Source organism: Anser brachyrhynchus (assembly GCF_964034855.1).
Source record: "Anser brachyrhynchus genome assembly, chromosome: 17".
Lineage (NCBI taxonomy): Eukaryota > Metazoa > Chordata > Aves > Anseriformes > Anatidae > Anser > Anser brachyrhynchus.
Window position 1 is genome coordinate 11092658 of NC_137710.1, and position 552586 is coordinate 11645243.

The window sequence follows — 552586 nt, forward strand, 5'->3', positions numbered from 1 at the left end:
AAATGTACAGCATTCCAACTCAACACCATTGTATTTTAAAGAATTAAGTGAAATATGAGGTGAAACTACTAATCCTTTGTTCCTTCCAGCTCTTTTTGCCTCCTTATGGTTTTAACAGTTTGAGCCCTAACTTTCTAAGAGAATGGCAAACTCAAGACCAAAACAACAACAAAGGTTTGCCCTATTCTATAATTATATTTAAGGAACAGGGTCTTTGCTTTTGCAAATAGACATAAAAAGTCCATGTGCGTTTATAAAAGTCATGAAAGAGGCTATCCCTGCATGCCTATGGTATGTGTGCAACCCACAGAGAAAATAAAGAGGTTTGCCTTTCTACACAGGAAAGAAAGGGCAACTTCCCAAAATAAACACAACTCCTCCCACAGCCTTCAGGCAAACACCTGTGGAGAGAGAGGTCTTTCACAGTATCTGTGTGCCAATGGTTTTATCTGCTTTCAGGTCAGCTAAGGAAGTAAAATCCGGAGGTGAGAGCTCTGCATTTTAAATGTCTGTGAATCCTGCGCTTTTATGAGGAAACACTAGTAGCTCTGCTGAAAGGTTTGGTCTTTGCTCCCATGTTGAATTACAAAGACAGCTTGGAAGTGAGTCCTAAAACCCTAGGAAGATAAGAAAATCTCTCTCTATGTATGTATTTTTTTCTCCAATGTGTACAAGCTAATAATCTCATTGACTTTATGTTGGCATGGGATATGGGAGTTACTTGCTTATAATGAGTGTTTTTGCTTTTTAGAGGTGGTGCACTTTCCAAAGAAACTGGAAGTCTTGCATATTTAAGTGCAACTCTATAACCTCATTCTTTCCACAGTGGAAGCTAACTCTTTAACAATATTCCATGATTACTGAAGTTTAAGCAGCATTGTTTTGGGCTATCACTTCTGTTTGCTTGTGAAATCAGTTCCCATGGTGAGTAAAGGATTGGTAGAAGGACACTTAAATAGTTCTGTCTAATTCACTGGAAGTTTAATTGTCTGTTACCCAAACAGAAATCTTTATTCCCTCTGATTCAAATCTCCAAATATATCGGTGCTGCCTTTTTCATGCATCTCATCTGTAGATTTACATCAGCATTTTCTAAGTAAGGATGTTGGTTTAGCTGACTACTTAGCTTTGCTAGTTACTGCTGTGCACCACACTGAATGAAGAAATGGGAAAGCTACAAAGATACTTCTATACCTAAAACAAAACAAAACAAAAAAAAACACAAAACACATTCTCATATTTTTCTTCTTGCATTAATATTTATTTGGCTCTTCATCTAAGTCAGCACTGTACACATAGACAACTTGGAAACATCTTAGACCTTCTATGCATATCCCTCTTCATGATTCCTTACCCTTGAATACCATTTGATAAGGTATATATTACATATTTGAAGCTTTCAAAGCACTTTGCAGACATGTAATCCTTTCTCCCTTCTGTGATTTAACTAGTATTAATATGACAAACTGAGGCAGAAGCTTGCCTAAGGTCAAACAACAAATCAGTAGAAGAAATTAGAGCAAGGCCCTTTTTCTTCGCTCATAAACCTATGTGTTCTCTGATTCCCTTCCTCCACCCTTAAACATACATGTTCTGTTTTTTGTCAACAGCAACCTGTGTTTGTACAGGGAAAAAAAAAAATAGTGCAAATGGAGCCGGAAACCTCTTCAGCTCTACTTTATTCCTAGCAGTTTTGCTACAGTTTTATGGTATCTTGCTAGGACGCACACCCACTGGAAAGCAGGTAAAAACAGCATCTGTGATCTATATGCTGATTTCAGAATGCTCCAGAAAGGGGAAAGAGTTACGGGCCGTGATCCAATCTGAGTCCTTTACAACAGTTGCAATGGACCACTGTGAACACAGATGTCTGTGGGCAGTTGGGCCTGTCAAAACCACTCAGGGAACTGTGGTAAGGCAGTATGTAGTTTGTTACAAAATGGACAAAGGGGTGTTGCTGCTAGAGAGAACTCGGTGTGTGAAATTTCCGAAGTCAGGGATTGCTGAGAGTATTTAGTGCTAATCTCAGTGCTAGGAAAGTGTAGCTGCACTGCTTCTCCCCCAGTAAACAATAGGACCCAGATTGCCCTCCTGAGGCCCCTGTCCTTTTATTACAGCCCACACAGAAAGCTCATCTGAGAAGGCACTTTGAGTAAGTAGAGCAAACTCTGAACCAGTCTGAACCAGTTCAAATATCACATATGGTTGTTTTGCTTCTGCAGACTTCCTTGTTAGTCCTTGGAGGCTGTGGCTGGCATTTACTTAGCAATAGCTCATGCTGTCAAATTGAAGGGGGAGGGGAAGCCTCTCCTTGAACATGTCAGCAGGGGGATGCAACAGTGCAATCAGATATTTCTCTCTATCGCTCCACACTGACTCCTTTGTAGTGACTGTCTCTGTCTTGAGTCGTAGTTATACTTAGCTCACAATTTCATAGATTCAACATCTGATCTGCTTGTTCCAACCCTGATGTTTTTCTTCTATGCAGATTATTTCTAGGGTAGGAATAAAACGTGTTTATTTCTGACTCCTACATCATTGCTTATGGAAGGCTTTTCACAATTGAGAACCACAGTTGTTATGATCCAGACAGAGGCAACAAAGGAGTAAAACCCCTTTTGTTGGAGTTGTAAGTACTTAATAGTGTTTGGTAGCATTTGATACTTAGTGTTTCAAGCTTTAAACACAAATTGCTTAAATACTCTGTTCATGATGGATGAGGCCTCAGTTTACTATCTTTGGCATCACAGTTTATGAAGTAAGCAGAAAAATTGGAGAAATGGTAAACCAGAATGAAGAGAGCTTTCGAAAAACTAGTTTTGAGGGAAACATTTGAAGAATTACTTTGATTTGCCTATAAAGAAATGAGAAGTGATAGGAACATGGTCAGTTTTCTCCATATCAAGCAATCCATGTTAATTTGTCTAGGAAAGAATACTTAGATTATGAAGGTGATTTTGCTTACTCCCCCCAGTATCTTTTTTAGTAAGATTAAGTAATAAAGCATGTTAGTTCTTTCAGTAGGAAATTAGATGAACTTTTGGCTGGGAAGATCTGAACGTACTTGGCTGTGGCCAGAGAAAAAGGGTGGGTTTGATGACTTCTTGTAGAGTCCTTCCAGAACTGTATATTTTTAGTTGCCTCCCTTTGTGTAACGTGCTTTGCTACATGTTAGCTCCCTTGTAGTTTTCTTCTTAAAGAAAGTTCTCTACACACATTGAATTTGTCTACAGGTAGAGAAAAAGAAAAAAAAAAAAAGCCCAACCGAGAGGCAGGAGAGAGAAAGCAGACATTTTCATTCTGGAACTTGCATAAGGTGAACAGCAGAAAGGTACCAGCTCACAGCTGAAACTGGTTCACACTGAGCTTAGGGAGGATGCTTAACCTTCCTCATTTCTAAAGATGGCTTATGTATTCTGTGAAGTGTTTGTCAGTGTGTGTATGCGTTTTGGTGCACGTTTGTGTATGTACATACTGACTTTTACATTTAAACTATGTGAGGGTATAGTTATAGGGCTATTTGCTTAGTTAAAGTTTGGGTAGTTCCTTTAAAATCAAGTCCTAGGAAGTAATGTCAGGTTTAATCTCTGAAGAGCATAGCAAGAAGAGCAAAGCCATGCCCAAAGAGCAGAAAGAACAATCGACTCTGCCCTTGACAGCTGCTACTGGCAGCCTATTAAACTTAACTCCATGAAACTGCCAGGCATAAATCATCCCTCATCCTGGGGAAAGCTAGTGATGAAAGAAAAAATGATGCTTAGAAGTCAGTTGTGGAAAAGACTTTGATCTTTACCGTTAATATGATGGTTTTTGCATTTCTCCCAGATTCCCCATTGTCCTTCTATGGACTAAAAGCTCAAATTGTTTGCTGGAACTTGGCTGCATGTAATGAGAAGTACAAATTTATCTTGTTACATAATAGGAGAGAGAACTGAGGAAGGTCTGAGAACTGGGAAGGTTTGAGGTTTGTTTCCACAGAGATTACTGCCTGGCCTGCAGTTCTTGGGTCAGGATGTACAGGGAGAGATGCCTTCTGTGCAAGATGGCATGGAAGCTTTAGTCTCATGAAATGAGCTAAAAGAAATTAATTGTACAGGTTGGCAGCCCTCTGCAAACTGTTTTGGACAGACTGTGCCTCTGGATGCATGTGTGGCCCTGCAGTTTCTGGCCGAATGGATTTTGTCCCATAAAATCTCTTATGAATAGCTATTACAAACAGAAGGTCTGATTCAGTAGCCCTTAGTCAAAAATCTCTCTTCAGTTAACATTGCCTTCACGGAGGGTAAGCGGAGAGCATAATGAATGCAGTAACTGAGTGTCTGTGCACACAATGAGCATAACGACATAAAGCAGACATTTTAGCTGGTGATGTCGGTCAGTACTGACACACAGGATTTTTCCAACCTAGCAAGTCTGGCTGGAGTTTTTTGTTTTAATTTTTAATTTGATGTTATTAAACTAAGCTTAATGTAGTGTTAAATTGTATTGTTAAAGCGTGAATCACACGCAAGTGCTAAGGTTACAGTTTCACGTTCAGTGGTAATGCAGCTTAATTGACCTGTTTCTGTCATTCCCCCTCTGTCATGCTGGTACATCTGCTTTTTGGCGGTTGCATTGTGGACTGGATCCACCAGGCAATCTGTCTGTACAGGGTTAAAGCGTGTGCGACCTGGTAAGAAAAGGGTGAGAGCTGGGTTGGATCAGTTCTTTGAGCCTGCTTGTCACACCTGTAGCAGCCTGACAGAGAGCACTGCCAGGATGGAAACATCTGGGAGCGGAGGGAAGGACTGCTGCTCCGGCCAGCACTGCCCTGCAAAGTGATTCATCAAACACTGAGTACAACACGCAGCTTCCTGTCATAGAAATACTTTCTGTGCGTTCAATAGTTTCCATGGGATTTCAAAGCACCTTAAAAGAAGGGAACTTCCATATCCTTTTCAGAGGAGGAAGGTTTGATTACCCCGTATTTAACAGAAAGGAAGGGAAAGAGCAAAGAAGTGAAGCAGGCAGACTGACCAAGGTTGGAAGGAACGCTGTGGGAAAGCCAGAAATAGCACCTTGTGCTGCAGGCCTGGGCCTTGGCTGCAGCCCCATCAGTTGGCCCAGGCCATCCGTGTGAGCTCTGTCGCGCAGGTCTGAGGATTCAGCTGCTTGTTTTTCACTTTGTCAGACAGAAACCTTGCTGGTGACTCCATGTGCTTTTGTACGCTCGCTGGCATCGCAGTATCTGAATACCTCTGCCTGTTTGGAAAATGGGTACTTATTGTAACTCCTTTTAAATGTCTGCAGAAAGGCATTAACATGTGGCTGGATGCCTGCACTATAATTAACGTAAAGCATTTGGGGGCTGTTTACCTTGTTTTTCTGTAAGCAGGCAGCTCTCTGAGCACGTGGAGTCAACGAACAGCAATAGGTGAGCGTGTGCTCCCCATGCACCCGACTGGAGAACCAGGCGAACCCGACCGGAGAGTCGGGAGGAGAACGTACTCCTCGGTGCTCCTTCTCCAGGGGCAATGGCTATTTTACTCCCCGAGGCCAAGCTCGGGTCCTGCTGCGGCTCTCCCCATGCAGCCCCAGCCCTTCTCACGGCTGCGGGGCTCGGGGGCCGTTTCCCCGCGGTCCCGGAGCTCTGCGGACGGGGCTGTCCGGGTGCCCGGCTCCCGGCCCGTCCCTTGGCGGCCTCCCCTTCCCCTCCGGGGGCTGCCCACCGGGGCTGGGAGCCGGCAGCCGCCCGGTGGCGGCAGCGTTAGGACCCGGCGGCGGCTGCGAGGCGGGAGGGGAGAAGGGAAGAGGAGGGGGGGGGGAGCGGAGCCCGGCGGTTGTTTACCGGGGAGGGGAGAGCCGGGGCAGGTCTCGCCGAGCACAGCCGGGGCTGCTCCTCGCTCTCCGCGCCGAGGATGCTGCGCGGGGCCCCGCGGCTCGGCGCGGTGCTGCTGGGCTCGCTGCTGCTGGCCTCCGCCCGGGGAGCAGAGGGTGAGCGGAGGCTTTGTTGGAGGCTGGGGGGGGGTGAAGGCCGGCCCCGGGGGGATTTAGGGGACGAGGGGGGCAGCGAGGGCTGCCCGGCTCTCCCCGCATGCCCGGCCTGCTCTCCCCGCAGAGTGCCTCCGCGGCGACGGCGCGTCCTACCGCGGGAGCCGGAGCGTGGCCTCCGGAGGAGCCCCGTGCCTCAACTGGGGGCTGGCGGTGCGGAGCGGGCCCGGCGCCGAGCTCCCGGCAGGTGGGTGCGAGGGATCTGTTGTTTTTTGTTTTTTTTTTTTTTTTTTTTGGGGGGGGGGTTGGGGGTGGGGATCGGGCCGCCGAGGTCCCCGTGCTGACGGCCCCGTGCCTCCCGCAGCCGCCGAGGATCACAACAGCTGCAGAAACCCCGACGGTGCCGCCGCGCCCTGGTGCTACGTCCGAGGTGCCGATGGGGTCCCCGAGAGGAGACCGTGCGACATCGCCCCGTGCCCAGGTAGGAGCGCCTTCCCCGCCCCCCCCCCCTTCCCCTCTTTGCTGCCCTCCCCTGGGCTTTGTTTTTCCCATCCCACCGCTGGGGTTGGGTTTTGTCATCAGGGTGGGGTCCCCCCTGCACACAGACAGCCCCAGCTCCGCCAGCCTCCACGGCTCTTCTCCGGGAACCCAGTGTACCCGGGGCTCCCCTCCGGCCCTTGTCTGCACATCTGCCTCCCAGCTGCACCTTGCTCCACCCCTAGAGCTTTTGTGTTGGCACCAGAAAAAGCCTGTGCAAAGCCTTGCCCCCCCACACCCATTTTGCTAGTCGCTATAGGGCTGTTGGGTCATGTTGCAAAAGGCTGAGGTCTGGACATCTAGGAACTACAGAGAAGTGGGTAGAACATTACCGTGGGGCATGTTACAGCTGTCTAAACAAGTATGCAGCTGCTAAATGAGTGCCAGGGTGAGTCTGGGCATAGGTAGGGGGAATAGAACTTGGTAAAACAAGTTAAAAAAAAAAAAAAACAGAAAACCCCAAGCATTAGATTCATCTTGGATGGTCAGACATGTCAGGGTGTGAAATAACCTGCTGAGAGAAGAACTGTAGTTGAGAGCCTGCTTCAGGGAGAGAAGATATTTTTATTGACTGAGGCCAAAGTAGCCACTTGTTTTTTGAACTGTTTATCTCTGAGAGCCCCTCGAGATTTACACGCTTCACTGTCCCTCGGGATCGCTAGCCTTGCATGTAAACAGTTTTCCCCCACACGTACTTCATCCACTTTTCTTCACTGTGCTTGTCTTTTGCCTGCTTTTCCCTAAAGATAAAGCAAAACAAATGTTCTACTGCCAAGATCTTTACTCAAAACAGCCCTGCAGCTTTGGGATCTGGGGAGTTAACTGACCTTTCAGCCAATACATGATTTGCATGTTTAATGGTTTGGCTGTTTTTATGTCTCAGAGTGGGTACCTTTTTATTGTAGTCATGTCCTGCAGTTTGCCTTAGTTCAGCTTCTCTGGCTGACTTTAAGTACAATAACTGTGCAGTGCAGGGGACCCTGATTTCTAACTCCCCTTCTGTACTTCCATTTCACATTCCACTGAGGACTCAAAATGGCTGCAGATAGAAAATCCACATGGAGTTATTGCCAGCTGTGGGGTGAGATCCAAGGGCCTACTGAGAGATGGAGGGAGTTTTCAGGTGTGGATGCATACCGTGCATGGTATTTCCAAAAAGCATTATTATTATTTTTGTTTGTTTGTTTAGGACAAGTAGTAGATGTTTACATTCCACTGCCATAGCTTTTACTGTTCTGCAGCTTCCATTTTAGCTGTGGCATGAAAGAAGATGTCTTGAAGACATCCATCTTTATGCACCTTTCTTTGGTCTCTGGCTGAGGAAGGACTTGCTGTACTTAGGCCAGTCAGTGACTGTGCTGCCTGAAGTGTTGCTCTGACTTAGCCTGTCTCTAATGCTAAAGGAGTTTGCTATACGGCTTCAAAGAGGGGCTGCATAAGAATGTCCCCAGGTTGTTCTTCCACCAGCTGGAGTCTCTGTCCATCAAACCTTTCTGTGTCAGAAAGATGGAGGCAGAAGAAAGATAAAGACTCCTGGGAGATTTGGGATGGAGATCCTCATCATCTTGTTCATGTCTGTTCAGCATGATTGAAGCTGCAGCCTGTATATCGATCTACAGACTAAATGAAGTCATTGTGCATCCCCTGTACTCATGCCCTGAACCTGGGTTTCATTCTGCTGTCTGACTTCTGTCTTGTCTGTGGTGGTGCCTTACACTCCTAGCTAAATAGATTCATGTCAGAGGAAAGCAGGGGGAGGAGTACATTTCTCTTGGTAGGATTTCTGGCAACTACTTAAGAGGGAAGAAGTGTTTGTCAGTCTACTTCGAAGGCAGTCCGGTGATAGCAGTCTAGATCTGTCCCACTCACAAGGTACATGTTATGCTGAAGTACTCATCAATGCTCATTATTTTGTATGTTTCTCTTTCTTGCCAACAGATGCTACTGTTACCACAGTCCCAGTCCCTACAGCAGAAGTTAATATTTCTCAGGAGGTCAACCAGGTGTTTGAACCAGCTGATACCTTGCCCTCCCGGAGCGAGGCAGCCGCTGTGCAGCCAGTCATTGGGATAAGTCAGAGAGTGCAGATGAACTCCAGAGAAAAGAAGGACTTAGGGACACTAGGTACAAACACTGGATTGTGTGCTGGATCCATTCCTGTAATTCTGGCAGGATGGACTTTTTTCAAGGCTCTGAAAGCAACGCTGTAACTGGATCTAATGCCTCCAATTTTGCCTCTTTCTTTTCTCTCCGCAGGGTATGTGCTGGGGCTGATCATGATGGTGATAATCATTGCCATTGGAGCTGGCATTGTCCTGGGATATATCTATAAGAGGTCAGTGGCTACTCCCCTTTGTTCAAAAACTGGTTGCATGAAGCAACCTATATAGATAGATAAGGAAAGTCTGAGCATCTGCAGACCCAACCAGATCCTAGTGAAAAGACAGCTAGGATGCTGTCTTTTCATACAAGAGTTTCTCTTGTCACAAGAACTATTTAAAAATTGTTTTGTTTTTGTTTTGTTTTTGGGGCTTGTGTGTGCAGGCATGTGTGTGTGCTTTGATGTGGCTTTCTCAGGTGCTCCCAGGGGAGCTGACTTTCAGGTAAGAGCTGGAGAGAGCAGATTCCAGGTGTCCTCACAGGAAATTTCTTTTGTGGTCAGAATAAGAAGCCATCCTTTTAGCAGGCCACCTGTTCCCCTGCTTTTTCTAGTGTAGGTATCTTTAGAAAAAAAAAAATTGGCAAATTCTTTGCGTACTTGCATTGTATTCTATGAAGCTGCATATCAAGTAGCGCTCGTTTTGAACAAGTTCCTTTTACCAAAGCTCCTGTCTGCTTTAAGGTCAGTTTTGATTCACGTGTAAGTTATGACTTGTTCAGCCACTTCAGTGTGTTGGAAAGAAACCTTTCTGTAGCTCAGCAGTGTTTGAGCATCAGAAGGGTTTGTGGTAACAGCAAGCAGCTTAGTTATTTGTAAGGCATAGGGCAGGATTAACAAATACCAGTGAATATGGTTCGCAGCAAGTGAAGGCCCGGGCTGTCTCCTCTGGAAGGGTTTGTTCTGTAGTTTGGCTGTTTGACAGCAGTCTGACACAACCAAGCAGAAGGAGCCCTCTCCCAGGCTGGGACACGTCCTTATGTAAGTGTTTATAATAAACGCCGGCAGAAAAAAAAAAAAACAGAGGGAGGAGTGTTACATAAGGGGCAAAACACAGAGCGCTGTTTGTCGAAGAATCTGATTTGAGGTGTCACTTCAGAGAATGCTGTTTCATGTGCTGGCAGGAACAGCAGCCACTGCTACACGCTTGTAGGCAGCTTTGAAAAGCTGCCAAAATGCTTATGTGCTGACTGGAAGCCCTCAGCAGCTCTGCCTGTTTGGGATCACCAGCCCCAGGAGGCGCTGAGTGGTGCCTGTCGCACCTCACTCCTGGCTTCGGCGGGAAGGAGCCAAAGACAGAGGCCGAGCTTTTTCCAAATGTAGCTTTGCTTCTTCAAACCCATAGAGCCCACTGCAGGGTTGCAGTGCAGGATGTTTCCTCTCTTCCCTGGTGTCTTGCTCTCCAAACTGCATGTGCAAGCTGGCAGGTTTGGGTGGGTGTGGTGAGAAACCTCTAATGTGTTTAGCAGCTTTTGGTATACACGGTTTTTCTGGAGACAACGTGCTATTAATGCCATCCATTTTTAAAGCGAGGCAGTTCTTCCTTGGCACAAATTACAGAGGTGTCATCTCCTTTAGCTACAGGCTGTAAAGTGAAGTCAGCTTGAGAAGCCACTTGTGGTACTAAGCTGTTAGCTGCAGCAGAGCCAGCGCTAAAGTAGACTTTAATACTTTCAGTAACGGTATAATTTACTACACAGGTTTGTTTGCTGCAACAAAAGGCAGATTCTGTCACCACCTCTTATGGTTGTTTCTGTTGGATGAAGCAGGCTACAGAAGCTCTTCTGCACAGCAGTGGGCTCTGCGCTGTCTCACTGCTTCCCTGGGCCTGCACCAGGCAGTACTGTGGGACTGCAAGGTATTAAGTAACATGTCAGCTCCGTGGCTTGAAGGAGAAATTTGGCTTTACAGTCATCATTTAGTTGAAGCACTGTCAGTGAACAAGCCAGTTAGAGAGAGGGACACTTTACTTGGCTGCTTTTTTTGTAAAGGTTCTCACACAGGGGCCTCTATTTACAATAGGGAATGTTTCAGGGACCACTATATGTAGCTGGAACATCTTTTTGTTAAAGAAAGAGCTAAATCTTCCTTTCTAGTATATTGCCTTCACTGGAACTCTGCCTCTAGGCAGTGGCACTCACCCCATACACATACCTATGTGTTTCTTTTTTTTTTCTTATCTAGGGGAAAAGACCTGAAGGAAAAGCACGAGCAGAAAGTCTATGAGCGTGAAATGCAGCGCATCACACTGCCACTCTCAGCGTTCACCAATCCTGCCTGTGAGCTTGTAGATGAGAACACAATTGTGGTGCACACTAACCAGACACCTGTGGAGGAAACACACGATGGTAGTGGCCCACTCATGGGGCAGGCAGGTACCCCCGGTGCCTGAGCAGCCGGGGCGGGAGAGGTGCAGGCTGAGCGAAGCTTCCAGCTTCCCACTGTGAGTGTGGGGGGTGCGTGTGTTCATTTCTATTTTGTTTTATTTTTGATGAAAGCCAGATGAAGGTGATGCAGAGGGACAGAGCAATGGGCTATTCATCACAATCTGTTTGAGGGGCACCATTCAGTGCATGACCAGCTGGGGACTGGTGGGGTGGACCCTGCTGCTTCCTCCCACCTCTCTCCACAGAGTGCCAAGGAGCTGGAGGGGATGATGGGCCAGGCTCGCACCTAGCCACAGATCCCATAGCCCAGAGTGTGGTCTTGGCTTCCTTTTTCTGTTCCTTTCCTATTTAACGGTGTGCACTGTTACTTACGTTTCAGCCTGGAAGCCCAGGAGGGAGCAGTACTGCAGGGACTGAGGGGAGCTTCATGTCAGACTTAGCTAGATAATTACACTCTGATTATAGTTCCTGCCTTTTTGCTTTAGTGGCTGAGAGCTGGAGCCACTATCCAGAATCCTGCTACTAGAACAGGGATTGTTTTTTTTCTTTGTTTTCCCCAAATAAGTTTATTTGAGGGGTGGCTCTGACCAGGAACAGTATGTTTAGCCCTAGTGTCAAATTTGGAAAAGCTCTTCTCAAGCTCTCAACAAATCCAGGTCTTCCAGGGCTGAGGCCACTTCTCCATTTTCCTGCGGTGCTACACGCACAGCCACACTTGTAGGTGTCCAAGTGGTCTGCTTCCTTCTCACTTACACAGACCAGGAGACCAAAAGGCCAGCAGCAGACAGTTCTGGAGTAAAGAGAAAAAAACCTGCACCCTTCTGTTACCTACAGCAGGTTGAGCACTGAGGATAGACATCTAAGTTCCCTTGACTTTCTGCAGGGCTAGCTCTGGACAGAGTGGCCAAGCCAGCTGTAGAGGTCACGCTGAGCACAAGGCAGCAGCTCCTGCTCTTCTGGCTGTAAGGGCAGCTGCTCTTGCAAGATCCTGAAGTTACAGCATGGCTTCTGGCCCAGCCCTCTTCACACACAGCTTGTGCAGCAAGCCTGCTTGCTTACAGAGCCTGGCCTTCCTTATAAGAGAGGTTTTGTAACAACTTTTATCAGCATTCCAGGGACTTTGGAAAGGATGGCTGCTGCAGCATCTCCCCGATGGCACCGAGGCAAGGCCAGTTCAGGGAAACATCTATCCCCACCTCAGGGGAATCAAGCCATTCAAGTAAGTTTTCTAGCCATCTGCTTTACAGCTGAGGGCCTAACAGGGAATAGCACTTGGCAGCAGGGGTTTTAGTGTTAATGTTTGATTCAGGAAAGGGAAACATTTTATTTTTAAATGCCTTTGAATACCATTTCTTTGTAAATGTTTTAAATACCTCAGTATGAGAAGGTGCAGATTGTGCTACCTTGTATTAAAGCTTAAAAGAAAAACGCTCTGTAGACACGTGTGGACTGTGGCTCAATCTCTACATTCCTGCCTGCCAGAGCAGCCTCCTTTTGCTTATTGCAGACTTCAAACTGAGAAGGGAAGATGCTACTTCAGTTTGCCAAGCCCAAAGGTAAATCCCTACAAGCAGTACCTCCACTCACCAGCACTGAAGAGGGGTACAGAACTTACCTCCTTGCTGCCAGCAGTTAGCCTATTACTGGGACTGTTCCTGAAAAGCAGCCGGGGGCATGCGAGCTGTGCTGACTAGGCAGGCTGGCCCGTGGGAAGACTGCTCTCAGTTACAGCCCCTTCCTGCAGTGACGCAGGTCAGTTGTGCTTTGGTGCCACTCAGCAGCAGCTCCATCCCTTGGGGCCTTGCACTGGAAAGTATGATGGAGACAGATCACAGCAGGTTATAGGAGTCACTGACGTAGCTAGCATTTTCCTTCTGTTCTGGCATCAACAGCTGCCTCTTGAACTACATATTTCAGACTGTGATGTTTCCAAGAATGGGCTGTGTTTTTATCCCTGATTCAGAAAAGGAAAATAGGGAGAGGCTCCATGTTCTGCTGCCCTGTGTCAACTCTTGAACAACAACAACAACAAAAAGTCACCGTCTTCCCTTTCCATCTAGTACTATATGACTAGTACTACAGAACACTTATGCTGTATCTCAGTTGTCCTGTGTGTGGTAGAGCCCTCTGGCTCAATAAAGGGAGTTCTTAGATTTCGTGACAAAAAAACAGAAACAAGTTATAGCTTGCTATTTTATGCACCACACAGACGACACAATCCTGTTTCCACAGCATACGTTTACTGTTTTTTAATTTAGTTAGATCATGGAGCTGTGCAAATCACAGTTCATAAACCTCACCCACACATGACCCAGGACCCCCCCCTTCGGGGGGTCCCCTCACAAACCAGCCTAAGGGGGGAGGTGGGGAATCCTATTAACAATCCTGAATCCACTGGACCCAGTTTAGAGAGGCTCCTTCGCTGACTCACAGCACAAGCCGTTCCCAGTGTTTCTAAAACACCACTACACAGACTAACCCCCCCCCCCCCCCCCGCACATTTTGTCAGGTGATGACTGGTCCCATGTCATTTTACACGACACTTTTAACTCATGGGTAAATGGTGGAAATCAAAGTAACTGAACACCCATTTCCCACCATTCAGCACTGAGAGGGATGGGGGGACACAAGGAGAAAGCACACTAAAAATCCAGTTAAACCAAGAGGTTCGTAGAACTTAAGAGCAGGACTTGAGCCAGCTTTTTGTTCGGTTCTGACAACCACATGAGCTACTGAGACAGTAGCTTGCTTCCTTCTCCTTCAGCTGAAGAAGTGCTGGAAGAAAACAACCCCCACCCCCCTCCCAGTGACTCCAAGCCCTTTTTTCTCCCCCAAAGCAGGGAATGACCTTGAAGAAAGTTTCTGCTTGGACAGTCAGCTCAGGGGCTACAGCAGCAGCTGCAAGAAGACCTTCAAAGGGAGCAACTTGCACAGCCTGCAGGGAAAGATGAGGTAATGGCAACTGAATTATTAGTTCTCCAGCTGCCACTCCTGACTGGATGGGACAGTCTCCATCACTTTTCTGTTTACCAGTAAGTCCATCCTTGAAGTAGCCTTGGGCATGTCTCATGCACAAAGTCTGAGCCACTTCAGACCTTCAGCTTCTTGAAGAGCACCTTCTGCCACCCTTTCTGTGACCTCATGTCCACAGGCTGAGCACTCCAGCAGCTTCATCTCTCCATGGATGACCTCAGCCAGTGCCTAGTGCAGTTCTACACATTCAGGTTCAAATAATCTCACATAGGTTAAGGTCCTTGGGCAGGCAAGACTTGCTGTGCCGGCTCAGGGTCTGAAGATGTTCAAGTGGCTCATCTGCTGCCTGCCTGGGTCAATATCAGGAGGGGCAAGCAGAACTCAGTCTTAGTGTTTCAGGCGTTTGGAGGTATTCAGAGAGAGAGGAAGAAAAAACCCACAAAAACAAAACAAAACCAAAACAAAAATGCATACATGTTTCCCCATGAGAGTTGCCCAGTTCCTAGGCTTTTTCACTCCCTGGACACTGGAGGCCAAAATTTCAACAGGCTGTTGTGGAAAACACATGCACAAATATACACACACACACACACACACACACACACACAGTCCTGGTGGGGCCTTTTGCCAGATGTCCAATTTCCCCAACTTTCTGAGCAGGGTAGTCAGTGGAAGGAGTTCCAGAAGTTCCAGAAGTGCTGGTCCTCATCCAGGAGAGTTTCCTATAGCAATTCCCTCCCTGGCAGACAGGCCGGGGTGGCTTCACAGCTTGCAGCCAAGTTCTAAGGCACCACAGTAAAGAAGCCTGAAAAGGCCAGAGAAACATTTCTCAAGCCAGAAAAATAGTGTTGAGCAGCTTTCATAGGTGCAGTTGGCAGGAAACAGTCCTTTTTGCTTCTGAAACATGCCAGAAATCCACAATGAATCAGGGTGTCCAAGAGGAGGAGGATTGGGTGGGGAGAGAGAGGCAATGCAGCAAATGCACAGCACGGTGCCCCATTAATGCCCTGGAAGTGGCTGAAGTGCATCTCCCTCCCCGTCACTCGACTCCAACAGAAGTGGTGCAGGCAGCAGGACAAGCTGACTAGGTTGTGTTTTCAGGGAGCTTGTCACGGTTCAGTCCATACTGCACACTCACGTTGTGGTCCAGCTCTTCCAGCTCAGACGGGAGGGGGATGGCAAGTTCTCCCAGGTAGAGAGAGAGAGCTTCGAAAGAATCTTCCAGCTTGGAAAAAGGGGGCCTAGAAGCAGCAGTGAGGAAATGTGAGTGGGGAAGATGAAGCAGAACAGCATGTGGAATAGCTGGGCCAGTTGCCCAAATATGATTCCCCCCTCCTCTGCTGTGCAGAGCAATCCTTCCACCAAGGGTGGAACACATCCTCCAGGCTTACTAAGAGGGGTGCTTCCAACACCAAACCTACCTGCTCTCTGGTTCCAGTCTGCAGCAAATGGCAGCCAGAGGGAAAAAGGCTGGAGGACAGTCAGCAGGAACAAACTTTTCCCAGAACAGCTTAACATTAAGGCCAAAATCCAGTGTGCGTGGGAGACAGTCCGGGTCAGCATAAACCTGGCCTATGATCTAGGGAGAAATGAGAGGTATGCTTAAGAACAGTAACAGTCCCAGAGCGTTAACAAGCAGGGAACTCCAACATTAGGCAGGGGCTTCTTCAAAGTTTTAGGTTGGAAGAGAAAGAGCAGAAATGCTGTTCCTCCTCTCGCACATGGTCACTGTTGTAGAGGAAGGCCCAGACACCTCTTGTTTCTCCCCAGGATTTTTCTGCTGGATAGGACAACGTGCACCTCCCAAAGAGCTCAGTGTTTCACTCTGATGTATGGTGCTGGGGGATGATGCAGCCCCTCCTGGTCACAGGTAACAAATACAACCCGCATCCCCATCCCATCTCTCCTCTCCCACACAATCTTATATCACCACCAGCAAAGCTCCTTTGTCATATGGAACTTGATCTAGGAAGTGCTGTAAATGCAACAGCACAACAGATTCTGAGCTGCTCAGTTACTGGCAAGTTCAACCCACCCACACCCAGAGGGTAGGGAGTAGAAAGAACAACCGTAACCAATGCCTAGGAGGTTGCAGACAAGTGCCAGTAGAGGAAAGGGATGGGTGGAACAAAGAGAAGCCCTGCCCCAGCACTCAAAGTCCCAGTTCTTGCCACATACCCCACTGAGGTACACTCACCACCTCCAGTGCTAGGGGACTCAAAGTACACTAAGAGGGAACATAGCCATTGCAGAGAGCTGTAGGGTGATCTGGGTCCAAAGGAGGCCAATGTCAATACAAACTCTCATATGGGAAGAGTATTAGGTATAAAGCCTCATCAGGTATCACAGAAAGGGTGTTATTTGTAACTACTTAGCTTTTCTCTGCCAATAAACTCAGCAGTACAACCACATCCTGTAACTAGTTAGTGGACGCCCATTATGTATTTTGGCAGGGTTACTTCCTTATCTTTTTTTTTTTTTTAAAGCATTTTAGCATCTTCATTTTGGTAACAAGTGAAATGTTCGTATGCTACCACCCCCCTTGTCTTTTCTTTTTTTTCTCTAGATAAAACAATTGTTTTAGTTCCACAAACAGATTTTTCACGTTCCTAAAACTATCGGTCATAACCACAACATTCTCCAAAATGAGGGCCCAGTACAGACAGAGCTCCAGATGAGGCCACAAAGATTTATGCAGTTATCTTCTGTCCCCTTCATCCAAACACTGAAGATGAAACTGTGCTGGTCTTTCCTGGTGTTCCTGTAAGTGCTGTGTTCCCAGTACACATAACACCTCAGCTTTCATCTGTACTTCCACTGTCTTTTAAAACTGAAAATACCTTGCAGCTTAAGTGGTGCTCTCTGCTCTGCAGACAGAAAAGCCCAATATAATAGTAAGAACGTGCACTGACTTGAGATATGCTAAGCCAGCAGACTTCAGGGTGCATGCTTCATTAATCCACCTGCAAAGAAGTTTCAGTTTCCTCTTCTTTGAAAACATATGCCATCCACAGTGGAGGCCCTGAATTTACTGAGATTATACAGCTGACTGTTCTTTTATTGAGGCAATATGAATAAATAAATCACAGTTTTGGGGAACATCTCTTCCAGCAAAATGGATACCAGGGCTCAATCAGAATCTGACAGAGAATGGATGCAGGGTAAGCTTTGTACCCCCTGCCTAATTCACTGCGCTGTCAGAGGCTGCATACTCAGCCGCAGGGAACTGTCTGATACAACGTGTGGAAGGAGATAGCAATGGAAAAGTCCACTGAAGATGCCACGTAATGCCCTGGACTTACCTCACAAAGAACAATCCCAAATGAAAAGATGTCCACTGTCTCATCATAGCTCTGTCCTGCAGGAAACATAAGGCATTCAGCATTGTGACAGACAATTCCCCACCCATCTATTCCAGGAGCTGCCAGCATCTGTCTTGGGCTTGGCCTCCAAAGCTTAACTAAGCCTATTCCCTGGAGGGTCCTACAAACAGGATACAAAGCAAGGTTTAAATCTGAGCAGGGTCAGTTGCCCCAAGACATGTATAGAAGATGCAGCTGGTATACATCACCTCCACTTATTTTAAACTCTGCTTCTTTCTTCTGCTGGAGAAGAAAAGGACAACGCAGGGAAGCCTCACATATCAGAGGTCAAAGCAAATGCTAAGGATGACTATAGAAAGGCCATTTCCATTGACTGCTGTTTCAGTGCCTCTCTACACAGCAGTAAGTCAGTGTTCAGCTTCCCCAGCAGTGAGTCCCTGCTGCAGTGACTGCAGAGGTAATAAATTACGTACCAGCAGTGCTTAGAATCTGGGAACACAGACTGGCTCCAGCATGCCATTCTGTGAGTACAGACACACCCCTCCCAAGCCAATATCCGGTAAACAACCTTTTTTGTAGAGGTGATGTCAGACTGCATTCTTGCTATTCTCCTGACAAATGCCAGGTCTGAGACAGCCTCTGAGAAGCAGCCTCAGACTCAGAAGGGCCTGTAGGCCTTGAGAGGAGGAAAACAGGAGAGTACCCAAGAAGGTAACGTGAAGAACTGTTGAATATTGGGGAGAAGAGCCAAGTCCTCCCTTCTCCAATGGACTACGTCAGGCAATACTGATCACGTAGGCAGCCCAACTGCTCAGCCTGGCCAGACAGACCTGCTCATTGGGAGGACATGGTATCCATTGTATTTCACCTTTACCTCAACTCCTGCAGGGACACTTTTTTCCCCTAAGGGACATAGTTCATCCTTAATGCAACTGTGGGCTATATGCCAAAAAACAAACAAACACGGTTCCCTGCACTTGGGCAACCCCCACCCTCACCTCAATCCCAAGATTTCAGCAAAGCTGGCAGCAGATGGCTTTTCCCTGGATCTACGCAACCACACACATAAGCCTCATCGTGGAGTTTAATGACTCCCAGTTCAAGGGGCAGCTACAAAGCAAGTGGCTCTAACAGAACTTATTCTCGGGTTCAGATTTGTTTCAGGCCTCTTCTATCCTGATACTGGACTGTAGCAAGTTTAGGTCTGCTGCCCTTCTGAAGAATCCTGCTATCTGCCAGAAACGTTACCTCTGATGGTACAAGGGCTTATCAGGGCAGGTACTGCAAAAGAAGTGCAGCTAGGGTACCTGTGTGTATAAATAAGCTTGTGTCTTATTAAGCAGGTCTAAAACCATAGGCTCTAATAGGTTTGATTGTTACTAGGGGCTGGGAGCTTTCAGTAATCCTATCACCCCTATACCTTGACACAGGCTGGCTCCTTGCCTGTACCTTGCTATCAGTATCTTACCATTTAGCATTTCTGGGGCCATCCAGTATGGGTTGCCAACCACTGTGTAGCGCTTCTTCCTGTCACTCTTCCGCAGGGTTCGTTTCTTGGCAGATGGTTTCTCCAGAGTGGGCTTTTTTCTTTCCTCCACAATTAGCCGAGACAGACCAAAGTCAGCCACCACCACCGTCTTATCCTACACAAGGGATTTAGATTAAGCCACTGATTCTCCTCAACTTCTTTCAGGAGCAAGCAGGCTGCAATTCCTGTTCACTGTCAACTACACTGCAAGGGCTACTAGCAAGGTTTCCTGCATCCTGATGAGTGTAGCAAGCTGTCTAGACAGGTGTATGACACCAAATTCACAATTCCAACCTATCGTTTCCTCTCATTACTTTTTCCTTGTGTGGTCACTAGCATGAATCCCATTAACTTTGCTACACTTGCTGGGGCAAACTTGGACCTTTCCTTTCAGACCGTCCTATTCTACCTGGCCAGAAATTAACTGAGCCTTTCATCCTGGATCACTTGAAGCCTAGATACTCATCTCATATTCCAGTCAAGTGAACAAGGGCTTGAGCAAATGAAGACACAAAAAAATCTTGTGACCTAAAAGCAGTTCAAAAGAGAGTGCACACATGTGCACACACCTGCACACTTGTCTGAGTCCTGAGCGGTAATAAAACAGTCAGCAAGAGCTTCAAGGCTACAAGAACAGAAGCAGCTGTAGAGCTGTACATTTCATAGTTCAGATGTACTAACTCTTATAATGCAACTGTTAATAGATGCTACCACAGGAAAGGGGGGGAAGAGAACAGAATGAAGAAATGGTAAAAGCAAGATCAATCTGGGAAATCCCATGTGAAGACGAAGTTCCCTTGTTTAGGGCACTAAAGCCTCTCTGAAATCAGTCCCAACCTGACGAGACGGGGCTCTGAACTCAACATCATGTGAAGAAAACCAGAGTAGAAAGATGACAAGGAAGGGAACAGCACGCTGTGGAGAACGGAGGTATAGCTCACCAACTTAATTAGGCAATTGTGTGAATTCAGATCTCTGTGAATAATGCACATGGAGTGCAAGTAAGCCTGGAATAGAGAGAGAGAAGTCATTGTTAGGGATTTCCAAGCAAGTATGTCCCTTTACATTTACAGGCCTCAACAACTATTTGATAGTAGTCACGCAGGATCCACAACCCTTCATACACCACACTGCTGAAGCTGCTAACCCTCACCCTGGAGGTTTGCTCAGTAATGAAGGAACTATCTGACTCACCATTCCAGAAGCAATTCCTTTGGCAAAGCTGACCTTCTGCTGCCAGGGAAACGGGTCCTGAAAGACAAGTCCTCAGTCAGGGTCTACCTTACCAGCCAGCTGGTGACAGCAATTCCTCAACAGGGACCCTTACAGCAGTCAGAGAAAGATGATATAGCCCCAGGAAGAAGGCACTTCCTGCTCCAAGCCACCCACAGCTAAGAAAAAGCTTTTCCACACAGCTCCAAAGCAAAAGACTACCAACAAACATTGTAAGGTTGGCACAACCACAGCACACTGTCAACCTTGTTCCACAATGAAGGTCTACTAGGCTTCTCCTCAGCACATACTCACCGCATTGCGGAGGAAGTCCTTCAGGGTGCCACCCTCGATGTACTCAGTGAGGAGATTTAGCTTCTTGTCCTTGTACAGTACACCGATGAACTTCAGCACGTTGGGGTGATCCAAGCTGCGCATCACTTTCACCTGGGAAGCACACATCCCACCCCAAAGTGCAGAATGGAACAAGTCCTGGCAAATTCTGTCTGCAGTGATATTTGTACTGCTCCTGCCCCAGCAGAGGACAGCACTTCCATCCTGGAAGTCACCTCCAGGCCCCACAGAGTACACTCAAACCCTAATCTTAAAGCAGTCAATTACGTGTTGCCTCTTCATTTCCACACTGTGTGATTAATCTGATCTTAGTCTTTAAGGAGAGCATCCTTGGGTTTGGTTAACTTTTAAGAGAGATGGGAGTTCTCCAGGGCAGCTATCTGTTCCATATGGTGCATGCCAGGATCAGAATAGCAGTGTCAGCTGTTCAGGGAGCTGCCTGCTTTTAAGCTAAATCAGACTTTGAAAAACATGGTAGGCAGCCACCAAGAAAAAAGTTTAGTTTAAATACAGGAGGAGTCTTAAACGTCTTATGGATATTGGCCCTCATCACTTGTATTTGTGCACAAGGCTCAAGGGATAAATCCTTTATGTATTTGCACAGCTCTATTTGCTTCAGACTCAGACCACTTTTTATCATTGAAAAATTAATGAACTGGGAGCTGAAGTCATGCCTACTGCTCAGTTTAAGCAAGTCACACTTCACTGCAGCAAATGTTCAGCTGGTGTCAGGCTTTCCCCAGTGTAACGTCTCCCTCCTTAGCACCTCAATTCCTGCCAGTCTGCTGGCATGATCGCTTTCTCACTGGGGGAGATGGAAGACAGTGCTGCCATACTACTGGCTTGGTAATTTTTGGAAATCTTGCTCCTACCTCTGTCAAAAAAGTCTTCTGTGTTTCCTCATCACAGCGAATCAGCTCCTTCATCACCATCACTTTTCCCGTTGCTTTGTGAGTCACCTGGTGGAAACAGACACCACAACTACAGGCAAGGTTCAAGAATACATAGCTCCAAAGCTCTTGCAACTCTTCTGAAAGAGAGGGTACTATTCCCCTTCTATCTGGAGAAGGATATACAGAGGAGAAAACTCAAGAGCCCAGGGATCTGCAGAAAACAGCATAAAATTTCTCCTTTCAGAATTCAGCAGAGATTCTGTAAGAGAAACAGAAATCTCCTAAAGCTGACAGAGGGTCATACCAAGAGACCAGCAGCATCCCAAGAACCAGAGCTGAAGTCTCCACTTTAGGCAGCATAAGGTTGAGCTGTCAAAACCTCTGAAGGAATCAGTTCCATACTTGTGTCTCAAGTTCCTTTAGGGAAAGCACTTGCCCAGCATGATGCTCACACTTTGTACACAGGCCCTAACAGCTACATTTGTATCAGAAAGGAACCAATGTTCATTTGCATCAGAAATGAAACCCAGCAATGCAAAACTACATTACCACATGCTTTGGTGTTAATGGTGACTCTGAAGCTCCCTCGTTTCTAATGAGCTTATCAAATTTAGTCGTGCAAGAACTAGGATGCACAGCGTATTCAGTTAAGGTGGGAAGCAGTTGTTTCACCATGCTTCTTGGGAACAGTGTATTGCTACCTGCAAGGAACATCCCAATATGGTGGCAAACCCAGAAATCCATACAATAAATATTCGGCAACACATTTCCTGGCTCTTGACACTGAAAGCATTTCAAATACCTCAAGAATTGCCTGTATTCAACTAGTTTCTAACATTTTGCTGTGTTCTAGAGGTTTCTTTTAATCAGCTCTGCCTTATGTGCATGAGGTGCAGGAATAAATAGAAAGGGGCCAAATTCTGATGAGCAGGTTTTACTGGAAATCCTCTGCCCCTTCAGTTGCTTTGCTTGGACAGCTCAGTCTCCCTAAGATCTCCAGGTAACTAAACAACCGCCTTTCCTCTAGGAACAGAAGGAGACTGTTCTGACCGGATACAGTACTTGTTACACCAAAAACATTTCATCTGAAACTCAAGGAAGTTATCACGTTTTTTTTGCAATCATACCTTTTAAATAAAAAGCTTTTCAGAAAACCTCCAGAACTGTAACCCAGAACACAAGACCAGTTACAGGACTTAGAAAGCTTGTGAGCTCTTGCAAACTCTGTGGCACAAGAGTTGCTTGGAACCATTGGACATAGCAAGGCTGATACAAGTAGAATACAATTTTATGGAATAACAATAACACAACAGAAGCAGGAGTACAATATTCTTCTGCTCCCATCTAAAATCAAGCATCCATATGTAAGTAGCGAGCCAGGGAACACTACACATTTCAGCCAGGGACATGAAAGCCAGGAATATCTAATACCCAAAGATAAAGGGAAGTGAAAAGACAAAGACAAGACAAGGCTAAGTGGAATTCTTAAGCTGACATACCAGCAGAACTGAAACAAGTGTCATCATGAAACTCTAAGAGGGCAATTTTAATTTCCAGAGCATGCACCAGGATGGCTATCAGGTAATTTGAGCAGAAAAGAAATGCCTTTGTGCCATTAACTGTGGGGACGCAGATGACAAAAGCATGCGACAGAGGAAGGGTTCTGCTTACCTGGACCTGTTATTTGTCTATGAGCAGAGGAGAAGAGAAATATGCTCATTAGTATAGATCAAAAGCATTGGGTTTGTAGTACTGGCTCACCACCATCCGTGGAAGCATGAGATGAACAAAGTATAAGGAGAAAAGTCCCATAACATGGTGAATAGCAATCTGAGTACTGAGGAGCTCACAGCACCTTTGGTAATGCAGAGACAGCTGCCTCCTGATGCTTTCAGGGACGCTAGGAGAAGAGCTCCTGAGCACCCCTAATCAAGATCAGAGAGATTAAATGCAAGAGAGCAGAACTGCTATTAATGGAGATTTTAACTATGAGAGTCATGCAAGACCTGACAGCTACCACCACATTTAGGCTCTGCTGGGGGTTCAGAGTTCACTACATCAGCCTCGCAAACCCTTGGGTATGCCACACTAATGGTGGGTGAGAATGTGTTTAACTCCTCATTCAGCATCTCTTCTCCACAAAGATTTTCATAAAAGCAAGCATAACTTCTTCCCCCTTCTCCCTCCCAACCCAGGTGATTGCTGTGACACAGGCACTCTAACTCAGGAGATGATCATGTATGGCCAAGGTCGACATTCAAATAGGACAACGTCAAAACCATCTGTAGCTAGAGATGCTCATGGTCAGGGAAGGAAACAGGGAAATGGATCTCACTGAGCAACCCAGGTGAGTTCTGAGACTGACCACTATCAGCAGAGCAAAGAAAGGCTACTGGGACAGTGGCAAGTTTCTGAGACACGCAGACACTGCTTAATCAAAGTAACTGATGAATACTTGGGGAGCTCCCTCACCTTGATTGCTTGTCCAAAAAATCCTTTTCCTAGTACTTCTCCATGAATCAGGTCGCAGGGCCGAAAGATTTGCTGGGAGCAGCTAGAAGAGGAACGTAGGGATTCAGAGCGACTGATGTCACGGCTCAGAAGGAGCGGTTCCTTCGGAGAACTGGGGCCAGGAGACTTAGAAATGCTGTTACTTCGCCTAGAAAGCAAAAGAAATGAGAAGGTCAGGGAAGTTGTTAGGAAGCTTTATGAGTCAACATATACCATCATTAACTCCTAAGAGACCAGTTTCTAGATGTGCTTCAGTGCTCTTCGTATCTCAAAAGCCAGATGCTCTCCCAGCACCACAGAAGCTCTTTGCAAACCTAGAGCAGCCTCCAAGCCAGGGTTGCCCAACAACATTTCATGCAGAGTCAGAGGTGGAGCTTCTGAGAAGGAAGAAGCTGTGAAGATGCAGCTCTTAGTACTTCTAAACAAAGATTAAAATACTGGTAAATGACTGAATGAGCAACTGAGCACACCAGCCTAGGAAGACAAGATTTTTCCCAAATACCAGGCCTGACTCATGTTCCCTTTGAGGACACATTCTTTCCCAGCCATTTTGTTTTCTAACTGTAAAACTCTGTATCTTTCCTATAGTAAAAGTAGAGCTCCTCAACCGCTTCACCAATGGTTCATACTAAGGCTCATACCACAGATTAATCACATCTCTGCAGTCATTTTCAATCACAGAGCAGCCCAGCCAGGTAGCACAGGGCAAAGGCAAGCAAGGTCAGAGGCTGTGCTTTCAGGTCTTTACCTGAGGGATCGCCGGCGGAGCGTTCCTTCCAGATTCTCCTTGATGTCCAGTGGAGAGATAGAGCGGGGGGAAATGGGTGGCTTTATGTGGGTGGGAAGCCGTGAGTCCAAACGAAGCCTGTCTAAGCGCTGTGAGACAGGGTCATGCTCTATCAGCAGCTGAAGTGTCTGGCTTGTCTTGCGAATCAAGTCCTCCACCTGCAACCAAACCAAAGAACAGGATGATAGCAGATAGGAGGAACATGAATAACAGCAGATAGAGGAGACAGAGAAGAATACCCCTCAGAAATTGTTCAGTGAGATCACTCCATAGTTGTGGTCTAGTTGCACACACCACAGTTGTCTACCAGACAAGCCAAGAAATTGTGACAACACAGAAATTTCTCATGCTATCCAAAGTCTCTTCTGTTCTGGTTAGCTACAAGAGACCAAACATATTTATTTTTTCTGAGAAGTGTTTGAAAACTACTCAAGATTCTATCCTGAACAATGCTGTAGAAAACAGCTTTGCAAAAGCTGTTGTGCTCCTACTGTTCTGTTCCAATACCAACAAAAAATAAAACCTTTTTGTAGTGCAGGTAATGGTGGTCTCATTACACACTTGCAGCATCACCTGATAACTGTACAAAGCATTTAATTGTAAATATAGACACCAAATACTTTTTTTTTTTTCAATGGAAACTTACCCCTGGGATCAACTGAGCCTTTGTCTATTACCAGCTGCCTCTAAAGTGATTAGAACAGCAGACTTCACTAGTAATACATGGAGGGTCTTCGCAGCCTCTGTCCTCCGAGATGCTACAGCCCTACCTATACTTCCCTTATCTTCCTTTGTGACTGAATGCCATAAATTCAAAACTGCATCCTAACTGCATTTCCATTTGTTATATTTCCCTCTTCAGCTGGGATGGGCAGCAGGGTTTGTCTTCATGTCTGTTCGTACTGCTAGCATGAGTACTATGGTTGTACACCCACACCCTACGCAGGGTGGGAGAACAGTGCCAAGAGACAGAAAATCTCTAGAAAGACGAATGAGAAGGAGGCTTCAGTACGGAACTCTACATACCTCCTCAACCTGTAGTGTACGAATAGGAGCTCCATTAATCTCCAGGATACGGTCTGCAGGGTGGATGGCATTTCGGACATCTGGGCTGATGTGCATCCTGTTAACTCTAAACATGGGAATTATAGTGGGGAGAAAAAAAGTCATTTTAGGCAGAATTATCAAAAATATTTGATCTCTGATGCTTCGTTTTGAATTGCTATTTTGAAGTAAAATCTCTATTACAAATACAAATCTCTACTGGAGTAAGCGTTTAGGTCTGAGCTGGTTTGGGGAGGGATCTTCATTTGTCTAGTTGCAAAATTTGAAAGTCCATTACAATTCTCAAATGTTCCTGTTCCACCAAGACCGATCCCTGCATCAGTTAAAGCAGTTGGCAGAACAGCAGTGCTGCAGAAGATTTACCCGCTCCCTCTGCACAGGCATGAACTTTGCACACAGCCTTGTCATACTCACTCCTTCACTTGGACACCAGTGGCATAGCTGGAGCAGCCACCCTCAACAGATACGGAGAAACCTCTCTTGCCATCAGTAGCTGCTGGCATGGAGATGAGCGTCAATGTATAAGGCAACTGCTCACGCAGAGACTCAGTGGAGTGTTTTTCTATCATCGGTGTCAGCACAATCTGGTTATGGCATTTTCCACTAAAAGAAGTGAAGAAAGTCATTATGGCAGTGTCCTTCCCCTCCCTGCCAACCTCACACTTCTAAGTTCTGTCATTGACACTAATCCATAGTTTTTGTGCTCACTCCATTCCTTTCTCCCTCCCACAAAAGGCAGCTTCCCAGCATTCCTTAGCATGGCATTAAACTGAACCACATGGAGCCAGCTAAATGTTCTTTAAACATACAGCAGGTAACAATGCAATTTCCCAGTGGCAAAGCATTCAGCTCCATCTTACCAGTAGAGAGTGGAATGCTGCACGAGCGCATAAGTGTCCCCATCTTCAATGATCACTTTGCAGCTCATGCAAGCAAAGCACTCGGGGTGATACTTGTATTCGCCAGCCACCTACAGACAGAAAGGGGAAGTGCTTAGTAGAACCAAAAGCCATCAGCAGCTGCAGCTCCTGCTTTCCTCTCATTAATTTGTTCATTCAGATCTCACAGCCAAGTGGCAACTTTATACTGGAGAGTTAAATTAGCTCAGCCTACCTTTCCTGAACCTCATCCTTGGCACCTTGTTTGAAAAACTTCTCTGAAACAAACATGTCAACACGCAAAGCAAAGCTTGTGTCCCAGGAACCTCTGTTATATTTGGCAGCTGCTCAACTATCAAAAATAGTTGATAGCTTGCTGCAGACTAGTAAACAAGATATTAAACCTTCCTGTTCAGTTGCTCTTGGCATGACAACTAATGCTACGCCTGAATTAATAAAGCTGAAAGGGCTTTTTTTTTGGCAGACAGGCAACGCACGAATTTATATACTTACCAGTCAGCTGACAGAAAAAAATAAGGCAAGCTGAGACAACAAAATACCTTTAAAGAGTATTTGTATTCGTTGAGATCTGTTTTTCTATTTTCCTTGTAATAACTTCCCTTATTGATGACACTTTGCAAAGATTCAGGCAGACAATGAGAAATGGTCTTGGTACTGAGTACCATACTGCTTTTATTTAGGCCCTAGAAAATGATGGCCATGTTTCATTCTTGACAGTTTTAAAGATTAAATATTTGCAAGGCTGTGGCAAGGAGTGGAACATTTAGGTGAGCCCCATATTGTCCAGACAGAGTTCAGTGTTTCAAACCAAATGGGACTAACACCATTTAAGGATACCATTGGCCAGAAAACCACTCTGGCTATACCCCAGGTGGCACCTGGATGGCAACCTTCCCCAAAGCCACAACCCGTTGCTTATCCCAAGCTGAGAGGTTTCCACTGCAGGGCAGTGGAAAACCTCCCCATGGAGACACCAAAGCACTGTGTTACAGAAACTGAACAAGTGTCCCATTAATCACCCTTCTATTTCTTGTATCTGTGCATTTCAGCACCTTGCTCTCTTTGTTGATAAGCTTCACATCCTCACAGCACCATCCTTTAAGAGTTACTCCTCTTCAAAATGAATCTTCATCTAGACAATGCACATACAAACCTCTTTGTTTACCTGTGACACAAAAGCTGAGTAGCAAGGAGACTGTTACTTTCAGTTTGATATTTGAATAGCTAGGACAACTCCCAACCAAGGACAAGGAGTTGGAGACAGGTATGTCAGAGTCCTTACCATCACAGGACCAGTCATCAGCAGAGAGCAGCCATGGCAAGATTCCCCAAACTTCCCCCAGTAGTCTTTGTGGCAGTACAGTTTCCCATCTTTCTCATAGTACCAGTTCGTGAGGGGATCCTGACATTCAGAGCACCTTGAAGGAAACAAAAGAACAAGGTTCCTGTTAGCAACAAGTCAAAATTCAATGGAAAATGTTCTCTCCTACATGGAGAAAACACATTCAGCAGCAGCTCACTGCTGGCTGTTCTGGTCACTGACGTGCTAAATCCGACCACTTGGCAATGCATTTTCAACTGAAGATTAGCACCAAGGTTTGTAAGGAGGGGTGGTACCAACCAATTCAAGGGCAAAGATGAACTTTCAAAGTTTCAAACAAATCCCATCCACTTCTTAAAACACATCAGCTGGTTTACAAATTACGCCATATAAATTTTACTCCTTTCTCCCTCTTCCTGGGAGTATGCAGGTTTCCAGTTGCAGGCTCGCCCAGCACTAAGATGGCTCTGCTACATTTCTGCCTAGTCAGTGTTTCTACAGTATCAAACCTTCTTGCACCAGAGCACCTGCCTCTCAGACATCAACAGCAGCTCCCTTTTCGAGAAGCGATTATTCATCCTTTATCTACAAAAAGGAAACAAACCAAGCCCCCAAACAAGGAAAGAGATGCAGCAATTCTGTTGCAGATATCATTTCTGCAAATCACAAGCAGAACCCAGATCTTCAGGCTTCCTGAACACCAAATAATCCTGCCTCAGCAGGACATACTGGGCAAGGGAGTTTAAATTCTGCAGCACAGAGGTGTGACTTAACGGAGAGATAAGGCACAGACAGGACTACATTCCCTCAGCCGTTGCATCATTGGAGATTATTCCATTAGCCCTGGGCAGCATGTTCTCAGACTTTACAAGAAAAATTAGTCTGGTGTTGGCCATTTCTGAGTGCAGCACTTAAGGCAGGTTAGTAACCATTAACTGGTTCAAAGGAACACCTCCAAGATCAATGTCTTTGTCAGCACAGTGCTTTCCCAAAGATAGGAGTTTCTTCTGCCCCTACACCAACAATTGGCTCAGTTACTACATTGGAGGGCAACTCATTGCACTGGTGGCAGGGAGTTTTTAGGTGGAACTGTGCCCTCCGGGCAGCATGCCTCTCTCCACAGCACCAAATGCACTTAAGTCAGCCAGTGGCAGTGGAGGAACACTTCTTACATGCTTCATTTCTAAAAGGGCTGCTACTGGTCTCACCTTTCACAAGCTTTCTAAAAGCTTATTTGTGCCAAAGACATTCCTTGTAAACTCCACCAGCTTGTAACAAGCATAGTGATATGAGAAGCTGGTTGTGCTCCAATATAGAGACGTTCTCCAACATCTCAAGAGACTGCCAAACAAGATGAAGCTGCTTGTAAGTAGCCTATGGTGTTAGGGGAAAACACACCTCATGAAGTATTTAATGCCATACCCTACCCTCAGGAAAGCTGCTCCTTCTACTTTAGACTGTTTGTTCTCCCAGCTGAGCAGCTCCCAGTCCTGTCCTTCCCCCTCCCTGTGACGGGAAAGAACTCCAGCACGTGCAACAGGCCCTGCCAATTTTGCCTGAGCAGGGGGAGCAGTAAGTGAACATCATGATACCAGGTACGTGCATTATTATAGCCTCAGCCTTGGGGCACTGTCAGGGTTACACCCTGCTCATGGTATGCAAGAGACCTGGAGGGCATTGCAATGTATTTTGCCTTCAACCACTAGTCTTTGGCTTTCATTTGCAGTAAATACCCCACGCTGAATGATCAAGTAGGTGAGTGGGAGGGAGAAAAGAGCAAGTGGAGACTAACAGCAAAGATTTCTATCACCCTGTGGCAGGAACATCTGGCTCAGCATGGGCAAATCGGATCCCTCAAACTTATCCAACTTCTGCGTGCATGCCTGTACCAGTGCTTGCTCCATGAGCGATTACATCTTCAAACAGGGAGCTGTGACCAGACCTGCACTTGGGATGCAGATAGCAATACTGGAGTCTGGGGACTGCTCTACCAGGACTTCAAGACCTGGCTTTCTGACTAAGTTCTCTCCAAGCAGGTGGGTTATTTTATTTATTTGTTTTTAAGCACAACACCTTCCCTTCCTCACCCCTCTCCAACTTCAATTCCCTTTTCTCCATAAGAAAATCTAATGTTTCCTCAAAAGCAATACAACTGCAGTTTGTTTTAGACAGGTTCCAAAGGATCACGTACACTTGTCCTCCCATTGCCTTTCCCCTACTTCTTCATCAATTCCAGCCTTACAGCACTTTGATTACGTTGCTTCCATCCGGAAACAAGCAATGGTATCTAATTTGCAACACACCCTCAGTGAAATGAAGGTGAGGGGTGGAGCCAACAAGCAGTCAGTTCTTTGCTATGCAATTAAACAAATCTGGGCAGGACAAGTTTGCAGCTCAAGGCTCAGAACCCCACCCTGGGCAGTGAGGCAACAGGAACAAAGCAACCAGCCCCAGAGAGGCTAGATGCCAGTAATGGGTCTAACTGGCTACTTTGTTAAACACTGTCACTTAGAAAAGGCTTTAGATTTGTCAGGTGTTGAGAACTGACAGCACACAGGTATAGTTACAAGAACTGTTTCAACTGTTTCAGTGTCTTTGCCCAAATGATAAAAGCATCACGTGCTAGTTCCACAAGACTCTCATTGAAGAGAGATGTCAGATTTTTATCACGGAAGACACAAGCGTTAATACTCCTTCCTTTTTCCTCCTCAGTGGAGCATGTGGCATCACTGCACTACCATTGCTGGAGTTCACATCAGCTGAAACAGGAATACAATTACTTCTAGAGGTATTAAGCAAGCTAATCTTTGCCAGTCACCACCACCAAAAGAAAGGAAGATTTCCTCCTCTTCTTTTAGATTAGGAATGGCTAATCTTTTCCTAAATGATTTGGTATTCTTATTACAAAGTAATGAAGCATGGTAATCAAATCTCTTGGAGGACTGCTAACAGCTATACTTAATGCGTTTCCTCTTGCAACCCAGCCACCATTTTCAGATCTGCAGAGCTCTATTCTGATTATACAGTCCCATACACTATGAGTCTTCACTTCCCATCCTTGGTAATCAAGAATAAATTAATCTGCCTTCCATAGTCATCCTCCAGGAACCCCAGGCAGCATCTGGAGCGCAGTGTTCAGCTCTGCTCTGTATGATGCTCCGTAACACAGAAAGAGTTCACAAATTGGTGCTTGATGGCTGCTTGGTTTCGCAGGTAGTAGGAAGATCAGGTCACAACAGGTAACCAGCCTGGTTTTCATCAAGATGGAGATTCAATCCATGTGGCATCTCTTTTACATCTAAATGAAAGCCAATACCCTCATGGAAGCAAAGACTTCCCTGGCAATGAAGAGCTGATCCCTTTGAGAAGGGCTCATTAATAAAATCCACCCCCCACACACTGTCAGGCTAGATCAGTTAACGCTAGACAGGCTTGAAAGAGCTGCGGTTCCAATTCTACAGGCAGAGAGGGGAAGAGGACAGTCATGCAGACAGAAGACTGCAGAATAAAGCATAATCCCAGCCTGCAGCTAACCCAGAGGCTTCTCACCCAGGCCTAGCAGAAGCGTGTGCACTAGCTACGTAAGAGATGTTTGCCAAGCAAGAACAGATGCTAGAAAACACAGACTAAGTACTAGACCATGCAGTATTTCAACTCTGACTATGCAAAACCACCTCCACACCACTTAGTAAAGGTGCATCTATGGCTTAGCATGATGCCCTGCATGTATTACAGATAATGAAAGGCTGCTCCCTTTCCTTCTGAAAGTGGGTGCTTTTTCAGAAGGTTGCCTAATGAAGCTTCGCAGTTGCACAGCAGTATTTACTCCTATCATAGATTGTTTTAACAAAAGGCCCACTACCCCCAAATCAGTACAACAGTGTTTGTAGGAACAGGATCAACAATAATGAGCAAATACAAGCAGAGGGGATAGCACAGAGACAATGAAACTGCCAGCCTTGCCTTTCCCCATACATTCACCTTATCAGCACATCAGCATCAGTCACAATCCTGGCTGTGCTCAGCCCCACTAACAGTTTGCACCATGGAGATGCAATGCAATCAAAGCCTTACTCTCTAGCTATCACCTTTCTCAAGCCTTACTTGTTTGACTGAGCCAAGAATGTTTGTTAATGCAAACCAAAATATCACGGGACAAGAATCCTTTCCACATAAGTGAAGCGTGCTGCTAGCCCCTAGTTACCTGCAAAGTACTTGATTTCTTTCTTAAACAAGATTACGCACTGCCTCGTTGCAGATTACATCACCTTCTCGAACTCTACAGCAGCATGTGGCACTCCCTCAGCCTGTACTGTGCACAAGCAGCATTGGAAGAGACGCAAGCAGCAGCAGCCATGGCAATCTCATTCCTCTGGCTGTGGAGCAAAGCACAGGGGCACGGGGCAAAGCAGCGCATAGTGTCGCTCTGAAAGGGAGTCTGCTCGCCCCAGGACACGCAGACACTGCCTTGCAACACAGGTACCATTCCCTTGTACCTGAGAGCCTTCACCAGGGAGGCTGGTAATAAGAATCTCCTCCTCAAAGCGAGACAAGTCCCCGCTTTGAGGCCAGCTGCTTCCTGCACACAAGCACCAGACCTGACTTCACACCTCACACACGCTAACTGCTTAGGATAGCATTACAGGAGCAAAATGACAGCTTGAAGATCCACGGCTAATCCTGTGCAAAACTTACCGAAAGGGATCCTTGGGAGCGAAGTAAGCAGGGGCAGACAAGTAACTTCCCATCTTCAATACAGGATAAACCGGCTCAGCCACAAACTTGTCCAACTGCCTGCAAACAGCTCTGTTCTGCCAACATGGCAGCAGCCAGTGCTCATTTCATCTTGCGCTGATTCAGATACCTCACCTCTCTTTCAAGCTGCCCAAGGAATGCCAGCTCTCTCGTCTGCTCATTCCTTTTCAGATTTTTCCTGGCTCCCGTGGCTATGACCATCCTCTCCTGCGCTCAGCAGCAGTGGCACCCTTGGGAAGGCTAGAATAACTGCTAACCTGGCTAGTTGGACATGCTGCTGCAATAGTTCTTGCAAGCTCTGTTGCTTGCTAACTATTGTCAAGTTTTCCCTTCTCTGGTTCCACCCAAGGGTGGGAGGGGAGGAGGAGCCATTGCAGGAGGACAGCGTGTGGCTACAGAGCCTGAATAAGCTCTACTTCTTCACTAGGGGTGGAGCTTTGATCCAAAGGGGGTTTGCATTAGTAACTGCTGAAAGATAGTAGCTTTTGCCAAATGCATGAGTGTAAAACTGCTCTTTGCAGCAGTGGTACATTCTGATGGACAAATCAAGGAAGGCTGAGTCTGATGAAGACAGCTAGCCACGTCTCCAAACACTTCAAATTAACGTTTACTACATACTTTCCCAAATCCTTCACAGTGAGCTGGGGTATACTACCTTAACAGTACCTTCAATATATTTGGTCATCTTCTTGCAGGAGGTAACTTCCTAGTGTGCTCCATCCAAGGAAAAATAACTTTCTTTCCCACACTTTTAACACAGAGACCATTCAGTCATTTAACTGAATCTGTACCTCCTGAAAGGAAGCTGAGAATTGTATAAATCAGTACAGATGAGTACTCTCTCCTGCTTGCAGCACATGTAGCTGTATCACTTTGCTTGCTCTGAAGCCAAGCATGATCTCTAGTGGCCAAACCAGCTAAAACTGTTTGCAAGACACCGAGCGATGCAGCAAACATATGCTGCTGCACTGAGCCTCCCATTTTTGTACAGTCAGCAAAGCCTGGCATGCCTGAACACAGCCTGAAAATCATGCTATGTTCCAGAGGCAAGAGTACTCAAATGTGCTTTTACTGGAGAAGCTCATTCTGTTGGCATATTGTTCAAGGGATGCTTGGGGCTGAGACGAGGCAGTCTTGGCTACAGATTTGACAGCTGCTGCTTGCTATTGAAGTAAGCAGAAAATCAGGCAGCTTCTCCCTGCCCCCCCACCTTTATGAAAAAAATAATTATCATTTTCCTCCTTTTCTCCCATTCAATGCAGCTTCTAAGCCTGGCTGTAAAAGCACAGTGAAGCCTAGTGCAGCAGAGCCCAACATGATTGTCAATTCCAGCACGGGTCTAATTCCTTCTAATATTTCACACAGCTCTACTGGAAGCAGCAACACGGTGAGTCTGTGTCTAGGAATGCACTCTGGTCTCCCACATTCTCTATATGTTGCATGCTGAAAATGGGCCAATGCTCAAAATCCAGCGCTCCCTTGGTTATCAGCACCACCCCACAACACACACATACCTCTGGTGCATCGCAGAGCCTCTCCCCTGCCCAGTATCACCTACAGACAAAAGCTTTTCCCCACAGAACTGCTACCATGGGCTGAATTCCCTCCAAGGGGGATTCCACGTGACCTCATAAATCCCAACTTTTCAGACAAAACCTTTGAAGTTTTGATCCACAGATGTGATAAACAGCCAGCTAGTCTGTGAACGAAGCCAGCAGATAAAGCCCAACTTCAAAGTAATAAAAACCACCCAGACAGCCAAGCAACTGGGAAGGGATTTTGCTTGAGACTTCCTTAAAGCCAAAGGACACATAGTCCAAATGTCTATTTAAACAGGAAACATCTTATCAAAATGATTTTACTTTTGCAGCAAGCCCCAGCAGCAGGCAGTAACTTACCTTTTCCTACAGAGTTCTGGTTACTTCTTGCTTTTTTTTTTTTTTTGTCTATATGACCTATTTGAAAACATAATAGCCCTGATAAAAGGGCTCTAGAAAAGGTGTTAATCTATTCATTCATTCTAGACTTGAATTCCTGCCAGAATGAGTGTACTTCAGAAATGCTGATGAACAGGTGGGGGGGATGGGGGGGGCAGACCTTTTCTGTGTAATTTTACTGATAGCATCTCTGAGAGCCAAAATGCAAGGGAGCATGAGCCGAAGTCAGAGATATCCATATTTCTCTCCTGAAACTGCTGACAGCACCTCCACTACAAACACGCAGCCACCACAGGGGTTTGCTTTACTTACTATGGTTTGGAATTGCATAGTCATTTTTGCCAGAGATAAAAGCCTGAACATTTTAACTGGCAAATGAAGGGGACAAGTGAAAACTTCAACAAAGACTTAACATGAAATTTATTGCAAATTGAATTGCAAAACGTCATAGATTTTACAATTTTATCCCCACAGAAACGCATCATAGCTGTTGTGATATTCAAGTCATTATGATCTTTAGACAGTAGGGGTTAGGTTGCACATCTAGACACCCTATTTATCACGGTTCGTGCTGTCCACAGACAGATGCATTGACAGAATAGCATGGCTACAGACAGATGCATTGCTCAGCATATCTACCAGCCCTAAGATATACAAATTTATCCTGGCACAGGCAGGCACTTCAGTATGTGTGTGGGACTGGTATAAGCTGGGGAAAGGCATCTGCTTGATGCCTCAGAAGGCTGCAGCAAGTCTTTGTTTCAGCATGGGTGCAGTTTGGAGGCATTCCAAATCCTTCAATACAATCCCAACACCTCATTGTATTTCCAAGGCACTTACATCTAACATATGCTTCACTGGTGTTGAAAGACAGAGTCAAGCTCCTGACATCAGGTACTGAAACAAATACTGTTTTGGTATGCATGTACCTCTGAGTGAAAGCTCTTGCAGGCAGCTCTTGAGTAAACTAAAACGACCAGCGAAGTGAAACTCATCTTTGTTACAGCACCTTACTTCTAAACAGAGGCAGGACCGATGCCACCTTAGTATCCAACGTCACTAAGCACATTAGGATGGAGAGAGCGCTTTCATCTCCAGCATACTCATCTGCCTGCAGACCTACTGAATTCGTATAGGCTGAGAAGCAAACTAAAGTAATGCAGCCTACTGAAACTTCATTGCTTATACATATTTTTAGAAGCAGTGACTTCTGATCTGTAAACACCTCGCAGATGACTTAAGACTGGCACTTACACCACTGCACCTTCACTTGCTTTCTAACTTGCTACGTTTGACTGTGCAGTCTGCTAAACTTTTCAGGGGAAGGATCCTATCTTACTCATGTGGAAAGCCCAGCACACACTGGGCTGTGTGAGTAATTCTAATTATATTGATACAAGAATGCTCTGATAACAATGCCCTAAAGGACAAGGTGCACAAGTTAACTAAGAAATTCAGACTGGAATGCCCAGCTCCTTAAGTACAAACAGTTGTCATCTGTGTGCTGTAGCTGATAGATTGGCCTGAGGAATGTGACCATGTCCACCTGCAGAGCACTTTGCTGTTCCTGTGGATTTTTAAGTCCTGAACTTTTATGGCCATCTGTGTGCAAACAGGCACTTAGCAACTATTTCTCCCTATATCAGATAGTGAGCTGCTGAATTTCAATGCCCATGGAGACACCATCAAAGAGGCATTTCCAGGAATCTGCAGGATTAGTGGGGAAGAGCTTTCACCTCTGATGCCCAATTAGCTTTCTGTAACTGCCAGAAACTAGAGAAGACCTGGAAAAAGAAAAGATTCTTGTATTCCTGCATTTACTGTATTTCACCTACCTTGTATTACTACTCATATTTCCCCTTCTCTCAAATTCAGCTGTTGCATGTACAAACCTGCGTTCACAGCTGAAAAGTTCAAGGAAGAGTCAAAGTAGCAAATATCTCCACATTTCCGATGCATCTTAATAACACCTTTGTTTACATCTTCATCAGTCAACATTTGTAGCTTCATATCCTGACACTCTAGATCTATTTTTCCAGTTGTCTATGGAGAAAAAGCAGCTCTTGGAAAATGAAGGCCTATACCAATCTGAACCAACAGAGGTGAACCAAAGGCTAGAAAATATAGCCTACGAGGAAAACCTAGATCCAGGGCTGCTTCAGTCTAGCAGAGACTGACAGGTGACGTGATTGCTGCTTACAAATTGGCAAAGGGAAGTTGAAGTTTAGTAGATATCCTAAGAACCACAGAAAATAGATCTGCAAAATACCCCTTGGAAGTCATCTAGTTTATCCTCCAACCCTCATAAGATATTCAACTATACATAAACAATTCCTAATGCAGGTTTGCCAGGCTTGCCTTCCCGGGCATTCCAATTGTAAATTCCCATTTACATTCCCAAATGTAAAAAGAATCAAGGTGATTCACTAAGGTTTTCTGGGCAAAAAATGTTTCTATAGCACACAAAACATGCTATTCAGTATAGGAAAATCAAGTCTTTGTACAAAAATCAAATCACTAGAATTGGCAAATTAATAGTGGGTCTCTTTCTCCTCCGCAGCCGGGAGCTCAGGGCACCCCCTCAACGCACAGGACAGTGAATGCAGTTCTGTTTTCCCAGCGGACACTTGTCACGCTGCAGACCACACAATGGGCAGGCAACGAGGGATTCCGGGAAGAATCCACTTTTAACCTTGTTCCACTACTGAGAAATGGGCAGAAGGAGAACTTGTTTCAAATTCACTACACAATACCCATAGGGGACAGAGCCAGAAGTTGTTCTGCACTCTGCCAAAACCGGTCTGCTTTTTAAAGTGTTCGTTTGGAGCAAACAGACATCTGGTGGTTACAACACTGTGCATTTTAGTTTCTAGCTGCAGTAAAGGTTAACAGAAATTTAAATGGTTGGGTAACAGGTTCAAAAAAAAAAGTGCAAGCACTTGAATGCAAAACAGTCTGTCAGATGAATTGATTTAAGTAACAAGGCAACTTCTATTGTGATTTAAACAAATTTTGTTTTATTACTTCAGACTTTTTTTTAACAAGTATAAGTAGTTTCTGAAATATTTCAAGACTATATTTAATTGTAGCCAGTATGTTTTACTGGAAAGTCAACTTGCTACTTAACATTGCTTAAATACAATCTTGTAACCCCTAATCAGCATGAAAAGATTTAATGTATGCTTAGATATCAAAAGCTTACACTTTTTAATCAACTGTTTATATGATTAACTTAGCATCAACTATTTCATAATATATTTTAAAAAAAGAATTCATAAAGCCGTCAGGATTTTTCTCCAGGTCAAACTGGGTTGCATATACATAAAAATCTGGTATATTAAGCAAAAATGAAATTCTTGTCTAAACTGAATTAATAGTTTATGGTCACCATCATCTTCAGTCCCTTGATTCTTTAGACCTACTAATGAAAAAAAAAAGTATCAACACAGAATTTCCCCCTTTTTTTTTTTGTCTTCCATAAAAAGGAAGATGAACTTTTCCATTCTTCAAATTCGTGATGATTTTCTGTTTTTAATTAACTAGTTTGGGGTATAAACTAAATAGTGGATATTTAAATCTGTGACTGTAAAAACATTAGTAATCCATTACCTTCAGTAAATTTGAGTATTTTGAAGTTACACTTTGGACAGTTTTTTCTCTAATGTGGTGGGTTTGGCTTTTGTTTGAGATTCCTGCAACAAGCCTGTGTTACTTGGTTACTTGAATTAGATTTTATTTTTTTTTAATAGGCCATAGTAATATACATCCTCTGTTATTTCAGTTAGGAAGGAACTGAACCCCAGCTGTCTTCCTTCCTAAAAAGTTCTTACGAAGCTTGCTACAGCAGGGATTCCTACCGCCATTCCCAATAATTTTCTTCATCTGGATCCAAAAGCATTTTTCACCTAAATGCATTCAACAGGCTTCAATGGAATTAACAGTTTTCAAGTGATCAAAACTACACTTTTCAAAAATACTGTGTCCATAACAAAACCATGCAGCTACACATAGGTCTTCTCATCCCATCCTACTCAGATTCAAATACACAATATTCGTATTAAAAAAAAAAAAAAGGAGGGAATTGTTTTTAATTGTTTGTCTATCTATGGGGTAAAAAACACCACCAAAACAATGTACATCAAAGGGGGTATCAATACTTTATTCAAAGGTATAATTTAAGGCAGTATCATCTACTTTGTAAGACGAAAAAAATGGACCAAAAGCAGTAAGAACAGCGTGGTCTAGGTTAAAAACAAACAAACATGCACAAAAAAACACACATTCTTCTTCCAATAGTCCCCTTAGGTTAAAGTGATCCAGACCTAGGAAAAAGACAACTTTCTTTCCTTATCTAGGTGGAGAGTTTGAATTTTTGTGCAATATTTGTTCCAAATCCAGTGGAACTGTGTATCAGTGACACAACAATGACCTTTGAAAGTGAATGCTATCTCAACAGAATTCAGAGGCAAAAAAGTACATTCAGAGTTAATTCACAACAGATATTGTGACAGAAACATCTAAAAACGTCCTCAGCCAGATCTAACCCACCAAGCCTAAGGATCAGCTAGCCAAGGAACAATTTAAAATATCCAAGCTACACGAACTGGGATTTGCTTGGACCTCCAGCCACAGCAGAGTAAACGCAGGTTTCAGAGACAAAGCTCCTGCACATGCAGTTGGAGGAAGGAGGGAAGTGACAAAAAACTTAAATCCTCAGAGACACGCATGTACGTCAGCTACTGCCAGTGCCAAGCATGATCAGCAGCCCAGCCTGACCAAGAATAAACAGAGCTAACGAGCCTGGAGCAGTGCCAATCAGCATTAGAGAAATTATGTGCCAGGCCAGAGACTCAGCTAATCCACAGGAAGACTGTAAAAAACACTCCACAAGAGCTGCCGGAACTCACAGCTACCAGCTGCCAAAGGCTCCTACCATTAGAGGCTTTTTAAAGTTTGGCTTTGGGATATGAAGCACAGGACTGCAACCCAGCATGGCTTGGGGATAACAGAAGAGAAGGGAGAACAGAGTGCAAACTGGGAATCTGTTTTCATGTACAGTCCTAGCCTGGAACAAGGAAAAAGGGAAGGGCAGCTTCCTTTAGTGCAGGTTCCAATTGTTCACTCAGCATGGCAGCTTAGCTGGGTGTTGGACGTAGCCAAAAGCACAGAGTGTAAGAAAAGTGCATCAGCAAACACAGAAGGTTACTACATAGCTCAGGAGAAAACCTGGAATCTTCACTTGTACGAAGAGAGAGGGGAAAAAAAACCTTTCATTTTACAATTCTCTGCAAGGTTCCTTAAGGGCACGATTTGCCTCCAGCTCAGCTGTTAATCCACCTCCACAACGAGAAGCACCCAGACATTCACAAATCAAGACCTACATCAGAAACAGTCAAAGAAAAAGCAAGACAGACAGACTTGCTGGCACACACAGATTTGAATTTGGCTAACTGGGAGAATTTGGGGAAGTTTAATAACAGGACACTGGCTTGTTAAGAGAGGAGAGAAAAACAGGGTTCAGGGAAGCTGACTCAACATAGCTGAACAGGAATACTCAAACCAATAGAAACCAAAGAGATGGGGATTTGCAGTGATTTAAAACAGTAACTGTGATCAACAAGTCATTCTAACTAACTGCGTTTTCCAAGTCAGAGCTAGTACTGCTTTGGCAGCCAAATATGCCTTTTTTTTTTCTTTTAAATGCACCAATAACCACGATACTTCATCAGTCTTTTTAAAATTAAACAACAAACCACCAACAACAACCAAAACCGACAAGAAACCACAAAAGGACAGTAAATGCTTGTGCTGGCACAGCAAACATTCCTCCAAAGCCACGCTTTGACAGGGTCCAAAACATCAGCCTCTCCAGATTCAAGCCACAGGTACCCCTACACAGAAGCCAGGAGAAGCTGCAGGTACCCCACCCCTCTCCAGAATATAAACCCTTTCAGAAATGGGATTCTGGAGCACAAAAACTCGACAGAGTATTTATGAAACACCCACAGGGAGGCATTACTCCTGCTGCCAGGATGCAGAGCATGTCAGAGAGCCTTTTTTGTCCTTGCTGACAAAGGTGTCCAACATTATCGAAAACATTTCTGGCAAGTTTGCATGGCTTAGCAGTCAGACAAGGAGACGAAGCAGAAGGCAAGAGCTCCCTTCCCCAGATCAGCAGCTTTTTTCCCCAGCACCCTGCTATCGCCCTTGCACCTACCACATGTGGAAGCAGCGGCAGGCCATCCAGATTGCCCAGGCACTACTCCGGAATGCAGCTGAAGACAAATGCGCAACCCATGGCTTCTGCTACCGCCAGGAAATCAGAGCTTTCATTTGTACTTTATCTGTGTTCCCGTACGTGTTTACGTCAGCGTGGCAATGCTTTGCCAGCAGCAGCCGACTGTTAGAACTGAAGGTCAGTTCCAAAGGGCTGCTGCAGACACTGAAGCATGGCTGCGACCTGCAGCGTGCGTTTTCTGCAGGAGGCTCCAGAACAGGTCAGACACAGAGGTGATAGCAAGATACTGCCTCTAAACTAACCTCCTGTTAACGTTTTGAGCCAGCTGAACAATCCCAGGAGAGTTTAAAAAGGCTAAAATTTTACCTACCGGAAACAGGAGATATGCCAAGCTTCATTAACAGTCCTGTAGAGGCGCTGACCAGCAGCAATGCTGTCCCCGCATCCTAGGCATCTCCAGACTTCTTCACCTGTGTGCAGAAATAAGGTGACATGTAGCAACCATTTCATATCAAGGAAAACTCAAGGATTGCTGCATCCCCGATAAATAACAACCTGAAATTACATAGCTTGACCTTAAAGGCTTCACACACACACAGCGATAAGCCAATACCAGGCATTTTTCAGCCCCAGAGAGTAGAGTTCCCAAACTGAACCCTAACATCTATATGGTCTTTTTTTTTTTTTTTCCTCAGACCTGACATCACCACGTGCTCCTTCATATTCTGCAGAGGAAAGCAATATTACTTTTCACAGAAAACAGCTCGGTTACAGCTCCGCTGCTCTTTAGAACAGAGATTTCAGGAAGAAATTGGCCCGGTGTGACAGTTCCTACAGAGAACCATGCTACGCCAGAAAGCCACGTTACCATTTCCCCTCTGCCACTGACTCAGCACCTAACATTTGCACTCACTTGTATAATTAATTGGATTTCCCAGAACAGAAAGAAAGGAAAGACAAACTTTACTCGTCAGAGAACAACTTCCAGGAAGGAATTACACACTTGAATGGATATTCCTGTAGAGGCTGTACAAGCAATGCCACACTAGAGCCAGACTTGGGAAGAGGGGTAGATACTACCGGCCTATTGTCCCTTCCGAAAGTGTTGTGAATAGTCAGAAAGTTAAAATATCTTCTGAGAGAACTGCCATAAAGCCCCAGAGACATCTAGGATACATACAAGCTAGGAAAAAACAGCATGAAAACCCTTGCACAAAGCGCATTTGGCACACAGATAAATGCTATCCGAAGTAAGAGTCAAGGATCTGGGTGGGCACAGGATGGCGCAAAGAACCCATCATGGATCCGGGCACGTCTCAGATCTGTTTCTTCATGCTACCAAAAGCTTACTTGCAGTTAAGTTGCATAAGGAAAGCGTGCTTAGAGAAGGAAAACCACTAACCACTGACTTCCAGTTTCTAAAGAACGTTAAAACTCAGCAGTTGCTCAGGCGATCGCCCCTTCCTTCACTGAAGGGGACACGTTTTTCTCTGAGGTCAATGGCAATTACCAAAAACTCGTGGCAGGGTGAAGCTCTACGCCTGCTAACAGCATGCGGTCAGATGCAGCCTGCTTCCTTCTGCAGCTTCACCCCGAAACATATGACAGCTCTTCTCCTACCACATCAAATCGCTACTCCAGTCAAGCCAGCTAACTCTCACTCTCCAGAAATCACTCTGCTGCAGCAGTCAGTTGTGTGACGCTGGACAAGGAAAATGCAGAAGATTAATAGTTCAGCACTTAGGAAGCGTGCCTCTCGCTCACGGGGAGGATGATTTCTTTAGTCCATAGTCGCTCTTCAGCTCCATGGTTTAGATGTAGAGAATGTTATTGGTAGATATGATTCAAAGAAACAACCACGAGGTTACACGTTCAGCAGGGTAACAGTAAGAGGCGAGAAGACAACAGGGAGTGACTCTGTGACCAGTTAATGAAAGCCTCTGTGCCAGCAAGCAAAACCTGCCCGTCAATGCATACCACAACACAACACTACGGTTACCACAGCCTGAAGGAGCGGAGCATCGTGTTGGTGGGTGACAGCACCCGGGAGAACGCAGAACAGAGCAGAGAGCCAAGACCCAAGCCAAAGGAAGGGGTGAGAGAAGCTGAGTTTAGCGATTAGGCACACAGCACGGATCTGTACAAGTGCCCGGGGAGAACCAAATCCTGCTTGCTCACCGGTAACTTTCTAAAAATTGTCACCAAGGCCAAGCTCCCTGAGTTACCCAAACCTAACCTGGTATGCCAGCAAGTTGATGCCCAGTTTTAAAAGCCCCAGCACCCAAAACCACCCAGACCTCCGGGCGCTCTCACAGCGAACCGTTCCAGACCAAACGCCTCGCGGCCCGACCGCAACCGAGCGCCCCGTCCCCGGCCGGCAGCACCCCGCAGGTCAGGGCGCAGCCCCGCGCCGCACGGGTCCCTGCGGGGTGGCAGCGCCGGGCTGACCCAGCGGCTCCACACCCGCGGGGCAAAGCGGCCCCGAGGCCGTCCCGGCGCACGGCGCTCCTCGGGGCGGGCCGCGCCGCCCTGCCCCTGCCCTGCCCCTGCCGCCGGGAGCCGCTGCCCGCAGCCGGGCCCCTCCGGCGGGACGCGGGGCAGGACGGCGGCCTGCGGCGAGCTGCGAGCCGCGGAGCCCGGAGCAGCCCCGGGCCGAGCCTCCCCGGAGCGGCCCCGCCCGCCCGCCGCCCCCCGAGCCCCGCGGCGCCCCCGGCCCCGCCGAGCGGCGGCCCCGCGCCCCCGGGCCGGGCCTCACCTGGCGGCGCCTCCATCACCGCCCGGCGGCCTCGCGGGGCGGGGCGGGGCGGGCGGGGCGGGGCCGCCGCGGGACTCGCCCCGATCGAAGCCCCGCCCCCTTCACCGCCGCAAGCCAATAGGCGCTCCGCCCACCTCACGGCTACAAGCCAATCCGCCGCGCTGCAGCGTGGCGCTGACCGCGGCGGGGACCAATCGCAGCGCGGCCACGCTGTAAGGCCCGCCCCCCGTGCGGGCCCTCAGGCGCAGAGCGGGCCCTGGGCGCGAAGGAAGGGCGGCGGGGGCCGGCGGTGTGAAAGGGCTGGCGGCTGTTGTCCCTGTAAGTCACCGTCACCGCGGTGAAAGGCAGCGGACAGGGAGGGGAACGGCTCCAGCCACGTCCCGGCAGCCACCCCCGGCACGCTTCAATAACCCAGCCGTTCACACGCTGCAGTTTAGATCAGAAACGGTTCGGCCCCTCCGACCCCATTACACGTCTGTGTCCCCAGCAGGAAAAGGCTGCACCCGAGTCCCCTCAGCACCAGGGGTGCTGCCCCGGGCCCGCAGCAGCTGTAAGCAAGGCGACCTGGGGCCTGCCGCCGCCTCCGCTCCTCGTCCTCGCATTACGCGCCTCAGAACCACGTGGAGATGAAGGTGAGGTTCTACGCACTTGAGAAGAACCCTGTGCAGACCACAGCAACATTCTGGAAGCGCCGTACGACAGAAGTCAAACCAGCACTTCGACTGGTTTCACGTGAGTGATGTGTTCGGCCAGGTGAAGTCAGGCGTAAGTCTGACTAGATGTGACACAACACTGCAGATGCTTCTCAGACTTCTTCCTGCCAGGTGGAATTTTGGAGGCTGGCAAGTTACACATCAGTCATCCTCTGACACGCTACTCAAAGTAAACATTTTATAGTTACATAAATAAGCTTCTACAACAATTAATCAAAGTGCCCTGCCCGTACACATACCTTATCCATACACATGAGAAAAAGTCTAACTACTGAAACAAAGTTTCTATGAGTTGATTTGTTTTGTAAGTTGTATGTCTGTTGTGAGGAAAGTCACAATATTCACCTTGCAGGAAATCATTATGACTATTGGCGATCTGAATCAAAACGATCTAAAAACAGTAAAAGAAAAACATGGAATTGCCTCGTCAGAGAAATATCAAAATTGTTCATCTTGTTAGGAAATCCATTGTATCTGCTGTTCTGAAGGAATCTATACAAATACATCAGGAATACTTTTTAAAGCTGTATACCCAACAGGATTCCGAAGAGGCTACAGAGTGCTCACCTTCTGAAATAATTTTCCCCTCAACACAGAAACGGTTGTGGTCTCCTCCAGCACTTCAAATGAATATCTTTGGTAGATACTGCAGGGACTCTCGCACAAGAGCCATTCTGTTGTGGTGTGTTGTAGCTGTACACAGGTGCAGAGAGAAGCTCTTCCAAACGTTCCCTACTGTGGCACATGCCAGCAGAGGCAGTATCTCATTTTTCCTCCTGTATAATTTTACAGTTTGACAAATTTAAGCTCAAAGCTCACTTAAAGATGCCCCTTGCTCCTCTCCCCAAACAAGCTGATCTCCGGTCTGTTACAGGATTTTATTTGGAGTACATGACCTTGCGTAGAAAGTCTCACAGCCCTGGGAAAAAGAAACGTAGCTATGGTGGCAAGGTTGTGAGGGGATTATCCATAAGTGCAGCCGACGGCCGCTGCACAGAACCAAGGAAGACAACACTGTTTTGTCAGTAGGGAGCGGGGCTGGAGGAGGCAGACAGGTATGTCATACTGTTCGGCCTCCCCACCCAGCTTCACCAGAGAATCTTCCAGTGTCTGGCTCCATCAAATTCAGGCTTTAAAAAACTGCAGCATAAAGTTGTATCCCTTCTAACAGCCATTAGAGCTGCTTCAGGCAGGAGTTTTCCATCACTCTGGGAAAAAACAGCAAGAAAAGAAACCAGTCTCCACGCCTGGTTCCATTTGCTCCATGTGCTGTGCCCAAGGATTCCCAGCAGTGCTGCAGATGATTTCCTGAAGAAAGCTGGATGTTGATGTGAAGACAACGAATAACACCCACAGCTCTGGCAGATCCGTCCCATTTGCCAAGCACGAGATGCTGTTCATACTGCAGAGTTTCCTTACCTGTCCAGCCTACCTTGGGGCAACTGTCTTTCACATGAACCTGTTGTAACTGCTTGGCACAGGATTTCAAAGCAGCACTCCTTTTAGGAGCAGAGCTCAAAGCTAGGCCCCTGGTTTGTGGCAGGAACCTGTTGTACAAGACCGCTGAGCTGAAATACACTTTTTAACCAATGTTTAATTTCCAACTCTGGTGCAAAATGCAAGATTCTTCACTGTGCTGTGGTAGCACCAATTTCTGAAACCCATGGTTAGCTATGGAACCAGACACCAAGAGGTTTAAAATGGGAATGGGGATGCAGTTTGTAACTGTTTCACTGGCCTTGCCGGCCAGGAATATACAGAATAATGGAAGAGATTTATGCAATCAACAGCCAGAACATTATCACCAGAGCCACAAACAGGAAGAGGCGGGATAGGAACTGCTCATCCACATATTGAGGAGTCCCTGGAACAGCTGGAAAACAGGAAGTAAAAAACAGTTCAGCACCTTCCTCTTCTCCAGAATATTGTGTATTCTGCATATACTACATTCATAAATTGAAAAATATGCAAGGAATCCCCCTGCTGAAAAACTGTTGCTGTCAGTATTTCCTACCCTTAGATTGGCCAGCCGTGATGGAAAACCGAAAGGAAGACAAGCATGAGCTCCCTGGAGCAGGACCTGCCGAAAGCCTGCTCATGACTAATAGGAGCAGGCCGCTCCAAGTGCTAGAGTATGCGCAGGGCTGTGCTGAGAACTTCTGGGGACAGCACTGAGCTAAGTTCACTGCTGCCAGGTGTCTCCATCCTAAGGAGCCTTACCACCTCTGCCTGAGTGCTCCTTCCCCTCAAAGTGAAACATCTCTGAATAAGCAAGCGGTAAAACAAAGCTGCGTGTGTACCCTTGACTAAGAGAACTAATGGGAAGCACACAAGCTTAAAGCTCAAGACGTGCCTTTCTGGAACTGCTGAATTGAGACCACAGATGAAAAGCAGATAAAGGGCTTTGTTAAACAATGGCTGTTACAGCAGCATACATTTTCATGCTTCTTTGCTCTGTCATATCTCCACACAAATTTTCAGTGGAGAGTGAAGTGCAGTTATAGGCAAGTTCATTTGACTGGAAGACAACACAGCTCCTTGGCAACACAGGCGTGACATGAAGAACGTGCTGCCCGTTCTTACTATTCCTGGGCCATATGGCATATGGAAGATCTGCCAGGCAGAACCTTTCACAGAGGAAGTCCAGAAAACCCTGGGCAGTAGGTTTTCTCTTTCAAAACAGGTAGACTCAGTTTGTCTACAGCACAGGTGGGGAGGGGGGTTTTCTGGGGATCACTTAATTTTTAGAGACACAAGACTAGTTGAAGTAACCGGATGTTTTTCCTTAATTAAAAGCAGTGAAGTAATTTCGCCATAAAGTTATTTCTCGTGGAATGCAGATGACTGTCTCTGAGATAAGTTTCTGAAAAAAAGGATCAATCTTCGCTTTCATTCTTCTGTGTTACAAAGCACCAGTTTAATTTTTTTTTTGTTTCCACCTTTTATGTATTTCAAAACATGTGTCTCCTCCATACACCCCTACTGACTCTTTATTACTAGAAACTCAAATCCAACGTGCCTCATTTTTCAGAATTAAAGGAGAAAGTCACTAGTGTCACCGTCCCTCCCTCGTTCTGTCCTCTCAACAGGGCCTCCAGCAAATCATATGGAAGTGACAAACTTGTTTCTTATATAAGCCCTCATACAAAACACGTAAGAAATAGACTGTGTTTCTCTACTGGGCATTTTCCCCTCATCCTGTGTTTCTACATACAGTACTGATTTACTTTACTGTTAATGTTTGTCATTTAACAGGCTATTTGTCTAAGTTACAAAGGACTTTGTAAAATATCTGTTTGCAATAGGACCCTCGGAGAAGATATGACGCACGGTACCTGGAGGAGGTCGCCCGTCGTTTATGTTGAACGCTGTGGCAAATATACCAAAGGGAAACGCCCCAATTCCGAATGACATTTGGAAGCCACCATCCCCAAACCCAAAGCCCTGGAATCCCTGCAGAGAACAAAGCAATGGAAGAGGAAAAAAAGGTACAAATAATTTAAAGTCTATTTCAGAATATTTTACAAAAGTGCAGATGCTCCCTCTCGCTGGCTTTCTTAAAGCTCAAGGGGTATCATGCAGCCTGGCAACTTTCGGTCTGCCACTATTGTTAAATACTTCCCAAGTTCTCACGGGTAAAGTGTTTTACATAGTAGCAAACTTGCCAGAGCAACCCAAGAGTTTGAGAAAATGAAAAGTAGGAATCACACTTCTTGCTCGAAGGTTGCAAATTAGAAGAAGTGTTTCTATAATTTCTTAATTTAAAACAGTATAATGTGTATACATATGACAATGTATCAAAAAATCAACATTACCAATTCTTTTAAAAACATTTTAAGACTCTATCAATAATTCTGTATTAATAGCTATTAATCATATAGCTATAAGAAAGATATTGTGAAAAATAACCTGCATTGATTTTTCTGATACACGTGCATCATCTAAACATTAAGTAAAAAAATTGCAAGTGGGATGCATAGATCATCATAAATAAGAACAGTACCAAAAACCAACCAACCAAAAAACAAAACAAAACACCCACCACACCAAGATTCTAACTGAGATGCCATATAAAGTCATCTGTGACAGGAATGCAAGATATGGATAAAAGAGGGGAAAAAAAATAAAAAGGAAGATTTACAGTGCAACAACATTGATCCCAGTAGCTCCAGACTAAAATTCCATGTCAAATCAAAAGGTAAGTGTTCTGAATTAAGATGAACCCTGCTGTATAAAAGCAGTGTACTATTTGGAAACCAACTGTATATGAATCTATGTAGTTGTGTCATGTCGGAATACTGGACAACTCGCAGTTCTATGTTCTAAAATCTGGACACCTGTCCTCTGGTTTCAGAATTAAAACAGTGATTTCCACTCTGGAGATGATAGGCCAGAATGTTTTTTCAAACAGTGGAGGACAATTAGGATTTCACTCGTATAATAGAAGCTAGACATTTCTGGGCTGATACTTGATTTGATGAGTTAAGTCTTGACCACAACTCTCGTCAAGTGTTCTGTCACTATCTGAAAGGGACCTTGCAAAGTACCTTGCATGGCAGGTCCTGCCTTTGTAGGAAACAAGAAAGCAGCATTGCTGCTGCTGTCTTCATACCAGACTCTACTGACTTCCTGCAGCACCAGCAAAAACGTCGAACCAAGCACAGCGAATGATTTAATAAGAAAGCAACTCCCTGGTGAGAGAGAACAACTAAGATGTTCCTTAATCACACCCAGCAGAGTTGTTTGCTTGAATCGTGAGGTACATGCTCTCTGAGGACCCTAGGCTGAGTTACAGGGAAATATGCAATTGTTTTGTCAGGTCACTGTCATCATGCTAGAAAACACTGTGGTCTGTCCTACTGGCTTACTCCTATGTCTTCACCATATGCCAGCTGCTGTTTAAATTTACTCTATGCAATCTCCTCAACAAACCACAGATCCCACTTCAAGCGCGATTGAACTTAGCCCATTCTTTAGGATGCTAAAGAGTACTATGCGAATGGAATTTTCTGCCACACAGCAGCTATCAGTTACTCACAAACAACCTCTGGCGATCTCTACAGGACCCTCATACAGGACCTTCTGCACACACTGTGTCCTCCAAGATAAAAAATACAACCTCAATAAAAACAACCTGATTGCTCAAAGTTTGTTGTTTCCCCCCACACACACACACTTACCCCTCTGTTCTCTGGTTCAGGTCTCTGTCCTTGGGGTCGTGGCGGAGTTTTCTCTCTGCAGGAAGTTGTGGAATTAGCTCAAGTGCAAGGATGCATGACAGCAGTATCTGCAATAGCCTGGCTAATAAGAGCAAACATGGAGCATGCTCTCACAGGGCTGTGCTACAGCAAAGCTGCAGGTAGTGTGTGACCAACTTGACCCACCAGCTACATGAACCTTCAGGATCACATCCTTAACCTAAGATATTGCACTTTTGAGTAATAAAATACTCCATTGCAAAGGCTGGAAACTGAGGACCAATGAAGGCCATGAACTTTTTATATAAGCTTCTCCAGTCAGATAACATAATTCCCGGCAACCTACCATTTATAACTGATAATTAACACTCAATTCAAATTAAAACAAATTGCCAGTTGAACAAGAAATAAGGTGCGTAGACCCAAGCCCTGAAAGAGCCAGAAATATTTGGTAGAGTTGTCAGTTCTGTCCATCTTTTGGCAACGTATCTCACATTGTGAATCAAACACTTCGGTAGTTTTATCTTAAATCCTGGTAGTTTTCACACAAATAGTTGTATTTGGGTTTATTACCTGGGGTCCTGTTGTCCAGTGCTGCCTCTTCCATACAGAGGAATAACTTTATCTCGACTGATTCCTGCTTTGCACACAGGGCATACTTGTCTGTTTGGCCTGGTTTCTAGCCACTTAAAAAAAAAAGAAAAGAAGGAAATTATAAGAAAACTAATAAAAGACCATGGAAACAACAACATGCAAACCTAATTTGCATCCAGGCAGAGAGATTTAGCAACTTCTCAGAAAGCCATGGAGCAGAACATTATACTAAATGCCAAGTACTCTCCAAGTGTTGGCATTTTGCCTATTCTGCCATGATCTATTTGCTGATGCGTACAGATTCAGAATGGCACTGGAGAAAATGTGAGGAAATAAACAGTACCAACAGTCCTGCACAGGCCAAGGGCTAGCACAGATACCTTCCTGTCACCTTCCTTTCCTATAATCGTACCACAATGTACAACACTACATACGCAACAAGTGCGCTCAGCATTTAAGCCTATAAACTACACTTCTGTGAACAGCCTACAGTAATTCTCCTAACAAAACCACAAATGTCCAGTGGTTAATTAAATGAAAAGTCGGAGGTAAGCAGAATAGAATCTAAGTTTTCTTTTTTTCTAAAAGATTTGATTGCAAGTTGTTGCGCATGAAGTTGCATTAGCACACTGCAGTTGCCCTGGAGAGAAAGAAGCGCATTTGAAGAGGGGGATACTCCAGAGAACCGAGGGCTTTATTGAGTCATTGGAGCTGATGAAAGACAGAGTAAAAGGAAACCTGTCTTACCTGGTGTAAACAAGGCCAACTGTGAGCATTCCCAGGACAATTTGTTCACAGAGAAGAAAAAAAAAAAAAGGAGAAAACAGAATTAGTTACTGACAACTCGATCTGACAAACATATAAAGTGTACCATGGATAGCACAGCTTACAGACAACAGAACCCTGGAATCCAGCTGGGCCAGTTCCATAACCTCCCATTAAAACAATTTTTGAAAGCACAGCCCAAGCCTGATCTCCACTGGTCCTTTCAGGTTATGCAATCTAACTATGTTGCTAACATGATTCTCTCTGTATCGCCTTTGATTCCTGCATCTTCATCTATACCAAAGCCCCATACAGAGGGCGGACTGTAATTTTTAGAGAGATACAATTTATCTTATGGTGTTTACTGCGGATTTTCCCTACTGATTCCATGGAAGATATCCCTGAGCTAATATGCAAATTAGAAAAATACCAGTAATGAGACTCCAGGACCTTACCAGAAGTCATGCGAAAGACATTTAGCTAAAACATTGGGTACATTCATCGAATTACGGGATAATTCAGGCTGGAAGGGACAGACCTCATGCAGCCTCTAGTCCAGTCTGTTGCTTAGGACGGGGTCAGCTGTGAGATTGGACCAGGTTTCTCAAGATAGAGAAAACCCCATTACACAGTACTACTCCTAAGGTTAAATTAACGTGGCAACTTAAAAAACATTGAAGGCAAACAAGAAAATGACAAGACAAAAATGGTAAGTAGCCATCTACTTTCAGAATGGACTTTCCAACACTATTTGAACAGTATACGTGCTATTTTTTACAGTTCCATTCTTCCAAATCCTTTTGCGTTATTAAGAGAAAATTATTGCAATAGCTGCTATGTCATTATCAAGTGATTTTCCATCTCCTTTAGATTAAAAACCCGTACCTTTAAATGTTATGTATATTAGCAGAGAAAATAAGTGATCTTTTAGGCCTCCTTTTATTAATAAGCATAATTTAGCTTCCACTATAAAACAAACAAAAAGCCCAACACATTTGGACATGTCAATCCTTCATAAGGATTGACCAAGCTACTTAAATAAATGTGACATGCTTAATATACTTGTGCAACACATAACCAAATCAAATCAAAGAACTGAAAATTTAGTATTACAACTGCATACCATGGGTAAAGAGAATTAGATCACATGTAAAAGCATGTTTCTTAAGAATAAAAAAATAACTGCTTTCAGATGTAGTTTTAGGTATGCACAGGTTAGAAAGAACTTAGATGGGAACTAGATAACTATGCTAGACCAGGCAACACAGATTAAACAACACACACAACCAATCAACATTGAACTGTCTAAGGAGGTCTGCTTGTTTGTTTGCTTTTACAAAATAATCCAGAAGGTTTAAGATGCAAGAAACTCACTCCTAGGAACATGAACATTTAATAGATAAAAGCAGTTTAGATGCAAACATCAACTGCTTCTAATCCAAAGACATGGTCCTTATTCAGCTAAAGACAAACAGATTTTTATTTGACATTTAGAATTATTAAAAAAGAAAAATAGGCTTTTACATGATCAGAGAGGTGCATAGTTTTCTGGTTTATCTGTGGGGACTTGAGTACTTACCAGAAGAGATGTCCACACAAGCTGATAACTGCATCCTTGGCAGTGTCTAAACAGATGTTACATTCAAAAGTGTTGTCCTGATTCACATTTTCCCCAGCACCATTACTGCTACTGCTGCCACTGGTCCCTCCAGTACTGGAGTTCTTTGTTGATGTGGAAGTCGTGGGTCCTTTACTTGCCATCCTGAGGAGCTGCACAGACACAAGATCAAGAAAATTTTCCTGTTGGAATCCTAACAGTGAGAAAGGGGGAAAAAAAACCAAACACATTATTGGCATTATAGCATCGTATTCTTAACCTTTTACAAACTGGCAGTGATTTACCTAGAAGCACCTGAATCCTCCTGTTGATGGTTTTAATTTAACATATCCAGGAGATAACTTGGTCCTTTAGTATGACCTGGCTTTAAACACCACTTGCTGTGCGAAAGATGAGCTCACCTAGTCATACTTTCAAACTATCAAACATTTCTAAGTGATAAACTTCAATGTGCTGCTGACATGCTTTCATCTCTCATGATCTTCTTTGATAAATATGACGATAACTTATTTCAGTAGCAACAACCTCTCCAGTCTAATTCCTCGATATACAAATTCCATAGTACTCGAAACTCTGAGATTCAGCACAAGGCTTTTACATTTCCAGAAACACTTTTACTATTTCAAGACTTAAATGCAGGAACTAGAGACAGTTTCAGCAGTTACAAAAATTATTTAACCAAAACAAAAATGTTTAAAAAAATTCCACTGTGCTTTTTATAATCTGATATCATGCTGCCATTGCAGGGATATGAATATCTAGAAAAGGCTGAGAGAAAGAAACAGGTGGCTATCTGAACCTTTTGCAAGTGCAGTTAAGCATGTGGAAAGGGCACCCTAAATCTTTCAGAAGCTAGTTTACTTACAAACTTACCCCACAAGCTTTAAAAGCTTTCTCAGTGTTCCCTCTTTGTAGCAGTGCTGAAGTACAGGTGTGGGGCAGCAAAATAAAACCCCAGCATCTCTAGCTGTTATTGTCAAAAGCTTTTTTATTAAAAGATAATCCAACTGCGCTGTCAAGAAAGCATCGTACTCGAGCGCCACGAAAAGTACTGCAGCAATGACACTAAGGTACAGCAAGAGAGATGAAATTTATTTCTGTAGAGCTTTTTCACTCAGTTACATCATTTTGCACAGTGTCCCCGAAGGGCAGCTCAGCATTCACAGATGCTGTACTTTAACATACACTGCTTTCAACACTGCTGACTCTTAGCATTTCACACTGTGACCTCATTTACACTCAGCAGCAAGGTAGTTCATTGTACAAAATTAAAATTCATGTTAGTTCAAGGCAGATAGAAATGCTGCCAGCCCACAAACTACACACTAAACAAGCTGAGTTTTCACACATAGTTACTACCAGAATCTTTAGTAGCATCAGCCTATCTTCTTCAGTAATGTTTGAAAGCTTACCAGCTCAGACCAATACATGTGTACTGGGAATTAATATCAACATTAAGAAAACCTCCCTAAAACTAAGGAGATCAACACGTTGTAAAAAATGCCGGCGTCATTTTACGGAATGGGCACAAGAGATGCCTGGCTCTCGTATCTAGCCATATAACATAAAGTAAACATGTACAGGAGGCAAATAAATTAACTTGTATATCCCTAAAACAAACATGGGAAACAAAGTTCTTTTCTCCAAATTAAATTGCATATATTTAACCCCAGAAATGTGAAGAATCATTAAAAAATAAAAAATCTTTATCTTCACAAACACCTGCTGAGAAAACTAAACCAAACAAAAAAAATAGCCTTCAGTAACTATGAAAAATGAAAAGAAAAATCAGCAACTTATGAAGACAGATGATAGAGAAATCCATAGAAGTATCATTAATGCAATGGAATAAAGATGGCCCAGACAGAAGAAAGATTAAAATGATATAATGTGACAGGCACTGAATCTACTCTCCTGGAAGGTCATTTTTACTCTGTACTGGAATCCTCTCTTAATTCATTCTCCATAGGCTGATGGGGCCTAATGACCTATTAGGATTTAAACAATTTAAAATATGAAAAATGTATCAAAATACAACAGTAAAAATGAATAATCTTGTTCTGGAAAGCCTTCACAATCCTTTAGTTTTCTCTGTGGAATATGGCTTAACATAACTAGGTCCACAGCAAGTGCTGTCAGTGGCTGTTGATCTGCAAAGCACACTGGACATTTACAAAGATGCAAGCATGAAACAGAATCCAATGACTAAAATGTATATTTGATAATTGTGTATTGTGTCACCTGCGAGTGTAGTCTGTGAATCCTAAAGTAGAAGTTCAACTGCAAATTCAACTTGTTCCAGATGTAGAACAAGCTCAAAATTGTTGAAATAGCACTTGAGCTTGTTAAACTCCAAGACAAAACTGGGGGGGGTGGAGGCAAACAGAGCAGGCCAAGCAGACTCCATCTTCTGTTCAATAGAAAGCTCAGGAGGAAGACTGTGAGTGCACTGGGCTATCTTACAACTTTAGGAGCTAAGTTAACAGAATTTAGAGGGGACTGACTGGACAGATGCCAGTCCAGTTTGCTAAACTCTTGTCCTTGATCAGCTGTCCAAATTAACCCTACAAGCATGATGAGTTGCAAACAAAACGAAGAGATATAAAAATCAACTGTTGTTTAACTACAAGCACTCAAAACTTTTCTTTTTTTCCTTATTTCTTTGCTCTCTAGATATTTATAGGACAATAATATCTTTGAAATAAACAGCTTGTATAAATGGCTTTTAATTAGCATTTTAATCATCACCTCTGTGATATCCCAACAGGCTGCTCTGAAAGTGACCAAATCACTGACATTGACTACATCAGGAGAACCGAGAGTGGCAATAGATGAGTGGTTAAGAAACAAAAAAACATCCTCAAGTAGTCTTCCTAAACTGGCAAAGTCTGGTGGAAGTCGAAGAAGATGTGGAAGGAAAGTTACATGTTTAGGGATCCAGCATGAATCCCACTGAGCTGTGTAAAGAATAAGTGTGGCTGAACAGAGCTGGTGAAAGCAGACCTCCAAGAAAGAGATGGCACACCGGGACCTGAATGTTTCAAGACAGCTGAGAGCTGCTCCCTGAAAGAATTAAACATGGGAAACAGGTAAGGTCTGCGGACTAATATAAATCTCGCTAACAGGCAATAATAAGAAAGAAATTTTACTCAAATACTTTAAAAACTAATCTGTAAATCTAGTGGGAGAAACTGCACACCAGGGAAATGTAAGCTCAATAGATACAGTAAAAGATAATATTTATGGACTCAGCAAATTAAAAGTGACTGCATTTGCCAAAATACACTGACCTGACTCTAAAAATACAAGAAAAACTGTTCAAGACAGACTGGGAGAGTTTCCACCATAAGTTAAAGCATACAAAAAATTCCATTGGAAACAGAGCAGGTGAACAATAATTCAACCTGAGAAAGACAGAGAGAGAATGTAAATTAGAAGCTGATGTCATCAGTGTGAAACAGTTGTAGAATATGTTCACAGCACTACAATATTAGAATGTTTGAAGTATTTACTTTTTAATCTTCGTTCATGAGCCATAAGTAAAATATCTAGTGAGGAGATAGGACTCTGACTAGATTATTTATAAAACCTAGAAATTCTTTCTTTTTGCAATGCCTAACACATAACAATGAAATAAGAGGTGCCTAGTTAGATTTAAAATTCCACTAGAAAGACACTTTTCCATATTTCTTTGCCAATGGCTCTTATTTTGTCTGGGATTACTGAAACAATCCAACTGTAGTTTCTTTCTGAAAGTAGTTTTGATTTAGTTTCTGAACTTCTTGCTGTTCAAATGGAAAGGAAAACGTCAGCTTATTTTTTTATTACCACAATAATAATGGCATTTTTAGATACATTATAAATTGTATAAAAGGAATATTAACATTAGAAATCCTATCTAAATCTAAAAATATTGCTCAGAGTTTGTATAAATACCTCCCGCTCATAAGCGTAACATGAATCTGATTCTTAACCTATTACAGTTGTCTGGACTTGAAGTAAAAGTAACAGATAATCTTAGCTGGTAATTGTTGGCAGTGCCTGGAAGAAAGTACATTTACTTCTTGACAGTCCCTTTAAGATAGATGTTAGGAACTACATGACTGTCCCGCAGTTAATCATTAAATACCCGTTTATCTCTCACTACCTTTTTACTCTGTCCACCAAACACGTTATATTTTAACTCCTCAGAAACATTTTCTGTGACTTCATCTTTTCACTTCCTGTAAGCTGGCCAGCATCACGTAGCTGCTTTTTAGTATTGCCAAAAAGTGCTCCCAACATACAAGTGTGTGTGATCACTTGATCTTTCAAGAGCACCCATTTGCCTTACAAACCAATGTGCCCTTGCTTGGCCTCATTTCGTTAATTGGGATTCTGCAGCGCAGGTCTGGGTTAGTCGCCGCTTCCAGGGTGAGAGCCCAGCTGAAAGGCGCTTTTGGCAGCTCCGAGGTTTCAATGTACCTCACAAATGCCAGACACTGTTACACACTGTCAAAAAAGGAAGTGACTACAATAATTCTCTTTCTTTAACCATTCCCTAAGAGTGTAATATAGACTCCAAGAAAACGTTGCACAAATCTTTAAACAAAGATTTTATCCTCTTACCTCACAAAGTCTACAGGAGGAAAGAAAAAAAAAAAAAAGAGAGCGAAAAAAAGAAAACCGATATAACCAGTTGGGTAATACTGCCCCAGCATTCTCCTGGTTTGGAGTGTTATGTAAAACATTAAGCGCTCCGTGGGCTAACCACGTTAACATCACGATGTAAAAAACAAACTAGAACTAGGTTGAAGGGGCGACAGGCAGTTCCCGGCCGAGCACCCGAAGCGGCACTGATCCCTGCGGCCGCCCCGCACCCTGCCCAGCGCCAGGCGCCCCTCGCAGGAGAAGGAGGAGGAGGAAGGTTTCGGCTCAGCCGGGGAGGCTCCGAAAGCCGTCAAAAACGGGAATTTCGCCAGAAAACGCCGACGGGTGGCCCCGGGCCCAGCGCGCCGCCACGGCGGCAGCACGGGCCGGAGGTCAGGCAGCGGGGGCGGCACACGGCAGGCTGCCGGGACCAGAGCCGGGGCTGTCCCGTAGCCCCCCGGGACTGGGGCTGCCCCGAGCCCCCCGAAGCCCCCGCCCCGCTCCGCCGCCCCCGCCCCGCTCGTTGAAAGCGGGCGGAGCGGCCCCGGCCTCCCAGCACTGCCTGTGCCCGGCCCCTCCGGGCCGCCCCCGGCCGGCCCCGGCTCCCCCCCCCCGCCACCTCCCCGTGCCCCCTCCGCCCCCGGCCCCGCTCACCGGGGTGCCGCCGCTCCCCCGAGCCGCGGAGCCGCTCCCCTGCCAGCGGCCGCCGTCACCTGACCGCCCGGAAGCCCGGCCCCGGCGGAAGGGACCGGCCCGGCCTCCCTTTCCCTCCCCGCCGGGCCGCGGCGCCGCGTTCCGCCCGCACGGGGCTCCCCCGGGGCTCCCCCGGGGCTCCCCGGCGGGCAGCGGGCGGTTGGTGCCGGCTGCCCGGCCTCCCCCAGGTCCCCCGGGCCGGACTTACATCAGCGGGGCTGCGTTCTGCCCGGGCTCAGCCGCCACAGCGACGGCTCGGTCTCGGCTTTCTGCTCTGACGTTTTGCTCTGCTTTTATTGCAGCTTGGCAGCCTGTGGGGGCAGCGTCCAGATGTCTGCTTCTGAAAAGAGCGAGAAGTGCAGGTCATCAACCACAGCCAACGTTTGGACCGGTCGGGGGAGAAAGGAAGGTGGCAGCTTTGAGAGGAAACAGATTGTTCAGATGTGTGCAGTGCTAGGATCTGAGCAGAGGAGCATCTCCAGGATGGGAACAAAGAGAATAAAGGTATTTACACAGCTGTGAGATGCTTTGGAAGAGGGAGAGGAGGGGCCTAATGTCTGAAAGAGCTGTCAGAGCCAAGGTGACACCACTGGAGGGTTTTGGCCCTGCTGTGAGGGCACCCACCAGTCCTGAGGACGCTGAGTTGGAAAACAGCTTGGAAGTGCTTGCTGTTCTACCTGATAGAAAATGGGTGAATCCTAAGATAAGGTCTCCTGCTAGAAGCGAGCCTTACAAGGGAATAGGTAAGGTAACAAGTGGAGGTTAGTGCCAAGGGAGCCTTTCAGAGAGAGACCAAGGATATTGCCTGAGGCTTGTCCGCTGACAGAGATGGCCTGTGACTATACAGGTCTCGTGTGTGGGTTTGAACGTCCCAGCTGGGAAGTGTTCGGCAATATAAAAACAGATGTACTGAGCCTTCATATAGCTTACAGTAGCACTTAGGCTTGGCAAAACCCATAACAACGCAGTCATCCAGCAGCCCTGCTGGAACTGCCGTGCATGGTGATGGATTGCACTGGGAAATTTGTAGCTGAGGTGCAAATGAAGATAGTATCTGAAAATTATGGTGGTTATGTCCTAGGACACGCATTGTGAAGCTCCACTACCCACACTAGCAGTGTATTTACTGTCTGTGAAAATTTCTCTAACAAGACAAGCTTACTCATTTTCACCAAGACAGTAAAGCAGCATGGCTTGGCACAACTTCAGCATGTAAGCAAAAATTTGGCATCTCAGTGTAGTATTGGATTAATGAGAAGTTAACGAGGCCCCAAAGGTATAAATGGTATCCTCCAGATGCTGATTAAAACAAGGATGAGCTTCTGAAATTTGGACCAGCTTAGACTAGTCACCATGTATGTCTACAATCAAAGGAATTTCAGTATTAATAGAGGATTTTTTTTCTCTGGTATTTTAATCATGGGAGTAAGAGCAATGCTAAGAATAGTCTTTATTGTTTGGGTATCTTATGATAGCAAAAGCAATCTGTAAAGAAATAGTTGCCGCTGTAGACAACACAGCCAGGGAATATTTTCAATGCCCAGTGTTCATTTTAACACTTTCTTTTATGCCTCAGAAAAAATGGAATATAATTATGCATTTCTGTAATGCCTTATTTGCAGTACCCTTGTTCCACTCCTAGTGAGTATTTTCTTTTAAAAATGGGGAATATCCAGAGGTAGACACTGAATAAGATTGGCTGAGTGGAAAAGGTGGTGTACAAGAAGAGACTGTAAGCGTTAATCTTGTTTACAGATAAGTCTGTTCCTGTCCGATTAATCTTATTTAAAACAGCAGGTAAACTCAGATTTACTCCCACTGGTTAAGAAATTAAATTGAATGACAATAATAAGCGATGCAAGGGAATACTTCCCTTGTTGAAGCTAAGAAGTCAGCTAAATATCACTTGCACGATAGGGATATAAATGCCATTAATGTTTATGTATACTCTAATGGTGTTATGTGTATTATTGTTCAGTGTAGCTGGTAGTCAGGAATTGATTAGAAGGAGAAAAAAAAATGTAGCCTGGTTGCCAGTTCATTCTCATGGTGTGAATGAGAATAAATTACTTTGATTTATTCACTTTTTCATGATCTAAGTCACAAGACTCAAACAATGGTTATGGCACTATATATGGGTGCTATGCACAACCTCCCCTGAAATTCTCATAATTGTGAAAGTCATGCATCTATCAAGAATCAAAGACATAGAACTTCACATCAGCATTTTTCTCATCAACTCTTTGTTTTACTCGTATTTTCAACCTAATGGTATCTTAATTCAGTATTAAACCACATTTGGGAATATTCTTCCTTCCTTAAAATTTCCATGCAAGGGTTTCTATTTGGGAGTTTTTTGCTGTTGTCCAACCAGAGGAGCAGTTTGCAAGACCTCCTGCTGATTTCACTTTTGTTTCACCAAAAAGGCGGGAAGCCATACAGCTATTTCTGCTACGTGACATGCTTCCATCTGTGGTTTGTTTTTTTCCTGTACTTTTGTCTCTGGGAACTGACACATTTCAAAAACCAGGCCCATAAGCACACTGAACTCTGCCTGATATGCTTGAGTAAAACATACTTTGAAGCATCTGGTGCTTTGACATCTGTGAAGCAAAATAATCAAGCTGAAATAGTGTTACAAGCTGTGAGAGAAATCCCGGTGCCTGTAACAGCTAGAAAGAACTAGCCCCGAGGAGTACTGCTGGGCTGGGATGAGAGATCCACCAAGCCAGGCTGGGAAAGCACTGAACAGAACAGCTGCAGTGCAGTCTTCAGGTCTTGTGAGTTAACAATTTGATGCCTTTGTGGAGGTCAGTTGGAACTTGTCATTCTATGTTTGTGAAAGGCCCAGGCAGAGGAGATGCGTGTCTCCTCTCTCATGTCTCAGATGTTTTTCACTTATCTTTTGCTAAATAGGCAAGGTGTTTTTGCCTGGTGCGTTTTACATATCTTAATGAACCTTGCACGCCTAGTACCTTTTCTGACCTGCTTTTGAAGATAAATTCCTACAGCAGACGGATCCCGTCCTATCAGATGCTTAATGGCAGAAGATCGTTGTGCTTTCCACAACGTAAGGCTGTCAGTCCATCACAAACTTCCCTTTGAGTGCTCTGTTCAGTAGCTCTGAAGCAGTGAAGTTACAACTTCAGAGATGCCACAAAGCGCAGTCAGGTGCTGAGGATGCCATTACGTCTGCTCGCCCTTCCACACCCTTAATCGTAGAACCATTAGGGTTGGAAAGTCGTCTGTCTTCCTGTAAAAGCACAGGAGCAGCACAGCTTTCTGGTACCACTCGTTTTGACTCCTGCTGCCTTTGCACAAGCCGAGAGACACAAAGGTGATCCCTGTGCCGCCTGCACAAAGGCAGCTTATCTGCAACAGATGGATGTGAGGACAGGCCACGTTTACTCCCCGCACGTCCCCATCCGCGCGCACCGCTCCTCCCAGCAGCACAGATGCAGACAAAAGCAGGGGAAGGCAGCAAATGGGCCCGCTGGCTCCTGCACAGCAGCCCCAGGTGCCTGTGCCGCTCGCCCTCGGGAGCCTCGCACACACACTCGGTCCGAGCCGGCATTTTCCTGGCACCTCGCAGCTCCGCGTGTGTCGCCCCGTGCCTGGCGTTACGCCTTCGTGCCGGGGCTGTATGGCTCGGAGGAGCGCAGGGAGGGCTTTCGGAGAGGCGGGGTGCCTGCGCCGCCATCTTGTCGGGCAGCGCCCTGCAGGCCTACAGCACCCAGCATGCCCCGCGGCCGGCCGGTGCGGCGCGGCAGGACTACAGCCCCCAGCACGCCCCGCGGCCGGAGCCGCCTCAAGATGGCGGCGCCCAGGGGCGGCTCGGGCCCGGGCTCGGGCTCGGACTCGGACAGCGGTGGCGAGGCGGCGGCGGCGCGGTTCCGGGAGGCGGCCTGGGACTGCGTGAAGCAGGCGGCGGTGGGAGCGGAGCTGCGCGGCGGTGAGGGCTGGCGGAGGCCGGGCTCCGCTCCCCCGGCGCAGCGGCCTGTCGTGCCCCGGTTCCCGGCCGCCTTGGTCGGGCCCCTCCGCGGCTCCGCCTGCCCCGGGGCGGCCGTCAGCGGGGAGCGCCTCTGGAGCACGGGGAGGGCCTCGGCTCGGTGCCCAGGGTGGTGGCGAGCCTAAAGGTCTGCCCCAGCCGGGGCGGTGGGAGGCTTCCCTTTGCCCTCGTAAGGGTTTTCTCCAGCCCCTGTGTCTGGAGGAGGGTTAAAGAGGTCCTGGCCGCAGGTCTCTTTCTCACATAGCTTTACTTCTTCCTTTGCCAGGTGGCTTTAAAAAAGATCGGTTACAGTCTGCTCAGCCTAGCCTAAGGTATTTGTGCTTCTTGTTTCAGAGTTGTGTTTCTGTGAAGAAAAACCTAAAGTATGTTGCATTTGTGCTACTTACAGTTAATGCCTTGTGGTGCTTCCCACTGGAAGATTCTACTTTGTCACAGGAATTGGTACAACTGTAATCTGGAATGGTGCTTAAATGTTTTTTTAAGCTGATAGCTCTTTTAGGAGTATGTTTTTCACCCCTCTCATAGCAAGGCAATATAGAATTTGAAAACAAATGACTGCTGACAGTTATAGCATTAGTTCAATTTGTCAGAAATGTCCTATTAAGGAATTAATATTTACTTGTAACAATTTAATAAAATTTAAAATAGAGGGTTATATGAAGGAAGGCATATTTAAAATATTGCAATTGCAAAGCCAATCATTTGTAAGCTGGGAAAGCAGCGCCTAAGTTAGGAACGTTGCAATGGAGGTGATGCTGGCCTGTCTAAGTTTGCAGCATTTCTGTAGCCTCAGTTTTGAAAGCTGTCAGCCAGGCAACTTAGTAAAATCCTTTCTCGGGACAAGACTTACATGAATTGTATCAGCGTACACAGGAAGCACGTACTAGAGAAGGGATGTCCTGACATCATTTGTTTGCTTTTGTAGGCTATTTATAGGCTATTTTGTAGGCCATTTCAATGACAGAATCATTCAATTACCAACTGTCAGAGCTAAATAACGTGAAATTCAGTCTTGGGAACTGAACTGTTACTGTTGAGCTATTTTCCACCTTTCTTAACAGTCTTGCCTAGCGACTAAGTATAAATTAGTTCCTACAGAGTGGGAGACTTTACAGTCCCTTATCTTCTGTTTGGGTGAGAGCACTGGGTGTTATTGCCCTTGGAAGAGATAATCTATTCTTATTTTAAACAGGCGTGAGGTGAATGGTCATGATGAGGATGGAAATGAGCTACAGACCACACCGGAGTTCAGAGCACATGTTGCAAAGAAACTGGGAGCAATGCTGGACAGGTATTGGCATGTGATACTTAGAAAGCTTGTTCTGTGGGTAAAGTACAGAGACACTTCTGTTTGCTAAAAGTAAAAAATTAAAGATCAGAGCGTGACCTGGATATGGAGGGGAAGCTGTTTCTCTTCTCATTTCTTTCATTCCTGTGTTTAATGCAAACTTCCAGTATTCTAACCTGGCCCATCTGTTGTGTCCCCCTGTTAAAGACTTACCTCTGCAGCACCACCAGTCTCCATTTGCTTCTGCGGTAAATATGTTGTGGGAGGAAAAAGCACAATTTGTCTGCCTTAGCACTTTGGTCATTTGAAGGCCAGCACAAGAATCTTCCCTTTGTTTTTGTGGCTTAAAGCAATACTCCTTTCAGGGTTGTGCTGGCCATGTGCATCTGACTGGGCTGCTGCTGTCTTTATTATGTGTGTAACTATTGCCCTGAGAACTAGAATTCCTGGAGTTTAAAGTAGGCTTTCAGAAATGTGAAGTCATTCTTGTGGCATGTGTTGCTAAGGAGAGAAGGCATAGTCTGCTTTGAGAGCAGAGAATTGAAATATTGAGGAAAAAGTAAGTAAAAAAAAATCTTCCTCTAGGCTTGTTTCCTAGAAATACCCACCCAATGTTAGTTCAGTCTGTACGAAATGAAGATCTAAGTGTGTAAGATCTGACTGGTGTTTTCTGTTCAGTTTCATCACTGTCTTGAAGGATTCATCAGGACCTTCACAAACTTGTGTGCAGAAGCCTGACGGTGGAGATGATGGTGAGTTCTAGTCACAGACCTCGTGGTTCTTTTGTGATCTGGTTAGTTAAATGATGACGAGTGGGATGGATCCTGTCCAGTGCCAGTTGTACATGCAGCTGCCTAAAGAGCACTTGCAGTAGAAGATTTTGTTAGCACCAGTGGGGGCTGTTACTTTGTTCTGATTGCTGTGCCCTAAGTCCTCACAGACTGTTAGTCCCAAATAATTTCTGTAAAGCCCTCCATTATCAGCAGTGAGGCTTCCTAGTGAGATTACTGTTGGTTGCTCTCATTTTTTTTATCTCAGCTAAAATTCCTTTCTAAATGAATATTTTAGGTTTTCGCCTCTTCTCCTCCTCTGTCCCAGGAGACTGTGAGAAATCAGAGTGTAGCCGAGCCTCAAGGAGGAGACAGCCATCTAGCTCCAGGTGAGGTGCTGTCAGCTGCTTCACACCGAAGTACTTTTCTAATCCACATTTCAGAAGCATCTGGGACTCCCGCATGGAACAGGAAGCTGTGTTTTGCTCGAGCAATATGTTTTCTATGACTCTGATATTTGAGTATAGCAGACTTCTTCTGTTTCTTTTTTAATGCTGGGGAACTAGAAACTTTTGTGGGAGGTACAAACTATTTAAATGCTAACTGTGGGTACTGGAATCCTGGAGCCACTGGATGTTTACCAGGTGGTCTGGTCTTAGATTACTCTGCTGTCTGTGTGTTGGATTGATTCGAGGCAAGCATGTAACATAATTTCCTTCCCTTTTATTGCCTTTCCAGTGACCTGGACAGTGATCAAGAGTGGCAAAGGTACCAGGAGGCTGCTGTGTCAGCTGCAGACATTTTGAAGCAAAGCACTTTTCCTGCGCTGTCCCAGGATTCCAGCCAGAATCCAAGTCAGGGTTATGTAGAGCACAGCCAGAAGAAAAAGAAGAAAAAGAAAATTAAGGGAGAGAACAAGACTGGAAATAAATTAATAGACTCAGCAGAGTGTGACCAGGTCAGCAAAGATTTGCCGCAGTTGTCTGCAAATGGGCAGCATAAGAGACAAGACAGCAATCATACAGAGAACACAGTGTTGCCAGGAGCTGTGAAGAAGAAGAAAAAGAAGAAGAAAAAAAGCGAATGAAGGTTTTGCTCTGCAAATGACAGGTGATTGTGATGAAGAATGCAGAAAATAAAAACTAAGAGTTGCTGTAGATGAGAGAAAACTAATTGACAGAGTTTTTGTTCAAAAAGCTCAGTGGCTTGAGAGTCTAATCAAGTGAACTCCTATGTTGTTGGCATCCCTTGCGAAAGGGAACATTGTTCTAGTGCAGTGTTTACCTATGCTGCTGCTTACGCAGACCCAGCGCAAAAGGATTAAGTACTGCACACAGACTAGTGTGGCAGAGGGATATAACCATAGCTGTATCCCTCCCGATCTGTTCTTTCATGTCCTGAAGCCAAATCTTGTGTCATGGAGAGAGTATATGATGAATTGAATTTGGTTTACATGGCAACAGGTGATCAGCTCCTCTTTGCTTGCTCCTAGATGCCTACTAAGAATAGCTCTGGCCTGTGGCAGACTCATATATCAAAAGCATCCTGGCAGATGTCAGGGCCCCCTTATTTTCTTTTCCCCTTGTGATCATCATAACAATCTGCTGTTGAAACCTGCCATGTTACTAATCCCTCTGTAGTCTGCACCTCTTCAGGGCTCCTGCATATAAACAAAGGGTGTGCAGAGAGCTTATTTTGGGATCGTTACAAATAGGTAGTTCTGTTCAAGTTGTGTCCTTTGAAATATCTTTTCATATAGAGTGTTTTCTATGGCATTTTTTTTATTAAATCCTACTACACTGTTAGTCTTACTTAATTTGGCAGCTTTTTTTTTTTTTCTTGTATTCAAATGGCTCCCTCAGCAGAGAGAAATATGGCTGAAGATGGCTTTTCAGTTGGTTGCTGATCAATGCTATGAAATTGCTACAGGAAGAACTTAAATCTTAGTCACTGTATTTCGGACCTTATTTTGGTTGACTATGACTGTTGTCTCTGAACTACAGTGCGCTTTGGTAGTTTTCAGTATGGTTCTTAATCTGTTTATATTTCAGCTCCAGTATTTCAGGAAGCAACCTGTTATTTGGATAAATATTTGGCTTCTGGTTTTAGGACTGCTGGGTTTCAGTAACTAACTCATTGCCCTTAGTCAGAAGACCTAAAAGCCAGGCAAGAGAAGTCAAAATAGTGAACTGTTTTTCTTTGAGCATGGGAAAACCAAAGGTGCTTGCTTTGCTACTGTAAAATCCTTGCTGTATTTGACTCAAGAAAACACAGTTGGTATCCAAAAAATGGAGACACTGAGTAGAAAATTGGCTTGTAAACAAAATGAATGTGACAAAAAAAATTATGGCCAGTTAAATTTTCAGTATACCAAAGCTAGCACCTTGGGATTTCAAATATATAGCGGTCTAAACATTATTTTTGCCTTGTTTTATGATGATTTTTTTTTTTGACGCAATGTATTTGCAAGTAATGCACATAGGAGGCTAGGAAGCCATTCTAGGATAAAGTTCCTCAGGGAATCTAATTACTGACATTAATTTCTGATGCTTGACAGTATCAAGAGGAAGCTCTTGTCAATAGAAACTCTAATGGACATCTGCAATATTGAAATTTCCAGATATGATATCTGAAGAGTTCACTGCTGGGCATTTTCTTTTTTTTTAATCCTTCCTTATATCTTAATCAGTTATTAGTCTTGGGCATATTTTATTGTCAAGGAGTTTTGTCCCTTTCACAGCAGAAAGAATAGCTCTGTTCCTGTCACAGTGGCAGGAGCATGTTGATCGGGACTTTTCTCATGTCTGGCTAATGACGTATCAGTGATGTAAAGGTTCAGAGTAAATACAGACGATGTAATTCCTCTTCTAATTATTTATATAAGCAGATCTTTAGGGCTAAAAGCCTCCACTTAGTGCAAGCAAGACCCTTAGACTCCAGGGAAATTATTTACCTATCAAGATCTATAGAATCTAGCCTACAAGGAAGCTAAGAAAGAACAATTTTGTAAAATTGATCCAAGTTGGCATCTTTATAGAGAACAACTGAAAGAACTACTGCTGCTTGTGGAACATGGGAACCCCCCCCCCCCCGAGATGCTGTACATTATCAGGAACCTGTGGAGAATGACGCCCCCGTGGTTGTTGAGCAAGACATGCAAGATGTCCGTGTGGTTAACGTAGAGAGCTGGAATCTCCTTGCTGCTGTTAAACTTTAATTTCTGCATTTAAAACAAAGCAGAGCTATATCAAAAAATAACCAAGCCATTTCTACTGGGATAGTATGATTTTAGAATAGGTCATTTTGAGCTGGGACTGCTTGGGATTTGTAGTTAACTAAAGGATTTGTGGCTTGTAGTCACAGGTTGTGACCACAGCTTGTACTGACAGGCTCTTGCCCAGCCATTCCTGATTCAGTTTCTGGGTGATTTTCATTGCAAAGTTGGAAGCCAGGTTCTCACTCTTGCCTCCAAGATTAAACAATTTCTCGTAATTCCCACCTGTGTTTCTTTACAGCACAGGAGGTGAGCGTTCTAAAGGTGGTGTTCCTTTTTTGGCAGCTCAGTTTTGCTCTTTTCTGTGTGGCTTGGTTTGGTGTTGGCAGGCTTGTACAGGCCCAGCCTCGTGAAGGCTGAGCGGGATGAAAGTCCCATCCACGCCCCAGTGTTTTTGCCATATCCCAGTCAGATCCCTATCTTAATAGGACTCCTTCGGCAGCCACGAGATGTCTGGTCGTTCTAGGCTGGCTTGTGGGGTGGGGTTTGGTGGGGGTGCAGTGGGTTCTAGCAGTGCCAGCGTCACTGTTCCATAGCTCCTGCTCTGAGCCTGCGCTGCCTTCTCCCCTGGAGGCAGCCGAATGAGGGGTTTGTATGAGGCGTGGGGGCTGGAGGTCGGCGGACCGCAGCCTTGTCTTCCTGCGGAAGGCAGTGGTGACAGATGGCAAACGCAGTTGGAGTTGCACCTTGCGTGTTGGTCGTGGCAGTCCCCCGTGAGCTGGTTGTCGGTTACTGAGTGGAGGAGGCCATCTGCGTGGAGATGAAGGTCTCGATGACATTGTGAGAGGACGGCAGCAGCTGACTGTGGCTGTTGGTGGAGTCAGAGCTCTGGTACAGCACCAGGCTGCTGGAGGACACTGTTAAAAGCACAGGCATAAGTACGAATTCTCACTGCAGTCTTTCTCATGTGTGCCCACGTTTCCAGCACAACTAGAATCTCCTGGCATAGTGGCATAATTACTTTTTCTATTTAGTGTGCCATTATATACCTAGCTCAAGTCCCGAGCTAGCTTGAAAGCATTGTGGGAGGCAGCTCTCAGGGAGTTCAGACTTGGGGATTCTGCTTGGTTGTTAATGTCCTAGTTAATGTCTTCTCTTAGGGAGAAAAGATCTGACTGGAGTCTCTTAATGAGAGAGAATTGACCTTTCCAGCCCTGAAAACTACCTGCAGGACTGGCTATGCATGGACATTGTTTTTGCCAGGCTTTATAAGGTTATTTTCCTCTCTCAGCTCTGAAGAAGGGTCCCATTTCCACAGTCTGGCCTTATACAGCTTGCACAGACTGCGCTAAAAAGCATTTCCTTGTACCACCTTTTCAGCAACGCCCATCCCTCCCCAAGACAGTGGGAGAGCCCTCATAGAGAATGCTGAGCCCCAGGTGCCATTTTCGGACTGGGTTTTACAGCATTGGCAAGAGCAACTAGGCAATATGGGGTTTAAGGTAGTAGTGGCTGCTCTTCTTACCAGCAGGGCTTGAGGTGAGGCGAGGGCCAGGTTGAAGGTGCTGGATGGTTGTGTCTTGGTTCTGTAAATGTATCGTCGGTGCCTGTGATACCGGTGTGTGCATCCCAGACTCTGTGTGGGTTTCTGAGTCAGATGTGAACGCCTAGAGGAAAGAAAGTTAGCGGTGCCTGGTTTCTGCATCCCTGCTAACAGGCACACAGGAAGAATATTAGAAGGAGCGAGCAGGTGCTGTTTCCAAGGAGATTAAATTCTCCTTGATGATGCAGTGACCGGTTTGCTTTAATGCCTCCAGTATTGCAGCTGCTACCAGTGAGGCAAGGAGATGAGAGGTTGTTCTGCTGGGATGGCATAGACCACACACCCAAAAACTCTTTGACAAGCGAGGGGCTCCCTGCAGGTGTATTTGTAAGGCGGGGAACAAACAAATGTGCTAGAGGCTGTTACCTGTTTAGTTGGTGTCAGGTTAGTCAGGGCGCTGAGGTTGGCGGTGTCTGTTATCACCATGGTTTGTGGTAAGAGGCCTGTATGTGTGTACTGGGCCACCTCGGACTTGGGGCCGTAGAGAGCTGTGCACGAAAGAAAACAAGATCATGTGGGTGCTGGAGCTGTGTGTGACATTAGTGTGGCTGAGCTTTTTCTTCCTGCTGCCTGTCTGTGAACCAGTGGGAGTGGAGGGACAGGGAGGTGAATGCAGGAGGAAAAACAGTTTGATAATGATGGCAGTTATGTTTCAGAACCTGCAAATGCTCCAGAACAGAGCCTTTTGTTTGTTTTGTTTGAGTAAACAAGTTCACGCTCTTACCGTGAGGGTTCTGTATCTGGGCCATGGTAGCCATGAAGGGGCTCTGGTTTATGTGGCTCTGGACCTGCTGCATGAGGGGCTGCTGGTAGGACGGGTGCAGCTGCTGGGAGAACTGGACAGGCTGCAGGGTGGTGAGGCTGCTCCCCATGCTGTTTATCACGGGAACGCTCTGGGGCTGGGTTGAAGCCAGGCCTGAAAAACAAGGACTGCTGTCAGTGGTGTCTAACGCCATGGGAGGAGTGGCTGCTCTGCAGCAGGGCCTCTGAAATCATGGTTGTGGCAGGTCTGTTGTAGCAGGGCGAGTTCAGATCCTGCTTTTCAGGAAATAAGTTGGTAAGCCGTGATTATGAGTAGATCTCATGCCTGTGAAAATGAAGTGGGGCTGTGCAAAACCTGTAATGCACACAGGTACCATAAAACCCCCTCTGACTTCCCGTGTTTGCTCCTGGGGTGCATCCCTTTGTAGCAGTCTAGATTACTTGCCAGTTTAGTGATAGCCCCGTGTAAAGCTCTGCTGGAGAGTCCTCACTCAGAAAGGAGCTCAGAGCTACATCTCGGTGTCCAGCTCATTCCTTTATTCCTTTTTGTTATGAAGTTGTTGGCAACAGATTACTATGCTGTAGTTGTCCAGCCACGTGAAATGGAGATTAAACTCATTTTGTTTGGGCTGCCAAATTTTGGAACTTGGACCAGTGAGAAAGAGGTAGGAGGTATCACACATCAGTACTCACTTCTCTCCGGACCCTGTTTGTGTAAGTCACCAAGTCTCTCTAGCACTGAGACAGTGGTAATGCTCTGGGAATCTTTTTTCCTCCTATTTCTTTTTTTTTTTTTGCTTGCACAGAATTATAAACAATGTCATAATCTTAGACATAAATGAGGAAATGGAAATTAGCTCTCAGTTGTCACCATGGAACAAATAGGACTGCTTTCTTCCTGGGAAGAAGGTATAAGAAGAGAGTATACATTTTATTTTCCTTTATCTAATGAAATGCGTTTTGGCAGTAGACTAGTCCTGGAATGAAAAGTAGTATCTTAAGTCCAGAAAAGCTGTCAAAGTAAAGAAATGTTTTTACTGCTGTAGGTTCCAAAGGCATATGCTGCTTTTTACAAGAAATAGAGCAGGATGTTTTGTCTTTCAAGCACTAGGAACATGTTTCAATTTTCATAGTTTTAAGGAGGTATTATGTTTATCTTTGGAAGATGCACAGGAGTAGGACAAAACATTGGCATGGGAATAGATTGCAAGAGTCCCGTGCTCTCAAGACTTGGGTTTCTGTGTAACCGAATTCTAATATGAATAAGGAACATCTGCCCCTTAATTACATGGGTACTTGTAAGTAGTGCAGTTGAAGATCGTTAGTGTTTGTAGCAATTTCCCCGGGTACCTATCACTGCCAAATTAGTGCTTTTGTCCCTGAAAGCAGGGAAGTAATGCTGACAATTACACGCAGCTCCCTATCTGAATCCTGATAAGCAGTCATTCCAGAAAACAAACAGCTGAGTACACTACTCACCTATCACGAGGGTGGAGGCACCTGTGTTGGTGAACGCTGGCGCTAGGGATGAGGTCTCACCAGCTCCGATCGCCATAACACCGGGCAGTGATGCCATGATCAGATTCTGAGTTTGCTGGCTCAGTGCGTGTGGATTTTGCTCCAGGCTGTGCAAGGCGGTCAGGGTGCTGACAGGGGGGAGAGTTCCTCCAGAAGCTGAGATCTGTGTGGAAGGAGGACTGTGAAAAAGCTACCTGCAGCAGGTTGAGTTGGCGAGTCCCAGGGCTGTGATACACTGCCTGCCTGCCCGCCCTTGGCCCCTTGCTAACTAGAAGGACTTCATGCTTGCTTGTCTGCAGTTTTCCTGTTTTCTCATGCTCATCAGTTAACTACGAAAGGTCAACTGATGAATTAATAAGAGTAAATCCTTGCTCTGTTTTATTTTTTTCATACTTAAGGGCTTAGAAGGGCTGTACACACGTGGATGAGGTCAGTCCAACTGCACTCTGTAGGGTAGGTTTATCCTGTGCTTTACAACTTAGGGTAGAAGATGATGACCAGAGAAATTAAGAGGCTCAGGTAATTTTATATGATGATTCTAGCTGTGAAGCTCAGTACAGAATCCAGGAGTTCCTCTCCTTTTCATCACCCTTTCCTCTGAGAAATGCCTGTACTTTCCCTTTCTCTCAGCAAGTCTTTTGTGGCCAGTGAGTTTTCAGACTGAAACCTTAAGGGGGTTGCTGAAAAAATTCTTTTTCTTTCCATGTATTTTCTTCAGGCCACATTAACTGGCAGTTCCCTGTTCTTAGAGATGAAGCATATCTATTGGGTAGAACATATTCTGTGCTTAGATGTCTTTCTGATTTAGTTTGTGACCTTGAGTCACCAAGAAATTTAATAACTGTTTTCTCAGCCCCTGAAATGAACCACATCACCTCTGTCCATGCTCTAACAGGGTTTTGAATTTGCAAGACCCTTTAGAGATCTGTAGTTGAAGTACTGTGGAAAAGCAAAATATCATTCTAATAATTCAGCCGATAAAGAAAATTGTCATTTATACTACTTTTTTTTCTCCCATCAGAAAAAAATCTATAAGGACTCTTTAGGAAGAGCAAGTGCTAACAGGTTAAACAGTGGGACAAATCATCTTGATAGCAGTTCTAGAAGACAGCTTTAGAAGAAGATGTTCAGCACCTCATGAAAACATTTTTTTTTCTTCAGGGAGAGACGAGAAAACCAGCAAAGTGAGTGAGTGACTGCAGAGATTTAAATCATACTCATTTATAATGAACTTAGCTTTGCCTCAGGCCAGTATGTGCAACTGCTGCCAACTGATTTCCTATAGGGAAGGGAACATGTGCAAACTGAAGATGGCCCGTCATGTAGTCCTAATGCTTAATTGTTAGTTATGTGGAAGGAAGTGTAGTCTGAAACAAAAAAATCTCAGAAGGAAATTTGCTTTGAGAAGGTAGGTTGCTGCAATGTAGATATCCGGTGTCTCAATGGTGTGTGCTGCGAACAGGCTGTTGGGCTTAATTTTTACAGGCAAGTAACTGGTCTCTGGTCCGTTAATCTCAGTGGTGTCTGATCAACTATCCTGAGATGTGTAGAGTTCAAATGACAGATGGAGATGATGAGAGAGTGTCAGTGGGGAAAGGAGAAGAGAAGAGTCTCCTGGGAGGAGGGAAATCATGTCATACCTTGAGCTGTGTTCTTATTTTTTATTTTTTTGCCAGGACAGACTTTTTTTTATTAATCTTAGGGAAATGGCTGTGGTTCTTGCTTTCATGTCCTAATGCTCACCCTTCCCATGAGTCACAGGTATCCCAAGAATGACCATATTACACAGCCAGTGCAAAGTGGCTCTGACCCTTATCTGTAAGAAGGTGGCTTTAAGAGTATTTGAGGAAATACTGTTTCTGAGTAGTCCAGATTGTGACCACTGGCAGAGGACCTGACATTGTCTAGACAGCAGTGCTTCAGTGTATGTCACTTACCAGCTTAGTGTCTGTGCTCAGTAGGTTCTGGCTGGGCTCCAGGCCAGGGGGAGAAACCTGGTGCAGGATGGTTTGGGTGGTCACCATGGAGTTGTTCCCGTGGTGGTTGCTGCTGGAGGACTCGGCCTCGCTGGCTGGCTGCTGGTTGTACCTCACTCCTGCATCACAACAGGGGGGAAACCGGTCATCAAAAGTGAGAAATGGAGAAACTTTGATAAACTGGTCATCAGAAGTGAGAAATGAAGCAACTTTGGCAAGTGCTAAATTCAGTTTCCTTTGTGGGCACTTAACTTCAGTGTTTAGAGTAGAGACAAGGTAGGTGGTAGGGGAACAAGAACAGGCATTTTTACCAGTTTGCCCTGGCTCTCCTCTGTAACTTGGCCTAGCTCCTTCCTCTGATCCCGACTTTAAGGTATGGCTGTGTGCCCTGCAGGGAGCAAGCAGGGTGCACTGGAAGCCCCCTCCTGGGATGCAGGTGTAGAGAGGAGTCTCAGCAAGATCATCTCTTCCCAGAGTGAGAGCAGTTTACCACCTCTGGCCTATGAAGCTGAAGAAGCTCTGTCGTTCTAGGGTGTAGAATGACCTTTCCTGATGCCTGAAAACTTAATCACAGTGCGTAATGGTGCTGATACGTATTGGAGAGAGCAATAGGCACGCACAAGAGTGAAAAGATACAGAATGAACCTGTGGTGGCAGCCCAGTGGATAACTTCTTGAAAGGGGATTACTGTCTGCCAGTTGGGAGGGAGTGCAGAATGTCAAAGAGTAAGTGAGGAGATCTGGCTGAAAGTTTTGTTACTGAATTCAATGTCACCCTGGCTTTTCTAGCCACTTGGAGACATGATCTCTACGCTCTTTCCTTATATCATGCTTTTTCTATCTGTGAATTCACTTCCGAAAGAGTAAGTTTTAGTGACTGAATTTGGACAGGTTTGACTGTCTCTTTCAAATCTCCTTCTGCTTGTTTCTTACCATGAACTTTGCTGGGTGAGAGAGCGGATGGTGGCTGGAGGGAGGACGAGTTGTGAGGAGTTAGAGGGGGAGCAGAGGTGGGCTGTGGCCCGCTGAAGGTGTCCATGGCCAGCTTGTGCCGGAAAGCCTCCTCCTTCCTGCGATTGGCAAACCAGTTGTAAACTCGCACCTCAGTCACCAGGTTTGAGCCCAGGCCCTGGGCCTGGGATGGGGAAACTCCTCTCTGAATACACTCTGCTCTGTTAGGAGAAAGCACAAAAGGAGTCTTGCTGAGCTCACCTTAGTCAAAGACACGGAGTAAAGTGCACAGCCCCAAAGTGACTGTGGTCTTGCACACCATGTGGAAGGATCCTGCAAGGTGTAGCAAGACGTGTGGCATTACTGGATCCTGTGTGAAGAGGCGATGTTCAGCAGTGGCATTTCATTCAAGTGTGGCTGGTGGCAATGGTGACATCCACTGCTGTGCCATTATTTTGCCTCTCACGAGCTCTAGCATACCAAGAATGCAGAGAGACCCTGCTCTGCCCCTCCTCAAAGCCAGACACCCAACTTTACCTGTTGCACTCTTCCACCAGTGCCTCTCTCTCTTCTTTGCTGGGGTTTTTCTGTCTCTCGTAGGCTTGGAACAGGATCTGTTGTGAGGCAGGGCCCCACTTAAAGCGGTTTCTTCGTCCCTTCTTGGTGGGCAGATCGTCTCCCATGGGCTCCTCTGTCAAGATACCCTGGCCAGCATGCGTGAATTCTGCAGGCACAAGAGGGCAAAGGAATTTGCCTTTGGGAAGCAAAAATGACAGGCTGCCTGTCATTTTCTGCATGGATTTTATCTTTGCTCACACCTTGGAGGAGTGAAAGCCGATGCAGGAGACTTCAGAGTAAGTATGACTGGAGTCCTTTTCTCCACAACAATCTAAAGGCCAAATGTCCCATTTTACTTGTAACCCATCAATACAAAATTAACTATGACCAATTCCAGGCAAACTTTTGGAATACAGAAGTGCATGCTGCAGGGATGGGTTCCCAATGGGTGCCCATAAAGAGAGGTCTTAGAGCACACGAGGTGACAGCCAACAGTGCTTTGTTGCAGCAAGTACAGCAGCATGCAGCTTTTTGCTGCTAGGGGAACTTTTGCTTTAGCTGAAACTGCAAAAGCCTCGTTCTCTGGCAGAAATTTTGTCTATGTCTGCTTACACTGTTTTAATCTGAGGATGGGTGTCAAATGATAATTGCAAATGGATAACGTTAGGTTGCTTCTCTTTAGCCAAATGAGGGTTGTGGTGCAGGATAAGTGCAGGCTACTTCATGAGGGGGTGTTTTTCCATGTACAGTTTGGTTCACCTTACTGAATACTGACATGGACTTCTCTAAGCTTCCTGCCAAAAGTGGCTTCTCCTTGATAGAAACTGGGAGCAAGGATTAGCAAGGGAGAGCACAGGCTTTTATGGAGTTAGAGACAGAACAATTGTTGCCGTACTTACGCTGGGCCACCTCTCGCTGCTTGCGGACGTACCAGGTGTAGAGGGCTGCCCTTTTTTGGGTCTTCATGGGAGTGCCCTTGTTGAGGTGCTGTGAGAGGTGAGATTGGTTCAGACCAGTAGTGTCCACCACCTCGCGCTGAGGGATGTTGTGCTGCTGGAGGTAGGATTTCACCATCTTCGCTACCCGCCAGGGATCCTCTCTAGAAGGAGCAGAAAACACTCCTCAGGAGAACTGTCTGTAATGCCAGTGCTCAGCAGACCTGGATGCCACGGATGTGCACTGGAGCTTCCTGAGGCACACCCTGCACATTAGCAATCACCACTACATGTGGTGAGGCAAGAGCGTTAACTGGCTGAATAAGGGAAAGGTATTCCTTGGTGTCCTGAACCTTGTTCAAATTTGGCTCTGTGCCATTCTCCATGTACCTTTTCTTCTCTATCCTCCTTCTTTAAGGCATAGGCGCTGGGGTAAATGTACTTCATTTTCCTGGACAGATTCATTGTGACATTAGGCTGAACCTAGCTCATGCTCTGAATCTTGTCAAGGAGGAGATCCTGTGCAGTGGTGCAGGAAACGAGAACAGGCTTTCATCACAGCGACACACAACAGCTCTGTACGCATATGTACACCAAGCCATCCAGGGTTATGGTCTTGCACATCAGCTATGTTGTGCAATTCCACTGATTCACATCTAGACCTGCTCAAACTTCTATGTGCTTTACAGAAGAGCAGGCAACCTATTAATTCCTCTTATTGCCACCTTCCTTTGGGGTAACAGCTGAAGGAATAGACAGACCTACTTGAGACCTATTCACAAAACTTGACACTAATCTGATTTGGGATTTTATAATGACTGTGAATCTCTGATTGTTAAGATCACCTGTTAGAGTATCCACGGCAGTTCCTAAGGGAAATAGAGAAAACATGACTTTGTGACTTCTTTGTGTGTATCAATCTCACTAGCACTGAAAATTACAATAAAGATAGACGTGAAACCATGAAGTCTAGAACCAAAGAGTGCAGGAGGCTCTCTATGGAAAAGATTCTGGTTTAGTTTTTAACAAAGAGCATCCTGCTGTGTATCGTCTGTGAAATCTCCGGTGGAAGTGGTTCGCATGCTGTAGAAATACAGTGGTGTCGCATCCAACACCAGCATCAAAGGAATAACAGCAGGGGAAAAATGTACCTACGATTATGGAGAAACTGTTGCAAGAGCGCACAGGTCTAAGCAACAGGCAACAGCTGTACTATTCATGGCTTTGTTGACTCAGTAAGTTGCCGGAGGCTGCAAAGTGATAAGGAGGACAAAGTCCACACCTGTTCTCTCAGTGCAAACACCCTTATCTCTGTTCCCCGCACAGTCTCTTTCCCGGTGGCTGGATAGTCCAAGGAACAAGCTCTGCTGCAGTTAAAGTATGACAGAAGCAGTGTCAGTTATAGCTCTCTGAAGACTCTGTTTTCTTAAAATAGAACCGTTTGCTTCTCTTCTGTGATGGTACAGTTGCTATAGAGGCTTCTATCTTCTAGCCTCTTCCCTTAACCATCTTTGTCTTTCAGAAGCCTCAAGTTGGGCTGAACTTATGAAAGCTTTCCCTTTCTCAGTGTCTTTTTCTTCTCTTACCATCCAAACCAAGGATCAATCTCTTCCCTCTGTATTTGTGATAGTCTAGCCAGCACATGTACCCTGAATTTGTTACACGAGTTCCTGTACAAAGGAGAAAAGGCTCAGACTTGGAATCTCTGATCTCTTAGATTTGAGCTCTGGTTCAGATGGGGGGAGGAGGGACTGTTATTACCGATGGGAACCTCTGTTACAAATTGATTTCCTTCCTGCACCCTGATCACCTTCTATCTCCTCTGACAAGGAGTTTCCTTCTGTCTTCCTTACTTCTTTGAGATAGAAATAAAGCAGGAAGAACCTGTGAGTCTCTTTTTACAGTACTTCAAAGCCTTGTGTATTTTTCTTTTGTTTTGAGACAAAGCAGAAAGAGTTCTGTGAGGTAAAATAGTGCAGGGGAGTCTTAGCCCTGTATGATTTCATAGGACAGTTGTATGAAATCCAAGCTACTCTGTATGCTGTCAAAACACAGGCTGTAATATCAACACAGCAATTTTTTTTTGGCCCTAGGCTACATCACAGAACAAGTGGTGGCAGTTGGTCAGCTGAATCTCACATGAACCATTGCCCAAACACCTAGTTCCATGTCTTTATCGTTGTCTAAGACACCATAAAGCGAAACCTTCACTGGTGGTAAGACTAGTTGACAGTCGGAGGGTAGGATTTCACTCTAAACCTAGTTTTCCTGGCTGTAGGTGCACTAAAATCTCAGTTCCTGAGTTAGAACTGTAGGAATGAGAATGCCTTTCTCAAACTCTCTTTTCTCTGCAGGCCTCTTCTGTTTTTTATCTTTTCTCTCTTCTCAGATGCAAGCTGTTTCCCCACTCCTCTCTTGTTCTCCCAGGTCTAATTTCTGCCTGCAGATTCTTCTCACGTAGTTTTTACTTCCTTCTTCCTAAGTCTTGCTGTCCTGCTGTCAGCTTCATCTCGCCCTCTGAGCATAGCCCCTCTCCCTGACTCATCCCAGCCACAGGGGCCTGGGTCCTCTCTGCATTCCAGCTTCCCATTTTCTTAGTTCTGAGGTCACTTTTTAAGGGCGTTTTCACCTCCCTTTTGTTACCTGAACAATAAGTAACCCAGGTAGTTAGTTATAAACTCAAAGGGAACAAGAGGCTGGTTGATAATTTATAGCAACATCTCAAATTTAAATGGAAAGTAAATATCAAGTTGTTAGCATTAAAGAAAACCCATTCCAGAGAGCTGGAGATGTAACATTCAGGGGACCTTCTCCTTCCTTCACTATTACTGACTTTTCTGTCTTTTGTTCCTTTCTTTCCCCTCCTCTTCCTCATTTTTTTTTCCTTCTTTCCTTCTTTTCTGTTCTCAGATCCTCAGGTAAGAGAATCCTTTCTTTCCTCGAGGTAGGTTCTGAATTTCTGCTTTGGACCAGACCTCACTTAAGCAGAGGTTCAGAGCCGGGAAGTTCTCAGGACCATCCTCTGGCCCTTTCCTCTGGAGCCTGCCAGACAACCCTCACTGATGTCAGTGGACAGACTGGAGCCGGGCTAGGCAGAGAGCAGGGAAGGTAAGACCATCCGGCAGGGTTCCTTTCTATTGAACTTGGCCTGGTTTGCCTCATCTTGGTTTATATGTGGAAATGAAAGGGGTGTGGCAGCTTCATCTCCAGATTCCCCAGCTAGAGCCATTCTAAGACGCACTGTCAATGGGGAAAAGATTGACGCTTTATCATCACATCTTTGTTTTCTTTTTCCCTTGTGGAAAATACGCTTTTATCCCTGCCTCCAGGGGAAATCTGTCGCTTATCTACATTGCTCTCTTTCCTAATGGAATTTTACCCCTTGCCCTACAGGTGAATTGTTGCTATACCTCTCTCTATTTGCTGTACATGTAGTAGTACAATCTGTCCCTTCTCCCAAGGTAGCTTCTTTCTTGCCTTCTACTCTAGGTAATACCTGATAATTACTCCACAGAGCTCCACCTTACTAGTGAGTTATTTATTCTTTACCATAGATGCAGTTCTTTGTGTAGAGTGATTTAGAAAGAATGTTGTTATTCAAATTGCAAATTTATGGAAGATCAGTGAGACAGATTTAGGGATGAAATAGAATATTAATTCCTCACTAGAGAAGCCTTTGTATGAACTTCCTCTGTCAGCTGTTCTCTGCAGGGACAAAATGTAATAAATGCCCATAGGTTCACCCCGTTGTGTGGATGTCTTTTGTCTACATTCTGTTTTGCTCATCTGTGCTTAGTGGTTCTGAAACTGTGGCTTCAACTTCAGTGGTCCTGTGAGGACGTATTTGGTGTCTTGATGCTATCACTCTTACTTTCCACCACCTGGTAAGCCTAGCAATGGTTTCTTTCCTGATACTACTTAATGAGCAATGCCTGCACTTACCACAAAGACTTTCTTCTATCGCTTGTAGCTGCCCACAAGTCAATCTTTCTGTTCAAATGTGGTTTACAGTGTTAGACCAGGAATTGTTAGGCCAAAGAAGCTTCTATCTAAAGGCAGAAGTGCCTCCATCAGGTTTCTAGATTTGAAATCCTTGTGTGGATGCTGAAATAGCTTTGCAAGCGTTAAAGTTCTACTGTGGATACCTGGGCTTGGAGATTAGTTCTTGCCTTCCTTCCTTTTATTTGTTGCTGGCAGTAATTTCCACTATATACTGTTCTGCCCTTCCTGTAATTATTTGCAATATTGTTTTAAGGACATTACCTTTTGCCATATATTAATGGAAAGGTTTGTTCTTAAAACCAAAAAGATGTTTATTAACAGGTTAACGACTTAGATATTACCAAACCCTGATACTGGTTCAGATGCTTTGAATACATTCCCAGACATACAATTGTTTTAAATACATCTATATATATCTTTGATCAGAAATTTGAAACTTGACGATACAGACTTCCTACTATCTTCACTTTATCTTGAATAATTTTGATCTATTATATTCCTTCGTAAGTGTGCTTCTAACTTTTTGGCTGAAACTGGGACTTTTGGTCCCCTTCATACTGTCTTGAGCAGCAGAAGTAAATTACTCTATCCTGTAACACTGGGGACTGACGAAATAAAGTTTTGAAGTTCAGAACAAAGCTTTGCAATTAAGACCTAGTACGAGGCTTAGAAGATGCTGCTTCTTGCCCAGTCCTCTCTCTGCTCTCCTAATGTTTTAGGTAAATCCTAGAATCCTGTTCTGTAAAAGGGGACTGCTGCTCAATTGACTGTCTGCAGAGAGATGGGAGGCTGTTGATTGGAAAGCATTAACGTTACAGGTTTGCAAGAGAGGTAAGTGTTGTGCTGAGGCTGGTAATAAGCACAGGAAAGACCAGTAGCAAGTTCCCAGAAAGGCAGGGAGGGTCAGAAAACAGATTTCACACTGAATTGAAGGTGACAGGAAGGAATTCCTTCCATCTGTGAGTCTGTTCTCAGATCACAGTGGATGGCATGTTAGTCCTGCTTCACCCATTCATTAGAAAGAATGGGACAAAGCCAGGTGCTCCTCTTCAACTTCCATGGCTGCCTTTGTGGAGAGATACCTGATCAGAAGTTAATGATCAAAAAGCTTATCAGGGGCTTTTCATCTATAAATTTATAAGACAAAAGAGAAATAATAAAGCCATTGGATAATTAGTAACTAGCCAGGGCCCGCCCGGTGCCACTGGTCTCAAACTACCCCAAGACCTGTACGCAGACTCAGGGAGACGAGAAGGAGACAAGGATGAGGGGAAGGAAACGAGTGTGGAAGGGAGAGGGAAAATTAGCCAGGAAGACATCAAAATGGGAGGTCTAGCAGCAGAGACAAAAGTGAGGAGAGAAAGGGGAATAGCGAAAAAGAACAAGAGAGAAGAAAAGTAAGGGGAACAGAGGAGACTAAAAGATGTGACAGAGCTGGAAGGGGGGAAGACGAGAGGAGAAAGAGACTTACTGGTCCAAAAAGAAGACTGAATTGCTGGGAATGCTCTCCCCACCCAGGTAAGAGCTGATCCAGTCAATTTACCTCTCTTGGGTACTGCAGAGTCATCAGCTCCCAGTCTACCAGGGAGCTTTCATCTCTTAAGTATTTACAGTGAATTGAAGCTCTTGACATAGTGTTTTTCTAGCTCTGGCCTTTGTGGTGGGATTTTAAGTTTGCTTCTTGTTGTTACCTTTTGTATTAATTTTGTTTGCTTATGAAGAGGAGTGACCAGAAAGCCTGAGAAATTCTCTAACTGGGTTTTAGTTTTAGTGAAGATTTTAAGTGCAGGATATTGCTGCATCTTGTGTCTTCTGTCAGCTTGTGATCTCAAAATACACACCCCCAAAACAGATGGGCAAGTTTCTGCTTCTGTTGTGCTAGATAGCTTGGGATGGACCCGGTCCTTGCTTGGGCAAACCTCTTAGCTTGCCCACAGGAATAGTATCCCAGGGAGAATCCCAAACAGGAATCTTGGTGAATGTTTCTCTGAGTCTGTTATAAGGCTTATTGGCTCAGGGAGCTCTGCCTGTTTTGTGATTTCAAAAATGCCTGTATGCAAAGGCAAAATTGTGTGGCAGTAAAGCCTGTAATTGTTGCTGTTTGTGTTCTGTTGTAGTTGTGACAGGCAGCGGATGGTAGAAGCGTAGTTTGTTCTGCCTAGGTTTTAACCTCTGCATCTATTTGATTTGTGCTCTTTCTACGAGAAAAATCTCCAGTGAAGTGAGGAGAACTTTGCACTCGCAGGAGTGACAAGAACAAGTTCCCTTGGTTTGTCTTTGACCAATAATCTATAGCAAAAAATGGTAAAATTAAAAATATTTATCTCCTTAAAAATAGCAGGAAAGCATTGCAACTTTGATTTACCATGAATTCATAGGCTAATATGATACCAGTTAAGAGTGACCATATATATTTTATTTTTTCATCCCTTGATGACTGAAATTGTGAATCCTACAAAAATGTAAATCTTAAAAACTAGCATTTAGTCAGAGAAGTAAGTTATACAGGCCCCGGACTGTTCTCAAGCTAGATGACATAAGCGTTTCAAATATGTAAAGAGGGTCCGTGGCTCCCTTTATGCATTTTAAGTGAGATTAAAAGAGAAAATTTGAGCATCTGTAAGGAATTGGGGGAATGTTTTGGGAGAGCTGCTAGTCTGGGCATGGTTGAAGACTGTCTCTCCAACTAGATCAATTGTGAATACCAGGAACATTGAGCGGAAGGGGTAAGGAAAAGAGATTTAGAGGGAGAATACAAGAAAGCAGCAAAGAGGAGCCTTACTGTAATAGTCTTTCCACCACAGCCTTCTGGTGAGCAGCCTCCTCAGGGCTCAAGTTTTCCAGCTCCTTCATTATCGGAGGGGTAAATTCCTCCCCGTCATCAGAGGTTTCATCTTCCGATAACCTGGATTCCCCCATTCCATTGGGGAGATTGGGGATTTCGGGACAAGATTCCCCTTTCTCTGTCTGGAGGGCATTGATGGCGCGCTGACTTTCACTCTGGAGCATGTAGGGTTCCACTTCGCTCAGTGCCTTAATCAGGGTCTCCTTGGTTAGCCCCGACTCCAGCAGCGCTCCCAGCAGCTCCACTTGAAGATGACTCAGCTTCGAGACCATGGTCGTCAGGCTGGTGTCCCTTGGATCTGAATTCCAGGTTATCCCGCTTCCAGCTTCCCTACACCATGTTCCTGAGGTAACGCGCCCGACTGTCAGCAGAGTGGGCACAGCACAGCCTCCCGCCTTTACGCCCCCCCCCCAAAAAAAAAAAAAACAAAATACAAAATTGAGCCACTTCAGACCCCCCACGACTGTCCTGAGCCAGTGCTGATAAAGGGACCCTTGGCTATCTGTTTACATTGGAGCAATGTAAATTCTCCAAGGTTCATATTTATCTGTGTGCTTAGCAAGTTACTGAACTTTGGACTTCAGCACTGCAGCAGCAGTTCACAAAGTGCAGAGGGAGAGAAAGCAGGGGGAGGGGGAAAGGGAGGGAAGCAGAAGGGAGAAGGTGAGTAAAATGAAGGGATAGAAGTTCTGCCAGCATGGAGAAGAAAAGTAACCTATGGAAAAAGAAAAGAGGAGAATGAGAGGGCCAAAAATAAGTCATGCTTTTCCTGTTGGATTTAGAGAAGGAAGAGATGGAGTACCTAAGAGGAAGAGGCACGTTGGGCTCTGCCTGGTTCAGGAGAAGGTGCTGCTGTTGGAAGATGGCAGAGCCTACTCAGAGCTCTGGCTGTGGCGAAGTTGAGCTACTCGCAGGCCCTTACGAAGGCTTTGGGCTGAGAGAAAGCTGCTTGAGGCTGAGAGAAAGCTGCCTTGGCAGCCTTGTTAACCTTTGTGCAACCCTCCAGTAGAGAAGAGCAACGGCTGAGTTTATATAAATGTTCCCAAGACTCACAGGACATTCTGGAGATCTAGCTGACTTCTGTGGCAGAGCATCAAGTGTTAAATGACTTTTTCACTTCTGCCTTTTTGCTAGCTGGGTATCTTGATATACAAATACCGGTCCCACCATTATAACTTGCCATGTTTATTGCTTAACTGATGAGCAGGTGCAGTGTACCCACATAATTCAGAGGATTACAGGGCTTGCCCTGTTGAGCTTGTGATTCAAGCACATGATAAGGAATAGCCCTGGGTGTTGGTATATGCTGAAAGTCCCTCTCCTATCTTCAGTTGCCCTGCTTCTGAGAACTGCTGTTTTTGGTTCCCATTTATCACTCCCCCTTGATACCAGCACCGCTCTAATGTTCTAATCCCACCTGTTGGGTGACTTCTGAAAACATGTTCTCTAGCTAAGCTGGAATTATTTAGTGCAGTTCTCAGGGAGCCTTTATGACAAAGGTCTCGTCTGCTCTGAAAATATATAAATGACTCTATCTGCTTTGAGTGGCTAAATTAGGAAATAGCTTGGTGTGGACTTGATCGTGCATGAGCATCTTGTGCAAACGATTCCTTCTTACATGATCAAGAGGATTTAAAACCGATGTTTTAATAGAGGTTTCCTAGGGACAGCTACTTGTCTCTTTACACACTCCCATCAAGCCCAAGCTAAGAGGAGCCCAATTTCAAAACTCACTATTTCCAAAACTCACTAGTGTCCTGAGACAATGCTGCAAGATGACGTTGGCTCCTATTTCCCTTTGTGGGCAGTGTTAGCCATGCTCTCCAGGCTGCTGTGACAAAATGCTGAAGTCAGCAGCTGAAGGATAGAGCTCTTTTTCAGACTGGACTCCTTCTTCCGCACAGCAAACTGCGGCTGGACTGCTGGGTTGACCCTTTCAACTAGGACTTGTTAACCGTTAGCTTTTGTTTCAGATGACATCTACACCCAGGGTACCACCAGCTCCCCTTGCTGCAGTGACCTCAAAAAAGTTCAGATGGCTACAGAAGACTGTGAGGCAAAAAAAGAAGTAACCATTTGGAGTCCATGTAAAAACACTTAATGTAAGAAACTTTCTTGTGAATGTTAATGTAAAAATACATCTTTGGTTTCTAAAGGTTTGTTTATTGTTATACTGTAAGAGTATTTAAGGAGCGGTGAGTTTTTTGGGATCATCCTATCAATGTTTTGATACAATTTATATGTAATTTACTCTTGATTTCAATTGTGCTTATTTTTCTCCTCCAATAGGCATGCCAATGCTGGTCAATAACAATAATTGTAATTATAGTATCCAACTGTGATATGTCTTATTCACGATACATCTTTATAATTTAAAAATTTTGCAAATGGGGATAACAGATTGTGAGTCTTCTACCATATGCGACAGAAGATTCTGTCATACTAGGTTACTTCTGTTTTTCTGTGGCATGGTGATTTCTTTTACCTAAACTAAGATGGAAAATATCATTGTTCTTATTTAAAAGATTGTCCAATCTGTTTTCTGTAAGTCTGTCTCTTGTATGCTTGGGGAGGAATGGGAGGGACAAACAACCCAAACTTCAGGCAAAAACGGCAGTCTTTGTCAAGGGAAACTGTAAAGAGAAGAAAACAGCAACAAATTATCTGTCTATATTGTGTGGTTTCAAGGATTCCTTGTGCATCCAAAAGCCCTTTCCCTGTTGTGTCTGCTTGCCCTGGAGACCTTCAGTTGCAGGGGGTTTTAAAATAGCCTGTTTTGAAACTGGTGAAATATGAAGACTTTAGAAACAGAAACGAACATCTGTTTGTATGTTAGGACCTCATTGAATGCTACAACCGGATGCCATGTGGAGAATCGTGAGCTGAAAATGGAAACCTTTCAAATACTGAGGAGGAGGTAAATACTCTCTATCGCTTTCACCTGAAGTGCTTTTTCCCTTGGTCTATTAGAGTTGCCCATTTTAAACTGTAGTAGCCTAGACAATTAACAGAACATGAAAGAAAGAAACTTTCTTTCAACTTCTACATCACCTTTGTGTTCACTGTTACCTGCCAGACCCTGCTAGTTAATGGTTCAGGACTCCATTAAGTATTTCAGGTTCTTCTTTGCAGGAAAACTAGTGACCTTTTTAGTGTTTCTTAAACGTTACAAATTGCTAGCAATCAGACTGAACACTTGGGAAGTAGACAGGAGACTGCTGCTGTGAATTACTCCTATTTTAGACGTGGACAATAAAGACTGCAATATCGTTTTTCTCAGATTATTACAAGTGCCACAATATGCTGTTTTGAGGTAATAAGGACAGCAGAGGTCAAGGGTGGAAGCTGCAATGTGCTGCAATGCTTTAACCAACTAAATTATAGTTCTAGTAGGAGAGCAGGAGCTAAATAGTAGAGTGCCATAATCCATAATACTCTTGTAACTAAATTGTACCTCGCAGACTTTGCCTTGAGAATGAGTATTTGAAAGAAAAGGAGTTTGTTGCAATTAAGGAAATCAACATATATTAAGCACTGGTAATAAATGAAAATGGGTATAGCAAAACAATTTGCTGGGCCATTACTTGATTCTTAATTTACCCAGACTAACACGATCTTCGTAATTGTGATAGGGCAAGTTTTTGAAGTTTGAAAACACTGAATGATACTGCTGCTTCTTCTCATGTTTGCAATATCTGTTTTTGTTGTTCTGCAAAATTGCTTGGTTTTCCCTAAGTGTAACTAATATGGAGGCTGAACTCCCTCAAATTCAGTGCTTCAGTGACTAGATGTAAGCAGCTTTACAACACTAAACTGGCCAGATTAACAGCAGGCTCACAAATAATGTTTTATTACCAAATTGGTTTGGATTGAGATTGCAGAAATATATCAGTAATCACAAGAAGTCTGATTTCTATTTTATTTTAATGTCAAGTTTAATAAAGATTGTTTAAACACATTTGAATACTTTGCCTTGTCCTCTGTACACTTTAATACAACTTTGATGCATTTTTCTGCTGTAATTTTCTTCATTTCTCCTGAAGTAGTAGTCAGTCTGATAACACTGTATGACAGCAATTTCATAAAGCTGGGCTCCTGGCATTCTCCAATATAATATATCTCCAGGGTAGGCATTCCTTGCCATTTGAGGCAAGGATGTCCGTGGTTCCTCCAGATTTTTTTTATTGATGAATAATAGTCTGTCTCAACTAACTGTCCCAATGTAATCCTTTCTCCGCTACATGTAGTAAAGTGGATTATTTAATACTGAGAACTATGTGCATGAAAGCATAAATAGGTGGAAAATAGGAAAGTTATTCTTATTTTAGATTTATTGGTCTGTATTCTGCTTATTACACTCTATTACCAAAGTAATAGATCGTAGAGTTCAGTGAGCAGAATGGAAGACAGATAAGACTCCTAAAGCCTGAATTCTCAAATCAATACATCTCTTACCTTTGTTTCCATTTATTGAATTATATCTATCATTAAGTGTACATCATGAACAATACAGCAATGTGCTGGGATAAAGCCAGCCTAATGTGATTTCAAGGAGCATACAGGGAAAGAAAGAAATCCAAACATTTTCATGATAGCAGTGCGAGTAGGGGGAGCTTGCAGAGTTCCATGAAAAGGGTGGTAAAATTGCCGTTGGCAAAAGAAACACAGAGAAGTGGTTCTCGTAATAGTTTTTTATTTATTTACCATTTTACTGTTCTTCCTGCTGAGACTGCTAAATGCTTTATTGGCCTGAATGACATTAACATCACCACCTCTGTGATATCTGAGTTGTTATATGTCCACCCCTATTTCTGTGCTTGGGGAAAAGAAGGTTATGCAAGTGACAAAACTGATTATTTGTGCCCTGGGAGCTTGGCACATGACTCTGAAAAATCCAAGGTAATTGTCATTTATATATTGTTTTCATAGGGTTGGATTCCAGCTATTTGTGCAAACCCTGAGTATCTCAGTGGGAAAGAACTTACCTGAATGCATGCTTTTAATGTTCCCAATATATACCCATTTTATGCTTTAATTGAGTAGTCTGTTGTAAATATGTGATAATGTAACTGAAAATGTGATTTTTACAGAGGAGAGTGGTGTGTGGGTTTTTTTTTTGTGCCTCCTTTCCTACTTTTGAATTAGAAACACCAATATTTTCAGAACCAAGAGGGGGAGGCTGTCTTTTGGCTGAGACACAGGCGTAGCTTCACAAGTTTCTCCTTACCACCGTTTGCAGTTACATTCAGAAGAATGAATGTTTTCCTCTTTATCACCAAAGATTGTGTTTGTTAAGCTTTGGGACCCCCAGTGACACTGAGGCTAAGGTGTAACAGCTATTAAGAACTGAACTAACTGGCTGCAGAGCTGGAAGGTATGGTGTGATAATGCCATAGGACATAATGGGTTTAAATTATAGGCTGGCTGTTTCTCTCTTTCTCTCTCCCTCTCTCCATTCCTATTCTGGCATTCCTATTCTGGTATGGAGAAATAGGGCTGTGTCATTCTCGTTCATTCCTCCATTTCCCCTTCACTTACACACTCTTTCTATCATCAGGGTGAGGATGAGTTGGAGAACAGGAACAGCTCTGGAGTTCAGTTAATGAAGGAGTTTCCCACTAGGTGGTAGTGAAGAGAATCATGTCACGCAACTGGTCAGTGCACATTTTAATTATTTTCTCGACAAGGGGAATCCCACAAGGATCTTACAAGCAGAACAGCCTAGCATAGCTGTGAGCTATACTGTCAAAACTGGATCTCTTGATTTTTGCATTCCCTAGTTGTTTCCATGCCATTTGCTGCTCCTAAAACCAAGCTGCATTAACAACTCTACCTGTCCTTTCCTGAAAGGTGAAGTGAATCTACATGAATCTGCTCTGGTTTTCTTTCCACCTCCATTATAAAGGCATCAAGACATGGTTAGTTAAATGTCATCTAATGACATTTAAGCTCTTTGGAGCTGAGGACTCTTTGTAGCCAGTACTTTCATCTGATTCTCCACCATACATTCCTGTGTTCTGGGAACTACATAAAAGAAAACACAGTATTTTTGTTTGCTGCTAGTTTTGAAATACTTTGACAGGTCTAGGTAGTGCATCAGTCTACATCCAAGACACCAGAAAGAACAGCTATTTTGGAAGTGCTTTGTAATGCCAGAGTAAATTGTCACTGACATTCAGAGTAAAGCTCTCCTGTAGGTCCAAAGAAAGTATACACAAAAGAGATGCTGGGAAAGTTATCTGCAGAATACAAGCTGTGCTCCCCTTTAGAGTGAGGGCAGATGTTGAGTCTGCAAGGAGGAGTAAGTTTCTCCTGTGAATTCATCTGACCACTGTAACATGATAGAGCAAGCTTGCAAAACCATTCAGTAATTTACACACAAAGCCTGAGATGCCTGAGAAAAAAAAAACAACTTTAGTGCTCATCAACTAAGAATCACTTTTGTCAAATTAATGTGTTGCAAATTTTGCAAGACTGAGAAACTGGAAGCTGTTTCAGTAAGGACACAAAGCAGGGATATTGTTTTATAGATATCAGTGTCTTTTACGTTGTCTCAGAAAAAAAATAAGAAAGGATATTTAGTATCAAGACAATATTGAAACATTCATTTATCTTTCCCTGCATTGATTCAAAAGTCTTTTCTCTTGCATTTATTGTATCAGAACCATTGAAAAGGGTAGCATAAACACACATCCAAGATACTGGGATAGCACTGCAACAGAGTGAAGATTCCAAATTATTTGTCAGTTTTCTAATTGTTACTGTAGATTCTTCTGCTGCAATGAGGAAGGAGAAAGCAAGGGGACTTCTCCATTGTGCAAGTCCTATCACCAGTCTGAACATTTTTTAATTAGAAATGGGGAAAACTATAGTTTCCACACAAAGTGATTAACTAGGCTATGTACCCTACAGCTCAAGGTTTTATGCATGACTCGCTCCTCTCCGTTTATATCCTATCCACCAAAGCTTTAATTCTTGAGATAAGCACAAGTATTGTGTATGGGGTGTACATTGGGAGATATATATGGTCAGAGAATTTTTTGCAAGGTAGCCTAGCCTGAGCTGGGTGAGAGATGTTAGTGTTGCTGCCTAATCCTTCCCCTACACATAGCAGCCATGACTGACCCCAGCAGGAATCCCACTAAGCCAGTCAGTCATGATGATTATTCACACCGCCTAGTTGATAAATCCAATTCCCAAGCAGATTTTTTAAGTGTTGATTATGTCGGGAGCTCTAAGGTCATTCCTGTCCACAAGGCCAAAGGACTATGAAAAGTGCAGAGGATTTGTGTGTTGAGGTGTGACAACACCCCAAAGCTGTGAATCACTTGTAAGACTCCAGAAGAAAATAAAGGGGAGAGAAGATGACTTCCTTTCTTCTCCAGGGCAACTCCTCACGATGTTTTCAATGCATGCACAGTGTAGAAGCTTGTGAAGCTTCCTACTAAAAGCTTGTTTAAGTTAAGCACAAGAATCCCTGGCATTCCGTCCACCAAGAACTCTGCATCTGCCCATGCAACATCTTCCATCCACAGTCCCCCCCAAACTTCAGGTGGCTGGAACACGATGCATTTCCTCTTTACTGATGAGGAAACCAAGCTAGCAGAGGAGAAGTGAACCACCCAGGATTACACAGAACTGAGAAGAAATTATTTGTTCTCAACTTTTAATCCTGTCTTGTGACTACACACAAGCCTAAGTTTTTCTTTTTTAACCTCATTTAAGAGAATAAACAAGGTGAGCAAAATTAGGTCATATATTCTATCCACTACTAACAAAAATAAGTTCAGGTGGGCTCTAGAGGCCATTTTGGAGCCATGTGATGCACCTGTAGATGCAAAGAGATTGTCCTAATGCCCATTCTGGTTTTTGAAGATTTTTTGAAGTTATATTAAGGCACAGAATTTCTACATACCTCAAAAAAAAAAAAAACAAAACACAACCGAACACCTATTTTTACCAGACCTGGGCGTTATTCTCCTACTTCTGTTTCATGCGGTTACCTCACCTCCAGCTGCAAGCTAAAATTGGCTCACCTCCCTCCCACACTGAGAGGAACAATGAGTGAGACCGCGTGGCCACGCTGAAGTCAACTGCTCCAGTGAACGACGCCCCGCTCACGGAGACGTACGGGACGTACCGGGGGGGAGGATCACGGTACCCCCGCGGGTTACCCGGGTGAGCAAACCTAGGCTGGGCCCTGGCCCTGCGCTCGGCAGCGCCGTCACCAAGGACCGAGGTGTCGGCAGCAGCGCTGCTGAAGCTGCTCATTTCGGTTAGGTCGGGCTCTTGAGTGTTATTTTCCCTGCTGCGAGCCTTCCTAAGAAAGAAAAAAAGGCAACAAAACCCCACAATTTTATCACTGTCAGATTTTTTTTGCTGTTCGTGACCTAACGCAGCCCAGACGAACGAGCCTCCGCAAGCACCCCACCACGAGGGGGACACCCGAACCCTTACCGCCCCCTCACGCCCCCTCCGGGCTCCCCCGCCGCCCGCAGCCCCCCAGGGGCCGGCAGGGGCCCCACACCGCTGCCTCCCCCGTCGTTCTCCGCCGGAGGAGCCCGAGCCGGCCGGGGCTGCCCGCACCCGCTTTCCCCCCCTCAAAGCCGCCCTCCCGCACAGCGGCGGCGCGGCCGGGCCCGCCAACCGCCCGCCCTGCGCCCGGCCGCACGCAGGCGCCGTGCCCGAGGGAGGCGGCGGCACGTGAGCGTGTTGTGGGCACGTGACGCCGCGCGGCCCCGCCCACGCCGTGCGCGAGCGCGGGTTCGCGGCGAGGCCCGGCCCGGACCCCCCCCGGCCTCCTCCTCCTCCTCCCTCCCCCCCCCCCCAACCTCGCCCGGCCCCGGCCCCGGCCCGCCCCTCCCCGCCGCCGCCTCCCCGCCGGCCATGAGGCCCCGGCGGCTCCTCAGCGCGGCCCCGCGGCGCGGCTGCTGAGCGTCCGCCTCCCGCCGCCGCCGCCGCCACCGCCATCGCCTTCCCCGCCCGGGCGGGGACCCCCCCCCGCTCCCCTCCCTCCCTCCTCACAGCCGCCGCCATGTTGGGCCGCCAGCCGCAGCGGGGCCGCCGCTGAGCCCCGGAGCCTGCGAGGCGGCGGGCGGCCAGGAGGAGGAGGAGGAGGAGGAGGAGGAGGAGCCCGGGGCCGGCCGGCCTGCCGCAGCCATGGCGGAGCAGACCTACTCCTGGTGAGGCGCCGGGCCGCGCCGCGCTGCGGGCCGCGGGGGGGGAGGTCGGGGGTGTGGGGGGATCTGTGTGTGAGGGGGGGATCTGTGTGAGGGGGGCGATCCTGTGTGCGTGAGGGGTTCTGTGTGTGAGGGGCGAACCTGTGTTTGTGAGGAGGGATCCTGTGTGTGTGAGGCGATCTGTGTGTGAGGGGGGGATCCCTGTGTGTGAGGGGCGAGCCTGTGTTTGTGAGGGGATCCTGTGTTTGTGAGGAGGAATCCTGTGTGTGAAGGGATCCTGTGTTTCTGAGTGGGGATCCTGTGTTTGTGAGGAGGGATCCTGTGTGGGGGCTGCTGCGTGTGTGGGGTGCTGTGTGCGGGTGGAGGGGTGCTGTGTAGGGCTGGCGTGCTGTGGGGGGGAAGGTTGGGGTGCCCTGTGTGTGTAGGGTGGCAGTGTTGTGTGTGGCGTTGGGGTGCTCTGTGTGTTTGGGGTGCTGTGTTTGTGTGCATGGCGTTGGGGTGCTACGTGTGCGTGTGGGTGCTGTGTGTGGGGTTGGGGTGCTGTGCTCCCAGGTTCTCTCCCGGCCCTGGTGCCTCGCCAGGTGCTGGGGCTGCCCGGAGCAGAGGATCTCCTCCGGCCTCCCCGTTCCGGAGCTCCTCGGGGCCCCGCTGCGGTGCTCGCAGGTCCCCAGGGGCTGCCCGAAGCTCGGCACCTGCCCTCCCCGGCTGTGTGTAGGGCTGGCTGGGCCCTGTGTGTGTGCGCGGGGGGGTTCGCCCGGTGACAATGGGCTTGTTCTGTGTACAGGAAATAGAACGAGGAGGAAGAGACCAGTTCCTGTGGGAAGACATCGAGTATAGCAAATCAAAGCAGAGGGCATTTTTTTCGGCGTCCTGACACTGTGTTGGGCCTAGCCGGCGGTGGGTTGAGGAGCCAGGGTCTGTTTTCTTCATGTAATGCTGGATTTTTGGTATTGTCGAGGATCGCAGCCGAAATACATCAAATAATTTACAAGTGCATCCGCTCTCTTGACCTGGCCACTGCAGTGATTTGATTGTGATGCTCTCACTGCATTTAAAATTCATTCTACTGATAACATCCAGGGTTGTTTCTTGCATTTTTTTTTAAGAGTTATGATATCCTTATTAAAAAAAGGAGTTAAATCTCAACTTTTGACCTTGGTGTGTGCTGGATGTGCAGAAGGGATTTCTATTCTGAATAGTTCTGGAAATCTTTCCTATTACTTTTAAAACTTGGGAGTCAGCAGGGATTTCTGTTCTGCCACATGTTGAGACTTTGACAGCCCCCACTCCTGACTTCCGTCACTTCTCTCTCAAGAACCAGTAGATGTATGGGGCTTTTGCTCCTGGCTAGGAAGAGGATTAACTCTTCTTTAGGTCAGGTTCATTAGGGAAATGAAGCTGGGATTTAAGTTTTTCTTCACTGCTTGTTAGACGGATCCCAAGAGCAGCAGCTCTTTGTTGCAGATCAGGTTTGTAGCAGAGCAAGGATGTGAGGCTGACATCTCAAAACACTAATTTTGTCGTGTCTGTATTCACTGACGTGTCCTCCTGTTTCTGAGGTTTCTGTCATTTCCCATTTAGCCTTGTGATCAGTATTATCTGGGGGCTGCAGAAAGATCAAAAATCCAGTTTCATCCTAAGGAATCCTGCCCTGTAACTTGCGCGCTCTTGTGTGCGTACGTGTTTAATTACTTACACTTCTAGCAATACTCTAGCATTTGCTTATTTTTAATTATGGCAATACAGCTCTGCATAAAATTGGCTAGTGCTTTAGTGCTTTTAGGAAAAGTGGGCATGTTAAGTTGTCAGCTAAGGAAACCGATAGTTCTATAAAGGAATTGTGCAGAACCGTGTCCAGTAATTCGTGCTGCTGTACAGTTTGGAAGTTGGCAGGTTTCATCCTGTCCATTTGCTGGACCTGGTCCTTTTTGTGTGTTGCAAAGGCTGCTTTCTCAGAACGAGTGCTTTTCGTGGTGCTCAGTGTCGTGTGTAGCAGCTGTGAAGATTACGTGTTTTCAGAGATGTCAGATCGGGTATTTGACATCAAGAAAAATCCTTTCACGTACCTACCTTTGGACAGACTTAAATTGAGAGTGAGGAAATGGGTTCTTGGCCTCAGCAGTGCTTCCCTTTTGTCCAGAAGTCTGAGGCTTGATTGCTCCTTTTAGTGCAAAGCTATCAACATTCATCATCAAATCACTGCAGTTTCATAATAAAGTTGTTACTTTCCTTTTCTGAATTGTCTCTGATGTGTTAGGAACACCTCATAAAAATGTACTTTCACACTATGATTGCTGGACATCAGCACTGCAAACATTTACACAAAATAGGCCTTTCTTCAGTGACTGACGTCTGCTAGCAATGTTATTTTGAAGAGCTGAGAATTAATTCTGATTTTGCTATTTTTTTCTATTTAAAAATCTGAGATGTTAAGGTGGGTTTATATCTTTAAATTAATTACTAAGTGAAATTGATTGCAAGTATTTTCTTATACTAAGATATTGTAAGAAGGAGGTACCTGTACTTTTCTCCCATGCCTCTCACAATTTTAAATAGATAAATTGTCTTCTGGCACTACTCTTGTGTTACTTCTTGCAACAACCTCTTTTGTTTCCTTTTTTTCCCAGTAATGCCCACACCTATAACCATCCGTACTTTTACTTAGCTCTTTTTTAAATCTCTTGCCAGGATCTCAGATACAGATGTGTTATCCCTGACGAGAGGAACTACTGAGAATTTTGCCAGTGAGACTGAGCGCTGTCACCCTGGAAAAACTAATTTTAACATGAAATGTGGGATAAATGCCAGATGGAAATGCTCTCTCAAAGGATATGCACTCCTTTTTAAAGAGAAGGTGTTTGAATAGAATGCCTGTCAGTAGTGAATAGAGACTTTTTCTTTGCCAAGTACCTGCAATAATAGAAGGAAGTTAGGAGAGCTGCGTATGGTGCTGCTATTACTCAAATGTGTAAGCCACAGAGAAACACAACTGCTGCATCATAGGGTTGCTACAGTTTTCTGTGTTAAATGAGAGCTGAAATGAGTTTTTTGCAAGTGGAATGGATTGGGAGAGGAAGGAGGTCGTGGAATACCCACCTGCCCGCTGCCTCCTGTCTGGGTTCCAGCAAGGAGACGGGGCTGGGTAGTGACAAAAGTTCCTGCTGCAGCAGGGTCAGGGGGAATAATTCGGGAAGAGTTCACCCAGTACCGATGTGGATGTGTGTGGATAAGAGGTTTGTAAATGGCAAGGATCTGATTTTCAGACACCCACTGTTGGAAATATTACAACAGATGAATCTGGTCTAGATCATGACCCTGTGGAAACCTTGTTGTTCCTTTATTTCCAGCGCCTCGTGGTGACGTTTTTGCACTAGGTGCCATTTAGAGAGCACAGCAGCACGTGTATCTTGTTTGTCTTCAGTCAGAAGGTGTTCAGTGTTCTTCAAGGCCTGATGTAACACCCCGTCCCTTTTTACTGTTGCCCAGCCTGGCAATAGAGATTGCTTTGTGTTTTTTGTTTTGCCCTTTGAATGCACAAAAGATTTTCACAGCTTCTTTCATCTGTGAAGAGAGGAGGAGAATGAGAATTCTCCAAAACCAAATATATTTTTAATTTGTCCTTTCCCAGAGTGTTGCCTAAGAGTAATACGGGTTGCAGCGCGTGCGAGCCCATCGGGGTAATGATCAGGGAGACGGGGAGGCTCGGCTAAGAGAAAAGGGAGCTGCTGTGTTGAGTCACTAATCTCAGAACCGACTGAACTCCCTCTTAAACATTTTAACCAGTGGAATGATTCTTGTGTTAGCCATCAATTGTTTGATGACTGAAATGGTGATATATTTGGAAACTTCTCTACGTAATGCAAAGGGTGTGGGAAATTAAATGTAATGATATGTCAGAGTAATCCATAAAGCTCCCAGGTTCTGGGCTAAGTGTAGATGTACAATGCCATCTTTGTTCCTGGGAGAACTCCTATCAGTTGTTGCTAAATGTCTTTCTAGGCTCAGAGGTCTGAGAATTTGCTTTCCTTGCGTTTAACACACTACTGCTGTGAATTAAAATGTGATCTCCTCCAGAAGACTGGGGGTTAGTGCTTCGAAGTCTTTGCTGGCTGGCTCGGAGGTGTATGTGGGAGGGCAGGGAGTAAGGGGAGCTGCAGCTTGTTGGCAGAACTTGTCAAGCACTAGTAAGATCATTTTATGCATTCAGGTTTTTTACTTGCCTTGCTCTGTTTAGGCTGAGAGGCCCTAACCATCTAATTAAGGTGTTTTGAGGCTGGGAAGCAGCTTACATCAGAAACAAACAGAACTGTTCCCCTGAATTTTCCAAGTGTTGCACTTTTTAGGAGAAGAACTGCAGAGCGCCCAGGTGAAGTTCTGTTGGGCATGCTGTCTAAAATCTTTTCTGAGAGCTTGGCATCCAACCTCAGAGGTTGGCCTTCAGTCTTACCTTTTTCAGGGGCTGGCCATGTCCCGTTGTAACGCTTGTCAGAAGCCTCCTGAGGACAAGGATGTCCCTATAAGGCATCAGAGAAGTGACTTAACCGCGGTGGATTTGAGGATGTCGGATTTATGGTTAGTGCGTTTGTCTTTCGGTACCAGGCTCACTTCACTTGTTTGTTCTCCTCCCTCCAGCTTTTGATAGCTCAGACAGTACGTCGTGTGGGCAGGGACTGTCTGCAGCGCTGGACTGAAAGACAAACAAAGCAAAGAGCGTGAGATTAGTTGCAGTGTACAGTTACTCGAATGTCTGTGTATGTACAGTGACTGGTTAGCAAAGGGAAGAATCTTGCTACATCAATGCAAAGGCTGCATTTGGTAATCTAGTAATCATTCTTCAGGAAACATCTAAAAGTGGAGACCATAGACCGATGTGTTCTTGGTGCTGGGGTGCACTCCGTGTTTTGGTTTGGATTTACGTCGGTTCTGCCTTTAGCCTTTTTGGAGCATTGTGGCAGTGGAAGTTACTGATTCCTTGCTTTTCCCCAGTGATTTCCCAACTCAGCCAGGACGCAGATCAGTTCCGTCCCCGAGGGTTTTGGAGCTTGCATCCCTCACCTTGCGAGTGAGTGCTCATCGCCGAACTGTGGTATTCAGAGGCCGGGCTTTGTGTGTCCTTCTACATCTGTTCCATTTCACAGGGAGTACTGTGAACATGTGCTGGGCCGGGAAGCAGGCATCGGACTTAATGGCTAAAATACTGATTTGGGATTGCCGGGGACCTGGGCTCCCCTTCCTGCCTTGATAAAATTATAGTTTGAAAGAGCGAAGGGGCTGTATTCTGTGGGGTAGCTAGGCTGCTTCTCTCGAGATGAAGCTTTGGATTCCCACTGGCAGAAGGCAAGGCGGGTATGATTTCCTGTGGCACAGGTAAGCGAGCTGGTAGGTGCGGGGGCCTACCACAGTCACTACTTCTCTTCCGGTTTTGTTTCTGTCAGGCTAGATGAAGCCTGGGAGCTTCTCTTTCTTTTACTGAAGGATGTGATCCAAAGTAATTGCTTTTTTGTGAACTTTGCAATTTTGGTATGAGTTAAGCAACCTGATGCTGTTGGAATTCGAGGGATTGTGGGGAGGATACTAGGTAGGACAAATTAATTGAGGATACTAATTTTGACAAAACACATCTGATCTCAGAAGAATGCCACAGTTTTAAATATTAGATCTAGGCGCTGAAGTCTGTCATTGTTTGTCACTGAAACGCAGTGCCAAAAAAAATGTATTTTGAACTGTTTTTTAAAATATGGTGATGTAGACTTCCCGAAATTTGGAAGAAGAGCAGAACCGATTCTGTTCAGATACACAAAAAACCTACTTTATTTCATTGTTTCAGTGATGTGATGTATCATCATCTTCCGCATAAGTGCCACCTTTGTTATCATCTTTATTGCCCTTTGGCATTTTATGATGATGATAAACATTATAATATACTCCAAAGCAAATAATTGACACAAGCCATTTAGTCAGACAGTCTGATTTAATTCTGGTGACATCTGAGTAAAGTTTCCAGGAAGAACCAAGGCTGGAATTGGTTAAAAGAGAAATTGTTGTGCACATTTTCTTTTTGCAGCTACATTGCTTTAGTGTAACTGATGAGGATTAAAATTGGGAATGATTCAGTCATTATATGGGGTGAGCGAAGCAGAGTGAAACACAAGTTAGTGCGCTAGCTGAACTGGATCGAGGCAATCAAACTGACTTTGAAAGGTGATGATTTAATAAGATTAATGGGGCATATGTGTCATTACAGCCCCTCCTGATCCCCTTTCTCCCTCTCTAATTCTTCCAAGGATGCTAACATTGGTGATCTTTTCTCCCGCACCTTTCACAAGTGGTGTCTGTGCTTGAAATGCTTCGATCTGCCACGTCTCCTCTCTACAGGAACGGCGCTCTTGTGACACAGCAAGTGTCTTTCTGTCCACCAGAAGTGCCACAATGAGATTATCCTGGAACTCATTAATTGTGTAGATTTTGTGCTGTCATCTTCATTATCAGATTCTGTTGAGGGTTTCTTTTCAGGGCCAGCTCTGAGCCTCAGGTCCTAACTTCACTTGGATAGCCTCTGTGTCTGTATGTGACATTAAATGGTGTGGAACACACGGGAGCGTAAGAAATAAGGATGGTTTGCTGCCTTTTTGGAAGTCTATTCGGTAACAGATAACTTACATGTTAGAATGTTTTTTAATAACCCACCACAACAAGTATGCTAAAGTAATATATATATTAAATGAGGCTATCCTTGTACTTAGCTTGTGGAGACAGGGATTAAGGATGGAGTGACTTATTTTTTCAGGATGTCAGAACAGAGATTCCTTAAAATCATCATAGCCAGCCTCCTCAAGCCAAGAACACACTAAGAAAGGCTGTGCAATAGCGAATCATTTGTGCTCAACATGCCTCCCTTGTTCCTGAAGTTGCCCACATAGAAGCTGGAGAGAGAGAATCATATCTTACAGCTTATCTATGTTAGCATTTTTCTTTAACCAGCGGAATCTGAAGGAAAATGATGGTGTTGGACTCACTTTTTCTCTCCTTCTGCCTTCTGAAAATAGTATTTTCTTTTGTTTCTCTTTCTGCCTGCTTTGGATGCTCTTCCTTTCCTTTCCATAGCTAGTTCAAAGGTTTTTACCCCAGAAAGTATTTCCTTGTGCAGCATGGCTACGGAGCTGAACTGTGGAATGACTCCTTTCCATTTTTACACCGTAGCTGCCTTTCTGCAGAGGTGGCGTGGGGGAAGCGGGAGGGACCCACAGGGTTCCACCCTCTGTTCACACAGAGTCTCTGACTTCAGGCATGAGCTGGCAAGCTTATCTGAAGGAATAGGCTTGAATCTAGGTTGGTCTTCAGTTCAGCTGCTAAAAGAAGAAACTGGGCTGTGCACTGGGAGCCACTGGTTTTTCCAGCCCCCAGTCCTCTACTGTTACCCGTTAGTTCTACCCTGTCAGGCCTTTTCTGCTTGCAGCTTTTTGTCTTGGACGCCCAGATTTACTCCCTCACTCATATGGACTCTGCTGTACTGGGACAAAGGTATCTTTAAAAATCCTTTTGTTATCTGATAACTAGCCATAAGATGACTTCTAGTAAGCTTGTACTGATTTTTCCTAACTCCATACATCATTTTAAATAGCTTTAAAAATTTGGCAGAAGTTTGCAGAGATGGTTGCTAGTGTTCCACTGAATCCCAAAATTTGGCAACTGCTGGCACGTGCCATTTTTCCATATCAATATGTTCCCAAATATTGCCACAAATAGCAGCTTCAAGCTGTAAGAGCAGGAGCACTGCACAAATGGATTCACAGCGCAGCCTTATTTCTGATGGTAGCAGAAAACCGAGTGGTCTCACCCATGCGTTTGCTGCACCCGTCTCCATGGTGGCGGTGCACAGGTAACGTTGCAGGGGGGTTTCCGTGCAGTTGCAGCTAGCAGCAGGTGACTTTATTTTAATTTCAGTAGATACTTGCATTAGTAAGTTCACTTTACTCCACTTTAAAGCTTGATTTAAATCTCTTTGGTAACTTCTAGGGCGGTTAGAAATACAACGTGAATTCTGAATTGTGTTAGAATAAGCCGGTAGGACCTTCTACCCATAAAAACTTTGCCAGCTGGTGGTGCAGATATGTTGGACATAGGAGACCAGAGCTCGGTGGTAGTGGTTATACAAAGGGCCATTTTTACGAGTCCAGTTTTTCTGCTTGCAGGGCTACAGTGGTGGTTTATCTCAGCAGCATCTGTGTCAGACCCATTTGGCGAGATAAAATAGGTGTAACATGACTTCAGCCTGGTTAGTCATTGGGAAGTCCATTCTGCAGGTGACTGTTAGCTAAAGGTGAGGTTGGCGAAACAGCAGGAGGCAAACAGAGCTGGGCTGGATGGATTTCTGCAGCCAGTACTGCCAGCTGGTGAGGTGAGCGTGTCTTGCTTTCGAGGTTTGAAGGCACGAGGTCATTCTGGTACTTTTTGGACGTTCAGATTGGTGGTGGTTTGCTGGAGGGAAGATTGTCTGCTCTGTGAACCATTTTCTTGAGATGGCTGATCCTATGCCTTCACTTGAATTGCTGCTCCGAGAAGTTAATCACAAAGGGCTAAAAGCTCTCGTGGGGAATATTATGAGCTCTGTATGGTTTTGAAGATGAAGAGTAGAATCTAATTAAGCTTTTTGGTTGAACATAGTTTAAAGAGCTTTATTTTTTTCTTGAAAAAGGAAACTTTAAAGCTAAATAGCGAAGAGCTTTTTTAAAAAAAATGCTATGAACTTGCCTACTTTTTAGGCAGATGCAGCTGTAAGGAGTTACAGATGGTACAGAACAGAAGGAACCTCTTTATCATACTTAAGTGCCTTACAAGACCCCCAGTGTTAGTTTTCCAACTAGTTATCTTTCTCTTTATTTTTTTTATGTTTTTGCAGATGGAGCATGGGAAAAAAAAAAGCTACCTTAAAGCTAAATCAAAAGATGAAAAGTCTGCCATAAAACAGAAATACTTCTCTGCAGGGTGCTTCTCTGCAAGAAGATTCATAAGAATCCCAAAGCACCATCTCTAAAGAGTGCTCCTGCTTGTTGTTGTTGCAAGCAAAGTTTTTTAGATATTGGGCTAGAATTTGTTGAAAGCTGTCCCCATCTGCTCTCCTGCTGCCTGTTTCTTGCACGTGCGACTGAAACCTGACAGGCAGTGTGTCAGCGCACCGTGCTGCTCTGGCGTTCGGGTTGTAGGGCAAGAATCGGGCCTGGCCCAGTCCTACCCCGAGACAACTCCTCTCATGCACGTGGTGTGCGTATCTATAAACTGGCCGCGTTTGCTCCTCCCGAGACTTAGTTTTTAAGTCGGCCTCTCTCATTGGAAGCAGCAGGACCAGGGTGCCTGTTTTGGTGGGCTGGTGCTTTGTATTCTCTTGGCAGCCAGAGCCCCTCTCTTTGCCAGTTGCGGGTGGTCTCATTGGCTGCAGAGTGTCCCCAGCCGCTGTCTGACATCGGTTTGTCTTGGTGCAGGCCTGGTACCAGGAAAGCTGCCCGACCTCATCTAGGCACACTTCGGCTACTCTGCGGCTTTGACTCGTACGTTAACATGCTATCAGCATTGTCGCTGAAGGTTCGTGGCTTGGTGTTGGTGGTGTCAAGTCGTTCTTTTATGGATTTCTTTATGAAAATAGGGTTTAATTCTATCCGTGCAAGTCATGATAATGTATATACCATAACTCTATACTCTGTGGGTAAGTGAGCTCATCAACAGTACACACAGCTGCTCATGCTGTATGACAAGGTTGTATTGATCAATTTGACTTTGATTTTGGCTTGTTGATTCTAAGACCTAATTGTTAAACACTTTGATTGAATGGTTGGCTGGCTTTACTATTCCTTAGTACTCCTTAGTACTCTTTAGATTTTATTTGATTTTGGTTACTGTTTGTCTCCAATACTGTTTCAGTTTTCCTAGGCGACAGCAGACTACTGGTGTTCCTTTCTGTTCTGCTGTGTAATCTGAGTAGCGTTGAACCTGAAGACTCTTGTTCATTTGTCTAGCAATAAAACAGAGTGGTGGTAGGGACGGTGGGGCTGTTTCTGGTGTCTAGGTGGGAGTAGCACAGCAGCTTGTCTTGGCTTTATGCTCCAATGTGCAGTTCTGCAAACATCAGGGTTACAAACATGAAGAAAAGTCAGAATCCTTTAGGCTATTTTAATACCCTACATCTCCTTCCCTTTGTTTCTCCATGCCTCTGGGAAATTAGTTCCTCCCAGTGGTGCCTGCAGATGTATGTCACACGTTTCTGTAGCAGTCGTTACCAAAATATCAGTGTTTCATGCATAAACCAGATGTAAGGTTCTAGTACAAATACTCTTGCATTTTCTCAGTCTCTGGACCGCTGTGAAGTGTTGGTTGTTGCACTTCCTTTACATGCAGACAGTGACTGACATGGAGGTGGGATCTGCTGTGTGCTCTGTTGCCAGAGTTCAGTTCCGTTTAATCAGCTCTATCACTTCCAGAAAGAAGCGTTACGAACATGCATAAACACCTATTTTATTGGGCTTTGGCTCCAAGGAGTGTTACACGAACAAGGCTAGTGGCCGAGTATCTGCACTGCTGCACCTGGGTGTGTTGGCAGTTACAGAGTCCACAGCTGGGTAAAGATTTACAGTGGCCTGGGGCTGCTGGCTATCGTGGATTGAAGCAGGACCTCGGGATGCCCATGCAAGACGAGGAGCAGTGCTAGAATGGGAGCCCAGCGACAGAGGGTGGAGCTCATGAGGGAAGTCGGGTATATAGAAACAGGCGCAGGACGTTTTTAGGTGGGAACTTCGAGAGTGAGTTAGGCTGCTCAAGATGGACTCCCCTGTACAATGTATGCCTTGAGTGAAGCTGTACAGGTAGAAGAGGACCAGCTTAATCTTCTGGCTCCTGATGAGATCAGATATACCATTCAGTAGTGGTATTCCTTTGTACATGTGTGATGAAACCTACATTTTTTCTGTGTTTTTGTCTGTGTTGCTTCAGATGGGGATAACTTCCTCCCTTAGGTCCGACCTTCTTTGCTTTGGTCTGTTACCTGGCTCTCTGGGTCCCACAAGAAATCAGATTAAAGGTTTGTTAGAGGTTTATTGTCTTAAATACTTAGATATTATTTTTGCTCAGTGTCTTGTTCCCTGTCCAAGCACAGCTGCCAAAATGAGTATATATTTGTCTCAAAATGCTTTTCAGTAAGATTTTCAAGGTGAAGTCGTTTATTAGGTCCTCAGAGGCAGGACGGGCTGTCCCGTGTAGTGCTAGGTGATTTGTGCTTAGCAGCCGAGGAGTGCCTGGTTAGCTCTTGCTGTACCCAACCGAGACTCGCTCTGATCCACGTAATTAAGCCACGGGGCAGGTGCCTGACTGCTGTGGCCATGCTAAATCCACGTGGCGTGGATGGGGTGAGGACAGGCTCTGCACAGAGGTTCTGGTGTGGAGCTCTGCTCTTCGCCCTGGGATTTCTTTTGCACGCTAGCAGAGGTCCAAGAATTTCCTTGAATATCCTGAGTCCTCTCTTTTTGTCACGTAATTAACCTGTTTTCTTTTGTCATTGCCCTTTAACTGCTTGCTGGCACCATGACAGCCATGGCCGTGTTGATAAATACGGCTGGGACGATGCGCAGTGCGTCAGCTGCGTGGTCGGTGAACTTAGCCCTGGATCTTCAGAGGAAGTTGGGTGTTTGGGTTCTAATGGTGTAAGAGGAGGAAGGTGAAATGAAGCTACCAGTTGTATAGGATATTTATCTTGAACAACCTTCTTCGGAAGAATGTCGTTTCTGTACTTGGGTGACTGACAGCCTCCGAGACAGGCTGAATTGCATTACTAGAAGACAGGCTGTGCTTTCTAATGTGGAAGACTCTATTTTCTGGAACCTTGTTCAAATAACGTATTGCTTCAATTTTGGAAAACACTAATACAGTTTCTTTTCATCATGGTAAAGCGTAAACATTTGTTATCCCTTGTTACTAATAGTAGCCATGAATTTGCTATTTATAGTTGAACTGTTGCGGGGCTGATTTTTTTTTGTAATGGAAGTTTTCAGTGCTATTAGGAGACTTGCTGTTGAATATCCTGTATCCTGGTAATGCGAAGGAAATGGATAGCTTTGGATGAAGAGGGTTCCAGAACTCCGTGGCAATTTATTAATAGGCTGTAGATGAAGAATGTGGAAAGGCTGCAGTGCCATAGTCTTTCAAAATTTAGACCTGCTTGTTGAAGTGAGATAATGGAATCTTCTGACCCCTCTGGACATCAAATAAATTCTCCAGTCATCTGAAGGGATCCAACATAGTCTCCTTTTCTCTGCCTTACTAATTCTTTTACTGGCAATTTGTGCAAGAGAAAGAAATAAAGGAAGTAATTTAAAAATAGTTGTAGGGAACTACCTGAACTTATGATTCTTAGGAAGTGTGGTGCCTTGTCATGGGAGTGGATGTCCCATAATTTTTCCGTGCAAGCTATTCAACACTGTAAAATCAAAGTACTATTTAGGTTTTCTTAATGCGGACACCTGAGGACAGTGACTCTGCAAAATGCCCAACTAATAGAAAGCCATGGTGCTCTCTTTTTTTTTTTTTTTCCAGCGAAGGTTGCTTTGAGTAGTAGATGTTTCATAACTAAAAGTCTTGGGTCTTAATATGTTGACATATTTTTAGAAATCAATGCTAAATGAACTTTTTCTTGATGATACAAGGAACTCTTCAATTAAATGTTTAGCACATTGCTAACAAAACATTTTTATTAGTCTTGGGATACTAAATTTAAAGCCCTTCTCCACCCATTTCTGATACAAGGCAAGTAGGCAGCATAAGGCCAAGTAGTAATAAAAGGTCTGCATAGCTCTGTAATATCATTTGCAGTTTTCATAATAAAATTCCTCTTTTCAGATCTTTTTGTTGTGGTATAAAGATACCAGAGGCATATCTAGAACTTGCTTGTCACTTAGCAGTTAGGGCAGTGACCAGCCTTTGTTGGACTGGGGCCCTCTCTCTGCAGGACGACAGATCCCATGAATGTGAAGGCGTGCGGGTAAGGTTCAAGAAGCGTGCTGTGTTTCTGCTGGCATGTGGTTAGCTGCAGTTCCTAGTTCTTCTTAGGGTGTTGCTCCATTTTATATCAGCTACAAAACCTTGCTACCTATGCCTGCTGTGCCCTACCCACAGGGGAGTTGCAAAAACTCTAAATTTCTCCAAGAAACCCTTTAAGTAACTGTTTTGGTCGGATTTAAGGTCTGCATTGTTGTTTTCATAATACTAAGAGATGGGAAGTCTGTGATCTGAGCAGAGTTTAATGGCAAGGTAATCAATCAGTTACCTGCTTTGCTAATTGACCAAGCCATTGCGTTCTGTGCCACGTGTAATTGTCACCTTCAGGCCTGTTCATTGCTATAGGTGAAACTATACATTGTGTTTTGTAGAGGAATTATTTCACTCAATGCAGTAGTCTAGGCCTAGAAATGGTAGAGATGCTTATGTTTTTTCTTTGTCCTTTTACTAGTAATTTCTCAGGTGGTGTATTTCTAGCCAGTGCCTTCTGTTTGAACTTTCAGGGAAATTGTCATTCTGTGCACTCATTCCCCTATTACCAGGGCAAGTAATTCATGCTGCTAATTATGACACTGTTAGAATGGCACAGAAAAATGGGCAGGGAAAGAATACAGCCTAATTATACTCACAATTTATCTGTCTTATAAATTTGTAGAATTCATGCCAAGGTAGCTCAGAGCTTACAAATTAAAATACAACCTTCTGACACGTGATACCTGCGTACTGAAGGTAGAAGAGAAGAGTCCCATATTCTGAAGTGTCCCCTTTTGCCTGGTACATATGGAGAGATGTGGTAAGGAGCAACACCTTGCATGTTGTGCCCCGAACTAGATTCACGTTCCACCAGGGGGAAACAAGTTCAGAGAGACCCTTCTGGTTAGCGGTGAGGGCCTGAAACTGGGAAGGCCATGAGTTCCCTAAATAGCTGGCTGCTGGCAATTTAATGCTGAGCAGAGTTTACCATGCAGGGCTCAAAAACCACAAGGAACCGTTTTTGTAGTTGTGAGATGAATGGGAAGCCATTGCAATGTCTGGAAGTAGATAAGAAATCCTATTTTTGTGTTGGTTGGAGTTCACAGAGCTGAGGAGGCCTAATTAAGGTATGTGCTAAGCATCTGGGAAGTAGCAACAATGAGGAAAACCGATGGTAGTGTCTTCACTGTCCACATCTAATACTGGAGACTCCAAAACTAATGGTAGCTCTGTGCTGTGTTGGGGCTGCAAAGCAGATAGCCTCTTTTCTTATCCTCCTGTTATAAAGTGGAGTCAGTTCCATCTTGTCTGAATAGTGATGGATCATTTGTGTCCTCTTCCCCATCTTCATATAACATTATTTGTAATTCTTTTTTAATAGGAAAATTTGAAGATCATCAGCATTGCTAATGCCCCAGAGTCTAAGATGTCCTCAGTATAGGAGTTCACACTGCCCAGGATCTGCTACTGGGTATTGCTGCCTCGTACAAACTGCCTGGTGCAGGAGAAAATACGATGTCTGATGTTAAAAAAGGAAGTGCTTTTCTAGTCTGTCTTCTTCTTAACAAAAGATACCTGTTCTCCTTTGTTGAGGACCTATGTGATCAGATATTTATCCTCTTTCATTCCCAGGAGAGTGGACACTGTGGTTCATACTTCTTTAGTCCCTGTGTGTGAAACTTGATTTCATACAGATAATTACATTTCTGGAATCTCCGCAGCTCTCTTCCTAACAGGAATTGATAAGCTAATTGGCCTTCTAAAACATGAAAGACGCCTAGAGCAAACGCTTCATCATCACATTCCTGATCGTGTCCAGCATTTGCCTTCTGCAGAGTTCCTGGTATTTAGTAATGTCTGTGGTTTCCCATGGGGCTGCTTAGCTGAACATAGGAATTGAGAGCTGTTCAGAGGGAAAAGAATGAAGAATGACTTCACCATAAGTTAAACTGGGTGAAAACTGTTTTGGATTGTGTAGATGTTTTGTAGTTAGTTTTCCAAAATCGTACTAATGTAGACCCGTATGTTTCTTACTTTCACAGTAAGTTATTCATCAGAGAAAGAAAATACCAACTATTATACAAAGTTTATGTAGATAAATTGAATTATTACTCATATCTACTTCGGAAATTATTCACATCATCTAATTTTAGACTCCAAATTTAGGACTGTATAAATACCTGAACTGAACGGAGAGACCAGAGGATAACACAAAACCCTCAGTAGCAGAATGCCTCTGCACTGACAGCTTGGGGAACTTAAATGGTGAATGAAGTGCTGAAGATGCCCTTTGTAGGAGGACTTGAGTAACTGCTGTATCCATTTGCTACAACTCTGTTTGAGTGAACATCTCAAACAAGTTCATAGAGAGTATGACAGTTGGAAAAAAAAAAAAAAAAGTCAAGTTTTCCCCTTCGTGTAGTGAGGTGTCAGCAGGTACTAATTAGTCTGGAAACCTTGCTCCGATTTGCACAAATGCAGTAATTTAAGCATCTCTTGTAGGGTCACAAATAAATGTGGGCCCTTGTCAGAAGAGATGGGCCTTGTATGTGGCCCTGTAAATGTTTTTAATATTTTTAGAACTAGTTTGGGGATGAAAATGTGCTTCCTAAGAATTGTGGTGCTGTAGTGATTTTTGGAGAGATTAGAGGAAAACAGTTGAACAAACCAGCGTTACATCCTGGATAAGGAAAAGTTCAGTTTTTCATCCAGAAATCCCATCAGCCACTTTTTTGTCACAAAGATGTCTCCCAACTTTATTCCTTTCACAGGAAGATTTGTTTTTTTTTTTCTTGCATTTCAGATACCTTGATTTAGATCACTTTTAAAATACAAGAAACCAAACAGGCAGGAAAAATATCTTAAGCTTTGTGCTGATGGATTTCAAACTGCTTGAGCCTGTGCTCTGCCTCATGTGAAGTGCTGGAGCAGCTCGTGCCTTGGTGGCAGCCTCTGCTGGGCTCCAAGGTGTTAGAGAGAGAAGCCTAAAGGGAAAGTCTTTGCGCGTGTGTGTGTGCTTCTTTCCAGATATAGTACCATGGGACTTCAGTTGTGGTTTGTGCTGGCACTTGGGGAACCTTCTCCAGCCCTGCTTTAGTCTGCCCCTGGACTAGCATCACTTCAGTCTTTATTTGCTGCTCTTGGCAAAAATCTGGCCTGAATGATCTGGGATCTCTGGTGTAAGTCTCAAGCGGTCATTTGGATCTGGGGAGAAGTAATGCTTAATAGAGATGAATGCCAAAGTGCCTTCTGCTTCTCACCCAGAGGCTTTTGTATTGCCATACAGCAGCTAAGCACTAGTGGCAATTAAGTGGTTGTCTAGTACCGCCTCCCATTGTTTTGGTTTGGTTTTTTCCCCAGCTTGGGATGAAGATGTGCAGAGCTGATTTTTATTTTTTTTTACCTTCTTGATAATTTAATTTAGCATGAGTTTGTTCTAGCTAGATATTACTTAGAAACTTCTTAAAATTATTTTTGAAGGTTGAGAAGCAGCAGCACATTTCTTCTTCTGCGTTCTGCATCTCTGCTGCTGTAAACTTTAGGAATTAACATGTGTGAATGAAATGTATTTAATTTACTTTTCTGTCTCTGATTGTAATATTTGATTTATAACTTCAGGCATGGCTGATGAAAGTTAATCACTTACATATGGATGAAGATCATTTTCTCTTCTTGCATTTCAAAAATAGCAAAATCTGTTGCTCATGTGTAGACTCTTGTAACTTTTGTTGAGCTGAGGTTATCTTCCTGTAGTTTTGAACTGAGCACTTTTGCCTTGGGGGGCACACTTAGAGTAAAAGAGTGTTGCAGGGGTGAAGTGTGTTATTTTTAGGAAGGTTAAACGTCTGGATGTTTACTACAAAGCCTTTCCAGGAAAGCATTTTGTTCCTGAGCAAGAAATATCAGCAGAAATATAAACGTAGTACAACAGCGTGTAATCTCTGGCTTCCCAGGGGACCCCGGTGTTTTCGGAACAGACTGTTGCTTAAAGTAACTGAGGATTACTGAAGGATATCGGGAGGATTTACCTCTGTAGTATTTTTGTAGGTGGCTTTGAGACATAGCAATCTAGACCAGCTATGAAACTGAGCTCACGTGCCAAGTGAGACGGGAAGGGCTGGGTACAGGAGACACAAGAAATCCAGTTGTAATGTTTCTGAGACTCCAGGTGTCTGCGTTCTGGCTGACAGTTAGATTTTGATTGAGATAGGTTGAAAAATGTCCTTCATCTGTTTTCTGGATTCAGAAAATAGGTACGATGTAGGACTGGGGAAGGAAGTCATAGAATGACAGGACCACAGAACGGCTCAGGTTGGCAGGACCGTGGGCACAACACCTTCCCCAGCCCAGGCTGCCCAAAGCCCCATCCAGCCTGCCCTAAAAGCTTACCTGTCTCTCCAGTTGTGTGTTAGCTGATCCACTGGGAGGTTGCTCCTCCCCACAGATACCTGCCTGCATTGTGATGGCACCGGACTGTTCTTGAGTTGTGTAAATATATTGCAGGTACTTTCTTTAACAAGTCAGTTATGTTTATTTGTCTCATTCAAATCTGGTCACTTTCTTTTTTTCTTTTTTACTACATATATTTAAAGAAAATGTAAATTTAAATTACTGCTGAAAGATCAGTATTTAAGTTTCCAGCAGGTAAATTTTCCTGGAAAGCTGAGTCCTCTATTATAGTATCTGCAGCATGTCTTCAAAACCAGGCCGTATTTGTTCTACAGCAGCTCCTAGATTCCAACCATACATTACGTCCTTCTGAGCCTGCTGGTACATGGACAGCCATACCAAGCCCAGTGGTTCTGTATTTTTCCTAATAGTATTGAGCTGTTATTTTCCTAATCCATAATTACTGTAAAAATTAGAAACTGCATTGTTTCAGTGGGCTTCAGGGTTCATGCAAAAGTGCCAGCTTGTGCTTTTCAAAGCAATTCTGTTAAAGATGGGAAAAACAGAAGTTAACCTGACTTGTATTTGTAAATTTTCCTTGCCCTTGTGGTTGGGTGTGTCACAATTTTTAATAAAACCTGAAAATCTGATATGTCTGCTCCTAGAACTGCTGGGTTAGCCTTCTGTCTGGTTAGGATTCCGTTGTTGGAGATTTTATCTGATTCTGCTGTAACATGTAATGAATGCATAAGCAAAAAATGGTTTTGGAAGTGGCTCACTGCTCTGATGTGTTCCAGTTTGTCTAGCACTCAACGCCCATTCAATTAGAAAAATTTGAATAAATAAAGTAAAAGGAAAGTTACGCTAACAGGCAGATGTGGAGAGAAGTTACCATCTTTGGTCCTTTTGCATCTTTTCTGGTTTGGGGTGACCACTGCAAGTTCAGAGATGACCTCTGGAGAGAAGGGAACTTACTGCCCTGTGTAATGTTACCTGGGTGCCCTTTAATAGAAGTTTGCCTTTAAAAAGGCAAATGTTACACCCAGTAACAATTTGAACCTGCTCTCCTTTGAAGTTTCTAGGAGCTTTTGAGCCAGTTCCCCCTCAGCCTGCAGAGGTATTACAGGCTCACCCTCTGTGTTGTCTGACTCTGGATTTGGCGTGCACGTTTCAGTTGTGCTTGTAGAAGACTGGAAGGTAATGAGATGACAATATCACTGATAAAAGTAGGTAAAGTTGCAGGTGGGTGTAGTAATGGTCACGTTCAAATTTCACTTGGTCCTATGCATGAAGATCCATGTACTTCGATTTGTCCGAAAAGGTGATGTGATGTAATATTGCAGACAGCTGTTTTATGAAAATTTACTGTTGGTAAGCATTGCAGCTTTCAGAGGGCCAGGTTAAAGCTGAACATGTGAGTTTCCCCTAACAATCCACCCAAACATTATTGCTTCATTAGACCTCTATTAGTTAGAAGAAGTGGGCGCAAAAGAGCGGTAGGGCATGTTCTCCTTCTCCTTCTTGTTTCTCAGGATGGAAAAAACATACTGGGTAATATGGTTGGAGTGGGTCCAAGTGATTTTTTTCCCCTTCTTTTTTCTCCCAGAAAGCACAGTGCACAGAACTGGAAAAACTGCCATCTCTCGTGTTGCCACTAGTGCTCGTGGGACTACGGAGATGTTAATCTGAAAATTAACTCGGATTTGACAGGGTGGGGGGAATTGTTCAACTAGATCAGCACTTTGGTTGGTGTCAGGAAAGAGTGTGAATTCCCCTATCGCTCACAGAACAATTTGGGGTCATTCTAATCCAGTAGTTGCCACATCTAGTGTTCCTTTTTGCATGCATGCCCGCTTGTCCTCTTACTGTGTATTTTTCTAGACTAAACAAACTCAGTGCTTATCTCTCCTAATCATCTTAGTAACTTTTCTGCACTCGGTCCAGAGGCAGTCTGATAATTCTGCTCTTAGGAAAGCTATACTTACGCTGAAGTACCAGTGGCTGCCTTCCCCTCCCTAGCCCTCTTTCCTTCCTGTGCTGTTTTTATTGTTTGCTCTTACGAAACAGGATTAAAAAGAGAGAAGATGATGAGAAAACACCTCAGGAAAAATGTGAGTGCAGAAGTGTCTATCCAAAATACTAACATTAGGATCCGTGGTATGGGGAAATAGTAATGCTCCTAAGTTAAAACTAAAGTGACTTCTGTACTGAATCATATGCAGTATTAACGAGTTAATTGCATTAGAGTCTGTTCAGATGCATTTAGTACCAACAATTCAAGCCCACGTTCTGTTTTCTAGCTTTATGCCACACCGAGTCACCGAGCCTTCGGTGCAGGTACCTTGGAGACGTGCTGCACTGATTGCTTGTTTCTTTGTGGTGTATCGTTTTGGTGCTTTATGCACAGAAATGGTCTTCCTGTAATAAATACACATAGCCCTCTGATTCACCTGCTTCTGTTTTATTTCTGTGCTAAGTAAAATAGTCAATTGTTCTCTTTGTGGTGTGTTGTGTGCTTGTGGGTGTGAGAATTTTATCTCCAGTTAATTGAGAGTCAGTGACTTGCATCAGAACAAGAGCAAAGTTCCAGTTTTAAGCTTAATTTCCCTCTCCACCACCTCAGTTGTAACTGAGCTAATCATGGGAATCAGTGTGTGTTGAGGTGCAGCTTTGTGTACGTCTTTGGAGGGAATCCATTTAATAGCAGAAGACTGCTCTTTGACATACCGGTGATGTAGATCTTGATGGTATTTCATTCCTGATTTTTTTTTCCATTTAAAGGAATTTATTCTTTGTAAAGAGTTGCCTTACATTTGCTTTTTGAAATATGTATAGAAATAAGGAGTTATACTTCTGATTTTGTGGGCAGCAGAGCATTATTTATCCACAATGTAGGGGGACCATGTAATATTACCGTTGCAGTATTACAGAACAGGGGTGTTATTCTCAGCCAATGCTTTTGCTTCAGTGGATGAATTAAACATACCTTAAATTTTCTGGGTTCAATTGCTGTTCGTTTCTTGACTCGCTTATGGCTCATTTTTTCCATCTAGCACTTTCTTCCTGTATTATCAGGAGCAATGATGATACTTTCCGCTTATATCGATAGGGCTTTTGATCATACTGGTATGTTTGGAGAATAGATTGATTCATCTTCAGTGTTTGATATTTGCACGTGTGTGTGTCCCCATGTCTGCCAAAGTCCTTTGATGCTGTTGGAGAGCTTTCAGTCTCTTACAGACCCAGGGAGCTTCTCGCTGTTCTTGAGCTGGACAAGCACGGAGCTGTCTTACTATCACCTACTTTCCTAAATTTAGAAAAATGTAAAGTATGAGTGGCATAGTTTTACAGTACTCAAAGGTAAAGCTAGTGCAGCATGATCAATTATGTGAGCTTATTTTTGATGCACTGGGAATTGTTGATTCTTCGAATGCGTGGGAGGCGAGGTTTGCTATTTATTTATTGTTATAATTTTAGGCAGCCATGGCTTCCCTAATACCTTGTTTAAGCTTGATTTTTTTTTTCTTCCAGTGAAGACATACATTAATTATTTTTTGTGCAAGACACTTTTACAGTTCATATTATTGTTAGAGGCTGTATGCAAATTCTTTGGCAATAGCTTGAGAAATCAATGTGAATCTCTTAACATTTGCTCGTCGTGCTCTTCCTGATCCAAACAGAGCAGCAGTGAAGATTTGGACAAATACTTGCTTTCAAATAACGAAAACTCCCCTGTTTCTCAGCTGACACAGCTTCTAGTTACGGCTTGGTTCCTCTGAGATGCTGGTGGCTGAAAGCACCGACTCCTGCTGCAGCACACGTCGTGTCAGCGGCGCTGGGTCGTGCCCCAGCCTAGCTGTCAGTGTTGTCGCTGCTGCAGCAGCTTCTGCCCTCCTCTGAGCAGGTCTTCCTGCTCTGGCGGAGCAAAACACCCCACTGCTCTGTGTCGTGGACATCTCACTGTGCCGCTGAGGACCGGGCTTTGTGAACAGGTGGCAGTTCTTGTAGGAGAGACCTGGCCTTTGAGCAGCGAGTGGATTTTCCTCCAGACAAAGTAGGAAGCATCCTCGTGTTTCAGATGATGAGAGTTACTGTTAATGAGCTTCTCTGTTAAGTAGAAAAAGGCTTACAGAGGTCAAAACGTACAACGTGGGAGCCAATGCTGAAGACTTTGAGGAAGTTTGTAACTTGTCATTACTAGAATAAAATTAAATCTAACACTGCACCGTCTTATGGCTAATGCAGAGCTGTGCTACCAAGCGACTGAGAACTCCAGCTTGCATATGTGACAAGGATATAAATGGATACCTCTATAGCCCCCAAAGGTCTCCGCTGTCAAAATTCCACAAGACTTTCCTGCACCGGGGATAACCATTAACATCTCCAGCAGCTCCTCCTGGAAGTGCAGTGTTGCTTGGATCATGGTGAGGCTGTCTAGCATAAAAGCGTAGGCAGTCTGCACAGTGGTTCTCTGTTGATTTTAAATTACAGTAACCACACCCTTGATTTGCCTTTTTTTCTGATGTAAAAATAGGCTATTTATGGAAAATTCATACAGTTGCAAGTGGTAATTTAGACAGAAGAGCTGTTTCAGCAAAGCTTTGGGGTAGGCTAAATATTGGACTGACCTTTGCAGAGTTCACTGCTCTGGTGGAATCTGAAAATTTACATAAAGAAATATGCTTGCGGCTGTGATGAGAAGGGATTGTGCGTAACAGATCTTGATTTGACCTCTTCCCCCTCCTTCCAGTCCTTCTTTTGATTATTTGTGGAAAATGGAAACAGTTCCACGGGAGGAAAGTATTCCTATGCGGATTGTGCAACTTCACTTCATTCTTGTGGTTGAGCCATAACCATCTTGCGTTGTCAGATAGATCATGCATACGTGTACGTATGTTTTCATCTTTATATGTTTACTTCTTGTCCTGATACTTGCTGGTTTTCTCCTTTCCCCGAAAGCACTATATTCCTATTTTGGTTTGGCTGCCTGTGTGATGCTAGGGCAACACTTAATCTGTCCTCTGCAGCACGAATTCTTCTTCTTGCAGCTGAATTCTTCTACAAATCAATAGACATGAAGACAATTACAGGTCGTACAAGTGCTCCACTTATTCAGAGATCAGCAAATGAGTCTAATCTCTTTCTCTCATTCTCATAAACACTTTTTTATTTAACATACTGATGGTTTGTCCTTTGCAATGCACTGTGGTTACTTTTCATGTCCCACTGTATACTCTGCATGCCGGCAATGCCCAGGTTGACCTGGCAGTCTCCTTGCTGGGTGGCTGGCACCTCAGGGTGCTGTGTTGTGGCAGCACCCTGCAGCTGCAGTAAAGGGATCTGGAGAGCTAGGGGTCGGAAGCCTCTGTGTGCTCAGAGGGCTTATGTGGACAGATAATTTTATTACAATTTTCAAGAGTAAAATGGATGTTGCTGCACACTGCAACTAGGGTTTACTAGCGAAAAAAAATGGGAAAGGCAGCCGAACCCAGGCTGTTCCGAAGTGCCATAGGTTGCAGGAACCTCAGTACCTGAAGTCTGTTTTGAAAACTAACTTAATTAAAGCAGTGTTAGTTTCTGCGTAGGCAAATAGAAGTAGGAAGGTTAGTTTTGTTTAATTTACTTAGCTCCAATACCGCTTGGGTTACAGATGTATGTATTACAGTGTGCTTAATCAGACCTAGCTGTGAGCTGCTCCTGGAGGAGTTTCAGTCCCACCTTGTCCCCGGCCACGTTGACTCCTTTCATCTTTGTTTCACGTCGAGTAATTGTGCAAGTGTTGGCCGGAACGAAAACCTTCACAGGAGCGATAAGCTGTCAGGGTGCCTTGCTGTTCTGCTGGTGTCATTTTTCTACCTTTGTCATTTCCTTTCCATGAGCAAAACAAGTTTTTTCTAGAGAAAAAAAAAACACTAACATGTAAGGGCAAAGATGTGAAAAGGGGGTTTTGTTGGCAAAGCTCTCTTAGTGCTGCTCAAGTCAGAGGTGAGCTAACCTAAGGCAGCAGAAATCTACAGTGTAGGGCTGCTTCTGAGTCTCCTTTGCCTCAGACATCTGATTTTCAGGCCAACACAACCCAATCCTGTCTTGAGCAGGAGTCCTTTGCTGCAGCAAGTGTCAGGAAGGGGAAGAAGTACTACTTGTTTTCACTTGGAGCTGTCTCGGCTCGGCCGTGTGCTGGGGCTGCTCTGCAGTCAGGAGCCAGCACCCTGGGACAAGTTAGGGGGTCTGGAGCAGCTCAACTGAAATAAACCTGACACTGCGAAAATACGGAGTTGAGTAAAACATGCACTGTTATCAGGCTGTGTGTTTTGTTATGAGATGTGTTTTTCCATATGTTCTTGTTTGGCTTAACTTATTGAAATGCTCTCTATTTTCTTTGATAGGAATCCATTATTGCAGACATCGTTGTACAGATGTTTTGCTTACTTTTTCCAAAAAATGCCTGCAGTCATTTATACCTGTGATAAAACTGTAAAATCTTTTGTTGGAGAGGATTCCTTGGCTTGTGGTGGCATATTTGGCAGTAGAAACATGCCCTGTTTATCAGGACATCTTCTTTTTTCTTTCTTTGAGAAAGAAAGAAGGGAAGATTCCCTGGTCTTTTTTTATTTGTCCATTTTGCAGCAAAAAACAAATCAACCAGCCAACCAGCCCTCCTTAATAAAACAACCGCACAAAAGTTGATTTCTTTTTATGTTTAGGAAAGGGGTGAAAATCCCCCCATTCAGTCTATAAATACATAGTATGAAACAACAAAAGCCTGTATTTTCTATTGCAGCAACGTGAAGGACATTCAGTGTCTCCTGGATGTTTATTTGGCTGCAGGATTCTCACACAAATATGTACGCCCAGTACAAATTATTTGAAGATGCAATTTTTCTCCCGAGTTTGGGGGGGCATCACTGGGGAGGTCGGCAGCTGATGGTATTAGCATGCTTTTGGGGTACGGGGATGCCGTTCTGTGCTGCTTGGAAATAATGCTCTTCTTAATGAGTATTCTTATGCGTTCGCGCAGCGAGTGGAAGTTGTGCTCTCATTCCTGCCTGGAAGTGAGTGCTCCAAGCTGAATGTGAAATCTGGAAATCTTCCAGTTGCTGTGATTCTTAAACACTGTGAAACATATAATTCTTTGTTCTGTTGGCAAACAGTCTGCTGAACCAAAAGGGTTGCTCAGATAATGTTTTTAACAGAAAATGTGTTTTTGCAAGATCGCCTCTCCTGATGCCTTTCTGAATGTACACTTCAGTTTCATGTCACAGTGAGCTCAGAGCAGTTTCCTCTTAGCAATTTAGTCGGGAGCTCAGCATTTGTTTGGAGGGGGAGAGCTTTAGCAAAGCAGCTTTCTGTAAAGGATAGAAGAGGGAATTGCTTTTCTTAATTGGATGTGTAAAAACGTAGGTTTGGTACCTAATAATGTGAAAATGTTCAGAGATCCATGTGTGATAACCAGCAGGATTATCTCGTTTGATAACTTAGAAATGCCTGCCTGCGTCCTAGCCGGGCCCGCATAGGAAAATATGGCTTAGTGGGATGTCTCACGTTACTTGTTTTCACTTCAGACTTGCTTTAATTTTTTTTTCCCCCTGATATGAGTTTCAGTAAATTACTCAGACTTCGCAGAGCTTATCTGTACATGACAATGAGATGAAATGGTAAGCTTACTTTAGAAAACAAGCTATTCCTTTAACGTAAGTGAAGCCATAGCAATTTGCTTATTTTTCCTATGAATCATCCTAAAGAATGGAATAGTGTTGAGATATGTTTACAGCTGTGGGTGCCATGACTTCACGCTTAAAATTATACTTTTAACTGTTACACTCAGATTTAACTTTGGTTTGGCATCAGGCCTAATGGAGGCTCTTAAATATGTATATATCTTGCACATGTAAGGCGGTTGAAAGAGGCTTTTTAGTTATACCTTCGACCTGGAATCCAGCAAAGGAAAAAAGTCGTGTTGGCTTTGCCTATGGAGGGAGTCCGCCCCCAACCAAAGCGAATATTTGCACAATGAACTGTAAACGGTCTTGGTGCAGCAATGGTGTTCTTCTTGAAGGTGCCCCAGGGCTCTGCTCGGGAGCCCTCGAGTTTGCTGTGCCCCTCTTAATAAATTAAGGATTAATTATTATTAAAATAATTGTTACAGGGGCTGCTCACCAGTGACTTGTGCTGTAGCATGGAAAACGAATTGCTCTCAACAATGAGCTGTCCTGATCACTCTATTCTCTCGTCCTTCTTTTAAGGAATGAAATAGTAGAATGGTTGACAAATGTCGAGATGAAGAAACAGGGAAAAAACCCAAACATTTCCTCTGTGAGTAGCATACTTCTATATGATCAAAGGTGCAGGATTGCTGCAGCCAGGTGAGGTGCGGGTGCAGGCTGATTCCTGCCGGCAGCTGGTGGCTCCCAAACCAGGGGCGGGGCAGGGGAAGCGCATTGTGAAATGTTCTGCTTCTTGTCTGGGATTTACCAACGAGTATTTCTTGACTTTCTGTTCACGTTTTCTCTGTTACAATAGCAATCACTGATGCAATAAGTGCATTAAATGGCTTTTGAAATAGACGAAACCTGTGGAGGAGGGGGAGGCGGGAGCTTCTCCCATCCTTGATTTTGTCACTGCACACCAGCTTTCCAGCAAATCTTTGTTTCCTGGTTCTCTTTGAAAGAACTGTCAGTCTGCTGAGACAGGACACCCAAACTGAATGCTGGCATTCAGCAGGTTTTGAAAATGAGTGATGAATGATAGGGCAGGGAAGGAGATGCTTCGTGGCTGCCCTTTCCGTGCTGGTACCCGCCTCTGAGGAGTTCCCTTTGGAAGAGAATGGAAATTGGAAAAGGAGGATATGTGTTTTGATGGGCATGGGTTATTACCACTTACCTGGCGAGGAGACAGTGGGCATTTGATAGAAAAGTAATATTTTAAATGTGGATGAAAAGTACTGTGTTGATTGAATAAATAGTTGTGGCTTTTCATGTGGGCTGGAGAGCCTGTGAAGCTTTGTGTGGCCACTTCTCAAGTAGCCACATCTTTCAGAAGCTAAAGCATGCAGATGGACTCACGGCTGGATCCTGCTTATCCTAGTTGTGTCTGGTATGACATGGCCCCCAGGAGTGCTGAAGGATTTTTGTGGAGGAGAATTAAGTATGGACTGGAGCTGTAGTCAGAAGGACTTCCATTAGGTGTCAAGACAAGCCTTGTAATTTCACTGGTGGGTTGTTTCAAACAAGAGGTGAGATAAGTTGTGACGGATCGATTGTCTTCCCCCAAAATAAGGTCAAATTATAACTCAATGAATTAAAGGATCTGACATTCCTATCAGTGCCAGTTTCTGTGATTCTATCACAGATGCCTCCAAGTTGTAGATTTGGTCCCTTTAAACAAAGCAAAAGCTCCGTCATATTTTAATCCATCCTTACGCTAGTCTGTCTAGCACGTTTACCTTCCTTTTGTAGTTTTGTTTTCCTTAATCTTGAATCTGGACATTACGATCACTGACAAAGGAAAATACCTGATGCAATGCAGTCTTCTGTCTCCATGCAGACTGGGGTGAAGTTGGTCCATCTAGTGCACTTCTCAAGTTGGGGTGAGTTATTTGCTGCTCTGTTGTTAGTGCTCTGGTGTATGTACAGCAAATGCAGGAGTTTATCTTGCTGCTGTTATAACAACTTTTGTGTGAGGATGATTCACGTCCAAGGCCTTTGGTGTGCATTGCTATGGAAACTTCTCCCTCCACCTCAGCAGAATTTTTCACAATGATTTCTTGCAGCTGGAACTCAGAGGAACGGCTTTTGCTCCTGAAACATTGTCCAAGGGGCTGAATTTATTTGATTCTACATGTAATTGATGTCTCGTGCAAACAAAAAGAGTTTTTTGTTTCAATTACACAAAACTTTTCCTGATCTCTGAGGAGTTTTGGGGTACTTAAGTCAACGTTGCTGCTGAAAAGTTTTTCCTCCTTGATTTGTATGTCCAGCAACATGCCAGATTAGGAATCTAAAGCATTTGAGAAAACTTTCCCATCCTTTCCGTTACTATTCAAGCAGACAAGTCCCTGATCTAGTTTTCCATATAGTTTTGCAAATACTTGTGCTGGCACATGTCAATGATGGAGTAGAGATGACTGGCGAAAGTTGAAAATAAGCTGCTTTTGCAACAGTGGTGCTGGCTTGTGGTCACATCAGGCTGGCCCACGGCAGGCAGGTTACGTAGCAGGTAATGCCCCGTGCTGTCATCGGGACACACGGGGTTCCTGCTCCTGTCTTTTTTGGCTCATCGCTGAACAAACGCTCAGTGCTCAGCACAGGGCAAAAAGAGGTCCCTGGCTTTGCCTTCAGAAGGGCTGTTGGGACTCTTGGGAGAGTCTCAACAACTCTTATTTTTTGCTGGTAAAAGAGATCTGCAATGTAAAACCCTAATATTTTAATATATTAAATTCCTCAGCAGCCAGCCGGCAGAGCCCCCACAAGGTGAAGGCTCACAGGCGTAGAAGACAGGTAATGTTGGATCTGGGGCTGCAGGGCAAAGAGAGCTCACAAGTGTCTGTAACCCAACGTTGCTGCTCTTGTTGCCGCTTGTATGAGCTGGTTGCTGTCCTGTGGAGCTAGGAGTGAAGCGGGTCTCTGTTCCCCTGGGAATATAGAGGTTCTTCTCTGCGTCCCACAGAAGGGCGAGGGCTGCGTGGCACGCCAGCTGTGCCGGGGGGATGTTTTGCACGGCCACTGGGCAGCGTGGCTGGGCGTCCCTGGGATCCTCTGTAGGTAAAGGCCCATGGAGCGGCCCGTGCCAGGCTGGGGGGCTCGCTGCTTGGATTGTTGTGGGGACAATGCTGGCACTGTGGAGCTGCGAGGCTGACCCGCGGAATATGTTGCAGAACAGTGCTTGCTGTGTCCCTGTCTTGGCACGCCTAAGCAGGCTCTGTGCTGGAAGCACTAGCCCGTGGAGCTGCCAGGAATAGTCCTCAGTGGCAGGGAATTCACTGCAATCACACTCGGCCCCGGAAAGGTGCGGGGTCAGTGTAGGATCTGGAGTCCTGGAGTAGGTCTTTGGGAAGTCCCCTCTCTGCCATTGTCCGGTGTAAGGAGCTTATGGAGAAAAGTTCACCACCAGTGTGGTTGGTTTTATAACGTCCTTGGCCTGACCGTTGGTTGTAGTTATTAGTTACTTCACTGATGTAGCAAGAATCTGCCCAATAGCCCAATTAAATGACTTACTTCTAAACCAGTTTCCTCACAGGGATGTCGAATTGTGGGTGGGCTAGTCTGAGAATTGTAAAATGTTCTCAGCTGGGAAAGTCAGCGGTGTCTTCATATTTTGAGCAGTTCTGCTTATGTAATAGAGTTTAGAAATGGGTTGGTAGTTCTTGTATTATGGCACGCAGGTGAACTGCACAAAAGTAAGTCTTTCAGAAGATAGCAGCCCTTAGCATAGTCTTAGCTAGGATTAATTTTCAGAACAAGAATGAAGAATAACAATCATTTCTTTGTATAGTAAGTATCAAGAATTGCTTTTAAAATTAGTATTAAAGTCAAAGGACAACTTCGATGCACAGGCATGCCATGGGCATTTTCTGTGCATGCTTCCATTAGTTCTGAGAACAAATTCTTCATTTTATAAAAGTACCGTAAAGGAGGAAAATGGTTTCATTTTTATATGCACAGTGAAAGGCAAGTAAAATGTTAATGCACAAAGTATACTGCAGCTCCCCAAAAATTTCCTAAGTGTGGGGTTTTTGTTTTGTTTTTGGCTGATACCATTTACGAAGAACGTGGCACTGATGCTGTGCTTGGCAGTGGAAGTATGCAACTCATGTACTTGAAATGTGTTTTAGGAGAATCCAGTTTTATGCGTATGGAATCCGTTGGATGGTTGAGCTGTAGATAATCACTTAAATTTCAGTTAAAAATGGGCTTGCAGATTACTGTCTGGCATTTTATATTATATTCAGTACCTTGAAGTAATCTTCTTTCTCAAACTTTCACGTGATTCTGTCACCTACTGATTCTCTCGAGTCCAGATTAATGGGTTAGAAAATGTTTATTTGGGATCAAGGTTTCTAGTCTGCTAGTGAACTGTCCAGTGCTTTAGGATGCCAGATTTTAGGAAGCAGTTCTATTTTATGCAAAGCCTTTTATAGTTTAGGGAGACAAAATATTAAAAAACCCAGGGTTTTATTACGATGAGACCCACTTCAGCACTACAAACTTATTCCTGGAGTTTGCTTGCGGGCTGCCTGCACGGGACACCTGGAATGGAAGCTGGATGTTCCCAAGTTGCTCGCTTCAGACCCACAGCTCAGGTACTCCTAGGCTTGCCGTGCTGGGCACTTTGCATTGCTCTTTTCCAACTGCATCCTGAGGAAGGGAAGTATGAGTATTTGCTGCCTTGACAACGAGCAGGAGCTTTCCCAGGCTGTATGTGTGATACCAACAGTGAGATTTTAGGATATCCTGCTGCAGGTATCTTGAGAAGTCAGGAAATATCACTGGGTCTGCAGTGGGCGGATCAGTACCCTACTGCACTTCTCTCGTGCAGAACGAGAGGACTTGAATTCTGGCTTCTCCCTTGCACAGAAGCAGCAGATAGCTGCCCTAATCACCGCTGCAGCGTATCAGTAGGGTTATATTGGGTCATAGTGTAGAATGGGTTTACGTATATTTGGTTTCTTTTTGTTTTATCAAAGGGCCTTCATTTTTTAATACAAAACTCCATGGATTATTCCAGGACTGATCCACGATCCACATATCATTGTTTTATCTGTTTTACCATTCTTTCTAATACTTACAACCTTGTTTTGACTACTGTTTAGTTATTAGGATGAAATGTAATTTTAATTATCATAGCTTCCGAAGTTGCCACTGAATGGTGAACTGTACAGAAAACAGTCTTCTCAAAAGCATGTGCCGATTTATGGATATAGAATTTTATGAACATCAGTTCATAAGTGTAGTGCATAACCTTGGACGTGTTTACACCCAGCTGAAATTCCATTCCCTCATTTTGCTTTTCTTACACATTTGGCGTTCCTGAGGATTCTGTTAAGGGAGAAGTTCCGCTATTAATTCTCAAATCCAGACAGGACACAGTTTCCTTTGCCTATAGCTCAGAGTTGGGTGAGGCAGTGTTTCGCCCTGAAATTGAAGCTAGTAATAGGACATAGACCTAGTACATTCATCCGTCAGCTGTTTCTTCTGTCTGCTTGCTTCCAGTCATTAGCTAAAGCTAATATGCTCTGATCTGTATTGTCTACCACCTGAAGGCCATTTATATAAACTAACTGTAAGTGCTTATTTACATGCCGTATTTGCAATTAACTGTTTTCATCTTTCTGGATGCTTTTAAGGTTTCTGATGCACAGCCTTGAAACTAAAGGTCAAACAAGACTGAAATGAATATGAAGATGATCTTAAGCTTTATAGATATCTGTTGGTCTACTATGAGCAAATAAGACTTCTGTTTTTCACTCTTACTAGGGGGTAACATTGAAGTTATTCATGGTAATTAACAAAAGCAGTTGGGTTCCTGTTTTGTAAAAGCTTACTGCACAAGCATACAATTTCATCTAGAAGAGCAGTCTTTTTCAGCGATGTTTAATATTAAATTTCTTTAGTAGAAGATCATATTTGTGTTTATATATTAAAAAAGTATTTTTATGTGTCTGTCAAGTGGTATAATTTTCTCTAAATGACTTCTAGATTGGCAGCAGAATTGCCTGATTCTGTAACTGTCTTGTATTGTTAGTTTTTATTTGCTGACATATTTACTTTGGAACTATCACATCATTCAGCTGTCTTTGTTCCATATCAATAATCTTGTGGAAATTAGGCCTTTTAATTGGCTTTCAGAAAGGTTTAGTGATCTTTTTTTGTAGTATGAGACTAATGCAATTAACATTATTCCTTATTCTTTTCCGTTACTTCAGCACAAGCGGCTGTAAAACTTCTGGGAGTTGGACTGTGGCTCCTGAGCCTCTCCTGTCACGTTGTGCCCCGAGAGTCTTGGTGCCCCTCTGCTTGGCTCTCTCCAGTTATTGGGGCTTTCTCTTTGGGGGCCCCCAAAACTCTAGACACAGCTTCACGAGTGCTAAGTAGAGGGTGAGATTATTTCTCTTGACTTGCAGGCTGTGTTCTTGTTGCCTTGCTCCTCAAGGCCCCTCTTAAAGGTTTCTCTGTCCTCAAGTCTATCATGCCCGCTCTTCCCAGCTGGGAACTTGCTGAGGTTGCTTTTGTCCCATTGTACGGGTCAAAGAAAGTTTTGGTGTAAGCTACGGGGTACGGTTTGGTCTGTTGAGGATAGGAAAAAAGGGGAAAACATTAATATTTACATTTCTGTGCATTAAACATCTAAGTACGTTATATTGGGAAATCCATCTAAATAAAGGTGGATTTTAAGTCTCCTGCTGAAATTTCTATCAGAAATCCTGTATCTAGTGGCGTGCAAGATGTAATAGGGAAATAACTGCGTGTGGTTTAATAAATGCAGATTGCAGCTTATTTTGTTTGTGTTTTTTTTCTGTACTGAGTGAACCTTGACCTCAACTGCCATATTGCAACTTAACTATTATCAGTTAAGGCATAGGAGAAACAGAGATTAGTGTTATTTACATGCAAGATGGCATGCTGAAAGCAATTCTAACATGTTTGTGGAAAAAGGAATCTCAATGCAGTGAGTTGAGAACAAATTTCTACAAGGCTTTTTGAGCTGTTCATTGACTGTCGTACATATTTTGTATGCTGCAGTCTTGAATATAAAAAGTTAACTTACAAGCTACATATTTTATATTCCTAAATGATATGAGAACTTTAGAAATAGCTGCCATAAAGATGTCATTCAGTTCTCTGTTTGTATAATTCTAAGAAAAAGAATTCACAAATGGTACTGGAGAAACGGACACTCAGGATAACACACCTGCCTTCTCTCTTCCCATTCCAGGGCATATTCCCTTGTGGACTCCAGTCAAGTCTCTACTTTCCTGATTTCTATTCTCCTCATAGTCTATGGCAGTTTCAGGTAAGATTATTCTTTAAGGCCTTATGGATTTTTTCTTTTTCAAATAAAAATGTGACTACAAGTGATGTTTTACAGTTTATGCCTTTTGTTTTTGTTGTATCATTGTTAGATTGATGGCTGATGTAAATGCAATATTTCTTGGTTCTGAAATGGAAATAGAGAAGGAAGAAAAAGAAACCAGTTGAGGTTTCTGAAAGACATAATTGTATGACAAGTTACAAGCACATATAAGATAGCTGTGAAGTCAATCCTTGAAGACAGTTCTGTAAAATTGTGTTTTGGAAGGTATAAAGGACCTGTTGAGAGATATATGGACGTAATGTTATCAGTAGCAGGCTTTTAGATACAGTGTTTCAGTGTTGTTTGATTCAGAGTGTTCTTGCTCTGATTGCAACCAAATCTCGTAAAGTAGAGATTCCTGAGTGTAACAGCACAATAGAGAAGTGAGAAACACGTCAGTGCTGAACTGTAGCAGTGCCTGAGACCAACTGCCGATTAGGTTTGAATCTTCAAAAATCAAATTTGCCCCACTTCAGGAGACTTGAGTATGTTTAGAGAAAACTTTGTTGTCCCTCTAAGCTTGCATCTTGTATCATACCCAGCTTTTTATGTAAGGGCGTATAAGGAAAGAGGTTCATACTGACATATCAAAAACAATTTACAACTTGGAAATATTATTTCTTTAAACTTAAGTTCAGGATGTTTTTCTTCTCCCCTCTTTTTTTTTCTTTGAAGAACATTGCTTCATTTAATAAGTCTATGATAACAAGCCATCCATATAGTATGAAATCTCTCCACCACGTTGAATATTCCTGAAATAGATGATAACCGTGGTCGTAAGTATGATGTAAGCTGCAGCTATTAGGATAAGAGGCTTGAAATCCCAGTCATAAGTTAAGCAAATCATAAAATGAAAGAGCCAATTTTTGATAAGAGCTGTCTGTTTTTGCTAGTGAGTATTAGGTAACAGCACTGCTGATTAAATTAAAATAGAAAGCTTTAGGAAGACAAAATCTAGAGAAACTGCAAATAAAGAAATAAAAGGTTGCATTTGAATACCAATTGACAGTGTTTTTTTTCTTTTCTTAAAGTTCTGAGTCAGTCTAGCATGTAGTTGAGGGGCTACTTCAATCTTTAATTTAATTCATGCAGTTGAGTAAAAAGGAACTATGCATATGACTGCAAGACCTGTAGCTTTTATTAAAATCAAAATTCAATTGAGAAAACATAATGCAATAAGAAACAGCAGGAGTGCTTGAACGTAAATTGCCTCTCCTCAGAGCTTCTAAGCTTTTAAGAATTTTCCCTTGCTCTTTCCTGTCCTGTTGCTATATACATGTGCTCTTTTACCATCTCCTGTGATTACATTTAAAACCGCTCACCTTACAAGGACTGCAAACTTCAGAAGAACCTAATCTGTTGGAAGACATGGTAGAATGGCGATGGATACAAATCAGTTGAGGAAATGCCCTCTTCTAGCCCACTTCTTTTTCACGTATCCTAAGGACTCCAAGACGCAAGCTATTGCAGACCAAGATAGGGCCTGATAGTTTTGAAACTGATTTCTGATGAATGACCTATATTTAGCTTCTTTAGTAGATGTCTGAGCTGAAACCCACAGTTTTGGTGATGACTTGGGTAAACTTTCAAGCTGTTTGGTCAACGAGTGAGGTCAAAAGCAGTTTTTTACAGAAGATTTTGAAGTGCTGTTAACAACAGCGCCCAAGATACAGTTCAGATTTGTAAGAAATTTAAGTGTGGTGGTAAGTTGCAAAATGATGCTTATCTGGAAATTCCCAAAGTAGTAAAATAAAAACTTCGGGCAGTGGGTGGATTTTCTTAGAATAGCGACTTGCCGGAAATACAAAAGTTACTGCTTAGGGTGCTCGTTCTCAAATGAGAACAACATCTTCATCTAGATTTGAGTGCTTCATCTCAAATGGAGCCATGGTTAGACAGAAAGAAAATGGCACTCCTCACATAACCTTCATGTTGTGGAAAGCGGGCACGGTTTCCAATATCAGTCTGAAAAGAAACAAGTAGTTATTGTAGAGTTATTGTGATACTGCTGGCAAGTGACATAAACAGAAGTTCAATAATAGGATCAGAAAGAATTGGGTGGGTGAGTCATTAGGATAAAATCCTTGTGTGTGGTGGATCTAATCTAATGCAAGAGGTTTCAGGGGAACAAAGGAAAGCCTGGTCCAGTGTCCTTATTCATACAAGTAGCATTTGTCCAATGACAATAAGTAAATAAAACCCATACCAAGCAACAAACAAACTAACAAAAACCACCAAAATACTCAGAAGAATGTCTAATAGATCCTGGGTAAAGTCTGCCTCCAGAATGAAGGACAGTTTATACATTTGAGATCCCACTTCTCTTACTATGGCTGGAAGAGCATTTCCTTCCTGCATTTGTGCAGGGTCAGGAATTTTAGCTTCAAGCCCTTCTAAACATCTGCCATAAATGTTCTTACCATCTCTCAGCCCTTGTACTTGATACGCTTTGTTGTTGGCTGTCAGAGAGGCAAGTGTAATCTTTCAAACATTTACAAGACGTAAACAGCAGCATGCAAATGTTTGTTCTAGTTATGGATTTTTAAAGAGATGAGCTTAGCTGGAAATGGGTTGTTTTCTGGGGGTTCTTCCCATACAGTCACCTATTGTACAGGTGCTTTTCTGGGACTGAAATGTTGGAGTTACTTTGTAGGCATGTAGCACCTAAATCTTTTTCTGTCCTATCACGTACTCAAACGTGGTTATGTAAAGCCTGATTTAACCCATGCTCTACCTGTTCTAGTTCCTGCTTTTAAGCTAAACTGCTTCTGGATTCTCCTCGATCAACCCGAAGCCCAGTTTTATTCTGCAAGTATTTGCAGAGTATTGTTTGCCCTGCTTTTAAATAGTTTTTGTTTGTTTGTTTGTTTTCAATGCTGCAACATTTACTGTTTATAAGGTGGTTTGCTCTCCACTTCAGAAACAGGGACTGCAGGTCCTCACAGATCCTTGCTGTCATCTTTAGCTAACGCAGAACTCAGGTGCAAGCTTTATCTCCTGCCTGCAGATGAAGACTGACCTTCCTGTACCAAAGAGTCTCCAGTCTTCCCATATTAAGTATGCCATGCTTGAGGGCCCTCAAGACCATAGAATAAATCGTGGTACTGAAGAACAATGCATATTGGTTTTATTTTCCTATTTTTTTCCCCACTCTGTCTTGCTTATTTAAGTTGTAAGTTTGGTGGTCCTTCTCTTTGGTGGTTCGTAAACAGTGCCAACAACCACGACGAGTCCACCTTCCTAATCTTCGTTAGTTAGCAGGGTGTCATGCATGTGTGTTTGAGCTGAATACGAAATTTCAAAGTAGGTGTAAGAACCCTAGATTTATCTCTATGGCAGTGGCTCGAAATGTTCAAATAAAACGTGTGACTAATTCTGGTAATAGTGTGTGGAGTAATAAAAATAACTTCTTACTAAGAGAAAGGGTGTGCCTGGAGTTCACAAGCATCTGTAGCCACAGCGCTGGCAGGGCGGACGAGGGGTCTGGAGAGCCACAAAGATACCTGCATGCGTGTGAAGCACCTGCTGGGGGTGAGATGCTTGAATCAGTGTCCTGGGACTTTGGCATGTGTGGCTCTGCAGGCATAGTCAGGAGCCAGTACTCCATCTAGTCAGTGAGGATATTTTTGCATGGACTTTCTGCTACTGTTTCCCCTGTTCTTATTCCCACTCCAGATCTTGCATTGCAACTCGTTTAATCTCACAGGAACACTTTATAGGCCACTGTGGCAATGTTAGATCGCATAATGTGTTCTAGCCTCTCTCTCCATAATACACATAGAGATTTGATTCATTTGAATTAAACTATCTCAGCTCAGTGTCTGACTGTAATTTTTTATGTAGAGCAGTTGAAATCTGGCAATTCTCGAAGTCACAGAGCTGTTCATAAGGGTGACTGTCTTCACTGAGCAAAGCAAGAAGGAACTTCTCGATGTATTGCCTCTCCTGCTGACTCTTTAGAGATACGCTTGCTTTCAAATTTCCTCCTTTGTTTCATAAGAATATTTTCCTGCAGGGTTTCCCTGAAGCATTATTGCAATGGAAGTGATCCATAGTTGAATCTGAACTTTCATGATAATAATGTGCCAGCAGCTTACTCATTGCTTTGGCCTCAGCGTAACCCTACTGAGTGCTTCCCTGTGGGAGGCTTGCTTTGAACCACTGTGCTAGAAATCCTACCAGCTTGAACTGCTGGGGCCCCCAGAAGAGACAACTGTAGTTTATTGCCTGACAGGAGACGCTGAGTGAATGCTGCTTTTGGAATCCAGGCGAAAACTTGAACAAAAAAGCAAATGCTTCTCGACTTGCTGTTTCCTTCCAGAGCAATAATTTTCAGTATGTCTTGTTTTAAAAATACAGTTTTTAACTTTCATGGAGGATGTTCTAGTGATTGCTTCTCATTTTTTTTTTTTATCATGTTAGTGATAATTTGTACCAGAGATAAGGGGCAAATCATAAAATGGGTGCTGATGATTCAGAAGTTGGCTTGGCTCACCAACTGTGTTGCTAAGTGACCGTAATTTCATAGTTTATGCTTAATTTTGAATTGAGGATGTTACAGGTAATAATGTAGTAATTGCTGATTCTATTGAAATGAAAGCAAATGGGCTGAAGTTGTTTGTGAGCAGTAGGAAAAATAGTTTATTTTCAGTTTCCTTTGCTGATAGCCCCTTAAATTGTGAGGAGTTCCCCGTTGCCACAGTCAGAATGATGGTGTGATGCTCTTGCTAAGCTGAGCTAATTTACAGAAGAATGAAATGCTGCTCTGAGGAAAAAAAATATATATATATATATTGTTTGTCTGAATCTTGGATCCAGCCCTGAAGGGTTGTCAGCCATCTCTTGGATTTTTATAGCTTGAGAGGAAAATTGTGGGGATTTATGGGGAAAAAGGAAATGTGAATGAAAGATAAAAGCACCCCACCCAAGCCAGAATCACAAAATGTCCCGAGTTGGAAGGGACCCACAGGGATCATCAGGTCCAACTCCTGGCTCCCCACAGGAGCACCCCAAAAACAGATCTGCCCTGGGCAGCCTGTACCAGTGCCTGGATAACAGACATATTTAGAACTGATCCATTTGTTAGAATTAGTGTTCTCTGTTGCCTGTTTGTATTTTTGCTAACTTTTTAGCTGATGCCTGTGTTCTGTGTAGAAGTAAGTCTTCTTCTGTAAGTCTAAGGTTAAAGCTTCCTTGTATTTTTTCTGAGTCCAAAACCGGCTTTAACTTCATACTGGGAGCACTTGCATAATAGAAGCAGAACAACAACATAGTTCTAAACTGGAAAGCCTTTTTTTCTTCTTAATTTTATACGGTAAAACTACTCAACCTCACTTTCTTTAATATAGCTCATCTGTCTAGATACTGCACACCCATATGTGCTTGATTTCAGGCTGTATGACTGTAGCACAAAATTGCTTACCTCTGCATTGCAGTGTACACTAAAATGAAATAAGTTTGATACAATCTTTGGTACAATTTTGTAGGTGTTGTGTTTTTTCCTTGTCTGTCAAATTAATAGAATTTGCTTACTTTGCATAGTGCGGTTGCTTGCAGCTCAACTTGAAAAAAAAAAAAAAAAAGTCGAATGCCTGTTGACCTGGAAGTTGTATCAAAATACTTGGTATTTGCTGCTGCTGCAGACTGAAGGGAAGAGCTGTACTGTGCTTCCCATGGTTCTCTATAGCTTAGTTGAGCAAATAAATCTACAGAAAAGCCATGGACAACTTGCATGCATGTTATGATAATGAGAAACTATCATGGTAATCTTGATTGCTAATATTTTTATACAAAACAACATAGCATTTTATCACTTTTGCCACAGGTCGTCACTTTGATGCAACTTCTAAATTACATTCTAACAAATTTTGGTTAACTTTCTGAATGGGTGAATTTCATTTAGGATCTGTTTTGGACAGCAATTAATTTTATGATTAAATTCTGTGTTATTTTGGAGTCTTTTTGGTATATATATCAAAATGAAAAGACGAAGAGCTGGGTACACTGGGAAATGTCAGCTACTATGGATGAACTAATTTGTACTGATTATTCAGAGCTTCCTCTAGATATCTGTAATGCCTATATAGTTATTTTCTAGGCTTTGCTGAAGCTATTTCAATTAAGTAAGAACTTGCATTCAGCAGAGAATTACTTATAGGCAAATTTTGGTCATCATTCATTACAAGAGTTAGAGGAAGGAAACAATGAATATGGTTTTAAACATGAAACCAAACAGTTAAATTTGAATGAAAAGGATCAAAATGATAACTTGGAAAGAGTTCAAATACATCAGAGAATTCAAACTTTTACTGTATTTCCATCATGTTCTACACTTCCAAGTAATGCAGATAAGTATCTTTGTTGTGGTTTGTTGTCAACACTTAGCAGTTCAGACACTACAGTGAGTCGTCTCAGTATTAGACCAAGTGTGATTTCGTGCCTCCTCTGTAACTGTGGGCGTTGTTGTTTTTTTTTTTAATTTCTGGTACATATGTTTTTTTCTGTTTTGTTTTGTTTTTTAATAACCAGCACTTAAAAACCAGGGCTTTTCCAGGGAGAAGGTGCTGCAGTAGTAGAATGGTAATGAGACCGTAGCTGATAAACCTAAATAGGAGTTTGAAATTTGCCTGTTAAGTTTACTTTTTTTTCCCTGCAGGTCTCTTAACATGGACTTTGAGAATCAAGACAAAGAGAAAGACAATAGCAGCGCAGCTGGGTCTTTTAATGGCAACAGCACCAATAACAGTAAGGGTTAGCTTTACTCCTTATCTTTCTTTCATCACTTCAGTGTGTTGCATCTTCTTTTGTTTCATCCGGTCATGTGTTTCATGCTTTGTAGATTCACCTGATATAATTGAACTGTTTTGTCTAGGCACTTGACATTTTGCTTTGCACTAATACTGCTATCTAGTTCATGCTCATGGAAGCTAAATTTAAAACATCAGTGTAATGTTTCCATAATGCATAGAAATTGCATGCTGTGCAATTTGTCAGGTCTTCCTGGAAATGGAAACTGCTTTATTTTTAAAAATACAGTTATGGAAGGGAATGTAATTTCTCTTTGTCTGCTCTTTGTCACTATGACATGACGTATTAGCCTGCCTGTAGACAACTAAAGGTTTAATCTCATGGTATGCTAATGAATCTATAAGGATGATTCAGCTTTATCAACACAGAAATTGAAGTATAGATTTCACATGGCTTTGGGTGACTCATTTAAAATGGACAACGAAGTATGTGTCTACACACAGTCTATTCAGAGTGGGGATTAACTTGTCAGCTCTTATGCGGTGATTGTCCCCTCTCTTACTGTAAAAATAGATTTCAGACAGCTTGGCCATTTGAGATGCACTGTTTTGCAAGCAAAAGCATACATGTGAACAGTTAAAGAGAGTGGACTGTGTTGTACACAACGTGCTGTAAATTCATGCCTGAGTTTAATTTAGAGTAATTTATGTGGCTATATTCTGAAACTAGAATGAAGTTTCAGCGTTTTCAGAAAACAAGACTGGGATATGTGGGCAGCCCTGCACACAAAACCTTGAATGCTAAGGTTGCTTTGTTTAAAATGAGAAATACAGCTTAAAATTACTAAATAATAACTTACAGGGTGTTGAATGTGTCATGCATTTTTTGCTTTTTGTTTTTAATTCAGTGTCTTGCAACTTACATTGTTGTCAGATGACCATTTCCGTTGACAGCTCAGTTACAGAAAGAGGTGGTTAGTGATTCAGCAATGAACAGTTGAGGCTATGGGAATCTGGGAAGTAAGAGAAGACAGTCTGGGGCTGGGGAACGAGCACATTAACGGGATTAGCTGTCAAAATGATCAGAAATGAAATGAAGAACTTTGACATTTTACATTGCACGCACTAATTCCCATATGCTAGGGTGGTTTGTAATATGTCATTTCTTGTTTTTCTCTTGGGGAATTGAAGGGCATGTGAATAAATTTTCTTTCTCAAAGCAGGAGGAACTAGATCTAAGGCACAGATTAGAACATAGGAATTTCTGTCTTAGCACTGTTCTCTCTGGACTGTCTATATTTTACCATTTTGTGTCACACCTCAGTAACATAGAAATACCATGACTTGAGTTCTTCTGCTTCTTATTTTTAAAATGTATTGTGATACTTATGTTTGAGAGTAAGTCCTTGATCAGAAATAGTAAATGACCATGCAGTGTAAGCAACATGTTCATGCTCATTGTTCAAGTTCTCCTTTTTATAAAAATGGTGAAATACAGCAGAAATTAGTGAGTGTATTTCGCTTGTGTTTGAGGCTTTTTGACATCCTTAGATACTCTGATAACTGTGAGTTGTAAGTAACCCATTACCTAGACAACTTGCCACTCTTCTACAGGAAAAGGTCAACGCACATTTTTATATGCATACACACATGCTTACAACTTGTGTGTATGTATATACTTGTGTATGTTTGTGTATATGTTCATACATACATATATAAATATTCTGCTTAATAATGTAAAAGCTTATTCTTAGAATCATGTAACTGGTAAAACACTGCTTTATACAGCAAGGTCCAATTACTTTGGGATAATACAGTGATATTAGGCCGGTTTTAGGTCTCACTTGGTTCTGAGTCTTGTACTAATTTTGCATCAGAGGCACTTCAGATACTAATCAAGTGACTGGTCCAGATGTTACCTGTCATTTTAATGCTGTACAGGTATAAGTATGTCTTGTATGGTTGCTCCTGCCCTGTCACAATCAAATGTAAATACAGCTACAAATACTGGTTAAGTATTAGTATGATTTTGGAGGATAGATGGTCTTTCAAAGCCTGATCTTTAGTTAGTAATTCTAAAAACTCATGGTGAATTATAGTAAAAAGCGTCCTGTCCCATTATTAATAACCTGTGTAGCCACTCTGCGTGGTTGATTTGGGGGAAATAATCAGAATAAAATCCTTTAGTATCTCTGCACTCTTTAAAATTGCTTCCAGCTATTAAATGTAGGCATGAATTTTTGTTGGTTTTTAGAATAAAAGGTGATTATAGTGCATTCTGATCTGAGTTAGCAGTTTCATAAACAGGTAGATGACTTGGGTGTTTTTCAAAAAGTGCCCTGTGTTGGTAGGCTCGATGTTATCTGGTGATTGCAATCAGTGATACAATTTGAGTGCATCACTCAAGCAGAGTTTGGAGCTGTAGCACCCTTTGCATGAGCTAGGTCAGCCTAATGCTCTGCAGCTCTACTGCTGATCAGGCTCTTCTCGTGCTGAGCGGTTAAACTGAATCTTTGGATGCTCTCTTCAACGTGTACATGTGGCTTAGGGTAAAACATGGCACATAGATCATGTGCTACATGATTCACAGTCCCTAGCTAATGTTAATTTTTAACTTATCCACTCTGTCTATGGCACAAGAAAAAAATTCCAAGATCTGTTTTCAGCTTGCCATTCTTGAATTGCCGCGAAGCCGGCGTGTTGGTGTACACACCCAGCTGCTGCCAAAGCGCTGCTTGGCTGTAGTAATTCCGTGCTGGCTGCAGTGCCTGGGTGTGGCAGTGCACGAGGACCTCAGCGTCGATTTCTATTGCACCGGCACTGAAGTGAAGTCTGTTGTTAAGGGCCTGAATTAACATTGGTGAGGACAGGCTTTCAGAATGTGTGTGATAAGAAGTAGCCCAAATTAAACGTCACGTTCTTTCCTCCACAGGTATTCAAACCATTGATTCTACCCAGGCATTGTTCCTGCCAATCGGAGCATCTGTGTCTCTCCTAGTTATGTTCTTCTTCTTTGACTCAGTTCAAGTTGTCTTTACAATATGCACAGCAGGTGACTAAATTTTCTTCTCTTTGTAATAATTTGAATAGAACAGAAAGCACTGATGTAATTAATTGTTGGTGATAATTACAATGCATGTCATAGTACGTATTAAGCAAATTAATTGGTTTTCATGATCGTGTTTTCATATCTCTTTAGCTATGAATAAAGTGACAAATATTATTTGAGAAGTATTTTCCACTTTAAATTTTGCTAAATCTAATGAACTATAAATTGCAGGAGTCTTGATAGATGCTGGATGTGTTATTTTAAGTAAATAGTTCACTTGTTATAAATCAGTACTCAAAACTGTTCATGCTATTTCATAACGCAGGTACTTCGTAGGATCATAGCATAATTCAGGTTGGAGGAAAGCTCTGGAGATCATATCCAGACGTCTTTTCCTAGTTTAATTTTGGATTTTGCACTTACACAAAATTTTCTTAGTTTCAAGGATACTTCGTGTCTCCCTATCATTTTCAGTATTATTCTCTTGCACTGCTTGAATTTAGAACAAAAATGAGATGATTGTCTGCAAATAAATTACGAGTCCTCTGATCCTGTTTATTATTATTTACATTTTGTCATTTAAATATTACGACTTTGATTTTTGGAAAATTTTAGCCTTTTGATCTTTCTGCAGCTTTCCCAGAGACCAGCTGCTGTTCAGGGAAACGAGATTCTTTTTAACTGCTCCAAATGTGCAGAAGCTTTTGAAAGTTGTCCTTAGTTCACACGCTGAATCTGTGAAGACTTTTAAACCCTTAAATACTTCTCTTCTCCTATTTCATGTATACACAATGCATGCTTTTCCCTCATTATTTAACTCCTGAACTCTGCATCCTCTAGAGCCTCTGAAACAGGGCTGATGGCAAGGGGTGAAATCTAAATCTCTCCTCTGGAAATGAATCTTGAGACTCCTGCCTCTAATTGTAGTGGCACGCTCTTGCTGGTACTACTCTTACAGCTTCGGCCTCTGTCACGTGCATTCTTCCCTACTGAAAGTAGATCATTACTTCAAATAAATTCTAATATACGCTAGATACTGGTGATAAGGGAAACTTTATGGCAAGAAAAAAATGTTAATGTCAAGCTTATTGCTGCCTGTATTTCCAGAACGACCCTGACATTTGTAACTTTGTGACGCTGGTGGCGTGTAGTGCAACTGCGTTGTGTCGGCTGGAGCACGGTACAGGTTTAAGAGGATTGAGCCTACTTGGATTAGTGCCCTGGGGTATCTTTATTCTTGAGGCTGTGTTTATGATACTGTTTCTCTGGTCTTGCATTCGAGGGTGTCATTAAGCACAGAGGACCTTGGCCCCAGGAGCTCTGAACTTTGTGACTTCGGAGGCTCCAGGGCTGGGCTGGGGACCTGTGGCTGGGGGCTTGGCCCCTCCGAAGCTGCAGTGGTTCTGTTTGGCATCCTTCTTTTTGTAGATTTTAGAGGCTGATGTGGGTGTGTGCTTTTGAATTATAGCTGGTGTCTGGTTTCTTAAACCACTCGTAAATCTGACTGCCTCAAGGGTTTGCCTTTGGGGAAGAGTCGGGAGCAAGGGAGGACCCGCAGGCAGGCTGAGGTGCAAGGAGCAGGCAGAGCTGGAGAGCTGGCGGCTGCCTGTAGACGGGAATTAAGCTGAGGGATTCCCAATCGAATGATGGGTGCTGAGACTGAAGGGAAACAGAAACACCCAGCTGGAAGCCTGGACAGTAAGGAGCGAGATTGGATACTCCTAGACAAATGTGTACTGGTGTAATTACATCTGAATTCTTGTCCGCTCTGGGAGAGCCCGGCTGCAGGCAGCGGTGGCTGAGAATGCCAGGACAGGAGGTACAGGGTCCCCTGATGAGCAGAGCTTGGGGGGAGAAAGGGAAAGACACGTTTCAAGGCTGAAGAGGATCGGTTTGGGTGAGAAAGGGTCAGTTCAGCTGTGATGAGGCTGAGCGGGGCACAGGGCAGGCAGGCAATGGGGATGTGGGATGCGGGGCAGCAGGGTCACGGGTTTTACTCTTGGCCAAGCACCTCTGAGAAGGGTCCTAGGCAAACCCATGCAGAGTTTCTACACTCTTCATTCTTTCTCTACCCATTCTGCTTTTTTTAATATTTCCTTTCTGAAATATTGATAGAACTGTGAGTTTCCATGGTGCTGTTTGCTGACACGTTTTTTTTGGTGTGAATTTATTTGTTTATTTTATCTTCCCCCTACCAGAAGGGGTAGAACTGAGAGGTGAAAAGATGTGGTTTGACCAAACCAGTTTTTGTCCAGTTGGCTCAAGCTGTGTAATACAGAGACTGATTCCTCACCATCATCTTAGCTTGAGAAAAGAAAAAAACAATAATTCCTTCTAAAAAGCAAAAACGAAGACCACGAGTTTTTAAGGAATGAGTAGAGAACAGCATCCAGAAAATGTCAAACGATCCTTCTGTTTTCGTGTTGGTCTGTTCTTTCTACAGCAGTTCTGGATGCTGTGTGAGTGCTGCTGTGACATGTCTGTCTCTCCAAGCGCTCAGTCTTTTAAACAGCCCTTAATAAAAGTTCAGTGCTATTATTTGAAAAAAAAAAAAAAGGAAAGAAAAAAAAAGGAAGGAAGGAAAGAATGATTATAAATACCAGCAGTTACTAAACGTTTTTACAGATGTTTGGGTGGAATAAATATGCTTCTTGAAAAAAAAAAAAGTATTTATGGAAATAGTCCTTTTGGTTATTTATGTGGTTTTATCATTTTCCCTGTTTTCAAAAACCTGAAGCACTGCATATTTTACCAATTCTTAAGTTGTAATATATTTCAGTAGTGAGTAAACAGTTATGAGTAAGAAGGGAGAAAAAAGTGACTGAGTTGAAAAGCCAGAGAACCCCTTTATTATGCTGCCTTAGTCGGTCGTATGTTAAAGAATTTTAAAAGAATCTCACAACCAGTTTGTAGCAAGTTCTTACGTTTTTGTTGACTCCTAGAATGTTTGGAAACTGTTTCTTGCTGACATGATCATGAACAGCTTTGAGACTGATTTTTTTTTTTATTTTTATTTTTTTCTTTTTACATTTGGAGGTAGGAGCATTTAATGCCTTTGAGAGCTTTTATTTTGATTGCAGTTTGAAAGCAGAAGTTCTGCAGAAAACCTTGGAGTCTAACTGCTCTTGCTTTAATAATACTGCAGCATATGATAATAGGACATTGTTGCAAGAGCTCTTTCAAATTGGTGGAACTTGTTTGTGTACTGTAGAAATCAGGTCTGAATGTACTAATATTACCTTTTCTTCCTTTTCTAGTCCTTGCAACAATAGCTTTTGCTTTCCTTCTGCTCCCGATGTGCCAGTACTTAACACGGCCTTGTTCGCCTCAAAACAAGTAAGGACTTGAGAAATGTTTTGTTCCTCTTCTCGTATGCTGTATTCATTTCTTTTAATGAGAATTCTTTAACAGAGTCTTTGGTTATGAGCATTAACCTCGGGGCTGAAGTTCGTGCATATTTTGTGTGTGTGAACACTGTGTTTCCACTTTGAAACGAGGGAGCACAATTTCTGCAAGTCACGCATGCTTGCCAGCCTGGGAAATACAATACAATTGCAGGAGACTGGATTTCCCAACAGCAGCATTTAAGAAGTTTGGGTTATTTGGGCTGAGAATTCAGTTTCAGAGTTAGTACTAGGTTTTAATGTTTGTTAACATTGAACTATGGATGTTAATGCTGGTTTTTCAGGGTTTGTAGTTATGCTGGTGAAAATGACGGTTGTTAGAGTCATATTTTGAAACTAATTTTTTCCTTACCTTGTGACTGGAGTTCATGCTCCAAAAAGCACTGTCATAGATGGTACTAGGAAATACCATTCATACTAATGATTTTAAGAGAGGTGCCAGGATTTACAGGTTGGTTTTTTTTTTCCATCTTCGTAGTTCAGGCTTTACACACATGATTTGAATGTGAGGAAAGCTTGTATTTTGTTGCTGTTTCGGTACCTACTTGTGGCAAAGGAACTTCCCCTCAGTTGTTCTTGGCGTCTTTCATCAGCAGTTGAGCTCTGTTCCGGTAGCATCCATTTTCTGTTCTTTAAATGGAAACATAAAAGTCTTGCAGCTTATGTTTACATGTTGTTCCTAGGATTTCCTTTGGCTGCTGCGGGCGTTTCACTGCTGCTGAGTTGCTCTCATTTTCTCTGTCTGTGATGCTTGTACTTATCTGGGTCCTCACTGGCCACTGGCTCCTTATGGACGGTGAGTATGTGAATCAAGGGATTTGACTACAAGTTTGTGCCTGTTCTGACACATCCAGTCACCTGGTGATGATTGCTGAAATTTGCTGTTATTAATGCTTTGCTGGATTGTAATGTTTGTGGTAGACTCCCTGAGAACAAGCCCTGTCAGAAACACGCCAGGGTGATGTTCGGGACACCTGTTTTTCTGGTTTGGAAAAGCTTCCGAGGAATTGCCAGAACATCCATGAGAGATGATCTGCACTCATGTGGTGTACGGTGAATTGCCAGTTTTAGTTAAAGATGTGTGGAGACAGCAGTTACTTATGAATCATAACTTGGTCTCAACAATCTGGTTAATTTTTGCTGTGGGTTGTGTTGGGTTTTGGTTCAGATGATCAAATAATTTGTTGTGAGACAGTTCACAGTAGCTAGCTGTCTTTGATCTCTTTGATGCTTGCCAGTTAGGATGGTGAGATGGGTGAAGCTGGCAGGCATCCAGTTGGATTGAAGGTGTGATTTATTTATTTTTTTCCTTCTGGTTGAACTGAATTTACAGCTTACTGTTCCCACAAGGAGCTTTCCTCCTCCCCTCCTGCCTTCCAAATCTCTTGTGCTAGCTCTGGCATTCATTTAATCACATGGCAAACTGATTCAGCTCACTAGAATGGCAGCGTACTCTTTTGCCAGGCTATTTTTCTGCTGCTTGCAGTGAGGTGAATTGGATTGTTGTGCAGTCAGGTATGTGCTAGATTTGGCAAAAGGTAGGTGGTGAGAGGACAGAGTGGATACGATAGCAAAGGGATGAAGGGGTAGCCTGGAGCAGGACCTCCACTCCTCAGCAGTGTCAGGCAGCTAAATTGGCTGAAGACATCTCGTGAAGTGGCACCCTGAGGTGGTGATTGCTTGAGGAAAAATAGCTGGAACAGCATTACCTACCCTTGAATTTGCTTCTTGTGATAAAAAAGCCTACGTCCTATCAGCTTTCTAGCTCCTCCTAAATGAGATGGCAGCAACAAGTCCTTAGCACTGGAAGCTGTCATGGCACCTTGAATATTTCTCTTGTATATGGGGATTATGTTTCATTCATGCTTTTTGCTGCTGTAAAAGCTCCACCTGTTATATACTAGGGCATACCTTATAAAATACTCAGATACTAAACAGAAAAATGTGGGTGGTGTTTGGTTTGTTCAAAGCAGACTGGTCCACCATGAAATCAAGGGTGCTTGTTGCTCTGCAGCAGCTACGCAGGTAAATGTAACTTCAAGCGTGGATTTTGACACAATCTGAAAAGACTTGTCTACCCTGAGAAGCTGACAGAAGCATTGACTTAAAATAGTTATTTTTGTGAGCACTTCACTCTGAAATAGCGGGCTGTGAGGTAATTGCAGAGTACTGAACTGGCACAGAGTGGCTTCTGGGGTTTATTTCTCTGTGGTTGTTTATGATTTATATGTAGCTTTGGAGTATTTTATGTATTTTATATTAAGTGAGATTGTACAATATAGGTAAGCCTCCTTTAGTTTGTTTAAATGCAATTACACCAACATTTGTCAGCGACATTGAACAGAGAACAGCATTTATTGGCATTCATCAGAGGACCGAGTCTGCCAGTTTACTCCTCGTGCTGTACTGCTGCAAGCGGGATCACGTCATCTCTGCCTTTACCCTTCTCTTCTCTGTAGCTGCATACTTGAGACCCCAATTCACCTTGTTTGGAGCGAAGCGTGGGCAGGAGGTGGTGCTGGGTAGCACACGCAGGCAGAGCGCTCGCTAGCCTTTGAGGCTGCGTCTGCTCACGGCGCTGCGATCCAGCTCCTCCCCTGCACGCACCGTGTTGATCTTCTGGTTCGCTGTCAGCAGAAATGAAGCAGATGTTGTGAACGTGCCTTGCATCGATCAGGCTGCTGGCTGGAGGGAGAAGTGGGGCAGTGCTCGTTGTGCAGTTGTTTTTTTAGGAGAGAGTATTTCTACTTCAGGGCTAAGTAAAAAGGAAGAGAAATAAATACTTACTGGCCTTTCCCATTTCCTGCAGAATCAAGGTACAGTGCTTCCTGCCAGAACAGCCTTTGTTGTGCGAATACCACAGTTCCCTCATCTCTCCAGTAGCTGGTCAAACTGTTTCTAAAATCTAGGGATGTTATCAGATAGAATGACAAGACGTTGTCTCCAGCAGGTTGCTCTGGCCTGTGATGATGTACATTCATGGGTCTTGAAATGCTGGTTCTCAGAGGGGACGGGCTGATGACAGAATCATCAACAGTGGTCGCTGTCATCTGGTAAAACCCGCTTAGAAGCTTTCCTAAATAGTGGAAATATCCAGAGATGAAAAATGGGAATGCAGTAGATTTAGGCATATCCACCCATAGCTATGGGGTGAACTGAAGAGTCTGGGATACCCTGGGAACTGCTACAGACCTTAACTGCTGCAGCAACTGGGCAGAAGCTGCTTCATGATGTGCATTCTTATTTCTGCTTTTAAAAACACGCTTTGAGAGCTTTGTAGATACGTAATTAGATCAGAACTTCAGCACCCATTTGTTTCAAAGGCCAACTGGTGGCTTATGGGGGAAGTTTAAGCCCTGCCAGTTTGCATAATGCTTTGTAAGCGAGAAACCACAGCACCAGAACCTCAGTAGTTTCATCTGTTCTGGCTGCACTAGTGCAATAAGACTGAACAATACACTGCGTCTGAGAGTCTCATCACATATGCAAGAGTATTGTTAATCCTCAGAATATCCTTATTCCAGAAGAGTGTGCTTGCAGGGACTTAGAAGTCAATCCATTCACTTGATTGAACGTTAACCCTTTCAGTTAATTCTTTCATATTCAGCTCTGAGGAGCAGTGGAGCAGCACTTCGAACTGAGCTGCCGTTTGCGCAGCGTGCTCCCCTGCTCTCCTCCTCTCTGACTTAAAGTACATTTCAGTGGAGATGTGCCTTACGTAGTTTGTCAGCACCATCCACGAACTTGGGTATGGTTGACTTTGTTTCTAGTGTGATTACTGAATTTTTTCATTGGAGAAGGAAGCTGGCTTCGTTTTTACAGAAGCACGTTGGTGGCTTGGCTGCACTTTGGCCTGTATTACTAGCACTGGCTCTTGGGCATTCTGGCTTCCCTTTTGTTTTTTGAATTTACCAATATTTCTTAAAGCAGTTGCAAAACTGCATGATAATTATTGTGTGCATTTCACTGTGATGTAAAGGAGTTTTTTCCATTCCCTTTTAAATCCAGTACTTGCTTAGTATGATGGAAGCATGTTGCATGTGTGCCCGTGTCCATTTCAGTGACACAGAAATTGAGAGTGTGAACAATAGCTAAAACTCCACGTTGGTTAAAATATTCCCACTTCTAGTTAATTATAACCTGGAAATCCTCTCCTGAATATAGGCTAGCTTGAGCTATTATTAGCATTGGCTTTAGAGAAATCTCTTTGATTTAAGACAGACTGTTCCCTTGTATTTGCTCCTCTGCCAGACGAGGTCTGTAACTGAAGGCTATATTGAATTACTGAAAGCAGTTCTTTTTCTTGCTGCTTTGCTGTGTCAAATTTTTTAAACCTCAATAATTTGCTTATGTTTTATAACGAGTTGCAATTATGCAGCGTGATTTAGGGTACATTTTTACCTGAATAATCCTATTACTTCATTAAAACTAGCAGCCATGCCACTTAGAGTTACGTTAAGCTTGTCAATGCAAAAGGTAAGGTGGGTTTGGCAAAGTCCTGGCCAGGATACAAGCCCTGGGCATTGCAGGTGGCCACCTTGGCAATTGCTTCATGGCAGCTTTATGTCTTGAATCTGCACTGAAATGATTCCGTAGTGTTTTGGTGTAAGAACTCCACATCTTACAGATGAAATGCAAGAGTAATACCTTTTTACATTTCCATAATTATAGTGTTAGAATGTTAACTCGTGAGCTTGGCGGCTCAAGCTGTCAGGCTGGTGGGCTTATACATAATCACTCTATTTTCCCTAAGGTTTCACTTGGTCAAAATAGGATCTGATTTTTTTTTTTTTATGAGTTCTATGGCGTGTTAAACGAGTGAATTTTGTTTAGAAATGTCTGCGTACTTAAGTGAAATCTGGTCCCAACAGGGCTCCGTTATTCCTTGTAAACATATCAGAGATGAAAGATTTTGGTTTGGCTTGTTTTTTTCTCTGGGGATTTACCTGTAGCCAGTTGAAATGTATTTATTGTCCGATGAGTATCTTTGGCATCTAAGGTTAGGCTCAAAGAAGCAGGAAATCACAAATATGTGAAAACTGGGATTTTTTTTTAGTGTGACATCTTAGTTTTCTACTCTGACAAAATATATAGGGAAGTGGATTGCAGCTGCAGAGAAGGGGCTCCCCCACCTCCCCTATCTGAACATGCAAGTTACATTTAAGGTTTAATTTTGCATTGCACGTGTCTGATCATGGAAGAGAACTGACAACGCTGAGCATGCGGCAGCAGTCAGGTCGGCTTGTCGGTCTGACTGAAAGCTAGGCCCTGGGAGAGAATTTAGAAGACTTGCCTGCGTTTTTTTTCCTATTGTTGGGTAGGCTACATTCCTGAATGTATTTTGTCTTTTCTTAGCTCTGCTAAGAAGGATTTCACTATCTGGAAATATTAGAAAATATACTGGAAAATAATCTAGTGTGTGTAGTGTTGCACAGATGCAAACAGGTTTCTTTTGGGTGTTTTTTTGGGGAGGGAGTGTTAGCTTGATTTTGTCGTTGTTGCTTTTTTTTTCTTTAATGCACTAATTATGTACTTGCATTTGTAGCTCTGGCTATGGGCCTGTGTGTTGCAATGATAGCCTTTGTCCGGCTGCCGAGCCTGAAGGTTTCCTGCTTGCTACTCTCCGGGTTACTAATTTATGATGTCTTTTGGGTAAGTGTTTTGTTTTGTTTTGCTAAAACTGTTTTCATCCTTTGTATTTGTAGTTGGCTTTGGGCCATTTTTACACGAGATGTACCAGTATGAAATCGATGAGCTTCATTGCTCCATTCCGAGAAGTTGAAGTCTGCAGCAGAATACAAAATGATCTCCTCACTAATTACTGAACAAAAGCAGAAACGTGATTAGAATATTTCAACTTTGGCATATTGTAAGAAAAAGTTAGACCTCAAATTTTGAAACCTTGGCTGCAGATCAGAATAAGTGTTTCCAGGTAAATGGGGAGCCTTATCCAGGGTCGCGCGGTACGTGCATGCCAACTTCTGATTAGCAGCGGAATCTGCAAAATAGAAATGCAAACTGATCTATAGCCAGTCAAGTTGGCATAAAATCTTACAGCAGTTTTACAAGAAACCTGACAGAATGATGTCCTTTGTAACACTGAAAGGATTTGGTTTTACCTTTGCATAACAGCAAGCGCTGATTCAGGAAGGCACTTGTTGACAGCTCTGGCAGTGAGTCAGTTTCCCAGCACGATGAACTGTAGTGTAAAGGCCTATTTGAAATAAGTGTTGCATCATGCATTTTATGAGTGAGCACTGTACTCTCTCTTCTGTCTTCCAGCTTTCTCATATTTTCAGTGCCCTATTACCTGCCTTTGCTGGTGCTTGTAATCCAGAGAGATCCTTTGCTAAAGGATCTCTATCTGTTGATCGGTATCTTGATATCAGACAGTATATTCCAGTTATTCTTCAGGATTAATAGTGTAAAAAATTTCATCTGATTTTTTTACAATACATTTTGTTTTTTGTTACCAAACGTAGAGTGTTTGTGTCTGGAAAAGTAGATAACATTCTTTCTTTCCTTGAATAAGTGAAGCACAAAAAAAGCAAGCCATTTTGAATAGCTATACAATTGCAGTTTGTCATTTTTAACGATTTCCTTGTTCCGTAGGTCTTTTTTTCTGCCTACATCTTTAACAGCAATGTTATGGTGAAAGTGGCCACGCAACCAGCTGATAATCCCCTTGACGTTTTATCCCGGAAACTTCACCTGGGACCAAATGTGGGTAGAGATGTTCCCCGCCTGTCGCTGCCTGGCAAACTTGTATTTCCAAGGTAAAATTGGCAGTTCTTTTACAGCACTATATAAGAAAAGTATTTCCTGACTATACTTTTTATTTGCACTAACCGTATTGGGAAATACCAGTGTAGTTCCCTGTTTAGTCACTCCTCCCTCATGATAAAGATTTGTAAAATAATGAGTTGTAAGGATTGGATGCTTTGCATTTGCTGTCTCATAGCATGCAGATATGATCCTAATTGGGTTAAAAAGTGGCCCGTTCGGACCAGGATATGTTTTTTGACATAAATGTGAGTTCTACAATTTAATGGTCACTGTAGTAGTATGACCTAATGCTTAAAAGCAAAAAGAGCTTAGGTTTACTATAACGTTAGTTGTGATTAATGCATAATTGTGGGACAGGAATTAGAAACTGATCTAAGCAACAAAGGTTACTGGGTTAAATGCTATGTCGGAGGGAGATTATTCCACATCTCTCTACTTCAGGGGCTCCTTGATGTTTCAGATTTTGAGCTAGATACGTGTAGGTCTGACACGGCAATAAGCTCAAGCGCTTCAGAAGTCATGCAGTAGGTTAAGTTGGCTAATTTATTCTTGTTTCTTTAGAAGTTGGGGTTCTGAAATCGCAGGGATTAGGAAATTATTCTCTGCAATGATAAAAACAAAACGGTTTGGTTCATTCTGTGACAAATTAAGTTGGTATCATTTCATGAAAAAGATCTTGGGTTTAAGATAATGGCTGGCTTTAGTTCTTAATCTGCTTAGCGGTTGGCTGTTTTCTGGGAATCTGATAAAGCTGTAGGTTTATGTGCATTTTGTCTGAATTAAGCCAAAGATCAGAAGTCCATAAACTGACTTACTGTCACATATTAGAGGTGATCTATTTACACTAGAAGCGCAGTGTTCATCAGTGTTAGTCAAAGAGTTTGGTAAAATTGTCGGCTGGTACCTTCCTCCCATTCACATGTAGAAATATGACTGAAATACCGAGCTGATGGATCTGTTACATCGAGTGACTTACAGCAAAGAAGCTTAAACACTGCTGGTAGAAATAAACAGGTTTGGAGCAAAGTGTTATTAGTGTCAAAATAGGTTCAATTAAAACTGAGCTGGAACGGTGATGATGTCACGGGAGGAAAAATCGTTAGCAGCAGGTATTTATGTAGGAGCTTCTACTACGTAAAAGGTGGCCAGTAGAAAGTCAGCCTGCGCAAAAAAAACAAAGCTCAAAAACAAAGTGGAGGTGTCTAGAGCGTGTCACCCTACGTACTGGGCACAAACCCAATTTCAGTTGCTCTCCAGTTCCACAGGCAGCCACTTCTCTATGCTGGGGATCGGAGATATTGTGATGCCGGGTCTTCTGCTCTGCTTTGTCCTGCGTTACGATAACTACAAAAAACAAGCCAACAGTGATTCCTGTGGTGCCCCAGGACCAGGGAACATCTCTGGACGTATGCAGAAGGTCTCTTACTTTCACTGCACACTTATTGGATATTTTGTAGGTGAGTAATTGGTTTAATATGGGTAGCTGCTTAGTGAGCAGGAGTGGGATTATTGTAGTAGGTTTAAAAGACGATGAAACAAAGGGTAAAGAGGCTTTGGGAGACTGCTTGGTTATGTTCTTTTTTAATCTTCCTCTCTTGGTTTTCAAGAAAAACTCTTCTAGAGTTCTGTTTTAAATTATTTTTGGTGTATTTTATTTAGAGGATGAAAGAGGTTATCAGTGTATTTCTGTGAGCAACTTTTTATACCTTGCTTTACTAGTACGGAAGGTGTCATAGCTCACAGCTGGGTTATGCAGAAAAATATGGGAGTTTCTAGATGGGTTATGCCGTGCAATAGTACATCTTGAGAATTCATTTTACATATTTCCACCATTTTTGTATTCTAATGTTAATGCTTATGATCCTGTGACATTTTTAGCACATGCAGAAAATTGTAAATGGCCACAACTAGAATGCTGTTTATAATTTGACGTAGCCATCCCTTTCCTCACTAACACAAAATAGATTTTCCCTGAAGGTCAGGATGTGTGTGTGCATATCCGGAACTCATGTAGTCCTTTAGAGGATGAAAAGGAAAGATCGTCTCCTGCTTGCCTCTCCCCCTGTCATCCCCTGCCTTTCCCCTGTATGTTCCTATTGGGCACGTATCCAGGAAAAGCATTCCTGGTGTGTACAGTCCTTTCTCGCAGCCCCTCATTTCTCAGGCAAGGGGCCTCAGACCAACAGTCTCGAGAGGTACCGGTAGTGGAGGAGCACGTAAACCAATTTGGCGTGTGCTTTCAGCTTCCTCCTCTTTGCCTTTTGTTATGTTTGTGTTGTGTTATTATTAGCTTAGTTTTTGAGATTCAGAACCGAAGCAAGTGGCTCAACAGAGCCTAATACTAAAATAGAGCAACTTCCCTTTTTGCTTGTTTTGTATCTCTTCAGGGAAAGCTAAGCACTAGCAGGTAACTTTTCCGTAGACTGTCTTAAAATGGTGGGGAAGGAAACCACCTGTGGATGAAATGATAGAGAACATCCATGTGCTACTAAAGATATTTATAGGCACTTTTTTCTTTTACAGGTCTATTAACTGCAACAGTAGCTTCTCGTATTCACCGGGCAGCCCAGCCTGCCCTCCTGTATTTGGTACCTTTTACTTTATTGCCGCTCCTCACCATGGCCTATTTAAAGGTAAGATAGGGTTATATATTCCTGGCAGGAAAATGGGGGTCAGCTGGAAGCGAGTTCAGTGCTCGTGCACTGGGCACCGGTTCTCACAAGGATGCTGCATGCCATTGCTCCTCCTTAACAGCCGCAGCCAAGAACTAAGGTACTACTGCTGCTGGGGAGGATCTTCATTTTGGAGGACTGAGTAACAGACTTGTTCCTGAACTAGAAAATAATCTATGCATGTAATACTTCTGAGCTTGTTTAGTTTATGTTTACTTGTACTTTAAGTGTTGTTTAATTAAATAAGTGAATTTCTCCTCACCCAGCTGGTTCTGAAAGAAAGCGTTTGCGCAAAAGCTGAATAGGGAGAGGAGAGGCAGATCCTTATTTACCTATTTCCAGTCACCTGTTCTGAAGTCAAATTTTAAAATATTAACCTTTACTGTTTCAGGGCTATTGTTGAAATACACATCTAGCACTCTAGATTGAAGCATAAGACAGGGCAGAATTTTCCACCCACATAAAATGGTTTTCTGATGGGAAGGAAATACTTAGGTCAATCTGTTGCAAAAATAAGGCATTTTGACCTGACGTGGGAAGGATGTGTTTTATGGCCCTTATTGTAATCTGCAAAACAGGTGGAGAATAGATTTGCTTTAAGATATGCTTACGTGCATTTTATGTATATACGTGTATATATGTGTATTTTTAAATATGAATTCTAAATGGGCTTTACGGTTTCTGAGTGAATGGTCCTCCTGCTGTTTCACTGCTGTTTAGGGCGATCTACGTCGCATGTGGTCTGAGCCTTTCCACTCCAAGTCCAGCAGCTCCCGTTTCCTGGAAGTATGATGGAACAGACAGAAAGTGACCTGAACTTCTGCCTTGGTCCTTTTCACTTTAACTCGTGGCTTTGTCATCTCCTAAAGCTGGACAGGCTGGTACTTGGGAAGGTACCAATTACAGGACTTGTATGAAAGGACTTTGCATTGAAAGGAGGAAAAAGAAAAAAAGCTAAGGTTCTGGAGCTCCATGCGACTCCGTATCTCCCTGCAGATGTGGAACTGGGGACCCTTTGTGCAACTGCAGCCACTTTCCTCTTTTCCTCACTCTAATGGATTAGTACCAGACTATTACCTATGTGAGAGAGGAAGAGAGACTAGAAACTGAAAACGGCTTGAAGTCGTTCAAAAACTTGTGAACACTAAAAGAAAAACGGTTAGGCAAACTGAAGCTTCTTCAGCAAACGCTCATATACATTGGGACCAGTTTCCTGTTGGACTTCAGTTTTGAAAAGAACTGAGACAGAAGGTCTTCTGTCACAATATTGTTTTTTTGTTTGTTTTTTTTTTTTGTTGTTGTTTTTTTTTTGATTTATTAAATATTTCCTGTGGTGTGAGGTTACTTATTAAATCCACAGACATTGAGTGACTTCTTGCAGTAAACATATAAAAATTTGTTGTAACGAGTTATGTTTCCACCCAGATGTCATGTTGCAGTGAAAAAGGGCACGATTTTTATACATATATATATACACACATATAGATATATATATGAATAAATAAAAAGGAAAACCTGCTAAGATCATGCTATGTAGCAGACAGGGGCTTGCTGTAATTTTTAGCATGTAGAGCAGTTTACTCTGGCTTTCTTGTATATGAATCTACAATGAGCTGCTGTTTTTCTCCCCCCTCCTGAAACTGAACCTGCAGTTTAAAAACAAGTGTAGTATTTGTATTGGTTGTACTCACGGACTTTAGGGGATATTTGATTTTGATCAATGTAGCAAACTAGGGAAGAAAAAAGTTGAAACCCACCCCTGTTGGTTTGAGGGGGGAGGGGATGGGAAGGGTGTCTTTTTTCTTTTTTTTTTTCCGTTTTTTTACAAACAGCTCCCTTGCAGGTTTTTAGTAGATCCTTCTTGACCCAGTGCATGTATTATAGCAGCAATTGTCTTTGTGCTTTCTGATCATAGTAATGTATCACTTGTAAATACATTTTTTCTATTTTCTATTTTTTTGTATTTTTTTGCATTTTGTTTCATTAGTGTGCTGTATTTTTTCCATGCCCCTGCCCCTTAAAGAAAAAAAAAAAAGGAAAAAAAGAAAAAGAAAACTGTCCTTTACTGTTGTGACTGGTCAGAGTTTGTGTGTTGACTGCTTTGTACCTGACAGCCTGTTAAAATGTGTTGTGTTGTTTTTTTAAGCCAGCAGTTCCAGTTAGGTTAATTTATTAACTGAACGGCTACCCTGAGATAACCAGAACTTTCGTCCATTAAAATATTCTGCCAAATTGGGTTTGGGGAGCTCTGCTAAGCTTGTACCTCTTGTTAGTTTGATGCCAATAACTGCTAGCTGAGCAGAAGGAAAGCAGGATGAAACCTGACTGAGCAGTGAGCTCCCTCGGGGTACCGCTGCTTGCAAACAGGTAAGGGAGCTTCGGTGGAACCCCCGATCCTTTCTGCTCTGTCCATTCTTACAAGAAGAGCAAATTCAGCATGGTAGAAAATATCATCTGGCCATGCTTAGCAATGCAGCTGTCTGGCCTGTTTTTAATTAACGTTCTCCTCTCTCCTCCTCAGGCAGGTCTGTCACTGCTCACGGGCCCTGGGGCTGAAGTGGCCGAGTGGCCCCTGAACCGTCTGTGAGCGCTCTGACACAGGTAGGGCACGAAGAAATGTGGGAAAGCAGCATGGCAATTCGCGGGGGGCTCTAAGGTTTTTGAGGTGGGTTGGTGGCAGGGGGGATGTTGTGATTCTTATTTTTTCCCCCAGTTCCTATCTTTAAGTCAGTTGAAAGCATTTCCTTTAGCATGTGCCTGCAATGCTCATCATCAGCTAACTCGGTTTTGATGAAGTAAATCTTTTTTAATTAAAAATTTGCATTTACAGTTAATAGCAAGTGTAGGAGCCCAGACTTGCAGTCAGCTTGGGCCAAAAGGAGGACGTTGATTTTTCAGCTACACACCTCGAACTTAAATTGAACAAAATATTGATAAGGGTGTTTAGAAAGAAAAAACACTTTTTTTTTTTAAAGTGGTAGCAAGCAGTGGGATAACATCTCTAGATCCCGTATCCAACTGATAGTAATGCACATCTCAAGTGCTTGGTTTTTCCTGGGAGCTTCCTCCTGCCTTTAGAATTAAAATAAATGGTCTTTCTCTGGTTTTGCAATGGCATTTTTTAGTCCATTCCAGGAAAGCATCCTATGAGTGATTTTCTACACTTAAAAGGCATTCTGGAAAAAGTTCTAAAAGTGTAAACTGACAAATGCTTAATGAGAATTAATTTAGCTTTCCAGAAAAGTCTTGGCCTTCCTCTTTTAAGCTATATTGCCTTGTGACACTGTGTGAATCCGACTTGTGCCAAGATTGCAAGTCGCTTGCACTTTACAGCCAGTCGGGTTGTAAACGCAGGCGTTTGTTTCTGAACCTACAGGTGGTGCCTGCTGCTCTGAAATGAGTCCCTGGCTTCCCAGGTGGATGCTTGCAGCTGCCAGGTGAGCAAAACTGAACTGACAGGTGGAATAGCAGCCACCGCTGGTAGGAAGAGGATTTGGTGCTTTGGAGGGGTTAACTGAGGCATAACTGTTCTAAATACGAAGCTGTTACATCTGCAGAGGCGCAAAAACATTCTCCTGTTATTTATTTGAGTAAGTTAAAGCTGTAAAACTTTGTCCCACAGCTCTCCTGTCAAGAACACCTCAACTTTTTGGGTGGATTAGAACAGGTTCCTACCTCAGCACACAGCTGCTGGCACCCTGAGGAGACATACGTACTTTCTGGCCTTGTTTCTTCAGCCTGGCCAACTGCACGTTTTCTCAGATCAAGGATGAAACGATAGAAACTGCTGGGTCCTTTGGCTTTCTGAGGGCGCTCTAGGGCCTAGATTCCCTGTCCCTGTTGGGTCCTGCTCATGCCTTCTTGGTTTTACATTTTGTTACACTCCCTCATTAAATACTTGATACAAATTCGTGCAGTGTAATCTCCAGCCATCTGCTCTTTCTTGTGAAAAATTGTCAAAAAAATATTTTAGAAAGTATTTGACTAATAAAAGCTTTTATGTAGGAGGTTAAAAGGATACTGGCAATAAAAAGTGATTGATGCATGCGTGTTTATAGCAAAGTTAGGACAGGGACCAGAATTGTGAAATGCAAAGCTGTTAAAAGTTCTGGAGCCGGTTTTCTGCTGTGCCTTTGGGAACAGTCAGCTTAGAAATGTCACTGTTTGTCTCTTGAAGTTTTCCCTAAGGTCACACCCTTAGTCTTGAAAAAGATTTTGAGTTCAGAAAAGACCTGGGACTGTTTCACCGGCCACTGCAGATGAAGTATTTTACAACACTTCTATACTTTTACAATACACGCTGGTAATTCTGTGTCTGTGTTGGCCCAGCAGGAACAACCTGTGAAGCCTCGAATCCGTGCCCGGACCTCTGCAATATCGCATGGCGCTGCCTGCACAGGCTTAGAAACACATCGGGGTGCCAGCGCTGCGGTTTCCATCGTGTCACACCCAGAAGCCATTTGTGGAGATGAATGTTTCCTGTCTTGAGCGTGGGGGTATGGTGTGTTCTCAGAGAGAAGGGGAAGGAGTCACTGAAGCAATGAGGAAACACAAACTGACTGTTGGGTGGCTTCCCCAGCTCAGGGTTGACCCTTTTGGGGAGGGAAGGGGATGCACGGCTCCCAGGTATTTTCGTACAAGTAGTGAGCATGTAGAATTTGATATTAATGTTTAGCTAAACAGCAGTAAGCTGCATTTTCATTCAAGTTGTAACACTGCCAGATTTTCTTATCTCTATTCCATTTCTTCTTGTTATTCTTACAAGTATTTTGCCTTTTAACTTCAGCCTGTCTTTCACTTTTGTTATTTTTTTAAGCCATCCATGATGCCTAACAAAACCAGAATGTGTGATTGTGTTGTCCGTGCTATTTAATGAGGGCTCTCCAGTTAGGCAGAACAAAATTTAATTTAAAATCAAAATTGTTTGTCCTATTTTTCTTAGCAGTAACGCTGTCAGAAAAGACCAGTAGAAGAGAAAGTGTTGTGGTGTGAAAGCAATACTGCGGTAACTTCAGCTGAGTCCCAGCAAAACATTTCATACACTGCTTAAACATGGAAGGCTGAGGGCATTGCTTGGTTTTGTGTCTAAGTTGTGTGAAGCTGACAGAGGTGAGTCCCATCCCTGTGCTGGTAGGAATGGAGAAGTCTGAGAGAGGGCTCCAGGCTCCGGCAGCTCCTCGGTGCCACACCGGGCTGCAAGGCTGGGCCAGGAAGGATGTGGCTAACGCCTGTGCTCCCCAGGAGGAGTTCTGTGCTTCTCCCCTGTGTGTACTCAACTGTGACAGCCCAGAACAGCTCGTCTTCTCCTTTAGTCTGCTGAGAACTCATGAAGGGATTGTGAGCCATATATATATGATACAAAGTGCGTCAACTCTAACTGGTGAGTGAGGGGAAAGCAGCTCCCCGTTCCTGTAACTGTTTCTTCTGCTGAAGGGTTTGTGTTAGGGCTCCACAGGAACTGCTGGAGCAGGAAATGTCAGACAGACCTGCTGCCGTCGTGTGATCAGTCCTCCTGCCCTGGAAACTGATCTTCAGCTGGTGAGTTTTTCATCTCCAGCTGGAAACTTCCAAGGTTTCTCCTGCTTCATTCCCTGCAGTCTGTGTTGTAACCGATCTAATGTACATTTAGACCATTTGGGGGGCAAAAGTGTCCTTGAAAAGTGCAGCTGCACCTTTCTTTCCCATTCTAACTTGCATGTGACCCGATTTTCACATCTTGGTGCCTTAACTTTGCAACGTTAGCTCAGTTTGTAAACTGACAAAAACTTTCAGCTTCAACCTGAAATAGAGCCTTTTCTGAAAGGAAGCCTGGCCCTGCCCACCCTTGCCAGGGGAGCGCTCTGTCTGGGGGCGGCTCTTTGTAAGAGCTCTCTATTCAATGCTGCTAAACTTGTTTGTGTTTTGCTCTCTCAGCAGTTCCCTTCTGTAACAGCCCCAAGGAACAGACGCACATGTGTTAAAGCCAAAATTACCTGACAGCAGCAGAGAGGAGTAAGATCTCAGCACCCAGCTCAGGAAAAAGCCAGCTTTCTGGGAGCTCTGTGGAGGTCTTTGTGTTCAACTGTGCTGTTTAACCCAAAACATTGCTGAGAACAGTGCTCTGAGACAATTACAGATCCCTGTCTGAATCTGTGGCAGCAGGGAAGGTATTGGAAAAGCTTTTGTTTGAAAGACTTTGCACCCTTGCAGCATGCTTGTTTGTTTATGTAATAGCAAAAGGGAACTCTGTAAGAGGCTCTGAACACATTCCTAGGCTCATGAAGCTGATTGTCACACTGTACCTAGACCAGTGATTTTTGACCAGCTGCACCCTTGCTGTAATTTGATGATGTGCAATGTAATTTGATTACAGCCTATGGCAGAGGTGCAGCACTCAGCAAATTGGCATCAACTATCAGCTGGTAGCCTCAGTTAACGTGTTCGCGCTAGGTCAGCTGTTGTGCTGATGCCAGAGCCAGCAGGAAGCTTGTTAACAAGGCACGCAGCGCGCTCTCCAGTTCCCAAAGGTGGGCTGTGGTCACAGGTGCAGCAGCAGGACTCCCTTGGAGCAGGCAATTACTTCATGCTGCCCCTGCATTCTCTGCAGAAGGGCCACACGGGATTCTGGTGCATGCAGGTTGTAGCTTTTAGCGGTGTGCTGATGGCTGAGATGTTCACAGCTGATCTCCTGCTTTGGTTGGCCACTGTGAGCATGCGGGGCAATTCCATTCTGCTCTGAAGAGAAGCAGCAGTCATTTAACGGGGGTAAGTGAGGGGGTGTGAGGGGGAAGAGGCACAGGCTGAAAGCAATGAAGGTGTGGTAGAGCAGATCTAAGAGAAGCAGCGAGATGAGGAGAAGCAAAACAGCAGCAGGTGCGCCCTAGGAGTGACTGTTCTGGTTCACTGGGGCTGCAGCTGGACCTCACTGTGTGAGGTCAGAGAAGTCGAGCACAGAACAGTAATGGTGCGGTCCTAAAGTCTTCCCTTTCTTGCAGCAACCAGGCCTGCAGCACCTGCTGCAGCTGAGGGGAAAAAAAAAAAAACAGCCTTGTGTAAAATAATCTCACTTGCTCCTCCACGGCCATGCAAACAAGCCTTCGAAGCAGTGATACAGGTAGACGGCAAGCCCGAGGAGTGTCTCATGCCTAGAAGCCTTTCATAATTCACAACATAGGTGAAATCATTGCCTGGCTCAGTTTCTGGTAATTGTTGGGTCTGAGACCTAGGAGGAGACCTAGGAGGAGAAATGCGAAGCTTTGCCCCAACATGCCATTGCCCTCTAGTGCCCTGCAGAGGTATTTGTGTTACGGGGCCCTCTGCACTAGCAGACACCCTCTGCAGCTCGAAGTGGTGTAACTGGTGTGCGCAGGCCAGGATGGTTTAACGCGGCGATCTCATGGGACTGGAGAAACTATTCTACATGAGCTCACATTTGAACTAAAAAAACAAAGTGGGGAGGGGTGGTCCTTTAAAAAAAATATCAGGTTTTATTTGTCTTCTCTGCTCTCTTTTATGTAATATAATCTTGCTGGTTTTTTTTGACATTTTTTTTTTTTAATTTGCCACGCAAATGACACCACAGGAAAATAACCATTTACATCTAGTGTATGCATTGTTTGGACAAGGGTGTGGGCCACACAGGTTGTAGTCTTAATCCTGGCCCTCTTTTCCTGAGTTTAGAGCGTTTTGTTTGGCTGTTTCATCGTCTAAAGGTTAATTTTTTGCCAAAGATTAAGTAGTTGAGGATATGTGCTACTGCAAAAGCTCCTTGGTAAGGCTTTCTGTATCACCTGTGCATTTCCCAGTTGTTGCCCAAAATACATTATAGACTAAAGGCTGTTACTGCCACTTTGTGCACGTTCCTGTTAGATAGTTGTTTGTGGACTAAAAGCAGGCTGGGGAACATTTATTCTCAGTTTCTTGTAAATATGTCTGAGCCATTGCAGCTTTTCTATACTTTGCTTTTACAGCTGCAGCCATAAGGTCCTGAGCAAACTGGCTGAGGGCTGTGCTGCGCAAGATGGGTTTTTGTTTTCCTTACCTTTGTTTTTACACCCACACACGCAGCATCACAGCCTGGGTCAGAGCCCTTTGTAGCCCTTTGGCAGTACCTGTGGCCTCCCCTCTAGCTCCTCGCCTGCTGGAAGTGGGGAACAGTGCGCTGCTGCTGCTGCTGCTGCACTTCTTGCTATGGCCTGCGCTGCACAGGGAGCCCACCACAGAGCATCCGCCACCTAAAATTCCTTATTCCAGCAGCCAAGGCAGCTTAACCTGCAGCTTGGGGCAGCACAGGGAGCATGTCCCAGTGCCTCGAACCTTGGCGCTGGCTATCACATACCACGTGTGACAGAGCCTCACGAAGGAAGCAGCAGGGAAGTGCACAAGGATCGCAGCTGACTTTACTGAACAGCAAAGTCACTCGCTGTGCTACCACTGAAAAACACTCTGCTAGGAAAAGGCCTGTGCTCGCCTACACACAGGGTGCTTCCTCCCTCCTGCACTCAGGCCATTGCTTACCAACCTAGATAGGGCCGTCCATGCACCATACTTTGTCCAAAGAAGAATCAGCACATTTTTAACACGAAGGGCAGTTAATCACTGGTGAGGAAAACTTCCATCATTGTCCTCCTTCATGAGGGCCAAGACTGGACTGCTGTTGTGCACCGCTAGGAGGCACTTTGGGGCAGCGTGGTGCTCTGAGGTTCTTCAGCCACGGTAAGCCTTCAGCAGTTGACCTGCTATCACCAGTCTTTGGATCTCACTGGTCCCCTCGTAGATCTCAGTGATACGAGCATCACGGTAGTGACGTTCTGCTGGCATCTCTGTCACATAACCCATCCCGCCCAAGATCTGGATGGCCTGAAACGAAGGCAGCAGGTTAAAAAGGCAGCAGGTCAGTCCCAGGACTTTGTTCTCCACAGCCCCCATAAAAGGAGCTAATCCTGCTGTGTGCATACCTGGAGGGGGCACATGAGGCAATTACAGTTGCTGAGTAAACAGGATTAGAGCTGGTTGTAACAGCAATGACAACCCAGGCAGCAAATGAACTACTTCAGGGGTAGTTGTTAGTTCTTCCATGGGTAACCCAGGGGTTCTTTTAACTATTTTTTTTTTTAAAGACATATTCTAGCAAAGATTGATTCATCCTCTGCCCCCCCCCCCCCGCCCTAGGAACTTTCCTCAGCTTGCTGTGTGAAATGGGGAAGGACCACAACCCGGCTTCCAGCATGCTGTGTAGTTACCTGATGAGCGATGTTTGTTGCAGCCTCTGATGCAGCCAGCTTAGCCATTGCCGCTTCCTTTGGGGAAGGAAAACATCACTGAGGATGCAGCGATCACAAAAAAGGGACGCCCCAGTTGCATGTTTAACCCACCTGCTGGTGGTTAAACACCAGCAGCACTGGCTGGGCACGAGCTGAGTGCAGCGCTGCTGTACATCACACGGGTTTCTTGCCTCCAGCCTGTGCCCAGAGCTGTCACAGCTAGACAGATGGAAGGGTGACAATACCTTCGTGAAGGGCTTCCCATTGTCTTTCAGCATCGCAGCTCTCCAGGTCAGCAAGCGTGCCCCCTCCAAGGCCACAGCCATATCTGCTAGCTTAAACTGCAACGACAAACACTGCCTTTGGCCGAGGTGGCTGCCTCTGCCTGCACGAGCACATACACCAAAGTGTCCCACCTCTGAGGCCAATACTGCTAGAAAAGGAGCGCCTCCAGCTTAACAGTCTAACGGTTTGAAAACATAAACAACTACCTCGCTTACCCCAGTCAGTGCAGAGTGCGCTGTGCCCCCGGAGCGAAGTCCCAGTGCCCACGTGCATTTTTCTGCCAACCCCAGCAATGTGAGCACCTGACGGCTCAGGCTACCTCATACCTGGATGGCCTGCAGCTTGGTGATGGGTGACCCAAACGCCATCCTCTTCTCAGCGTAATCCACAGCACAGTCCAGGGCTGCCTGCGCTATTCCCAGCGCCTGGGAGGCGATGCCGATCCTTCCTGCATCCAGAGTTTGCTGAGAAAGACAAAATATGTGTTAAATCAGGTCATAACTGACCAAATGGTACACACAGACGCACACGCAGACGCATAGACAGACACAGACGCGTGTGCCTTGGCTCTGATTTCATCCACCTTTAGAGACAAGCCAGGGCATGCCCTGTGCACCCAGGACAGCTCTCCTTGGCCAAAATATTTAGGGAAAATGCAAAGTTTTCCCTTAATCTATGGGTACAAAATGGGAGGCTAGAACATGAACAGATGAGAAAAATTAAACTAAAACCATCCCTGCTCACACCGTCAGCATCATTCCTCAACCAGAGAACTGCCACGCTGGGTCTATGAAAAAAGCTCTGTCAAGGCTCTGTGGTAAATTCACGGAGCTCTGTGAATGCGGTCTCACGTGCTGCCCAGAAGGGGCTATGCCTAATGTTGCAGCTCACACTGGCAGCTCTCATCATCATTATCCTAAGTCTGAAAATGGATTTGGAAATGGCCAAGCTGGGGAGCTACTGCGTCACACAGCCACGGCTGCAGCGCTGAGCCACCTCTTACCATGGCGATTTTGAAGCCCATTCCCAGCTGCCCCAGCAGGTTGGCCTTGGGTATCCGACAGTCCTCGAAGATCAGGTTGGCTGTGGAAGAGGCTCGGATGCCCAGCTTGTCTTCCTTCTTCCCCAGCGACAGCCCCGGGGTTGGCATGGGAACGAGGAACGCGCTAATGCCCTGCAACAGGAGCCAGACTCTTAGGAATGGTGACGACTTCGCACCTACCTGGGTGTCAGCAGGCTTCCTGCAGACGTTTTTCACAGGAGCCATGGGAACAGAAAGAAGGGGCGGGCCGAGGAAGTACAAGAAAGCCCGCACACATCAGCCCCGCTCTGTGCAACGCCTGCACAGCTCGAAATACCCTGCATGGCCCCCCCCGAACCCCTTCAGAATGGTGCTCCCATCACTTCCTTTACTCCCAAGCTCTTTTCCCAACCGACTCGCAGAACACACCTTGTGCTTCAGGGATTTATCTGTAGTAGCAAACACCACGGTGGCCGAGGCGTCCCAGGCGTTGGTGATCCAGGCCTTGGTGCCATTCAGGACCCACTCGTCACCATCCAGGCGTGCCACTGTGGATGCTGCTCCCGCGTCGCTGCCATTTCCTGAGCAAGGCAGCACAAAAACCATTCAGGCGATCAGCGGCAGCCGATGGTGCAAAGCCAGCGCCTGCCTGCAGCCCTGCTGTCAGCTCGTGGCACCACCTGGAACTGCGTGGTGTCACCACTGTCACTACCACCCCTCCCACAGTGGCTCCAAGCAGGAAAGGGAAAGGTCAGTGGCAGAGATGCCGCCATCTCCAGGGCTCTGCTCGCACAGAAGGGATGAAAGTTTTCAGCATGGACTGTGTGGTGCCACACGTACCTTGGGTGCTGAGACTTCATTTAAATGAAGTGTTATAACCCACCTGTCTGCAAACTGTTACAGTCTGACAGACCTGAAGTCCATTCTAAACCTGACTAAGGCAGGTTACCCTACGTCCTTTGCAACAGCACGGGAACAGTCACAGCACCTGGCTCACTAAGAGCAAAACATCCGATTTTATCCCCACTGGTGAAGGGAGCGATCCACTTGTGCTTCTGTTCTTCAGAACCAAACTTGAGTATTGGCCCTAAATACAGAGACTTTGAGAATGGAGAGCTGAGTTAGTGCCTGCTGAAGGTATGAGCAACCTATAAACCCCCAAATATCTCAGTGCTCCCCAGCACACCAGAACCCACCACGGGAACAGCTCCCCTTTCTCCCATTTCTCCCATATGCCCCTCTCCAACCACCACCCTGGTGCTGGCTCAGTTCCAGGCCGGTCCCTCCGGCGCAGCCCCGAGGCACTTACGTTGTTGACGCTGACAATGACGCCCGTGGACGCGCAGCCCCTGCTGATCTCCTCCACCGCGATGGAATAGGCCAGGTAGTCGAGGCCTGCGCCTTTGTACTCCTCCGGCACGTCCATAGCCAGCAGCCCTAAGCCACCCATCTTCTTCACCTGCACGGGGAATGGAGAAGTAAGGCGCTCTGCTCCCCCAGCGTCCCAGCAAACACATCATGCAGACAGACGGCGATAAGGACAGGCCATGGCAGGGCTACACACAGGTGAAGACGTGCTAACTCCTGGTGAAATGGGAACGTGGCTGAGCAAACTGGGAGGTGTCCCCAGTGACTTCAACAAGAGCTGTACGTGGTCACTGCTGGCTAGGGTGAGCTCCTGCTCAAAGGAAGGAGCCCTCTATAGATGAGATAGGCAGCTACAGCCTCACCAGAATTTTCTCAGCCTCCCACCAACATTTTCCCCTCACGCTACCCCTGTCGGTTGGAAGCCCTGCATGGGAAATCTAGCTGATAAAAATCGTCAGAACTTTACCTTCGAGTCTGCTGTGCTTCAGCCTAGGACTGCACAAGGAAAGAATTTTACAGAATGAATGACCCACAGAACACTTCGCAAGAAGGCAGTTTTTCATTCCCATTATAGCCAGGTCTCACTTTCCTGAGAATTTAATTGCTGGTCACGTTCCAAATTATTCCAACCCCACCTTCCACCCCTGGCTTAATTCAGAGCACTGTCTCACTCTACATCCATCTCTTATTAATACCTGGCAATATACAAGAGAAAAACAAGCTGTCCTCTATTTTTGTATTTAAAACGCAATATAACAAATTTGGCCCAATCTTTTGGTGTTGCAGAAGTAAGTGTATTACCAGGCTCTGCTTGCTTTAATACAACCTGTGAATTTTTAAACAAATGTTTTTCGTCCTGTGCAGACACCCAAAACACTCATCCTTCACTTCAAATCCAGAAGAAGGATGAAGGATGAAGCAGCTAGTTCTACGCATGTTGCTTTATCTTAATAAATGTTGCTTACAATTTGAATTTTCCCCTACGCATTCATGTGAAAATGTTCAAAATCAAATGTAAAAATCTCAGGTAAGACCAGTGAAGTAAGATGGCAGTTGTTTCTTCCTTAGAACAGATATGACTTTCCTGGCTCTCTTCCTTACTCCTTAAAAGGAAGGAGGAATGTAATAGAAGGAATACAATAAAAGGAATATAACAAAACTTGCACGCCTCTGATACTGCTTGCTTGGAGCCTTTTGGCTAACGTAACTGTTTATTTTTCTTGGGCTTACTACTTCACCACAATGCAATAGGTGCATCAGTCTGCTCAGCACAGCACAGACTTGCTGCACTGATTCGCACAAGCCACAGTTTGAGCAGCACCTCCATTTCTTCACAGCCCTAGGGGATGACCAACATCTGCCTCCTGACCTTTTCTCTCCACCACCAGAAACGTGCTCAGTTCTCCTAGGGCTCCTCACTACAAACCACGTTATGGCTACGTACGTGCAACAAAAGCGTTTCAACGACTTGAGAAGGCAGCTTAACGAGCATTTCCCGCTATGAAGGACGTGCTGCAGAGGATGTTCCGTGCCAGAGAAGCCCAGGAACGTCTCTGCGTGCTGAGCACCAACACAGGCGGTGCTCGTGTTACAACGCCCGTGCGGGTTCTGCTGCAGGCCGGGGGCCGCCTGTCACGCACCTGCTGCGCGGGGAAGCGGTGCTCCTTGTCCAGCTGGGCCGCCAGCGGCATCAGCTCCTTCTCGGCGAAGTCGCGGCACGTCTGGCGCAGCATCAGGTGCGTCTCGGGCAGCTCCACGCTCTGGTACACCGTGTGCAGCCGCCGCAGCCCGACCCAGGGCAGCGCTGGGAGCGGGGCAAGGCGTGAGGCGGCCCCGGCCCGCCGGGGGGTGACACCGGGGGGTGACCCCGGCCCGGCCCGGCCCGGCCCCAGGCGGCGCTGCAGGGCCCGACCCCGCCCCTCAGGCCCTGAAAGGCACTGGGGCACCCCCCCCGCCGCCCCCCCCGTCCCGCCCGGCCGCTCCCCCCCCCCCCCCCCCCCCCCCCCGGCCGCTCCCCCCGCCCCGCCCGGCCCCCCGCCCTCACCCCGGGGCGCGCCGCGGGACAGGGCCAGGGCCGCAGCCATGGCCGCCGCCATCCCTCAGGGCAGCGCGCACCGCGCATGCGCCAGATGCCGAGGGCGGGGTCGGCTTCGCGAGAGGCCCCGCCCCCATTGCCGCCTGGCCCCGCCCCCTCCCGGCCCCGCCCCCCGCCTGGCCCCGCCCCCTCCCGGCCCCGCCCAGCGCCCGTGGAGACCGGGGGGGGGGGGGGGAGGTCACCGGGCCGGGCCGGGCCGGGGCGGGGCCCCCCCAGGCGGCAGCAGCCCCAGGGCCGCGCTGCGAGCCCCGCCTGCTGTAACGGCACCGAGGGGCAGCAGCGCTGCCGGTCGCTCCTCCCTGCGGCACGGGCAGAGGGGCAGGACGGGCGGGCACAGCGCAGCGAGGGCCGCGCTCAGGTAGCACGGGGCACAGCCCGCTGTGAGGGCACAGGGGGAGGTACTGAGACACGGAGCTGAGAGCTCACCGCAGCTGGACCTTACTGCTTCGCCACCGCCACTTCCCGCATTCATTTCTAGCTTGTAACCACTTTATTCTTCCCAAACCCTCAGGCAAGCAGGTAAACATCCTCTAGCACCAGAGGGCAGGCTGCTGTCGGTGCTTCTCTGCAGCGAGAAGCCTTGAAAATCCTAAGGAAAGCACGCAGAGGAAGACACTTCCTACCGAAAGCAGGGGACAAGGACAGCAGTGCCCAGCCCGTGACAAGGGACGCCTTCCTTCACAGATATTCCTCAGTCAGTCCCGAAACAGCTGTCCAGAAAGTTCGCTGGCATGAGTCCAAAGCACTCGCCTCAGAAGTGTGAAAAAGAGGTCCTGGTCCTAAGAGGACAAACACTGGAAAGGTTTAGGATGTGTGGGTTTGGTCCCGTTGTTAGAGCGGAGCACAGCACGATCCCAGCCCTCTTCTTCCAACTCGGCACAAGGGACCTGAGAAGCTGCCTGCGCAGGTACCTGTTCTCTTGCTCAAACTCCGCCTGACATGAAAGCAGCTCCCTCACCGTCAGCACCCGGCTGGGACCGTTCACCTGACAAGGGTGAGATCCTACCGGAATTCCTCCCTAGCTCACTGGCGTGGGAAGCTTTGATCCATCGTTACAGCATCAGAGCGCACAGAACCGAGGGAAGATGCTCTGTTAGATCACTTTACCAAAGACATCACCCCTGCCTCAGGGACGAGTTCAGAAATCCCTGACCTTTTGGATTACAATCACCCTTTTCAGTGCTGGGTTGCCCTCTTGTAGGGCCTTATTTCTGCAGCATGCTTTTTGGGCAAAGGCCTTCTGATCTGGCAAAGCAAACATCCATCTAGAAACTGTCTGAGGGATGCTAGCGCTGCCTGCAAGCCTCCTGGTTTTCCTCCCGTTTTCCTTTCCTTATTGCTGAGTAAATGATACATTCACCGGTGGGAAAGCCACTGCCTCGATGCTTTTTTCTGATCACGACTGGCTGAGGTAATGGCTGCCTAAGACAGGAATCGGCTTTCCTCTAAGCATCCACGCCGGATTTATGCCCGGCAGGGTGCTCAGGCTGGCCGGCGGCACTTCGCAAGGCAGCGGCTAGATGGCAGCCACGGCCCTCCGAGCGCTCCCGGCCCCGCAGAGCTGCCTGCCGGCCGCCCGCGGCTCGCACAGGTCGGTGTGTGCCCCTGCAGCGATTCCTGCCGCTCGCTCTAGCGATGGTCTGTCTTCCTCTAAGTATCTTTACTCGGTGACACGGAAACCAGACGGGAAACGTCACACCCATCAGAAAAGCAGTTTGCTTCATACAGAAAACGAGATAAAAGGAACATTTAAAGGCACCTGGATTTATACTACATAAAAATTCAGCTCAATATGCTAAAATGTCCTGGGAACAGCTAACAGCCTCCTCTGACCCTACCTGAGCAGCTCAGAATGCTCCGGGGTGGAAAGCACACCTCTGGGCAGCTCTGCCTTGTCACAAGCAAATATTCTTCCAGCAGAACAAAAGTTTCCCATCTCAACAGCGTGGCATGAGCCCGCCTAAAGACAGCTGCTGCAGGAGGCACCTCAAGCTCCACCTTTACTAACCCTGAAATAACTAACCAAGATCCCCTCAGTGCCCTTGGAGATGCTGGAGGGGAGCGATGGCAGCAGAACTGTTCTTCGTCTTTCAGCCACGCAGACCTTGCCCCTCCACATTCCCAAGACGTTTGTTGTGGTTGCTCATGATTAATGCTCCACCCAGAACAGGTCATTTGTTGTGGTTAATCATAATTAAAAATCCTTCCCAAGAGCTGGAGATTCTTTCGTGACTGCCGCCCCACATACTGCTTACGCTGCTGCTCGCTGATCCTCTACGCCAAGGCTCCCGTCGTTAATCTGTGAGGTAAAGGCAGCGGCTTCCTATTGCTGTTTACGCATGAACAGGCTGAGATGTCCACCCCAATTCATCCTGCTAACACAGAACCTACGCTGAATCGGCCTTAACACAACAGGTAACCGACTGCATCTGCCAAGGGGCTAGGTTTCAGCTGTCTCGGGGAACGAGTGGAACTAAGACCAGCAAGTGTCTCTAGTCCAGACACAACCTAACTCCCCCGCACGGCAGGCAGGGCTGGCCAGCCCAGCAGAACCGCCAGACTGGAAGCAGAAAACAAGCAGAGAAGGGTTTTGGTCACTGAGGTTCTGCATGGTCAGGAGCTGGGCACCAGCGCAGTCACTGAGAAGCAGAGCTCTCCTCTACCCAGCGCACGGTGCTACTTCCTATCGCCAGATCCCAAGCGCTGCTGTGGAGACACCCTCTGGTCTGGCAGTCACTAACTCAGCAGGAGACTTCCTCAAATATAAATAAGCAGCCAAGCACGAAAAGCAGTGAAGGGAACTCCGACAATTAAAAAGACAATGTCAGTTCTCACGTTTTGGTCATTAAGAATCCCCCTCCGTAACACTGAATGATTTGACCTGGGGTTTTTAGCTGCTAGTACCTCAGCTGAAACAAAGCAAATGGTAACAGCACCGTCTGTCCTTCCAGCACCTCCGACATTCAGGTTTAAAAGGTTTAAAAGCATTCAGAGATTGAAGCCTAGGAAGCTTTGCTTCCTAAGTGTTTTTCAAGTGATTTTCCCCATTCTCCATTTCTCCTCTAAGCCCCACTAAACCGACACCTCCCCTGCACCCCAGCTAGACTGACGACGTGCCATTGGTCCAAAACCAACACATTCCGTAGCAAGAGCCAAGAAACCTACGCAAGGGGAAGCAAGAGAAATGATAAATATACTGAGATTAAATTCAGCTCTAAGGTTGACCCTTGAGCTCCAAAATTCAGCAATTTGCTTGCAGAAGCTCAGACAGAAATGCTATCAGACTGACTCAACGACCAAACTGCATAAAGCCTCTCTTTTTCCCCCATCTCTTCTCCCTAGTGATACCTCTGATCGAGCCATCCCCAGGGGGCTGCTCAGACCCCTGGATATAGAAAGAAGACTCCTGCATCACTCAGAGGCTGAATTAGTCTCTTATTTTATCTTTCCCACTGGAGAATATTGGGATGCACCCTAAAAAGCAACCTCAGCCATGCTACAAACTAAACCACTATGCACGGAAGAGACGATCTATCCAAGTGAAGAAGAGATCTGCTCTTCAGGTGTCAGTGGCTACCCGCAGGGGGCAAATCGTCCTGCTAAGAAATAGCTTACCCGAATAATCTGACCTCTTGAAAGAGGGTAGTCACCCAACAGGTGAAACATCAGAAGCACTAAAAGTGCAACCTAAGCTATAAAAACTGTAACAGCGATAGTTTTCTAACAGTGCCTCTGATCCATAACCTAACCAGGGTACCAGAAGGTATCCAGAAATGGAGAATGACAGAGGCTGGATATGTTAAGAGTGGTGGATAGTGAAGCGTTGCAGGGAGAGTTCCTTTACTTTTGGGAGCTGTCTTCTTTGCTTCATGTGTTCAGCCTCACGCAAGGAAAAAAGGTTTGACAAGAAGCCTTGTCGCATGAGACAGCTCCAGTCCGGTCCTGGACATCTGGAATGGTAACGGCAGCACGGCATCCACGGACACACATGATTACTGTCCTCCGTTGTACGCGTAATCGGCCTTGTTGTGCATTATCAACTTGTTGTCCACAAAGTAAAAGCTGTCTGAGCGGGTCTCGTATGGATTTTCAACCATCAGACGGACTGTGAAAGAGAAAGCTCAATTACATTCAACAGCCTGCCACGCTCCAGTGGGCAGCACGAAGTCAGGATAAAAAGGGCTCTGCCACTCTGCTGGATTTACCAGGCTGATGCTCTGCCCTGTCCAAGTAAGAGAAGCAAACCACACTGCTGGGCACGCTTCAAAGGCTCCAGCCTGCTCTTCCTATTCACAGGACAAGCACTGCCAAAAGCAAACAAACGGGTGGAGCAATCTCTCACAAGACATGGAAACTGTCAGAGCCACCGCTAAAGCAAGCGGCAATCATTGTCTGTAGGCAGAGAGGCTGCAATCCGCAAATAAAAGCAAGTGGCTGCACTCCCCACGTGTACACAGACGCGGTGCAAACACTGCGCCTCCTCCCGCAGCCAGGCAGCCACAGAAGGGCCCACGCCACACGCCCCTGCTCTATCCAGCCCCTGAGGTCAAACATAGCCTGCACAATGTGTATTTGCAGAGATCTTGGTCGGCTCAAAAACACACCTCTCAGAGAAAAGCCAGTTCTGTTCCAAAGCTGGAGGCTCAAGCCGTAACAAGCAAGTGCTGAAAACAGCCGTGTGACTACTGGGAGAACCCTTTTTCAAGGTTTTCTTACTTTCTGGACTACACTGCCGGGCATTAGGCACAAAAGCCCTGCAACTGACCAATTCTTCTTGCAGCCTGTGACTTGACAGTACAGGTTGTCTTAGGCTTTCATTCCAAAGGTGGAGAATTTGCAGCACAAATGTGTGACTCAGGATTAAACACAGCCTAAACAAGGAATGTGTACCTACTTACTCCTGTCCCTCCATCCCACTCACAACTCTTTGCACAAACAGAGAGAAAATGAGAGGGAAAAAATGAGCACATATGCATACACAAACAAAACAACTCAGTACGGAAAGGGAGGTACTTACTAAGGTCTTCTGAGAGCTGAGGGAATTCATAGATGTGTTCGCATGTGTTCCTGCTACTGGGGATGCAGAAGCCAAAATCAAAGTCAAAGTTCTTCAGCAAGCGATCTCGGAAGTAATGTCTCTCAATCATTCGAAAGTTTGACACTGGCTTTTCTCCCACTGTAAATTCCACTCTGTAAGCCAAAAGTAGGAAAAAAAAAAACAGCTAAGGCAACCTTCCTCTCTTCCTACTGAGAAAGACAGAGCCTTTGACCCAAGACTACAGAAGAATCCAACAGATCCGTTCCAGAAAGAGACGCTTAGATATTCTTAGTGCAAGACAGGTTTTCTCTAGTCTTTGATTCTAGTTACAACGGTCAGTGATGCTACATAAACATCTCATTCTCCCCTCTTTTTATGAACTCTTACTCACGTTGCACCGACAGTCCGAAGACGAAGAAACGCTGGGGTGAACTGGTAACGAACAAAGCGGCCTGCACTAGCGTCAAGTTCACTGTTGTCATCTTCATCCTCATCGTCTTGCTCTAGAAAATGCACCAGCTCAGAGTTACTCTGCCAACAGCATACATGTAAAGTACTACTGGCTAGCAGGAATATCAGGACAGCCTTGCTATTACTTAGGCATTGAACGTGAAGGTATTTAAGAAACGGTCTGAGACTCAAACTAGCACTAAGAACTACAGAGAAGATCTGATAAGACAGCTGGCTCAGCCTTGGTGGTTCCGGAGCTAAAACCGCCCTCAATCTCACAGGATATCCCCCCTTGTAATTGCCAAAACACGTGTAAGAAACTCTGCCCCAGCTAGCCAACAAGGGAAGATTCGCAGCTGATAAGATTTCCCCCGTCACAATATAATCACATTTTTATGACAAACCTATGAAATTTCACAGCAGGAGAAAACTCGGTGTTGAGGTAAAGGAAAGGGATTTAGTCACCAGGGCATACCGAAAGACGTTTCTGCTTAGCATGAGCCCTGCACTGCAGCTTCGCAGTTCCCTGAGTCCCTCCAGCCTCTTTGCGATGTTAGGATAACATACCTGAAGCAGAAGGCTTCGCAATTTCAAACAGCACAGTTCCAGTCTCGAGGTCCCGGATCTTGAACCTGGTGAAGTCAATGTTGTAAATGTTGTCCTCAGGTTTGCATAAATAATCTAGAAGAAAAAGAAAACACGTACTAGCATTTCAAATGATCCCCGAGTAACTACCAAAGGACTTTTTTTTTAAACTAGCCCTTTAAGGAACATATTGCAAATTGTTTTTTCAGAAGCTTCAGGCAAGCAGGACAAAACTGAGGCTAAAAGAAAGAAACAAAAGCGTGCTAGGTGCCAAGGAGAAGAGCAAGAAAGGAATCTGGTCAGAAAGGCAGAGAGCGGCATCCCAGAACAAAACCAAGGAAAAAACCCCACACAACTTTCTGAAAGTTGTAAGAGAGCCGCGGGCAGAAGCGGGCAACGCAGCCCCGGCATCCCCGGTCCCCAGGCGGCAGCGGCACCGAGCCTGAGGGGCACGGAGCGGCACGAGGGGGCCCCACAGCGCTGCCCCCTCAGCCCCTCACAGCCCCCAGCCCCTCACAGCCCCCCTCCCCCCTCAGCCCTCGCTCACTCTCCGTCACCCGGCACAGCCCCAGGACGTGCTCGGGCCGGACGGTCTCCAGCGCCAGCAGTTCGGATTCGGTCCACGGCGTCCCCGGCCGCGGCGCCGCGTCCCCCGAGCCTCGGCGGCCCCGCAGGCGGCTGAGGGCTCCCCCGGTGCCCGGCGGCGGCTTCTTCTCCGGCCCCGCCGCCGCCGCCGCCGCCCTCGCCTTGGAGCCGCTCATCGCCCCGCCGCCGCCGCCAAGATGGCCGCCGCCGCCCGCGGTAGCTATGGGAGCGGCGGGCGGCGCTGCGCGGGTCAGAGGGCGCGGGCGCTGCCTAGCAACGCCGAGGGGGTGTGAAGCTAAGCAGGTGTTGTGGTTTAACCCGGCTGGCAGCTAAACACCACACAGCCGTTCGCTCACCCTCCCCCCTCCCTCTCTGGGATGGGGGGAGAGAAACGGGAAAGTGAAGCCTGTGAGTTGAGATAAAGACAGTTTATTAAGACAGGAAAATAATAATAACAATAATAATAATAATAGTGATAATGGTAATAGTATTAACAATAATAATGTGTAAGAAAACAAGTGATGCACAATGCAATTGCTCACCACCCGCTGACCGATGCCCAGCCTATCCCCGAGCAGCCGGCCCCCCCACCCCGGCCAGCCACCCCTATATATTGTTTAGCATGACGTCAGATGGTATGGAATACCCCTTTGGCCAGTTTGGGTCAGCTGTCCTGGGTCTGTCCCCTCCCAGCTCCTGCTGCACCCCCAGCCTGCTCGCTGGCAGGACAGAGCGAGAAGCCGAAAAGTCCTTGGCCTGGTGTAAGCACTGCTCTGCAACAATTAAAACATCAGCATGTTATCAGCGCTCTTCTCATCCTAATCCAAAACATAGCACCCTACCAGCTACTATGAGGGAACATTAACTCTGTCCTAACTGGAACCAGGACAGATATCCACCCCTTATTCCATACCATTTATGTCATGCTCAGGTTACACTCTGTCCAATACATTCTAATTAATCATCATTTTCATCTATGATATATAGCAATCATGGTAGTGATGACATACATTATTATATAATAATTAACATACTACAATTCAACTCATGGGCTATTCTCACCCAGTATCAAATCCCCTTGAGGTACACACCGGACCTCCCCATTCTTTTGCATTACCCACCAAGTGCATCCAGGTCCCTGAGCAAAAGCAATTCCACGAATGGGTTTGCCTTTTCCTGAGGCAGGAGTAGCCCAGACTGTTTTACCCAGCATGTTTCTTACGTGCACTACAGGAACTTTATCCCCTTCTACAGTGCGTAACAGGTTTGATTGGGCAGGTCCAGCTCGGTTGGCAGATCCCCTGGTATTGACTAACCAGGTGGCCTTTGCCAAATGTGTATCCCAATTTTTGAATGTCCCAGCACCCATTGCTTTCAGTGTAGTCTTCAACAGTCCATTGTATCGTTCAACTTTTCCAGAGGCTGGTGCATGATAGGGGATGTGATACACCCACTCAATACCATGTTCTTTGGCCCAAGTGTCTATAAGGTTGTTTCGGAAATGAGTCCCGTTGTCTGACTCAATTCTCTCTGGGGTGCCATGTCGCCATAAGACTTGCTTTTCAAGGCCCAGGATAGTGTTCCGGGCGGTGGCATGGGGCACAGGATATGTTTCCAGCCATCCGGTGGTTGCTTCCACCATTGTAAGTACGTGGCGCTTGCCGTTGCGGGTTTGAGGGAGTGTGATGTAATCAATCTGCCAGGCCTCTCCATATTTATATTTCAGCCATCGTCCTCCATACCAAAGAGGTTTTGACCGTTTGGCTTGCTTGATTGCAGCACATGTTTCACAGTCATGAATAACCTGTGCTATAGTGTCCATGGTCAGGTCCACCCCTCGATCACGAGCCCATCTGTAGGTTGCATCTCTACCTTGATGGCCTGAGGTGTCATGGGCCCATCGGGCTATAAATAATTCACCTTTATGTTGCCAGTCCAGGTCCACCTGAGCCACTTCAATCTTAGCAGCCTGATCCACCTGCTGGTTGTTTTGGTGTTCTTCAGTAGCCCGATTCTTGGGCACATGAGCATCTACATGGCGTACCTTTACAACCAGGTTCTCTACCCGGGCAGCAATATCTTGCCACAATGCCGCAGCCCAGATGGGCTTGCCCCTGCGCTGCCAGTTGTTCTGCTTCCATTGCTGTAACCACCCCCACAGGGCATTTGCTACCATCCATGAATCAGTATAGAGATAGAGAACTGGCCACTTTTCTCGTTCAGCAATATCTAAAGCCAGCTGAATGGCTTTTACTTCTGCAAACTGACTCGATTCACCTTCTCCCTCAGCAGCTTCTGCAACTCGTCGTGTAGGACTCCATACAGCAGCTTTCCATCTCCGATGCTTTCCCACAATACGACAGGACCCGTCAGTGAACAAGGCATATTTCTTCTCATTTTCCGGTAGCTTGTTGTACAGGGGGGCTTCTTCAGCACGAACCACCTCCTCCTCTGGTGATATCCCAAAGTATTTGCCTTCTGGCCAGTCCATAATCACCTCCAAGATTCCTGGGCGACTGGGGTTTCCTATTCGAGCCCGCTGAGTAATCAGTGCAACCCACTTGCTCCATGTAGCATCAGTTGCATGATGCGTAGAGGGGACCCTTCCTTTGAACATCCAGCCTAGTACCGGCAGTCGGGGTGCCAGGAGGAGCTGCGCTTCAGTACCGACCACTTCCGAAGCAGATCGAACTCCTTCATATGCTGCCAATATCTCCTTTTCAGTTGGAGTATAGCGGGCTTCAGATCCTCTGTATCCCCGACTCCAAAACCCCAGGGGTCGACCTCGAGTTTCCCCAGGTTCTTTCTGCCAGAGGCTCCAGGTGGGACCATTCTCTCCGGCTGCGGTGTAGAGCACATTCTTTACATCTGGTCCTGTTCGGACTGGCCCGAGGGCTACTGCATGAACTATTTCCTGCTTAATTTGTTCAAAGGCTTGTCGTTGCTCAGGGCCCCATTCAAAAGCATTCTTCTTACGGGTTACTTGGTAGAGCGGGTTTACAATCAGACTGTAATTTGGAATATGCATTCTCCAAAACCCCACGACACCTAGGAAAGTTTGTGTTTCTTTTTTGCTAGTTGGTGGAGACATAGCTGTTATTTTGTTGATCACATCCATTGGGATTTGACGGCGTCCATCTTGCCATTTTATTCCTAAAAACTGGATCTCTCGTGCAGGTCCTTTAACTTTATTCTGTTTTATGGCAAAACCGGCCTTCAGAAGGATTTGGACTATTTTCTTCCCTTTCTCGAAAACTTCTTCTGCAGTGTCACCCCACACAATGATGTCATCGATGTACTGCAGGTGTTCAGGAGCTTCCCCCTGCTCCAGCGCAGACTGGATCAGTCCATGGCAAATGGTAGGGCTGTGTTTCCACCCCTGGGGCAGCCGATTCCAAGTATATTGGACTCCCCTCCAAGTGAAAGCAAACTGTGGCCTGCACTGTGCTGCTAGAGGGATGGAGAAAAATGCATTAGCGATATCAATTGTGGCATACCACTTGGCTGCCTTTGATTCCAGTTCATACTGGAGTTCTAGCATGTCCGGCACTGCAGCACTCAGTGGTGGCGTGACTTCGTTCAGGCCACGATAGTCCACTGTTAGTCTCCACTCACCATTAGACTTTCGCACTGGCCATATGGGACTATTAAAAGGTGAATGAGTCTTGCTGATCACTCCTTGGCTCTCCAGTTGACGAATTAGCTTATGGATGGGACTCAGGGAGTCTCGGTTGGTGCGATATTGCCGCCGGTGCACAGTTGTGGTAGCGATCGGCACTTGCTGTTCTTCAACCCTCAGCAACCCCACAACAGAAGGGTCCTCTGAGAGACCAGGCAAGGTAGACAACTGTTTAATGTCCTCTGTCTCCAAAGCAGCTATGCCAAAAGCCCAGCGGAACCCTTTTGGGTCCTTGAAATATCCTCTTCTAAGATAGTCTATGCCAAGGATGCACGGAGCATCTGGGCCAGTCACAATACGGTGCTTTTGCCACTCATTACCGGTTAGACTCACTTCAGCCTCCAATACAGTTAACTGCTGGGATCCCCCCGTCACACCATAAATACAGATGGGCTCTGGCCCTTTATAGCTTGATGGCATTAGAGTACATTGTGCACCGGTGTCTACCAAAGCCTTATACTTCTGTGCGTCTGACGTGCCAGGCCATCGAATCCACACAGTCCAATAAACTCGATTGTCCCTTTCCTCCCCCTGGCTGGAGGCAGGGCCCCTCTAGTCCTGGTCAGAATCTTCATTTCTGTGTTTAAAGGACTGCCTGCTGGAAGTTGGAGCAGCAAACCTTTCAGAGAACTCCTTTTTCCCAATTGTTTTCCTTTGCAATTCACGTACCCGTGCCTCTAGGGTCACAGTAGATTTTCCATCCCATTTTCTCATGTCCTCTCCATGGTCACGTAAGTAAAACCACAGGGTGGCGCGGTGTGTGTGCCCACCATATTGTCTTCCTTGCATAGATGAACGTTTACCCCTAATAGCTGAGACACTGGTTTGTACAGGTGGGGAGGAAAATAAACTCTCTTTAAGTTGGTGGATCTCTTCAGAAAGTTTCTCCAAGGTATTCTCTTTTAGCTGGTGAACACTAGTTCGTTCAGGTGAAGGGGAAGATAATCTTTCTTCAAGTTGGTGGATCTTTTCAGAAAGTTTCTCCAAAGCATTCTCTTTTAGCTGGTGGACACTGGTTCGTTCAGGTGAAGGGGAAGATAATCTTTCTTCAAGTTGGTGGATCTTTTCAGAAAGTTTCTCCAAAGCATTCTCTTTTAGCTGGTGGACACTGGTTCGTTCAGGTGAAGGGGAAGATAATCTTTCTTCAAGTTGGTGGATCTTTTCAGAAAGTTTCTCTAAAGCATTCTCTTTTAGCTGGTGGACACTGGTTCGTTCAGGTGGAGGGGAAGATAAATTCTCTTTAAGTTGGTGGACCTCTTCAGAGAGTTTCTCCACAGCTGAGACACAGGCCTTTAGGGAAGAGGAGAGATTTCCTTCGTACTGCCGGAGTATTTTAGTCACTTCATTCACTGTGGGATTCTCCTCCGTTTTCCAGGTTAGTATTGCCAATGAGTTGGCATATGATGATGGGGCACTCCGTACAAACTTCCGCCACATGGGTGGTGTACACTGGACTGCATCTGGATCTGTGGATGTTTGTGCGTCATCTAGGTCCTTATAAATTACTTCCCGTACGGCCAATTCCCTCAGGTACTGAATTCCCTTCTCCATGGTGGTCCATTTGCTTGGTAAACATACAAGTTCTTCCTTGAAGAGATACCTTTCCTTCACAGCTGACAGGAGACGCCTCCAGAGGCTGCGAGATTGTGCTCCATCTCCAATTGCTTTGTCAATGCATGCGTCCCTAGCAAGGGATCCCAGCCGCCTGGCTTCCTTGCCCTCCAATTCCACATAATTGGCTCCCGTGTCCCAGCACCGGAGCAGCCAGGTGACAAGCTGCTCGCCTATACAGCGACCAAAATCTTTTCGCACATCTCGTAGCTCACGCTGGTATAGAGTCCGGGTAGTTACTGTTGATTTTCCGACATCCTCATCCTCATCTTCAGTCTCCTGCACCTTTGATGGCTGGTATGGAGTCCGGGTAGTTACTGTTGATTTTTCGCCATCCTCATCCTCATCTTCAGTCTCCTGCACCTTTGATGGCCCAGCCTCGTCTTCACTTCGCCCAGACTTAGCAGAAGACTGTCTGCGTTTTAAACGACCTGAGCCTCTATACCATTTTTTCACCTTGTCTACAGGGGCAACTTGCACTGCTACAGCTCGTTTCTCTGACCCAGCCACAGGGTCTGCCACAGGGGTTGGAATACCCTCTGCGGGGTCAACTTGCACTGCTACAGCTCGTTTCTCTGACCCAGACACAGGGTCTGCCACAGGGCTTGGAATACACTCTGCGGGGTCAACTTGCACTGCTACAGCTCGTTTCTCTGACCCAGACACAGGGTCTGCCACAGGGGTTGGGATACCCTCTGCGGGGTCAACTTGCACTGCTACAGCTCGTTTCTCTGACCCAGCCACAGGAGTGGGAGCAGCTGCACGAGCTGGGGCAGCTGCAGGAGCTGGGGCAGCTGCAGGAGCTGGAGTGGCTGCAGGGGCTGGAGCTGGAGCGGCTGCAGGAGCTGGAGCTGGAGCGGCTGCAGGAGCTGGAACTGGAGCGGCTGCAGGAGCTGGAGCGGCTGCAGGAGCTGGAGCTGGAGCGGCTGCAGGAGCTGGAGCTGGAGCGGCTGCAGGAGCTGGAGCTGGAGCGGCTGCAGGAGCTGGAGCGGCTGCAGGAGCTGGAACTGGAGCGGCTGCAGGAGCTGGAGCTGGAGCTGGAGCGGCTGCAGGAGCTGGAGCTGGAGTAGCTGCAGGAGCTGGAACTGGAGCGGCTGCAGGAGCTGGAGCGGCTGCAGGAGCTGGAGCTGGAGCGGCTGCAGGAGCTGGAGCTGGAGCGGCTGCAGGAGCTGGAGCTGGAGCGGCTGCAGGAGCTGGAGCGGCTGCAGGAGCTGGAACTGGAGCGGCTGCAGGAGCTGGAGCTAGGTTGCTAATAACATCAATTGCAGCTCGATAGGCACAAGCCAGACCCCAGCACGCTACAGTGATTTGTGTCACTTTGGAACTGCCAGAGTCATGACACCTTTTTTTCAAGCATTCTGCCAGCTTTTTAGGATTTTGCAGTTGTTCAGGGGTGAATGTCCAAAACACTGGAGGTGACCACTGCTCTAGAAACCTGCCCATATCCTCCCACACTCCCTGCCACTCGCAACTACCCCGCCTCAAGACAGATCTCCGGATGAGATTCCTAAGTAGTTGTTTAACCCTCCACAAAATCTGAAGCGCATTCAGGAGACATAACAACAAGAGCAGGCTGGTCTGAGTATCCCAAGGATATTCAACATCTCGGAGAACCACCGTAACTAGCTCGGGGGATAAGAGGGTGGTGGTGAAGGAGAAAGGGAGAGTGAACAGGTAGGGAAACATGTCTTCCCCTGTCCCCTTCACAGATTGGCTCCCTAACGAAAACAGGCAATAGGTGTAATTGCTAATAGTTTCCGAGATATGGGTTCCAAAGTATAGAGTCGATGTCAGTGCTGAGTACAAATACCAGGTTAAAGTCGTGACCAGATATTTCATCATTTCATAAGCCATTGTTACACCGCACAGTACCATAACAATCTTAAACCAGGGCCCGGAAAGGATAAACAGTGCAACAGGGAGCACATACAGAAAGTAACGCACCATAAAACTCAATTTGGAATACAGGTACAGCAGACTGGAGATTAAGGCAATCAACATCGTGACTAGCAACTATTAAGCAGGTCCAATACTTATACCAATTTTAGTTTAACACACTCTGGTCAGATTTGTCGATATCTCAACCCTTCGGGCCCCACGTTGGGCGCCAAAAAAGACTGTTGTGGTTTAACCCGGCTGGCAGCTAAACACCACACAGCCGTTCGCTCACCCTCCCCCTCCCTCTCTGGGAAGAGAACCACAGCGAACGGCTGTGTGGTGTTTAGCTGCCAGCCGGGTTAAACCACAACAGCAGGGCCCGCCGCGTGCGCGGCCCGGAGGGGGGACCGAGAGGGGCGGTGCGTTCCTCGCCCCGCCGCCGTCCGGCACCGTGTGTCCCCCCCCCCCCCGCCCCCAGGCAGTCCCGGCACGGAGCGGCCCCGGTCCCGGTTCCCCAGCCCGGTCCCGGTTCCCCAGCCCCGGTCCCGCACCTGCTGGGCGGCCTCGGCACAGTACGACCCGGCTCAGGGTGCCCACCCCCGTGGCGGGAGCCCCTCCGTCCCGGAGCTGTGCTGGGGCACGCCTCAGGGAAAAGCCTGGAATTACCTAGGGAAATAAAAGTCATCTGGGGCAATAAACCCCAACCAAGCGGGAAAATAAAGCCACCGAGCAGGCAGCACGGCCCCGCTTCCCTGGCCCGGGGCCAGGGCCGGCAGCACCACCAGCCAGCCCCCACGAAGCCGGAGCTCCCAGGCCTCGCCGCGAGGGAACCCACGTCTCGTTAATTGAATCACGGCCCGGATCCCGCAGGGCTGCGGGTTAATTACAGAGAACAGGAGGAACGGGGCTCCGGGGAGCCCTGCTCCTTCTGGGAAGCGGCGGCACGCACTCTGCTGTGTGGCGAGGCTGCGGGGCAGGGCGGACACGGAGCCCACGGAGCCCGGCCAAGGCTCAGTGTGCAGGGGCTGACTGGGAACCGAGCAGCGGTTAGTGACGTCTGCTGCTGCTGCTCATAAGCAGCTGCTGCCAACAAAACGCTCTTTCAGGAGCCTGCCCATGCCAGTGCTCCCAAATCCTCCTGGCAGGGGTGGGTTCAGTCCCTCCCAGCCGCCAGCAGCCCCTCAGAAAAGGCACAGGGCCGCTGAGAGAGCACGGGGCCGACGTCCCTCGTGCCTCGGAGCAGCCGGGAGCTGGCATCCCGGGGAGGAACGCGCCACGGTCCCTCTGCTCTACCTACAGTCCCTTCCGACCGCCGTCATTTCAAGCCGAGAGCGGGGCAGCTTGCAGGCAGATGGTGTCTCTGGCGCTCCTGAGGCGAGCAGGGAGCAACGAGGTCGGCAGCAGGGCTGTTAAGAGGATGCTGTAGAGCACGGGCCGTGCTCCATCGCCCCGAAGAGCTGCGAAGGTGGCAGCAAGGCGGTGTCGGACGAGGAGCAGCGGGGATGGAGGCTCTGCTGTAGGCTCAGAGCTGCGAGGCAGGGAGGGCTCCCCCTTCCCCACCGTGACAGAAGACCAACCACCTCGTCCGAGTGACAATATAATTCTGTTTATTTTCCTTTAGCACACTGCTGGTTAAAACTGCCAGACAGTAGATTTCAGAACGTTCCCTCAACCAAACATCCTGGGGAAATTAAAAAATAAAACAGCTACTGTGTACCAAAAATAAAATAACCCACCCCCACACCCGTCTTTTCCCCAAAACAAGTCTCTGCAAAGCCAATGCAATCAGAAATAGACATCTGTGCTTTTCACCCAGGGCCCAAGCTTCTGCAAAACAAACTAAAAAAAAAATGTCACTGCAAGTTGTTATAACACAAAGCAATGGACAGTAAAATAAAAAAAATCCTCCTCCAAAATCCTTTGTACTGGTGACAAGCGCAGGTGGGGATCCCTCCCCACACTGCTTCAGCCTTCACAGACAGCTCAGACCTACAGCTCCAAGTAGTTTGCGACGTGCCCTTGATGCCATCGGCACAGGTCACGGGGCCAGCCACCGACATTACAGCCGCTACATCCACGGCACCCGAACGTTACCGCTGGGACCAGGCCAGCATCTCACCGTCCTGGCCACTGCTTCCTGGCACGAAGTGCAGATCCTGCCTCTGCTCCTTCTTTCTCCAGGGCTGCTTCACCAAGCAGGCTGGTTTCTGAGTGGGAAAGCCCTGAACGCGGGAAGCCCCCCGTGAAAGCCCCAAAAAACGCCAGTCCAAATTCAGCAGCCAGTTTCCAAGTAATGTTGCGCTCCAGCATGGGAGCTGAGACCTGTTACAGCGTGACAAACGGCCGCGGTAGGACAGGCAAACACATCCTCCCTGCATGCGACTAGGAGCAACTCCAGGGCAGGGATCTCGCGTTTCCTAGATTCACTCACCCCAGTTAAACTGGTTCAAGCTGTACTTTGCCCCTTGCCTTGAAACCTCCATCGCACAAACTCTTTAGCAGAGACCTTTGATGTTTGCAAAAGATTATTCACATTTTCTAATCATCCAGCACTGTTTCTAGGAGGGAGGAAAGCACTTCTGTTTGTTGTGTGTTTTTTTTTTCCTTTTTTAAATTTTTATGTTTTTATTTATTTTTAAATAAAGCACTTTTTGGGAAAAAAATCAAAACCTATCAATAACCTGCAGTAGCATCCCACTGATCAGCCTAGGGACAGTGCTGCCACATCCCTCCCCCTCCCGCATCTTCCCCCCAATCTCCAAAAATAGTATTTAATATACAGCAATAAACTCTGAGCAAGCCAGAGTCCCGGAAGACATGGACCTGCTTTCACCTCTCCCACCCAGCCCAGCACCGTTCCAACGTGCTTGCTACAATGCTCCTGGGACAAATCCCTTCAGATCCGGGGTGAAACGCAGGTGCCCCAGCCCCGCTGGGCCAGCACGTGGAGCAGGGACGCAGCACGGGAGGCCTATTCCACGCAATCACGTCTGAGCCTTCACAGCCCCAGCCCAGCGTTGTGTTTGTGCCGTTGAGAATCCTCGGCTGAGCCTACGTGGGACTAGCCAGTGAAGACAGACTGGTGCAACCAGGCTGACGTTAAAAAAAAAAAGCATCCTTGAATTGTATTAGACTTTGGCATTTGTTGCGGAGATGCAGAAGCGCCAGTAGGTAAATTAGCTCAGCGCTGGCCCAGCTCCCATTTCCCTTGGATTCTCAGCAAGGATATTTCCCTCCCCACCGCCTAAGTGCATGAAGCAGACAGATCTCTCCCACATTTAGGCACCAAACACTTGGTACTTCGCAGCTGCTCAGAATCTGGCTCACATCAAGGGCTGAAGCTGCTCTGCTGGTCCTCTCCCCTCCTCCTGCTGTTTTCCATCACCAAAGGGCCTGTTCGGCCCAGGCTTCCAACACCAACACGTTTCCCTGGCTGTTGCAATTTCAACTTAAAGGAAGACCAAGGGACAAAGCACGGGTTCCTGCTCCCTGTTCAGACCCCAGTGGTGCAGGGGAAGCCCTCGGCAGGTGAGCTGGGGGAGCAGGACCCCCCAGCCACGCTCAGCAGCTCTACGCACCGCACGACTACCAGGCCCCGCTGTGACTCACTCTGCTCCGAACTGCACAGACACGCAGGCACCAGGCTGTCTGCAAGTTCTCCATCCTGCCTTCAGGAGATTCCTGGGGGAGACCAGACCTGAAGGAGCCCTTCCAGTTCTGTTCCCTGCGATGTGTTTTTTTTTCCACTGGCCTCAAGGGCTGGCACCAAAGATACTCGCTTGCAGTTCTGTGCTTCAGCTGTGACCTCCGGAGCTGGCACCAAGGGACAGCGAGACAGTCCCCAGCTGATCACAGGGGCAGGGAACGCCTGTCCCTTGGGGGGAAAAAACAAACAAAAAAAAACAAACAAAACACAACACAAACTCAGAAGCTCCTTAAAAAGAGAAGCTTCTTCAAATGGACTTTTATTCAAAGCCCGACACAAAGGCACCAAAAAGACGGGAATTCATTTGGCTTTCTGCTCCCTGCCACCTGGGATACTCAGAAGGGTCAGAGCTGTTGTTTCAGCCACGCACACGGACGTGGGAAATGGCCTGGCCTAAAGACATGGAAGCTGAGAGCACAGACTGTGAGACAACTGCCAGCTGCGCCCCTGCACGCCCGTGGCAGAACGGAGGGGCTGATGAAGGGCAAATTAAAACAGCACTGCCCTGAGGCTGGATGCAGGCCCAGAACATGACCGACAGCGTTGCCTCCCCTTTATCAAGGGGAAGCTTTATTCACATTGCCCTATCTGCCCCTCTCTACACAAGTGCTCCAAGAACTGAGCCAGGCTCTGTCCTGACGCAGGGACTGGCGCTTCAGCCACCTGCTGCTGGCTGGAGGCAACAAAGCACAGCCAGGCTCATCTCTAACTGGCTTCAGTTAGACACTGCCTTGGATATTCCCTCCAACACCAGTGCTGGACGCTCACAGCCAACCCAAACGTCTCCTTCCCGGAGCCAGGTACTTCCTTCCACCCATCTGGCCGCCTTGCAGGTGCCAGGCAGATGACAAGGGCAGCCAGCCTGAGCGCGCCGCTCCCAGCGAGGTGCTGACTGGTTATCCCGTGTCCTCCTGTGTACCCACATGCTTTGTTTGAAGGCTCCTCCCGAGTCAAACCTGGCAGAGGGGACAAAAACTGCCCACAGCACCGTGACGGGGTCAGGAATGCCCCAGTCACCCAGAGAGCTAACATCAGCTTTGCAGCAGCGACAAAAATGCAAAAAATCAGAGCCAAAACGACTAAACTGAAGCCAAGACTGAACTATTTCTCCTCCCTATTCTTATTCAAATGAGACAAATTCATCTGAACTGAGAAACTAGAAGGCAACAGACCAAACCCTGCACAGCTTCGCCTCAGGGTGCCGGTGGCACCAAAGAGGTGCCCTGGCTGCCAGGAGAGGCAGGGACAAACCGCCCTAGAAGACCTGGACACCTACATGCACGTCCCTTTTCTCATGCTGTGCAAGCTGCAGAGATCAATGGGTAAGCCACAAGAAGCTGAGTGATTCCTCGCTTTGAGGATGCTCAAAAAAAAAAGGCAACCTAAAAGGCCTGGAGGAGAACACCTCCTTACAGAGGAGCCTGCTTTCAAACCCAGGTTCTTTGCTTAACAAATTAGGGCAGTTTATGCTTCTCAAACTGATAAAGATCTAAATGTCTCTGTGCTCCAGCTAGAGTAACCCAAAAAACACCGGGGAAGTCTTTGCAGGCACTGTCACTAAACAAAACAGCTCGCGCTGAAGGCTCATATAAGCACTAGGATTTTAACAGCAGCTAGAAGACGAAGCAGACAACTTCAAGCCTTTTCATCCTAGGGTTTGTTCTTCAGATCTGCTCTCTAAAGCTCGCCTTTTCCTTCCAGCGTGGCAGGGACTCGCACTTCTCCCAAACTCTGGCTGTCACCACTCGTGTGACTGGAGAGCAGCTAATTAAGGTTCAACGGCTTGCTTTTTAGCTCCCTCAGAATTACGGCCAGACCCATAGCAGCGATGAATGCTATCAGAAAGCTCAGTGCCACTGCTGCAGATACCAGCACGGTGACACCTCCCCTAGCTCCTGTTCCAGGGCCCGTGAGCCGACAGCTCATATCGCAGCTCGAGGGTTAGGAAGAAACAAAGGCCTCAGCTGCTGGGGCCCAGCAGAGCAGAAAGGCTGCCCCTCACGTTCTGCTGCCCCTTCTCAGCTCAAAGAAAGGCTGAGCCGCTGCAGCGGACCAAACTCAAGAACAAGCACCAGGAAAAGTCAGGTCCAGGGAGGAGCAGCAGCAAGGGGAGCACCGCTCAGAGCAGCGGCACCAGGTGAAGAGAACACTTGTGAGAACCAGCCAGCACGAGGTAAAGCTCACCAGGACTGAAGCTGACCCTTTGCGGGCCAAATCCTTCTCCTGCATGCAGACCCTCTCCCTGCCACCAGCCAGGAGCGCTCAGCACAGCAGAGGCCAAGGGCACGGGAAGGCAGCTCCTCGGAGCCCGCCCTGGGCCCGAAGGCACCGCGAGGGCTCTCAGGGCTCTGCTCAGCCTCTGTATGTGGAAACATAAACCTCTTGCAGAAATCCCCCCGGGGGACAGCGGGTGACCCAGCTGGCCAGCCTGTCACCAGGCAACTGTGGAAACTGATGGGCCTCATCTGCAGCGCTCTGCCTGCTTCCAGATCTCTGGAGAGCCACAAAGCACCTCGCGCTACAGCGCTGAAATGTCGGACATCTGCCCCTCGATAACGCACAGTAACGCGGACACTGATGGCTCTGCACCTCTCACCACCGCAGGCAGGCCTGGTCAGCGCGACAGGGAGTGAGAGCTCGCAGGAGCACCCACCACGCTGCCCTGCTCTGTCCTGCAGTGCTCGTTGTCCACAGGCACGGGGCAGGGAGGGGACCTGACCGGCAGGAAGCTCAAGGAACAAAAAGCTCCTCTTTAGGTCTTCTGCTTCTCAGCTTCTTCTGAAGGACAGGTCGCTTGCTAAAGAGGGCAAAACAAGGAACTGGGCTTAAAACGAACCTTTGAAAAGAAAAAGATACGAAAGGAAACAAAAGCCATAATCAATACAGAAAACAAGTGCATCTGATCAGACGCAGACGCCAGCCTTCTGCAGGCTACATCGGAATCCCTCAGCCACGGATCTAACATTACAATTGTCAGGCTAGGAAAGTCTCTCCCAGCTGGTGCAGCACATCAGGCCAGATAAATCCCTCTGCTCCCGGCGCAGCTTGCACTCTTAGGAAGGGAAAGGTCCCCCCAGAGGCTGAGCAGCCAGCTGGAGTCTTGGTGTCTTTATGCAGGCGAGTACCATACATCGTGTTGCGCGTTCAGGGAGATGCTGAAGAACCAGCCTCTGTCCTCCACGGTCGTCAGTCACCCAACGGCACCACAACACTTCCAGGCTCCCGGACAAGATGTGCACCCAGGCCTCATTTTATGAGCTGCGTCCCTGCTTAGAGAACCGTGTTCCACCCAGCAAAGGCAGAGATCTTGCAGCACATGGCTTTCTTTCAGCGTAGGACATGGCCCAGGACCCCCAGCATCAGCTTCCAGTAGCCCAGTACACAGCCAGCCAGGACTCAGTTTGCTCTTGGATGCCCCAGGGAGGATCAGAGGCTGCACATGGCGAAGGGGAAGGTGAGGGCCTCGCTGCTTGCGGGCAGGGGGAAGGTAAGCTTCCTCTTACCTGGACCTGCTATTCATTCCAAATGAATCACCTTTTTTTTTTTCCTTAAATTATGAACAGTATGGAGAAATTGAAAGCAACCGTGTTTGGTCCAACTCCTTCCCTCCCAGCCCCTCGGCTGTTGCTCTGTGGGGCTTGCTCTCACAACCGGCAGAGGCAGAAGAGGGTAGGAATAAAGACACCAAAGGCCACCAATATAGGGAACATGAGGCTGCTGTTGTCCGAGGCATAGGGGTTTGGTGTGCGTGGGCCTGACTGAACCCGGTTCTTATTTGCCTGTTTTTTAACGCTGGAGCCATCATCGTATTCATCCTCATCGTCGTCGTCCTCTTTTTTCTCCAGACCTGGGTGTGGCTGTAGCTTTGGAACATCTGTTGAACAAGACCAGAGGTTGCAGGATTAGCCCAGGAAATCACCCAAGCAGCCCCCTTCCCGACCCACCACGCACACCAGGTACAGAGCACTTGGCGATCCCTGAACACTACTAAGGCAAACTGAAACACCGGTCAGAGGGATCCTGAAACCCCCATTCAGGAGCTAGAGGGGCTCCAACTCCAGCACAGACTTGCAGAGAGGTTGAAAGAGCAAGGACTGCTACCAGAGGAAGATCTAGAGAAAAATCTAGATCTAGAGATCTAGAAAAAAAACACTGCCTTTTCTTCGGAGCTGAGGAAGCAAAACAAAGCTCCAGGTAAGAAACACTTAACTACCAGCTAAAAGAGCTCCATAAACTACTTGTCTGCAGGGCCACTGCTGACATCTGAGGCCAGAGGGAATTCATCTGCAGCTATAACCTAAGACTGACCAGACACGTTCCCTTCTCCTCTACCCCGTACTCAGGAAGCCCTGAACCACATTCACATTATTCATTCCGACAGTGATGCAGCTTTGTGCGCTTACAGAGTAGGAAAACACTGGCACCTATCTCATTCTGCAACTGCACCCTGTGGGAACTTGCTGAAAGAGAAACAGTTTTGGCAGAGGTGGGTCAGCAAGAACTATGATCTCATGGTCTGAGAAGCAACAGGCTGCTCTCCAAGGGGAAGGAGCCCTCTCCAAGGGGAAGGAGCCTTCTGGCTCAGGAACTAAGCTCACCTTCCACTGTTCCTTGCAGGATGTACAGGGCACAGATTTTCGGATTGTCATAGTAGCCCTAGAGAAAGTGAAGAAGGAAATCAGTGAACACAAGAAGTAATGACATCACCTCTCCTCCCCCAGCACAGAGCTGCATCACATGGCTGGGGAAGAAGGGGAAAAGGAATCTCAGGGCTCTGACCAGCAAAGCGTTATTACCTTTACAAACTCAATGTGGAGCTTTCCTGTGAACGTGGAAACCTCTCCCTGGACACTCAGCTTCCCCTTTTTGATGCTCATGGGAATGATCTCATCGTGAGCTGTGCTGTGTCCAACTCTGTCAAAAATGTCCAAGTCCTTCACTACTACGTGGCCATTCAAGCGAACATCAAAAACCTTCGGGGTGGAAGAAATGACACTGTCAGAACAGATTTGGGCATGCAGCAGTTGAAAGGGGAACAGAAAAGGAAAGGTCTCTGCTTGTTTTGCACCCAGAACAAGCAAGCATTGCAACACGCACTGTACCACCACGCATGCTCCACTCCCTTGGGAAGGATTCAGAGGCCAGAAGCAGCCAGAAAAAGACACCGAAGCATTAAGGTTTCTTTCAAATACCTTGAAATTCACCTCCTAGTTTTAACATAATTCCCATGCCCGCGGTTCAGCACTGAGGACAGACCAATTCTGCTGTTTCATTCGTGCTTTTCTTTCACAACTTCACACCTACTGGCTGAGGGCCGGCTCCTACCACCCCAGGGAGGATGCGGCACACCACACCCGAGGGAGTGGGGCCATTTCTAACGAACTGCCTGAAGCAAAGCAGGGAACAGGAAACACGTTGGTGAAGCTATTGACAGGATGCAGGGGCTGAAGGAGGTAAAATGCTGAACTGCTAACCACATCTGAATTCAAAGTGAAAGTCCTCCTCGGGGCCATAATGAGTCAAACTTCGCTCAGTACCTGGGGAATCCCAGCAGAACCACATGAAGAAGAACTCAGCCAAAGATGCCTCAGCTCTTCAGTCTAATCTGTGGTTGTTTTTTTGCATCCAATCTGTAAGCCAGCCCCACCAGTTCTGTTCCCAGAAGTACTTCTCTGGCAGGAAGGTGGCACCCTGTTTAAGAAGCAGCTGACTGAGTGGGGGAAAGCCAGACTAAAACACACACCACTTCTCTCCCAACTTATCACAGGGCTTTGAGTTATTTGTTCTGCTGCTTCTATGTCTGCACAGGAGGGATTTCAAGAGTGGGCAAGGATTATTAGCTCCAAAGAGCTATAACAAGGGTTGAATTTAACTCTGTGCTTCTACAGCCAGTTTGAACCATTACCAAGTTTTACTATATTTGTAAAATTTGTTTTGAGTATTTTATTTAACCCAGACCACTTCCCTGACTCACTGTGTTCAATACTTGCTCCAGCACAGTCATGCAGTTGCATCAGGAGCCAGCGGCCAGGAAAAAGGTAAAAAAAACACTTCTCAAACACAGCACAGCCTAAACACATCATAAGACTCTACTGCAAGTCATGCAGAATTGCCTGTGTTTGTGTGAACACTCCTTTGTAACGCAGTTTTCCAAGCCAAATGTGTATTTGTAATGCGAAAGGGAGCTCCAGGTTTCAGACCTTCCTCTTAAGAGCTCTGTGGATGAAGTTGACCGTTGGTGCCTCACCTCACACCTCTCTCCATGCAAAGCAGCAGAGGCAACCCGGGCATGCAGTCTCAGCCAGGAATTTGCATCAGACAGACAGTAAAACTCAGTGGCACAGAGCTGTTGCTTACCTTCTGCTGAGACTGTGCGAAATACACTTCTGCAAACTTCAACACCAGCACATAGTCACCCTCCTCCTTGATGGGAACTTCATAGCCAAAGGTTTCCTCGTTGTAACGCTCCGTCTGATACAGAATCTGATCTTCTGCGTTGGACCGCAAGATCGGCAGCTTCATGCCATAGTCGGAAGCTGGATTTAAAGCACAAAACAGCGAGAGGAACAGTTAATTGGTGAGGCACATGGAAGAGACACTTTAGTCACCCTTACGTGCTTAACTCCCACCGTGGCCTTAGCACTTGCTGCCCCAGTAAGACCTCCCTGCCGCCCTGGGTCTGACCAGGAGGAGGCACTACTGGAGCAGAAGCAGAGGTAGCCAAAATCCCAGAAACTGGGTCCTGTAGAAAAACAGGTCTGGACCTGCTGCAGTCTAAGAGAGAGCAAACTCACTCGCACCGTTTCAAAAAGAAGACTTGGTTTCACAAACAGGGCGCAGAGCCAACGGACTTGGCCCTGGACTCCTGCTTCAAAGAGGAAAAACGCCTGGAATATTTTTACAACGTTTCCAAAGTACAAACTCTGAGTGCAAAACCAAAGCAGTCACTTTAGGACTGACTGGACTCATTCATTCAGCACATCTGAAGTTAGGAGGCAACGGCATCAGGTTTTAGAGACGTGACCTCCTTCAGCGAAAACCTAGGGGGTGGCAGAAGGGAGAAAAGCATTACACAGACCTTATGAAACCCTTTCTTCTTACCACAGCCACGCAGTACGCAGCGGCTTGAAGACAGGAAAAGAATGCAGGAAAGGTACACGAGGGTTTCAAGAGCACCAGCAGCTCCACCAGCCGCTGCTCTCACAGCCGCCCAGCCGAAACGGGCACCATCTGCAGCTATCTGGAGAGTCCCCAGAAAGGGCCCAAGCAGTACAACCAAATAGGTTTTTCTTTTTCTTTTTTTTTTTTTTAATGATTTCTGTTATTTTTTCAGGTATTGTCCTTTCTTGCTCGCTACATTGCCACCTCTCGAGCAGCCCTCGAAAGATCTCACCCTGACGTGGTATCCTGTTGTGTCAGGGTTACTGCCCAAACGCAAACTGGTGCATGCCCTGAGAGCTCAGGATCCACCCCCCCGCAAAGCAGGGCGCAGCGAACACCCTCTGCCCACCGGCACTCCCCTCAGCAGAAGTTGATCCCGACCAAGTTCTCCGCTGACACTTGCCACTTCCACCCCTATTTCCATGGGAACAGACACGGCACCGGCCAAGACAAAGCAGGAACCACTAACCCAGCACACGTTGCCGAAGATGGAGCCAATGCAAACGAGCAAGAGGAAATTAATACCAGTTCTTAGTCTCCTGTTTCACACACAGCTACTCAGGCGGTGCTGCACACAGCTGCTCTTTACCACTCAAACCAGGGCACAGAGACCGGAGGCTGTGATCAGCAGAAATACAGAGGGTGAGAAGCTGAACCTGTCCTCCCACCCGGACGTTTCTGGCCAGACCATAGCGATAGCAAGCTCGAGACTCCACGGAAATCAGCTCCTGTTAGAGGGAAGCCTGTGTATGGAGAGAGTCCATTAATAGCCACGGAGGTAACTGGAGAGGAAGAGTCGTCGGCCACGTAGCAGAGGTCTGTTGGCATAGCTGTGGCAGTGAGCTCGATTTCACAGCATTAGGTGTGCTCGGGGTGGCTCACCAGGCACAAGCCGTACACACTTTGTACACGAAATCCCCAACACACGTAGTTGCCACTGGTGCTTTTTGTCCTTTAGGGCCCGGCACCCGGCTCGAGAAGCGCAGAGGCGACGCGCGGCCCCTCGTCCTCCCGGCAGCCATTCCACGCCTGCCTCCCCGGCGAGGAGCCCAGCGCACACCAGGACAATGGTGCAATAAAAAGCCACTGAGGGAAGCGCAGCCCCGAGCCCAAAGGGGTAAAGTCTCCTCCGCTGTGCCTGGCACCGCGGGCTGGAGCGGGGCTGCTGTAACAGCCTGCTGTTCAGAGGGGACAACGCGGGCTGTCCCCAAAGGAGGAGCACGTCACAGCGTGCTCAGAAAGGACCCTTTTTCCTCCTCAGCTCCACAATTACTCGTTCAGGTCCACGAGGACATTCTAGTCACACACGTGAGGGGGCTGTGGAAGGAAGCTGACCTGCAGCAACCGGCACGCCTCGTGCAACTGAGGCACGGGTGAAAAAGACTCCTGAGAAGAGATGATGTTATTTAAACATGACCTCCTCTGCGCCCGCGGGGCTGTCCGTACGGGGTGGCACCGCAGGGCACGTGGCGGCAGCCCCAGCTGCGGGGCACAGCACAACGCTCGCAGCCCCACACGGAAATGGCCGAGGCCAGGCCCAGCGCTCAGCCCGGCCCCGAGCTTCAGGCTCACCTGCAACCGCCGGCAGAGCGGCTAACTTCTCAGGGCGCTGACTTGCCAGGGAACCGGCCGCGACATGCGGCAGCAATTAGGCAAAATCCATCCGTGCTGAGCGGCTGCAGAGGGAGCGGGACGAGGCCAGCAGCGCCAGGCGGGGGGCTCGCTCTGCGGCCTCTCCTCACCGGGACACCGACGCCGTCCCGCATGGCAGCCACAGCGGCCGAGCACACGCCGCCTGCCTCCACCTCTGCCCCCGCCGTGCTCCCGGCCTCCGCGCCGGGCCGGCCGCGGCCCGGGGGGGCCCAGCAGCACCCTCCTGCCGCCGGCCTCGCGCCTCGGCTGCGGGGCGTCGAGGCGAGCCCAGCCCGGCCGCACCGCGTGCTGCGAGCCGCGGGGAGCCGGCGGCAGGCTGCCGGCCTCGCCTTCCCGGGGGCACGGCGCTGCGGGGGGGCGGCCCGGCCCGGCCCGGCCCGGCGGGACAGCGGTGCGGTGGGGCCGGGGCCTCCCGCGGGGGGGCACCCCGGGACCGGGACACGGCCGGCGCAGGCGGGCCCCGCAGCCCCCGGTACCTCCCCGGCACCCCCCGGCGGCGCCGTCCCGGCCCCCCCCCCGGCTCCCCCCGCTCCCCCCCGGTGCCCTCACCTCGGCCCACGCGGCCCTCGAGCGGGTCCTTGCGGAAGTGGATGCCGTTCACGTCCACATGGGCGTCCCCGCCGGCGTTCACGGCCCACACGACGCTGTCGGCCAGGCCGCCCGCCGCGCCCCGCACGCGCCCCGCCGCCACCAGCAGCAGCAGCCCCGCCGCCAGCGGCAGCGGCGCCCCCGCGCCCCCCATCCCGGGCTCCCGGCGCCGCGCCCGCCGCCGCCCGCCCCTTCCTGCCGCCGCCAGGGGGCGCCGGGCCCCGCCGCCGCCGGGGCGGGCCGCGCCTCAGCCAATGGGAGCGCGGCGCTGTGAATATTTTAACCGCCCGCCCGCGCGGTATTGGGCGGAGGAGGGGTTCGTTTGCATATTCATGAGCTAGCGGCCAATGGGAGGAGGGGGAGGGAGAGCGGCTGTGGGGACGGCGGGAAGGGGGCGGGGCTCCTCCGCCGAGCCGGGGCACGGAGAGCCCCGCCCACCGGGAGGAGGGAGCCCCGCCCCCGTGCGCTCCGCCAATCGGGGAGCTCCAGCGCGGCCGGCGCGCGGAGCAGTGTGGGATGGCGGCGGGAAGCGGGGAGCCCGGCGGGTTGCCGGGGCGACGGGCGGGGGGGGCGGCGTGAGGGGGGCCGGGCCGGGGCTCGGGGCACCCCGCGGTGCGAGCCCCGCCTGTGCCCGGCCGGCGGGGCCCTGGGAGCTCGCCGAGACACGCGGGGTTCCGCTGGGAGCTCGCCCAGCCTGCCCGCTGCCTGCGGGGCGTCCCCGGGGGCTTCTGCGGGGCCAAGCCCGGGTCCCTGTCAGGGGCTGGGGGGTCCCTGCGCATCCCCCTGCCACACGGCCGCGGCTGCTCCTTACAGAATCCCAGCATCACCTAGGCTGGAAGAGACCTCCAAGATCACCGAGTCCAACCTCTGACTAACACTAACAGGTCCTCCACCAAACCATATCGCTGAGCTCTGCATCTAGACGGCTCTTAAAGACCTCCAGGGACGGTGACTCAGCCACCTCCCTGGGCAGCCCATCCCAATGCCTCACAACCCTTTCGGTAAAGTTCTTCCTAACACCCAACCTAAACCTCCCCTGGCGCAACTTTAGCCCATTCCCCCTCATCCTGTCACCAGGCACGTGGGAGAACAGACCGACCCCCACCTCTCTACAGCCTCCTTTCAGGTAACTGTAGAGAGCGATGAGGTCTCCCCTGAGCCTCCTCCTCTCCAGGCTGAACAAGCCCAGCTCCCTCAGCCGCTCCTCGTAACGCTTGTTCTCCAGACCCCTCACCAGCTTGGTCGCCCTTCTCTGGACTCTCTCAAGCACCTCCATGTCCTTCTTGTAGTGAGGGGCCCAAAACTGAACACAGTACTCGAGGTGCGGCCTCACCAGAGCCGAGTACAGGGGGACAGTCACTTCCCCCCGCCTGAGCACTCAGCCGTTGTAGTTACCCAGTCACTGAGCACCGCACCCTCTGTCAGAGCACCTCCCGGTACTGCCCCGGCTGAGGGTTCCCCACAACCACCAAACCACGGATAGTTTGGACGCCCGCTCATGCCCCAGATGCCCGAGGCCCCGCACCCTGTCACCAACCCGCTGAGCCACCCAGCGCCTGGTGAAGGCCACATCTGCGCCAGTAACCCACCGGTGAGGGGCTCGGGGTTCTCTTCCCACCCCCCTGGGCCAGCTCCTGACCCCACGGGGCTCCGGGGCCCGGCCGGACCCGCTCTGCCTTGCTGCCTGGAGCTATTTGGAAGCCTCTCTGGTACGGGTTTGAAGACGAGAGCAAAAGGATTATCTCTGGAATTAGATTATTTAGATTGGAGCTCTAATCTCTGACCCTGCCAGCACAAGAAAGTAGTAAAACTCCCTGGGATTACTCGGGTTTTCTTATGCAAATAAAACCAGGCTTGCAGCAAGAGCTTCTGCTGGAAGAACAAACTGAAAGCTCGGAGATCCGCCCCGTGTGACCTGCTCACTGTATCACTGCAAAAACTGGCAGAAAGGAGCTAGGGGTCATTTGGCATAGGCTCAGCGTTCCTTGAAAGCAGCTGTGGCTCCAGGACTGCCTCTGCAATGACACAAAGGTGCCCTGTGGCCACCCTTCCCCTAGCACCAGTGTCCCCATTTCTTGGGAAGACAAACACAGTTCTGCCAGGCTACAAAGGCAGGGAACACTGATGTGAAAAGGACTGGACTTGGCTGTGATGCTGCGCTTGGGGGTGGGAGGATCCTGTGCCACGCAGATCAGGGCAGCCTCCAGAAATTTACGTTTTTCAATAAATTAAGACTGTGCCCAGCCATCCGTGCTGCAGGCAGAGGGTCCCACTTGGAGCAGGACCCGGCCAGGAGCAGGCAGAGGCAGCCACCGCCCCGTTCCTACTGACCGTCCGTCGGGCTCCTGCACAGCGCACGCGCCCCAGATTGTCGCTGGTCCCCGTGGGCACGGTCACTGTGGCACACGTGCCAGCAGCACAGCCGTCCTCTCGCTCAGCACACACACGAGCTTCTTCCTCAAGGGGCTCGGCTGTACGTAGAGCAGTCTGTGTGCAAACGCTCCCCGTGGCAGGCACAGGCCCGCACAGGTCCGACGCCCTCCCCAGGGTGAGCACAGGCAGCAGGACTCTGGACTCTGCCCGGTTTTATCACCCTGGTCTCCTGAGCGCCATACAGCTGCTGTATGTAATATGGAGAGCTGTAAATATACATCTTCCAATTTCTTGGCTCGCGCCCACATTTCTAAGAGTGGGCCAGCTACACAAAGAGAGGCACAGAGCCCGCATACACCCACTTGCAAACAAACCCTTCTGCTGCTGCACTTACAGGTACCTACCTGCGTTCCCTGCTTTTATGCGTGCACACACAGACCTTTCCCAGCGCACATGGCTGTGCAAACACAGCTACACGCACAAAGAGAACCACAGTTTTTCCACTGCTGGGATATCAGTCACTGCTGCAGCTGCGCTGGCTGGCACAGCAACCGGAAAGCAGAAGAGAAAATCCCTGTTTGGGACACGGATTTGTGGGCCCTGAGAATTTGAGAGGAACCCGGGAAGTGAGAGATCTGAGATGAAAGAAGCAGAAGGATATCAGTCCCTAATCTCCGAGTTGGAGAAAGAAGGCAATTGAGAGGAAATTTACACTGAGAAACCCACAGAAATGCTGATGCCCCTTGAAGCCAAGCAGAAATTAGTCCCGGTGACTTGTGACTGCGACCGCATAGAGAAAAGGGACAACTGCAAGTCCAACAGGGTAGGGGGAGGGAGTGGGAGGTTGTGAGCATCCTGGTGAAAAGGGGGGCAGGATGAGCATCCACTGTGTCTGGAACCAGCAAGAACCAGTGGGATGGAGCCGCAGTGTTACAGCGCGGAGCCCACAGCACGGCCCCTCTCCGTGTACACGCTGACAGCGGTGTTTGAAATGGTCCGGAAAGGGAGGTTTGGCTGTTGCTGCTTGTCCCCCTCCCACCCAGCCCTACTCCACGCCATTTCTCCCACTGCTCCTTACCCCAAGGCCGCAGGGCTCTCATCTGCCCCCTTGCAAACAGGGTGGGAAGGAGGGGTGTGGGCCCTCCACGCTGTCCTCACCTCCGGGCCCCTTGGCACGGGGCCAGCAGAAGGCAGGGCAGAGCCCAGCTGCAGGCCTCACGGCCGGCTTTGTTTCCTCCACGTCCTGCACCAAGGACTCGTCCCCAGACCCCAGCGCAGATGCCCCGGTATCCACCTGCCCCAGCCGCTCTCCCCCAGCCCCCCGCCTCTCACACGGACACCCAGGCTCCACGTCATTTCAGCGTGCATATTTATCGCTTTCCCCCCGCAAGACATGTATTTGAATTTTCTCTTGGTAAACATAACCACAGGAGATGCGAATATGTGCCGAGGAAGCATAAATAACCCCACACAGATAGACACACACACAGACAGCAAACACAGACACGGTTCACCAAGGGAAACCAAGAAGTGCAGAGCACGCCCTGAGGCCGCCACCAGTCCCAATGGCTTTGTTCTCATCCACCAAGCCAAGAGGATTTCTCCCGCTCTCACTTTGCAGCAGCTGGTGGGAGAATAAAGCTGGGGAGGAGGAGTCTGAAGTTGCAAATATCCCATGAAAGCATCATGGCAAGTCCTGGCTCTGCGGTTTCCTGCAATCATCTTGAAGGAATGGTTCCAGTTGTAGGAAGTTGCAAGTCTTTCACAGTGTGAAAGGGTGGAGGGGCATGGGGACCACCGTGAGGAAGGAGCAGCAGGTCATCTTGCAACGTCCCAGTTGCAGCCAGCCGATTAACCTTCATGTGGGAACATCGGGGCTAGATGCTCCATCTAGGTCCTCTTCTGCCCTCTCTAAGGTGCTGATTCTTTAGCTGAGAATAATCTTCAACGGGACATCATGCGAACAAACTCTGCAACCGACAAGAAAAGACAGCCCTGAAGGAAAAGACATCCAGGTCCCCACCCCAGCTCTCACCCCCTGGAGACAGCACGCAGCCAGGGTGGAACGGGGGAAACCGAGCCCGCACGGCAGGTCTGTGCCGCTCCGTGAGCGGCCCTGGAGAGCCCCCACAAAAGGGGCTCTGATCCTTGTGTTGGATACGGCGATACGGCCCCGCCAGCAGGGCACGTCATTGCTCCGACTCCTTCCCAGCCAGCGTACACACAGGCAGTCTTGTTTGTAACAGCAACCCCCTGCAACACATTGTGGCAAGCGTCGCCTCCCTTCGCTGTAATTTCAGGGAACGCTGATTTATCGCCTTGGGAGCACAGCAGTTTCTTAGTGAGCTTGCCACTCGAAGGAGACACCGGTGTTGGAAAGCACACTAGTGTTTTGGTAGGTACCGGTGCTTTTGCAGAGAAAAGTTTACTTTGATGGATTCCTTGCTTTTGAAGATACAGGTTAACGGTAAGGACACCCTGGATCTATTTCTTCACCACCCTGCAGCTTGTGGAGTCAATTACAATTGTTAAAATTGAGTGTGGATGCCATCAAGTATAAATGCGTTTTCACTCTGCACTTCAATTGCCCAGAAATTAATAACTGTGCGAAGAGGAGGGCAGTGGAAATTACCCCCTTGACTTCTCTTTTTCCATTGATGGAGCTGTCCTTTGACAACTAAAGCAGCAGCTCACAGAGAAAATGATACCGGGATAGCATTTCATGTATTTTAGCTGTCTAACATAATTTAGCTGTGGGAAACAAGGAGAGCTACTGTCAGGTAATCAGCCAGTGCATTAGAACTGCTGCAGCTACCAGATACTTTCTAGGGAGGCATTTCCAGTTTTTAGCATTTCCAAAGCCCTCAGAAACTTCAGGACTGAGACTCCTTGCCATGAAGGAGATCCAGGAATGCCTCTCAGCCAGAAAAATACATCTATTTTATTTTAATTCTGTCGTTACTGTGCTTCACCCTCATTGCAAAGGGTTACACCAGGAAAACAAGCAGCCTGCCACGCTCTCACACCTTCCAGCTCTATTATCCTCTTAGTTGTCTGATGATATCAACTGCTTCCCTTGCCAGGAATCCTGAGCTCTATTAACATCACTCCTGCCACGCCTGATGGCTAGGATAGTAGCTGAACTGCTCTTATTTTTTCCGACTCCTTCTGGCATGGAAAGTGAGAGAAGAAATGAATTGTCTGTAGGATTTAACATGACACATCTAGATTAGATATATACAGTGCTACTGAGCACATCTGGCATGTGACCATCTCCTGGCATAAAGGTGCAGAAACAAATTCTCTATAAACCCGGATAATAAGGTGAGACAGAGGAAATGGAAGGTGCAATGCTTTTTCCAAACAAATGCAGCCTTCTCACAGCTCCTGCAATAGATTTAATGGAAAGGAAAATGCCCTGTAAAAAGAAGTCTGATGCTGCATGGGTACAGCAGAAGCTGTTTCTCTGTGGCAGGGCATCTCCCTTTCCATGCTAGAACTATGGAGACCTGACTGAAATTGAGGTGCAACAAAGATATACAAACGAACACTTCAGATGAAGAATTGTTTTTTTCTCCACATTCTGGATACCTGGGCCCAGAGCATGCAAATCTTCCCTTCTGCTTCCACCTCTGAGCTGAAACTCTTACCCACACTAGACCGGATGGACAGGGCGCATTCATCCCCTCTCACCTTCAAAATCAACACGCCCATCGCCATTCAGATCCACGTCCCGGATGATCTCTTCGATATCCCGATGACCCACCTGCTGCCCTAGAAGCTTCTTCATGGCTTCTCGCAGCTCACTGGTGCTGATCTCCCCATCGCCATTGGTGTCAAACTGCAAGTACATGAAAAATACCAGCAGGGGATATACAGTTAATGGAAACGGATCTTGCTCTGGGTTGGACTTTGTACTGTCCTGCTCCTGAGTGCCCTATTTTTTCTGCATTCCTTTGTGTCCCTCCTTTTCCTCTTTCAGGTTCCTTTTGGTCTGTATCCAGCCTGTCTTTTCTCCTCAGAAACCCCTCATTACTGCTGTGACTGCATCAGTTTCCTCTTCCTTGCCTCAAGGGCTCCCTTATCTTAGTGACTTTCTCTGCTCCTCCCTTGTTTCATGCCTGGCTTGACTCTTTCTCAGTCTTCCACTGTGCTGCTCTCTCCTCCTCTTCTCTTCCCCAGTGAGTCTTCTCTCTTTCCTGTCTCCTGTTGCTCACCTCTCTGAGGGGCACACGGTAGGGAGCACTCACCTCTCGGAAGGCATCACGGAGCTCTTTTACACCAATCATGTCTGCAGTTTCTGCCAGCAGCTTTGGTCCCATCAGCTCAACAAAATCTTCAAAATCCACATGGCCACCCACTTGGGATAAGACGAAAGATTGCGTGTAAGAACTCCATACATTAGCCAAGCCCAGTGCTCACTTTGCACTTCTGTGTGCCCCAGAGGGCTTGGTTCTCCAGGAAGCAAAGCACAGAAGGTGCAGGAGAGTGGAAGGAAAAGCAGAGGTAGTTTTACACTGTCTTTTGTATTATTTTCTGGACTGTGGGATATGCAGAATGAGCCCAAGCTATTCCATCCTATGTTGCCATGGACATCCTTATGGCATCATGTCCTGAGTATTGGAGGTTTGGACCCACTAGAGCTTATAGTAACCCTCTGCTGCACCTGTGCCAAAGGAAATGGCAAGGGCACTGCATGATGTTCCTGCATGGCTTGGGCAGTGCCCTGCAGCGGTGGTGGAGTCTTGGTTCATTAGCAGTGGCTAATGTATGTCCAACTGTTTAATTTTCATATTTATCTTTTTTCCTGTTTGTCCCCCATCTGACAGCTGGCAATAACACTCTCAAATTCCTAACTCCTTGTGTGCCGTGGTTATCAGCTGTTTTTATGCGTGAGCGGTTGTGTATGTCACAACTACTTCCATTTCCTTGTCCAGATAACTCGTCTTTCCTACGTCAGCCTATGTCAGGAACAACATGCACTGAGTACCCCTTCTCCCACCTGGCTGAGGGCTAATATCCCGCACTGCCACAGACAAGTCGTGACAAAAAATGATGGTGAAAGACAAGAGGCACAAACACAGTGACTCCAACAGCTGCCCCCCACCCGACGCTGCCAGCACAACTCGCTTGCAGCCCATCCGCAGGGGCACAGCAGATCCACAGACACCCACAGCAGTGAGCAGCCCATCCACCACCCACTCTGACCAAAACATCTCCCTCTTCCAGTCGTCGCCTTCAGTCTGACATCATCTGACACCAACCTCAGCACGATGACATCCACGACCTGAACACCAATGTCTACCTGCCCACATCGAGGGCAGCTTTACACCTGACAGCATAAGCACGGAGGACAACTCTTCCACATGCTGCTCCCATACAGCACAGTCCACACAGTCCATTCATCTGATAAGCAAGAAAAAAGGGCATCGACTGCTAGGGGCTACAAATGAACAGAGGGATGGGAGGGAGCAAAAATGACAACCAAAAATGAGAGGGAAAGGAAAAAACACCAGGTAACAGAGACAGCAGGAAACAAACGGCCCAAAGCAGCAACGCGGGGCACGGCAGCCACAGAGAGGTTCAGCAAGGTGGATGTTACTCACGGTTCATGTTGATCTGCTGGGAGAGTTCTATTAGCTCCATCTCAGTAGGCATGTAGCCCATGGTTCGCATGCAGTTCCCCAGGTCCCTGCAGTTAATAAACCCATCCTTGTCTTTATCAAACTCCTTAAAGGCTTCTCTTAATTCTGCGGGAATGGATCCAAAAAGAACAATCTTGTCAGAGACAGCTTGATACACCTTTTCCAAGAAACCTCCCCAGAGCCAGCAGCACTTTATGAGGCCAGCCTCTAAGATACTGCATATTTTCCCAGCAGATCTCGCTGTGAAGAAGCAACGACTGGAGCAGTGTCAGGCTCTTCTATCAGCAGCACTGCTGACCCATTCCTTACAGGAAAGCGTGCTTTGACTACAGAGGCTTTGAAGTACCACAAACTGATTTTTCCTAAACTGCACTCCTTAAAGACACTGGAAGCAGTAAGTTTTCCCAACTTTTATCCCTACACAATATTCTATAGCCCTCACTGTAGGGATTAGCAGGTAAAACAGCTTCCCTGGAGCCATACATTCATATCACCCTTTCACAACACTTTCCATGGGAGCTGGGGTGTACAGAAGTTCTCTGACAGCCAATATGCCGTTACCTCACTTATCCTCCCACCTTGAAGAAGCTGCATCAGATGCAAATTCCTCCACAGTCAGCACTCTTGCAGTTTTACATGTTATTTCTTTTGCTTGGGCTGCCAGGAATTATTCCAGTAATCATCTCCCTTGATTTGCCACAAATTATTTTACCACCCCTTGGGGGCCAACCTGGAATGACCAGCCTGGACAGGGAGAAAGGTGACACAGAAGGAGCGACAAGTTTTACCTTCGATTTCTTCTGGACGCAGTTCTCTATCCTGCAAAAAGAGAACACACTATGTTAAAGTCATTGGCTTGCCACAGACGGTTTCAGAACAGCACTTTTGGGTGCAAACAGTTCTGGGACAAGCCAGAAAGTGAGAGAAGAAACAAGAAGGTGATGACATGTTTAATACCATTTACCTAGCAAGGCTTCCCCAGCTCTCCTCCCCACCAGGGCGGGTTTCAGCCTGCACACTTCCCTGTGGAAGCCCCTCTCCTTGTCTGCTGGACGGGGGGATGACACGCTCCCCCAGAACAGAAGAAACCTGGGCCAGCACACGCCCTGCGTGTGGCCTCCCCACCTGGTGGTGCCCTGAGCACCTCACAGGGCTCCTGCGTCGTTCCCCAGCACCGGGTCCTGGAGCAGAGACCGGCGCTGCAGCAGCTGCTCTAGAGCTGTGACTGTGCATCCTACCGGAGCTCCTGCTGGAACGGCCAGATCAAACCAGCTGGAAGCTGCCCCTGTAGCCAGGAGGTCTGTAACATCATCTGCCTGGGTCCCTGCTTGATTCCTGTCCTGCTGGCAGGACAGGGACAGCCAGGAGCTCTCTTACAGCCAATGTCCCGGTGCCATCTCCTAGAGTCCCCCCAGGAAGGGAGGCACTTCCCCCTTCCCCCCAGCCTCAACTCCCCATACAAGCATTTTGAAACCAGGCATGAAGGCAGACACACAGCATATACATCGTCAAGGTCATCTACAAACAAAACAGGACGAGGATTCACCATGTTCAGGAAACACTGCAACTTCAAACATCCAATTTCGATTTCTTGGAAGAAGGGGGAGGATATGAAAGAGCATAGGAAAATTCCACCACTGCACCAAGAAGAAGAGATGAGCATGGAAATGCACTGCTTTCTGGTTTAAACGCCCTTTCTAATTCCTCTCATGGCTCCCAGGCAAATCCAAAATAGCTGAGAATTTGGAAACACAGAAACGCCATCTCTTTTGTCGGCTGACTCTCGGCTTTTCCCCTCAGCCGTGGGGAGTTTCTCCTTGCCTTCCAGGTGTCCTGCTGCCTCCCCACACGTCCCTGGAGCCAGTGTCCTTGACGGGTTTGAGAAGGATGATCCTTTGCTATTTAACCACGGGCTCCTCTGGAAACTAATGGCGGCTGCTCAGAGCGCACAGCAAACTAGGACACACGCTGCTTTACGTCTGTGCAGAAGTGGGCTGTGCCAGAGAAGTGACCGGCTTGCCACTCGTAACCTTCCCAGAGGCATCTCTGTGCTGGATGGAGCTGTCGGAGCACGCTGGCTCCGCGGCTTCATCCCTCACAGACCTGGTATTTTCAAACATGTCATCCCATTTGTTCTGCTTTCATCAGCGCCAAGAAATAAAACAGTTCCCCCCGTTGGGCCGGGCGCAGGAGGCCTTACTGCCCTCCCGCCTTATTGCAGCAGATGACAAACGGTCCCTACACCTCGCGCACCTCATCCCCAAGGGCTCAGGAGCGTTAATCCCGGGGTCACCGCCGCGGGCCAGCAGCCGGCGCGGCGGCAGATGCAGGGTGAGGCTGCCGTGGTGCGGAGGTGCCGGACTCACCGCGGCAGCTGCTGTCTGGTGAGAGCGCCCGGGGCAGGACCCAGGCCTTGCTCCAGCGCAGTCGTCACAAGACCGTCCTCCTCCCCGCTCACCGAAGGCCACGTTGCGACCGACACGACCGACACGTGTCGGGAACGGGGGCTTCAGCACCGGCTCGAATGTCGCACACCAAGGCATTGGCGCTTGCAGGGCTCTGCGCATATCTTTGCACATGCGGCTCCGATCGTCACAGAGCCACAGACTGCGAACGCAGAAGGAGGGGGAGGGTTTCTGTCCCTCCAAAAATGTGACTCAAGCGGTAACTAACGTCACGAAGAGGTTTTCTGGTTTAAATTTGAAAAAAAAAAAAAAAAGATCCCCTAAAATGATTAAGGAGGAAAAGCGCTCGGGAAGGAATGGGCTGAATCACTCTAAAGCTCTTGGAGAACATATGGAAAGAGGAACAAAACTGTTCAGAGTTTAGAACCTAGATATGAGCAGAGGTGACCCTCAGAGAGTCACGATACATAATGGCCTTACTCTCATTTATTTCTGCTCTATGCACAGTAAGTCCTGCTGGTCTAGAGTCAGTAGAAGTAAAGCTGTCGATCAGGTACACTTATTCTACACCAGAGTAGAGATATCATTAATCTCATTTTGGAAACTCCTTGGGGTACTGTGAGTTCCCAGGGCTGAACGGGATGGATACCTGTCAGCGTGAGCTTTCCGCGGGAAGCTGGACCGATGTCCTGTGGTGGGGAGCTCACCCACACCAGCACCGGTAGGTGCACTGCTCTGAGAATACCATGCCCTGTGGTTCAGTGAACTGGCTCAAGGCACGTGTGATCACTTAGCGGGTGAAGGTTAAGAACAGAGGCCCTTTGATCCATAATGACTGACAGTTCTTTTTTCGGTTAATGGTTGAAGATGAGGTTTCAGAAATAAAGCTCTAGGTGTCTCCTGCAGCTGCAGATAACTGTGTCAATGCACAGGGATATGAGACATTTCTTATGGAGGCGAGAAAGCCCTGACTCTCAGGAAATTGGGGTGAGCTTTGTTTTACCAGAAGGATATGGAGTGCACTGGATTAATGTATAACAACACATATCCACTTACGCGTATCCATAAAACGTGTGTTAATGGTTTCTTTGCATACGTCTTTAAATTCATGTTACTGTAGAAATCTAATGTATATGTGCAGAAAATATGCTCTACTGCTTATAAAGATATAGAATTTACATTAAAATATCTACTTTCTTTGCTTATATATAAACACTTACATCAGGTGCATATGAGCACGGTTACAAATAGGTGTGACTGAGTGGACAGATGTGTTTCTCTATTTATCTGTGTGTGTAGGGGCAATAGCATTTGGTAGCCTGGCACTATTTGCAAATATGAGGCCAGACTGATGTTCTTTGATTTATTTGGCTAGGATTGCTGCAGTGTCAGGCTGTGTATGAAAGCGTACAAGAGACTGCATTTGGGCTTCTGTGAGGAGGCAGATGCATGCTCATTTCTGCTTGTATTAGCGTGCTCACTGGGAGCTGACAGGAACAGTAACAAACACGGGCATCTCTGTGGGACAGCTTGTTCCCAATATGGATACTCTGATTTGCATGTAAGTGGCTACTGAGGCCTTAAATGCTAATTTGAGCCTCTGGGAATGAGATGTGAATGTCTTGTTGGAACAACAGCTTTGAACACTGGACTCCTCCAGAGTCCATCTGATTACATATGTCCCGGGATCTAAAGTCCTTCTCCTGAATCCATCTACTCGAGTGTAGGCTTGGAGCTATCTTCCATAGCTGCATTTATTTTTTTTAAAATCATCCTTTCTTGGTGTTTAGGCACAGGGACATCTCTGCACATCCTTCAGCTTTGGCATTTGCCTGTGACTGTGTTAGCTGGAGCCGGGATGCTCAAGGACCCAGGGCTGGGGGTTACGGAGCTCCACGCACAGGGAGCACACGGGCAGCTCCGCGTCCCCGGCTCGCGTCCACACGGCTTTGTGCGTGTCTCGCCCGGCTGGGTGTAACTTACGTACAGGCTGCCTGTTTTCTGCGAAGCCCTTCCTCAGGAAGATGCATGCTGGCCCCAGCAGGTTGTGCATGACGGCGCAGTTCTGGGCCAGCACCATGAGCGGACCCTGGTACTCGCAGGCCGACGGCCCCTCTTCGCTCGTCTGGACAGCCTTATAGCACGTCTTCTCCTCATGGCGGATCTTCCCAGCCAACCAGCAGCAAGCAAACAACACAACAGAGGATGTTACCTCCCCGTCTCGCCCAGCCTTGCCTCTGAAGTTTTACTGAACCGCCTCGCAGAGCCATTATTGCTAAATTTCCTTCATCTGGTTCACGCCGCGTCCCCCCCACTGACCTATTACGGTTTGTGTGGAAGCAGTAAGTCCGGGAGTTCACTTTCAAAAGCCGATAGAAGTACGGCCAGCCCGGAGAATTTCGCTTTGAACTGACATCAAACCCTCAATGAGCTGCTCACATCTACCCAGAAACAGCCCAAAGGGCCACGCTCCTGCTACCAGCCCCGGAGTTAAGGATTCCTCAAGCGAGCCGCCAGGAGCGAGCGCACCCACGGCACTGCATGTGCCCGGGGCCAAGCGCTGACGGGCCGGAGCCTCCCCAGGAGGCGAGGCCGAGCCTGCGCAGCGGCACCGCGTCGGGCTCCACGCTACATGGCAGCAGCACAGCGTCGTGCACTTGGTAACGTTATCACAAGGCCGCTGGCAGCATCGGGTGGCTCTGCCAGCTGCGGGCTCACATTGTGCTCCGCTGTAATTAGTTACATCCTCGGGGTCTTGGGCACTTAGCGCGCTGCCCTCTCCTAATCGCTTACGGTTCGGGGCGGAGGTCAGGCACGAGCACAGTTCGGTCTGTTTGCCTTTGCACATTTCTGCGAGTGCACACGGCTTGCTAAGCTGGGGCTCCAGAACACAATCCAGCACTGGATTTTATAAGGAGGCACTGCTTTCCTTTTATAGAAATGCATTTCCCTGGCTCTGCAAGAAAAGTCTTATCCTGATATTCCCATGCAGCTATAAAAAGCCAGCACAACCCACAGGACCCTTGGTTTTATAGAATAAACATTAATCATACATCAGATTCCTCTTCAGGAATGATTCTACTTTTACAGCCGGTGCTCCCAGGGGTGATCAGAGAAGCTCTGTCAATTGTCATTGTCTCCTCTATTAACTCTTTCCTTAAAGCCTGAGCTGCTTTTTCAGGCTAAAACACCAGATACGCAGGCACACCCCAGGCACGCTTGTCCAAACCTATCGCATCTCCTTGCTGTGTCTGCCGTGTGCTATTATATTGTGCACACAGTTTGCATTTTATTCAGCCTTACACCGATCTGCTCGTGTATAACGTCATGTGAATATCAAGCACCAAAACAAAAAAAAAAACTCAAAAAGCAAGCCACGAAGAAAGAAAATGATGAAGCAGAAAAGCACTTTTGTCGCAGTCGTAGATGAGGAGGAAATCTGTCTCTGATTCAGTGTGACACATCGGACACTTGTCCTTAAAAACCTGAGAGATGAGCATCCGTCCACAAATGGCATATTACTAGCTCAGCTAAATGTCAGGGCATCTGTGTTGAACTGCATAGCTTCATGACATCAGTGCAAAGTATTTGCAAAAATTACCAGCTTTTTTTTCTTGGCACATTTTTGAGTTTAATATACCAAATAATGTGACTCACTTAAAATAGCCCACAGCAGTTCTGCATTTAATTCCAGTGAAGACACATGAAAGCTTAAAGGTCCCATAGCCTCCACCTAATCCTTGTCTGCTGACCCTTCCAGGCAATTTCTTACCTAGCCACACAGCAGCACCAAAGCACGGTCATCCCGTTATTTTCCTGTGTGGATAAAGATTGCCAGCTTGATGAAACAGTTGCCCAGAGCCACAGAAGGTGGCTGCCTTGGTGAGAGCCCGACAGGGTCTCCCTGCCCTGCAGCTCCAGGCAGGATTTACAGCAGGCGATGCTCCCTCTGCCCAGCAGCCTCACAGGTTTCTCCTGCAAGCACCCTCAAAAATTTCCTCCACCACGTTCCTCCTTTATCCAGACAGAGCCGGGAAGGGAGCTGTGATACGGGTACAGGGCAGAGCAACGTCAGGTGCCTGTTACAGGGGAAAGAGCAGCATGCACAACGCAGAAACGCAAGGAAAGGACAGGGGAGCTCAGGGAGTCTCTTCCATGAGCAAAGGAGCACTACCATGCCTGGCTGGGTCAGGGCCTCTTTGAGGGACAGGCACCCAGGCTGCCCGCCAGGGTCACCGGGGGAGAGCGAAGCTGCCAGCAGCCAGCACTGGGGAAAAAAGGACTGAACGTTGTCACCTGGATGGGCAAGGAACCAGCCCCTGGCCAGGCCAGCCAGTGCCTGGAAGTGGTTCCCAACCTCCCGGTTGAAACCACATATTCGAGGGATCACATCCCATCACCCGGGTTCAGCTTTCACCCACACATCGCCCACAGTCCCTCCTCACCACCTCAGCAAAACTCAAGAAAAACATAAGCAGGTAACGTCCGTCCATCAAGCCTCCTGGGGAATGGGAATCACGTGCAAAAGGCCTTCACATTCCTAAGGCATTCCCCTAATCATCTTAACTGTGCTTCCACTCGCTGCGGCAGGGCTACATGGCGGAGATCAGAGCGGGAGGAAAGCTGTGCCTGCCGGTCCTGGCTCAGCAGCGCTCAGATGCGGGCAGCTCCTCAGTCCCAGGACATTCACGCTCAAAGGAGCTTTAGGGAGGCAGGGGTGGGGTGAGGACAGGGAAGAGCAGCAGGCAGAGAATGAGGGCTTCCTCCCACCGCAACTCAGTGCCACCCAGGGCCCAACTCCTTGTCTTCCTCACTGAGTTTCCTCTGAGCTTGCCCCAGGTAACATCTGGGAAAGAAGACCAGGGTCACAAAGCAGCCAAGTGAAGCTGTGCGGTGTAAGGCTGACCTGCGAAGTATCCCCATCACCACGCATGTTGTAATCCAGAGGTCAGCACAGCCCCCAGGAGCGGTGCCCAATTCTAGAGCGAAGTCAGAGAAATCCTCTAATCCAGCTCTGCAACTTCCTCTCTTTAGTCCTGCCATCCCAGGCCTTCTAACGAGGCACAAAGGGCATCTTCTGAAGTAGTTTTTAGGAACGAAAGCATAAATTACCTAAAAAAGACTGATCACACAGAGTTTATAACTTCTTCAGTCCATTGCGATTCAAGAAGCCTGGCCACATTTCAGGCTTTAATTGCAATCTCCTTGATCATGTGGAGCACAGCTGCAGCCAGCTCCTTTTGTTGCAAGTTGGAGGCGACCTAGGAATAGCCAAATTGCTTTTTTCACGTGTGTGATGTTTGGGTAAACCTCAGCTATTCCTGCCTCTTCCCGGGGGTCACCCTGACACAGGGCTGGTCTCGGCACCGTCAAACTGCTCGATGATGAATTCCCTCCTCGTCTATCCCAGCACTCCTGCAGCAGCACCGAGCCATTCCTGGCCTTGTTTACAGCAGCCAAGATAACCAGGAAACTGGTTTTACACAGGAGAGGCAAATCTGAGGCCAGAAGAAACTCCCTGCCAAGAGACCCTCTCCATAGCAGCTTTCCCTGACGGCAAGGCCTCCTGGTGGACCAGCCCCATGGCAGCGCCTTTGCTGCCAGCAAGGTCTCCCCAGAGCTAGCTCTTCATTGCTATGCTTGGGATGCTTAGCGAAACTTTTTCATTCATGAGGAGAGAATTGAACAGCTTTTTGCTGAGTTATTAGATTTTCAGCCACGCCAAGTGAGATCCGTGTGGCTGACAGGTACACGGTGCTGCAACACCTCCCTCAGCCAGACAGGAAACATTACTGGGGCGAATCGTTCCTGCTCGTCCCTAACAGCAGAATGGCTCCTGAATCTCATCAGTCCTGGGGCTGTTTTAAAAGCCTCAGCAGCGAGCAGTCTGGGGATTGCAGCCCAACAGACACGCAGGGCAGCTTGCACACCGCGCAGGGCCGGGCCCAGGCCCCTGTGCACATGGGCTGTGCTGCCGGGCACGCGATGGATGCACACGCGATGCATGCACACGCGATGGATGCACACGCGATGGATGGCACACGCGATGGATGGCACACGCGATGGATGCACACGCGATGGATGCACACGCGATGGATGCACACGCGATGGATGGCACACGCGATGGATGGCACACGCGATGGATGCACACAGGGGTTAGGCCCAGCGTGTCCCCTCACAGGGGCACGGCCAAACGTGTCACAGGAAAACATGCTGCTGTGCCCAAATGCATACACCCAAAGGAGATGTGTGCGTACGGAAGGACAGACGTACACAAAACCACATGCAGACTGCTGCGAAGACGCACCCCAGCACACGTACCATGCGCGTGCAAGCAGGGAGAAGTGTGTGACACACACAGCTCCCCACGTACACACACAGCAAGCACCGCGCGCCTGCTCACACCCCTCTGGATGGACGTGTAGAGACACAAACAGCTGCGGACACGCACATACCACAGATACGCTCCTGAAGTGTGCGTGTTCTTACACCCCGGCAGGAACACGCACAAACACACGGCCATTCACGTGCACACGAATGTGTCCCTGCAGAAATAACACACGCGACAGGACTCATGCAGACACCCTCGACTGAAGCACACGCACGCACGTACACAAGCTCACGCGTATACACATACCTTAAGCTGCCTGCACAGACAACGTGTGCCAACCTATTGTGCACATCAACGAGCACAAGCCGGCATGGACTCAGTGGGCATGCACACACGGAGCAGGACACACGCCTGCTCATGTATACGCACGTTTATTTACACACACGTGGTGGCATTCAGCATCCCGGGCTCTAGTGGCTGCCCTTGCACGAGCAGCTCTTACAAAAAAAGACTTGAAAAGAGAGCTGAGCCCCTCGCACACACCTCTGCGGCAATCCCACCTCCCTTTCCCGTCTGCCCACGACATCACCCGTCCCAAGAAGCAGGGCTGGAAAAGCACAATTCACTTTGATTTAGGGAACATACCTTTTTTGAGAGGTTTCTCAGTGGAGACTTCACACAGTTGCCCATAATATGTTGAGTCTGCCTTTCCGGTGAACTTGGTTATAAAGGAACTGAAGCAAATGATCCCATTAAAGGTATTCCTTGGGAGCAAAGCAAGAAAGGCAGCGCCAGGCAAATCCAAACAGCTACTGGCTGCTGGGGCTTCCCTCTTCGGGGAGCTTTTTCTCTCTCTGCCTCTCTCTCTCCGTGTTTTTACTTTATGTTCACTTTCTTGAAGAGATGAAGCAGGAAGGAGAGGGAGGGGAGAGAAACAGACAGAAAGAGGGAGAGAGAGGGAGTGAGAAGGGGAGAGAGAGGGAGGCGGATGTATAATCTACATCAGATTAATGTTCAAATCCCTCCCACCCCCCTCAATCTGCAGGCAAGATTGTTTCACTCATGGGAGAGAGCTGATTCAGGGAGAATTAAAACAGAGAGGCACCGCAAGAAGTGATTTTAGTGATGAGTTCAGTGAATCCAGCTAGTTTGGGTCCATACAGCCTCTGAACACTGCAACCCTGCCCACCCCCCTCCTACCTCCTCTCAGCTTTTCAATCACCAGAGAGCAAGGCTGGCCAGAAGGCAATCCACTTAGGGGCTTGGGGCAGAGTCCAGAGCTCGTTTTGGAGCAGAAAGGGACCGTTTAGCTGGGTGGGACCTGTTTCAGCTTATAAAGACTAGCAGACCTGCAAGTCCCTCATTCTTTTCCTGCCACGGTGGAAGCAAGCCCGGGGGCAGCAGCGCAGGGTCCCTACAATGCTCTCAGCCCCGGGATAGAAATTTTTAACCACAAGGGAGAGACCTTGAGCCAGTCTTAAAGTTTTTTTCCAACATTCTGCAAGTAGAAACCAAGCGGAGGTTTTCCTGTACAAGTCTGCCAAAGACAGGCTCGCACCCGAATCCTAAATCCGAACAGCCCCAGGCTGGGTAATGTGAAACCAAGAATTTGGGCATCAGACCCAAACACCTGAGTCCTGGGCTCCTAAACCCAGACCCAGCTCTGAATTCTGAGCTTCAGGCCTGTTGAATCATTTCTGAAAGAAAGGGGATGAGACCCCAGTACTTCTTCCTCTGTTCTCAGGCTGCACATAAGAGCATTCAGTCCGAAAGGAGATTCAAATTGCATAAAAAACTCACCATCAGCCCAGGCAGCAGGACCTGAACAGGGCAGTGAATGCATCCCCAGCCACGAAGCCGCCACCATGGCAGCAGCTCACGGAGGTAAGAAGCCATGGCACGAAGAGCTACCTCCTTCAAGAGCTGCGAAGGCCAGGCTGACACTGATCCTACACCTGTCCATGCAGCAGGCTGCCTGGACGCTCTGATGTTCAGCTCAAAGATTTCACAACTTTTTTTTTGCAAGCATGGTCCTAAACAGAAGGTTCTGCAAAGACCAGCCCATGGGCTGAGCACTCGAACCACGGGCTTTCTTCATGCAGGAGCCAAAGACTCACTGTCCTGGCAGCTGTAAGACAGGGAGGGATGAACTGTCAACATCACAACAGAGCAGGGCTTTCTCTGCTTCCACCCAGATGGTGCTGTGGCAAACTAAGTATGACTGTAAGGTGAATCAACAGTTGCTTTAGAGCCTAGAGGCTTCTTCCACCTGAGGAGATTAGTTTAGGAGTCCAGCCATGACAAGAGCCAACAGCTTCTCCTGTTCCAGACCCAGCCAGGATCACACGGCGATGTGGGATAGTGTTTCTTGCTCTTCCTCGTAGTAGCCACTTTCCAAGGGTGAAAGCAGTGGAACAGCCTCCCCTCCTCTCAGATCTCCTCCATTCCTTCTTTACCGCATGGCCTGGGAGGAGCTGCACGAAGGCCCACAGCTCCTCCGAAGCAAGAAGCTGCAGTAGCAGACACTGGAAGACGCCTGTTGTACCCAGAGCAAACGGACTGAGGGACAGAGGGGATGGGGAAGCTCTGGTCTGGAAGGTCTCCGTATCGGAGCACAGCCATGGCGGGCTGGGAAGCAAAACCTTTCCTAAGGGGGCCCTACCACCTCTTGCCATGGTTTGAGGATCCCTGACGGAGGGGAAATACAGAGTCACCCCTTGGGGGCTGGCACAGCCCGGGGCCCCCGCAGCAGGAGACCGCAGGAGGATGCCAAAACTCCCAGCTCCACTCGAGGCTGCCATCTTTGGCTCTATTTCTCTTTCCCTTCTTAAAGCAGCTCATGGGAGGCTGATCTACCCTTGGCCGAAGTGCTGGTCGTTAATAATGTCCTCTGTCAGCTGGAGCCGTTCCCCAGGCTCCTTGTTTATTGACGAAGTGCTTGTCTCCCTTGAGCAGAAGCTGCCATACAGCGAGCGAGGCGCCTGGGCTCCCTCCCGAGACAAATGACTCCAATTCCGGAGCAGAGAGGAGAGAGAGCATCACCTCCCTGCCGAGAATAAATCTCCCCTTGGCAGGCAGCGCAGAGGCCAGGAACGCCCCGCAACTGAGAAATGCCCATCTCAAAAATCCATCGCAGCCCCCAAACTGCCAGAGGGGCTGTAAAAGAGGCAATGAGCATGTCCTGCAGAGCTCTCAGTGCCCCTCAGCAAAAGTTGAGGTGGTCACCCCTAAATAGTAGCTTGCAGCAGGGCATCAGGAGCCAGCTAGCGCGGCAGACTGCCGCATTTCCCTGCTCTCCTACTTCTCTTCCCTGCAGTCACAGCAGTTACAGAAAACGCGCAGGGCAGAGAGAGAGAGCGCTGAAATCGGCTGCCAGGTTCGGAAGGGAGTTCACAATCCGGGAAGGGAAGGGAAGAGGCAATGGGTGGGAGCCCACTCGCACCAGGTTTGCAGCACAGTCAGTCCTTGGACTCTGCAGGAGCGCTGGCAGAGCCGCAGCGGGCCTGAGAGATGTGGTCGGAAACAGTTTCTTTATCCCCTCATTTACCCTGAATCCCTTAAGAGCAATTGGGCAGCACATCACTATCTAGCAGACAGACCCTGCCGACCTTTGAGGAGGAAAATCGCTTCGACATTGGGATCTTGTTCATCGCCACCAAGGGCAGCTTAGAGAGATGCAGGGGAGTGGGGTTGGTGGAGAGGTCATCAGAAGATTAGGTTAGAAGGAACATATTTTCTCCCTTCCTCCAAATGAGGCTGCTGTAAGAGAACAGGATGCTGAGAATAAGTGTGTCAAAAGCATTTGTGTGTAGGTGCTGATCTGTGGGTATGCCTATATCTGGGGTAGTCAGGGTGCGTGTGGGAGGGCTGCACATGCATGTATACTGGCTTTCCCACACTGTTCTTTGTGGCAATCACACTGTTCTTTTAAGGCCTGGGGCTCTGTTGTAAACTTTCTAAAAATCAGGAGGAACCGTGCGAAATGCGAGCCTTTGCCTTTGTGCCTGCATCCCCTCCTTTTCCCTGAAACCCACAGTGGAGAGCAGAGACCTTCGCGGATGCAGTTTGGCACCGAGTGAGCTCTCAGCTCCCAGGCAAGGAGTTTGGCACATTGACTGACCTGGGTAAGGAGCAGGGAGCAGGCTGGATGACTTGGCATTGCCAGGGAGTGATTTAGGTGGTTTAATACGCTTGGATTCTTTAAAAAGCAGCAGTGCTTTACTTCAGGCTGGCACCACTGGTACAAATAATTATTCCATAGGGAAGCGTTGGATCCCACCACGGCTAATCACTTGGTAGCTGCAAGAGACTTTATCCCGCGACAGCAAATATCCGACCGCTCCAACAGAAAGAACAAAAGTCAATCCAAAATGTGGGACTGCTTATCAGAGCGCAGCCTTGCTTGGCAAACATTTCCAGTGGAAGTACAGAGTTGTACAGGAAGACTGATCGGATGCCAGGCCCGTTTCAGTACATGGACTTCCAGTTGCTGGAACGTCAGATCAGGTCGTTGCTTGTAACACAACGCTGCAAAGGGCGCCCTCAGTACCTGGGGGTGGGGGTAATCTCTGAGGAGAGTACATAGTACAGCATTCCTAGCATCTTCTCATTGAAATCCACAGTTTTATCTAAGAACTCATTGCATGCTTGGAAGATTTAGTATCCTAAAATATGCCACCTTATTTAATTTCTCCTAGCAGGCTAAGAATTTTTCATCTATTTTTTCTATGCCAGAGCAGAGAGTGCACATACTGATTATTAGTTTTCAAATCTGCTCCCAACCACCCTTTAGCTGACGGCCATAGATCTGAATTTTACAAAAAACAGCCCAGTCTTGTTTACTGGATGACCTCAGATGAGCCTTAGCATTTGGATTTATTAACATCCTTCCTTTGCCAGTGCTGTCAAGGGCCTTGCTTCAAAGCTCCCAGCCACTGGAACACGCACCGGCACTCCAAACCTCTGCGACTGGCTTCCCCTTCGTCTGCGTCAGGCTCCCGAGTGCTTTTACTGCATCCTGAGTTGTGTCGTGTAACCTCGAATGAACCTGGGATGGTTCCACGTTCCCATCAGGCAAGGACAGGTCCGTCTCAAGCAGAGGCACCAGCAAGCATTGGCAGATGCAGCCCATCCCCTCAGCTGGGGGGAGGAATATTTCTGCAGAGAGTTTGGGAACTTTCTTTGCTGTCAGCTGTTCCAGAAAGAAAGTGTTGCTGACTCATGCTGTGCATAATATTCTCCTCCATTAGAGCAATTGGATCATATTCAATCACAAACAACAGAAAGGTTATTAAAAAACCAAGGATGCTTTCCGTCCCTCTCAAGGTAACAAACCCTGAAGAGCCAACTTCCGTCTCGCACAGCTTTGTCTGTAATTAGCTAGCTTTATTCCGCGCTAGATGAAAAGAGATGGGGACGTGCCACCTCCTGACACCTTCCACGCAGATCTGGTGCTCGCATTTTGCACTCACCCAACAGAAGATGCGCTGGCCAGAGCACTACGTGCTGTGGGTGTGTTCTGCTTTTAAAGACCATCAATGGGCTACAAAAAGCCAAGTAGAAGTTTGACAGCCCACAAGTTGCTCTAGAACAGTTTGCCAGGTACATGCAGTATAAAACAAGCCTCAGAGGGTCCCTTCCCTTTGTTCAGAAGTACGAGAACTGTGAATTGTGCTCTGTCTGGGAATCCTGCAAAAGCAGCTGGTGCTGCCCTGGGACTCTCACCTCTTTGAAAGGAAAAAGGGGCAGGGGCTCAGCATCCGGCTGGCACGCTGCGGTGCTGCAGCAGGTGTGGCTGACTAGTGGATGAGCAGAGCCCTAGGAATCCACACTAGCCAAATACTCCAATCCAGTCCTGCAACAATACATGAGATAGACCACCATAAAACTGAGGTCTGCCTCCTTTCTGTTCTGAGCAGGGACCTGACAGCACCTTCAGAATTGTCACAAACTACCTGAATTACTTTGTTTGTTATTTCAGCAGAATACAGAGGGGATGTTGACCATTTTCTGCTTCCTGCCCTCAGCTGTTGTGACACGATGCCTCACAAAGGTACATGGTTGCTTGTTTCCTTCCAACAGCGGAGAGTGTATTTCATCTGAGTGGGATGAAGCAATGCTATGTATTCTTTCCAAAGATGGCTGCAAGGTGCGAAGCACTCTAAAGGAGGAATGGATAGAAGAGAGATTAGAATATTGCTAATGACTTCATTTATACATTGTATTGAGCTCGTGGTCTTATGCCGGTGCAGAAGGCTCCTGAAAAACTCAATGTGACCGCACAAGCTACGACAGCTGTTTGTCTTTATGTCGAAGAGGGGCGTTTGACTGAAATTGAAGGATTGCCCAAGCTCATGGGCACTGCTGCTGCTCTCTAAGGTCACAGGAATGTCAGAGGATTATTGAAAGGGAGCCCAAAGTTAGCTAAGCGCCTTTTACTGGCTGCACACCACATAGCTGCTTGTTATTGGAAATCAATACCACTCATGGACTCATCAGGGAAAGCCATCTCCTGAAGCTGCGATGCTAGAAAGAACCACAACGAATTCAGCTGCCAAACCTGCAGCCCATCCACTACATCTACAGCTAAACTCCTCCCTGACACTTTGTTCAAAGCCAACATTGCATCAAACAAAAATCAAGGCAGCATAGGTTGGTGGAACACACAGAGGGCTAATTTAAACGATGGTTAATTCATTATTGAAAGATTTTATTCTCTCACAAGATAAGCTGAACCCAACCAGAAGGGCTGTGCGTTTCAGTGCATTAGCTCATGTTGCTGTGTATTTCATGAACTGAATATTTAATGAATGTTCCTTTAGCTTGGTTTTATTTTGATGTCTTTCCATATCCTTTTAAAACAGATTTGTTTAAAAGTAAATCACTGACAAAGATTAATGTTTGCTGGCAGACCCACTGCAGGCAGCAAGCTTATTCACTGCCCCTCAGTGATTCTGTATGTCTGGCTCCCATCCCTCAAGCTTTTTAGAAGCAATAAATGTAATTTTTCTTTCTCCAAGCTGAGCAATGGGGAAGCTGGGTGGATGTGCTCGAGTGGAACACTGTTCCTCTGTATCCGTGCCCGTTACATACAGAAAACACATGAGCTGCACCTCATATGGCAGTCTCAGCAGGCAGGGATGTCCCTATACACCGAGTACGTAAGCACGGGAATGCGTGTATGCACAGAGGTGCTTGCATAGCCACACCAAAGATCTAGCAGAGGACACACAAAACAGGCTGTAGGTCTGCAGACACGGCGGTTACGTGAAGGCTCTTTACGTCAGGCTGCATGCATGGACGTGGGCTGTGCCAACACACGCAGGGCAGGAAGCGCGGAGGCTGTACGGGATGCATGCAGGTACCCGGACCGCTGCGAGTAGGTGCCCGGCCACCAGCACGACGTGTGGTTCCCCCCTCGGACCACGCTCCTGGCACCGGTACACCTGCAGGCTCCCTGGGCACTGCCAAACCCAGGGCCCCAAGGGCGCGCCAGGTCCCTGATGGGCCGGGGAAGGAGCTTTTAGGGGCAGGAACCAGGCCCTCAGGCTGGTTCCTCCCTGCCCTGCTGCAGCCAGCGGAGCAGGCCAGTCCTGTGCAGGGGCACGCAGCGGAGGAGGATTTGCGAGTGAAGCTGAAGCACTGCTGCCCTGGGGCTGTGTGTCCCGAGGACCCCTGCAGGGCCCAGCAGCAGCCCACACCTGTCTTCCCTTGATGGGCACCTTGAGGATGCTTCTGGGGGTCAGAGCAAGCTCTCAGACGTGTCCGAAAAAGAGGAAGCAAAGTAGGAAGAGGGAATGCAGAGTTTCTTTGGATTTTGTCTCTTCTAACCTGTGTGCCTTCAGAAGCAGTAAGCTAAGGCTACGCAGCAGGGTCAGCGTCCCTGCAACGCCAGTCATTTTGAGCCATAGGAAAAATCTGGTTGCCCCAAGCTACTCCGTCGATTTAACACTGTAAAAGAATAGCTGAGAAACTGCCCTTGGTTCACCATGACCCTGCCTCATCAGCGCTGCCTCTGCCTTACAGCACGGGGCAGCACAGCACACGAGAACTGCAAGCGCATTTCACCTTCACCTCCACTACCCCACAGCGCTGCACCCGACAGTTTCCACCACCGGCCCAGCGCACAGCAGCCTCCCTCGCTGGTACACGGGGGCAGCCGAAAGCTTCCGTCACGGGGCCATTAGTGGTGCCCCCCTCGGCTGTGCCGGGCTGCCAGGCTCTCTGCTGGCAGAGCTCCACGTGTGGGCCTGCCGCAGCATCTGCTCTTAGGCAAAATCCCATTAGAGTCAGCCGGAGTCGAAGGCACTCGAGGGAACAAGGTCGTCCTGCGGGTGAGGAGACCAGCCGGGCTGAGAGGCTGGGCAAGGCACATTCTCCTTACCCAAAAGGATGCATTTTGCACCTGCTTCCCACACAGGCAGCCTGGGGACACGTCCTGCCCCAGAACAGGGCCACTTCTGACATTCTGGTTTGCTCCAAGGTCCATTAAAACCTGTTAATATTAACTAAAACTTATGAGTAAAGGAAGATCAAGCAGTACCAGAAAAGGAAAATGGGAGATGCAGAAAGATTCCTTCCCTATTTTAATGGTAATTCGGATACTGACATTAAAATGGCACTGGGAGATGGTGCAGATAGGAGTGCCTTTTAACTGCCTGTACAAATAGAAATACAAAAGCCCCTTTGGCCACAGTGCTAACAGCAGAAGCCCGTAAATATTTAATGATTCCCTGTGGCATTATTTGACCCCCCTGATCCCCATGCTACCAGAGGCAATTGACAGAAAACTGTTGGGGAATCACTTCACTGAAAAATTTAACAGGCGGGCAGGGTGTGAAAGCTAAACGGCTCTGAAAACGGTCAGGTCTCACATGGCAGGATCGCTTGCAAATTAATATTGCATAGCAAAGGCCACAAAAAGCTCTCTTCAAGGTGCCAGCCAGGCCGACCCCGGGGCACAGGAGTGAAGTGCAGAGAACCGGCGGGCTGCGTGCCGCAGTACCTGCGCTGCTAGCCCAGGGCCAAGCTGCTGTGCTGCTGCCCCATCACCGCTGCCCCGGGAATCCTGCTGCCACACAACTGTTGCATCGCGGTCCCCGCTGCCACCGCGCTGCTGTCCCAGCCTCTGAGCTGCTCTTGCTGCTGTTGTCACATTAATAACTCGCCTGCTGCCACTGCACTGCTAGCCCGGCGGCTGAGGTAGCGCTGCTCCTCTGCTGTTACGGGCGTGCTTCTGCTTGGGACGGCACTGCTGCTACCCTGCGTCCTGGAGCGACCCTACGGGACACTCCAAGGGATGACAGCACGCTCCTTTTTCCTGCACCACACTCCCTTGCTTCTTGGCCACTCCAGCACTCCCCTGCTACAGGCCAGAACGACACCATCACCCTCCCCACGCTCCCTCTTTGCGCCACTTTCCCATGTTGCTGCATGACCAGACGTTATCCTTGCCAGCTCCACGGTGAGTCAGTGCCCAGCTCTCGCTGCTGGATGGAGCTGCCGCCACTGCAGTGCCTCCCGCAAACACGGCTGCCCGCTGCCCCATGCGCGGCACAACCGGCCGTGCTCCCGCAGTCACCGTGTCTCTTGGTGGCACTGCCTTCGTGCCAAGTCCCAGTCGTGCGACCGAAACTGCAGCACGGTGGTAACGCCTCGCTCGCTGCCTTCTGTGCAGCGGGGTGGTGCTGTCACGCCGGCACAACCCGTTGCTAATATCACGCCCGAAGTAATCACTGCTGCACGGAATAGCTCCCACCTGGAATACTGTATTACCGCACCGTCAGACCGCTCAACTCTTCTGTCAAGCTACAGCGCTCCGCTGTTAGCACGCCCGTGCGCTGCCAAACTGCCGCCGCGTGGCACCGGTGTCACATCCCTGCTCTGCTACAGGACTGTGTTCCCACACCACTGCGCTGCCCGGGCCGCGTTCTCCAGCTCGGGGCTGTGCAGCACCGCAGAACCCCCCCGAGCGACAGGGTGCTTTCCTGCAGCCGCCTCACCGACCCGTGGTGCGGACAGGTCATTACCCCAGGATGACGCCCTGGCCCCCACTAAGGCATCGTCACGCTCCCCTGCATTCAATAATTCGTGTAACGCTCAGTTACAAAACAGCCCCATGTCCTAAGAAGAGTATTACTGTGGTTTTTTATATCACGGCATCACTGCACCAATATAGCACGAGGCTAATTAATAAAATATCACTGCATCCTGTATCCCGGCAGTATCTTAGCATTCTCCCGGAGTACACACGCAGAGCGCACCACATCGCTGTGCCAGTTATATAAACGCGGCACTTCTGCCTTCGCTCTTTTCTCCTGCACAGCTACAAATCTGTCTCCCTCAGACACAATCCTCCAGTCCTGGACTGCTCGTTTTGCTCTGACTGCAGTAACGACATCCTCTCTAAAGTCATCCCTGCAATGTTTTTGGTGCATCTGATCGGACCGCGGTGGTGTCTGCATCTGCGGCCACGCACCGCGCCGCGAGGGGAGCAGGATGGTGCTCGCCGGGTGCGCAGCCGGGACAGGACGTATCGGTGCGCTGCTGCTGCAGACACGCATCGCCGGGCTCCCCTCCTTGTACGTGCTGCAAACTTACTGGTTTAACTGTTTCACAGTGGGCTGTGTGGGCTGGAAAGAAGTTCTCGGATTAAATAAACTGTCTGCTGAGCTGTTGCTGGCTTCTAATTACGAGGTGCAGACTGGTGTTACAGCACCTGCAGCTTTATGCTGCAGTCCCGGACATTTCTGCGCCTGCGACCACGGCTCAACCCAGGCTGCAACTTGCACTCCCGCAGGTTTCAGTCCTTCTCTGTCTCAAGATATTTTTACACAATGCTTAGCATCCATCTCTTCAGTTGCAGAAACAAAATTTCCTTACCATGACAGAATTTCCCAGTTCTTATCCTAAGACCCATATCCATCCCAGGATTTTGAGATCACTACAAAAGATCTCCACATCTCTCCTCCTGCATACAGCCCTTTGCATATCCCATATTGCAGTTCCCCTTTTATATCCACGAATCCCTGTACTGCCCTGCTCCTAAAACCTCCACTAGATGGTCATTTCCTCATGGTTACTTCAGAGAAAGCAAGTCAGAGCTGAGTACAGAGAGAAATGGGAATAAATAGTATTATGCTTCTAAAGAGAGATGCTGCTGGTTGCCGTTTCTAAGCTCTGGTGCTATGCACTGAGCACAAGAAGGAAAACGAGGATTGTGTCTGTGCCTCTTCTGTAAGCAGCACTGTTCTGCACTGGAATTCAATTCTGCTAAGTGTGCGGCATTTGGGAGCGGATCATGGCACTGGAATGCAGCACGCCAGGTGAAATGAAGGTGCCGTTCGGGTAAGGACCGAGCTCGAAACCAGAGAGGTTTCTGCAAGCAGGAGCCCTGACACGGGTTTGTTTGTACTTCAGCACTGGGGGGGACACAGCTCCACAGACTTAAAATCCATTCTCAGATGTATCCTCATGCTCCTCAGAACCACGGAGACAGCACCAGTCAGAGCTGAGCCCATGGATTTCAGTCTGCACATTTTCAAACAGTATTGATTTTGTGACCTAGCTGAGCACCCGACCACTCGCTAGGCCCTTCCTTATTGCTGCTACAAAATTTTAATCTAGGCTCCTGGTCCATCATGGGCACGGGGAGGGTAATATTTGTCCCGAGTTCAACACAGCGGTAATGTTCATAAATGACAGACCGTTAGTGAGGATGCAAAATTGTTGAGGAGAGCAGAGGAGGTCTGATTTTTCTCTTGAGAAGTCAGGGTGAACAGAAGTAGACAACACTTCCAGAGAGCAGAGCGAACAGGTACAGGTGCATCACATCCTTCCCCTCAAATCACAGAAATTCTTCTTGTTACCTCCATAATCTCAATTTCAGTGGGCATCCTGCAGAGCCTCCCAAACCCGCTTTAAAACGAGACACACAAAAAAAATCACGCGACAACAAACAACGAAACCCCCAAGTCATAATTCTGGGTTAATCGATCACTTCCCGGGCTGGAACTCAGCCACCCAGGCTGCTGGCTTACACCTATAATTGTGCTTCTGGGAGATTGCAGTTACATTAATCTTCCTGGAGATTACATCTCCCAGTAACATCCCTAAACGGCTCTAAAAGAAAATTTCAAGCCGGTCTTCCCTCTGCCTTTTCATTTTTAAAGGGTAGCCCTGTTGGGTAATTTCACTACCAGAGGCAGCTAAAAATGACAGTTTTGTACCGAAAGCGCTCGCAAACACCGAAAGCATCTGTTCCACCCTAACACGGTGACTGGGAAGGCTTCGGAATTGGGTCAGGATTTTTTTGTCGTCCTCCCCACTACCTTCCCCTGACAGCTTCTGCCATCAGAAATGATTCATGTGCTGATCGCACAGAAATGTACCATAAGGAGATGTAAACAAATACAGCAAAGCAAGGCGGGGAGCCAGAGAGATGGAACCTAATAAAGTAAATATATATATATATTTAAAAATAAATAAATAAATAAATCGCTTCCCTGACACTCACCCTCACCAGGCAGAGCCACAACTTCCCCCGGCTCCAGGGTTTTCCCCCGTCGGCGAGCCCCGGAGCACCCTCCGCAGCGGCCCCGGGGGTCGTGGCCGTGCCCGGCAGCCCCGGGGGGGGGGAGGCACCGAGCCCCCGGCCCCCGCTCGGAGCCGGCTCCGCAGCGCCCCGGCGGTGCCGCAGCGCTCGGGGAAGTTTGGCCCCGGCGGGCAGGAGGAAGCGGTGCATTTGCAGCCCCGGAGCAGCGCAAGAGCGGCCGCCGGCAGCGGGAGGGGATGCAGGGGGCGGCGGGGGGGCGCCTGGCTCCTTACCTGGCCGAAGACCGAGCTGAGCATGGGGTGCAGCTGGTGGAAGAGGGGGTCCGCTTCCACCGGCCGCTCGCTGCCGCCGGACTTGGCGGAGCACTTGCTGCCGGCTCTGGACGGAGGCGAAGCGTTTTCGGAGAGCTTTAGGGACTCTCTGCTGGCCCTCTGCCTGTGCCCGAAGAAAAAGTCCTCCTCCTCCTCCTCCTCCTCCTCCTCCTCCTGCCCATCCCTGGCTGCGAGCTGCTGCTGCTGCTGCTCCGGGGGGTGCCCGTGGCTGCCGTGCGGCGGGAGGTGGCGGTGCCGGTGCCTGGCTCCCCTGCCTCCTCCTTCCGCGGGCTCCTGCTGGCCGTCCCCCCCGCCGGCCGCCGGCCTCCCCAGTCCCCTCGCCCCGTCCTCCCGGGCAGGGGGCTGGCACAGCGGCCTGCGGGCGCTGGGCTCCCCGGGGAGCGCCTCGGGGCTCGGCTCCCTCCCCGCCTGCCCCCTCGCAGCCCGGGCGCGGCCCCCGCGGGGTTGGGGCTGGGGCTGGGGGGGTCCCCCCGGCGCCCTCCTGCTCCCCGCCGCTCTCAGCAGCGAAGTGCGGGACTCGCTTTTCGCCATGGAGGAGCCGCTCATCGCGGGGCCGCTACCGCCGCATCCCCGGCCGGGCGGAGCGCTGCCGCTGCGGGCACGGAGGGCTGCGGCGCGCCGCTCCCGGCATGTCCTGCGGAGCCCCGCTTAAATCCCGCACCCGGCCCATGTGACGGCGCCACAAAGGCCGCGGAAGGGGCCGGCGGGCACCGCTGCCCCCCCCCCCCCCGGTCCCCGGTCCCCGTCCCCGTCCCTCCCCAGGTGAGCCGGGCGGCGCTCCCGCAGCGCTGCGGGGAGGGGACGGCGGGGGGGGGGGGGCCAGCTGCCGGCCCCCGAGCATCGCCCCCGGTGGGTGGCACCCGGGGGTGGGACCCCCCAAAAAAAGAAAACGTTGTCTGTGGAAGGGGTGGCCCCCAGACAGAGCCCCCCCTCCAGGGTCGCAGCCCCCAGGGAAGCGCTGCCGCGCGCCCACCCCCGGTGGCCCCGGGAGGGCTGGGACCCCCCCAGGGCTCTGCCTAGGGTCTGGGACCCCCCCGGGCTCTGCCTTGGGAGCCGCTGTAGGTCTGAACCCTGGGGCCTCATCTGTACTGCCCGGGGGATGCGGAGCCCCCCCGGCACACAGCCCGGACCACCCCAAGTTCAGGAGCGGAGGCTCGGTGCTCAGCCCCTGCCCACCCCGGGGAACGCGCTCGGGAAGTTCTCCTCCAGCCTTGGAAACGGGCACGGAGGTTTCCTTAGGGCACGGCAGAAAAGGATGTAAAACCGAAGGAGTTTGTGCAAAAAAAGCAGATTATTTAACGTCTTTGTGTTCAGACGCAGGTAATTAAGTGGCAACAGGTGGTTCAATAATGATGCTCTGTTTAAAAGCAGTACAGGATAATGGTGTCAGCTCCGACACATGCTCCTGCCGAGGAGAGGACCCCGCTCCTTCTTGCTCAGCTGCAGACAGCGCTTGTGCCTTGCTGCTAGCCCTGGATATACCTCGGCAGTGCGTGCACCCAGCACGACGAAGGTGTGATTACCGCACAGTGAGCTTACCCACGCTCGCTGCGCTCTCGCTGGCACATGCCCAGCAGTTACTACGCGATGACACAGGCTCCGGTGCAACGACCAAAGGGCATCTCCCCTGCCACCCGGGGTCCCGCCACGGCTACGCACGCTGCTAAGGCCAAAGCTGCTGCAGAGGGAAAATCACGCTGCGGTCCTGGCCTCAGGGCGCTCTGCCCCCTCCTCAGCCGTGCAAGCAGCACCAGGTGGGTGGCAGCTGGGTGTGAATCTCTGCACCAGGGGCCTTATGTCCATCCTCGGGACGGCAGGGAGGAGAGGCTGGGGGTCCCTCTGCCCCCCTTCTGCTCTGGACGCTTGGCAGCAGCTCTTGTGGTGCCTGAAAGGGTTGAGTTGCAATGTCCCATTCATACATGGAGCGCCAATTCAGCTCCTAATTACAAGCAAGGTGTGTTTACTGATGTATTTTTCAGAACAGGCTGCTCCTCTTTGGTATCGCCAGCCCAGAACCACGGCTCGGGGGCAGCCCCACTGGATGAGCACCAGCCCCGGCTTTCACTGCTGCAGTGCTGGAGCCAGGGCTGCCGAAGGGGTCCTTTGGCCGGGAAGCTCAGGGGTAGCAGGAGGCTGAAACAAAACTTTCTGACTACCTCCCCGTGCTGGGGAGGCTCGTTCTGTTGGGATGCGATAGTGCTTCTAGAGAAGCTGCCATTTCTGGAGTCGCAGCCAGTGCTGCAAGGCACGGCTGTAAGGATGTTCACGCGGGTAAGATTCCTGCCTAGCGCTGACTAACACTGCCCTCAGCCTCACTGGGGTCTTTTGAGCTGTTCCTGAGGACTGTCGGGATATTACTGTCCACAGGTGGGTTGTAGTTCCTTGCCTCAATCAAGTGAGCCCTGCAGAATTTGGAGCAGATGCCTCATTAGTGAGCAGGGACTCGGTAGCGCAGGTGTGATTCATCACTTTGGAGAGCACTTCAGGGATCAGGGCAAGCAACAGCTCGCCTAACAGGCAATAACAATGCAGGCAAGGGCCGTGTTACAGAACAGAGCAACTAAGAGACAGCAGCTGAAGCAACTGGGAAATAGGATGGCGAGAACACAGACTGGAAGCCTACTTGTCCAGGACACCCACGTTTGGGTTTCGGCTAGGAAAAACCCGGCTATTCAGAGAATCCCTGAGTATACCCTCCTGCCAAATTCATTTCTGAGGTTTTTCATGAATCTCCTTTTCTGACAAGTTAATCTTGGGATCGCAGTGCTTGTGTACCAACCGCTGCAAGCGAAAAAGCCAGCTATCTGGAGCCAGATGCCAGGGAACGACAGCGCCCGGTTGCGGAGAGAAGCACATAATTCCAGCCCGGCTGAGCAGCGAGATGCACAGGGACATCTCTCCAGAGGGAGCGTGGCTTCTCTTCCAGCTGGCGGCACAGAACAGGACAGGCCCAAATCCTCAAGACACCAAGATTATATTATGTAATATGTGTGCTCACTGCTGCCAGAGACGGAGCTAAGTCAAAACTATCAGGGCGGTTCAGGCAGAGGGAGCCGCGCTTCGTGCCCCAACCACGGGCGCTGGGGGTGAGCGAGTCCCTGGGGACTCTGGTTCCAGCCTGGGGTTACAAATACACACTGCCTGCAAGTGTGACATCCTGTCTTTCCTTAAAAAAAAAAAAAAAAATTGTGCATGTGAGCAAACGCGTGAGCATTTTGGAGGGAAGGATTTGGCCAGTTTTTTTTTTTCAGCCCCACTTATATAGAGAAAAATTTTGAAACAAAATTAAGAACACAAGGCCTTCATTGCCTGCCCTGGACTCAGAAGGGTCTGTTTCAAATCCAGTTAAAGACAGCAACCCAGAAAAGGAGTTTGAGAGTGAAGTGAGTGTGAACTGCTCAAAGAAAAAGAAAAACTCCAGCAAACTGCTGATGGGAAGGCACAAAGGGCCTGATGTTCTGGAGCAGTTCTCCTGGTAGCAGTTTTTCAGTCTTTATTATTCCTCTCACCTGCAGTTGCAAGAACATCATCGTCGAGGGTAAACATGATATCATACAATCTGCCAAAGCGCAGTAACATCCAAGCTGGACTGGGCTGGGAATCAGGATACTAACCAGGAAGCTGTCCCCTAAGAGATGATGAGCTGCCCAGCCCTCGTTTATGGCCTGCTTTTCCCTTTACTACCTTTCCATCGCTTTTAAAGGGCCTCAGAACCATGGCATTTTTCAATAAAAGCTGCCAAGTATTGGTCTTCTGGCATATTGTGTTTAGACAGGCATGTGTCTGCCTCCAGAGGAAGCAAAAGCACCGACAGCTGGAGATTCTGTTTGCTTGAAGACTTGGTATTGCTCTTTAGGTTTTACTCCACGGGAGAGGAATAATCCCGACAGCATTACAAAGGCATTATTGTTCTGGCTGTAATCCCCGTGTTCAAATCCACCCCGGTTACTTGCTTCCTGATTGCAGACGGGGAACGTCTCTGTGTAATTGTCGGGATGAGGCTGGCAGATGCATTGGAGGTCACTTTGCTACAGTCAGATAGCTTTGACGGGGGAAAGGCTGCAGTGCGATCTCGTAATAAGCCTGTGGGCATGGGAAAGGAGGATGGGACAAAAAAGTCCAGAAGAAGAAAAGAAGAGCTATTGGAAGGGAGTTGGAGGAAAGCAAGGTGATAAGAGATGTGGGGGAGAAGAAAATGTGCAGGGACAAAGGACACTACACATTATAATACAAAACCAAAGGGCTCACCAGAGGCAGGACCAGGCTGTGCCTTCCTGAGCTTCACACCAAGGCGATGCCCCAACCCTTTCCTTGCTTCCTAAATGAAATAACGTGAAAGGAGACGCAACAGAAGCCGCTGCTCAACGGGACAAACACGTCAGAGCTCCCTGAGCTAGTGTGTGTGGCCAGGCTGCAATGAGATCCAGCCTCTGCTCTTCCAGGCTTGTGAAAAAAAATGTTGTTATTATTTTTTTCTGGGAATTACATCTCACCTTACTTGCTTCCCTCATGCCATTTCTGAGTCTCATGGTCTTCCAGCTCACACAGCTAGGAACGCAGTTAATTAAGCTGGTAAAGCTGGCTCAGCTTTGCAGTTTTATGTGCCCACAGCTGGCAAATGTCACCTCTTTCATGTCAGACATCTCTGTGCCAGACTAGGACCAACCCTTCCCAGTCACATCGATGTGGAAGGCACTGCTCTGCGAGCGGGGGAAGACCCCAGGGCAGGCAGGAAGCCCACTAAGGTGGAGATTTGGGTACAAGATGGAAATACTCAGACAACCACTGAAGCAAGACCCATGTGGTTTTAACAGTGACGGCGGTGCCTCTCGCTGACAGTCCCAAGGCATAAAATGACCATGTGCTGAAGAGAAAACAGCAAAGGAATGCTCCATTAGTCGGCCTGTCTTTGGCTGAAATTGAGGCCAGCAACTAACATTAGAAGGAAAGAATCAAATCATTTCATATTTTACTACTTTTAGATGACTTGAGCTCTCCCTGGGAACAGCAAACCTTTTCGCAAGCATATGCGGATGTTTTACAGTCACGGTAAGGTAGGTACACGAGGCAGTGATCTCTTCTTGAAGCAGGGTCTGGACCAGAGGACTGTGGCTGCTTCTCAGAGGGACAGGTGGACTCTTCAGCTGCATTACATGGATCCCTGGTTACCAGGGAAAGAGCCTGTATTTTTTCTGACTAGGATCATTTAATCTTTGCCGTTTAAAAAATTAAAAAGGTTCTTTATCAACAGCCTAGAAAATTAGTTTGAGGGAACATGAGGGAAAGAGTGTAGCACTGAAAGCCAGGTACTGGGGGTCTGTGTTGCAAGGAGAAATTAGTTTGGGGACAAGGCTGAATAAATTGCTAAACATTGATAAATGTTTATTGCAATAAATTGCTATTGCTCATTGCCTGGAAGCCTGATCTTTGGCCAGTCTCCTGGCAGGGAAAACCTCTTGCTGCTCCTGTGGGAGAGGGCTACTTTCAAATGCAAAGGTTATTAAAGTATATCAAGACTATGATAGATCAGGCCTCATATTTTATTCTGCCAGTTCTGTAGTACCCGAGGAACCAGAATAAAAGTAGCTGCTGCTTTTCATCTTTTGACCAACTAAAATACGAGCTACCAGCATGAGACAGCCCATGTTATGCAACAGAAGCTCAGTTATACAACAAAGAGGCACGAGTAGGAAAGAAATACAGGAGTCCCAAGCCACCAATACTGCCGGGGGGAAGCGGGTCAGGAAGGACGGACGCCTTGTTCCAGTAGCAGAGCTGCCCAAAACCATGAGAGCATGCCTACCGACCGCACCACCGAGTGTGAGGAAGTGATGTGCCTCTACCGCTGTCACTGGCACAAGAAACCTAACACGCCCGAGGATTCGTAATGTCGGGGATCTAATTTTTTTTTACAAGAATTTAATAAAAGTCCTGACATCCTGAATAAATTACAACCGAGGCAGCGACGTTCTGCCTAAATTAGCCTTCAGTTTCTGATTAAATCATTTGTCAGTTCTCCGAGTGAGTTAGTTGCAAAATGCTTTTCTTGTCTCATTTCAGAGGGTTGCTGCATTTTGCTGGTTGCTCTAATATCTCATTAGTACAATTATCTAGTGAATATATATACTGAATGGATATACTGAATGATTTAGGTTTTTAATATTTTCCAACAAATCCTGTTAAACATCTAGAGAAGCATTTCCACTTCATACTTACTAAGGATGACACTTCCTAAAGGACCACATTAACTCCTATGGAATGAGTAGTTTTCTGTAGGACATTACGAGTGATTTAACTTTTAGACAGAAACGCAACAAACAGATCGTCTTTCTTCTCAGAATTGTACAGAAGGGCCCAACCCAAGTCAGCGCGGTGGCGACGACCAGCTGTCCAGATTTCAGGGACGCGGCTTATACACCGGTGTACGGAGGCTAGCGCCCATTTCCAAAGGTCTTCTGAAGTCTGGATTTAAGAATTTCTTATCAGATACACAGTAGGAAGTGTTGTGGGCTTCTAAAAACCATTTAAAGCAGCATAAGCAGAAGGTGGAATAAAAAAATGTGCTTCTGGATGTGCCTTCTAATTGCAGACTGCAGACATGTGCTCGTACATTCTTTATCTTTTCACGTGGGATTTAAGGAGAGGTTCGTATTTGCTGTCAGAAGCTCAAGTTCACATCTCTCCTTTATCTGCTCATTAATAACATCTACCTCTATTAAAGCAGTTGGTTTCCTACATCAGTTTACAGAAAGGCTCTCTGTTTAGTCTCTAGGCTTCGCTCAGTCTGAGCTGAAGCAATCTCCTGAAGAAAATGCCCCTCAGACAAGTAAACACAAAGGTTCCTCTAAACATGCCAGTTAGTTAGTTTTACAGCTCACTTCTCTCTTTGCTAAAATATAAAAACATTGGGAAAAGCGTGCAATTGCCTGAAAAAAATGAAGCCGTTAGAGCAGGGAAAGGGATGATCATCTCCAATGAATGAAAATCTCAAGAACCATACTTCAACAAGGCTTATTATTGATTAGCAAAACCGCCTCTCTCTTATTTCAGTGACTGCCTGGGATATGCACAGTGAGGAAACAAGTAGTTCCCAATTCCAGGTGTTCTCATCTATTTACCTGGCTCACAAAACCTAATTCGTAGTAGGATCTCGTCAACACTGGCACTTTATGAAATACCTTAATTGTCTCCATATCCTATAGCTCTGTTCACTTTCCAGATGATGTAGAGCTGCATACCAAGGCCCCTAGAAGACTTTATAGAGACTTTTCTAACTACGTCACTTAAATCTCTCTATGACAGCAAGTCACACTCTTTCTAATAATATCAAATTTTTAAAAATATACACTGATTGAGCTTAAACATTTGAAATGTATTGTTAATTTCTAATGGCTTTGTGCATTAAAGGCAGAGGACTAATGACAGACTAGGCAGATCAAACAGTTTTTTCCTGACACTCCAGCTCCAAAGGACTCGAGTATGGATAAGACTGTTATATAAGGCAGGCTTTTGGATATCACTGGAGTGCCTTACAATTAAGATGGAATATTAATAAAAGACTTAAACTGAAAACCTCCAGCTATTAGAGGGATTAGGACTTTGCAGTGGGCTAAGGGAACACACACAATGTCAAAGCCGTCTTCTTGGCTCTGATCAAACGCAGCGGAAAAGGATCTGAAAGAAACAGCATCTTGGAGGCAGGGAGATCATCAAAAATAATAATAATAATAACAACAACAGCTGCAGACATTGCAACCCACAGCAGCAAAAGACAAGAAGCTAGGGGTGGAGCCTGGAGCTGCTTCTCTTGCTCAGTAATGTGCACTCCGACAGCAGGTGTCCCTGCAAACAGGGGAAAGGATCTGCTTATTTGCACCCATGCGGCTGCACTGGCCCTCCTTGGAAAAGCACGTGAGAATTGAATTTGCATTCAGTGTGTTTGTCATTCAGCTGCACCCTCAGCTCCTACTAGCCATGCAATGGCCAAAAGGAATTAGCACCACAGCTCCAAGGGCTCAGTGCTATTTAAATAAACTGGGTTTTACTAGATCTATTTTCTGGAGATTGACTGTGTTTCTCCAAACCAAGCTCCTCGACGCAGTGCCCCAAAGGGAATTTCCTTTGCGAGCCCAAGCCATTTCCCTGAGAGTCTCATGGGAACAATTACTTTCTGGCTTTCACTCTGTTCTACAGGAATATCATTTTGTAATATATGGCAATCAGGCACATAATATTGACTGCGTTTTCAATATTCTTCTTGCTGATGAGATAACCTCCTTGTGGAGACACGTGGGGACTGGCCCCTCTGCAACATGCCATTCCCACTCAGTGCCCTTGCTGTAAGGGCCGTGCCTGGAGCGTGTTCCCTCCCAAGCCACAGCCCCGGCAGCTATAACTTTACATGATTTAGTAGCCCCGATTCAGGAACAGAACCATGGCAAAAGCCTTCATTCTGTTAAGCAGAGTTGGCTGGGAATGTGTCGTTAATAAGGAATAACTTTTTAAGCAGTTTGAGTGCAGAGGGATTACCGAATGCCGTATGGGATCAGAAGTAAGGAATGTGAGAGTGTAACCTGAATGGAAAGGAAGAAGCCATGAAGGTGCCCAGAAGAGCTGAAAGTCTGAAAATACAGAATGCAACTGGGAAAATATTAAATTGCTTGTGCATATGCTAGAAACCCATGTTTATCTAAAAGCCATGTATGGCAGTAAAAAGGGAGACAAATCAAAAGGAAGCTTTATTTTTTCATAATGCTCAATTTTCATCATTTTGAAACTTTTGAAATGCTTAAGAGGTTCCAGTCAACTCTGGCCATGAAAACCCCTTAAAAATCTGTTTACATTATGAGATATTGCACTTCACAGAAAAATGAAGCGTAAAATGTTTTTTAGGCAAATATAAGAAAACGATGTGAAACTGAAGAAATACGTGTGTCAGACTGATTTTTACCGTTTCAAAGATTACTAAGGGGTGTCTCCTGGGGGACTTTTGCTGAAAATTCAAATTATGGCCTGGTCTTTTATTAGGCAACTGGTTTTCCCTCAAAATATTCAAGGCTGATACAAGGTCAAAGAACCAATCTATGGCAATCATCCAGTCTAGAATTAAGCACAGGGCAGATCTAAACACAATGAAAACACAAAATACACCAGGAAAGAGATCCGAGGAAAGCATGTTAAGCTCAAAGACAAAATCGTGTAGAATCAAACGCGCTACGACAACCAGCATGGACCAAGAAGACACTCGGCACATGGGAGAAGATGCAAATGTCATGGATCAGACAGTTTCCCAAATGTGGCAAGCAGCAGCTGAGCTTGCACAACACTGACGAGATCGTTGCCTTCTACCTCAGGTAAACTGTTCATAGGAAAAAAGCTCAGTGTCGTAGTGATAAATGAATATGCTACCAGCTTGGAGGAAATGGAACATTTATTAGGTTGGACAATGACACGAGAGTGTATGATGCTAGAAGCAGTCCTATGCACAATATAAATAAATAAATGAAAAACAGAGAGCAAAAGATACCCAGGTAAAATTCTGAGATTACACCGATAAGCCTGTCACCATTAAAGGATTATAGAGACGAGATATCTGAGTAAATAGGAGACTGAAAAACATCTAAGTGGCTAAGACTACTGTTTACTGTGCCAAAGGCACAACAAATAGCAGACTTGAGCAACTGACAGCACACATGGGAAAGTTAGTACATGAAAAAGGAAAAGCTCGATAACGATTTTCCAGCTGAAAGACGCCAGATGTATCTCTAAGCCTTTCCAATGCAGGCAAGGCTTATTGCTCTCAGAGTCGCCGACTACGTAAAAGAGTCAAGGGAAAGAAAACAACCCAACACGATGCTCTCCCAGTGGTATTGACACGGCGTTCTGCCATTATAGATAACTTCTCGTCTCCATTATCCTCACTCCAGCAACGCAGTGGAAACCAGTATTAAAATAAAAGCTAGGGGTTATTGATAAATGCTGCTGATAAAACCGGTGTAGTTGTGTGCTGATATGTATTTTATATTAGCTTGATCTGCAGCTGCTCAATCCAACGGGTAACCCACTGAATTCACAACTCACACCTTTATCAAATGGAACGCTGGGGACTCAGGAGAATGTTCAACCAAAATATGAATAAGTGTTACTAATACAACACAAGAAATCCAGAACAATGCTGAAAGAAGAGAGTATTAAGAAATAAAATAAAATTTACAAATATTTGTCTGCTTCCTTTCTGTGGTGACCAAGCACAGTGTTAATGAATCAGTTAATTCTGCAGTAAAATCTCCACGTTTCCAGCAGAAAGACTAGACAGAAATTTTAAAACTCTCTTTTTATTCATATCTAGGTCAATTTCTTTTTAAGCCACCAGAAAATGTCAATTAGGTGTCATTTTTTACAATCCAAAGATATGTAAGAAAGGACTTGCCTGTATCAAAGGTGTAATAATTAGCTGAGGCTTTCGGGCTAGGCAATATCTACTGGTCCATAAATTAGTGCTCTTTTCTACCTTACAGACTTACCATGATTTTATTAACACTTAAATTTACTGTTCCAGGATCAAAAGCTTGGGGATTATTGACAAGTTTGAAATAAAAATACTATCACAAGCAGGAATATGTTAACTAAATAAAGTAAATAATTTCTGATATGCTGTTACTGTATTTACAACTAAAATTTCAAAATATGCTTTATGTATAATTGTATTTATAAGCTAATGGTCCGTTTTGCAAGAAATTTTAAAACCACACTAACAGAATAGGGCATCTCACCTGTAGAACATGTATTTAATAAAACAAATAATGAGAATTAGAGTACCTATGCTGAAAAAAGCTGAAGTCAGAGGAACTGGGATTTTATAAAGATATATACAATGGAATAAACCCGCAAGCTGCATCTTGTACATCCCCAGATCCACCAGCTTTATGAGACTGATGCAGCACACATCTACGATGAAAATCAATAGCTCTAGCCAAGTATTCACAGGACTCTGTGGACACGCGAGGTTGTCCTAGAAGTCAGCATACACTGAAAAGGAACGCACAATACATTTCCAGCTCCAGGAACAAGACTTTTATTGACTGAGGAAGAAAGATCTTGGTAGCAGTTATAAGTTGAAACAACTTAATCTAGACGTGGTATCACCAAGTGGGCTTCGCACACCCTAACAGCAGCGGTTTTACACATCGCGAGACATTGTCAAGTTCACACACCTCTGTACATCCTTCAGAAAACACTGAGGACCTTCAGCATGCTGGTTATAAGTGTTTATTACACCATGTATCATAGAACCATTGCTCTGTTCGTTTTCACTATGGCGATGATTTGGCTTGGATAGAAGGATGAGATAGATACTGAGCGTTTTAAGTTTAGCTTCCCCAACACGTGGTGGCCAAGCAGCTGAAATTCTGACTACTGAATATTACGCAAGCAGAGCCATTGCACAGTTCCCTACAGTGATTTCTTCTAGTAGGAGAGGCTCAAAATTGTAATGAGAAGCAATACTTCTTGATTACAACAGCAGCAGCATGCACTGTACACATGTTCAAACCAGATGTCTACGGTAAAGACTGCTGACTACCTGCACACCATTTCAGTCTCTAACCCCACTTCTTAGCCTTGGAGTTGCCTCACTCCCAGCTAGAGCTGGGGACGATGAAAGTTTTCCCACCGTGGTTCCCCACTCCTGTGCTATTCCTGGGTGCACGGTTTGGTCATACTACTTGCATCCCTATTTGCAGCAAAAACACTGATCTGGAACGTGGCATTAGGACCCCTTGGAACAGCAGATCTTTCACAGGTCGTCCTATGACCCAACAGCCAGAAGGACAGCATGGGAGGAATCATCAGCAAGAAAGCCCTAAATGAAGAAATGAAATACATTTCCCCTGGAGAGGAGGCTTATTGGAGTGTAACGAAAACAAGCCCCATCCCTCCTCCCCTGCGCACACACACACACCCTAGAGGCTTTTGCAAAGCCACAGGAACGGAAATAATTTTGTTTGAATCCATCAAGCATTAAAATCCGTTCGCTGAGGGATTGAAGTGAAAAATGAGCCGGAGACAGGAATTAGAAGCTCACTGCCTGGGCTGTCAAAAGGGATTTTCCCCAGATAGAAAACAAGCAATTGGAAATGCAGGGAGGTAAATCCCTTCCAGCCTCTGACATGTATGCACACTCCTGGTTTCCCTTCCTGGCCCTCTCACTTCTGGGTTTGTGGAGCCAAACCTGGACACATCTCCTTGTGTGCTCTCCAGCTGTAGTGCCCATCCTTGGGATCCCCTGCTGGGGTCTGCTGAAGGCAGTCGTAAGCCTCGGGCAGAGGAGAGGTGGCGGTGGCACGCAGGGGGGCTGGCTGCACTTCACACAGTGTATGTGAGCTCACTGGTGCCTAAGGCACCAAAGGGAAGACAAGGCAGTCGCTGAAAGGATAAGCCAAGAGCTCTAAGAACCATTTTATCTGCTGTGTAAAATTTCTGAAGAAAGAGACAAGGAACATAGTTGACATTACTCTTATAATCACTGCACATCTTAGTTTACCACTCAAAAATAATGAAAGTGACACTTCATGTCCCTGAAACATGGTCTTGTTCTCTCAAGACTACTACAAACATCTCAGCACCAGCTACATTTTGATGAGGTTTCAGAGGCTTATTTGCAACCACAAGAGCCATAGGTCTACCATTTCCAAAACGAAACTGAGATTCAGAAAAATAAGGTGGCAGCTAGGGAGACTTGGGGCTACTCTGCAGAGGCCACCTCCGGTCCAAATTTTTAGACGAAGCATACAAGGAACATCTCACATCCACAAGTCTCTACAGTCTCATAACTGGGCTTTGAGAAAGAAATGGCTGTCACAGCACTATTTCGTTTAATGCAGAGTAGACTTCCCCTTTAGATAGTTGCCAAAACCGAAGGCAAGAATTATTTATAGTACAGCTTCTGTATGAAGATAATAAATACAACCCACTGCAAAAAAAGGCTAGCATGCCTCCGGGTCTATAGCTCAGTGATGCAGGACGGCCAAAAGAGAAAATGCCAAAGAAAGCTACAGATCTACCAAATGGCCTTGATGAGACGCTGAGACATTATATGCATCAAACTGTATACTGGTTGTGTACTGAGAAGCCAGTTATCTACGTAGCAAAAAAAAGGAGTAGGAAGAAGGAGGTAGAAGGAAGAAAAAGAGAAGCTGAGAAGCTAAATATGAAGCATTTACGCTATGGGAAGAAGCCTATGGAATGACAGGAGCCAAGGAGCCCTCTAACCACCACCCAGTTCCAGATACAAACTGGTTTAACAACGGGGCAGATGTAGACCAAGAACAAGGTAAGCGTGCATGCAACAGGGTCCCCTTTGAATTCAAAAACCAATTAAGAGAACAGGCAACATGAAGTTTAGTTTAACACAAAATTCCAATATTTTTACTGTATGCTAATGTGGTTCAAGAAAAAGGCCACAGTAACCTAGATACAAAGAGGTATGTGTTCGTAGTAAATATTTTCTTTTACACCTGCTGTCCTCTACTGTTGTGTAGTACGCTTTCCTATTGTTCTGTGACTCTTTGGTAATAATATTACCACTTAGGTGGTGTTTCATAGCTGCAGATCACACTGTGCTTAACCCGGGGGGTATCATTATCTCTGTTTCACATATGGAGTCATGGAAGCACCTAAAGATGTAATGAGTCCACGGCAAGATCAGAAAAACAGCTACAGTTTTATAAATTACAGTGTTAGCTTGTATATATAAGAGAAACCTCAGGAGGTTTAAATGGGATTTGCTGGCAGCGTGAAGACTGTTTGAAAACACCCATGAAAAGAGCTTGTCTTGATGGTAAGCCAGGGACAAACATGGACTGGGACAGAGAAAAGATAAGGTGATAATGCTACGGCCACGGGTCAGACAACATCAGTAACAGCTTGTCTAATAGCTACAGCAGAAGGAGTTTGTGTTTCGTTCACTCTGATGATGTTCACAGTTGTCTCCCTGCTCTTTGAGGAGCTGAAGAGTTATCAGCAGACTCTTACGCTGGGACCAGAGCACCCAGCCAGCTGAGCAAAAGGCTTGGGGAAAAGGGCTGGCTGAAGCCAGCCGGTGGATGTGAGGCTCTAGGGACGATATTGGGGCGGAGATTCATTTGGATCGGAAAAGTCTTACGTGCCTCCCCATTTCTGTCCCCCTCCTCCTGCTGAAGATGCTGCTGCACTGAACCTGAAAGGTCTGGTTATAAATAGCTTCTCCCTGCAGCTCCTCAATGAGCCACTGAGGCGGAATGAGTCAGCTCAGCCGGCAACGTGGCCCCCCCAAACCGCCTGTGTCAGGTTGGGAGCGTGGCTGCCAAAAGCAGTGGTACACGCTGTTCTCTCTCAAAGGGCAGTGGCCTTGGGGGACAGGGACACTAAACAAACTGGCTCTACTCATTACTCAGAAGCACCCAAAAGCCACGTCGCTTTGTGAATAAGAATAATGTAAAATCTATCAAGAGCACTTAGAAAGTGACACCGGCGTTTCGGCCCCCTCTGTCCATCCTGTTATCCATGCCACTTGGTCCTCAACCAGAGCTTCTAGCCCGCTAATTGGTTTGTTATGGAAATGGTTGGGCACCTCTCTGAATCTCTCATTCTACTCGTAATGAACTTCGCCTTACCAAGATCTGTTTGACATCTGTTCAGTGAATGTGTGCAGCAGCTAGACGCTAGACCCTTACCTGGCTACTAAGCACACCCAGGTATTACCTAAGAGGAAAGAAGATGGGAATCTTAACAAGAAAAGTCACTGTGAGAAATATCCAGGTGCTCAGATAAAGAGATTCTAGCAGTTATTTGCTTTGTTCGTGTGGGCTTTCATCAGAGGCGAATGGAGCTGTACTGAAACTTGTCCTCTCTCAAGCCCAAGACAATAAGGATGGATGTTTCATGAACTTTAGTATAAACATCCATGTAAGCAAGTAATGCACAAGTCCTAGCCAAGACAAAAAGATATCTGTAATGTACCAAATTTGCTGTGATTGACAGAGATTAGAGGGCTTGGGAGTGAGTACCTATGGTAGGAGAAAATCATTTAATCCAATACTGAGTTAAAAGGAAGAAAAAGATTATCAGGAAGGGAAGACAATACAAAGTTGATGCCAAAGAAGAACAATGATGTGATCAAAGTGATTCTGTTATGTTTTCCATAAACTACCTTTAATGGCTGTGACCTGTGGCTCACCCAGACATTGGGTGAGGAAGCAAACTCTGGACAACAGTGAGAGAGGACAAACACGTCAGGCAAGCAAGAATATCTTGCGGTTGAGCTGAAGCCAAACCTTTGCAAGTAGTACCTTGAGAAGGAAAACTCACATATGGCTCTCATTAGAACTGAAAATTGGTAAGGTTGATGAGGATCCAGACAAACAGCACAAAAAGAGCAATACATTTCAGCTCCCCCAGCTTTTCGCTGTTCAGTAGTAGTGACAAGAGCAATATTCCCCAGCTACGTGGTCACTGGACTCCTGCAAGTGATCCCCGGTGCTGCACTTTGTGACAGCAGAGGGAATGCTATCTGCTTTCGGGTCATGCTGTGATACAAAATGATGACAAAGGCTGGCAGATTTTTTGCTACCAGCAGAGGTGACGCAGTGTTGTCTCAATGGAGGCAGAGGATGACGCAGTTTTACATTAGCTGCTTTTCCATTTTCCCTCCAGTTTTTAATCCACCATCAAATCAACGAAGCACATTCTGTTAATGACTTTGTTCTGACAGAGTTTTAAAACTAACAAGTTCATCATGTGCAGCCTCATCATTCCTATATTTATGTTCTCTTGGAATATTTTATCTTTGAATAGATTTCTTCAAAGGCACTTACTCCACAGAAGAACCAAAACCTTGAAAAGTCCTCTACTCTGCTTCCTATCTTCCTTAGCAACTAGAAAGTTATTTATTAGTACCTGGCACCAAGAAAGGACAATTTTCCTTTCTGTTATCACCTCTACCCTCTTCTCCCTTTCCTCATTATTACCTCTTCTCAGTCTCCTAGCAAGGATACAAAGAAGAACACTTATTTTCTCTTGCCTTGCTCCCAAATAAGTGAATAAAAACTGAAGATCCTCACCTCCTGGCTTCTCACTGTGCAGAAGCGACAGGCTCACCACCTCTTCTCTCGTCTCTACATTTTCCAGTTAGAAAAGAACTAGCCACATTGCTTTTGGTCACCGTATTCCTTAGCATTTATGTGGAATCCAAGCCTCACAAAGGTGGTACAACTGCAGACTAATCGTATAATAAATTTGTTGATCAGTTGAGATGCTTAACACTTTGCTCTTTTGTTGTATTTGAATCTTAATACAGGTTATTTGGCCATAGTTGTAGTCCTGTTACTTGCCACCTGAATGCAGATAGACAGGCCAAGATACACGATTACAGATGTATCTCAATATATAAGAAAGCAAATTCTTACTCATTTGCAAAGACACAATTCCAATTGCTTCCAGAGATATGGACAGCGTACCCAGAGGGAGCATTTGACCTAACAGTGCTAAAGGCTACACTCCGACTACTCCACAAGAAAGAGGACAGTGGTTCTCATACCCTAAATAGTACAACATACATATACTTTTTTAATTAATGAGAAAGAAAATAGGTTAGTAACAAGATAATGAGGTATATGGGAGGCAAGAGGATCATTGAGGGCTGAGATTTTGACAGGAGCAGGGGAAACGATGAAGAAATACAATCTCTTTCTTTAAATATGTGTAAAGGCCAACACATTCCAAAACACCCTTTCAGGACAAGAAAAAAATAAAAAATAAAAAAAAAAAACAAACACCAACAGCTGTCCCAGTTGTCCCAAGACTGCAAGGCATCCTTTTGTTATCACACACACTGAACTTGGAAATTACAGATACCGAAACCAATGCCAATAAAATAGCTACCTCCAGGAAAGGATGAGAACTTTGACAGGGCAACTGAAGATATATAGCTGCTACTAACTGAAAAGATCTGCGATTTTCAATCTTCAAACAAGAAATGAGATAGAAAGTATCTCTGAAATCAGTTTCTTCTGTTAAACTGGCGTTTGAGGGATCGTATATAGAATATAGAATTCCATCTCACCTGAGACCAGGTACCTCTCCAACATCCAGGTCTGTTTAATCCTCTTTCGTCATTCCTGGGCTATTCTGAGCAAGGGAAGTCCAGCCCCTAAAGAAACAAATTGAAGGAAGCAGTTAGTCCAAATGAATCCAGGGCATTAACTACAATTGCAGGTAGGTACTCTGGCTTTTAGTCTGGGATTATACAAAGTATTATATACATTCTCTACAAAAGCAGGCCTTTTTAAGGCTGTAGAGGCTGCCTGCCAAGCTCTACAGAAATTCACATAGGCTTTCATTAAACATCCCAAGCAGGCAAGATTTCTGTGGGGCTTGCACTTCTCTCTCAGGTTGTGTGGTTTCACAGGTCAACCCACGAAGAGCACTGCATACAGAAGTGGGCAGAGGGAATCAGATCCTTTTCCTGAGCTCCATGCCTTACAAAGGACACAAATTCATCCTAGTCAAGTTCTAAATTGGACATAACACTTGGAAACTGATGGAGGCAATGTTTTAACTGCAAACTTGAAGAAATGGGGGAAACAATTCAAAAAGAGTCAAATCAACCTAGCGCACGCTGTAACAGACAAAACTATGGAAACGGAGCATGCTAGGCTCAGGTAAGAATAATGCAGGACACTTTCCTGCACTCTTTACCCAGTGTATTTTTTCTCCTGTGGCCATGGTACAGGAACGGCTGTGGTTGAGGCGCTGCCGTCCTACCCGATTCCAAGCAGGATTTTAGATAATGACAGGAACACAAGCATTCATGTCTACCGTCAGCTTTGCTTAGCAGAAAGAAATATATATATTCCTTTTAGGCTGTCCGTACATTTTAGTAGGATCCAGTTTAAAAAAAAAAAAAGTGCAAGAAACAGATTATTTCACTGGGGATGGGAATATGGAGGAGGTCACCATATGCGTAGGATAAATATTCTCCTGCTGCAAACTTCCACCAGTCAGTCACCATCATCTGCTCTGCGGGATAAAAATGTCTCAGATACTGCGCACTCAAACATCGTTAGTGCCCAGCTCATTTACAGTGCTCACTGCAGTCCGGCAGGATCAGCCATGAAGTATAAGGTGATTTCTTGTTCAGCCCATCGCCCTTTTCTTATTTTCTTTTTTTTACCTACTATTGAACCTTCACCTTCTCCCCTTCCCCAATGTTAAAAGTAAAACAAAATCTGAGGAGACAACAATAGTCATGAGAATTGCAAAAGACCCAATCTTACTCTACTCTTAGGGGATTTGTTGGTCGCTCTGCAGAACTTTGACCAGATCTGCTCCAATACTGCTTTTATACTGTCTTCCACTCATTTTGTCACAAAGCGTCAAAAAGACATTGCAGACCCACATCTCAACCCAGTGCCAGCAACAGAAAGTCACTCTGACCCGAGGGGAAGAAAAGGAGTGGCTGAAGAAGACCAAGGAGACGAAGAGAGGAGCACAGGGAGGAAAAAAGGCCAAGCAATAGCTGAAAACAAAAATCCCTTTCTTTTTGCTCTGCGTAACTTCTTTCTCACACTCAGGTTCCCCCTGCCCCTTCCCAGGTAGTGGGATAAAGTGGCCTGGACTGCTGGGGTGTAGCTACAGCTTTGCATTGCAAATGAGTCCAAAAATGACTTTTCAATTTCTAAAGCTGTGGAAAGGAAGGGGCAGGAGGTAAGAGCATCCCTGAGGAAGCAAGGCTTCTCCGGCAGAGCTGCTGCAGCAGCAAAGCTATTAATAAATGTTTGCAATCTTTTAATCGTTCTGCTAAATTGCCATCATGTTCTTGCAAACCCCATAGTGTGTCAGTGCAGCTGCCTCCTCCCGCCTGCCTCCCCGTGTTCGTGCATGTGAGTGAGGGGGAACATCAGGAACATGCTCATATCCGAGGGCTGCTGCAGCATTAGAGGGAAAATGATTTTGACAAGTGACTTTTAAAATCTTCCCTATTCCAGAGTAAGCGGCCCTATTAGTTACATCTATTACCCACACCTTCACTTGGTTTCCCTTCGCGGCAAATCCTGCCTCCTCAACCCAGACATTGAACTTTTCTGCGTGGAAACATCACGTCTGATCTGCCGTGGCTTGGGACCCGCTACCTGGGAGGCCACGTCTCTTGCCATGCCATTGCCCTGTGGTTGCAGCCAGCAGTCACTGCCTTAAGCAAAGAGACTCCCAGCAACACAACATTTTTGTCCGCTTTACCCAACCCACCAACGAGCTGAAAAGCATCAGGATACAACACAAACATACACTGCTTTTCAGGCTCTTACTGCAGGGTCAGTTGATCAGAATATAAGTGGACTAGAAAGCTCTGATCCTATTTATGGCAATAGATAACATTTCAGGATGAAAAGGATTAATACTTTTAAATAAATTGTCTGTTTTCCTCTTCATGGGGCTGAAGTGTACCCATTAGTGTCCAAACTAGCATATAACAGACAAAGAAACCTTCCAACATCATGGTGGAGATCAGCTTAATCCTTTGTCTGTTTCCTCCCCCGGCTCAAACTCTCATCTTTGTCCTAATTATAATAGCATTTGAAATTATCATGGTTTAAAAAAAGACGCCAGCTTATATAATATTCTTATTGCTTATTAATGATTCCAGGAGGGAGAGCCTTGCATTGTGGGAGTTATGCAAAGCAAGGCTGAGCCATACCTTGCCGGGCCCCACCGACTGCTGGTTTGGAAGCCCGATGCACGAGGATTACCGTGTAATAACAGATGTAAAGGCTTTTAGGGAATGACAGGCCCGCCGCACGCACTTGAACGAGGAGACATGACAGGCGTCACATTTCGCAGCGATTAGCCTTGGGCACTTTTCAGAGGCAGAAGACTCGAGGCGAAGTGACTTTAACCGCTCTGCAAGTGTGATAATCCCCAAGACGGCGCAGCCTGAAGAGTTTGATTGCTGTTTGGAATGGGAGCTTATGAATAATAATAAAGAAAACATCAGACTGGATATTGGTGACACAGTTACACAGCTCTGACAGCCAGAAAGACAGTCTGCTTGGATATGAAGTCCTTAAGTCCATTACTTAATCTAAAATTACTTGTATCCTGTCCTCCGAATATCATCTCCTGTATAAAGCCGTGATGTGTGAAAGGCTTCCTGAAGAACGGAGCTGGAGATTTAGTATGTGCCTCACATGGAATGTTTGCTGTGTTTGTCACTATGGTATCCTGCTGTCGGAGAATATAGGGTAGAGTAGGAGGGAATGTGAATGGGAGCAGGAGCTCCGGATCCATGTTATAAACTCCTGCAATTTTATTGAAAAACGAGCTTCAACAGAAGGTGACACCATCAGTCGCTGCTACTCACAGACTAGCAAAAGACTAATTAGATTTCTTGCCCCCACGCTTACAGAGAAACACCTGCAGCCAGCAAGTCCCCAAACTAAAAAAAGCTCAGTATGTATAATTTAAGTAAATTAATTAAATTATGTTAAAATGCTTTCGTTAACATCTGGGATCTGAGTCAGATGCCGATAACCTTACAATGCAGATTATATAATAGAAAGTGTAGCTGCAATTCTACGCAATAGGTCTGTACATGCATATAGATAGGGAGCAATGCATACCAAAATGCTGAGAGCTGCAATTGGAAGCATGCTCTAGAGGAATCTACCAAGCACTTGAAATCATCCCCTCATGGGTTTGGTTTGTTTATTTAAATCCTACATCTTCAGAAACACTTCACGATTACTACTTAACTGTCCCTCTGATTGCCATGTACAAAGCTGAGGGAGTTTTAGTCTGGCCATGCAGCTAGGGTGGGGAAAGAGATGGAGCAGGGACGAGTTAAAGAATCGAAAGTGAAGACCGTTCACAAGATGTAGAGAATTTCTCCCACAGGCGCATTTAGCTATAAATAGTGAGGCCATGCGGAGAGTGGTGGACATGCAGAAGTTTTGCTGGGCATACCACGTCCTCTGCTAGCCTTGCTACTCCACCAGCAGCGCCCACCCTGTCACTTACCCTGGGAAGTCCCCAGGTGCCCCTTAGGGTGCCAGGGAAGAGGAGCCAGGCGGTGCAAAACCACTGGCTCCTGTGACACTGCAGGATGCAAATTTTGCTGCCTCTACACACCCTGCGTGGGGACACACACATTTAACTGGCTGTGGCTTAGTTTCGTGACCTGTAAGCACATACCGGTTTTAAGCTACGCAGCCCACGACACCACTCCTTGAAGCATCCCACGTTCTGCCCCCACAATCTTGAACTTTGCTGGCTGGCAGAGCGCTGCCTGGCTCGGCTCTGAGACACCGGCAGCCCTGGCTGCTGACATACAGCAGGCACATGCTGAAATGGGGGGAAAAGTGAGCTCCCTCAGGAAAGATGGAAAATGAAACCAGATGCCACCAATGCTGAGAGAAAGAAGAAACTAGATCTGATCCTTTAGATGACTTGATGGAAGCTGCTCATGTTCAGAGGCGGTAGGACCAAATTCAGCTCTAATTAAGTCGCTACTGTTACAGCAGGATAAACATGATCTTTTAAGCATCACAGGTATGAAACAGGGACAGAAAAGGTCGCGTAACAACAACTGCTTGGGTTCCAGCACGTGCACTGTGGAATTTTACTGAGGTGGCCTGAGGGACGTGCCCTCGGTCAGTTGTCCCCAGCTCATCTCACTGCATCAGGCGCTCCAAGAAGGCTGCTACGTGCACCACCAGGAGCTTGGGACCAACCAGCAGCAGGCAGAAGTCATCTCAAGAGCCAGCTCAAACTCCCGTGCCCTCAGGGCAGCTGGTGGAATCAGCCTAGCAAATGCAGCAAGGTATTTTTTTAGTTTGTTTCTGTCTTCACAGTGTGCATAGTTAGGAAAAGCGACAAATATTTACAGCCTCTAACTCAGGTGCAAACTCATCTTTTAAAAATAAGATAAGATAAAAACAAAAAGCCCCAGCAAGCCTCCCAAAATAGGTCAGATGCTTCTGGTGCTTTTTGTCTTCTGCAGTCTAGAGCAGCCGTGGCCTCCAGAGACCTGTTTGCACTCACTGGTCTCTGCGAGCAGCCCCACTCAGCACAGCAGAAATAAAAGAGTCGCTGCTGATTCTCCCCCACCCAAAGCTGCACTCGTGCGCTGCGCCTCGCTCTGCTTCCGAGGGGCTTCCGCTGGCTGTGCCGGGCAGTGGGATGCTGCAGCTAAACGTGGATGGCGGCTAGAACAGACGGGTGGGGAGGGCGCTGTCAGGCTGGGTCAGGCAAAGAACTCAGATCCGTGCGCCCCAAGCAGTCAGTGACTGGCACGCTCTTTGCTCCGAGCTGACACCAGTCCACGCCGAGACCCTGAAGCTCCCCAGCCCTGCCCCTCTGAGCAGCTCCCCGCAGCTCCTCTCCTCCATCACACGCTGCTGCTGCCTTGCTGGAGCCACGCAGCGGCCATGGGTTATGCAAGGCTGCTCCAGGAGGCCTGTCCTCACGCTCAGCACCGCTGCTGCTGAGCGATGGGCGTGCAGGGAAGTGTTTTCCTTCGTCTCCCTCATTACGGAGACAAGTGCTCTGCGGCTGACATCTCTGCTCCTATGCTGCTCGAGGCTGCTGGAGCTGAACATAAAGCCACGCAGAGAAAAGGGTTGTTCAGTACACGGCGACAGAAGCAGATGCATCTCACTGCAAAAAAGGGCCACGGCTTGACCTGCACAGAGGAAATGAGGGGAAAGAAAAAGCAGAGCGCAAAGACCTGTTCTGTCCTTGGAAAAATCGTAATTCTTCTTTCTCACCTTAACTCTAATATCTGAACATGGTCTCCACTTTTGGCAGGCACCTCTGCCTTCTTGCTGCCCCACAGATGAAGCGCTGCTTCCTAAAGAGGTGTAGGCTTTTGTTTGCTTTTCTCCTAAAGCTTCCTTCCCAGACAGGTAAGCTGAGGGGCGTTTGTTCCTGGAAGCTTCCCGAGGAAAAGTCTCGCAGCATCAACAATGACAACCTGCCTCGCAGATTGCATCTTCCGCTGAAGCACCATTCAGTGCGGAACAAGACAACGCGCCCTGCCTCGCTTGCATGCTCCAAGACCTGTTATAGCTGAAAACACTGCTCTCAAGCGCAGGCTGAGAAAACCCTCTGAGGCCATTCGTAGGCTTAGAGCAGCCTTTGCTATAACTTCTGGGATGGCATACTCCTCCCTACAGGTGGCAAGAAGCTCAAATCCCGCTAATGCTATTGGGCTCTCTGTGAAGGAGCAATTTCTCAATTACTCCTAATTAAGAGCAATTACCCTTTATCTTCAGAGACCAGAACAAAGAATAATTAATCCATCTTAACATCCCCGCTAAGGAGGCATTAAGTATGGGTTGGGTTTTTTTCCACACCGCAGATCACACAGCAACTTAGGTGGCTCACTCGGCGCTCCCTAATGCAGAAAGGGAAGGGAGAAGAGAATCCCAAACTATCGGAACAAATATTCTAGGTTTCGCCTTAACGAGTTCGGAAGCAGCTGTTTGCTTCTTGCAGCAACCTGCTGCACACGAGGAGCGTGCTGCCTACAGATTTCACAGATAGAAGCAGTTTTACTCTGTTTGATAATCAACAACATTCAAGTAAGCTTTTTACTGATTTTTAATATCTGCCAGCAAAGTATTTGCAATTATTCCCATTGCAGAGCTTGAGAAAACGAAGCTCAGAAGTTTAGGGCCAGCTTCTCAGCACACGCGGTCACTATTAACCTGAACAGAATATTCCTGCTCTTGGCTATTCAAAAAAAAAAAAAGTGAATTTAATAGTTTGACCTTCCTAAAGGAAGTAGTCTAAGATCACGCTGCAAGCTGCTGAAATATGCAGAAATAGAATTTGCTTCAAACCGCAAACTCGTGGCTTTGCAAGACCAGGGTACCCAGGCCCCAGCAATTCGGAGCTGCCCTCAGCTCTGCCCTGAGCACGAGGAAGCACAGGGGAAAGTGCTCTCAGGACAGTTCTGGAAGAAGAAAAAAGAAAAAAAAGAATCACAATAACACATCCTACTTCAGCTAAGGAAGGTTCTAATGCTTAACACATAAGAAACTCTATAGTTAGTGATTATGTGTTAAGATAATAAAAAAGGATAGATTTTATTCTAAAGTATATTGATCTGAGGGCTCCTGAGCTAAAAAAGGGGGGCGTAGAGAGGTGCAGAAAATGAGGGAGTGGGAAGGAAGGGACCAAAGGGAGAGGGAGGGCGTCCCCTGCGTTAACTGAAAGCATCTGCGTGAAAGGCTCCAGGCCAACGTGCTTGGAGACCGCACTCTTCTGTCTCGGTGACCTTGTGGAGACAAACTGAACAAAAAGCTTCGGGCGACATCGGACAGAGAATTTAAGAAGCAGTTTTAATTTTAGCCAGATTGTTGTGGATGTGCAGCTGCGGGGTTATCTGGGGACGCAGTGTGCACCCAGTGCAACAAACCATAGCTGTCACTCTGGTGCCACACCTGATGGCAAATTTAGTTCAGTGCTTCCAGGGGGAAGCAAAATCATGGCTTGGGCTATTCGAGGAAGATCAAATTGTGCTATCACGAGGATGGAGAAGCAACGCAGCCTAATTTTACCCCAGAATGTAATTACTTGGCTGAATCATGCGCAAGCAACATACAGGACTGATGCTCCAACACAATATGCTCTAATATGCTGGTTCCCTCTACTCACACGATGCCCTTGCTCCAAATCTCCAGTCTGACAGCTACTTACTCTGAACAATTTGCGTAATCCCTTTGTACCTCAGTTTATTCATTTACAAAATGCAAACCTCCTGCCTAAAAAGAGTGCAAAGATTCAGTAACCGATCTCTGTTTTCACTGAACACATTTGCTGGCAATTTTAATTATAGAAAATACTTAGAAATTCTAAGAGCTGGCTGCATACAACAGAAGGTGTGCATTAATCACCATGTTTATTGCAGCTTATTAGCACAATTAATTGTACACAATACAAATGTGATCTAACCCATAATCTGGAGATTACGAATGCTGTGTAAATCCAAGATGAAGGCGTAGATCTTCAAGTAAAATGTCAAGTCATGAATGAAAATGGTAATAACAACCAGGCCTGTTTGGGAACAACCCCTCCACGTGCATACTACCGCACATGACAGAGGTGAGCTTGGAAAATGACCTCAGCATCCCTCCTGTACCCCCCAGCATCCAGCCTAAAAGCATAAGGATTTGTTTGAGCACCTTCCTTGAGGCGTGGGCTGCTGGGCACCGAGCTGCAGGGACACGGCAGGCCGCACAGCCCAGCACTCAAAGGCCAGCCCCGTGGGAGTGGACAGGCGCAGCGCCTCCGGAGCGGAGCCACCCCAGAGGCCAGAGCTCCATTCCCGCAGCAGATGTAACTGCACCCATTTTCCAGCCCCACTCCGCATCTCAGGCCAGCCAAGGAAGGGCTGGTGGGCTCAAAACCCACTCGACTATTTCTGACAGGTTTTTAGGGCATTTGGCTGCTCAGAGCAGCTCTCAGCCCCGGCGAGGCGTTTAGCTTCCTCACGCTACGCCAAGAGAGAATTAGGCTTCTGTTACCAAAACTCACCTTCCGAATATGCATCCGCTGCTCGAGGCCGGCTCTGCGACAGCCCATGAAGCTGCTGTGATCTGGGTACTGGGGGTTCAGCAGGGGATTTGCCTCAGCCCCTCCGGGTGGTCACTTATCTAAAGCAACGTTCGCTGGAGGGGCAGCTGGATACAGAACACCCCAACCAGCGGGCTCACACACCTGCTCTTGCTTGACACAGTGACTGTAACTGTTCCATTACTTAGTGTAAGGGTGTGTGGACAGAACGCACAGTCAGCCCAGAGTCTCTTTCTCAGCTGTTCATCTCTGCCCAGGGCCAGATTCAAGACAGGCAGCCTTAGAACAGCTACGGGGTACGGAGGGAAGGAAGTCTCACTGGTGAATCTTTGAGGCCTCTGAAGTAGCTGAGCAGTGAAGGCAACATACGACCCACACAGCTCCAAAACATACTTTGTCCTGCTCTTCACAACACATCAATACCAGCCATTTACAGCATTTACTCTATTATTCTTGAAATAAAATCAATATGCAGACCAAGGCCGGAGAAATTCAGCCCGGGAGTTTAGCAAATTCCCCACGTTGTCGGACAATCATTGATGAAACGATTATTCTTTATGCACTGATAAAGCATCTTCTATACAAAGCTCTCAAATTGCTTTATAAATTGTCTCTAATGCATATAGAGAGTGCAACGTTATTTCCCCCTGTCCTGGTACACTCTGTCCTTCATAGTTCCTATTTCATAAGCTGTTCCAAGGCCATATTGCCTCTCCAGGTCTGCAGGAGAGACATCCATCCTCCCTCTTGGCAGGTGTCTTGACCCACTCTTTAATTCAAATTGCATTTTCTGAATTTTTCTCTGTCAGATCTTTTCTTAGGAGACAGTTCTTTTCCACCTTGACTGTATAACTCACCGCCACTTGTGACAGTCTCTTGAATCACTGACACAAATCGATACAGCAAATCTTGCAGAGGATGGGGCGAGGAGGTAAGAAAACAAATGTGAAGGTGTTGCAACCTTTTAAGTCCTGTGCTGTCAGCTCAGCACACCGCAAAGCCTGACTGGAGTCACACAGCTGGTGCTACACGAGCGCTGACTGTACAGGGAGCCGTGGAGGCTCAGGGCTGCTCTGTGCATCATCCAAACCAACGACAGGGAACTAAAGGCAACGTCCTACATGAAACGAGGCAGGGCAGGGTTCTCTCACAACACTGCTCTCTCTTTGCGCTGTGTCTCTCCTAATCAGCTTTCTGGACCGAAAACCGAGGCTTTCGCTGTCCATAGCGCCGAGCCAGGAGCACGCACAGTGCACACGTCCTATTGGATTACAGGGCAGAGTGCACTCACATGGGCTGCCTGTCAGGGACCCAGCTGCACCTCTGCAAAAGGAGGGAAACGAGGGAGGGCACGATGAACCCCGTCAGAGGGCAGGAAGCGGAACGCCACCAGACCATGGAGGTAGCAGCCGTGCTGGGAGGCTCGCCCAGGGCCTCACTCCCCAGAGCAAACACGGCCACGTTCACAGGCTCATCTCTTTGGTATCACTCAAAAGTGTGAGAATAGCTTATCACCAAGGAGCTCGCTGCACTGACGAGTGGAACAGCTGATGGTTAGATCCCTGTCACGGATATTAAAGCACAAAGCAACATGGCAAAAATCCATCCAGCGCAGTCTCTCCCAAGAAAATGCTTCTACGCACATCAGCACCAGAAGCTGACAGATCTCCCAGTCCCTTTCTTCACAGTCTCACCAGAAAAGGTCTCTTTTTACACAGCCCGTACTGGACTTTGTGCTTCTTTCTCTTGAGGCAACTCGTACTCTGCAGTTCTCAGGAAAACATGACTGAAAGCGTGAGCACAGGCGAAGGAGAGAGATGACAGACAGAGATGCAGCGGGCATCCGTTTCAGAGGGCAGAAGTTTATCACCCAGGACAGGATTTCCACCGGCTTTATCACCGTGTTCTTTGTCTAGAATTAAGGCCCTTAGAGGAGATGTTTCCACTCTGAATTAGCAATGAGGCCGCGCTCGCAGCCCTGCCACGGCTCCTCGGTGCTCAGCAGGTGCAGGCAGCACGACACAGGGCGCACCCCAGCCTCACAGGTCTCCACAGCCAGAGCCTAAGGAGCTCAGTACCGTGAGGTGTTAACGCTGGAACTTATAAGAATATTAATGCTGGAGCTTGTATTAGTACTGGAGCTTAATTCTGTGAGGCAGCAAGGGACAGAAGCCCTCATAGGAGGGCTGGGCTCACGTTAATGAGGTAAAAAAGCACCAGCCCGGGGGACAGAAGGGACACAGCCCAGAGAGCTGAGCCTGCTTTATAAAAATTAGCTAATTAGCCCTCAGCAGGCTCAGCGGGCCGCCCCGCCCTGTGCCCCCCGCCGCCCCCTCACAGCCCCGGGCACCGCGCGCCTCGCGCGCCCCCGCGCGGGGGTTGCCGGGAAGGCGGCGGGGTCGCCCCGGGGGAGGGGGGGACGGCACACAACGCGCGTGCGCGCAGCCAGCACCTGGAGGAAAGGGCAGGGCCGCGTGGAGGCGTCAGGACGGGAAGTCCTTCCTCTATCCCCGCCTCCGCGCGGCGACGATTGGTTGCGGCGCGCGGAAGCGCTTCTCCCATTGGCTGGGCGCTTCGTCAGTCCGGCGGCGGCATGGTTCGCTTCAAGAACAGGTGAGCGGCGCGGTGCCGGGTTCGGGCCCGGCCGGGCCCCCGGTGACCCCCCCCCCCCCCCCGCAGGTACGTGCTGTGCGAGGTGGTGGCCGAGGAGCCGCGGGGCCGGCACTGCATCGAGGACCGCGCTGTGGCCACCGCCGTCAGGGACGCCATCGCGAGGGCCTACGGGGACTACGGGCTGGCCTGCTGCTCCGTGTCCTTCACAGGTGGCGGCGGGGCGGGAGGGACCCCCGGGAGGGAAGGGAAGGGAAGGGACGGGACCCCCCCGGGAAAAATGGACCCCCCCGGGAAGGGACAGGGACCCTCGGGAAGAAAGGGGGAGCCCCGGGAGGGAAGGGACCCCCTGGAAAGGAAGGGAAGGACCCCCCAGGAAGAAAGGGGAACCCCCCTGGGAAGGGGGACCCTCCCTGGGAAGGGGGACCCCCCCTGGGAAGAACCCCCCCCGGGAAAGAAAGGGATCCCCTCAGGAAGGCCCCCCAGGAAGAAGGGGCGACCCCCGGGAGGGAGGGGACCCCCTGGAGGGAAGGGGACCCCCGGCAAGAAAGACCCCCGGGAAAGGAAGGGACCCCGCTGGGAAGGGACCCCTCCCCAAGAAAAAAAAGGGGACCCCCGGGAGGGAGGAGCCCACCCCGGGAAGGAAGGGGACACCCCCCCCCCCGGGCAGGCCCCCCCAGAGGGGCCGGGGGTCGGTGCCGGCGCCGAGCGGTGCCGCGTCCCGCAGTGAAGTACCTGAACGCCTACACGGGCACCGTGCTGCTGCGCTGCCGCAAGGACTTCCACCGGCTGCTGTGCTCGGCGCTGCCGCTCGTCAGGCAGCTGGAGAGCCGCGGGCTGCGCTGCCCCTGCTTCCTCAGCACCCTGCACATCGGAGGTGAGCCCCGGAGCGCGGCGGGCGCTGTGCTTCGTCACAAGTGGCCCTAGATAAGGGGCAGCAGCCCCCTGTGTTCAGACCCTCGGTAATGCTGCAGGAGTCTTTGTTACAGCGAGCAACCAGAGCAGTACATACTGCGTTACGTTAATTTTAAAAAAAAATTTTTCAAAGTATAGCATCATCCCTGTCCTGAAAATTAACCGCTAGGGACAAAGAAGCGGCACTGCTTGTTAGAAATTATTGTTATCATCACATCATTGGAGAAGCACAGTCTAGACACGCTTCTTATCACTTGCATTAATAAAGCTGGTACCCAGGGTATTTATTGTGTGATACAAAGATCTTCATGCTTTATATGATAACGCTTGATTTCATGGTTTCAAAAACTGTTACATATCGTTCTTGTGACTCCTATAGGTACCATAAGGTCATGTCAGAAGTTTCTAATCCAGCATAACAGAAGACAGCTGCTGACGTTGTTGCAAAACTGTACAAATGAAGGTGAGTTCCTCCAGCCGCTTTCCTGAAGAGCAGCCTGAATTGCTGGAGCTCTTGTAGGATGCGCAGGGCTACTTCCAGCTCCTGGAACTGAGAAATGTGCCTTTCTTTACAAGTTGAGGACATCCAGCACGTGTGAAGAGATCGAGTAATGACCCTCTGTTGCCCTCTTTTTTGCAGAGGAAAGACAGCGCATCCGGCAGTCAGTGTTGAGCTGTTCCCTTACAGAAAGGCAATCTCAAAGTGGAGATGAGGAAGAGGAGGATGACACAGAGACAGACTGAATATTACTTGTTGCTATTCACCTCTATTCTGTACTGGTGTAATCAAGGTGATACCAATCATTTTCTGTAGTAAGTAAAGCAAGGGCTGGGAAGAGCACCTGTCCACATTTAGACTTCCTTTCCCCATTCCAGGTGTTCTTGAATAATAAAATGTTTTGTTTTCTTAAATTGTGTTATACTTAAGTGGGTTACTTGTCTGTTTTACTCCAGGAATCAAAACCTTGCACACTCCTAAAGACCACAGTAGCTCAACGTGATCTTCATGCTGAGGTAGAAACGAGCTTTAGGCAGGTGGCACAGACAAGGAATGAAGTTTTTCTCCTTCAATACAGAGAGAGCATTAACATCTTTTAGTTTTGGACCTTATCTTCAAGTGCACCTGTTATTTGTAGGGATATCCATTGTTTTGAGTCACAAAAGCACCAGTTGCGTATACGGCAGTAGGAAGCACAGGGAATGCACGGTAGAACTTTAAGGCTCACCGCAGTCCAACCCATTATAAAACTCATAGGTACAAGTACTGCTTAAATATTTATTAAGGTTACACCAATCAGTTACAGGAAAGTAGCATTGCTGGTAGCATCTCTTGAATCCATAGGAAAACGAGACACAACTTGAAGATGCTGCCCTTCGGAGACTGCCCCTGCAGGAGGGACAGTTCCCTGCCTGCGTTATTTTCCCTTACTTGTTCTAGTGACAAGTGGAGGCGAGTTGTACCAGCTCCAGCTACTCCCTTGCCACCGCAAAGAAAAGTTGACTATAACGGTGTAGGGGTAATAAACAACAGATAATGGTTAGACACTTAAGTAGTTACTCCTGTTTCATGACTTAAAAATACTGTTACAAGTAGGAAACAATAGCATTGTGAACACAGTTAACTGCATACTTGAATCTTTCGTGCTTAGTGGCTTTCTATTCCCTCACCAATCATTTCCCAAGATGCGTTTGAAGCATTAACAAGCTGTGCTACCACTTTTAGGCACTTGTCTCAGTTTCTTTGCACTCTCTTGACAAGCTGTGCTGTCTTTCCATCAAGTGTAGTTAATTGTGACCAAGTGTGAAATTAAGCTGCTTTCAGAGTGTTTCGCAAGCATTTCCTCTCTCCTCCTGTAGTAACAAATATTTTTTACCTCCCCAGTCGCCCCTCTTCTTTCTAGTTAACAGCTGCATACAGTGTCTTGTGAAGTGTGTACTCTTTGGTACTAGCTTCCCTTGCACACACGCCTTGAGGAAGCACTTGTGTAACAGGGAGCCTATTGTTTTGAAATCAGGCATCAATATATTAAGCTTTTTAAAACAGGGACACAGCCCATGACTATACCAGCAGGGTCAGAGTGAGCAGTCTGCTCCTTACTGGAAGCACATGAACTTTCCAAAACCTCTGTGAGTGCAGGCAGCTCACTTCTTGGTGCAGGTGGGGCTGAAGATACACGTCAGTCTTGCCCCGTAAATCAGGTGGTACTTCATACCAGCTCCCTGAAAGGAAGTCTGTCAGGAGGATGCTAAGGTTTAAAGGTGTTACTGAAAGTGGTATTACGCTCCGTGTTGATGTAAGAGTTCAAGTTACAGCTCAAGAAGTCTGCAGTATTTTAAGTGTGCGCATATGATTTATTGCAACTGTTGGCCTTGACTGGTACATTACACCTACAGTTCATTTTATTTAACAAAATCCACACCACTTAACTCATTAGCTTTAAATCAAACCACAAGCAGTGCAGAATACGACCACCCAAAAAAAGAGGGGGCAGGGGTCCAGAAGAGGCATGTTTATAACCCGAGGTGCTTAGTGCAGATCAACTCACGTCCCAGAACCAAGCAGATACAGGCCCTTATCCCAGTGCAAAAAACCCATCTGTGTTCCTTGCTGGGGGATAAAATATCTGTGGACTCCAGCTATCAGTTGGTCTTCCAATTCAAGAGGAGCCACTGTCGTAACATTCATGTAGTTAGCTAGAGCCCTAGGGTGGAGTGTTTATTCTAGATGATCTGGTTACAAAGGATTTGTTGGCCATGGTTGGCAAAAAAGAAAAAAATTAGCAGCCTCACTCACCCACATTAAAACAGAGTTGAACAGCTGCAATAAGCCAGGAGTTCCTTCTACCACTAGTGCCAGTATGCATTTTGAAATACACAATTTCAGCAAGAGTCACTTCAAAACCAACTAGCCAAGTTCTGCTTTACGCTCGCCTCAGCTTTAAGTCTTTCAAAGCCAGGAGAACAGGAGGAATTCTTGCTCTTTAGAAACAGAACAGACAGCAGCTAACACTTTAAAGCCAGGAAGCTCTTTTGCCCATTCCCAGCTCAGAGGAAACCAGTTTCTGAAGAGAGCAGTTTAACAGCTTTACTGAAACAGTACTGCTGCCACAATCAGACAGACTTCTGTGCATGAATACTTCTGGGGAAGTAAAGGCTCTCTGTCCCTTCGCTTAGGCAATACTGCAACAGGCTGGCAGTGCCACGCAGATGTAAACACTTCCATACTGCTTATTAGGCCAAAAGAATTGACATGGCACAGACTAGAAGCCTTTGCTGAATGGTCTCTGGGTTGTTTCAAAACTTTGTTTCAGTATAAACCGATTCGGTAAGTTGGAATAAAAAGATCTTACTTCAACTTTCACTGTCATGGTTTCCTCCTGAACCCTTAGAAACCCTGGAAACGCAAGTTTAGTCTGTCCGAATTCAAATACTTAAACTATTAGCAGCAAAACAAAGCAAAAGGAAAAGAAAACCAGGAGAGGAAACTTCTCTTGAATAGCAGAATCACTTTGTGTGAACAACAGAGGTGCTGAACAGTAGCTTCTGCTTCTGTTTCTTTCTTTTCTTGCCTCCCTTTTCCTCTGTGAAGAATTAAAATGATATTGTCACTTTTCTCATGGAACAGGAATGTCACACAGGAAAACAATAAATGGTCTTCCCTTCCTAAATGACTTTATCAGTTTGTGACACTTCCTGTCAACTCACTGACCACCAGGTAGCTTATAAAAAAATTACTGCAGACAAACTAAGAGACTGCCACATCTACGTGCACCTAGAAACATGCCGAACTGATTCTAAAGTTGCTGTTGCAATGGCAGACTCTAGGACTGTAAGCGTGCAGCAGTTTGCCTTTCAGGCAGATACTGCTTTCATCCATGTCCAAAAACCATTACAACTGGAGCTTAATCGCACTGCAACTCCCTGCCTCTTGCCTCCAGTTCTCTGTCACTCAATGCAGCCTCCAAACAGAACCAAGCATTATAAATGAGTTTTATCAGTTTATCTCAATTTGTTTCAGACTCCCTAGTCTGAAATTCCAGCTAGCGGTATCTTGACATTTTGGTCAAACTTCAGCGGCAGTTCAGCTGCTCAGCAGGCTAGGCATCTTTGAAGCGCATAACCTAAACGTCCTCGAGATAAAGCTTATATTAAGTTCCAACAGAGACGGTAAACATGATGACCAAAAGACATCTTTGCCCTAACAGGATTCTTTGCTAGTTGGAGATTTTCTCAACTCCTCCCTCTAAGAGAGCTGCTTTGGGCTAACAGAAGCCCTAATCAAGATGCTCATAAAAGACAACCTGATACACTTCAGACCTGTTCTGCAGCCAATTTTTGGTCCCCCAAATTCCTTCTCTCACTTCTATCAGAAGGAGAAATAGTATTTTTTTTCCTACTTCAGAATTTCTTCACTCTCCTCCAACTCCCACCCTTACCTGACAAATGATCAGCTGCAGACGGTTTGTCCAGCTTCAGGAGGGCTGCCTCAATAGCTTGGCTAAAGGAATTCTGAAAGCTGGGCACAGGCATGCGGTCAGAGCTGTCACTTTCTCCATCACTATCCGCTGGCACAGGGAGCGCCAGAGTGTTCTCATCTGGAAGAAAGGAAAGGAGAGGGCTTTATAAAACCTTGGCAGTGCAGGTGCCTCTCCACACTCCAGATGTTTCTTGTGAAGCTGTAAGATTTCTTAAGATTTAGATGCACAGAAAGGAAGCCAACATAGCAACACCAAGTTTTCTTACCTCTAGCCTTTGGAGCAGGTTTGGGCCACGTTTCCGGTTTTGCCTTTCCAACCCTCAACATCTATCAAAAAAGTAATAAGATCTGATTAAACCCCATGCACCAGAACAATCCTGCATATCCCAAAGTGGCAAGGGTATCTAGGCACCCCTTCCAGCACTCAAAGCCTATGCTGTCTCTGTAAGTTTCATCCCACGTTGTTTTTGTGAGGAAGCAATTGTACTCTGAGACCCAACCCTAACTAAGACACCAGTAATTCCGACAAGATTTACTCTGTCACGTGGCTTACCTGGGCAAAGGATGGGAATGGAGAGTCTTCTTCTAAGCTCCCACAGAGCAACGGGCTGGCCTGGCTGGCAGCAGGTGACAGTGGAGTTGGAATAGACTCTACAGAGAAAAGAAGCAGTTAATTAAAGCCAACAGCATTTGGCAAAGGCAGTTACAAAAATAAAAATTACAAAAATCACAAAAATAAAAGGTTTTCCTATTTTCTGTAATTAACCATATTTATCCTACCAGTTCCATCCATTAATCACACAGTGGAAACTCCTGAATTTCCTCACTGTTTTTATTTAAGGAAGATTTGCAGGGTGATTTTGTTTTTGAATTAGTTTTTGGGTGCCTTTTGTTTGCTCGTTTTGAAAAAAGCATTTAAGAATAGCTTCTATTTAATTTTTTTTTTTTTTTTTTTTTTTTATGAACTGCAAGGTAAAACATTTGGCAAGCATAACTGGACAACAACCTGAGTGCTTATCAGTTATGTTTTATTCTACTACAACGTGAGGGGAAGATGGAGAAGGTAGAAAGAAAAAATGCTAGTGGTGTTTTTCTGGCATATACACTCTTCTGCCTTCCCTCAATCCCATCCCCTTCTGCCTCGGCAAAGATTGAAAAGGTACGATAACTACAGTGTAGGTATCATTGTCACTAAAGTAGAAGCAGTAAAAAGCAGACAAACAACCAGAATCTCAGCAGTCTCAGTCTTCTGTGTATGATCTCGCAGGCAATCTAGGAGAGTCGTTTTTGGTCAGTATTAAGGAAGTTTAGTCTGATGACCTGAGCAGTAGATCCCCAGAGAACCACCAAGAACTAGATGTAATGTTTTTGCAGATGCTCACCTGTCTGAAACACAGGGCTTCTGCCAAGAGGAGAAGGACAGAAGCTCTGATGATCAATGCTGGTTTCTCCATGGCAAGATGTAAAAGCAGGAAACTGCTGCAGATTCTCTAAAGCAATATGGACCTCTGGATCTAGAAAGAGGCTTTGAATTAAAGCACTACACAAGGTGGAGGAAGACTGTCAATATGCAACTTGTTTCAGAATTCAAGGAGATGCCAGCTCAAATATTTTCTTCCCATCCGCTACTTTAGAGACCAGTACAAGCCCAGCTGCTGGATGGAAGCAGCTCCCAGGCAACTGTTTTGGCCTTCTTCACTTTCCACTCTATACAGCGATTACTATAAAAACAGAAATCAAGAATCCTGAGAGCTGTATATACCAAGGAAAAATAGTTGTGCCCTCAAATGCCGTCTCTCTCCCATAACATCTAACTATGCAGGAATAGCACAACATCATTTAATGCCCTAAAACTGCATTTTTTACTCTACAGAGATTGGTCCTAATACACTGTAATCTCACTCTAAGTACACCCTACAAACTAAAGGCCTTGGAGTTCATCCTATAGCTCAAGAAATCAGCTCAGCAACTAAAGATGAGTGGGAATCCACCAGCAAGACTTACATTTGCCCTGTTTCTTGTTTTCTTCTATCTCAATTCTGCGTTCACGTCGTCGTTCATCACGAGCTTTCTTCTGCCGTAGGCGTTTCCTCTTTTCAATGTCATCTAGGAGCAACACACAACATTGGATATAAAAACCACACCGATACTTTGGCAATGTTTTACTTTGTGAACATGTTCAGTTATAACACATTAGCAACAAGACATGCTTACAAAACAACATATGCTGTTCCAAGTAGTCAGGCCTTTTTATTCTTTGCATAATTGTTGTCGTTACGGCAGTGAATTGGGGTTGTTCTGACTAAACAGTCAGCACACAGCTGACGAAAAAGGAGTAAAGCTGCTCTTTACATTCCTTTTTCTGCCATTAAGGGAGAACTACTCCCACTTCATCCCCACAGATCCACTGACAGAGACTAGTGGAAAGGTAGTACCAACCTGAGAAAAGCTCTAAAGTCTCCTTAGAGATGATAGGTGGCTTCAGAGCCAGTTCACAAATGCTGAACTCACAGGTGAGGGGCAAGTGACAGAGGTAACGATGACGCTGTCTTATATCCTGATGTAAAAAAAAAAAAAAAAAAAGAGCAGATACATCATTGCAACAAGGTCTAGAGGCTGCCATACTGATGAATAGCTGTGGAGACAACACTTACCCTTCATCACATCAAATGAAAAAAAAAAAACACAGCATAGTAACACAATAATCATTTTTATAAAATACTAAAGTGTGAACGATACCTTGAGTCAGAAACAAATGCTCCAAAACCTCCACCAACTACATCATAATTTTGTTTGGATAAAATTACTCCAGTTCAGTTATTGATCTTCTTGTTATTCCTCCCTTCTCACATCACTGGAATAAAATTCTACAACACCAGTCCTCTGCTGCACTTATGCTTGCACTAGACTGAATTTGCCTTTTGCACTTAAATTCTTTTGTCTGTCAACCTCCACTTTGCTTGATGGAAACAAGCTGAGTTTAGTATTTTTCCTTGCAGAGAAGAAAAACTTGAAGAGAATTCACTATATCTGCACCCATTCTTACTCAAACATACACTTTATTAAAAATTAATTAGGAATTACATGTAACGGTTATTGCATATGCCAGTTCTTACAGTAATTTAACCAAGGCAAAGGAATTCAAGATCCATTCTCTTTTCTAGAACTTCAATGTCTTAAGCACCCTCCCTGCCTCAGAGATGCCTCTATCTCAAACACTGAAGTTACTTTCCACCCTCTTATTTTACCTAACATCCCACCTCTACCCTTGATGCTCTGAAACAGCTGTTTGCTGAAGACAGATGCTGCAGAAAACTCCTTCAGGTTCAAAAAGATGTGCCTAGTTCAAGCTGCTCTTAAAAACAAACCAATGTTAAGCTTACAATTCCCTTTCTCCTGAAACTTCCTACCTTCTAGTAGGAGAAAGCAATTAGACTGCAGTCTGCTTATCAAAATCAACTTAAAGTACTGCACCTTACACAGATGACCTTCACAGATAAGCATGCCTACCCATTCATAGTAATTATTTCTCATTATCGAAGAGAAACATCTCATCTGCCAGCTGCAAAGATCAAATTACTAAAACACGAAGATGAAATAATTACCTCTGTCATTGAGTAGCCAGCTATCTCCACTACAGCTGCAGTTATCTTCTCTGGACTCTTCTCCAAGCTGCCATATTCACGAACAAGACACCGAACATTCACAGGGTGCAGATACATACATTGCCCATCCTCCGCTGTAAGACAAGAAGTCATCAGTTGATCTTTGCCTGTTAATCTTTAATACTCTTCTCCCCACCTCAGTCCATTCACCAGTAATGAAACTAAAACTCCTTTCTAAAAGTCTAGAAGTTGTATTTCACAGTTTAGCTGAATCTATTGACCTGACAAGTGCCTTCCCCAAAAAGGATCCCAAAGGATGCACCTCTGCCCCCATGACTCCAGGATTTCATTGCACTTACCTTGATAGAAATAGTAAAAAGGAGAATTGTTATGATGTCCACTGCTAATTGTATCTTTACATTCTTGGTAGCTTGTTTCAGCCGGATTTAATTCTTCTGTAGTTTTCACATCAGGTTCCCCTACGGTATCCACCTCAGGTACCTCCTCTTCATCCAGCATTGCCTCTTCTGATTCCACAGGAGGCAAAAAGGAACTTGCCAGATCAGAGCAAGGCTCCACAAGCTTCTCATCGAATGCAGATAGATACTCCATGCCACACTACCATAGCGGAGAGCATACAGTTAGTACCACAATCACCCCTTTCAAAAGATGATCATTTCTGCAAAAATCTTTGGTACCAGTTCACCCTACACCACAGTGTAAAGTCGCAGGACTAGGAATCAACAAGATCCACCCAAACACCACTGTTACACACCTTTTTCTCATGGAGAACTGCAGGCTCCGTAGACTTGGAGCTGTCTAGGACCAATTCTTCCACAGCTGCACTAATTCCAGCAATGCCACTGCTTTTATCCTTGTCAGCTGAGAGTGCTGTTTCTCGCTCCTACAGGTCATTCAAAGAGAACAAGTTGCAGTTTCCTGTTTTAGCCAGGAGACTATCACCATAATTATCTTTAGCCTTGTTCTATACTTCAAGTTTTCATAGATCTACAACACATCTGTGACAAAGACAGACCATTGAAGAGTGGTCCTCTTCTACTGCAGGACACGTAAAGGCTTCTTTTAAAAGGAATATTCTACAGGCTTGCTTATGTTTGTTTGACAGGAGTTATCCTAGGAATTACTAGACCTGAAAGGGAAAACTATCATCCTTTTAAATGAGAACTCTTTCGCATTTCTGGGAGGAATACCATACCATTTTATGGAAGGAATACCCTTTAATAAAATGCATTCTGTTCTGTTATCTTGAATGTCACATCAGATAGCAGGAGCCCAAAGGCTACAATCTCCTCCAAGGTTCATATTGCTATTCTAGCAGTAAACATCACCATCTTGCTAGTATGTACATCAATCACGGAGACCAGAATAATCACACACAACCACTTAAGCAGCGAAAGATAAATGCTCAACATACTGTTAAAAATAACGTTACTAAAAACAGCCAAAGAGGTTCTCACCTTCAGTTCCTGGATAGCAGCCTCAATAAAGCATGCCTCCGGGGTATGTTTTTCCTCCTCATACTGTTTTAGCAATGCTGCTTTCTCCTCCAGAATCACCAACTGCAGGACCTGCTCCCTGGATGCCAGAAGCAGTTTGGAATACTGGCTGTGCTGGTCATCTGAACAGAAGGAGCACCAAACTAATCAATATCTTCGTGTAGAGGCACCCGTTTGAACTGGCATCAGGAACCACCATTTCTTCTGCAGGTTCATTACTGCTCAACTTTGAGTTAATCCACTGCCAAGTGGACAATATTTAGAAAGAGTTTGATACAAACTCCGCATGTTACTTTATACCATTGATGACACAAGCTCCTGCCACACACCTTCTCTGCTACACGGATCTCCCTGACACAGCAGTTTATCTGCAACTTCACAACTCAGTTGCTAAGTATCAAAAAATCAAGTCCAAGCTGCTTTTTTGTGGAAGCATCTCCCCTGAGAAGCCCTGGATGGCCAAAGCTTCCGCAAAATCCACCCTGCAGCTTCTTCCTCTTCTCTATATACTCAAAAATACTGCAACTGGAAAGTTTTGCAGAAGTGACCTACCTCTTTTTAGTCTCAAACTAGTTCATAAACCTTACGTATTCAAAACCTGTACAAAACATTATTAGTCTTTTACAGGAAGCACAGCAGAAACCGATAAACTAAAGAATTCCAAGGTTCAGCAAAAATTAGTCATCTTGTTACGAGAGCACTTGTCTTAACGATAAGCTTTACAGCAAGTACAGAATCACATCACACACATATTCACTGGACCCAGGAGTCCAACCTCTTTTAAGGACTGTGTCTACAGAACATCCCATTAATGGTAAGATTTCTGGGTTTGGAATGATCTCAAATCTGGTACTGGATTGAAGGATAGAAGGGTTTGTTGTTTTATAATAGGATTTAGAGTCCTTTATTTTCAAAGGCTGAGGGACATGTAAGCACATGCTGGATACCCATCGTGAGTTAGCAGACTTGACTTTTTACAGAGAGCTTAAACACATACAGCTTTTTGCAAATGCGGCTGCAAACTGAAGCGAGCCAAGACAGCCCACAAAACAGCAATGCTGAGTAAAATTATTTCTTTAGTCACCAAATTTTCATGATACCAACAGATAAGATGATGATGCATTAGTCACAGTACTTGACTGGAGAAAACTGTAGAAGTCAGGCAACAGATGTTTGGAATAGGTTTGCAATAATTTTGACTATTTCCCCAAATCGTTCACAGATCTTAGTCGATAAGTGAAGATGATGAAAACCTTGTTGAAGAATACATCCTTGAAATAGCTTAGACACTGTTATTTTTTCCTAAGCTGTAGAACGAGGAGCCAGAAGGCAAAAGTTAAGGACACTGAAGAGCCAACAAAAGCAGCAAGAATGACACCAATGACTGTACAAGAAAAAACACACATCAAGCTATAACAAAAATTGAGAAAGCAGGAGTGTGCAGTGCAATAAGTTGAAGGGAAACAGAACACAAGTTAAAGTCTTAGAAAACACAAAGTATGGGTAGATTGCTTATTATTAAGATGTGGTCATTAAGGTTTTCAGCTACCAAAACCCATGCTTTGTGGTGTGAACTATTTTAAGATGGCAGCATGGCATTGCCATGGGAAATCTTCTTTAGACAAGTCCAAGCCACAGCTAGGAGCAGGATGCCAACCACCAGTACTCAGATATACTCACCTCCAACATAAACAGGCTGCACCACATTCATCCACTGAGATTTGGGCAGTGCTATCAGAACACCTTTCTCTCTTCTCATAAGCTGCATCGTAATGACATCACCAATTGCATATTGGCGCGTTTCCATAGCAATAACACTGCAACATAAGGAGGAGGTTATTATTTTTACAGGGTAAAAATAATATTTCAGTGATATATATCATTTAATAGATATCAAGCCTCACCTCTTAAGATCCTTCTTGTGAACAGAGCCGTAACAAATAGGGCACTTACTCCAGGTCTTCTCACTCAAGGAGAGATAGTGAAGGATACATGCCCAACAAAAGATATGCCCGCAGCGGGTGATCTTTGCTGCTGTAGGCGGGTACAGACAGATTGGGCAAGAGGGTACTTCATGGCTACAAATTCGCTGAAACAGCACACGAGAGGAATAGTACAAGTTATAGACTTGGAAATCATTCTGTAGCTCAGAAACTAAACCTGTAAGATCTACTCTAACATTAATCTTCCAGTTCTTCAGGTTCTGCTTATTTACCAGGAAATTATGTACACCATGAACTAAATAACCATTTTGGTCAACGTGGAATAGCCTTCAAAGCCAACCCATCTATTTTTACTCTAATGACATCAAAAGAGCAACTCTTCTCATGTTTTCCCCTTGTGTACATCATCTCTTAAGAGCTAGCAACATCATCGCCATCTGAATTCAGACACGAAGAAGTCAGCAAATGAACTGTCACCTCACACCAGCACAATTGTGCAGTGCTGTTTAACTGAGAGACTGAACTTAGCTATTTTCATGAACATTCTAGTTTAGTCAGATGTTCTGTTAGCATCTGTATGTTGCAGAGACAAAACAGCCAACCAAGCACCTGATTTTTCAGTTCTCTCGCAGGGCCAGGTAACAGTAAACGTACCTCCCCACAAGCTACACCATCCATGATGACTAGTCTTCACAGACTAAGTTTCTACTTGAGGTAACCCAAAGTTCTGGCCACAATTATCAAGAGATTTTCCACTTTGTTGCTAGGCAAGATGGGCCACCTATGCACAAGATAATTCTTCAAAATTCTACACTCTAGTCCTCTTTCATGGACTCACGCCCAAGTTTTCTGTTAATATCTCGATCACAAGGACTGAGTCTACAGAATGTCAGATACTATTTTTGATGAGCTCCCATCTGCGAAAGCAAGAAGAAGCTGCTAATTTTCCTAATAGATTTTAACACTTCTCTTTTCCTGTCATCAAAGTACTTCATAATATATTCCATGACAGATCATTCCCAGTATTGTGGGAGTGACAGAAAAGGCCTGAAGCTCAGAAACAGCTGAGTTTTACGTAACATCACAAAGAAGCAGTTAAAGACAGATAGAGTTTCTTAATAAGAAAAAAAAAAACATCTAGCCCATCACAACTGACCACTTGCTCCACAAAGTCCCAGTTGACCAAGGTATCTGGATCAGCAAAGTGGACTGTGTAGTCCTGTTCTTCAGAGACAACAAACTGGCAGCTGGGGAAAGGCAAAGAGACAGATGATCCACTCAGTTGTTTCTAAAAATTCTTGGAGAACTATCCCATAGGATTCTCAGAGCTTCTTCTTTGTCCAGCATAAAACTACTGGACACAGTTCGGCAGAAGTTTGGTAACTTCTACCAACAAAACCCAACAGAGTTCAGTTCACGATCAGGTTCCCAGAATACAGACATGTCTAATTTCAGTTAGACATAGCATTGCATGCTACCTACAGAGTGAGCCAGGCAGAACGTTTGTTCAGAAAAATGGAAGAAACAGAGCCAGCTCCATCAAGGATCTCTTAAAAACAGGGAATCCACAAGTGGAAAGAGCATGCTTACAAGAGGTAGAACTACTAGAGATCCCGCAAGCAGACTTCACTACATTAAGTGAAAATCAAGTCACAAACCAATAGGGAAAAATTAGAAGCATTAACACTGAAAATAGTTTTTATTATATTTAACATGATCAGATATGGGAAGTGATATGGGAAGCACTTCAAATTTCAGTGAAAATGACCGTTACTACCAGTCAAAAGAAATTCTGCTGCTGGATTACCACACTGATCATTGTTTGGGTTACTATTACATACTTAGGGATCTGTGATGTGAAGCCAACCTGAAAAAGCAGTTTAAGAATTAAGAGACCCATATGAGTAACTGCTTCTGGGACTTAAATTCAGATTAGCTTTAATCCAGAAACTGCTACCCCTACCATCTCAACATGCTGGTTTTTTTGAAAGAAACGATAACCTTCCATAAGGGAACTACATAAGTCTTCCCAAATGGAGTGTCATATTCCACAGACGATGCTGGAAAATTAAGGCAGAAGACTAATTGGCTTGTGTCCAAAAGACTCGGGCAATCAGATACCTTGTTAATATATTTTTTTCCCTTCCAAGTATAGTCACAAGCACTAAAAACACTAGAGGTAACTTTACCCTGGAAAAGTATTCAAGATCAAACAATTCCCTGGCCGATTGTTCCTTACGGCTTACTGTCTCTGTAGAAGTCTGAGAACCCTGCTAGTCTTCCACTCACTTGGCCTGTAGGAAGAGTTCCTTGTTGAAAGGCTTATGTCCCCACTTGTTCCTTTTCCCCCAGTTGCCATGTCCATTCCCGTCAAAATGGCCTGCTTGGCCACGGGGTTCAAAAGTGAAGTTCAGTAAGTGGTTCAGATTAATCTTCTTGGGACCAGAGAACTGGGCAGGGCTGAACTCTGCCCGTTGAGCCTCTGCTACCTAAGAGACAACAGCATTTATTAGAACTTGCTAGAATTTACTGCGAAATCATCAGTACAAGTTGATACCCAGGCCCCAGCAGTGATTATGTACAGAATACGCAGCACCCACTGACTCACCTTCTCCTACTCCCATTCCGCAAATCAAGCACTGCAGCGAAAGTGCATGAGAACCTGAAAGTTAGAACTGAGTGGTCTTACCCCACACGGATGAAGTGGAGGAGAGCATAAAAACAACCCAAGTAACAACAAGTAAAAGCCAACAATACCTCGTAGTCGAGGTTAATAACAGGAGAGAGTTGTTGAGATCCTGGCAGTATTCTTTTATATGGCCAGTAACACACATTTGACTACTATTGCACAAATGATACTCGTTTGTAGTTAGTTTTCATATAACAAAGCAGAGAATGAGAAATGAACAGAGACAGCAAGTGAGTTTTGACAGAGTTAGCATTTTAGGTAGGCAGCTTTGCTCATCCGCTAAAACTGAAAAAAATCAGCATCTTCTGTATCAATGCAAACCCACCAGTGATCTACAGTATTCATACCCACAGCAGCATAAGAAGCCCCGGTGTGGTTTTACTCCATCTTGATGTCACCAAGGCTAATTTGATTACTTTCCCAATGCCACTACCACGTGCAAATTTGTACACTCAAGTGGTTAGACACAATCATCCCGGACTTTTAAAAGCTAGAAATTGTATCGCTACATATTGTCATGAAGGACCTTTGTTTCCTGAGATATGCACGTGGCCTGCCTAGGTACCCATTCCTCAGGTGGCATTTCCACTAGTTTTACTGTTCCTTTTTATTGCAAGTCTCTCAGAGCAGAGAGCACTCCTCTTCTGTTGTTGCAAAGTTGTTCTGCTCACACTCAATGTGGCATCTCAACGATGTTAGCACCTCTTATCGCTCCTTCCCTTCCCAGCCCAGGAGCTGAATACAGAAGACCTATCTAGGCAGGTCAGAGTGATCCTCTCGTCCCAAGAAAGAAGGCCTTGGAGACACGGCATTACAATTCTCACCTCATCTCGTCTTCCACCATTACAAGAGCTAAAAAGTTTGCCACTTCCGCCGCTACCTCCCCTCTGAGGGGGCATCTTGTTAAAAGCTTTGCTTTTCTGTGAATTGGAGCGACGGGACTGACTGGAAAAGTTCTCATTTTTGGAATATGCAGTTTCTCTTTTACGATTATAACGCTGTTTGGATCCATTCGCATTCTTTCCATCTGAAAGAGAAAACAAGGATCAGACGGGCAGCCCCCGAGCTCGCCGCACGCGCAGCGCCCCGGAGGCAGCGCGGCCTTTCGGCCCGGCACTCGGTGCCAGCACCGCTTAAAGGGCTTGTGTTTCTGCCAAGACCTCCTCCAGCCCACAAACCATTTCACTCCTATTACAGTCCAAAGAGCTGGTCAAAGAGTACGGAAGGATTTATTTGCTGCGCTTTGTATTTGCTTAGAGCAGCTCAGTTTTCTTCATCCAGATCTGGAATCATCATCGCCAGACATCAGCCTGAGGTGTCACCTGTGTGTTAAGTGGTAAACACCAACGCTACATCTTCATGCCCAGTTGTTGTCACGTTTTGTAACAGGGCCATTTTTCATTCCATTTCTGAATATCCTATATAAAAATTCTGAATATCCTTATATAAACGCTGCAGCCTGCGTTTGTCTCGAAGTCTCCCACTTTGCAGGACCCCATTGCCTATTTGCACTCAGTTCCGCCCCTACGCGTAGAAGTCCCCAACAGATCCAATTCCGTTCTAAAAACACCCTTTAGCTTTCGTAAAACCAACAAATGCTGATCGATCCTGAGGGACGAGCCCAACGCTTTGGCCTTGCAGGGCACAAACCCAGCTCCCAAGTACCAAGTCCACCGACCCAGGCAGCGAGGAGTGTTTGTCTGAGCGCGCTGCGCACACCCCTGGCCGCGACACGGGGCACAGAGGGGAAAGCACAAAGCAAAACACCGTGGGATCGAGGCTCACGAGAGCAGGAAAGTCCATCAGGGTCTTGAGAGGTGTTTCCTGCATGTAAACAGCTGCCTCGTCAGGCTGCCAGAACAGAAGATGAATGCTGTGAAGACACTTCTCATAGCCCTAACCTAACGTCAGAGGTGTCTCAGCTACACAGCAGGCTGCTCGCCCACCCGTTAACCCTGCGCTCCCACCAGCTGCCATTTCAGCTGTAACAGGAGTTAGGCTGAGAAACCGGGGAGGTGAACTCCCCAGGCCCAGCCGGAGGTCTGCGCACCCCAGCCATCCCCAGATACCCAGCGTTACGCACGCCAACGCCTCACACTGGCTACAACATCCTGATCCCTTCTCTAAAGGCCTGGTAGTTTCTCCTTTCCCGTTTCGCAGTCCTCCCCACCCCTGAAAATAAGCCCTGTGTGGCAGCAGACACGTCCCGTAACTCCTGGCCGCGTTACTCACAGGCAGTTTTCATCACCAGTGCCTCCAGCTCGGCCCTTCCCCTGCACCACCTCCTGAGCAGTCACAGCAGCTGGAACAGGACCCCTCACAGCCTCACTTTTTTCGGTTAGTTTTAGTTTTCTCTCCCATCGACACCCCCAAATCGAGGGGGGCAACGGGGCGGAAGGCCCGTGCGTTACTGTACATCACCGAGGATCCAACCACGTAGTAAATCACTCCATCAGAGCACCGTGACGGGGCTTTGAGGGGGCCTGTTGCTTCCTGCTCATGGTAGACTCCAATCTTTGCCTGCAACTAGAGCTAGAGAAGTCAAAGGAGCCTCCTGCTGCTTTTGCATGATGTGACAGTCGTTTTGCAAGCAAGTTTTGTCACCAGAGCTGATCACTTACTCTGCTTTCAAATGGCCAACCCCTTAATTCAGAACTAAACCAACCCCCCGAGAACCACGGCCGTGCTCAGCCCCGCAGCAGGAGTCAGGCTGGAAGCACTTGGGCCCGGTGTTATCAGGAAAATACACACCAGAAGCTGCCAAGCACTCAGGGTGTAACCCAGTCTGGCTTGGTGATTATTTAGATAGATCTTTTTTTGAGAGTGTTTGTGGGAGAGAGGCTACAACACCACCCCTCAGGCTCTGGTCACAAATTCAGCCCTTTAGAAGGGGCTGGAGCACTGCTTCTGTTAACTACGAGCAGAGCCTGGCACCTTCGAGCTCAACCACCCTCTGAAATCTGCAGCCGCAGTGCACACCCTGGAGAGGCACAAGCCTGCTGTGCCTATAGCGGCTTGGCAGCTCCTTCCGCAACCACGAACTGGGGGAAGGAAACAACTCCAGAGGACACACTCGGCCTGAAGTGGGTTCTGATGATCCTTCACGAGGTCCAAGGGCAGCTTGTACCTGCAGCTAACAGGAGAATTTCCACCAAGTAGGTCACCATCAAAGGCACCGACTTGTCACCAGCTGGTTTACACACATTCCTGGCATGCTGCCCCGTTTCAGACAGGCTCCTAGAGCCTCTGCGAGCCCCTGTAAGGACTCTTAATTTCATAGGGAAATCCTCTCCACCTGTGCCTTCCTTAGGAAGGACCTCACAGGACAGTCTAAAAACACTTAAACCTGATTTCACTGATTGCAGTTTCCCCTCCCAGAGTAATTATTTAGGATTACTTTAGGGGATTCTGGGCCATCAGCGTAGCAATGAAGTAAGTCAACAGACAACCAGAAGTTTGAAATAGGCGTTTGTAAACTGGAACACCGCTTTTCTTCCCCCCCGTTTGGATTTGGGGGGGTTCTTTTCCCACTTCTTGGCAAGTTAGGAACGAGCAGCAGCAGTGCTGGTGAGGTACTTATTCTTGACTCGGGTCCTCAGTTAGCCCTTCTGCACCTCTCACCAGGCTGAACCTGTAATATATTTACCCGTTCACACTGCAAGAGAAAACTTACAAAGTAGTGTCCGTATAAGTTTATAACACCAGCAACTAAGCTGTCCTTGCCTGTCGGAGCGAGCCCTACAAACTGTGGGTTCTCCTGATGGACACCACCTTGTCAGAGGACCTCCTCCTCCAGGGGAGTTCAAGTTCCCAAGCCTAAAGACAGCAGCCACAGGCGCCCAGTTTGGTCCTGGAGCTGCAGCACTGGTTGCTGCTGGGACGAGGACTGCAGCTTCCTTCCATCTCTGCATCTTCAGCTGAGCAGCGTTCAGCAAATCGCACTGCACAAGGGGGAGCTGGGTGAGGGATCGTGCTAAGCCCCCAGGGCGCTGGCATGAAAGCAAATCAAAGAGATTTGTGCTGCTAAGGTAAATATCCTGGTGAGCAAGGGGTGAATAAGCAGCCACGCTCCCCAGCAAAGTATGTTTGTGCTGTAATAAGAAGGCCCAGGAATGTCTACAAGAATTCCTGCCGTCCGTCAGGTCCCAAGGACTGCCCAGACACCCAACAAGGCAATATTCCCTTCGCTACTTTATTCCATCCTCACGGGATGGGACTCCTGGTGGTCCAGCACTATAACCAAAAAATACTTTTTCTGTTGGAAAGTTCTGAGTTTAATTTCATTTCTAAGACTAAACTTGAAAGGCAGCTGGAACACAACTTCCCCAGGACAGAGAGCCTACACGGCTGCAGGAGAGGCCATTTCTGCAGTTCCTCAGCTGGACTCGACCACAGCAGGCAGCTCTAAAAAGCACATAAAGGACAAAAGCTTGACGGGATTTAACAGTGACCCCTGGTGCAAAAGTGAAACAAAAAGTCAGCCTTCTGGGGACGGGCTGCAGTCCATCACAAATACTTTCCACTTCAAAGGAGACCCAAAGTTTTCAGAGTACCTCCTGTACAGTTCCTGAAACAGGGGAGAAACCGGGCGGGCCACACCAGCTACAGGCAGCCACGCCATTTCCAGGTGAATACGGAACCAGAGAAAGAAATCCTGTGCGGTGACATGCCAGCACCTTGCACTCAACAGCTACCAAAACACACCCGCCCCTTAGCACGACCGCAGCCTGCGTGCTCAGCCCATGGTTGTTGGCCCTCATCTGCCCAAGCGACCCTTCTCGTTTTAGTTTTCACTACGCTGCAGAGAAGAGATTCCCAAACATACATCTGTGAGAACAGTTCCTGTTTTATACAGGCCTCTTCAAGGCACTGTAAGGGTAGCAACTCATCCCAGACTTCTCCCTCCACTTTAGTTAAGAAACAAACCTCTCAGAGGCAGAACTATGTCATGCCAAATAATTCTGTTGTATTAAAAAAATAGTCTTCAAAATAACTTTTTTTTTTTAATTAAAAGTTAGTCTATTGTATTGGAGTAGAACAGCAACACGCATCAGGATTTATATCCTCACTGCTCCTCCTCAACTTATGACCTTGCTTCAAGCTTGTAAAATGTGGCAACCCACAGGAATCCTTTAATAACCCTTCCATTTGGGGCTGGAATGGCAGAGAGCCTGCACCTCCTTCCTCACTCCAGGTATTGTTTCTTCTACGCGCAGGCACACCAGCGCAGAACAGGCCGACTTAACTCCCCTGCTGAAGAACGTTCATGTTCTGTGAACAACCCTCCCTCCGTACAACGTCGCACACCGCTAAAGCGGCGGCTGCCGTACAGAGGTGCCCCTTGGTAAGACGGGGACAGAAACCAGTCCTCTGCAACGGGAAAGCCTTGGGTCTGCCAGGCTTTCACACTACCCGTCACAATGTAAACAGAGGAGTTTATATGCTTTTTTGTTCCATCTGAAGCCAGAGATCTTGTTCTAAACACTCCCGCTGCATACCTAGCATCCGGCATCCCCTGCTTCCACTGGTCTGTCCATGGAAAATGGAAATAAGAGACTGAAAAACAACAGCAGTGGCTACCAGTAATAAAAGCCCTGCATGAAATCCTGCTACCGATGCCAAAAAATTGCAAATCCATTCCAGATTGCAACACCTCCCAGATACCAACTTTGTTAACCCTCTGCGAATACCGTGACTGTTACAGAAACAAAGCACTGCGGAAGGAAATCCGTACGGCGATGGTGCTGTAGCAACCTGTAGGCAGTCTCCTCATGCTTCTGGGACTAAACCCGCTCCTTTCAAGCACTACCGCCCCGTCTTTAGGTTTTGGAAAAAATGCAGGGATACCAGGTACTTTCTGCTCCTGATCAGCTTCAGGGAACTGGAGGCGGTTTAGGTCTTACCTTGAAAAAATGCATGACAGGGACCATAGTGGCTCATCACGACCCGCGCTGTCAGCAAAACTGGCTGTTTGCACTGACAGCTGCAACACTTTGATTAAAGTACCAGATAAGCAAGTAACGTGCACTCTGAACTCTTCCAAAATAAGTTACCAAAATACAGCCTGTAATGGGAATGCTGGGTATGCTGCGAGACCTCCTTAAGCAAGACAGAGCACTGCACTCAACTAGAGTCCAGAATAAAGTTAAGGCTCCTCTAACTGGCAGAGGCCAACACATTCTTAGTACAAAATCAGAGCTTTGTCTCTCAAACCGATTACTCCAGCGCTAGTGGAAATCAAACATGCCCCTTCAGAAAGAAGAGGAACCGCAGCTCACCGAACAGGAAACGAGGCTGGAAGAGGAAGGAAAAAGAAAGCAAACCCCAGCGGTGACCCGGAGGGAAGCCTACCAAGGGCCAGCTGAGAAACAAACAACGCAACAGGGGGCAGGCAGCTCGGCTCCGCCACGCACCCAACCTCGGCACCGGGGTGCCTGGAGCCCGCTGCTGCTCCCTTTCCGTGGCTGCCCCCGGACCCTTCCCTTCCCCTTTCTCCCCCCCCTCTCCCTTTACCCTCCCCTCCCCTCTCCCCCCCCCCCCGGCGCTCACCGCCTTTGGGCTTAGACTCCCCGGCGGCGGGCCCCGCCGACGCGGACCGCGGCTGCTGCCCTTTGCCGCCGGCCGAGGAGCCGGGCGCACCGGAGCCGCAGGGGCTGCTCTTGTCCATGGCGGGGGCGGAGGCGGGGGTGGCGCCGGGCGGGCTCTGCAGCATCAACGGGCGCCCCGGCGGGCGAGGGGCGGCCCTGGGCGGGGGGGCACGGCGGGCGCTGGCGGAGCCGGCGGGGGCCCAGGCTCATGGCCCGCGGCGGGGAGCGGCGGGGGCGGCGCAGCGCGGCCTCGGCCTCCTTCATGGCGACATCTTCTCGGCGCTCCGCTCGAACCGGGGGAAGGCCGCGGGAGGCCGGGCCGTGCCTGCGGGGCTCCGGGCGAGCCGCGGGGGGAGCTGCGGAGGGAGGGAGGGAGCCCCGCGGGGCCCGACGCCGCCTGCCCTGCCCTGCCGCCCGGCGCTGCCTGCCGCCCGGCTGCTCCGCGCCGTCCCGGCCCCGGCCCCGGCTCGGCCGCCGCCGCTGCCCCGTAATGGCGACCAGGCGCCCGCAGCTCTGCCGGCACCCGGATGGAGCCGGGCGCCGCGGGGCACGCCGGGAGTTGTAGTGCCGGGCGGCCGCGCGGGGCCTGCTGGGAGGTGGAGGCGCGTGGCCGCCGCGCGGGGCACGCTGGGAGATGTAGGCGCCGGACGCCCTGCGCCCGGGAGCCCCGTAAGAAATGGGGAAAAAAAAGGAAAAAAAAAAGAGCTGCCCATTCTTAAGTACTGGGAGTTATTGCATGAACATCAGCGTCCAGGAGGACGTGAAGGATCACATTCCTCCACTGAGCTGTAACACTTGTGAAAGTTCAGAAAGTCTACCGATGACACTTCCTAACTTCTCCTTTGAGGCAAAAAAAAGTTTAATACTTAAAAGGCAACAGAGATTCTAAACGCATTTGAATGAGCATCCAAGTACCATCCACACCCACTGAGTGTATCTGCTGATCCCTTTCCCATTATTATGGGGGCAAGAGCTCAAAGTTCACTGGGACAGCAGTTCGCAGGTTTCTTCCAAAAAAAAAAAATGGGACTCAGAATTAACACATAACCCTCTAGTAGAGGCCTCATAAGAGGGCTTTTAACTCCTGTTTGTCCCTAACTGAGATTTATTTTTCTTAGAAACACTGATGAAGTTATGAGTGTGGCTACCACAGTGCTTACGTGTTTTGGATTTGAAAACATTTGTTAGCAAGTCAGACATTCACACTCACAGGGAAATAAGTGGCACAACCAACACTATAGAAAGAGAGGAAACAGCCATAACACTTTCAAAGGCAGAACAACATTTTTTATTGAAAAAGAAGCTGGCTGTGGAAAGAAAGGTAATACAAGGAACGTTTATTTTTGCTATCCTCCCCTCAAGTACAATAAAAACACCAATCACCCCAGCAGAATCCCTGCCATCACCCTTGAAGCCCAAGATCTGTTTCCTCGGTACGGCTGCAGGCGCCAGGCTCTGAGTTAGCACGCAGCTGAGACACAGGAGGACAGCGCGAGGAGCAGTCCGCGGCTCTAACCACACTTGAAGAGAAGCACAGCAAGGTGACCCAGGTAGACGAAGATGAAGTGATTGGTCTCGTGAGTGACACAGCTGGAAAAATCCCTGCCCACAACGCAGTGCCACGTGGGATTGTATTTCCTGTCAAACTCCTGCGGGAGAGACCGCTGGGCACTTAGTGTCACTGCTCGGGGCTGCCGCTGGGGAGCGGAGGGAAGGACTTAAAGGACTCGTGAAATAAAAGGGGGAGGGAGAACCCTGAAGAGCGCATACAAGGGGCACAGAAGGGACACGAGCCCACGCAGAACCTGACCTCGATTACCTCGCATCCCCGGGACTCGATGCCCTGGGCTACTTACCCACCGGCACTCCCCCTCGCTGGGTTACGGGTGCCCGCGGGGCGCTCAGCGGGACCCCGGGAGCGGACATTTACCCTCTTGATGCGCGCCGCCACGTCGAACTCCACGCCGCGCTCCTCCAGGGACCGCAGGGCGCACTGCACGGCCTGCTGCTGCATCTCCTCCGCCATGTCCGTGTCCTTGATCACCGCCTTCTGCTCGCCCATGGCCCCTGCGCCCGACACCAAGCCGAGTCCCACTCGCGGGGGGCCGCCGGTGTCCCTCACGGGCGCCTGCAGCCCCGCTGCGTCCCGCACTTCGCGCCCGCCGCCGCCCGTTTAACGGCCCCGCTCGCGCCGCTCCCGCCTCCTTATAGCCTTAGCCCCGCCCCCTCTCCTCACCGCCCGCCAGCTATTGGCCACCGCCACCGCCGCTCCGCGCGCTCATTGGCTACGACGGACACCCGGCAATGGGCGGGCTGCCCGTTCCGGCCCGGCATGCCCCGCGCGCGTTGCCATGGCGACGGCGACGAGGCCAGGGGCCGGGCCAGGCCGCAGCGCCCCCGGGCGGCCGCCGGCAGCAGGGGCTGGGTGCGGGGGCGGTCACTCGGGGCTGGGGGGCACAAACTTCGCTAGGAAAGAAGAGAAAATAGCCCTAAAGCTCTTAAGATAGCCCTAAAGCTCTTAAAACACGTAACGTCTTTATTAGCTAAGAAGCTTACTCCGGAAAAAAAATAAATACAAAGGACTTTTGGGGCTATTTCTCCCCTAAACGCAACAAAACCAGCAGGGACGTCCCCGATGGTACCCGTGCCAAGGTCTCCGTCCCCAGCGAGGACACGTCCATCGATGTACGTGTCGCTGTCGGCGTGCCGCCCCGCAGCACGCGCGGCTCTGCGAGCAACGCGTGGCTCAGCCAGCTTTGAACAGGAGCACGTTGAGGCCGCGCACGAGGAAGAAGATGAAGTGCTTGGTCTCGTGGGACACGTAGCTGCCGAACTTCCTTCCAACGACGCAGTGCCACGTGGGGCTGTATTTCTTCTCAAACTCCTGCAAGGAATACCACTAGGAATTTAGTACTGGCACAGGCCTCACCCAAATGCTGACTACATTTTCTGTCCCGATGTCTCCACCTCACAAATATCACTCTTTGAAAAGCAATTAAGAAGCAGCAGGAGCTGTTAAGTACAAGGGTTGTTACTGACTTCTCATAGCTCACTTGCTGCTTAGACAACAGAAAAAAACAACAAAGCCTCAGCACTTCCTAGCTGAGCAGGAGTAACCTCAGGGATTTCCCCCTGAAATGTCAAACCACGACCTCACACTATACCTGTTAAGCTTCAGGTCATGCAGTTATGTTCTCCCATCATCCCATCACACTGAGGAGCCTGCCACACTTAAAACATATACATATATATATATTTATACAGGTCTATTAAAGGCAGAACATTCCAGCTGGCAATCATATGTTGTCATATCCAACAGCTCTCAAATGAGGAAACTTTCTGTGGGAGCACACAAGCGTTTCTGATCAGGTATTGCAACCCTGGTTAAATGCTTTCCTCAGATTCCAACTAGGAGCCACACAGAAAATCTGATGAACTGTGAACCCTCTGACCTGCACTAACAAAGAACGCGTTTCTTGCAAGTGGAAAAAATAAACCTGCTGGTAGCTCTGTTCGGGTGGCAGAAAGGAAGACGTCCCAAACAGATGTGTTTGTACTATTTAGTTGAAAGAGCTTTCCAACAGCTCTTCCACTCAGATCCAGGGTACCCTTAGATTTCTTCCTTCTCCATCCAGCAACGCCAAAACTGCATCAGAATTAGATCTTTTGCGCAGGCATCGTTCTTTTTCACACATACCTAACAGCACTCCAAGACTTGGGTTTCTAGTATGAGTCAGCACGTAGAAAGGGGGCACAAATACAAAAAGCTTTGCAGAGAAATACTTTTTTACTGCAGATTTTGAACCCGCTAGTCAATCCTGCGCAACTAGTACAGAAACATGAGCAGAACCTTAAGACCAATTTGAATAAAATGTAAGTCAGGTGCTAGGTGAAAAAGCTGAAGAAAGCCCCAGCAGATTTAAACGCGCAACCAACTGGTTTCTACCAACCAGCTGTGGGACAGGTCAGCAGGCTCTCTCCTGTCTCCCCTGGACAAGGAGCTGGTGAACCAGCAATTTAAAATGAAGGCATTGCAAAAGAAAACAGGCAGAACGAGGAAGGGGATGTGTAGGGGTGGGGGAACTGAGGGAAATGAGCCCACAGCCCCACGTATCTTGTGTCCACGGAACTCGCTTTTCCAGACAGCGTGACAACACCCACCCGCTGGGCTTGCTGCCCACACAGCATTCCACAGCAGGAGCAGACATTTACCCTCTTTATAAGGGCGGCAATTTCTCTTTCCAAGCTGTACTTCTCTATGGCCAGAACGGCGCACTGCACGGCCTGCTGCTGCATCTCCTCCGCCATGTCCGTGTCCTTGATCACCGCCTTCTGCTCCCCCATGGCCCCCGCGCCTAACACCTCACGGCAGCGGCTGGGTACCCAGCCGGGTGCCCCGAGCCGGGCCCCGCACCGCCCCGCTCCCTCACGGCCCCGCAGCAGACCGAGGCCCGCCCCCGCGGCCCAGCCCCGCCCGCTTCACCGCGCCGCCCCCCGGTCACCGCCAACGGCAGCGCCCCGTAATGGCGGCGCAACAGCGGCCGGGACCCGGATGGAGCCGGGCGCGGGGCACGCTGGGAGTTGTAGTCCCCGCCCCCCCCGCAGTCGCCCCCAGCCCTCCCGGCGGTGCGGAAATAAGGAGCTGGCAGCTGGGGTGGGGCTTGGCGTTTATTTTCCAAATCAAATCTCCAAGAGGCATCAGCAGAAAAAGAAACAGCTCAGGCTCTGTGACAGCATAGCCGTGGTTTTTAGTATATCCAGCAATACACGAAAATAAAAATAGGAGATGTTTGGAACAGGGAGAACAAAACACCGTCAGTACTCACACAGCACGAGCAGAAATGAGGCAACACTGCAGATGGCTAGAGAACTCTTAAAGGCCAAACTCCTCCAACAGCTCTACTAGCAAAGATGAAGCCTTTTAGAAAAAAATAAATACAAGGAAGACTTTTTTTGGTATTTTTCCTTTTTATATCCACAATGTAACACCTTCTGCCATAGCGTAATCCCTGCCATTGCCCTTGAAGACCAAGGTCTGCTTCCTCAGGAAGGCTGAAGTAACCAGTCATAGGAGCCAGCGCAGTCCTGTAACCAGACGCAAGTGTCAGGAGGAGTCCACGGTGCTAACCAGACTTGAAAAGAAGAATAGCAACTTGGCCGAGGTAGAAGTAGATGAAGTGCTTGGTCTCATGAGTCACGTAGCTGCCAAAGTTCCTTCCCACGATGCAGTGCCAAGTGGGATTGTATTTCTTGTCAAACTCCTGCAAAATAGATCACTCGGAATTAAGAACGCTTCTGAACAGGTATTCGCTTTGAGCAAGGCAATTAGAGGAAGAACAGATGCTCTTAAATACTAGGATCATCTTATTTACAACTTATTCACCTGCTGCTTAGTCAGACAAAACAAAACCCCCACAGTGCTTCCTATCAACTCAGGAATAAGCTCAAAATATTTCCTTTGCTCACGGAAAGTAGTATTTCTCCCCAGATAATACATAACATAATCTGAAACTGTAACCCCCGAGTAAAAGCTTCGCCACTAGTGTTGTATCTGCGGGGATTAAGCCATTATCTAGACTTCATTGTTCCTCTGCAACATGGGTGGTAGAGGGACTGAGGGACAGTTACAGAAAAAACTCTCTGCTACAAGCTCTGTAATACCAATGCTATGAACAAATCTACATGACGTGTTCACAAACTTCTCCAGAAGCTTCCAGTAGCTGCCACAGAGAGTATCTGACATACAGTAGGCTAAACTCCCTCTTCTCTGCTATCTTAGCTATTTCCTGCATCTGGAAAAAAAGTGCCTCTCTCTACTATGGTAACAGCAAAACAAGTTTTCTCTAGTGAAAACAACCATTCTGCTTAGCTGAGTTACTTTTAAGATAGCTCTTCCACTCAAATCAGTTTAACTTCCACTGAGACTCCTCCATTCCTCCATTAATCTGAACTGATGAAGGAAATATAATCAGAACTAGATCTTTCCCACCTTCCATCTTTTAGAATAGGATTAACAGACTTTGCAAACAGAAAAAAAAACCTTGGTGGCTGATATATATATTTTTTGCTTTGGTCACTATGTAAAGAAAGACGTGAGTAGAGTAGACTTGCCAAAAATAATGTTTCCCTGCAATTTCTGTTTCACAGGTACAGAACTGAAAAGATCCTGAAGATTAAGTTCAATACCACTGAAACCAAGAACTACGTAAAACAGGCTTCCTCTCAGAGAAAAGCTGTAGGAGAGCTCAATAGAGGCAGTGTTTTGTCCTGGCATATCAGTCACAGGGACAGGTCATCTACCACTTTTTTTGTTAACCTAGACAGGGAGATAATGGAGGAAAATGCTTAAATGGAAAGTTTTGCAAGGGAAGAGCAGAAGGACCACAAAAATCAATGCAAAGGGTGGGGAAAGGAACATAAGGACACCAGCCTACAGGGAAAGCCCAACTTGATTATCTAGTATCTCTGGAACTTGTTTCTCTAGAGCTACTTGCCTAGCAACGTTCGCCTGCTGACTTTTCATGCACACAGAGACTTCATGAGCACACCCCACTACCAGACCCTCACCTTCTTGATGTGCGCAGCGATATCCTTCTCGATGTTGTACTTCTCCAGGGCCTGAGTAGCACACTCCACAGCATCTTGCTGCATCTCCTCCGACATGTCCGCATTCTTGATCACTGCTTTTCGGTCACTCATGATTGCCTGAATTGAGGCAAAGAACAAAATTCAAAGTTACGGGCGCAGCCACCTGCCGAGCAATCTCCCCAGGGGTTCTGGCAGCGCCCAGCCCAGCACCCCGCCGTGCCACACCGCTTGCGGTGCAGCAGCCCCGCAGGGCGACTCAGGCGCAGGGCACAGCCTCACTCGCAGCCGCCTCAGCTCAACATCTGCTCCGAGGCGCCTCAACCCCTAGAAGGGGAGCCCAGCCGGGCCCTTCCCGACCCCCCCCCAGCCCCGCTCCACCCCGCCTCAGGCCGGGACACCCCGGAAGGGGGCGCAGCCCCCCCAGCCGCTCCCCGCATCCCCCCGGGGGACCACGGGAGGGGGGGGGCCGTGCCCCGCCCGCCTCCCCTCGGCATTCCCGGTGCCGATCGATCCCCAGCCCCTCAGGGCTCGGCTCCCCACACCCTCCCCTCACCGTTCGCGGTCGCGGAGCAGGGGCAGCCCCGGTAGAGCGGCGCGCAGCGGGCGGGCGGGGACTGGAGGGGGCGGACGCGCACCTCAGGGGCTCCGCTCGCGCCGCCGCCGCGCGGGTTTAACCGACCCGCGCGCGCCGCACCCGCCTCCCTCAGCCGCCAGCCCCGCCCTCTCCGCGCCGGCCGCCGGCTATTGGTTATCCCCGCCGCCGCTCCGCGCGCTCATTGGCCAGGACCATGCAGTCTCGCAGCGTTTTCTCTCTGCGCTTTCTTTCAGCCCGGCGTGCTTCGCGGCCGTTGCCATAGCGATGAGCGGCGCTGTGCGGACGCCGGGCTCGGCGGGGCCGGGGCCTCCGGGGCCTCCCGCGGGGCCCCCCTCACGGGCCCGCCGGGGCTGGGGGCGCTCAGGTGCCGCGCAGCCTCCGCTCGGCCTCCCCTTTCCCCCCCGTCATGGCTGAACCGCCCCAACCGGCGCGTCCGTGCGGCCGGTCCGTGAAGGCGGCGTGCGAGGCTCTCCCGGTGACTCCTCCGGTAGGCACCGCTCGTGTCTCCCCCTGGCTGAGGCACCTAAAGGATAACGTGCGGTGCCGTACGGGGCGCTGTGCTGTGAAGAACACGGGGCGAAAACGGGGGCGTTTGGCCCAATTCCGCCCGCAGGACGCGAGGAGGCCCCGGGGGTGTGAGGGCGGAGGGCGGCGGCTGGAGCCCAGCCCGTGCTGGGGGTGCGCAGCTCCGGGCCCGCTCCTCAGCGCCGTGACCTCACCTCCCGGCGTGACGCACGGCTCGGTAGCTCCGTAACCATTCAGTAACTCCTTATCCACAAAGGTTCAAAGGCCCCTGGATGACTCAAGCGGTGTGCGATCAGGGCGTTCGCTGCGCAAAAGAGCTCACCGGAGAACTCCCCAGATCGTGCTAAATTCCCTAAATCGCGCTAAATTCCCCGCGGGGGACTAAGACCCCTCCCGCTAAAGCTCCTGACAGGGAACCAGGGCCCCTCCCGCCTCCCCTCAGCACCGGGGACCGACAAACAACGGGCGTGCCGCGGCCCCGGGGGGGGGGGGGGGGGGGGTTCACCGGTGAAATTAAAATCCTCCGGAGCTCGGCAGGGCTGCGGGGCGCCGGGGGCACCGGGCCCGGTGGGGCCGGGCCGGGCCGGGCCGGGCCGGGCCGGGTCGCGCCTTTCAAAATGGCGGCGGCGGGGCTGGGCCCGGCCCGGCTGTTCCTCGGCCGCCGCCGCGGGGCTCTGCGGGCGCTCCTCGGCCTCGCCCGGGGCCTCGCCTCCGGGCCCCAGACGCATTTCGGCTTCCAGAACGTGTCGGAGGAGGAGAGGAGGGAGAAAAGTGAGAGGGCCCGGGGCTCGCTGCGACGGGACTCGGGTGGAGCCGGCCGGGGCTCCCGGCGCGCATCGGTTGTGGGGTTTAAGGGGCTGCCGGAGGGGTGGTGGGGCTGGGCGCTTGCTTTGAGACGTTACCGGGAGCCTCGGTAAACGCTATAGCCTTGTCCCAGCTCGATCCTTCCCCCCAGAGTTCCGGAAGGGTTACGGGAAGAGGCTGCGTTTCTCCAAAGACACCTTTGTCAGGCAGCAAGGTCAATGGGATTCTGTCGGTTTTTTGGTGTAAAGAGTTTTCAGGTGATCTTTCTCAGTTCCACATGGTGGCAGACCTCCACCAGGCAAAAAAAAAAGGGCACGTTCCTTCCTACATGAGCATTTTTAAGTAAACTGCGTTTCCTTCTTATGTGCTTTCTTTACAGTTTATCAGGTCTTTGAAAATGTGGCCGAGAAATATGATGTAATGAATGATTCAATGACTCTGGGGATTCATCGGGTGTGGAAGGATATCCTCGTGCATAAAATGAATCCTTCCCCAGGAACGCTTCTTGTTGATGTTGCTGGAGGAACAGGTAAATAATTTGGGTGAGTTCCACATGACCACACCGTGCTATCTTTGAACTCTTTGAGATTGCTCAGACTTGAGTTGCCTAACTTTTTTTTTTTTTTGCCTTAGTTTCCCTGTCTTTAAAACCAGTAAAACATCTATCTGATCTACTACAATATTATAGCAGATTTACAGTGAAGAGAGGTTGAAGCTAACTTATTTGTACTTTGAAATATCTTACTCCAAGGCTCTGAAATTATTACAGTAATGCCATAACACGCTGTTAAAAACTATTTCCTTTTGCAGAAAGTTTTGAACTGTCTGCTTTTAATATATTTCCTTTACTTATATACCTACTGTACAATATGTAAGTTTGATGTTCAGAGTTTTATGTTCCAATTTCCTGGAGTTTTAGTACTTTCACGTTCAGGAAACATTCTAAAACATGTATCTTTCTTTTAAAACAAACGCAGGTGACATTGCCTTTCGATTTATTAATTATGTTCGCTCCATACGAGAACGCCAACTCCAGCAGAAGCTTAAGCGCCATCAGAATTTGTCGTGGCAGGAAATTTCTAAGAGTTACGAGGAAGAAAAAGTTAAGCCACTAGGGGATTCCCAAGTTGTGGTCTGTGACATTAACAAAGAGATGTTAAAAGTTGGGAAGCAAAGAGCACAGCATCTTGGCTACTCTGAAGGTAAGTCGTGCATCGTACCATTTCAGTAATGTGCTTGGTAGCAAGAATTTGATGCGTAATAGCCACGAGGTAATCACCGCTTCAGGATTACACTATGAACTGTATAGCCCTGGTATATACCAAAGCTGTGCTTTCATATTTGTCAAGGTGAAATTACTTTTCCAGTGCGACACGCGTAGTACGAAGTTCAGACGTACAGTGATCCTCTTGAGCTTTTAGAAATACAGACATGGAAGTGTTCATGAGGTCCGATATCCAGCAATTGGATATTCAAAACTGGCCAAATAACCTAAGCCTGCTCTTTATATTTGTGCAGACTAATCGGATTTTATTAAGGCAGATAATACAGCAGAGCTCAGCCCTAGAATAATTGCACTAAAGTTCTGAGAATTAAGGCAGCAAATAAAAAATGCAAGAGTGGTAGTACGTTGTAAACCTACAAAACTTTCCACAGTTAGAGAATGTGTTAATAATATTCAGAGAAACTGAATTATATTAAATGTTAGTTTGCAGGTTAATGGATTAATTTACTGATATCTAGAATTTGTTGTGGACCGTACCAGTTCTGACTAAGAGCCTGATTTTTAGAAGTAAAATATAAAAAAAAAGGAGGCCTGCTTTTGTGGTTCAGCATTTTTATGATAATAGTTTATCCTCTTGTCACTTACAGCTATTTACCAAATATTTTAGCAAGGTAAAGCATACAGGACATTCTCAAACTTGTTTTCCTGGGTACCCACCATTAGGAGTGCCCTGGGCAGCCTCTGCATGCGTGTTGTGAGATGTCCTCTGTGTCCTTTCACTGTGCTTTGCTCCCACACCCCATCGCAACTCCACTCGCAGCTGTGGCCAGTGACCCACCTAGCACTTACCTCTTGTTGGCAGCTCCTGGTGCAAGGTGTGTGGGTGCGTGTGGAGCAGACGGGGCCTTGCAAGAAAGGTCTTCTAGGCAGATACAAGTGAAGTTCTTGCCTGGAAATTACGTAGGCTGAAGGACATAAGACAAAGCTCAGCAGCGAAAGGGGCTGACAGAAAAGCTGCTGACACGGGTTCTCTCAGCTGCTCTCATTCTCAGCTGGTGGGTTACTCCAGGCCATTGCCTGCCTGCCTCCCCCTCTTCTTTTGGCATAGTAAACTGATGGTAAAAGCATGGGTTCTTCCAGCTCTGGCAGGCTGCATGCATCACGCTCATCTGAGCAGCTTGCAAGCCTGTCCAGAGCTCTCTGTGCATCATAGTTTGGGAACACCTGAACTGTACCAACACTGTAAGTATGAGTGCTTTATGGCTATAGCTTAGGATCTGAAATAAAGCTTGATACTGCCTCCTAGCTACTACAAAAAAAGCATTTTGTTCAGTTGGCTTCAATTTTTAGGTATTTTTGCGACTTATATCTTATCAAGTTCTCAAAATACATATATTTAGTTTGTAATTTTCTTTCTCTGTGCAATGTAGTTGTTGAAGCTCAATTGTCATCTTGCTGCCTGGGTTGCCTTCTTCACTACTGCGCCACAATTCTGACTTCTTACCTCTTTCTCTCCCTCGTTCAGCACATACCCGTTGAGTATGTCCTGCCTGCTGTCCTTCGTGTGATTCGTCCCTGTTTTAGTAAACTCATTTCTGAGTTTGCTTGCATGCTGATCATCTGAGGTCTGAAATTTGTTTTCCTTAACATTGTAAGGGACTTGTTCTTTTAATGTTTCCCAGTGCATACATTTCTATGTATTTGTTAGCCTGCAACAGGATCTGTGCACACTGAAAAGAAGCACGCGTGCTGCACATTTGCTGATTGTGCATTTTGGCCAGCAGGAGTGGTAGGGTGCGCTGCGTGTGCCTCGAAACACCGACAGCCCTTTCTTCTATCCCCTTACAAACTTCTGGCCTGTGATTTCACTGCAGTGTATTCTGAGGGGTAGTTTTCCTGTTGTTCAGACCCTTTTCTTGGTACTCACTTCTTAGAGGTATATTTAAACTGCCTAGGTTTAAACAAGACAGATAATTACTGCTTTAATAATGTTGTGTGCATCTTTTTATACTACACTTTCTACAACTGTATCTACTTTGTAAAAATGAAATTTGAATGCCTCCTGGCAGCAGCTGAGGTTTTCTGTTCTGTTTTGTTCTCCATGCCTCTTTCTAGCAGACTGTCCTTTGAACTGTTGCCGTTGCAGAAAACTCCTGTTTTTTTTCTGTTAGGATATTTTCTTCTGCCTCAGAGTCACCAGAAAGTGACCTTAAGAACTAAACTTAGCAGTTTTACTTTGGCACAAATAACGTGGACAAGCCTAACACTCCACAGATAGACGTGGCCTTGATCCGTTGGCGTTCGGGAAACTGCACAGCTGCAACAGGATCACATGCTGATAGTGCTGATGGAGGAGTGTGGCTTTTCATCTTCTTCAATCAATGGAAACTTTCTACCTAAGTTTCTTTAGTGTTTTAGCTATTTTTGTATGGCAAGATGTTAGTCGCTGTCCGTAGTCACTCTTTGAGAGTTCTTGCAGCTTTGCAACAGCCAGCAGCCAGTTTGTGTGGCTTTCCGCTACAATGAAAGATTTGGGTGAAATCTTGGTGGCAGACCAAGGCGCTGTGCACGCAGCGTGCACGTGTGCAGAGGAATGTTTGGCAGATCTGTTGCAATACAGGGCACTGAAAGATTTGTGAGTGTAGACCAAAGTGTTCTTTCCTCCATCAAAAATGAATCACTGCTTTTAAATATCTATTTATTAATAAATATTTCATTCTGGAATAGAGAAGTCCTAGTCTTTTTGGACCAGCATTTATACAGGGCCTGTTCAATACTGTGTCTTTGGCTTTCATTACAGGCTTGTCCTGGGTGCTTGGGAATGCTGAAGAGCTGCCCTTTGATGATGATAAATTTGATGTTTACACAATTGCCTTTGGAATACGAAACGTAACTCGTATCGATTTGGTAAGTTGCTATAGTGTGTGCTGGCACAGGGTCTTTGCAATCCACTGATGCTTTTTCTTCCAGCAGAGGAAGCCAAGGAGGAACCCCTTTGGATAAAGAAACATCTTTGTCTACTCCTAAGACATTTAAAATAAGTGGCACATATTGTGCAGCATGTTTGAATGAAGAATGCGATTAAATGCTCCACCTTTGTCATAAAAGTAAGATTTATACTGGTTGCACCCAATCTTTCCAGCTTGGCAAGCCACACAATCTCTTCCTAAGGCAAAAAGGGCTGAATGCTACATTCCCTATCTTTTAACCTATGATGTTACAGGACCTACACTCGTACAGCGCAGTCAGTCTGCGTGTCCCAAATCCTCTGAAGCACCAGACCTATATCCCACCTGCAGCGGGTCGATGCTTCCTGCCTCATTCTACTTATCTGTTTGAGCCAGCAGAGCTTCCAGAGAAGAAAGTGGGGAGCAGCTGGCTGCTGCCACCACTACTGTCGAATTAATCTGTTCAGCCCCGTTTAGTGTCTTTACACTGGCTGGTAGTATGGTTCCCCATGAAGAATGAGTATGATTTTAATTAGGAAGAGTTCTCTGTGCTCTAAACAGTATCCGTCCTTTGGGAACGCCTAGCTGTCGTGTGGGTGAAGGTAAGGTACATCACCTGTGTCTAGTTGGCTAGTCTGTGTTTTGGAGGAGTGTGTTATAACCTTGGCAATGCTCCTTCCACAGGAGGTGTAGCATTTGGATGCAAACCACCTTGAAACGTGTGTCTTTGAACTTCTTTAATGCAGGTGGTCTTTCACGGTGCTTCATCTGCACCCTTCTGAAGCACAGGCTCCTTGCCTTATACCTCTTCAAGGAAACTGGATACAGAAGTCTGGTAGCATGGCTCCCTGGAGACTTGATACAAAACACATTCAAGCGTCTAATTCTTTTTCAGAGCTCTTGTCGTGCATGTGTACTGTTTATATTTGATCCCTTAGGAACGTGACGCTTGAAGCCAAGCAGATGTAGAACCTGCAGAGGCTGAATATAACTCTGTGTTCTTGTATGGAAAAACATAGTTGTCAACAGAATGTTTCTAGTTGTTCTTGGCTGGTTTGTTTCGGATATAGGGTGGAATTTTCTAAGTAGCTCTAAGTTTCTTTTCTTCCCTTTCTTTCCTCCCTTTTCTCGCAAACTGCTCCTCCAAAACCCAGAATCATTTCTTCTTTGATCCTTTGATGTGCCTCACAGTTGAATAAAGCCTTGTCTTTTGATTAAAAATATATTTATATCATGCCCTCTTTTCAGTTTGTTTCTTCTAGCTGAGTCACCTTTTCCTTTCTGGGTTTGGTCTGTAATTACAAGAACTGTGCTGGCAAACATTCATCAACTGAGAGTAGGGAAAAGGAGAAGGAAAAAAATGCATCCCTAATATCATCATTTCAACATAAAGCGTGTTATAAATCTATTTACGTAACACCAGGAGTGTTGTGGGTTTTGTTTTGGTTTTGATGGTCTTAGGATGCTTCTCTACAAGTAAATACTGGCAGTTGCCAGACAGAATTCTCTGTACTCCCCTCAGTTCATCACTGAGCTGTTGGCATCTGGCATGACAGTAGACAGGTGCTGTTCCACAGAAACAAACTCATCACATCTGCTTTGTCTCAGGCACTTCAGGAGGCCTATCGTGTGCTGAAACCAGGAGGGAGATTTCTCTGCCTTGAATTTAGTCATGTCAGCAACCCTCTTCTTTCCAGGTAGGAACATGGTGACGCCTTACGCCACGTCACAAGACTCTTACTTGCACTCAGCCGGAGTAAGAGACAGAGACACTTTGCAGCCTTCTCATTGTGCACTTTAAAATCAAATTTGGACATAGCATAGTGGTAAAGAGATCAACGTACATTGAAGAGTCTTGGTTTTAAACTTGTTTGTATTAATCTGTGCATGATTTCTGTCTCTGCAGGCTCTATGATCTCTACAGTTTCCAGGTTATCCCTGTTCTGGGTGAGATTATCGCTGGTGACTGGAAGTCTTACCAGTATCTTGTGGAGAGCATCCGACGCTTCCCCCCTCAGGTAAGACAACATTTCTCTGGATGCACTGATACACAAGACACAGTCCCACCAGAATTGTGGAGGCAGCTGGCTTAGAGGCTTTCAGGTGGTTGTAATTATGGAACTATTACTTTTCAGGAGGAGCTGAAGGAAATGATAGAAGATGCAGGCTTTTTTAAAGTGGATTATCAGAATCTATCCTCAGGCATAGTTGCCATTCACTCAGGTTTCAAACTATGAGCCTACTATGTAGCAAAATGCAAGAAGTATAATTTTCCTGAGTAATCGGAAAGCTTGGAATTTTAACTCTATGAAGATAGAAGAGGAAAGCTTTAAGAGCTGGTGCAGCAGATACTTGCTCAGTAGACAGGCCCAGAAGAATGTTGGCAACCTTTATCCCCTCGAGACCTGAGGATGAAGTGATTTCTGTGGTCAGTTTTGTACACTTGCAGTTCTTCAAGTGCACCACAAAGGACATGGCCAAAACTGAGCATTACTAACTAACGGCGAAACTTCAGTTACATCTGATGTGGGTACAGAAATGGACTAACTAGTCTTCAAATGAGATACCTTTCTTTTCCTCAGCCTCAAGGGGGCTGTCATAGCGGTGAGAAGTGACTTGGATTTATTAAACCTGTATTAAGCTGTCATTGTCTTTTAGTCGTGTGGACTTCAAGGGGCTTTTCCATGATCCTTTTACTTCTTTCAAACAAGTGGAAGCCTTACAAAATAAAACAGCTATGCATCAACTACTTTTCATTTAAGACAGTATTTTAATATTTTTAAAAGAAAAGAAACTTTTCTGAGGGATAATAACTTCATAACTATTCTGGAATGTGATGATGTACGTTTGCCTACATATCAAATCAGGCGAACGTACGTTTCTTTTGTCGATGCTGGATGTAGAACATCTCCATAAAAATACCACACATTTGCTTCTGATCTTTAAACTATTGAAGATTTGATCCTTCTGTTGCAGGATACATTTAAAAAAAAATAGGAAGAGTAAAAAAAATAAACTACTCAAAGCTAGAGAACATGAGTTATATTCTAAAGCGACAGCTGTGTAATAAAAGAATGAAAATCCCTCTGTTCTGAAGAGTAGGAAATAAAAGGACTGTTGCTTTTATTCACCAGTTTTCCCAAAATCAGAAAAGCAACTTCTTTCCACCACAACATAGCTGAACTCCAGAATTTGCACCGGAGGTTATACATACCGAAATGCTTATCGAGACTCAAAGAGCAGTATTTTTTTCCATCTTCTCTCAGGAAAAATCCCGTTATTCTTCCTTACTGACTGACGATGTATTCATAGATTAGCTCAGGATTCAGATGCTGTGGATTTAGGGGAAAAATGGGGGTGGGGATGTTCCTTCCTTCACAGGGGAATAAAGAGATAATGCAAGCACTAAGACAGCAGAAGGGCAGATAAGAGTCTTAAAGGACAAACCGTTCCAGTAGTTTTATTAGCAAAGAAGCTGTGTTTTGAAAGAAAATAAATACAAGGAAGACATTTTCATAGCCACAACGAAAATTACAGCTACTACAGTAAAATCCCTGACCATTAACAATACAACGAAAGACCTGAAGGTGAGGTCTTTCCTCAGGAAGGCTGAAGGTAGCAGGCTGTTTGGGTTTAGTGTGCAGTCCTGTAACCAGACGCAAGTGTCAGGAGGAGTCCACGGTGCTAACCAGACTTGAAAAGAAGAATAGCAACTTGGCCGAGGTAGAAGTAGATGAAGTGCTTGGTCTCATGAGTCACGTAGCTGCCAAAGTTCCTTCCCACGATGCAGTGCCAAGTGGGATTGTATTTCTTGTCAAATTCCTGCAGAAGAGAGAGCTCGGAATTTAGCATTGCTTGTACTAACATTTATTTTGGCACTGATATGTAACTTGTTAGCAAGTATCCCTCTCTGAAGAAAGCAATTAAGGAGCAGCATATGCTCTTAAGTGCAGGGATCATCTGTTGTCTTAGTACTTTCTGCTGCTTATGAAGGGGGAAAAAAAGCTTCCTAAGAAAGCAGGAATAAATTTAAAATATATATGTTCAGGGAAAATAATTTTTCTGCAAAAGTCATACTGTGATTTCAAATGGTAACTTTTAAGAACTTTGTTCTAAATCTATAGAAATTAAGCTGTTAATTTATCTTCACTCACTAATCCTTAATAAGGATGCTGAAAGGACTCTTAATGGAAAATTCTCTGCTGCATCCTTAATATCATGTCATGAGAATATTCCTTCTACCCATCATACTTGGGAGACTGCTGTGAGTTTTAGATAAACTAGTACCTACGAGGCTTGTATGAATAGCTTACAGCCAGTGCCTGTGCATTGTGGTGTCCCACAGCCCCGAGACGAAGGGACTTTTTGTGAGAGCATGCAAGTTTGTGTTCTGCTCATCTCGATCTTGCAGCTTGAACTTACAGCTCAATCTGGCTCCAAGTAGGAGCCGGAGAAAAACTGACAAACAGCAAGTGACGAACCATCTGTTCTGCGCTAGTGTGAACAGTTTGTCTTAAATGGGGTGGGAAGGGAAGAAAAAAAGTGACGAGGTCAGCAAGCCAGCGCTGCTCAATAGGCTCAATGGGGCCAGTGTTCTGTCCCGGCACGTCAGTCCCAGGGACAGGTCAGCTGCCATTCTGTTCGCTTGGGCAAGGAGATAAAGGAGGAAAGTGCTTAACCAGAAAGTTTTGCAAGAGAAGAGCGGCAGGACCGCAGAGCTCCACAGGTAGGAGGAAAAGGAGCGTAAGGCCACCCGCCTGCAGCAAAGCCCGACCTGCCGATCGAGTGTCCCTGGACTCGTTTCTGCGGAGCCCCGTGCCTAGCTGCCTGCGGCCCGCCCGGCTTCTCGTGCGGGCGGGGGCCTGACCCGGGGCTCACCTTCTTGATGTGCGCGGCGATGTCCTTCTCGATGTTGTACTTCTCCAGCGCCTGCGTGGCGCACTCCACCGAGTCCTGCTGCATCTCCTCCGACATGTCCGCGTTCTTGATCACCGCCTTTCGGTCGCCCATGGCTGCCTGCGGGGAGCGAAGCCCAGCGCCGAGTCGCGGGAGCAGCCGCCTGCCCAGCAGCGCCTCGCGAGCTGCGGCAGCCCCGCCTCGGCCCTCCCCCGGCCCGGCCCGCGCGGAGCTCTGCGGGTGTCCGCCGCGGGCCGCCGGCAGCGCCTGGGCCCGCCCCCGGGGCCGCCCCCTCCGCCGATCATTGGGCGTCGCCACCGCTCCCCCGAGCGCTCATTGGCCGCCCCGCGCGGCCCCAGCGGGGTTTTGCTCTGGCGTTTTCTTTCGGCCCGGCATGCTCCGTGCCTGCGTCCGTTGCCATGGCGACGGGGGGCGGGCGGGCCCGGCCCGGCCCTGAGGGGCGGCAGGGGGGTCCCTGCCGCGTGCGGCAGAACTGCTGATCCAGGGCAAAAAATACCCGTTCTGTAAAATGAGTTCAGCCTCCAGCACGTCTAAATATGTCCCAGTTTCTGTAAAACTCCTTCCTGTAGCTGATGCATGGCCCCCAAGGCCATTTTGTTACTCGCCCCAGCCCAGGTCGCAGCAACACAGAAAAACTTCACAGAATTTCCCCTCACAATCTCTGCAGCAGGCCTGGTGCCTCCCTGTGAGCCGGCATCCCTGCCCCGGAGATGCCTCTTGCTGAGGGGGAAGCCTGCCTACGTCACAGAAACGCGTTCCATAGCTTATAAGTCACACTCGATCAGTTTTCCTATCAATATATCTCTCTTCAATTTGTCACTGTCTTTCAGACTAAGCGATCTCTGATAAAAATCTTTTACCCCTATTTACTGTGATCATGTGAGCTCTAAACTTTGTTCCTTTAATGAACTGAATCCATCAGACTTAAGTGTCATTTGAGGCACCTCTTTCAGACCTCAGAATTTCTGCAACTCTTAACTCCTGCTTTTTTTTTTTTCTAATGAAGCAAGATGTTTGGGGAGATCCACAGTGCTCTGTTTTGTTAGTTTCACTCTCCCTGGGGCACTTTCTGCTTATACTCTCGTCAGCAGCTACAAAATTGCTGTTGAGTGTTCCACAGCTGGTGATCTGTTAATAACAGGACTCTGAGCTTTGTCTATAGCAAACAGCACAGCCTGACTTAAAAGAGGTTTTAGAAGGTTGGTTGGTGGGACTGCCATTTCCTTGTAGAAATAAACTCCAGAAAAGTCATCCACCTCACTGAAAATGAAAATATGTTTCATGTTAATGCAGTATAGTTACCTGCTCAGTGTCACTCATAGCAAAAGTAGCATAACTGCAAGAAACCTTTTGCATTTTCAAGCTCTGAGGCAACCTCAGAAGAATATTCTCTCCCCCAAAATCTTAAAACTGGATAATGCCATTCTACAGTATCTCATAAATAACTTTCAGCTTTAGCAGTCAGGTTTTAGCATTACAATTAGAAGAGATATAATTCACAGCTTTGTTTTCTATACCACCATCATCAGTGTGTATTAGGAACAACTTTGAAAGTTATGAAATTAAGGGAACTTATCTGATTTAATGCAGCAGGTGAAAGGGTGTAAGAAACCTTGTGTGCTAACAACTTAAAGAAGCAGCTTTGGGACAGTCTTGGGGCCACCATAAACAATTTACAGAACTGTCTGTAGTCTCTGCAGCACTCGCAATGGTTCTTTAAGTACTAGACAGTTTTGTGCTGACAGAAACGAACCAGTTAACAATCTTCCCAGTGCTTACAATGAACTTTAGAAACACCCATGAATCTCTGAGGAGGTGGTTGTTTGGTAGCTGCAGGCACATTTCTGTGCATTTATTAAGAAATGGTTAGCTGAAGGAACAGATGTGATGACGACTGCAAGAAATGTCAGTGTGGGTGAGATACACGGCTTTAAAGAGAAACATAAAAGCCTAAGATACATAGCTTTAAAGAGAAACATTAGAGCTTTACTTGTTGATCAAGACTGTAAAAGTGTAATTTCCCTCGGGATAGAGCTGCAGGGGAAGGCAGAACAAATACATACAGGAGATGATAGCTGGAGTAGAAGAGGTGCCAAAGAAAATTGGGTAATGGACAATGTATACCATGAGACTCCTGTTGCAGATGGAGCTTAGATTGCAAGCACTGTTCAGTTGAGGCTTCTATTTTTTTGCTATGTTGAATAATACAGTATCACTACAGCTAATAGAGATTTTTTCCTGGGGCTCCTAGTTACTACCAAAACATGAAATAATCATTATTATCAATACACCAACTTCAGTTGTTGTATTTCCATGCAACTAAAGAAACCTCCCCCTTGAAATTTTCTTTGTAAACCTGGCATCTACATGCTAGGGCATCTAATATTTTATTATATCTTACAGATCTGTATAGTAATGGAAAAAAACTTAGCAGGTGTAAGTCAAGCTATCTCCATAGTCTCCAGGGGAACTAGAGACATTTACAGCAGCTCAGTATCTGCCCCGACCCCTTCCCCCTTTTTTTTTTTAACTGAATGGACTATTTTTCTTTTTGTTCTAACTACTAACCATGGAGAAAACGCAAGTTGTTTTACAAATACATATTATGCAGTTAGGCAGAATTTACAGGTCATGGTTTTGTTATACACGTCTTTAACTTTAGCTACTCGCTTGCCTGGGTTTATAAATTGCAACGTGGCAGAACACTGTAAGGGTGTGAGCCAGCCCCAGAGCTGCTTGTGCTTCGAACCAGCACCACGAGGGGCGTCTTGCCCCTGCCTCGGGGTGTCACCTGGGCCCAGAGGGGGTTCACGCCATCCTGTGGGGCACAGCACCCTCCACAGTACACAGGCCATGGGACGCCAAGGTACTAACGTATGCTGCCCCGTAGGTAGCTCGTCTGGCCTTTGCAAGGGGTCCTCATTTGGTGGTTGTGGCTGTCTGAGTCAGGGCTGTAATTCCCTTATTAGTGGTGACATTGTAACAAACCCCTTCATTAAGGAAATGCGTGTTTGCAACTTCTAATGCAGTTTAGGCTGCAGGGAACAAGCATCAGGCAGTCTGTTCTCTCACTGGAGTGTGTGGGTAGGGGAGCAGCAGCGAACCGGCAGTTTTAAGACTAGCCTCTGCTGCATTGGGAATGTGGGATCATCTTTGTGCAAATTGTTGGTTTGATTGCTGCTTTTAAATAGTTACTTGATGATACCTTAGGCTGGTAGCTCCTGCGGCCATGCAGTTCACTCTCAAATTCCTCTCCCTTTTTCTATGTAAATAATGTTGTCCCCATTCTCTCTGATAGTCAAAGGAGGAGGCCAAAAATGGGTAGAACGTGTGGGTATTTCTCAAACTGGGAATTCTCTGCTAACATGCTTGTTGTATGGTACCCATTGACGTCTCTCCTCGTGATTTATGTATGCATCATAAATGACTTTTAGGCTGAGCTTGTATGTTTGTGAAGGTTTATGATTTGCAGGGTCTGAATCTTGAAAGGCCTGACGCTTAAGCACAGTGTTACAGCTTTGCAGTGAATTGGATTAGTGGGATTAAATAGAAGCTTTAATTCAACACCCTTTAAAGAATTCAAGTATCAAAGCAATTGTTTTATGTGAAGCTCAAACAAATAACGAAGTAACTGCAAAAAGGCACAATAAGAGTGGAACAAGTGTTTGCTCTCACTTCCTGCCAGACAAATATGAAAAAAGTCAGCTCCAGACAGTTCAAATCTTACTAAGCACACAGCCTTTCAGGGCAGCAAATGAAAACAGAACCTACTCAATGGCTGTGATTTCTTTTATCAGCAAAAGCAGCTGTGGTCCTTTTCACTCAGCCCAGGTTTTCCATGAAATACATGACAGACACACAATGGCCTGAGTGGGAGCTTGCCAAAGCAGTTTGTGTACGCAGCATTATGCACAAGCCACTAATGGCTGAACCCAATACCACCACTATTCAAACTCTCAAGCATTTTTCTCAGTGTTTTTCAAATTATGATACTCCTCATATGCTTGGTGTCCTTTTGAGATGTTGAGAAACAATGCACATGTATCATGAATCACTAATTTGTATTACCTGTTGTTTGCAGGGATGTAGAATATGCAGTTCATAGGAGAAATAGTTATGATAATGGTCATGCTCAGGACTTCATCTGTCAGGCAGATGGCAGGACCTGAAGGAGCGCATGCATGGAGCTGGTGGTGTTTATTACACAGAAGTACAGGGAGACAGAATGGGAGTAATGGCTTTTCTCTGCAAACGGATTCAGAACATGTACTCTCATGAGGTGAGTTCTGCCCTCGGGGAAGCGTGTGCCAGCACAGTCGTAGAAGACCCTTCTTTCCCTCTGGCATGCTCTCAGGAGCCCTAAGTGCAGACTCAAACTGGTGATTAGCAGTATCCTATTACAGTAATTACAAGGGTCTTTTCTAGCACTTCGTGGCTCAGCTTGTCATGATCTCTTCTAGTGCATGGCATTACAATTGGAGTAAATAAATCTGGATTCTGAAATCTGTATTTGAAGGGAGCACCACCCAAGAAGAAAAGTTTGTTTTTCAGGCTTTTACAGTGCTTTTTATGCCTGGAAGTGAACGGTCTGGACTATTTGGTTCTGGTTTGCTGTGGTATTCTTCTTTCAGTGGGTCTCTAGTTTCCCTCAATGAGCTTTGTCTATCTCCTCTGCCTAGCAGACGTTCAGCAAGGAAGCTCTCTCTGCCAGGATGAGACAGCGGTAATGTATTTTGTTTGCTATAGCAGTCCTCCCCCTTTGCCCAGCACAGCACTTCTTCCTGTGATGGTCTCCTGCCCTCTGAGCCACTGAGGCAGTGTGGGGGGCTTGTGTTAATCTTGCAGCTGTGCAGCTTCTTAACAACCCCCTTCCCATGGCTGATCTTCCTATGACAAACATCCTGTCTGGGAGCTGACGGCCAAGGTGTCTGCTCCAGAGATTTCCTTACAGAATTTCAGGTACTGGCACATGACTGTTACTTGAGGGTAACAGGCTAAGCCCTATAGTTAAACCCATTACTCTTCAGCACCATCTTACAAAGTACTTTTCATACACAGACATAGCTAATGCTCTAAAATTAAAAATCTTTCTCCAATTTTGTAGAAATCTAGGTATCTAATTTGTGAGAATAAAAATACAAGGTGGGAACTAGAAGGTAACCCATACAGACATGGCGCACAGAGATACAAAAAAGGAAATACTCAGTGCAAGCAAAACATCTGAGTCAGTCATCTTCTCAAAGTCCTTTTTCTTCTGTAATGAAAATCTGAGTTCTGTCTGTACTTGACAGAGATGCTCAACAATGTTACGGACTCCTCTGCCATACCAGGCTTTGTTACTTCTGACTCTATCAGAGCCAGAGTTAAACTAAAGGTGATACATAGTCAGATACAATATTCCAACCTCTTTTGTTTTACTGATAAACCAGTTCAAGAAAAATTAATTGTTCTTTTTTTTTTTTAATCATCAGCTTTTAATGTTCTCTCTGAAGCCTTTACGCCACTCAGTATCTTAAAGAACAGCATCAAATACACTTTGCTAAATGCAAGCATTAAGGTCATCTCTCATGCTGCCTTCCAGCTTCACAAACAGTGAGTATTTCAGTAGCAAGACAATTTACAGCAAAAGGATGTTGTAAAAAGTTTAGCAGTGCAGTTGCTCTTCTTTTGATCAAACTAAGTGCGAGGGTATTTCAGTTGTGACTGTACAAACCTTAAGTTTCCCAATAAAATCAGAAGTGACATTTGAGTTCTTTCACTAAGAGTCCTGCAGAAAAGTCTCCTGTTCTTCTAGCTTTGGTAAAGGGATGTTACCTGACAGAAAACAAAGAGTTGTGTGAGACCAGCTGTAAGTCACAGTCTGGGCAGCACAACTTAACGTGAAAGCGCCTCTCCAGTTTATTCTGAGTACATACAGACAGCTTAAATTTCCCGAGCGAGTACAGAATGTAAGAAAGTTGTCTAACTAACTTCCTGTAAATAACAACTCAACGTGTGCAGCAGCTTTAAAGCAAGACTGGCCTCTCTACTGCTTTTAGACCACCAGACCGCAGTCTGTTTCTGGTTTGGTGGTGGTGTTCATGTGCTTTAAACAGGTGACTACAGTTACTTATTTTAGTATTTCATTATTACTAGCTAATATTTCTGAAAGTAAAGTCAGCTATGGCAATTTACCTTTTTCAAATTAATTCAAGCAAGATCAAGAGTTTTTTTTATAAACAAGACAATACCTGGTGGGGCTACGAAATATTCCTCTACTTTCTCTCTGGCATTATTCAGCAGCTCCTTTGTGCAGTTGCCTTCTGTAACATCATCTTCTCTGAGGTACAGACACCTGAGGAACACAGATTACTGGCTTGTCTGTAAGCTGTTCTATGAGTTTGAAGCATGCATCTCTAGAGCTGGTTTTCGGTCTTGGGTAAGCAGGAAGGCAAGCGTTAGGTTGTTCTGAAGCAACAAAGAATGCCACTGAACGGTATTTGGGGCGCAGTGTGTGCGGATCATTCATGATGGGTAAGATATAGCCAGGAATGGGGGTCCATCATTGCTATGCTTACGCATTAAGGCGCCAACGCCAACTTTCTTCCACACAAAAGCGCAATAAAACTTTCCTGGGAGAGGGGCGAAACGCGAACGTGGGGTGACTCCCGGAAAGCAAGTCATACAACCCAACAAAGGGTGGACGTGTTGCCAGCTAAAAGCAGGCTCTGCGCCTCGTTACCTGTCCTCTAGCACCGAATCCATCGGCTCCACGCCATCAGTGTTAACCTCGCGGAGCCGGTCAGCGAACCGGATGGCTCCCCGCAGCCTCTCCACGCCCTCCCTGTCGCGGAAATCCACCAGCGCCAGGTGCTCCAGGTGCCGCAGGAGCTCCCCGCTCACCGCGCCCTGCGAGGGCCCAGCCAGCGCCCGCCCGCCCCCCGCGGCGAGGCGGCGGGGCACCGACCCCCCTTGGCCCCCCGGGCCGGCCGCGGAGCCGCCGCCGCGCACCCGCTCCCGGCGCTGCCCCGCCGCCGGCGGTAGCGGGGGGCCCGGCGGCCAGGAGCGGAGCGCGGCGGGGAGGCACCGGCACGGCCGCATCGCGCCCCGCGGGGCTCCGCGCGTCAGCTCCGTGCGACGGAAGCGCCGGGGGAGGCCCGGCGGAGGGAGGAGGCCCGGCGGAGAAGGAGGAGGAGGAGGAAGGGGGGAGGCCGCCGCCGCCGCCATGAACAGCGTGGGCGAGGCGTGCACCGAGCTGAAGCGCGAGTACGACCAGTGCTTCAACCGCTGGTTCGCCGAGAAGTTCCTCAAGGGCGAGAGCGGCGGGGACCCCTGCGGGCAGCTCTTCAAGCGCTACCAGCTCTGCGTGCAGGTGCGGGCACGGCACGGCAGCCCCCTTCCCTTCCCTTCCCTTCCCTTCCCTTCCCTTCCCTTCCCTTCCCTTCCCTTCCCTTCCCTTCCCTTCCCTTCCCTTCCCTTCCCTTCCCTTCCCTTCCCTTCCCTTCCCTTCCCTTCCCTTCCCTTCCCTTCCCTTCCCTTCCCTTCCCTTCCCTTCCCTTCCCTTCCCTTCCCTTCCCTTCCCTTCCCTTCCCTTCCCTTCCCTTCCCTTCCCTTCCCTTCCCTTCCCTTCCCTTCCCTTCCCTTCCCTTCCCTTCCCTTCCCTTCCCTTCCCTTCCCTTCCCTTCCCTTCCCTTCCCTTCCCTTCCCTTCCCTTCCCTTCCCTTCCCTTCCCTTCCCTTCCCTTCCCTTCCCTTCCCTTCCCTTCCCTTCCCTTCCCCCCGGGGCCCGGCGGCCCCGCTCCCTGCTGCCGCCGGCCCGTGGCAGCAGCTCCCTGCGCGTACCGGGGCATTCCTGATGGTAGGAGGGCATCCCAGCCAGTCTTGGGGCTGCTTCTTGTAGATCGTGTTTTGTACCAAACGTTACGTCATTTAGCACTGTAAAGTGCTGTGTAAAGCACTAAAAACACTTCAAATTTAACTTTTTTGTTTGTTTTTCTTCTTCCCAGAAAGCAATCAAGGAGAAGGACATACCCATAGAAGGCTTGGAGTTCATGGGCGCAAGCAAAGCGAAAACCGAAAACTCCTCTTGACTTCAGCTGTATGGATGGAGTCACTTACGCAAGCCTTTGGACTGAACCCTGACCAGGCAGAAGACAGCACGCCACCTGCATAAGACCTGTGTTTTTAGGAAGCAAGGAACGCTCTCACTTATAAAAGCAAACTGCCACAGAAAAAGACTGGATCACGTGGTAACTTCTGCCTCCTTTTGAATGAATTTCGGTGGTGGTTCAGCATCTAACAGTGTGAACAGACGGTTTAACTAACTTCCCATTGAGTGTACCCTGTGATGGGAGAACGCGTATTGGGATGTTGAACTTACTAGTAGTTGGTTTATGACTCGTTTCTCTTGCTTATTTATATAACACCTGACAGTGTCTAAAAAGAATATGAAGAAGGTTAATTTCCTTTGTCTCGTCTCTGTGGTGCTGGATTTTGGTGGAAGAAGTTTGATTTATACGATCCTGAATGCCTAGGGGCTAAAGCATTGTTTTGTGTCAGCAACAGAGATGGTAGAAAAGCACTTTTGCTGGACCTGCAATAACTTACTTAGCTAAAATAAATATAACCCGGTTATACTTTGTTCAAGCGGGCATCTGTCTAGTAGAATCTGATTATGACCTCCAAGGGGGACGGAGGTGGCCTGCAACAGAAGCTGAAGAGAACACACTTGACCTAGAGGCTGCTTTCTTTGGCCTTTTCTGAGGTACTGAAACAATCCTGAACCTGAATTCTCTCCCCTTTGGGGTTATATATCCCTGCAGTGAAACTGGGCGGACCTGGCATCTTTCTGCACGCTACCACAAAGCACCAGGTTGGCCACAGTCCCTGTTAGGTTTTTGCTCGATGCAGTTAAAACATGTCTTGAAAGAGAGCAACATTGATTGAAGCTTGACAAATGTTAAAAGCCCCAGCTGCCTGTCTTGCTTCTTGGGGAACCTCACCTGCTCGTGAAGCTGCCCCTTGACCATGTAACTAGGTGTGTATGTTACACCTAGCAGAGAGCTGGCTTGTAAACTACAGAAACTCTGAGCAAGTTACTCGTTATGTAGCAGGAGTGACTTCTGACTGGTTGAAATGCTCGGCTGATGTGCCAGATGCCCCATCTGAATGAGGTGTGTGTGTTACTCCTCTGTGTAACCTGGCAGTGAGCAGTGGGCACTTGTTTGTTTTTCCAAAAACAGTAATCTGAAATCCTCTTCCTTTGAATGGCAGTGGAGGAGTTAAGGAAGCTTCTCAGCGGAAGGTCGCTGATGGTGGGTACTTCTTGTGTAGTTGTGAAGGAGTTACTAGGAATTACCCTTTTCCTCTCCAAATCTGTTTCATACTTTGTCCATCCTGAGATATTTCAGCAGCAGAGCTTTACTCCTGCAGATCTTGCAGCTAGAGGAGGGGTGTTAGAAAGGGAAGCGAGGGATCAGGACCCACTGCACCTCACCCAGTGGCCCGCTGAGCACTGGGGCGGGAATCAGCCAAACTGTCCCCTCTACACCAACACAGCTAAAAGAGTACAAAATATTCTGGACCAGGGACAAAAGAGAAGTGAACTTCCTAATTGTCCTAGAATAACAGTGAGGAGAAAAAAGTGAGTATCATGCTCTTAAGCACTATTAGAAGGGTCATTCAGAGGCTTTTTTTAATTAAAAAGTTGGAGTTCTCAAACCATAGCTGGCTTGTCTGCACCACAGCTTCCGAGTAACTACTGCAAACACAGAGCAGCCTGGTACTTGTGCAGATCAGAAACTACAGCACGCTGGGGCTACGCACACATTGTGCCCCGTCTTCAGCGACGGCCTAACCACGAGCAGTCACACAGCCCGGGTTAACCACGCTCGTTCACGGGTGCGTCAGACAGCTGGCAAAGCAATCCGTACAGGGGCTGAATGGGGCACCTACCAAACAAGCTGTTACCGCTTACTGCTGGGTCACTCAGGTGTAAATAAAATCACTTTTGGTTGGTAAGTTAAGGGACACGTCTCCAGGAGCAGCACAAATAGCTTTTTAAGGTCTGACAAGTAGGTGGTGGTGTTTTTTTAAGGAATAATACATACAACCACTTTGCTTTTCTATAATCTTTACGTAGGAATAAATGTGGTGGTATTTTGCCAGCTAACTCTAAAATAACTGTGCCCATTAGTGCCTTGTTCTTTACATTTTAACATATAAAAGCTTGTCTGAAGTCATCTCACTACAGTGTTCTGCTGAGCTCAGTAGATGAAATCTGCACTGAAGCACGGGGCAGGGCGTCCTGCAGCGCCCGCTGCTGGATTTCACCCACCTGGCTCACGTGACAGCAGCAGGGTGCCGGGTGAGCTGCTGCGTTCTTCCTTTGGGGAAAAACAGTACTAGCAGCACAGACATAGCTTCTCTTTTTCATACTGTGCAAAAGAATGTAGAAGCTGCAGAGGGAACTGGGAAACAGTTGACTTGGAGAAGAAAAACTTCAAAATTAACATCGTAGTGGAACAGACTTGGGGCCTTAGAATTGTTATCTGTGGAAGATAGTTAAGATCTCCTAGGTTCCCCTTGAAAACTGTAACAAGCAAAGCTAAGAAGCTTCTGAGTGACGATGGTATATATCACATAGACATGCAATGGAGCAAAAATTGCTTTGGTATGTACCATCTGTATGAGAACGTTGTACAACGAGCCTGCAGCTTTATGAAAAGCATGGGTGTAAACAACAGCTGTGCTGATGTACCAGAGAACCTGAGAGCTAAAGATCAATGTTGTGAAGGCACGCAGGGCTTAAGTTAAACATCTCTGCTGGAATTCCATCTCAGGAAGGGCTGGGTAAGGGAGCTGCCTCGTGCCTCCTAAATATCCCAACAGTTGACTATGCAGGACATGCCTCAGTACCTACTGAATTTTTATCAACTGATGAACAGCTATTAGGCTAATATTGAACGTGGGATGACAGTGATCATTTAAACCAAACATAATACTACATTTTATGTTTGATGATTCCGTTTCATGTTCTTCATGATGAACGCATGACTGTTGTCAGTGTTACCAGACACAGGAGCAGACATCAACATTCGGTTGGCCCAACCCTTTGCTCCTGCACTGTCCCGTGGGGAAGCTTCAACACCAAAATATGGAACTTGTAAGGAGTCACAGGATAACAAAAGAGTCAGATCCTGAATTCAAGTTTGGAATTATTTATTTAAAGGACCTCTACACAAGTACAGGTGGAGCATGCACCACCGTTCAACTTGACTGTAGAAGGAATGTGGTTTTTCTTAAGTGATGGTTCCCACAGAGCAGCCTGGTCCGAACACAGGGAGAGCCAGAGTCCTGGCTGTGGTCAGCATCTCAGTTTTCATCTTCATAACCGGTTGGGAGAGCATTAACGTGAGGGTTGTGGAATAGAGTTTTGTTCCCATCGCCCCAGGGGAAGGGCTGTTGAAAGAAGAAAGACAATAAAGCCCTGACAGGTAACTGAAGGAGCTAATGCAGCACAGCAACTGTGGGCTCAACAGCACACATGGACTCACGCAAGTTGGCACTGCTCCCAGGCTGGAGAAAGCAAGAGCTAGCAAATAATCTCCATTAGCTGGAAGCCTTTAGATAGCAAGGTCACGGCTGTCACTTAAGCATATAAATCCATTGTACCATACCACGAGGACCCCCTGCTTTGAGAATTGGGGATCACCTCTGTTAGCTTGCAGGTCTGCATCAGTAACCAGAGCAGCTCCCTCCATGACTTAACATTTTTCGGCAGGGTTACTTGGGGAGGCAGCTCTGCATTAGCCTGAGGTAAGCAGAGCAGCTCCATGATGTAACGTTTATCAGCGAGGCGTTAGTGGGATTGTTTGGGGCTGGGGGGAGGCCTGTGTGTACAGCGGGTCCCTCACCTGAGCTGCGAGGAGCGTTCTGTGTCAGACAGCCGCGAGCTCAGACCGTGGCTATGCACACAGTGCCTCAGGAGCTGAGGAACCAAGAGCTGTGCTCGGGTGGCACCGCGGTCACGGCGAGGAGGAGGAGGAGGAGGGGAGCGGTGGAACAGGGGCGCCCGTACCTTGGTCCTGATGCGGAGGTGCGTGTAGGGGACGAACTCGGGCCGCTCGCCCTCGTGCTGCGCCTTCAGGTAGCAGTTCAGCATGCACACGGCCACGCCGGGCAGGGCCACGACGAAGGTCAGCGTCCTCCACAGCCGGGCTGCGGGCACCGCACGGCTCAGGCCCGGGGGCACCGCGCCCCCCGCCCGAGGGCAGCTCCCCCCCCGCCCCCGTCACCGCCCCGTCACCGCCCCGCCACCGCCCCGTTACCTCCCCCGGCCTCGTGGGCCGCCGCCGCCGCCAGGCCGCGTCCCGGCACCGAGCTCAGGGCGGCGCGCAGCAGCCGCGAGCCCTTCCCCAGCGCCGCCATCTTCCTCCGCCGGAACCGGAAGCGGGCGCCGGGCCTGGAGCTGCGCTTCCGCCCCCCGCCTGACCTTGAGCTGCGGCGGGCTGCGGGCTGGCTGCTGCGCATGCGTGGCCCGGGGATGGGGGGAGGGGGGGTCACGTGAGCGCGCTCGTGCAGCTTCGCTGAGGGAAGGGGAGGCGGCGCCATCTTGGCGCTGGGGGGGTGGTTGAGGGTCGGGGGGCAGCGCCAAGGCGGGGGTAACGGGGAGCGCCTAACAAAATAGGGAGGTTTGGAGGCTGTAGCTGAGGGAATAAGGAGACCTGAAAGAAAATAGACTGGTAGCCTCGTGCTAGCAGAAGCAAGGGAGATAAGGGATGTGAAGGGTAAAAAGCAAGGAGAAAAACATCTGCGGGAAGGCTCCAGCCTGACCTGCTGAAACCAGGATGGAGTCCTGTATCCTTAAAGCAAATTATAATGTTGTTCTGCAGCAGGAACTAACTCAAACAAAAATACTCGTTTATGGCAAAAACAACTGTAAGCAAGCAACAGACATTAATGCTTCCAAAGCTGTTTGCGTGGTCATTTGAGAGCAAAGGAGAGAAAATAAAAAATCAGTAAAACGAGTAGTAAACTGCTGCCTATGGTGAGGAAATAGGCACAAAGTGGGACTCCAGAAAAGATTTTGAGCTGTGCTGCTGCAATAGCCTCAAAAGACAGCATGAGGTGAGAGCAGCCAAGGTGTGCTTCTCCGTGGTTCCCTCTGGCACCTTTACTCCTCTGACAGCCCTGAAAGTGCTCTTCAGGGGAGAGAATGGTCTGAGAGCTTATTTAGCACTGGCAACTAGCTCTTAGCGCAGCTGCCCCGGGTTACAAGCAGTTTCTTGTGAGTGCTGCTTCCACTCATGGAACTCCAGGGGGCTCGTGGAGAGCACTGCAAATGGGGCTCAGGTCTGTTCTCAGCCTGAGCGTGCTGGCGGCTTCATTATGGGCTCATTTAAAATGGGATTTTCTCAGGCTTTATCGTCCCAATAGCTGCAATTAATCTCTATATTAGGTATGTCAGGAGACTAATGGGGCTGATTCACTCGTCTTTAAAAGTAGCATAAGTTGGGAGTGACTGCTTAAATACACAAAAGAGTCCATGTGAAAATTTTCTTCTAGCTGACAGAAGCCAGACAAGTATTTGAAGAAAACAAGCTATTCTAAGAATAGAATTGTGAGGAATGTTTTGATACTATTTTATAAAATATTCTTAACTGTACAATGTGCAATGGTTATCATCACTGTGATGATTCTGTTCATCACAACAGCATAGATTTATACAGCACTTTGGGGAAAACACTGGTGAATGAACCCAACCCTGCCGCTGCCTCAGTAGCTACCTTTGATTACTGACCTATGGTGTGAAAACCACCCTTTGTACTCACTGGTGCCTTACAGAACAGACTGATTTTTTTCCAAAACAGATCTCTATCACTCGATTTAGAAACTAGCTGGTCGCCTTTAAAAATGTGATCCTAAATCAAATACTGGGAGCCTTCTGAGTGCAGAAATGCTACACGATTTAGTTAAAATAAAGAGATAAACAAGTGGTGGGAGCCAGTCACTTTCAGGAAGTTTTTTGTTTTTTTTTCAGTGTGGTGGTGGGATAGGTGGAGATCAGGCCAGGACTTCTGTAACCTGACTCGGATATCCGCTAAGCACCTCCTGTTGGATATGCAGCATCTGTCTGATTTGAACACTTTGCATTGTATTGCTGTGCACTTCAGCAAAAATCTGAATGGTTGCAGTGAGCTGGTGTTCAGCAGAGGTGGAGTTGACTGGCCAAGCTGAAAGAAAAAAAAAAAAGTTTGTAACACAAGAAAGTTTAGGCTTGTTCTAAGCATGGAAATGCTTATGGAGGCAGGGAGCGTTGGCTTTCAGATAACAGTCCTAAAAGCGAGTTCCGCGATAGGTTTCACTTTATTTCACAATCAAAGCCCATTCTCAAAAGTCTTTTGCCTTTTTTTTTTTTTTTTTTCTCCTAGCTGCAAAGCTGGATAGCAGGGGGAAGAGAACATGGATAATGCATGAACCGGTGATGAGCTGAGATTTATAAAAGCCTTCCATACTGTCAGCTGGGGCTGGAGTCTCCTGGAGCAATGCCGGACTGGCCCGCCTGGTGGCAAACTGCTTTCACTGGAGGCACCTCTCTGCTTAGCAGGTTTGGGAACAACAACTGTGCTCACTGGGAGTGCAGGCTGTAATCTCATCTCTCTGTGTATGGAGGTTTTCAGGGGCCCGCTCATCCCTCCGGAATAGCAATGTGCCCTCCATCAGGTACTGACCTGGGCACCTTCGTAACTAGTGCAGAGTTGGTGCTGCAGAGATCGTGCCCGTGTCTCAAACTTCACAGAGTTTCTGGGGGGTTCTTCATCTTCCCCCTGTAGTCCTGGAACTGCGGAAATCAATATTCTGCCATCTGTAAATCCTTTGTTCCCCTTTTCACCAGGGCTTTATCAGCTTTGTAAGTGAAGGAGGGAGGGGGGGAAGAGGGCGTTGAGAGAGCCATTGTCCCTTCTCTCGGGAATGATCTGGAAGTGCTATGCAAATCTTCATTTGAAGACCCTGGGAACTGGGGGAGGGCTTTAGCTGCGAGCTCAGTAGGAGGGGAGCTCTGCATCCCTGCTCACACACTTCTGCCTAGTGCAAGTAGCAGGGAAGAGTTTTTTTGAACTGCCAGAAGAGACGTTTTGCGCTTTGTGTGCTTCTGTGAGGTTTTGCACTCCTGTCTCCTGCTTTGTGCTTTTTTTTTTTCTGCCTGCTTCTGCTAAATTTTTGCATAAGAATTGGGTAGGGGAGAGATCCAAGGGCTGCAAGTGGTAATTACGAGATCAGCATGGCGCAGGGTGCACAGACACAGGCTCCCTTCTCGCACACTGATCTGGGTCTCCTGCCAGGCAGCGGGTGCAGCTCCAGTGGTGCTAGCCTAGGTGCCGTGTGAGCACAGCCCAGCTGCTGGCCTTAGCACAGAACGCAGACACGTTTTCAGTAAGCAAATGATTCGGCTGTTAAGGAGTAAGGGGGTAAAATAGTTTGCACTTCTCAAATTATCACGTTGTAGCCACGTCTTAAAAAGCCCCCTCTTACTGGGGCAAAGACTGGGAGTCCAGTACCTGCTTTATGAAACCCTGCAGTCTGCTCCGGCTTGGCTCGGAGATGTGTGTCACCTGTTTTGTATTAGGAGGGGTCACACTAACCGCCAGTTTCCTGGAAACTGTGTAGGGTCCTTCTTAGGCCTCATGGAAAGGGAAATATCCTGGCTACGTGGACACGTGGGTGAACCAGACGGCGGGGAGAGAGAGTATGGATTCAAATCTAGGCATTTTGGGGTTTATACTGTTTATTCATGTAAAGGCAGTCAGAGTATTTTTTTGATTTCGTGACCATTTTCCTGGCAGCAGTCCCGTTGTTTATTTTTCAGTCTTTCGGGAGGGGGGTTGTGTACCAACAAACTGTAAAAAAAAAAAAAAACAACACTTTTTTGCTTTCTAGTAATGACAGCTCTGGAGAATATCACGCTATTCTCTGTATCCCGGGCTGCTGAGAAGACGCAGCCTTTTAAAAATCTCACGTTTAGTTAAGGAAACATAGGAGCACGTGCCATAAGGCTCGAGTCTGTTACTTTCCACGTTGTATCCAAAGCAATGTAGAAATACCATTTCTGCAAGTACTCCGCTGCTCTATAGAGGGAAAGTGCATCACAGGCATGCCCTCAAGCACAACTGGGTCTAAATCTGCTCTCGTTTTTTTCATGTGTAACTCTAGAGTGACTCGGCTGGCTCAGATGAAAGTCCTCCGGAACTGTGCTAGCTGGAAACCAGCCTGTATGTCCCCCCACTCCCCTAAGTGCTCCCCTAGGGCTACCTGTGCACACTCACACGTCCGTGCAGATGCTCGTCCAAGTGCACTCGTCTGCATGTGGGCTGGGGTGCGAGTGCACGTTTCTCTCGCCCACTCTTCACATATGCACGCAGACACACTCTCAAGTGCACGCATCCAGTCCCCTTCTCTTATATACATTTACGCACATATACAGACCTTCCTGAAAGCTCCTGTTCTCAGCAAGGTTTTATTTATAGGTCCCGCCTGGTTGTGAATGTGAAAGGGAGAAAGCCCCTCGGAGGGTGCCTTTCATGTGTAAATCAGCCTCGGCTGAGAGCATTGGGGTCACTGAGAGGAGGATTTCTCTCTTAATTACTCAGAGAGAAAGCAGGCAGGGGACTTTCTCAAACTAATAGGGTTGTTCTCCGCTGGGGAAAGCAGCCTGAGACACCCAATTTCTCTTGCATCAGACTTCGGGCTCTGATTCACAGGCCTCTCCTGCCAGTAGCAGAGCCACTGTGTATATGGCAATAGGAACGAGCAGATCAGCTTCCAGAACAGTTTACTTGCTGAAGATGGCTCTGTTCATTCTGATAATTGGGTGTTCTTCGGAGGCCGGTGGAAGAGCTGAGCTAGTTTCCTTCATGACGGTACCACTGTTCTTAGTCTGTGCTGTGTACATCTGGGACTCCATCCGAGTACCTCAGCATTCTTCCAGGCATACCCAAAAGCTTCCTGCTCTCTGCAAAGTAGAAAAATGTTGTTGTATAGAGATTAATGTGGTGAACAGGGCTCTGAACTTGGACTCAGAAACAGCTCTGAGTTCCCGGTTCAGCCCCAGAATGCCTTTGTGGCCTTTTACAAGCCCATGTGCTCACGTACCCTGTTCCAGCTGTGAGTGGCATCATCTTCTCTCCGGAGTGGGAGAACAGAAGTCAACGTGGATTGTGGTGCTCTTTGTTTTAAAGCTGTGAGTGGAAACATAAATGTGGGTGATGAGCAGTCTGAAGAGATGGGTCTTTGTCTTGCAATGCAATACAAGCATGCGGATTCCCCTGCTGAAGTACCGCTGTCACCATTCAGCCTTCAACACAACACAACATCGAGCCTGGAAATCTGCTGCAGAGGCAAGAATACCCCAGTCACGAGCCACTCGGTTCTCTGCAGGAGCCACAGGGCCTGCCTGTAGAACCACGCACAGCTGTGTAGAACCGCACAAGATGCAGCTGCCAGCAGCTGCAGAGAAGAGATTTGCTGTGTTGTCCAGTGCACAGGTGCCCACAAGCAGGTGTATGTTTTTTTAACTTCATTTTACTCAGTTAAAATTACACCCTCTCATCTGTCTCTCCTTTCCACGGGGCTGTTTATTTTCTGGATAGGAAATAAATGCTTTGAGGGCTCTTGGTTCCCAGCCTATGCATGAACGGCCCCCTGGAGCCCTGCTGCAGGATTCCTGAAGCTGCCTTAGTTCAGCTTGCCCAGGAAGGCTGAGGTTTTATTCCGGGAGCACCTGTTTGAGGAAGCTCGCAGCAGCGGTGGGGGCCATCAGCAGATGAGGTCAGCAGTCTGGAGTGTCTGCAGAGGTCAGAGAGAAATGAATGGGTCATTTCTTTTGCAAATGAAGAGCTGCAGCCTGGAGCAGCCTTAGCAGAGCCCAGCATGTGGGTCCAGGCTGTCCCTTTTATGAGCTGATGGAAATGGGGCCCAAAAGGACTTCCCTGATGGAGTTCTGTCATAGCCTTTGTTAGCTTTGCCTCCTGCAGCATGCGCTAGGCATAGAATATGGATTGGGGGTTATCCTGGCTACCAGCACAGTCAAGAGGATGCAGGCTTTATGGCTGCAGAGAAAACCTAAGGCTGCAGGGTATCCTTATTGCCGTTCCACCAGGAAAATCTTGTTTTAAGACGTAGAACACATATTTCTCTCCGCTTTAGTGCTCCTTCTTATCCGACCTGCAGTAAAATGACTAAGACCAAGAGCTGCCTGAAAATAATGCACATCAGTGAGTAATAGGGACTGAAAAGCCTGGATTCTGTTCTTCTTTCTGATGGTCAGTTTTCACTTTGCCAAGCCCTATGAATGCCTCATGCATCACTATTCCTGTAAAGCACTGAAGAACAGTAGTATGTTCTTTTTTTTCCAAGGCATTTTGAGAATTCAGGGTGCAGAGTGCTTTATATATGCAAAGTGTTGCTATTAAGTGGCACAGTCTGTCAAATAACTGCTTTTGTCTGCTTTCTTACGCAACAGTGCTATTTTCTCCAAACTGTTGATTTAGAGTTAACTTTATGAAGTGTAAACAATGTCAGTTCTGTCTTGCCGTTTGCTCCTTTTGCTGCTTTGCAGACCACCGTGGGACTTGTTTTGCTGTGACATTGTGATGGGAGGTGGAGACACCTCGAGGAGAAGGTCGAAACAGACGACAGCAATTACAGCAGTGCCACCTTGGACTTGAGGAAATCCTGCCTCAGTTATGGTGCATGTACAGTCTCTGCCAGCTTTTCTACATACAGGTACTTAAAACAAGGCAGGACACGGCAGTAACTGTTTCCCTCGCAGGGGCTCCAGGCACAGCTCTCTGGGACTGCAGGGTTGGGCAGGGTGGGGGTTTTAGGGGAAGGTGGCTAAAGTTGCAGTAGCTGTTCTCTGGGATTTTCCTCACTGCTGTAAGGCTACAGGCAGGGCCATGGCAAGCAGCGAAGAGTTAGAAGAGTCATGGGACTTGCACTACAGAGAAAAATGAACTTAAGTTTAGATTTTATTTTTCAACCTCTGCTATGTGTGAAGGATTGTTTTTTATGGCTTTTATCTCCGTTTCCCTGTAGAAACCTCAGGAGGACCGTCCACCCTTCAAATCTCTTTTGATGTGTTTTTAACTTCATGATATGGAGCACAGCCACGCTCAGCAGGTTGCAGAAAGAGGACATAAAACCGTAATAAGTCTTCGGAGGGGTAAGCGTGCTCTTCATTTCCTAGAAACATCAGCCAGGTTTACACTGCTTCGTAAGAAGAGCTGAAAGAGAAGATGAATGTTTCTGAGGGCTCGGGGACGGTTTTGTGTTTGGGGTAAGGCTGAGGTTAGCCATGGAGCCCGTGTCCAGGCAGTAATTTGACAGCAGACATGGGCACACAGTAATGCAGCCTCTGAAAATCACAGAAACCTGCTGAGTTATTGTGAGCTGGAGGAGCTCTTCTGTTTGTGGGCACATGGGTCTGCCTGCCTCGCATTGTGAGGGCCTAACTGAGACATAAAGGAGGCTGGCAAATTGCAGAACTCTGGAGGAAGGGGGGAGAGGGGGCAGAAGAAGGAAAGTTCAGAGTTTGTAGCTCAGGGCTAGTTGTGAATTCCTGTCAGGTAGCTGGCCTTGGAATGAAAACGTTTGTTAAGTAAGGTACTGGTTTAATGTGGGATAAATATCTGCGAAGGTTTTGGCATCCTATTTGCAGTGTGATTACGGTAAATGTTTGTAGTGAAAGCAGTTTGACTCGGTACTAAGGTCTGTGTTTGTTTCTGTACCTGAACTGTACAGGGCGGGCTGTATGTGTGCCATCACAGAGAGTAACACAGGTGACGCTGTGGGGTACGGGCATATGATGTCCCCACAGATTATAACTGACCCTGAAGAAGGCACATCGCTTTCCTTCGGCTAACACCCCACCGTGCTGTGAGCACCGCTGTGCCTCGCATCAGCAGCACTCTGCTGTGCCTGGCTGAGGGTCTCAGTTCCCTGTTCCACAGCCCACCCCCGTCCCACCCCGGGCAGCAGGTTACGGGTATTGGCCTTCCTGGAGGCTGCGTTATCTCCTCTCCTCGCTCCAGGACCTCAGTAACGTGATGTAGTTGCTTGGCTGTAGGCAGCAGTGGCTGTAGTCAGGAGGCACATCCGCACCGTGCCCACGGCTGAACCGGTGCATTCCACAGCGCGCAGCCGGCAGCTCCTCTTGTCCGTGCAGATCCCCTTTTTGTTCTGTCAGGGCGCTGCCAGTGAGCGGAACAGGCTCCGTGTGGCGGGTTTTAGGCGACTCCACACACACGCACACCCTTCCCCCCAGTATCCTACCGCAGCTCTAGCTGCTGCACAGGACTGCGGTGTTTTGGGATTGGTGTTTCAGATTCTTTTAAACTTTCAAAAGCCTGTTCATCAGCCTTAAACCATTCCCATGCTGCAACGTTGTGAACTAATTGCCAAAAACTCACAAGCCGCTGTTAGATGCGTGCAGAAACTAGCTGCATAGTTGGCCGTTCCTGTAAATCATTGTACTCTTCATAAATTTCATTCCGGGCTTTTCCTTAAAAGCACTCTCCCAAACTGGACACAAGACAATGGACACCAGCAGGCGCAGCTCCCAGTGACTGGGATATTGTCACATATCCAAAAGCCTGGTGGGAGGAGCAGACATTAGGTCTGAATTCAGCCTAGCAGGGAGATTTGGCGGGGAGAGGAGGAAAAGAAGGTCAGAGGCAGCTCCAAGGAAACGGCTTTGGTTTAAAATGTTTCATTAGAGTTTTCACACTGGAAATATAAAGTACAGAAATACAATTGCTTGGCAGAGGAATCACGTTTATTAACAGTCCTGTATACATTCAGTACTCTGTACAGACGGAGACAAAATGTATCCCTGGCCAGCTTAGCAGAATTACAGGTCCCTGTTGTATATGTGACTTTTTTCCAAAATAGTTCTTATATTCTATAGATGCTTTTTAGCAATATTGATAAAAAATGTTCTTTTTCCAGTAGACCATTGCTCTCTGCTTTAGCCACACAGTTTTTGCAGGGCCGACTATCTTTATCTAAGCAGTGTATCAGTGTCAGTCCAGCTGGGAACACTACTGGGATACTCACCTCACGTTGTTTCCCTTCCCCTCTGTGTCTGCCTTTGAATTTTCCCGTTGTAACTCAATAAGATAATCACGGTCAACCTTTTCCAAAGGGTTATTCTTCCCCCTGTTGACTTGACAAGCTCATTTTTTGAAGATAGTTCTCACCTGCCACTTGAGCTTTGTAGCCTGAGGATGTTTTGCCTCCTCATGCCGGCAGGGTTGGGATTTTGGACCGGCGCACGTACCTGTGAGATCTGGCCGATGCAGGGTTATGGCAAATGTCACCAGTGAGGAGGCAGGAAAAGGGATGCCAGCGTGTCTCATCTGCTTTCTCCTTTTGGGGCATAGTTTGGCCAAAAAAATGAACATTCAAAGTGTCACAGAGGAGTATTTGGTGTGGGTGGGTTTTTCATGGGAAGCCAGGATTAGTTTACATTTGTTTGTTTTTTTCAGTTAGGGGTGAAAAACTTGGAGGGACTTTGTCATTACACCCCAGTGGCAATTTTAAAATTATTCTGGCTTTGAAAGAAGTGTTTCCCAGCAGAGTACCAAAACAAAACCACACAGACAATGCCCTACAAATGTCAGTCCTGACCAGACCCTGACACATCTGAAGTGTAGATTGTCAGCCTCTCACACTGCCAACGCTTATGGCACGTTTGTACCCAGGTTCTTTTGTCAGCACTTCAAACAATTTTTGTGTTCCTCGCTGACTGTGCTGGGCAGCGTGCAGTCAGGGCTCAGCGTGTGCCAGCTCACTCTGCAACCTCTTCCCCCTGTCCTGCAGGTCTGGCTGCCCGTGTTGGAGGTCTGCCCTGATGCGGTGGGCTGTAGCCTGCGACCCGAGGGCCGTGAGAAGCCTGCTGGGGCCTCCCCGCTTCCCCTGGGAGCTGCAGCACAGAGCTGTCCTTGTCTGGGGTAGGCTGTAGGTGTGTTTGTGTGTGGCCCTTGCTGCCCCTGACTTGACTTTCTGGCTTGGCCTCGGACCTCCAGGGGTGTTTGACGGGCACTGGACTCCCGGCTAAGCTTGGTTACCGTGACCAGGCCTGCTCCGTTCTTCTGCTCAGGCACTGTGGCGCTGCGCCTGTGCTCACTGAGGTCCCTGTCCCTGCCTGCCCTGCTGTCACAGGCAGCCAGGCTCATCTTCGCTCCTCGTGCTGCCCAAGCTCTCTGCAGCTGCCACGCTGCCTTGCTCCCCACGCTGACATCAGGCACAGCATCTCTGGAAAGTCAGGGCAAGTGGGCAGCAGTACAAGAGGCGCGGTGGGATCACGCCCGTTTATTGCTACGACAAATAAGAGAGGCGTTGCATTAGTTTGGCCTCCCTTGATTTCCAGCTTCTTAAAGACAAACCGAAAATCAGGTCTATTGCCAAGGGCTTGGACTGCTAAGAAAACAGCCGGCAGGAGGAGCCCTCTAGACATTTCGCTTGATCATGTTTCAGTCATGGCTGCATGTTTTAAGGGCATCACTTTAGAGCTACTTTCATGCAGAAGACCCAGACAACTTCGTGGTATTGTGACTGAGCAGCTTCAGCGATTTGTTTTTCTCCAGAACTTCTCAGGTTCCTTCTTCCATCAGGATGTCCTCTTCTACTGTTTCTGAAACTTAGTGCTGATGAAAAAGTTAGGGATTCATTTTGGTCCCTGGAAGGGGACAAATGTTTTGTATTCCAAGAAAAGTAATGTAAGATTTTATGGACAGCATCCTAACCAGAAAGAATTCCAAAGCAATCCTTGTCTTTGAGTAGGAAGATCTCCACCTGGACTCCTTACAACCTACAAGGGGACCTCTAAGCAAAGGAGCTCTGAAATGTATCAGTACCACTCTGAATATTTGTCTGGCAAGGTTGCCCAAGTAATTCTGTCTCCTTGTACACGGTTCATCTTTTTCTTCTGTTGGAAACACATCTGGAGGGCAGTAGCCATACTTCCCTGCACAGCAGGGTGTTCGCATTGATCAGGTGCAAAGTATCACCCTGCTTCTTAAGGCCAGGTCTGGCAGCCCGAGCGTAGCTGGGCACTAGGGCCGTGCCTCTGCACTGCCTTTAAACGAGAATTCTTTATTTTTATTTTTTTTTAAATGTGGTAGGCTCGATGCTTTTTTAAGTCTGTCCTTCATTTAGTTATTAAATGGGAACTAGGTGCCTTCTGGTCCTGAATGTTGCTGTAATAACTATTTTGATTCTGAATGCACCAGAAACTATTCTAATGCATATCAGGGTAAATTAAGTCAATAGAGATTCTTCAAATTTATCCTGGTGTTTAGAGAATGGAATTCATGCACTTCAATTTACAGCTTATTAAGTGATCAGAATTAATGAACTCACAGTGACCTTTTCTGTTCCTGTTTACACATTTTCTTCCTATTCACTCATAATGTACATGATTTAGAAAACGCAGGGAGTTGAAAAGGCAGTGTGTGGGTCAGATATGTCCCATGGAGCACAGCATTGTGCTGCAGGCTTCAATCACATTTGCAAAGCTGCTATGAAGAAGTGGCACCTTCTGATTCAGCTGATGCACAGAAATCCAGCTTGATTTTCAGAACCCTCTTTGCCTTCTGGAAGCTAGAAAAATATTTGTACTGAGCGACAGAGATGATGGTCTTCAGAGTCACTGGAATATAATAAATACAGAACAATTTTTATTTTTTTTTAAGGTAATTTTTCAGTGTAGCACCTGGAATCCTGACAGAATTGGAGGAGAACAAAGATCCAAAATTAGGAGGAAAAGGAATGATGGACATACAGCAATCCTAGTATGAAGGAGCTGCAGGAACCCTGCTGCAGCAGCAGTGTAGGTCTGCACAGACAGTCTGACTGATGTTTAGAGGAGCCTTTTACTCAGCAAAAGGAGGTAGAAGGGACATTGAGCTGCTGTTGTAGGAGAGAATGAGGAATTCCCAAAGAGGAGAGTGGGAAGAGGATTCCTGAAGGGGAAAATGTTGGCATCGCAGCAACCCGTGCACAGCCTGCCTGTGGGCACACGCATGCCCAGGGCATTAGAGAAGGAGGCTGAGAGAGGGACTTGGAAAGTGGCACATGAGGCGTTTGTGAGGTGGGGGAGCGTGGCTTATGCCTCATACCAGCGTTAGGAGATGAGGGAGGCCCTTGGAGGAAAGAGTAGGGAGGTGATACTGGACTCATTCTGAGGACTTGTAAAAATGGGGAAGAGGATAACCCAAGGCTGCACTTGAGGAAGGTAGAGTGTGCCGGGTTCACAGGACGCAGCTTTATGTACTGACTTAAAATGCCGATTGAAAAACAAACGAGCCTTAATGTGTTCCAAGTACTGCTCTGTTTTGTGCAGTTCTTAGCTTTCCTTCTTCTTTCCTTCTTAGTTCTGGGTGTTCAAGCTCGCAAAGCAATAACTTAACAACGCTGCTGGAATTTCCAAGTTCTTTTTCTTTAAGAAGTTCATAAAACTTGTCACAATATCCCAGTAAAGCTCTTTCTGCTGCACTATCTAATCCAAAGTACTTTATATCAGATTTATATTCTGGCAGCTCTGTGATAAACTTGGACTCTAACATATTACAAACACAAAAGATTACTTAAAGTTCTTGTTGTTGTTATTGAATTTGAAGGGCTCCTTTGTTTCATGCAGTCCAGCACACTCATACCAGGGGCGTGATCTCCGTGGCTCTGCACCTCATACATGTACAAACTTGGGCAACCTGGGATGAAGACATTTCCACCAGTGACAATGTAATATTTGGTAGATTTAACATGTTCTTTGTGTTAAAACTGTGCATGTCTAAACCACAGTAGAAGACAGAAAGTAATCCAGAATTTAGTGATGTCTGGTATTTTGACCAAAGGATCCTTGATGTATAAATGCTAGGTTTCTCCTCTCTCACGTAAGCCCCCTTAAACCTAATATCTCCGTTATAAGGCTTCCCTGAAACTCCAGATCAACCTTAAGAGGTTCCTAGAGAAAGATAATTATACACAAAACTATCAGACTCTACATTCTCCCAGTGTGAGGCCTTGCAAACTTCAGCCTGAAAACAAAGAGGAATGAAACCGGGATGTCAGTCACACCCTCAACACAAAGATTATAGGTGTAACCAGCGGAGGAATTCCTCACAAAATCTCTGATCTGAAATCAAGCAGCGCTCTGGAAACAGCTGCCAAATACCCAAGGCCAGAGACCGCTCGTCCTGGGGTCAGTTCTCGTGTTACCTAGTGGTCTAAAGCTTGTTCTATCCCCTGTTTATGGAAAGAGGAGAGACTGGTAATATCCTTTATAGCAATTGGAATATTTTGTGCAGTCTGTTCTTGTTGTTAAAATTAATCTATAACTATCTAATGAATGATAGTTTTTCTTACTACGACTATGGGACAAAAAGACATTGCCATCTCCCCGCTTCCAAGGGAGAAATTCACCTTACATCAGGCGTACCCTAACACTAACAGAGACTACCATCATTGCTAGTACAATAGTCTGTACTCTCTAACTGGCCCTGGGGCAAAAGATCAGTGTAATCATTAATGAATTCATCTTTAGGTTACTTGTCTTGAAAATGTTACATATATTACTTGTGTGTGACCATGCAGTCTGGTCTCTATATTGTTTTTCTGCTCGTGACCATCACCATCTCTTTTGTGTGTTTATTGTCTGCTTCTGCTGACACTAACAAAGCATTCACTGAATTTGGGAGTTTTCTTCTAATATTATATTCCAAAAACATGACCGTGATTCAGTGGGACTCTGGTGGACAGTCACTCTGTGTTACTCCAGGACCTGTCAGATGTACGGGGGTGCAAAGGCAGCAGCTGAACAGGGACAGAAAGAGGACACCGAGAACTCAGCTGGCTTCTTATTTCCAGCCCCGTGCCCTGTAATGTTGTGTTCTGCAGTGAGAATCCTTCAATTCTTCTTCCATTTGGGTCTTTAATGCTAGCAGATGGAAATCCAGCTCAACTTTCAAAAACTCTGAATAATTTATTAAGTACAAAATTGTTGGGTCTGAGGGCTGGTTCCTTCTTTTCTCCTTTTTTTCTCTGCAAACTGCCTTTCAGAGGCAAAGTTTCTAATTACAGGTCAGAGAAGCAGGTTTAATCACACAGCAGAGCCCTTGATGCAGCATTACAGTGTTATTTATACACCTGAATTAATAGGGATGCAGCATTTCAGTTGAGAAGAATAAGGCGGTTTTCAATTTCACTCTTTTTATGTGAAACAAGCCACATCAGATTCATCAGGCTTTTTGACCTAAATTATTGGGATTTTAAGTAACTAACAAGTAACTGCTGTGCGGAGCTAGAGCAAAAAGGAGCAAGAATAGAAGACAGAGAACTGCACACATAGCAAGGGAACAACAGACGCAGGATGTATCAGAAAAAGCCAGGAGGGGACAGAAGGAGGAAGCCCTCGGGAAAACCGAACAGGGTAAAAATACAAAAATGCTGCTGTCTATCCCAGGGAAAACTTTTGGGGAGCGGCAGCATCCACGGAAACTGAAGGGCAGTCTGTGGTGTGTTGGCAGGCACCCAGATACTTCCAAATATTGTTCTCTTAAGGCCAGGAACAGGAGGGGTGAAGATGAAACCTGAAGCATAGGAGGAGTCCCTTGTACTCCGTGCTGCAGGGAATGGGATCCCTGCACCATCAGCACTTAGAGTCGCTGTCAGCTTTTACTGGAGGTATTGGCTCCGTAGTACGGAAAAGAAATGGGAAATCTTGCACAGGATTGTGCCTGCAGTGTCCTAAGCTCCAATGTGACTTATTTTTAGCAGTACAAAGATGATTTTTCTCTGCTGTTTTGGAGATGAAACTCACATTCCCTGCTGACTTTTCTCCGGTTTTATCTCTACGCTGTGTAGTTTGGCTTCATGACTGTTTTTTGCTTGGCTGCTTGGAAAGTCTGTAAGCATTTCTAGGACCTTCCTGGACTTCTTCAGGGTTAAATAATGGGAGGCTTGTGCTTATGCATCTGAGTCTCCGAGTTATGGAATACGCTGAGTTGACTGAGATCCTGATGCCCAGACTCTTCATCTGGGCTCTGCAATAGGTGTGTGCTTCCCACCAGGTGGATGTGTTGATCCGTGTGATGGGAAAAGGCCCCCAGCACTAGGCTGGTGCCTTCTAGCAGCACTTTTCCTGGGTGTGGTTCGCTGGTAAGGCACCCACAGCGTGCCCAGGATCCTGGCAGAGCTATGGAGCTCACCGTGACCTGCCGACCCATCATACCTGCCATGTGAAAATCCCAAAGCAAGGGAGAAAGGGAGGGAGGCCATGCTTCAAAATGGCTAAAATGCAAGTTCTGTGGGTATGGAGCAGTGCAGCAGCCAGAATACTGAGACTTATGCTTTGTATGTGAGACTTGATGGGGATTTGGGCTCCTAGCAGCTGTATTTTGCTGTGAGTGGTAGATACCTAGACACCAAACACAGCAGTCTCTAAGCTAAGAGACAGATGAATGCAGCGCAGTCAGAACCCATATGATGTATTTCTTAAGGCAAAAAAGGTTATCTACTTTTGTAAATTTACTTTCAATCGCAAGATTTTTTTTGTGTTTAGATTACATAGACTGTGGACCTTGTTCTCCTGTTTGCCTGCAAATCATTACCACGGTACTGGAGTGGTATGTGCAGGGAATGATGCACCAGGTACAGAACAGAGCCTCACGGTGCTCCGGCCGCTGGGCGCTGCACTTCCTTCCATCCGGCTGGGTCTCAAGCTGGGATCCAAAACTGGGTTGCAAGCTGGATGGAGACTCAGTTCTCAAAACAGGGTCATCGGCATGAGAGAGCAAGCAGAAGAAAAGTCTTCAGCTGAGAAAGATGGAAAATATTGCTCCCCAGGACACAACAGGAGCCACTCAGCTGTGCTTCGTGGGCCTTGTGTTGCCGACAGGAGGCTTCCTACCAGGCTGCAAAGAAGGAGGATGCGAGGTCTGTGCGTGCTCTCGCTGTGACACCCCTGTTATTACTGTCACATGCAGATGGCTGATGCCTGCCCTGTCAGAGGCAGCCCAGGGTCAGGTGTGGAGCTGCGCAGACAACCTGTCGGGTGTGTGATAGCCAGGCTGCCCTTCCCGTGGGGGGAGGTTCAGAGCTGTTGTTGCTTTTTGGTATGCATGTGGTTTTCTCCTCCAAAAATAGCCAGCTATCGAAGTGGGAGGATTTCAGAGGAGGAGGAGGCTTGTTAGGGAGAGGATTAACAGTGATAACATGGATGGTCATATTTCAGGGCAAACACCTGTAAATCAGCCTAAGCCTGTAAGTAGCAACCTATTAAACTGGGTTCACCTCAGCAGCGCTCGCCCTGTGCCTGTTCAGGAAGGCTGGAGCCAGCTACCCAGCCCTGGGAGTACGGCTGGTGCTACAGACTCAGCCTCCTCCCATCTTATGCACCTGTGGGGAAACTACAGATGTTTGCAGCTGACAAGGCAAAACACTTGGTGACATGCAAAGGAGGTGATGCCATCTTTTTAATACACCTTTCCACGTTTCTGCTTTGCTCTTTCCCATTTCTGACCCTTCGTAGAGCTCTGATACGCTTTCCTTCTTGTTTGCTTTTGATTTTTTTTTTATTAGAGAAATTATTTTTAACAGAGATTCAATCAAGTCTCCCTGTGCTGCCCCTTCTGTTCAGCAGAAGAGCAGCTGGCAGGGGTGTGTTGCCACATTTTCTGGAGGTGATGCATACGGCTCTTCTATAGCATCTCGTGCCCTTTCACTCTAGACATGGAGTGAGAAATCAGGATATTAACTTGACTTCTCTGTCATTGCTACTGGCTTCTCATCTTTCAAAAAGGATTCTGCCATGGGACTTGTTGAATGAATGCTGCAAACTCTCCTTCACTGAACTTCATACAAAAAAGTGTATGGAAAACGTTTATTATTGATCCATGACTTAACTACACTATAAACGATAAGTTATTTTGGAAGAAACAGTCTGTACCTGTGGCCCAGCAGTGAAAATGCTACAGGGACACAGCACAACCAACTTTCAGGGTATTTTCCAGCAATCCAGTATTTTGGTGACTGGGTATCCTTATATTTACTGATATTTAATTTGTCTGTTAGCTGCTCTCCCTTTTATATAACTTTTATATAATATATATATGTAAATAACATTTTATGGAATTTAGGTAACAACTTAAAACTTTTGGTGAATATTGTTGTGAAAAAAAATTCAGTCATTTCAAATGTTAGGTGTTCATTGTGTTTTTAAAGTTTTCTTCCCTTTTTAAAGGAAACTGGTAAAGTTCCATCATTCTTACTAGCTTATTACTGCTAGATTGAAGTGTAGGTTTACATAATGTTTTCTTTGTTACAAGAGCTAGTGGTAGATACTTCAGAGAAAGTATCTAGTATAAGAAAATGTATAAAGGGGAGTCATTTGGATTTCTCACCTGGGAGGGAATTTTCTCCTGTAGGCGAGGCAGGTGAATATCCAGCATGAGGAGAGGCTCCAGCTCTGATCTCGGCACGTGAGCTGGTCCCACAGAGGCCAGTAAATCACCGATTTCAATAGGACTACATTCTTGCTTCAAGTGAAATTTGTTTAAGTGATCTTAAAATCTAGGACTATGTCTCCTGTTTAACATAACTAGCTGTTAAAATTATTGTTATAAATGCCTCTTTCTGTTATAGAAATACTAATATGAAGGTGCCTAACTGGCCCATATCTGAAATCCTTCAGAGCACAGTGGTAGCTTTAGATCTGCTGGAGAGTAGCAAACTGTGTTTACTATCTGTGTGATATGGGGCACACAGTGCAGCTCTGGATAATGCAGGACTAGACACATTTCTGAGTGCGACCCTCCCTCCCTCGTGTTTCTTTTTCTTGAAGAAACAAGCCTGGCTCACCTGATCATGGCAGTTGTGAAGTTCACCAAATTACGGAGCTATTTTCTTTTGTCAGATGTTCTCATGATCCTGCAGACGTTGCAGGTGATCTCTTGCTCCAGGCTGGCTGCTGTCTCTGCCAGGTAAACACCAGGAGACCAGAACAGCCTGTTGTGAAGGATGCAGAGCTGGTGTTTCCTTCTGCCGCTTTCTGTATTCACAAATAGTAAGATGTAAAGGACTGAGAAATACACCCAAGTAGGTTCAGGAAACGATTGGAGTTCAGATAGACAACATAGGTCTGTTTGCACGTCTTCACACCCATGCTGCGTCTGCCCTGCCTGTGAGTGTAGGGATTTTAGTGGCACCGAGGCTGAATTTTCCAGAAGGGACTGCGAATGAAGAAACGGGACAGGTTCAACAAGGCATGTGGGCCCTGTGCATTTCTACTGTTCCCATATGAGCTCACAAAGATAACTGCTGCAGATCTAAAAGGTTCTTCAGCATCACCACTTCTTCAGGTCAGTTAAATACACCATTCTCACAGGAAAAATTGGCATTCACAACAACTTGTATCCAAGGAAATCAAAGCGAATGCTGTCATTCCTGTTTTACAGATCAGAAACTAAGATTTCAGCAAGTGATTTATTAAGAGAAAAATAGGAGTCAAATCCTGAATAAGGATGCCCTTGCAAATACTTGTCCTCCGTCTTCACTACTAAGTGTTTAGTGTTCCTTCTGGCTTTGGAGTTTGGGAATTGCTGGGAACAATTGGTGTGTCTCAGAGATGCTGCATGCATCACTTCAGGTTTGTGCTGATAGGCACTTTTCTTGCTGAAATGTGTTGCCTTAGTTTCATTCCAGGAACTATGGCTGATAATTCCTAAATAAACTTTCATTAAGTGTAATGTAAGCAGCTTGGGAGGAGGAGAAGAATCAGCTGCAGCAGAAAAAAATAAAAAAAGATCAAGTTCTGTACATACAGAACAACAACAACAACAAAATCTGTTTGTTGTAAAACCATGCTCCCAATTCCGTTGGGTGTTTTTGGGAAAGACTGCACCTCTGTGGGAAGCATGGTGAGCCTGGGTGAGCTGCTGGCATACAGCTGTCAGATAAAACATGCACTCTATGCCATTGCCTGGGTAAAGAACATTTCATTTTCTGGTAGGCATAAAGAGTTGCCAGTGTCATTGAAATTTTGTAGCTCTGAATAGTTGCTGTAAATTTCATCTGGGCAATATCCCCAATTGTGTTAGATATAATTACATTCAAAGTTCTTTTTAATCATTTATTTGGAACATGTCCCAAGATTCAGCAGTTTTGGATTGGGGTAGAAATTGAATTATTTATTATCAATTAGAGGTTGTCAGAGCCTTTGACACCACGTCGAGCTGGCATTGTTTGGTATCTGTATTAATGATCGTATAGATAAAAGCATGAAATTATTGGTTAGGAAGCTTTTATTCTAGGCTAAGAAGGCTAGTTTGCATACTTGGCTGGATGCTTCCCTACACTCACTGTCATTACGGCTCTGTTTAATCAAGTCAGCCTTGCCTGTGGAATTGCTTGCCCATAAATTGATGAATTGAGTGTAAGAATAATTCCCCCTAGATGGAACCCAGTTGTGACTTCCCTTGCCATCCCAGCCCAGCGCATTTAGACTCTTCTGCTTTGGCTGTGGTCTGCTATAGACCCTGGAACAATCTTTGTCACATCTGTTCTTTTCTTAGGAGGGCCGTTTATTTGCGGCTATTGGTGCTATGGTAATGCGGGATGCTGAGCTTTTGTTCCCCCAGGTGAGGGATGGAGAGGACAACCTCACAGGTGTTCCTGAGCTCTCTTCACAGCTCTCTTCTGCACCCTTCCCTCATCAGTGCTGGTCTTAAAAATAATTTTTCTTATTGCGTTTTGGCGCTTTGCAAGAAATCTCAGCTGGAAAGAAAGATCCTGTGGCAGGAGACTGCGGAGGCTAATCCCACATGCATTGTTGTGGATAGGGAAAATTTTGGGAAATCGGGGGAAAAGGAGCACGGAGAAGATGCCACTTCTCTTCTTGAGACAGAAAAGAGCAGCAGAGGAGAAAGGCTGCTCACGCGATGTTATCTCACCTCTGTGTCTTCTGGACTTGGCTGTTACCAGGGTTAGTACAGCCTTGGTGGGAAAGAGAGAAAAAAAAAACCTTCTGAGGACATAGCTGCAGTCTTTTGTGGCAAATACGTATTTTCTCTGCCTGTGCTCCGAGCTGCTGGAAGCAATGTGCGTTGGCCCAGTGCAGACACTGATCTAAGACACATGTTTCAAGACAGGATTTGAGCAAGGCCACGAGGAGTTACACACTACATCCAGAGTGAGCAGGAACTTCTCATGTGATGGATACAATTCACGTAGTAACTCCCTCACCACTTCTACTCCCCGTTGCTCTGGTTTCCCTCATCGTAATCATCTATGAATTCCAGGAAAAATTCTTGAAATTTATGTCATTTTCTCAATGGGATCACTGATTTGTTAAGGTTTTTCTTCTACTATTTTTTATGCCTCACATTCGTTTATCAAAAGCAGGGCTGTCTTGCTGTCACAAGAAAATTAGCACATACTCCTCTTTTTAAAATATTTCATTAGAGCAAAGAAAACTGGAACTAGAGGACAGAGTTCTCATTTTCCTAGGAAATACTGAGGTTTCCAAGTCTGTTCCATTCCAGAATGAATCACGTTTTAAATTAAGCTTTCTTACAAAATGAAACTCTGAATACATTGTTTTGTTTTGATCAGAGTAGTTCCTCTGATTTCGGTGTCTTTAAATTTATACAACTTCATATGACTTGTTACATAATCGTGTATTTTTGTTGTTGTTTCAAAAGCTTTTCTAGACAATCCCTAATACACAGAAAGTGCCAAAAGAGGTCTTTGACATTATTGAAATACCTCATTTATTTGATTGAACAAAAGTCATGTTTTCCAAAACAGTTGCATTTCAGCAACCATATTTTTTAATTTCACATTCCTCCACACACAAACATTAATTATCTAGACAAATATTTTAATGCTCCCATTTAATACATAACTCCCATTCTTTTAAAATTGGTGCTCGTATGGTAAGAAGTCCCTCTTCCAGTGAACTCATTTGGAAAAGCCGGAGCTGCGTACACCCAAACTGGCGCTCAGTACTGACTTCCACACAGGCATGTACGCAACTGGAATTCCTGGAACAGACTTCCCTCGAAGTATGTGTTATTCTGTACCAATGCTGATATTTCTTAAGCAAACAAACAAGCAAACAAACCCAAGCCAAGCAAAGCCCAGTCCGTAACAACAAATCAACTAAAATAAAACCTGCTTTTGTTATAAATCAGCTTTTGTCTTGACTTGCAGGAGGTGCAATGGCCCCTTCATCCTCTCAACACCTACTTAGGGAAAAAAAAAAAAAAGGAAAAAAAAGTGGAAATGGAGAATGTGGAATGTCAGCCCAGAGCACAAACAAGCCTCAAACCCTGTGAGTAACTTTTCTTTCTCAATCTGGTAGTGATGTTTCTGATTCCCAGCCTCCCTCTTTAGAAGCTGACAAGCAGCAGCAACTCTCAACCGAGGCAGACTTGGGAAATGACTAATTAAACAGTGATTGCAGGATTGCTTCCTGACCTGGGTATCAGACCACAAGGGTGAAGCTTCATAAAGATAGAGTGAATGCAGGAAGCAGTCCTGCATATTTCCACAATGGGGGCATTATGGAGACATGCCCCGGAGGCTGCTTGAGACCTCGCTGAATGGATTCTGATACCATCGGGGAATGGAGTACCTGCTAGTTCAAAGCAAGCCTGAATGCAGGTTTTAATCCCTTCTGACAATTGTTGAGAGGAAATGGCCTTTCCTCTGACCTTATCGTTGTAAACAACAACTAGTCATCAGGTTTGTCCTGCTAAGGGAATAGTCAAGGTCTATGCAAGGATTTTACTTCAGATTTTTTTTTTCTGTGATTACAATGGTTTAATTCTCTGGACCTGAAATGCCTTCTCGCCCCTTAATATACTGGCTTCAGGTACATTCTTTGTTAATTATTGAGTCCATACAGCTCGGTCTGGTTCAAATTAGCTTCTTGGAGCTGTGGGCAGATATCCTGTGGCCAGTTTCAGTGCTGAGCCTTGTGGCTGTTTTTGTGATGGGTGTTGTGAGGTGTCTTTGGATACACCGGTATTGCCAGAACCGGGGGTGAGACAAGCTGACAAACACTCCTAGCATGACAGAGAATAACTTACAGCTATTTTCAGATGGCCAGCAGGCAGGATGGAGGACTTGCTGCTGGGCACCATTAGCGTGGCAGTTTGAATGCAATCGAGTGATGCATATACTTGTGGAATTACAGCAGTGGGTGGATGTAACTTTGTGGATTGGCATGGCTTTCAGTGCTGAGAGAATACAGATGGCAGAGGAAATGGGGCAGTGGCTTTTGGTGCTCCTGGAGTTAGAACCAACTCTCTGTAACCAGTAGGACAGAGCGACAGCGCAGAAGAGGGCTTACCTACTGCGCTAGGAGAATTTCAGGATGATGAAATCCCCTTTCCCCCAGGAAAGGGGCCACACATCACTGTGGCCACCTGTAAGCGTCCCCAGGCCCTGTTCTCTCTTCCCAGCTGCCGTTCATTGGGTGCTAAGTGTATCAGAGATCAGCTGTTACAGCCCCACCAGAAGGAAATTTGCAGAGCTATTAAGAGGGCTTGTCTGTGCATAGTCATAGGTTTTGGCAGAGTGTAGGAGGTTGCTGATGGCTTTGTGTGAATGACTTTTTAATTCCAGTGGAGGTTATGGGTAGCACTCACATATCTGCTGTTTAGTCTGCCACTGTAAGCCAGACAGGGAGCTAGGAGAGATTTCTCCCTCGTGCTGTATGGACTGGCTAATCACTACAAAAAGAGGGAAGGGCTGCACGAGTCGGTGTTCCTGAGTTCTGTAGAAGTTGCAACTTTTTCCTGGGAGCAAAGGTAAAGACAACTTCTGCAGGTAGAGGGAAAGACTTCTTCCCCAGGTAAAGACAAATAGCTGTGTTTTTCCATGTTTCCTAGTTGACGCTACTTAATTTCTGCTTTTCTAGCTTGTAAGTATTCTTATTATGTGCTTTAACAAGAGAAATGTGTAACTGTTTCCCAAGCGCATAACTTCCAGTCCCTGCTCTAGGATCTTTTGGAGATCCACAGGCTCTTTTAGGGATAAAGGATAACAACCAAAGCAAGCCTGTTTTTGACAGGCTGCAGTTCGTTATACATAGCTCTGTATCTCTCATGAGAAGCCTGCAGGGATCTGCAGACTGGAAAAGTTAAACGCTTTCCATGGTTTTGGGATGTGGCGGGCTAAGGAGGGGCTGGCAGGCTTCTATAGAAAAGATGACTGGTTTTAGTTGTGTGTCACCTGCGGTAAGCTTGGGCTGCTCTGTGTAATGTGTTTGTGAGCAAAGGGAAAGGCCTGAACGCTGGGGGGAGCAGCTTCTGAAGGCCACACGCCCTCTGCCAAATGGATGGTCAAGGTCAGGTCTCAAGTGCTGAAGGAAATGGGGTCGGATGTGCCCTGAGCTTTGTCTCTGGGGCCCAGGTGTGTGAACGTGCTGTACCCAAGGGCAGGGATTTCTCTGATTTTTATTAGGGAGCTGTGGGTGGAAGAGGGCGTTATAATGTATTTGTGGTCTGTCCTGCAACCACATTACACTGTTTTGTTTGATCCATGCCCAAATGTGCTAGGATCACTTTGCTTTTCGTTTGGCTTGGAACGCAATTACATAAGGCTATGGCCCACATGTGCGACCAGTGGGGCTGAGGCATGAGTAAAGGGGAAAGATCTCGAGGAGCTCTGACGTGCTATGTCTGAAAGGATTTCCTTTCCTCCCGCCCAGGGGGTTGAACCTGGTGGTAAGGTCACGTAATTAGGCTGCTCTGGGATCTGGTGGCTGGGTGCAGTGTGCTCTCTGTGCCTTGCAGGACACCAGCAGGCCGAGGGGAGCAGTCACATCATCCCAGCCGCCTTGCGCCCTCCGCATCATCTGCGCATCATCTGTGTCAGGGTCGTGCTTTCGAAAGGCTGAAAGAAAGCATATTAGAGGAAGTATTCCTGTGTAAGATTAACGGGATTAATGCAATTGGGATTAATGCAGTCATTCCCGAAAGAAATGCTCTCTTTCCAGCCCACCCCTTCTCCCCTCTGAGGCTTATTTATTTATTTAGTGGCGGCTGCGAACCCTTTGCCTGGCTGTTGTTATTACCTGTGCTAAGGAGAATCATAAAAAGCTCAAGCACTTATTGATTCAGTGGTGGGAAGCGTTTCAACAGTGATAAAATGTTTCTTCTTCCTCAGTTATGGAATAGCTGTCACAATTTTTCCTTCTAACCCGTGGCTTCCCTTTAAGACTTTTTGAATTATTTCCTCCACTTTATAGAGCTGTAACAAAGGATGGGTGGCTGGGTCCCTCTGCCAGCTTCACCTGAGTAAAAGGGGCCGCAGAGAGGCTGAAAGGGCGCCTGTCAGCAGGCTGCTAATTGCATGTGTCCGTCAGCAGGTTGTCCTTACGCTGAAGAATGTTATCTTGAGACGAATCCATGGGCAGCACAGAAGGGGCTTGTTGAGAGAGGCAGGCTGAGGAGCTACAGAGTGCTGGTACTTAGCGCGCTGCTCTGCCTCGCGGTGATGGTGTTAAAAGGGAGTACGCTTTGCTTTTCTTTGTCGTAAGGGACCGCTTGCGTTGCGTTTTGAGCTCATCTGCAAGGTTTCTGGAAGTCTGCAGTAAGTGGTTAGCATTCTGTGGTGCGTGTTTGTGGTGAGCGAGTGCTGCTTTCCTGCTTGTTTTGTCCCGTGTACGCTGTGCTGTGACACTTCAAATGCACTGTTTGTACAGAGGAGCAATGTTTTTGTTCAGGAGCTTAGTGAATATCATCATGCACTGTCCTGACAGCTCTTCATACCTGAGGACTTCCCCGCCCCCCTCCCCATATAGGAGCATGTTTTATTCTTACGCACAACCTAAACTCTGGAAATGTCTAAATATTCTTGTACAGTTCAAATGTTCTCTGTGGCCTGTCTGGGAGGCTTCTCACTGAGGGCAGTTATTTAAAAATATTCACACGTGGTTAGACTTTTTTTTTTCTGATCTACTGAGAAATAATCACAATCACTTCCAGATTGTTTCTTCGACTCAAAGAAAGCGTTGCCAGAGCTGACAAGGTCTCATTCTCAATATGGTATATATGGTAATTAGGATGTATATTGCCATCAGCACCATGGGACCCCAGGAGAACACGAGCTGAGGATTTTGCTTGTCTGCCCTTACTGAATGCATGTGAGAGTCTCATGAATATTTTTGAAGCAGGTTAAATACTTGCCATTGCGAATCTGTGGAGGCCCTAATGAAAGCAATCCTTTGAGCAGGAGTGAAGGTGGATTTCTCCTTCCCTACAAGAAGACTCGAGGAGTTCTGGAATAATTTTTAAGCAGTAGGTAATGCCTGTGCAGTGGGTTTTCACTCTGTAGTCGGCGAGGTGAGGTTCCTGATTTCCGTCCAGCTGCAGGCTGGTGCTTGGTGCATGTCTGGGGGCAGTGGGAGAGCGAGGCAGGACTGGGGTGGCACTGATAAACTCCCATGTGGAAATTGAGACGCTTCCCAAGAGCAAGGTGTTGATTACATAGCAGCAAACAGCTTGGTGTTGTGGAGGCTTGGGGAAGGTAGCATCCCCTTCTTTAGTCATCTATACTTCCTGTTATTGCTGTTCTTCTTTAGAAGCGCTTACAACAGTAAAGGAGCAGCTGACAAGTATCGCTGCCCAGCACATCAGACGTAACCCTGCTGGGGTGGGGGAAACAGTGGAAGTGGGGCAGGGTGTCACCCCTTGATTCCTCCAGACTGAGGCAGAGGAAGCCAAGAGATTTATCCCAGGGCACAGCAGTAATCCTAGGAGTAGAAACAGGCACCAGCAGAGGAACTTGCTATCTGCCCGGAGAGCCTGGCAGCGAGCAAACCTGTGCTTCTGAGGAGCCTGCGTTTAGCCATTTGTGCCTTTGGTCTGTCGGGAATGGTGGCCAGGGATTTTCTGGTGTTGAGCCAGTGCTCCCCCAGTGGCCAGGACCAAGGTTTGGCCTGTCTCAAGCTCACAATGCCGTTCCCAGCACTCATGTTGCTGAGTCTCCCTTCTACTCAGTCTGGTTTGAGAAGTGACCAAACTGTGGAAGATGCGCAGGTGGGATCACTCATCCTGCTGCACGCGTGGTGCCCAGGGGCTGGAGCTTGGCTTCTGCGGCCCTGGCTGTTTGGGGATGGAGATGTTGCTGGAGAGGAAGCCTGCATTTTGGTGGTGGCTCAGAACAGGCAGGTGTATTCAACAACCCTTTTTTTTTTTTTCTATTCTTCAGTGTTGTATCCAACAAAGTAGACTTATTTTAGATTTATTTTAAGTGAATAATCTCTGGTCTGACCTCAGTGCAGGAAAGCTCACCCCCAAACTCCCTCTCCCGTTGGTTTGCTTGGCAGTGGCTTACAGCCAGGGAGGGCCTTTTCTGTAAACTCCTGCACAGAGGAGGCCTGTTGCTGTGAACTCTTGCATAGTAATTAGAGGAAACAACTTTGGGCTCCCACCACTGGTTACGCAACGGGGCTGGATCTGGCCGCCGTTTGTCACTGTGCAGCCCAGCACCAGCGAGCTGGTGCCTCTCTCCAGAAACCCCTCCTTCGCCTCCTGGGGAGCCGCTCTGCAGCCCGCGAGAGGCGGCGGGCGGGAGCTTCTGTCCCACAGTCAGCTCCCAGGTAAATCCCGTCTGGGACCTAGCGGGGAAAATCACAACCCCCTCGGCAGAAACGGTCCAAGTTTCCAAGGCAACTACCCTCTAACCCTATTTTGAACGCTGCCTCGTTCCCATAGAAAGTTGCCCGATAGTCTCGTCGGCAGCTGCTGCGGAGAGCACGCCACCTCCAGAGGAGCCGTCCTCGGCCGGGCTCTTTATTCCCGTAACGAGCAGCCGGGGGGGCGCGGGTGGCATGTGCTGCTCGGCGCTGCCGCCCCCCCGGGCCCTGCCGAGCTCGGGCAGGGCACCGCAGACAGCCCGGGAGATGCTTTGGAGTAAGCGGTGGGGTGGTTCTGCCCCTCTGCCTTCCCGGGCAGAGAGAGAGGTGGTCGGGGCTCCCCGGAGGTGCACGGAGTTGGAGGCTCGAGCACAGATGGGGCTGCTCGTCCATTTTTTGGTGAGCTGGAAGGTGACAAGTGAAGAAAAAGGACGCAGCGTTTTATTTAATTAGAAAAACCAAACTCCCTAAAACTAGCCTCCAAAGGGCCTCCGTTGTCATCAGCTTCACAAAGAGCTGTGACAAATGAAAGGAACTGAGCAGAGAAAAGGCTGCTTTCTCTTTGTGTCTCTTTCCCAGCTTCTGTTTGCTTTGCTGTCTCCCTTGCTCCCATTGATCAGGCATGTGGAAACATTCCTCCTCCTGCGCTCCCATTGTGGCCGCCCGGTTGCCAGGCTGCCGTTGGCTTGAATAACTTCACTAAGCCAGGCCTCTCCAAAACCATGCCATCCGGCGCGCTGGACGCGGGGCCAGACGCTGCCCTCCCATCCTCCTCCTTCCCTCCCCCTCCCAGGCAGCGCAGGGGCAAAGTGAAAAAATGCGTGGAAGAACAAGGGAGGCAACGCGGAGCCCCAGCTGGCCCGGCCAGGGGGAGAGGCGAGAGCTCGCCCTACAAAAATAGGGCCTGCAAGGAGGGGACAATGGCCGGCCTGGGCTGCTGCGTGGGGAAGGAGGTGGGTGGTGGTGGTGGCAGTGAGGGTTGCTAGCCCAAAGTTTCTGAGCAGAGGGGACTAAAGGGCATCCTTCCAGGCCGCTACGCCTGTGGGGGCACAAACTAGCAAAGCACAGCGAGGTAAACTTGTTCCCCTCGGAGGGGAGAGGCGGCGAGGACAACACAGGAGGCAGCAGGCGGCCGGCTGTGACTGGGAGCAATTCGTCGCCAGCTCCTGCTGGCTCACCACAGACGCACCCCTTCAGCAACCCAGGCTCCTTGGGCCAAGCTGCCGCTGGCTCGCACAGCGCTGCTTGTTTTAGCGGAGCTGTGTTTTAGCAGAGCTGCACCGGCTCGTGCTGGAGGTGACGCTGGTGCCAGGTGGCCGCTCTGGTGCGGGGCTGTACCCCCAGGACTTACCCCTGGGGTTGTCTTGGGTGAGCCCTGGCACTGAAGACGCTGGACTTGGGCACGACAACTTGGGCTTGTGCCCCCCACTGAACCCGAGCTGCATCTCGCATGGCCCCGCTGCCTACGGTTGTTATGCTGGGTACAAATCGGGCCTGTTGTTTTTAATGCTTTTTCTCCATCGGTGACATAGCAGTAAGCAGTCTGTGCTTCCAGGTGTGCTCATTGACTCAGCACGGCCAGGGCTGGATCCTCAGCTGGCGTAAAGCAGCCCTGGCCCCTCAGCTCACAGCATCGCCCGCGACCCCCGTTGAGTCTTTGTCCCACTGGCAGCTGGGGCCAGCGGTGCGGTGTGACCGTGGGCTGCTGGCAGGGCAGGGGCACCCCTGGTGGTGCTGGGTGGCCCCGGTGTGCCCGCAGGGCTGTCCCGTGTCCCCAAGGCAGTGGAGGAGATGTGGTAGGGCAGCTGGAGCCAGGTCGCCTTGGCTCTGCAGAGGGGTCCTGGGCTTGTGCTGGTTTGAAGGGCAGGGACTGCTGAGCTCAGGTGATTAACATAACAATCCTGGGGCTCTGCCTTCATCCCGAGGCTAAAGCCTGGTTTGCTCAATCCAATTTCCAGCCTCTGCCCTTTCTTTAGCAGGCTAATTACACCGGCAGGACAGTGGAAGTGACCTTCTTAAAGCCACAGTGCCCCTCGTCTACTTACCTGTCAAAACACAGGGGACAGAGCAGTGATATCATTGAGAGCAATAACATGTTTAGGTACAATGGGCAAAAGTACTGAAGTAGCAATGCACCCCCCAGAAGCTCACAGTGGTAACTTGTTTGTCAGTTTTGGTGGTACACCTTTCTAAAGATCTGTCCAAGCAAGGTGCGCGGGCTGGTGGGGCCGCAGAGATGTGGTTTAAGGACCAATCAGTGTGCGATATGACACCGATAAACGCACAGAGTATTGCCATCCTGCACAGAAACCTGTGAGGGCACTGGACTGGAAAGCTGCTGCAGCGCTGGTTTCCCTCATTAGTCATCCTAGCCTCATTCTGTCGCGGTAAGATGTAGCGCCCTGCTCTAGCGCAGCTCTCCCTGTGCTCCTCCCGGGCTCACTTGGACGTGGCCTTTGGGCCCGGAGCTATTGTGCGTGCCCCAATGTCCTGTCCTGCAGCAGCTACAGCCTTGGCGTGGGCTGGGGCAGCAGCCTGGGTTTGGAGCCTGCCAGAGGCAGCAGTCGCAACTGAAGAAGCTCAGAAAGTTTCAATCTGTATCCCTGCAGGCAAGTTGTAGAAAACCCTTGGGCTATGCCCAAGGTGCTGGGGTGGCCATCTGCAGAGCGAAGCCCTTGCGAGGCTTGCTTGTGTGCTGGAGCAGGAACAGGTGATTGCCAGGGAAGGCAGAGCATGCTTCTGCACCAGGGTTCTGACCAGCCTCGGAAAGACTTGTGCTGGAGGTGGTTTTGTAACTCTTGAAACTGTCAGCAGCCATATACGTCTGCCTCTTCACGAAGGATAATTGAAGTTAAACGTGGACCTGACCGGTGGCTTTGCACAGGATGCATCTGTTGTGGTCCTGTTGGAGCTGGCAGTGATGTCTTGGTAAGGCTGAGTTTTGCCCAGGGTCACCTTCATTTGGGTGATGTTAGCACCTGCAAATCAAGAGGCAATCTCCTACTTCCAGGAACACCTGTGAGGTGAAGCCAGTCTCATTGGTGGAGCAGCCATAGCTAAGCACCTTCCGGAGCTGAAAAGAGGGTTTTGCTATCTTTCCTGGTTGGAAAGAAGGAAACATGGCGAGCATCTGGAGGTTTAACGTAACAAAACAGGCTGGGAATAAAATGAACTGGATAGCTGATACAGATGTGTCAGTCACACTTCGCCCCAAAGCCACTGCTGATTGCTGAGATACCTGTTCCATCAGGAATCGAGAAGAGGTAGGAAAACAATTTTCAATTTATGGCAGCCTTAAAGAGACCTGCTGCATACAGCAAATTTGATGCTGTGATAAGTGACACTGTTTGTGACAGACAAATCTGGGGCTTGTGTAGAGGAGCAGCTCAGAAGTGCCGGCTGTCGCATACCAAAAGGCTGTGGCAATGGTACCTGCTAGGATAGATGTTGTAAGAGGTTGTCAACTATCAAAGGCATCTGCAAAGAGCCGTAAGACAGCAGCAAGATTTCTGAGCGTTATGGAAAATTTAAATACAAATACATGTATTTTTCCAAAAAATTGGCATTTGATGGTCTGATTCCACTGGAAGCTACAAAATGGGGGCTGCTGAGAAACGAGGAGGTATTGGGAAAGCTAGTACTCCTGCACTGAAGTATAAAGACAAACTGAACGCGTCTGAAAGAGAAGGAAGCAATTACAGGAAAGGCTGTTACTAGAAAGCTGCTGGGAGGAGGGCAAACGCATCCAGCACAACAAGTCTAGGATAAATACTGGGAGCAGCCTTGGAGGCGTGCCCTTGCCCATCCTTACCATGGCAGCCTTTTCCTTGGTTTTGTAACTGGGAAGATGATCACTGGAGTTGTTCTGTCTCTGGCACTGCATGCAGGACTATAGGACGCAGCCCAGTTATTTAGTCCTCCACGGAGCAATGTGGCTTTTTGAGGAGGCAGGGATCGGGTTTAGAATTGTGCACAAGAAGATGGACTCGCAAATATTACTGTTGATGATGAAGAGCAGCTGGGTGCTCCAGGCAAGTCAGATATTGTTTGAAATGATGCCTGTGGATTAACAAAAGCTCATAAAATGGAAAAAAAGAAATAAATCTGTCTGTAACATGTATGCTACCTGGAATGCAGGTGCACCTGTGAGAAGAGGCAAACTGAAGTGCACAAGAAACATTCCTTAGAGAAAAATTCTATCTCTAATGTGACTTTTTTTTTTAATTCATCTTTCCTACATGAGCATTCCAGGGGAGACTCCCTTGCTGGGCTGCTCCTGTAGGGCAGGGCTTTCATGGTTTGTCACTGGTCAGGCAGTGACAACAGGCAGCTTGGCGGAGTCAGAGTGTAGACTTTGCACTGTTAAAAATCAGGGCAGAGTAGAGTTAGCTCTTCTCCCTGTGTGGTTAAGCACTTTCTGTGTGGCTGGTGCCAGGCACTGTCACATCCCACTGCTCACGAATGCCTTTGCCAGGTGGAGACCACGTCTGCTTTAAGCTGGAGTGAAGGACCAAATGAGACTTCAGCCTCTGTGTCACTTCTAAGCGATACTTAGGCTCATGTTTCAGGAAGGGAGTTTAGAAAATTGGATTCTCTTCCTCTTTCAATAGAGGAATTCACTGATCTTGTTTCCCCATGCCCTGAAATGCGTGAATAACCAACGTGTATGTGAGAAGTACCCCGTCCCGCAGCTGGGGCAGCGGGCAATCTTGTGTTTCCTTCACGTTTCACAACAGACTCTGATCAGACAGTCTCCTAAAGAGACACCACCACGGGAATGCTGCTTTCAGCATCCAGCACTGTCCTCGAACAGAAGTCTGAGTCCTCCTGTTTAAGTCCATACAGTAATTAGTTGCAGTGCCCTTGCCTTGGAGGAGATTAGTGCCAAGGCTAAGTCTACAGCTGGAGACTGCAGTTTAATTTTGTGATCAAGAATTAGAGCGAACCAGTAGGCAGTGCTTCCTGCATAGAATATCTGCTGCAGAAGTTGTCCGATTTAAATATAGATGTAGCATTCTCCTGTTTGGAACTCCACGAGAAAATGTGTTAGGGTTAGTGTTTGCTGGCAGTATTTTTGGTATGTCATTCACTCACATCTATAAATTCCAAATGTAATAGGTAAAACGGTGTTAATGAATTCTCCCGTGATGTACAGGACTGATGGAAATCGTTACACGTTTGAGATGTGTCCCCCATCAGCCCGTGGCAGCCAGCTGGCTCGCAGGTACCTGGGGTCTCTTTCATGAAGCAGGCAGCGTGCCGTGCCTCCTGCAACGCTGCCTGTGAAATCTCCTTAGCTCCCGATTACTCCCTTTTTCTTTCACTCACAAGGACCTTGATTGAGCTACGTCTGCGGCAGGCTCCTAGTAACAAAACTTGTGTCTGAAACGTGCTGTCTGGCAAAACAAGCGGCCGCTCTCGCGAGCTCCTTCCAAACAGGTTTCTCCTGCCGCCGTCGCTCCCCGTGCGCAGCCCCGTGCCCGTCCCGGGATTTTCTTCCTTCCTCGTGGGGAGTGACTGTGTTATTTCGGAGCACAGGCTGACAGAGCCGAGATAGAGGATCTCCAAGGGAAGTTGTAAGTGTTCAATAAAAGAAGGAATGCGGCAAGAAAAGAAAGCCCTGACTCGAATGGCATCATTCTCTTTCCCTCATCCCTTTGAGGTTCTCCTGCCTTCCCTGCCTGTGGGTGACCTCCCTCCTCTCCCAGCCAGCCTCTTTCTTTTTGCAGCCTCCGTCCTGCCCCTCACCCTCCTCGTTCATTGATCTCCCGTTAGGCTTTAGTAGTGACTCCCCCTCCCACCCTTTCTCTCCCTGGGTTTTTCTGATTCTCTAACGTAAGACAATTGAATGAGGCCAGACTCCTAAGCCGAGGCTGGGGGTGTGGGGTGAGAGGGAAGAGGCGTTAAGATTTAATGATATTGCCTCTTTAAGGATTCCCTAATTCCTAACACCCATCTCCTCCCCCACCTGAGAACCAATTAAAACTCAATGAATTCAAGTGGAGGCTTTTGTGCATCACATGTGCTTGACTAACAAAGCCTTCTCCATGCTGGAATAAAAGCTTCTATTCAGCAGCCAGTTTGTTCTAATTCAAATCACTTCCACTCCAGCATCCTCTCCCTCCTTGCTGCTCCCCAGTTCCCAGGCCGGAGCTCCCTGCTCCACCTCGCAGAGCCCTGCCGTGGCGGCGGTGGAGCAGAGGGCAGGAGATGACCTCCCCGTGGTCAATGGGGTGGGACGTGGCGATCGCGGCCCCATGCCTGGGATCCTGCTGGGAGAGCCAGCGGCGTGCCCTGCCACGCAGGAGCTCCAGCCTTGGGACTCCTCTGTGCCCTTGGGGAACAGCTCGTGTGCGCGCAGTCCTCCCTGTGGGGACGGAAAGCTGCCTTGTCTTTAGGTGGGGTTCAGCCTTCTCGGCACCGGTGGAAACTCTTGCCTTCCTTCTCTGCTGTAGGGGTTACGGGGGTGTGACGGGGTGACACCTGGAGCGAAAGGGCACTCTGAAAGCTCACAGAGGCTGAGTAGTTTCTCCTTCCGCTTTCAGCAGCCTCACTCTATGAATTGCACTACCTGGGAACCTGAGTGTAATTTCCATCTTTCACCATACCTTAAAAAATAATAATAAAAAAAGGTGGGGGGAGGCTTGGATAAGGTTGCCTGAGAGATAAAATGTAATTCTCACTATTCATCAGTTTAAAAACAAAAAACACGTACGCTTTGCAATCACAGACCTGTTTTTTGGGTGATTTTATGTAGGGAGACATTTCTCTGTCCTGCTGTTAGGGATCTTTCCAGTGTAAAACACCGCTCGGAGCTTCTACCTGTCCTTTGCTGCTGGCGGTGTTACCGGAGCTGCTCACGGAGCCATACAAATGACACTAACTGGGCTATCTTTTCTCTGTTCCTGCAGTCTCCTATTTGTAGAGACACTTGGATTTTTTTTTCCTCTTGTGAGAAATCTCTGGTAGAAGCAGGTTGAGTGCTTTGCTCTGAAGGCAATGAGGTTTTTACTCCCTCTAATCTCTCCTGAGAGCGAGCTCCAGCACGGTGGGCCAGCTGCCAAGAAAGCTATCTGCTCTGCTCCAGAGCCCTGTTCTGGTACACGGCAGTTGCATCGCTCCTGAAAATCGTGGCTTTGTCAGGGAGTCACGAAGAAGAGGTCTCTTGGGGAGCTGGGACCTGTCCCGCAAAGAGCTCTGGCAATTTAGACGAGCTCTCGGAAGCTGTGTTGCTATTTACAGAGGAGCCAATGGTGAGAGCAGAGCTGGGGTTTATGTGCGGTGAGGGACCTGTGGTGTTTAACGACTGGGGCACTGCGTTTTGAGCTCATCTCAAAGTCTGTAGGACTGGTAATTCTTTCTACTACAATGCTTTGCAGCTGTCAAGCGTGGCAGCGAACAAGCATTAACTCACATCAGGGTGTGCTGCAGGCTTGTAGTCAAGTTTTATCAGAGAAAGGCTTGAGCGTCGCTGTCCGAACATCCCCCAGCAGTCCTGTGCCTCTCTGTGGCTGTGGTCTCACGTCTCATCACCAACCCCAGCTACAGCCAGCATCTAGAACTGGAGATGTTTGGGTGGTCCCAAAGGGCGTTTTGTTCTCTGCTTGCGTCTCCTTCATGTTTTCGTGATACGGACGCTGAATGTTCATTTACTTTTTAGTAAATCGGCACTTTTTTCATCCAGCTTTTCTCTCGTAAGTGCAAGTTGACCTCTTGTCATAGCGATGTGCATGGGTTTGTGCTCTGGGTAGGTTTTCTTTGGCAAACCCAGTTCTATGCCCACGTAAATGCAAAAGAGTGGGGACTGAAAACAGGTGAAATGCACCGGGCTCTCAGACTCACCCACAAATTGTAGAGAACAGCTCTTCAGGTGACAAGTTACTTTCAGGCAGCGTTATGCAGTGTTCTGACAGCATAATCTCTGTCCGTGAATATGGTGAGGGGGAAGAAGATCGGATCCAAATCTGTTGATTTGAAAAAAGTACTTCTTTCCCTGGGAGTTAGAGAGAGCTGACTATTCAGAGGAAGTTAAAAAGTATTTTCAGGTTATTTTCTGCAGCATGTTCTCTCTGAAAAGCTCGAAGCAGATCTTGAGGTAGGGACGAAAAATCCCAGCTTGCAAGCAGAGAAATGGAATTTCTTGCCCCAAATCACCTAGTTAATCTGCGAGAAGAGGTAGGAGCGGCACCAACACCTCCCGAGCTGTACTGAGAGCAGCTCTCTTCCTCGATCCTCCCACTACGTGCAGCTACTGTGTCGTAAACTCTCGGAGGTGGGGGGCTGACAATGCCGCGGTGCCTGCTCGGGGACTGGCACAGCCTAGTTGGTCCCTCGATGGTTTTGTAATAAACACGCTTAATTGAAGGGAACGGAAGAGCTCAGCTCAGGCTCGTGTGGCTCGGCGGGCGGAACGACCCCTTCCTTAGCGACGCAGCCGAGCTCTCCTTGTGTTCGGCGCTGACCCTCGTCTCGGGGGCTCTGCTGGGTTGCTGTTTCTCGTTAGTGAAACGAGTTTGATGGTCTCAGACCCTTCCTTGCTAGTAAATGGTTTCAACTTCAAAACAAAGTGCAGTTAGTTTGGCAGGAGAGTCCCTGGGCTGACCTAAAACTAAATTACAGCTGACCCTGAGACAGTGAGGCCCCTCCAGGTCAGGGACAAGGGCATTGTCAGGACACTGGGAGCTTGCACTGTAATTAGCAGCAAAGGTATCAAATACCTCTGTTTCCAGCATTCCTGCCCTTAAAGCAACACAAGCAAAAAATCCCCAAATTTCTCCTATTGCAGCCTCGCTTAAAAGAAAAAAAGAAAAGGAAAGAAAAAGAGAAAGGAGGTAAGGCTGAACAAACTTTCATCGATTTGCCTTTTCTCTGTTCTGCAGTAAATCTCTCCCCATCTTGATTCTCCTCCCACAACCCCTCGTTCCCCCAGCATCTGGGAATGAATTTACCAGACATTACATTGCTTGCAGGGCTCCAGAATGACCAACAAACTTGAGCACATTCTGTCTGACTAGCAGGAGTGTGTAAGAGGAGCTTTCCCACTTCAAAAATTTGCTTGGCTCCGGAGCTGCTTTCCCAGCAAATGTCTCTTCTGTCCCCAGCTTTCTTCAGACACCAGAGAGGCTTTTTTTAGGTTCACCCTCCAAAATGTGATTTGCTTCAAGTATGTTTTATAAGTTGTAACAGGAATGCGACAACAGGAAAGTATTTGTACTAGCTTTCTTGGTGTCCAGCTGAGTGCTGCAGAGCAGGGGACAGGGTGCTGCTGCGGCTGAAAACGCAGAAGGTAAGGATTATCTGAACGTCCTGCTCTCTACCTAGTCCCGTTTGCCAAGAATGTTTACTGCATCTCCAGCTTTTTGACTCAAATGCTCAAAAACGACGGGAACTTCTGAAAGACTGGGCCTTATTGCCTCACTGTTTCCATCCATCGCAAGTGGGCAGCTTCCAAATCCCCAGGGTGTCTGAAGCAGCAAACTTGGTGATCTCCAGAGGGGAAATGCTGGAGCAGGACGGGACACACTGAACAGGGCTTCCAAAAACACCCATGTAATCAGATTACAAGTCTGGTGAGTCAGGATTTCATAAGCCTGACGATGATCCTACTATTTCCAGTGGAACTCGTGAGATTCCCCTCCTCTGGAGTCTCCAGAGCTGCCCCAGTCGTTCGTTCAAACGTGACAGCAGAATCAGTTCGCTGATCAGTCTGCAACGTGGCAGGTAGATGGAATTAAATATTAAATTTAAAACATATAATTAGATTTATTTTTTTCTAGGAGCTTTAAGATTTGATACTGGTGTTCCCTGTTCTGATAGGTGTGTCTGACAGACTCGGAATGGCAGAGGTTACGGTTTCATTCCTATTTCTGGTAAAGGAAGGGTTCCGATACCTGTTGTGCACCTCCACCGTGAGGGAGGTTTCCCACTGCTCCGCTCATCCCCCCGGTTTTGGCAGTGTCTCCACGTTGCCCACGTCCCAGCTTTGTGCTGAGGAATGTCCCGGGCAGCTGCTTTGGAGGGAGCTGGTCCCGAGCGGCTGTGGGGTCGGCCACCAGCCGGCTGGGAGCTCCGAGGGGTGCAGTGGTGGGATCTGCTCCGGGTGGGAGAGGGGTCGGTGCCTCGGGTTGCTTCAGCTCGTGGATCGCCTGGGTGTGAGGTGGGTGGGAGAGGGCTGTCTGGAGCAAAAAAAAGAAAATGGCATAAGGACCCGAATGTAGCAAAATCAGCCTTGAGGGAAATCCAGAGCAGGCAAAGGCGTGAAAAGATAAATGCTTAAAGGCTGTGAAAATTGAGCAGAAGATACAAGGGCAAGAACAGACAAGTAGCGGCAGGAGCAAAATATTTCCCACTAGGTTATGAGTGGTGCGGAACCGGGGCTTGTCTTCGGTTAGAGGTCAGCTCGCTGATCTGCGGGCAGGGGGAATCGCTGTGTCCCGAGACCAAGGGGCAGCTTTTGAGCCTCTTTCAGCTCTAAACATATTTAAAAGCTGGTGTAGGTTGCTGTGACTGGAGTCTCTAGCAACAGTCCCCTCGTTTCACGTTCTCTCGCCTGAAAGGATCAGCAGCCCGTAAGCCTGAGTGAAGACGGTGTGCCCTGGGGGGCAGATAAAACCCGAGGATACCGCTCCTGGCCCCGGAGCATCTGTTCTGGGCGTGCTGCTATGGAAAGACAGGAGTTCCCCTCCGTACAGCACCCGCTGGGGCACTTCGTGCCTCGCTCAGTGAGGTCCTCGTTGAATATTCTGTGGCAAGTAGGAGGGCGACCAGAGAGGACAAGTGCAGCCGGACCCTTGCGGTCTCCCTTGTGCCTCCCTGCCCGGTTCAGCAGGAAGGCGGCTCGGGCAGGAATTACGCGCACAAAGCAGCTAAGCTGCTCCTGCAGTCTGAGGATGGGAGCTTTGCCCGGGAAGACACTGGTGTCCGTCTTGATTAGGCTGCGATGCCTGATGCGAGTCATGTGGCAAGTGCAAACAAAATACCTTGGCAAAACCTTGAGGAACCAGGACAGGCTGAGCTGCTTAAGGAGATTTACAGGGTGTATTTCTGTCCCGTACACTTGCCTTGGTCTGAACCTTTCCTGCCTCGGGAGCTCCAGCACATACCTGGGATTTTAAAGAAGCTCTTTTCTGTTCGTTCCCCAAATAATCTGTAAACCTTCTAAATTTTGCGCTGTTAAGTTTCAACAGCGTAGTTCCAGTTGCTTTACGCCACCGTAGTACCAGAATGCTATAAAGATGTCTTCTGGGAAGTGCTGTTGGGATTTGTGGAGCAAAGGTCCCGTCAGCTTAGATTAGAAAATAAGTCTTGAAGAAATGGGAGAGTTAAAAGCCAGCGCGAGTGTTAGAGCAGAAGCAGGAAATTGATTATGTCCTGAAAGAGCGGGGATGGAGAAACAGCTTCTGCTTGCTCAGCTCCTGCTCCTGCGTTGAGCCAGAAGTTCTCCGCTTGCTCCTGTAAATGCCTTTTTCTTCTGGTGCTGCTCTGGGGCAGTGCCAGCAGCCAGGTTTTCTGCCTCCTGCGAGCAGCTCAGTGGAGGATCCAGCCGTCCTTCCCCTCAGCGCTCCCCTGTTCCCCTGGACTCTGCTGTCTCTAAGGCAGATCTTAGAGGTCCTTGCCATGGTGCTGACTTCAGCCCCCGATAAATAATTCACGCGTGTGGCAGACCTGCAGAGGATGCACAGAGGGACTGATCACGCAGCATTGCTGGGCCCTGCCCGAGGAGCTGCTCTGCAGGCTGGGCTGCAGGGTGCCAGCTCTGCCGCCGGGGAGGCGCTGGAAAAGCTCTCCGGGGTGGTTTTTCACTGGGACATGGGATTTTGCTTTAGTACAGAACTTCAACGCTTTCTTTATGTTAATGCAGAAGCCCGTTTTGTCTGAGATACCTGGCAGCCCTTGCACTGGCTGGTGCTCTTAGACCTGACCCAGACCTTTTTCTGTTAATGCCGTTTTATCCAGCCTGATCCCAGACCTTCCCTGCAGCCCCGGTGGTGTTTGATGCAGCCCAGCCCCATGCCGTACTGTGCCTTGCCCGACACGTGCCTGCAGACCACATCCTCTAAATTTCTCCTTGTTCTTCCTCTGAAACTGAGGATTAGAAGCAATGCCAAGATGTCACCTCTCTGCAATAAGCAGATTAGTATAACAAAATAATAAAATATATCCATAACAAAATATAACCTCATCACCAAACTGATGTTTGCTTAATTTGTCCTTAAAAATGCTCATGGATGGGGCTTCTGCAGCCTTCCTGGTTGACCTCTTCCATCTTCAGCCATCCTTATAGTTGTAGGTTTGTCAGGATACCTGAGACCTTTGTCTCCTTCTGTGTTGTGAGCTGATCGTCCTTTCCCCAGCGAGCACAAGGAACAGTTTAATCAACGTCTCTTCACAGCAGTCTAACAGATCTGGTGGATTTCTTTTGCACGCATCCTCCTCTCCTTCCTCTGAGTGGAGAGATGGGTCCCTCCCTGTCACCACCCCATGGGAAGCTCCGAAATTCCTGTGAGGAAGGGAAGAGCAGAGGCAGTGCTCTGCTCCTGCGTGGGGAAGAGCCTGGTAGGAGCAGGCTGGTGCTCTGGGAAGGTCCCCTCTGCTCGGGGTGCTGGAGGGAGGGCCGGGCAGGGGTTAGGTCGGAGCAAGGACGGAGCAGAAAGCAGAGACTGATGAAAGTCAGCGACAGCTGGTAACTGAGAGCTGGGAGGGAGGGATGGTGATGCTCAGGGCATGTTTGAGGAGAAAACCCCTGTTTTTCAAACTTGCTGTTGTTTTCTGTCACTTCCTACGTAACTTTTGGAGTGCTGCGTTGAGAGAAGATTGATGGGAAGTGGAGATGTTTGCAGCCCACCTTCGGGGAGGAGAGCCCTCCGTGCTGCAGAGAGCTGGCACCCGTGCCTGGTCAGCGGGGCAGCTCCGCGGCTGGTGGCTGAACAGTCAGCCGGTGCTTCCTCCCTCGCTGCAGACAGGGTCGTGTAAAGCAGTCACCGCGGAGGGGTTGTTGGGGCTTGTGGAAGGGCTCTGATTTTTCCCGTGCCCATCGTTTCCAGGACAGCAAGTGGAAGCCTGCAGTGTCCTGCTGTCCTTCAGAGACCTCTCCTCTTTTGCTGTTGTATGCTGCATCCCTATTCACTGTGCTACAAGCTCTCTCGTTCCCTTTCTTCTCTCTCTGAGAGAGCCAAATTATGTTTTATTTTCCCTTCCGTGCAGATGAAGTTCAAGTGTCTGAAGCTCCAATCCTTCTTACTGTATTGTGGTAATTGGGGTGGTCTCCCCTCTCTTCTCCCTCCCTCCTTTCTTCCAGTAATCCCTGTTGTGTTTATTTACTCTTCATACTTCCCTTTATTCACCCACGCATATACTTCTCCTCTCTTTTGTCTTGCGTGCAGCCCTGTTCCTCTCCTCTGTTCTTTCCCACCTTGCTGTTTGTTGTTCTGCACCACGTATCTTATTTTCTTGCTCAGTGAGGTTTCTTAGACAGCCAAGAAATCCTTGGTGCCTTTAGCCATTCCTCTCTGCCTCTTGCTGCATGTATCCTTCCCCCAACGCGAATGGAGCCGAAATACTTGGAGTTCTCTAAGTAGTTCTCCGTGAACACGCCTGACTCTTGCCCCGAGCCGGTTCCCTTTGAGGCAGACGCGGTGGCTGCCCGTGCACGGGGCAGTTTTGCCATCAGCCTTTCCAGAGGGCCAGCATCACTCCGCGGCACAGGAGCTCTGCAGGAAGGCGCTGCCAGCCTGGCGTTGCCCCCAGGCGGGGCTGCAGCTAATGTCTTCCAGGTTTGCTTGTTCAGCATCGTAACGCAAATATTACAAAAATGATTTGGATTCCAATTCAAGTTTGTTTATTAACTGTCCAAGCGAAATGAAAAACAAAACTTCTCAAAGTACCTGACTGCCAAAAGCTCCTGGCTCCTGGACAGAGACAGGTCTCCAGGACTCGATCTCTCCTTAAGCCGTGTATGATGGAGTAAAAGAGGCCGCCGCTGCCCTGCCCCTCCCCTAACCTCCACGTTTTGGAGCCTCCCTCTTTCCATGAATAACTCCAGTGTCTGCCACTGGTGCTGGGCAGAGCTTTGCCAATCATCGTCCTCAGCAGGAAGTGGACATGATTTTGATAGTGTCACTCTACCACACACGAGACACTGAATAGCAGCAAGAAAACTGAGCAGTTTTGTTAATCTCGCTGGTGTTTGGCAACCTCTCAGCAGCAGCCACAGAGGCACTACAGCTGTCTGTCTGCAGCCCCAGGAACACAATGCTGCATTATTTTATATTTGGAGATCATCTTTCCAATCATAAGGTCTGGAATGTTTTATATATTTACTTCTCCGGGAGGAAAGCTTCCTACTGTCACTAATCAACAGATTTTTTCAGGACTTGCTGTCTTGCGTGTTAGAGAGAGAAATGCATTGATGCTACCAAAGCGCTTTGGGGTCCTAAGGTGGAAATACGAAGTATTGCATGTATGTTTTGGAAAGGGCCTTGGAATAAGTTACGTGGTACAGCGTACCATCTTCCCTGGTGATGCAAGTCCAACCACAGCCTCCATCCAACCCCTCCTGAAGACTCATGCTTTTTCCTCTTGTGTTCACAGATGTTAACTCACATTGATCCCGTTCTCCCTTCTCCAATGTTATTTCGGTGAAGAAGAGACTGAAAGAAGAAGCATAATGCAACAAATATATATGATGAAGCGTTTTAATGCTGTGTCTCTCAGACTGCTTTACTTTATCTGTCTTGTAGATAATACGCATTTAAAATTTAAAAACAATGCACTGGTAGTAAACAAAGGGGTGTTGTCCTTTTGCATGCCCAACACTGATCTCCTGTTTCTTAGCATGCCTAACACTGATCTCTTGTTTCTTTTATTTTTTTTTCCCTTTCTTGTGTTTAATTAGCATTACTACTCTGCCTAAGTTGGGCGATCAATGGAGCATGAAAGCTGTGCTAGGTGACTTGCAAAACATTAGCTCCCCATTTGGAGTATTTGCCATCCAAATCAGAGCAGGTGCCAGGAGGCAGCGCAGCAGCAGTGGCTTTGGGCAGCATGGCAGGCAGCGGCGGTGGCTCTCTGGTGGCCCAGCTATAGCCCATTTTCGGGGGGATGTACACGGGGAGATGGCAGAGATGCTGCCTCAGCACCGCTGCTGCCAGCCGTGGTGCCACCTCGGTGTGTTGTTTCTGTTTCTCTTCCGCAGCAGCCCAGCTGCCTCTCGAGGCACCTCCACCCAGCGCGGTGATTTCAGCCCTGTGGAATGAGTGGGTTATTGCGGAAGCAGCTCAGCCTGGGCCGGTGGGAGCCAGGGCTGCTCTGTGGCCACGACTGGGATGCTGCACAGCTCGGTCCCTAGGGGTGGCTGCCAAGCCTCTTTTTGTGAGCGTGTTGCTGCGCCCAGGTACAGGGCCAGGAGATGGGACAGTGTCACCGACCTAGTGTGGGAAGTGGAGTGGGTGAATGGGGGTTTGGAGAGCTAACAGAGGGGATGTATTTAACTCATGGTTGCACCAGGGGCTCTGGGATGAGCCCAGGTTATGAAAGATGCTACTAGGTGGTGTTACTAGAGCAAGGTGTCCTGGCTCCTGTCCAGGAGGGAGACGAGCTGTGTTGGCACATGAAGTGATCGTGGAAGAAAGGTCAGCTGAGGCAGGTGCTGACCTGAGAGCCGTTTGGTGCATTGTGTGGGGCAGTAATAGAAGGTACAGGGAAGGCACGTGCTGGAGGGAGAGGAGCTGGAGAATATTTGGCAGCATCATGGCCCTTGCTAGAAGCCCACAGCCTGAGACCCTGCGATACCCCTCTGTCCTGAGGCGGGCTCACAGCACCAACCAGCAGAGGTTTTGTGTGCTGCTGTGCTCCGATGTGCCACGGATGCCAGCACGCGCCCTGTCTCTGGGCGATGCCCTGTGCAACCAGCACAGAGGCTCCAGCTCGCCTCGCTGTAGACTTGCAGGTGACAACCAGTGTTTCACTTGCTCCTCGCCGAGCTCCCCTAGCCACCCAGGCCGGGTTGCCCAAGAGCCGAGCCGAAAGCGCACGGACCTGCTCTCGAAGCCACCAGCGTGGGGACGAACCCGAGCCAGCGGCGAGAGGCTCGGCACGAGCCTGGTCGTTCGCAGGAGCGAGGGATCTGCCGGGCGACTTGGGGGCCGCCGTGCCGCCGCCCACGGGGGGCCGAGGAGGGCGCGGGCCGGGGTCTGCGTGCCCCTGCTTCGGTGCTGCCAGCGGGTCCTTTCCAGGCAGCGGCAGCGGCTGGGCACTGCCCCCACCCCGCCGCCCGCGGGGTCCCGGGAAGGGGCCGCGGGGGCTGCCCGGTGCCCGCAGCCCCGCTGGGAGACCCGAGGGCGGCCGCCGCCCCCCGGGGGGGTCCCAGCGCGGCAGCCTGGGCCCGGCTTTATCCCGCCCGCTGCCCGCCCGGGGGGCTCCGAGCAGCCCGGCCCGGCCGCGTCCTCGCCCCGGGGCAGCCCCGCGGCCTTTGTCCGGGGCCCCGCCGCAGGTGGCGGGGACAAAGCGGGGCCGGGGGCCGCTCGGGGCCGCCCCGCTCCCCCCGGTGCGCTCCGGGCGCGGCTCCCGGTGCTCGGCCCCGGCGCCGCCGGCGGGTTTTATGCGTGCGGAGCCCGGCGGGGGTGGGAGGAGCCGGGCAGGTTGTGCCCGCCGGGCCCTCCTCCCTCGCTCCCTCCCCGCCCGGCGGAGAGGGGTCGGGGGAGGGGGCAGCATGGCCTGTCCGTCCGGCCCCTTTTCCAGCGCTCATCTGCCCCGGGAGTGCGGCGCCGCTCCTCGCAGGGAGAAGAGGTCCGAATGGAGACAGACGGCAGCCAGCCCGGCCTCGCCTCCCCGGACTCCCCGCACGACCCCTGGTACCGGCGCGGCGGCCGCTGCCGCCCCCCCCCCCCCCCCCGCTTTAACCCCCCCCCCTCCCCTTTAACCCCCCCCCCCAGCTCCCGGTCCCGGTGCCGATCGCGGCCGCCTCCTCCCCCCGGGCCGGGCCGGGCCGGGCAGGCGCGGCGGCGGCGGCGGCGGTGCCAACATGGCCGATCCGCGCCCTCCCCTCCCCGCCCGGCCCCGCCGCCGCCGCCACCCCCGCGGGGCTCGGCGGCCCCCCGGCGCGGCCCCGCTCACGGCTGTCCCCGTTCCTCCCGCAGCAAAATGTTCATCGGGGGCCTGAGCTGGCAGACCACGCAAGGTGAGCGCCCGGCGGCCCCGCACCTGCCGCCGGTGCCCGGCGGGGGCCGGGGGGGGCGGCGGGGCCGGGGTTGGGGTCCGGGGGTCCGGGGGGGGTGGTGGCGGCGGGGCCGCGCCGGGACACCCACGGTGGGCGCTGTGCTTGCAGAGGGTTTGCGGGAGTACTTCAGCCAGTTCGGCGAGGTGAAGGAGTGCCTGGTGATGCGGGACCCGCTGACAAAGAGATCCAGGTGAGGAGGCCGGGCCCGCTCCTCCCTTCGCCCCCGCCGCGGCCCGGCCGCCACTTTAACCAACTTTCTCTCTTCTCTCCGCATCCCCTCTCCTGCCCGGGCTGCGGGGCTCAGGGGCTTCGGGTTCGTCACGTTCATGGACCAGGCTGGCGTCGACAAGGTTCTGGCCCAATCCAGACATGAACTGGACTCCAAGACGGTGAGATGACTTCTCTCATCTCAGGGGTGCATTTGCCGGCGGAGCTCGGCTGTGCTCGGAGCAGCCATCGATTGCGGTGTTTGATTTCCAGTTAGAGGTTGTAAACTATCGATTACTGATAAAGATTGATCGGCCCCTTCTCCACCTCACTTATCAGCTGGTAGCGTAGCTGCTGCCCCAGCTCCGGGCTCGCTATTGACCGCTGACCCAATGTCCAGGCATCGATCCGCGGATCCCGGCGGCGGTCGTCCTTCTGCCCGCCGATCGCAAGGCCCCTCCGCGCAGCCACCGCGGCCCCCTGCCACGCCGGGACACCTGAGCGCGGCTGGGGGCGAGGATTCGCGCCGGGGGACGGCCGTGCGGGTGCTCGGGGAGAGGGGGAGCCGCCCCTCGTGCTCCCCGGGGGTGCCGTGCCCCCGGCGCTGCTCCCTCCTCGCAGCCTCCGAGGCCCCGCTTCCTATGGCCGCGGCGGCCTGTGCTTGCCCCTCGGCAGGGAGCCTTCGGTCCTCGCGCCCCACGGCTTTCCCCAGGCGAAGTTTTGGTAACGGTCGCGGAGGTTCAGGACTTTATTGTCTCCGAGCGTGGCCAGCGCCCGCCCATGTGGGCCACCGGCGGCCTCTCGGAGCGGCGGCCGTGGCTCCGGCTCTCTGCTTGAGAGCCCCCCGGGAGGGCTCGCGGGGAGATTTCGGCGGCTCCCAGGGCCGGAGGCGGGTGGTACCCGGTCCTGCCTCGCAAATCTGTGGCGCTCGGGAGATGTGCGGGCTCGGTTTTGGGGGGGTGGGGGTGAGGTGTCTGAGTGGGAGGTCCCTGCTCTGCAGTTTTGGTGACTTCCCTTCCCCTGGATTCCTTTTCCGCGTTGCTGCCCCGGGGGTGAAGGTGAGGGTAGGGCTGGGGAGCGGCAGGGGCTGCGAGGGGCTGACATGGCGAAGGGCGACGACGTTCCTGTTCCGGGCACGGGCGGCCGAGGAGTCCAAGCGCGCAACTTTATTTCCAGCGCGTGGCTCGGGCATCCTCGCCTTTATCTCGGCAGAACGGAGGGGGCGGGAGAGCAAGACCCCCTTTCTGCGGGTTTACGGCGCGAGTTGCAGCGAGATCTGTGTCTGTTCCTGTTTAACCGCCTGGATCGCTCCCTTTGATGTGCACAGGTCCTTCCTCCCCCTGGGAGCTCGGGGTTAAACCTCTTCCAGCCTTCCTGGCCGGGCCTGGGTCCCCAGGACCCCAAACCTCCTCCTTTGGGAGGGATGTAAAGGGAGTTTTGCTCTGGGGCAGGGTTATGACAAAGTATTTTGAGGAGGACCCAGGTTTTTCTTTTTTTTTTTTTTTTCCCCCCTCTTTCTGTTTTGCTAGCCTGTGTAAACACGGTGTCTGATCAGCCAGTCCCGTCAGCAGCCCGCGGGCTGGCGTGGACCCCTCTTGGAAAGGCAAGCGGTGGGTGGCAGCGATCCTGACGGTGCTTCGGGCCGGGAGCGAGGTGAAATCCTGGGTCTCCATTCTTCTCTGAACCACCGCTGCCTCCGCAACGCTGCTCCGTGGCCCACGAGGGCAGGGAAGGGAGAAGAAGGGAAGGGAAAAGAAGGGAAGGGAAGGGGTGGGTGGGTGCTGCAGGAACAGACGGCCTCGTGGCAGAGGGCGCGTGGGGACCAGCCGGCCATTGAAATTCCCGGCCGCATCTGCTCCGCTCGCCCTGCCGGCGCGGCAGAGAGCGTGGGGGCTGTTTCGCCAGGGTCCGTCCTTTGTTAGGAACTTTGATCCCCTTCCCCGTCCTTTTTGGTTTTTAACGCTGGTTGGCTTTCAGCCGGCTCAGGTGTTCTGGGGTATTTTGCCCGGTAATTGCCAGGTGAGAGGTTGGTCCTGCGGTGCTGCGTGGAGCCTCCATGCGCCTTTTCCCTGCTGAGCTGAAACTGCTGTGAGTCACGGGTTAAACGACACAAACTCATCTGAATCCTAATTTAGGGTTTTGAGAAACTTTGGAGGAAAAGGCCCGGTGTCCTGAAAGGGCAGCCTTCTCTCGAGGCTCCGTGTCTCCTGGTAAACAACACTTGATCGACGGTGTCTGCCCAACTTGTTGCTTCATTGTTTTCCAATTCTTCCTACCCTAACGAGCACGGTTGGCCTGATTCTCCGGGGAAAGCTTGTGCTTTTGAGACTTTTCTTTGTTTGTAAGCTAGATAGCAGCAGCCCACGGGGTTATTTATGGAAATGCTTGATATGAGAATTGGCTTGGCAGTCTCAAGGTAAAAGATTTGCGTGACTCTGTAAAGCTGCAGCTGGCCTCTGCCTTGAGCTTCTTCTTTCTGTCTGGGGGAAGCGCAGGCTCCGTGGTGCTGGGTCACTCGCTCGTTTCTTTGTTGCCGTTCCTGACTTTTTGCTGGGTTTGTCTTTTGTGGTGGAGAGCGTGGCTCTGGGGGCAGCGCCGGCTGATGGAGGGAGGGCAGCCGTAGAGGCGCGATGAAGGAACGAACCCAGCCGTCAGGTTTCGTGGGTCCTGCCCTGCCCTGGCCCTGCTTTGGGGCACCGGTGCCGGCCAGGTTTGCGCAGGAGGTGCAGGATGGTAGCTGCTGGCATGGAGAGCGTTACTGAGGAGCCCCCCGTGCACCTGCACCGGCAGGTGCCCCACATCAGGGGGATTCCTCGTCCCTACAGCCTCGTGGGGTGAAGTGAAAGCGGTTTGTGCTCGGTCGACTTCCACTCGCCGTAGCCTGATACAGGGTTTTTTTGTTTTTTTTTTTTTTTGGATACGATCGGAGCAGTTCTGAATGCTCTTACTCTCAGCAGATTTCTATCTAGGTTTGTAAAAAGGATCTGTGACGTCAGCGGGTGACACTGAAACACAACTCCTCTGGGGCTGTTTGTTTTAACACCAGAAACGAGGGGGAAAAAGGTACCGGTGCTTTTGCTTTAATTAGAAAGCCTCCTGCCACCGAGGAGCAGTCCACTTTTAGTAACTTGAGGCCGGCACTGAACTCGCTCTCCTCCGCGTGTTCCCAGGGCTGCCCCTTCAGCCGCTCGCCCGGGCCCCCCTCTACCTGCAACAATAGCTGCTTGTGCAGAAGAATTCGTGCAGCGACTGCCTGCTCCCTCCAGCCAGGAGGACGCGTTATCTCTGCCCAGTTGCTCACACTCAGGGTAATGAGAAAATGAGGCCGAGCTTAGCATTGCTGAGTATGAAAGCATCTTCTTGGCAGGAGCTGAATGACACTGGCTGAGAAGTAAAAGACAGTAGATTATTGTTTTTGCTTATTATCTGCCATCAACCTCCTGCTCTCCTGCCGTCCCCCTGTCCTCAAAATTCGCCGTGGGTGCCTGCGCTGGCCAGGAAGCGGCAGGGCGTGCGTGTGTGTGTGCGGGGAGAGGGGGCACGGCTCAGATACCCCAGAGAGGCACCCAGAGGGTCCTCTGATCTGCCTGCTCGCAGCCTGGGGAGGGAGGTTTATTTTTGAGTTTATTTGTGCTCTTCGCTGTTGCCTCTGTTTGCTTAGGTGCCGAGTTTATTTATGTTGCAGGCCGTGAGTCAGGACGGAGGTGGGGAAGGCAGGGAGAGGAGCTGGTGGAAGGGCCCGGGGAGGCCGAGCTCCGGGGCTGCGTGACAAGTGAAAGGGCGCGGGACGGGAGGGCGGCCAGGCTGCAAGGCTGAACAAAGCAGCGGGAGGCGGTCGAGAAGCACAGCTTCCTTTTGGGCTGGTGGGACGATGCTCTGGGCTGCCCTCCCAGCTGCACGCCCGGCCAAGCGCGGGGACGAGCCAGCCCTGCCTGTACCGCGGGTCTCCTTAAGCTGATTTGTAGGTCCGGATCATCCCCGCCGTGATGTAACTTCACCGGAGTTGCTGTAAAAAATAGGCGATAAAGAAAGAGGTGGAGGCAGAGGAGGAGCGCGGGCTCCACGGGCGCTGGGCGCGCGGCTGCGTTCGCGTTGCCCCGGCTTTGTGGTGGCGGTGGGAGGCCGACGCAGCGCTCGGCCGCGCTGACCCCAGCAGGACGCACGGCACCTGGGTGGCGGCAGGTCCGTGCGGCGGCTGAGCAGGCACAAAGGAGGGCTCAGCGCGCCGAGGGGAGGCACGGCTTCATTGTGTGCGCTGCAGCCCGCGGGAGAGGGGCGGCACGCTGCCCCGCGGCCACAGCCCCTGCGCGTCTGTCGCGGGAGGCTTTGGGCTCCTGGGTTTATTCTGTACCCTCCTGGCGGCTCTTTTGTTGCCTCGCCCTCTGTTGCAGGGTGAAATGTATTTGGCTTCTCGCGCGCCGCCTCCTTTCCGTCCTGTTACTGCCCAGGTGAGCTCTGTGCTGGGAGGTAGAGTGGAAGGGAGAGCAAAAAGGCAAAAGGAAGCACTTTTAGCGCGACGCCGGCGATGCAGGGCACCCGGGGGCAGGCCGGGCGGGAGGGTGCAGCCGAGCCCGTTAATCCCGGCACGTGATGGGCTCCGGGTGCCGCCCGGCCGGCGCTCAGCCCGAGCCGGACCGCTGCATGCTGGGACTTGTAGTCTCCATGGACTGCACCTTACCGAGCGGGGGAAGGTGCCTGCGGCCTGCTTCGTTTTGTGCTCCTCAGGTAGATGCTCTGGGCTTGTAGCAAGGTGTGCCACGTGGGCGGAGACGGCCGTGCGCACGGAGGAAATCCTGCGTTTGTAAAGAGGCAACAAAAGCGTGCTCACCTCTCCTTTCCAACGTCTCTTTCAGATCGACCCGAAGGTAGCGTTCCCCCGCCGAGCACAGCCCAAGGTAGGTACTGCGGCAGCCCGCGGCCCTCGAAGGGGCGGGTCGTGGCGGTGAGGTTCTGTCCCCTGCGCGAGGCTGCCAGCACCTGTGGCGGAGTCGCTCCCTGGGGTTTGCTCAGGACTCGTGTGGGGCATGGTCTGAGCCGGCAGTGCAGTGCTGGGGGGTTGTGGTGCTGGAGGAACCAGCAGGCCCCTTGGTTGTACTTTAGGGTGCAAAGGTTGGAAGCGCTGAGATGCGCTCTGCGCAGGGGGAGCCTCGGCCTTCTGAGGCTGCAGGCAGTGTCCTGAAGCTGCAGGAGACACAGAACAGCTCCGTGCTGTGATACACGAGGAGAGAGGGGTGTGCGTGTGTGTGTGTGTGTGTGTGCGCGCACATCTGTGTGTGAGCAAGTGTGTGGCAGGGACGGGGTAGAGGATTTAAAGGATTTCGTTTTGTGAAATGCCCTTGTGTGCTTTGGCACAGGCAAAGGTAGAAGGTGTTGGACCTTAGCTGCAAGAGGCTCTGGCGTTGAAGTGAGCAGTTGCAGGGGCTCTGTCCAGGTGTGCAGCCAGACTTTGAACTGAGGAGCCAACAGCAGGCTGGAGACTGCTCTTGGGCTTTGGGTGTCCCGTCAGGTTTGCTCTTGGGTGGGAGTTTTAAAGTTCGTTATCTTGATTCCAAGTGCTGTGACGGGAGGAGGAGCTGGAGGGAAGCGCAGAGGGAAGAGGAGGCTGGTGCTGGGAGGGAAGTAAGGGGGTCAGGCCCTGAGAACAATCGGTGAGCAGGTACCCCGAGTAACTGGAGCCAGGAAGCACATGGTAGGAATTGGGTTAATTCCATTAAGCAGTTTGGTGACAGAAGGTGCTTTAGTGTTAGAACGGGCTGCTCTCCAAGGCAGGGAATTGCTGCGGATTAGCCCCATGCTCCTTGGGGTAATTAGGACCATGTGTTCCTCTGAGAGCAGGGGTGTAGCCAGGCAGCGGAGGGGAGGATGCAGCTGGAGAGCCGGTTCAAAGGACGTCAGCGTGCCTCCGCCTGGCAGCAGTGGCCCCTCTCAGGGCAGTTCGCTTCTTCCCTTGTCCCAGTGGCACGAGTGAGAAGTGGCAGAGGGGTCTTTGCCTCCTGGCAAAGGCAAAACGGGATCTAACTGGGACTCATCCGGGCTCCTTTTAAGTGAGCGGGGAGCGGGTGCACGATGGGCCTTACTCCGTGCGAGACTGGATGCTGTGCGGTTTGCGAGACAGGATGGCAAAGCCCGGGGAGCCTGCGTGTGCTGGCCCCGGCCCGGGGGAAGCAGAGCAGACTTCTCCGGGGGAAGGCTGGGGAAGCAACGCCCCGCTCCTCGGGGTCTGGGGGCACCGCGGGAGCGGCAGCGGCTCGGCGAAGGCTGGAGCCTGCTGTCCGAGGAGGAGGTGTCGGTGAGCTGGTGTGTGCGTGCAGGGAGATGCTGTGGGACCGCGCCGAGGGTGCTGCGGGGGGGCTGGAGCTTGGCTGCCGCGAAGGGGCAGCCGCTTGCTGGCAGCAGAGGGTGGGCTCGTGGCCTTTTGAGCCCCGTTCTCCGCTTTGCTCTCAGTTTATTTGGTGAATTCCTGTCCTTCCCTTTTCCAGATGGTGACCCGAACGAAGAAGATATTTGTGGGTGGTCTGTCAGTGAACACTACTGTGGAGGATGTGAAGCAGTACTTTGAGCAGTTCGGGAAGGTAAGTCTCTCGAGTGGCGTTGGATCAAAGCTGTTCCTTCTGGGGCAAACAGGAGTTTTCTGAACTTTTTTGGAGGCGGGATTAGGAGCCTGCGAGGCTTTTGTATGGGGTTAAGTAAATCGAAGGTCGGTTACAGAGGTTGGGTAGCTGTAATGTCTTCGTAGCGGACTTAGCCCTGTGTTGGTTTGAAACAAAGAGTTTGTGCTTGTTTCTGGAGTCACTGGGACCTGGGCTATGGGAAATGGTTTTCCGTTTTTCCCTATCGAGAGGCCCGCTGGGCATTTTGGTCCCACAGACTTGCAGTTTGTTCCAACGCTGAAGGAAGGAGTGTAGACACTTAACAGGGCTGCTGCAGCATCAAACGCGTGGTTTTTGGCCTGTTTCTAATTCCAAGCCTTGTGATTGATATTTCTGTAATCCTTTATTAAATGTAAGCCTTTTGGTCCTGAAAGTTCTCCTGCTGAGTCTTGGGCAGGTGCTGATGTTGTTTTTGGATGTTGGGAGAAAATCTGGCATGTTGGCTGTCCCTCGTGTTGGCCTGGGTCTTCTGTGCCGGCTGGTGGCTCGGGGGAGAGTAGGCTTCTGTGGATTGAAGTTGTTTGTGCCCCTGCTCCGTGACAGCCAGGTGTGCAAATCACTGGTCGCAACGGAGCTGGAGGATGGAGGAGGCTCAGTCTTGGCCTTTCGGCTGCATCAGGAGGCTGTGAGCCTCCTCAGGAGCAACAGTATTAGACTGAAGGATCTAATTTTAATGAAGTTAGGAACAGGTGGAGATCATTGTAGCCAAATACTGAATGCGGTCGCTTCTGAGGCAGGGCACTGTGTCTAGTTCACTGTTGCTCAGTGGTGTTGTGCGCTTCTTAGCTGTTTGGGGCAGGAAGAGTTGGGAACAGTAGCTGTTGGGGTCTTCCCACCTGGCCAGGGTGGCAGAGCGCGGTTTGCTGGGTGATAATCTGGCCAGGATGTTGCTGCTGGCATCCTGGGTGTGGAACGAAGTACCACAGGAGCTGTGAAGAGTGTGAGGGATATGAAGGCTTTAGTATCCATTTTCTTCTGAAGGATGATGCACAAGGGCGATGCTACTTTAAGGAACGTTAGCAGGTGAAAAGGAGGGGAGCTTTGAAATCAGTTTTGCCAGATCATTGGAGCTTTCGGGCAGAAAATTTGGAACGAGTGCTTGTTGAGTACCTCTGCTCGGTTTCAAAAGTCACATCTGTGTGTGCCTGGGGTGCTGTCATGACTGCAAGACGAGACTTCTTTCTGTTTCTGTTTAGCCCTAAGAGAGTGATAATGGCAAAAGTCATCACAAATCCTCGTGTCTGAGTCATAAGCTCTGTGTGGTTTTATTTTCTGTTGGAAATAAGCAAACTCTGTTTCGTCCCTGGGAGCTTTCACATGGTGTCACTGAAGAGCTCCACTAAAGGTGGTGTTGTCCATGTGTCTGTGTCTGAAGGTTGTCAGCAGCATGTGTTTCTGTGCTTCGACTGCTGGATGGGTTCAATAGGAAGCTGAAATGCCTTGGGTGTAATCCCCTTTTAACCTGAACTGTACCCTTGTTAATGTGAAGCAGAAGCATGTCATGTAGTACTCGGTTTACAAGCGGTTACGATCTTGTTGCTCCAGTTTGAGAAGTACTTTCCAGTTCTTTTGGAGTGTTATCCTGTTATATTCCTCTTGTTTAACGGTCTTGTGTTGGACGGTGACCTTGCACCAGGAGACCGGCAAGGAGTGGTTGTGTCAGATTGTTTTCTTAGGACTGGGCAGAAGGGAGAGTTCTGCACAGCTCAGTGCATTCATTGCCCAAGAACCAGCATCCCGGCCGACATCCGGTGCTCAAAGCCTGCGTTAGGTCGATGCAGCTGGCCTCTCGGCTCTCGGGAGTTTCCATGGGGAGAGGTCAGGGCTGGTCACGTTGATTCTCTGGTTTTGGGGCTGTTTTCTGACTCATCGGGCCGTTTCAGCTGAGCAGAGACTCCTCAGAGCTCTAACGCGAAGCATGCTCCCTGGCCTTTAACCATCTTCCAGGCCAAGCCTCAAATAATTCATCGAAGGCCAGGAAAACTGTTCCCTGAGAAATTCCCTGCAGTTGGTAGCTCCGTGTGGCTGACCGGGGGATCGGTGGGAGCGCACATTGCAGAGGAAAGCCTCTGTGGCCATCAGCGCTGGGGTTCTGAGCTCTGAATGTGCTTCTGTGGTTTCTAGGGCTAAGAAAAGCCCGTTGCCCACAATTTCAGATGTGAGTCATTCTTACGGAGAGCATGACTTTGGTACACAGGCTCTTTGTTATGATACTCGGGGCCTCCTAGATTTCAGAGGTTTCCTAGGATCCCTTCTTCAGAGGTACGCTTGGCACCTGATTTTGTGGTCTTCCATCTCCTTAATTTATGGCATCTTTAAGCGAGAGGTGAAGCTTCAGTCAGGTGAGCCTCATGGTGGAAAGCCTCTGTTGTGTAAACAGAAATGCTGCCCAAGTCACTTGGGACAGTACGTCTTCTGGAGTCGGAATGGGATTATTGGCTGGAAAAGAATTGTTAAGGATGCTCTTCGTGGGGGACGCGCCTTCCAAGGAAGTGGCCTTGTCTCTGTGCCCCCTTCTGCTGAGCAGCTAGTTTTACCCGGATCTGGCAGGGACCAAAATCATTCTTCTTTCCTGCTGCCTGTTCAGGAAGCCGTGGGAACAGCCACGGTTAGATCCTAGAGAGGAAGGAGAGGGGAGCACAAGTCACGCTGTCCTGATTGCTCAGTATCAAGCTACCAGGCTCCTGGCTGTGCTCTTTAGTCAACCTCTGTGAATCCAAAGGCAGGCTCAGTTTGGATCTCAGCTTCGGTGAGAGGCCATCCCCTGCTTCAGAGGGCAAGGGCGCACGGACAGCTGCGCGGCTTTGCATGGAGGGTTTCTTCTAGGTAGCCCTGAGGCTGCAAGCCTAAGCATGGGGTAGGTATGCCACCGCTTGAAGCCTTTAAATCGGGAGAGATGCTGTTTGAAAAGCACGCTCTAGTCCAGCCAGAAAGCATGTACGTGCTGTAGGAATTAGGAGAGGAAATGCTATGGCCTGCAGTACAGACAGGGTCAAATACGATTATTGTAACATTGTCATCCAAATTTGTGTACTGCAGTTCAGGAGTCTACCAAGGTAGCTGGTGTTGGTGTGTCTCAGATCAGAGCAACACTTGGAGCTTTGTGTGTTCATTAGCTGGGAAGAAAAAAATGGAAGTTTGGTTGGGCTCGAAGTGAAACGGTTTCCCATTTCAGAAAACAAGATCACTGAGTCTGACTTTCCATTTTGTCATTTCTGCTTATTGTCCTATTTTTGTTTTGTTTTCTTTCCTTGCTGAGTCCAAAACCTTCTCTGAGCCTCGTAAAATGGAAGTGACAAAAGAAAAATGAAAACGTATGAGAAGGAAATCCCTGAGCTTTACTTAGGGTTAAAGGAAGAAATGGAGAGGATGGCACCCCCATTCTTCATATTGAAATGCGTGGTTTTGACAGGGGAAAAAAAGTGAAGCTTCAAAGAGGATCCCAAATACAGTGTGAGAGTTTCTCTGGTTCAAAGGACAGCTTTCTTTTTTTTTTTTTTTTTCCTCTTCAAAAACTGTAAATGAAAAATATGGGCTGATGTTTTCATGAGGAAAAATATGAAGTGGTTTTCTTTTTGTTTGTTTGTTTTAGTACAGTAAGAGTGACTGAGAAGTGCTCTCAAGCCAGCTTTGGTTTGTCAGGTGCAGCTGCTAGGGCACTGAACATAGTGGGATCTCTAGGAAATACTTCTGGCTCCAAAACTCAAGTGTTCCTGAGATGCAAGATGAGACCATGCACATGCTTTCTAAAGAGAAGAATTTTTTCAACTTTAGGATAGAAGTCCAGGAAAGAATTACATTCACAGTACGGGTAGCCAAGTGTCTCGGCCTAAGGTGGAGTGTTGGAGATCTTGAGGCTTCACAAGGAAGTATTTCAATATCCTCTCTAGATTCAGGCTACCACCCTCACTGAAACCTGAAACAGGAAGAGAGGAGAAAGATATCTTGTACCCAGCACCTCAGGCATAGCTAGTTCTCTGTCTTGCTCAACATGTATGAGGATGCCTCGGGAGCTTGAGTCCCAGCTTCCTCCTTTTCTGCTTCAACCTGTGGGAACATGTTGCTCTGTATTATTTTTGGGGGATGAAGGGGCTGACCATCAGAGAAGTTTCTTTGGGCTGTTGGGTCTCTGAGCTTATAGGCCAAGTTATTTATTTAAAGTAATAAGGGAAGAATTATTTTGGATCATCTTTCTTTTCCAAGGGTTGGTCTGACGAGGTTTTGGGGTGGAGAGGGTCAAATAAATTACAAGGTAAGAGGCTCAAAACAGATAAGGTCTCTCTTTGTCATGGAGCTCATCTAAGCTGTGAAATCTTTGCCCTAGGATGTTGTTGCCGAAATTTACATAGGCTCCAAGATGATAGGACAAATTCATGGAGTGCCTGGTAAAGATACAGACACCCCTGCAGGTTTGGGAAATCCCTGAATCACAACTGGCTGGAAGCTGAGGGAGTATCCTGGGGTCTCTCATAATATCTTTCCCTTGTCCTTCTGTTCTTCCAAAGGTGCTTGCTGTTTGTCTGTATCCTGGGGAGTGTTGGGCAGTGTGGGCCTCTGCTCTAACTCGGTGCAGCCAGTCTCGTTTGTCATTAGGAGAGAAGTCGTTCCTTGCAGAAACAAGGAGTGCAGAGGTGCTGGAAGAAACGGGGGCCTGGGCCCAAGTCTGGTGTTTCTTGTGTGCTTTTGCATTTAGTGAAGCACAAGTGCAAAAAAATATATTCACAATGTTGCTTCTGCATGGCTCGCTAATCAGTTGAGGCTCCAAGAGTGCTTGAAAAGTGCTTAAAAACAGTCTGCATCTGTCCGTGGGCTTGCAGGTGATCTGCATATTTGGATGAGTTGGTCATGAAACCTCCGTCTCTCAGTGCAGTAGATCGTGCCCAGAGAGAGACCTGCTCTCTAAAAATATCCTGGAAGCAAACAAGAAGGAAAAATCTGCTGAGGTCTGAGTGCAATTCTGACCTTTAGGTTGCCATCTAATACTCAGTCCAAATTCTGGACCGTTTGCTTAAGACAGATTCTGAGATCTCACTCAGGCGATGACTCCAGTGCTGTCCCGACAGAGGGAACAAACTCCGGATCTCGCGTGCTGGATTTAATGGCAGTTTGCATGGCTGTCACAAATACATATTCATGTACACCTGCCAGAAGAATGGTGTGGTTGACTCGGGTATATTAAATGAGTTTTCCCTGCTGACTAATTGGAGAACCTTTAGATACTGATAGGGAGTTTCTTTAAGGGAATACTTGTTCCTGTGCTTATGGGTGGGCATGATTTCCCTCACTTTGGTTTGGGAGAATGTTAATTAATTAATCTTTAATCTGCTGTTCTCTGGAAATTTCGGGGATCAAAGCTACTTGTCAACCTGCTGTGGATTTCCAAACTGGATTTTGGATTTTCTTCCGCTGATCAGAGGGCAACTTATGCAAATTCTCACACGTAACATGGTTGTGAGGAACAGATGGGGAGGGGAGGAGAAGGGGAATCTGATCACCTCTCTTGTGGCAGTAGGCAGTTCGGCTGGTGGTAACAAAGCCTCTGGAACAAAGGGTGCTCTGTGCTCCGCATCTGGTAGGCAGATAGCCAAAAATGGGCTAGCATTAATGGTCATTCAGGCCTTTGGTGGTTCATCTGATATTTGCCAGGTGCCCACGGTGCAGCGTGAGAGCAGGCAGGGACACCTGGGCAGGCTGACCCACTCACCTGTGGCACGGAGCGGGCTCTGTCTCTCCGTTTTGTCTTGTTCCCATTGAGAACAGTTCTGCAGAATGGGGTAAGGAGGGTCAAAAACCTGGTGCTGTGTGGGCACAGCATGCTCACCCCGTGGCACTGGGCTCTGGGCCGGTGCTTTCTTCTCCCCAAAATTAGCCTGCCCTGTCAGAGCAGCCAGCAGAACCTCCGGGCTGGCTAATGCCCTCCCTTTGACAGGATGGCCGAGCGATTTCTAGATCATTCGGTTTATGTTTCCCGTGTGGAAGCTGTCTCACCGGCTATTATTCTTCAGCCTGGTGTTTTGTTTTTTTTCCCCTACAAATATGTTGCCATGGTTCCTTCTAGGACCAGCCAAGCAGTCTTTAGTTGCTGTTCAGGTGGAAGACACCTGTCTCTGCAAAGCCTTTGCCTGAATATTTACAACTTTCTCCAAGATCTGCCTGTGTGGAAGTGCATCCAATGTTTCTCATCAAACTTGTGTTGGAAATATTTATTTATTTAAAATCTGCAAGAGGCTGTCATTGGCTTCCTCTTTTGTAGAGAGACCTATGACTGTCCCAGGAGGACTGAAAGGTGGTAGGGTGGGACTAAGCTACTGAAAAAAGTCAGGCCTTTTGGCTGAGCCCAGGTGGATTGTACTGCATTTTGTTTTGGTATGAAATGTCTCCTGTCTGGGCACCTCAATGTTTTGGCTAGGCTGAGGGCTGCTTTGGTGGAGAGTGAGTCTGTGAACCTGTCACTTTGCCTCCCTGCTACCCCTACCTCGCTGATACCAGGTGCTGGTTCCAGAAGGGCCTCTCCGGAGGGTGCTGCCCGCCTGCAGCAGGGGCAACTCCATGGAGGATGGGAAGGAGTTCCTCCTCAGGGGGGATTTTTTCCCCCCACTTCCTGAATGTGTAACTTCCCCTGAGCCGAAGCCTTTCTTTCTTCCACTCCCATTTGGTTTCCAAAGCTAGAGAGAGCCTCTGGAGACAGAATGGAGAGGTGTTAGCTTGGGTTTAAGGCTCGGGGATGTGGTACCAACTCCCTCACTGCCAGAAACCTGTCAGAAAGTGATCCCTTATGGTAGGGTTCCTTGGGAAGGACACATCGAAAGAGCAAGAGGTACAGCTCCTGTCACCCCTCTCTTCTTGACGGTTCTGACCCTCGTGGCCAAGCACGGGGAGAGGCAGCATCTCTCCGAATTAACAAACCTTGAACTTGTAACCTCAGTGCTGGATAACTGCTGCCTGGACCAGCAAGCTAAATAGTTCCCTGGGAGAGAGCCTTGACCACTAAGCTAAACAGTTCTCTAGTAAAGTGATCTGCTTCTTTGACTGTGTTTAAAGAATTGAAACAAATATTTATTTAAGGGGAGGGGGGGAGTGGGAGAAAGACAATTCACCCAGCGAGAAAGCCTTTGTTCAAGCCCAGTTATGATCACAGATTACTTCCACACCCTGTTAAAATGAACTTCGGGGTGCTGCTGCGCCTGAGTGCTGTTTGCCGTGCACTTCTCCCACCTGCGTTTCTGGCTGGTTTTAGCCTAGGTGTCCCTGCCACCCTTCAGGGGCCGGCTGGAGGTGCGGGGCCGAGATCTGTGTGAACCACAAAGAGTCCTTCATCCGCCCTTCATCCTCACCACTCCTCCGCCTGCACCCCCCACCACAAACACCCCACTCGGGCCCCCCATGGTCAGGGGCTGAGGCGAGATGGCGGCGCCTCGGTCGGTGCAGAAGGGAGGCGAAGCCCGTTGCTTTTTCACCTTTTCCTTCGGGAGAGACCCGCCGGGCCCTCTCTCCCTCCTCCGCCCCGAGCCCCCCCAGGCTGAGGAGAGCGGGCGCCGCGGGGCGGCTTTGTGCGGGCCCCGCCGCTCGCTCTAATCCGGGCGGCAGCTGCCAATGGCGGCCGCGTTGCCGCGGAGACGGCTCCCGTTGGCGGCCGCCTTTGTTGGGGCCCACCGCGGCCCCCGGCGGGCGGCCATTGTGGCGGCGAGGCCGCCGGGAGACCCCCGCCGCGACGGGCCCGTTACAGCGGGGGTCTCCCGGCAGCCTCGCCGCCACAATGGCCGCCCACCGGGGCGCTTGCCCCCTCAGCACCGCCTTCCGTGCCTGGTGAGCGCCGGCTCTCTTTGTCCTCGGCTCCCGAGCGGAGGTGCTGGGGCTCGGCCTCCTCTCTGACCCGGAGGGCTGCGAGGCCTGAGCTGCCTCCGTGGGGCCAAGGGGAGGCCGCTGGGCTCGGCTTTGCCTCAGGGAGCTGAGCCAAGCCATGCCGGTCTGAGACCACCAAACGCATCTCACCTGTTGCCTTGGGCAGGGTGAGAAGGGGTGGTCGTGCGTAGGCTTTTCTGGCAATAAAAAGCACCGGTTGTAGCTATGCATAAAGTTTGGGCCCTAGAGTCGGGTGGGGTAAGACTACTTCACATACGGAGTATTCATATTTATATATATACACTACATGTACATATATTTTTGTCCATTTCAATTTAGCTCATGACAGGAGACCGCTTTCAACAGGGCACGTGTTATCATAAATAGGTTTTCACAACACAAGCATGTTTCAGGGTGCTGAGCAGACACCTGATTTCAAAGCACTGGCAGAAACTTGATAAAAGGACCAGGCCGAGGCAGGCTGCGGCTCTCCTCTCAGCGTGCAAAGCGTGGTTTGGGACGAAGCTGCTGCCCTTTTCCCCGCTCCAAGTGCTGGAGCGCTGCGGGAGCTCAGCGGCCGCTGCCCGGGCTGGTGCCTTGAGCTGGGTTTGTGCTTGTACGCGTGGGGCTCTGCCACTTGCTGCTGCTCCTTCTTGCTGGGCTCTGCGGAGGCTGCTGGGGCTGATCAGATGCGGGAGGTCAGCCGTGTGCCCAGCCTTTCTGTGAGCTGGGCAGGGGAACGGATCTAGCTTAAAAAATGCATAAAAGCAGCCAGTAAAAACTTAAGCCACATCAGGTTTCTCCCCCATCACAGTCATGAAGGGAAGTGGTGGAGGGGCAGGAGCGAGGGGCAGTAGGGAACAGCAGTGCAGGGAGGTGTTTTCAGCCCCCAGCTCTACAGCTGCGTGCTGGGAAGCTGCTGAGGCATCGCTTCAGATCTGTGTGAAGTCGTACGTGTCCCGTGGCTCCGGCTGGGTTGTTCGTGCGTTTTGCAGGTGGTGGTGACTTTGCAGAGGGAGGCAGAGCCGGGACAGGAAGAGCGCGAGATGAGCGGGAGCCAGGTTGTCTGTTGTCACCTCACTCTTGTAGGGCGGACGTGTCGGACAAACCCAAGGGCATCGGCGATGACGTCTGCCTGCTCACGACGGCACTGGAAATGTTAGCAATGGCTCCTTCTGTCCTCAGGGCACCGAGGTGGAGCCGGGTGCCCTGTTTTGTTTGTGGGGAGCTGAAGTTAAGAGCAGTGCCCATGTCAGCGGGCTGTCCCCTCCTGCAGACGCTTGCTGGGGAAGAGGCGAGCGGTAACCCTGCCGTGGAGTGTGGGTGCTCGCTGCTCGGGGAGCAGTCGCCTCGCACGCAGGAGCACGGCCGGGCAGCTGCTGGCCGAAGACTGCCGCCGCCATCCCCCGAGCACTTGCACGTCCAGTTTCATAATCGGATTAAGGCAGTGGTATTAGAGAGGAGGGATGGGTCAGTGGGACAGGTTTACACTGGGGCTTACACGGAGGGGATTGAAGTGTATTTTTTAACCCTGCTCCGCCTGACCTGCAGCGCGGCGCAGATGTGTCTCTGCAAGGAAACGCCCAGTGGGAAGATGAGGGGGGAAAGTGGCACCAGGCGATGAGAATGCGCTGGGTGATGTGATGCGCTGGGTGATGCGCTGGGCGATGCGCTGGGTGATGTGCTGGGCGATGGGATGTGCTGGGCGATGCACTGGCCTCGCCATGGAGGAGAGCAGCCCCTGGCCGGCTGGGGGATGGGAGCCGGCCGCCCCTCCCCCCGGGGAGGCAGCCCTCGCTCAGGCCTTGCAGTAAATTTGCTCTAATTACAGCCTCCAGCAGTGGGAAACCTCACTTAGAGGAAAGGCTCCTCCGGGGTGGGGGCGGGGGCCGCTTCCCAGCTTTCCCAGGCGGGCTCTGTTGTCTGAGGCCTCCGCTTCCCCCGTCGCTGGGAGGCCCCTTATTCCTCTCCCCTCTCCAGCTTTGCTTCTCTCCCCCCCTTTAATTCTCCTCTCCTTTGAGGCTGGGATTTGGGAACAATGCCTTCCCTGCTCTTTGCCCCCCGGCTGGAGCCGCAGGCAAACAATTGGGGTTGCTGGCTGCAGCGTGGGGAGGGGGAAGCCGGCGGGGACCGGGGCCGGGCGAGGGGCTCAGCCCGGCAGCACCTGCCCCAGGCTGAGGGGCTTCGGTTTTGGCAAGGGGCGCGGTGGCCCACGCTGTGGGGATGAGCCTGGTGCGTGCACCCTGTTTCCTTCTTGGGGATGGGAGGTCTCGTCTTGATTCCTGCTGGTTTGGGGAGGCCGGGTTTGCACAAATATGTCGGCGATGCTTGCGGCAACAGCAGTAATCTGATGGGAGCCCTTCTCTTTGCAGGTGGACGACGCGATGCTGATGTTTGACAAGACAACCAACCGACACCGAGGTGAGAGCGGTCTCCTGGCCGTAGGAGCGGGAAGCAGGGAGGGTCCCCCTCCTGCCCTGAGCAGGGAGGGGTTAGTATCCCAGCAGCAGGGCACGCGGGTCGCAGCTGCTCTTTATCTTGCCTCCAGTCGCCCCATCCTTCTGCATCTGCATCCTTTACCAGCGTCCCTTGCAGCACAGAGAGCTTTTGTCCAGTGCGTTTCCTGTGCTGTAAACTCGCTGAGTTGCAGATATGTGAGAGGAGGCGGCCCCCTCCCCTTCCCGCGTACCTCCGTGGCTCCAGCCCGCAGTGTGTGTCTTACCTTGTCCTGTGTAATCCGAGCCCCGGGAGCGCTGACAGAGCCTGAGGAGTGCCTGCCTCTCACCCCTTCCTCGGCTTGGAGCCCACTTGTGCTCCCAGGTCACCTTTTTCTTACACGAGCCCTGCTGGAGTCTGGTTACAGGATGGGAACAAGGCTGTAATGTTTGTGAGCTCCAGACCCAGCCCACCCATGGGTGTCCTTGCCTCCTGCTCTCCGAGTGTGTCTGCAGACTGCCTGCCTCAGTGCGTGGCACGGCTTGACACCGGTATTGCACCAACTCAGATTTATTGGCAACAGCTTAACCTACAAACTTGGCTTCAGCATCTTCCAAATCGGGGCCAGTAGCAGCCCGGTGCTGGGCCGCTGTCTGAAGCACCTCCAAGCACCTCTGCCCCCACATCAGGAAGGGGACGCTTCCTTCTGCTCTTGCTACACTGTGTGCCCTTTGGTTCCTTTTGCTTTTTTTCGAAAGCCATTAGATCTGTTCTGTTTGCCTGCCTTGGGATGTTGTTCCAGCTTCATCTTAAAAGGGAAGAAACGGTCCAACCCCTATTCCTCTATGGGTACCCTTCAGTCACTAGTTAATAAGAGAGTTGTTGGGTATTTAAAGAGGGAGCAGGGAGAGCTGCCTGCCACTCCGTCAGCAGCGTGGGGCGCAGCAGGCCTGGCAGAGGTCTTAGGACTGGTTTTGGCATCAGGGTTTTGCTTTTGAATTCCTGAGCCCCTCCACACTTGGGTGTTGAGATGAATGATGTATAATTACCTGGGCACGGGCAGACGGGAAGGGTTTGTGGAGAGAGACTTCTCTTGTAGTACGGAGAAAAAGTGGATCCCTGTCTGTTCCTGAAAGTTATTTTAAAGCCCCGTGAAACCGGCCATTCTGGAAAGTGGAAAGCTCTGCTTAATCCCTGCGTGGTTGCGATGCTAGCTTGAAGAGATCCTTTAACCTGCCTCAGTTTTTCAGAAACAGCTGTAGTCAGCTGAATTTAGTCTGCCCACCCTAGCTGGTGTTTGCCAAAACTGCCAGCAAAGGGTTTGGTGGGAGAAAAGAGGTGCGAGCGTGGGCCAGGGACGTGCTGTGTCTTACCCCCAGGACTAAACTTTGGTGAAGCTTTGCAGATCACTCTGCTTGTGCGTTATCTGTGCAGCTCCGTCTCGTTCCCTGTAACCGTGTTGCTGACACTTGCCCGCTTATGCAAGGTTTTATGACCAGTGGCTGAAGAGGAAATGAGCAGGGTGTTACTGCTGGTGTGGTGCCTCCAGCAAGGATGGGGATGTCCTGGCAAGCAGCTGTTCGTTTCTCTACCAACTCTCTTTGTGTGAGCGTCTGCTGGGATCCTCCCCGGCATTATCAGCCATGTGTTTTGCCTTGCAAATAGCAAAATTGAAAAACAAAACAAAACAAAAACACTTGGTCTTGAGATCAGTTGGGTTGAGAGCAGAGGGTGGGAGGTACAGAAAGAGAAGGAAAGGGCGGTCCGTAAGGGATGGTCTTGTTTTCTTCTGCACAAAGGCAGGAGTTGCTGGAGAGGGAAGATGAGGCACAGCCGTTTTCAAAGGCTGATTGTACTGTCCTTGAAGCTTGTGGCTCCTTCTCTTCTCCTGCCAATGAGAGAATGTAGGCGATGAGTGCAAACTGTGCAGAGCTCTCGCCTGACCACGGAGTTTTGCTTTTTCTTCAGGGTTTGGCTTTGTCACATTTGAAAGTGAAGACATTGTGGAAAAAGTATGTGAAATCCACTTCCATGAGATCAACAACAAAATGGTGAGTGTCTGGGGCAGAGGTACCTGATGGAGAGCAGGGCAGTGGCGCAGGGGCAGCGTGAGGCACTTTCTTTGCAGTGGGGGAATTTGAGTCTTCTCCCCCAGAATCACAGCAGCCAAGCTGGGAAAGAAACAGGCGGCGTGAGGTGAACCAGCACGATGCTGGCATTTCAGGAAGAGCTGTCGTAACTGTACCTGGAACTGTGCAGTGCCTGGAGGTTTTGAAGTTACAGGGAAACCTCACGGTGGCGTGGGAGGGGACAGAGTATTACCTTTATTCAGAAATGAGGAAAATGAGGCTTTGAGGTCCTGGTGCAGGGCCAGGCAGAACATGGAGGGCAGGAGAAGAGCAGTGTTTGAGCTCCTCTTTGCCCGCTGTGTCTGCAGAGCGAGGGGAGGCTGGCAGCGTGCAGGACAGGGGGAAGGACAGCGGGACGGGCTGGTGGTGGTGGCTGGGGAGAGCTGTCCTGGTGGGCAACCCGGCTGGCCCCCAGCCCGGGCGCTGCGTGCTCTGCGCCGGTCGCAGCCAGGTCTGATCTTGACTTTCTTGCGGCAGGTGGAGTGCAAAAAAGCCCAGCCGAAGGAGGTGATGTCCCCGACGGGCTCAGCACGAGGGCGGTCCCGAGTGATGCCTTACGGGATGGATGCCTTCATGCTCGGGATCGGCATGCTGGGTAAGCCCCGGGACAAATCTCGTCCCCAGCGCCCGGCCGTGCCCGGCAGCGGCTCAGAGGTTTTCCTGCGAGGAGCCCAGCGGCGGGCAGGGCGGCCAAGGGCAGCTCACCCTGCTGCCGGGCTGGGGACGCTCGGGGAGCGCCGGGACCTGTTTGCGATCACGACTTGCCCTCTGGTGGCACCTGGAAAAACTGCAAACTTGTCGCTGCTGCCCTGTGACAGCCGGAGGAGCTGCCTGGAGGGAGCCAAGCGCTGGGGAGCTCTGACCCTCTGCAGCTCAGTGCACCTGCAGCGTGGTGGCGTATAAACGGTAATTCCTAACGGCCCTTGTGGAACAGGGCATAGCTACAGAGCTGAGCCAAATGTGGAATAATCCATGCCCAAACATTTTCCTCCTGTGCTTCTACGGGCTTTCTGATGGATTAGTTCCTAGAAGAGCCCCAAAGTTTCCACTTGAAATAGTCGCCCTTATAGATGTTCTTACTGCTGCTTAAAGACTATAAAAATGCCCTTAACATTTCAGTTAAGCTTTGTCTCACTTTGTTCCCTCCCTCCCAGGGACAGCAAGTATCTGGTATTACAAGGAAAACGGTACCCGTATTGTGGGACTGTCTCGTCAGGAGCGATCAGTGACAAGCCAGCTGGGTTTCGTGCCCCTCGGTGATTCTGAGGTGGATACATTCACATACAAGATTTTAGTAGCCTCCACTTCCAGGTGTACAAAAGCCTCGTGCCTGGATCTGAGATACGAGCATGAACCTTCCAGCATGGCCGCTGTTCCCAGCCCTCCTCCCTCCCCCTGCTCTGGCCAGCCTTGAGCCGAACCAGGAGCACTCTGTTTGCTCAGGATCATCGCTGGTGCTGCTGGACAGGCTGTACTCAGCCTGGCTTTCCTCGCTAAGCCTGCCGAGTAACAGGCAGTCACTGAACAAAACCCCCAAAAGGGCATTTTTTCCCCCAATGTTTTCACTGGATTTATTGAAGGAAAACAAACCTTCAGCCTGTGGTTTGGGCTTTTGCCTTTTCTAAGCCATCTGAATTTTAAAGTAGCAAGGCTCGAGCTGAGTCATTGCAGAATCCATGTATTCATTTCTTGGGAGATCTCAAATCAAATATTCATCTCTGAGTCAACGTCCTGTGTTCTCACAGGCCTGTGCTGTAGAGGTGGACAGCTTCCCGGGAATGGCAGGCATTGTCCTCCTGCCCGGCTCCAGGAAGAAGTGCTCTGCCTGCATTTGCCAGCATCTCTGGTGCGAAAGTGACTCAGAGCTTTCAGTCTTTCAGATGCCACCACCTCCCCGGTCTGTCCCTAAGTCCAGCTGACGTGTCAGAAAGCCTTAGTCTGCGGAGCTGTGAGCTTCCGAGAAGGAAACCTTCGTGTCCCTACATGTTGGGAGCGAGGGAAAAAGTAAACGGGCCTGTTAAAGCACCGACTCACACGCATCCTGTTCTCTGCCTCAGCAATTCCCTGGATTTTCTGCTGTTGGTCGTGTTTGTTCTTTCTAAGGCTAATGGTCACGCTGCTCGTGAGCAGCCGGGCACCGAGGAGAGGGACCCCATGAGGCTGCAGTAACAGCGCCCTTTTCTATTCCCCAGGTTATCCAGGCTTCCAGGCTGCCACCTACGCGAGTCGAAGTTACACTGGCATCGCACCCGGCTACACTTACCAGTTCCCTGGTGAGTGCTCCCCGCTCCTTCTTGCGGCCTACCTTCAGGTGACGGGAGTCCTTGGCATGATCCGTGACCCAGGCTCTGCCCCTTTTACCCTTTTTCCCCCCCTTTTTGGTCTCTCTTTAAATTGGAGACGGATGTGGAAGGGGGAGGGGAGAAGCCCTGGAATAGGTGGGAGCAGCCTGTCCTTCATTAGGATTACCCTCACACCCCGGTGACAGGAAAAGCCCTAGGCTGCTCTGCTGCCCTTTATGTTAGCCTCCTCCGTAGGGCTGCTGCTGTTACCCGGGAGGGCCCCCGCAGCCCTGCCTGTCTCGCTGCCTTTGTGTGTGTCTGTCTCTCTTTACCAGAGTTGCCACCGCTCTGAAAGTAGCAGGGGAGTTTGAATTGTAGCTTGCCGTGGGCTGGGGAACCCCTCAGCACCCAAAACACGGGCGCCTGCGTGCTGCGGTTGCCTTGTGAGCCGTGCCTGGACCACTCGCAGCTCCTGCAGAGCCCCTGCTGGGCCGCGGGCTGCCCGTCCCTCCTGTTTGAGGGGGTTTCAAGCTCCCAGCCCCGCCGTGCGCTCAGGACACGGCTGCTGCCATCAATGGCTGGAGCCTGCTGTGCCGCAGCTGCCAGAGCTGCCCGGGGCCTCTTCTCCCTCCCCTTCCCTGTCAGCCCGGGGAACGAGGCAGAGCACGCTCAGAGAAAAAAGACCGCCTCGCTGTTTTCTAGAGAAGTGGCAACTCCGAGCATCCCCTCCTTACCTCCCCCCTCACTCTCACGGTTCTTACACGAAGCCTTGGCGGCAGGGCTGGGAGTGGGAAGTCGGCTCTTCCCCCCGGCAGGCCCGGGCTGGCTGGGGCTGAAAGTTGCTGTTGCCTCCTGGCTGCCTGGAAGCTCTCTGCGAATGCCCTTTGTGGCTCTCGGTCACCGTGGCTTCGAGCGCCTCGCTGTAAAACCTGGGCCGGGCTGCAGGTGAAGCTTGTGCTTGCCCTCCCTTGCCAGATTTATGCTAAGGACAAACGGATCCTTTCAGTGTCTGGGGCGGGAGCCCAGCACCTTTCAGCACCAGTTATAAATTAGTTTAAAGAAGGCACTGGCCCGGTCGCAGCCTGTTCCCACAGCGGCCCTGGCTGCTGTCTGTCTGCGGGGTCTCCCTCGGGGTGGTTGATGAGTTCCTAAGCTGTCTTGCATTTCGTTTTTAGAGTTCCGTGTAGAGCGGACCCCTCTCCCGAGTGCCCCCGTCCTCCCTGAGCTCACAGGTCAGTCCCGCTCATTTCCTAAACTCACAAGCTGGGAAAAGGGGGCTTTGGGCTGTTGCGGTGGTGTTGTGCTCCACAGCCTGATGCAGTTAGACTGCAAGTGTTCCTTATTCCCTCCGTGCGAGCTCCGTCCACAGCTGGGGCTGGAAAGGTGGAGAGGGAAGCAGAGCCCTGTGCGTTGCCTCTGAGAAGGGCAGTGCAGGTCACACCAAGTGAAGGCGTGTAATTCCGAAATGGCATTTCCTGCTGCTGGCCTCTTTTTTAGCTCCTCGCCCTGGGCTGGGTCGAAGTCAGATATAGAAAACTCCAGAGAGCAGGGTGACTTCTCGAAGGTCCACCAATGACCTTAACCTGAGCTGCTGCAGGGACAAGTTCTGGAGTGCTGGGAGGAGGGAGAGGGCGTGGGGCACTCCTGGTCACTACTCCCACGTCCTTGTGCAGGAGGCGTAGGGTCCCTCAGTTCCTGTAGGGTACTGTGGAATGAAACGAGGGCAGAGGGCTGTGCTCCAGGGCTAGTCCTGGCTCAGAGTGTAAATACCCTCTGGATCCCCAGCCCCTGCATCGTGTGCAGTGTCTTCTCTAGGCGATGCTCCTTCCGTCGACTCTCCCTCCCACGGCCACGTTTCCCCCAGCTCTGTCGCGTCCATGGTATCTGTTGTAGAAGAGCAGCTTTGTGTAGCACCCCGCTCCCCGTGTGCCATCTCATGTCCCTGGTGGTCCTCCTCTCCAGCGCTTCCTTGCCCCCACCTGTTTCAGGGTGTGAATCTCTGCAGTGGGGCTGTGGAAAGGCTTCTTGAGAAGCTCCCCCCAAACTATCAGTACGAACAGGGCTGAAAGGGTGGCACCAAACCATGTCGGTCCTCAGGGAGTCTCTGCTCCGCGGGATGCTGAGGTTGGCAGTCACCAATGAACAAATTGCCCTGAGGGAGGTAGGAAGAGATTAAATCCCAGCTCCCTCTTAACAATATCCCTCCCTGCCATCAGGGATGCAACTGCATAAGCATCTGACCCCATCTCTAAGCCCTTTGGTTGCCAAACAAAGGAGATTTGGGTTCGCTGTGTATTTGCATGTGTGATTTTTCCAGCAAAACCTATAAAATTTGTAGAGGAACATCAGTGACTTGACAAAAAAGTACTCTTCCCTCTGAGGTCCACACCGGGCTGCACCGTGCCTCTCCTCGTGGAGGTGAACGGCCTGGGGCCCGCTGTCACCGGCGGCTGGGGTGCACCAGGGCCCTGCACAACAACAAGTTCTTAATGCTGCTTGCCTGGCTGGGTGCCACGCCAGCTTCCAGTCCTGAGTGTCTCGCTGAAGTACCAGCTGGGGATCGTGGCATTCTTCCCTCCCCGTTACGCTTACCTACTGCTAAGCAGTCGCTGCGCAGCCTCTTGGCGAGGCCGAGAGGTTCCCATGTATAGGCTGGAGCCGGTCCCGCGAAGTGCGGGGCCCCCTCGGTTCCTACAAAGGCCCCGCGAGCTGCGCAGTGCTGGAGGGCCCTTGTGCCTCAAGTGGCTGAGCGCCTGTAAATGGGCTTGGCAAGTGGAGCTGAGCTGAGGGGATGGCACAAGCGGGGCTGATTGCTCCAGCGTGCCGAGAGAGAACGTGCAGGTGCTTTGTCATCACAACGCCAACCTGGTTTCTCCGTAGACAGCCCGCAAAAGCAAGAAGGGATTTTCCTGGAAAAAAGAATTGGAGTCTTTGAGAAGGCCTGGCCCCTGTTCTCATTAAAACCGTATTAATTCATCTGTTTTAGGGCCTTGAAGCAACGGCGGGGCAGAAGGGCGGCTGCCAGCAGCGTTTCCTCCCCAGAACGGTGTCTTTGGGGGCGATGCGGAGCTGCAACATGCTCGCCTTGGCCCAGGGCCTGCAATGAGAGGCAAACCCAGATAAAAGCCCTCTATGACGTTTGCTTGAAACAGGCTGGTGCCTGCTACTAAATATTCCCTTATAAGCTAGTCTGGATTTCAGCCTTAACGTGATTGATTTGTTCTGACCTCTTTTTATGGTGCTCTAAACAGAAGCACAGTGAATTTCACATTCAAGCATGAAATGCTGACCCAGTCATTTTAAGGGCAAAGAGAAACACGCTGGCTGGATGCCTCCTGCCCCGAGGGCTGGTTGCCTATGGCAGTCGAGTTGGGAATTAAAACTGCTACGTATAAATTAAGACTTACTGTTTTAATTAAGCCATTTTTAGTTCCTGCTCCCTAGGTATATGTTTCCTGCTCTTCTACAAGGAGCAGCAAGGGGCTGAGCAGTTCGGGTGTGAAAGTGGGGAGGATGGCGTGTCTTGAGCAGAGAAATAGGTAGAAAGAGGCTGTTAAAATAATAGTGTCAGAACAGAGGGGAGGGGCTGAGCCTCAGATCACTGAGCTGCTGGGTTTCTCCACGTTTATAGCCAGAATTTGTGTCTGTAATAGCTTTGGATTTAACTGTCTTTCTGGTTCAGCTTTTCCGCGTCCCTCAGCTGCTCCGGGATGTGGGGTTAGCAGAGCATGGCTCGTGTCCCCCCGGGACATTCACCGTGCAAAGGGTACTGGAGGAGGCAGGGCTGGGCGCTCCCCTGCTCTCCTCCTTGGATGTCCTGCGCGCTGCACGAGGCCGATACACCTGTGTGGCCCTGGAATTTCGCAGCGGGGAAATGAAGGCTCCCGTTGAGGAATTCCCCGTGTAGCCACCAAGCCCCTGAGGTGCCTGTCCCTTCCTTTGCAGCAATCCCCCTCACTGCGTATGGACCAATGGCGGCGGCAGCGGCTGCGGCAGCCGTGGTGCGAGGGACAGGTAACTGCCACCTTCCTCCCCGGGGCGGCACGCGGGCTGCGGGAGGGGGGTGGGACGGGCCTGCGTTTTTGGGATCTTCACTCTGTAGTTTTGCTGCCTCCCCTAGGTTCCACCCCCAGTCGCACCGGCGGATTTCTGGGCACCACCAGCCCCGGGCCGATGGCAGAGCTTTACGGAGCCGCCAACCAGGACTCAGGGGTCAGCAGTTACATCAGCGCTGCCAGCCCAGCCCCGAGCACCGGCTTCGGCCACAGCCTAGGGGTGAGTGTTCCCTGGCGGGCTCTGCGCAGGGGGAGGATGATGGCAGGGGCAGGGGAAGGGGCCGCATCTCCACGCGGCGATGGAGGCGAGCAGGGGGAGCAGGCTGCTTTCTGGTTGGGAAATGCTACCTGCCGTGCCACCGCCGAGCCCCACGCTGCCTGCCGCTGGTGCAGGGTGCAGCAGCTCGCTGGGAGCCTGCTTCCCTGGGCTCCGCTGGTTCTCCCCAGCCACGACTCAAGGTCCTGATCTCCAGACCTTCCCCTTACTTGGCCCAGATGTTCCAAAAGCTCATCTTGGCCCTGACGCAGTGTCCAGTGGGTTGCTGGGCTCCTTAGTCCTAGCACCTGCAACTGGAACTGCTCTCCCAGCATCTGAACCGCGACTGAATATGTTTTGGTAGTAATTTTCTTCACTTCTCTTTTGTTTGCTTAACAGGGGGTTTTAACTCTTTCCTCGCAGGGTCCCTTGATTGCAACAGCTTTTACCAATGGGTATCACTGAAGCTGGGGACCAAGGAGGCAGGAGGTAAGAGAGCTGCAAACAGGGACGGGTAGTTAGAGAGGGGAAATTCTGAGCTTGGGGTCCCAGCAGGAGCTGTGGAGGCTGCTGGGAGGCTCGCTGGCTTGACCCAGCCCATGCAGGGAGTCCTGTGGCCAGCCCAGGGCTCTGTTCCGCACCAGGGGCTTGACAGGTTGGCTTCCTGCTCCCTGCTCCTCGGGCTGGGAGTGTTGTGGAGGGATCGCTTCGTGTCTGGGTGCAGAGGGGGAGGAGATGAGAGCACTGACAGGAAGAGGGAAGGTCTGCAGGCTTGGCCAGAATCATGACCCTGTGGTGATCCTGAGACAAGCCTGGCTCACCTGTGCGGCTGGGGGAGCCTCCTCCGTGCGGCTGGTTGTTCTCACTGCTGCTGAGACCACCTCTCCTCCTCCTCCTCTCCTCCTCCTGTCTGGGAGAAGAAGGGCAGAGGGGAATCTGGGTGTGATCAGTTCTGTTTCTGGTCCTCAGCTGGGCCTGGGAGGGAGCTGGTGGATGGTCGCTGGTTTGCAAACACGGCTGAAGTTTCTTGGCTTAAAAAGAAAAAAATAAACTTTTTAAAAAGGAGGGAACAGCTGGCAGGGAAGGGTGTCCCGACAAGGCCCCCGGAGCCTGGCAGGGCGCTGAGCAGAGTGCTGGAGCAGTGGCTGGACCCTGCCTGGCTGCGGCCTTCCCGGAGCCAGGAGCTCCGCAGGTCGGGGCAGGCCGGCTGCACGGCGTGTGGAGCCTTGTTTGCGAGGCCTGCACGTGCCGTTGAAGAGGGAAGCAGCTCTGCTGTGCCCCGTTGCTGTGCCAGCGAGGTGCAGGGCAAGCCCGTGTCGGGGCAGGTCTGGGTGTTCAGTATTCCTGCCAGGTAACCCTGGGAGAAAGCCCTGAGAGGAAAGCTGTTGGTTGTTCTAGATCCTGTCCCTTCCTCCCCCTGCTGTGTCCCGCAGATTCCCCAGTGACCTAACCGAGGACAGCGGCTGGAGGATCTGGTGAGCCTCGGGGGATGAGCCACGGTTACCTTTTTCTCGAGTCAAACTGCACACTGCCGGCCGGCTGCCAGGCTCCTGCCGCCCTGCCCTGATCTCTCCCTTTGACCAGACCACACTGGACTGAACCCGAGGAGATCATCTCGCTTTCTTACTAACCACCGACGGTTTACGCTTCCCCCTTCCCTGCCCCCAGCCCACCGGTTCTTCTTTTATTTATTTTATTAGCTGTTAGTTTTATTTTTTTATTTTATTTTTTTATCTTTTTTGGGGCTCCCCCTTCTTTTTGTTGTTTGCTCTTTCCCGAGCTAGTAGACATATTTTATGAATTGGCTTTGTGATTGTGTTAGGTAGTTTTTATCAAGGAGTATTTTTATTTGGCTTTGAAACTGTTTTGAATATTTTCAACTCTGTTGTTGTTGTCGTCAGTGTTTTTAAAGCACGGTATGTAACAAGAATGCAGTTCTGAAGGAAAGAGACAGAGAGAGCAAAGGCTGAGAGGAACTGATGTATTTCTATTTTTTTTAAAGAAACTGTTTTTAATTGTTTCTGTTTTGTAAATGTGAGGCTTTGAAAAGTGTGAAACTCCAAGGATCCGAAAACGTTGGACATCGCTATGGAACAAAACAAATGTATATTTTGCTAAGTGAAAAACACTATCTTACAGCTGAAAGATTTTTTTTTGTTTTCCTAGGTTTAGTTTTACGTGGGATTTTCTTTTTCCTTCTGTATAATATGTAAATATCGCGAGCTGAACCTGGCTGCCACGTGCAGCCTGGCTCCGAGGAGCAGCTCCAGGTCCTGGACTTGGTGCCGCAGTGTGAGCAATACTCTCCAGCAGAATCCTGACAGGACTCCGTTCTTTTTTTGTACACCTTTTACTGTAAGATTTTAAGACCTCTGATGAGATGAAAGGGGGGGTGGGGGTGGGGGTGAAACGTACCGGCCATCGGCTGTTTTGCTGAGCGGGTTAAAGCTGCTTCCAATCGCTCGATGTACAGACTCCATCACTGGGCTCCGCAGTGCCAGCGTCTGGTTTGGCTTTAGGTAAAGGGCTTTGCCGCCACTGTTTGTCTTGGTTACTTTGAAAGGAATCCACTCTCCAAACACTTATCGCTTGCGTCAAGATTTCCTGGGAAAGGGATCCTCCTCCGGAGGCGAGGGTATCGGAAAGGGGAGGCAGCCAGGGCCGGGGGGAGATGTGGGTGGTCGTTCTCTGAAGGGCAGGGCGCTGGGTTGGGGAGGCGTTAACGGGGAGAAAAGCATTAGGGTGGTGATTTGGGGGCGGGTTAAGGGCTTCTCAGGGATTATATGAATTATAGAATCGCAGCTTCCCATTTGCTTTACTCTGTGTTCTGAAGACTGTGGGAATTTGTCCGTTGTCCCGTGCGGAGGTGGTCTGCTCCCTTCTCCAGGAGCTGCCGGGGCTTCCCCTGGCGCCAGGCCCCTGCCGAGGAGCGCCGTGCCAGGGGAAGCCTCCCGCAGGAGCATACGGGGCAGGTTTGGGTCTGGATTTCAGTGAACCAAAGACCTTGTTAAGGGGGGTGATTAAGCCTTTTATTAAGATGCAGCCAAACTCTTTTCCCAGGGAAATAACAGCTTCATCTTAAGTTTTAAAAATCATTCCCTCTCTTCCCCCAAACTGAGCCCTTGTAAGGGAGAGGGGCTTTGAGGAAAGGACCGGGAGGGCCGCCGTGCCCACAGGGCTCTTCTCTTCCATCCCTCCCCTCCCCGTGTGCCGGAGCTTGTCCTGACCTGGGCGATATGTTTGGAGAGTTCTGTTTAGGTAAGAGGGTACTTAACAGATCAGTACTGAAAACACAAAGCAATAATTTTTGTTACTGAGACAAGAGTCTGTATGTCTGTTTTTTTAAATATTTCCTAAGTAAAGAAGAGCTGCATTTTATTGGGTTTATTTTTATTCTATATACTTCAAATTTGGGTCTGCGGACAGCGCTTTCCTCCCTCTTGGTATACGCGCTGAACTGCTTCCGTGCCCCCTCCAGACATCCCAGGCCAGCTGTGCTGCTGCTGGGCTGCGATTCACTCTCTGGCCAGTGCTGCCACTGCCTGGAGGCTGGGGCTCCGGTTTCAGGGTGGGCATTTTTTTAAAAAAAATAATAAAGCTGTGTTTTTAAGCCAGTAAGTTATTACACTCCAATGTTTGTTCTCTCCACACCTGTAACCCTTTTTCCAGATTTCAGTTTTAAATTCCTAATAAATTATTTGAAAACTGTCCTCTCTCGTTCTTTGGGCGTGGGAGATTTTCCAATGGAGGAGACTGCAGGTGAACTGGGAGCTGGCAGGAGGCGCATCCTGCCATTAGGATAAAAGCCCCAGGGCTCTGACTGTGTGTTCTGCTCCCAGCCTTTGGCAGCGGCCCAGTTTATAATGTGAGGTGGATCCGGGTTTAGCAGAGATTGTGCCTCTTCTTTACATTACAGAGGTTTTGTACAGATATTTATAGGCTCGAGAAGGGAGGAGACACTGGGGTGCTTAGAAGGTTGGCTCAGATATTCTTTGGATTCATTGACTATGGTGAACCAAGGAGGCTAGATCTAAGAAAATAAAATGAAGAGAGAGGAAGAAAATTCCTTAGTAGATAACACTACAAGAGAACAGTAAATTCCAGCAGTGTTAACAGACCTGTTCTAGCAGGTCTTAATCATAGAGAATTCTCAGAAATAATGTAAGGCTCAAGCCTGTGAATTTAGGAATGAGTTGTAAATTGAGGTGTCCTCAAAATCGTACTGAGCACCAGCAGCTTTGTATATTGTACAGGTTGGGGAAGCCAAAAATAGCTTTGGTGGAAAAATCCGTACCCTTCTGGGAGTTTTCTCATAACGCACTCTTGTGCTGCTCACATGCTCACTTTCCCACTCTGGGTGGTCCTTTTGTTGAAATCAGATTATGAAATCCAAAATATGACAGCGTTTTAGTGACTTAAAAGGCCAGTGTAATAGAGGTTTTCTTGGCAACATCAATAATAAAGGAGAGTGAGAAATGGGGAGGAAGGAACCACAGAAGGAACCTAAGGTTCATTGGTAAAAGAAAAGAGAAATAAAACATTAAAAAAGGAAAGGTAGCCAAAGGAGAATGAGAATATCACTTAAATGGATATTGAAGGGAAAGTCAGCAGATTGATCTGTGGGTAAAAGATTAAATCCTTTTTTCTACATAAATGGGGGCACCGACTCTTTTTACATCAGTCTTTAATGTTTGTTTGATGTTCTCACTATTAGGACACAGGAATCTCGAGTCTATAACCCAGCATCTGTTTGGCCTTAGCTAACCTGTGAGTGGGGAATCTTGGGGCATCAGAGAGCTTGTGAGCAATCAGAAAAGTCGGAATGGTTCTGGTCGCTCAGCAGCAGACCTAGCTTTAGCTAGATGCCCTATGGTTGTGTCAGCACCCTGGGTGCTGTGGGCACCCTGATGTAGTTTCAGCCTCTCTGAAGGGGAAGATGTCCTCACCATCGCCTACAGAAACGTGCATTTGATCCTACTGAAGGGTGCTGAACCCTATGTTTTCTGAATAAGCACTCTGGATTTTAGGCTGTTTTCTCTTTCCTTGCTCTTAAAACTGAAGGCTTGATTCATGCTTTAGAAATAAATGCAGACTCTTACTATCAAGGGAATAGTCCACAATTAATATCTCGAGTGTGTAAAAATGCCAAACCTGTAGCCTTGGCAGCATTAGAGCCTCTGGGGTCTGAATACGAGTGCAGTATTTTGGACACCCGGCTGACTGCAAAAAACTTTCTTACCCTTTTTTGGATCCAGCTCACCTCGTGCCTTGGTGTAGAGAACCAAAGGGCCTAAACGGGCTCTGCTTTGCTGATGGAGAAACTGCTGTCGGAGCTATGGTACGCTGTGTACCTTGAAACTTCTAAGCACAGGTCGTTTCTGGCATAACTCCTCTGAAGTCATGTAAGCCACAAGTCCTTGTTTAAGCCAGGTAACGTTGGCTTTGCCAGAGAGATGTGTATTGTGCCACCTGCTTGTATCTGAAATCAGCTGGCTATCACCAGCTAATCACAGGTTATTTCCATTTGCAATGTTACCGTTCACCTGGCGATGGTGTGAAATGGATTCAGCAGTTACTGGAGTAAGGCTGGCCAAAGGCACACAACCTGGAGGGAAACTATTTTATCCCCATATACTTAGTTAAATCTACAGACTATCTAGTATAAAAATTAATTTTGCTTACTTGAAGAACAGAGGTTCTATCTCAAAGGAAGAAAAGGTAGTTTCTTCTGGACAGGCATTGTATTAAAAGGAAGACCTGCATTTATCAGGCAGATTTTGATGGATGGAAATCAAAATGGATAGTTAAAGGGAAGAAACCGCACAGCCAGCATGCTCTTCTTTTCCAGAGGGCTGCAAATGTAGCTGCTCTGAAGACGGTAAGTCTAAACACACAAAACATGATGGTGATTTCAGGAGCCCGATGGCAGCATACGCCATCAAAATACGATTGCCTGGAGGCTTCTCCAGTTTCACCTAGCTCCACTAGGTTTGCCGTGTACCTGGTGATGTGGTAACACACAGACCTTGACTGGATAACGCCATGTCTGTCCCTGCACTCCAACAATCCTTCTTGGTTCTCTGCATCTCTGAAGCCTCAGGGAAAATCCTGCTGAATATTTCAGTTAATATTTCCCACAGTCATCCTACCACCAATGTGTTACCATCTCCTTGTGTTCACACTTTCCTTTGTCGTGGTTGTTATGCTGCTTCTCCCGAGAAATTTCAGAGGATTTCCACGTTGCTTGGCTCCTGGTTTTTGCCTAGTAGTACTTCTTTCTCCTATATGGCTTCAAAGTTAAAACTATTTTTTTTATTTATTTTTTTCTGCTCGTGCCAAGGGTCACTGGGGATAAGTGAACAACTTGTATCTTGTTCCCTGAATTAGGCCAGGTGAATCAACGCAGAGATATAAGAAGAATGATAAGTGGGATACCATAAAAAGAGTATACAAGTATTAGTAACTGGCTGTTAGTGCCAGTATTCTTCAGTGTAACTACCACATCGCTATATTTTTTAGTAGAGAGCCCTTAAAAATGTCCAGATCTTTCAGGCAGTCTTCTAATACGACCATTAAAATAATTTAATCGCAAAAATCATAGGAAGCAAATATTTGCCCTCTTGGCTTCCAGAGTTTGAACTCCACTGGCCTTCAGCTGGTCGTGTCACAAGCTGCTGTCTACAGCCCCTGATAGAAGAAATCTGCATTCAGTAACATAAATACTGGCTTGTTGACCTCATTTCTATTTCAAGGTGAGCTTGCAGTATAAAGAGCTGCGTTTTCTTTAGGACCAACCTCATTGTCAAGACCTGCAAGAATGAAGTCCCTTGCCCTGCTTTTCCTGCTGTCAGGTGCGTAGGTGGCACTCGCCCCTCTCGGCGTGCCCGTGACTGGTAATACCATGCCTAACTCTAACCGTTGTGTTTCTCCTCAGTGGGTGCTGCCAGCGCCGATGTCTCACCTCGTGCAGTGTGGCAGCTGCGCAGCATGATCCAATGCGCCATCCCGGGCAGTCACCCTCTGCTTGAGTTTGATGGCTACGGCTGCTATTGTGGCTTGGGAGGCAGTGGGACACCAGTGGATGAACTTGACAGGTTTGTACAACTCTGCTTTTACATACACGTTTCTTAGCTTGCGCCTTCTCATTTCTGCATGCCTGCATCTCCTTAGCTGGCCCTGCACGTGAAAAAATGCTCACAAAACTCTCTGGCTGCTATGGATAAAGCATTCTCCCAAAGACTGGTTCAAGGAAAAAAGGTTGTGTAGTATCACACCTGAAGGTCTTATTACTAGGGTAAAATATAATCCAAGCAATGCATTCTACTTTCTCTTCTGTGGCAGCTATGTTGCATTCATTCCCACACTTTTTTCTTTTTTCCTTTTTTTTTCTTCAGCAGTGCTGTCCTGGCAGCCCAGACAGCACTTGTGAGCCCACTACCCAGTGCATGACCATTGACCTCTTAGGGCTGAGCTGCAAAATGCTAAGAAGTAGCTTGCCAGTTTGGAGATCACATTAGACTGATAGCCAAGGTGCAGCGGATTGTGCCAGCTGTTAGCTCGTCAGCTGCCAGGCTGCAGTAACCACACGTGTACTTGGAACATTAGCTGGCAGAGGAGGAGCTGAACTCAATGATCCTTGTGGATCCTTGTGGACCCTTGTCCCTTCCAACCCAGGATATTCTATGATTCTGTGTCCCTTTGAGGTCCTTTGTGTCCTCTCCCTCTTATCACTGGGTATCTTGAGGGTTTTTTTTTGTTCAGCGCCTTGTCAAAGCATATTTGTAAATACTAGTGTATTTACATGTCTTACAGGTCAGCTGAGTTTGCATTTCTGGTGTCTTCTGACCTCTTCCTCCTTGTTTTCCAGGTGCTGTCAAACACACGATAACTGCTACACTCAGGCTAAGAAACTGCCAGCGTGCACCACCTTAGTGGACAACCCCTACACGGAGACATACAAGTTCAGCTGCTCTAACAAGGCGATTACGTGTAGCAGTACGTCCTCCTCCGTGTCACTCTGCTTTGCTCAGCACTTCAGCTGCAGTTAGGACCGGGGCCGCGTGACTTTGAATCCTCCCGTGGCACGGAGGTGCAGCAGAAGGCCGTGCCGGGTGGGCTGGCTGCAGGCACCGCACTCCGCGCTGCCGTAGATGCCTCCGAGGTGGCCCAGAAGGCTTCAGCGCGAGGTGGTGCTGGAGGATACGTGGGCTGAGCGTGGGGACCTGTCCCCTCCTCAGCGGGATCAGGCCCTGTGGTCCCACGGAAGTCCGTGGGGGCAGCGGGCTGGCTGGGGAGCGCTGTGCAGACATCCGTAATGTAACGGCCAAGCTTTTATGGCTCCTGATCGGAGAGAAATGGCAAACAGCCTGTCAGGCAGAGCTGCAGGGAGGGAAGGAGGGAGCGTGGAGGCGGCAGGGCTGGGCACGCACTCGCACAGCACCTGAGGGGAGCTCGGGGGCCGGAGGGCGCGCAGGGAGCGCACCTCACGCCCGACAGGGCGGCGGCGGTGGCACGGGGGGGTTGAGGGGAGGCAGGTGAAGGCTCTGACCGTCCCCGCTCCCTCCCTCAGGCACCAACGACGCGTGCGAGATGTTCATCTGCAACTGCGACCGCACGGCCGCCATGTGCTTCGCCAAGGCGCCCTACGACCCGAGCCACTACAGGCTGGACAAGGCCAAGTACTGCAAGTCCTGAGGGCCGCGCGCGCGGGCGCCCTTTAATAAAGACCGGCTGACAAAAGCAACGCCGCCCCCGCGCCTCTCCCGCCGCCCGGCCCTGACGGGACGCGCGCGCCCCCGGCAGCCGTTAACGGCCGCGCGCGCGACGGGGTTGGGGGGGGGTGGGGGGAGGGGGCGGGAGGGAGGCCGGGAGGCCCCGCCCCCTCCGCGAACGGTCCGTTGCGGCGCGTGCGGCGCCCCCCCCCCCCGTCACCGCGTTCTTTGATTGGCTCTGAGCAACGGCGGGGGCGGGGCCGGGAGGAGGCGGGGAGGGAGCGGGAGGGAGGCTGCGAGCAGGTGCGCCCCGCCCCCACCCTGACCCCTCCTCAGGCGGCCCCGTTGGGACCCGGGTTCGAGTCCCGATCCCGCCCCGTCCCCTCACGGCGCCCCCCCCCCGGCAACCGGGCGAGCGGGGAACGGCGGCAGCGCGGCTCCCCCCGGCTCCGCCGCTCCTCCTCCGGGCGCCCGTCCCTCGGGGCACGGCCCGAGGCGTTTGGCCGTTCCCTGCCCGCGGGGCCGCAGCCGTGGGGAAGGGGCGGCGTTGGCCTGGAAGCCAGGGGCGGGCTGGGGGAGCCTCTGAAGGACCTTGGGCTCCTCACCCGGGCCGGGACGGAGCCCCCCGGGGCTGCTGCCGCCGGTGGGGGCGGCCGGAGGGTGCGGGTGGGCTCCCGGGGCTGCCCGTGGTTGAGGGAGGGAGCCCTGGCTCCTCGGCAGCAGATGGCTCAGCCGTGTCCCTCAGCGTGAGGAGAGCGTGCAGCCCGCCCTCTCCCCTCTGCCCAGGTAGAGGATGGAGGCCCTGGACGAGTTTGACAACGAGTACCCCCTCCGCACGGCGTTTTGCAAGCAGATTTCCCCAGAGGACTTTGAGGAGCAGTCCGTGTCCTACACGCAGCAGTGCCTGCAAGAGCTGTACTCGACCATGGAGCGGAACCCGCGGGTCTGTGAGAGGGCTTTGAGAAAGCAGAAACAGGTGGAGCAGGAAAAAGCTGGCTTGCTGTCTTACATAAAGGTACTTGCGCTGTCTTCGTAGGGAGGAGCCCTGGATCTTGGAGGCTATCAGGATGATACTGAGATAGGATGGTGAATCACTTTTTTTTTTTTTTTTAAATGAAATAAAAACTGAGTGTGCGAGTCTCACAGCCAGATAGTCCATGTCGTACCGGTACTCATTTCCTGTTTTTCCTCAGGTGTCCATGTACATGAGTTTTCTGGAAACACTGAGCGCTCTGGGTTCTCTGTGGAAATCTGGAGGCTCCTGGATGTGTTTCCATCACAGTGCTAAGATGAATCATTTCTAGGGATGGAAGTGCAAGATGAGGTCTGTTGTCCTCACGCACTAGCTTTGATTCTGAGGTCATTGTTTGTAGAGCAGTAAAGGTCTTAAGTGTTACTGAAATCCCTTTGTAGGGATAAATGAAACACATTGTAGAGGCAAAAGTAAAATACCATCACTATGTAGAAGAAACACTGTGCTTTTGAGCTATACCATCCCGAGCAGGGAAGAGAGCTGGGATGCAGTTGGAAGCATTTCAGAAGCTTGCTGTAAGTCTTTCCCTGTAGTAGTAACTCTAGGTTTGAGGTGGGTAGTACATCTACTCCTGCTGCTGGGCCATTCTAGCATTCCCTAGATCCTTTCAGTGGATAGATGAGAGCGCCAACCCATTCTATGTCTCTCTTGCCCCATACGCATTTCTGTAAGCCTACACTTATGTTTGGACCCTTGGTCATGTTTCTTATTTACATAGATTTGGTGGTGCAGAAGACCTAACAGTAGATTTAACAGCCCCCCCCTCAGAGTAAGCCCTTGTATAGGGGATCTTGTCACGTAATGTGAAGTGCCAGGCCCTAGGTAATGGCCAAAGTGCTGGTGGGGTTTGAAGGGGCTGTGCAAAGTTACTCTTTAGGACTTTAAGGAACATTGTGGAAAGCAGAGTCTAACAGCGGCCCAGTGGTTCCTCAGACTGGCTTATTGCCACCTGATGGGGAGAACAAAGAAGATACGAACATCTTTTGCCATGCCAGTCTGTGCTTCTGTTCCAAGACCAGAAGCAGTAACTGAAATAAAATATCCCTGTGGTCACTGAGCATGGGAGCTCTGAAGCTGTACAGAGCTGGCTTGTGACATGCTGGAGGGATGGTGCCTGTGTGGGTTTATGGTGCAGAAGTGAACTCTCAGTGTCTTATCTTTGTCTTCTCTATTGTTGTTTTCTAGGCCAAGATTTTTTGGACTCTGCAGGGAGAATTAAATTACTCTAACTACATGGACATTGCAGAGATGAAAGAGAAAGTATGCCAGCTGAGACAAGACATGAAGAGAGTAAACAGCTATGCTCAGGGTAATGACTGTTTCAGTTTCCATTTGTGTCTAGAGACCACTACTAGACACTTGTACTGTTACTCTTCCTCTCAGGCTCAGCTTTTCTTCTTACCTGCCACTGTATACTTAGTGATGCAGAAGAAAAAGCACAGATGTGGTAATTAGGTATCTTTCCTTAGTGGGAAGGGAGAGGACTGGGGTCTGCACACAGACTTGCAGATATCATCCGTGTCTGGAACTCTGGTTTTAAACCCTGGCTAGCTTGACTCTGCCTTTCAGCTTCATGAAGCAGTTTTGTTTCTGGTCATTCAGGAAAGATCTCGGGGAGAATAGTGATACCAATCTACTATCTCATTTATGAATTCATGAAAAATTCTCATGAATTTTTCAGAGACACCAGAAAGGTGTCTCTGTGGTCTTTCTACTACCATATATCTGCTGTTTTGCTGCTGGATACAGTATTGACGCCCCCTTTTCTATCAGCACCCAAACTGAAACCGCTTGCTGCAAGTTTCTGTAGGGGAGGCATATTCACTTGCTTGTCAAGACACCTGATTTATCTTCCGTTTTGCAGGGCATAACTGAAACTTATTTCCCGGATTTTTTTGGGTGGTTCTTATGAGCTGCAAACTCCATGTTTCATCACCCCCTTTAAAACAAGCTTTCCTCTTTGATCAGCTATTCACAGCTCCAAGTTTCCATCTGACTGAAAGGTCCAATCACCATAAATCTGGTAGAGCTTTAGGAACGGTCTTCAACCCATTTGGCTGTGTGCAGCTCAGTAAATGGAGGTTATTATTCCCCTTCATGCTAAGCTGTGAAAACACATCAAAAAGCATTTGCTTCTTGTCTCAGCTCCAGTGCTGTTTTCCCCAAACAACAAAGGGACTCATCTTAGTGAGAAGGCAGCCTTAATCTCTGGCTTTCCTTACCTGCAGGTACAGCTGCTTTATTGTAGAAGCAGTAATTGCACAGGCAGGCGAGGAGCCTTGCTGCAGCCACAGCCAGTTCTGTGCACAGACACAGGAGTCCCTCATTACATCCAGTAAGCTCTGTCTTGCCAAGTGCTAAAGGGGTCGTAATCTGATTTTTGTCAGATGCCCCCTGCTTGATTAAGGAACCAAGCATTGCTTCCCACCAGCAGCAGTTTGTGTCAGACTGTGAACTCTGCATTGTTGCAGGTATTCCGTTTTTAGAATTACAAAGTCCAGTTGGATTTCTTCTCCTTGGCCCTTGCCAAGGACCACACTGGACATTTGGATGCAGCATGTGTCTGTCTTTTGATACCTTTTTTTTTTTTTCTTGGAAGATTCTTCTGATAAAGGAACAGCAGAATGTCCCAGAAGAGCTCTCATATTAGCAAAAATGCACTGTTTCTGATTTGCATGTGCTGAAGCTGCATATGTTGTCAGGGTCTCAGCAAGGGCTAGCAGCTCACTTGGGTCATTCACTCAAAGCTGCTCGCCTCTAGTTTGCAGGAGTCGTGCTGTATACTGTGAGGCCTTTTAACACAAAATGCTTTTTTTTATTTTTAGCCTTATTGTTACCTGCCTGGCCAATTGTCAGTGTGAGCAGGTATGAATTTCTTATTGTCCATCTGTGTCCTGTATCTACCAGGACTTGGGTGCACAGGTGACAGAGCACTCAGCTGTGCAGCCCCCACTGGGGACTCTTCCACTTAAAATCTCACAGAAGCAATACGATAGGAGGAAAAGGATTAATGGGCTTCTTTGTGTTATTTTGCCCAAAATATCATCCAGATTTTTTTTTAACTTTAACCAGAAAAATCAAAGCTGTTTAACAGCCCATATATCAGAAATTCCTGACCTTTTCAGAAAGAAAGCATCAGCCAGGAGAAATCTGGCATCTGAAAGGTATTTTCACATGTATTATATGTGAATATATATATATCAGTGATGAAAATGGCCAGACCAGTAGGACTGGAGAGGCAAAGTCCTCTCTTGTAAATTTATTCTCTTGCTACTTTTCGGTAATCTAAAAACACAGCTGCTAAGGCTAGTTTAATTTAGGTCTCAAAACCCCTGCAGTGTGCAGAGTGTCATGACAAGAAACACTAACCTCAGGTGTTTTCCTTTCCCATAGGCACCAGAAAGCCTCCCAGGATGGTTGCTTTCAGTTGCTACTTACCTGGGGCTGCCCTAGGGCAGGTTATGTGAGAGGAAGACTCCATCTGTCCTGCGCAAGCCCTGGGTTTTGAATGAATAGACTGAGGAAACCAGTAACTTGGCACTGATTTTTTTTTTTCCTTTTTTTCCCCTTCCATACAGGTGCAAAAACTAGGAAAGGACGACATCCAAGGCAGTTGTGGGGAAAGATGCACACTCTAGAAGGTGGATTTAGCCCCTTGCGCTCCAAGGCTCCTGAACCTCCCAAGATCACAATGCCCAGGGTCTTTGGTCCTTTTCCAAAAATCACGAATAAGCAGGTTTGTCAGTAGGAGCAATCTGACTGTAAGAGGTGGGAGGCTGCGCTTACGCCATTCCCATCAGGCGCAGTCCTCCCGACCATCTCCTGGGTGCCGCTCCTTCCCTGGAGCGCAGTTTGTGGGACATCTCTCATCCTGCAGGACGCTATTACAAAGCTTGCTCTGAGGGTTTGCCCAGAGCTGAAGGCAAGGCTTGCCAAATAGGAAGTAGCTTTTGTTTGCTCTGGGTAACTCCAGCCCCCCTTTCACAGGAGAGGGTACTCACAATCTTTGTAAGGTACTCACAGCTCCTCTAGACAAACCTCAGGAACCTGTCGTGGTAGGAACAGCTGTAAGAAAGAGCAGAAGCTGTTGATTCAGCTAAGTTCATCGTAAAAAACTGTCTTTGTGCTGTTGTCTAATGTGTGCTTTTACCAACCACAGATGGACAGAACTACAATTTCAAGCCCTGATCTGAAATACTGGTGGAATGGTGCAGCAGCAGTGAACCAGAAAAGGTAGGAGAGCACCGAATCATGTAGGGGATGATCAAGGCTGGCTTAAAGCAGACAAGGTAGCTAGGAAGGATCTGTGTTTCCCCCTGGTAATGGGGGAAGAGATCATTCCTCAGGCTCTGTAACACTCTTTCTGTTAGTTTCAGCCGGTGGTTGATTTGTGTCCTATACTGCTCAACCCTGGGGGTTCCTATAACTCCATCCAGACTGGAAACTTGAGAAGCTGAGAGACTTCTCAAGACAGGTCTTTGCTAGCTACCTGCAATGGCATAGTCAGCTTCTGATAGCCGTTCTCTCTCTGCATTGCTTCTTCCTACACAAATAGTGCCAGGAGTGACAGGGGAAGGTGTCAATCAGCATTAGAGTGGTGCAGAATTGGCTTTTGGTTTGGAACTTTAGGTTTGCTGTGGCATTTCTCAGTTAAGCGACCTTATTTCCCAGTGGTGGTGGGGGAACACGTTAGGAGATTAAGTGTTCTGATCCTGCTGTACAAGAAGTCAATTTTAGTAGTGCTGGATCAGCTTGGCAGAAAAAAAGGAACAACTTTGTCTCAGCCTCATATGCCTGTTATGTATATGTGCTCGCTACCATATAGTAATAAACCATGCACAGGAAATTTACTGTAAATGTTTATCATTTACTGTAAGTCACTGTCCCTAGTGACTTAAAAGCATATAGTGCAATATATTGTGTATTCCATGTAGGGTCAGGGTAACTACGCCTTTATCAGTGATGCTGAAGACACCCTGACTCCCACGTGCTCGGCTGCTGAATTGGAGGCAGGAACGGGCGTAGCAGGTTTAGTCACCTGTCACATTGGTAATGCCCAGTCCTCACTGCAGACGTTTTCTTCTTTCAGACTTCTTGGCAGTGCTCCCACGCCTCCTCCTCAAAATGCTGGCTCTAATGACACCAAACCGGCAGCCTCCGTTTTTAACACACCTATGCAATGCACATTTCAAGGTGGTGCAGAAGATGACATGGATAGTGAAAAACCTGGCCCCAGTTCCTCTGCTAAAGAGGCATAAATGTCTCTTCTAATATGGAAAACCTAGGTGAATAAACACTCTGTGCAAGTGCCCTGGTTGCGTGTGGAGGCTCTGCTATGCCTTAGCAATAGTTTCTGCAAAAGCTTTGGTTAGCAGGACACCAGTATTACGCAAAAGATGACTGACATCTATGAGCTTTCTTCACTACCAAACAACAGCTTTCTAACTCACTGGAAAGTAGGACTGCCATTAAATGGGAGCAGAATGCAGGTAGGGGTCCTGAACTTACCTCACATGGCTTTTAAGTGAAGCAGTATCTCCTATGACCCATTATAGCTAAGTCTTGAAACACGTTAAGTATCTAATTTCCTCCACCTTCTGCAGAATTGGGTCCTTAAGTATCCCTTTGATTCTGTATTTTACTTGCTCCTGAAAATGGCAACAACAAACCCAAGAATTTTGCATCGTGTGGACAGATCTCCTTGCTTTGTTATTGCCCTTTTAGTAAATGACTCTGGCACTCCTTCTTCCAAAAAAGTTCTTGTCAAAGTCATTCATATAGGACATGTTATGTGAGGAGTGGGATTGGGGCATTTGGAACGACAATTACACTCCCTTGTAGCCATGAGGGGAGTGGTAGATTCACATGGAAGGTTGGGTCAAAAATGTAATGTTCCAGTCTGGGCAAGATTCTCCACATATGTTATAACGTGTTAAGCTACCACCCTAAGGATTACCAAAACACGGCTACCCTGTAGTGACAGATCTGTTAGGAGTGTGCAGAATCACATCTCTGAATAGCTTGAGCTCAGTCCTGAGGGAAACCTATTGTGCAGATTTAATTGCATCTCTCTCTCAATTCATCAACTGTTAGTAATTACATCCTGCATTTTTGCAATGGAAAAAATGAATCTAAACTGGCTATTGAGACTGTACTTAAATAAATCACAGGAGGGAGAGGAAATTGCAATGCAAATAGTATCAGTCACGTAAACAATTTTAATTCGCTACTTAGTTATTCATTAATTAAATAACATCTTTAAAAAATGCATTCTAGAAAAGGTAGCAGCCACACTGAAAGCAGCTCTGGTCAGATATTAGCTTAAAGTAAATCCTCTGGCATCTCAACAATATTCCATTTTTAAAGCGTTCAGATAGTAAGCAGTTTAACTGGTCAACTGACAGTTGAGAGAAGTGCTGACTTCCCCTCTTTGCTCAAAGACATCAACGTTGTGGCCTGTGCTTTCAAATCATTTCTTACAAGAGTAGTATCCTTGTCCAGCTTCTCTTTTTAGCCATTTTTTTTGGAAAATGGCAACTGCAAATCCTCTTGCCTCCTCACCCCCTTTGCATGCCCACTAATGACAACGGATCCTCCAGCTGATACTGTGGTGTTCCACATTGCTCTCCTGTGCTATTCTACCTCAAGTTACTTGGTCAAACTCCCTGCCCCTCACTCTTCTCCTGGGACAACTATTAAAAAAAAAGTGTTTTGTTCTCACATGTCTGATTATCCTGTCCCAGCGAGTGCAAAGAGAAGGCACTGTTTACAACCACAAAGTAAGGCAGAAAAGACATTTTTTCATCATCGTTCTCCGTCCTGGTTAAGTGGAGGTGGTGTCAATGCAGAAAACAAACTGGTCAGGTTGACATGTGCGATGCTTGCTGCCCTCTCCTGGTGTCATCAGGGGCCATAAGGATCTCGCAGATGCCCCTCAGATTGAAGTTTTCCACTTTTGAGATGGTAAGTCCTGTAGGAGTGGAGGTAAGAAGCTGCTTTATCGATGGAATTGAACATTTACGTTATCCACATTTCAAAAGAGCAGTGTTTTGATCAGCTGGATCAATTCAACCAGGCATAGCTTTCGAATCGTCAGTATGGTATATGAGTATGGTGACTTGAGAAACGTTCATGAATTGGTATGTTACAAAGGAAATTGTGTGCAAAGGTAGCAGCACTGATCACGTTCTCTGAATCTGTACGTGATCCCCTGATCCCCTGTAGTTTTCTGTTTGTGACAACTGGATTGGAAGTCAACATTGCCAGGTTTTCCGGTTTCCTTTGCCTAATTTTCTGGGAGCACTTGCACCAAGTATGCTTTCTGTTCATGATCATGGGAAGCAACATCATGGCCCATCAGAGCACACCAGGTGCAGATGAATATTTGCAGCCAGGCTTTGATGGGAACATTGTGGGAACATCTTTTTAGTCAGTACATCTCAGTCACAGCATTTAATAGATATTTAAACCCATCTTCTTACCCTTTCAGGTGACTGACCAGGGAAGGCACTCACCTTGGAGAAATATTTTTACTCCTGATAGCTGCTGATGCTCAGCTTGCTGGGTCAGTGTGCAACAATCAGAGGCAGCAGCTCTCCACAGCGGGAATTCAGTTTTAAGGATGCAAAGTGGTCTAACCTTGTGGGCCCAATGTTAAGGATTGCAATAGGCAGCTGCTTCTCCCGAGCAGCAAGAGCAAACCTGTAACCAGAGTATACCTGCAGGAATACCAGCAGACAGAATTATTAGCAGCATAGGCAAAGGACAGCTACAGAAAGGTCTAAAGAAAGTAAAGTAGTTGCTGTTGGCAGGAGAACGGGGCTGTATATACACACTGTTTTATGCAACTGCATTTAATTCAAGTAGGTTTCTCCATTCAGGAGTGCACAGAAGAGAACAGCTTTTGACCTCTTATTAGTGAAGGGTTTCCATTTTTGTAGAAAATATATACATTGAAGGGGAAAGTTCTTGTCTTTTAGTAAATCTCTGCAGCAGTTTTTATTAGTTATCATAGGTGCTTAAATGTTTCTGCTTTGATGGTTCTCACGTGGCCCAGCTTAGGTACTACAAGAATGAATGTAAGGCATTTCAATCATTCCTGTACAAAGGATTATGTGCTTAAGAAGTGCAAGCTCACAGAATTTGTCTCCAGTATCCTGAAGTGAAGTGAATTGCAGTCAGCCAAGCCTTCATTTTATGCCTTTCTGGAAAGCATTAGTTTTTCTTAATGTAATAGAACATGTTCCTGGAAAATCTCTTATACAAACTCTATTCCAAAAGCTTTCACAGGTTAAACACCAGGGTTTTCTAGACCACCTTATCTTACAGATAAAATATAGTTCACAGAGAAAACATGGTGTGATACAAAGGACAGTCCTAAGCAGCAAGCAGAGACTTCTGCTCTCTTCTTCAGAAGCTTAATTAGAAATTAGAAGTCCTAAAATCTGGTATTGCACACAGCTTTCCATGAGGCCTGGAAAGCTGGCAAAGGCTAAAAAATTCAAGGAATAAAAAAAGCGGGGTGGTGATGTTGCAGAACTGAATTGTGTCAGTATCCTGGCTTTATGGGCAACCACAAGCCTACAACACAGTGATGGAGGAGGCAGGAGAGTGAGGTCTGAAGTGTGACTGGGGTTATTTACAGCAGCATGACAGAGACTGGTCGTGGAGTTACAGGGAAGCCCAAACAGGACAACTGTACAGCTAAATCCCACCAATAGAAAAAAAAAAATTACCAAGAAGTTCTGAAATAGCTGTGGTGATGGCAAACAGCAGTCCTAATTTGTGGGACCAAGGACTGTTGCCAGCAGAGTAGCACAGAAACAGGAATGCAGTGTGGGAGGAAGACCTCGTTACCTGCATAGAGGATCCTGCCACCAGCATGGAGTCTGACTCTGCCAGGCGTTGGTGCACAAAATCCACCTTTTCCCGGCTCACCGTGTCTCCAAAGAACGTCACGTCGGGCTTCAGGATGCCGCCGCATTTACTGCAAGCTGGGACTTGGAAATTGCGCACCTGCTCATCCGTCAGGAAGACGTCCCCGTCCGGAGCCACCCCGAGTGCTTCAGCTTTCCAGGCAGGATTCAGAGCTTCAAAATGCTCCTGAAGCTCAGAGCGCAAGGTTTGATCTCCACAGCCCAGGCAGAAAACCCTGAAATGCAGAGCAAAGTTGTAATGGAGAGAGAGCTTCACGCAGCTGAAGCTCCGGAGCCAGGAACTTGTTCCTTAGAAGCCTGGAAAGTCTGTTGTCATCGCCCCCATTTATTTAACAGATAGTGAAGGTCACTGAGCTGTCTTGCTGCTGTTGCTTTGCGGGGATGCTCTGGGCTAAGCACTTTAAACCCTACCATGCATCCCATCTCACAGTTAGGGCTGAGCTTTTTCATCAGGAAGTTCTGGGTGATCACAGGCAGACTGTGATGGCTCCTCTCCAGACGCCCAGCCTGTGCATTTCTGGCACTACCCTCTCTGCTTAGCCCTGGACACCCTTTGCATCCTTGTGGTCCCCCTGCGTTTGCTAAGAGCATATTTACTGCAGCAAGGAAATGGGAGGTTCTGACTGATGTAGGTTCTAAGCACGATCCAAACAGCCCTCCAAAAATTGGGGTGGTGTCTGTTCCTTAAACACTGCTCTGTGAGCAGCACTGGTGCATGATCCTCTTCACCCCAGCACAAAACCACCCTTGAGCACGCCATCTCCACTAACGTAGTGCTTTTACATTTTGCCTCCTTTTTCAGCAGCTACCACTGCACTTACACGTTGGTCACCCCGAACGAGACACGAGAGCACTAGCCATCCTCCTCTCCCCGCGGGGTACCTGTGTGTGCAGCCGTGCAGTTCTGTCACGCGCCGGCTCCCAGCTTTGGTGTGGAGGGCGTCCACGTTCTGGGTCACCAACCAGTGAAGCTTTCCCAGCTTCTCCCAGTCTCTCAGCACCAGGTGCGCCGTGTTGGGCTGGTGGGAGGAGAACTGGGGCCAGCCCACGAAGTTCCTTGCCCAGTACCGCTGCCGGGCGCTGGCGCTACGAACAAACTCGGCGTGCTGGATGGGCCGCCTGTCTGTCCTGGCGTAGAGCCCGACTCCTTCAGAGCGGTAATCTGGGATCCCCGATTCAGTCGAGATTCCAGCCCCGGTCATTACAAAGAGCTTCTTGGAGCTGGAAACAAAATGCTGCAGCTCCTCTACTTCCGCAGGATCCGGGGGAAGACAGGCTGGCACGAAAGCCAAGTTTGGAGAGCTCCTGGACACCGAGTGGTGTCTGAGGTGATGGAGTCTGATGGCTCTGCGATGTCCTGACAACCTCCTGGCAGAGAACATGCTGAGCTAAAAGCCAAGAACAGAACACAGGGCAGGTAAAAGAAAGCAAGGAGCATGTCCTTGATTCTATGTTCTTGAGATTCTCTGGAAAACGTTGCTGATAAGTTTTCTTTGCTCTTTTTTTTCTAACGAAATCAGAATTACTTTGGAGCTGTTAAGTAAACCCCACCGTGCGAGGACAGTGTTTGCATGTCCCTTTCACAGAGGGTAGCAGAGGAGTGCTGACAGTGTGAGGGTGTTAAAGGCAGTTGGAGGAGGGCACCGAGCACCTCGCAGCTGAGCTGTTGCAGTATGGGGGCAGTTCCTTAACGGCTGCCTACCGGCAACTTGCCTGTGAGACCTGTGGCAGCTCTGAGAAAGCTCTTCAAGTAGCAAGCTTGTTTGTCTGCAAGGCAGGCAGCTCGCTCCTTCCAGGGGCCTGAGCTTCAGAGCCTGGCTGGTTTTTAGATTCCTGCTGCGTCTGAGTTGCTTTGCCTCAAGTCCCCGGTCTCCCTCAAGTACCAATTCTTACAGTAAGTGGAGCAATATCCGAATAGACTGAAAGTCTGCATGTTCAGCTGGAAGTACTTTGATACTAAATAGATGCTGGTGGCAAACGGCAGATTTGTCTCAGTTAATCTCCAGCACGTCATCCTCAGTCGAATTACAAGGAGGGCTGCCTGGGCTCAGGGCCATGGCACCATAGCCCAGTAAATCAGACTGAAATCACCAACGCCCTGACAGAGCGGCCATGCCAGTGTTTTTCAGGGCTGACTGATATCAGGGCTGAATCTAAGCACCACGTGCAGGCTTATTCTGGAAAGCCTTCCCCTATAGTCCTGAATTATTTTTTATATCAAAGCAGAGGATGATGTTCATGATGATTTTTGCCTTTTGTTGTTTAGCAAGAGTAGTGTCAGGCCTTCCTTCCGACCAGGTTTAATTTTCCATATTAATTAGAAGGGGGGACAGAGTTTCCCAATAAACTGTAACTTGCTTTGAGAATAAATCCTGTCATGATGCTCTCAGGAGACTGCTAAGCCAGTTTGATGGTGATTAAATTGCTTTAACTGATGAAAATTCTCCATCCCTGCCCCTTATAGTCAAAAGATCTCTCAGAAGGAAGTGTTTTGAGGGGGGAATGAAATGGAGATACAATATAGGGTGACCCACAGGAGAGAGAAGGCAGCGGTGGGCCCAGCAGCAAGAACAGCACATACATCTGAGGGAGGCTCTGAAGCGTGGAAGTCAAAGAGAAACTTATAAAGGACTGAACGCTTCCTGTGAAATGCAAGGCTGCTGTCAATATCAAAGGGCTCAGATTTAAAAAATAAAAAATAAAATAAAAAACAAAACAAAACAACGCACACCAAAACCCACCACGCTTATGTAATGCTCCGTACACGTACCTACCGAGGTCCAAGGCTAGGGTTTGTTTTCTAACACACATCCAAAAGCTCCGCAGGAAGGGAACAGTGTAGGCAGAGGACGGCTTTCTCCAGGCCAGAAATCCAGAGCCGTGTCACCCGAGCCTGTTCTGCTGTAACAATGACACGGTGCGGGGAGAGGGGCGGTGGGCACGGTGCGCACAGCCAGGGAAATAAAACACGTTACGGCGAATAATGCCCAAAACTTACCTGTCACAGCGCTGCCCTGCCGACCTCCGGAGGCCCGCAGAAGAGGAGTTTGCTGGGAAATGTAGTTCGCAGGAGACCAAGCCCGAGGAAACACTACAACTCCCATGCTTCAGGGAAAGAAATCGCCCACCTTCCTCAAAGTTGTGCGTTGGCAAGCGCTGCGTGCTGCCCTCAGGAAGCGTAGGAGAATAAAATCAGAGTTGATGCAAATGTAAGTAGTAGGTAAGGTTTTGTAGGGCCGTGTCCTTATGAAAGCCTGCATTTTCCGTTCACTGCTGCTAACGCGGCAGGTTTTAGCCTCAGAATGTGGCTGAACAAATAACGGGAGACAAATCCACGGGGGGTGGTTAAGGACACCTCGGTGGGGAGATGTGCCTGGTTGGAGTGTGAGGGGACGCGGGGACGACATGTCGGCCCCGCTCTCGTGCCCTCGGTGCCTCCACTCGGTGCTGGCCGAAGTGAGCCAGGCTGGTGGTCCTGATGGTTACAGTTGGAAGGACAGGAGAAAGTCTGGGTGAGGGATGTGGGAACAGACCATGGCACCAAGGGCGGACAGACGCCAGTCTGGTCCGGTGTGTGGGATGAACATGGCCAGACCAAACCCCAGCAGTCAGCACGTGACAAGCGGTCTCTGTACACCTCCCAGAGTACGTGCGGAGGAGACGTGAGGGGCAGTTATATTTTTTCAGCCGCTTGCACCTCTCCCAGGGCGCAGCCCGAGCCCTGAACCCCTTCAACAGCCAGCTTTTTGCCACCGAGGGGCTTGCTCCGCGTGGTGGTCGTGCAGCTTTTCGGTTGGCGTTAGGTTTGGCCAGCCGCTGTGCCGTGCCGTGCCGTGCCTGGGCAGCCCGCTGCTGGCCTGCGGAGCCGAGGTGACGACGGGAGCGGTGGCACGAGGGGCACGGAGCCCCCCGGTTCCTCGGTGCGCGGTGCTGAGGGAGGGCAGCCAGGCGCTGAACGCGCTGGGTAACAGCGCGCTTGGTCTCGCGTCTTGTCCTCTGCAAGGAGCCTCCCCTTGAGAGGAAACCGGTGGTTTTGGGCAAAACCCGGCGGATTTTCTGCCTTTTTGCCCGGGAAAGGGGCGAGTCCCCCCTCATTACCATACCGCGCTCCCAGCACCCCCCGCGGGCCTCCCGTCCCCTCCAGCCTCCCTCCTGCCCCGTGTCCCTCCCGTTCCCCCCGGCGGGGGCTCGGGCCGCGGGCACGGCGGGGCAGGGGGCGCGCGCGGCGGGGGCGCGCGGGGGGGCGGCGGGGGCGCGCTCTGAGCTGGGCGGGGGGGCGGCGGCGGGGTGGGGGCTGCGGGGGAGGGACGCAGGCAGCTTTGCGCAGTGGCAGTATCGTAGCCCATGAGGTGAACCCGAGGCGCGATTATTGCTGATTGAAAACTTTTCCCAATACCCCGCCGTGACGACTTGAAATACAGTCGGCATCGGCAATTTTTGCGGGCCTCTCCGGAGGCTGCTGTGAGCTGGTTAAAAAGTAGAATGGAAAAAGGAGGAGGAGGCTGAAGCCTCCATCTCTATTTCGCCTCGGTTACTATTCAACCTCAATATTCGATCAGCCTCCATCCCCGCCCTGCCTCCGTCTCCGTTCAGCCTCCATCCCTACTCAGCCTCCACCCCTTCCCTGCCTCCATCCCATTCAGCCCCCATCCCCGCCCTGCCTCCATCCCCGCCCTGCCTCCACCCGCAAGGGGCGGGGGATCCCGCGCCACGGCGGGGCGCGCCACGTGACGTCACGCCAAATTTGCATACCCCTTCCCAGCAAGCCCCTCGGCCGCCCCGCCGCTCGGTACGGGGGGTGAAAACGGGGAGACCCTCTCCCGGGGAGGGATCGGGGGGCACCGGAGGGCGCGGGGAAGATGGGGGGCACCGGGACGGGCGGGGGGGGCGGTGGAGGGGGGCTCGCCGTGACCTCGGGGGGGGCCCCGGGGCGAGGCGTGGTGGCGGCTGGAAGCAGAGGCCAGCTTTGCGCAGTGGCAGTATCGTAGCCAATGAGGTTAATCCGAGGCGCGATTATTGCTAATTGAAAACTTTTCCCAATACCCCGCCATGACGACTTGAAATATAGTCGGCATTGGCAATTTTTGACAGTCTCTACGGAGACTGAATTTGGGTGTGCAAAAACAGAGCGGAGTGGTAGGCTCTACGAGGAGGAGCTGTGTTTGCGTTAAAACCGGCGTTTTTCCCCTGGACTTTGCCGGCTTATGTACTCACAGTGACAGTCTTTTCCTCAAAACCGGGCTCTTCCTTGCCAACTAGCTCCCGGTCCTTTGCTCTGCAAAAAGCAGCTGCTCGCTTTGGTGCAAACCCCAAACCCTCTACGAAAACCCCGTCCATTTCTACCCTCTAAGTTAAATAAACCCTGTCCATTTCTAAGCCACCGCTGTTGTCTAACACCTAAGCACGCCCCACAGAGGGGACCTGTGACCACCACACACCAGCTTCCTTGGCCGAATCTCTGCCACAGTGGGAAGCACAGAATCACAGAATCACAGAATCATCTAGGTTGGAAGAGACCTCCAAGATCATCTAGTCCAACCTCTGACCTAACACTAACAAGTCCTACACTAAACCATATCTCTAAGCTCTACATATAAACTTCTTTTAAAGACCTCCAGGGATGGTGACTCAACCTGGGCAGTCTATTCCAGTGCCTCACAACCCTTTCAGTAAAGAAGTTCTTCCCAACATCCAACCTAAACCTCCCCTGGCGCAACTTTAGCCCGTTCCCCCTCGTCCTGTCACCAGGCACGTGGGAGAACAGACCAACCCCCACCTCTTTACAGCCTCCTTTAAGGTAACTGTAGAGAGCGATAAGGTCGCCCCTGAGCCTCCTCCTCTGCAGGCTGAACAACCCCAGCTCCCTCAGCCGCTCCTCGTAAGACTTGTTCTCCTGACCCCTCACTAGCTTCGTTGCCCTTCTCTGGACTCGCTCGAGCACTTCGACGTCCTTCTTGTAGCGAGGGGCCCAAAACTGAACACAGTACTCGAGGTGCAGCCTCACCAGAGCCGAGTACAGGCGGACAATTGCTTCCCTAGCCCTCCTGGCCACACTGTTTCTGATACAAGCCAGCTGCCCTCTGTCTTTTTGTGTTCGTTTGACGTGGTTTATGCTGCGGCCAGTTACCTCTGAAGCTCTCTGTATGGCCACACGTGCCATCCGGGTGCGCGTACCCTGCCTGGACGACCCTGGGTTAGGCGGCTGTTTATAACGAGGCAGAGTAGGAAAATTAGTAGCAGCCATTGATATTCCCTCTTTATCAGGTTTGTAATGTCAGCTGGGCTGGGGTGTTATACACAACGGTGACTGAAGAATGACAGTGAAACCTCCTAGATGGCATTTGTCCCCTGTTTGCACTCCATTACCTGCAATATCCATTTGAAATAAAACCCGAAGCCATGGGGTGCCGTCACCCTTTGTCAGAATGAGGCACAGCAATAAGCACCGAAGTCATGTGTAGTTGACAATGAGTAACGCAGTTCATGTACTCGCTTGGTTCATATAAGCAAGGTCGGTTGGTAAGTGTCTCGTCTATTCCTTGACTGATTCTCTTTCCTTCTAACAGAACTATCTGCGACAATGCCCCCCGAGTGGTTCCTTCATCCAGTATCACCAAGCCATGTCCCCCACCCTGTGCTAGAAGTCGTTTGCTCCATTTGCTGTACGAGGTCCTTCCACCAAGCGTGAAGTTGGACCTGGCATGAGGGAGCCGCATGTTGAAGTGTGCTGCTGTTGCCCTAAGCTAATGGAAACCTTCAGGCTTGAGGCTCTGCCCGAATTTTCCTTCTGTGTCCACCCGAAGAAAGAGCCACGTCCCCTTGCGTGACGTCCCTGTGGCACAGCACAGGGGACACGCTGCAATTCAGTTATTCTCTTCACTCTGCAGTTTCAAGTCACTCTCTGAAGTGCACAGGTAGGCTCTAAATGTGCCTTACAAGTCTTGTAGCTTTGTATCTGTTCTCCGAAAAAAATTTAGCCTGGTGCTTTTCATCACACCTCTTAGGAAATGAGTTTGGATTTCTCCAGTCTGAGATTACTGACCCCAAGTGGGCAGGCGGAGATTTAATCCATACAGTTTCTGAGTGCCGAGTGTGTGGAGGCCAGTGGGTTAAGCCCCCCGAAGAGTTGTGGGGCCAGTCCATAGCTGGTTAGCTACGCTTTGACGAGGGGAAAGATGCCTTGAGCAAGCACCCTGAACACCTGGGCTGTGTGGAGGCAGGAAGTCCTGAAGTCCAGTCTTAAATTTACGTTGACTCATTGTCTGACTTTATTTCCGGCTCCCAGCCCTGTTTCCCATCTGTAAATGAGAACAACAACTTCTTGTCACAACTTCTGTGAAAGATAAGGATTGAGTCATACCGTGTTGTAGTCGCGGGGCAGCATGCAAGAGGAAGCACTGCATACTTCTCTGACGCATGACGTGCCTTCGTTCCCCAGCGCTTCCCCAGCAGCAGCAGCTACGAGGGCTGCAGCTGCACCCCACATAGCTTCCCCCTCGGTCCCACCACCCGCCTCTGGGCAAGCCTTGGGTGCTGCCCTGCTGGGGAAGAGCTTGCTGGGGTGGCTGTCCCAGGGAACTGCAGCTGTGTGTGCACAAGGCTGAACATCAAGCAGACGTTCACAAGTCCAGGAGCATTTTGGAGGCAGAGAGCAGGTAGATGGGGAGCAAACAGGAGTTACAGGGCACTAGGAAGGACAGAGGATGGTGAACATTGGGTGGGTTTTGCTTGAGGCCACCCCTCTGAGCAGCTGTTGTAGCAGCTTGGGTTTTAACCTGCCCTTCTCACTGGGAAACCACAGGAAGGTAGGGGACTGCCAATATTGGGTATGAAATGTTAGGGTGTGAAAAAGAATTCAGCTGTAAACAGCACCTGGGTATGACAAGTGCAATGAGAATAGGCTTGGTTTAAAAGCCAAACAACTGGAGGATCATGTCCCTTGCACGACAGCTCTGCCTTCCACCTCAGTCACCCTTCCACAGCAGTGCTTAAGCCACAGGGAGAAGCTTTAGGGGCAGAGACTCCTTGTCTTTACATTAAGCCGCTTGGACACAACCTATTTCTTCTGCATGTATCCCTATGAGAAGTTCATTTTTGCCCTGAGACAGAAAAAAAGCTGGTTTGTTTTGTTTCATTTTGTTGATTTGCACTCAGTGCCACACTCACAAAGGATCCGGTAGGAAGCTGGTGATGAACATTGCGTACCAGGCTACAATGCAAACAGAGCACAGCGGAAACTTTATTCACGCAGGGGTAGAGGCACAACCCAAGCCAGGACCGCTGCCTGCCGCTTGCTGCTGGAAGAAGCACGGATCACGGGAGGGGGCCTGATCCTGACCGCCCCGGTTCTGCTGCGCTACCAGCAAATAATGCCGGCGGTGCACGCCGTCCAACCCGAGGGGACGCACCCCGAAGTTATTGCTGCTCAGTCGTGGAGAAGCAGCGACAGATGCTGAGCGCAAGCCCCTCTCACGTAGCGCGGGAGGCACACATGTACATAAGGCATACAAGTCCCTTCACATCGTGTCTTCAACCTTGCTGAGGGACCGGTGAGGAGGTGTCAGGCAAGGTCCTGGTGTTGAGGTGACGCACAGGGTGGGGCCGTGGATCCTGAGGGGCGCCGGGCGCGGGTGAGGCCTGGCACGGGTCCCCTGGGGGCTGCTGTCAGCTGCGGGCAGCGGGGCTGCGCCCAGGCCCCTCACCACGGCTCCCCCTGCGGCTTCCTGACGAGAACCGGGCGGCCTCAGGGGGCCGAGGGGCGCTGAGGGGGCCGAGGGGCGCTGAGGGGGCCGAGGGGTGCTGAGGGGGCCGAGGGGCGCTGAGGGGGCCGGGGCCGCGCCCGCTCCCGCCGGCAGGGGGCGGCGGCGGGCACGCGCGCCGAGGCGGCGTCGGGGCCGCGCGGAGGCGGCCTCGGGGGCGCGCAGGGGCGGGGCGGGAAAGTTGCGAGGCGCTGAGGAGAGCGGGCGGCGGCGGCGGGGCGGGAGCGGCGGCGGCACCATGGACGACCTGGGTGAGTCCCTGCGCGGCGCCCGGCGGCGTTTGGGCCGGGGGGAGCCCCCTCAGGGCACCCCAAGACCCTTCAGGGTCCCCTAAGGCCCCCCTCAGGGCCCCCGGTCCCGCTCGGAGCTCGGCTTCGCCCCGCTGTCCCCCGGCTCCCCCCCGCGGGATCCCCTCCGCGCTCTGGGGGCCCTGAGGGCGGCCGAGTTCCCCTGGTGCAGCCGCTGAGACCGGCCGAGCCCCGTTACCTGCGGCCCCCCCGCAGCGGGGAGCAGCCCTCCTGGCAGGATGCACCGCGGGAGGGTCGCTGCCCTTCCGCGGCAGCCGGAGCCCCGCGGGGTGCTGCTGGCGTAGAGCCGGGGCTCACACCCCCAGAAAAAGGGCCCCGAAGGGGGCTGGCGAGGAGACCAGGGCGGCCGGGAGGCCCTCAGCTGCCGAGCAGGAATTCCTCCTGGCGGGGCGAAACCTCAGCCCCAGCCCGGGCGCGCTGGCTGGCGGCACGGGCGTTGGGTGCCCGCCGTGCTCCCGCCAGCGTGCTTCAGCCAAGGCGGATCCGTTTGCCATTTCTGCCAGCCCTCAGCACGGTTATCTGGCGGATCCGTTTGCCATTTCTGCCAGCCCTCAGCACGGTTATCTCTTGGCGCTGCTCCCACGCCGTGTTCGGAGCGCGCCGAGGAATGCGTGGCCAGTCAGGACAGGACCCGCGCAGCCGGGGCTGCCTTGCCGTCGAGGTGAGCCCGCACGGAGCGTCGTGTCGGCACGGCTCGCGTCCCGCCAACGTGCTCCGACCGACCACCAGGGCTGTGCCCTGCCAGCTGCGATTGTTGCATTCCTTAAATTCACGGGAGCTGGGTGGCTTTCCAGTTGGCCGGACTGGCTGCTGCAGCTTCAGCACGTTTTTTTTCTTTGCTCTGTGGGAGGATTAGAAGTGAGCTGCAAAGAATAAATTGGAAAAGGTCTGATTTTTGGTGTTCCTCTGCGGTGTTGAGTGTTATTGCCGTCAAAAGTGAAAGTTTTAATCTGATTTTTGAAATAGAACTTCTCATCTCAGCAACTTTTTTTATCAAGTCATGGTCACACCAGGTCTTTCTCAATTTTTGTGCAGCCTTTCACATTGGACGAGATCTGACTATCTTAACAGTAATCAGTTGAGCAAGAAAAGTGGAACATTTCTTTCTGAGATAATTTCTTTGGTCTGCAGAACTCACCATAAAAGATCACGCCACCTATTTTCCCTTTGCCAATCGTTGTTAGTCCGCAAATCGCCCACTTGTTTTTCTAAAGGCGCTCACCTTGGGATGCGTAAGTAAGGCAGCAAGGCTGTGCTGATACAGCTCCTCTGAAACAAGTCACATTTTGAACCGAAGTGAGCGTTGTTTGTTTTCATCCCTCGTTATCTCTGGGTGGATTATCCGAGTTGTGGATTAACCATGCCATGGATCCAGACGGCTGTGCTGGCTCCGGCTGTAGCCAGGCTGGTCCTGCAGGGCTCAATGGTTCGGGCACGATGCCACGCACACGTAGATGTGCTGCTGCCAGGGCTGCTTTTGGCCCCGGAGTAGTTCAGCATTGAACCTGAGCGAATGTGCCTCGTGGGTTCGGAGCTGATGCTGTGTAAAACGAGCCGAGCTAAATACTCCTGCACCGTGCTTCTGACCCTGTGTGGTGCAGACACAACTGGAGGCTGACGGACGTGCTGGGCACGAGGGAGTGCCTCACGGGGCCTGTTACGCCTCTGTCCCTAACTCCCCAGACTTACAAACATGTTTTAGCTGTCCCTCTCCCTTCCAGAGGCTGGAGCTGATGGGGTGTTGATCAGCATGCGCTTTTGCGCTGCAAAATGGAGATGCAGAAGTATCTTGGTTTCATGCTGGGCAGGGTGGGTTTTCTCACCCTTGTGAGAAAGGGTTTGGGTTGCTTTGGGGATTCGTTTGGAGCTGAGAAAACTTTCTGGTTTTTGTTCCCCACCGCCAGCATTGGAGAAATGGCGTTAGGGTGCGCACTTCGTGCAGGGAGCTGCTCCAGAGCTCTGCCCCAGGGGAGCAGTTGGGGCACGGGGCGCTGGATGCTGGCTCCCGATGGAGCTGGGATGGCGCGCTGTAGGGATGGGGGGAGGAAGCCCTGCGTTCAGGCAGCCCACCAGGCCCGTCCAGATTGCCTTCCGTCGGTCTCGGAGGAAGCGCGCCGTGCGGATGTGCTTGGAGTTTGACAGGAAGCTTGCGGCATGAGTTTGTCGTTCTGCCGCGCTGGGAATTGGCGCCGAGCGTGGAGCCGAGTCGTGCAGAGCACACATCCTGGCTCGGGGGGCATCGCCCCTTCCCGGGCTTTCCCAGGGGGCGTTGTGTGGTCGCGGGCTGTAATTCCGGCAAGCTAGCGATCGAGCCTGTACGTCTGCCTCAGGCAGTTTGAATTAGCTGTTGAAGTCTTGGTTCTGTGGAGCTGCCTTGTCTGAGCAGTGTGCGAGCAGGCCGCGGGGTCTGCTGGCCGTGGGGGAAGACGTCGCCGTCCTGCAAAGCCTCCGGCCTGGGGAGAGAGGGAGGAGGGAGGCTTTGCAGTTGCTGTAGTCAGATACTGCTCGATTTTTGGCTTTGAATGTTTTCTTGCAGCTTCAAGGAGTTCTCTTTCAATAAAAACAAAAGACCTTCAGTGTTTTTCTTTAAAGCTCATTTTCCCTACTTGTTTTTAACTTTGTATATTTACTGCGGGGCCAGTATGGTTACTGTTTAGTTTTGTGGGGGCCAAAAGATTAATTTCACTTTTTGTACGTCGTCTTGATTTTCAAGAGCTAGCAAAAAGCTGTAGTGGTTTGGTTTCGAGGATGAGAAAGGATTTCACAGCTTCAGGAACTTTCATCTTTTATTTTTTTGGAAGAAGTTGTTTGCAAACACTACTGTGAAGTCTTTGTTTAGTGTTGGTTTATTTTCATTATTTCTTTATTTATTCAGAGCTTTGGTAACTCCAGACAGAAATGGTGTTGCTTTTAGCAGCTTTCTTTTGGTGGCTTTGAAATTCTTTCATGTCTACTGCTTGGTTGTTTATTTTTTTTGAGGAGCTCAGACTTCTTTTTTTTTTTTAACTGGAGTTTGCAATCAAGAACAAAACAGCATTCAGTAGAGCTCGTGAGAGGTGTTTTACAAAGAAGTTGTTTCTGCTGTTTAGCAAGAACGTATTTATGGCAGTGTTTTGGCTGTGCATGCAGAGCGGTCTGTGAGCTTCTTATTTTAGGTGTGCTTGCTCACTTGTAGAAGATTTGCCTGTCGGAGGATGTTTGTCTAGCGACGTGGCTTTAAGCATTCTGGGCACAAAGACTGAGCACTACAAGAGCTGTCACTTCGGAAGGTGTTCCCTCTGTTTCAGGAGCTGTCACCCGCCCTCTCTGCAGGGCTGAAGCCCCTCGAGACAGACCTGCCGCTGAGTTTTGGTGGCAGCGTGGGGGGTTTCCTGCCCGCCGTCTCTACCAGCACTCGGGGGTGGCTGCGCCCCGCGGTGCCATGCTCTCGGTGCCTCTTCTGGGGAGGAAACACCGGCAAAGCTGCCAGGTCCCTCGGCTTTCTCCTGGCTCAGGTTCCCGAGCTGTTCCTGCTGCTGGGCGAGAAGCCTGTAAACAGGACTAATGCTCTGCACAATGGGGTTCTGACTTGTTTCAGCTTCTTAGCTGCTCTGACCCCTCTTGAAACAGGGGCTTCATTGTCCCGAGCAACTCAGACAGGGAGTCCTCTGCCTCGAGCGGCGTGCGATGCAGAGAGAGGCTTCTTTTCTTGTTGCTCTATTTCCATGGAAAGTCTGGACTCCGCGCTGTCTTTAGCTCCTTTGTCTCTCGCTGGGAGAGGTCAACTTATCCCAAGTGTTCAGCTGCCCTCCTGGTTAAAACTGATCCTCTGACACCATCTCTACCAGCAGAGAAAGGAATGGGTAACCTCTTAGAAAACTCAATTCTGTCTCTCCTCTTTCCCGGGGAATCCGAGCACCTCGATTTCTCTGGACCCTTTTTTCCTCATCCCTTTTCCCTCGACCTGTATGGCGTGGAACATGCTGCGAAACTCCGCAGTGAGAGAGAGAGCTCTGAAGCCTGGCCGAGGAACGAGCAGGAACAGCGCGCTTCTGGTTGCGCGAGAGCAGTTTTTCTGATCCCCTGCAGCAGATATGTATAAATTCCGCGAAGCGAATCTGTGCAGCAGCTGTGGGGGAGCAGTAAGCAGTCCATGGCCACAGAACGAGTCTCTCTGACTCGGACTGCTGCCTTAGCTGCGACACCCGGGCTCTGCTGCGGCTTTGGAGGAGGCCAGGCCGGGTTCTGGATTCGGTGGTGGTGGGGAATGGCCGTGAGCGACTGGGATCTCGGGTCCCAGCTTCCTGCTCTGCGTCCCGGCCTGCGCCTCCCCGCCCTCGTCTGTGTCCCTCGTTGTGCGCTGCGGAAGCTGGTAATGAAGACGTTCTTCTGTTTCTGCTGCCTGAAAGTGAGACATTGTCTGTGGGAAGCTCCCACAGCGTACGGTGAGAAGATGGGGCTTAAGGAGTGAGTTTCTTGCTCGTTCCAGCCCGTCCTAACTCACTGAGGTTTAGTAACACCCCAGGAGTACAGGATGCCATGACTGCTGGGCTGTTACGTGTAAAAACGCTGAGCAGGGAACCGTGGGGACCTTTGGGCCCCGCTCTTGTTTTTCAGTGTTTGCAAAGTCTCGCTGCACATCTCCTTCGGTTTAGTTTCAGATGCAGAAGTCAGCCAAAAATGGTGATTCCTGCTTCCCCATCTCTTGCGTCCTTGCTGCTTACTCAGTGAGTAATCGGGCTGCAGAGCGAATCGGTTTGGATCGCGGGTGTGCTGGAAAAGCGGCCCCTTCGCCTGCCTGCTCACCCAGGCCGAGCAGACGATTTGCCACGGGGTCAGTAAGCTGCGCTATCACGTCCCGCGGCAAGATAAGTAGAGCCGGCGCCGCGTGGAAGCAAGGAGGGGCCCCGCTCCTTGCCTTTTGGGCTGAAACTAAACGGCTTGGGGACAGCGTGGAAGTTGTGATTTCAGACTGGGTTAGCCTGATCTAACTGCTGGCTGCAGCACTGCTTTTCCCCATCTCCCCTGGTTGTGTCAGCGTAACCACTGCACGCGTGGCTGGGTCAGCAAGCTGATTCCTCTGAAAATTCTTCTTTTAATTGGTTTCTTTTCAGCCAGATCCGCTCCTTGCCCTTTTTGGCCACGTGTTTGTACAAATCCTGGTCCTGACATAAGGGCGTGGGCAGGGGACTGGGGACTGGGTGAGGCCACCTCCTTGAGCCGCACTTGATGTTTAATCCAGCATAAAGTAACGATCGATTTACAGCTCCAGAAACTTGCCCCGACTGCGGGCGTATCGCTCCTCCGTCCGTGCAGCGGGGTAACAGCTCCCTACCTGCGAAGTGTGGTTAACGTTTGTGAAGATCGCCGTGTTTCTAAAATAGCTTCCAGCTGAGTATCTCAGAATAGTAACTCTTTGAAGCTTCTCCTGTTTCCCTTGCTGGAAAAGCATACAATGGCAAGTTTGGATTAGATTTATAAGTTTTTCTTCCCTTCTCAGCTCTGTTTATGTTCCCTCTCTGCCTTGCTGATTGCTCATCCTTTCTTCAGCCTCTGTTATGACAGGCTGTGTGAGCAGGGAGAAGAGATTTCCTTTCCCTTCCAAGTTCCCCACAGCAGTTCTGCTCGAGTCTTTCCCTTTACCACAAAATGTCGTGAAGTCATTCAAAGAATGTCGTGTGCTAAAGATATAGCATAAAAATAGGAGGTGGGTAATGACTGTGTCACATCACTTGTGCTTTTTTTTCCCCATTTATGTTCATTCTCACTGCAAATGGAACCAGAGCCACGCAAACCGGATGGCTGGGGACAGCCTCCCTTGATTGGCTCGTGCTAAAATCCCTGCTCTCTCCTCTGTGCTAGGGTTCTGGAGCACTCGGACACTTTGAAGTACGTTTTTAGATCTTCATAGAGCAAACAAAGTAGAAACAGCAACTGGAGTGAGAACAGCTTCGGTGGTTTTGATGTTTCAGTTAGAGGAGCTCGAGTCCCTGAGGTTACATGCTTGTACTGTTTAGGAATCTGGTAAGCTTTTTTTTCTGCTCATAGAAATGCAGCTTTTTCTTGGAGCAGCCAGTAATTATTCTGATTTTACATGGGAAATTTATCTAAGGATAAACTACAAGCTGAGGATCCCAGTGAACTTGTGGGAGGCCCCAGGAGGAGGCAGCCTGCGGCGTTAGTTCCCGACTCCTTTTCCCTGCGGCGGAGTGCCTCTGCGCTGTGAACAACTTTAGTTTGAGTTATTTAAATGAGGCTGGGGCAGTTGGAAGACTTCAAAAGCAGTTTGGCATGGCACTTTTCACCGCGTTCCTGTTGTGTGTGAGTTCAGTGTCGAAGGCTTTGCGGGGCACTGCTGAGCGTGTCTGGCAGCAGGCACTGGAGTGTAGCTGGAGTTCTTGTTCTTTTTACTGCTCATTGCAGTTGTTTAAACCTCTAACGTTTTGCAAATGATGTAAAGAACGTTGAAAAAAGTAAATGCCGCTCCAGGGAATGAACTTTCTGAATGACACTTTGCATGGGGAATTGTGCTTTAAATGGCTTAGCTATAAATCAAACTGTATGGGGTCTCCTGGAATAAAGCAATGCCGTGTTTTTGTCGCAAAACTGAGCTGGCAGGCAGAATTAGCCCGTGTCTGACTAGATCCCTGAAGGACCTTGCTTTATTTCCATCCTTGAAGAGCAAGGTGAGCAGAGAACTTCACCCCCTGCTTTTGGGAAGTTTGCGGTGGCTCGGGGACTGTGTTTTAGGTTGGGTTTTTCTAATAGCAGGAGAGGGCAAAGAAAGCTAGAAGTAGAAAAGGTCACGGGCAGGAGGGCTGTAAGTGATTTGCTGGTTTAGGGGGTTTAGTACTCCCTGTTCTGCCCTCTTTCATGGGTCTAAACAAGCTCGAGGCTTCTCGATTGAAAGATTTCTTTTTAGGTTGGAGCCACTAACTTGAACTGGATCATCAGAGAAGGGGGCCTGAGGCTAACTGCACATCCCCTGGCTTTACTGCCAGGGAATGCGGTTCTTGGTTGTCTCCAGCAAACGAACGCTTTGGAGCAGAGGGAGTGAGACGCCTGGGGAGAGCTCTGCCGGGCTGCAGCTCTGCCTCCTGCTCCTTTCACGTGGGAGACGTTTCTTGGGCCGCGTAGGTCTGGCTAGGCAGCGTGAGACACAGCTGGAACCATTCTGCCTGGCTGCGAGCAGCTCCGGCAGTGAGACAGGATCCCTGCAGAGAGCTGGAGCGCGGGGGGAGGGAGCGAAATGCCATTTCAGCCACGTCATGAAATCTCTTATCAGCGGCCAGCTCAGGGCTGCGGGTGGGTGAGCGGTGCTGGCCACAAGAAGCTGCCTCCGACTTCTGTGAAACGTGAGGAGCTCGGCGCTGTCAGGCAGGCCGGGCCGCGCGGAGCTTGGGATGAATTTGTCAGTCAGGTTCTCAGAACCCGAAACTTGGCGTGTTCAGGCCGCCCTGCTGGTGCTTACTCTGAGGTTTGCCGCTTGGCTGTCCTGAGCGGGTCCCTTGGGCAGTGCCTCACAAGCACAGCTGCTCTGGCATGCTGCTCCTGTGCTGCTTAATTGCTTAAATCTGGCGCCTCCAGCACCTTCTGCCTCGGGATCGTGCTTGGAAGCCGTGGCCATGTGAGTCAGACAAAAGCTGTTAGGTTACCCTTCGTTTTCCTCTAAGTTACGGCTCAACTTGCTGGATGCCAATCTCCCATCGGACACGAGGGAGCACACTACATGAACAGCTCACCGTGGCACTGCTTGTCGTGGGAAATGCAGCCCTGCTTGGGCCGGCTGGGGTCCCCCGATGGCATTGCCTGGCTCTGGGAAATGTCCTTTTTGGGGTGGCACAGCCGGCACGATGCGAGGCGCGGGGCGCTGCCCTCTGCGCACCGCTGTCGCTCGCCGCGACCCCATCCTCGCACCGCGGACTGGGGAGGAGGGCTGGAGAGAAGGGGCTGGGGAGGAAGCTTTATGTAATTCTTGGCTGGCTTCTGAGTAATTGTTTTAATGAAATGGAATGCGGTGTATTCAGCGCTGCTTGGCAGAAACAGCCTTTTTTTGTATTTGCTATTTTGGGGGGGAAGCAGTTGAAGTTAGTCTGTTTTCCAGCTGCTTTCAGCAGTTCAGCTTGGGTTTGCCACAGAGATGGGAGTAGAATATTGCTCTCAGCGAGGGGACAGTTGCCCTGGTGTGTGTGTGTGTCCTCGTGCGTGTGTAATTTAGTGTGTAAGTGACTGAGCCTGGTCCCTCTGTGCGGTGTGAACGCCGCTGTGGTTCTGAAGAGGGATCAGCTCAATTTCAAAGCGCCCAATAGTGACGTGTAGGTACCCGTGCTTACAAAATACATGTGCATCTAGGACCTTGGTAGGGAAATGAATCAAATTTCTACTGTGCCCTAGCTCAGGGTACGGCAGGAAGAATGTGATGAGTTGAGACAAGGAAGTCAACTTAATTTTCAGCGAGGCAGAAATGCAGGAGCTGGGAATCTTGACTTCTGTAAATGAGTGCAAAATACTTTCCCCAGTTCTCTCGGAACGGTTGGGTGACTTGTATCTTAGGATTAGCGGAGGGCCAATTAGGGATCACGCTGAAAACCCTTTTTCAGAAAGTAATTTGAAGAGGGATTCATTTCACGTACCTATGAAGGGAAGTTTATTCTCATGCTGCTTCTATTTCAGTATTGCTGGCATTTCCATTTTTGGTCAGCGCTGGAGATTGGTCTCTTTTACTCAACTTCTACCTCTCAAAATCTACTTTCTACTCTGCCTTTATCAGTTTTTTATTGCGGTTTTCTGTAGTCATGAGTTCTCTTGCGAGTAAAGCAGCCTTCCGTTGGTAGGATGAAGTGTTTCTTTGGCTAATAAATTCTGGGCAGAACACTGCGATGGAGAAGCTGTCGGGCGTTTGTTTGCTTTGTTAATACTGCTTCTGGTAAAAATAAATCCTTGTTATTTCTCTTGCAGGTGGCGAAACAAGCAAGATTCTAGTAACTGTTACTTCTGTCCTGATGGCAGAGGACAGGTGGAAGGATAGGTTGCCTATCTTCTCACAGCAGGAAGGGAGAGGGAACCTCAGACAGATTCTCTAGCTCTTCTCAGTTGACTGGTTAAAATATATTCTAGTTCTAAAAATGTTAGTTTTCTGTCTGGCTTTAACAATTTCTTTTCTTTCTGTGGCTCTTGGTCACGGCATTGTGAAACTCCTAAGCCACATTGCCCATGCTGAAAAAATGCAGAGCTGTGGAGCTGTCGAGCCATCGGCGAGCTCCATCACGTTGCCACCCACATCTTCTCCCAAAGTAACTGGGGGGCAGTTCCCACATTCATTTCTACAACACTGTCCTCCTTCCGTTCATTCCCAGAGGCTGCTGCTGAAATAAAAAAGAAGCTGTTTTAATTAGATTGTCAACCATGTGCTCGTGGCACCCTTGTACTCTGCGGTCTTTTCTAGGGGTTCTTTCAAAGATGTTGCTTGCCCACTCTGTAATTACTTGGATTATCTTGAGGTTTTAGGAGAATGCTCATTAGATTGAAAGCTTCATTCTAAAACTTTCTACCTATTATAGTTATAAGTGGTACTAAGATCAACATGACTGAAAAATGTTAAATATTTTGTTGTCATTTCCCCTTGCCCTGCTCTGTGAGTTTACATTGGGCTTTTGGCAGTGCTTTGTGTAAAGTCAGTTCCTGATGATGACTTACACTTTTTGGCTCACAAAGAGGTCGGCGTTGCTTCCAAGTCTGCTCCCACTCAGTTGCAGAGAGCCCTTACAGAAACGAAAACTTTTTTAAAAAGAGAGGTCCACCATTTTGAGAGCATTTTCTTGGTAACTGAATGTTTAAAAAGCCAGTTAAACCAGATGCCATATTTGACAAGAAACACCAATTTCTTAAGAAAAGGGGAGCATCTTCCCTCAGAATAGTTGGCAAGTCAAGCCAACAAGTCTTTTTAACTCGTCTTAATTTATGTCTCCATATACTAACCTTTTACTTGGCATCCTCAGTATCTGAGATTTGCTAGGACTTTATTTCTTCTTATAGGCATGGGCTTTTCCAACTTGACACAGGTTGTTTTTTAAGCGTAGATCTGCATCTGTTGGACTTTCTTTGCATTTATGTTCATGGGAGATACGCTTGTTACCTACTAAGGGAAAGTTGTTGGAGTGTATGCAAAAATATTCTCTGGAAGGACTAAGACCTGTCAAGCCTGCGTTATGGTCTCCCATTTCAGAGCCTTCAGGTTAGGCGTGTCTCAATGAGGCTGTACTAAACAGGGATAAGATTGCAGTGTCTCTTCTGTGTCCTCGTTCCGAACTGCTGGCCTCCTCCTTTTGGTAGCCGGGGGTTCTGTATTTCGTGGGCAGAATTTGTGCTTCTCGTGCTTGTAATTAATTCAGAACTTGTTCTTATATTTCTTTCCTTCATTTCATCATCTTTATGTGTGGCTCAAATTTTCTAATTGGCACTTTGCCTGGAAGAGTCTATATTCAGATCTGTTTATGCTGCTTGGATAGGGTTTCCACAGTTTAAAAGATGCTGTTTTTTTTTTTTTTTTTTCCTCCGTTAAGCTTCATGCCTGTTCTTGCATGACCATGCAAATCTTATCCTTCCCTTTATTGGTTATGGGGTCCACATGGTTTCCTGTTTCAGTTACTTAAAAAAAAAAAAGGGATAATTAAGTTAGAACGTGCAAGCTCTGACAGTATTTTGTCTCTGGCAGCGTCCAACACCATTACATATGCTGATGGATCTGGTCACAGTGATCTTTAGCTGAACGAGATGCTGGCTCTGAAGTGAGTCCTGCAGGCACTTGAGCCTGGCTCAGTGTAGTGGCCTAGTGCCCCTGGAGGGGGGTGGCCTTACCTCCCTCATTTTACGCCTTCCATCTCCTGCATCCTCTGGCTCTTTGGACATACCCCTTCCTTTTCGCTGACCCCTGTGCTTATCTTACTTTCTTAACTCAGAAGAAAGTCTTTTTTTTTTTTTTGGGGGGGGGGGGGGAGGTGTATATTCTGTTAAATTGGTTCCTGGAGGGGTCTTGTAAAAGCCAGAGCCAAGAGAGGTAAGTGGCAGCAGCACATGTCTGGAAGAGGGAGCAAAACCTCTCCATTTTTGGCAGTGGCGAGCTGTTAATTTGCCGTTCTGCATCCTGTGAAACTGTATCCTCAGCTCTGGTGCTCACTGTCCAGTGGAACTATTGTACTCTGTTCCCATGTAAGCCCTGATGTAACGTGTTTCTCTTCCCCAGATGAGTAGAATCAGCAGTTCCCAAGTTATGATCTGCGAGCGGTAAGTGCTCCACAGCTGTTGTAAGGTGTCCTTTTAAATGGTCAAATTTACAAATTTGTCATTTCCACCTGAGGGCCCTGAAGTGCAAGCAAATGAGGGTTGCTGTTGCCTGCAGATTTGGAAGTCACTGCCTTTTTCAAGCTCCTCTGATGTGCCAACGTATATGGCACGGGGCTAATGCTTAGAACCTGCCGAGAAGAGTTACCTGCTACCAGATGGGCACATATTGTCACTTCAGTGCTGCTTGTAACAATGCTGAGTTCAAGTCAGATGCGACTGCTTACAGGTATGCAAATCTCAACCGAACACAGTCCACCTGGGGCTTTTAAAAAACGCATTTAAATATGTCCACCCTCATTTCGGTGGGTGTGTGGGGAGTTGCTGGGAAGCGGCTGGGTGCCACACGCCTCTGCACTCGGTGGTTTCCTCCAGGTCCTGTAGTCTGGGGCCGAGCAGTGTCCAGCACATGACTGAAGGGAGTTTGTTTCCCTCTTGCCTGCTGTCTTTGCGCAGTTCTCCAGAAAGACCTGAGAACGGTTTGCCCAGTCTGGTTATACCCTTTCTGAAGGAGGAAAGGTTTTCTGCTGGCGGAGACATACACGTACTGCCAGGGAAGAAGAAGGATAGGTAGAGGGAACCTTTCCTTTCCCTACACAGGGAGGGCAAATTGACTTTTGCCAAGATATTCATGATATGGCATCCACCTGGTGTGTCTGGCTTGAAGAGAGCAGCTTGGCTGGGGGTGGCAGCACTGTAGGCTACGATAAATTTCCCAGTGCTCTGATGCTCTTACTGCCCACTGGGACTCGTTCCCACAAGCACTTGCCTGACTGAACAGCCACAGGACTAGAAGTCCCTGAGCTTCTCCTCCTTCCCTTTGCCAGAGCTGTACTTTAAAATCTGGTTTCCTGAGGTTTCTGTACCCATCCTTGGACTCCCTGCTCTCTTTAATGGAGGCCTCCCTTGTACTGGACTTGGTAGATGTTTGTAAAATGGCCGTGTGTGCTGCGCTTGACCTACTGATGCTTGTGGAGTAGCTGCCTGCTGATGTAGCAGGAAGGGTCTGGTTCCTCAGATAGCTGGCTTGGCTGAGCCCCTCTTCCTGTCGGAGTACAAGGGACTTGGTATTTTGATCAGCGGCTTGGCCCTGGGAAATTGTCCCTGAGGGGTCAGCTCAGTGGCTGCTTGTTTGGTTTTCATGAATATTTTTTTGTTTTGGCAGAGGAGAGCAGATCTTGTTGGATTTTTTTTTAACGTTGCTCCCTGTTTCTAGAAACTTTCTGAAGGAAACCAGCCGCGAATAAAAATTCTTAGGACATGTATGGGGAGGCTTTACTTGCCCTTTTTTGCATGCATCAGGGTAGACAGAGGGCTAAAGGTTAGTGCGCTGGCAGTTCATTTTTCTTATTTTTTTTTTTTCCCACCCGAGATTTTGGCTGCAACCCAGGCCGGGTCAGAACTGAACTGGTAGTACCTACTTACTTAGTCACTCGTGTGAGACACGTACACTCATTCCAGTCCCTTCCCACCGAAGGAGGGCAGGGTGCCACTTCGCTCTTGTTCAGCCCGAGCGGGGCCGTGTTGTAGCAGAGCTCACGTCCTTCAGCTCTGTCCGAGCCGGCTTGCCTCCCTCGCAGGGACAGCTAGGGCAGTACTGGCCGTGTGCTAATGCCTTTGTCTGGGGCTCGCTGGGAACGCCTGAGGATCTGTTTGCTCCCAGGCACAGATCAGAAATAGATCTTGCACAAGAAGAGCCACGCTAGGAGAGGACTGTCAGGCTGTACTTACCCTGCTTGGAGACCAAAGCTGTTTCCAATTTGGTACTTGAGAGATGGAGACTCTCTAATTTGTGCAGATCGTTACTTCTTTTAATTGTTCTTAGGGCTAACTATAACAACCTGTAGGAACACAGGTTTATTTGCTTCCGAAAGGAGAGGATTCTGACAAAAGGCTCGGTAGCAGGTGGGGCTCATCGCAGGCTGCGGAATCAGGCTGAGAAATTCCAACTTAAGTATTTTTAGTTCGGGCCTGAAGGGCAGCCTTGCTTTCTATTCTGATATAACACGGACTTGCCGTGTTATGTTGGGCTGTTAGCTGCTGCGTATCGCTTCTCCGTTTCTGCAGGGCAGATGACTTTCCTGCTGTCGAGGGGATTTGGGCGTTATGGTAAGGATCCTGCTTTGCTGAGCCCCGCCGGAATTCGGGTGCTGTGGCTGCAGGCTTTGTTGCTGGTAGTTGCTGCAGGTCACAGCCTGTTCTATCAGATGGAGGCACTCGGAGGAGGCTTAGGTTTAAGGTGTGGAGCTATCAACTGCTGCGACTGAGAAATGTGGCTGAAAATGGCCTCCAGGTCTGCCTTGAGCGCCTTAACTTGTGGGTAGGGCGATCGTCTGAGGGCTGTAGTGCTTCAGTCAGGAGCAGCTGAATCACTGGAGGTCACAAGCTCAAACGCTGAGTAAAATCTGGCTAAATCTCTGAAGTGTTTCACGTACTGCAGAAATCTCTTGTGCAATCTCCAGCTTCTCTGCTCAGTAAGCCAGAGCCTGGCTTTGTGCTCTGAGGCAGCGTGCAAGCGACGAGATTAGCTCTGCCTCCTGCTTTTGTGCGCTGGTCACAGGATGTGCCGGAGCTGTGACTCGCAAACTTTCCAAACTTTTCCTCAAGATTGTTCGTAGAGCAGTGGAAGAATTTTTTGACCGAGCTTGTCCATGTTTGGTAATCATTTCCTGTTGCTCGGGACTCGGTTTGAGAGTGCAGGGAATCGGGGAGGAACCACGCGAGGGACTATTTTCTCTTTTAGCTTCACCCAACTGGAGTTGTCTGCGAGCTGCTGTGCAGAGGCATCCAAGGCTTGTGTAGCTGGGGATCTGGCGTGCCCCGCAGCCTTTGGTAGCTGTGAAACTGAAAACATTCATCTGCCTAGTGGGTCGGAGCGGGAATTCAGTCCGAGGCACCAGGCCTTAACAGAGGGTGTTTTTTCCCGGGACGAGCTCGGTTTGCTGCTCAGGACTGTAAATTCAAACAGAGGGAGGTAAATATAAGATGGCTCCTTTCACTTCAAGTGTGGGGAAAACCACACTATTAAAAAGAGGATGCTGTATACGACAGGAAATAACTCTTCCCTCCCACCCTCCCCAGAAAGTTCTGGAAATGAGCAATAAATAGGAGGACACACCTTTGGGTGGGAGCAGCTCTGAAACCGGAGATGTCGCAGTGTTGCTGGTAGGCTCGAGCACTCTTCTCTGGAGGCAGTACGTGAGGAACACAGCGGGCAGCTCAGGCTGGGTTTGTATGGCCCTGTGTAGCTGTAGCTGGCCTTAAATCCTCCGAGCCAGTAAGAGCTTGTTGCTCCTGGTGTTTCTGTTGAGAGCTTCCTACTGAGGTAGCCCCAGCCACGGAGTGGACAGCTTGGGATAGTGTAAAGGATTTGGAAAGGCTTCCCTTTGGTGGCATTTTGACTGGAATAGGTTCTGTTCCAGGGACATCCAGGATTCACAAAGCCATATTTCCTTCTGGATGTTGGTCTGGTAACTTTCCTGAGCCTTCTTTTTCAGGAGCATCGACTACATCCCTTCGGTAAGGAGATACTTAAATCCCGAATCACTTCCAGAGGGAGGATGCTCAACAAACACATACTGAGGAATATTTCCCTCTGATCGTTGTGTGCCTTGTGAGGCTTGACTACTGTCAGCACACGTGTGATCTGCCTGGTTCCGCTGAAGTATAGCCTTAGCATTTTCAGGGGGTTAAAAAGTTTTAAGGGTAAGTCTCGTTTGTGTGAAGTGAAAACCTCCACAAAGTGTTCGCTAGTGACAGAGATGATGCGAGGCGCCCTCGTGAGCTGTTCTGAGATAGCAGAAAGGGTGTGGAGGTTTTTCTAGGGAAGCTGGAGGAAGGCAGAATGACTGTGCATTCCTCTGGTAGGTGGTGGTTCGCTTCCCTCAGCCCCAGCTGGGGTCTAATTGAGCGTTCGAGAGCTAAATGGAAAAATTCTGATCCTACAGGAAAATCTTTTGTGGTTCCTTCACACTGCTTGGACTTCAGGCGTTGTTTCATCCAGGAAGCCGTGCTGACTCAGATCTTCGAGGCAGTTGCAGCGTCTGCCTGTCAGCCTGCGTGCTGCGATGACGATCCCGTGCCCTGCGGGCCTGGTTAACAGCAGGTCACCTTCCTGCCATCACCTTCCTGCCAACTTGGGGAGCGAGCGGAGCCAGCGCTGGGAGGATTTCCCAGCCTGTCACATCAGCGATGGCAAGAGGTGGATGGGAGCTGCTCCCTCAAGGAAGCGGCTCTGGTTCCCTGGGACTTGCGGTGTCAGCGGCTCCCTGCAGCCTCTGCCCGTGCCCATGGAAGCCTCGCTGCTCGGTCACGCAGGAATTAGCTGCCCCTCGTGATGCTGGCAGCGCCACGCCGCCAGCCTGCTGACAACCGCCCCGTGGCTGAGGTTACGGGGCAGTTAGGCGTTTCAGTGAAATGTTCCTGTGAGTTGGAAAGGAAGTGGCGTGGCCGGTCCCCGGAAGGATCTCGCAGCGACCTTTCTGTTTTCCCAGCAAACGCACGGACAGCTCTCCTGCCTGCGCCCCTCAGAGGGATGCTGTGGAAGGTCGAAGCTCACTTACTGCCTTCTCTGAGCATTCCGAGTTGGCTTTTCATCAAAGTTTTATGGTATGGAGGAGTGCGTGTCAAAAGCCGCCCCTTAGGCTGGGCGGCCCATTTGAGGTGTGCAGCACAGCCCCGGTACCTGCACGGTGTTGGCAGCACTGCTGGTTGAACCGCACGGCCCTGGGGCTGCAAGGCAGGAATAAAATGTCAGCGTGGGCTCAGGGGAAAGTGGCTGGTGGTAGCGAGGGATGGCTTCAGAATTTAAGAGTGTTGGAGTTTGCCTGAATGTTCCCTTTTCAGGCTGTGGGTTTTGTGGTGTGCATCAGAGGCGCAGAACAATCATGGGAGTGGGACAGGAGGATGGGCGGCATCTTTCAGCTGATGGCAGGACGGGGCTGGATGTCACTTTGTGTCCTGGCCTGAGCTTTGGAGGTGAAGGTCCATGGTTTCCTGTCCCAGGCAGAAGTTTTAGTCTGTCAGTCTAGAGAAGGGCTGAACTCTGGCATTGCTCTCTTTAGGCAGCTCTTAGGAAGTGTTTTAAGTCGTAGAGTGGCCAGGGCTACGCTTCCAAGAAATGTAGCGAGTCTATCTAAAAAGAATAACTTTCTCAGAGTTACTAAGCTGGAATAATTTCGGAAGTGTCTTGCTTTCAGCACAGCGAGCTCCAGGAGCAGCGTGGGGCTGCGTGCTGGGGAAGTGGCGATGGCTGGGCCCTTCCCTCCGCCGGCAGCGTGTGCAGGCGGCAGCTCCGCAGAAACTGCAGCCGGAGCACTCGCAGGGTTCAAACCTCGTCCCTAAATGCGTGGCGAGCAGTAACAGATGCCCAGGTACCGAAATCCCCTTGAACCGGCCGTGCTTGCGTGCTCCTACCGCCCTGTGCTGGGGCAGTGAGGAGCAGTTAGCTGGCCACAAGCCCTGGAATAAAGTTTTCTGCTTGGGTCTCGGCGGTTGGGGCAGGAAGCCACAGTCATTGCTGCAGCTGACGGCGTAGACCACATCCCAGGGCAGTGTCTTGTCTGGCTTTAAATGTCTGCTGCTGGTGGTCGGAGCTGGCTGCTGCGCTGGGGCAAGCTACCTGCCCTGCCTGCCCCTGCTCGAGTCATGGGATGTGGAGGGCTTCGGGGCGGCTGTGCCACCAGGTGACGTCGAAAGCAGGGATCACGAGATGAGCTCTTGTGTAGGTTGTCCCTGCAGCCTGGCGGAGCTGGGCACGACAGCTAGGTGGATGCCTTGTTTTGTCCACAATTTGGGAAGCCAGGGCTCCAAGCGCATAGCTTTGCGTGCTCTGAGAGGGTGGTGGTAGTTTCAGAGAACAGAGGAGCTTTGGGGGTTTTGGTGCCTATTGTCTCCTGCCAGAGCTGGCCACGCTGTGTGTCAGTACTAGTCCCGGCATTCCTCTTTGGGAGCAACACACCTGGGACCCGAGGCACGGCTTCCACTGCTCCCTTGATGAGGAGAGTGCAAGGCTTCGAGTGAACCTCCGTCACTGGCACGCATTCAGACAGGGCTGAGTGGGTTTTTTTTTGACCGTGTCACTGTAACTGCCTGTGGGCAGGTCCACACAGCGTGAAGTAAAAATGCCACTGGCTGCTCTGCGCTGGCAAACGGTCTGGCAAATGACTTAGCTTTGTCTTGAATTGTTCTGCCCTACCCAACAATATGTCCCTGTGCCACCAGAGAGCTGTTACGCGTCCTGTGTTCCAACCACCTTCTCAGTGTTCCGCCTAGATTTTGGAAAGCTTTTAAATGTCTCCTTGTCAAAATGTTTTCGAGAGGAAGCCAGCCTGTTCTACACGCATCCTATTTATGTAAGCTAGTGAATTCTGGGATTTTAAGAGCATCTATCGACGCTTCCAGATTTTCAGGTCTGACTCTGAATGTAGTCTTGGATTTTATTGCTTTTGTAGTTCCTGATCTTTTTGGCATTTTAAAACATTGGCTAGGATATAATGCTGTAAGAACCTGTTAGTACGTTTCTTATACCTGGAAGCTAAAGCCTGCATTCGCCTGTTCATGGATTTCCTATTTCTGTTAATTCTGTTTCGTTGCTTTCTGGGGCTCCCCCCCCTTCCAGGCTTGAGCTCAAAGGCAGTGAGAAGTCCTGCAGCAAGGCTCCAGCAAGTCTTCGGGATGCAGCTCTTTGAGCACTGCAAATGTTTCTTCTGAAAGGCTGCTTAATAGGATAAATATACCCAAGCTCCCCATTCCTCTGCAGTTACTCACAATGTAAAACTGGCTTGCCAAGGGTTGGGTTACCGCCCTGAGCTGTCTCCCTGCATGCGAGCTGGGGGAGAGAAGACTCATTTGAGCCTAATGAGATTTTAAAAGTTTGCATTCAAGGATTTTGTGAGGAGCCTGCTGAGTGAGTTTGAGAGCTCAGGGCTCGGTTCTGAGCGTGCAGCTCCCCCCCTTCTTTTAGGGCAGCAGCAGCAATCAGAGATCTGGAGTCAGCATCTTAGAGCTGTTAAGAAAAAGCGGCTGGAGGACGGCATGTCATTCTGCAAATGAGGGGTCTGCAGTGTGTCCTGTGCCAAGTGAGACTCGGTTATCACCTCATTTAGACCGGTCCTTGCAGCTCTTTTGCTTTCTATTTGCCAGCTCACTGGCAAACCCGCTGCTGCCTAAGGCAGGAGAGCCTGGAGCGGCTCTGGTTATTTGGATACGCAGGGGCGTGGAGAAGAGCAGGAGAGATGCAGACACCTGTCCCTGCGGCTGCACAGAGGAAGTACTGCACTTTGTGCTCAGGCATCTCACCCGGTGCCCGTGCCCGGGCTGTCGGGGTGCCCTGACAGCGTGGCGGAGCTGCGAGGGGAGGCGGCGCGCCGTGGCTGGACGCTGAAGGCATGTGCTCTGTGCGGTGGCTGCTGGAGCCGGGATCCTGCAGCCACCGCTCGCTTTCCAGATGTCCCGCACGAGAAGCGGAGCCCCAGGCAGCGTGCGGTTTGGGTGTGCAGATGTGGCTTTCAGCTGCTGAGAACAAACGGCTGATATCTGCGGCATTTGAGGTATCCTGCCTCAGCCATGCTTCCATTTCCTTCCCAGCAGATGAGCTCTAGAAGAAAATGTGACCGCCACCCTTTTGATCTGCTTGCTGCATTGACGGTGCTCTGACTTGCTGTGTCAGCATGGCTTGATGGCTCGGCTTCGGCTCTCGGGAGAGAGGAGCTCCGCATGGAAACCGGAGGGAGTTTGCTCGCTCCTGGCACTAACGCTGTCATCTTTGTGCTGAGCATGCTGAGTTACGCTGGACACTCGGTAGCAGAAGGCTTCTCCTGAATAGGCCAAAGCAAATTTATGTAGATAGTTCTCTCTCACGTCTAATTTTGTAGCTTCAGCAAGGTTAGCAAGTAGCTGGCAAATCGGCTGCGAGTGAAGCGCATGCAGTGGTGTGCGCTTCTGACTGCCGACGCCTTTCAGCTGGCGGTTTGGTTTTTTACACTTAGTGCTCTGCAGGTTGGTGTGAGTGTCACTGGGTGGTGAGAACAAGTAGGATGGATGGCCTCTCTTTCAAAAATAAAAATCCTACGCCGCTGATGAACGCAGTGGCAAACAATTTACTGCTCAAGGTAAAATTAGCGTTAAATGCTGCTTGTTGCTGATTGGCAAATGTGAGTTGTCGATGCCTTGTCACGGAGGTTTTTCCAGAACTAGTTTGTGGTGTGTTCTGCTTCACTGCTCGCTTAAACTGTGGGAGCATTTGTGATGTGCACGGGGACAGGGGAGAGAACAAAGAGCATGCTCTGATGTGCATGGGAAGATGCATGTAAATATGTTTTTTAATAACTTCACTCAATTGAAGGGGGCCAAGTGCAGCTCAGACTTGCAGAAAAGGGAGCTGCTGTGAGCATCGGTACAAAGGGTCCCCACGTTATCTGTCCCTGTTCCCTACCTCCGAACGGCGCTGTGCTCCTGCTCTGGCATCGCTGCTGTGTGTCAGACAGAGCTGGGACGTGGGAAGCCGGGAATGTGCGCCCACGGCTGCACGCGAGGCTGCTCCTGGGGACGGCGAGTGCTGGCACGCAGCAGAGGAGCCCCGGGAACGCCGAGGAGCTGCGCCTCTGGCTGAGGAGATAGCGCAGGAATGTGCGCTGGGTGCGCGGGAGGTGATCGCTCCTTTCGGTGCAGCTTGTCCTGCGGAGTGGGACTTCCCCACGGTGCTGGCCTGCGCTTGCACCTTGCTGATCCCCTTGCTAAGAAGGGATTCCTCGAAGCGGTTCAGTGCGTGGACGGCAGCTCCCTTTTCCTCCGTCCTCTAACCCTACAGACAGCTGTGCTGTGCTGAGCACCGAGAGCTAAAGGTGAAACATCCCAGACTGAGCTAAAAGCGAAATGTCCCAGGCAAAATGACTGGCAGGGCTTTGGCAGGCGCTGGAAGTGATGCAGTCGGCATTAAGTGCCCCTTGTCCGTACCTAATGCACATGCAGAGCTGTGCGGGGGATTTGGAGGCCAGAATCCCGAGAACCCTGTACTTAATAATGACTTTTTGCAGAAGGGGAGGAGGGCTGAGCTAACGTGCCCAGACTTCACAGCACTCCCAGGCATCTGGAGTAGGAAAGGCACCAAGCGCGGTGTCTTGAACTGTCCCTCCTCCGCAGAAAAATCAGTACAGAAGAGCCACTTGAACGCGAAGGCAGCCGTCCTCCCGTGCTGGGGAGGATGTGGGCTGAGCAGCCCTCGGCCTGAGCGTGCTTTCACTTGAGCACGGCGCTTGGGTGGCTCCGCGGAGGAGGGAGGAGGAGGAGGAGGGCTGGTTCTGTGCTGCAGCATCGCCAGGTGCTCGGCCGGGTACCGGGGCACTGCAGCATGTGGACGGTGCCGAGTGGGAGCGTAGGGGCTGGTGGTGTTTTGACACATATCCCTCATTTTTCCCCAACCTGCAGCACTCTTTTAACACAGCGTAAAACACGTATTTCTCTGCGTCCAGGCCGTGCTGGCGGTTATGCTGAGCCCTCTGCACTCCGGTAACCGGATCATTGTGCCGGATCATTGTGCCGGATCATCGTGCCTGCGAGCTGACCTTTGTGCCTGCGGGTTGCGTTGGAGCCCGTTTGGGGCAGCGGCGAAGCTGCGGCGGGCGCTGCGTGGTCACTGCTCGCGTGCTGGGCGGTGGCCCCCGAGGTGCCGCAGCGTGTGCTGGGGAGGTGCAGCACGCGGGGCTTTGTGCCCCTGCGGGAGGGCCAGGCCCCTGCCCGTAGGGCTGACCGCGCGAGGTGGGGTCGGTGCCAAGCTGGCCCTTGCTGCCCAGTTCCATCGCTCCGTCCTTGTGAGGATGTGGTGGTGCCCTCTGACGGCTGCCGCTGCGCCACCGGGCTGCCTCCCGCCCGCTGCTGGGGGCTGAGCGGGGCTGCCGGCTGCTTTACACCTCCTGCAGCGCTGCGCCGCAGGAGCCGCCGTGGGAGGGACCGGTTCATTCCCCGGGAAATCGATAGAGCCTTTACTATTTCTGCTGAAGAACTGAGTATTTCTATTTAAGGAGCAGGCACCGCAGTGACGGCGCTGCGCGAGGCACGGCTCCTTTGTTACACCTCATCGGGTGAGGGCTGTCTGGTCCCGGTGGTCCTTTTGTGAAAGCCAGAAGGGAGCAACGGGCCTTTATTCCATTAATTAAAAAAAAAAAAAAGCAAACTCCCTTCTTTGCCCCCTTCCCTTCTCTCCCGTTACGTTCCGATAGCCTTATAAAGGTGAGTGGATCCCAAACGAGCGCCCGGTGCTTTGGGACACGATGCTGGGTGGGCATCAAAACGTTGATCCCCTCGACGTTAATCCCCCCGGCTGGTTTGTAACGTGGCCGGGGACGAGCTTCCCGGCGTGGCGAGGTGGCTCCGGGCAGGTTGGCGTGAGCGAGGGCATGGGGCAAGGCCCCGTGCTGTGGGGGAAACTGGCGTCTGCTGGGGCCGTGTGCTCCCGCCTCGGGCCCAGCTGGGAAGTTGAGGCAGTTGGAGTAAGCCAGCGATTCCTTCCCCAGCCTTCTCTCCTCCCTCCGCTTCCTGTTCCTCGCTCTGCCTTGTTTGCTCAAGCCTGGAAGGGGGAGGGCATGGGGGAAGTTAATCATTAACTGCGATGTCTTCTGCTTAACTCCTTCGCAGCCTGGGGCGCGGGGCTTCTGGCAGCTCCAGACCCCTCTTCTGCAGGCTTGGCGGAGTGAAAAGCTCCGTTTAGCTGAACTCCTCTGTGCCGTCAGGAGAAAGCAGTGCGTTTCTTGGGGTTCTGTCCAGTGGCCTCACTCGGCAGAGGTGCCGGCCCGAGGAGGCGAATTTTGCGGTGAGATGGTTACGTCCGTCCGCCCCGCAGCGAGGGCTGGGGCTGGAGGGTGGCAACGAGATTTGGGGTCCCCCTTGCAGGGCTGGAGGAGCCGTCCGCCCTCACGGGATTTTTACTTCCTGGTGGAGTTTGATTTGCCTCTGCCATTGGCGGGGAGCAGCACAAACCCCACCTTCCCGGGTAGCCCTGCTCTGGAGCTGTGTGCACCAAACCTCCCGTCGCAGGACCTGCCCGCTCCAAGGAATCGCGGCTCCTCGGTCCCCGCGAGGTATGTGCCTTCCCCTGGGGAGTCCACCAGCCCCTCTTTCTCTTAAAAAGAACCCTAAACTTATTTTTCCCCGGCTGCAGCAAGCTTGTATCCCGTCAGAGAATCCAATTCTGGGGTATTTTGGTCCCCGTAGGAGGATGCCCGTGGCTTAAATGCTTTGGAGCGTCTTTCTGGCTAAACGACTGGTGCACAGAGTTAATTTAACGCAGGATTTAATTTGCTGCTGGCTGCATTATGTTCTCTGAGGGCAGGACTGCTGCTTTTCTCTCTTTTCCCTTTTATGACGCTTCGGTTGGTGGAAGAGGGTGAGCGTAAAAGCAGCACCTTCCTCATCGTGTAACGCGATAACGCCGTCCTCCATTTGACCCTCGAGCGTGTTTTCTGAAGGGCTGCCCAGTGCCTTGGCTGCTGTGGGCTGCCCTGCTCGGAAGGGGCTTGGAGCTGGCAGGTGCCTGCCGTTAGGGCCAGCGTGCCCTGCAGCTCGTCGGGTGCCTCCAGATCCCTGCAGCCCCCCGTGACCCTGGCTGGGCCCCCAGCCGTGGCCCTCAGCCCCAAAACCTGAGTGTCGAGGCGCCTGTTGTGCACGGGAGGAGGAAGGCAGGTCCCGCTCACCTGAAGGGCTTGAAGGCAGCGGGGTCTGGCACCGAGTAGAGGGAGGTTTGGTGCCAGTAAGGGAGCTTCCAGGGGCTTCTCCTCCCAAAAGTTTCCCAAAGTTTTCTTCCTGGCGTCTGGCTGCATCGCACATCTCCCACGGGTGCCGCCAGCTGTGTCCTGATGCTCTTGTCCCGGAGGGCACCCATGTCCCTAGCGGGCCGGCTCCTCTCTAAGCAGCCCTGCAGAGGTGTGCCCCTGCCTGCGGGCACCCGGCCAGCCGGGCTTTCTGCCGAAAACGTGCACGGTGCAGGCCTGCAGTCGCTCGCTGGAGTTTCCCCGCGGGGTGGCTCACAGGGCGGACGCCCCACGAGCTGGGATTTGCTGTGAGGGGCATGCAACGGGCGAAGGAGAGTGTGGGGGGAGAAACCCAGAGAGGTGGGTTGTCTCGTCCCGTCGGCGAGGGGGGAGTGTTTTCCCTGCTCTGAGGTTTCCGAGAGGTGCTAACCTTGTGACGTGGGTTCCTCTGCCTGGCACCAGCGCCGGTGTTTCTAGCGGATGGAAGGTTTTTTTCTTCTCTTCAGGAATTTGCGAGCAGGCTCCACCCAGCAAGCCGAGAATTGTTTCCAGGAGAAGAAACTGCGTTTACCTGGCAGGCTCTGGAAACCAGTTAACTGTTTGTGTGATGTACCGAGGGGGATTTTTGTTAGGAAAGCCGAAGAACGTAGTCCTGCTGCCGCGCTGATGGGCTAACTTGAAAGTTGCATGCTTCTTGCAGTGCCCGAAACTCTGGAGAAAACCCCTCCCGAGATCTTGTTTCCTGCAGAAAGCAGCGCCTGCGGCCACGTGAAATGACTCGGTGATGATGTGGGGCCTGTAATTAGCCTGTGTCAATATCCTGTTGCGGGTCAATCTCTAGGCAGGTTCCTCCTAGGCTGCTCTTCTGCAGGGCGCGGAGAGACTGCGGGTCCTTCGTGCTGGGTGGCTTCCCAGTTAAGACAAAAATCTGAGGCTGACTGAGTTTTTTCTGGTTGCTCTGTTACCCCTTGGTGTTTTTCTTTGTACCAGAAGCCCTGAGCTGTGGCAGTGTTTCACAGTGCCTTTAATAGCTCACCCTAGATGAAAACTCTTCCCAGAGACCTTCTGATGTGGACATCCTGAATAACGAGGCGAAAGAGAAAAAGCTGTTGTCCAGGATTTTCACTTTTTTTTTTTCTTCCTTCCTGCAGACGCCTTACTGGCAGACCTGGAATCCACCACTTCGCATATCTCCAAGCGGCCAGTGTTTCTAACGGAGGAAACGCCGTACTCCTATCCAACTGGAAACCACACGTACCAGGAGATCGCTGTGCCGCCTCCAGTGCCCCCGCCGCCTTCCAGCGAGGCCCTAAATGGCACTGTGATCGACCCCTTGGACCAGTGGCAGCCCAACGTATCCAGATACGTCCACCAGCAAGTAAGTGAGCACGTGCCCATGGAGATGGGGAAGGTGCCTGCTTGTTTGCTTGCTGCAGTCCCCTCAAGGACGCAGATGAGGGAAGGAATAGCGAGACGTGAGGATGAGGTTGGATAAGCACAGAGTGGGGAAATGGGGGGAGGTGGAGGTTTTTAATAGAGCTAACCAGTCGGAACAAATGGCGAAGAAGAGCTCAAAACCCGTTGTCGTTTCAGCAGTGGTAGCGTGGTGACATTAGTGTTAGTCATCCGTCTTGCAGACTGGGGGTTTCCAGCGCAGATCTGCAACTTGTAGGCAAGTCCGAGGCAAGTGGGGAGCGGTTGTCCCCGGTGTAGCTCCTCTCCTGGAGGCTGGCTTGGCTGCCTAACAGACAATTGTTGTGCTGCTGGGCTTTCTCCTGTGGTGTGTGGGGTTGCGGCGCAGTGTGTGTACTTGTGTGGCGTTCTCTGTTTCTAACGCAAATCTCATTTCCGCAGCCTCAGTCCCAGTCGCCTATATACAGCTCTAGTGCCAAAAGCTCCAGTGCCTCTGTTCCTAGGGACGGGCTCAGCTCTCCTTCTCCTCGTGCCAGTGAAGAGGAACACGTCTACAGGTATCTTGTCCCTGTTAAGAGAGAAGCCTGACTCACAGCTCAAGCTGCCTTCTGTAACTGGAAACAAACGCTCTGCTCCTTGTATATGTTCTGTTGCCCAGTGTTGTGTTTTGTTACCTTGTTTGTAAGGGGCTACGTTACCTTTCGTACCTGCTTCAAGGGTTAATGTGGGCCTTTAGTTAGCTCAGCTGTAGGAGAGGTTAAGGATCCATCAGACAGGACTGGATCTGGATTGGGTTGAAGGATACAATCCAGGGACAAGTGCCAAATCCAGCCCCAAAAGTTCTTGAGGAGGTGGGTGGCCTTTGAGTCAGTTGCCTCAGGGAACTCGGTTACCCGTCACCTGGCAGGATGCATGATAATTTGAATTTTCATGTAAATTTACATTTTCTAACAGTGGCTTTAGAGCTTCCCTGTCACTACTACCGACTACTTACTGTTTTATACTCACAAAGACAGCTCAGAGGTTGGCGGGGCAGCCTCTATGGTAGGCCTGCATGTTCCGCTGACACGGGGCTGAGAGAGGAAGAGGCAGTCAGAACTTCATCTCTGCCGGCCCCATGCAACGCGCTCTGTCCCCGGTGCCTTTTTACGGTGGTGTTTCACTGGTGTCATGCTCTAACCACGCCTAGCTCTGCCTACTGAGCAGAAAGTTGCTTACAACCAGAGCTGCTTTTGGATAGAACCAGGGATGGCCCAACAGCGGCAGTAACTGCAGTTTTTCAGAGGGCTGCATGCAATTAGTACAAAACGAAGATAATTAGGGCCCTGAATCCTCCTGTAAAAGGGCCTGGCATGGCCTGGTTCTGGTCTGAATTGCGGCTTGTGTGCTTGGGCCAGGATGAAGTATGCCCTCCTCAGACGGCATTTGTGGACTTTGTTTTCAGTCTGAAGAGAGATAAGAACTGCCTTTATGGAATTTCATAATTGTCGCTGGTGCAGTAGGTGTCAGAGTGATAAAGCCTGTCTTGTATTAACTTTGAGCAGAATCTGGGAGTGTGCAGGAAACAGAAATTCCCTTTTTGGATTTGGAAAGCATCTTTTTGATGCAATAAGAACCTCTAGAGCATTACGAGTTATTTGTCCATTTGTAAAACTAGGAGAAAAGTATTTCCCTGCCATTGACCATGGGAAGACTGTTATTACAGTGTAGTTACTGTAAAAAACACTGCGTGAGTCCTCAGTTTTGCTTTGAAACAGCTTGCAATTGTGCGTAGCTAAGTGGGATCACCCGTACAGGATAAGCAGTAATTACAGCTGGTGCTTTATATATGCTCGTGTGTAGGTAAACTTTAAAGGCCCATGTTTAATGTGGTGGAAAATGCTTTCAAATTACTTCCTTATAAATTGGTTACAATTCCCCAGATTAAAGGTTTGAGCACTTAAAAAGAGAGCTTGTGTGCTGTAAAAGGTTGCCACGTAACCTGCCGCTTTTGGCTTTTTGTTGCTAGCTTGAGATTTGTACTTTGCCTCTTCTCCAGTCTGTGCTGGCCCTGCATCCCCTTGTTTCAGAGGAGTTATTTGCTGCTTGCTGTGATGTCAGCAGAAACAAGTAATTTTCCCGTATGCCAGCTAATGGTTCTGCTGCTGTTCTGTGCATCTTGGATCTGCAGACAGTTAACTCTTTGCTACAGGGCTGTGCAGCACACGGTCCTGAAAATCCAAGCCCCTGTCTATCAATGTTATTTCTTTGTAACGGACAAATGAAGATGTGGCTGAGCAAACTGAAGCTGTGGCTAAGCAGCAGCTCTGTTGATAGTCACTTCACAAAGCACACATCTTTCCCCACAGATCTAAAAGCCCCAGTTTGAAAATAATACAGTTCATGTGTAAACTCTACCAACCTAATACAGATTTCCCTCCATTCTTCTGCTGTATCTTGAAGTAGAAGTTTTGTGCTTCCCTTTTAGTTTCCCAAACAAGCAGAAGTCTGCAGAACCATCTCCCACGATGACCAGCACCTCTCTGGGCAGCAACCTCTCAGAACTGGACAGGCTTCTCCTGGAACTGAATGCTGTTCAACATAACCCACCAAGTGGCTTCCCAGCAGGTGAGGAGTAGCAAGACGTTTGGTATTAGTAGATAGTTTGCTTCCCAAAGTAATTGTCTTTCTCCTTCCAACATCCCTTCTGAGGGAGATGCCCCAGCCCCGATCAAAGACTCATTTAGCATGGATGGGACCTTTTGAGGTCCAGCACCATACTCAAACTCGGGCCAATTTTAAAATCGGCTCTAACTGCACAGTTTCAAAGTTAGATTATGCTGCTCAAGTCCTTGTGCATTTAAGTTCTGAACATCCTCAAAGATGGAAATTCTGCAAGGTTTCCAGGCAGCTCATTGCTCCTGCCTCTGATCTGCATGTGTGTATGGACCTATGCGTCTGAAGTACTCTTTTCTGCTCCTCCCTTCTAAAGACGAGGCCAGCAGAAGCCCATCACTGCCCGGCGTGACTGGACCTCACTATGTCATCCCAGAGAGCAGCAGCTCTGTGGGAGGGAAGGCTGCACCCCCTACAAAAGAAAAACCCAAGCGGAACGGCGGGCGTGGGATCGAGGACGTGCGTCCCAGTGTGGAGAGCCTGCTGGATGAGCTGGAGAGCTCGGTGCCAAGTCCAGTGTAAGTGGTGTTTTGGGGACTGCTGGCTTCCCTGGGGCTGGACGGGCTCTTGTGGGAGTAGTGAGGCAGGGGAGGGACAGATGCTGTGGGGCAGTGACGGACAGAAGATGGGATTTGTCTGAAGGGTGGGAAATTCGACAGGCACGTGAGGATGCTGGTGCTCTTCTATCTACTGCATCTCTTCCTGGATGGAAAAAATAACATGTCATGTCACTAGCAGCATGTTGAACTTGGATGTATAGCTGGTCACAAATACCCAAATGTCTGGTGAAAGAAATGTTTGGTTGTAGTCCGTGCCTTCATGGCTGAGGTGTATGTGTGTCTACACTTGTGTTAGACGTGGCGGAGAGAGGAGACCTGTTTCGTGTGGAGGTTGGATGTGGGGGGAGGGCTGGCCAGGGTGGGCTGATGAAACTTGCTGTGCTGTGCTTGTTTTGGGGGGACAGTGGGACTTTCAGTCTAGGAGGGCTCCCCTGTGCCTAAATGCATTCTGTTTTTCTTGTCAGCCCCGCAATCACTGTGAGCCAAGGTGAGGTGAGCAGCCCCCAGCGCGTCACTGCCAGCCAACAGCAGACCCGTATATCTGCTTCTTCAGCTACACGAGAACTGGATGAGCTGATGGCCTCCCTCTCCGACTTTAAGGTGCCCTATCTTCACAACTTATGCTTCATCTTGTCCCCCCCCATGTCCAGACTCTCTTGCCTGTTGGCCGCGTCTGCTGACCTTATTTGGTCTCCCAAATGGCCTCTTTACCTCTCATCCTTACTGGGAGAAAGTTCCTCTGGGGGTATTTGCACTTTGTGTGCTGCTGTAGGTTCATGACTTCTATAAATTCTCATCACTGGCATGGGTAAGGCAGTTCTGGGGTCTGTTTTTCCTTCCATCCTGCAGTTCGTCTGTGTTTGGCAAAGATAATGAGCTCAGTTACTGCTCAGGGCAGGGTGAATTATTTTGCTGTGCTGCAACTTAACAAGAAGTAGGGGAGCATGGGACACCATCTGCTTATTGACAGAGACCAGGCTCTCCTGTTCTATGGGATGGCCCCCTCTGGAATGCATTTTTACCCTGATGTGCTTTCCCTGAGGAGGGTGTGTTAGGGGCTTAAAGGCGTGTGGTATGAACACCAAAGCCCTTGCATCAAACAGCTGGAGGCTTCAAAGGTTCCCATCTTAAAACAATATCGCTTGTTCAGCTCAAAGTAGGGTTAAAGACTGAGCTTCTTGGGGAGTGCAGGATGGCAAACAGTATTCAGAATCGTGTTTACAAGTCAACCAATTGTATTGCAAAGGAACCGCTACCGGTGCTTCAGTCGTGAGTGGCACGTAGAAAATCCCGTAATAGGAGAAGCAGGGGAGTAACTTGCCCGTGGTCTTCTTGATACATGAAGTTTTTGGCATATGTCCTTGGATGACTTATAAACGCAGAGATTTCTTATTCGTAGAGGTATGCTATTGTTCTGACACTAGGTGATGAACTGTGGAGTTTGTTTTCATGCTATTTCGTTTACCCACGATCATAGCAAAAATGTGCTTGCTTTCTACTTTCAGCTGGTTTGCTTAGAGCCTTACTGAATTACTTGAATTTATTCTGAGGTGGAGAAGCAAATATCTAACATATTCTGTATGTTGTCATTATTGGGTGTGCCTTTCTTACATGTACGTGTAAGTTTGCTTTGTAATCCTAAGCAAGTCCCTAACTCACAGGGCAGAATCTGCTGATGCTTGGTGTTTCTTGCCTGTGCTGAACTCCATCTCCTCCTACCGTGAGTTTAGGTTTGAGGCAGACAGAGCTGAGCAACACTTTGTGAGAAGTAAACAGGACAGTCACACACAGCTTTGCTGTGGTTATTTGTGGTGGTCGTTCTCTCTGTGCCACGTTCGTGTGAGTACTTCCAAAGCGTGCTGTGGATTTCATGGAGATCCCTACAATACCCGGAGTTCTGACCAAGCGTGTGAGCTCAGAACCCAGCAGTGAGCATGCATGCTCCACGGGACTTTACTTGCCCTGTACTTGCTGGGCTTTAATTCAGTCTGTGGTCTGTGACTCATGTACACGATTTTGTGAGAATGAAGGCGTTACTCACTGTTTGCTCTGGACTTACTGTAGTTTGTATGTAGTCAACTGCAAACACTGACACCCTCCTGTTGCTTTTTTCTCCATATTAGGTCCTGGGGTAGAGTGCAGGATAGCCACAGCTATCTGTTCAATCTGTTCGCAAAATGGCACAACTGGGAGGCCGGAGAGTTTCCACCTGTGCTGCTGGCAGCGTACCTTGCCTTGCTCCTTCTACACGCTGTGGGAGTGCCAGGGCCTTGTGCCCCTGCTGTTTTTATCAGGGCTCAGAAACAAGCTGAGGGCGTGGTTGTTGCCACAAGCCTTTTGCTCCTTGGTGAGCTCTTGGCAACTGGGAATACCCTTGCTCAGCATTGACTTTTTTTTTTTTTTGCAAGATACAAAGAGGGGACGTTTCTGAGTGTGGGTGTTCAAATGCTTTGCAGTCTTGGGAAAAGGCCTGAGATTCTTTGTGTAACTCCATTAAAATTGCATGACAGTCTAGCTGCTTTCTGTAATGCTGCCCTCCTTCTTGGCTTAGTTTCTGGTTGGACTTTGAGAACAAACTGAAACGGAGCAAAATTTTAAGATTTGAGCTCTATAAACACAGCATTAGGATTTTTGGAAGGCGTTGAGCTCATCTGTATATAAATATTCTTCCCCTAAAGCACCAACAACATGGTTTCTGTGATCACTTCCCTGTTGTTAATATTGTCCCTGGCTGCTTTTAACAGCTGCTCTCCTTCTTCCTGTTCTCCATGTTGCTTCATTTTCCTTTCAGTCGCCCTTGTTTGTTTTCACCTCCCGTATTTGTGCCAACTAGTGGTTTTAGCTTGTCTGTAAAAATGGACTTGTGGTCTGTTCCAGTGGCAGGATGGAAGGGAGAGAAGTGGAGTCTTTCCTAAAAGTGAAAGATGAAAGGCTGTTGTTCGAGTGCCAGACCTGCGTGGGGCTGCAAGAAATAGGACAGAAAAACCCAGTCCAGTATGCAATTAGCTGGAGCTGGTACAACTGCAAGTTCCAGCAGACGGGGGTGGGAGAGGTGGCAGCACAGATGTTTAATTTCCCTCATACCCGAGGGTAAAAGCTGTTGTAACAGACTGATACATTTTATCATCATTTTTCTCACTTTAATGAGTTGCTCATTCTCTTTGCTTACAGAATCCATTTGATTTTTGGTTATCTAGCTCATCAGCGGCCATGGAGATTACTTAATGCACTTGGTTTTTCAGCCTCTGCCATTCCTGTGTAATACGATGCCTGCTTGCTGCGTGGTGAGGTGCTTGCCTTTAGCTGTGAACTGCTGTGTGTGCAACCTTGCTCTGAATTTGGAGCTAGTATGTTTTTAATAGGCTGGAAATACTTGCTTTTGAGCAAAATGACAGTCTTGCTGTCAAAATGACCGGCTTTAATTTTAGAAAGTCTAGAAACCGAGTAAATATGAACCTTAGCATGAAAACTGGTTGCTTTTATGGGTACATCTGGGGGGTATAAATACAGGGAGGAGGGCAATATTGGCAAACTTGTTATTTTAACTGAGGAATGTACTTGCTGGTTCTTCTCATCTGGCCGTGCTCCTGAAATGAGGAGCAACCTGTGATGACTTGTGGTCCCCTACCACGTTCCAAGTGGTCTCCCTGTAGTGCTACTGCTGTGACTTCACAGATTTGTGCGCTTGCCATCTCCTGACCCCTTGGGATGGTAGCTGCTTAGGCCAGCTGAAGGGATACGTCTTTTCCACCTTCTGGCAGATTTTGTGCATGTTCTGGTTAATTTTAGCCTTCAATTCATGGCAAGTGTCCCAGAAAGGTAAGTAAAGACTGAGATAGTGTGCACGGGCTTAGAAAGTTGTGTGCCCTGCTATGTGAGAACGTGAGCATCTAACTTCTTAAAGCTTCTTTGGAAAGCATGGCGAAGAATCAGAGCAGCTCTTGATAGCTGTCGGATGTGGGAATCCTTAGGCTAGGTTTTTAAAACTGGCAGGACAGCGTTGGCCTGAAGTTGGCCTGGCTAACCCGCTGTTCTGATTGCCTTTCTTTAAGGAAAGGGAGAAATGCCAACTTGTCTCCTAGAGCTCAGCCAGGAGTCACTGGAAACAGGGAAAGGAGGATCCATGATCTTTTTTTTTTAAACACCCTCTAGTCAAGGAGAACCAAAAACTTGGTATCAGTCACTCTTGTTAGAGTGTATTTTGGATTAAAATTAATACTGATTTTGTTACAATGTAAATGTGGAGATGGCTAGATTAGCCTGTTCCCCTTAGGCCACAATCAAAGCAGAGTTTACAAGGGCATAGAGCGACTGCCAGGCTTGTTGAGATTCAGCGTGTGTCACGTCCAAGGTGAGATTAATGATGTGGGAAGAACAAAGCCCATGTCATCTGTTCTTGCTGTGCTTGCCCCGAAGCTTTGTTTTCATTGCCGTGAACGTAACCAACTGCAGCACGCTGTTAGTGTATCAAGAAGAAGAATGTCAGGGTTTGTTCTGTTCATTGATTGCTTTTTTCAGCTTCCAAATGTAAAATCTACATGGCTGGCTGTGAGTAAGTTGCTAATGTGACCTTTACTCACAGTCCAGACATTCCCGGGTTTGTTGCTGGCTTCCCGGCAGCTGTCGCGTGCCCCTGTCGCAGCTGTAGGTGAACACGAGGTGTTGCTTAGGAGGGCAGCATAGAAAAAGGATCTTGATGGCTGTAGAGCTTCGTATCCTGTGATCTCATGCAAAGATCAGCACGCTGTCACGTTAGTTCTGCTCTTTGATATTTCGTTCTCTGATGTAAGACCCTGGATCGACATGGCTCTTTGATTTGGAGGTCACAGTTGTTACAATGCTGTATACCATGCTTTTTTTTTTCCCTTTCTTCTGTCTATGTTTTTTTCTCCTTGTTCCTTCTGTCTCCTTTCTTGCAGACTAGTTCCACTATCTCTCTGATTTCTGAGCCCTCCCCAGAACCGGTTCCCAACTCAGCAGACGCAGACTCCAGCGACTCTCATCACAGCTTAACAGTGCTTTCCTCTTCCAAACGCCCTTCTGCGAGTCACAGCGGGGACTTGGCAGCACCAACATCTGCCCCCTCAGCAGTCCTCCGCGTTGGGGAAGGCAGTCACGTTGTAGCTCTGCCTGCTTCAGGGCATTCTGCTGCTCCTCCACACATGCCTTCTTTGCCACAAATGGTCCCCGTGCCCCCTCCGCGCGTCTCTTCTGCTGCTCGTGGGGAGCAGTTGACCTCCGCAGGCTTGGTTAGGCTGAGCAGAAAGCCTGACTCTTCTAGGAAGGCTTCCCAGGCCGTGCCAGCTTCCAGCACGGAGCTTCTGTGTAGGTCTGCTGAGGTGGAGGCACAAGGCCTGGAGTTGACAAAAGTGAGCGAGAAAAAGGAGCAGAGAACAGACCCCAAAATCTCAAGTGTCCCAATTTCAAATACTGGAATAAATGGTCAAGGGAACGGGCAGATAGCTAAAGAGCCGGGCCAGCAGGGAGCATTCAGGGATAATTCAGCCCTTCCTTCTCAGGGCAGAAGTGTGGAAACAGCTTTAGATGAGCTCTGGGCTCTGGAGCTGGCTGAGCATCTGCCAGACGTACACGCAAAGCATGAGAAGGTTTTGAGTCCTGTGTGTGAACCTTCTGTCACGGCCCTGGATCAGCAGGATGTCTTTCCAGACACTAAAAAACAGTTGGGATTCGTTGTGGAGCAAGGACAGGAGCTAAAAGCTGAAGTACCACGTGAAATGCAAGTAGATGTCTGTCCTGATCTGGGCCAGAAGAGGCAGAGCAGAGGGAGAGCTCCTAGGAAGGCAGGTGCTGCTAACATGACCAAAGCCAGAGGAGAGCAGGAAAACGAGCAGTTCACAAGCTCTGCAGTTGCTCCCCAACCTCCTGAAAACATTTGGAAAGCTGAATGGGATCAGCTGCACGTCTCCAAACCACCCATTGAGAGGATCTCTGCGTCAGGCCAGGCAGGCACCGCACGAATGCGGGAGCAGGATGAGTCCAGGCGTGACCTGACAGCTCACTAACGTTTGCGTGTGGTGTGAGAGCGCCTGGGCTCGCCCGCACTAACAGCATGCAGTGCCGAGCAGCGTTACTGACAGCTGCATGTCACGGGCGTGTCGAGTCCCCTGCTCTGTCCTGTGGCCTCCCCTGCGTGGCGGTGAGCAGGACGGAGCATGGCAGGCTGCAGGGGCTGCCCTGTGAAGGGGAGTTTTATTCCCTAACTGGAATAAGGCAAATGGCCTCTGAAAAGCTGAAGGGCTGTTTCATGCCTCCGGAGGATGTTCCCGACTTGGGATGGCAGCTCCTCCACTCTGCTGAGCCTTTTTAGGTCTTCTTGCCAGACCAGTCAGTGTTCCTTCCAGCCCTGGAAGTACGCTTTGTGCACCAGCCATCTCTGACCGAGAGTCTTCTCCCTGTAAAGGGCAGACACAGCAAGGCTGCCGTGTGTCCTTGCGATGCTGAGGTTTCTTTAATGCTCGGCGGGGCAGTCGTGCTGCACCTCCTATCTTGGCTTCCTGCTGGGTAATCTTTCCCTTCCTTTTCTAGATAGTTATTTTTGGCTGCAGTGATGATCCTTACGGGGTTTTTCCTTGCACTGAGTCACTGTTCTGGGCTGTGCCAAAAGGAGTTTTGGCATTTTGGAATAAATGTCATCACTCTTCCTGCTCTGCTCACAGTTGTCACTAATAGCCTGAGTTTGTGCTGTTGCATCTTGAGGCTTGCCCTTACCTTGCTCTTCTCTGCTGATACTGTTACCTTTGTCATTTAGATTAAGTCTTTAATCAAGAGGACAAAAGAGACCTCGAATGTACATCCAATGAATCGGGACCTCTCTCCAAGGCGTAAGCTAGGTCCTGCGATATTTCACAAGTCAGAGTCCCAGGATCACTTGATTGAAGAGCTGCAGGACAGACTGGGCATCGCCAGGCAGCAGGAACAGGAGGAGTGGAAAAGCCAGGATGACTGGCTGGCAGAGGGGGTCGTTATCACTGCCACACCCCAGGGAGAAGAGCAGAATGGTGGACAGCAAGTAGAGAAGGTAGAAAGGAGGGGCATGTCTTGCGAAATTCCAGCATGTCCCTCTGTCCAGCATTGCGTGGAGGTGCAGATTCAGTCTGAGTGTCCTAAGCAAGACAAAATGAAGAACTAGCTCTTTCTGCTCACCCTTGCCTGACCTGAAAAGGGAACTGGCTCTCGGGTCCTAGTTCTCCCTGTTTAAGAATTGGAGTAGTATCTGAGGGCCCCGGTAGTGCTGTCTGTTTGGGTCTGCTGCTGTCGCATATCAAATGTCCACGTGGGGATTATTTGAGAGCCATGCTGAGAGGCCTGGCATGGAGGCAAGCTTTGTTTCCTGCCTCTGCAGGAAGTTCTGGGTGGAAGATGGTGCTCTTCCTCAGAGCGATGCAGAGAAACAAGTTTTCTAGTTCCTTGTCCCTTGCTTTTTTGCTGCCTTTTCCCCTTAGATAAAGAAGGTAAAAAGCAGCAGCCTCTGTTCTTACCCACTTGTGCGTGGCTGTGGCAGTGAGGCTGATGTCCTGTTCGTGCTCGGGTGCGCACCCAAGGAGGTTCAGAAAAGGAAGGGGGAGAGCACTGGGCAGTAAAGACTGGGTTATTGTCTGTGTGCTCCCAGCTCCTGGTGCAGGAGGTGTTCGTTGGTTCCTCTTTGGATTTATTCACTTTTCTTCTTCCTCCGTGTCTTTCTAGGTGGTTTTCCCTCCAGAGTCCCCGCACCCCCCAAGGAGGACGGTCTCTGTTTCAGCCTCTCCCCCGCTCCAGCCTTCCAAAGAAGCTGCAAAGACAGCCCCTGCTAACGCTGCACCCCCTCGTGTCCCTGGCCCCGTACCTCTCCTCCCTCTCCCACCTCAGCCTTCCCACCCACCGTCTACCTCAGCTCCTCGTCCAGTCTCCTCCTCTTCCTTCAGCTTGGCTCCCCAGCCTCTCTTCCAGTGGGAGACTTCTGCCGCTGATTATCATGAGCTTTCTGTTGGGGGCACCCCTCCTTCTGAAGAGCCTGGGCACTCCTCTCCCCAGCCTTGGACCCCTAGCACCAAGACAGTTGTTTCTGTTGGCTGTCAGACTGAAGATGAGGCTTTCTTCCCGCAGATGCAGGCAGGCTTGTCTTTTCTGTTTATTTTCTTTTTCTTTTTAGCAGAATCTTGTCCAGTCTAACCACTGCTCCCAGCCTGGTAGCTCAGTAGATGTTCAGGCAAAGGCTGGTGCTGAACCGGGTGGTAGGAGAGCAGAGCCGTCGGTAATAACAAATCAATCCCAGCTGTGCCTGTCTGGCTCTGCGAAGCGCACGTCTGTGCAGTAATCGCTGCGGTGCGTGTGCTTCCTGCCTGCCCTTTTGCAGCAGGGATCACGTTGGCTTTATTTTCCTCTGAGATGAAAAAGGCGGCTCTGAAACTAAGGCTCAGCTCCCCCTGCCACAGTTGTCCTTGAAGTAGGGAAAGGGATGAAAAAAGACACCAAAATCTCAACCCTTCCTGCGTTGGTCGGTGTGGCCAGCTGCCCACAGTGCGAGTGGGTTTGGGGAGGAGGTCTGGGGAGGAGGTGGTGTGATCGAGGGCTGTGCTCTGCACCCCCTGCCAGGGAAGGGCTGCGGCTCCGGGACGCTGGGAAGTCTTAATTACATGTGAGCGGCGCAGCAGTGTGCCGTGGGGTTTGTACAGGTCTGAGCCGTGAGCAAGCCTCTGCATCGTGACCTGTTGTGCTTTGCAGGTGACCTCTGCTCCTCCCCTCGTCGGCAGTGCCAGTCTGCTGGCTGCTCCAGCACCCCGGGGCCCCCCCAGCCCCGAGAAGGCAGGACCTCCTTTCTCTTTGCATGGCGTGCCCTTCTGGGGGTGCACATGCAGCTCCCGGCGTGGGGAAAGTAGCTTTTTGTAGAGTGTGGCGTGCTGCTTCTCGAGCTCTTAGCTGAATATGAGTGGTGGCGGGTCTCACGGGTGCAGGGTGGGAATTTGAAGGGCCTCTGCTTGACGGATTTGTGTGGTGCTGTGCTGGGCGTCCCCTTAAACAGCAGGCGGAGGAAGCAAGCCTTCCTCAGTGGGGACTCGTCTGTGAGCTGGACCCCCAGGCCAGGTTGATGCTGTGGTGTCCCCAGGTCATTGTGCCTGCACTGGGGTCACCTGTGGCTTCTGGAGCACCCCAGGTGAGGGTGTTGCTCCGCGTTGAATTCATCTCCGATCTCTCCAGGTGGTATTTATCACTGGTCTCTGCGCCTGCCCTGCCTGGTGGCCACAAGCCCCTGGCTAGTGAGGGAGGGAGGATGTGATCCTGCTCTGCCCAGCCCTTTTCCTCCCACTGGGCCGTGCAGGAAGCCCTGGCTTTGCCCCAGGACTCTGGCCTGGTGTTGTGCAGGGCCCTGTGTCTGTCTCCCGGGGAAGTCTCCCTGCGGTGCTGAGCCGCGGGGCAGTCGCCGTAACCGCTGGGCAGCCAGCAGCGGCTGGAGGCGGAGGGCTGCGGGCACTGGGGCTGGGCTCTGCTGCTGGGGGCCGCGGGGGTGGCTGGGAGGGGACAGCTGTGTGTTAGGCTCCACCAGGAAGCTAAGATTAATGTATGGCCTGAGAAATGTTGTACGAACAAGTGGAAAACGGGGTTGGCCGCTGTGTAAACTGGCTGACTGCAAGCGTGAGCAGGACGAGGAGCAGAGCTCCTCCTGGGGCTGGAGGGGGTGCTTCTGCATGTCCTGCCCCCCGGCTGCGATGGCAGCAGGCTGGGGGGGTGTTTGCAGGCACAGATTTTATGTCTGTGTTTAATCTGTCCTCTTAGTAGGAGAAAAAATGCTCCAGACCGACATCTCAGGGAAGGATTTCCTTTGGGTCTCTCTAACCCTGGCAGTAGGTATTGCAGTGCAGTCAGCTGAGATAATCTCTGCCTCGTTATTGCAGTTAGCCTGCAAAGGGGGCTTTGGTGTCCCAAGAGCACCTAAACTTTGTTCCCAAGTTATGAACCTAAGTAAAACTTCTCCCCCTGGCCTTCTTTGGGAAGCCTTTGTGAGCTGCTTGTGCTGTGAGCTCCAGAACCTGCCTCTGAGACAAGTACCGCGATCCCCTTCCCCGATCCCCTTCCCCGGCACCCCGCGTGCGTTTCCAACAACAGACGTGGCAGTGGTTCCTCCGCAGCCTGCTGCCGTGGAGGCACTGCCCTCTCTGTAGGTAAACACCAGGCACCTCCGCCCGTTTCCTTCCTGCTTCCACTTGCTCAGCTTAGGCGTGGGATGAGAGCCACCTGATGGGGCGAGGGAGACTCGGCAAGGAGCGGTGCGGGCGGAGGGAGGGAAGAGCGAAGGTGCTTTGGCTGAAAGGGAGGTGGAGCGAGGAGAGGAGAGGAGAGGGGTCTCTGTCGGAGAGGACGACAGCGAGCAGCAGCGTAGGAGCAGAGAGAGGTCAAGGGGAAGAGGCCCTCGGATGGCGTCTCTGCTTTGTCAGCTGGCCAGGAGCTGATGAGGTGAAGGGAGATTTTTGGCAGAGGCTTACAGAGCGCTGTACCGACTGGTTGGGGTCTGCTAGTAACTTCTGCTCTGTGCAGCGAAGGAAAGGCAGATCCTTAGTTCGCAGCTCAGCTGTTACACATCCCAGGGTCTCTGCATGGGCAGAATTTGTGCGTACTTGATCCTGGCTCTCACCAGCTTCTGTAGCTGTCTCCTAGCAATCTCCTGTCTCTGCAGAAGAGCCGCTGGCAGCGACAGCAGCCCTTTTCCTGGTCAGGGCAGCACCGCTTGCCTTACAGCCTCTGTTTTCTCTTCCCTGCAGTTCATGGCGCAGGGGAAAGCCGGCAGCAGCTCCCCGCCGTCCACAACCCCCAAACCTGGCAGCCAGCTGGACACCATGCTGGGAAGTCTCCAGTCCGACCTGAACAAGCTGGGGGTAGCTACGGTTGCCAAGGGCGTCTGTGGAGCCTGCAAGAAGCCGATCGCTGGGCAGGTGGGTCGAAGGTGCCACCCCGGTGCTGAAGCTTGGGCTGCAGCTGGGCGTAACGGGGAGGGCTTTTTCGTGAGGCTGAAGAGACTGGAGATGCTGGAGAAACTGAAGTACTCTATTTATCCACTGGCTAGGTACGCTGTAAGCTCCTCCAGTGACCTCTACCCTGCCCTTGAGGGACTGCCCTCTCCTGAGATGATAGGTAATTCAGTTTTCATGCTACCCCAGTCCAGGGCTCACTTGAGTAGTAGATCTTGTCATTCTTGCTGACCTCCAGCTGGTAACTTGTCATGTGGTCGAGGGGAGAGCGAGATAGAGTTGTCCTCCATAAGTTCTCTTCCCAACAGGTAGTTACAGCCATGGGGAAGACCTGGCACCCCGAGCACTTCGTCTGCACCCACTGCCAGGAGGAGATCGGCTCACGGAACTTCTTTGAGCGGGATGGGCAGCCCTACTGCGAGAAGGACTATCACAACCTCTTCTCCCCTCGCTGCTACTACTGCAACGGGCCGATCCTCGATGTGAGTTCTGGGGGGTTATGAGCCCTGACACGAGGTGCTGCAGGCCTCGGTGTTTAAAAACTCCACCCATGCGTACTGGGTGAAAGATTTTGTCTGGCGACTTCGATTTTTCCTTTGCACTGGCTCTGAAAGGGAAACAACTTGACCCAGTCCAGTTCTTAATGAACTTAGTTAATGAGATGGGTTAGTCCCTCTTGCCGTCACTGAGGCTGTAATCCCGCAGAACGTGGCTCTGTCGTTCTGGTAACGATTCCCCAGCTCCTGCCTGTTGGTAGCCTGTAGTAAGAGGCACCAGTGTGCTAGTCCTGAGAGCTGGACGGGGCCCTGTGTAAGGGAGGAAGCTGTGTGTAAGATCCTTTTAGGGTAAAAGTGTGCTGTGGGGAAAGCCTGAATGAGCCAGAGTCAGAACTGACTCAGCTCTGTAAAGGACAGTCTATTTTAATGCATGCAGTTGTCAGCACCAACATTAATGTGTTCTTCCACCCAGCGCCCCCTTGTTCACCTCCAAGCTGAACCCATGATTAACATGATTGTACTTTGTTTCTTCTGAACAGAAAGTGGTGACGGCTTTGGACAGAACATGGCACCCTGAACACTTCTTTTGTGCCCAGTGTGGAGCTTTCTTTGGACCTGAAGGTATTACTGGTTTATGCAAGGGGAAAACAATCTCCTCCTCCCTGAGCTGCAGAGAAGTGTGTAAGGCAGAGCTGCTACTAGGGGCCAGCCTGAGAGATGACGGGAACTGCTGAAGGCAGAAGTTCCAAGGGAAATAGCTGTTTATGCACAAAGGATACCACCAGGAATTTTTTCTCTCTCTCTCTCAGTCTCTGGAGAGGAAAAATATGCATGTGCATGTGTGCGCATGGGACAGGAAGGGCAGCAGAATGAGGAACAGCTGCCTGCTGTGCGTGAGGGGACGGGAAGGATGATCCTACCCGCGCTGGTTTCTCCAGAGCTTGGCTGGCCATAGGGTGAAGGTCAGGAGCTGATGCTCTTTGTTCTTCTTTGGCAGGATTTCATGAGAAGGACGGCAAAGCCTACTGCCGCAAGGACTACTTTGACATGTTTGCTCCCAAGTGCGGAGGCTGTGCCCGGGCTATCCTGGAAAACTACATTTCTGCCTTGAACACCCTGTGGCACCCTGAATGTTTTGTCTGTCGGGTAAGAACCCAAGGTCCTTTGGGGCTGCTCTACGACCCCTGTCGTTCCCACCCTGCAGGCCTCTGGTCCCTTATCAAGCAAAAGGCGTCTGTGGGGTCGTGAAGGACAGCCAGATAAAAACATGTCAGCACCAAGCACCTTCTTGTTCTTTTCCCGGTTTACATGAAACTTTCTAGCTGCTTTGCTCTTTCTGTTCCCAGCTGCAGTTATGGGCTTCTGCAGCAGCTCACAGATAAACAGAGACATTTTCTGTGGCCTTTAAACAATTATAAGCTAAGCTTCTCTCTGAGCACTTGCCTCAGCAATCAGATTTTGAGGCTCTTCCTCCCATGCTCCATCTGACAATGTAAACTAATGAGACTGACCTTGTTCAGGCAAGGCAGGGAAGTAGCGGCAGGCTCCATGCGGCAGGCATAATAAACAGGAATACTGCAGATTAAATGCTTGGCGCTCTTTCAAAGTGCCTCGCGAATATTAACTCTTACAGGCCCCAAGAGATGAGCAAATACAAGCCAGGCTTTCCTAGAGTGGGAAAGAAAGGCAGAGACCAGATTCAGCAGCAGAATTGCGAGCTGCGGGTTCGTGGTGTGACTGTGACCCAGCGCGGAGCGTTGAGCCGCTGGTGGCCCTGCATGCTGGATGCTGTGTGCACGCAGGTCCGGCTGCATGTGATCCCGCGTGATCCAGGGATGAGGAAGGTGCCTGGGCTGAGCAGCACCAGGGGTACGGAGATCTGGCTTCTGTGGGCCTTCCTGCTGCCATCTTCAGTCCACGCGGCAGGATGTTCATCTCCCCTCCCCGGCCATCGCCTCCGTTCACTGCTTGCACGAGGAGGGGAATCTCCCCGGCCTTGCAGGGAGGATGGGGGCTTCTGCTGCAGGCTCTGCTGTCACGTTCTCAGCTGCCTGGTACCGAGGGCGATGACGAGTGCTGGACTCCAACAGGCACATGGCTGGTGTGTCCTCGTTGTGCAAAACCATTAGCACTGTGGAGAAAACAAGGGTTTCTCCCAGTAGGGATGCATGTGTGCCTGGTGGAGGTATTTCAGGGTGGAATCCAAATCCTACACACAGCGTACCTCCGTCATGCCAGCCATTCCAGAGAGCACTTGTAAGTAGGAGTTGTGCCTTGTTTTCCCAGCTGGACCTAGTGCCACGTTCGTTAGGTTTTGGTGTAGGAAAGCCTGTGTTGGTCCCTGCCTTCCGCCTCCTATTGTGGGGAAGCCAGAGTGAGATTAGGAGAAAAGGGGAAGGTGCTCTACTCTGTTTCCTGCCTTGAGGGAAGGAGCAGCATTCTTCGTCCTGGCTGAACGCATCTGGTAACTCCTATTTTCGTTGTGTGAGAGAAGCCAGCTGGAAAGGGCCGTGGTTATTTCCCTTGCTTCTGGCTCTGTCCATCAGCCTCTCCTTGGAAACTCTTCTTGATGGACAGACTTCGGCTCTGTGGACAGCAGGATGATGTTGAGAGCTCGTGCCCCGGAGTGGAGGAGATTTGTGGAGCCTCCCACATCCCTGGCTTGTTACTGACTCTGTCCCCTTGTGCTTTCTCCCCCTGCAGGAATGTTTCACACCATTCATCAACGGCAGCTTCTTCGAGCACGACGGGCAGCCCTACTGCGAGGTGCATTACCACGAGCGTCGCGGCTCACTGTGCTCTGGGTGCCAGAAGCCTATCACAGGACGCTGCATCACTGCTATGGGCAAGAAATTTCACCCCGAACACTTTGTCTGTGCCTTCTGCCTCAAGCAGCTCAACAAAGGAACCTTCAAAGAACAGAACGACAAGCCCTACTGTCAGAACTGCTTTCTCAAACTCTTCTGTTAGAGGCGTCCTAGCTGGGAGCTAAGCATCTTTCTGCCTCCCCCCGGGCAGTTCTGTCTCTCTGAACATTACTGTGATTTCGAAAGCTTCCCAGGCAGGGGAGAGGGCGGGTGGGGGGTGGGTGGTAGTGCTTGCTGCTGCCGCCAAGAGGCAGCAGCTCCAGAGACGGACCATTTAACTGGAAATGCCCTTGTTGTGTCTCAGCAGAGAGAGGCGAGTCCCCTGGTCCCTGTGTGCGGCTGGGTGTGACTGAGAGCTGAGCTTAGCCCGAGGGCTCCAGCAGGGAGCTTCTCCTCAGCCCCCTCCCGGCAGCAGGAGCCTTAGCCAGTACGTTTCAGCCCGTGTCAGCGCTCTGAGCACGCCCTGACACTGGCGGGCAACGCAGCCCTCTGTCCTGACACCTCTCTGAGGCTCCTGAGCGCAGCCCGAGCGGTAGCACAGCGAGGGCACCCCGCGAGCTCAGCACCACCCTGCCTCCGCTCCCTGGGGCCGCGGGCACGCCTGGCTTACCGGGAGCCTCAGCACAGGCAGCCAGGACGCTGCAAGGGTCTCTCCAGTTCCATTACACTGTAAGGAGTTGATACCACTTTTTTTTTTGTTGTTTGTTTGAAGAGGAATCAAGGTATTACTGTGTTTTTTTGTTTTTTTTTCTTTTCCCCTAGTTTGTTATTCCCTGCCCTCTCCAAGCCCCGACCATCCCTCCGTGCCGCTGAGCGCCCCTAGGGTGACGTGCGGGGCCAGGCACCTCCCTCAGCACCCACTCCCCTCGCCTGCTACTCCCAGGAGAGAGGCAGCGGTGGCATCGTCCCTCCTTTAGGAGCAGGGAGGTTAGGGACAGCCTTCATCACCCATCCCCGTCACGAGTGCCTGTGGTGTGCGTGCGTTTATCCGGCCTGAAGCTCTCCCACCTGCCAGGCCCTGCGCTTGTTGCAAGGTCGGGGAGAAGCGGAGGGGTTTAAGAAGCCAGGGAAAAAAAAAAAAATCCCCCCTTTGTATGCTTTCTCCTTCCTCTCTTTGCTAACGAGACCTGTCAGCCCTCGGTATTTCCTTTCTGCGCTCCTGTTAAACGTGTTCCACGGAGAGATGCTAGAGCAATAACCTTTTGTACTGCCTGTTACCGGCATAACAAGTCCCCGGGGTCGGGTGTGTGAGGCACACTTGGTTTTACTATCGAAATGAATACTGTATCCTGCCTTTGATAAGATTTCTACACTGATTTTGAATTCATATCTAATTTGCTTTTAATCCTCTTATACGGAAATTGGTTTTGAAGTGATTTTAAGAAAGCGCCTTTTATATCTCGAGCTGTGCTGTTCCAGGCAGCGTGCCCGCGGGGCTGCCCGCCTGCCTTTGTAACCTCGACGCTGTGTTAAACCGACCTGCCCTCGCCTGCTTCTTTCTGGGGGGGGGGGCGGGCTGCGGCCGGGGGCAGGGACCATCACCTCCATTTTATTTTATTTTATTTTACTTTTTCATTTCATTTTTTTCATTTTATTTTTTCATTTTTTTCCATTTTTTTTCATTTTATTTTTTCATTTTTTTCATTTTTTCATTTTATTTTTTTATTTTTTTTCCATTTTTCATTTTATTTTTTTCATTTTATTTTTTTCATTTTATTTTTTCATTTTATTTTTTCATTTTAATTTTAATTCCATTTTATTATTTTTCCCCTTTTATTATTTTTCCCCTTTTATTATTTTTCCCATTTTATTATTTATTTTTCCCATTTTATTATTTATTTTTCCCATTTTATTATTTATTTTTCCCATTTTATTATTTATTTTCCCCATTTTATTATTTATTTTTCCCATTTATTTTATTATTTAATTCGCACAGGCGGGTGGGCTGTGAGTGCCTGGGTCGCCTGGGCGTGGGCTTTGAGCGTCGCTGTAAGCTGTGCCCTGCTGGCCGGGGGCCGCCTCGCCTCCGGGAGCTCGCGGGGAGCCGCGGGGCGATGCTGCGGGGCGGGGGAGCCGGGAGCCCCCGCTTCTCTTCCCCAGCCCCCTGCCTGCACCCTGGGGGGGAGGAAGGGTGGGAGGAAGGCGCTGCCCCGCTGCGGGCGCTCGGCCCGGCCCTGCCTCGGTGTTCCCGGCCGGGAGATGGGGCGCCGGGCGGGGGCGTGGCCTCAGCCAGGGGGCGTGGCTTCATTCAGGGGGCGTGGCCTCAATCACGGGGGTGGGGCCATCCGAGGTGTTCCCGCGCTGCGCGGTCATGGTGGGGGCGTGGCTTGCCGTCAGGGGGCGTGGCTTCCCCGCCGGCCTCTCCTCCGGCCACCAGGGGGCGCGAACCCCGCCCCGCCGCTCCCGTGAGTGACAGGCGCGCCGCCCAACCGGCGCGGCCGCTCCGCCACGGCTGGCGGCAGACCAATGGGGTGAGGCGGAGTCCGCCCGTGGCTCGCCGCGATTGGGCGCGGGCCGCGGTATAAAAGGAGGCGGGCCCGCCCTCCGGCCTTTCTTTCCCGGAGCCCTCGTGGAGGTAGGAGCGTGGGGCGCTGAGGGGGGCTATGGGGAGCCCAGAGGGGGGTCCTGAGGGGTCCGGGGAGGTCCTGGGGGGGTCCTGGGGGGCCTTGGGGGGTCCTGAGGGCCCCGGGGAGAGGGAATGGGGAGCGGGAGGCGGGCAGGGCGCCGAGCGGAGCCGCCTCACCCGCGCCCGTCCTCCGCAGGCCTCATCTCGTCTTTAAACCCGCCGGGCGATCCTTGGAGCACCGCCGCGATGCCCAGGGAAGACAGGGCTACGTGGAAGTCCAACTACTTCATGAAAATCATCGTGAGTCTCGCTGCGGCCCGGCCCGGCCGTCGGGAGGCGCCGCCTGGGGTCGGGGAGCAGGGCCGGGCCGGGCCGGGTGGGTTTTGGGGCGCGGCGGGGCCTCCGGGCCGCTCTGCCCTGCGCCGGCTCTGCCTACACGGTGCTGTTCTCGCCGCAGCAACTGCTGGATGATTACCCGAAATGCTTCGTTGTGGGAGCGGACAACGTGGGATCCAAGCAGATGCAGCAAATCCGGATGTCGCTGCGCGGGAAGGCCGTGGTGCTGATGGGGAAGAACACCATGATGCGCAAAGCTATCCGCGGGCACCTGGAGAACAACCCTGCCTTGGAAAAGTGGGTGACGGGTCTCTGAACGGCCTCCTGGGCCCTGCCTTTGGGAGGGGACGTGTGAGGAGGGGAACTGAAGGCTGTCATCTTTCCTTCAGGCTGCTGCCTCACATCCGTGGGAACGTGGGCTTTGTTTTCACCAAGGAGGATCTGACTGAGATCCGGGACATGCTGCTGGCCAACAAGGTAGGGGAATGAGCCCTTGCTGCGTTTCTGGGCTTGGAGATACTGAGGGAAAAGTGAAACTGAACTTTTAAGGGGGGATACCTGGTTATCAGGAGTCCTTGGGGATTGGGAACTAGGCCCCTGCAGCTGTAGCTGAGTAGCCCTTCCATTGCTGTCTCATTTGTGTGTGCGCCTGGGTGATGTCTGTCATGCAGGAGCATTTTGGGAAGGAGTTGATGCCATCGCAGGGTATCTGAGAGGTGAGCGTTCTTCTGACTTACCTTGTTTCTTCTTTCTCCAGGTGCCAGCAGCTGCCCGTGCTGGTGCAATTGCTCCTTGTGACGTGACTGTGCCAGCCCAGAACACCGGTCTCGGACCTGAGAAGACCTCCTTTTTCCAGGCCTTGGGCATCACCACGAAGATTTCCAGAGGAACCATTGAAATTCTGGTAAGTGAGCAGTGTGGCGGTGGTGGTGTTGAAGCCCTTCCTTGATTGAAGGGCCCTTGCTGCGATACCGCGTGGAGTTGTCCTTACGTCCAGCGTTCATGTGGAGGAACAGGAGGCGTAACGATCCAAAATCCCATTCACACTGAAGCACTGTATGAACAGTCTGATTGCTTCACTTTGGGAACTTCTGAGGGCTTGGTTCGGGCACGCAGTGGGGTGGGGAGAGGGATTTACATTCCTCTGTCAGATCTGAGCTCTTCACGAGCTACCCATAGGGAAACGAGGCGGTGCTCATCTCTTGGTTGAGCAGCACTTGCTTGTGTGGTCTAGGTCTCTTTAGAGGTGAACTGTGAGCCTATTTTACCTGTGCTCACCTGTTCCTTCATCCATTGCCATTAGAAACGTGCCTTTGTGTCACTGCTGTGTTGGTTGGCCTGAATTTCTTTGTGCGCATTCACTAATTTTCCTCCTCTTCCCTTAGAGCGATGTGCAGCTCATCAAGACTGGAGACAAAGTGGGTGCCAGCGAAGCCACCCTGCTGAACATGCTGAACATCTCCCCATTCTCCTTCGGGTTGGTGATCCAGCAGGTCTTCGACAATGGCAGCATTTACAATCCTGAAGTGCTGGACATCACCGAGGATACCTTGCACAAGCGTTTCCTGGAGGTCAGTGCCTCAGCCTTGTGTTCGTTAGGTTCGGCTCTTCGCCTGCGTGCTGGAGGGAAAATGGGCAGCAGGCGCTGCACCAGAACGAAGCATCAGCTCTGGCGTTTGCCGCAGGCTGTAGAGTCTGAGTGCCCTGGAGGAGCAGTCGCAGAGCACCTTCTGTAGGTGTTTTTGACCAAAGCAAAGGAAAACGTACTGGGCGTTCATTAAGCGAGATGTGTGGGATCAGTGAGTGTGTAAAGGTAGTGAAGTGTTTGTGCAATCTGGAAGCTATTTCAGCGAGCGTTTGAACTCATTTAAATCCTGATGTGTAATGCAGTGGGGCTAGGTTCCTTGTGCACGTTGTGTACTGTCCTGCATTGTGTTGGCAGCACAGAGGCGTGCTGTCATGGTTTCTCGTCCCGGTTATTTCTCAGCACAGAAACACGTCTCTCTCTTCTCCCAGGGTGTTCGTAACGTTGCCAGCGTCTGCCTGCAAATTGGGTACCCGACCATTGCTTCTGTGCCCCACTCCATCATCAATGGGTACAAGCGGGTCCTGGCCGTGGCGGTGGAGACCGACTACACCTTCCCGCTGGCTGAAAAGGTAACGGCAGCGTCCGCCCCGCAGCCCAGAGCCTTGTTAAAAGTGCAGCGAGCACTGCATGGAAACACCGTGCCCGCTGCCTACCCTGAAAGGACTCAGAGCTGCCTCTGAGCGTGAACTGGACAGAGCCGTGTGTCCTGCGCAGGGCGCTTGGCTCTGTGCGATGAGCACGGAGGCAGGAGCCCCGTCCCCTGAAGCCCTGCCCGCCCAGGGCTGCGAGACCTGGGTGCAGGGGGCAGCCCCGCAGCGACCCCACGGGGACAGGAGGAGCGAGCTGGGCCCTGCTTGCCCTCCACCCCTAGGGCAAGCGCCTCATTCAGTGCCTGCCGAGCTGCACAGCCGGGGTTCGGCCCCTGGGCACGCTTGGCGCTTCCCCCCGTTACGTTACCCCTCTCTCCCCCCGCAGGTGAAGGCCTTCCTGGCAGACCCCTCGGCTTTCGTGGTGGCCGCCCCGGCCGCAGCCGAAACGGCCGCACCCGCCGCAGCCACCGCCGCCGCGCCGGCCAAGGAGGCGGCCAAGGAGGAGTCGGAGGAGTCGGACGAGGACATGGGCTTCGGCCTCTTCGACTAGTGGGCGGGCGCGGGGCGCGAATAAAGGCTCTTGGACCCTGCGTGCGCCTCTGCTGCCTGCCTGCGGGGGGGCTGGGGGGGGTCGGACCCCTTCGGGTGGGCTCGGAGTGGTTTGGGGGGGGGGGGTTCGGGGCCGTTCGGGTGGGCTCGGAGCGGCTCGGCAGGGTTCGGAGGGGTTCGGCGCCGGCGTTCGGAGGGGTTCGGAACGGTTCGTCTCGACTCGGCGGGGTTCGGATGCTTTCGGCTGCGTTCGGCCCGACCCGACGGCGTTCGGCTCCGCTCGGCTGCGTTCGGCTCGCCTGGCAGCGCCGTCCCCATGGCAACGCCCCCTCCCCCGCCGGCAGCGCGTGCGCCGGCCGCCCCGGAAGCGCCGTCTCCTTCCGGGGCACAGCGGCGCCATGGCGGCCGACACGCAGGTGAGTGCGGGCCGCGCCCGCCCCGCCCGGCCCCGGGCGGCTCCGCGCCGCTGCCCCCGGCCCTTCCCGCGGGGGGACGCCGGGGCTGAGCCCCGAGCCCCCGCTGGGCCTCGGAGCGGGGCCGGGCGGCGAGGCCCGGCGGCTGCGGCGCTGGGGGCCGGGCCCCTTCCCTGCGAGGAGCCGGCCCGGGGCCCGCGGGGGTCCCGGTACAGGCCGGGGAGGACGGGGGGGGGCGGGGGAGCCGCGCTCCGCGCCCTCCCTGGGCAGCAGCCCCGGAGCTCCGCCGGGGTTCTGGGTTCCGGCGGTGCAGGGGTAGCTCCGGCAGGTTTGTCCTGTCCGCGTCACCTCGCCGGGGGCTCAGCGGCGTGAGCGAGCGCGGCTCGCCCCGAGCCTGCGGGTGGTGGAGGCAGGTAATGGGAAGGTGTTAACGTGTGGGTCTCCATCGGCTGCGGTGACCGGCATCTGCAGGCTGGAGGCACAGGGAAGGAGGAGGTGGTTGGGTCACGGACACTGTCTGCAAATCCCAGGCAGCCCTCTTCTGAAGGGATTCCCTGCCTCTGTGCCAGCAAAGAAGCGTTACTGAAAGCAGCTCCTCAGAAGAACAGAGACAGCTTCCACTTCCCAAACTGCCGGGCTTCCTCTTCTTCCAAAAAGACCTGTTGTGGAAAAAGTGGGAGAACTTTGCCTTAAGAGGGAAGGAGCGGTTTTAATCACCTTCTGAAGACACGTTTATTTGCCACCCTTCCTAAAGATATCCTTGTTATACATTTATGAAGGTGCTCGGTGTAAGAGGTGAATTTCAAAAGCCTTTCCTGTAGCCTTGTTCTTTTGGTTTATGTAAATACAGAGGACGCCTGGGTGTAATCCTGCCTGAGCCCTGTTCAGGCTCCACAGAGCTTTTTGTGCACTTTTGAGACTGGAAAGTTCACTGGAATGGTTTCCAATGTACAGGTTTCTGAAGGAGCAGGTCTCTGAGAACACACAGTGCTGAAAAAAATAAAAAAGTTTATCTCACCATCTCCATATCCCTTGAAAACTGACACAAACTATTTACAGAAAGTAAACTTGGTGGATTTCAGGCCCTTTTACAGCCTGCAGGTTCAGGCAAGTGACAGACACAGCAGCGCAGGCACGGCAAACACACGTTGCGTTGTGTGATCTGTGCTTTTTGTTTTCCTTGGGTAACCATGGGCGCTACTGACAGCACAGGGAAGGAGTTTTATAGCGAGGCATACCCTTTGTAACCTGCTGAGTCCAAGGTACAGAGCCCCTGAGATGTGTGTGCCAGTTCTGGATAAGAACAAAGGCAAGCTGTTCATTTTTTCCCCTCCCCATGCAAGTAATTTCCAGCAGCAGTGATAACCTGTGGCAGCCTGAGACCAGGGGTCGGTGTTCAGGAGGTGAGGTTAGGCTCTGTGCTCGGCCATCGGCAGTTGGTGGGTGGCTTTGGGAGATAACACCCCCTGCAAAGTTCCTCTGCATTCCTGGAGTGCTGGGTTTCTGGCTTTTGAAGGCCCTGTGCTCTAGGGCATTGATTTTACCTTTCACTCTGTCCTCTTTTTGGAAGGGTAAATGTACCTTAGAGAGTGCCACGGTCACAGGTTAACCAACAGAAAACAGTCGTCCTTCAGCCAAAGGGGGGCCTTTTGAGTTTCATTTTGCGTGATGTAGTGACTAGTGACCCGTCCCCACTCAGTAAGACCACAGATGATCACATTTGGCCAATACGTTTGGGCAGGTGCACAGGACGTGCTTGCCCTCGTTTTATGTTCTGTTGACATCAAAGCCAGCCTGATGTTTTCTCCTCTGCCTGTGCCTTTAGATTTCTGATACGCTGAAGCGGTTTGCGGTAAAAGTAACTACAGCCAGCGTGAAGGAGCGGAGGGAGATCCTCAGCGAGCTGGGAAAGTGCATTTCTGGGAAAGGTAAAAACAGTTTCGATCACCGGGGTGGAGAGCAACGTTCAAGTGCTTTGTTTAAAAGGCAGAGTGAAACTCGTAGGGTAGGTTTTAGATGTAGTGGGGTGGCAGCATTCGAAGTATGTGCTCTCTTACGGCGTTAGTTCCAAGCGTGGCTTTTGTGGTTACTTCAGTTTCTTACATGTGTGCTTTTTCCATTAAGGAGCTGTAGCACACGTGTATTAGTTTTTCATCAGCATATCAGACACCTCTTTCTCTCTTCTCTTTCAACTCTTCTCTTGGTTTTGTAATGATTCGTGGAGTATTTGTAGACACACGTGTATAAATATATGTATATAGAGAGTATACAACCAGAAGACTTTACACAGTCTTAATAAAAATAAATACATTTTAAAAAATCTTTTTGATATCTCTCATTCTCTGAAGGTGGCTGGAATAGCATGCATTCCAATTTTGCTGTTATTTAAAAAAATGCATAAAATGTATACACAAAAGAGAGAATTCTGAATGTGGTCCTAGCAAACACTTCCGCATGTACGTATGGGCTGTGATCAGCTCAATGATTTTAGTTGCAAGGTGCTCGGGTGCATTAACGACCTTAGTGAGTTAAAAAGAAATATGCTGAAATCCAATCTGTTGCAGATCTTCCAGAGGGTGCCGTGAAAGGCCTTTGCAAACTCTTCTGCCTTACTCTGCACCGATACCGGTGAGTAAATTGATGTGGAAAGGCTGTACTGTTTAGTCTCTTAGTAAACCCAGGTTATTTATCAATTAAACAGGCACGGAGCATCTGGGGATGTTACCGTGCAGTGTCCCATAGATGCGTGTGACGTGGAAAGATGACGCCTAGTAATTAGGCTCTCAAGTGAGGTTTGACATTAAAAAGTTTCACAGCGTTTACCTTGTGCTTCACTTTTATTTGAAATTAAAACTCGTATCCTGTAGTCCAGTTTGGCAGTGTCCTTGTGAAGCCAGAGCAAGATGCCTTTTAGACTGGGTTAAGCTGTGCCCTGTTGCAGAGGAGCTGTTCAGGACCTGTGTTGTCTTTTGCAACCTGCTGGAGGGCCTCAGTGAAATTTCTGCCAGCCGAGGAGGGGAACGGAGCTTTCTGCCAGAAACCTCCACTTCTCAGAGCAGCAAGGATAAAACAACTCCTAGCTGAAATGGGAAAGCAGAGCCCTTTCTGTGACACAAGGCAGTAATTCGTGCGATGTTGGCAGGGTTTATAACTTCACAGAGATCCATTTTTCCTTTCCGCCAGCGATGCGGCGTCCCGCAGAGCCCTGCAGCTGGCGCTTCAGCAGCTCGCAGAATCCCAGCCAGACGCAACAGCAAAAAACCTTCTGCAGTCGCTTCAGTCCTCGGGGATCAGCGGCAAGGCCGGAGCTCCCAGGTGCGGGACGAGTTGCTTTGTGTGGAATCACTGCTGAATTGCTGGTGGTTATTCCTGCCTTCAGAACAGTTGCTTTGCTGCTGCTTGCCAGAGCTGTTAAAAGCGTTCAGGGATAATGTAATGACTGTTCAAATCTTACTTTTTTAACCTCTTTCTTGTTTTCTATGAAAGCAGAATCTTCTTGGTGTTAGTGCTGGTGGATCGGGCCCAAGTTACAGTTTTATTTTGTTAAGCTTAAGCCTGGAGTGATGAGGAATAAACTCTTAGGAAGAAACAACCTCCGAAGTGGTTAGGAAAGGGGAGTTCCTGCCCCATCCCATGTTCAGCTGCTGGAATTCAAGGCCTTATTGTTGACAGGAAGATGATGAAGTACAGATGAGAAACAAGCTGCTGTTGTATAGCAGCAGCATCTGCAAACACCAGCTAGGGAGTGTTTCCGAGAGGTGACTTAGGGTTTTGTTAGGCTGATGGAGGCCCCGGAGTGCCATCCTGCACCTCCTCCGCCCACCTCTTGCCTCCTGGCTGAACAGAGGTGTACCTCGAAGAAAAATACCTGATCTTGGTGTAAAGGTTTGCAGTGACGCAGCGTTTACTCCTCAGGTGACTGTCAGTACACCGGGTGACTTGTTACCTTATTTCACTTTGTGAGAAAGATGAAAATGGGGTGGGGATCCTCAGGGGGCCGAGAGGTGGGATCTGCCACCTGAAGGGGTGGAAGGAGGGAGAGTTGGCATAAATCAGCTGAGTGGTGTGCTGGGGGGAACGTAAGCTGCGAAGTGATTTGGCAATCTCAGGCTGTGAAGCTCTGACAGTAAAGATGATCAGCAGATGAGAAATCTTGAGTCACTTTTTGGGCAGTCTCAGTTGCCGAAGTATTTAACTCATTGCTGTAACGCCGCTGGAACGATCCAAAAATGGTCTTTCACACGCTAAGGTTTCTCATTCCCAGCAGGTGAGATTTAGCCTCCCTTTGCCATTCAGGAGTCCTGAGTTTAAGCAGGAGCTGAAACAACAAACAAAAGCCATCGGAGCTTACAAACACCAATTATTTCCTTTAAAAGTTGAGACTTTAGCTGTATTTTGTCTGCTATAAGATAGCCTCAGTAATGAGGTGGTGTTTTGGGGTGGTGTAGATGAGCCAGTTCTGACTTAGTAGGAGTTGTGTAGTGTTATATTGAGGGCTGTGGATTTACCTGCCTTCTGTTTCCACTGCAGTAAGAGCAGTGGGTCTGCAGCTCTGCTGGCCCTCTCCTGGACGTGCCTGCTGGTTCGCACAGTCTTTCCAACGCCTGACAAGAGACAGGGGGAAACGTGGAAAAAACTGGTAGGTTCTTCTTGGTTTGCAGAAATACCCTTTGGAGATGAGGACTTGAATGTTTCTGATGTCTTCAGTTCGCTGAAACATTGCACGTAATTGTGAACGTGACTAATAACGTCACGTTAAAACCTGGGTTCGTAAGATGATCTTTCCTTTCTGGTGCATTTTAACCTCTCCTGTTCTGCTGGGGAAGGCAGGAGATATATAAAGCACGAGATTGAGGCAGTCTTGCACCTGAGCAGACTTGCTCTGCACGCTGTGGTGTATACCTGTGTAGCCTAAGTTGTGCCTCCAAGGTTGCTGTCTGAAGCATGCTGTGAACTCCTTCTGCCGCCCTGCCTTGCCCGTGATGTTCTGTCATGTCGTCTTAAGTAGCCTTTTGCTTTCTTTTTCACCTGTGTTAACAACTTGTCCCTGGGACCATGCTCACAGCACTTTGGAATATAGTTGGAATACACTTCAAGAGGTGTAACTTGATATAAATTACTGTTTTCCAAGTCAGAGTTTCCAGAACTGTTATGGATAGTTCTGCAAAGTGGTACGTATGGGGTGAAAACAGTGGCAGCTCCCTAAATGTGCCTGTTGGAAGAACTTACACAGCCTAAGAACTTCTTCATAAGCAGATGGAGTTAATCACAGGCATCTGACAGTTCTTGTTTGATAATAAGCTCTTTGAGAAGCAGGTTCATGAGGGCTGTCTTGGTTGTTTCCCTTGGCAGGTGGAGGTTCAGTGTTTGCTCCTTTTGGAAGTCTTGGGAGGTTCTCATAAGCAGGCAGTGGATGGGGCTGTGAAGAAACTGAACAGGCTGTGGAAAGAGGTGAGGTATACTTTCTGTAACTTTATTCAGTAGCAGTTCTAGCTTCTGTTGCGTTAATGTGTTTTGTTTTGTTTTGTTTTGTTTTTTTTCTTATTAGAACCAAGATCTGGTGGATCAGTACCTGTCTGTCATTCTCGGTCTTGAACCAAACCAGAGCTATGCTGCGATGCTGGGACTTGTGGTGCAGTTCTGCACAGCCCAGAAGGAGATTGACATCATTAAACGCCACAAGGTAAATCTGCCATACTGCTTTTTTTTTAAATAAGTAGCATTGCTTTTCATCACAGAGAAGGTGGGGGGACAGATGTGTCAGCGGAGCTGGTACTTTCCGTCTGCCTCTGGTTTCATTATCGGTCGATTCAGTAGTAATAGAAATGTGGTTAAACCAATGGGATGCGTTTAAAAAGGGAGCTGCCAGGTATGTGGGTCTTTGCTCTGGCCTGTGCTTTTACACAGACAGCCAACACTGCAGCTTTCTGCCTTCTTCCTTGTTGTAGGAATGAAAGGCAGCAGCTGGCTGGTTTGAGTGGGGTTTGAGTGTTGGGCTGGCAGGTACAGCAGAGAGCCCTGATCTCTGCTCGACCGTCAAGCAAAGCTTCTGCTTGGTGGTTAGGGCTGCCTTCCAGAGGAAGGTGAGGCAGGGTGTCAAGCCTGGCTTGCCAGTGGCGTGCAGGGAGCTGTGTGGGTTGCAGCGTGGCTGTAATCAGTGTTTCTGCTTCTTCAGAGCGCTCTTCTGGATTTCTACATGAAGACCATCCTTATGAGCAAGACAAAGCCTCAGAAGCACGTGCTGGTGAGACGAACTCTTCCAGGGCTGTCGATGCTTTTGTCCTGTGTGCGGTGTCCGCTGCTGTGCTGAGTGCTTTGTTCCCTTTGCAGGACAGCTGTTCCCCAATTCTTCGATATGTCTCTCACGCTGAGTTCAAGGACTTAGTTTTGCCAACACTGCAGAAATCCCTGCTGCGAAGTCCCGAGAATGTAATTGAAAGTGAGTCTGTCATCTCTGTACGCTGCTCTGCCAAAGAGCCTGAACAGTTGTTCCTTAGAGTCCTGGAGTCGTGGGGGGTGTGCATCTCTCTGGACTATGCTTATAGGCCTGTGGGCATAGGCAGTGGGATTGTCTGGCATCTAAGGGCTGGATATGGAGAAGCAACATTTGTGGTGTGATCCCAAGTGTCTGGGTATGTGGTAGCTGCAGTTTATGCTGAGGACAGAATTTCGCAGCTGAGGGCTAAGAATAATCCTGAATTAATCTGTTGATTGGGCATCAGTTTCCGTGGTTTTCCTCCCTAGTCCTTACTGGCCCTGTCTGCTCTTGATGTGTACTGTGGGGAAGGAAGTATTAAAATGCTAAAATCGACTTCTTAACAAAATATAATATCACATTATCTCTTCTGTCTTCAGCGATCTCTTGCTTGCTCCTGTCTGTGAACCTGGATCTTAGCCAGTACGCTCTGGACATCGTGAAAGGACTGGCCAGTAAGTACTTAATTCCGGAGGGAATGATGAATTCAGAATAAGGCTTTCTTCACCTTTCTGGCTGTATGTATAACAATTTGATTGCTGGTGTCGAGGTTGATTTATTTGGGTGGGAGGATGATACTGTAAGTTGGCACTGGAATAGTTCACATGACGTTCCAGAAGCTGAGTCAGGCCACATGCAAAGATAAATCCTTGTCTCGCTGCTTTTATACAGTTTGTGATAGAGAGCTCTTAGCTCGTGCATCATTTTCTAGGTCATCTGAAATCGAACAGCGTGCAGCTGATGGATGAAGCAGTTGTTGCATTAAAGAACTTGGCTCGACAGTGCAGTGATCCTTCGGCTGTGGAGTCACTGAGCAGACACCTTTTTGCCATCTTAGGGGGTGAGTAAATTGTACGATAAGCAGCAGAGGTGAATAAAGGTTTGTTGGCTGCAAGGAGTTTTGTGGATGTTATTTTCTGTTGCTTTTGACTGTCTGTATGGTAAGGGCTGCTCAGCCTGGATCAGGGGTATTTTAGAGAAGATACATGATGTAGCACATTGCAATTGCCTGTCTGTGTGTCAGCCGTCACCTGTTTGTTTCTTGTTGGCAGGCTCAGAGGGGAAGCTGACAGTTGTTGCTCAGAAGATGAGTGTCCTTTCAGGTGAGGATCCTAAAAGAAAGCTGCTTCTCTAGTGGAGCAGATCCAACAGATGGTTGAATGAGAGGGATCTGTATTTGAGCCTTTAGGAATTCCTGCCTGGTTAGTCTCTGTTGGCTGTGGTTAATGTCATAGAGGGTGCTGGGTACTGCGTGCAAATTCTTGACTTTCTCTTCAAGGGAAATAGTTGGCTAGTAGGCTAAAATGTTTTCTGCGAGGAAGAAGGTGAATGTATCCTGTAACGCTGGTTCATGGTGGATGTGATCCAGATGTAGTGACGAGAAAGAGATGTTTACGTGAGGACTGAAATGCAATTGTTTTGAGATTTTACAGCAAGTGCTGGTACTTTGGGAACTAATGAGAGATGTTTTTCCTTTCAGGGATCGGCAGCCTTAGTCACCACGTGGTTTCTGGGACATCTAGCCAAGCTCTGACTGGAACCGTCGCTGAGCTTTTCATCCCTTTCCTGCAACAAGAAGGTGAGGTCTCTTGCTCTTGTTCTGGATTTGTTAAGCTGCTTTCATCTTGAGCAGGCTTTTCATATGGCCTGTTATTTAGGATAAATCCTGATTCTTGCCTGTTGTGCTATAAAATACATTGCACCGTTCTGAAGAGCAGCCCTGTGGAGCCAACACTGTGCCTGTTAGAAACATGTGCACTCTTTTCCTTCCTCACCCCAGCATTATCTGCTTTCTGTTTTATGTCTTCCTGTGTTTTATGCAACTACTGTACTGACGTGAGCTCTGTGTTACTTCCTAGTCCATGAAGGCACGTTGGTTCATGCAGTCTCTGTCCTGGCTCTTTGGTGCGTTCGGTTCACCACAGAAGTCCCTAAGAAGCTGGTGGAATGGCTAAAAAAAGCCTTCAGCCTTAAAACCTCCACTTCAGCTGTGAGGCATGCCTACCTGCAGTGCATGCTAGCCTCTTTCAAAGGTAAAACTGCGCAGCTATTAATAACTCTTGACTGTGTGGCTTAAGAAATGAGTAATCAACTTTTGTACTTGTTGATATAGTAGATAACTGTGTGGGTTAAGAAAGATTTTGTAAGGTGATACCTGTTCATTAACCTTCATCTTTCTCCTTGAAGTCTCTTCTGCTTTCAAGCCTTTAAAGATAGCTTATCTCCTTGTGTAACTATGTATCACCATTCGTTGTGCTGTCTTTTCATATACCCCAAAGTAATTTGGGATTGATTTGGTTTATAGATTGTAGTGTTTCTAGCTAAGGGACCACGCTTTTGCTTCATATATCACCCATAACACTGGGATTGTGGTCTGTGGTTTTGATGCTCAGGAGCTTTTTTTTTTTTTTTTTTTTTTGAAGGAACATGGTTTTGAAATCTTCACAAATTCTAAACTTTTGGTGATCCTTTTCAGATTTGCCTCTGTTGGTTGTATCCCCTGTGACTTCAGCTCTTCGTCTGCAGGTCAATAGGTGATTGGTCTGATCTCCGTATGTGAGATCTCCCTTTCTTGTTGAGGCAGTATGAATCAAAAAGACGGTACACATTTTCTTGAGAGATGGATAACTCAGTCCATTGTATTAGGAATGGATTTGCCATTTTTTTCTCAACATGGGTATGAGTAAAAATAGAATTACATGTTTTTCTATTGTAGCTGCTGGGAATTTCTGTGTTATTATAGGGCTGAAGAAAACCACCATCCACTTTAAAAACTAGTTAGGTATCACAAGAGGCCGGTCCCTTCAGAGAGATCAGTATGGGAAACCTAAAATTGCTCATGCTTGGCAGGGGCAGGGAGGATTACATGTGTGAGGTGTGCAGCTGTTTGAGGGATCATGGCTTAAGACATTCATATTCCAAAGCAATTTACTCAGCACTGGAATGCTGGCTATCATTGCTTTGGCCCAGTCAGTGAAGTATCCAACTTAAAAAATAACGATTCTAACTCTTATAGGTTTATGGTTAAAACACTACCTGCAAATACTCAATGTACAAAATCATGGTGTCTTTCGATCCTTTTTTTTTTTTGGCTGAGGTGTTGCTTCTGGAAGTAGCAGGAGCGCCTAGCTCAGTTGCCTTGGAAGCGAGGGTCACAGATCAGCGGGATTCCTTGGCTTCTGAACGTTTGAGATGGAACAGATGGTTGTGGCTTGCCAGGAATTTACTTCTGCTCTTTCAGAGAAACATAGTTTTAACGTCAGACTTCCTGTGATTTGAACTAGTTCCTTTTATGTAACCGGATTAGCATTTTCTTTTGCATCCCATGAACAGAAGCTTGTAGTGGGATGGGACCCTCTTACCTGTGAGGAAAGGACCAGAGTGGTTATCGTCCTCATAGCTAAAGTTTAATCACAGGAGTGACTGGCAGTGCTTTGGGAGTCTTCCCCGTCTGTGTCTGGTTTGCTTCTTGTGTCGTAACAACAGAAGAACCGTTGATACCTTCGGTTTAATGTGTGAAGGATTTTGTTTTGCAGTTTGTCTCTGTCTGTCTCCTCAGGTGACACGTTATTACAGGCAATGGACTTGCTGCCAATGCTGATCCAGACAGTAGAAAAAGCGGCATCCCAAAGTACTCAGGTTCCCATGGTAACCGAAGGAGTTGCTGCAGCTTTGTTGATCTGCAGGATGTCTGTAATTGAGGGACAAACTGGTAAGATCACAAAACATCTTGGCAGAATCCAATATGAACAGGCTCTGAGGAATAACACTTTTTCTTGACAGTGTGCCTCCGGTTCTATTCCTTAATCCATATATTGCTTCTGAGTAGAGAATCACTGCCCTTTGGTAAACCAGGGAAGGATTTATTCTGATCTCTCCCGGTTCTGTCAATGAGAAATTCTTGCTCTTCTGTGGCTTTGCAAATTCCAGCTTCCATTCACTTGGGGCAGTATTTCTCTTTGCTCTGACAAAAAATTCATTCAGACCTTACATACTAGGACATGACTGAAGTGTTAAAAGTGTTGAAGCATTAAAAGTGTAACTTGTTTGCCATTTATGTAGTATTTTTACAAACTGTCTTTGGAAAACTGCAGGACTGGAATTCTGTTTTCCATTAGAGCATATTGCAAGAACTGTCTGAATTCATACATCTGCCAGGATATAAAATCCAGATGTGTTCTGTCTGTCAAAAGCAACACATCAGCTTTCTCCTTTTCTTCATTTTTAGGGAGCCTTGCCCTATGAAAATTAAGGTGAAACAGATTTTACATTTCACAAGTGTAAGTCAGAGAAATATATTTTTTTCAACAGGTATTTTTTAGACATGCTTATAGTTCTGAATGAGAGATGAGAGGCTTTGTAAGTGAAGACAAGCAAAAGCTAGAAATAGCTTCAAAAATTTCAGGAGACAGAATTTTACTGTATTCTCTGTAACCTGGTAAGTTCTTACTCATTTTGGTAAGTCCTTGATAGACATCTGTTCTTTTCCTGTCAGAGTCTAAGCTGAGCAGCTTCTGGCAGCTGATTCTGGATGAGAAAAAACAAATTTTTACATCTGAGAAGTTCTTGCAGTCCGCTTCAGAGGAAGGTAAATTATCAGTTATTGTGTATCCTGTTACTGTTTAATTCTATTACTTAAGCGAGCTACTTTGCTGTTAGCCCTGTTCTGTGGTCCTTGGGGATCCAGTTTCAGATTAAAATGAACAATGCTCTCTTTTAGAAGTATATCTAAATTAATTGTAACCTGGCAGTGAATTAATTTATTTCTAATGTTTCTAGCCTATGTTATCAAACATTTACAATTCCAAATCTTTATATTCAGTAAAAGTCTTTCCAATCCAAAAAAGTGTGTGGTGTTCCAGCTTGTAAGTAGATAGTTGTGGCCAATCTAAGGGACATGGATAAGCATAAAACTAGGAAGAAGATGGGGAAAAGTAAAATAAGGTTGGAGAAGAATACATGCAGAGGAAGCTTGTGAGATAATGTGGAGGAAGAGTAGTAACAGATAAATCAATTGGGTTATACATTAGTCTATCCATGCTCTATTTTGTTCTCTTGTGTTTAAAGATTAATTGGGAAAAAAAGTGCCCCACAGAGACATCACTATCTTTTAAACTGAAAGCCTTGCAAATGAGTTCATGAATCGTTTCTCCAAAATGAGTCCATTTATCTTTTGTACAAAGCTTTGAAGAGGTAAATGGGAACTAGCATAATTTCTTTGCTTGCTGTGATCATTATTTGCTGAAGGCAATGTGTATATCCAGTCATTTTCGTTCCCAAGTCTGCAGGTATCCTGAAACAGTATGATCTGGGAAATTGTATATTGGTCCATTAGGATGTTAATTCCAAAAACTAATGCTGGTAATTTTGAGAGTAAGCATTGTCATGATTTGTTATTGGTTATAAATGAGCAAAAACATCCAGCTGATGTGTTTAACATCCCCAAGCTATCTGATGATTCAAATGTCCAAAGTAACCTGTTATCAAACTTAATACGGGTTATAACCTACTCCACGTTTCAGGGCTTTCTGCTCCTGCTTTTATGATATGGTTGGACATTGGTATACAAACCAAAGGGCCTAGAGACAGTAGAAGCTCAGATGATAGTATGAGGTAAAATACCAAAGCTACTACTCCCGCAGCATTATACACTTTTTTATTAATTCATTACACATTTTATTGTCACTTAAGACGTTTCAGCAGTGCTCAGGAATTGACAGTATTGATGCAGTGAGTATGGTGCTTCTTATTTGATTTGCTCTGTTTACTCACACAGAAATAGGCCTCTCATACTGGTTAAGGAAATTCTGCTGGAATGAAGCTAACCACGTTTCTCTTAGCTCATGGTTCTGTTTCCAGTCTTGTCAGATCTGAGTTGGACTTGTTTCTAGCTTTATTGAGAAGTTTATGTAGAGGCTCAATTTTGGCAGCTATTTTATTATGTTCTGATTGCTGTTTATTCATTCTTAAGTAAAAAAAAATCTCCTTCCTTATGAAATCACATGCTATTTTAAATATTTGTCTTTTCCCACAGCAATGTGTACCGTACTGCAGCTGACAGAGCGTCTCCTCTTGGATCATGCACAGCGGCTCCCTGAAAGTAAAGTTCAGTACGTAGAGTGCTGTTACTGATCTGGGTCCGATCATGAACGTCTATGCAGGAGAGGGTGGGCCTGCGACTTTGTACAAAATGCTGAATGCTTTGTGCTTTTGTGGGCGGGTGGTTTGCAGAGCTACCTCCGTTGCTCAACCTGTTTATTTCTCCATTTTCAGGCAGTATCACCGTGCCCTTATTGCAGTACTGCTGAGTCGGACCTGGAATGTTCGAAGACAGGCCCATCAAACAGTCAGGAAGCTCTTGTCCTCTCTGGGAGGGTACAAACTGGCCTATGGGCTCTTGGAGGAGCTGAAAGTGGTTCTCAGTTCTCATAAGGTGAGCGGTCAAGAAGCCTCGTCCCTGCTTAGTTGTTTGTTGCCAATCAGCTCCCTATCATAGGTTTGCTGTTAACATTGGCATACAGTGTGCTAGGAAAAGGATTCAGGTCCAGCTTAGTGATCTTCTAGAAATGCCACTTGTTACTAGATTACTGCTATTATTTTGTTAGTGTCCCTGGTGTGTGAGGCTGCCTAGTCTTCCCTATATGCACAAAACCCATGTTATTCCAAATTAATCGGGGGAGGAAGCTGCAGATTTCCCTGGTCTTGTATTACTTAAATGCAAGTTTACTCCCCAGTGGAAGACCAACTATGTAGATCCTTTCTCAGTACCCTATTTTTTTGGCCCTGGCTAACAGTTCAGACTGCCTATTTAAAACAAATGCAATATAAATACTTCAGTAACAACTAGTGTGAAAAATGGAAGGGGAAAAAAAAAAGGAAATGTTAAATCCTGTATTATTGGGCATGCTGCTAAGCCAGCACCATGTCAAGTTGCTAAATAGGTTATGTTGCATTATTTAGGTACCAAGGGTGAGACTTCATAAACAATACCTCTATGTCACAGACAAAGCCTGAATAAGGTATTTTTGGAAAGATACTGGGTAAAATTAGACAGCAGAAGCTGGGCGTACTGTTCCTAGCCAACTGGTGAAACCTTTTCCAAAGTCCTCTTTGCTAAAAATGGTAGTTTTAGTTTTATTTTACCCTGTCTTGCCAAATCTAGTACAGTCTTCTGCTCTTAGTCTTTCCATCACTGTCAGCACTCTGTGCTTTGGCTCCATTATCATCCTTTATTTTCCTGGAAAACTTCAGGTTGCTAGCACTTTCAGAGGGAGCTGATTTCTGGTGTTCAGTATGGTGTCCCTGTAGGAAAGTGTGCTCAGGGCTCAGGAAAGCTTGCTATGATGTTTATGACAAATTGTCCCCTAGGTTATGCCTCAGGAGGTCCTGGTGATGGAGTCGGGAGAGTTGTCAGAGCTAGGAAAGACATACATTCCTCCCCGTGTACTTCATGAGGCACTGTGTGTCATCTCAAGTGTGGCGGGGCTGGATGTGGATTCCTTTGAGACAGAAAAGCTGGCTCTGGAGATGCTGCTAGTCAGCCATCATCCGTCTCTAGGTAAGTAAAGGGGTAAAACCACTCTCATGGACAATGTATGTGGTATTTTTTTTTAATTTATTTTACCTTTTTGTTTCATTGTATTAGTAATCTGCTTCATATTTATTATGTTTATTTATTCTTCATGCTAGTGGCGGTACAGCCAGGTCTTTGGCCAGCCCTCCTCATCAAGATGAAGATAGATCCCAAAGACTTTATTACCAAACATCTGAATGACATACTACCCAGACTCACTGCCTACACTCCAGAGAACCAGGTGATAAACTTCTGCTTTCCTGTTGTTAGTATAAGGAGATACTTTGAAACAAAAGAGTTTTTTGGAGAAGTTAAGTGGTCTATCAGAAAGGAGATGTGTCTCTAAGGTGGAGAAAAGGCAGGTTCAAAGAGAAATCCAGTGGGAAAAAAAAAAAAGAGCTGGGATTTAAGGCTGCAGGGAGAATGTGTATCAGCAGCTGAGTAGAATTCTAGATAAGGTTTTGATACCCACTGGATGAGGAATTAGAACTCGAAGGGTGTTGCTCTCAAAGAACACAACATGGCCTGCTTCAGCAGGGCATAGTCTTTTGAAGCAGTATCAAGGAGTACTGATGATAGTGGTTTTTCCTTTGTTTTCTTGATAGTCATCCATGAATGCGGTGGGATCTCTCTCCCTGCTTTCACCTGGCAGAGTGCTCCCACAGCTCATCAGCACCATCTCCGCATCAATGGAGAATCCAGCTCTGTGCCAGGTTACTCGAGAGGAATTTGCCATCATGAAGACACCAGAGGGAGAACTGTATGACAAGTCAATAATACAGAGGTAAGACTATCATTTCTTTTTTCTGTGAACATGGGGATTGATTCCTGCTGGCATCTTGTCAGTGAGTAAGTGGGTTTGGGTTTGCCAGATACTCTTTTCTGCACAGAAGTTCCTAGATTTGTATGCTTTCTTCAGAATAGTGCTGATTCTTTGCTTTCTTTCTCAGTGCTCAACAGGACAGTATGAAAAAGGCTAATATGAAGAGGGAGAATAAAGCTTACTCTTTCAAGGAACAAATCATTGAGCTGGAGCTGAAGGAGGTGAGGTGATGGGAACAGGAAAGCTATTAGTGATGGCTGAGACACCAAGCTATCTCATCTGTTTTGTGCATAGCTTCTGGCATACCTGTGTACAGTGTTGGGAAAGATTCTCTGTATTTCTTTGAATACCTAAATATTTTATTTTCTTGTATCTGTGTATATCAGTTTCTCTTACGCCTGTATATCTATTAATTTCTGTTGTATTCTGTTGATTTTTGAGTGCACTTACTAGTTGGTAATACTTGTTTTTCTCTTCATCTCTTGTTCAGTGCATCTTGTGTGAGTTTCCCAGTAGGGGTTGTTAAACGGGTGCTTCCATCCTGTTTTAAAAGTAAATTCTGAAAAGCAAGGTGTCCAACTTATTCCTCCACCTAATTGAGGGTTTAAAGTTAATAGTTACCAGTTAATAATGTCCATGGCTCTCTCTATTTGCAGGAGATAAAGAAGAAGAAAGGAATAAAAGATGAGGTGCAACTGACTAGCAAGCAGAAAGAATTAATGCATGCACAGCTGGAAAAGGAGTCTCAAATAAGGAAACGATTGAAGGAGGCAAGTTTTGATGATCTTTTTTGCCAGCCCTGCAGCTACCAGAGTAATTTATGGTAATCCTTCAAATTGTCTCTTACAGCTTGATAATGAACTGGAAACAGCCTTGGGACTCCTGGACACTGTTATCAAGAGAAAACCTCCTGGTCTAACTCAGTACATTCCTGGTCTCATCAGCTCCTTCTTGCCACTTTTTAGATCGCCTTTGGCTGCTCCAAGAATTAAGGATCCTTTTCTTTCCTTAGCTTCCTGTGTCATGCCTGCTCGACTTAAAACTTTTGGTTAGTATTTGCAGATGCTGTTTAAGGGCAAGGGTGCATGACTTTTATGGCAGGGTGGTCAAAATCCTCGCTCTTATAAGCTGTGGATCATGACCGTATACCACAGATAGGTAAGAGGAAAAAACACTATGGAACAGTGTTTAAAGAGCTGACTGCAGTGTCCTAGTGATCCCACTGCTGGACAGGTCTTGGTTTGGGCTGACATCTTTAGAAAAGCTTGGAATTACTGAAATTTCATGACGGATGTTGCAAAACAAGAAGTTTGCTCCTTGTTGGAGGGAATACACAATAGTGTTCATACAGCAGAAAGTGACTCTTCTGAATGGAAATGTCCCCTATAACCCTTAGGGCTGTGCTTCCATCTTTGCACATCTTTTGCAGCCTGGGATGTTTCCTAGAGCTTTGTTAGAATTCTTTGGTCTGTGTTCAGGGGGATTGTTCTCAAGAAATGTTTGGTTTTAGTCTTCTCATATTTTTCTTATTCTTTCATACCAGGTACTTTAGTGAGCCATGTGACCTTGCGTCTGATGAAACCTGAATGTGAATTGGATGATTCCTGGTGTCAAGAAGAGCTGCCAACTGCTCTCAACAGAGTTGTTAGCTTGCTGCATGCCCACACCATTCCTAGCCGAACAGGCAAGGGAGAAACAGGTAAAAGGCACTGTAGATCTTAACCTCCCTGCCCCCCCCAAATAACTTAGTTGTTTTAGTTTTCTTGGTTTGTATGTTTCATAGGTGAGACTTCACTTTTTCTCTTTTTAAATCCAATAAGTCTTTTCATAGATATGAAAAACTGTAACTTCCTCATTGATTTTTTTTTGTGTGTGCGGTGGCAGTAGTAGAAAATATATTACAATTACAGTTAAGTGTAAAAATGAAACAGCAATAACTTTTTTCTTAAAATGGTTCAGACAGAAATAATAGTAGTGAAATTAAGACTCATCTTTGCTAAGGACAGTTCTTGCATTTCACCACCACTTAGCATAAGTGATTCAGTGAGACTAAGTGGAAAGACAAAATAATTGCTTGTTATCTGAGATCTCAGCAGAGAAGTGCCTGTGGCGGGTTCTTGTTTTCTACGTAGTACTGCAGTTCATGAATATTTTATTCTGGCACGGTTACAGAAGAAGCAGTTCCTTTCTACTTCGTAACATAAGGGCAAGCACCAATATTTTTATAGTTCGAGAGTATGATCTGGGCTAAAATGAACCCAGGGGTTAGTTTTAAAATAGATCAATTCCAAAATCTGCTTTATGATGGGGTGTGCAAGTACTTGTATCACTACATGCTAATAGATAAGAATTCTGAAGAGGTTGGAGAAGTCTGCTTCTTTTGGAGGCAGGGATGACTTAGTCTGTCTTTACAGATGCGGTGTTCTGTAGTGATAGAGGTGGTTCACCCAGGCTTTGGAGCTGATCATCGTCTAGCTTGGTCAGAAACTGCTGTGGTAGACAGTTTATGATTTTTTTAAAGAAATCTAGGATTCCACTTGGTCCCTTACCCCAGTAGTTCAATTCTGCCCTTACAGTTCTGTCGCCAGTCAGATCTGCAGTTTTGTGACTCTGACTTAAATAATCTTTACTGTAGAGCAGGAACAGTTGACCATGTTGAGCACCACTTTAGTTCTCAACGTCTCTGTGATAATTCAGTGTCTCTGTTATGTCATACATTTCCATATTAATTGCAGGATCATTAACATTTGAATGCTTATTTCCAGAAAGCAGTGAAAGTATTTTGAATGTTCTGCCTTCAATATTTCTTACAGTGCTTATTTAAATGAATATCTGATTTTTTTTTTTTACTTCTCTGGCAAGAGAAAGGCAGTAGGTACTATAACACTTTGTTGGACAAGTCAAGTTGTATTCCCAAATAATTTTTCCTCAAAGTTCTTAAAATGCTTTTGAGTGCTGTCTTACACAATACTGTTTAGTGGAAGTTAGTTTCTTCAGTTACCATGATACTTAGGAGAGACCACACGTCTTTATACTGTACATGGTAAAATTTATCATTCATTGCTGAAATGCCAAGATACGTTTTAAAATACCAGCTACTCTTTTAACAGAACATTTATCTTCTCAGATAAAGCCTTCTCCTTCCTGCTGCATGTAGAGGGACAGTTGCTTAAGCCTAAAAATATCTGGCCAATAATTAAAAAAAAGCGTAAAATCAGATAGTGAGCAAACAGATAGTGAGAAAAATCTCACATCCGAGATAGCGGGTTTTTTACCTAAACTATTCATGTTAAATAGTTAGGAGCTCACAGTGTGTTTGGTATTTAATATTTCTCTCTTGAACTACTTCTGCAGTATGTATCTATGCCCTACATAAGCTGACTAATACTGCAGTATTGTATCTGCAGTGCTCTTCATCTGCATCTTAGAAATCTAAATTGTGGCATTCTCTGACAGCACAGATAGGATGCTGAAAGCAAACGTTTTCCCTAGATATCCAGTACTTTAGTTTTAACAATATATAAAAGCATGACTCCAGCTAGAGGCCCACGGGCATATGTTCAAGAATACATTCTACACTTAACCATATATATACTCAGCAAGTAAGTAGTGCTGACAGTTTAGCTTGAAACCAAAAAGAATCGTTCTTTCTTTTTCTTAGTTGTAGCGTTCAGATTTTCTTTAAACTTTTTGCTTTGGACTAACTGGAAGACTGAAACAAGCACTTGTTATGTCCCATAGCCAAGCCCCGGTGAGAAGGAAGAATCAAAGTCTTTAACAACAGGAATCCAAAAGCCTTAATTTTTTCTAGGGGGAAGAGGGTTTGAGCCTTGTGCCAGAATTAGAGAAACCTCATTCTCAAGAATCCAAATGAAGGCTGGAGTGACAGGTTTGTTAGGTTGGTAGGAAGTGTTTAAAGGGAATACAGCTGGCAAATAAGCTGCTACTTTGGGACAAAGCAACGTTAAAAATGAGTTAGTTAAATAATATCAGATCCCTGTGTGGATCCTGTTGCTTAGAATAAAATTGACCGTAATGTTTTTTTAGTTTAATTCAAGTGAATTCTCAGAGAGTGTACATGCAAACTTAATGCAATTTAAATATTAGATTTTTAATTTCAACACTGATTGTGTAATGATTTAATTTTGTCATGTCTCCCCCATCCCCTGAGTATGGTCTGTATAGACAAAACCATGGTTTTGCATGTCCATCTACTTTAACACATTGAATTGTTTCAATGGATTTTGCTCAGCAAATTGCATTTGCTTTGTGCGTTTTTTGAAATATTATAGTATTGGAAGTAATTTGTAATTCTAAAATGACTTTAATTAAAGCCAGCTCATCGATATAGCAAGCAAGAACATTAGGTAGATCTGAGTGCCAAATGTCAGTGTTGGAGCCCTAATGTTGCTGCCACTAAGTGGCAAAGTGATAGGGACTCAACAGGTGGCAGGCTATGCAAGCTGCCTTCAACAGGCTCAGCGTTGTGTCTGTATGGGCTAAGTCCAGGTACACGAGACATCATCCCATAGACACTGTGTTTTTAGGGGCACAGAAATACTTAGAGTCACTTAACAGGTTTGCATGTAAGATTGAAGCTGGCAATATCTGTTACAACCTGCAAAGTGTACATTTTGCATCAGTCAGTATTATAAAATGGTGAGCAGTTGTGCTCACAGGATTCTTTCTCCTTTTCACAGGTGCTGCCCCATTATCAGCTCCAGCATTTTCCTTAGTTTTTCCTCTCCTAAAGACTGTTATGATCGAGACGCCCCATAACAGTGAAGACAAGGAGGAGTTCCTGGTCAAGATTCTGCAGATCCTTACGGTTCACGCTCAGCTGAGATCGTCAGCAAATGGCCAGGCTTTGCTGGTGGATGAGGTAAGTGAGAGCTGTGGGGATGAGGTCACCTTCCTCTATGGCTGTAAAGCTGAGGGATGGGATGAAACACCTAATGTGTAAACTGGATAAAGCAGATTAATTCTACTAGTTAGTTAACAACGTACGACTGTTTTCTGTCACAGGTTTTGGCTGTGTGCCTAGACCTAGGTTTTTATTGTGGTTCTTAAATAAGGACGGCCATACACAGGCATAGTTCTTTGGAGTCACAAGACGTGGGTTTTTCTCCCCTCCTCCTCTTTCAGAATGGCCCGGAGTTGCTGCCCCGAAGGGACATGTTGCTTCTGCTGACCCGGGTGATAGGAACAGGTTCTCCACGGTTACAGGTGAGTCCTGGGCTTCATAACCACAGTCAGGATTCTGCCTCAGTTTCATCAGCATCTAACCGAGGGAAATACATCCACCTGGTCCCTGAGGCTGGTGGTTGATATGTTATCATTTGTCTCCTATGTTTATGGTATTTTGGGGGGGGGATAAAATACCGGTGTCTTTTTTTTCCTGTGAGTTTTACGCATTAAACATTCTTCAGTTTTCCCCAGGTGTCATTTTATTCCTTCTCTAAGGCCTTGTTCAGTTGAAGAAAATCTGTAGTCACTCCCCGGAGTGACCAGCAGTAAAGTTTGATCAAAAGGATGAGGTGGCAGAAAGACAAATAGTAACAAAAAGGCACGGGATTGGACTGAACTCTTCAGTTCTTATTTTCATCCTGAAGCCTCGTCTCTGTTCTTTCAGAATTTCTTTGCTTGTGATAGCACTCAATGCCCACCTGTGCTTCCTTTGATCAAATGCAGAGAAGAAGAGGGCAGTGGTGGAATCTTTAATGGTTCCTCTCGGCATTTCAGGTTCTGGCTTCCAACGCACTGACCTCCCTGTGCACGAGTAGCAGTGGGGAGGACGGCTGTGCCTATGCGGAACAGGAGGAGATTGATGTGTTACTGCAGGCCCTGCAGTCCCCGTGCATGAATGTTCGAGATGCAGCCCTCAGGGTAGGTGGGAACAACTCATGGTTACACTGACTTCTTTCATTTTTGGGGAGGTGAATCTTCTCCATCACTGTTGAAGAGAGGCTTCAGCTGTGATCCTAGTCCTTGGGCGATATGTCTGCAGTAGGAGGCTTTAGCTACTGAATGTTAATGCTATGAGTAATGCTTTTTGTGCAAGATTTACCTGGTGGAAAGGAGTATACTCTGGGTCTATCCACACTTTTGTTTTGTTGAAACAAGTGTAATTACAACAGCTTACCATTTTCTATTTAAAATTGCATAGAGCTTAGTCTCAAAGGGAGAAGCTGTCAAAAAATTGCTTTGTCTATATTGGGCCTTGTGTTTTTGGAAAGCTTCAGGCTTAGTCACTTCAAAGAAGATAAAACCAAAAAAACTGAGGGTGCTTTCTTTTTCTTTGCCATCAAACAAATTTCTTTTTAGCTCTCCTGAGCTAGTTTCTCTGTTCTCAGGAACAGAAAAGACTGTAGTCACCAGAGCACAACCTAGTGCTGCACAAGTGTGCATGAATTTTGATACTTCCAACCACTGAGAGCTTGACTTGGCAAAAGTTTTAAGTGTTTTAAAGCGTCCGTTTGTAAAATCAGATATTTACACTGATTCTCCTGTAAATTAATTCAGGGACTGATGGAGCTACAAATGGTTCTACCAACCCCAGACAGCGATGAAAAGAATGGACTGAATCTGTTGCGTCGCCTTTGGGTAGTAAAGTTTGATGTGGAAGATGAGATACAGAAGTTGGCAGAGAGGTGAGAGTTATTCCCAGCTGACTGGATTGTAAGGGGGCCTCTCTGCTGTTCACCTTGTGAAGCTTTATAGGCAGGGGCTTTGCCTCCTGGAGGCGGAGGGCAGGTTTGGGTTAGCCTTATATTGCACGTAGCAGTGGCTTCTCTACCTGAAGGGTGATCTGTGGCCTCTTTGTGCGTGCTGCAGGTTGTGGGAGTCCATGGGTCTGGAGCTGCAGCCTGACCTCTGTTCTCTGCTGATCAAAGATGTCATCTACCATGAAGAGGCAGTGAGACAAGCAGGTGCTGAAGCCCTTTCCAGAGCTGTAGCTCAGTATCAAAACCAAGCAGCAGAGGTTATGAATAAACTTACAGAGATTTACCAGGAGAAGCTCTATGTAAGTACTCTTGTCCCAAAGGGTTGACAGGCCCAAGCTTGTGCTGTATTTTCTATTTTTTAAAGATCATTTTTCCTTTTGTCTGCTCTGAGAATATGCATGAAGCTTACTGTTGCTGTTTGAGCTCATCACAAACGTTAATGTATTGGTCCTCAAGTTAACAGCAAGTAATGGCACCATTGCACAGGTGAATGATATGGCTTAGGTGATACAGGAAGACTGTGGCAGAGCAGGGACTAGAATTAAGTTTTTTTGGTCTTAAACTAGCACTCTGCTTGTTTTTTGTTATGCTCTTCTGCTAGTGGTATCATTACCTCTCTGCAGTATTTTAAAAATGGCATTGCAGGTATGCCTGACAGTATTCTCTGCGCTTGTGTCCTTGGAAAAGGCATTCTGATGAAATTTCCCTCCTTGCAGAGGCCACCTCCAGTTTTGGATGCTTTGGGACGAGTGATATCTGAATCACCACCTGACCAGTGGGAAGCAAGGTACAGTTATCTTCATGTTTATCTCCTCGCTTCCTGTGCATCCAATGCAGTGTTCCAGATTTTTATTTATACATCCAGGCAGTGTTTCTACACTTGTATTTCTATAAGGGAATGTTCAAGGACAAAATAAACGTAGTTATATTGACTTGCTGATTTCATGGTTCCTTCTTGTTAAGAATATTTGTGCCCCTCAAGCAGGCTGGGCACTCCAAATTGAGATGCTCTCACTTCCGTCCAAATACTTGGTGCTATCTTCTCTATGCCCTTCTGTTAAGAACAGGATCTTTCCCAATCAGTCTCTCTGAATCTTGTCCTATCTTAATGGATTCCTACCTCTGTATGGACAAGTGATTGTTGCAAGAGAATCAGGCAGCAGTGCTAGCCCTAATGAACTGAAAAAATTCCAATTTACATAATTACTTTTTGTCTACTTGCATGCCCTGTACAGGTCTAATTGGAGATCTTGTTTGCTCTCTTAAGCTAATTTGTTTAGTGCTGATGTACGCTGTGGTACAGCTGCTGTATTTCAGCAGTAGTTAAAGTGATCCTGATGTCTGTGTGTTGGCCCAAGTATCTGTAACGCTTAATCAGCATAAAAGGCATTATTTGGCTGAAGGACTGTTGTCCTTTTGGGAACCTGCAGCATGGGGTTATGTAATGAAATGCACTTAGCTTGGAGACTGAAGCCCTCTAATTTCATAGCATCTCTCTCTCTTGATTTCTTTAATGTACTGTTGATAGCAGATGTGTTTGAGACCTCAAGCAAATGCTGTCAAAAGTCAGTAAGCTCACTCAGCTCACCACCTTTACAGGTGTGGCATAGCGTTGGCCCTTAACAAGCTCTCACAGCATCTGGACAGTTCTCAGGTGAAGCCACTCTTTCAGTTTTTCGTACCGGATGCCCTGAACGATCGCAGTCCTGAGGTCAGGAAGTGCATGTTAGATGCAGCTCTTTCAACACTCAACACTCATGGCAAAGTAAGTCTGAATGCTTCTCTCTGTAGCAGTGGGAACAGGTGGGATGAAAATGTAGATACCGTGTTGGAGCCCATTTATTGATGTATTTTTCTTAGATGGTGATGTTACTTGTAACAGCTGAAACTTTCGTATAGTAGGATTTTTTTGATCAGTGATGTTCTGTTAGTGACTAGTGTTGGTTACAACCATGATTCTGTCATTGATATAAAAAAAGAAATAGCCCCGAATTAACTGGAGTTAAAATGGTATACCACTAGAGTAATAAGAGTAAAATTATACCACCAAGTAAAATTATACCACCAAAGGTGATATTTCCTTTTCAGGCCTCATGGGAAGCAAAATTTGAAAGCTTTCAGATCGTTGGCTTAATGAAACTTCATAACAACTGAAATTATTCCAAGAACTAAGGATCATGACCTTCCTCACAAAGATGTGTTAGATGGGAGAGGTTTAGGGGATGTAAATTGCTCGTCTCCTTTTTTCCTCGTGTGCCAGTCACCTCTTCTGGACAGTCCTCTATATTCCTGTTAAGCTCGGTGTTTCTGCTCTGTTATCACTCTCGTGTCTTGCAACTGTCTTTATGACTTCTCTTGACAGGTGATGACAGTCAGAGTATTTTCATTATTTTGTCTTCCCTTCTGTTTCTTAGAAAAGCAGTGTGAAGTTTGCTTTACCTTTCTGTTCTTTCTTTGCAAATGGAACAAGCAAAAGAGCAGGTGCTCACATTTAGGCTAGCAGTCTTGCTTGGTAACTTGCACTGCTTCTGGCAGAACGTTGTGCTGACAGCTTTGGGGATCTAATTTTTAAGGACTAACTTCTCTCTAGCAGGAAATATTTGTTGCCTGTCAGGATGACACAAGGTTTTATGTGATGTGGCATATTAAACGAACTGTAAATACTGTCTGATTGTTCGGTTTGTTGGCTCAGAGAAGAACAAACAAGTCCACTGAGCATAGCAAATCTCATTCTGAGTGGACTCTAGTGGCAAGTTCTGTGGTTTTGTTTTTCAGGACAATGTTAACTCTCTCTTGCCAGTGTTTGAAGAATTCCTGAAAAATGCTCCTAATGATGCCAGCTATGATGCTGTCAGGCAGAGTGTGGTCATTCTGATGGGTTCACTGGCAAAACATCTGGACAAGAGTGACCCTAAAGTGAAACCAATTGTTGGCAAACTGATAGCAGCCTTATCCACACCATCTCAGCAGGTGGGTGCCTTCTTGGAGGAGTCCCCATGTTCCACGCAGAGGCAGGTTAACACTGATGTCAGAGAGATGAAAAATGGCTCTGGTGACAGACAGCTCTCATTGTGGGTGCAATCTCAGGGAAAGTTACATTAGTGATCAGTATATTGTGATCTGACAGCTGGTGGATTGTTTTACAGGTTCAGGAGTCAGTGGCAAGCTGTTTACCACCACTGGTGCCTGCAATTAAGGAAGATGCAGGAGGAATGATACAGAAGCTGATGCAGCTGCTTTTAGAATCGGATAAGTATGCTGAGCGCAAAGGTGCAGCTTATGGGCTGGCAGGCCTGGTGAAAGGCCTTGGCATCCTTTCTCTCAAGCAGCAGGAGATGATGACCACGCTAACCGATGCTATCCAGGACAAGAAGAACTTCCGTCGGCGTGAGGGTAAGGAACTTTTCCTTCTGAAAGGCCTTTCCTTCTAAATACTTCACCTTTATCTTGTATCTACTACTGCTATGGTCATGTTGAATGATACCTTGTGCTTTTCTTTACATTTATTTTACAAAAGTTTGCAGCACAGGAAATGAGGGCTGTCTGTCATGAAGCCACTAATTGTGTACAGTGTCCTAAAACTGGTCTGTTTGTGTTGTGGTGGGAGAAGGTTATCTGGTCCTAGACAGTATGTTTGTACTCCTGCCTCCTGTTTTCAAAGGCAGGTGTTCCTAGGTGGGCTTCTGCCTCTTGAGGCAGTACATACTCAGCTGGTCTAGAGTGGCTTTCAGAACCTAGTTCTTCCTTGTGATGCTGGATGTTTCCTGTCCTTATTTCTGTTTACCGAAGCTAGGAGTCAGGACTGTTACATGGGTTTAATGCTACTGGGCCTCTTGCTGTCCTTTCTGAGACCACAGATCTCCACCACAGTGTTTGCCACAAGTGCAAGAAAGCAAGAGATTTTCAGGCTGAGATTTGAGGGATTTTGGAGGAATTCTACAGATATCTGGCAAATTACATGTGCTCTTTCCATTCTCTTTAAATGAAGTTATGTTTTCCCTTGACTATCCCTTACGTTTATTTTCCTCTGACTATCCTTTATGTTCATTTAGGGGCTCTGTTTGCCTTTGAGATGCTCTGCAGCATGCTTGGAAAGCTCTTTGAGCCGTACGTGGTTCATGTGCTACCTCACTTGCTGCTTTGTTTTGGAGATGGGAACCAGTATGTGCGAGAGGTAAGAGGCCGCAGATTTCTGACAACATGCAGTTAGGAGAAAACAGAAATGGAATGGATATGAATGCTGTTTATAGTTAGGCAGATTGAGAAGGTGACACATGCCTTGAGAGGCCACTAATATAACTTGGTCTTCTTAAAAACTGAAAGCATTTTATTTCAATGGCCATTAACTGGGAGCTACTTTTGGCTAGCTGCATTGTTGGAGTTAGACACAATTTTACTTGAAGGCTTTGTTCCCATTGAGTCGTTGAGTGAAGAAGGAAAAACCATGTTGTGACTCCTTGTAAATGTTCTCTTCTCCTTGGAGGCTGCAGATGACTGTGCCAAAGCAGTGATGAGCAACTTGAGTACTCATGGAGTGAAGCTGGTTTTGCCATCACTTCTTGCAGCACTAGAAGAGGAATCTTGGAGAACCAAAGCTGGTATGGACCAATATCTGGCTGACATGACTGACAGTAACTCATAGTTACTTTTGCTGTTGTTCCCCTTGCTTATTCGCGCATCCTTACAGATGTAAGGATGTAGGAATAAGCACCTAATAATAAGTACCCAAATAAGTACCAATAAATACCTAAAGGGGGCTACAGGAAAGCTGGGGAGTTGGGGTTGTTCAGCCTGGAGAAGAGGAGGCTCCGGGCAGAACTTATAGTGGCCTTCCAGTACCTAAGAGGGGCTAGAGGAAGGCTGGGGAGGGACTCTGTCAGGGAGAGTAGTGACAGGGCAAGGGGTAATGGCTTTAAACTAAAAGAGCGTAGATTTAGATTAGATATTAGGAAGAAATTCTCTACTGAGAGGGTGGTGAGGCACTGGAACAGGTTGCCCAGAGAAGCTGTGGATGCCCCATCCCTGGAAGTGTTTGAGGCCAGGTTGTTGGACGGGGCTTTGAGCAATTTGGTCTAGTGGGAGGTGTCCCTGCCCACAGTTGGAGTTAGATAATCTTGAATGTCCCTTCCAACCCAAACCATTTTATGATACCTGAGCAAATTATCCTGGAAGATGCAAGGGATGCTTTTTATCCGTCATCTCTCCAGAAGGAGTCCAGAAGCTAGATGTTTCCTTTCCCACCCCCCCATCCCACCTTTCTTTTCCCTGGTACTAAACAAAACAAAAATAGTTTTTGTATTTTAAAGTGCACAGAGTGGCTTAATGGATTTCAGCCATTCTGTGTTCTCTGCTGAGACCACTTGTAGATTTGAGTTTGAGGTGAATCTTCTCTTATTTCTTCTTAATGTTATGTATTGTTTTGCAATTTTTTTCTTTCTTTCTTTTTGTGTTCTTCATGCACAGGGTCAGTGGAATTGCTGGGAGCCATGGCATACTGTGCTCCCAAACAGCTCTCCTCCTGCTTACCCAATATTGTGCCAAAACTTACTGAAGTGCTCACAGACTCTCACGTGAAGGTGCAGAATGCGGGTCAGCAAGCTCTCAGGCAGATTGGGTCTGTCATCAGGAATCCAGAGATCCTTGGTAAGAACTGTCTGCATCTCTAGTGCCGAACAATGACCAGGGTTTATAATAGCACAGTTTATGTTCACTGCATTTAGGATTAAACGTGAACTTCTGTAGAAATGAAGCTACTTCTATAGCAGTATAACATGAAAGCTTCACAACAGCTGTCTGCTTCAGGGCTTTTTGTGAATACTCCTTTCTGTTTTGTCAGCTAACGTTGTTAGGGTTTTCTCTGTTCTATGCTTCTGAATGCTTTAAGAGGATGTAAAGCATCCTGTGAGAGAACACCAGCTCACTCTGGCATGTGCTTTTGTTTTATGTACAAATAAAGTCTTTTCTCTCCTTTTTAAAAATGTTCAGCGATCACTCCAGTTCTGTTGGATGCTCTCACTGACCCTTCCAGGAAGACTCAGAAGTGTCTGCAGACTCTGCTGGATACCAAATTTGTCCATTTCATTGACGCTCCATCGTTAGCTCTTATTATGCCGATTGTGCAGAGAGCTTTTCAAGATCGTTCCACAGACACGAGGAAAATGGCTGCGCAGATTATTGGGAACATGTACTCCCTGACTGATCAGAAGGTACAGTACTGAAGGAGCTTTCTAACTGTGTGCTATATTTACTGTGTAGAAGCTAAGGGAGAAAGCACGGGGGATAATTTATTTGGTTTGGGGATTTTGTTATTAAGGTAAACAATATTAGATTCCAGGCAGCTTTAATTAAATGTATGTAAACGAACAGGCAGTGGCTATAAAGGCAGTGAAAATTCTCAGGAGCTTGAGACTGTTAGCTTTGCACTTGCCTCATCTAGGTATTACCAGATTTATCCCTGCAAAAGAAGTCTTTTAATTTTTGCCATATATAAAATGCCCTAACAAATAAACAAGCAAAACTACTACCAGCGAAACACTGATCAGTTGTTTACAAATGGATCCTGGGTTTGTTTGAAAAGTATTTGTACAACCTCACTGTAGGCTAAAGAACCGTGTTTAATTTTTGTGCTGATAATCTCTATATTTAAACCTTGTGTAAATGTTAAGTGTTGGATTTTCCTTAGATACAAAGTGCTAAGTTATGGCTGAGCATCAAAAAGGTTTCGAGTGGTTTGCACGGAACTGGTGTTCTTTCTTCTACTTAGAGAACAATCCAGTGTGCTCATTTTCAGGGTTTTAAAAAGAACTGATTGAACTCTCAAGATGTTACGGGTGATTGCTAATAATAAGGGGCTGAACTGCCCGTTAGATAAAGATGATTTAAGTTTTTCTCATTTTGAATCTACTACTTAATCTTTGGGCTCTTTGTTTCAGGATCTGGCTCCTTACCTACCCAGTGTGACTCCTGGACTGAAGGCATCTCTGCTGGATCCTGTACCTGAAGTAAGTCTTTTTGTATAAATACCATTTCAGTGCATTATGTTAAACTTTATCATCATCTTCTGTAGATCTGTAATAAGGCTGACACATCTCTGTCTTAGTAACTTTGACAGGGTATTTTACAAATCTCTTGTTTCTCTTGTCTTTTAGGTGCGTACAGTGTCTGCAAAAGCACTGGGAGCCATGGTAAAGGGCATGGGAGAATCATGCTTTGAGGATTTGTTGCCATGGCTGATGGAGACACTGACATATGAGCAGAGCTCAGTGGACCGATCTGGTGCTGCTCAAGGTGAGGACAGCTGTGTCTGAATACGGAGCTCAGGCTTTCTCCTACTGAATCAGATGAGCTTTGTTGTTTCTGGCATTTATCAACTCTGTTACTTGCTTTTTTTCTCCAGGTCTGGCTGAAGTTATGGCTGGTTTGGGGGTGGAGAAGCTGGAGAAACTTATGCCAGAGATTGTAGCTACTGCCAGTAAAGTAGATATTGCTCCACACGTGCGCGATGGTTATATCATGATGTTCAACTACCTGCCAATTACCTTTGGAGACAAGTTCATTCCATATGTTGGTCCCATCATCCCTTGTATCCTTAAGGTATGTAGCAGAGACCTAAAGAATTCTATTTGTTAGCAGATTAAAAAATAAAAAAGCCTCCAGAGTATTTTAAGCGTCACTTCCAGTAATTGTGAGACAGGTAGGTATTTGTTCAGCATTGCTGGGCTATAAAAATACATAAAAGAATTTAATTTATAAATGATTTATTCTTCCAAGTTATTTGCTTGCTGTCTTTTGTGGTCACTAGTAATTTCTTGAAATCACGTTTGTCCATTCACAACTCTATGGTTCGTTTACTTTTCATGGCTGAGAGAAAACATCTTTTTGTTTTCCTTCTTGGTCTTGTATATTGTGGTGGAAAAAGAAAACAAAAAACAGGTTTCACAGACACTTCTCTCTCTGTTCAGGCACTAGCAGATGAGAATGAGTTTGTGAGAGACACTGCCCTGCGCGCTGGCCAGAGAATCATAAGTATGTATGCTGAGACTGCCATCGCGCTTCTCCTGCCACAGCTTGAGGATGGCCTGTTTGATGATTTGTGGAGGATAAGGTAGGGTATATCTTATCCACAGACTTTCCATGCTTAGAAAACTGGTGTCATTAAGACTTTGTTGCTTCTCAAGCAAGTTCAGAGACCTCCTATGAAGCAAAAGCAAATGTCTCTTTTTGCTTGATGATTGAGTATGATGCCTTATAGCGCCGAGCCTGAGAAGCCCTGCCAGCCATGGATCAGGTTTCCTGGTACCTGCAAAGCATTCCTACTAGATTATTAATTCTGATAGCAACTCTGACAAGCACTTCCAAGGTAGCTGATGTGGCAATATTTAGTCACAAACATACTGTTTCTCATTTTTCAAAGTGCTGAGTAAGGTATTTTTCGCTTGTGTATGGAAATGTGCAGTGGAGCGCTCACAGCTAATAGCAGTTGCTCAAAAATTAGTTGTACTAAGAGGCTTGTGTCAGCTGAGTGCTGATGGTTGCCTTTATCCCAGGTGAATGTCTTTTGGGTTGGCACAGATACTGGCAAAGTCATCTTCCTTTTCAGAATCCACACAATTCCCTGATATATTATTTTGATACAGGAGCTCTCTCGTCCTGTCTGGCTTGGAATTCATTCCTTCCCCTTCTCTCCAGCATGCTTGTTCACAGTCATGTAGGCAGAATGATCTTACATATCAGTCCGTACAGCATTTCAGTGCTGACCTAACTCTTTGCCTTGCATTTTGTTCATGTTTCTATTTGATGTATTGCTGTACTTGGACAGGGACTGCCTGATTACCCTGTTTGTAACACTTGACTTGCTTTCTGTTGCCAGGTTTAGCTCAGTTCAGCTCCTTGGAGATCTTTTATTCCATATCTCAGGAGTGACTGGAAAAATGACCACAGAAACTGCCTCAGAGGATGACAACTTTGGAACAGCCCAATCAAACAAGGTAAAGCTGTTCCTGTCTGTTGTGCTTTTTTTAAAATCAGCTTGGAAACCTGCTGGAAAGACATATTGAATAAGCATGTATCTTGTTCTTTTTGGAAGTTTCAGGAGTGGATAATACAATTCTGTGCTGTTTCTTTTCAGGCTATCATTAATGCTCTTGGTGTGGAGAGGAGAAACAGGGTGCTGGCAGGGCTGTACATGGGCCGCTCTGACACCCAGCTGGTAGTGCGTCAAGCCTCCTTACATGTCTGGAAGATTGTAGTCTCAAACACTCCTCGCACACTGCGTGAAATTTTGCCAACCCTCTTTGGGCTTCTGCTGAAATTCTTAGCCAGTACTTGTGCAGATAAACGAACGGTGAGAAACTGAGTAATGCATTCCTGTTACTGCAGACCTTACAAACTAATTCATGAAGAACACAGGATCATTTTTTTATGAATCACTCTAAAACCATAATGAATTTAATTGGACTGAGAGTGAGTATAAGAGTTCTCTCTTTACTGAAGGCAACTGTGATGGCAGTAAAACTATTTTTTATATGACTACTTGTTATAGTGCTGTTTCCATTGCTACTACTCTGTCTATACCATAAATGGTAGTTTATAGTTAAAAGCTAACTTTTGCTCAAAATTCAGCTGCTTAAGTTTTATAAAACAAGAAAATAATTAATTAATTTTGGGGGCATAGGTTGCGGCACGGACATTGGGAGACCTTGTCCGGAAGTTAGGAGAGAAGATCCTTCCTGAAATCATTCCTATTCTGGAAGACGGACTGAGGTCAGACAAGAATGATGAAAGACAAGGAGTCTGCATTGGGCTGAGCGAGATAATGAAATCTACCAGCAGAGATGCGGTAAGTTAAATAAGGAAGGTGAAATCTGCCATTTCCTAGGTATTTGTTACAATGCTGCTGTTGCAGTAGAGACACAGAAATATAGTGACAGTATTGGACTTCCTTTGTGGACTAAATTCAGGACTTAAAACTAACATGAGTTGCTGTTGAGGCAAATGTACACATTTGCATCTGTTGATATATTTAAACCATCGCACAGTTCTGACTTTTATGAGCTATCATAATAAAAAACATCCACATGGTATCCTTAGAGCACTGTGAATCTTTGATTAATCCTTCTTTTCTTCAGGTATATTTCAAGCAAACAGAAACTTATTGTCTGCTGTGTAAATTCCTGTTCTTAAGTATTCTACTGAGATGCACGTGTCCATTGTGCTTTAGATATTCTGTAATTTTATCTCTACGTTTTCAGGTACTGGTTTTCTCCGAGTCCCTAGTTCCTACCGTGAGAAAAGCTCTGTGTGACCCTCTGGAAGAAGTCAGAGAGGCCGCAGCTAAAACATTTGAACAGTTGCACTCAACAATTGGACATCAAGCTCTTGAGGACATCCTGCCATTTTTGTTGAAGCAGCTGGTAAGCATTACTCAGTGTTAGTCAACAACTTAATGATGTTGTGGGACAAGTTTTGAATGACTAGCTTAAAGGAGAGGGAAGCTTGCATTGGCAGACCCTTCCAGGGAGTGGCATCTCTACATTGTCTCCTCCTAGTCATGCTAGCCATCAGCAGGGCAAGTCTTGTGGCTAAAGTACAAGCCTAAGAATTGCTGCATCTGGCTCTGCTAGGAAATTGCCATTGTCACCTCCATAAATTGGCCACCATGCATGATATGTCACATCAGAAAAATGTGACGTAAGAGCTTGTTTAGGTTTTAGCTATATAATAGAAGAGCATTTTTAGATAGAAGGACCTGTGTAAGTACTGGTTATATGATCACGTGGTGAATTGTCACTTGAAACAGGGTTTAGCTTGGTGTGTCACAAATCATGTCTCAGGTTTATAATGTTCTTTCTCCCTGTAGGATAATGAAGAGACATCTGATTTTGCTGTGGATGGTCTTAAACAAGTTATGGCTGTCAAGAGCCGGGTGGTGTTGCCTTATTTGGTGCCAAAGGTACAACTGGAAACAAATTTTAAGCTTAGAGCTATGTTTGTATTCTATTTTCTGCCAGATTTCTTTGGACTGATGACAAAATATTTTGAAATTTTCTTCCGATTTTATGCTCAAAACATTGTCACTGCGGTTGTGATGCACTCATACTTAAAACTTTCTCATGTTATAGATGACTTAAAATTCATTCCTTCTGAAGAAACTTCTTGCTTGTCTCATTTATTTATTTACTTATTTATTTATTTTTTAGCTGACTACTCCCCCTGTGAATACTCGTGTGCTAGCTTTCCTCTCGTCAGTAGCAGGGGATGCTCTGACAAGGCACTTGAGTGTCATCCTGCCTGCTATGATGTCTGCACTGAAAGAGAAGCTGGGGACTAGTGAAGAGCAACTGGCAAGTAGCACGGTTCAGTTCTCTGTTATGACTGGTTGCCTGAAGATAGTGCTTTGGGTTTATTTCTCAGCACAGAATCTGTGTTCTCTAGATTCACAGATTGCATATTCCATCCACTAGCTTCTTCAGGCTGAGTTTTCTTGCCTGGTGGCATATTGAGAGTTGAAAAACATATGCTTTCCAAATCCATTTGTATCCGTATGAAAGTCTCTTTGGCCTGCAACAAGATGCAATTCTCAGTTTACTTATTCTTGGAGAACTGCCAGAGTGTCTAGTTAACTTTATTTATTATTGGTATAGAAGACTGAGAGATTAAAGGGCTGGAAGGAGAAAATCTCCTATTTTGCACGCAGCACTCCTTCTTAACTGCTTTCAGAAACATCTGTTATTTGGACTCCAGAGAACATCCTGGAGCTGTGACTGAATATAGACATGTACACAAGTTGGTGAATTGGGAATGTTGGTGATAAAGTCCTCTTTTCTGTCTGCTGTAGATGCCCTTTCACTCAGCTTCTAGATGTGCTTGTAATTAGTATTATGATGCAAAGCCTCAAACTACTTAAATAATAATAAAAAAAAAAGTTATCTGACAAGACCCATGGTGTCTGGGGGTAAATAAGACCGGGCAGACTGAGCTACTCTAATTTTTGGAAGTTAGCCCCTCTGTAGCTGCAGAGCTACCTGTGCAACAGTTCAGGTCACTTGTTAAATTTCGAGAGATGATTATATACCTGTCTTTGATCCAAGACTGGTGACCCATTTATAGCTTTATTTAACCCTAAAATTTGTCACTAAGTAAGTATAAGGACTGAAATATGAGTGGGAAATTGGTTCTGAATTGAGCCTTTAATGGCAGTGTGACCAGCTATTCCATAAGAAAAGATCAGCAAGTGGGATGTGTTGTAGTATTTATCTAAGAGATAATGCTCTGGATAACACGGGCAAACCTGGTGCTAAATCTGGCTTTATTCTATTTGAGAGTTAATGTAAAGTTAATTTGGACTCTTTAGGAGATGGCAAACTGCCAGTCTGTAATCCTGTCCGTGGAAGATGATGTTGGACAGAGAATTATAACTGAAGATTTGCTAGAAGCTACCCGCAGCCCTGAGCTGGGAATGAGACAAGCAGCAGCTGTCATTCTGAATATCTACTGCTCCAAGACAAAAGCAGACTATACCGGTCATCTCAGGAACCTGGTTTCAGGCTTGATACGACTATTTAATGATACCAATCCTGTAGTTTTGAATGAAAGCTGGGATGCACTTAATTCCATCACCAAGGTAAGATGCAGCTTAAAAAGGTTACGGTGGTAATGGCTGGCAAGGAGAAAGCGGGGATAGAGCTGCTAAAATACTGCCTGAATTGAACCTTTTGTTTTGATTGTAAACGCCATTTACATTTGCAAATGCTGCGAAGATTTGAGAGGTACAGGCTGAGTTTGACATCTGCATTGTGGGTGAAAGAGCAGGCCTTTGGAAGAGGCAGGAAATAGCTGCCTTCTCTTGACACACCTGAGAGTTCAGAAAGGAAAGCTGGTTGTGATGTTACCTCATCTTTGTCTTACCCCTGTCTCCTGCAGAAATTAGATGCTGGGAACCAGCTTGCCCTCATTGAGGACCTACACAGGGACATCCGGGTTGTAGGGAACGAGGCCAAAGGAGAGCATGTGCCAGGATTCTGCATTCCTAAGAAGGTAAAGGATCAGACTGAGCATGTGATGCAAAGGTGGAGTCATCACAGCCACCCCCACCTTTTGGGGGTTTGATTGATATGATGTCACAGCTATTAGAAATACTGAAAAAATTCCAAATCCACATGTTGGAGACTTTTTGTAGGCTACCCCTGCTCTTGAATTACCTCGCAGGCAACTCCTTTTGTAACAAAATCTTTGACAATTCTGTTATGCTTGTAAGTCATGATTGCTGGCTGCTTCTTGTGGAGGTGTAATGCTGGACTTGTGTGCCAAATTTCTCTGGTTTAAAAATTCCCTCATCCACCAGCACTTTCCTCATAGCAACTGGCTTAGCAAGGCGTAGATGCATGAAATCAAGCTGAATAAAAGTAGCTCTGTAAATGTGGAAGCAGGCAGCTGAAGGTCAACAGGAAATTGAGAGAAACTCTCCAAGCTTGTTCATCTGGTGTATAACAGGAGCAAAAATAAGACATTTTTTGCATCAAAGCTTCTGAGCTTTCTTATCTAATTGTCATGACAGGGAGTGACTTCTATACTCCTGGTGCTGCGGGAAGGTGTTCTAACTGGCAATCCAGAGCAAAAGGAGGAAGCAGCAAAGGCCTTAGGGCTAGTTATTAAGTTGACTTCTGCTGAAGCTCTTAAACCATCTGTGGTAAGCATTACTGGACCACTCATTCGGATCTTGGGAGATCGGTTCAGCTGGAATGTCAAGGTGGCTCTGCTTGAAACATTAAGCCTTCTTTTAGCCAAGGTAAGATTCAAAGTAATTGACTCTGATTTGTGAACATATACCATGATAACCTTCCTAAAATCTGCTGCTCTTCATTTAAATATAGCTAGGATAGCTGCTGGTGTAGATCTGATATTTAGGAATGGCTTTGGAACTGGCCAACCAAAAAAAAGCCCCCAGTTTTTGAATCACTAGGCCTCTTAGACATATTGCTAAATGCTGGTCCCACTTTCACATGATTAAAAATTACCATGTAATTAATTTCCCTCCTGCATTCTCCCATTTTGTGAAATGTTAAGTTCAAAGATGATAATCTCATGCATTTGAACTGAGCTGAGCTTTTATTCAGTGCTCTGTACAGAAAAGAACATTCATGATGGTGTAGAAATCCTTTAACACTTCCCTTGTATTTCAGTCCACAGAAAATAAGGTTAGATTTGAAATGAATAAACATTTCGTGGTAAAGCACTCTTTGTGTTCTTCCTGTTTTAGTAGCCTGGCAGATCTGAGTAAGGGCTATTAGCTATTGTGATAACTGACTGCTATAGAAGTCATGCTGTTTACAGGCCTTGATTTCTAGCCACTCTTTCAGACTTGTCTGCATCACTTTTCCTTCTTTCATCTCTGGTATAGGTTGAGATTGCCCTGAAACCATTTTTGCCTCAGTTGCAAACAACCTTCACCAAAGCTCTGCAAGACTCTAACCGTGCTGTTCGGCTCAAAGCTGCCGATGCTCTTGGCAAACTCATTGTTATCCATGTAAAAGTGGATCCTCTCTTTACTGAGCTATTGAACGGAATTCGTTCCAGTGATGACTCTGCCATCAGGTAAGGTGGAGGGGGTACCTCAGACTTGGCCGCTTATTAGGGATAAGGGAGGGCTAGAATGGCTGAGCTACTGTAGCTGTTTGAGTAGAATTTCTTCCCTCCCTTAGTTCTGAGAGTAAGATTTACTTACTGTTAATCAAGACTTGTAAAACCAGGGACATGGATGATAGGTACTTTCTGGGTCAATAGGCTAAGCCCTGATATATTACATCAGGGAGGTGTTACTTGGCATCTGCTCACTTCTTCTCCCTTCTAAATCACAGAATGTTAGGGATTGGAAGGGACCTTGAAAGATCATCTAGTCCAATCCCCCTGCTGGAGAAGGAACTCTGCAAGCCCCCCCAGCAACCACTGCAACCCACGTTCAGATACAGGACTGCATCAGTTGCCAGTTTGACCTAAAGTAATGCAGTTATTCTTGTATCCTAAGTATACAGATCCCTAACAAAATAATTTCCTGATTTATTTCTTAAAAATCTTTGAATAGTCAGAAGATACTTATGTTGTAAGAGACAGACACAAACATGGAAATATTCTCTAGTGTGGAGCTCTTATCAGCGGAGGGAACATCAGTCTCCTAAACTGCAGGGCATGTTAATCTAATTGCTGCATGAGAAATTTTTACGGGTGTCCAGAGCTCAGTTTATTCTTTAGGGTGAGGGAAGAGGCAATGTCTGACTGTATGTTGTTATCACTTCTAGGGACACGATGCTGCAAGCTCTGCGGTTTGTGACACGAGGAGCTGGTGCAAAAGTAGATGCTACGATTAGGAAGAATATCAGCACGGTGCTTCTGGGGATGCTGGGACATGATGAGGTATTGCTTCAGACAGCTGCAAAGGATCCACGTTGTGGACAGTCTTATTTTTAAACTTACCATCTGAACTTTCTAACAAAATTATTTTCTAAAATACCTTCTGGGGAAAGAAACTTATATAAAGAAGCATTTTAGTTGGGCATTGCTCACCAAACTGAACGCGGTCTGTAAAATCAATCTTGTTGGAGCCTTGTACAGTTAACTGGGAGCCAGGTGCAAGAATTGGAGATCTCTAGCCAGTTACTTTTAACTCTGAAAACCTGTTAGTTTAATGTTTCCTTAGCAACCGTATATGTGGGTTTGACCTGCAGTTCCTCACCGACATGCTTGAGAAAGATCTGAAGTCAGGATTTGCTTTTTATCTCAGAGAAAACCTGCAGTACCTTCGCTGCATGCACATACATGTGTCTGTAGGCTCTTAGGTGGGGGTTGTCATTTACTGTGAGGAATTCTTTGCTAATGACAGATTTTTCTCCAGTAAATAAGAAACACTAAGTTTAATATAGCGTTTTCTGTATACGACAGCAACAGTATCATGTGTGAGATTAAAATAAATAGGTTTTTTTTTGTGTGTTCTAATCTTTGCAATGCAGACATACAACTATTGTCGTGCTAGAAACAGAAAAACAGAAAAATTCCCATTGGATTTTATGTTTCAGGGTGGAGAATTGCAGTGATGATATAGTTGCATAAGAAGCCAAACCTACAAAAGTCTGGAAGATTTAAATTTAAAGTACTATGGGTTTATTACAGAGATAAGCTTATCTAGAGATGGCTAGAAGTAATGCTTATTTTCTAGACTGAATCAAAATGTGTTAACATATCCTTTAAAACTTTCACTTTCATCTTTATGACTTTTCCATTTAACGAGTCAGAATTTACGTGAGACCTCTAATTCTTCAATCTCTGCTGGCTTTTTTTTATTTGACCGTGGAAGAGGCTTTAAACTCTGTTCCATACAACAAACCTCATGAACTGACAGAAATCCACAGGTATCAGGAGTGAAAGGGTGCCTACTAGTATGTTTTCCCCCTTCTCTTTTTATTTCATATCATCCTCTGTCACTTGCTCTTCTTGCTCCTGATCTGTGATGTACATTGAGCCCCACCAGCATTACTCTTTCCCTCCTTCCCTTGTTAGGATGCCACCCGCATGGCCTCAGCTGGCTGCTTGGCAGAATTGTGTGCGTTTCTGTCGGAAGAGGAGCTCAGTACTGTTCTCCAACAACACTTACTGGGTAGGTGAAGTTACTGTGACCAGAACTGAATCTGAAAAGCAGGGGAAGATACCTTCTTAGCCAGCAGTTTGGGAAAACTTTGTGACTAGTGATTTAGGTTCCTCCTCCTGATCTTAAACCTGAATCTTGAGATTTCCTTGTACTTTACTTGCTCGTGGCTGTTCATGTGTACACTCTGGTACACTGCTGAGCACAGGATAGTGGCTGTAATTCAGGTTTACCTGTATTTTTTCTGGATTTGTTTTCAGGTGAGTTGATGAAAGTACCAGCATGGCCAAGTAATTGCTTAGTGCTGACGCACAGAGGATGGGAGGTGACAGCATGTTGAGGAAGGGTGAAGGGACGGTTGTCCCACCTTAGTTGATGACACTGTGATCTTAGATTGGCTTACGCTTATTGCAGACCAAATCTGGTGGCTTCAGATGCTTTTGGAAAATTAATCTTTCAGTTAGACAAATGCATGAATTTTGTAGGAAACTGTAGGTTGGGAGTGCTATGGTACTCTGTGGAATTAAAAAAAGGGAATCTGTTACCTGGTTTCAAATTACGTATTACTTGTACATTTTTATTAGTGTCAAAGCTTATGTAATTCCAAAGGCAAGTTGCTTCATGCACTAAGTGATGTGGGCCTGACTACATGTGACTTAGAAGACCATCAGAAATAGCCAGGTTCAACAATGCAGAGTCGTTTCTTTGTGTCAGGTTTCCATGTCTGCCCAGAGGGTGTTCCTGTCTGATAGTGGTGGTGTGTTTTAGCACAGTTTGTAGCTCTCTGGGAGGAGTGGAGAAAGGAAGATGCTGCTTTAGATGCTGTTAATTATTTAATTTTATGTAAGAGAGTTGACAAACTGACAAATATTTTCTCAGATGTAGCCTTTTTAGAGGTAGATTTTTTTTTTTTGTCATTTCTAGCAGATGTCTCTGGAATTGACTGGATGGTGAGACATGGACGAAGCCTGGCTCTCTCGGTGGCTGTAAACGTTGCTCCTTACAGGCTGTGTTCCCCCAAATACTACAACAGTGTTCAGGAGATGATCCTCAGCAATGCCACCGCTGACAGGGTAAGCACTACCTGAGGGTGGGCAATTTCTGTTCAGGTGCTTGTGGGAGTAGTTTTAAAAGGCACACAAGTCCACTGTAATACCAAAAAAAAAATGGAACAAAAAATTCCCAAGTGCACTCTGAATGTTCTCCTTTGACTAGATGCAGTTTTATAGTGAAATGACATGAGTGTCCTAATTCTTTGAGTTCTGGTCTCTGTGGAGATGAAGATTAAATAATCTTCAGCTGTGGAGCAACTTTCACTGGGAATAAATTACACTTCTGCTGTCCCATTATAGTTCTCATTCATGGGCCAGGTTTACAAGAAGTGCAAATATTTCAATTTAGGAGGAAGATTTTAAAAATAGGGTTGCACGAATAACTTAGCGTTGAGAACTTGTGGGCCATGTAGGGGCTGCCACCGTATTCCATGACGATTTTTATCATCATATTCCATCATGATTTTTATTGTACTTATCCAATAACATTACATTGTTTTCATGAGTTGCATGCTACCATTGTTTTAAAGATCTGTTTAGCCTTTTGCAAAAGCTCACCAGTCTGTGGGCCTGCAACTAGTACAGACTCCACAGAGTCTGTAACTATGGGCCTAGTTATGAAGGCTGTTGAACTCTGCTGTTATAACACCAGTTTCTGTTTTTATGTTGAAGATACCCATTGCAGTTAGTGGCATCAGAGGGATGGGCTTTCTTATGAAGTACCACATGGAAGAAGGAGGGAACCTGCCTCCAAAACTTTCCAACCTCTTTATTAAGGTAAGGCCATTCGTGCTACCTGGTATTGTTCTTCTGGGATCTTAACTAGTGTCATATGATCTTTCTTTCAGCTAATTCATAGGTGGTTTTCTGTATAAAATATCTGTATTGTAACGTAGCATTAAAGCTGAAACCTCAGCTCCCATATTTTGGGAAGCTCTAAATCCCTTGATGCTTGGAAATCTAGGTAAGTCTTTTTTGTAGCAAAGCACAGACAGAATAACTTTACTAGCCTACTTTGCAGCTGCAAACACAATACCACCATCTCTGTTGTAATGTGGAAATTTGACTTTTGTTCTGTGTTCATTGTGATTTTTTTTCCTTTGCAATAACAAACAGCTGGCAGAGACAGAAAACTGTAGCGGGGGAGTTGTCAGTTTGTTTTTTAAGGTTGCTAACGGATTTTGTTAGAAAGGTACCAAATACCAACTCCTTTCCTCCGCTGGTTTTGCTGTGGTACTTTTCAACTTGTTTTTTTTCTTTTGGAAGGGAGTAGCTCCTAGAGCCTGGAAGAAAAGTGAATATTGAAGTTAATGCTTTTTTTCAATTCATACCTATTTAAATAATCTACCTCAGAATTCCTTTCTTTCTCTGATGTTCTGGTTTATTTTTTTCCCATGAAAGTAGAAAGAATCTGATTTTGAACGTTAGAACCTCAGGATCTTTTTTAATGTCTTAGAAAAGGTAAGGGAAGATAGAGTGAGAAGTAGTGCTGGAGCAGGTGAGCTGCTGTTTTTTATTTTGTCCGTTATCTTTATTGTAAATAAAAATGTGTTACATTTTCAGGTTTTACATTTCAGTCTATCAAACGTGCAAATTGACACGGAGGCTTTAATTCTTCAAAGCAATCTTTTTGTTTGAAATTCTACGTCCATACATTAATTTGTATCACAGAATGATGTTAAAATATAAGTATCAAAATTGTCACAGTACCTTTATCACAGTACTAATTGTTGACATTTAGATGTTAGCTTTCATGTTTTAATATGTTGAGATTAAATCAGAAGTAAGCATCTCTCAATTTTTTATTTTAAAACAAAATATCCTATTGAAATGCACCTTAAACGCCAATCAGAGATTGACCGGGCTGTTTCTGCTAATTGAATGTATTTTATAGATGTCCTAACACTGTCAGCTTTTGCTGCATTCAGTGGTCACTGTCATTTCCTGAGACTGCTGAAAGAGAAGCATGTGACCCTGCCAACAACCACATTTTAAGAAGCTTTCTTTTGAAAAAGTATCTTGTTTAATCTTCTCTTACTGTTATACATAAGTTTAGTAAAAGTTGTTTATAACTAACGTGTTTCTCTCTTGTGTATCTGTGAGTCTCTCTTGTGTATCTTTGACTGCTTGTTTTTCTTGTTGTAGCTTAAGATACTTGAATTAGAAAAAAGGTAAACATGTGCTTTAAGTGCCTGTCCTTGGTATGTCTTAATTTAAGACCATCTTTGTCTCCTTCAGTGTCTCCAGAACTCATCCAGTGATATAAAGTTAGTTGCAGAGAAGATGATCTGGTGGGCAAATAAAAACCATCTTCCCCCACTGGATCCTCAGACAATAAAACCAATTCTCAAAGCACTTCTGGACAACACAAAGGACAAAAACACGAGCGTAAGAGCCTACAGCGACCAAGCCATTGTTAACCTTCTGAAGATGAGAGCGGGTGAACAAGTACTTGAGGTATGAGACAGAAGAAAATGTAACCACCAGTAGCAGGCTGTGTCACGTGGCTCTGCCTTTGGTTGTTTTAAGTGTTGGGCCTGGAGTCTCAGAAGGTGCTGGCAGTCTCTTCTGGAATAGATGGTGTGGGATGTTCCTATTTGCATTTAAGCCTTCATCACTATTCTCATGCTAAGCTTTGATGAAATATGCAAGTTATCTGGTACTGTACAATCATACTGTGCAGTATTGCAAAGATCAAGGTGTTTAATGAACCCTTAATGTTTACAGCAGTAGACTTGCTTTCAAAATGCCTGAAGCCTTACAGTGCTGTAGTTACCTCAGCTAGAACTGGTAGTTTATTGCTGTTGTCACCCGTATAATCCTATTGCAGCATTAGTGGTGCTAGAGAGAGTATTTTTAGGATGGATGGAATGAATACCCCTTTGTTACATCCATATCCAGACCTCTTTTCAAAGTCCTAGCTGGTTTTGGATAGTTCTCATGTTTGGAATCATAAAACCGGATGAAGGCTTTGGGCATATTTGAAAAATTGTAGACAAATATACCTGGTGAGGCACTTAAATCTGTTATTTTGAATGGTGTATCCTAAGGAATTGGTAATTGGTGTTGTCTTCCTTCCACAGTCGGTTTCCAAGATTCTGGATGCTGCCAGCTTGGAGCTTCTCAACGAAAGCTGCAGGCGATCTCTTAAGAAGCTGGCTGGCCAGGCTGACTCTGACGAACAGATAGATGACACTATACTGACGTGATAATAAAGCTCGAAAAGACAAGAAAACACTGAACCAACCGCTGCATCAGCATTTCAACTCAAAACACCTATTTTAAATGTTTTCATTTTTGAAAATGTTAATTCTGATGGGATTTCATGAAAAGGACTCCCAGAGAGTATTTTAGTACCGAATATACCAGAATAGCCTTAATTAGACCCACATTAGCTGAAAATTGAAAATTTGGTCCCCTTTTTGAAACAGATAATGCGCAAGAAACAGATATACTAATCAATACTGGTAAATTATGGCCAATTGTGAGGTGTGGCTAGAGCACATCAGGCTTAAACTCTGGTGATACCTATTTCTTTTCCAAGGTCTCTGCAAAAACTCCAGTATTCGAAGTACTGTTGGTCTTTTCCAGAGACCCTGTGAAGCTGGAATAGAACTCAGTGAAAGTTCAATCGTATTGTTTTTGTGTACTGCTAACTTGCTGCTTGTGACGGTTCTGAAGACTGAAAATCCCTGTAAAACACAGTATTTAAAACAGCCTTAGAAATCACAGATACAAAAGGGGAATTAAATGCAGTCTGTTTAAAGAAGGAACATTTAATAAAGGCTTTGACTTTGATCCTTCTGGTGTAAACTGTTCTTTTTAGAAATTCATTTGTCAACAAACTAATACTGTGATTTACTTTTTGGACCTGCTTTTTCTAGGGCATACGGTTTGTAGAGTGGGTAGTGCTGCAATCTATAAAAACCCTTTTGCAAAACTGAGGAGGCTAGGGTTTAAAACCAAGCCAGAAGTGACATTTAATGAAATTTGTAATTACTCCTGTTCATTTCCAAAGTATTTTTGACTACATCCAGCTTTTTGTTATTTGACTTGTGAAAAGTCCTCTATTTTTGTCTTCAAAGGCTTTGAAAGATACTTGGCACTTCCAACACACACATTTTTTTTGTCAATGAGTTGTACTGCCCCAAGAAAGCAGTGTTTTATTTTACCTGGCCAACTATGCACTTTTGTGGTTTCTTTTTTTTTTTTTAATTGACTAATATCTTTAATGCCACTTGATGTAAATAGTGAAAAATTGTGTTGCAAAATCCCAATTTTTAGAGGGAAAATTTGTTTTGCATTCTATGTAGAGTACTAGTTAAGCGAGCTGTATCTATTTAATGAACCTACAGAGCAGATGGCTGCACCTCAGAAGCTAGAGCATTAAGATCTGTAGTTCAAAGGGGGGGGATTCAACTCTGGATGGCTCAAACCATGATGATGGGAGAATACAATACTACACATCATAAAATTTGACAGCCTAAAATGTAACCACAAGGGATCACACACTCTAGTAGAACTAATTTGCTGATTGCTGTGGCAGTAGCAGCAAACAAAAACATTTAATCTTCACCATGCTAATTCCTCAAATAGCACGATACAGTCTTGATTAGGTATTTGGGAGTGCTGTGTTTTGTTCTGGTCAAAAGCCTGTCAAAAAGCTCCTGATGTTCTGTCAGCTCTCAAACCTGTGGTACAGGCTGCTGGCAAACGAGTGATTTGCTGTAGAAGAACTATTGGAAGTGACTTGGGAAAGTCAGCTGCTTTACCGCTCATCTAAAATAGGCTCAGCTCTGACTGAACCGTTCCTAATTGATTTCCATATAATTGTTCTTCTACAGCATCGTATGATGGTGATTCTATAACTCGTCTGTGCCATCTATTTCATTAGAAGCACTTTCAGACTGTCAGAGCTTACTTCATGTCTACCAAAACCTTCCTTGCTGCTACTTGAGTCCATTACTGCCTGGTCGATTCCCGCAGGCATTGAGAACAGTGAATTTGTGCAACAGCCACATCATCCCTGCAGTGTTCTCATTCCTGGATGAAACAAGGTTGGATCTCTTAGGTTTCCTTGTAGATCATGTTTTCTAAACCTATCCTGTTGCCCTTCATATTTGTTCCATTCTGACTCGTAGTTGTCTCGTGGTGTCCACTGCTGGACCAAGTCTTCTAGTGGAGAATATTACTTTGCAAGTCCTACGTAAGACGCTGCTGTCTATCCCAACATGAGGTTTGGCTCCTTTTTATTTTATGTCAACAAGTCTGCTGTTAAAAACATTTATAGTTTGTGATCAGCTTAGAATCCAGGCTTCAATATTCCTTTTTGGCTATTTATGTCCAATATTGTATTTATGTGGTTGATTATATCTACAAAATTACACTGGTTTCCAGTTGGTCTTACTGAACTTCCAGACTACTTACTTCATAACGTTTATCTGCATTTTGAAGGTGGTTTTGAACTCAGAATTTGCCTTCCAAAATACTTGCAAAGCTGTTCTGCTTTCTATTATCTAAAGATTAAAAAAATGTATTCTCTATCCCTTCATCCAGATAATTAATGAAGGTAATAAGCAGAACCAGTCATGGGATAATTCACTGTAGGAAGCTTGCATGCTGTTTGACAGTGAGCTATGAGTACACTGAGTAGAAAACTTCCAAGTATTGGTGAATATCCCTTGGAGTAGCTCAATGTAGTTTATATGTCATTACTTATAAAACTGTCGTGAGCAATCTAAAGAATACTCCACCTAAACATTATGGTAGTTTTAGGCATCAAAAGCTTTATATATTGCTTCTCTCTCACACCCACTCCTATATTTTAGGTGGGAATAATATGTTTTAGTATACTTCTAATAATTAACTGGTCAGTAATACCACAGTGGATCTTTCTTCCTCCTCTAAAGAAAAATACTGTGTTTACTATTTTCTAGGCTCCTAAATCTCAATTCTCATCTACAACATCTTGAGGATGAGTGGTAATAGACTAGTTCATCTGTTTTATTTTTAATTTACTTTCCTTTAAATCTTAAACTCTATTTTTTTGTGATGAATTGATAATAATCAGAGTGAAAACTCAGCTAAAATGCTCTTAAGGATGTGGCAGTCTCAGTGTACTGTGATTAATTTCACCTATAATGAATGAACTGTGTTTTGGGATAACAGGAACAGCAGCTAAAGCACGCAATGCAAAACCATTGTGCACTGAAGCAGATGTAAATGGAGTTTTATACTATTCAAAAACTACCGGATAAGTGGCAAACAGCTCAGTGTTTGTACTGAAATTGCTTATTTCACTGATGTAGGCAGGAAACAGGGAAAAATTGCAAGTTTTTCTAAAGAACAGTAGTTTGAGCTCTCAGTCACAGACAGCTTGGCTTACTTCTTTTCTCTTGGATTTTACCTGATGCTCCGCTTAAATGTGTGAAGGAAAATTACAGTTAATAGAAGGCTTTTTTATTAACTTATTAATTTTAGCCAATTGCAATCTTGTTGTTGAAATAAGGGTCTTTTGAAGATTTGTATTTTAACCTTGTATAACGCGAAGTGGAAAAACTCATTCATCTTTCCAAATAGCAGCTATGTCTACACTCAGTTTAGTTGTTTCCAAGAGGGAGGAGTGAAAGGTAGGAGCTCACTTGCACTTATTGAGAATATGCTGATTTTTCAATTACAGCGAAACACTGAATTTGGATTTTGATAGCTACTTTTCACTAAACTATTTATGCACTGCAATATAATACATCAGAGATAAAATACCCGTAATTTTTGCCACAACATGAGATCTGATAAATTGATTGTGCCAACTTGGAGACTAAGGAATTAATTTTTTTCTCATTTCAAATGTCTTGAAAATACCAGTTGTCAGTATAAGATAATTTTTTCCTACAACTGAATGTAATAACATCTTTGAACTGTCAAGCAGCTGCCTCTGAGTGACAGCTGAACTGTGTGTATTTCAATAAGATCACAAAATAATTTGAGCTGTATTTAAATTTACAAGGTGTTAAAAATTTCAATGGAAAAGAGATAAATGTGAAAACAAAATATAAATTTTCCTTTTTTTTGAGTCACACAGTTGTGTATGGTCCATTTTATTTGGCAATGTGACCTCATCTTATGCTTTTCACATGAGGTTTCGTAAGCTTAAAAATAAAGGTAATGGGAGCACTGTAATTTTGGGGTTGAGCTGTTGTTTTGTATGATGGATTCAAGAGATCGCCCTGCAATGGTGCAGCCCCCTCGGCCATCCTGGCACTTGGGGCACACGTTGGGTTATACAACGGGCTGCCCAAGTGCTGTGCTGCAGCGGGTGGAAGGCAGGGGTGTTCCTTTAGCACTGGGCTAGGTTTGGGCTAGCTACAGACCCTTTTCCAGCAGGGTTTCTGTGAGCATTGGCCGGCAAAATGGCACCCCCTCATGTCTGGTAGTGCTCCAGCCTCTTTCCTGCTCCTCAGTTAGCTACATCACACATCTGAGGATCACAGCAAACGAGCTAGAGAGCGTGGTGTTTAAATGCATGAACTGCAGAGGCCGTGGTGTAGGAATGTGAGATGGAGGTCACCCAAGTGGATTTCTGGACGAGAAGAGTATGCGAGGGGTGAGCTTTAGAAGGATAGAACATATTTTGAAAGTTAAGATTAGGGAAGGTTTGTAATTAAACACACAGGCATTAGCTGTGTTTTTGATCAGAAGTATTTAAAAGGTGCAATTTTATGTGCTAAAAAAAATCTTCACCCTAGACATGCTGTTTTAGCCATACTGGGTTGGCTTGTTTCCAGATATTTCTAATGAGTTCCATAAGAATAACAAAAATATAACAGTGGAACCATACCACAGTATTCTATGTAGAAGAAATAGAAAATAACTCTAGAATTGAGTAGAGACAATTGCCTTAAAAATATTCTATTTCTCCTAAACAAACCTTATTGTGTAAACCCAAAGAAAAGAATCTACAGCTTTTGAGTCAGTTTTAAGGGAGAAAGCAATACCCCTACCAAATGCCTGTCATTTTCTAAGAAACATTCACAACTTGCAGTGTAATTTTGGCTGGAAGGCACCTCTGGGGTTCAGCAAGTCCAGCCCCTGCACTCAAAGCACAGTTGGATAGAGCAGGTTGCTCAGGGTGGGCGACGTGCAGGCAGGCAGAACACCACCACCTCTCAGGGCAACCTGTTCTGGTGCCTGAATGCCCTCCGAATGCTCACTGACACGGTCTGCAGGGGTGCTGTTTCAGTGATTTCTCTTTCATTTGAGCTACCAAAAAGATCCTCAACGTAGGTGCATCCTAAGTATCTTTAGAACAACTAATTATATTGCAGCTAGCAAAAACATTATGGATTGGGTTATATTTGGGTTAATTGTCCTTGATTTCTGTGCCATCCTCACTTTGCCTATCTGTAGGCTCAGCTGCTGGTAGAGGTCTGTGCTCTTCAGAGCCAAGACGGCTCTTCCCACTTGAAAGACCAAAGCGTGGTAATGAGACACTTCTGTCAATGAACTGTAAGCTTGTGTTTAAAATAATTAAAAACCACCACAAACCTCGGTTTAATTAAATAATGTCAGTATTTTGGTTTGAATCTGTGCTAAACAAAAATTAGTGGTGACATAATTACTTTGAAGATAGATGCAATGACTAGCACATTTGGGTTTGTTATTTTTAAGCCTTAAAAAATGTGAAGAAAAATGAAGTCCTGAATAAATGAGGTATTCTAAACCAAAACACTGCATTGTCAAGGAGTTCGAATGCCAACAAGAACAGATGTTTTGGTAGGAGAGCATCCAAAGAGAAAAACAGTGCTTTTCCTGTGCTGTATCTCCACCTAGAAGGGGTCACAGCTTTGCACAGTGTTTGCAGCCAACACCTGTGTGATGGCAGCAAGGAGTGAGCGATGCACGAAATCCCTCTGGAAGTGGGAAATTCCTCTGGAAAAGGGAAATCCCTCCGGAGGTGGGACGCTGGTGGAAGTGGGACACTTCTGGATGTAGGACACCACTGGAAAAGGGAAATCCTTTTGGGAGCGGCACACCTCTGGATGTGGAACACTTCTGGATGTGGGAAATCCCTCTGGAAAAAGGAGATCCCTCTGGAGGTGGCACACCTCTGGAACACCCTTTAGTGCACTCTGAAACGCCGGTGTGAGGTGATGCAGGCACAGCTGCCCGCCTGCGCTGTGTCAGAGCCCCTTCGTACCCCAAAATCAGCCAGCACTTCGCTTCAGCCCCCGACACCCCTCCCCGCGCACCCCCACCGCCCCGCCCCTCCCCTCAGCGCCCCTCCACCATCATGGCGGCGGCCTGAGGGGAGCGGCGGGAGGGGGGGCGCGGACCAATCCCACCCGGCACCGGGCGCGCTGTGCGCATGCTCCGTGCGCGCTACTCCCCCCCCACCCTCCCCGCCCCGGCGGCGCGGCGCATGCGCAGCAGCGCGGCTGTCAGTTCCGGCCGCAGGTCGGGAAGTGGGCCCGGGCCCGCCGCCGCCCCCCCTCAGCTCCGGTTCCCCTCCCCCCCCGCCTCCCGCCCGCCGCCGCCCCCGGCCATGGCCCGGGACTACGACCACCTCTTCAAGCTGCTCATCATCGGCGACAGCGGTGAGGGCTCGGCCGGGCCCGCGCCCGGGGTTGGGCCGCCCCTTGGGGCCTTGGCGGGGGGGCGCGGCGGGGCCGTGAGGGGCCGTGAGGTGGCCCCGGGGGGCTGCCGGGGGCGGGGAGCGGCGCCGGGACCCCCCCGTGAGGGGACCGGGCTGAGGGGACCTGGAGCTGAGGCCTGAGGGGGGGGCGCGGCCCGGCTGGGCCTCGCCGGGGGGTGTGGTGAAGGGGGGGGGTGGGGTTAAAAAAAAGGGGGAAAAGGTAAAAACGGGGGGTGTGGGGAGAAGGGGCAGCGGGGGGGGCTGCTAGGGGGTGTGGGGGGCGAGGATGGGGATCTCGGGAGGTGGCTGGGGGGGAGGGGGGGTGGTGGCTGCGGGTCGGCCTCGTAGCGGCCGGGGGAGGCTGGGGGCAGGGGGCGGCTGGGGACAGGGGGCTGGGGGCTGGGCGCCCCCACATCGGGTAGGGCTGGGGGCTGGGTGCCCTGCTCCCCAGACTGGGCAGTGCTGGGCTCCCCCAAATCCAGCAGAGCTGGGGGCTGGGTGCCCCCACAAAGGGCAGAGCTGGGGGCTGGGCACCCCCAAATCCAGCAGAGCTGTGAGCTGGGCTCCCCGCTCCCCACATCACCTCTTAACCCTGCCCCAGCCTGGAGTGTCCCCTCTGCAGGTTGTCATTATTTTTTTTTTTTAATCCCCCCCAAGCTAGTGGCGGTGTGTGTTTTTAGTTGTGGTCTAGGTGTTTGCACCTAGGCCGGCTGTGGAGAAGGGGCAGGTACACAGCTTGCAAATAAATCTGGAATGCTCCTACAGCACTTTCAGAAACTTCTGGAGGGCTGGCATGAGAACTCAGCCTGGGTCTGCAGCTTAGCCTGGGTACGTGAGAAGCGGGACGGGGACGATTCCTACCCCAGTCCAGCTCTGCCTTGGTAACGCTCCAGCAGCTTACAGTTAAATTTCCATAAACTGGAGTAGATGGCATCCACCCTCATCTTTTCGTAGAGGTGTGGTCCATGAGGCAGCAGGTCCCAGCATGCAGCGAGGCATGGCTCTTGGGTGAAAGTGGAATGCTGCTCGATCTTGGCAGTTGTCACCTCCAGGAGCTTTTGCTGTATGTGAAGGTATTCCGTTCTATACTGCTGTGTGTCAGCAAGAAGAAATGGGCTGCTTAAAAGACAAGTCTGAAAGGAAGAGAGAGAATGGGACGAGAGCTTCAGAGCAGCTTAAAACCCTAGGCACTTCTGGGAGCCTGCGGATTATTAAAACCAAATGCTGCGTTCTGAGCAAAGCAGTAGCTCTGTTGCTTGCTGATGAGTTTCAAAACTGTTCAGGCAAGATAAACAGGATGGTGAAAACTCTTAGGGAGACTTCTCCTTGTTTTGAACAATTAAATTAATTTTTTCAGCCGAGTTGTGTTGAGCAACATCCCCACGCTGTTATCCAGCGAGAGGAGGAAAGCATTGTGAGAACTGTCTGCGGTTCTCTGTTGTTGTAATTAAATCTCACTATTTAGTTGGGGGTATTGATTTTCTTTTTTGTTTTTTTTGTTTTTGCTTACCCCACCAGGAAGGCTTTGTCCCTGCTTCCACAAAACAGCTTGCTTGCCTTGTTTATTGATGTTTAGAGAAGCCTTGCGATAGGAAGTGGACTGATAGGGGCTGGATGATTGTTTCATCTGCTTTCCCCGTATGCAAATACGTCCGAGGGCAGTAGGTTTGTGTGTTTTTAGAACAGGTCATCTCAAGAAGCTGCTGGTTATCTCCGCTGTGCCAAATGTTTAAAAATAATACAGATGATCTGTGCTTTGTACGTGCTGCTTCAATTTACTCCTGCTTTTTGAATTCCCCTCGCCGTTTGGCAAGATATGGGTTTAGAAACTGGAAGGGCACAGAAATTTGCTTTTAACTTTCATTTTGCCAAGTCAGTAGGCCTTCCTCGGTCTGTTTCGGTTTGCTGCCTGGAATGAGCCGAGAGCCCTGCTAGCCTTCTCGCTTCAGATCTTCAAATAACTCTGTGTAGGAAGTGGAGTATGATGAAGAGTCTGGTTTCTCTCGACTTGCACAGTGAGGGTCAGAGGCAGCGTGTGCTCGGTGACACCGCCGCCAGCTGGAGCGTGTTCCAGGGTTCAGGGGCTCCTCCTGGCGAGCAGCCAGCCGGGTGCTGAGGCCAGGACGGTGCTGGTGCGGTGGTGGTCGGCCTGACGGAGCCGGGGTCCTGTGCAGCCCGGGCAGTTTTGCTCTGCAGGGCAGCCTGAGGCCGGCTGGCTTCTTAAGCAAGTGCTGTGGTCTGACAGGTCTGCGGGCTCCAGCATCTGCTTGCTTTCTGTTAAGCTGGGGGCCAAGGCTGTTTGATCAAAAAGCAGAGTACCTGCTGAAAACAGTTCCTTTGTTTCCTTATTTTTAGCTGACTGGCATTGTGCATGGGTTTGCCTCTTGCTAAACGAACAGCGCTTTGTCCAGTTTTGGGAAGTGCTCTGCTGCCTTTTTTGAGCTCAGAGGTGTGTTCAGTATACGCACGCTGTAGCTTTGTGGTTTATTTCGTGGCTCTTTCTTTTCCCCTAATACTCAATGTGAAATGAGTCTGGCTTCTCTGAATGTTTGGTGACTTAACTCCTTGCAAGTGAGATGTGTTTTACGGGTATCATGCTGATTTTAGTGGGCGTTGGTTTATATTTTTGCTGGTAGCTGTCTTCAGATGCAGACGGCCAAGAACTATTGGAGGTCTATGTAGCCTTTACTTGTACCTTTAAGCATTCTTCTGTTAAGAAGAATTTGTAAGTTATACATCACCAAAATAAAGAGCTTAAATAACTTCTACCTGCAAAGATTTAATAGATAATCACCCTGGTGAACTTGAATTTCCTCTTCTTGCTGTAGCAGGTCGTTTTGTTTTTTTTTGGAGGGGGATGAGGTGGAGAGGAGAGGAGGGGACAGCAACAACAGAGATGTGATATAGAGATAACAACTGAGGCATTCTGATCCCCCAGTTCCCTCGGTTGGGTGTGCAGGAACGAGCTTCCTATGGTTTGTGTTCCAAGACCTGTGAGAAGTGCTTCCACGCAAGAGGGTGTGGCCTGGGTGCAAACAATCGATTAAGGAAAGCATGGATGCAGTGCTCCTCAAAGCACTTACATAAATAAACGAATAAATTTGTTTCACGGAACGTTCTGGCAGAAGGTACAGCTTCAGCAAGGTGTGTGTCCTTCCTGTTAGGTGTAGAGCAAGCCGATTTTGGATGCTTGAGAACAAACAGCTCCTCTGTTTGGTTTAGGTTTCGGTTAAACTGTGGCCATGATAACGTAAGCTTTGTAAAACCAAACCCTAGTCTGATTGTCTAAGTAGTCCAAATTCCACTGCGGTGCAGCACGGCGCAGATGAATGGGAGGTAGGCAGTGGTGCAAGCTGATGTGCAAGTGGAATTCAACGGGAAAGCTGAGAGCAGTGCTCTGAACACATCAGCAGGACGTACCCAGCTTTGCATTTAGTTCTTGCTGCCCCGAGACCTCTTAGAATGAGTCGCAGACTGCAGAAAATAGCTGGAGTTTGCTGAGGGCTTGAAAAGGAGGGGCCAAAAAAAAAAAAAGATGACAATCCTGTGTTGCTCCAGGAAGCATACCAAGTCCTGGAGTGACGGCAGTGTGCCACTGGGCACTTGATGAAATCTTCAGGAAGAGTACCGAGGTGACTGCTCGGGGTGGCTGGTACTGAGTTAGCAGCCGAGAAAGGTTCTGGTTAGAGTTACAGCATGCAGCGAGTGGCTAAGATACTGCTGTGTTTCCTGATATCCACGATGACTGTACTCAGAGATGTCTTTATTTGTCATAGGTGTGGGCAAGAGCAGTTTGCTGTTGCGCTTTGCAGATAATACCTTCTCAGGTGAGTATTTTGTTTACTTCTCTAAGTGAAACGGTCAAGGTCTGCTCCACTGCTCCTGGTTGGCAAGGAGTTCTTGCACAGCACTTACAAACTGGTAGCAGTACTAGGAAGGTGTTTCTGACTCTGCTTCCCTCAGTACGAGCCCCTCGAAGCCATCCTGTTGGATCTTCACTTACAACTGAGAGTACCACAGCGTTTAAATACTGACGTGGTTCCAGAAATAGCTTAGGTTCTTTAGCTTATGCTGTGCTCTGTGCAGACTCCCCATTAGCCCTTTGGGATTTGGGCTGATTGAATATTGTAGCTAAATCACTTACATTTGTGACATAACTAATTTATTGGGAGGAAACTCGCAGAACAGACTGTATTCAAAATAGGCGATTGCATTAGCATTTGAGGCAAAGCTTTGTCACAAAGCTTTCACATGTGGAATACTTGCGTAGTTACCGTCCATGTCTTAAGATACTTGAGCGCTTACCCTTGACCACAAGTGCAGTAGAAGAATAATTTTATTTTTCAGCAGTGTTTTAACTTTTAAGGATGGCGTGGGAGATGGGGCTTTATGGCTAGAAAAAAAAATATCTATTTGCTGCAGATAAAATATGCAGATCAACATAACCCCAGAGGGCATTTTAAAAGATGAGCAGATGGGAGAAAGTTGTCCCCCTGTCCAGCCTGAGAGCTACTGCCAAATGGGGTTTTGAGCCATGCAAAGTAAACAAGACGTAGGTTCTCACTTATCCACACTTTCCTTTCAGGCAGCTACATTACCACAATCGGAGTGGATTTTAAAATCCGGACGGTGGAGATCAATGGAGAGAAAGTGAAGCTACAGATCTGGGACACAGCTGGACAGGAGCGCTTCCGGACCATCACATCAACGTGAGGATAACTGGGCTTTGTGACGTATAGCTTTGTGAATGGATCTTGTAGTTTAGATATTTTAATGGCGCAGTTAATTAGCTAACGATAGCTGTGCTGTCTGTGTAGTGGGACTTCTCTCAGCTGACTGAGAACAGACAGGGGTGGTGTTACTGCCGTTAAGTTTGAAGCTGGGACTTCAGATCCCCTCAGTCTTCTGTGCATTTCCATGCTGGCTTTGTCTTATTACTCTGTTTCTAGTTTCCAAAATGGAGTTATTTCACTCTTTTGCATATACTAGAAAACTTATCTTGAGAACCTGCCCAGGAAGATCATCATCTGATCGGATGTACGGCAGGAGCGCAGGCACAAGCCCTTTGTCTGTGTTGTATAGCTAACGAGTAGCTCTAAGAAAAGGTCTAAGAATAGGGTAACCGCCGGTTAGTTTTCTTTTAGGACAGAGGTATTTAAAGGCCATCTTTGTGTTGAATTCTGGTGAAGCAGACACCCACACAAAGTTAACCTTTTCCTTGGTCCGAGTTCAGTTTCATGCTCATTGTCCTTTTGAACAGTGTGTGCGCAGCTTTTCCTGTTCCTGAAGAAACCACACCCAGAGCTACTGCGATGGGAACTAAGAATAAAATGTGCTTGTAAACCAAGTGCAGTAAATGCTGGAGTGCTCAACGTGGCACTAGGGGAGTAAGAAGAAATATACTAGGAAAATAGAGCTTTAATACACAAAGGAAATAAAAGAATAATAAAGAAAAGAGTTCGTGTAAGATCCAGGTGTTTCACTTGGTCTTGTATGACTGACTTCTCTTCTGGCTCCAGTTTGAGAGGAGAGTCATTTTCAGCTGATATATCGATTAAATTACTCAGACACGAAAACAGTGGGACTGGTTGCATCCGTGTTGTGCCTGAACAGCCAGAAATGGCAGAATCGAACCTGTGCCCCGCCCCTTTCCTCTGCCCTTCGAGACGGATGTTACTGGATTACTTCCATTGTTTCCGAAGTGTTTGGCTTGAAAAAGCTCCGTTGCCTCTCGTAGGGTTCCTGTGCGTGACATCACTTCTTGTTGGAGCGCGGCAGCCAGCTTCAGGCAGGAAGCGGCGAGGGGGAGGCAGCAGCGCAGCGCCACAGCGCGTATCAGCTGTGCGGACGGGCGAGTCCGGGTGCCCCAATTAGTGCTGAGTCAGCAGCGGCCCTTCCTGTTTGCAGATTCCCTGACACAACTCGGAGCTGCGTTAATGAGCGTTGGTTCGTGGGGCTGAGGGGCTGATGCCAGCTAGTTTAAAAAGCCCTGGTATCTGCCGCTGAATGGGGAATACCAGGAAAAGAGGCTTCCTTTTGTGAGCAGGAATAGCTGCAGGTCAGACTTTGCGTGGTGTTTTACGGAATTTTTTTCTTCAATTACAGTAGCAAATGGAGAAGCTGAAGTGATTGGAGGCATTTGTGCCATGACCTGTTTGAACTCTGTTGTTCCTCTCTTTTGCGTGGCTTTCTAGCATAGCGAGTACAAACCTTGTGCTCTTGGGGAAGCGAAGGCCCCGATTTTCCTGCCTTAATACTGGGAAAGCAGCTACAGAATCTTGCATGGCTGGGGAAAAAAAGAAGAGTTGAATTTTGTGCAGCTTCGAGCAAAGAAGTGCCAGTGCCTGAGTGCGTTTGACCTGTTGAGGAAAACACCCTGTGAATGCTGATGGCGTTGGGGGCTTCCCCTGTTGCTAGGTGGGCTGGCTGTGCCTGTCCAGCATTCCCTGCTGCTTTTCCAAAGGCACCCTTGACCTGGACGTACCACCTGTGAAAACAATAGGTAAACAAGGTTCTGGTTTTGGAAAGGGTTTTGTCTCCTGTTGTTTGGCAAAGGAATGCAGTAGCTGGTTCGCCTGGAACCAAGGAAGCCTCAAACTGAGGTACGATGTTAGTATTTGTGAAAGGGCTCGGCTGACTGCGTCGTGGGTGGAGTGGAGTGTGGGTGCACGGTCAGCAGAGGGATGTGGAGTCTTTGTTACAGTGACCACTTAGATTGAGGTTAAGAACATAAGAAGGTGTTACTGCAGTGATATTTTAGGGCAGGAAGTCCCTCCTCAGTTAAAGGTAGAGTTGAGATTCATGTTGAGCCAAGCCTGGCAAGCCAGCCTGAAATTGGAGCCCACCTGGAAATAATATAACAGGTTGGAAGCGCTGCAGCATAAACCTGGGATTGCAAAATGGCTGAGGTGGAAGGAAGTTAACAGTAAAACATTGGGAAACATTAAAAAGTTATACTGTTTTGATTGTACTTTACCGCAGGTACAGAACTGAAGAACAAAATAAAACTTAAGGAGGAGAAATCAGTTTGATCAGGAACATTCTACAGGAACTCAGGAATGTCAAACCAGATTAGATTTGTGGACTGAGGAGCATAAAAGCAGCTGTTTTTACTGTCCACTAGATGTGGAAATACTGGGATAACTGGTACCTAGTGGGAGGAGAGGCTAAGTTGTAGTAATTTGGTTGGCATGGAACATCATCCGAACTCCAATTTGATTTCAATTCACTGAAGAGGTAGCAAGCCAGAATTCAGCTGTGTTAACAGAAATACTTGAGCTGTATGAACAGGCAGTTCCTGTACTTGATTTGCTGGTGTATGTAAGGACTCCTCTATCCTGATTCAGGACTGTGGGTTTAGGGTTTAAGCTTTAGGTAATAGTTGTCAGATGTTAGCTCAGGATGAACAGTAAAAGCAGAGGAACTTCCTTCCATGCATTTATACGGAATGGCATGCTCAAGAGAGGGATAAGCATTCGGAGAGGATGGAATTGCTCTGTGTTGTAAACCAGATATGATGGTCAAAAGACTAGTCAAACAGACCTCTGGCTATACAACAGATGTCTTTTTTCAGGTGCCTTGGAAGCACAAGTATGAAAATAGATTATTAGAATTCTTTGGAATCGGTTAGAATTCTAGAGGAATGAAAAACAAGGCAACGTGCTACAAACAAGTGAAGTGTTAACAAAGATGCTAGATTAAACCAGTGACCTATCTTTCAAGTTGGTCTGTCACTGTTTTTTTTTCCCCTGGAAAAAAGAACTTATGTTCCATACTGGACTGATGCCATCAATGGGACCCATCTTCTAGATCCTGCTTAGCTGCCTTCAGACTTGGTGATCTTCTTATTTTGGGAAGCATTTACTAGGGGAAATCTGAGAACTTTCTCACTGGTATCTTGTAGGAAATGCAACAATGGAAGGCAAAATGTTCCCTTCTGCTCAGAAAGGTAGCCTTCAGAGATCAGGGGATGCGGGTGGCTGAAGGATGTGTTCTGTTTGGTTGGCTAGTTCTGAAGATTTTCTGTTTTAAGACTGCGGTATTAGTGGGTAACGTTTTCAAGGGAGTTTTTAATATTTCTTTAGGTAAAACAAGTCACTTGGCTACTTCTGTACTAATTTCAACTTAACTGATATCATTCTGAAGCCTTTCCCACACCAAAGCTAAAGTTAAAGCCTGGGTGACTTTTCCAACCATATGGAGGATCGTTGCCTGCTACCAAGCATCCAAAGGCATACGCGTGTGGAAATAGCTTAGATCTGGTTGTCTTTCATCTCAATGGGATACTTGGGCACTCTGAAGATGAGTAACTCTTCTGTAGCTTCTTGTTTGCTGTGGTTTTTTAACGTTTATCAGTGGGAGCAGTAGCAGGTAGTGACTGTTGAGGTTTGTAGGGTAGATGGCAGACCTCCCTGACAGAGGACAGCCAGCATCAGTCGTTTAGTTCTTGAATGGGAGGGCGAGTTTGAGAACTTCATTCCTCTTCTGCTCTGATTCTTATGGTATCCATCTTCCATGAAATGTGGATGGGAAGAAGCTAGAGCTTCTTTCTCTAGTGTCAAAGCCTCAGCTACCTCTTGGTTGCCAAAAGCATAAAACTTACACCTACCTCTCCTTGAATGCCACAAGCCCCATCTGTTCTCTGCTCGCCAAAGCCTACATTCCTATAAAAGCAACTCTGCACGGTATCAGTCTGAAATTTGAAGCGCTGATCAGGATAAACCAGATTTTGGTCTTTTAGTACTGTCCTGCACTTGAGGTTACAAAATCTTTGCTGTACTTGTTAAGGCTAAAATGTTATCTAGGACATAAGTCTGTACCTAACAAATGTGAGAAAACAGCACGGCTAGCTTTTTTTGTTCAAAGTGTGTTTTAGGAGGCTAAAGAGTTAGAGAATAAAAGGTAGTCGGTCTTATCTCTCAGACTGCTAAAAGGTAATGTCAGCCAATGGAGAAAATGACATTTTAGTGGAGATGAGGGGTTGGCAACCTTTCTAGAATGGTGTGCCAGACAATTTTCCCTTCCAAAAATAGAAGCAGTGTGTGCTGGTAGGAGCTCCGCAGGAGTCAGGGGTTGCTGTCTTGCACAAAGGAAGATATTTCTGATGCGCTGGTTGGCAATATTACTGCTTTGTGGCAGGAGCTCCCAGCTCCCGCAGAGCTTTGAATGCCATAGCGGTGTGCGCTGCGTGCTCCAGCCCACAGTCCTTATCTCTAGGAGCAAATGGCAGCGTGTCGGGAGGGGGACCTGTATGTGCAGGGCGCGTTATCCTACTCCCCGACATCATTTGCTGTTGCTTAGAAGAAAACCGGGATGCGTGGGCAAGGTATGAGCTGCAGGATGCTCCAGTGGGTCCTCTGATGACGGGTATGGTTTTATGGGGAGCACGGCAGAGCGAAGCAGCTCTGCGTTGGTGTAACTGAACCAAGGCTTGTCTCCAAAGGATGAATCTTGTTGCAAATGTAATGCTCAGTGTTAGGGAGGAAGTGGTAGGTCAGCCTGAGGGTTGCTGAATTAAAGGACTATTAAGTGATACAGGAGGGTCATAAAACAAGTATTCATCAAAAACTGCAGTATGTGCTGCTGTCAGGAGAAGATTTTGCAATGTATGGATTCAGGTTGCGGAATATTTTTTCCTTTAAAGGGTCTAAGTTGTAAAGTAAAATTGAGCTTGTAACTAGGTAAAGCACAAATGCAGTGCTGTAGCAAGTTTTAAAGTGTTAAAGGAGCTGATTGAGAAAGGATTAGAATATCTGACAGTGCCGGGTTTCTTACTGACTGAGAATAAAAAATAATTCTCACCTGAGTTAGTTCTTGCCAAGGCAAGTGGATGTACAAGCAAAAATTACTGGTAAAGCATAGCATGGAAGAAGTATTTGGCTATCTTCTGAAAGCACCCAGGTGAGCAAGTGAAGTGGGCTCTCCTGCTGCTGTAGAGTATGTGTTGTATCACAGAGAAGCATTGATCTGCAGTGACGATCACTACAAAGCCGTTGTGAGAGGAAAGGGCTAGGAGGAGATGCGTGCGCTCGCCAGAGACGGGCATGTATCACATCCGAGTCTTTCTTGATGGTTTGTAAAGGCAGCTGCCTTCTGTTAAAGGAGGGATGGTGACGCCAAAGGTGAGGAAGAGACAGCGACTTACTCAACTGCATCAATAGCAGAAGTGAGATGAGACTGAGGTCTTCTAAGAAGTAGCGCATTTGATTAGATTAAATGGTTTTGAATTTCCAACTCGTGTTCGCTGAGTTGGAATAAACTATCAGAGAACCAGGGTGGTCACAGCACGTGTCTAAAGGGCAGCCGAAGGGGGCTGCAAGAGGTACTCATGGTGTGGGATCTAGCTCCAGAAATCTGTCACAATTTAAGGGAAGTTCCTCAGGTTTGGTATGCTGAATTCTTGCATTTGTGTTAATAACAGACCTTAATATTAATCATAAAATTATAGTGATCTTAATATTGGTCATAAGAAAGAGGAGGTAGTGAACGGGGGGAAAAAAAATAAAGCTACTCAAAGTACAAGAACTGGCTGCTGGTGAAGGCCTTGCTGTCAGCTGTTTATATTATTATTTTTTTTTGGGTCAAAGCTGCCTAATTTGCAGCAGAGAAAATACCTGGTAGCCCTGTGAATGTGGCTGAAAACTGAGGAGGTGGAGCTTGCTATATTTATGTAGCATTCTTGTTGTGCCCATACTGCCTGCCTTCAGTAGCTTCGTGCATGTGATGATGTTGGAATTTGAATTCAGCTTTTTTCTTGAATATCAGATTAGTTTCTCTCTTAAAGGTGGTGATTGTCCAAGACTAATGGGAATAAACTGAAGCAAAGCTTATTTTTAATGGCTAAAGGTAGCAGAACGCACTGAGTGTGCATATGGAGTAGATCTGTTGAGTAGGAAGGTGTGATCAGAGCGCAGTCGTTCAACAGGACAGAAATTTTTGTGAGCTCTAGAGAACTGTGACTGAGGGTTGAGTATATTTGGAGATCTGCTGTGAAATTTTAGTCTGTAAGTAAACTTCCATAGATAAGGGAACTGCTGCAAAGACTCGATGTGGCTTGTGCAGTGGTAAGGTCCACAACACAGCGGTGCTGAGGGCTTTTTCGGGGCACCACCACCTTGTGCTCACGTTGCTGGAAGACGTTACTCATCTTTGAGGGTTTTGGCAGCCTGAACAAGGAAGACAGCAACAGTCTTTGGACTTGGAAACCTCCTTGCATGGGTTAAGTGAGCAGGGAACTCTGTAGGTGTAGAGGAGCAGCTTGTGACCTAAATGCTATAGAAGAATTAAATGACTCCCATCGGAAAGAAAATGGAGGCACCTGATTGCCTTAACTTGGGGATCGCTGTGAATCTTGTGGAAGCTGAGTGCAAGAGAAAGAGCTGGGAAAGTGAGGCATAACTTGAGTTAACATTTGTTGTCTTGTCCTGCTCCGTAGGTATTACAGAGGAACGCATGGGGTCATTGTTGTCTATGATGTAACCAGTGCAGAATCTTTTGTGAATGTAAAACGGTGGTTGCATGAAATTAATCAAAATTGTGATGATGTCTGCCGGATACTAGGTAAGTTATTGACCAGAGCTTTAGAGCATCTTATTTAGCAGGCTGACTTACTGAAGTACTGTACTGACTTTTTTCTTCCCTTTTCTAGTGGGGAATAAAAACGATGACCCGGAACGAAAAGTGGTAGAAACAGAAGATGCCTATAAATTTGCTGGGCAGATGGAGATCCAATTGTTTGAGACCAGCGCCAAAGAAAATATTAATGTGGAAGAGGTAATATAATATGCAGAACAGAGTATGTATAGAACTATTTGGAGATAATGGTTTGAGGGGAAAAAATAAGAATTACATTATTCTTGCTGAGGAAGAAGGATACTTCATTGCAGATTGCATGTGAGAAGGTAAAATGACAAGAGGCTTCCAACCACCTTTGGTTGTGGTGAAGTGAGATAAAGGAGGCCTCATTGCATTTCCCTAGCTTTTCAGGGCTAACCCATCAGGCATGTTCTCAGGAAAGGCTCCTCGCTGAGCAGGATGCTCGTAGGAGGTAGAACTGCTCAGTCTTCACTACAGGCCTCAGCTGCCAAACTGACCTCTTTGGGAAAGGGGATTAAGGCATCACTGATTTAGCTTGGAAGCATCTTTGGAGGATGCCAGGTTTGAACTTGGCCCATAGTGGGTTGGGGAAGTGTACTGAACTGTTACTGAAATATCAAGAAGAGTGGATGCTGTTCTTTTAAAGCAGCTCCCTAATGGCTAGCCGTAGTTCTTTGGGTGGTCTGATCTCGCTTGTTTCTCTTGCAGATGTTTAATTGCATTACAGAGCTAGTTCTGCGAGCAAAGAAAGAAAACTTAGCAAAGCAGCAACAGCAGCAACAGAATGATGTGGTGAAGCTAACGAAGAACAGTAAAAGGAAGAAGCGGTGCTGCTAATGCCCTTTCCCTGCTGCAGAGACTCTGCTCTGACAGATCAGCCCCTCCAGCTAGACTCGGGCAATTCCACTGGGGCAGGCTTTGGGAGGACTTTCTCAGTTTTGTGCCGTTATTTAAAGATTATTTTCTCTCCATGTTTTCTATCAAGAGGCGCTGGCACCTTACCACTTCAGTGCCAAGAAGGTATCGGATGGAATCTTGCCCCCCTCTCCTCCCCTGCTCATTCCAGTGCGCCTTGTAGACAAGAAAGGACGTTGCCTACCAAGTGGACTAATTAACCCAAGAGTTTGTATATAATGTATATTGCTTTAACCAGCCTCGCCTCCCTGTTGTCGCTTTGGCTTATGCCTTCTTAATGTCAACCAATCATGGACTGCAGAGTTCACCTTTTTAAAGAAGTAGTACAAAGTTCTTAATTCGAGTCGGCCCCAGGCTGGCAGGAACTGCTTCCAGGGGCCTCTGGCTTCATTTCTGTTGGGCTCCAGGCTGGCAACTGGTGCCCCTGGGGCCTGTGGCTTCACTTTGAGTTCCAGGCTTTTACTGGGGCTCAGGCTTTGTTTTTCTAGGTACCAGGATCGCAGGTGTTGCTGCTGGAGCCTGGGGTTTCACTTCACCAGCCCCTGGGCCGGCAGCTGGTGCTGCTGCTGGGGCCTTGAATTTCAGTTTGCCATGGTCCAGGTTTGTGGCTGCATCCTTGGGTTTCACCTTTTTGTGCTGCAGCCCAGCCGTACCTGTGCTCTCCTTCAGTTTGTATCAAGATACTGAAAAACAAACCAACCTGCAGAAGTGGGATTTATTTGGATAAAACTTTTTTTTTAAGGCAAAATTAAACTCCTTTGACCTCTGCTTTTGGTTCTGCCACAGTCCTAAGTGAGGGTCCATTTCATTTGAGAACAAAAACCTTGTGATTCTGCCAAAAAACACAATACCCCTTCTCCTCATTGCCCTGTCAACGAACGAGATCTGAACTTGAATGTGAATTTTGGTGGCAAAGCTGTTTTTGAGAAAAGGTATGAAAATAAATCCAGCTGTTCTAGATTGGTGTCTGAATATGGAAACTGCTGCAGGATCATTCCCAGGATTCTTCTAGTAGAAAGGAGGACCGCTGTTTAATGTGAGGAAATGGAAAGCTTGCTTGCTTGGGTTATGTGGTGGTGGAGAATCACCCCTGGAAACAAACTGGTCTTGCTGTGCTCAGTAATATTTTCCTGGTCCTTGTTGGCTTCTCTGGGAAAATGAGGGCTCAGTTCATCGGCTTGGATAGGTATAGGTAAAGGTGGAGAGAGTATGTGTGTGTAACTAAGATATCAAATGTCTGGGCTGAATGTACATGCTCAGCACCTGAATAATTGCCGAAATAATAATTAAACAAAATCTTTAAAATGACTAAAAGGCATGGAGGATATGACTTCCTTTAAGACCTTGAAGATGGACGTACTCAATTTGTCAGTGTGAGGCCCTATGGAATTGCTGGCCTTGGTTTGGTAGGATGTGATTCACCAATGCCCATGAGCCCTCCTCTCTCCCTTCCTCTGCCTTGCCCCAGGAGAGGCTAAAATTTAGTCACTTATTTTGCCTACATTCTTTTTTAGCTTTTACGGGTTGTGGTAAGAGTCCTAATCATACAATCACATCACAATCACTTTAAGGACCTTTTTTTTAAAAAAAAATGAAAATGATGAATGTGTAACACGTTTTTAATCAGTTCAGGTGCTGGGAGTACATTTCCAGCTGCCTTCACCCATCTGTTTCCTTCACATATCTTTCATTGGTAACCCAAGAATAAGATTGAGCTGGGATGCTAGCGTGAGCTCTGGTATTTGTAAGACTTGAGCGGCTATGGAAAGTGGCAGCTTAAGTTGCACCAGGTGTCCATCCTGTCTGCTTTCTGATGTTGAATGTGGTGTATGCACAGGGAAGGAGCTCTGTCAGTCCTCAAAGCCTTCCTGTTGAAATGGAGCTGTCCTGTGACAGTTACCACTTCCAGATTAAAGGGCCCAACTGCATTACTTTGGGACCCTTGTGGTAGCGAGTCTGCAGGTCTAGGAGGGAGCAACTTCGTACAGGCAGAAAAAGTACAGAAAATGTCTGAATTTACTGGAATTGATGCAATAAAATGAGGAAATGGTGCACCCAAGCCTGGAGTGTTCTCTTATGTGGAAAGATTGGTCCTCTTTGAGTCCAGGTCTTTGTGGCCACAATTTGAACTCTGCCAAGCCAGGTGTCCAGCCTCCTGGCTTGAAGTGGGATTTTTTTTTCTAGTGCTGGCTGTAGAGGAGCAGTTATATCTGCTCTTGCCACTGACTATTCAATTGGAAGGGGTGGGGACTGCATCTCTAGTGGTGTGCTGATGTGAAGTTTCCTAAATGTCGAGCAATGGAATGTCTAACTGGTTTGCTAGGATTATTTCTGTAATGAAAGTTTCTAATTATGCTTTTTAAATAATTTTAAAAAACTAAAAATAAAGGTTACAAGCTGCCAAATCTTTTTCGAGGCTCTGTTTCCTCTGCAGTCCAGCATCTGGAGGTGGAGGGTGGCAAGCCAGGGATGAGCCTTCTGCTGTACGTGGAGGGTTTTTCTTTCTGGCAGGGGGTATTGGCAAAACAAAAATTCATGCTTTCAAATCCTTGGTTGCTATTGTAGTTTTAAATGTGAATCAAAGTGTAGATTGGAACTGTTACCCTTATTTCTGTGTGAGAGGTGCTAAATGATTTTGCTAGAATCTTTGTTCTACAGAAAGTGTTGAGAGAGCTTGAAAGCATTTCATCCAAGGCAGCAGGGGTCAGACCCCATGTGTAAAAAGCATCTGGAGTCTCTCCTTGCTTTCACAGGGGTTTCTGAACATTTGTGTTTCTGTACAGGAGCTATGCAACTATCACCATGTGCTTGCTGCCAGTTTATCGCTCCCTGCGCTTGGCACAGAAGCAGGCTACTGAAGGCAGGTCCTTGCTTCTCGAGAAGCGTGATGAAAATTTGCTGTGGAAAGATGCCTCTTCTGCCTGCGCTGTCCTGCTGCGACCGTGCAGACAGGGGAATCCTCAGAACACAGATGGTCAAACCCCAACTGGGGCAAGCTGGGTGCATTTCATTGTCGCTTGTGTTTTGTCTGAACCCGTTAAGTTTGAATATCCCTCCAGATAAAGGCCAGTGATACAAATGGCTGGATGGTGGTGAAGACTTTGAGCTTGCCTTTCTATTTTCCTGTGCAGCAGCAGATGTGCTTCAAATGTTCTTTCTCCAGGACCGTTCTCTTCTGAACGTGTGCACGTTCTTTATGTGGGTGAATTTCTTTGGGTGATGAGGTACTAAGGCTGCTGCTAGGTGTTAAGATGATGGTTCAAGAAGTGACTTTGTTCTGCAGCTAGGTAGGATAAGCAGTGACTTGAGCTGAGACGGTATCGTATAAATGATCTGTTTTATTCTGAAGAGAACTATTTACAAAAGAAGTAGAGCATTGTTTTTACTAAAAATATGCCTTTATAGATTTTTATAATATGTATCTTATAAAAACCATACATTTATTTACATTACTGCTACATACAAAAATTACAGCACTGTGGTTTATGTACATATCTATAGATACATTCTTTCCGCTTGTCCCTGCTGTGTGCTTTTTCCCTTTCAATCAAGGGAATTGTTCCTGCAGCACCCAGACGCTTCCTTTCTTGGCTTTTGGTTAAAACAATCTTGCTTTTTATAGCCGAGTGGGGAGTAGAGAGTTTGCCTGCTGCAGAGGCATATCTGGAATTTACCATCCTAAGTAGGACAAGTGCATACAGCTATAAAGTCCTTGTGCATGCAGCACTGCCTGTAACCTCACTTCTCACTGCTCTGTGCAAAATTATTCTGTTGTCGTTAATTGATCTAGCATCCATCTTGATGGCAAGTTGCTGATCTAAGTTTATATTAAGATAAAGTGCTAGTGACTTGCCTTTCATTTGCATGTACATGTTTCTTGTTTACCATTGCTTCCCTTGCAGTTTGCTAAAGGGAGATTCATCCCCTTTCCCTTATGCTAGCATAGTCAATGCTTGCCCAGCCACCTGTTACTTAACTGTGGGAAAGTTCTTTGTAACCCTAATCTCAGCAGGCATCTTCTCTCTGTGCAACAGGGACTGTGCAGCACGACTGGTTTATTAACCATTATCTCAAAAGTAAGGGTGAGTGCTGTGTTTGAAGCTGCTTATCCCACTCTTAAAATCTACTTCGGGATCCTGAGTACCTGCTGGATTAATGCGCTCCCTCCATCTCATTCACTGGAGCTGATGTTTCCTTTTTGTCATGTGTCTTAGAAGTATCAAGTATCACAAGTGGAGTGAGTGACTCCTAACCCAACACTGCAAGGACAATTCCAGGTTTCTGGCCATTACAGAATGGGGGTGAGTGTTTTAACAACAGTTCAAGGTGAAATAGACGGGACCTTGTTAAAACATGACATGACAAATGAGAACACGAAGGACTGCACTGATGAAGTTTTTAAAAAACAAAACAAAACCTAGCTGCTATGTTAAGGCAGTTTCTGTTCCTATTGAGTAGCAGCTCAGCACAAGGAGGTCTCCTTTGGTCTGTTGTCCAGTTCATTAAAACCCAATTTTCTTGTATTTCTGGGTTTAGTAGTGCAACTAAGTCTTTCGGATTAAGGGGTTAGTTTTAAGAAAGCACATCCAACTGGCACGTTGGAACATTCTGACTTTCTTCTTGCAATCTCTTCCATCACTGTTATTAAATAAATAAAATTTCAATGGGATTAAATAGGTTCCTCCTTAAATGAAGAGATGTGCTGTGCATTTCAATTGCCTACTCCTGCAACCGAATGAGTCACTTTCCTCTCAACAAACATGTAGCAGAAGGCACCTTTCTTCATCTCATTACTGCATCTTCATTGGATAACTTAAGGCCCTTGCCTTAGGATTGCATACATACACACAGACAGACGTCCTCACAAGGACAGAGTCCCACACAGCTGCTGGGTTTGTGGTTTGAAGAGCTGTTGGGGCCCAGGAGATGACAGCTGACAGCAGAATAAAAGAGCTGTGAAGACCAAGATGTTCACATGGCTCTCCCAAAAATACGCAGTGTCATTTCCACAGAAACACTGGATGACAACTGTTCACAGGTATCGCTGGCATCCATCAGTCCACGCCTAATTCTGCAGGTATCAGTTTGTCAATGCCAATGAGCATAACTGAGTCCTGACAGCAGGAGATGCTGAGCACATGCCTCGTGTCTCTGCCCTGTTAAGAGTCACAGCCTAGGTACGATGGGACGATGAGGGTTCGCCATCCTGAGAGCACGCTTGGCACTGCGCTAAGCCCCTTTCCTTCACTTGCACAAGTGGATACAAGCAGGCACTCAGTGGAAGAGAGACAAAAGATTTCATTTTCTTTCCTGCTAGTGAGGCTACAGACTCTCTAAGCATCAGACAACGTTGGTGGTGCTTTACCTAAGAATTTCCTGGAGTAGGTTCTAGAATCCAGGCTTCATTGCTTTCAGGTAAATGTGTTTTACCACTCAGGTTTTTATCATCATTCTCAATCCCAAAGAGTACTCTGCTCCTTGCAGAATGGCCCAGTGGCAGCTTCATACTAATAAGGAAAAATGGGAACGCACAAATCTTTGTAGGCAGAAAGGATATTTGTACTGAGGTATTATGTATGCCCTATGCACTAGGTAAGTTAAATAGTTTCAAAAACAACCCACCAAGCTCTTACCTGCTTCTTAGAAGGAGGTGTTCAATACCTAATTCTAGCAGAAAGCCTGTGACGGTAAATACTGAGCAGAGATGAGCAGCTTCCTGTAGGATGGTGTTTTAGCACCTAAGTTGCTGAGCAGGGCAGAGCTGAATGTGTACGTCGTTCCACCTCCTGTGGGACAGCGTAGGGGGCAGCCTCCTCAAAGCAACGGGGAAACAAATCGGGGGCTGTGGGTATTGTGAGCTGGGAGAACGTGTGAAAATTGCATAACAGCAGCAGGACATCTCTGAACGTGGCCTGGTGTAACTCACTGTTTTATGAAGGTAGACTGTGTTAAAGGGAAGAGCTGTAAGGTGCCCGTCCAGTGCGTAGGGAAACGTATTGCAGGATTTCCAGCACCACTGTGTGCATACACCAAATAAGCTTTTTTTTTTTCCTTCTCACTGATCAAGTCTTGGTTACAGCAAAGCAGGCTCTGATCATCTTCAGTTAAAAGGAGATTTGGCAACCTGCTTGCCGAAGGGTTGAGTAGTAAACGACCCACAGGAAGAACAAATGCTGTCCATTTACATCAGGCCATAGCTAATAGTACCGTGTGGGGGCAAAGAGCAAGCTACAGGATCTCTAGAGCTTTGTAGGTGCCCTAATTGCCTGTGGTTTAGTGAAGGTAGGTGTGTGCATGATTTCTAAGGATCATGTCTGCCAACCCAGCATTGGTAGGTCATAGATTTCATTACGGGTAGGCTCTCGATGAGTTCTTTTTTGGGGGGTGGGGTGGCTATCCAGTTAAAATAACAGGTTTCTTAGTTTGGGAGGGGTACATGGCTTTGGGGAAAGGCGTGTGACTTGAAGTTCCACAGCTACCTTTGCCATCAGTGGGACAGCAGGTGCCCCAGAACTGAACATCCATAATATTACTCAGTTTGTAGTCTGTTGTAGATGGTCAATCTTCTGGGGAGAAATCCTTAATATTTTTGTGCAACTGCAGACTCTGCAACTCTTCTCTCTGTAACGGGAGGGAGCTGTAGAAGACGGTAACATCAGCAAGCTTACAACTGCCCTGATCTGCAAGGAGCCTGGCTTCCCAGTGAGGGGTGAGGAGCTACGTAGAGCCACAGTGGGGGGACAGTGCACAGGCAGGATGTGCAGTGAGGGTTCGTCTTCCGCTGTAGGGAAAGCTTCACTTGTCAAAATATGGCAATGCTGGGGCTAGAGCAACTCCAGTCTCAGCAGGATGGATGGAAGGATATCACAGCTGCCAGGCCTGGAGGGCGGTATAACGAACTCCTCTCTCCTCTTGCGTTCAGCTCTCTTCTCCCCCCTGCACTCACTGTGATGGCAGTTCCCACTCTCCTGCTCTGCTTTGTCTTGGGGCTGCTTATTTCCTTCTCCAGCATGAGAATGCTTTTAAGACAATCGGATTATTCTTCACAGCAGAAACTAAACTGTCTCAAAGCGCCTAAAATATACCCTGAAGTTCACCACTTCGCTTAAAGAATAAGAAAAGTTGCTTTCAATTAGTAGCACATTGTCAATTTGCAAATCTCCAATTCATGTAAACATTTGGTTCAGACCAGGTGCGGTGTTAATAGTGCAGAGTCTCAAGGGTTAACTCCTTTGCCCCCTTTTTTTTCCTAGTGGATCAGTTGGGTCCATCAGCAAATGGGGCAGCTGCCCCCCTCCCCATCTTGAAGCAGGAATTGGTGGAGAGGTTTCTCTTTTTCAAATTAATTTTTCTTGAAAAAAGAAAAAAGACGGTTCCCTTCTGCCCCGACGGGCTCGTCCCCCTGCGGCTCCGGCCTGAACACGGGGGAGGGTCTGGCACTCCGCTTCGCGCCGTAGCCACTGGAGAAGGAATAAGCAAGCTGGCTCCATTCCTTCGGGTGTTTGTCCATCAGCTGCTGGTCAATGACCCTGTGCATGTCATCCTGTGGCGGAGGGAGAGGAGACGGGCGTTAGCGGCAGCTGATGCTCAAGGGGAGCTCGCACAGGGACGCGGCTGACGCGGGTGTGAAACGAGCGGTGATGAGATGAAGGAAGGATGACAAGTGTGGTGACAGCTCTAGCTCCCTGCCCAGTGACAGGTTCAGCCTCGTTTGCCACTGTGAGCTTTTTAGCAAGCAAGGAAGGTAAATCATGCTGTCTGAGGGGTGAACTGCTTGAGCAGTCTCACAGTGGAGCATCGTGCCTGCCTGGGACTCTGACTATAAACTATGCTTCTCTGCTGCCTGTAGCTTTTAAATGTCCCCTTTGGGGAGAGGAATAAAAAAACCCAAATGCAGCTGATGGCAAAGCCAGGAAACATAAGGAGGTCTGTCCTGAGCAGGTCTCTGCACTTGCTGCAGGCAGGTAGGTGCAGCAGAGCCGCCTGCACGGCCCCGTTACAGGGGGTTCCTGGGGGAAGGTGCCAGTGGGAGCAGTGGACCAGGCACGGGCCCACCAGACCCCATGTGGGGTTTGTACCAGACATTAACGACAAAAACTGTGCTCGTCCCTTAGACCAGCTCCTTCCACAGTGCTGGCAGAGCGGGGCGGAGCTCTGACTGACAGCTTGGCACCAACGACTGCAGTGTGGTTTTTCAAACGTACCAGAAACGCTCTGCTTTAATCCATGTTTGCGGCACAGTGAAATTGCTCCACACAAAATAATTAGTCAGCTCTGTTGCTGCTAATGACACGTGCTAATGTGTTCCTTGAAAACCTGGCTATCAATTCCACAAATTTTAAACCTTCAGATCCATTATTTCTGCTCTAATTGCGTAGTTAAACTGAATCTTAGTGAAAATTTGTGTACACAAACTAGCTCCACAGGAAAAGTCACCTATTCTCCAGCGATTTGGTCCCTGATTAGGACCAAGGGCACTGCCCGGAGGGAACAAGGTTATCCTGGGCAGGCTGTAGCAGGGCAGCCCCCTCAGGGCAGCACTGAGACAGTCACGTTTTCCTGGGGTACCCATAGACCTGTCTCTCTGCCAACTGGGAGGGTTGGCAGGGTCTCAGCACTCACTGGCATCACGGACCCTGCAGTGAAGACACACAGCCTCTGCTAGGAGAAACCCTTAGTGAAACCTGGTTGCCCCTGAAGGCCACCACAAGCCATTTTCCATGGTCCTGGAGGGCTCAGGTGACCTCCCAGCCCTGCATCTCCTTGGGACAGCATGGGAAATGGGGCTGCCCAGGGCCTTGGGTGCTAGCACCTATAGCCAACAGCTGCTTGGGATCCTGGTTTTGGTGGCATCAAGCTGCATTGGTGGCCTGGAAGCTACTGAGGGGCTGAAGTTACTGTCTGATACAAGAAACCTGTTTTTAGGAGCAGAGAGAATTCACTGCTGGAGAAGCTGCAACATGACTGCTATTGAAATGGTCTGAGCTGCTCTTTACCCCTTCCCTCTCTCCTTTGGCTGTTCCTCTCTCAGTTTCCCAGCTGAATTTAGACATCAGACTGGGCGCTGCTCGTGGCTGGGCTATCTGGCAGCCTGGGGAGGATGGTAGTTTGTCTGCCAGCCAGCAGGCAAGGTCCTGAGCCCTGCGAGCCACCAGCGGGGTTCAGAGCGGAGCAGGAGAGGTGAGAAAGTGCCACCTTACCTCTTGTGACACTTCCAGGAGGGAAAAGGAACAACAGCCATCGCCTGAACCTGAATTAAGTATGAGAGGATTCCCCAGGGGAGCGTTAGGGTGTGGAGCTACATGGACTGGGGAAGCTTTGGATCTTTTTAGAGCAGGACTAGAAAGGGAAGAGGCAGAGTTGAAGAGGTTAAGGCAAACATCAGCATTAAGGTGAGACAGGTTTCCAGAAGTGAAGCTGCCATGTAGAAATTTATGGCACTGGGATTTTGAAGGCAACTCTTCTGTCAGATGACGTGGGCACCCGGGCTGCAGTATGTCAGGTCTGTGTCCTTGGTTAATCACAGAATGAGGGACAGATTTGATTTTATGTATGTATTATATGTGTGTGTATATAGAATATATTTGCAAATATTGTGCTATTGAGAGTGTTCTGCCTTCTGGCTCCCTGTCCTTGTCCCATCCATGACGGGGGCAGAGCTGTGGTCCCTGCCTTGGTGTGGGGCAGGGGCACAGGAGTGCCTGGGGGCACAGCAGGAGGACAGGCAGCAGGGCCATAAAGTGGTCCGTAAAGCTGGATGCCATGGCACTGGCGTGCTCTGGGCCTTCAGGGCAGGAGTTTCTGCTCTTTTCAGGAGGAGTGAGGCAGAAGGAGGTGTAAGTGGTGTTTATCCTCTTTGTGAGCTGGAGTCAGGCTCCCTCACATGAGATAAGGGCTGGAGCTGCCCAGGGTGACCCCGGGGGCTGGCAGCTGTGCCCATGCAGGCTGCAGCTCTCCGCTAGCGTTGCAGCATTTTCTAACCTAACGGTGCCACTGTTGCTATTGCACTGAAGCCACTGAGCTCTTGTTTCAGAGCAGCTCTCCTCACGTCTAAGTTTGCTCCATCTTCATTCCTACCCCAGTAACCCCTCTCTTGTCCTCAGTCAGATAATGACAAATACCAGCGTGGGTCAGATTAGGCATGGGGGTAACGTCCAAGGCCTCGTCTGTGCTACCTTGTGCTAGGCTTGGACCTGACATTTGACATTTTGCTTGTGGTGTATTTTAGAGCCTGTATGACTAGTTGCTCATAGAAAACTGTAATCTCGATGGTCCCCCGTAAAATGCAGACTAAAAGTGTGCAAGAGCAACATTTTGTCATTTAAAGTCTCCATATATGCCCAGCTAAAGCAGCGAATCTCATCCCATTTTACTAGAAACACTTGACTTTGCAAGCAAGTCCCCAAAATAAGTAAAGCACTTGGCTTCTTCTGTGAGTCTGTAGCGGAGCTTCTGTTCTGGGGACACCAGGTGCTTGAAAACTATTTTGCTACAGTATAATAGCACTTCAGGTCAGAACGTTGGAGACCACTTTCTGCACTGTGAATGGGCCTGATCCTCATCTCAGAGAGGCTGCTAGGAGCAGGATTGGGGTTGCTGTTTTGCTGTGGTTGGATGACTGTGTGAAGACAAAAAGCAAATGCCTATTGTCAAAACTCTAAGCTGGGGATGTTCCAGCAAATACAGATGGTATTAAGCAAGTAGGTCTGAACTGATACCTCTCATTCAAACTGAAGCAGAACTTGCAGAGTGTTTAGTATCACTTACTAGATAATGAGGCTGAGAAGCAAAATCCCAGCCTGTACTTCAGGACGTTTTCCAGATGCTAGATATGCTGAATCCACAGGGTTAATGATACGTTGACCTCAGCCTGGCTTTCCCCATGGTGACCTGGGAGGTAAAGCCTCACTGCAGGGTGCTGCCCCTTTCGCCCTGGCCTGGTGCTGGGGGATGCAGGATTCTGAGGGGTGATGGAGAGCCCCCACTGGCCTCTCTTGCTGGATGATGGTGAGGACAGAGGCAGATGTGGGTGATGGCAGCAGTGAATGGAGCAGGCGAGGGGATGGCAGGTGCTTGGCAAGGGCACAAGGAGCTCACCTCAAAGGCAGGAGGGGTGTACGACTAAAGCTGTTGGTACAGGAACTGAGAAAGGCCACTAGATCAGAAACCAAAGGAGCCAGATAGTAAAAAGCCCTGAGGAAGCAAACTGTAAGCAGGAGAAAGAGAGAGAGAGAGAGAGAGAAAAAGAGAAACGAAAACACAGTGGAGTTGAAACAGGAGCAAGGTTGTATGGGAAAGGTTTCTACTGGTCAGGCTGGTTGTTAGTAGAGCTGGGGTCTTGCATGGTCTGTGACAAATTACTGTAACTAGCTTGGATCTTTTCTCTTACATCTGCTCATTTCCTGTTAAAGCTACCCTCCCTCGGTGCTAGTTTCTTAGAGGACACAGCTATGTCTGCTGTCAAGGGCTCTCCGTTTTTGCACGGGTCTTTCCCACTGACCCCAAGCAGAGCATCTCTGGGGCAGCTGCCAAACTGCTATGGGTTTGAGATTTGATTTTTGTTGTTATTGATATTTTTCTTTTCTTTTACCTTGGTGGAGAGCTGGGATTTTAGCTTTTCCATCTTGCCAGATCTTCTGAGTGGATGAAAACAGTGCAGCTATACCATGAAACCATCGCCACAACCTTCCTGCCTCTCACCCTTCTGTTTAGTTATGGAAACACAAGGACATGCTGTGTTCACATATCCACAAGGCTGCAACCACCCAGGGATACCTCGCATGGACACCTCCCCAGAGAAACATCAGGTTGTTCTACAAAGCATACGATACCCGTGCCACATGCAACCACGAGATTCAGTTTGTTTCCCCATTTTAAATGGATATTCCTAATTAATTAAAGGGATATAACTGTATAACTAATTAACAATTCACAGCTGAAAGGATTTGAACAGAGGACTGTTCCCCCCTCACCTCCACCCCCCCTTCCCTGATTACTACGGTATCACTGGTTTCTGCAGAGCTGAAATCAAATGCTCATATCTACAGATGCTCAGGCTGAGAGCACAGTGAGCCCATGGGGAGGGGGAAATGTCACCCAAAGGTGACTGTGCGTCCCCTGGACCCTGCCCTGAGGCGATGTGGGGCTGCTCACCTGCCAGGCCTCCAGCTGCTGCGAGAGGTTCACCTTCTGCTGGATGGCGTCCAGCAGCTGGCTGTTGAGGGACATCATGTCAATCTTGCACTTGGCCAGCTCCACCTCCACCGCATTCTTCCTGGGGGGAGAGCAAGAAATAAGACATTTGACTTACTTTTAAAATTATTTTAAGGAGATGTTAAACATATCCTTGAGGAGAAGTCAACAATTTAGTTATTTGGCAAGTCCCCAGATTCTAAACAGTTCATCTCCATTGGAGGACTGGACTGTCTACTTATCTGAAGAGTGGGCCAGAACTGCAGACATCCTTACTATAAAAACAGCAGATTTCAGGTAAGCACGTTATAAAAAAAAAATAGGAAAAGATATTCAGATATGCTACTGTGCAAATAATGTAGTATGCTTGAATGATGTGCAGGATATGCCATTAAAAGTGGAGAACTAAAATGAGGTAGAATCTATAAATAATTTTTTTGCATTTCCTCTGTTCACTAATGCATAGGAAATGAAATGGTATGTGTTAAAAAAAAAACAACACAAACAAGAACAAATAATCTTTCTCTGCTCACTCGATCAATAAGTTGCAATATAAAACAAACAAAAAAAACCCTCAGCAATTACAACTCTGCTTTCATTTTCTAGAGATAGGACTTGGATGGAAGGAAGAACCGAAGGAAGAAAGTTTATTGTGCCACTTGCTTCCTGAGAATGAGAAACTGTTAAAATTGTTTGAATTACATATTAAGTTTTAAAGAAAGCTCCCAATTTCAATGGGGATGTGCTGGCTGTCAGGAATGCTGCTGCTGTGTGTTTTCCCAGGCATTCAGTGGGCAGATGAGCCCATGGCTGAGCTCTGAATGTGTGATGGGTGGGATGCTCCAGCTGCCACAGGGTAGTGGGAAGGAGCTGTCCTCTGGGAAGGAGCAATTTCCTAAGCTGCCTGAGCTGGGAAATGCTGCTCACTGTGCTGGGAGAGCACAGGTAAGCGCAAACTGCCTGGCCTTAAGTTTTCAATTAATTGCTGTGTGATGGGAAACTGTAATGTGACTTGCTGTGAACCATTTTTCCTTGAAAATATTTTTGGGGTGAATAATTGCATCTTATTAATTGCATCTAATTCATTGCCTCCTAAGAGCTCCCTCATGCTCCCCTACAGAAAAGCAATTTGGGAATTTGTGTTTATATTCCAGGTAGTGGCTGCTTAACACCTTCTATTATAAGATCCTATTTTCCTATTGCTTCCCATGTTGCCAAACTTCAGCTTCAAGCTAAAAATTTTCCATGCCAGATGTCTGCCTCAGGCAGTGATTTTATTTTTGTTCAGAGGGGTTTTTTTTGGTAGCGCTTCAACAAAAGTGACTTAACCCTTGAGTTGCAGGGCAGGCAGAGCATCGCATGCCTGTCAGGCTGCTCGCTGCAGGGGAGCAGCCCCTTAGTCTGCAGAGGGGTGCTTTCATTTCCAGCAACGAGATGCCCTTGTCTGCTTTCACTTGCAGCTACTGCTCATTAATCACTTGCCACTCAACCATGCACACTTGTCACGTCCCTTTTCTCTGGGCTTCTGCCACTACAGGACAGTCAGCTGTAAATGTTAGTGCTTTGTCCCAGCAGGGTCATTAACCGCTGCAGAGAAGCCGTACCTTTCCACTCCCAGCTATGGGTCTGAGCACCTTAAATAGCTTTTTGCTATGAAGCTCCTCATTGCTGCTTGGATATTACAGTGGGATTTATCACGGCGGCAGCGTGTTGCCATAGCCACGGCAAGAACCAGCAACCCACATGCACGGGAAATGTCAGAACAACCTCTCCGCGCCTGGCTGTGCAGCTGGGATGCTCTTGATTTGTGCCAACAGATGGAGGTGTAACAGAGGACAGTGACAGGAATTTGGTAGCTGGATACACAGGCAAGAGCAGCATGAATGATTAGGTCACGTAAAAAAATAGTATCTGTGCATGCAGACTTAGCCCCCTGCATCTGCAGGGGTACAATGCTCTCACCTCCTCCTCTTTTGAGCACCTGAGGAGTAGGCATGGCTGTAAGGAGATAGACTGGTGGTATCCTGGCCCATCTCATTTTGGAGGAGATTATCAGGTGTTTCCTTTCTACCTAGAGCACAGGGGGGTGAATGTTTCTGTCTTTCTGCTTGGGGAAAAGAGTGCTTGGGGCAGCACTGTTCAGCAATGCTGTGGGGCAGTGCAGCAAGCTGAGGCGCAGAGCCAGGGAAGGGGTACGGGGCAGCAAAACTGCAGAGGTCTGCAAGGAGGAGGACAGTGAAAACAAAGATTCAAAATGGTGGGAGAATCCTGACCAGAGAAATAGAGAATCATAGGACTGGAGATGCAAAAAAGACCCTGGAGCAGGAAAAGAGAGAGAGTGACCAGAGAAACGGTTTAGGGAAGAGGTCTATGCAGGGCTGTAATGGGGATGGGCAGGGGGCAGGGAAGCAGGGCTTGTGTGACTGGAATAACAAAAGAAAAATAAGAAGAATAGGACAAGACCTAGTGATTCCACTTGCTGTGCCTCAGACCAGTACCACAGATGGCAAAACAGGTTCACAGTGTCCTTCTAAACACTCCCAGTCCTGCCGAGAAGAGGCTCCTGGGATCTCCTGCTCTGCTCCTGACCTCCTGGCAGCATTTTCTACCACCAGCAAGACTGAGACTTGCTCCATTGCTTTGTCACAGCTACTGAAATTTCGGGAGGGTGGAAAAAAATCACCCTGGAGGCATCTGCTGCTGAGGAACTCCTTTGTTGCTAACTCAGCCTGGCGTTGGCTGTTCACCCCACTTACTTGGCGATGGCTTCGTCTCGGTCCCTGATGGCCTGCAGGAGCCGTTCGCTCGTCTCCTTGTCTTCAGCAGCTCCTCGCAGCCGGTCCCGCTCCTCCTTCAGCGTCGTCATTTCCACGCTCAGCAGCGTGACCTGTGGTCAGAGGGGAGGCATGAAACCCAGGGTCACTAGGACAAACACACCATGAGCAGGGGAAAAAAAAACAAGCCAGGTGGGCCAACCTGGAGACTGAGGTCCCCTGCCTGTAGGAGAAGCTGCATCTGCGAGCAAAGGGCTGCTAGTGTTGGTGCAACCCCTGGTGAACTGTGCTGGCTTGCCTAGGGGTGCAGGCACTGCTGTTCTGAGCAAGACAAGTCACCAGGGTGAACTCGGTCACATTCAGCAACAGCACCAGGAGCCATGCAGCCATGTGGGGCAGGACCCACCTGTGACTTTGTCAGCTTTAAACCCAGTGTGGCACCAGTACTGAAACACCTCCCTCTTTGAGCGATTTGTCTTGTGCATGCATCCTTTTTGTCCTTACTCAGACTACATTGTTGCCAATATCATCTAGCAGCAAGAGAAACTTCTTTTGGTGGGGGGAACAACGACATCATTGTGTCTTCCAAACCGGTATGAAGCTGAAGACAAAGGATGTGAAAATTCCCTTTCATGCCACAGAAGGTGTTACTGGCACGTCTTAAAATTTAATTAGACTTTAAAATACGTGCAGTCTTAAATAGTCTGAGAGATGATCTGTTGTTTTGGTCCTGTGCAGAGTGAGTTAATAGGGTGTGAAATCATGCAAGGATCGCATTAGCACAGCTCTGCAATATTTCATACACATTTAATTTCTTTGTCTATGGCACACGCGTGCTCCGTTACGCTGCTCCACCACCTGGAAACCCTTCCAGCACCTGACCCACCTCCCTTCTCTGAACGCAGCTTGGTAGTACGTGAGTCCTCAAAGAAATCTTAAAATAGAGGGCAGACAGTCAAAAAGGGCTCATCACATTGAAGACGTGGGAGGATCTGCTGCTAGAACAGCATGGTTGGGTCGGGGGGAAGGCAGGCGTGAGTGCAGCGCGTCTGTATGTATGCAGTGGCTTTGCTGTCCTATGCTGGGGAACGGGGAAACCCTCCCTGAGCCATGCCCTCCTGCAGCCCAGCGTGGGACACACCGCTCAGAGTGACGATGTGATGGAGAGCAGGGGCAGGAGCTGTGTGAAAGGTGCTGAGCACTTCTGCTGACATCCCAGGGTGGTGGTGGTGGCGGTGAGTCAAGAGGCAGAACTGCATTTGGGATAGGTTTGGGGTTTGCAATTGCACCAACGATTGGGATTTGCAGGTAGGGAGGGTCCTGAAGTCCTTCTATGCTAGGGACTTTGGGGAGGACCAGTCACAGCAGAGAGCAACCAAGTGTTGCTCCCTCCTGGTGTCCCATCAAGGGTACATGAGCCTGAGAGCCGTGCTGAGGAGGTGCTGCATCCAGACAAGTGTGCTGGTGTACAGATGTTCACTCAAAAAAAACAAACTGTGAGTAAGCCTCTCATGGTCTGTCAGCATAGCCAGGCTGCAGGGATCAAACCCTTGTTTTCACCATCTCAGATGTTCTTAAGGGTGAGGGAGGACCTGCAGGCGGTGCACAGCAGTCCCTGGCAGCACAGCCAGAGCATGTCTCACTGGTGGCAGCAGTCTGGACCCTTGAAGATGGTATTGCTGAGAGAAGTGGTCCTCAGGGAAGAACAGGCACTAGTGCTGCTTCCTTGCTGCAGTCTGCATCTAATCAGCTGCTTCAGCAGCAAGGCATCCTTGTACATGCACAGCTGTCACTGACAGGAGTATCTAATGATGCTCTTGCTCTTTTTCCTTTGGCACCATGGTGGGAGCTCCCATAGCCCTATGTGAGGCTGTCAGACCCCGGGTTGTGCTGACTTTTTGGTCAGGGATCTGTTTTCTTTTCCCTTCTCCAAAGGGATACAGCAAAAGGGCGATATAGCAGTGCTGGCAAAGCCAGCCAACAGTGTTAACCCCATTCTCTGCTCCAATACAACAGGTGCTACGTGAGCAGCTGTGCCAAAGGCTGCTTCTGCCACAGGCTCCAGATCTCCCCTGGCACGTGGAGACTTCTGCCATAGAGACGGGGTTTGCCAAGTGTCTCCTTGGGTGCCTGTCTCCATTTACTGCTTTTGGTATATGACTTTGGATGATCCTGCTGGTCTCAGTGTGGATGGATGCACTCTGATTCAACTCTTTGCGTGTGGAGTTTTGTTTCAGGGTTGAATCATTCGTTGCTGCTGTGTTTGCTTTAGTGTTAGCCAGTCCCTGTTGGCCCGGGGTACTGCCTGGTGTCATGTTGGGTGATTAGGGTTCTCTGGGTGTGCATTTAGTGAAGCCGCCAGGATGCTGCTGTGGGACATGCTGGAAGGGGGCGAGTCTTGCACTATGTACAGCACAGCAGCACTACTTTGTTCATCAGTTGCATCTACCCTTAGGTAAATGCAAATGATAAAATATAAAAGCACTAGGAGGGCTTAGTGCAAGCAAGATGGGTCAGATTGGGTACCTATGGGTTCCAGTTCCCCATATCAAACAGCCTTGTACTTTGCTGAGAAAAGTTTAAGTGAGACAAACTGGCTGCTAAAGCAGATTGGGTGCAAGGTTTAAATGAAGTTTGGCTGCTTGAGATGATGTCTGGGATGGGCTCCTGGGCACTTGCAAAAGGAACTCATCTTACATATGTGAAGCTTCTGCACTGAGTTTAACAGAGACTCCCTCATCCAGCCATAGCTGGTGCTTGCCCAGATGCTCCTGGGCTACTTATGGTGATCTCTTCCATGGAAAGTGTGTCTTGGGGATGAACACTGGTGTTACAAGGCCACCTGTAAAGTATGGGAATCACTAACCTGGCTGTGCAGTCGCTGCAGCTCCTCCAAACTCTGCCTCAGTTTCCCCCGTTCTCCCTCCATTAACTCCCTCAGGGCTCGTGAGTCCTCACTTGTTCGCCTGATCTGTTCCTCCAAGGTGTCATCATCGCTTCGCCGAGAGCTCTGAGAGCAGGAGAGAAATCTCTTGATCGATTTTCATTAAAAAAATTAAATTACATTAATCTGGTGCTTGTTTGAGGTGGAGGGTACTAAAAAGGAAGATGAAAGTGTGAATGTGACTTTGGCAGCGTTTCAGTTTTGTTTCCATAAACCTCCACAGTGGAAACATGCTCAGCCAAGGGTAGCGCTTCTACACATGATAAAAAACATTCAGACATGGTCTCACATCAGCATAAATTGAATTTACTGAGACCTACTGACCGCTTGGTAACATGTGTCTATAATTTCTGTGACTGTAGACCTTTTGCAAGACTCTCTGGTTTTGATTTAACAAATAAAACTTTAAGTCCTTGCTCAGCTTTCTTACCAACTGCTACAGGTACTGAAGGTGAGTGCTTGCACATGGCTCTGCAGTTGCAGAGTCTGTACTGCCTCCATCAGCACGGCCTCTCAAATAAGTCATACTGGCAGTGCACTTAGCTTGCAGGTGATGAAAATAGGCCTGATTTGGAGCCTTTGCAAAAAGCCAGGTGTTTTCTCATAATTTTGTACTCCTGTGGATGCTGAGCAGTCCCCCGAGCCACCCCCTCTTCACTCACAGCACCAAGGCCCATGAACACCACTGTGTGCCAGCAAAACCCTTCACCTGTTGATTGATTCATGTCTGGCAGCTCTCCCCAAAACATTTCTATTCAGCCTCAGTTGTAGGGGCAGAACCTATCTACATAGGGTTAGAATGGTTTTACAATATTGCTAATACAACAAGGTTAGGAAAATTGTAACAGAAACAACTGAACTGCAGTGTACAAGCCCATCTGCAGTATTTCCATATTGAAAATCTAGCTTATTGCAAACGTAAAATAAAGTCTACTTTAATTACTTTTCCAGAATGACTCCCAGACTGAGGGTTACTTGAGAGTGTAACCTTGAAACTCATGGGGTCTAACCAGTGCAAGCTGGAATCCCATGTACTGGTTTGGCTCTTGGCTGACCAGTTGAGACACAGAGCCTGTTGTGCACCATGAAAGCCCATCTCTGTGGGCCACGGAGGCTTTCTCAGAGACCAGGGACTTCAGGATCAAGTGGGAGCTTGTAACAAGCTCTCTCACCTTGGCAAGGGGGCATGTGCAACAACGGGCTCTCACCATGCTACTGACTCACCGTGGAGTCTGCCCCATCCAGCACGTTTTGTATCAGTCTTTTCAGCTCGCTGAGAGCTGCCCGTAGGCTACCAGCTGGGACGTCTTTGGCTGATGAGGTTTCTGAAGACTCATCCATGGAGGAGTCTGTGGAGACTGCGGAATCTGCGCTGTCATTTCCTCTGAGATGGGAGCAGAGATATCGCACTTGGCAATATGCTTCCCAGAGCTGCAGCCTCAGCTGGAACGAGAGAGCCCGATGTTAGCTTGGGATGTCAAGGCTGCGGAGGTCCACCTTCTATGGCACGATGAGGTGTGTGATTGCTCACACCTATCACAAATATTCACCTAGATTGCTATGTTGGTTTTGAAATGGATGCAGAGATTTACTTGCATACAGTAAAAGGGTGTTCATACCAGAGCTGGGACCACAGCCCTATTTCTGGCTGTTGGTTCAGCTCCAAATCCAGATTCAATGCATTAAGCTCCCTCTCCCTCTGGGACTGGTGAAGTCCATGAGCTTTCCCAGGGGCAGGAGGGCAAATACCTGTTCTCGTTCTTGTTCCAGCTCCTCTGCCTCCATGCTCTGCTCTATCTCAGATAGCAGGGATGTGCTGGTTGTGTTGAAATTTTGGAGACTTCTCTCCTCACTGAGCTCTTCTACCTTCCCTTGCAGCTGCCGGTAGGATAGCCGCACCTCCTGGAGCTCCAGCTGGCTTTGATGCAGCTTCCAAAGAAAATCAAAGAAGCAGGGAAAAAAATGTTAGTGGAGGTGTTATGGACTGGATGAATCTCTTGGTTTGTGAAGGAGCTGAGAGGGAGGAACAGGTGGCGTGAAAGAGGGCTTCCAGCCAGGAGGAAAGTACCTTTGGCTGTTTTTACTACTTATTGGAGCTTAATAATCTCCAAATGTTATTAGACACTGTTTGGGCTTTGGAATATCCTGAAAGACAAAATTAGCAGTTTAATAAGTGCTAAAATGAGGAACATTGTGAAGAAATTGGGACCTGTGTAAAAAAAAATTGCTAAAACTAACAGAGCAAAAAGTGAATCCAAAAAGAAAAGTAATATAAATACATATTGAAAAAAAATCTATATAGAAATATAAACATACTGATCAGCTAAATCCTAACACACAAAACTCAGATGTCAAACTCCCTAATTCACTGGTTTGCAATCTGAGTTAATGGAGTGTTTTAAACACACAAGACGCAACATTGGCATTGATTTGTTTTGGGGTTTATCTGTGGTCACCCAACTGTATAATTCTGTAAGCACTGGGCTGCAGTTTGCCTGAGGGGGAGCAGCCACTGCTGTGCACAGAAACCGTGCATGGGGCTGGTGCACAGCCAGGTGTCATGCGAGCAGTGGAGCTGAACGCAGCAGGGCTGTGGATGCTGGGGAGGACAGTGCTGTCTGACACATCAGCAGGTTTCTCATCTCTCTAGGGAGAGGAAAAAAAAGATACAGGTTGTTCTGGGGATCTAGGGGTACAGTGGTTGTCAGCTCGCAGAAGAGAAGTAAAATCTTGCTCTCCACTAAGAGGCCCAAAGTTGCAGATAGGTCAACTTGTTCTCCAGAGAGTGACATTTGGTGAGATGGCTTGCTGGGAAACTGCTTGAGCTGTGACAGCCACAGGCTGGTTACTGTTCTCTGAAATATTATAAAGGAGCTTCTTCTAGAGCCAATTCTACTATTAAAAAATTAAGTAATATGACCAGTGCTTTCCAGTTCCTTTTACATTTCCTTCCTTGCATTTTATTTTTCCGGTTGTTCTGCCTCCTAGTTCTTGATTATCTTCCTTGTCAATTTTACCTCAAACCACATCTTTGACACAATTTCCCCGTTCCTTTGCTCCTCCTTCTCCCATTGCTGTCTCCTCACCTGCAGGTCCTTATCATGGCTTTGTCTCTCCAGGATGAGGACTCGGTCCTGCAGTTCCTCCACGGTTCCCTGGAGCAGGTCATTCTCCTCCATCATGGCACTAAGGCGATGCTCCAGCTCCCGCTTTCTGTCTGTCAGCATTTTGATCTGCAGAGGAATGAGAGCTGGTGTTGGACCCCATGCTTTCCAGGAAGTGCAGAGGAGCGAAATCACATTTCCATGAGAGAAATGAAGCAGAAAAAAACAAAAAGTATGTATGTACGTATCCTGTACCTGTGTGTGAAAGAGAAACTGTACCTCTGTGTGTGGTTACTCACTTAGGAAGGGTCTGAATGGAAACTTCTCCTTCCCCACACTGCAGGGGCAGTTCCAAAGGGTCTCACTGTGCATTGGCAGGCCAGGGAGCTGGCAGAAATGTCCAAAGGGATAAAGCGGAGCCTGGTCCCTTGTACCCTGGGAGTACCATGGGAAAAGTTACTTTTCCTGGCCTGTCCCTGACTGAGCAAAAGGTGGGATTTTCTCCTGTGTGAGTGCTGGAGAGCACGGGGAGAGCCTCTGGGCTCTTGCTCCCCATGGAGCTGTGCCATGGCACTGCCTGCACACTTTTTTTAATTGCTGTACGTTCACCAGGCCCTCATCAGGGATTTTTCTTTCTTTCTACTCATAAAGACTCCTTTCTGTGCCATGCTTATTTTTAGTTTTCAGTGTTCGGCTGCCTTTAAAATTGGTTCATTTCTTTTAATTGTCAAGGGCAGCAGTTTTAGGTGAAGAGGGACAATGTGCCAAACAAAACCTCTGTGATTCACTTAGCTGGGAACAGTGCACAGGATGAATCAGCACTAGCCAAGGTCACTTCTTGTTTAACCAAGAAAAAGGAATGTTTTCCCATATTTGTGCACACGGGACCTTTGGGGACTGTGCATGCCATTCACCACTACAGTACAACCCTAAATATTCCCTATGGTCTCCTTTCAACTCCTTTCAGCATGGGCCATAGACTAATTCAGCAAATTCCTACTGCTTTCTTGGCCTCTATGGGACCCTGTCTTTTTGTTGCTTTCCAGGTTGCTGGAAATGCTTGGTTGCATGAAGAAATATTAACAAAGTGTGTGGCCTTGCTATTTCTGCAGGGTAAAGGCTGCTGTAGGTATTAGAAAGCTGCTTTTAGGTGACTAATGGTTTCTGAAATATCTCTTCCCACCACCATCATGATTTGTGTGGGTTGGAGAAAAGGGGTGCGAGAAAAATAAGAGGTATAATACAGAGATTGTACTGAGAGTAAGTATTTGGTATCCAAGCCGGTAATGAACACCCTGAGAATGACTGCGTAACAGAAAACCGTTGCTCTGCTGAGGGCCCTGGGCCATAGGAACAGGGGAGAGGGATTTGGAAAGCAAGAGACAGGAAGAAGGTGAGGGGAGGCATACACGGTGACAGGCATGCATGGTGACGGGGATGCACGCGCGGGCAGCCCCCCTCCAAGCCTTCATACTTACTTCAAGAACCTGCTGCTCCACACCAAGGGGAGGGGAAGAGAAGGCGAGGGACCAGCAGGGAGCAGGTGGGAGCAGGAGAGAAGAAGAAATTGAGAGATTTTAGGAAAAGCTCTTCCTGATAGCTTAAAAATAAAAAAGCGGCAGGGTGGTAGAGTTGAACATCTGCCCCACTAGCTCCAGTGAGTCCCATCAGGGAAGGAAAGAAAAAGGAAGATAATATCATCCCTGCTAATGTACCAGAGCTAAACAGGCAGGGGCTCCTTGCTTTCACGCATGCATGGCTCAGAGGCAGGAGAGGATTGCTGCTTTCTTTGCAAGCATGAGGAACAACAAAAAAACAACCTTGCAGACCTTCTCAACATACCCCTGAGTTTAAGCTGTACAGACAGCAGCCCCACAAGACTTAACTCCACAGTTAAGTTCCTGGAAGATCCTTCCCATCCATTCATTTGCAGGTGTGCTTGTGGCTGAGGCAGCAGTACAAGCTGGCCCTTGCCAACCTGGCCAGCTCTGTGTTGCAGCAAAAGTCCTTACTGGGGGAGTCTTCTGCACCACAGCTATCAAACTTCTTGCTCATCCCAAGCAACTGGGTTTGTTCACCCAGTTCAGAGGGGTTTGTTATATGGGTTAGAGCAGCCCTGGCTGCCTTTCGAAGGAGAGAGGCTGAGCACGAGTTACTCACCTCAGCCTGGAGGCTCTCGAGCCGCACGATGTGTTGGCTGCTGGAGGAGTTCTTCTCCCGGAAGTCCTCCCGGAGGCTGTGGACCTGCAGGGAGAGCTGCCGCTCCACCTCAGACGCCTGCAAGGAGAACACCAGCTGGCATTACCTTGGGGGTTGTCCCATGGCAGTTATCTCCTCCTGTGCAGGGGAAGGTCTGCAGACCTGCCCCTGTATGACTTCTGCACAACCCCTGTTTTTGGCAGAAACTCTGAGGCCCGTAGAGTTTGGACCAGGAAAAAGCTCGTCCTGGACAGAGGCTAAGGAGAGCAGCCACTTAGACCATGTTATTTTCCCACAGGACTGGCACAGGGACACAGCCCACAACTTCCTCCTGCTGCAAAATAACATGATGACTCCTGTGCCTCACAGGGAATTTAGTTTTCCTCATAAACAGTAGCCCAGCTTGGGCTGAGGAGGCGAGCAGGCCGCTCACAAAGGCAGTGAGGGAGCCAATCTCCACAGACCCCAGAGAACACCGCTGTTGGATTTACACTTTCTAAACCTCTGAACACCTTTGGTGCAGCTTTAAAACAAGTGCCCTTTGCCTCTGATTCCTGGCTCCTGTCAGGGCCAGACAGAGAAGCATCCACTCCAGGTGACTGTCAGTGGGGCTTCGCTGGGCTTGGCCCTCTTTCCCATTTTGAAGGAGGGATGCCCCAGTTATGCGGGGTGGTTTGAGGACAGCAGAAAGGCCATTCCTTACCTACAGGATCCAGGCTGCAGACAGGCTGTATAAATGACAGCTTAGACATTTAACTACCCTCTGGACAGTTTCACTGCTGATTTTTACACGGTGAACACACTTGTTTAGGTTTGTAGGAGAACATAAGGTTTTTATGACAAATCCCTAATGAGATAGCAGAAATGGATGGTTCTCTGTTTACTTAGCCTCCATCAGGTTCCATTACACTTAGGCACAGACTTCCCCCCTGGCAGATTAGCTGGAAGTGAATTAATCCCCCTCAAGATGTGGCACTGCCATCCTGCTTGGGGCACAGGCAGAACTGTATGTCCAACGGCGAATGCCACCAGTGGCCCCATGCCTCAAACAGGGAGGTAAGATGGGAGGGAGGGATGGGGGCAAGGAGAGAAAACCCCCAGCAGGGTCAGCAGTTGTTGGCAGGTTTGGGAGTCCATCTTACGTCCGTCAAATGTGGGTCTGGGCTGACAGGGAGCCCAAGGCAGCAGCTCTACCAAAGGGTGCAATGACTTTGTTCCAACAGCTCCTGACTCAAGGAATGAACACAGATCCAGCCTGAGCTGCCCATGGAGATGACACTATCCCTTTTAAAAATGGTCCCTTAATTTCTGCAGCCTGCAGCAAATGAATTCAAATCAGAAGCAAGAGACAAAAGGCTGTTCCACCTCCATCAGGTGGAGAAACTGTGGCTGCCCCAACACAATCTTTGCAGGGGCAGCAGGAGACAGAAACATGGCTGCAGAAATCAGCCAGGTTCTGACCACTGGCTTCTGGAACAAGAAAGAGTTTCCTATAATAAGAAATAATCTTGTCTACCAATTGATTTTTAGTTCCCTTCCTATCCTATGTCAGCATAACCAGTATTTTCACCTTCTTTAAAGCCCCACAACAGAGGCCTTTGCGTACTCCCCCTGCCTCTCCCATTTATTTATTAAATAAAGCTTCTTTGCACAGGCAGAGCACACAAAACACAGTGACAGCACAGCACTATAGGGAGGGGGTGGTTATTTTTCTTCCCTTAAGCAGCTATGGATCTCAAGGCATCCTGAACTGCTATTAATTGGTGACACTAAAGAAGATGGATGGATTGTGCTTTCTGTGAATGATTCACTTGCATTTGTAGAGACTGCTGAAACATCTTCATGCTGAAATACGCTGCAGGAGCTATCAAGAATGAAAAAGCACCAGATGAAAAGCACCAAAGGATTTTGCCTGCAAGATGCTGACCACACTCCCAAGGAGCACAAGTGGTACCGGATGAGATGATACACCGGTATTTGATGGTTAATTGTATAACACAATTTATATGCTAGAACAATTCTATGTACAGACAGTACAAACATACAACGCAGCAGTAAGAAACAAGGGAATGTAAAGGCATTGTAAAAATCTCTAGTTGGACAACATACAGCTGCTGTTGCTAGTTCTGGTCCCTGTGCTCAGATCAGAAGGGCTGAAAGGGTGATCCAGAGCATGGAAAATCTGTTATATGAAAGGAGCCTAAAAGAGGCTGGCTTGTTTTATCTCATGCAATGACTGCTGAGTGTGAGCTCCCTATAAATACATCGTGGATTAGCACGCAGAAGGGAGAAGTGCTATTTAAGCAGAAGCACAGTTTTGACAGAACTGATGTGAATAAACTGTGTAAGAGTATATTGAGGCTGGGAATGGGAAGATTTCTAAGTTTCCAAGGCGCTGCAGTAGGATTCCTCCTTCTGCACCATTACAGTAAGAGGAATGGTAGCAAAAATGAATTTTGTGATGGAGCTGGATCACTTTATCACGCAGTTTCTTTCAGAGGACTGCCTATGACAGAAAGGAAATGAATTGACCTCAAAGGTCCTTTCTGGTACTGCACTGCTTGCAGGACTGTAAGGTTTCTATTCTCCAGCTTTAAATCATCATCTGGAATTTATCTACTCGCTGTTCAGCTTACATGCTCACACATCTTATTCCTGCAGTTTTAGCCCACCTGGAGGGAAGAAAGAACTCACTGCTAGTGTTTAGGGCCCTAATGCAGACAGCATGTCACAGTGTCATCTCAACCTACACATCCTATTTATTGCAGTAGAGAAAAGTAAAAATAATATTTTCTTTAGCCTCATACAGTGTAGAATACTATCCCTGACCAATAGTTTAACAGAAATAAACAGAAATGACTGCATCATGTGTTTCCCTTCACAGGAGAATGAGGAAAAATCCTCACCGATTTTTTTTTCTAGACAGGGAAATAGCTGATGCATTTAGTCTCACCTTTTTCAAAGATACGAGTTTTTGTATTAAAGAAAAAGTCTTCTGAGCTGAGCTACAGTTGGTGCTGTAGAGTTTTCATGCTACATTTGTTTCAGAGGTTATTAATACTGCTGCCAAATTACCCCTTCTAATTGATCATAAAGTCTAGATTTTTATGTAAATTTGAATATTACATAGATAGCCACCTTGACAGTGTACAATATTCTGCAGGTTTTCTGATATATTTTTATGTGGTCTCTGCTTTGTTCTCACACCTCTGTAGGCGTGTGCATACGTTCACATGCATTTTAAACCATAAGCCTGCTACTGATTATTTCAAACATGCTCTTTTATATCATCAGAGGATGTAACCTTCTATCTACATTTTCCATTCATTGCTCAAATAAGCTATGACTTTCATGTCTGCTAAACTGAAGTGGATTTATTCTGCCTCAGCCAGTCTGGCTTTACTCTTATTATACAAACTGTAGTGCTTTCTCTTCCCCATCAGTGTTTTCCTAAACATTAAAAGTTAGAACCTTTTTGCGGTTACATCAACCATTTAGTAATACATTGATTTTGTTAGAGAGAAGTAAAATTCATTTTGGAAAGGCAGACTAATATCGCCCAACATTGTATCTCTTCTGTGTAGTTGAGAAAGAATTAATTTCCTGGGTATAGGAAAATTAGCCAACACAGCTACCAGGCAGTGTTTGAAACATATCTGCAAAAGCGTAGACATCAATTCACAATTAGATATATTCAATCAACTGTGAGATTTGTTTTCTGGACTTCAGGCAAGGTTTAGATGAGATTTGGGCAATGCAGGAGGAAAGGAAGAGCAGGACACTTTGGTCTCTGCTCTAATTAGGGACTTCTTTTCATTGCAAGGCTGATAAGTTTCTCTCCTTATTAATTCTAGAATGCTAAAACACATGAAACTGTGTACATATTTGGCAGGAAAATGTGTACCGGTTACAATAACTCCATGAGGTTTAATGTCTGGAATATACGACAAATAAATAAAATAAATGTAAGTAAACTGGGGCACTGAAGCTCCTGTCAACAGGGGCTCTTTGTAACATTTGGGATGGACTGTGAGAAATGAATAGCCTGCAGGTTAGTTTCATGAAAAGAAAACCCTCTTTTGGAGGAAGATTTGCTAAAGAATTCTAACTGCATACAAAATACCCAGTTACAAGTCATGTCAGAAAGAAAAAGAGAATGCAAAAAGTCTAATGGACTGTAGCTGGGTAAAGAAACCAGTGCTGCCATATGATTTACTTCTACAAACAAGATGATTCAAATTTAACAAAGGATATTGAAGATTTACTTGCCTAAAATAGCTAAGGAAAAGAAACCCTAATTAGCGCTAAATTTGTAACACTCAGGAGAGCGTGTTACCCCTTTTATTAATTTGCTAATAGCTGAGTTCAAGGGACTCCCCGTTCCCACTGTGGTACCATTAACACTTCCAGTCACTAATCGCTGCCTACTCTGGCTCCAGGTTCCTGGATTCCCAGCTCTTCTCAGGGAGGAAAATATATTTGGCTACTGAAAAGCAAGCAAAGGAGAAAGTTACAAACATCTTGCTTTAGAGTAATAATAATAATAAAGACCATTAATCTGGCTGCTGAGGGAGGCCCGGGAGGGTTGGGGTCGCTGTCCCACCACCACAGGCAGCACCCTGGTGCCCGCCAGCAGCAGTGGGAAGCCCGATTTTCTGGGCTAACTGACCCATGCCAAGGAAGTGGCGAGGCCATGGCTGTTGTCCAGCTCCTGGCACACCATAAACAGCCATCTATATTTTGCATACCTTGAGGTTGCCCGGTCTGGGCATCTTTGAGAGATATTTACTGAAGCTTTAAATTCAGGTCAATTTTAAATTGTTATTCGAAGCATTATTCTATCCAGGAAACTGCTTACGTGACAGTGACCACACAGCACTCGTTATTTGTCACCTTTTGAGGGCTCTGGTTTGCACTTGCTGACTGATGTGCACAGAGGGACTCCCTTAGGGCTGGTCCCTGCAATGTTCACAACAGCCCCGTCAGAGCAATGGCGCTGTGGCGGCTTGACCAGACACCCACACAGCTGTTCTCTCACTCATCCTCCACAGGATGGGGGAGAAAATAAGGTGAAAAGCCTGTGGGTTATGTTATAAGCGAGATATATCATATATATATATATCACAGGTTATGATGAAGACAGGGAGACCACTTACCAGTCGAGGAGATCACTTACCAGACAAGGAATTTGAGGTAAAGGCAGTGACTGGGAGATGGACAAAGCTTGGACTGGGCATAGCCAGGGACAGGGAAAATAGTGGGGATTTTCTTGTTGTTGCTGTAAGGTGGTGGATGGAGGAGGGGTGGGCCTGTAGAGAGCGTGTTCATTGCCCACCTTTGCCATGCTGTGATGATTTTGGTGTGGGGAAACATTTCTGTGGTTGATGACATAAGAGAACGTTGTGAAGGTTGCACGATGAGGGTGGATTTTAATGACAATTCATAAATATGTGTTTCATGGAGGTGAGGGGTAGATTTTAGGAGGCATCTGTGCAGAGGAGCTGACAGCAGGGCTGCAGCGGCAGCTGTGAGGAGAAGTCAGGCCGCCGGTTCCAGCTGGTTCCAGAAGGTTCCACAGCAGCCTCCCCTCAGGGCTCAGCCGAGCACCTCAGTGAGCTGGTGGCGCCTCAGAGAAATCCCGGTAAGAAAGGGCAAAAGGCTGCCCAGCAGTGAGGAGAAAAATGTGAGGATCAGCCCTGCGAGCACTGAGGTGAGAAGAGAGGAGGAGGCGGAAGAGGAAGAGGAAAAGGAGAAGGAAAAGGAAAAGGAGGAGACGGTGCTGCAGGTGTTGGGGCCAAGATTCCCCTGCCACCCATGGAAGAGTCCACAGTGGAGCAGGTTTGTCCCGAGGGAAAGGATGTATGCTGGAGCCCATGGGAAAGATGCGGCAGCCCATGGGAAGGATGTATGCTGGAGCAGGGGAAAAGTGTGAGGAGGAAGTGTCAGAGAGGAACCATTAAGGACTGACCACAACCCCTGTTCCCCATCCACCTGCGTGGCCCAGGGAAGGGAGGGAGAGGAGGTGGGAATGAGGGAGTGAAGCTGAGTCATGGGAGATGAGGGCGGAGGGAACATTATTGCTTTAATTTTGTCTTTGTTTCTCACAATCCAAATCTATTTTAATCGGCAATAAATTAAATTAATTTTCCCCAAGTTCAGTCTGTTTTGCCTGTGGCAGTAATTGGTAAGTGATCTCCTTGTCTCTGTCTCAATCCACAAACTTTTTCATCTTATTTTTTCCCCCCATCCTGTGGAGGTGGTGGAGTGAGAGAACAGCTGGCAGGGCCAAGGTCAACCCACCACAGGCACACAATTTGCTTTATCAGCTATCAGCTTTATTAGCTTTATCAGTAACCTGCAGTTACACACTTTGCACATGGGAAGACATGGCTAAGCTTTCTCTGTAGGACCTCTTCCCTCTGCTCCCCAGTACAGAGCAGGCCATTTGGAGCTGGGGAGTGATGTTCATCATTACCAGGGCCAGCATTGTCCCCATCTCTGCAAAATGACATGGGGGGACTGAACCCTCCTCTCCCTGCCTCGTCCCTTGCTCTGCTACTGTCCAAGTTTGGGAAACTCAACCACACAAAGTCTGTAGTAGCTTGATCCCGGTATGAGAGCTGTTACCACCCAAGTTACATGGGAAAATGAGAATTTAGGGAACTGGCAACACTTCCAAAATATTTTGGTTGTAACCATCCAACAGAGGTTGTTTGCATTGATCCCATGGTATACTTTTTAGAAAATCTGATTTTTTTACACTGTGAAAGTGCTAAGGTATCAGTATGTAATACATACCTATTATATACCCACAAGCTATAAGCAGGCTAGCAGGTGGGTTTGATACTAGTAACCAAAGTGAATATATCTGCTTACATATTGCAGGTATGATTTACTTTCTAACACAGATTTCCTTTTACTCAGGAACCACCTCTGCAACCTGCTGCTGCACCCATCAGCCCACTCCCCATTGATCTTGTTTCTGACCCTCAGTTCCTTCATGTAGGTAAGATCTGCGAGCTGGCCATGGTATGGGCACACGGCATCCAGCCTGCATTGTCCTCACTGGGTCCTGGCACTGAAATCATACATCTATGTGAAACTGTGAACAGAATGTGGTGCACTCTCTTATTACCTTTTTCAGTGCAGTTCAGGCAAACTACTGCATATCTGGCACTTGATAGCTTCATACCATATGCCATCATGCCCAGCTATCTGCAATGGTCTTTATGCCCCAGAGGGTCTCCTCCTGGTTATTCCTTCTCGTCATTCAGAGGAGCCAATAAATCCATATCTGCTTAGACAGAAGGGTTTGACTATGTGGCAGTCTGCCTGACCTCCTCTGTTACGGCCATACAGGTTGATGCGCCTTCCCTTAACAGACTGATGTTGTAGGGCACAGGCCCACTAGAGTGTTTGAGGGGTCCTATACTGACAAGAGTGGATGGATTAAAGAAGAAATGAGCATTTTTTTAGTACAAAATTGACCTATCAAGAAAGAAGGGAATCAAAGACCTAAAGGATGAGGGTTTGTAATTGCCAAAGCAAGGAGCCTGGTAACCAAGACGAAGCACTGAAATTGCTCTTTTATAAGCATCAAGCTTTGGAGACATTACTGATGAGAAATATCTCTTAGCTGTGGCATTAAACCTACTTTGAGAGGCCTTTGTGAGATAAAGGAGGGCTGTGGCATCCCATGCTCAAATCTGCACTTCTTATACGGTCATGGTGTTTTAGAAACAAGATACTTTATTGCTTGCAAGAAAGTGAAAATTCTTTGCTCCAGATCTGTCCTCTCTTCATTTTTTCCCTTCTACAGGACAAACAGGTAATCGCTCAGCTTGTCCTTTGACATCACTCCTATTTACCTGAGTTTTAAACTAAGACAAACCAAGATTGTGAGTGGTTTCCTTCCAGCACACCCCAGTGATGCAGTGGATGGCAATGGGTTAATACATCATCAGCTCAGATGCTTCACACCTGAGAGGCAGAGGCCAGTGGGGGAGCTGGCTATAAGAGAGAACAGGAGGAAGCTGGTACTTTTTTCTCTGTGGGGTTAGGCTTGTACCTGCCCTTTGAGATAGGGAAGTGTTGTCAGAGCACAGATGTTTAGTTCTTTGGTGACAACATCTGGAAAATGTGATCCTGCTCAGCCTGAAGTTGGATTGCCTGTTCTGAGGGGAAAAGTGCCCATGTTGGCTGGCTTTGGTTGCTTCCCATGTTTCTTGAGGCTGGAGAGCTGGAAGTGCTGCTGGAGATAACTGCTGTCAATGCCCTGATATGATAAGGTACTGCTATTTTTTTTTTCTTTCCAAGTGTACTTGAAAAATCCTTTTAATAGGGATAGTGAATTCTTACTGCATCACCAAGCAAAGTACGGAAGAGTGGACAGTCAAGGGTTTTCTGGCAATGCAGTTCTTTTTAACTCTCCTAGAAGACTACTTGATACAACTAGTTTATAAAGTAAATACCTGTGGGTTTGTTTGTTTGTTTTGAAAAGAGCTCAAGGGAATGAATACAAAATGGTGGTCTTCATCTTCTTTGTTACTGAGTACTAAGATACCTGTTTGGCTGAAGCCAACAACCGCTAGCTTAGGCTAAAGTATCTTATGGGATTAGAAATGGCTGTTCACAGCAAAAACAAAAACAGTTGTGTGCCATATGGGGGCAACTCTGGCAAGGTGTAATGTCTATGTTCATTGTTTGGAAGAAATAGCTTCACAAGTGGATGCAGGTTGTGAACATGTTTTAGGAGGTGCTTAAATATGAGCCTCCCTTTTTTTGTGGTTTATTCTTGACCTAAGCATTTGGCTCTTGTGGAGAGAAAAATACAGTGTGTGGAAAAATGAGTCAGCCAGCTTCCTGTGGGAGGGACTGCCGGAGGCCCGCTGCTTTGAATGCTGTAATAAATTAGCACTGAAGATAACTCAGAGGACAAAGTGTGCCCGGAGGACACGCAATGCTAAGCAGTGCACCCAGTGTGGCTCTTGTTCTCTGTATGCAAATGCTGCTTGCAGAAGAGTGGGAGATGAGACAGCCCTGCGCAGGGGCTCCTGGGGCTGGCGTCTGTCAGTGGGCTCAGAGTGGGGAGCTGAATGCAGGGCTTGCTGGCAGCTGCTTGGCTCCTGGTTGTTGAGAAGAAATGGAATAGTACCAGCAGGCTCTTCTAGTTCTGCGGAGATGCTGCACATGACCTTGACTGAAGTATTTGTTGCACGTATTTGCAACTGGAGGCAGGAAGGCTTACAGCTTAAATCAAGTCCATGACCCTACAGCAGAGCTGAGGGGAACTGTTGCATTAATTTCTGGGGAGCACAGCTTGGGGCTGGTGTATTGTAGTGGGGTTTGGGACACTCAGTTTAGAAAAGTCCTCAAAACCTCACACCACCAATGTGTGAGACCCCAGTTTCTGAAGTCTTGCCTTGATGTAGCAGAGGGAACTAGAGCTGTCTGAATGTGGGATGGCCTGTTTTACATCGATAAATTCAGTTACCTGCTCTGCTAGGTAACTTCTAATGCATTTCTAATGCTTAGTTTCCATGAATAGGTTATTTTTTCCCTGACAAAAGCCATATTTTATCACAGTGGAGCATTTTGGCTCTCTTACCTTGGATGTGGGTTTTTAATCCAGAGTTTTTGAGCTTAATGTGGCTTTTCTACTCAAGCTAAAAGACAAAAAAAAATTTCTTCCAGTAAATTCCTGGTGAGCCGTAAGTGTGGGTCAGGTGATAGTATAATGAAATATAAAATGCATGATTAGTTTGGAAGTAGTTGATGAACTGGAAGCATAAATACTTCAGTCATTAAAACCTCCTGGAATAAAATGGACACTTATGGCTGAGGCAAAGAGAAGTGCAATATATAGTGCTGCTCTCGAGAGGCTTTGCTGTCTTCGCTGGTAGCCCGAAGTCACGATAGCAAATCTCCATTCTTGAATTTTACTTCTTATGAAATTGTTTTAGTCTACGACTCTTTAAACCCGGAGGTGTTCAAACTCACATATCTGTGCCTGGAAGCAAGACAATAATTAAGCTTCTTGCAGTCTCTTACTCTGGCTTTAAATGCTCTGACATCTCCTTTATTTCAAAGAAAATGAACTGAGTTTTGTTGAGGATATCTAATATATGATGGCAGTAATATGATGGCAGAGGGAATCCTCACCAGCTTTTGAAATCTCTGCCTTTATAACCTGCTAAGCTTACGACCTACTCTTTACGGATTTAGTAGTAACATGCAAACTAAAAGCTTTCCAATGTGTTTAGACCTGATGCTCAAACTTGCATTTGCAGGCATGTCTGACTGCGTCGAAATACTGGTGTCTATTCCAATTCCTGTGAAATTGGTGGATGCCAAAAAAATAAAAATAAAAAATTCAAGTAGTTGGCTTAAAACCCGTTAACTTCTATTAGGAAGCCTTGAGACAGGAAGAAAGCATTTTCTGAAACATAGATGTGTATTTAAACTTTGATAGATTGACCTGGGAGATGTTTTATTAGCTTTTAAATTCCTGTCATATCTGATTCCCAATAACTTCCATCAGTCCGTTTCTGAAAAGCAGTACTCAATGTGTTTGCTCACTTCTTTGACAACTCGTCCAATTTATTTCAAAACCCAGAGGAAGGAGTGTTAAGAAGTCTTTTTTGTTAGGCTTGACTAAGGCAAGATATAAGTTACTCTGTGCAGAAGGCCTGTTTATCATAACTGGTGCAGTAAAACTTGTAGTTGATTTCTGTAGAAAAATAAGGACACCCATGAACTATAACGAATATTGGCTAGGATGGAAGCTTCAGCTACAAACTATTAGTTTCAATAAAGCTTTCCCTTCACTAGGGGATGTTTTAATCACTGCTAGGTACAGTAGGGTCATAAATGAAAGGAGAGGGACAAAAAAAAGAGCAAGTCTGTCACAAAGTATCAAAAAAAAACAACACAAAATAACCACATGCCAATATGTCACAATTGCAATGCTTAAATAAAAAGGTCCAAATCTACTTTCTTGAAGCTAGTTCTGGAGCTGTTAGGTAAGCTTTTACTTAGGAAATATTTCTTGATCAGCTAGTATTTGATCTGTCACTCTAAACACAACTGAATTGGGCTGGATACTTGCAGACAAAAAGCATCTAAAGATACCATTTAATTTGGCAATACTTTTTTCCTGTACTTCAGCAGCCTTCAGCTATTTCTGAGTTGTTCTCCCTTGCTGGCAGCATAAAAAGATCTCTTTAGAGTATAAGGTCTTTGGAGCAGACTTCTAACACAAGGCAGACCTTGCTTTTGGTGATCACTGACAAAAGATAATTACAATGTGCTAGTAATAACATCTGAGCACTCTGATCTGCCGAAGTAAAATGCAGATCTACACTTTGTGCATTACCATATGTAATAAGTACATGCACACTTGTCTCTCCTCTCAACCCAGCTTTGCTCTGTTTCCACTAACATGGAAACAGCTTATGACTCAGTGCAGCAGATGCTTGAACACAGAAGTACTTGTTTACCTTTTTGTGCAGTGCCACAGATGTAAGTGCTGAGGGGATTAGGTCTTTGTTATAGCTCCTCAGGGAAGGACTTAGCCTTCGGAGCACCTTGATAGCAATATGTAGTAGTGACTTCTAGCATGAGCCAAAAATGCTAAATTAAACCCCAGCAGGTGTGTATTCCAAGCCTAGGATCAAAGTTTTCTGAATAGCACCCATAACCCAGCTTTTGGGAATCTGCTGAGTATTTCTGTAAGCGGTCAGATCTTCTCTCACATGTCAGCCTGGTGGGTGAGGTGCTCCCCTGAAGGCATTCCATGGGTGCTGCTATGGCCAGAGCCTCTCTACAACGTGGGAGTCCAGAAACAAGAACATGGATCTCTTCTTGGAGCCTTGTCCTCCCACAATCTAGTTTTTAAAAAGTTTTTGCATGGGTTTCTTTAAATAACAGCTTTTGGCAAACTCACTGGCATTTTGGTACTTTAAGTCCTACAGAAAGCTGTGCTTGGTGGAGGGGGAAAAAAAAAAAGGCAAGTAGATGCAGAGAGCAAACTTAGCTGAAAAACAAGGCGGGTGCAGCACATGCTGCAGGATGGCATATAAAATACACTATGCTCTGCCAAATCATATGCATGCAGGGGAATGCATTATGAGTGACTGGAAAGAGCCCCTCTCTGAGCGAGTTCCAGGCTTTGCTGCATCTGTGAATATCATTTAAGAAGTAAAGCACGGAGGGACCTGTGTGGGAAAACCAGCTCAGTCCCAAACCCTTCATGTATTCAGTTATCTTTTCTGATGGAAGAGAGGTGAAATGCTGTCAGAAGAGAAAAAGCCTCTGTAGCAACATCTCAACAGCTGTGTTATTGTAACTGTGTGTGAGCTGGAGTCCACCGAAAATACTGTAGACAAAGGCTCTGTGTTTGGCTGTGGGCCTCCAATTTGGCACACATACTCTACTTAGACTTGCACCTATCGCCAAAGTTTATCAAATGTAGGTCAGGCTTCATTGAATCAGAAGTCCTTTCCCCAGAAGTCTGAACTGCTGCTTAGAGAAATCACTCCCGCTGGGGTTTTTAGTACTGAGGTTTCTGATTTCTGACAACAGACCCCGTGCAGCAGCAGTGAGCCTGGGCTGGGGCATGCAGCGGGTGCCAGGTGGACACGGGGACCAGGGTGGACCCACAGCCTCGGTTTCCATGCAGCTGAGCTGTGAGGCTGCTGATGGTGAGCTGGGGAGATCTGTAGGCATGGCACAAGGCCTTAGATTGGAAATGCCGCACTGACAGATGCTGTGAGAATTAGCAGCCAGTCCTACGTGTCTGATACTGAAAGGATGCTTTCTCCTGCTGGCTGAAGTTTTGATGGCTGAGGCTTTGCCTCTGCAAAGCAGTAGCATCCTTGGCACTGCTGGCATGAGCAGAGCAAGGGGAGTGCTCTCCCCTCCTTCACAGCCCCTGCCTTTCACCCTTGCTGATGTGGTTCAGAGGGGTGGAGTGGGAAAAGACCTATGGATGTCTTGTGGGAAATGGGGGAATGCTGTTGGTTTTGGCTCTGGTGCTTTTAAACATACATCAGGGCTGCTGAGAGCATTATATATGCCATATATGTGCATTCTGGCCCTAAACAGGTAACAGGAGACCAGCTAAATTGCACCAGGTAAAATGCAGCAAAACTGGCATGGCAGTGGCTGTTCTTTACCTTCAAAGTCTCCCTGACAGGTTGCTGGGAGTGGGCTTCATTTTGAAAGTCCTGTTTGAGTGTGCTCATACTGTATCTGTGGCTGCTTTGATTTCCAGTTACGTTCTTTAATGGCTCTGTCCTCAAAGGACAGTGAGGGCTGCCTTGTGGAGCGCATGCTGATTATCCCACACTTGAGTGCAGGCTCATCTACTGCTCCAGTTCTTACGCTACTACAGCAGGGTTTAAAAACGGGATCTGTCCTAGCACCACTGAGTCTAGATGATTAACTTGCTCTTCCTCTTGCTGCTAGAAAGCAAGAATAATGTGATCAGTGTCAGGAGATCACGGTATTCAGCTCCCAGCAGTTTCTACTCTGCTGCTGCAGCTGGATTTCTTTGTGCAGAAGCCTGTGGTAGCAATAGTAAATCTACTGAGAGCCTGCTGTGTTTGGGAGTGTCTAAAATGGTGTTGCTTAAAATTTCTGCCAGAGCAGAGAGGTATGCAGGTTAGTCAGAAAGACTTAATCCTCCCTGTGCTAAAAACCACCTGCTTTAGGCCACTGACCCTCTTCCCCCTGTTTCTCATGATGAGATGTGCACTGGAGGTGGCAGATGGCTGGGAAGCAAACAGGTCCACAGAGCATGCAAGGAAATCATGTTGCATCATTGCTAACGAGCTTCTGCCAAGCCTTAGATTTGCTTCTGCCTGCCACTACCCTTCCTACACCAGCTTCCCTATCACCCCTTGCCTTGGCTGTTTTGTGACCTGCCTCCTGAATCCTGGAGCCCTTCCCCAGCTGATCTCTCTAATAGAAAGCCACCACAACCTATTGCATCAACACAGCACTGTGCCAGAGATTTGTATATTTAATTACAGAAATTCTCTGATTTCGGCTGCAGTGTATCTGGTTTTGATTTTGCTGCTGAGGGTGATGTTTCCTCTTTTAGCTTCCTTTCCTTGGCTCTGCTCAAAGTTTTTTTTATGTCCTGTTGAATTAGAGCAGATGCTGCCAAGCTGGGACATTATAAAGACTCAAATGGACTGAAGAAGAAAAAAGTAGTTTAAACATGTCACTTGTGCACCATGGGCTGTTTGTCATCACTTGGACACCTCAGCCCCTAAGGCTTACTTATAACGCGGTGCTGCCTGGCTTCCTGAGCTGGGATACTCTGCTCTTCCTACCTGGGGATGGGGCTCATCATGGCATTAGCCTCGTGCATGGCAAAAGCCTGCTGTGAGTGCACTGGAAGGCCAGAGGGGGATCTTGGAGACAAACAACTTCATCACTAGGCCCAAATGTGGTATATTACCCAGAGAAATGCTCTTCACTTGCAGAAAGCAGTGGTGGTGAGGTTGTACCTCTTTGGTGTGATGCTTTAGTCACGTCTGCTTGAGGAGTGGGGGCATAAGGTACAGGCCATAGCTGCTTGCTGGGGCAGGAAGTCTTGATGCAACGGGTGTCAGTAGGCACATGGATTTCAAACGTTGACCTGAATCCAGGTTAGTTTTCAGAAATGAATAGGTTAAAAAAGCATAGCATAAGTTTAAGCTCTTGTGGGGATTTGGAATTTCCCAGCGTGATCCCCACTGGCATCCAGGGACAAAGGAGATAAAGATATTAGAGCCCAAGTTTTCAGCACAAGCCTTCTCTTAAGCACTGATTCAAAATACAGCTTTACTTGTCAAGCTGAGAGACACCAAGTATATCCACACGTCTCAAACTTATTTGTCTGGAGGACAAGACAAATACTACCACTTAAAAAGCCCCATATTAGTTTTCATCCTTACTCAGGTTTACTGAAAGGTTCTTGGATTTAATATTATTTATGGTAACACTTTAACATTGCCAGGAAAGAAGAGGGTTTGGCCAGGTCTCTTCATAGAGCAGGAATTTACACGAGGGTTATAAGGCTCATTGGGGCTAATCCCTGCTAGCATTATACATCATCTGACAGTTGCCAGGGAGACGAGAATAATCTCAGTGAGACAAGATATGTGAGAAGGGTATTTATGGACATTTGCCTAACGATGCTGGTGGAATGCACCAAAAAGCAATTATTTGTGTGCCTTTGAAGTGTCGCCTCTTCTGTGGTAAATCTGGGAGGTGTGCAGCTGCAGAAGCCTCGAATCTCCCTGTGATATTAAAGCAGAACCACTTGGCCCTGAGGTTTCCAACTTATCCAACAGCGGAGGCTTCACCTGCTCTCACACAAAGGGGTGAACAAGGCTGTTGTGGCGCTGAGATGGCTGCCCATCTGTCTGCGCTCTGCAGCATCAGCAGCCTGGAGGTATAAGCAAGCCGTTGCAGTCTGCGGTGCTGACACAGCCTTAATGAAAACCGTCCCCTTCACGTGCTTGAAATACTAGCAGGTGCCTCATGCAAATGTCTTGTTTGCTGAGTGATGCGAGGGGAAGGAAGGGAGGAAGGGGGGTGTACGTGTATGTATAGGCATAGACGTGTGTGTACTCTGGCAATGGCTTTCCAGCATAAGCAGCTGTTTTCTCCTTTCCTGTCCCTAGGATGAGCCCAGTTGCACAGAGGCCAGCTGGCTCTGGGTGGGTGTTAATGGCATGTTTGATGGTATGTGGGTCTGAGCAGGCATTTTGGTCAGACTAGGCCATTTGCCCTGGCCTGGGGTGGCTTATTAGATCTGCTTAGGGAGATTAAGGGAAGCAGGAGAGCTAATATCTTCACTCACACAAGCTCGCGCTGTTAGAAAAGGCTTCTGCATTGACTGCCTCACACAGCAAAATATTTTGTCAGCCATGTGCTCCCTGGCCACGAGAAGGGGCAGAGACTGATGGAGGTGGCCAACACTTGGGACCTGGAGCACTAAAGCTGCATGGTCTGGCCCTGTCCCACTCTGGGCAAATCTTCCCCCTCCTGTGAGGCAAGGCAGTGACCTGTAATGAGGGGATAAGGGTTTCCTGTCTCCTTCCTTCACAAAGTGGCCTTTTTAGTCTGATACTTTCTTTTGATGGAGAAATATGGAGGATGGGGAACGGGGGGAAAGGAAATTCCCGAGTTTTCAAAGTCTTGATGCAAACGATTTCCTTGGAAGGAAGGAGCCACTGAGAGGCAGCCCTCAGCTGAAGGCCTGTGTCTCGTGGTGCCAGAGTTAATCTCAGTAAGTAGCTCTGAGCTGCTGGGTCAGATAATGCCTGGAATGGAGGAGGCCTCTTTAAATGAAGTAAATCAGTCTGCTAATCCTCTGTAGGTGGGTTTTGAGGAGTTCTTTTTGATTGTAACCACTGATTTGCACAATCTCAGATGTTTCTGCAGTGGCACCTGGCTTTTCCTTCAAGGGGTTCCAAGTAGTAAAAGCAGATGCTCAGCGTGTCTCTTCCAGTCAGTCAAGAAAATAGTTTGTAAGCAATGCTTCTGCTTAACTCCAGCCCTGCTTTTATGTGGAACCATTCTCTATTTGCTTTCTTTGGGGTCTCTGTCCAGCATGGACTCTGTAAAAGTTGGGTGCTGGCTGTGAGGCCTCAAGGTGCCTGTGTTTACTCAGCTTTAAAAGCATCAGGGACACGCAGTTGCCTCTGGCAGGAAAAAATGATGCTCCCAAGTGTGCATCCTCCTCCTCCTCCACCTTTCTCTGGGGTGAGCTCATTCCTCCATACCACAAAAATAAGCCAGATGAGCCTGAGCAGGTTAAATAGCAGCTTTTTGGTCTGTCTTGCCTTGACTAAGGTGAGTATGGGGCAGCTCAGTGTGGTCCCTTATGGTGGAGACTAGAGCATCCACGGCCCCAGTGCTTCAGGGACAGAAAGGTCCCAGGAAGAGGAGGTACCACTGCAATCATCAGTTTCATGAGCGTTTGCCTTGAACATTTAAAGCTTTGAATATTTACTAGTTATTGAAGTCTGGTCCCTTGTGCTAAGATGGAGAGGGAAATAAAGAAGCACAACATTTAGGAAGAACTTGTGCACAATGTGAAATATGACATTCAGTAAAACCTAGGGAAATAAATCTCTCTGGATTAGAGGCAAGAACTACAGAAATCATTTGAGTTAGCAAATCTCTGTGCGTCTTCATAGCCGATCAATGGATGTTATTTGGAAAAATACCACATCGTTCAGAGGAGATTGTAGATTTTGGCAAAGTATCATTTCAGACTTTCTCATTTGGCTTCATAGAAACATAAATCTGCTGGAAAGTGCAACTCCCCCAATACCTGAGTTTGTGTTCAAGAAAATGTTGGAATCTACCTCTGAATCTTTCCCAATTTGCATTTGTTTTGACCCCTCTATTTATTGCTTTATGCTTGTGTGGAGGGAAAATGCACGTCTGTTCCAAAGTCTTAGAGCTCAGTTATTGCTTGTATTTGTTTGGGCTTCTCTGCCTTTTTCCTTCAATATTCAGAAACAGCAGGAAGACCTGAACTCGTGAAAGTTTTATCTAAAAAAAGATGAAGAAACCTCAGATAAAAAAGGTAGAGAAGGCCTCTTTCAGACTCAATTTTGCCTAGTTCTTTTCATACCAAGGCAAAAACTGGCCAGCCCTGTGTGATGGTGACTACTTGGCCACTTACCAGAAGCCTTCTTTGATGGGTGACCTTGTAACATCTCTGAGCACTCTGTTCTGCTCAGCTAACTTAGATGTTTTCCTTAATGTCTACACTAATTCTTATCCTACAGCTTATGTGTGCTGCCCCATATGTAAGGGGATATGGAGAATAAGGCCTAAATCATAAGTAATTGTCTGCACCAGTACGTTTTTCTTGGAGTGGTGTACTTCTTGGGATATACTTTCCCAATTTCCTAATCTTACACATTAAATAATAAAAAATTCATCTGCATTCTGTAAGACGAAGACAGCTCAAACTCTTGTGCCAGCTGCTTGCCAATGGAAATGGTGAAGAAATTTTCCTTTGTTAGGGTCTTTTTCCTAGGCTTACCATGACAACTGCTGCCTAGCCTCAGTGCATCAGTGCATTCTGGTATCACAAAAAGATCTATGTAAAGCACCTGCTAATCAAGTAAAGTAACAAAGGAAAACTCTAAGTACTTCTCAAAGGCCCCCTTCTGTTGAAACCTGTTTACTTGGTCCTGAAGCACTTGACCTGACAAAAGCTAATGGTTCTGTGCATCTCTTCTGTAAGTGTAGTCCTTTTCCTCTAACAAGTCCTGTGGCTGGCACTTGCCCCATGGCCCTGGTGTGAGCAACAAATCTGCTGGTCTCCACTTGAGTTGGAAAAGACTTCAGTTTTCCTTGCTCTGAGCTTGTAGGCAACCAACTGCAATGGTGCTTTGTTAACAAATAACCATGAACAACTTATGCTAAGTAGTTGCCAATGAAATAGCTTTCCAAAAGAACATCTCCATTATACAAAACGGTGCCAAGTCTGGAAGTGGATTCAGGAACAGACTTTGAGGGATGTAGAGAGCAAGGGAGTAGCAAGGCTAAATTTTCCCTCTCGGTGTACTGGAAGTGGAAGCCAGGCTAACCCCAAAGGAATCAAGCAATAGCATGGTTTCACATCAGCTCAAGGAACAAGACTATGGAGACAACGACCAGCCTAAGGACAGGGATAATTTGAACTCATTTTTGAGATGTATCCAGGAGAAGAGAGACTGAGGTGGGGGAACAACAGAAGGGGGAAGCAATGAGGACAAAACAACATATCTTTTAGGTCAGATAAAATGCAGAGTGAAACCAGTAAATAGTATTTAAAGGACAAATTCAGGTGAGCTGGATGCCTTAGGTGCCCGCTTATTCCCAAATACACAGCAGTTCCTGTGATAGCTCTATATTTATTACCCATCTGCATTGCTGTACTAATCTTGGTAGAATAATATCCCATCTGAACCTATCCAAGTAATTTTTGCTTTTAAAAAGGCTCTTTACATGCTTCAACATTAAAGCCTTCCAGGAAAGAGTAATTAGGAGATGATGAGAACCATTAATGGGAATGTTCCCACATGCTTCTGATCTTGGCAGTCCCCACTCAGACACTTTCCTGTCTGAAAGAAAGCTGGTGCAAATCTCTGCAGCCACAGAACTGAGCCTCTATAGGAAGCCACCTAATAAAATTGTTTGGCCAACCTGTACCTCTTCAAAATGAAATTATTGCCTGACCTACTTATGGGCCACCTCTTATCCCCATTCCCCTGCAATGCAAGTTGCTTAGTTTTTGTCCTGGTCTGCCAGTTGCTACCTGTTGTACTCTCACCTCTGGGCAGCTTCTTGTTCCCAGAGATGGGATTTCCCATCACCACGGGTGGTACTGGCAAATACAAGCCTTCTCCGTTGCATTGGGGCATCCATCAGAAGTCAGCAGGAGTCTCACTGATCCCATAACTGTGCTTAAAATAAACTGTTTTTTGCTAAATGCAGCTCTAAACAAAACGTTGATTAAGCTCTAGGCTGTTTTTGCAAGGGGCCTCTATGATTTCATGGATAATCAGAGCACCTAATACAGCCTGCAAAAACCCCTCAGTGTAGAAGAGACTTCCCTCTTGGGCTATTGTCTACTAAACTGCACTTAGAAAAAGCAATCACACTTAAACAGAAAAGGATTTTAAAGACTTCATTATAAGGTGCACAAAGTTTATAACCCAAAATGGCACTTTAAAGATCAGATGTTTTTAATTGTTTTTTCTTATGTGCAGATTTGCAAAGCCTTGAGTTGTGTTTAGCTCTGCTTCTAGCTAGTAATGCAGTGGCAGGATGCAAACACCTTCTGTGTCCTACTTTCTAGAATCTCCTGGAGGAAGTGTTTACAGCAAGTGTGAATAAGCAGAAATATTCCTACAAAATCTTTTCTGCCCACATTTCCTTACCTCTGAGCTACTGCATAATAAAGCAGTTCCTCTAAGCATCAAGACCTGGACACAAACAGAATAGCCACTTGACATTTTTAGTGCTGCGTAAGAGGGGAGGAAGGGATTCATTCAGATTTTTATTTCTTCATCACATATCAAGTTCAGTTTCAGTCTCATGTGATTCTGCTAGCAGGAATCCAACTAAGTTGTGAAGGTCTGAAAATCTTTCAAGGCAAAAAGCCTTGCAGAAACTCCTGAGATCTGCTCCAGAGCTACTTGCTAGAGATGAAGGCAGGGCTGTGAGCTGAAGTGCAAGGAAGAACTGTGTATAGCTGATTACCAGGTGCTTAACAGTCATGGGTGTTCTTCTAGATGGTGCTCTGCACCCTCGTTACAGCTGATCTGCCTGGTGGTGGGGACAGGATGTCTGGGCTTTGGGGATGTCTCCTGGGGACGTTTCCTGCTGCTCCACCCTGCACCACAAGCCTCCAAGGCTGTGAGATGAGCTGTAAGCGGTGCAGAGGTGAAGTGGTTGTGACAAATAACCCCTTCTGTTGTACTGTGCCCCCCGAGCTGGACCTGCAGGGAGGGTGCCCAGGATGGTGCCTAGCCATGGCACAGCCACCCTTGCACAGGCTGGTTCACCTGCTCACACAGGCTCTTCTTACCAAGACAAGAAAACGTTTGCCCCAGCAGCTCAAAAACTGCCCTGTGGGTGGCATGAACAAAGGGCTGCCATGGCCCGGGAGATCTCCAGGGTGAATTTTTTTTTGGAAAAATCACAGTGAACAGGGGAGGCAGCGAGGGGGTGAAGTGGTGGATGCCGGGGATATGTCCCGGCAGTGAGCCAAGCCCATGGCCCCCGCTGCCCGCCTGCCTCCGACGTCACAACTGCGTCTCCTTGCGTGTCTGCCGACTGTCCCCGCATCACAAGCAGTAGGATCACACCCGGTCGCCATGGCGACCGGGTGATGTGGTGTACCGTCACCAAGCAACTGCCGAGGGGTCCCCAGGGATGGCGGGGTGCCTGTCCTGCTGTCCTAGGAAGGATGACGTCCCATCCAGCCCCATGGATGCTCTCTTTTTACTCCATGAACAGGGATTTGTGTAGTTCTGCTGCCTTCATAGTAGCCATTTTTCACCTCGATAGTAATTTGTAACCCTTTCCTTCAGGAGGGTTTTGCACTGTGGTTCAGTAACAGTCTGTGCCCCTGTTTTACTCTGCATGCAGCTTTCTGACTATTCCCCCAGTGCTCACTAGTTCTTTAGCCAAAGGACACAAGGGAAGGGAAGGATCTTGCCTAAAATGGGTAGGTGCAAAGCCTCTGAGCAACCCCTCTGGGGGGGCGTTATTCCCCCTTTGCTGGCGTGAATTCTTTGGTGTTTGCATTTATGCCTTGGTGTCTGGATGGCCCTGTTCCGGTTGGTTCCCAGAGCTCTAGGTGCCTTGAAGTGGGGTTAATGGGTGCTGCAGGGTTGGTCAGGCTGCCACCAGGGGGTTGAGCCTTTCTTTCTGCCTGTCTTCCTTCCTCCAGATGGATTGGTGAGTGAGCACTACTGAGCAGTGACCTCAGGATGTGTCTTCATTACCTTCTAGGGCACTGAATCATCTCATTGTAGGACTTTGCAGGTGAGAAAATGCAGCTGCAGTCACGTCCTATATTTACAGCTTTAGCATAGAAAGCCTCAGCACTCCAGCCCTGATGTGGCACGAAGCTGAATTATTAACAAGTGCTTTCTGCTAGGGGAGAAGTAGCTGGAGTGAGGAAGCCTTTCCTGCCTGCGCAGGAATCAGTATTCAGCAGGCGACTGGGGATCTGGTTACGTAGTGCTGGGATCTGCTGGTGCTTCAGAGGGGCAGGGAGCTGGAGGGTGCCTGGTGTGGTTAACAGGAGGTTTGATAGCTTTGGTGTCTGGCTCTGGCTTGTGCTGAGATCTGCTTCCCACTCACCCCGCCACGTGTAGGATAAGTGTGCCTTGTGCCAGGCACAGAGCTGTGCTGGAAGAGGTGTCTGCCTGCCCCAGGGCATGGGCAGCCCTGTGCTGTGTGAGGCTGCTGTGAGGGAACAGGTACTTCGTCCCCTTCAACAGAAAGGGATGCTGCCTTCTCTTGTGCAGTCGCCCTGCCATGTTGAATTTACACGGCTCAGAGGTGATGCTGATCAAGGTTTGCTCTGCAGGACTCTACAAAATCCCTCTGAGTAGCTCCAGTGAGTGTTTTCAGGTGGGGGAAAAAAAAAAACCACACAACAACAAAGAATTCAGTGGAGTGACTGATATGCACCTTGAAGTGTGGGGCTAGTCAAAGCAACTCTTCTTGAGCTTTGGTCAGCTCAGGATGCTTTTCTGTTTAAAAAATAAAGCCCCAGAAGCAGTGTTTAAGTTGAGCCTGACTTACTCGCCTCTGTGCTAAGCATGGACTTTCTCAATACGCCGTGCTGGGTTACTGCAGACAACTCAATAAACAACTGTAAGGAGGCTTGTATTAAGCACCTGTACAGATGAAATAAGGAATTAAAGGCAAGCTAACTCATAGTGTAATGGCTACAGATCTCTGGCACGGAAAAAGCAGTGAATCTTGCCCAGCACGCTTGTTCTAGTAACTTCTTTTTCAGCGATTAGTCTGGATTTCTTAAATCCAACGTTGTTCCTATGCTGATAGACTCAATAAACAATGCTGAGAAAAAGCTCTTCAAATCAATAACTGACAGAAGAGCCATCTTTCTTTTCTAGGCATGGTGTTGACCACCAAAGGATGTATTTAAAACACAATTGATTTGGAAAGGAGAATATAATAGAGTTGTTTCATTCTTGAATTAAAATGTTTCTTTCAAATCAAAGTCTGCCTGTGCTGTGAAGCTGTACTGCATGTTACAGCACCGAGCTGGAAACAGATCTCCTTCACTTGCGGTATTACTGAAAGGAAGGTTTGGGGCTAGCAAATCCAGCCTCCTTTGGAGACTTGTGGGTTGGCCTATCATCATCTTGCTGTACCAGAGGGACTGACTGAAACACCTCATTCTTTGTAGCAGCGCACTGGCACTAGATGCTGAGCGAATATATGAACTTGGTGATTGAGGGTCCCTCGGAGGGACGCCGCGGTGGCTGAGTGTTCCTCTCTAAACACAAAGAGCTATTTCAGCAGTGCAAGATGACACGCTTCTTCCTGCCGCTGCAAAAGAGATTTTCATTGCAAAAAAAAACACCCTACCTGAGTCTGACACTGTGAAATTACCTCCTTATGTGTTGTGCACCATAGCAGAAACCCAACTGAACTGGAAGGATACATTCTCACCCAAGCTCCATGCAGCAAACAGCTATGGGAGCCCAGGGTTGGTAGCAGGAAGTGTGTGGGAAAGCCATCTGGTGAAGCCACTTAGAAACAGTGTGAAAGTCTTTTTTCATTCACTTCCTGACAAAGTAGTAATATGTTGCATCATTATAGGCAAAGGGCTGCTTGTTATTGTTGTATTCGTTGCTCCTAGAAGCCCAAAGGTGGGGACAGGACTTGCTGTGGTAGAGCGGCTGGGAGCACACACAAGAGGAGATCTTTGCCTATGCGGCTCCACCCCCATAATTCTTGAACTTATAAGGATAGAAAGTGTAGGATTTTTTTTTCAAATGAGGAACTGAAACAGATGGGAGAGACTGAAGGAGCTGGAAACAAAACACATAATTCCAAGCCACGACTTTCTCAGCAGAACTGTGCTTTGCCTCCTGTACTTGGAATGTTTATGGTGAGCAGTGTGTACCTTGGTGTATGTGCTCTGCAGCTCTCCTCTGTAAAATCAGTGTTTGGCTCGGTACGGACGCGCTACTGAGAATTCCTATATGCTTTGCTGTGCTGAGACGGGGGAAGGGAATCAAATCAACATGCAGAACAGGCTTTAATCATCACTTAGAAAACTAAAAAAAAAAAAAAGGTTACTGTGGAGATCTTAAACTTGATCTTCAGCATCTGAGTCATGTCTTTCACTGAACTCCCAGTTGATCCCACCTCACTTCCATGTGGTTTAATGCTGCTGTAACTGGGCAGTGTTTCTGCTCTGCTAGAAACAGAGAACCACGCTGAAGACCGTATTTCAAGAGGTGGCAAAGTTGCTTATAACCTACTTACTATTATTAGATATGTAAAGTTCTCCTATATGATCATCTCATCTGAAGACCTCAAGTCATTTTATAGCCCTTATTTTAGCCTTGTGGCAACTCTAAGGCAAGACAGTTATTGCCATTTTTAGAGACTGGAACAGACTTAAAATCCCTATCCTTGAGTTTTCCTTACCAGTCAGTGCCAGAATCGAGGATGGAATTTTCAGTCCCACGATTGAATTGCAAGGCAGAGCTTTCTGGGTCCCTTTGCTACCCTTGTGTGGGTGTGTGGGAACGCATGCTTGATTGGTTAGCATTTGTCCCAGGTTCAGACTGGGGGAAACAAGTGTGGGGTTGGCCCTTCATCTCTGGGGAAGGTACTTATTTTTAAAAAAAAAAAAAGACCACAGGCTTAATTAGATAGCAAAAGAGTATTGCAGCAGGAAGGAGGATGATGGAGACGGTGGATGCTGCCCTGCTTTGAGGTAAAAGGGGCTGAAGCTTGGGAACTCCCAAAGAAGCAAGCAGGACCATGTGGGCTAGTAGGTCGTGAGGCTGAGCCCATCGTTCGACACACAGATCCTTGTGCCAAGGGAATGCCTTCCCCTGGAGAGATGCTCATGTCTTGTGAAACTGGGCCATGAGCTGTTAATTGCTAAACCACAGAAATTCAATTTTAAAGAGGTAGTATCTATCTCATGTAGAACGTCTCATACCAGAGAGTAACGTTTCTCTGTCCTCCTGTGAGTGAAGCCTCTAGCAGGGTGTTCAGTGGTGGATAAGGGTAGAGTTGAGGCTTTTGTTGCCTTATCACAGGCTTCTCTTAACCCTTTCCTCCCAAACAACCCACTGAGATGCAAAATGCAGAACCAGGAATGCAGAGAGCATAAAAGCAACATTTCGAAGTTCACAGAAGCCGAAATAGCGCTTCTTTGCAGGGTTTGTCTTCTGCCAGTACTCAGTTCATGATCCTGAGCAAGACTCCAGGCTACGGTAACATGGCTGTAGGCAAGTGTCCACACAGCTGTATGTCCTTTTATTTATTGAAAGTCTAAGTAGTAGCAGGAGCCAGAGCTGTGTGGATGGCCAGGGTCTAAGCACTACTGCTGCCTCAAGCATTACATATGTAACATTTTCAGAACAAGAGACTAGACAAGTATAATGGAATTGCACCATGGAGCAGCAAATGTGGATAACAAGCACCCAGTAATCAAGTGCTAATGTAATGCTGAGATTTTTTTAACAGCCTCAACCAAAGCCCTGGCTGAACAACAACAGACCATTCCCAACTTGGCTTCAGTTTGCTCAGACTCTTAGAGCTCTAGGAAAACTATTTATGCTCCATCTATATCCACTGCTGTGCCTGAGTTAATGGCAATTCTTAGCCAGGTGACAGATTCGGTGAGCACTGATCTTGGCTGAGGAGCCTCAGCAAGTGTAAGCTGCTACCTGTATCCCTCTGCCTTACCTGGCTTTGTGGAACAACTGTCCCCTACTCAGTGCTGGGAGCAGGGTGGGACTGGAGCAGCGAGGGCAGCACCTAGAAGCAACTTTGGGATGCAGTAATTCTGCAGTGAATGGATTAAGATTATTTCTGGCAGCAATAGGGAGCTAAGGGAACAAAAGCTATACTTTGCCACTGCATGCTGGAAGACCTAACTTGGTGGCTCCTTTGCACAAGGCTTTGCAGAGA

General features: G+C 47.8%; 30 protein-coding genes and 6 long non-coding RNA genes across 85 annotated transcripts in view; 18 read left to right on the forward strand and 18 right to left on the reverse strand.

The window, feature by feature from the left end:
- Positions 1-237: 237 nt before the first annotated feature.
- On the reverse strand, positions 238-5490 carry LOC308179628. Its single transcript, XR_013940453.1, has 2 exons — positions 5356-5490; positions 238-5241 (listed from the first exon to the last, which is right to left on the reverse strand). It is a non-coding gene; the product is annotated as an uncharacterized lncRNA (long non-coding RNA).
- On the forward strand, positions 5455-12489 carry PIK3IP1 (phosphoinositide-3-kinase interacting protein 1). Its single transcript, XM_080560123.1, has 6 exons — positions 5455-5973; positions 6098-6217; positions 6335-6451; positions 8446-8631; positions 8764-8842; positions 10850-12489. Exons 1-6 carry the CDS (start codon positions 5898-5900, stop codon positions 11055-11057), a joined length of 786 nt encoding a protein of 261 aa, XP_080416249.1. The 5' UTR covers positions 5455-5897; the 3' UTR covers positions 11058-12489.
- A 781-nt stretch (positions 12490-13270) lies between these two features.
- On the reverse strand, positions 13271-44339 carry LIMK2 (LIM domain kinase 2). Of its 4 annotated transcripts, XM_080560033.1 has the most exons (17): positions 43604-44339; positions 41219-41318; positions 27880-28015; positions 26559-26668; positions 26113-26301; positions 25660-25765; positions 24595-24791; positions 23808-23994; positions 23007-23023; positions 21315-21423; positions 20404-20535; positions 20071-20127; positions 19818-19883; positions 18817-18991; positions 17328-17383; positions 15447-15604; positions 13271-15266 (listed from the first exon to the last, which is right to left on the reverse strand). In XM_080560033.1, the coding sequence occupies exons 1-17, from the start codon at positions 43617-43619 to the stop codon at positions 15110-15112; spliced, it is 1968 nt and encodes a 655-aa protein (XP_080416159.1). In that variant the 5' UTR covers positions 43620-44339; the 3' UTR covers positions 13271-15109. The 4 variants fall into 4 exon arrangements, with proteins under 4 accessions (XP_080416159.1, XP_080416160.1, XP_080416161.1 ...); XM_080560034.1 differs by lacking the exon at positions 23007-23023 and having other exon boundaries at positions 21315-21401; XM_080560035.1 differs by lacking the exons at positions 41219-41318; positions 43604-44339 and adding an exon at positions 32614-33537.
- A 141-nt stretch (positions 44340-44480) lies between these two features.
- On the reverse strand, positions 44481-58310 carry RNF185 (ring finger protein 185). 4 transcript variants are annotated; one of them, XM_080560127.1, is made up of 7 exons: positions 58022-58310; positions 52453-52684; positions 50856-50874; positions 50088-50200; positions 49497-49551; positions 47652-47769; positions 44481-46189 (listed from the first exon to the last, which is right to left on the reverse strand). In XM_080560127.1, exons 2-7 carry the CDS (start codon positions 52632-52634, stop codon positions 46092-46094), a joined length of 585 nt encoding a protein of 194 aa, XP_080416253.1. In that variant the 5' UTR covers positions 52635-52684; positions 58022-58310; the 3' UTR covers positions 44481-46091. The 4 variants fall into 4 exon arrangements, with proteins under 4 accessions (XP_080416253.1, XP_080416251.1, XP_080416250.1 ...); XM_080560125.1 differs by lacking the exon at positions 58022-58310 and adding an exon at positions 57775-57919 and having other exon boundaries at positions 52453-52643; XM_080560124.1 differs by lacking the exon at positions 58022-58310 and adding an exon at positions 57775-57913.
- A 21-nt stretch (positions 58311-58331) lies between these two features.
- LOC308179613 (protein CUSTOS) lies at positions 58332-87337 on the forward strand. Of its 8 annotated transcripts, none has more exons than XR_013940442.1 (8): positions 60240-61765; positions 62088-62133; positions 63015-63113; positions 63789-63862; positions 64179-64269; positions 64619-64990; positions 65932-66004; positions 84217-87337. XR_013940442.1 is itself a non-coding variant. In XM_080560098.1 (7 exons), exons 1-6 carry the CDS (start codon positions 61195-61197, stop codon positions 64965-64967), a joined length of 1230 nt encoding a protein of 409 aa, XP_080416224.1. In that variant the 5' UTR covers positions 60240-61194; the 3' UTR covers positions 64968-64990; positions 84217-87337. The 8 variants fall into 8 exon arrangements, 3 of the variants coding, with proteins under 3 accessions (XP_080416223.1, XP_080416224.1, XP_080416225.1); XR_013940443.1 differs by lacking the exon at positions 65932-66004 and adding an exon at positions 71999-72165; XR_013940444.1 differs by lacking the exon at positions 65932-66004 and adding an exon at positions 71999-72161.
- Positions 66888-83017, reverse strand: HNF1A (HNF1 homeobox A). Of its 2 annotated transcripts, none has more exons than XM_080560053.1 (10): positions 82181-83017; positions 75361-75560; positions 74441-74627; positions 73886-74124; positions 72915-73072; positions 70939-71140; positions 69422-69613; positions 69064-69185; positions 68620-68761; positions 66888-68011 (listed from the first exon to the last, which is right to left on the reverse strand). In XM_080560053.1, exons 1-10 carry the CDS (start codon positions 82513-82515, stop codon positions 67884-67886), a joined length of 1905 nt encoding a protein of 634 aa, XP_080416179.1. In that variant the 5' UTR covers positions 82516-83017; the 3' UTR covers positions 66888-67883. The 2 variants fall into 2 exon arrangements, with proteins under 2 accessions (XP_080416179.1, XP_080416180.1); XM_080560054.1 differs by having other exon boundaries at positions 72915-73123.
- Positions 87338-90987: 3650 nt separating the features above from the next.
- SPPL3 (signal peptide peptidase like 3) lies at positions 90988-148608 on the forward strand. Of its 2 annotated transcripts, none has more exons than XM_080559059.1 (11): positions 90988-91425; positions 123754-123831; positions 130547-130635; positions 133570-133689; positions 136944-137022; positions 137774-137886; positions 142636-142742; positions 143703-143866; positions 145134-145333; positions 146400-146509; positions 147269-148608. In XM_080559059.1, the coding sequence occupies exons 1-11, from the start codon at positions 91403-91405 to the stop codon at positions 147338-147340; spliced, it is 1155 nt and encodes a 384-aa protein (XP_080415185.1). In that variant the 5' UTR covers positions 90988-91402; the 3' UTR covers positions 147341-148608. The 2 variants fall into 2 exon arrangements, with proteins under 2 accessions (XP_080415185.1, XP_080415184.1); XM_080559058.1 differs by lacking the exon at positions 90988-91425 and adding an exon at positions 95603-96789.
- A 551-nt stretch (positions 148609-149159) lies between these two features.
- LOC308179228 lies at positions 149160-154345 on the forward strand. 2 transcript variants are annotated; one of them, XR_013940288.1, is made up of 2 exons: positions 149160-149985; positions 150878-154345. It is a non-coding gene; the product is annotated as an uncharacterized lncRNA (long non-coding RNA). The 2 variants fall into 2 exon arrangements; XR_013940289.1 differs by having other exon boundaries at positions 150881-154345.
- On the reverse strand, positions 153992-160653 carry ACADS (acyl-CoA dehydrogenase short chain). The gene is made up of 10 exons (XM_080559057.1): positions 160509-160653; positions 160105-160268; positions 158406-158555; positions 158085-158196; positions 157526-157677; positions 157079-157249; positions 156402-156539; positions 156036-156131; positions 155770-155826; positions 153992-155386 (listed from the first exon to the last, which is right to left on the reverse strand). Exons 1-10 carry the CDS (start codon positions 160558-160560, stop codon positions 155234-155236), a joined length of 1245 nt encoding a protein of 414 aa, XP_080415183.1. The 5' UTR covers positions 160561-160653; the 3' UTR covers positions 153992-155233.
- Positions 160654-161026: 373 nt separating this feature from the next.
- On the reverse strand, positions 161027-167440 carry UNC119B (unc-119 lipid binding chaperone B). Its single transcript, XM_080559062.1, has 5 exons — positions 167180-167440; positions 166615-166728; positions 165989-166100; positions 165577-165749; positions 161027-164664 (listed from the first exon to the last, which is right to left on the reverse strand). The coding sequence occupies exons 1-5, from the start codon at positions 167391-167393 to the stop codon at positions 164552-164554; spliced, it is 726 nt and encodes a 241-aa protein (XP_080415188.1). The 5' UTR covers positions 167394-167440; the 3' UTR covers positions 161027-164551.
- Positions 167441-167815: 375 nt separating this feature from the next.
- Positions 167816-172926, reverse strand: LOC308179223 (uncharacterized protein). Its single transcript, XM_080559056.1, has 2 exons — positions 170833-172926; positions 167816-170667 (listed from the first exon to the last, which is right to left on the reverse strand). The coding sequence occupies exons 1-2, from the start codon at positions 171314-171316 to the stop codon at positions 168263-168265; spliced, it is 2889 nt and encodes a 962-aa protein (XP_080415182.1). The 5' UTR covers positions 171317-172926; the 3' UTR covers positions 167816-168262.
- A 3045-nt stretch (positions 172927-175971) lies between these two features.
- On the reverse strand, positions 175972-187686 carry MLEC (malectin). 2 transcript variants are annotated; one of them, XM_080559060.1, is made up of 5 exons: positions 187455-187681; positions 184449-184627; positions 182888-183064; positions 182690-182747; positions 175972-181965 (listed from the first exon to the last, which is right to left on the reverse strand). In XM_080559060.1, exons 1-5 carry the CDS (start codon positions 187645-187647, stop codon positions 181736-181738), a joined length of 837 nt encoding a protein of 278 aa, XP_080415186.1. In that variant the 5' UTR covers positions 187648-187681; the 3' UTR covers positions 175972-181735. The 2 variants fall into 2 exon arrangements, with proteins under 2 accessions (XP_080415186.1, XP_080415187.1); XM_080559061.1 differs by lacking the exons at positions 182690-182747; positions 182888-183064 and having other exon boundaries at positions 187455-187686.
- Positions 187687-191221: 3535 nt separating this feature from the next.
- On the reverse strand, positions 191222-218511 carry CABP1 (calcium binding protein 1; the record flags this gene model as incomplete). Of its 9 annotated transcripts, none has more annotated exons than XM_080559154.1 (9): positions 191222-191836; positions 193560-193707; positions 194117-194226; positions 195473-195616; positions 196300-196330; positions 199904-200080; positions 204893-205141; positions 206048-210407; positions 217073-217213. In XM_080559154.1, 7 exons carry the CDS (start codon positions 204935-204937, stop codon positions 191811-191813), a joined length of 681 nt encoding a protein of 226 aa, XP_080415280.1. In that variant the 3' UTR covers positions 191222-191810. The 9 variants fall into 9 exon arrangements, with proteins under 9 accessions (XP_080415280.1, XP_080415279.1, XP_080415278.1 ...); XM_080559153.1 differs by having other exon boundaries at positions 205597-210407; XM_080559152.1 differs by having other exon boundaries at positions 205448-210407.
- Positions 217819-221436, forward strand: LOC308179273. The gene is made up of 2 exons (XR_013940313.1): positions 217819-217894; positions 218504-221436. It is a non-coding gene; the product is annotated as an uncharacterized lncRNA (long non-coding RNA).
- A 15291-nt stretch (positions 221437-236727) lies between these two features.
- On the reverse strand, positions 236728-245063 carry LOC308179274. Its single transcript, XR_013940314.1, has 2 exons — positions 242702-245063; positions 236728-241118 (listed from the first exon to the last, which is right to left on the reverse strand). It is a non-coding gene; the product is annotated as an uncharacterized lncRNA (long non-coding RNA).
- A 138-nt stretch (positions 245064-245201) lies between these two features.
- POP5 (POP5 homolog, ribonuclease P/MRP subunit) lies at positions 245202-247177 on the forward strand. The gene is made up of 5 exons (XM_080559179.1): positions 245202-245353; positions 245420-245562; positions 246078-246227; positions 246645-246728; positions 246906-247177. Exons 1-5 carry the CDS (start codon positions 245334-245336, stop codon positions 247007-247009), a joined length of 501 nt encoding a protein of 166 aa, XP_080415305.1. The 5' UTR covers positions 245202-245333; the 3' UTR covers positions 247010-247177.
- A 350-nt stretch (positions 247178-247527) lies between these two features.
- RNF10 (ring finger protein 10) lies at positions 247528-267610 on the reverse strand. The gene is made up of 17 exons (XM_080559133.1): positions 267046-267610; positions 261321-261523; positions 260097-260296; positions 258964-259054; positions 257769-257953; positions 257545-257681; positions 255826-255986; positions 255123-255251; positions 254707-254965; positions 254348-254481; positions 253182-253299; positions 252747-252848; positions 252125-252256; positions 251296-251393; positions 251009-251069; positions 250702-250860; positions 247528-249846 (listed from the first exon to the last, which is right to left on the reverse strand). The coding sequence occupies exons 1-17, from the start codon at positions 267206-267208 to the stop codon at positions 249770-249772; spliced, it is 2409 nt and encodes an 802-aa protein (XP_080415259.1). The 5' UTR covers positions 267209-267610; the 3' UTR covers positions 247528-249769.
- Positions 267611-268408: 798 nt separating this feature from the next.
- Positions 268409-269277, reverse strand: LOC308179270 (dynein light chain 1, cytoplasmic-like). The gene is made up of 2 exons (XM_080559187.1): positions 269014-269277; positions 268409-268732 (listed from the first exon to the last, which is right to left on the reverse strand). The coding sequence occupies exons 1-2, from the start codon at positions 269143-269145 to the stop codon at positions 268595-268597; spliced, it is 270 nt and encodes an 89-aa protein (XP_080415313.1). The 5' UTR covers positions 269146-269277; the 3' UTR covers positions 268409-268594.
- A 265-nt stretch (positions 269278-269542) lies between these two features.
- LOC308179271 (dynein light chain 2, cytoplasmic-like) lies at positions 269543-271588 on the reverse strand. The gene is made up of 2 exons (XM_080559188.1): positions 271296-271588; positions 269543-269967 (listed from the first exon to the last, which is right to left on the reverse strand). The coding sequence occupies exons 1-2, from the start codon at positions 271425-271427 to the stop codon at positions 269830-269832; spliced, it is 270 nt and encodes an 89-aa protein (XP_080415314.1). The 5' UTR covers positions 271428-271588; the 3' UTR covers positions 269543-269829.
- A 145-nt stretch (positions 271589-271733) lies between these two features.
- On the reverse strand, positions 271734-275122 carry LOC308179267 (dynein light chain 1, cytoplasmic). Of its 2 annotated transcripts, none has more exons than XM_080559181.1 (3): positions 274986-275122; positions 273651-273788; positions 271734-272344 (listed from the first exon to the last, which is right to left on the reverse strand). In XM_080559181.1, the coding sequence occupies exons 1-3, from the start codon at positions 275022-275024 to the stop codon at positions 272207-272209; spliced, it is 315 nt and encodes a 104-aa protein (XP_080415307.1). In that variant the 5' UTR covers positions 275025-275122; the 3' UTR covers positions 271734-272206. The 2 variants fall into 2 exon arrangements, with proteins under 2 accessions (XP_080415307.1, XP_080415308.1); XM_080559182.1 differs by lacking the exon at positions 274986-275122 and adding an exon at positions 274225-274382.
- A 130-nt stretch (positions 275123-275252) lies between these two features.
- On the forward strand, positions 275253-282514 carry COQ5 (coenzyme Q5, methyltransferase). The gene is made up of 7 exons (XM_080559163.1): positions 275253-275562; positions 275975-276124; positions 276573-276797; positions 279621-279727; positions 281377-281465; positions 281675-281786; positions 281904-282514. The coding sequence occupies exons 1-7, from the start codon at positions 275409-275411 to the stop codon at positions 282003-282005; spliced, it is 939 nt and encodes a 312-aa protein (XP_080415289.1). The 5' UTR covers positions 275253-275408; the 3' UTR covers positions 282006-282514.
- Positions 282515-282860: 346 nt separating this feature from the next.
- Positions 282861-284941, reverse strand: LOC308179269 (dynein light chain 1, cytoplasmic-like). The gene is made up of 2 exons (XM_080559186.1): positions 284647-284941; positions 282861-283590 (listed from the first exon to the last, which is right to left on the reverse strand). The coding sequence occupies exons 1-2, from the start codon at positions 284776-284778 to the stop codon at positions 283453-283455; spliced, it is 270 nt and encodes an 89-aa protein (XP_080415312.1). The 5' UTR covers positions 284779-284941; the 3' UTR covers positions 282861-283452.
- A 6465-nt stretch (positions 284942-291406) lies between these two features.
- Positions 291407-293297, forward strand: TRIAP1 (TP53 regulated inhibitor of apoptosis 1). The gene is made up of 2 exons (XM_080559172.1): positions 291407-292036; positions 292670-293297. Exons 1-2 carry the CDS (start codon positions 291479-291481, stop codon positions 292751-292753), a joined length of 642 nt encoding a protein of 213 aa, XP_080415298.1. The 5' UTR covers positions 291407-291478; the 3' UTR covers positions 292754-293297.
- Positions 293298-295866: 2569 nt separating this feature from the next.
- On the reverse strand, positions 295867-297152 carry COX6A1 (cytochrome c oxidase subunit 6A1). The gene is made up of 3 exons (XM_080559175.1): positions 296993-297152; positions 296743-296882; positions 295867-296123 (listed from the first exon to the last, which is right to left on the reverse strand). Exons 1-3 carry the CDS (start codon positions 297090-297092, stop codon positions 296037-296039), a joined length of 327 nt encoding a protein of 108 aa, XP_080415301.1. The 5' UTR covers positions 297093-297152; the 3' UTR covers positions 295867-296036.
- Positions 297153-297295: 143 nt separating this feature from the next.
- Positions 297296-339509, forward strand: LOC308179272. 7 transcript variants are annotated; one of them, XR_013940306.1, is made up of 6 exons: positions 297296-302935; positions 303280-303446; positions 303759-303885; positions 306543-306684; positions 317931-318051; positions 337957-339509. It is a non-coding gene; the product is annotated as an uncharacterized lncRNA (long non-coding RNA). The 7 variants fall into 7 exon arrangements; XR_013940307.1 differs by having other exon boundaries at positions 306543-306673; XR_013940308.1 differs by lacking the exon at positions 306543-306684 and adding an exon at positions 335323-337662.
- LOC308179275 lies at positions 318059-332177 on the forward strand. Its single transcript, XR_013940315.1, has 2 exons — positions 318059-319534; positions 325344-332177. It is a non-coding gene; the product is annotated as an uncharacterized lncRNA (long non-coding RNA).
- A 649-nt stretch (positions 339510-340158) lies between the features above and the next one.
- Positions 340159-370148, forward strand: MSI1 (musashi RNA binding protein 1; the record flags this gene model as incomplete). Of its 2 annotated transcripts, none has more annotated exons than XM_080559158.1 (15): positions 340159-340217; positions 340503-340543; positions 340691-340772; positions 340887-340971; positions 345643-345684; positions 347269-347361; positions 357654-357702; positions 359686-359768; positions 360324-360441; positions 362039-362119; positions 363304-363360; positions 366074-366142; positions 366249-366403; positions 366839-366928; positions 367873-370148. In XM_080559158.1, the coding sequence occupies 14 exons, from the start codon at positions 340159-340161 to the stop codon at positions 366902-366904; spliced, it is 1080 nt and encodes a 359-aa protein (XP_080415284.1). In that variant the 3' UTR covers positions 366905-366928; positions 367873-370148. The 2 variants fall into 2 exon arrangements, with proteins under 2 accessions (XP_080415284.1, XP_080415285.1); XM_080559159.1 differs by having other exon boundaries at positions 366863-366928.
- A 1578-nt stretch (positions 370149-371726) lies between these two features.
- Positions 371727-375293, forward strand: PLA2G1B (phospholipase A2 group IB). The gene is made up of 5 exons (XM_080559180.1): positions 371727-372317; positions 373192-373290; positions 373374-373533; positions 374307-374434; positions 375009-375293. Exons 2-5 carry the CDS (start codon positions 373257-373259, stop codon positions 375131-375133), a joined length of 447 nt encoding a protein of 148 aa, XP_080415306.1. The 5' UTR covers positions 371727-372317; positions 373192-373256; the 3' UTR covers positions 375134-375293.
- Positions 374988-383727, forward strand: LOC308179259 (uncharacterized protein). 4 transcript variants are annotated; one of them, XM_080559168.1, is made up of 6 exons: positions 374988-375117; positions 375937-376165; positions 377369-377492; positions 379762-379919; positions 380343-380416; positions 381273-382229. In XM_080559168.1, the coding sequence occupies exons 2-6, from the start codon at positions 375944-375946 to the stop codon at positions 381439-381441; spliced, it is 747 nt and encodes a 248-aa protein (XP_080415294.1). In that variant the 5' UTR covers positions 374988-375117; positions 375937-375943; the 3' UTR covers positions 381442-382229. The 4 variants fall into 4 exon arrangements, with proteins under 4 accessions (XP_080415294.1, XP_080415296.1, XP_080415295.1 ...); XM_080559170.1 differs by lacking the exon at positions 374988-375117 and adding an exon at positions 375484-375506; XM_080559169.1 differs by lacking the exon at positions 374988-375117 and adding an exon at positions 375516-375810.
- On the reverse strand, positions 382367-388308 carry SIRT4 (sirtuin 4). Of its 2 annotated transcripts, none has more exons than XM_080559162.1 (6): positions 388118-388308; positions 387894-388020; positions 386002-386507; positions 385040-385334; positions 383698-383901; positions 382367-383153 (listed from the first exon to the last, which is right to left on the reverse strand). In XM_080559162.1, the coding sequence occupies exons 3-5, from the start codon at positions 386499-386501 to the stop codon at positions 383749-383751; spliced, it is 948 nt and encodes a 315-aa protein (XP_080415288.1). In that variant the 5' UTR covers positions 386502-386507; positions 387894-388020; positions 388118-388308; the 3' UTR covers positions 382367-383153; positions 383698-383748. The 2 variants fall into 2 exon arrangements, with proteins under 2 accessions (XP_080415288.1, XP_080415287.1); XM_080559161.1 differs by having other exon boundaries at positions 387890-388020; positions 388118-388307.
- Positions 388309-394000: 5692 nt separating this feature from the next.
- PXN (paxillin) lies at positions 394001-437680 on the forward strand. Of its 3 annotated transcripts, none has more exons than XM_080559142.1 (11): positions 394001-394129; positions 418401-418627; positions 419104-419219; positions 421130-421269; positions 421634-421835; positions 422342-422477; positions 432632-432802; positions 433147-433320; positions 433875-433956; positions 434333-434481; positions 436039-437680. In XM_080559142.1, exons 1-11 carry the CDS (start codon positions 394117-394119, stop codon positions 436303-436305), a joined length of 1677 nt encoding a protein of 558 aa, XP_080415268.1. In that variant the 5' UTR covers positions 394001-394116; the 3' UTR covers positions 436306-437680. The 3 variants fall into 3 exon arrangements, with proteins under 3 accessions (XP_080415268.1, XP_080415269.1, XP_080415267.1); XM_080559143.1 differs by lacking the exon at positions 394001-394129 and adding an exon at positions 399354-400189; XM_080559141.1 differs by lacking the exon at positions 394001-394129 and adding an exon at positions 405208-405734.
- A 1230-nt stretch (positions 437681-438910) lies between these two features.
- RPLP0 (ribosomal protein lateral stalk subunit P0) lies at positions 438911-441872 on the forward strand. The gene is made up of 7 exons (XM_080559160.1): positions 438911-439068; positions 439226-439401; positions 439494-439581; positions 439862-440008; positions 440490-440675; positions 441121-441261; positions 441668-441872. The coding sequence occupies exons 1-7, from the start codon at positions 439015-439017 to the stop codon at positions 441830-441832; spliced, it is 957 nt and encodes a 318-aa protein (XP_080415286.1). The 5' UTR covers positions 438911-439014; the 3' UTR covers positions 441833-441872.
- Positions 441873-441994: 122 nt separating this feature from the next.
- Positions 441995-485323, forward strand: GCN1 (GCN1 activator of EIF2AK4). Of its 2 annotated transcripts, none has more exons than XM_080559084.1 (58): positions 441995-442247; positions 444070-444172; positions 444809-444872; positions 445428-445559; positions 446775-446883; positions 447597-447695; positions 447793-447927; positions 448420-448488; positions 448575-448683; positions 449100-449174; positions 449432-449560; positions 449772-449822; positions 450200-450298; positions 450579-450752; positions 452279-452431; positions 453215-453307; positions 454754-454829; positions 454993-455152; positions 456088-456277; positions 456409-456533; positions 456898-457076; positions 457243-457336; positions 457772-457885; positions 457965-458163; positions 458659-458814; positions 461816-461997; positions 462261-462341; positions 462858-463001; positions 463638-463765; positions 463950-464139; positions 464557-464627; positions 465440-465605; positions 466616-466810; positions 466987-467233; positions 467893-468014; positions 468324-468438; positions 469304-469483; positions 469826-470046; positions 470773-470841; positions 470989-471127; positions 471237-471433; positions 471802-471944; positions 472710-472827; positions 472968-473183; positions 473514-473678; positions 474091-474252; positions 474699-474791; positions 475039-475182; positions 476193-476462; positions 476762-476875; positions 477396-477626; positions 478239-478432; positions 479134-479248; positions 480389-480485; positions 481398-481546; positions 482198-482302; positions 483764-483982; positions 484609-485323. In XM_080559084.1, the coding sequence occupies exons 1-58, from the start codon at positions 442230-442232 to the stop codon at positions 484732-484734; spliced, it is 8013 nt and encodes a 2670-aa protein (XP_080415210.1). In that variant the 5' UTR covers positions 441995-442229; the 3' UTR covers positions 484735-485323. The 2 variants fall into 2 exon arrangements, with proteins under 2 accessions (XP_080415210.1, XP_080415211.1); XM_080559085.1 differs by having other exon boundaries at positions 481401-481546.
- A 5610-nt stretch (positions 485324-490933) lies between these two features.
- On the forward strand, positions 490934-506071 carry RAB35 (RAB35, member RAS oncogene family). The gene is made up of 6 exons (XM_080559166.1): positions 490934-491118; positions 494933-494983; positions 495742-495865; positions 502591-502715; positions 502804-502928; positions 503460-506071. Exons 1-6 carry the CDS (start codon positions 490944-490946, stop codon positions 503586-503588), a joined length of 729 nt encoding a protein of 242 aa, XP_080415292.1. The 5' UTR covers positions 490934-490943; the 3' UTR covers positions 503589-506071.
- Positions 505306-552586, reverse strand: part of BICDL1 (BICD family like cargo adaptor 1) — a 54294-nt gene continuing 7013 nt past the window's right edge. The window contains exons 3-11 of one of the 4 annotated variants that reach the window (XR_013940303.1): positions 526841-526957; positions 524663-524809; positions 523326-523505; positions 522801-523019; positions 521499-521642; positions 518615-518745; positions 515820-515940; positions 509300-511209; positions 505306-509173 (exon numbers count right to left, since the gene is read on the reverse strand). Coding sequence is in view for 2 of the 4 variants with exons in the window: in XM_080559140.1 (XP_080415266.1) it covers positions 511009-511209; positions 515820-515940; positions 518615-518745; positions 521499-521642; positions 522801-523019; positions 523326-523505; positions 524663-524809; positions 526841-526957 (1260 nt within the window). In the remaining 2 variants the exon portion in view is untranslated. The other 3 variants (XR_013940304.1, XM_080559140.1, XM_080559139.1) reach the window with 3 other exon arrangements.
- CIT (citron rho-interacting serine/threonine kinase) overlaps positions 534881-552586 on the forward strand; it is a gene marked incomplete at its 3' end in the record, with an annotated part of 121251 nt that continues 103545 nt past the window's right edge. For all 7 annotated transcript variants that reach the window (XM_080559098.1, XM_080559100.1, XM_080559095.1 and 4 more), the window contains exon 1: positions 534881-535167. The remainder of the gene's footprint in view (positions 535168-552586) is intronic.

What these genes read in the sequence shown, in the direction of transcription:
- PIK3IP1 (XM_080560123.1), top strand. Translation starts at nt 5,898, where the DNA reads ATGCTGCGCGGGGCCCCGCGGCTCGGCGCGGTGCTGCTGGGCTCGCTG. An exon ending in GAAGGACTTAGGGACACTAG is followed by an intron (nt 8,632 to 8,763) that starts GTACAAACACTG and finishes TTCTCTCCGCAG; the next exon opens with GGTATGTGCTGGGGCTGATC. An exon ending in CTGGGATATATCTATAAGAG is followed by an intron (nt 8,843 to 10,849) that starts GTCAGTGGCTAC and finishes TTTCTTATCTAG; the next exon opens with GGGAAAAGACCTGAAGGAAA.
- LIMK2 (XM_080560033.1), bottom strand. An exon ending in CAGCATTCCACTCTCTACTG is followed by an intron (nt 26,302 to 26,558) that starts GTAAGATGGAGC and finishes CACTTCTTTTAG; the next exon opens with TGGAAAATGCCATAACCAGA. An exon ending in AGACTGGAACCAGAGAGCAG is followed by an intron (nt 15,267 to 15,446) that starts GTAGGTTTGGTG and finishes TGCTGCTTCTAG; the next exon opens with GCCCCCTTTTTCCAAGCTGG.
- RNF185 (XM_080560127.1), bottom strand. Translation starts at nt 52,634, where the DNA reads ATGGCAAGTAAAGGACCCACGACTTCCACATCAACAAAGAACTCCAGT. An exon ending in ACTGGACAACAGGACCCCAG is followed by an intron (nt 49,552 to 50,087) that starts GTAATAAACCCA and finishes AACTTCCTGCAG; the next exon opens with AGAGAAAACTCCGCCACGAC. An exon ending in CGACGGGCGACCTCCTCCAG is followed by an intron (nt 46,190 to 47,651) that starts GTACCGTGCGTC and finishes CCTGTTTTCCAG; the next exon opens with CTGTTCCAGGGACTCCTCAA.
- LOC308179613 (XM_080560097.1), top strand. Translation starts at nt 61,195, where the DNA reads ATGGATGTGAGGACAGGCCACGTTTACTCCCCGCACGTCCCCATCCGC. An exon ending in CTGGGAGCAATGCTGGACAG is followed by an intron (nt 63,114 to 63,788) that starts GTATTGGCATGT and finishes TTTTCTGTTCAG; the next exon opens with TTTCATCACTGTCTTGAAGG. An exon ending in GCCTGACGGTGGAGATGATG is followed by an intron (nt 63,863 to 64,178) that starts GTGAGTTCTAGT and finishes TGAATATTTTAG; the next exon opens with GTTTTCGCCTCTTCTCCTCC.
- HNF1A (XM_080560054.1), bottom strand. Translation starts at nt 82,515, where the DNA reads ATGGTCTCGAAGCTGAGTCATCTTCAAGTGGAGCTGCTGGGAGCGCTG. An exon ending in GTGGTGGAAAGACTATTACA is followed by an intron (nt 75,561 to 82,180) that starts GTAAGGCTCCTC and finishes TGCTCCTTCTAG; the next exon opens with AGAGGATCCCTGGCGGGTAG. An exon ending in CCAGATACAGAACCCTCACG is followed by an intron (nt 69,186 to 69,421) that starts GTAAGAGCGTGA and finishes TTTCGTGCACAG; the next exon opens with CTCTCTACGGCCCCAAGTCC.
- SPPL3 (XM_080559058.1), top strand. Translation starts at nt 96,731, where the DNA reads ATGAAGCTTTGGATTCCCACTGGCAGAAGGCAAGGCGGGTATGATTTC. An exon ending in ATAGTCTATGGCAGTTTCAG is followed by an intron (nt 123,832 to 130,546) that starts GTAAGATTATTC and finishes TTTTCCCTGCAG; the next exon opens with GTCTCTTAACATGGACTTTG. An exon ending in CCACTGGCTCCTTATGGACG is followed by an intron (nt 137,887 to 142,635) that starts GTGAGTATGTGA and finishes TTGCATTTGTAG; the next exon opens with CTCTGGCTATGGGCCTGTGT.
- ACADS (XM_080559057.1), bottom strand. Translation starts at nt 160,560, where the DNA reads ATGGCGGCGGCCATGGCTGCGGCCCTGGCCCTGTCCCGCGGCGCGCCC. An exon ending in TCATTGTCAGCGTCAACAAC is followed by an intron (nt 158,197 to 158,405) that starts GTAAGTGCCTCG and finishes CCATTCTCAAAG; the next exon opens with TCTCTGTATTTAGGGCCAAT. An exon ending in ATAAATCCCTGAAGCACAAG is followed by an intron (nt 157,250 to 157,525) that starts GTGTGTTCTGCG and finishes CTCCTGTTGCAG; the next exon opens with GGCATTAGCGCGTTCCTCGT.
- UNC119B (XM_080559062.1), bottom strand. Translation starts at nt 167,393, where the DNA reads ATGAGCGGCTCCAAGGCGAGGGCGGCGGCGGCGGCGGCGGGGCCGGAG. An exon ending in TGCGAAGCCTTCTGCTTCAG is followed by an intron (nt 166,101 to 166,614) that starts GTATGTTATCCT and finishes TGCATTTTCTAG; the next exon opens with AGCAAGACGATGAGGATGAA. An exon ending in CTTCGGACTGTCGGTGCAAC is followed by an intron (nt 165,750 to 165,988) that starts GTGAGTAAGAGT and finishes TTTGGCTTACAG; the next exon opens with AGTGGAATTTACAGTGGGAG.
- LOC308179223 (XM_080559056.1), bottom strand. Translation starts at nt 171,316, where the DNA reads ATGCCATCAAGCTATAAAGGGCCAGAGCCCATCTGTATTTATGGTGTG. An exon ending in GCCAGTGCGAAAGTCTAATG is followed by an intron (nt 170,668 to 170,832) that starts GTGAGTGGAGAC and finishes CCATCCCTCTAG; the next exon opens with CAGCACAGTGCAGGCCACAG.
- MLEC (XM_080559060.1), bottom strand. Translation starts at nt 187,647, where the DNA reads ATGGGGGGCGCGGGGGCGCCGCTGCCGCTGGCGGCGGGGCTGCTGCTG. An exon ending in TCCACATTGAGTTTGTAAAG is followed by an intron (nt 182,748 to 182,887) that starts GTAATAACGCTT and finishes CACTTTCTCTAG; the next exon opens with GGCTACTATGACAATCCGAA. An exon ending in CCTGCAAGGAACAGTGGAAG is followed by an intron (nt 181,966 to 182,689) that starts GTGAGCTTAGTT and finishes CTTGTTCAACAG; the next exon opens with ATGTTCCAAAGCTACAGCCA.
- POP5 (XM_080559179.1), top strand. Translation starts at nt 245,334, where the DNA reads ATGGTTCGCTTCAAGAACAG. An exon ending in CTGCTCCGTGTCCTTCACAG is followed by an intron (nt 245,563 to 246,077) that starts GTGGCGGCGGGG and finishes CGCGTCCCGCAG; the next exon opens with TGAAGTACCTGAACGCCTAC. An exon ending in GCAAAACTGTACAAATGAAG is followed by an intron (nt 246,729 to 246,905) that starts GTGAGTTCCTCC and finishes TCTTTTTTGCAG; the next exon opens with AGGAAAGACAGCGCATCCGG.
- RNF10 (XM_080559133.1), bottom strand. Translation starts at nt 267,208, where the DNA reads ATGCTGCAGAGCCCGCCCGGCGCCACCCCCGCCTCCGCCCCCGCCATG. An exon ending in GACTTTAGAGCTTTTCTCAG is followed by an intron (nt 252,849 to 253,181) that starts GTTGGTACTACC and finishes TGTTGCTCCTAG; the next exon opens with ATGACATTGAAAAGAGGAAA. An exon ending in TGCAGCTGATCATTTGTCAG is followed by an intron (nt 249,847 to 250,701) that starts GTAAGGGTGGGA and finishes AATTCTTCACAG; the next exon opens with AGGAAAAGGGAGGCAAGAAA.
- LOC308179270 (XM_080559187.1), bottom strand. Translation starts at nt 269,145, where the DNA reads ATGGGCGAGCAGAAGGCGGTGATCAAGGACACGGACATGGCGGAGGAG. An exon ending in TGGCGGCGCGCATCAAGAGG is followed by an intron (nt 268,733 to 269,013) that starts GTAAATGTCCGC and finishes TCTCTCCCGCAG; the next exon opens with GAGTTTGACAGGAAATACAA.
- LOC308179271 (XM_080559188.1), bottom strand. Translation starts at nt 271,427, where the DNA reads ATGGGGGAGCAGAAGGCGGTGATCAAGGACACGGACATGGCGGAGGAG. An exon ending in TTGCCGCCCTTATAAAGAGG is followed by an intron (nt 269,968 to 271,295) that starts GTAAATGTCTGC and finishes TATTCCTTGCAG; the next exon opens with GAGTTTGAGAAGAAATACAG.
- LOC308179267 (XM_080559181.1), bottom strand. Translation starts at nt 275,024, where the DNA reads ATGGTTACGGAGCTACCGAGCCGTGCGTCACGCCGGGAG. An exon ending in GCCGTGCGTCACGCCGGGAG is followed by an intron (nt 273,789 to 274,985) that starts GTGAGGTCACGG and finishes GCCTCAATTCAG; the next exon opens with GCAATCATGAGTGACCGAAA. An exon ending in TCGCTGCGCACATCAAGAAG is followed by an intron (nt 272,345 to 273,650) that starts GTGAGGGTCTGG and finishes TCTATTTTGCAG; the next exon opens with GAGTTTGACAAGAAATACAA.
- COQ5 (XM_080559163.1), top strand. Translation starts at nt 275,409, where the DNA reads ATGGCGGCGGCGGGGCTGGGCCCGGCCCGGCTGTTCCTCGGCCGCCGC. An exon ending in GGAGGAGAGGAGGGAGAAAA is followed by an intron (nt 275,563 to 275,974) that starts GTGAGAGGGCCC and finishes CTTTCTTTACAG; the next exon opens with TTTATCAGGTCTTTGAAAAT. An exon ending in ACGTAACTCGTATCGATTTG is followed by an intron (nt 279,728 to 281,376) that starts GTAAGTTGCTAT and finishes GCTTTGTCTCAG; the next exon opens with GCACTTCAGGAGGCCTATCG.
- LOC308179269 (XM_080559186.1), bottom strand. Translation starts at nt 284,778, where the DNA reads ATGGGCGACCGAAAGGCGGTGATCAAGAACGCGGACATGTCGGAGGAG. An exon ending in TCGCCGCGCACATCAAGAAG is followed by an intron (nt 283,591 to 284,646) that starts GTGAGCCCCGGG and finishes TCTCTTCTGCAG; the next exon opens with GAATTTGACAAGAAATACAA.
- TRIAP1 (XM_080559172.1), top strand. Translation starts at nt 291,479, where the DNA reads ATGGCTCCCCGCAGCCTCTCCACGCCCTCCCTGTCGCGGAAATCCACC. An exon ending in GCTACCAGCTCTGCGTGCAG is followed by an intron (nt 292,037 to 292,669) that starts GTGCGGGCACGG and finishes TCTTCTTCCCAG; the next exon opens with AAAGCAATCAAGGAGAAGGA.
- COX6A1 (XM_080559175.1), bottom strand. Translation starts at nt 297,092, where the DNA reads ATGGCGGCGCTGGGGAAGGGCTCGCGGCTGCTGCGCGCCGCCCTGAGC. An exon ending in GGCCCACGAGGCCGGGGGAG is followed by an intron (nt 296,883 to 296,992) that starts GTAACGGGGCGG and finishes CGGTGCCCGCAG; the next exon opens with CCCGGCTGTGGAGGACGCTG. An exon ending in ACCTCCGCATCAGGACCAAG is followed by an intron (nt 296,124 to 296,742) that starts GTACGGGCGCCC and finishes TTCTTTCAACAG; the next exon opens with CCCTTCCCCTGGGGCGATGG.
- PLA2G1B (XM_080559180.1), top strand. Translation starts at nt 373,257, where the DNA reads ATGAAGTCCCTTGCCCTGCTTTTCCTGCTGTCAG. An exon ending in CCTGCTTTTCCTGCTGTCAG is followed by an intron (nt 373,291 to 373,373) that starts GTGCGTAGGTGG and finishes GTTTCTCCTCAG; the next exon opens with TGGGTGCTGCCAGCGCCGAT. An exon ending in CCAGTGGATGAACTTGACAG is followed by an intron (nt 373,534 to 374,306) that starts GTTTGTACAACT and finishes CTTGTTTTCCAG; the next exon opens with GTGCTGTCAAACACACGATA.
- LOC308179259 (XM_080559168.1), top strand. Translation starts at nt 375,944, where the DNA reads ATGGAGGCCCTGGACGAGTTTGACAACGAGTACCCCCTCCGCACGGCG. An exon ending in GCTTGCTGTCTTACATAAAG is followed by an intron (nt 376,166 to 377,368) that starts GTACTTGCGCTG and finishes GTTGTTTTCTAG; the next exon opens with GCCAAGATTTTTTGGACTCT. An exon ending in CAAAAATCACGAATAAGCAG is followed by an intron (nt 379,920 to 380,342) that starts GTTTGTCAGTAG and finishes TACCAACCACAG; the next exon opens with ATGGACAGAACTACAATTTC.
- SIRT4 (XM_080559162.1), bottom strand. Translation starts at nt 386,501, where the DNA reads ATGTTCTCTGCCAGGAGGTTGTCAGGACATCGCAGAGCCATCAGACTC. An exon ending in CTGCACGGCTGCACACACAG is followed by an intron (nt 385,335 to 386,001) that starts GTACCCCGCGGG and finishes TCTGCATTTCAG; the next exon opens with GGTTTTCTGCCTGGGCTGTG. An exon ending in TGGCAGGATCCTCTATGCAG is followed by an intron (nt 383,902 to 385,039) that starts GTAACGAGGTCT and finishes GTATTCCTGCAG; the next exon opens with GTATACTCTGGTTACAGGTT.
- PXN (XM_080559141.1), top strand. Translation starts at nt 405,626, where the DNA reads ATGCTTAGAACCTGCCGAGAAGAGTTACCTGCTACCAGATGGGCACAT. An exon ending in CCAGATACGTCCACCAGCAA is followed by an intron (nt 418,628 to 419,103) that starts GTAAGTGAGCAC and finishes TCATTTCCGCAG; the next exon opens with CCTCAGTCCCAGTCGCCTAT. An exon ending in CTGAATGTTTTGTCTGTCGG is followed by an intron (nt 434,482 to 436,038) that starts GTAAGAACCCAA and finishes CTCCCCCTGCAG; the next exon opens with GAATGTTTCACACCATTCAT.
- RPLP0 (XM_080559160.1), top strand. Translation starts at nt 439,015, where the DNA reads ATGCCCAGGGAAGACAGGGCTACGTGGAAGTCCAACTACTTCATGAAA. An exon ending in GAGGAACCATTGAAATTCTG is followed by an intron (nt 440,009 to 440,489) that starts GTAAGTGAGCAG and finishes CTCTTCCCTTAG; the next exon opens with AGCGATGTGCAGCTCATCAA. An exon ending in CCTTCCCGCTGGCTGAAAAG is followed by an intron (nt 441,262 to 441,667) that starts GTAACGGCAGCG and finishes CTCCCCCCGCAG; the next exon opens with GTGAAGGCCTTCCTGGCAGA.
- GCN1 (XM_080559084.1), top strand. An exon ending in ATACAGAAGTTGGCAGAGAG is followed by an intron (nt 463,766 to 463,949) that starts GTGAGAGTTATT and finishes TGCGTGCTGCAG; the next exon opens with GTTGTGGGAGTCCATGGGTC. An exon ending in TTTACCAGGAGAAGCTCTAT is followed by an intron (nt 464,140 to 464,556) that starts GTAAGTACTCTT and finishes CCCTCCTTGCAG; the next exon opens with AGGCCACCTCCAGTTTTGGA.
- RAB35 (XM_080559166.1), top strand. Translation starts at nt 490,944, where the DNA reads ATGCGCAGCAGCGCGGCTGTCAGTTCCGGCCGCAGGTCGGGAAGTGGG. An exon ending in TGCAGATAATACCTTCTCAG is followed by an intron (nt 494,984 to 495,741) that starts GTGAGTATTTTG and finishes CTTTCCTTTCAG; the next exon opens with GCAGCTACATTACCACAATC. An exon ending in TGATGTCTGCCGGATACTAG is followed by an intron (nt 502,716 to 502,803) that starts GTAAGTTATTGA and finishes TCCCTTTTCTAG; the next exon opens with TGGGGAATAAAAACGATGAC.